This window comes from Hippopotamus amphibius, chromosome 1 (genome assembly GCF_030028045.1).
Source record: "Hippopotamus amphibius kiboko isolate mHipAmp2 chromosome 1, mHipAmp2.hap2, whole genome shotgun sequence".
Classification (NCBI taxonomy): domain Eukaryota; kingdom Metazoa; phylum Chordata; class Mammalia; order Artiodactyla; family Hippopotamidae; genus Hippopotamus; species Hippopotamus amphibius.
Window position 1 is genome coordinate 126643673 of NC_080186.1, and position 576716 is coordinate 127220388.

Genomic DNA, 576716 nt, shown 5'->3' on the forward strand with positions numbered 1-576716 from the left:
TTCAATAAATATGATATTCTATTTAATTTCAAATTAGATATAAAAATTTTGCTCTATTAAATAAACAAGAGCATTTTTTAATCATTAAAAAGAAAAAACCCAGAGTGGGCATAGGTGTCAGGAACTGCTTATGGAAATATAAATTGTAAAATCTTCCAGGAAGGCAACTAGGCAATATACTTAGAATTCTAGCAGTCCTTGATTGAGCAATTCAACTTTAAGGATTTTAAACTAAGAACATCTTCAAAGATATAGCTACAAGGATATTAATGGAGCAAAAAACTAGAATTAATATAACTAACAGAAGTGGTAAAATATTAGGTAAATATATTTAAATAAATAAGCTTAAATATGTTTAAAAAATTTATTTAAATGCAATGGAATGTACTGAAGTCACTGAAAACACTACTGATGGATAATATTTATTGGCAAGTTCAAATATTCAAGGCATATTCTTAAGTGGGGAAAAAACTAACACAGGTTACAACTGCTATCTGCAATATTTCATTTTGTTAAAAACAGACTGGTGTGACTGTCGGAGAGATTAATATAGAGCTCAAAGGGCTGTTAAAAGATGTTCACAAAAATGTTAACCATTTATTTTTGTGTGGTGGCATCAAGTCTCTTTCTTTTACTTTATTTTATTTATCAAACCTTCTAAATGGGGCATGTGCCTCTTTCCAAAAAAAAAAAAAAAACTGTTGGCTTCTCATACGTGAAGCGGCCCTCCTCTCCTGCACTGCATCTGCCTCTTCCCTCCACCCTCACTCTCTCAGTGAGGCCCGCCAGGAGTCACCCTGCTCCCTCTCCCAAATGGGCCCCCAATCCTCCCACACTGCTCTCCTTTCACTTGTTCCCATAGCATTTATCTCCTAAGATGTTATATAATTATGTTCATTGCTTATTGTCTGCTCTCTACCTCCTTCCCCCTCCCCCACCTCCCAAAACAGTTCTCTGGAGCAATGATCTCTGTTTCGCTCACTGAGGTATTTCCAACCCTTTATAACAGTGCTTGGCACAGAGCAGGTGCTCCACACACTTTTGTTGAAAGACTGAAGGCGAAATAGGTTTGTTCTTGGCGGTTGTCTACTCGTCTTACTATCATTTACGCAGACGCAGAGCTACAAGGCACTGCCCTCGACGAACCTCCGTTTCCTCCAGGAAGAACCGGGAACCCAGGAGCCAGCAACCGGCGGAGCTCGAACTCAGAGTGGTGTCTGGACCAGTGGCAGGCTAAGCCGGGCCTCTCCTCGCAGAGAGGCGCGAAGAACTACACTTCCCAGAATCCTTGGGTTCTCGTGTGGACTACATTTCCCAGAGGTTGGCTCGCGACCGTCCCTGCCCCGCCCCTCCCGGACCTACGTGGGGCGTCGGGCGTCTGCCGCTGGCAAGAGCAACTTTGAGGGTTGAGGTCGGGCGGCGCAGCACCCCGGGAGGGTCCCGGTCGGAAGCTGCTGTCCGGCGGTGGCAGTTCCGGAGCCTCTTGCCTGCGGTCCGCGGGACCCCAGAGGCCTGCGCGAGGTGAGCGGCGGAGGGTCGGCGGGATGCGGGAGGTAGGACCGGGCCTAGAGGATGCGGCGCCGGGGCACGGGGCCCAGGCCCCAGAGGCGCGAGCCGGGCCTTTGTGGGCGCCGGCGGGCCGAGGGCCGGCACCCCCGGCTGTGTCTGCCCACCGCCGCCAGCCGTCCCACAGACGTGCCCCTGAACGCGGCAGGTTGGGCACTTCTTCCCCATTGACCGGGCGCAGCCACCCTCCTGCTTCCTCCCGATCCGTTCCCTGAGCGCTACCTGCCCAGCCCCTGCCGGCGTTTGAATTTGCTCCGGGCCGGCAGTGAACGTGAGAAAATTATTTCCTCGCCACTGCCCTCCTGTGTGACAGGCTTGTTTTGCATGAGAAGTGAGTCGACGGCTTCCCGCAGTGGTGCAGCCAGGACTGGAACCCAGGGCTTTGGTTTTCTGTGCCCTTTTCTGAAGACGGTAGCCTCCTCCCCGCCATGAGAGAGCTGATGTGTTCCCTTTCCGAAGCAGCTTTCTCTAAAAATGTGGAACCTGTTCCTTGACAGGAGAGGGAGGAATTGGGTGGGAAGGCTTGAGGTGGAGAAAAGTTGTCACATGCACGCAGGGAGGTTAGAGCCGGTGCCTTGGAGCCCGCCCTGGTTGGAATCCTGGTGCCGCCCTTCCTGGCTGTGTGGACGGGGGCACGTTGCTCCCACTCTGTCCTCAGTTTCATGATCTATAAAATGGGGTGCTGACAGCGCCATCTGTGCTGTGGGGCTCAGTGATGCATTGATAGGTAGTGCCTGGCACACGGCGAGGCTCAGGGAGTTGCTGCTATTGCTGATAAAGTTCTAGGACCTTTTCCTCCATGCCAGGGAAAGAGCTGGCCCTGGACCAGGGTGACGTAGCCTTTCTCTGTGGTCCTATCTACCTCTCGCTCCTTCTGACTTCCTTCTCTGAGGGCACTTGGCATCATTCTCAGGTGGTATAAAGGTTTCAGAGCTACTGATTCTGAAGGGGGGAAAACAGAAGGGGCTTCTTCCTGGCTCCCTTTTTCTTCTCTCAGATCTGGCATCTGGAGACTTCACCCATCCTCAGCGGAAACTGTCCAGAAGGAGGACATGGGGGCTGAACAGAGGGAAGCAAGGTCTCAGGTGAGTTCATTGTCATCTCAAGTCTTAGGGACAGATGGGGTGTTTTGGTTTTTTCACCTTCAAACTGAAGTTCTCTCTCCAGTACAGTTTTTGACAGGATTTGCAGCCCAAGTCCTTTTCCCTTGGAAGAGTTGGTCCACCCTAGTGGATGGTGGATTGAGTAGGGAATGCTTGCCTCCAACCCCCCAATCCATGTCTAGTGTTTCTGTTTTTTTCCCTAATAGATGCCCTTTTATTCATTAATCTCAATTCACTGTGTGATTACTGATTTGACCGGTAAGATGCCACAGTGTCTTATACCACTTGGGTTCAGAACAAACAAACACGCACACTTGGCAGAGTTCTTTTCCGGCCTGTCTCCTTTGCTAACTCATGTCTCCTTCCCTACTCTTGGCCAGAATGCTTTTCTTTTTCTTTCCACCTTTGAGAATCCTCATGATACCTTCCCCAGGCTTTTCCCAGTCCATAGTTTTTAGTTTCTTCTCCCTCTTAACTTTCTGGATCGTGTGCCTTGCTTCTGTCACTCTCTTGAAAGCTGATCTTGACCTGCCATTTTCATCTTTATGTTGTGAGAATGGGGGTGGGACTCCATCCAGGTGAGCCAGTGTGTGAACAAAGGATAGCCATGTTAGAGGGGACACAGATGGAGAGGTCTCTTGAGTCCAAGAGCAGAGAGAAGACTCCTCAGGAAGCAGCAGTGAGAGTGTGTGGGATATTGGTAGTGGAGAGACATTGTGTATGGTGATTACTAAGTGGAGCTTTTGAGCCAGATGGCCGGGTTTGTGCCCATCTCCTCTATTGTTGTTAATGGGTCTTGGGCAGATAACTCCACCTCTCTGTGCCTCAGTTTCTTCACCTGTAAAAATGAAAACAACAACCAGGCCTACCTCATAGGGTGGATGAGAGGGTCCTGGGAGTTAGTGCATGGAAAGTGCTTCAGTCAGGGCCAGATATGTAGTAGATGTTCAGTATGTGGTGGGAGTGGTAGCTGAACGATGTTATTCTAGTACATGAGACTGTTACTGTTGGTAGATAGAAATAACTGTACAGCATCCTTCCTTTACTCATCCTCGTCTAACAATAATAGTTGGTGTTGCTGGGGAATATCTTGAGGACTTTACCTTTATTCTCACTCTCATAGCAAAGCAGATGTTATTACCCCCATTTTACACTTGAAACTGAGGCTCAACAAAGTCAGGTAACCTGAAATCAAACCCAGGTATGTCTGGCCTCTGAGTTCTTGTTGGTATCGTCAAGCCATTCCTCTGGTACATCTTTCAGAACGCAGGGCAGACCCAGCCCCTGTGTTACCAGAGCTCTCTGCAATGTGATGTGTATCTTTTGGACCCATGAAATGTGGTGGTGGTTGATCTTCTGAGGCTATGGCTAGGACCTGCCTTGGCATATTTGAGCTGCTTTTTTCTAAGCCTTTCCCATTCCATTTCAACAGAGCCAGGCTACTCTCTTGCCCAGAATCTTCTCCATCCCCATTTGTGAGTCCTATGTGACATTTCTCCCTAACCTCACCTGCTGCCCATACATCAGTATGGTGTGGACTTATATGTAAAAGTCAGTGACAGGACGTTTAAGACCAGAGAGAGAATATACCCACCGAGTGCTGGGTTAAAAGAAAACTTCAATTATCATCTTCTCTGCCATTGGTAAAGTATGTGACCTGGTATCTTGACTGCCCTGGACCTTGTGTTCCTCATCTCTCAAATGAAGATTAAACTGGGAAATGGTATATGGTCCTGTGCAGTGACATTTTTTTTCTTTCATTGTTCAAATTGTTTCATGTGTTTCTCTTGTCTGCCAGTTGGATTTTAAATTCTTTTGAAGGCAAAGATCATTTCTTTTATTTCCCCCACCATGTGCCAATAAATTATCTTATTATACATGCATGTTAATGTTAAAAATTTCAGAGAATAAAAAATACAGATATAAAAAAGAAAGTAAAATCACTCTTACACCAATATCTGGAGACAATCATGGTAGTACCTTTGGTATGCAGCGCTCAGAATAATTTCCTGTGCACCTTTATCATTTATTTATGTACATGTGTATGTATGTGTGTATGTTTTTTTTTATTTTATCATTTTAACTTTTTTATTGTGATAAAATATGCATAGGATTAAATTTACCACTGTCACCATTTTTGTGTGTGTAATTCATTGTCATGAAGTACGTTCACAGTGTTGAGCTGCCATCACTACTGTTTATCTCCATTGTATGGATTACCTCATTCATTTCTTTAACCCTGTGAGATAGGCGTTGAGAGGCAGTTTTGCAGAGTGGTTAAGTATGGAGCCTAGGATGATCCCTGGGTTGGAATTCCACCTCTACCAGCTGTGACCAGCTGTGATGTTGTGATTTATAATATGAAATATATATTTGGTGTTCGTCCCTTTTCCTGGCACATAACTTCCAAAACCCTTGTGATTTCCTAAGTGATTAGTAACATATGATTTTTATCCCTGAAATTACTTCAGAGCAATGAAGGCAAAATGGTGTGTTTTGTTATTCAAACAAGCCCTTTCATCCAACCAGAGTTTGTGGTAATGAGGTGAATTTTGGACCCCACCTAAGAATGGGGGCTAATTGCCAGGGGAACCAACCTTGATTAAAGCGTTGGAACTTTAAGTCCTGCCACCCCTCCCATAGCCCCTCTTATCCACCTACCACCACCCTAGGAGATGAGTCAGTTGCCAGTGGTCAATGATTTAATCAATCATGCCTATGTAATAAACCTCGCAAAAAACCCAAAAAGGTTCAGTGTTCTTCCATGTTAATGAACATGTAGCGAGTTGGGGAGAATGGCAAATCCCTAAAGAGCATGGAAGCTGTGCCCCCCTTCCCTGTGCATCTCTTCCATCTGTCAGTTCCTGAATTATATTCTTTTATAATAAGCCAGTAATCTAGTAAGTAAATGTTTTCCTGAGTTTCTGTGAGCCACTCTGGCAAATTAATTAAACCTGAGGAGAGAGTTGTGGAAACCTCCAGTTTATAGCCAGTCAGCAGCACAGATAACAACCTGGACTTGTGATTGACATTGAAGGGGGTCCAGTCTTGTGGGACTGAGCCCTTAACCTGTGGGATCTGATACTATCTTCAGGTGTCAGAATTGAGTTTAATTGTAGGACACCCAGCTGGTGTCACACAATTGCTTGGGGTGTGGAAACCCCCCCACATCTGGTGTCAGAAGTGAAGTAGTGTTGTATTAAGAGTAGCGGAGACACACAGGAGCAGTGCGTTTTTCCTTCATACCAACTGTGTGACTTGGATAAATCTCTCTTTATTTTCTCTTGTGTAAAATGGAGACAATAATAGGACCTTCTTCATAGGGTTGTTATAAAGATAAAATAAATAGACACACTAAAGGTTAATAAATATAAGCTCTAAGAATAGCACTTGGCCTGAAAAAAGCATTCAATAAATGATAGCTATCTTAATTTCCATTATTACTGTCCTCAAGCTTCAAGGGAGCACAGAGTGCCTTAAGTTATTTAAGTGTCCCTAAGCGATTATTTAGGTCGTTTCCATTTCTCTGCTCTTACTAACACCATGATAAATGTCCTGTGTGTGCATTTTTTTGCACTGTTCATTATCAAACAAATCTAGTAATTGGAAAGTTAAAGAGTATGCACATTTTAAAGCTCTTAATATGTATTAACAAAATGCCATTAGAAAGATTATTCTAATACTCCCGCTAATGGCCTTAATACTTCCACGCATCTCTATGTGGTTAACACAGGGCCTGGTTCATACTTCATGCTACTCCATATGTATTTGTTACAGGTCAGTCATTCATTAGACAAGTGACATGAAAGCTTCAGAACCTAGAATAATATGGAAGCATTTTGTGGTAGCCCATCTGCTCCCCACTGACGCCTTTTTCACGCTGTGTGATGGGTGGTCCTGGGTGAGCTGGGATGGCTTGTCTCTACAGGTGTCAGTGACGTTCGAAGATGTGGCTGTGCTCTTTACGCGGGATGAGTGGAGAAAGCTGGCTCCTTCTCAGAGAAACTTGTACCAAGATGTGATGCTGGAGAACTATAGCAACTTAGTCTCATTGGGTAAGGAAATTTCTCCTGTAGATACAGAATTCAGAAATTAGAATACCTCAGCACCTGATTCCCTGGAAAAAAGCCCTGGGTCATTAAAAACTTTAGCTGAGTTTTGCCTTAGCACTATACAAATTGGATCTCCGTAAATAAATCTGAAAAACTTTTTCCCCCTCATAGGCATGGAATTGCCCCATGAATGGGACAATCTACAGAGCTGCACATTAGAAATTCCCTCATTGCAGGCTGCGTTTTCCCACTGTGATTGAACCGTGACGTGTTTGCTCATCTCTTAACAGACAGCATCCTTCATCCCACTTCTTTGACCCAACACTGGCGTTTCTCAATTGTCTTTTACAGGGGTCCACAAACTTTTTCTGTAAAGGGCCAGGGAGTAAATATTTTTGCCTTTCTGGGTCACATACTTCCTTTCTTTATCAACCATTCTTTGCTCAAGGGCCATGCATAAACAGACGGTGGCCTAGATTTGGCCTGTGACCCATAGTTTGCTGACCACTGCCACCTTTCAAAGGGAGTCAGATAGTATTTTCTCATTTTAAACAAGCTACTTTATGCATAATCCTTTCCATAGCTACCTGTTACATTTAATATACATTTGACAATGTATACATATTCCCTCTTGTATAGAGAGCTGTTGGCGCCCTGTTAATCAAGACTGCATGTTTTTCATACTTTACGAACATACAACTAAATGTTACATTGTCCCTTACCTTCACCCTAACACACCCCCTCACATCATGGGGGCACAACTTGAGCACCCCACAGAAGTTCTTTCTATCATCCTTTGAGTTTTCCATGCAGATCTCAGATACCTGTTTGTGTCAAGGCAAAATCAAGTCTTTTTTTTGTCTTTTTTTTTGTCTTTTTTTTTTTTTTTTTTTTTTTTGTCTATGAGCAGGACTCCCATTTTCCAAACCCACAGTGATCTCCCTGTTGCAGCAAGGAGAAGATCCCTGGAAGGTAGAGAAAGAAAGCCCTGGAGGCTCCTCTCTAGGTGAGTGGGTGGGGAATCTCTGTAGGCAGCACTCTGGTAAATGAGTGGATGTGCGACTTGGAGATGTTGTCAGGGAAGTTTCTCCAGGTTTTCAATCCTCAAGAAGTGGTAGAGAAGGGACGCTAAGGCCCCCAGTCACAAGCTGCTTCTTCTCTAATAATTACTTCACAGGTGAATCTCTCAGAATCTTTTTTCTTATTCTTTCCTGTTCTTTCAGAGGAGGGCTACATTTTCATGTATTCATTCAGCAAACTTAGTGTATTTAAGGAATTGCAGATAATTCATTCAGACTGAAGTTCAGCGCATGTGGGTGAGGAAGGAAATGAGATTAGAGAGCCAGGTGGAGGCCACACTATGAAGTGCTTTGGTATAGTTCTTAGAGATGGAAACTGTCCACGGACGACTGGAAATAATTCAAGAGTTTTAAGTAGAAGAATTATATGGTCCTTGATATTTTAGAAAAAATGGTCTGAGTCTGAGACACTTTAAACATCCTTCAGTAAAGGCTAAAGAAGCTGAGGTGGGTCCCTATGCTGGCACACAGCACACAGTCAGAGAGAAGCAGCACTGGTGTGGGCAGAGCTCCAAGGCACGTGAAGGACTAAAGCAAGTTACAGAGCATGATTATGACATGTCACTATTTATGTGTAAAGAAAATTACGTGGGTGTTTGTCTCTATGCATGATATTTGTGTAAATGCCGAGAGAAAAGTTAGGGGACACCTAAGCTTGTGACTAGTTACATTTGGATTGGATTGAGAGTGGGCATTGATGAAAGGGGATTTTATCTACATGTAATGTTATTAAAATTTTCAGAGAAAATATATTCATGAAGTCCTTATTATGTAATTTGAATTTAATAAGAATGGTCACTTTGTGGGAAAAAAAAAATGAATGGTTACTTTGAAAACATTGTTCAGCTTAGACTTGGAATGAGAAAAAAGTAGAAGTGGGAACCTTCTGGAGATTATTGGATAATGTAGGCAAGACATTAGCTGGAGGAAGACTTGTGCTGTGGGCTCAGGAGGGAAGAGGAGAGGCCCCTTTGTTAAGGCTATAGGACGGGTTCAGTGTGGGATGAGTTTCATTTGAGATGTAAATGAAATATGGGTAGAGTTCACCAGTGAACAGCCGTAGAAGGTATACAGGGTTGGAACTCAACAGGGAGGTCAGGGAGCTGTTGGTGCAAAGGTGGCATTTGAAGCCTTGAGCTAAGCAGGTGAGGAAATGGAGGAGAGGACAGAGTCCCAGGAAACCTCAATGTTTGAGGTGGGTTAAGAAGGAAGAATCTGTGGCTGAGCCTGAGAAGAAGTCACCAGAGGAGAGAAATGGCAGAGGCAGCTGTCATGGAAGTTGAGGACTGAGAGCTGTTGAATTGGGAAGGCCCAGGCCCTGGGAGAGCCAGGTTCAAACCCTCGCCCACTACTTTCCTGTCCCATGAAAAAGAGCAATGCAACCTTGGACAGGAGGATGCAGGTCCTGCCCTGGTGGAGCTCAGTGAAGGGGAAAACTGAGTGCGCACAGGGGTATGGAGTGACAGACTCTGGTGAGGACCTCAAGGGAAGAGCCGCAGGTGCTGTGAGAACGTGGAAGAGGAGGGGTGGTGTAGGCAGGGCTTCCCAGAGGAAGGGCCGGATCCCAGGATGTGAGACGCATTCAGGCACAGGAAGGGCATGTGCGAGTGTTCAGAGAAAGGGACCAGATCCTGCTGAGCAGGACCCCTGTCACAGGGCCTGGTCTGTGCCTGAGAGCCAGGCACAGCCTCTGAGGAGCTGAAGCACCCTGGCCACAGGCCCAGGCTTATATTCTGCAAGGATCAGCCTGCAACCAACATGGAGCCACTTGGCATAGACGTGGTAGGACTTGTCTGAGATTGTTGTTGGGTCCAGACAAGTCAGTGATGACCCCTCATGATGCGGGCCTAGCAGAAGGGCTGTGGGACAGGCTGTCTCAATCCCTAAAGCCCCCACACCTTTAGGAGAGAACTTTCTTCCCTGTTCAAGGTGAGATTTTTTGAGGTGGGAACACTCATCTCTCCTTATATCATTTAACTGTCACTTGGGAGAAATATTCTAATTTTGTGGAAACTGCTGGAGACCACTGCAAAGTAAACAAAGAACGCAGGCAGCAGGGAGCCAGTGAAGAGTTAGGAGAGGTGTCAGTCCCACTGTCAGGTGTGGGATGAGTCTGGCGTGAAAGATCAGAGGAAGAGAGGAAGAATTGTTCCCTTTCCCTTAGCCTCAGGAGCCTCTGATCCATGAGGAGTCCGCCTTCCTGAGTGAAGTGTTAGTAGGGTTAAACTGAAAGTGTGACTGGAGTGCAAAGCTGTCCAGAGAGACCTTGAAGCCACCTGGCGGTGATGTTGAGTCCTTCTTGGGTTTGGGAAGCTGTCCTTGAAGGAAAACTCTTTAGTGAGTGTAAGGAGGAAGTAAGGACGTCAGAGCCGACCAGCGTGTGCATTTCTCTTGATGGGATGAACCTCCTCTCTGGTCAGCAGCGACAGTCACATGGGGCATCCTGGGAGTGCTGGCGTGTGGTTGTGTCCCTCCTGTACCCCTGGCGAGTCTCTGATCTGTCTGGACTAAAGTGCCCTCAGAACAGTTTCCCTTCCAAGGGGAGCTCACTTCCCTGTGAGCTCAGGTGAAGGACCTGGGTGTTCTTGGAAGTACCTCGATTATTAACTCTAGACGAGAACCAGAAACCGACACTTTGAACAGCCAGTGACAGAAAAGCTTATGCTTCCAGGGTACGACTCCTAGAAGCTCTAATTGCCTCCAAATGTGCTTTTAAAATATTATTTTCACTTCAGAATTACTCACAAATAGGAAAAACAAAACAAAAAGGGAAACAAACTGTCATCCCTGGATGTGTATGTTTCATATTGAGAGATGGGAGGAAATGGCCCACAGGGTGCAGGTCTCATCTGAGTCTCTTAGTTAAAAAATGACTCCAAAGTCTAATCACTTTTCTGGAATATTATGTATATAAGATATATATATATATATATATATATATATAAAAATTAAGAATAATGTGATTAAATTAACTTGAATATCTCATGAGTTTGGTTTACAACCAACATGAATATATTCTTTAATTCAAAAATTTAAAAATCCAGGGATGATCTTGGTAAACAATTACCTCCAATGAAAAAGTGTTTTTCTTTCTTTGTCTTTTTCTCTTCCTTTGTTATATTTATGCAAGAATTCAGGGCAGACTGAACCTGGAAAGGTGGTCAGCTGAGGGGTCGCTTGTGGGCTGCCTTCTATTCACCAAGATTTGTTGGGGCTGCATCTGCACAGAGAGTAGGGGTCTTTTGCTAATTTACAGAAAGGTGCTATAGGGGTTATAGTGGCAGCCTAATGGAGTAACATACAGTGGTTTTAAAGAGTGAATTTCTTAACAAGGTGAAAGTGGAGCCCAAATGCTCTGTAGCCCTGTTTAATACGTTTGAGTTAGTATTGTTCTCGTCCCTTGCCCTCCCCTCCTGCCACCAGCATCTACTGTCTTTGTAGCTGCTAGATGGTCTGTTTAAAAGGTATATCAGGTTATCATACTCCCATGCTCAAAACCTCTAGTGGCTTCTGTCACATAGAACACAACCCAAAGCTCCCAGTGTAGCCCTCAGAGGCCTTCGTGGTCTGACCCCGGCTACCTCTTGACCTTCACCTCCTTCCTCTCTGCCCTTCATTGGAGAACTCTAATTACCCTTGGCCTGTAGGCCAAGAAGGCTCCCACCTCAGGGCCTCTGCTCTTGCTTTTTTCTCTCCTGGACCATTCTTCTTCCTGACGGCCAGGTGCCCACATGACTCTCTTCCTCACGTTATACAGGTTTCTGCTCAGATGGCACTTTGTCAATTAGACACAGCTTGTCTGAACCTGGTCCTTTGTCCCCACATTCTTTATCTCCTCACCCTGCTTTATTTTCCCTCAGTGTACTTATCACTGCAAAAGAGTACATATTTAGTTATTATCTGCTCTTCCTTTGGATTGTAAATTCCCTTACTCTGGGCTGTCTGTTTCATTTGTTCCCATCTCCCTAGTACCTAGAATAGTGTCTGGTCAGAGTCAGCTTCCAGTTAGTGAGTGTATGAAAGACTTGGTTAGGTAGTGGTGATGGAGACAGAAAAAAGGGGACCAGTTTCAGAGATATTTGGCAGATAAAAGCAGCAGGACTTGGAGATGGATTAGATATGGAAGATAGAGGAGGTGGAGTTGTCAGGAATGCTTGCTTGCTTGCTTTGAGGCTTGTTTCTGGGGTGGACAATGATATCATTCACTGAGATAGTGGTGCTTTTGGGGAATGGTATAAATATGGTTTTGGATGAATTACATTAAGTTGTGTGCGGTTGACCCAGTTATTCAAGTGGAGATGTCAAATAGCATGTTTGACTTGGAGTTCCACCCCTCATAATATATACTGGGCATTGTAAATTTGGGAGGCCCCGTCACTAAAGATAATTGAAACAGTGGTTGAGTTTGAGTTAGCCTGTGGAGTGGATTCAGAGTACAGCGAGAGCAAGAAAGAGCCTAGGACTCAATCTTGAGGAACCCTGGTATTTCATGGCTAGGTAGAGAGAAGTGAACCTGTAGGGAAGACAAGAGTAAGATGTACTACAGAATGAAACTCAAGAGTCTAGTGTCACTGAAATCAAGGCTCATAAAGGTGGGGAAAAGTAGATGAATTTGAGACATATTTAGATGGTAGAATAAATAAGTCTTGGTAATTGATTAGCTGAGGGAGAGGTGTGAAGGATGCCTTTTAAAGTTTTGATTCAGAACTGGTGCTGTTTACAGAAACAAAAAGGTTATACAGGTTGGAGGGAGAGAATAATCATAAATTCAGTTTTAGGTATGTTGGTTGTGAGCTGTCTTTGAGACACATAAGTTGCTATTTTGAGTAGGTTGTTGTATAAGTAGGTACGGAGAGTAGAGAAGTCTTGCCTAGAGTATGTTTGTAGATGAAGCTGGCCTGTGGAAAGGGTACAGAGTGAAAAGAATCAGGGGGCTAGAACTCAACCCTATGGACTCCAAGGAGTAAAGATCAGGTAGAGGAAAATGAGAGCACAAAGGAGACTGAAAAACTGCAAAGGAGATTGAGGCTGGTGGAATATGAAAAGAATGTGGAGGTGAGTTCAGGGTCGCTATAGCTTAGGTAGAGAGCATCTCAAGGAAAATGAGAGGTTACTGGCAGATGCTGCTGAGAGGTAAATTAGGTGGGGACTGAGAGAGCATCTTGCCTTTGTCACATGAAAGTCACGGTTGCCTTAGAGAGGGTAGTGGTAAGGACAGAAGCCAGCATGGAGCCCATGAGGGGTGAGTGAACAGGAGGAAATGAACATGGGTGGGATACTGTGAAGGTGAGATGTGACGAGGAGGCAGTACCTGGCAGAGCTTTTCTATGCAAATATAAACAAATATTTCTTTGTCCCCTCCAGTTATATTATACAGCACACATTATTCTGCCCCTTTCACTTGACATATATTGAAAATGTTTCCATGTCAGTACGTAAAGAGCTTCCTCATTCTAAGGAGTAGTTCTACAGCTGGCTCTCTTCTTGCCTGGTAGAAGAGGTGATTTTGGTTGTATGTGGCTTTGGATAATGTTAGCCCAGTGGGTCCAGTTTGGGCTAGAATTTTATAAATGCTATGATTGCTAATTAGCAATATGGACATTGGTTTAAAGCTGTACCTTCATCATGTACCTAGGTAACGTCCTGATGTATTATAGTTAGAGTTAATCCAGCTGTTCATCAAAGGAGTCTGGTTGAATAAACTGAGGTACATTCTCACAGTGGAATTCTTTGCAACTGTTAAAAGGAATGAGGAAGACCTTTGTAAATTCCATTGTGAGGTGATAATATTACTAAGTGGGATAAAGTGCAGAACAGAACAGTGAAAGTAGGACTTTTATCAAAGAAAGGAGGAGATACCAAAAAAGAAAAAGTGTGTATTTACTTATATTAAAAAAAAAAAAAAAATAGGACTTCCCTGGTGGCACAGTGGTTAAGAGTCCACCTGCCAGTGCAGGCGATATGGGTTCCATCCCTGGTCTGGGAAGATCCCACATGCCATGGAGCAACTAAACCCATGCACCACAACTACTGAGCCTGCACTCTAGAGCCCGTGAGCCACAACTACTGAAGCCAATGCACCTAGAGCCTGTGCTTTGCAACAAGAGAAGCCACTGCAATGAGAAGCCCGCACACCGCAACAAAGAGTAGCCCCCGCTGTCCACAACTAGAGAAAGCCTGTGCGCAGCAACAAAGACCCAACACAGCCAATTAATTAATTAATTTATTTATTTAAAAAGTAGAGAAGCCAGAAAAAGAAAGGATAAAAGCAGATCAACGAAAATGGTTACCTATAAAGTGATGGAAGAAAAAGAAAAAGAATTGAGAGAACAAGGATAGAATGTAGAATTTTTTTAAGGTATCTTGTTTTCATGTTGACTTTCGAACCAAAAAAATGTTTTATAAATTATTAAAACAAGATTAAATAGAAATGAAAAAGTGTTCTGTAAATATGGAAAGAAAAATGAAACAAATGACCCTAATTGTGTTTCAGGTGTTGGCTTAGTCACATAGAGAAGAATTATCTCAAATAAAGATCCTTAGTGATTTATATAAAAATTACGATTTGTAATAAGAAATATATATTTGGTACAGAGCTCCTAAAACCCTAGGAATTCCTAGGTGATGAGAACCACAAAGGTGTCTTTGTTATGTTGATGAGGTTTCTTTTGGACCCTCCCTTAGGATGGGGCCTGCTTGCCAGGACCAATCGTGTGATTAGAGGGTTGAAACTCTTAGTATCACCCCTTGACCTCCAGGGAGAGGCAGGGGAGTGGAGGTTGAATTAGTTGCCAGTGGTCAATGATTTAATCAATCATGCCCATGTAATGAAGCCTCCATAAAAACCCAAAAAGGGCAAATTCAGAAAGCTTCTGGTTTGGTGAACATGTGGAGATTAAGGGAGAGTGGTGCACTTGGAGAGGGCATAGAAATTCTATTCCCTTTCCCCCTACGTTGCCCTGTGCATCTCTTCTATCTGACTATTCCCATTATATCCTCTTATAATTGACTGGTGATCTAGTATGCAAAATGTTTCTCTGAGTTCCGTGAGCTACTGTAACAAATTAATCAAACCTAAGAAGGGGATTGTGGGAACCTCTGATTTATAGCCAGTTGGTGAGAAGTACAGATGATAACCCAGGCTTGTGACTGGTGTCTGAAAGAGGCAGGGGGCAGTGTTATAGAACTGAACCCTTGATGTGTGGGATATGATGCTGTCTCCAGGTAGATAATGTCAGAGTTGAATTGAATTGTAGGACACTCAGTTGGTATCCAAGAATTACTTATTATTGATGTGGAAACCCACCCACCCACCCACACATACACATTGGAATTGGGTGAAGAACATTTAATATCTTACAGGCAAAAATAACTTCAAACAATAATGTTGATTTTGGTGGGTATAATACAAGTAAGTGGTTATGTTTACAGATAGAGTCCTTATCTTTGAGAAATGTGTTCTGAAATATTATTGATGAAGTAATATAATATGGAATTAGCATACTCTAATGGAAGAGATGTAAGAGAGTCATATTAGTTCTCTCAGCCTGCTGGAACAAAGTACCACAAACTGTGTGGCTTTAAACAGCAGAAATTTATTGTCTCAGTTTTGTGGGACCATGCTCCCTCTGAAATTCCGGGTAGGATCCTTCCTTGCCTCTCCCTACCTTCTGGCGGTGGCCACTGGTCCTTGTTCCTTGGCTCACAGCTGCATCAGTCCAGTCTCTGCTTCTGTTGTCACTTAGTGTTCCCCTGGGTTATCCTGACATGGTCTTTCTGTGCTTGCATGTGTCCAAATTTCCCTTTTATAAGGACACCAGTCATATTAGGACTCACCCTAATCACCTCATCTCAACTTGATTGACTCTGCAAAGTTACTATTACCAAATAAGGTAATATTCTGAGTTACTGGAAATTAGGGCTTCAGCATATCTTTTTTTTTCTTTTTTCAACATATCTTTTTTGGGTAATGCAGTTCAACGCATAAGAAGGTAATGGATGAAACAGCGTTAGTGATTGTTGATGCTGGCTTGATGATTCATTGTACAATTCACTACTTTTGCACATGCTGAACATTTTCTGTAATAAAAAAGCTTTAAAAATTAGAATTACCAACAATAGAATTTCTAAGACAGCTTTCCTCTTTTTCACTGACACGAGCATATGGAATACATTTACAGATGTGTAGTTCTACCCCCACTGTGGTGGTGTGTGTCTCAGCATATAGCTCCCTCAGTTCTGACTCCGTAGAAAATCTCGAGACTGCAAACGCATGTGGCATTTTTATAGGAATAATTGTGAATCTGACCACCTGTAGGATAAGGTGGGAAGGATATAGGTCTGGAAAGCTGGCTTGGGTTCAAAGACTTTGATGCTGCATTTAGCCCTCACACTACCCCTCCATCTAATCTATGGCTAATCCTTTATAATCCCAATTTAGACATTTCTTCCCCCAAATTCTGACCTCCACTTTTACACCTCCCCAGCTTGCACTCGCTACTATCTGAGGGTAGTTTGGATGCTGTTCTAAGCTCACATTTGCATCCATTTCTGTCTGGAGCTCTTGTATAAATTATCACATTGCAACATGATTGCCTACTCCTTTTTTGTCTTTAATGCCAAACTGTGAACTCCTTTAAAGAAGTTAAGTGTTTCTTTACCAGACCTGGAATGTCTTGTGGATCACATGCCTAGGATAAAGCCTGACATATCATATGTGCTTTTTAAATATTTGATGAATGAATTAAATAAAGAGCAGTCAGTACTTTTTTGAGATAATAAGAGGAGTTCTATATAGTAAGAAGGTTAAATTCAGTGTGAAGTAATACTAGAAAGGTGAGAAATGGGTCAAAGAATAAAATTGAAGGTAAGTAGCAATAGTCACTGTAGAGTAAGGAGATCCTGAACTTAGATGTGTTGATGATGGTTGTTAGAGACATCTTAGTGATGCAATTTAAGGGAATTTGATGACTGACTAGAGTTGGAATGCAGGGGAGAGAAGATTCTGAGATGAAACTAAGAATTTATGGCAAAGGAACTGAAGAAGTTATGATATAATTCAGAACTGGGAAACACCAAAAAAAAGTTTGAAAGGAATGTAGTGGATTCAGATTTAGATGAGCTGAATTTGAAGAAAAATACTCAAATGGAGAGTCTAAGGCAGCTAGATAAACCTCTGTAAAGTGTTTTGAGAGTCAGGATATAATTCACATAGGAGGTATGGGCGTGGATGAAATCATCTAAGGAGAGAAGGTTGAAGAGAGACAGAGTTTTATAAGTGCCAAGAGAGGAGAATCTAGACCTAAGGACAGGAACTAGTCAGGGTGGTGGTCCTTGGCAAGATCACCTGGTCTCTAAACTTCTAATCTAAGTCATAACCTTGTTCATGAGTTTTCTCAGGCCCAGGCTTGACTGGGGGAGAAAGCAAAAGTTGAACTACACTTCAGGAGAGAGATCTGTTAGATCTATAGAAAACTTTAAGCAGATCATAAAAACAGTTAGGATGTCCACAATCCAGGACTCATGTAGCCTTCAGTGGGAAACCTGAATTCTGAACTAAGGCATTGGCACTTGAAGTAGAGTTGAGGTGAGTTTCACAGTGTTGGTATGGACCCTTGTAGCTGTAATACTTCCATTAAGAAATAAAAATTCCTGCTGTCTTACAGAAGGCCAACAAACACATGAAAAGATGTTCAACATCACTAATCATTAGAGAAATGCAAGTCCAAGCCACAATGAGGTATCACCTCACACCAATCAGAATGGCCATCATCAAAAAATCTAGAAACAACAAATGTTGGAGAGGGTGTGGAGAAAAGGGAACTCTCCAGCACTGTTGGTGGGACTGTAAGCTGGTACAGCCACTATGGAAAACAGTTTGGAGGTTCCTTAAAAAACTACAAGTAGAACTACCATATGATCCAGTAATCCCACTCCTGGGCATATACCCAGAGAAAACCATAATCCAAAAAGAAACATGTAGCATAATGTTCATTGCAGCACTATTTACAATAGCCAGGACATGGAAGCAACCTAAATGCCCATCAACAAATGAATGGATAAAGAAGATGTGGCACATATATACAATGGAATACTACTCAGCTATAAAAAAGGAATGAAATGGAGCTATATGTCATGAGGTGGATAGACCTAGAGTCTGTCATACAGAGTGAAGTAAGCCAGAAAGAGAAAAACAGATATTGTATGCTAACTCATACATATGGAATCAAAAAAAAAAAGGTACTGATGAATTCAGTGACAGGACAAGAATAAGGATGCAGATGCAGAGAATGGACTGGAGGACATGGGGTTGGGGGTGCGGGGGGTGAAGGGGAAGCTGGGACAAAGTGAGAGAGTAGCATAGACATATATACACTACCAAGTGTAAAATAGATAGCTAGTGGGAAGTTGCTGTATAACAAAGGGAGATCAACTCGATGATGGTTGATGCCTTAGAGGGCTGGGACGGGGAGGGTGGGGGGGAGTCGCTGGAGGGAGGGGATATGGGGATATGTGTATAAATACAGTTGATTCTCTTTGGTGTACCTCATAAGCTGGTACAAGAGTGTAAAGCAATTTATTCCAATAAAGAGCTTAAAAATATATATATAATAAGGATCAACATTAAGGTCAATCAAAATTGGTACAATAAATATCTACCACCATTCTTTAATAAAAAAAAAAATTCCCCATGTCCTATTTCTCTGTTCTCCCTTAAACAAAACTTTTCAAAAGCATTTCTATGCTTAATGTTTCTATGGTCTCACCTCTCATTGTTTCTTCTGTGAACTCCAGTGGAGCATTCTTCCTTACTATTCCGTGAAAAGCAGTTATTAAATCCCAGACAGTCTGCATCTTGGCACAATCAAAGTTAAGTTTTTAATTCTTAAATTATTTGACAAAGTTGATCATTCCCTCCTCCCTGGAGTACTTTCTTCCTTTGGCTTCTGGAACACCATACTATTCTGCTTTTCTTCCTTTTCTTAACTTCTGGTATTATAGTGCCTAAGTGATTTCTTTCAGTTCTTCAGCTTTAAATAAAACTTACCTACTGATGACTCCTAAACACCTAACTGTAGCTCTAACCTTTTCCAAAATAATCTAAAAATATCTGCAAAATAATACATAAAACCAAATGTTTCAGTATCTTCATTGTCTATTAAGGCATCTCAGCCATAACAACATATCTGAAACAGAATAACCCCTCAGACTTGCCCTTCGTCTTTTCCTTCTCAATAGCTTGTGCCAGCATTGATCATTTTCAGGCTGGAAACCTAAGAGTCCTTAACTCTTTTATTCTCTCTCAGCACCCCACATATAGTCCACCAGCAATTTCAGTTCTGTTAGTATGTGATGAGGATGCAGTCATCATGCACCTCTACCCCCTTTCTCACCTACTTAACTGCAGGCGCCTGCTAACCTTCCCTGCTCCCTGCTTCCATTTATGCCCCAACAGTCTGTTCTCTACACAGTAGCCAACTTGAGTGAGGGTGTAATTGCCCTGTGACTTCCCATCATACTTAGAGTAAAATTCCAGAGTCCTCACATGACCTTTGAGGCCTTATATGACTTGCCTTTACCTATTGCTCTAATGTTATTTACCATTTTCTCTTTTGGTTATTGCACTCTAGCCACACAGGCTCTTTGCTGTTCCTCAGAAGTCACCACACTTTTGTGTTTGCTGTTTCCTTTGCCCAGGAAGCTCTTGCTTCACACATTCATATGGTTGTTATTTATTATTATTTGTCACTCCATATCACACACACACACACACACACACACACACACACACATACACAGACACGAAACCACGGCATAAGCTCCTTAAAGACTGGAACTCTGCCTTAGTCATCACATTCTCTACATTCCCTAGAACATTACCGGGCCCATAGTAGGCACTTAATAAATATTTGTGAATGGAAAGGAGGTTTCCAGCATATACAAAGATAATGGAATAAGAAAAAAACATGTAGCGCTCCAGAAACCATGCAGTTCAGCATACCTGGCAAGAAGCCAGGGGAGAGAGATGAGTACAGAGGTGAACAAAGGTCAAATCATGAAATACCTTGTTCACCATGCTAAGTACTCTGGACCTTATATATGAATCATTGAAGATAGTTGGAGGATCTTAAGGAAGTTTGCAACATGGTAAGAAATGGATTTTAGAGAGATTACCCTGGCTACAGTGTGGAGACTAAATTGGCAGAGAGAAAGACTTGAGATAGGGAGGCTAGTTAGGAGACGGTGGCAGAACGGTAAAGCATGAGAAACAGAACACCACTTAGGTACCCGCGCCCAATGCTCAGGGCTCTAGCAGTCTTTTACATTCAGAACTAAGGCAGGGTCTGTAACTTTGCCTTGTACACTACAATCCAAAATTTTGGAATCCTTGCTATCTTCTTCCCAGCTTATGTAGTAATCTAGAACCAATGGCTGATGTTCACAGGGATAGTAGTTCATTTTTATGACTGCCTGCCACATTTCTACCCAAATGTTATTGAAATTTGATCATTTCAGCAAGACTTAGATGAACAAGTAACTTGGAAGGAGTTGAATAGAAAATAAAAGCTCCTCTTTCCATTACAATAAAGATGAGAGAGCAGATAGGTTTTGTGATTAGCTAAGTGAGAAAGGGCTATTACACAAAATGCACATTATGGGCTCTTCCAGAAGATGTGGTCCCTAATTTAATGATACTTAACTATATATATATATATTTTTTTTTAATTTATTTTTTTATATATATTTTAAATGAGTGTTATTCTCACATGCTCTGCTTGGCAAATATCAGTGCCTTGAAAAAAAGAAAAGGTAGTAAATATGGGTGCATACAAAAGTAGTCAAAGAGGGTGTGTAGAGTGGGGAAAAAAAAGAACCCGAAACCCTAGGGAAAGCAATTTTTAAAGGGGAAATAGACAAAGTTACCCATGAAGGAAACTAAGAAGTTAACACTGATAGAAGACAGAAAAGCAGAATATATTATATTCAACAACCAGAGAGACTGTGTACACAGGTGAGAAAGTGAATGTCATAAAGGAATCTCAAAATACAGTAAGATGCAAAGGAGCCCTTTAAATGGTTACTTTAGCCCAGGAGAAAATGCCAAACTATACCTATACCTGTTCCCCTGGCAGAATTTAATATTCAGTGAATTATGTCCTTACCCATTTTTTTTTCAAAGTATGAGATACACCAGTGAACTTTATTTTTTTTAACACATCTTTATTGGAGTGTAACTGCTTTATAATGTTGAGTTATTTTCTGCTGTACAACAAAATGAATCAGCTATATGTGTATATATATCTCCATATGCCCTCCCTCTTGAATCTCTCTCCCACCCTCCCTACCCCACCCCTCTAAGTGATCATAAAACACCGAGCTGATGTCCCTGTGCTATACAGCAGCTTCCCACTAGCTATCTATTTTACATTTAATAGTACATGTGTGTCAATGCTACTCTCTCAGTACATACCAGCCTCCCCTTCCCCCACCCCATATCCTCAAGTCCGTTGCGTCTTTATTCCTGCCCTGCTACTAGGTTCATCAGTACCATTTTTCTAGATTCCATTTATATGAGTTAGCATATGGTATTTGTTTTTCTCTTTCTGGCTTCATTCTGTATGACAGACTAGGTCCATCCGGCTCACTACAAATAACTCAATTTTATTCCTTTTTATGGCTGGGTAATATTCCATTGTATATATGTGCCACATCTTCTTTATCCATTTATCTGTTGATGGACGTTTAGGTTGCTTCCATGTCCTGGCTATTGTAAACAGTGCTGCAGTGAACATTGTGGTACATGTATCTTTTTGGATTATGGTTTTCTCTGGGTATATGCCCAGTAGTGGGATTGCTGGGTCATATGGTAGTTCTATTTTTAGTTTTGTAATGAATCTCCTTACTGTGTTCCATAGTGGCTGTATCAATTTACATTCCCACCAGCATTGCAGGGGAGGGTTCCCTTTTCTCCACACCCTTTTCAGCATTTATTGTTTCTAGATTTTGTGATGATGGCCATTCTGACTGGTAAGGTGATACCTCATTGTGGTTTTGATTTGCATTTCTCTAGTGATTAGTGATGTTGAGCATCTTTTCATGTGTTTTTTGGCCATCTGTATGTCTGCTTTGGAGAAATGTCTTTTTAGCTCTTCTGCCCATTTATGGATGGGGTTGTTTGTTTTTTTCATATTGAGCTTCATGAGCTGCTTGTATATTTTGGAGATTAATCCTTTCTCAGTTGCTTTGTTTGCAAATGTTTTCTCCCATTCTGAGGATTGTCTTCTCATCTTGTTTATGATTTCCTTTGCAGTGCAGAAGCTTTTAAGTTTCATTTGGTCCTGTTTATTTTGTTTTTATTTCCATTACTCTAGGAGGTGGATCAAAAAAGATACTGCTGCGATTTATGTCAAAGAGTGTTCTGCATATATTTTCCTATAAGAATTTTATAGTGTCTGGCCTTACATATAGGTCTTTAATTCATTTTGAGTTTATTTTTGTGCATGGTATTTGGAAGTGTTCTAATTTCCTTCTTTTACATGTAGCTGTCCAGTTTTCTTGAAGAGACTGTCTTTTCTCCATTGTATATTTTTGCCTCCTTTGTCATAGATGAGGCGACCATAGGTGCATGGGTTTACCTCTGGGCTTTCTATCCTGTACCATTGGTCTATATTTCTGCTTTTGTGCCAGTACCATACTGTCTTGATTACTGTAGCTTTGTAGTATAGTCTGAATTCAGGGAGCCTGATTCATCCAGCTCTGTTTTTCTTTCTCAAGATTGCTTTGTCTATTCTGGGTCTTTTGTGTTTCCATACAAATTGTGAAAGTTTTTGTTCTAATTCTGTGAAAAATGCCATTGGTAATTTGATAGGGATTGCATTGAATCTGTAGATTGCTTTGTGTAGTAGAGTCATTTTCACAACATTGATTCTTCCAATCCAAGAACATGGTATGTCTCTCCATCTGTTTGTATCATCTTTGATTTCTTCCTTTAGTGTCTTACAGTTTTCTGCATACAGGTCTTTTGCCTCCTTAGATAGGTTTATTCCTAGGTATTTTATTCTTTTTGTTGCAGTGGTAAATGGGATTGTTTCCTTAATTTCTCTTTCTGATTTTTGTTGTTAGTGTATAGGAATGCAAGAGATTTTTGTGCATTAATTTTGTATCCTGCTACTTTAGCAAATTCATTGATTAGCTCTAATAGTTTTCTGGTGGCATCTTTAGGATTTTCTATGCATAGTAGTATCATGTCATCCACAAACAGTGACAGTTTTACTTCTTTTCAAGTCAGTTTTACTTCTTTTCAAGTTGGATTTCTTTTATTTCTTTTTCTTCTCTGATTGCCATGGCTAAAACTTCCAAAACCATGTTGAATAATAACAGTGAGAGTGGGCACCCTTTTCTTGTTCCTAATCTTAGAGGAAATGCTTTCAGTTTTTCGCTATTGAGAATTATGTTGGCTGCAGGTTTGTCATATGTGGCCTTTATTATGTTGAGGTAGGTTCCCTCTATGCTCACTTTCTGGAGACTTTTTATCATAAAGGGTGTTGAATTTTGTCAAAAGCTTTTTCTGCGTCTATTGAGATTATCATATGGTTTTTATCCTTCTGTTTGTTAATATGATGTATCACATTGATTGATTTGTGTATATTGAAGAATGCTTGCATTCCAGGGAAAAACCCCACTTGATCATGGTGTACGATCCTTTTAATGTGCCGTTAGGTTCTGTTTGCTAGTATTTTGTTGAGGATTTTTGCATCTCTGTTCATCAGTAATATTGGCATGTAATTTTCTTTTTTTGTGTGACATCTTTGTCTGGTTTTGGTATCAGGGTCATGGTGACGTCGTAGAATGACTTTGGGAGTCTTCCTCCTTCTGCTGTATTTTGGAAGAGTTTGAGAAGGGTAGGTGTTCGCTCTTCTCTAAATGTTTCATAGAATTCGCCTGTGAAGCCATCTGACCCTGGACTTTTCTTTGTTGCAAGATTTTTAATCACAATTTCAATTTCAATGCTTGTGATTGGTCTGTTCATATTTTCTGTTTCTTCCTGTTTCAGTCTTGGAAGGTTGTGCTTTTCTAAGAATTTGTCCGTTTCTTCCAGGTTGTCCATTTTATTGGCATATGGTTGCTTTTGGTAGTTTCTCATGATCCTTTGTATTTCTGTGATGTCAGTTGTTACTTCTCATTTTTCATTTCTAATTCTGTTTAATTTGAGTCTTCTCCCTTTTTTTCCTGATGAGTCTGGCTAATGGTTTATTAATTCTCTCTTCTCAAAGAATAAGCTTCTAGTTTTATTGGTCTTTGCTATTGTTTCCTTCATTTCTTTTTTCGTGTATTTCTGGTCTAATCTTTATGATTTCTTTCCTTCTGCTAACTTTGGTGTGTTTTGGGTCTTCTTTCTCTAATTTCTTTAGGTGTAAAGTTAGGTTGTTTAATTGAGATTTTTCTTGTTTCTTTTTTTTTTTTTTTTTTAATTTTATTTATTTATTGGCTGTGCTGGGTCTTCGTTGCTGCACACGGGCTATCTCTAGTTGCTGAGAGCGGGGTCTACTCTTCATTGTGGTGCTCAGGCTCCTCATTGTAGTGGCTTCTATTGTTGTGGAGCACAGGTCCTAGGCGCATGGGCTTCAATAGTTGCGGCACATGGGCTCAGTAGTTGTGGCTCATGGGCTCTAGGGCACAGGCTCAATAGTTGTGGCACACAGGCTTAGTTGCTCCATGGCATGTGGAATCTTCCCAGGGCAGAGCTTGAACCTGTGTCCCCTGCATTGGCAGGCAGATTCCTTACCACTGCGCCACCTAGGAAGTCCTCTTGTTTCTTGAGGTGGGATTGTATCTCTATGAATTTCCTCTTAGACCTGCTTTTGCTGCATCCTATAGGTTTTGGGTCATCATGTTTTCATTGTCATTTGTTTCTAGGTATTTTTTAATTTCCTCTTTGATTTCTTCAGTGATCTCTTGGTTATCTACTAGCATATTTTTTAACCTCCCTGTGTTTGTGTTTTTTACAGTATTTTTTTCTGTAATTGATATCTGGTCTCTTAGTGTTGTGTTTGGAAAAGATGCTTAATACGATTTCAGTGTTCTTAATTTTACTGAGGCTTGATTTGTGACCCAAGATGTGATCTAGCCTGGAGAATGTTCCATGTGCAATTGAGAAGAAAGTGTATTCTGTTGTTTTTGGATGGAATGTCCTATAAGTATCAATTAAGTCGAGATGGTCTAATGTGTCATTTAAAGCTGGTGTTTCCTTATTTATTTTGTTTGGATGATCTGTCCCTTGGTGTAAGCAGGGTGTTAAAGTCTCCTACTATTATTGTGTTACTGTTGATTTCCCCTTTTATGGCTGTTAGCATTTGCCTTATGTATTGAGGTGCTTCTATGTTGGGTGCATAAATATTTACAGTTGTTACATCTTCTTCGTGGATTGATCCCTTGATCATCATGTAATGTCCTTCCTTATCTCTTGTAATAGTCTTTATTTTGAAGTTTATTTTGTCTGATATGAGTATTGCTACTCCAGCTTTCTTTTGATTTCTATTTGCATGGAAATCTTTTTCCACCCCTTTGCTTTCAGTCTGTATGTGTCCTTAGGTGTTAAGTGAGTCTCTTGTAAACAGCATATGTATGGGTCTTGTTTTTGTATCCATTCAGCCAGTCTGTGTCTTTCAGTTGGAACCTTTAATCCATTTACATTTAACGTAATTATCGATATGTATGTTCCCATTACCATTTTCTTAATTGTTTTGGGTTTGTTTTTGTAGGTCTTTTCCTTCTCTTGTATTTCCTACCGGAGATGTTCCTTTAGCATTTGTTGTAAAGCTGGTTTGGTGGTGCTGAATTCACTTAACTTTTGCTTACCTGTAAAGCTTTTGATTTCTCCATCGAATCTGAATGAGATCCTTGCTTGATAGAGGAATCTAGGTTGTACATTTTCCCCTTTCATCACTTTAAGTATATTCTGCCACTCCCTTCTGGCCTGCAGAATTTCTGCTGAAAGATCTGCTGTTAACCTTATGGGGATTCCCTTGTATGTTATTTGTTGCTTTTCCCATGCTGCTTTTAATACTTTTTCTTTGTGTGTAATTTTTGTTAGTTTGATTAATGTGTGTCGGCATGTTTCTTCTTGGATTTATCCTGTATGGCACCCTCTGCACTTCCTATACTTGATTGACTGTTTTCTTTCCCATGTTGGGGAAGTTGGCAAATATAATCTCTTCAACTATTTTCTCAGACCCTTTCTTTTTTTCTTCTTTTTCTAGGACGCCTATAATTCAAATTTTTGTGCTCTTAATGTTGTCCCAGAGGTCTCTGAGACTGTCTTCAATTCTTTTCATTCTTTTTTCTTTATTCTGCTCCGTGGCAGTTATTTCCACCATTTTATCTTTCAGCTCACTTATCTGTCCTTCTGCCTCAGTTATTCTGCTATTAGTTCCTTCTAGAGTATTTTTAATTTCAGTTATTGTGTTGTTCATCACTGTTTGTTTGCTCTTTAGTTCTTCTAGGGCCTTGTTTCTTGTATTTTCTTTATTCTGTTTCCAAGCTTTTGGATCATCTTTACTATCATTACTTTGAATTCTTTTTCATGTAGTTTGCCTATTTCCTCATCATTTATTTGGCCTCGTGGGTTTTTATCTTGCTCCTTTGTCTGCAGGATATTTCTCTGTCTTCTCATTTTGTCTAATTTACAGTATTTGAGAGCTCCTTTCCCTAGGCTTCAGGGTCATAGTTCCTCTTGTTTCTGTTCTCTGCCCCCAGTGGTGAGATTGGTCCAGTGGCTGGTATAGGCTTCCTAATGGGAGGGGCTTGTGTCTGCGTTCTGGTTGGTGGAGCTGAATCTTTTCCCTCTGATGAGCAGGGCCATGTCAGGTGCTGTGTTTTTGAGTGTCCATGAGCTTAGTATGACTTTAGGTAGTCTGTGTGCTGATGTGTAGGTTTGTGTTCCATCTTGTTTGTTTGGTTCGAGGCGTCCATTGCTGGCAGCTGCAGGCAGTTGGGTGAAGCCAGGTCTTGGATTCAGATAGAGGCCTCTGTGAGAGCTCTTGGCGATTAATACTCCTTGGGGCTGGAAATTCTCTAGTGATCCAGCATCCTGAACTCAGTGCTCCCACCCCAGAGCCTCAGGCCCAGTTTCCCGTCAGGAAACTAAGAACCCTGCACATCGCTCATCATGGTAATAAAGGGGATTTTTTTTTTTTAAAAAGTAACAAAACCCAAGACAAATAGTAAAAATTAAAATCAAACAAAAACAGAAACAAGGAAATATACACACACAAAAGAAACAAAAACAGAACCAAATAAAACCAAAAGCAAGAGAACAAGCAGACAAACCAAAGAACCCAAGGATGAAACCAAACAATTAGAAAGAAAACTAATAAAAACACAAAACCAAAAAACAAAACCAAAGCAGAGTGCCAACTGAAGAATAAAGCAAAGAAACAGACTGCCAAAAATGGTGATAAAAGAAGAAAAGGGGAAAGAAGACAACAACTGAAAAGCAATGTAAAAATATAAAAAATAAATTAAAAATACAATAATAAGGAAAAGGGGGGTGGAATACAGAACAACAGAAAAGCAAAGTAAAAATAGAAGTATATGAAAAAAATTAAAAAATAAATAAAAGATATGTTGTAAAACACCAAGATTCCAAAAGCCAAAAAAAAAACTCCAAAAAACTGAAACTGCACAAAAAAACCCAAAAAACAGAACCAACAACTGAATGAATCAAAACATAATAAAAATATTAGTTATAATTATGTTTCCCTGGGGTCTTAGCTTTAGGTGTTGTTGCACACACCATGAGCCACAGCCCACCTCTGCCTCCCCAAGAGGCCCTCTTCTGCCGCTGAGCTGGTCTCTGAACCTGCTTTGGGCCCAGTGGGGACCACTCAGACTCTGATCTGGCCCAATTCCTACACGGGCTTGCCCGTAAAGTCCACAGCTGCCAGAACTAGACAGTTTTAATTTGTGGAAACACTCATTGTCTACTCAGATATGCCATAGATGTGGGGTCTACCTAGTTGATTGCGAGGATTTAATTTGCAGTTTGAGCAGCTGACAGATTTTCCATCCTCTTCCTTAGTCACCTGCCCCTGGGGTTCAGCTTTCGTTTTATCCCCTCCTCTGTGTGTGGTCCACCCACAGGATTCTGATCCTGAGGCTGCCTTGGAGCTCTTGGGTCTGCCCCAGGGAGGACAGGGCACAGAGGTGGTATGACTGCTTGGATCACGGGAGCCCCAGCATCACCAAATGTGCAGAGAAGCCAGCAGCCACAGATGCAAGAGATATGGCCCTAGTGAGGGCTTTTTCTGACGCCCAGCATAAGGCGCGTGAGGGCCAGCCCTGACAGGGCTTCTTTTATTGTTCATTGGCAGGCACTGGCCTTTGGGGAGAGAGGGGCTACAGTAGTGGCTCCATCCCCTGTGTGTGACTCAGCAGTAGCGCCCTGCTTCCATGGCAGTCTGGACTTCCTCCGTAGGCATTCCCTGCTGCAGATTTCCTCCCTCCCATCTCGCCCCAGGCCTTTTCTCCAATCCCCACGTTCCAGCTCCCAGCCCTCTTGCACACCTGTGAACACATGTCCAAGTCTGGGGCATGCAGGGCTGCAGTACAGACCCATCTGTGCGTTCCTCACTCTGTCCCACTTCACCCTTCTCTGACAGCCTCAAATGCTTCCCTTCTGTCCTAGTCAATTTCCCCGTCAGAGAGGGGGCCCTCCTCATTGGAGAGGGGGTTTACCCGAATTCAGGGATCTCTCCTCTGCTTCAGCTCCCCTGTCCTGGAGTGCAGGTCCTGTCCCACTTCCTCTCTTCTTCCTCCCTTTTTTTTTGTCCTACCCAGTTATGCAGCGTTCTTTATAGTCCTTTCCAGTGTCCAAGGTCTTTTGCCAGTGTTCAGCCAGTGTTCTGTGAGAACTGTTGCACCTATAGATGCATTTTATTCCTGATACATCTGTGGAGAGAGATGAACTCCACATCCTGCTACTCCTCTGCCATCTTAACTCTCCTTTCCCAATTTTTAAATTTATTGAATTTAATTCTGTTTTTTTTTTTATTGGCTTCATTGGGTCTTCATTGCTGCATACAGGTTTTCTCTAGTTGCGGCGAGAGGGACTACTCTTCAGTGTGGTGCATGGGCTCCTCATTGTAGTGGCTTCTCTTGTTGCGGAGCATGGGCTCCAGCTGCATGGGCTTCAATAGTTGCAACACATGGACCAATAGTTGTGGTTCACGGGCTCTAGAGTGCAGGCTCAATAGTTGTGGCACACAGGCTTTGTTGCTCCATGGCATGTGGGATCTTCCTGGAGCAGGGCTCGAACCCCTGTCCCCTGCATTGGCTAGTAGATTCTTAACCACTGTGCCACCTAGGAAGCCCCCTAATTCTGTTCTTTACCACATTATCATCAGCCATTTTTACCTTTTTGTGTTTATTCCAGTCTTATTATTGATCTTTGACTCTTTTCTATGCTGCTTACATAGCCTCTCTTGCTTGGTGCATGAGCAAGGCTGCTTTCTTATCTTGCAGCTTTTGGCTTTATGCCTACCTTTTGGCACCTATGTAGATTAATTGAGTAATTCCTTCCTGTTTGTACTGGCTGTGAAACCCTCCCATTGCTTGTACAATGTACTGTCCTAGAAGGCAACTTCTCCTACAGATGTTTGAATCCTGTGTGTGTGTGTGTGTGTGTGTGTGTGTGTGTGTGTGTGTGTGTGAAATTAGTATTAACATATAAGTAACAGAGTATTTGACATTGTTCAAATTAGGTATATATAAGTTATTAAGGAAGATTAACAAGCAAACGTTTTGTGTATAATTCAGATGCCATTAGAAGAATCTGTAGATTAATAGGGCATGCTAATCTGTTTGGAAAGAACATTTAGGGTAGAAAAGGAAAGTGAAATATATTTAGATATAGATAGGTAGATAAATATAATCACATATATAGAATATATATATATATTTTTTTAACACTGTGATGAGTACCTATAATAAGAGGAATGCACTATGGAAGCTCACAGTAAAGAAAGGACTCAGAGTTAACTTTTGAACTGAATCTGAAGAATACAAAGGAATTTAGCATGAGGAGAAAGGGATGGAGACTTTCCAGATTAGTAATGATTACACAAAGAAGAGAAATGTCATTAAGATAATTTAGGATTCTATCATGAGCTTTGGAGTCTGATCCCAGACTACCTTTTCCAATTGATGGCTCCTCTTTTAATCCCTCTTCTCCATTTTCCATTAGCCAATTCTCCTGAACATTCTTACACTCATCCTCTTTAAATGAGTTTGTTTAATCTTTTCTACACCCTGTTGTTCTCAGCTCCTGTTGATTGTTTCTCTGTACTGCTTAAATCTCCTGAGTTTTTCTTCTTACTATTTTTTGGCCAGATACCAAGACCTTATTTAAATACCATCAATATTCAGTCTATACATTTAGTCTCAGTAGCCAAATGCTGTATCACATGAAACATCTTCAGTTTCTTCTTTCCCCTCCAGGATGGAAGAACAGTTACAAAACTACAAAGTCAACTCAAACGCAAGGTTCTTTGTTTCAGGAGCTGATAATCAAAAAATCCAAAAGGAATGGACCCTGGGACTTCAAATCAGAAAACCCCTGCGTATATGAGGATAGATTTGAGAAAACGCAGGAGAAAAAAGAAAGTGATCAGATAGTTTCAATCACTCATAAAAAAAACCTCACTATAGAAAGAAAACATAAAAATACTGAATGTAGTCAAAACTTCAGCCCAAAGTCAGTCATTGTTAGGCAACAGATGGTTCCCAGAGAAAAAACCCCACCAAAATGTGAAATACAAGTAAACAGCTTCAAACAGAATTCCAATTTACTTAATCAACAAAAAATCAACACAGCCGGGAAACGCTATAAATGTAGTATATGTGAGAAAACCTTCATTAATACTTCATCCCTTCGTAAACATGAGAAAAATCATAGTGGAGAGAAATTATTTAAATGTAAAGACTGTTCAAAAGCCTTTAACCAAAGTTCAGCTCTTATTCAACATCAAATAACTCATACTGGAGAGAAACCCTATATATGTAAAGAATGTGGGAAAGCCTTCACTCTCAGTACATCCCTTTATAAACACCTAAGGACACATACTGTGGAGAAATCCTATAGATGTAAAGAATGTGGTAAATCCTTCAGCAGAAGGTCAGGCCTTTTTATACATCAAAAAATCCATGCTGGAGAAAACCCCTATAAATATAATCCAGGTAGGAAGGCATCTAGTTGCAGCACATCCCTTCCCGGGTGTCAGAGAATGAATTCCAGAAAGAAGTCCTATTTATGTAATGAATGTGGCAATAGCTTTAAGTCTAGCTCATCCCTTCGTTATCACCAGAGAATTCACACAGGAGAGAAGCCTTTTAAATGTAGTGAATGTGGGAGAGCCTTCAGTCAGAGTGCATCTCTTATTCAACATGAAAGAATTCACACTGGAGAAAAGCCTTATAGATGTAATGAATGTGGAAAAGGTTTCACTTCTATTTCACGACTTAATAGACACCGAATAATTCATACTGGTGAGAAGTTTTATAATTGTAGTGAATGTGGTAAAGCCTTAAGTTCCCACTCAACGCTTATTATTCATGAGCGAATTCATACTGGAGAGAAACCATGTAAATGTAAAGTGTGTGGGAAAGCCTTCAGACAAAGTTCAGCTCTCATTCAGCATCAGAGAATGCATACTGGAGAAAGACCCTATAAATGTAATGAGTGTGGGAAAACATTCAGGTGTAACTCATCCCTTAGTAATCATCAGAGAATTCACACAGGAGAGAAACCATATCGATGTGAAGAATGTGGGATATCTTTTGGCCAAAGTTCAGCTCTTATTCAACATCGGAGGATTCATACAGGAGAGAAACCCTTCAAATGTAATACATGTGGGAAAACTTTTAGACAAAGCTCATCACGCATTGCCCATCAGAGAATTCATACTGGAGAGAAACCCTATGAATGTAATACATGTGGGAAACTTTTCAACCACAGGTCATCTCTTACTAATCATTATAAAATTCATGTTGAAGAGAACCCCTAGTAAGTAGATTTGCATGTATGAAATTCTGAAACCAAAGCTCATCAGAATACATGAGGGTGATGTAATAAATGTAATGGATATGAAAAACCTTTCTATAATTTAGTCATCAGATAATTAATTCCAAGGATAACCTATGTAATAGATGAGGAAAGTGGAAAGTGTTCAAGCCTATCAGACACTTTATAATAACCTAAAATGAAGAATTCCCGACTGGAGACATCGACTTTGGGCATTTGTAAAATAATTGTTTTCTCTCTGCAGCAGTGTATGCTACATATCATATGTAATTGTTATAAACATCTGGGTGATGAGGGGAGGTGTGCACTGGATTTCCCATTAAAATAAACTGTAAACTGTTAATACTTTTTTTTAAAATAACTGACATTGGAATAGCATATAAAAGATGTGGTCAAAGAAATTATACATTTTTAGAGAAAAGGACCAAATAAAACAAAAATGTAAACTACCTCTCACTTTCTGGGGTTTGTCCTTTTCCTGACTTGATGTCAAACTTTGTGCATGGATTTCATTTACAAATAGAAATAAAAGTCTGTTCTCTGCTTCCTTTGTTCTTCTAGTAATTGCTAAAAATTGGAAATTTTCTACCCAATTAATGCTGTTCTAAGAATTTTTTTTTTTTTTTTGCTCTGAAGTCATTTTTTATGAAATTATACCTGCTATATACTGTGAGCTGTTATCTTAGGTATATTAAATGGAAAAATAAGCAATTTTCAAGTTTAAAGCTATTAAATTATAATATATACTATACATATATATTTAATAATATATATTCTAAATTCACAACAGAAGGAGCTGTCAAAAGTAGTTTACTGAATCTAGCATATGTGCCAAAATATTGAAAGATACATCAATCACTTCATGAAATAAAGAGTATTTTTTCCTACTTGGTGTTCTCTAGTGTCAGAGAATTTCAGGAAAACAAAAGGAGTAATTATAAACAACTCAGTAATTTGGTTGATTGTTTTAGTCCCAGCTTTGGGGCAGGTACTATACTACACACTGTCGTTCCAAATAAGAGGAAAAATAGAGGTGGGTAACACCATGACACCTTTGTTGAAACACAAGTATAGAACTAATGAGCAGGAGAATGGCAGATGTTAAAGTTTGAGTAGAAGGCAGAGGCCAGATAACAAAAGGCCTATTTGCCATGCTAAGAATTTTGGATTTTTTCCTAAAATTGGTAGTCAGTTTAAAATGTTAAGCAAGGAACATTGTCCTGGTAACAAGGTGTAGAGGATGTATTTAGGATGTGTTAAAGAAAGCTGTATAGAATGATGCCTAGAAATCTGGGCCATGGTAATTCAAGTGATAGGTGAATGAGAGCCCAAACTCAAGCAGGGACAGCCTATATGGAGAATAGGAGACAATATAATGTATTAGAATAAATACAGAGAAGACATGGTGTTCACAAGTAAACAGATGAGGTTGGTGAGTGAGAAGGCTCAGCTGACTCGCAGGTAGGGTTGCCAGGTATCCTGTGTATACTGGATATGTCTTGTATTGAATGATTTTGAACTGCATCCTGTATTGATTTTGTCAGGTCACTCTTATATAATCAGTTGTGTTTTTTACCAATAATGAAAATTGAGCAGTTAAAGCTATTTTTCTGCTCTAATAATTGGCATTTAAATTACTTAAGTGGCAGTGCTAGCTGAAAATTGTGTCTCCACAAAGATATGAACAGTCCTTTTTAATCTCTCCTATATTTGTGGCTGAGGAAAGACCAAAGTTGGGGGTGGGCGGGTGGGGAGAGAAGGTAACTGAGAATTGAAAGTCTTCTATATTTAAGAAAGGAAAAGATTAATCCACAAATGGGCAGAAGACCTAAATAGACATTTTTCCAAAGAAGACATGCAGATAGCCAACAAACACATGAAACGATGCTCAGCGTCACTAAACATTAGAGAGAATGCAAGTCAAAGCCACAATGAGGTATCACCTCACACGAGTCAGAATGGCCATCATCAAAAAACCTAGAAACAATAAATGTTGGAGAGGGTGTGGAGAAAAGGGAACTCTCCAGCACTGTTGGTGGGAATGTAAGTTGGTACAGCCACTATGGAAAACAGTTTGGAGGTTCCTTAAAAAAATAAAAATGGAACTACCATATGACCCAGTAATCCCACTACTGGGCATATACCCAGAGAAAACCATAATCCCCAAAGAAACATGTAGCATAATATTCATTGCAGCACTATTTACCATAGCCAGGACATGGAAGCAACCTAAATGCCCATCAACAGATGAATGGATAAAGAAGATGTGGCACATATATACAATGGAATATTAGCCATAAAAAGGAATGAAACTGAGCTATATGTAATGAGGTGGCTAGACCTACAGTTTGTCATACAGAGTGAAGTAAGCCAGAAAGAGAAAAACAAATACTGTATGCTAACTCATATATACAGAATCTTAAAAAAAAAGATACTGATGAACCCAGTGACAGAGCAAGAGTAAGGATGCAGATGCAGAGAATGGACTGGAGGACACGGGATTGGGGGGGGGGGGGGGGGGGGATGGGCGAAGGGGAAGCTGGGACGAAGTGAGAGAGTAGCATAGATGTATTTACACTACCAACTGTAAAATAGGTAGCTAGTGGGAAGTTGCTGTATAACAAAGGGAGATCAACTCGATGATGGGTGATGCCTTAGAGAGCTGGGACAGGGAGGATGGGAGGAGTCATGGGAGGGAGGGGATATGGGGATATATGTATAAATACAGCTGATTCACTTTGGTGTACCTCAAAAGCTGGTACAAGAGTGTAAAGCAATTATATCCCAATAAAGAGCTTAAAAACAAAAGGAAAAGATTTCTATTTGTCAAAATCTCAAGTTGTAAGCAAGTAATCACCATTAGTTACAGGTTACTTTGGATCAGTACACGTGCTCTGAAAATCAGCAACAGTGGCCATGCTTCTGACAGCAGCTTAATGAGAATGCAGCTTCTGAAAGTCAGTCAGTTGGTTACCATCCCATGCCTGTAGACAAGTCAGTCAGCAAATGCCTCACTCCAGTGTCCATACTTCTGAAAGTATGCCAGTCAGTAACAGCCTTATTTCATTGATTACACTAACATAACTGAAAGCCTGTCAATCCATAAACACTCCTGCTTCTCAAAATCCACTAATCCGTGGACCAAGCTTCCCAAAACCTTGTATAAGATCAGCTGTGGGTTTCTTTGGTGAGATTGTTCCTTGCAAATACAGCTCTCCCTTGCAGCCTACATGAAGTTCACCTTTTCTGCATCACATATCAAAGTTCAATTTATTGTTAATTTGCAACCACTTCAACAGTTCAACCCCAGTTTACTGTTATGACTTTAGCCTCATGAGTGACAAAAACATTAATGATGCCATGAGACTATCAATTTCAATATTTTCAATTCTTGTGATGTTTGCTATCATCTATTTTTTTTAAATGCTTTATTGGAATATAATTGCTTTACACTGTTGTGTCAGTTTTTGAGGTACACCAAAGTGAATCAGCTGTATTATACATATATCCCCATATCCCCCCCCATGACTCCCTTCCACCCTCCCTGCCCTGCCACTCTAAGTCACCACCTATCATCGAGTTTATCTCCCTATGTCATGCAGCAACTTCCCACTAGCTATCTATTTTACATTTGGTAGTGTATATATGTCAGTGCTACTCTCATTTCGTTCCAGCTTGCCCTTCGTCCCCCACCCCATGTCCTCAAGTCCGTTCTCTACGTATGCATCTTTATTCTTGCCCTGTCACTGGGTTCATCAGTACCATTTTTTTAAGATTCTGTATATATGAGTTAGCATACAGTATTTGTTTTTTTCTTTCTGGCTTACTTCACTCTGTATGACAGTCTCTGGGTCTATCCACCTCATTACAAATAACTCAATTTCATTCCTTTTATGACTGAGTAATATTCCATTGTATATATGTGCCACATCTTCTTTATCCATTCATCTGTTGATGGGCATTTAGGTTGCTTTCATGTCCTGGCTATTGTAAATAGTGCTGCAATGAACATTATGCTACATGTTTCTTTGGGGATTATGGTTTTCTTTGGGTATATGCCCAGTAGTGGGATTGCTGAGTCATATGGTAGTTCCATTTTTAATTTTTCAAGGAACCTCCAAACTTCATCTATTTTTTATTTGTTTATTTGAATCCCAAATGCAAGTGTAAACTCATGATTAATTTTCAGGACATTTGGTTATCTATTAAATGAGAAAAATAAATCCTTTTGAAACTTCTTCCACAGTATGAAACTGTTCATTCAATATAAAAAATGATAGAAAGTCATTTATAAACCAGTATCTATTAATAGCTAAACCTAAGAGCTATATGATTACCTCAACTATAAACAGACAAAATACATTTTCTGATTAAAACAAATTCAGTTGAAAATAAAATAATCACAGCAGAAGCTGTAATGATTGTCCACATTGTGTATCATCATTATCAGTCTTTTCAGCACAAGTGACTGATCAAACATACCAGGAGTATTTTCTGATTCTAAAGTTTCAAACAGATTTTAAGTGCCAGGATAAAATGCTGCAATAATAAAAAATGTAATATTACTATTCAGAGATTATTGAAGATCTAAAATGCCTCCTCTTTTTACAACACAGCCCAAGATGCAAGTAATCACAATACTGAAAAAAAAAATTCCCTTTGCTTGTATAATGCTTTTCTCATGAAAAAGTCTTGCTTAAAAGGCTGCTGCTCACTTATTGAGTTAATGAGAAGTGTACTGCTTTTAATAGAGATAATACAAACACAAATTTTGGTGGATGTGCAAAAGTGCAAACAATTTATTCAAAGTTGAACAGAAGTGTAGTGGATTCTATGCAAGGTGTTGGCTCTCCGGCCCGTATTCTGCATTTCTGCATAATTCTGCACAGACAACATCTGACATTCTGTTGACACTGGAGTAATTATTGTGAAACTGTTGCATTATTTCAGCACTTAAACATTTGAGCAGTTAAAGAATTTTTGTGATTTTGTTTGCATCTCATAATCTTCAATTTTCTAGCATTCGAAAACTTGTTTGGACTTCCTGTTTCAGCTACAACATGTAAACAGCTTGGAAGTGATCACTTGTATCCTTACAACAAGAAAAAGTTGGGCAGGCTGAAAATCAATGACTTTTATCTCTCTGATAACTGAGGTTGCTGGGCAGATTACAACACTGAAATCTGGAGAGACAGGCATACCCAGAGAGATACAGCCGAGATCTGCTTACCTGAAACAGAAACTACTGGAGCCATAAACTGGTAGAAACAGTTAAATGCTCGTTTTGATAAATTGCTAAAGATTGAGTGTGGACTGGCTTGAGAGTGACAAACTTCTAGGGGTCACCGTCTTAAGAGGTCCCCCACATTTCCAATGCCATTATATCCAGAAACCCTGTCGGATTTGCATGGTGGCGACCTGAGAAATATTCCCTCAGGGCTCTAGCAGAGGAAGGGTAACCATTGTGAAACACACCCAGAGTCTTCTCCACCAAAAATGCCTACTCTCTTGAGGAAAAGAGTTTATCAGAGTCTTATGCTAGCTGAGGTAAGGACAATCCTTCCATTTTAGCCCTCTCTAACCTTCCTGTCTCACTAAGGAGGAGAAAAACAAAGAGAATGAGTTGGGGGGAATCAAGAATAGAGACTGGGAATGCTGCAACCAGAGGAGGGAACACAGGGCAAGGAGCTAGGGAAAAAGCTGTACCACTGGATGAACATTTGCCCTAGACATAGGCCCGCTGAAACTGAGATTTAATTGGAAGATTATAGAATCCTCCTCCTCCACCCCCACCCCACCCCACAGCTTGCCACCACACCAACAACACTGGATTACAGCAGAAAGAGCAACAAGATACAGACTCTCCTTGAGGAGGAGTGTTTGGGAAGTGTTTAGTGTTTGGAGCTTCTGGCACCTATGGTTGCCCAGCTCCTAGCCAAGTTAACATAAATGTAGCAGGATAAAGCACCATGACCATGTGGGATTTATCCCAGAAATTGAAGATGTATACAACATAAGAAAATCAATCGATATAATACACTGCATTAGTAGAATGAGGGCAAAACACAAACACACACACACGCACACACATACACACACCCATCTTGATGCAGGAAAAGCATTTCACAAAATTCAATACCCTTTTATGATAAAATTACTGAACAAGCCAGGAGTAGGAGGGAGTATCCTTAACAAGATAAAGTACATTAATGAAAAATCCACAGCTAACGTTGTATTGAATAGTGAAACACTGACAGCTTTCCCCCTAATTTAAGGAGCAAGATAAGGATGCCTGGCTTTGCCACTTCTATTCAACACTGTACTGGAAGTTGTGGTCAGAGCAGTTAGGCAAGGAAAAGAAATAAAAGGCATCCAAACTCTAAAGGAAGAATTTTCTCAATTTGCAAATGACATGACTTTATATATAGAAAAGCTGAACAACTACCAACAATCAATTAGAACTCATAAATAAGTTTAGCAGTGTTTCAGGATACAAGATCAGCATGTAAAAATCAGCTTTATTTCTATATGCTAGTAATAGAAAATTTAAAAGGAAATTAGGGGCTTCCTAGGTGGCACAGTGGTTGAGAGTCTGCCTGCCAATGCAGGGGACACGAGTTCGATCCCTGCTCCAGGAAGATCCCACATGCCGCGGAGTGGCTGGGCCCGTGCGCCACAACTATTGAGCCTGCACTTTAGAGCCTGTGAGCCACAGCTTTTGAGCCCATGTGCTGCAACTACTGAAGCCCACGTGCCTAGAACCTGTGCTCCACAGCGGGAGAGGCCACAGCAATGAGGAGCCCACACCCCACAACGAAGAGTAGCCCCCACTCACCACAACTGAAAAGAAAGCCCACGCACAGCAAAAAAAAAAAAAAAAAAAAAAACCAACACAGCCAATAACATAAATAAATAAATGTATTAAAAAAAAGGAAATGAAAGCAATTTCATGGATAATAGCATCAAAAAGGATAACATACTTAAGGAGAGATTTAACCAAGTAAGTCCAAGACTTGCACACTGAAAACTACAAAACATTGCTGAAATATATTAAAGAATACCTAGACCTAAATAAATGGAAAGACATTTGATATCCATGGATTGGAAGACATAATATTGTTAAAATGACAATACTACCAAAATGATCTACAAATTCAATGCATATCACTATCAAAATTCCAATAGCCTTTTTGCAGAAATGGAAAAGCAGATCCTAAAATCCATGTGCAATTGCAAGGGATCCCACATAGTGGAAAAAAATTTGGAAGAAGAACACTTCCCAGGTTCAAAACTTAAAGCTACAGTAATAAAAAAAAAAAAAAGTGTGTATTGGCATATAGAAAAACATACAGCTTAATGGAATCAAATTGAGAGCCTACATATCTATTGTCAATTGATTTTTGACGAGAATAAAAAGACCATTCAATGGGGAAAAATATAGTCTCTACAATGACTAGTGCTGAGACTACTGGGTATCCACGTGCAAAAGAATGAATCTGGACCCCTACCTCACAATAAATATAAAAATTAACTCAGAATGAATCAAAACCTAAATGTAAGTGCTAAAACTATTTTAAAAACTATAAAATTCTTCAAAGGAAACATAGGTGAAAATCTGCATGACCTTGAATTAGACATTTTCCTAGACATGACACAAAACCCAAGCAAAGAAAGAAAAAGTCAATAAATTGAACATCATCAAAATTAAAACTTTTGTGTATCAAAAGACTTTCAAGAGGATTAAATTAAAAGACAACTCACAGAATGGAACAAGATATTTGCAAATATTTTCTAAAAGCTTTATGTCTGAAATATTTTTTAAAAACTCTTATAATGTGACACAATCCAATTAAAAAGGTGCAAAGTAATTGAATAGACATTTCCCTAAGGAAGATATACAAATAGCCAATAACCAAATGAAAAAGTGTCCAACATCATTAGTCATAGTGCAAGAAATGCAAGTCAAAACCACAATGGGATATCATATCACAGCCATTAGGATGGCTTTTTTAAAAAATAACAGTGGTGAAGATGTGGAGAAGTTGAACTCTTGGGCATTAATGGTGGAAATGTTAATGGTGGGTACAGCTGCTGTTGAAAACTGGTAGTGGTAATTACAGAATTACCATAGACCAAGAAATTCAACTCCTACGGATCTACCCAAGAGAGTTGAAAACATTTGTTTGCACAAAAACTTGTTCACAACTGTTCACAGAAGCACTATTCACAATAGCCAAAAGATGGAAACAACCCAAGTATCCATCACTCAATGAATGGATAAACAAACTGTAGTATATCCATACAATGAAATATTATTCAGCAACAAAAAGGGATAAAACACTGATACACACCACAACATGGATGAACCTTGTAAACATTATGTTAAGTGAAGGAAACCAGGCACAAAGGCCATTTATGCGAAATATCCGGAATAGGCAAATCCAAGAGACAGTAGATTAGTGGTTTCCAGGAGCTGGGGAACAAATGAATGGGGAGTGACTGCTTAATGGGTATAGGGTTTTCTTTGGGGGATGATGAAAGTGTTCTGGAGCTAAATAGTGGTGAGGGTTGCACAAAAGTGGTTGTACTAAATGTCACTGAATTGTGTTGACTGGAAACAAGTAGACTGCCAGTTATTTCTCCAGGAAAAAAAATGGGTTTATTCAGCAGAGAATTACAATTCAGGGTCTGCAACCAGGGCAAGTCACATGCAAGTCCTCCTAACAGCAAGGGAAGTAGAACTCAGACATCATCTGCTTCAATTCTGGGAAATCTTTACTTTCAAGTCACCAGATGATGTACAGGTCCAGTCAGGGTGGGAATTTTGGAGTCTTCAGTAAGACTGGGTTGTTATTTGGTCAAAACAGAACATTCTCTTTTTATCAAAACAATTTTTGATATTCTGATCTTGTTTTTCTTTTTCTGCGGCCAATATTGAAATTCTCTGGGTCAGTTTTCCTAAGTTATCATTTGGGGAAATATCCCTTTGAACCATGACAAGGTTTGGCTGCTGTTGGTCACTTTAAGAACAGCATTCCTTGTGGAAATGTCAGTAGATAAATTTCCCTTAGCTTCTAGAGAATCAAGTTTAGAATGTCCTGAAAGCTTAATGACTAAAGTGGCAGGTAAAAGTATTGCATCCAATAACACCTAAACATAGGGGCCATTTTAAATTTTATTTCAGCTGGGGGGGTGGGGAGCCATGTTTCTTCTACAAATTCCAAAATCATGAGCTACGCTAAAAGCATATCTACTATCAGTATTGGCAGTTTTGTCCTTGCCTGAAGTGCAAGCCTGTGTAAGCCTGTTGGGCTGAATTACCCATAAGTGCAGGTGCTGCCTCCACAACCTCAAAAGGAGTGATTGCATACCCAGCACAATTCCCTAACTATCAAACCTGGGTCTGGGCAGACTGCAGTTTTTCCTTGGCAACCTTGTGTCCTGTTAAGGCTAAAAGCTTTGGCAAGTGGATGTTGTCTTCCTGTGAAGAGGCCTGAGGCAAGCAAAGAAGCAAGTCATCCACAAAGTAGAACCTCTGGGAGCTTTACATTATCCAGATCATTCTTGAGGATTTGTGAGAAATAAGAACTCTTAGTAAAACCCTGAGGTATTACTGTCCAGGTGAATTGTTTCTCTTCCAAAGTGAAGGCAAAAATGATAGACAGGAGTCCATCTTCATCAACTGGAATACTAAACAATGCACTACATAAATCAAATTACAATAAAAATTATACATCCAGTGGGAACGGATGTTAGTAAAGTATGAGGGTGAGGAACAAGAGGGTGTGGAGGGATAACAATGTTGTCTATTGCTCTGAGGTCCTGTACAAGCCTCCACCCTCAGCCCTCAGATTTTCTCATTAGTAAAATAAGGGTGTTGCAGGAACTATTACAAGAAATAATGAGTCTTTGAGACATGTAATGTCCTATTATGGGCTTTATACCATGAAAGTCTTCTTCTAGGATATTGGAATTAATTGCTTAATTCTGGAGAGAGGTTTTGAGGGATCTATTTGAGTAGATGGAAAGTACACTGCGAATTTTGCCAATATCAGTTGGAGATTTTGCCTATGAGGAGGGTGGTAGTTGATGCAGTAGGGACAAATGATCAGTGTTTCCAGAATCAGCTCAGAGACAGAGCCAATAAAAGATGTCAAAGAGTCATTTAATTCATCTGGTTGGCTGCTTTGACGACTACTGTCAAACTCCAGAATTATTTTCCCCTTTCAGGAGAAAGAAATTTCAGCATGACGCTTCTTTAAGAAGTCTCAATGTAATAAATGGATAGGGACAGAGGAAGGAAGGAGAAGAGAGTGTGTGTCTCTCAAAGGGCCTAAACAAAAGGGAATCAGCTCACAGACAGGCAGCTCTTGAGGTTCACTGGAGATGCCCACTGCTTGAACCGGATGAGCACTCCGCAGCAGGAACTGCCTTACAGCAGTGGTGTTGAGCACCAAGAGTGTGGCTGCAGGGTCCGTTAGGACTGGAAGAGATCCATCCCAAATCTGGAGGCATGTTTCTCCAGGCTGATGAAGAGGGAGGATTGGGAAGAGCCCCTGTAGTTCCTTGGAGCCCCACAACTGGGAATTGGGAGGAAGTTGGAAAGCCTGGTTAGAGGGCTGATGGTGACTGAAGTGCTTGAGTCTGTAAAAATCTCTTTTCCAGTGCCCTGGCTCTTTGTACTAATAGCAGAAATGAGGAGGGTTTTGTTTCATTTCGGGAACTTTATTCGCTGAAGTTTAAGATTAAGAATTTTGGCAGTTTTCCTTTCAGGTGACTCATCTAGAGTTTGAGAGAGCTGGATTTGAGGCAGGAGACAGATGGGCTCCAGTCTAGGCAATTACAACTGTCCTCCTGTTCACACTTCCTGGGGTGAGAAGAAGATGAGCTCCAGGCCGGACATTCATTACCAGCCCCCTGTTTACATTTCCTGAGGCAAGAGACAAACGGGCTTTGGACTACATATTTATGACTGGACTTCTGTCTATATTTCAAGATCTGCACTTTCAAGCCACAGAAATAGGGTAGATAACCAGACATTGGCAGGGACAGAGAAGGGCTAACCCTGTTAAAAGATCAAGAGGTCATACACTCCCCATCCTTGAAGCAAGGGAGACACTACACATGTGCAGAAGGCTTCATGGGGTCAAAAGGCAAGGGAAGCCAGACCATAGTAAGTCTTGCTATCTTCCTCCCAGAGGCCTCTGCGATGGGATCTGCCTTGACTGAGGGATGCGTATGCACCCAGGGGAGGGTCCAGAGACAAATTTGCCATGGGGTCAAAACAAAACAATTGGCCAAGAAGAAGACAAAGACCTGGAAGACTGCCCCTAATAAAGGATTTAAACTTCCCAAAGGCGCAACTCTTGTGACTCTCTCTCTGAGTTTGCCCGTGCGTTTTTCTGCATGTACTTCACTTTTCTCTTATCTTCTGCCTCCTCACCTGAATTCATTCTTGACAAGGCAGGCAAGAACTTGGGTTGCAGCCCCTAGCCGGTGGCCCCTGTGGTCTGTGGTTAGGACTCCCTGTCCAGGAACTGAGATCTTGCTTCCAGCTACTGCTCGCTGCTGCTTGCTGCAAGCTGCCTCTTACTGCCGCCTGCATCCAGAATCAGTTTGTCAGATTAGCTAAACCTGGAGTGGACATGGTTTCCCATTTCATCCTGGTCTTTTTTACTGGAAGGGAAATATCCTGGTTCAGAACATTAAGAAACAGAGTTAAATCTACTTGAGTGGGATCAACATCTGAAAGAAAACCAAAATTTTCTTAAAAAAAAAAACTTGAAGTTGATTGTCATAGCCATGAACAGATTCATCACATTTTTGTTTGTAAACCTGAATTTTGTTCCAATCAGTAGGCTTTGGAAAAGTCCTCGCGATTGCCTGGGCCTGATCGTATAATAAGTTAGCAGGCTGCTCTCCTGGTTGTAATTCTAGAGACCTATCAGAATTTTCCCAATCAGCAATTTTCATCCAATGCTGGGCCTGGCCTTCACCAACAAGAATATGAAGATGTAAGTCAGAGAAACAAGACTGGTAAGATTGATATATTAAATTCTTCGGCAAACCTGTGAGGATCTTTGGTTACTTTGGGAAACTCTTTGACTATGGCTCGCAGATCAGTTTTAGCCCAAGGAATATTCAAAATTAAGAGTTTCACCTCGAGATCCTTAGAAAGCTTAATTCTAAAGGGACAGGTTCTGATAGATTCAAAGGAAAATGGGGTGAGGAGACTTTCAGGGAGAAATAGGCAGTATAAAGGGGAAGGAAAGAGATGGCCCTGGAGGCAGGGCCTCAGCACAAGGCCCCAGAGGAGGGGAGCAAGATGGTGCTAGAGGGGGAGCCTGAGACCAAAAGCCTGTGGAAGCAGAAGCCTTCAGGGGCTACTTTATCTTTCTTTAATCATTTGTTTGCCTCAGTCAACCTTGAAATCTTGTTTTGCAAAGAGGCAATCTTAGGCTCCTGATAATATTTGGAAACCTCAAACTGTGAATCAAAATAAGTCCTTTGTTCAGTTTTAGAAATTGTATCGCTAAGGTTGTCCAATTGGGTTTTAAGAAAAGTAAGTTTGGGGATTTCAAAAGTTTCTAATAATGGCCACTGATGTTCTAAATTGCCTTTGGTTCGGTCAGTCAACATAGAAATGCATGTGAGGAAGGACCACAGTTTTTAAACATAAAATCAGCCAGGGTCCCTGTGGTGTGGAGGGGCTCTCCTTCAAAATATTCAGATAACCGGGATCCCATTTCCCAGAGGTTTTTCTCTAGAATAAGACAATCACTTACAAAATTCCTAAACAGCTCAAACAGTCTGGAGACATAACACCAGCCAGTTCCAAGGGCACAACCTAGTCCTGAAGGAGTCAGGCCAAAGATTTCACAGCACAGATCCAATAGAAGACCTGCTGTTCCAAAAGGATTCAGGCTGAAGGAGAGGGCATTCCAGATGGAACAGCCTGAATTCAAAAGAGTCATGTTAAGGTGCCAAATGTGTGCTTGCAGATAAACAAGGCTTTAATCAGAAAGGATTAAAGTATAGTTCCCAAAGAAAACCTAGAGATCCTCAAAGCAAAGAGGGGAGACGCTCAGATTCAGGAGAAAGACTTACCCTCAAACCCCAGGTTCCCAAGAAAAGCAGCAAGCATCAATGAGCTCAGTGTTGGTACAGCACCTGTTTGCTCACCCACCTTCCAGTTGCCAGGGGTCCTCTCTGGATCCCTGTGTAGGCCACCAAAATGCTGACCTTAAATAGCCTGCCAGTTATTTCCGCAGCAAAATGGGTTCACTCGTGATCGTCAAAGAATCGCAGTAGGGCATCTGCAGTCAGCCCCGTGCAATCTCTCACCCAATGAGAGAACTCATTTGTAGAGGGAAAAGGAAGTTGGGAGGGTTTTAGGAAACAAAGCATCCCTTGGAGGAACTGAGAGATCAAACTACAGTGGCTCCTCATTGACTGAATTGTGACAGTCTCTCACTGGCTGAGTCTTTCTTCTTCCTTTGGGTTCCACCGTGGTTGTACGGTGTGAGCGCTCCCCCTTCTGGCCTCCTGGCTCTATTTTACTTGAGGTTGCTAGTTATTAACTTTTACAGGCAAACATCATCCTTTGATTGAGCATTGCTGGGCCTCCTGTCCCTCCTGGCAAAGTTGTAGCAGGTGCCTCTTCCCTCACAGCTTCTTTGACCATAATAACACAGATACATGTTATTATCTCTGTGTCTCTTTCATCACTTTCTGCCCATGCCCTAGGAGATATTTCTCAAAAAAGAAAGCACTTGTCCTCTGTGCAGATCCCACTTTCACAAGTGTTCCTCTCAAACCACTTTTACTGTCATAAACACACACACACACACACACATCACTTTATTTTCACTTTTCTAACAATAAAAAAATGTAAGGCAAAAACTATGAGAATTGCATCCCTTGTCCAATATTGCTTTCCAGGGGAAGATTATTAGCTTTGTGAGAACTCACTTGATTGTGTGGCCAACTTGGGGCTCCATTCACTAGTCCTGAAGCTGAAAAATCCTTCAAGGAGGTTGAGACTTTTGGGCTTGTTTGGGAAATTCCAGGTGATGGTGGGGCCCTGTCAGGCCCCTTGGGTGTGTGTCAAGGACACGCTGATAGGCAGCATAGGCAGGAGTGGTCACTGGCATACCAGGATGTGGTTGTGGCACTCCAACCTGGGCTCAGTGGCCCTTCCCCATGGGATTAACTCTTGGTGCTTGAGGGGGCCATTGTGCCCTGAAGAATATGCCCAAGGGCTCCAGATCCCCCAAGGGTGCCAGGCCTTTCAGTGGCTCCCCTCCAGAGAGCAGACAGAAGAAGCAGACCCAGGTTCACCAAGGGCTCTGGGGGCTGCCACTGGGGTTTTCACCTATGGGCAGGGGGCTTCCTGGGATGGAATGACCCTAAGCCTCATCTACCCTCTCCCTATTCCCCATCTGCCACAGGATGCTAGTAGCAACTTTACACTGTGTGAGGGCATGGAAGTCTCCAGGAGTCTCAGTGGAATATCATGATGCTCTGTTTGCACAATGACCCAGAAATCAAGGGCACCTCTTACCCCACATTCCCCCAGAAACCAGTCACGGGAGTCAAGGTGTCCTAGCTTTTAGGATGTGTCTCAGGAGCACCTAACTTCTGCTCATAATTTCCTCTATCTTGTACAAAGGAAATAATATATTTATAACTGATATATAAGGTCCTTGTCTAATTTGGTCATTGGTGTCTTCTCTGGATATGCTTTTATTGATTGATTTATTCTCGTTATTCTTGGGACTGAAGTATTTTACTTTTGAACTGAGTCAATTTTAATTAGTTTTTAAAAACTCATGTATTATATCTCAGAGGAAGTAGGTTGTCACCATGAACCTTTACATATGGTGAAGCACCAAAACAACCACTGAACTTGGGGAAATAATTTATTTGTCTATTTTTTTTTTTACTGAATTCAGGGAAAGAGTAAGACAAAACTATAATTTTTTTAATCCTTATTTCACTTTGTCTCTAGTTTTTTTTCTATACATCGAAAAGAGCATCTTCATTCCACTTCAGGAACTATGCATATAATATCACCTGTCCTTGGAATCTTCTTCAACAAGGAACTTTTTTTTGGTCAATTTATTTATTTTTTTTTAATTTTTATTGGAGTATAGTTGATTTACAATGTTTTGTTAGTTTCTGCTGTACAGCAAAGTGAATCAGTTATACATATACATATATCCACTCTTTTTTTAGTTGCTTTTCCCATATAGGTCATTACAGAGTATTGAGTAGAGTTCCCTGTGGTATACAGTAGGTCCTTATTAGTTATCTGTTTTATATATAGTAGTATGTTTATCTCAATCCCAATTTCCCGATTTATCCCTCCCCCCCTAGTTCCCCTTGGGTAACCATAAGTTTGTTTTCTACATCTGTGACTGTTTCTGTTTTGTAAATAAGTTCCTTTGTACCATTTTTTTAGATTCCACATATAAGCAATATCATATGATACTTGTCTTTCTGTGTCTGACTTACTTCACTCAGTATGACAATCTCTAGGTCCATCCATGTTGCTGCAGATGGCATTATTTCATTCTTTTTAATGGCTAATACTCCATTGTATACATATACCCTATCTTCTTTATCCACTCCTCTGTTGATGGACATTTAGGCTGCTTTCGTGTCTTGGCTATTGTAAATAGTGCTGCAGTGAACGTTGGGGTGCATGTATCTTTTCAAATTATGGTTTTATCCAGATATTTGGCCAGGAGTGGGATTGCTGGATCATATGGTAGTTCTATATTTAGTTTTTTAAGGAACCTGCATACTGTTCTCCATAATTGTTGTACCAATTTACATTCCCACCAGCAGTGTAGGAGGGTTCACTTATATCCACACCCTCTCCAGCATTTGTTATTTGTAGATTTTTTTTTTTTATGATGGCCATTCTGACTGGTGTGAGATGACACTTCATTGTAGTTTTGATTTGCATTTCTCTTATAATTAGTGATGTTGAACATCTTTTCATGTGCTTTTTGGCCATCTGTATGTCTCCTTTGGAGAAATGTCTGTTTAGGTCTTCTGCCCATTTTTTGATTGGGTTTTTGTTTGTTGTTGTTGTTGAGCTGCATGAGCTGTTTGTATATTTTGGAGATTAATCCCTTGTTGGTCACTTCATTTGCAAATATTTTCTCCCATTCTGTGGGTTGTCTTTTCATTCATTTTGTTTATGGTTTCCTTTGCTGTGCTAAAGCTTTTAAGTTTAATTAGGTCCCATTTGTTTATTTTTGCTCTTATTTTCATTACTCTAGGAGGTGGATCAAAAAAGATATTGCTGTGACTTACGTCATAGAGTGTTCTGCCTATGTTTTCCTCTAAGAGTTTTATAGTATCCGACCTTACATTTAGGTCTTTAATCCATTTTAAGTTTATTTTTGCATTTGGTGTTAGAGAGTGTTCTAATTTCATTCTTTTACATGTAGCTGTCCAGTTTTCCCGGCACCACTTATTGAAGAGACTGTCTTTTCTTCATTATATATTCTTGCCTCTTTTGTCATAGATTAGTTGACCATAGGTACATGGGTTTATCTCTGGACTTTTATCCTGTTCCATTGATCTGTGTTTCTGTTTTTGTGCCAATACCATACTGTTTTGATTACTGAGTTTTGTAGTATAAGCTACCATAGGTTTGAAGTCAGGGAGCCTGATTCCTCCAGTTCCATTTTTCTTTCTCAAAATCACCTTGGCTATTCAGGGTCTTTTATGTTTCCATACAAATTGTAAAATTTTTTTATTCTAATTCTGTGAAAAATACCGTTGGTAATTTGATAGGTACTGTGTTGAATCTGTAGGTTGCTTTGGGTAGTATAGTCATGTTCACAATATTGATTCTTCCAATCCAAGAACATGGTATATCTCGCCATCTGTTTGTGTCATCCTTGATTCTGTTCATCAGCATCTTATAGTTTTCTGAGTACAAGTCTTTTGCCTCCTGAGGTAGGTTTGTTCCTAGGTCTTTTATTCTTTTTGATGTGATGGTAAATGGGATTGTTTCTTTAATTTCTGTTTCTGATCTTTCATTGTTAGTATATAGGAATGCAAGATATTTCTGTGTATTAATTTTGTATCCTACAACTTTACCAAATTCATTGATGAGCTCTAGTAGTTTTCTGGTAGCACCTTTAGAACTTTCTATGTATAGTATCATGTCACCTGCAAACAATGACTGTTTTACTTCTTTTCCAGTTTGGTTTCCTTTTATTTCTTTTTCTTCTCTGATTGCCATGGCTAAAACTTCCAAAACTATGTTAAGTAATAGTGGCAAGAGTGGACATCCTTGTCTTGTTCCTGATCTTAAAGGAAATGCTTTCAGTTTTTCACCATTGAGAATGATGGTGGTTGTGGATTTGTCATATATGGGCTTTATTATGTTGTGGTAGGTTCCCTCTATGCCCATTTTCTGGAGAGTTTTTATCATAAATCTGTGTTGAATTTTGTCAAAAACTTTTTATGCATCTACTGAGATGATCATGTGGTTTTTATTCTTCAGTTTGGAAATGTGATGTATCACTGATTGATTTGTGTATGTTGAAGAATCCTTCAGCGAGAAACATTTTATGAAGTTCATTCTTACTCTACTTTAAAAATTCATTCTTACTCTACTCAGCTTAAAAGTTACCTCCTTGTGGACACTCTCCTTAAATACCATTTTTAAAATCCGTACTGCTTTTCATTATCTGGAGGAAAGAAAAGCTGTAATTGATATAAAGTTCATCTGCTGATTCTGTAAAGCAGGTGACTGTTTTAGTCTCTTGAGAGGTAAGTTCTATTCAGTGTAGGCAAATTAAGCCTGTCCAAGAAATAAATAAATGAACCTCCATACATGCCTTGGGTTATGTTCCCTCTGTGTATCTTTGTATTTCTTTTTTTTTTTCAGCTTTTTTTATTTTGGTAAAATAAAACTTGCCATCATAACTATATTTAAGTGTACAGCTCATGGTATTAAGTACATTCATATTGTTGTGCAACCATTACTATTATCCACATCCAGGACTGTTTTCATGTTACAAAACTGAAACTCTGTACCTATTAAGGAATAATCCTCATTTCCCTCTCTTCCCCACCCCTGGCAACCAGCATTCTGCTTTCTGTCAGTGACTTTGAATACACCAAGTACTTAATATAATTGGAATCAAACAATATTTGTCTTTTTTGTGATTGGCTTATTTCACTTTAGCATAATGTCCTTAAGGTTCATGTACATTGTCTATTTTGTCTTATGTTAGTATAACCACCCCTGCTCTCTTATGATTACTGTTTGCATGGAATATCTTTTTCCAACCTTTCACCTACAACCTATTTGTGTCTTCAGATCTAAAGTCAGTCCCTTGTAGACAGCATATAGTTGAATCATTTTTTAAAATCCATTTGGCCAATCTCTGTCTTTTAATTGGAGAGTTTAATTTATTTATGTTTAAAGTAATTACTGATACAGAGGGACCTATTTCCATCATTTTGCTATTTGTTTTCTGTATACTTCATAGCTCTTTTCCTCTGTCCCTCATTTCCTGTATTATTGTCTTCTTTTGTATTTAGTCTATTTTTTGTAGTGAAATATTTTAATTCCCTTCTCATTTCCTTTTGTATATATTCTATAGCTTTCTTTTTTATATTTACCATGGAGATTATATTTAACCTCCTTAAATTATAACACTAATTTGAACAGATACCATCTCACCTTTAATAACATAAAAGAACTCTGTTCCTTGACAGTTCTGTTGACAACCACCTTCAGTTGTTGACCTCACAAAATTATATCTTTGTACATTGTCCAAAAAACATAATTAATAATTGCTTTTAGTGATACAACTTTAAAGGTTACATTCCATTTAACATTATTACAAAATATTGGCTATATTCCCCATGTTGTACAATACATCCTTGTACCCAATACTTTGTACTTCCCACCCCTCCCCATTGGTAACCACTAATTTGTTCTCTATATCTGTGAGCCTACTTTTTTTGTTATATTCACTAGTTTGTTGTATTTTTTAGATTCCACATATAAGTGAGATCATAGAGTATTTGTCTTTCTCTGTCTGACTTATTTCACTTAGCTTAATGCCCCCTTGAGTCCATTAATGTTGCTGCAAATTGTAAATTTCTTTTTTATGGCTGAGTAGCATTCCACACACACACACACACACACACACACACACACACACACACACACACACACACACACACACGTATATGTATTTTACATCTTCTTTATCCATTCATCTGTTGATGGACACTTAGGTTACTTCCATATCCCAGCAATTATAAATAATGCTGCTGTGAACATTAGGGAGCATGCATCTTTTCAAATTTTTTTTTCGGATATATACCCAGGAGTGGAATTGCTGGGTAATATGGTAGTTCTATTTTTAGTTTGCTGAGAAACCTCCATACTGTTTTCACACTGGATGCACCAATTTACATTCCCACCAACAGTGTATGAGGGTTCCCTTTTCTCCACATTGTCATCAACATTTGTTATTTGTGCTCTTTTTGATCATAACCATTCTGACAGATGTGAGGTGATATCTCATTGTGATTTTGATTTGTGTTTCCTGATGATGATTACCAATGTTGAGCATCTTTTCACATGCCTTTTGGCCAGCTGTATGGGTTTTTTGGAAAAGTATCTCTTCAGTTCTTCTGCCCATGTTTTAATTGAGTTATTTGTTTTTTTATTATTGAGTTGTGTGACCTCAAGTTTATATATGCTGGATATTAATCCCTTATCTCTCAAATCATTTGCAAATATTTTCTCCCATTCAGTAGGTTGTCTTTTCATCTTGTTGATGGTACCTTTTAAGTTTGATGTAGTCCCATTTGTTTATTTCTGTTTCTGTTTCCTTTGCCTTAGGATTCAGATCCAAAAAATATTGCTACCGTTTATGTCATTTATGTCAAAGTGTGTTCTGCCTATATTTTCTTCTAGGAGTTTTATGGTTTCCAGTCATAAATTTAGGTCTTTAATCCATCTTGATTTTATTTTGTAGATGGTGTGAGAAAATGTTCTAATTCCATTATTTTACATGTAGCTATCCAGTTTTCCACTAATTGAAGAGATTATCTTTTCTGTATTGTATATTCTTGCCTCCTTTGTCATAGATTAATTGACCATAAGTGTGTGGGTTTATTTCTGGACTCTCTATTCTGTTCCATTGATCTATATGTCTGTTTTTGTGCCAGGACCATACTGTTTTGATTATTGTAGATTTTTAGTATAGTCTGAAGTCAGGGAGCATGATAACTCCATCTCTGTTCTTTTTTCTCAAGATTGTTTTGGCTATTCAGGGTCTTTTGTTTTTCCATGCAAATTTTAAAATTATTTTCTCTAATTGTGTGGAAAATGCCATTGGTATTTTGACAGGAATTGCATTAAATCTGTAGATTGCCTTGGGTCAATTGTATGATCATTTTGACAATACTGGTTCTTCCAATCCAAGAACACAGTACATCTAGCCATCTGTTGGTGATGTCTTCAGTTTCTTCCATCACTGTCTTATAGTTTTCTGAGTACAGGTCTTTTACCTCCTTAGGTATGTTTATTTCTTGGTATTTTATTCTTTTTGATGAGATGATAAATGCAATTGTTTTCTTAATTTCTCTTTCTGATAGTTAATTGTTTGTGCGTAGAAATGCAACAGATTTCTGTATATTAATTTTGTATCCTGCAACTTTGCCAAATTCATTCATGAGCTCTAGTAGTTTTCTGCTGCCTTCTTTAGGATGTTCTATGTTTAGTATCCTGTCATCGGCACACAATGACAGTTTTACTTCTTCCTTTCCAATTTGGATTCCTTTTATTTCTTTTTATTCTCTGATTGCTGTGGCTGGAACTTCCAAAACTATGTTGAATAAAAGTGGGGAGAATGGACATCCTTGTCTTGTTACTGATCTTAGAGGAAACGCTTTCAATTTTTCACCATTGAGTATTATGTTATATAATACATAATTGATATGTATGGCCTTTATTATGTTGAATTATATTCCCTCTATACCCACTTTGTGCAGAGTTTTCTTATAATACACAGATTTTGAATTTTGTCAAAAGCTATATCTGCATCTATGACCATGTGTTCTTTATTGTTCTATTTCTTAATGTGGTGCATCAAAATGATTTGTGGATATTGAAAAATCCTTGTATCCCTGGGATAAATCCCACTTGATCATGGGGTATGATCATTTTGATGTATGGTTGGATTCAGTTTTCTAATGTTTGTTGAGTATTTTTGCATCTATGTTCATCAGTGATACTGGCCTCTAATTTTCTCTTCTTTGTGTGTGTGATACTTTTTTCTGATTTTGGTATCAAGGTGATGCTGGCCTCATAGAATAAGTTTGGAAGAATTCCTTTGTCTGCAGTTTTTTTTGAAATATTTTGGGAAAGATTGTTGTTAGCTCTTCTCTAAATATTTCCTAGACTTCACCTGTGAAGCCATCTGGTCCTAGAATTTTGTTTGTTGGAAGTTTTTTTAAAAATTTATTACTGATAGTTGGTCTGTTCACATTCTCTGTTTCCTTCTGTTTTAGTCTTGAAAGGTTATAGATTTTAGTAAATTGTCCATTTCTTCTAGGTTTTCTGTTTTACTGGCATATAGTTTTTCATAGCAGTTAATTATGATCCTCTGTATTTCTGTGGTTTCACTTTTAACTTCTTTTTTATTTCTCATTTTATTAATTTGGGTCCTCTCTTTTTTTCTTGACAAGTCTGGCTAAAGGTTTATCAATTTTGTTTCTCTTTTTGAAGAACCCACTCTCATTTCATTGATCTTTTCTTTTGGTTTTTTGTTTTGTTTTTTTTTTTGTCTGTTTGTTTTGTTTTTGTTTTGTTTTGTTTTGTTTTAGTCTCTATTTCATTTATTTCTGCTCTGATCTTTATAATTTCTTTCCTTCTAATATCTTTGGGTTTTGTTTGTTTGTTTTTTTCTGGCTCCATTAGGTTTAAGGTTAGGCTATTTATTTGAGATTTTTCTTGCTTCCTAAGGAAAGCTTGTATCACTGTAAGCTTCCCACTTACAGCTGCTTTTGCTGTATCCCATAGATTTTAGATCATTACATTTTTGTTTTCATTTATCTCCAGGTATTTTTTTTCCTCTTTGATTTCTTCAGTGATCCATTGGTTGTTTTGTAGTGTATTGTTTAGCCTCTGTAGGTTTGTATTTTTTGCAGATTTTTTCTTGTAGTTGACATCTAGTCTCATATGTTGTGGTTGGGAAAACTGTTTGATATAATTTCAGTTTTCTTAAATTTACTGAGGCTTGTTTTGTGGCCTAGCATGTGATCTATCCTGGAGATTGTTCCACATGCACTTGAAACGAATGTGTATTCTGCTGCTTTTAGATGGAAAGCTTTATATATATGGAATATTATGTATATTCCATCTAGCCTAATGTGCCATTTAAGGTCAGGGATTCTTTATTGATTTTGTGTCTGAATGATCTGTCCATTGATATAAGTGGGGTGTTAGTCCCCTACTATTATTATGTTACTGTCAATTTCTCCCTTTATGTCTCTTAATATGTGCTTTGTGTATTTAGATGCTCCTATGTTGGGTACATACATATTTACCATCATTATAGCTGCTTGTTCAGTTGGTCCGTTTATCATTATCTAATGCATTTCTTTGTTTCTGATTACAATCTTTGTTCTAAAGTCTACTTTTATTATTAAAGTATTGCTATACCAGCTTTCTTTTTGTTTCCATTTGCATGGAATACTCTTTTCCAGCCCCTCACTTTTAGTTTATATGTGTCTTTAAATCTGAAGTGAATGTCTTGTAGGAAGCATACTTATGAGCCTTGTTTTTTATCCATTCAGCCACTCATGTCTTTCGATTGGAGCAAAAGTCCATTTACATTTACAATAATTATTGATAGGTATGTACTTATTGCCATTTTGTTAATTGTTTGGGGGTTGTTTTGTAGTTCTTTTTCATTTATTTCTTCTTTTCTTCACTTCCTTTATGATTTGATGACTATCTTTGGATTCCTTTCTCTTTTGTGTGTGTGTATCTATTATAGATTTTTTGTTTGTGGTTACCATGACATTTACATGTAACAACCCATATATACACGATTGTTTTAAGTTTAAAATCTCTTAAATTCAAGCACATTTAACAACCCTAAATTTTTACTCCCCTCCTCCATGTTTACTGTTTTTTACAAACAGTATTTTTACAAAATATTTTACATCATTTTGTTTTGTGTATCCCTTAACTACTTATTGTGGGTGTAGGTGATTTTACTACTTTTGTCTTTTAACCTTTCTACCAGCTTTATAAGTGGTTGATCTACACCTTTCCTGTATGCTGCCTTTACTAATGAGGTTTTTCCTTTCATAATTTTCATATTTCTAGTTGTGGTATTTACTTTTCCACTTAGAGAAATCCCTTTAACAATTCTTGTCAACCAGTTTAATGGTGCTGAACTAAAAAGCTTTTGCTTGTCTGTAAAACTCTTTATTTTTCCTTCAAACCTAAATGATAGCCTTGTCAAGTAGAATATTCTTGGTTGCAGGTTTTTTCCTTTCATCACCTTAAATATATCATTCCTTTCTGACCTGCAAAGTTTCTGCTGGAAAGTCAGCTGAGGATCTTACAGGAGTTCCCTTGTAGATAACTAGTTGCTTTTCTTGATTCTCTCTTCATCTTCAATTTTTGCCATTTTAATTGCAGCATGTCTTGGTGTGGCTCTCTTTGAATTCATTTTGTTTGTGCTTCCTGGACCTGGATGTCTGTTGTCTTTCCAAGGTTAGGGAAGTTTTCAGCTATTATGTTATCAAATATGTTCTCAGTCCCTTTCTCTCTCTCTTCTCCTTCTAAGACCCCTACAATTTGAATGTTAGTACATGTGGTATTGTTTCTGAGATCTCTTAAATTATCCTCATTTCTTTTAATTCTTCTTTTTTTTTTCTGTTCAGTTTGGGTGATTTCCACTATTCTGACTTCCAGTTTGCTGCTCCATTCCTCTGAATCATCTAATCTATTGTTGATTCCTTCTAGTGTTTTTTTATTGATTATTGTATTCTTCAGTTCCATTTGGTTCTTCTTTATATTTTCTAACTCTTTGTTAAATTCTCACTGTGTTCTTCCATTCTTCTCCAAAGTTTGTTGAGCATCTCTATGATTATTACCTTGAACTCTTTATTGGGTAGATTGCTTATCTCCACCTCACTTAGTTCTTTTGGAGTTTAGTCTTGTTCCTTTGTTTGGAACACATTTCTCTATCTCCTCATTTTGCCTAATTCTCTGTGTTCATTTCTATGTATTAGGCAGTTCAGTTATGTTTCCCAATCTTGAAGAAGTAGCCTTATGTAGGAGATGTCCTGTGGGGTCCAGCAGCACCCTCCACTCTGTGTATCAGAGCTGTATGCTCTAGGGGTGCCCCCTATGTGGGCTGCATGGGCCCTTCTCTTGTTATGTGGCTAACTACTGTGGGCATGCTGGTAGGCAGGGCTAGCTCCTGGGCATAGTTGGCTGGTAGGCCCTACTTTGTGTGGAGACTGTCAGCTTGTTGGTGGGTGGGATTAGTTCACAGTGTGGCTGGCTGCATGGCCTGGGGGACCTGCGCTGTGGTGATCCACTGGTGGGTGGGGCTGGGTCCCAGCAGCTGGCTGTGGAACCTGGGGGTTTGAAGCCCAGCATTAATGCTGGCCTACTGGTGAGCAGGGCTGTGTGCCTTGTGGCTGGATTCTCAGCCTTGGGAGTCCTGGGACTGGTGCTAACCAGTTGGTGGACAGGTAAGCTCCCAGCACAAATAGGCCTGAGTGAGGACTCCAGAATGGTGCTTGTCAGCATCAGTGTCCTCATGGTAGAAGGAGCTTCCATAAATGGCTCTTGCCAGTGTCTGTGTCCCCAGGGGGAGTCCCAGTTGCCTCCTGCCTCTCCAGGAGGCTCTCAAAGATCAACAAGTGGATTTAACCAAATCTCCTTTCAAATTACTGCCCCACACTGGGTCTTGAAGCATGTGAGATTTTTCATGCACTATATAGAGCAGAGTCTCTGTTTCCTACAGCCCTCCAACTCTTCCCCAGGCATTCCAGGGGCTCATCATCCTGGTGTAGACCCCCTAGGCTACACAACCCGATGTGGGGCTTGGACCCCTCACTCCTTTGAGAGATTCTCTGCAGTTATGATTATCCTCCAGTTTGTTGGTCACCTACCTGGGAATGTGAACCTTGACCATACTTTGTCTCCACCCCTCCTAACCATCTCATTGTGGTTCCTCCTTTATACCTTTTTCTATGGAGTATCTTTTTAGCTAGTCTTTAGGTCATTCTCATCAATAACTTCTCTGTAAATAGTGTGATTTTGTCTTTCTGGCAGAACATCTGTCTGGGAGAACATCTTCTGTCCATCTGTCCAAACGTCCAGTTGTCTGAGGTTTGTCCTTCTGTCTGATCATCCATGTGTCAGAACAGCCATTTATTAGTATGTCCATCCTTTGGAACATTCATCTGCCTCAACATAGGTCTTTGTGTCTGAATGCAAGCATACTGTGGAGATATTGAAGGTTCAGTTCCAGACTACCACAATAAAGCAGACATCGCAGGAAAGTGAGTCACATAAAATTTTTGGTTTTCCAGTGCATATAAAAGTTACGTTCACATTGTACTGTAGTCTATTAAGTGTGTAATAGCATTATGTCTAAAAAAAGTATATATCTTAATTTAAAATTACTTTATTGCTAAAAAATGCTAACCATAATCTGAGCTTTCAGCAAGTTGTAATCTTTTTGTTAGTGGAGGGTCTTGCCTCAGTGTTGATGGCTACTGACTGATCAGCATGGTGGTTGACGAAGGTGATTGGGGTGGCTGTGGCAATTTCTTAAAATAAGACAACAGTGAAGTTTGTGGCATCAATTGACTTCCTTTCACAATTTATCTGTAACATACAATGCTTTTTACCCAGAGTAGAACTTCTTTCAAAATTGTAGTTAATCCTCTAAACCTTCTCACTGCTTTATCAACTAAATTTATGAAATATTCTTAATCCTTTGTTTTCATTTCAACAATCTTCACAGCATCTTTACCAGGAGTAGTTTCCATCTCAAGAAACCACTTTTCTTGCTCATCCATATGAAACAACTCCTCCTCCATTAAAGTTTTATCATGAAATTGCAGTGATTCAATCACATCTTCAGGCTCCAGTTCTAGTGCTATTTTTCTTGCTATTTCTGCCACATCTGCAGTTACTTCTTTCACTGAAGTCTTGAAGCCCTCAAAAAGTCATCTGTGAGGGTTGGAATCAGCTTCTTCCAAACTCCTGTTAATGTTGATATTTTTACCTCTTTCCATGAATCACAAATGTTCTTAATGGCATCTAGAATGGTGAATTTTTTTCCAGAAGGTTTTCAATTTACTTTGCCAAGATCCATCAGAGGAATCACTATCAATGGCATCTATAGCCTTACAAAATGTATTTCTTTCTCTCTCTCTCTTTTTTTTCCATGCTGCATGGCTTGCGGGATTGAACCTGGGCCCTTGGTTAGGACTCTGAGAGCACAGAGTCCTAACCACTTACCACCAGAGAATTCCCAAAATGTAGCATTTTTTTTTTCTTATTTATTTTTGGCTGCATTGGGTTGCTGCACACGGGCTTTCTCTAGTTGCGGCAAGCGGGGGCTACTCTTCATTGCAATACACTGGCTTTTCATTACAGTGGCTTCTCTTGTTGCAGAGCATGGGCTCTAGGGTGCATGGGCTTCAGTAGTTGTGGCTTGCGGGCTATAGAGAACAGGCTCAGTAGTTGTGCTGCACAAGCTTAGTCGCTCTGTGGCATGTGGGATCTTCCCAGACCAGGGACCTGTGTCCCCTGTATTGGCAGGTGGATTCTTAACTATTGCACCACCAAGGAAGTCTCCAAAATGTATTTCTTAAATAAAACTTGAAAGTCAAAACTACTCCTTGACCCATGGGCTGCAGAATGGATGCAGGCAGGAAAACAACATTAATCTTATTGTACATCTCTATCAGGTAACCAGGTGCATTGTTAATGAGCAGTAATATTTTGAAAGGGATCTTTTTTTTCTGAGTGATAGATTTCGACAGTGGGCTTAAAATATTTAGTAAACCATGTTGAAAACAGATGTGCTGTCATCCAGGCTTTGTTGTTCCATTTACAGAATGCAGGCAGAGTAGATTTAGCACAATTCCTAAGGTCCCTAGGATTTTCAGAATGGTAAATGAGCATTAGCTTCAACTTTAAATCACCAGCTGCATTAACCCCTAACAAGAGAATCAGCCTGTCCTTTGAAGATTTAAAGCCAGGCATTGACTTCTCCTTTCCAGCTATGAAAGTCTTAGGTGACATCTTCTTCCAATATGAAGCTATATTAAAAATCTATTGTTTGGTATAGCCACCTTCGTTAATTATCTTAGCTAGATCCCCTAGATTACTTGCTGCATCTTCTATATCAGCACTTGCTGCTTCACCTTGCACTTTGATGTTGTAGAGAGAGCTTCTTTCCTTAAACGCATGAACCAATCTCTGCTAGCTTCAAACTTTTCTTCCGCAGCTTCCTCACTACTCAAAGCCTTCACAGAATTGAAGAGAGTTAGGACCTCGCCCTGGATTAGGATTTGGTTGAAGGGAATGTTGTGGCTGGTTTGATCTTCTATCCAGACCACTAAAACTTTTTTCATATCAGCAATAAGGCTGTTTCACTTTCTTATCATTCATGTGTTCACTGGAGTAGCACTTTTAATTGCCTTCAAAAGAACTTTTCCTTTGCATTCACTACTTGGCTAACTGTTTGGCACAAGAGACTTAGCTTTTGGCCTATCTGGGCTTTTGATATGCCTTCCTCACTAAGTTTAGTCATTTCTAGCTTTTGATTTAAAGTGAGACATGATTCTTCCTTTCACTCAAACATGTAGAGGCCATTGTAGGCCTTTAGATTGACCTAATTTCAATATTGTTGTGTCTCAGGGTATAGGAAGGCCCCAGGAGAGGGACAGAGGAAGAGCCTGTCAGTGAAGCAGTCAGAACACACATGTATTATTTAAGTTGGCCATCTTGTATGGGTGCCATTCTTGCCACCCCAAAACAATTACAATAGTTATATCAAAGATCGCTGACCACCATAACATATATAATGATAATGAAAAAGTTTGAAATATTGCAAGAATTATCAAAGTGTGATACAGAGACACTAAGTGAGCAAGTGCTAATGGAAAAAAATGGCACAGATAGACTTGCTTCGTGCAGGGTTGCCACAAAACTTCACTTTGTAAAAAAAAAAAAAAGCAGTTATCTGTGAAATGCAATAAAATGAGCTACACCTATAACCTCTTGTCAGCAGGCCCATTTTCACAAGTTCCATATCTTTTAATGGTCCATCTGTCTGAATGGTCTGAACGTCTGTCTGTCTGGACATTTGTCCATGTATCTGTTCTCCACACATCTATCAGTCCAAACATCTAACCTTCTGTCCAGTTGACATGTGGCCAAATGTCTGTGAATCAGAATATTTATCTGTTGGAACACTCAGCTGTTAGAATGTTCAACTGTCTGAATATCTGTCCATCTGCCCATCTATCCCTGTGTCTGTCTGTTTGAATGTGCATCTCTATGATCATATAACTGTTAGAACACTCATCTGTGTGCAAATGCTTGTCTGTCTAAAGTTCTGTCCATCTGTCAGAACACTCATTAATCATAAAATCACCTGTCAGGATACCCATTTGTCCAAACATCTGTCTATATGAATGTCTATCAAAACATTTGTATGTCTCAGAATGTCCATGTGTATAAATGTGCATCTGTTGGCATACCTGTCAGCAGGAAAACCCATCTAGTTGAAATGTCTGTCCATCTGTCTGAATATCTGTCCACATGTCCAAAAGTCCACCTGCCCGAACATCTGACCATCTTTCTTAATGTTGGTCTGTCAGAAAAGCCATCTGTCTAAACTTCTATCAGTATATCTGGGTATCTGTCCAAACATCTGTCTGAACATCTGCCAACCTGCCCAAACATCCGTCTCTCTGAAGGTCTGTCTGATGCAGGTCATTTTGGACACTTATCCACCTCCCCAGTCATCTGTGTGTTTGAACTTCCGTTTGTTGGAACATCCATCTGTCTGAACATTCATCTGTCTCTCTGAACATTTGTGTGACTGAGGAACCATCTTGTCTGTACCTCATCTGTCTGAATACCCATAGGTTGGACACTGTTCTATCTGAATGCCCATCTGTTAGAACACCCTTCTGTCTGAATATTCATCTATCTGAATATTTCCTCCTGTTCGTCTGTTCCAACATCTGTTCACCTGAATGTCCTTCTCTCAGAACATATGTCCATCTGTCAAATCATCCATCTCTCTGAATGTCAGCATGCCCATCTTTCACAACATCCATCTATCAGAAAGTCTGTTCAAATATCCACCTGTCCATCTGTCCATCTGTCCAGAGGTATGTCTGTCTAAGTGTCCTGTGTGTCTGTGTGTCTGTTGGTTTGTCCAAATGTCCATCTCTCTGTCTAGGATCTGTGGTCTGTCTCAATGTCCCTCTGCATGAAGATCTGTCCATCTGTCCAAACATGCAAGGGTCTGGACTTCTGTCTTTCTACTCAATTGTCTGTATGTCTGAACATCTGTGTGTTGGAATGCCCATCTGTCCAAACATCTGTCTGTCTAGAAGTCTCTTGGATATTGGAATATCCATTTGTATCTTTCTGAACAGGAATTTATCAGAATATCCATTTGGCAGAAACTCCACCTATTCACATCCACATGTCAGAGCATCTGTCTTTCTGAATATCAATCTGTATGAAAATCTTCCATCTGTCAGAATGTGAATCTGTCAGAATATCCATTTTTCGGAAAGTCTATCTCAGAACATCTGTGTGTCCGAACACCCATCTTTCAGAACGCCCACCTGTCTGAATGTCTGTCAGTCTGTTCCAACATCCATCTGTTGGAATGTCTATCTTTCTTATGTCCATCTGTCTGAACACCCACTGTCTGAACATGAGTGTGTCTGTATGAACATCCGTCTGTCTGCATGCTTATCTGCCAGAATGGCTCTCTGTCTGAACACCTATCCATCTGTCCAACCAACCATCTGTCTGAACATCTGTTCATTTTTTTATGTCAGTCTGTTCAAATGTCTGTCTGTCTAAATGTCTGTCTGTCTGAACACCTGTCCATGTGTCTAATAATCGTGTGTCTGAATGTCTATGTGTCCAAATACTCATCTGTCAGAACATCTGTCAATCTGTTGAAATTAGTCTGAACATCTGTCTGCCTGTTATACCAAGCAGGACCCTTCAGGACCGTCTCAGGTATACAAGCCCACCACCCCATGCTCCCTGTCTATTGAAGTAAAAGGCTTTACTTCAGGCTCACCTGAGTCTAAAAAGGCTGGCTCAAGAGTTAATGATTAGGAAAATGTGACCATGTAGAAACAAAGACTAGCTGTCAAGCAGGGAAACCGGTAAAAATTTTAACAATAGGTCAGCCATATAGTAGAGCCACAGGAGCTTTCATTTCTCTCTGAAGGACATAGATAATAAGGTCTGCTGCACATTCCTAAGTTGTTTTTATAGAAACCAGACTCCCACCAGATGGAAACTGCTGGCCACAAGCACATAGACTCTAAACTGCTTGGGACCAGAAGGTTGATTATTGAGATTTTCAAAACTTCACCCCATTACCTCATGACCAACCAGTCAGAAGAGTGCCCATGAGTGAGCAGGCACCCTGAAACCCACACCCCTAGTGTTGCCTTCAAAAACACTTCCCTGAAGGCCATCAGGGAGTTCTGGTCTTTTGAGCAAGAGCCGTCCATTCTCTTTGTTTGGTGCCCTGCAGTAAACACTGTACTTACCTTCACTACAACCATTGTCAGTAGATTCACTTTGCTACACATAGGGTGAATAGACCCAAGTTTGCCAGTAACATCTGAACGTCTGTGTGTCTGAACACCCATCTGTTGGCACACCCATCTGCCAGAAATTCTGTCAAGGGAGGCGTGCCTCATCGCAGGGCCATCTTTGGAGAAGACCTCCGCACACCATTATTAACCACTCTGGAGGCAGAATTGTGTGGCTCTGCAGTTTATTTGGGGCTGTGGGCAACTTACCCATTCTCATACATCAGGTTGCTCCAGGTTTTCAGTTGTTGCCTTAGTTTGGAATATGTGGCCTCATGCTCAAAAGATGGTATTCAAGTACCCTTTAGATTTTTTTTTAAGAACTTTTACTGAGATACAGTTAACAGACAATAAACTGCATATATTTAGAGTGTACAATTTGGTATTTTTTTTCTTATTAGTAATGTATATATGGCAATCCCAAGTACTCTTTAGATTTAAGGTTTGTTTTATGTTTTACAAATCATTAGGATTCTGATTTAGTGTTCTGTTTTACTGGATTCCTTATACCACTTAAACAGGCCAGCCACTGACAAACAGTTCTGGTTGACAAATCAGCTGAAATATGTCATTATCAGAATTCAAAGCCATGCCTAATGCTGGCTTAAACTGTGGACTAAAGCACAGAGATGAGCACACAGGGAAGCCAACTTTGCTCAGAAATGAGGGTGTATGTAACAATGCTCATGTGCTGTGTTCCTCACATCTTTGCCAGCAGACATGTAAAAGATTAGGAAAAAGCAGAAAAATGTAGACGAGAATATAGGCAAAACATTCTCTGACATAAATCATAGCAATGTTTTCTTAGATCAGTCTCCCAAGATAATAAAAATGAAAGAAAAAATAAACAAATGGGACCTGATAAAACTTAAAAGCTTTTGCACGGCAAAGGAAACCATAAACAAAACAAAAATACAACCTATGGACTGAGAGAAAATATTTACAAATGATGTGACCAACAAGGGCTTCATTTTCAAAATATACAAACAGCTCATACAACTCAATAAAAACAACAACAACAACAAAAAACCCAAACAACCCAATCAAAAAATGGGCCTAAATAGACCTAAATAGACGTTTATCCAAAGAAGACATACAGATGGTCAACAGGCCCACAAAAAGATGCTCAGCATTGCTAATTATTAGAGAAATGCAAATCAAAACTACAGTGATGTATCACCTTCCACCAGTCAGAATGGCCATCATTAAAAAGTCTACAAATAATAAAAACTGGAGAGCATGTGGAAAAAAGGGAACCCTCCTACACTGTTGGTAGGAATGTAAGTTGGTGCAGCCACTATGGAAAACAGTGTGAAGGTTCCTTTAAAAACTAAAGATAAAAACAAACAAACAAACAAACAAAAACTAAAGATAGAACTACCATATGACCCAGCAATCTCACTCCTGGGCACATACATGTCCACAGTCCATTGGCCAGACTTAGTCACATGGTTTCAACCTTACTGCAAGGAATGCTGGGAAAAACAGAGGAGCACATGAATATCTAGTGAGCACTGTCTCCTCCACAACCCATGTACTGTTTTCTTTATAGTTGTGGCACACTGGCTCAGTAGTTGTGGCTCACAGGCTCTAGAGTACAGGCTCAGTAGTTGTGGTGCATGGGATTAGTTGCTCCACGGCACATGGGGTCTTCCTGGACCAGGGACTGAACCCATGTCCCCTGCATTGGCAGGCGGATTCTTAACCACTATGCCACCAGGGAAGTCCCCCATGTACTGTTTTACCCCACACACTTGAATGTGAGTTCTATGAGAGCTTTGTCTGTTAGGCTCCCTGCTGGGTCCCCATCCATGAGCTCTGTACCTGGCACAGAGTATGCCCTTATTAAATGTTTGGAGAATGAATAAATGTGTCTTTACCATTAATTTAACTAGATACTGAGATTACAAAAATAAATCTGATGCCGTTCCTCTTTTCAATGAGCTCCCAGGATTCTTCTCTCACATTTTGGAAGAAAACAGGTTTCAGAAAGTTCATCTTGCCATCTCTATGTCTCCTGAGAACTTCCTCTGACCCTACCTACATCAGTCATCACTTCTCTTCCTTGGTCATTACTCTTCTGCTACACTTACAGGATTCTCCTTTTTGCTCTCCAACAGCTTCACATCATCCCAAACCTGAAATAACCTTCTCTCAAAACTGCGTTCGCTGCATCACTCCACACCTCCCATTCCATTCCACAGTCTTGTGTCCTCACCAATTGATACTCTATTTAAAATGCTCCTTCAAAAGCTATTGGTGACATTCTAATTTTTAAAGCAGCTTTATTGAGATATAGTTCACATACCATACAATTCACCAACGCAAAGCTCATGATTCAATCATTTTTAGCATATTCACAAATGTGTGCAATCATCACCACTGTCAATTTTAGGACATTTTCATCACCTCAGAAAGAAACCCCACCCCATTTACCCCCACCCTATTTTTTCCTTATTCTTTATCCAGTATGTTCTTTCTTCGCCTTTTAACCCAATTCTTCACACAATCCAGTTCTCTCCCCTTATATGGAGCCTGAGATCTGCTCCTTACCCTAGGCTTTCTTCCTGAATCTCTGGCCTCTTTTTCTCAGTCCCCTTCAGTGTCTCTTACACCAACCCCATAAACTCTGCTGCCCATGTCCCTCCATTGTCTGTCTACTGATGCTGTCCATGTCTGTGCCTCCAACTGTTACCCAGATGGAACTTTTGAATGTATATACTTTCCAGGTCTTAATACCAAATTTACTTTTAAATTCTCTTTAATAAGAAACCCAATTAAAAGTTCAATCAAATATTAATAAAATGTTCATAGCTAAGATACACAGAAAATATTATAAACTATAATTAATGATATGATCCCTTCATTAAGCTATCAGTTAAAAATAGGTACATAGCTAGCATTAAATATTAAAAGAAATCTCCAGGTAAAAGAACATTAAGTTGTAACATATTGTTTTCTCAGTGTCTTTGTGGTCCAAGAAAGTAATTCATGCTCTAGCCCAGGAGTCAGTAAATTTTTGCTTAAAAGGCCAGATGTTTGATATTTTAGACTTTGCTGGCCAGATGGCCTCTGTCATAACTTATCACTCCATCTTTGTAATACAAAAGCAATTATATACAGTATGTAAATAAATAAGCAAGACTGATTTCCAATAAAACCATGTTTCTAAAACAGCCAGCCAGCCAGCAGGTTGTACTTTGTGGATTCCTGCCCTAGCAGAAGTGAAGATGTCTTCATCACAGCCAACAGGAGCAGGAAGGAGAATAAAAATGTATACCTTCTCCATTTGGGAACATTTCTACTTTACTTATCATTGCCTGAATTTTATTTACAAAATCTTACCGACCTACAACAGAGTTGGGAAAACAGAGTCTTTAGTCTGACTACCAACACTAAATATTGAGGAGGTGAACTACTACTGAGGAAGTAGGAAAGAATAGATTTAGGAACAATTAGCATTCCCTGTATCAGTAAGCTATATTTATGGGAATGCTATATAACAGCCCCAAACTCAGTTGCATACTGTAAGTGTTTATTACTCACTCACACATCTGCAGTTTTTCTGAGTTTGGCTGATCGTGGCTGGGCTCAGCTGAGTTTGGCTCCATGTTATAGTTTGGGTCTAGGTCTGCTCCATGAATCTCTCGCCCTCCCTGGACCAGAAGTTAGCCAAGGCAGGTTCTGCTCATGGTGAAAGACAGAAATGCAAGAGGGACAGTAGAACAAGCACTACGTTTGAAGCCCCACACTCTGACCCATTGTCACTTCTGCCCACATTTCAGTGTCCAAAATCAGTGACGTGGGCAAGCCCTAAATTTATAAAGCAAGAAAGTATACTCTTCCCATGGATGTTGGTGGAGAAAGAATGGATATTGGTGAACAGTGACATAATTCACCATACTCTGCCTCAGCTACAAAAAGTGATTAAACATACTTACGTGCACAGGATAAAACCAGTGTTTTCCGGGATCCCAGTTGTGCACACATGTGCCCATGCACACACACCTGTAAAAAATAACAAATAAGAAAAATACAACTATGGTCTGAATATTTGTGTCCTCCAACCCCAAATTCATATGTTGAAACCTATCCCTCAAAGTGATGATATTATGAAGGGGGTGACTTTGGGAGATGCTTAGGTCATGAAGGAGCCCAGTCATGAAGGAACCCTCGTGACTGGGATTAGTGCCCTTATAAGAAACCTCAGGGGCATCTCCTCATCATCAGCCCTGGTGAGTCCGCGGGCAGAGGGGGGTCAGCGTGGGGGTGCGGGGTGGGGCAGGCAGGTCTGGGGAGCCAGCATGTGGTGGTTGGCAACGACCCCTCCCTAGGTCCCTGGCACCACAGCTGCATCCAAGCATGGAGCAGAGGGGCACAAACCACAGGCAGGGAAGAATCAAGAATTGAGCAACCCAAGATGGCAGAGTAGGAGGATGTATGCTCACTCCCTCTTGCAAGAGCACCAGAATTACAACTAACTGCTGAACAACCATCGACAGAAAGACACTGGAACTCAGCAAAAAAACCACCTCACATCCAGAGACAAAGGAGAAGCCGCAATGAGATGGTAAGAGGGGCGCAATTGCATTAAAATCAAATCCCATAAATGCTGGGTGGGTGACTCACAAGCTAGAGAACAGTTATACCACAGAAGTCCTGAGGTTTCTGAGCCCCATATCAGGCATCCTAACCTGGGGGTCCAGCAATGGGAGGAGGAATCCCCAGAGAATCAGACTTTGAAAGCCAGCAGGATTTGATTGTAGGACCTCCACAGGCCTGGGAGAAATGGAGACTCCACTCTTGGAGGGCACACAAAAAATTGTGCTCACCAGGACCCAGGGGGAAGGAACAGTGACCCCATAGGAGACTGAATCAGACCTACCTGCTGGTATTGGAGGGTTGCCTGCAGAGGTGGGGGGCAGCTATGGCTCACCGAGGAGACCGGGGCACTGGCAGCAGGGGTTCTGAGAAGTGCTCATTGGCATGAGCCCTTCCAGAGTCCACCATTAGCTCCACCAAAGAGCCTGTAAGCTCCAGTGCTGGGTTGCCTCAGGGAAAATGACCACCAGGGTGGGAACACATCCCCACCCATTGGCAGACAAGCTGATTAAAGTGTCACTAAGCTCCATCCACCAAGTCGGATTAAAGTTTCACTAAGCTCCTCCCACCCAGCCCAACCCACCATCAGTCCCTCCCATCAGGAAGCACCCATGAGCCTCCTAGACAGCTTCCTCCACAAGAGGGCAGACAGCAGAATCAAGCAGTATCAGCAGTATTTCATCTTATCGAACTGAAAATCACAGCCACAGAAAGACAGATAAAATGAAAAAGCAGAGGACTTTGTACCAGATGAAGGGACAAGATAAAACACCAGAAAAACAACTAAATGAAGAGGAGATAGGCACTCTTCCGGAAAAAGAATTCAGAATAATAATGGTGAAGATGATCCAGGACTTTGAAAAAAGACTGGATGCAAATATCAAAAAGTTGCAAGAAAAGTTTACCAAAGACCTAGAAGAATTAAAGAGCAGACAAACAGAGATATGCAACACAATAACTGAAATGAAAAATACACTAGAAGGAAGCAATAGCAGATTAACTGAGGCAGAAGGGCGAATAAGGGACCTGGAAGACAGAATGGTGATAATCACTGTTGCAGAAAAGAATAAAGAAAAAAGAATGAAAAGAACTGAGGACAGCCTAAGAGACCTCTGGGACGACGTTAAACACCCCAACATTCACATTATAGGGGTCCCAGAAGGAGACGAGAGAGAGAAAGGACCTGAGAAAATACTAGAAGAGATTATAGTTGAAAACTTCCCTAACATGAGAAAGGAAATAGCTATCCAAGTGCAGGAAGTGCAGAGAGTCCCAGGCAGGATAAATCCAAGGAGAAACATGCCAAGACATATAGTAGTCAAGTTGACAAAAATTAAAGACAGAGAAAAGTTATTAAAAGCAACAAGGAAAAAATGACAAATAACATACAAGGGAACTCCCGTAAGGTTAACAGCTGATTTCTCAGCAGAAACTCTGCAAGCCAGAAGGGAGTGGCATGATATATTTAAAGTGATGACAGGGAAGAACCTACAACCAAGAATACTCTACCTAGCAAGGATCTCATTCAGATTCAACAGAGAAATCAAAAGCTTTACAGACAAGGAACAGCTAAGAGAATTCAGCACCACCAAACCAGCCCTACAACAGATGCTAAAGGAACTTCTCTAAGCAGGAAACACAAAAGAAGAAAAGGACCTACAGAAACAAAAACAAAACAATTAAGAAAATGGTAATAGGAACATACATATCAATAATACCTTGAATGTAAATGGAATAAATGCACCAACCAAAAGACACAGACTGGCTGAATGGATACAAAATCAAGACAGGTATATATGCTATCTACAAGAGACCCAATTCAGACCTAGGGACACATACAGACTGAAAGTGAGGGGATGGAAGAAGATATTCCATGCAAATGGAAATCAAAAGAAAGCTGGAGTAGAGATACTCATATTGATAAAATATACTTTAAAATAAAAAATATTACAAGAGACAAGAAAGGACACTACATAAAGATCAAGGGATCCATCCAAGAAGAGGAGATAACAATTATAAATAGATATGCACCCAATATAGGAGCACCTCAACACATAAGGCAAATGCTAACAACTATGAAAGAGGAAATTGACAGTAACACAATCATAGTGGGGGACTTTAACACCCCACTTACACCAATGGACAGATCGTCCACACAGAAAATAAATAAGGAAACACAAGCTTTAAGTGAGACAATAAATCAGCTTGATTTAATAGATATCTATAGGACATTACACCCAAAAACAGCAGATTACACATTATTCTCAAGTGCACATGGAACATTCTCCAGGATAGATCACATTTTTGGTCATAAATCAACCCCTGGTAAATTCAAGAAACTTGAAATCGTATCAAGCATCTTTTCTGACCACAATGCTATGAGGTTAGAAATCAATTACAGGAAAAAAAACTGTAAAAAACACAAATACATGGAGGCTAAACTATACACTACTAAATAACCAAGAGATCACTGAAGAAATCAAAGAGGAAATCAAAAAATACCTAGAGACAAATGACAATGAAAACACAATAATCCAAAACCTATGGGATACAGCAAAGGCAGTTCTAAGAGGGAAGTTTATAGCAATACAATCCTACCTCAAGAAACAAGAAAAATCCCAAATAAACAATCTAACCTTACACCTAAAGAAACTAGAGAAAGAAGAGCAAACAATACCCACAGTTAGGAGAAGGAGAGAAATCATAAAGATCAGAGCAGAAATAAATGAAATAGAGACAAAGAAAACAATAGCAAAAATCAATAAAACTAAAAGCTGGTTCTTTGAGAAGATAAATAAAATTGATAAACCTCTAGCAAGACTCATCAAGAAAAAGAGGGAGAGGACTCAAATCAATAGAATTAGAAATGAAACAAGAGAAGTTACAACAAACAACACAGAAATAAAAAGCACTATAAGAGATTACTACAAGCAACTATATGCCGATAAAATGGACAACTTGGATGAAATGGACAGATTCTTAGAAAGGTATAACCTTCCAAGACTGAATCAGGAACACATAGAAAATATGAAGAGACCAATCACAAGGAATGAAATTGAAACTGTGATTAAAAATCTCCCAACAAACAAAAGTCCAGGACCAGATGGAGTCACAGGTGAATTTTATCAAACATTTCGAGAAGAGCTAACACCCATCCTTCTCACACTCTTCCAAAACATTGCAGAGGAAGGAACACTCCCAAACTCAGTTTATGAAGCCACCATCACCCTGATACCAAAACCAGACAAAAATACTGCAAAAAAAGAAAACTACAGACCAAAATCACTGGTGAATTTAGATGCAAAAATCCTCAACAAAATACTAGCCAACAGAATCCCACAACACATTCAAAGGATCATCCACCATGATCAAGTGGGGTTTATCCCTGGAATGCAAGGATTCTTCAATATATGCAAATCAATCAATGTGATACACCACATTAACAATTTGAAGGATTAAAAGCCACATGATCATCTCAATAGATGCAGAAAAAGCTTTTGACAAAATTCAACACCCACTGATGATAAAAACTCTCCAGAAGGTGGGCATAGAGGGAACCCACCTCAACATAATAAAGGCCATATGTGACAAACCCAGAGCACACATCATTCTCAATGGTGAAAAACTGGAAGCATTCTCTCTAAGATCAGGAACAAGACAAGGATGTCCACTCTCGCCACTACTATTCAACCTAGTTTTGGAAGTCCTTGCCACAGCAATCAGAGAAGAAAAAGAAATAAAAGGAATCCAAATTGGAAAAGAAGATGTAAAACTGTCACTGTTCGCAGATAGCATGATACTATACATAGAAAATCCTAAAGATGCCACCAGAAAACTACTTGAGCTAATCAATGAATTTGGTAAAGTTGTAGGATACAAAATTAACACACAGAAATCTCTTGCATTTCTATACACCAACAATGAAAGATCAGAAAGAGAAAGTAAGGAAAGAGTCCCATTCACCATTGCACCAAAAAGAATTAAATACCTAGGAGTAAACCTAACCAAGGAGGTAAAAGATCTGTACTCAGAAAACTACAAGACACTAATGAAAGAAATCAAAGATGACACAAACAGATGGAGGGACATACCATTTTCTTGGATTGGAAGAATGAACATTACTATATTACCAAAAGCAATTTACAGATTCAATGCAATCCCAATCAAATTACCAATGGCATTTTTCACAGAACTAGAACAAGAAATTTTACGATTTGTATGGAAACAAAAAAGACCCCGAATAGCCAAAGCAATCTTGAGAAGGAAAGACGGAGTTGGTGGAATCAGGCTTCCTGACTTCAGGCTATACTACAAGGCTACAGTGATCAAGACAGTATGGTACTGGCACAAAAACAGAAATATAGATCAATGGAAAAGAATAGAAAGCCCAGAGATAGACTACAGTCAACTAATCTATGACAAAGGAGGCAAGGATATACAATGGAGAAAAGGCAGCCTCTTCAATAAGTGGTGCTGGGAAAACTGGACAGCTACATGTAAAAGAATGAAATTAGAATACTTCCTAACACCATACACAAAACTAAACTCAAAATGGATAAAAGACCTAAATGTAAGGCCAGACACTATAAAACTCCTAGAGGAAAACATAGGAAGAACACTCTTCGACGTAAATAACAGCAAGATTTTTTTGATCCACCCCCTAGAAGAATGGAAATGAAAACAAAAATAAATAAGTGGGACCTAATGAATCTTCAAAGCTTCTGCATAGCAAAGGAAACTATAAGCAAGACGAAAAGACAACCCTCAGAATGGGAGAAAATATTTGCAAACGAATCAACAGACAAAGGATTAATATCCAAAATATATAAACAGTTCATCCAGCTCAATATCAAAAAACAAACAACCCAATCAAAAAATGGGCAAAAGACCTAAATAGGCATTTCTCCAAAGAAGACATACGGATGGCCAAGAGGCACGTGAAAAGCTGCTCAACATCACGAATTATTAGAGAAATGCAAATCAAAACTACAACGAGGTATCACCTCCCACCGGTTAGAATGGGCATCATCAGAAAATCTACAAACAGTAAATGCTGGAGAGGTTGTGGAGAAAAGGGAACGCTCTTGCTTTGCTGGTGGGAATGTACATTGATACAGCCACTATGGAAAACAGTATGGAGGTTCCTTGCCAAACTAAAAATAGAACTACCATATGACCCAGCAATCCCACTACTGGGCATATACCCAGAGAACACCATCATTCAAAAAGACACATGCACTCCCATGTTCATTGCAGCACTATTTACAATAGCCGGGACATGGAAGCAACCTAATTGTCCATCAACAGATGACTGGATAAAGAAGATGTGGTACATACATACACTGGAATATTACTCAGCTGTAAAAAGCAATGAAACTGGGACATTTTTAGAGACATGGATGGACCTAGAGACTGTCATACAGAGTGAAGTGAGTCAGAAAGAGAAAAACAAATATTGTTTATTAACACATATATGTGGACTATAGAAAAATGGTACAAATCAACCGGTTTGCAAGGCAGAAATAGAGACACAGATGTAGAGAACAAACGTATGGACACCAAGTGGGGAAAGCAGGGAGGGTTGGGGGCGGGAATTAATTGGGAGATTGGGATACCAAATTGTACACTCTAAATATATGCCATTTATTGTAAAAAAAAAAAAAAAAAAGAATTGAGCAACCCTGTTATGTATATTAAAGAATAAATCATCATTACCTTCAAAAAAAAAAAAAAGAAACCTCAGGGAACCAGCTCACCCTTTTCACCATGTAAGGACCCCATAAGAAGTCTGCAACCCAGAAGAGAGCCCTCATCCAATTATGCTGGCACCCTGATATCAGACATCCAGCCTCCAGAACTGTGAGAAATAAAATTATGTTTTTTATAAGCCATCCAGTCTGTGGTATTTTGTTGTTGCCACTCGAATGGACTAAGACAATTACATATTCTTAAGGTTAAGAATATTAAATAGGGACTTACCTGGTGGTCCAGTGGGTAAGACTATGCACTCCCAATGCAAGGGGCCCAGGTTCAATCCCTGATTGGGGAACTAGGTCCAACATGCATGCTACAACCAAGAGTCTGCATGCCACAACTAAGACCCAGGGCAGCTAAAATAAATATTTTTTAAGAAGAATATTAGATAGAAGATCTGAATGGACATTTTTCCAAGGAAGACATACAGATGGCCAACGGGTACGTGAAAAGATGCTCAAAATCAGACATACTGATGAATGGAATAGCTCTATAGATTCTATAATAGAATATAGAGTCCAGAAGTAAATCAATGCACTTATGGTCAATTAATCTACAACAAAGGAGGCAAGAATATACAAGGGGAAAAAGTCTCTTCAATAAATGGTGCAGGGAAAACTGGACAGCTATGTGTAAAAAATGAAATTTAAACTTTTTCTCATACAATATACAAAAATAAACTCAAAATAGATTAAAGACCTATATGTAAATCTGGAAAACATAAAAAAAAGAAAGAAGAAAACATAGGCAAAACACTCTTTGACATAAATCATAGCAATGTTTTTTTTGGATCTATCTCCTAAGGCAATGGAAACAAAAACAAAAATCAACAAATGGAAGTAATTAAACTTAAAAACTTTTGCACAGCAAGGGAAACCATCGACAAAACAAAAAGACAACCTACTGAATGAAAGAAAATATTTGCAAATGATGTGACTAATAGGGGGTTAATATCCAAAATATATAAACAGCTCATACAACTCAATATCAAAGAAACAAACAACCTGATTTAAAAATGGGCAGACATTTTCCTGAAGAAGACATGCATATGGCCAACAGACACATGAAAAGAAGCTCAACATCATCAATCATCAGGGAAATGCAAATCAAAACCACAATAAGATATTACCTCACACCTGTTAGAATGGCTGTTATCAAAAAGGCAGGTGATAGCAAGTGTTGGCAAGGATGTGGAGAAAAGGGAACCCTTGTGCACTGTTGGCGGGAATGTAAATTTGTGTAACCACTCTGGAAAACAGTATAGATGTTCCTCAAAAATTTGAAAATAGGACTACCATATGATCTAGCTATTGTACTGCTAGGTATTTTTCCAAAGAAAATGACACACTACTTCAGAAAGATATATGTACCCCCATATTCATTGCAGCATTATTTACAGTAGCCAAGACATGGAAACAACCTAAGTGTCCACCAAAGGATGAATGGATAAATAAGAGGTGGCAGATAAATACAATGGAATACTGTTCAGCCAATAAAAAAAGAATGAAATTTTGCCATTTTCAACCATATGGACAGACTTTGAGGGTATTATATAGGGATGGACCTTGTCTGTAAAGTATGTCAGACAGAGAAAGACACATACCATATTATCTCACTTATATGTAGAATGCTAAAAAAAAAAAAAAAAGAGTTCATCAATACAGAAAACAGATTAGAGGTTGCCAGAGGTAAAGGTGGGGTGAGATGTGGGGAGGGGGAGGCACAGTGTGAGGGGAGGGCCAAAATAAGTGAAGGAGTCAAAAGATACAAACTTCCAGTTGTAAAATAGATAGGTCATGGAGATGTACTGTACTGGCATGATGACTATAGTTAATAACACTGTTGCGTATTTGAAAGTTGCTAAGAAAATAGATCTTAAAAGTTTGATGACACACAGAAATGTGTAACAATGTACGGTGACGGATGTTAACTAGACTTGTTGTGGTGATCATTTTGTAATATATACAAATATCAAATCATTATATTGTGTACCTGAAACTAATATAATGTTATATGTCAATTATACCTCAATAATTTAAAAAAAGAATATCAGGTAAAAGGGAAAATGAACCCCTACCATCAGAACATTCCACTGTAGCTCCTGAAAATTAGTATAATACTGTTCCTAGATTCAGTTCACATTGGAATAAAATGAGAACATGTATCTTTAATAAAAAATCATGATGCTTATGTTGATTTAATTTTCTGAAAAGTCTCTCTGGTAACCTTTCCCCAGCTTGGGATTGGCTTAGGAAAACAGAAGTTATGGAAGAATATGGTCACTAAAGAGACTGGTCCCAACCTGTGTGGCACATGCAGACATGAAAAAGAATCAGAAGGAACAAAATTCTTGGCCAAAAAGCAGCCACATCTCTTATTGAAGAAAAATAATATGAAAGTGACATAATACAACTTCATATTAAGGATGTTAACCAAGAATGGGGCCCCTTCCTGCACTAGATTCAGCTATGGCTCCTAATATTCTAGTTGGGAAGCCTGCGCCTCACTCTAGTGGTTATATTTTCCAGTTCTTTCATCCACCTTTCTCCACAAAATACTCTCTACCCTACAAGAAAGAGAACAAAAATAAGGAAAAGTGAGCTGTTGTCTCAAAACGGTAGCTGCAACCTGACTGGGGAGACCAAGAAGACCAAAAGCTATCACCAGCCAGCTCAAAAATGTTTCTCAGGAGCTTCCACTCACTGAATTCCTTCACTCTACCTCTGAAATATTCTATCCCTAAATCTCTCAAAATGCCACCCTTTCTGTATGTGCCTGACAGCCTGAGTTCCCTGTAATTCAGCTCAAAATATGACACTACCCCCACCGTCCTTCTCAGCTACTTAAAAAGGCAATACTTTTAACAAAGTAGGGAAGGGGGGAGGAGGAGCAGAGAGAAAAAAAGAATAATGTAAGCCTACCAAGGCAATAAGGATGCAAAAACAGGCCAATTTTTCCATCACCCTTGCAAAATATATTCATGCATTACCATGACATATCCCTTCCCCTTCATTAGCCCCCCCCCACACACACACACAGGGGAGCTATCACCTCTTTATCATTCCCCAAAGAATCCACCCCTGTAATAGGCACATAACCAAAACTGTGTATTAGTGAATGTGTCCATGCACACACATATTCAATCTCCTCATGTCTACGGGAGTAAAGATCTCTAGTGACACATCTACTCTTTTACATGCCTACACTCCCATGGTAGCTGTTACAAAGGTATTATGCCCCCAAATAGTATACATGTATCACATTTCCCTTGGACCAGCTGCCTCTGGTAACTCTCCCCGATGTTGCCCTATCCTAAGGTCATGTCTCAGATACAGAAAAGGACTTTTCAGATCACTTTTGATGACCCTCCGACAGTTATCTGGGGTACTCCTTGGACTGATGAATTAGCCTGCAGCAGTGTGAAAGGGGGTAAAATAGTGAGACAAGATTGGTGGGCTCCAGATTTTTCTAGTATGTCTCAACTAGTTTCCAAGCCCAAATTATAGGCCATTGTGTGATGCCTTCACCATTAAGGCCATTTGAAAATATTTAGGTTGGTTTTACAGGAATTGTTTACATGAAGACATAATAATTGCATATAATATATATGTTCTCAGATTATGTAGATTATGGAAATGTATTTTTCCTTTTAATTTGTGAGATATAATGCATGCACAGAAAAGAACATATTGAAATGTATAAGCAGGGTTGACAAACTTTTTCTGTATAAGGGTAGATAGTAACTATTTTCGTCTTTGTGGATCGTTCAGCCTGTCACAGCTATTCAACTCTGTAGTTACAGTACAAAGCCACTATAGAAAATATGTAAGTGAACAAGCATGGCACTGTTCTAATAATACTTTATTTACAAAAAACAATCAGCAGCTGGATTTGGCATCTCTGGCCATAATTTGCCCATAACCAGGGTAAAGAAAACTCATAAAGCAATACATAAGCAATCACTAAGCCAAGAAAGAGGGCATGGCCAACATTCACAGAACTTAATTATAAGAGCAGTAGAAATTCAAAGGTTGACTTCTCAACCCCAGTAAGTCTTCTATGCCATGGTCAGGACCCTATGTGGGAAGGAGTAGGACCTGACACTTGGAATAAGGCTATCTGAGCTGATGCACTCGAGTATCTTGAATTCTTAGAATGCTCTGAGCCTTCTGGGCATGCAGAAGTAGCCTACTCTTCCCTGCTATAGGCCAGTGCTGCCCCCAGTTGAAGATATTGAGGCTTCCACTTCATAAGTCTGCATGTGCCTTAATCAGGGTCCTCCTACACCTCCCCTCCTGACTCCCTGACCAGGGAAGTGCTAGGCCTGTTAAGTGAAGAAAAGGACTACGGGAAAAAGCTCCAGGACCTTGCCACCAAATACTGGCAAGAGCTGAAAGAGTTTATATGAACCTGAATCCTCAAGGTGCTAGATCAAGAGGCTGGGGTGAGGGGGGTGGATGGAACAGAAACTTGGAGGAGGGAGAGTTTATCGATATGGGAGCACTCACTTGTGACACAGGATTTCAACACCCTGGCAAGGACCCTGAGAGACAAAACTAGTATGCTTCTAGAATTCTCTTAGAAGCTTAGAAAAAAGTGCCATTTGCACTATGTGAAGTACAAATGCTGGATATGCTGTCAAAAATGGTAGAGGCAGGAATCAAAAGACCCAGAAGTGGGCATGCTAGAGGGGACATATTCTATAAAACCAGAAAACTCATCAGCTGACAGTGTGTTGTAGGAGGGCCTAGAGGATGCTGAATTTACCAAAGTGATAGCGGAAGTGCTATTGAGAGGGTCACCAGCATCACAAAGAAGCTCAGTGGTGAATGTCCTCCAGTGAGAGCACTGCCATAGAAGGTGTTCAGAAATGGAGCTCAGAGCAGGCAATGGATATGCAGTAGCTCTAGGCTTTGATGTACACAGCCCTGCCACTTAGGCTATAACAACCTAGTTGACCTGTTGGTATTAGAGGTATCTGAGGTGGGGGAAAAATGCTATGAGGGGAATTTGTGCTGTGTTTCCCCACAGCTCTATGCTCTGTGTCCAGAGGTCTTCATTCTCAGAGGGAGAGTGCTTTCACGTGGACACAGAAAGAGTCCCATAAAACTTTAAGCTGTAACTCCTACCCATCCCCTTTGTGCTACTTGTGCCAAGAGATCAGAAGGAAAGGAGCAAGTCAGAATTCTGACCCTGACCATTAGGAGGAAGCAGGACTGCTGTTACACAATGGAAACAGGAAGAACATGTTAGACACTTGGTGCTCCTGGGACTCTATTTTCCAGCCTTGACAATAAACGGACAAGTATAGCAGCAATGACCTAAGAAGGACACAGTGACTAGGGGCTGAGACCACACAGGGTTGAGGGTCCAACTTACTTCACCAGATGAGTCACCAAGACCAGTAAAGGAGCTAGCCAAGGATGCAGAGAATCTTCTTTCTCCCCTTTGTGGCATCTCTGTTTTCCTACCTGGTATGTGAACAGTGTGAACATGGATCAGAAAAGTCAGCTGCACTGAAACACTTCAGCCAGTTGTGGAAGAGAGAGACAAATGGGTACCAGCTACAGCCTGGAAACAAGCTGTAGCAGAAGGTGCTATACTTCATCCCACTAGCCTACCTCTGTTCCTCAAGAGAACAACCAGAATCCTGGAAGAGTGGTTCTGAATGAAGTGGATTTTTATGAAGGAGGTGGATCTGAGTAGTAGAGGAGGATAGTGTGCTACCCAGATCCCACTTCAGGACCAAGGCACTTGTTCCTCCAGCTGCCAGGAGTCTGGGCTCTGTTGGTTTATAACTCATTCACTCTCCAAGAAATGCCCTCAGCCAAAAGAAGCTTCTTATCTGAAATTGCATACTTTCCCTGGTGTCAGCCTGCCTCTAATGGCTAGTCAATGTGTGAACATAAAGATCTGGACACAACTAGGACAACTGTGAAAGGTGACTTCGGATCCAGATTTCCTAAGACGATCAGCTGAAGATCACATCCGCCCAGCCCTGCTTCTCTTACTTTTAAGAGGTGTTATTCCCAAAAACACTCCTTAACAAACTTCTTGCCACAAATCTCAGAGTCTCAGGGTCTGTTTCCCGGGGAACCCAATGTATAGATTTCTGTTTCTGGGCTCTCTATTCTGTTCCATTGGTTTATCTACCCTTGTGCCAATATCATACTGTGTTAATGACTATAGACTTACTATAATATTATTTATTTACTTATTTATTTGCTTATTTATTGGCTGTGTTGGGTCTTCATTGCTGCACATGGGCTTCCTCTAGTTACTGCAAGCAGGGGCTACTCTTTTTTGAGGTGCGTGGGTTTCTCATTGTAGTGGCTTCTCTTGTTGTGGAGCATGGGTTCTAGGTATTCGGGCTTCAGTAGTTGTGACTCACAGGCTCTAGAGCACAGGCTCAGTATTTGTGGCCCATGGGCTTAGTTGCTCTGCTGCATGTGGGATCTTCCCGGACCAGGGATCGAACCCATGTCCTCTGCATTAGCAGGCGGATTCTTAACCACTGCGCCACCAGAGAAGTCCAACTTACTGTAATATTAGAACGTGTCCCCTACCTTATTCTTCTTCAAGTCACTTGGTAAAGCTTTATTTAGGTCTTTCAAAATGTATCTTAGTAAAGTTTTTATCATTTTTGCATAGAGGTTTTATATATGTTGTGTTAGGTTTACTCTCAGCTACCTGTTTTTTTTAATATTCATTTATTTTATTTATTTAGGCTGTGCCAGGTCTTAGTTACAGTACATGGGATCTCTAGTTGCGGCATGCAGGCTTCTTAGTTGCAGCACGTGACTTTGTTGCAGCATGCATATGGGATCTAGTTTCCCAATCAGGAATTGAACCCAGGCCCCCTGCACAGAGTCTTACCCACTGGACCACCAGGGAAGTCCCTCAGCTACCTGATTTTTTTATGTTAATGAAAATGGCATCCTTTAAATTTAACTTTCCAACAATTTTTTATTAGTATATAGAAACTTTTGATTTTTTACATGATTTTACGTCCATCAAACTTGTTCATAATTTATAGTTTATACTGCATTTTCTCCACATATACACTAACATCCACAAATGTGATAGTTTTGTTTCTTCCTTTGAAATTCATTTATTTCTTTTTCTTGCCTTGATGTGCTAGGATCTCCAGAAGAATATTGAGTAGTATTGAAAACAGCTTAAGGCAATGGAGAATAGCATAAGATGCAGCTAGATTTTGTAAAGCCTTATAGGTGATAGTAATGAAATTGGATTTGTTTTTAACTGAAATTTAAAATTATTGGTAGTCTTATATAGAGTAAAGTGATCAGTTTAATGTTTTTCAAAGATTACTAGAAATTCTTTGTGGATAATGAACTAAAGGAGAGTAGAGAGAGACCCAATTTATTTCATGGACATGGATACAAAAACCCTTTTTTCAAAAAGTTTGAGAACAACAGCCAGGGACCAAAATGTATAGATATGAAGGTTTTCTCAGAAATGCAAAGGCAGCTTAAGTTAGAGCATATCTAAATGTAATTTTTATATTACTATAAAAACCATATGATCATCTCAAAAGAAGCATAAAGAGCAAATTAAATGCCTACCAAGAATGTGTGTGTGTGTGTGTGTAAATTAAGCAAATTAGAAATAGAAGGGAACTACCATAATCTAGTGAAAAGTTCCTACCAAAAATCTGTTACAGATATCTATCTTAATGGCAAAATGTTAGAAACATTTCTTATAAAATCAGGTACGACAGTATTCCCCACTATTACTGCTTCTATTTATAACTGTGCTGGTAGTCTTAGGCATCACAGTAACAGAAGGAAAATAAGCAGTATAATGGTTGGAACAGGTGAAACAAGTACATTATTATTTGCAGATGATATGATCTTACGTATAGAAAATCTAAAAATCTAAAGACAGAAAATTTGACATAACAAGAGAGTTTAACAAAGTGAGCAGACATAAGATTGATATTTAAAAATCAACTGCTTTTCTCTACTCTAACAACAGTTAGAACTGCATGTTCAATATAGTAGCCACTACCCAATATGGCTATTAGATGCTTAAATTATGACTAATCCAAATTAAGATGAACTGTAAGTGTAAAATATATATCAGATTGCAAAGACTTTGTATTTTTTAAAATGTAATATATTTTATTAATAACATTTATATACCCAAGTCAGCATACAAAAATCAGTTGCATTTCTACATACTAGCAATAAACTAGCTGAAAATAATCAAAGAAAACAATCCCATTTACAGTAGCATCAAAAACAATAAAATATTGGGAATTCCCTGGTACTCCAATGATTTGCAACTCCACGCTTTCAATGCCGAGGGCACGAGTTCAATCCCTGGTCGGGGATATTAATCCCACCAGCAACAAGGTTCAGCCAAGTAAATAAATTAAATACTTAGAAGTAAATTTAGCCAAGGAGGTGAAAGGTTTCTACACTGAAAACTATAGGACACTGATAAAAGAAACTGAAGAGAACACAAATAAATGTAAGGATATCCCACATTCATGGATCAGAAGAATTAATGTTGTTAAAATGTCCATACTACCTAAAGCCATATAGATTCAATGCAATTTCTATCAAAATTTCAATAGCATTTTTCACAGAAATAGATAAAAACAATCCTAAACTTCATAAGGAACCACAAAAAGACCCCAAGTAGCCAAAACAATCCTGAGAAAGAAGAACAAAGCTGGAGACATCACACTACCTGACTTCAAACTGTACTAATAAAGCTATAGTAATTACAGCAGTATGGTACTGGCATAAAAACAGACACAGAGACTAATGGAACAGAATCAAGAGCCCAGAAATAAGCACATATATGATCGACTAATATTTGACAAGAGAGCCAAGAACATTCATGCGGAAATGATAGTCTCTTCAACATATGGTGTTGTGAAAACTGGATATTCACATGCAAAAGAATGAAATCAGACCCCTCTCTTACACCACTCACAAAAATTAATACAAAATGGATGAAAAATGTAAATGTAAGACCTGAAATCATCAGACTTCTAGAAGTAAACATAGGAAAAATCTCCCTGACATTGGTCTTGGCAATGATTTTTCAGGTTTGACACCAAAAGCACCAAGCAACAGACGCAAAAATAAATCAATAAGACTACATCAAGCTAAAAAGCTTCCGCACTACACACACAAAAATTAACAAAATAAAAAGGCAACCTACTGAGTGGCAGAAAATGTTTGAAGCTATATATCTGATGAGGGGTTAATGTCCAGTTTATATAAGGAACTCATACAATGCAATAACAAAACAAACAAACACACAAACGAAAAAGCAAATAATCCACTTTAAAAATTGGCAAAGGGCCTGAACAGAAATTTTTCCAAAGAAGATATACAAATGGTCAACAGGCACATGAAAAGGTGCTCAACATCACTAATCATAGAGGTACAAATCAAAACTGCAGTGAGATATCACCTTACACTTGTTAGAATGGTTGTTATGAAAGAGAGAGACAACAAGTGTTGCCCAGGATGTGGAGAAAAGGGAACTCTTGTGCACTGTGGGTAGGAATTTAAATTGGTGTAGTCACTATGGCAAACACTATGGATATTCCTCAAATAATTAAAAACAGAACTACCGTATAATCTAGCAACCCCACTTCTGTGTATATATCTCAAGAAAATGAAATCACTGTCTCAAAGAGATAACTGTACCCCCGTGTACATTGCAGCATTATTCACAATAGCCAAGACATAGAAACAACCTAAGTGTCCATCAAAAAACAAATGAATAAGGAAAATTTGAGACACACACACACACACACACACACACACTGTGGAATATTATTCGGCCCTAAAAAAGAAGAAAATTCTGCCATTTGCAACAGCATGGATGAATCTTGAGGGCATTATGCTAAGTAAAGTAAGTCAGACAGAGAAAGACAAACGCTATATGATCTCACTTATTGTGGACTATAAAAAAGCCAACTTCACAGAAAAAAAAAATGGTAGGTTGGTGGTTGCCAGGGGCTGGGGAGTGGGGGAAATGGGGAGATGTTGGTCACAGGGTACAAGCTGGGGACCTCATAATATATAGCAAGGTGACTATGGTTAACAATACCGTATTGTATACTTAAAAGTTGCTAAAAGAGTAGATCTTAAATATTCTCACCACACACACAAAAATGATAACTATATGAGGTAATGAATGTGTTAAATAACCTTGTTGTGGCAATCATTTCACAATATATACTTTTAGCAATCATCACGTTGTACACCTTAAACTTACACAATGCTATATGTCAATTATATCTTAATAAAGCTGGAAAACTATTTGTATAAACTACATGTTTAAATGATAATTGGATATATTGGATTAAATAAAACAATTTAATATTAATTTAACCTGTTCCCTTTATGTTTTAAATGTAAATATTAGAAAAATTTTAATTACAATCATGAAGAGTTTCCAGAAAAGCAAAGAGGAGATCTTGACAAATCCTTTCTCCAAAAGAAGCAACTAAAAAACTGATGAATTATCAGAAACAACTGTTTCAGAACTCTGGAAATTAACTAAAGGCACACAACAAGTTGAGAAACATTTATTCAAGGAAAACTACTGAGCCTTGGTAAGAAAAACAGGGTCTGTGACATTTTAACTTAGGACTTGTCCCATTCTCACTTTCCCCGACTCAGCAACATGATAAAGTATTACAGGGTTGGTTGCCTTGCTGGTGCCAGAAGGGATTGATATGATTTGGAGTTCCAAGGGAAAGCCCCATGTCCACAGCTCTGTTAAAAATAGTGCTTGGGAGCAAACCGTCAAAGGCAAACACGGAAGCTGCCTAAGGCTGTAATAACAGTTGGGACAAGCAAGAGACAAGCCAGAAGTTAAAAATGAAGGGAATAAGTTCAAATGAGGACTCAAAAACTCTTTCCTGCTGATTTGGAAGGCTGTGCACATTGGTAGGACTACGTTCATACACAGGAAACACCAGAGAGGACCCCAGTCTACTGTTCATATCCGATTGACCTTTAGACCATGTGCAAGCAAGAGGTGAAAGCCCAGGCAGTCTTGTTAACTCCCTGAATTTTGAACTCATTCCCTAACCACACATAGATCACCTTTGCACTGAATGGAAGGCTAACTAACTCAAAATGATAGGGATACAGTAGGATAATGAAATGATTAATTTGAGTATCCCACTAGAGGACTGAAGACAGAGAGGGAATTTTTTTTTTTTTGGGGGGGTACACCAGGTTCAATCATCTGTTTTTATACACATATCCCCGTATTACAGAGAGGGAATTTTAAGGGAGTTTGGGAGACTGTTGTAAGCTAATGACCAGGCAAGAAAAGAATCCAGTAACCTAACAACAATCTACAATACCTAAAGGAAGACCATGCACATTCAAGCACCAGGCACACTCAAACCACAATTCCTGATAGTTAAAACTCAAGACAATAGATTTGGGGTCTGAATCTTCTTACATGAAGTCAGGAAGTTAATGGTCTTTGAAGAGTAGCATTTCTGCATGTGGCCAAGACAGGAATATAGGTGAAAGGGTAAAAAAACTAGGTGAAAGAGGACATTATACCAAAAGCTGAAATGAAGTACCATATTTTAGTATAAGTTACCACCAGTTTGCTAACATACATATGTTTAAATAGCACCATGACAGTCCCAGTTAGACCATAAATGGGTCAAAGGAGGGACTAATGATGTACCCCAAAAATGCTGACAAATTTTTTAATGTCTACCCCAAAATTAGGAGACGCGTTCTTCTCCCCTCCCCACTTTTTCTCTGATTATAAAAATGTAGCCCTCTTTGTTCTCAGGGCTGAGCTCCCTTGCCTGCCTGTTTGTATCTCTCACAAGCTTCCTATACTAATACACTCACTCTTTGCCTGTCGCTTTGCCTCACACTGAATTCTTTCTGCATTGAGACAAAAGAATCTGAGCTTCAGTAAGTCCTGACACCAGGTGAGCAGTGTCAATTAAAAAAAAGTGGGTTTGAGTCCCTCCTAAGTCAGGGATCATGGGTTCAAGTCCCAATCTGAGTTTTGGCTGGGTTCGCGTCCCATTCGAGAAGGAGTGAGGTTTCAGCAGCATTCAATCCGACTGACTACTAAGCTATGTTGACCCAGGGTAATCCCTAGGAAGCCAGAAATGACAACAACCCCAGGAGATGGTATCAGAATCCAGAGTAGCTACAATATATAATCTAAAATGTCCAGTTTTCAACAACAACAACAAAAATAACACATGCAAATAAACTGGAAAGTGTGGCTATACACAGGAAAAAACAGCAGTCAATAGAAGCTGTCCCTAAGGAAGCCCAGATGCTGGGTGCAATTCATAGAGATATGAAAAAGCTATTAGAAATACGTTTAAAGACTTAAGTGAAAGCACATGTAAAGAATTAAATGAAAGCATGACAAAAATCGCTGCATACACACACACACACACACACACACACACACACACACACACCCAAATTGAAATTCTGGAGTTGAGAAGTAAAATAACTGAAATGAAAATTTTACTAGAGGGGTTAAACAGCACACTTGAGCCTGTAGAAGAAAGAATCAGCTAAGTTTGGTATAGATCAATGTAGATTATGCTGTCTAAAGAAGAGAAAGTTAAGAAATGAAAAAATAAACAGAATCTCAGAGACTTGAGGATACCATTCAGCATATCAACCAATACGTAATGAGTGTCCCAGAAGAGAGGCAAGAGAAAAGCAGGCAGAAAAAATATTTAAAGAAATAATCGTTGAAATTTCTCAATCTGATGAATAACATTAATCTACACACCCAAGAACTCATCAAAATTCAAATAGGTTAAAATCAAAGTTACTACACTTAGACACATCACAGTCAGACTGCCAAAAGACAAAGACAGAGAGAGTCTTGAAAGTATGTGGAGTATCTTCTGATGTGCTTGTCAGTCATATGTATACCTTCCTTGAAAAAATGCCTATTCAGATCCTTTACCCATTTTTTAACTGGGTTATTTGTCTTTTTATTATTGAGTTGTAAGAGTTCTTTATATATTCTATATACAGCCCCTTATCAGATATATGATCTACCAATATTTTCTTCCATTCTGAGATTGTCTTTTCACTTTCTTGATAGTGTCCTTTGGAGTACAAATGCTTTTAATTTTGATGAAGCCCAGTTTATTTTCTTTTATTGCTTATGCTTTTGATGGCATATCTATGAATATAATGCCAAATCTGAGATTATGAAGATATACCCCTATGTTTTCTTTTAAGAGTGTTATAAATTTAGCTCTTAGCATTTAGGTCTTTGATCCATTTTGTGTTAATTTTTATATAGGGTATGAAGTAAGGGTCTAATTTCATGCTTTTACATTTGGGAATCTAGTTGTTCCAACATCACTTACTGAAAAAATTATTCTTTCTCTATTGAATGCCCTTGATGTCCTTGTCAAAAATCAGTTAAGTATGGAGCCATGAGTTTCTGAATTCTCTATTCTATTCTACTCTTTTAGATATTTACCTGTACGACTTTACCCCTCCCCCATCTTCATTACCATTGCTTTGTAGTAACTTTTTTAAAATTAATTAATTAATTAATTTATTATTTTTTTTGAGGTACACCAAGTTCAATCATCTGTATTTATACACATATTCCCATATCCCCTCTCTCCTTTTTAAACTGAGAAATATGGACCCTCCAACCTTTTTTTTCAAGCTTGTTTTGGTTATTCAAGGTCCCTTGCAATTCTATATGAATTTTAGAATCAGCCTGTCAGTTTCCACAAAGAAGCTAGCTGGGATTCTGATGTGGATTTCATTGCATCATTAGAACAATTTGGGGAGTAGTGCCATCTTAACAATACTCTCCATCTTCTGATGAACATGGGATGTTTTCTCATTTATTTAGATCCTTTTTAATTTCTTTCAATGATGTTTTGTTATTTTCAGTATACAAGTCTTCCACTTCTTTCGTGAAATTTACACCTAAGAATTTTATTCCTCTTGATGTTATCATAAATTGAATTGTCTTCTTATTTTCATTTTTAGATTATTCATTTAAAGTGCATAGAAATACAATTGATTTTTATATACCAATCTTGTATCCTATGACCTTGCTGGCCTCAATAATGCTTTATTGGATTCCTTGAGATTTTCTGTATATAATTTCATGACGTCTGTAAATGGTTATAGTTTTACTTCTTCTTTTTCAATATGGATGCCTTTTATGTCTTTTCCCTACCTAAATTGCCCTGACTAGAACATTCAGTATAATGTTGAAGAAAAATGGTGCATGCAGACATCCTTGTCTTGTTCCTGACAATTGGGAGAAAACATCCAGTCATTCACCAATCAGTATGATGTTAACCATGAATTTTCATAGGTATTCTTTATTAGGCTGAGGATGTTTCCTTCTATTCATAGTTTCTTTTTTTTTATAAATTTATTTATTTATTTATTTTATTTATTGGCTGCATTGGGTCTTCGTTGCTGCACATGGGCTTTCTCTAGTTGCTGAAAGCAGGGGCTACTCTTCATTGTGGTGTGTGGGCTCCTCATTGCAGTGGCTTCTCTTGTTGTGGAGCATGGGCTCTAGGCATGTGGGCTTCAATAGTTGCAGCACACAGGTCAATAGTTGTGGCTCACGGGCTCTAGAGCACAGGCTCAATAGTTGTGGCTCACAGGCTTAGTTGCTTTGTGGCATGTGAAATCTTCCCAGAGCAGGGCTCGAACCCCTGTCTCTTGCATTGGCAGGCAGATTCTTAACCACTGCGCCACCTAGGAAGTCCTATTTATAGTTTCTTGAGTGCTTTTATCACATTAAATTTTGTCAAATGCCTGTGTCTACTGAAATGATTATGTGGTTTTTGTCCTTTATTCTATTGATATGATGTGTACCCTTTTCTCCTCAAATAATTTTTTTTAAATTGCAGAAAACAATAATTATAGTGCACACTTCAGCAGCACATATACTAAAACAACAATTATAAAACTTATTGTTGGGCTCATAATGTTAAAGATGTAATTTGCATAATAACACAAAGGAGGGGGTAGGAAGAGAACCAAATTTGAGCAGTTTCTGTGTAATTTTGGAATTAAGTTAACATTAATCTGAAACTGTTTTTTTAAGTTAAAATACATATTTTATTCCCCACTTGAAAACATCTATTTAATGCAAAAGAAGGCAGTAAAAGAGGACAGAGGCACTCTGCATGGCTTGCAGGGTCTTTGTTTCCAGGCTAGGGGTTGGGCCTGAGCCCCTGTGGTGGGAGCACAAAATCCAAGCCACTGACCTACCAGAGAACTTCAGGCCCCAGGGAATAATAATTGGTGTGAGTTCTCCTAGAAGTCCTCATCTCGACACCAAGACCCAGCTCCACCCAACTGCCTGGAAACTCCAGTGTTGGACACCTCAGGCCAAACAACCAGCAAGACAGGAACACAGCCCCACCCATCAACAAAAAAGAGATGACAGAGAAATATTTTACAGATGAAGGAGCAAGGTAAAAAACTACAAGACCAAATAAATGATGATAAAATAGGAAATCTACCTGAAAAAATCTACCAGAGTAATGTTAGTAAAGATGATCCAAGATCCCAGAAATAGAATGGAGGCTTGGATCAAGAAAATACAAGAAATGCTTAACAAGGTTGTAGGAGAAGTAAAGAACAAACAAACAGTGATGAACAACATAATAGCTGAATTGAAAAATACACTAGAAGGAAGCAATAGCAGAATAACTGAAGCAAAAGAATAAATAAGTGAGCTGGAATATAGAATCACTGCCAAGGAGCAGAATAAAGAAAAAAGAATGAAAAGAAATGAGGACAGACTCAGACACATCTGGGACAACATTAAATGCACCAACATTTGAATTATAGGGGTCCCAGAAGAAGAAGAGAAAGAGAAAGGGTCTGAGAAAATATTTGAAGAGATTATAGTTGAAAACTTCCCTAACATGGGAAAGGAAAGAGCTACCCAAGTCTAGGAAGTAGAGAGAGTCCCATACAGGATAAACCAATGAGAAACACAAGATACATATTGATCAAACTAACAAAACTTAAATTCAGAGAAAAAATATTAAAAGCAGCAAGGGAGGGCTTCCCTGGTGGCACACTGGTTAAGAATCTGCCTGCCAATGCAGGGGACACGCTTTTGATCCCTGCACCAGGAAGATCCCACATGCCACAGAGCAACTAAGCCTGTGTGCCAAAACTATTAAGCCTGTGCTTTAGAGTCCAGGAGCCACAACTATTGAGCCCATGTGCTGCAACAACTGAAGCCCATGGGCGTATAGCCCATGCTCCACAACAAGAGAAGCCACAACAATGAGGAGCCTGCATACCAATGAGGAGTAGCTCCTGCTCACTGCAACTGGAGAAGACCTGTGTGCAGCAATGAAGACCCAATGTGGCCAATAAATAAATAAATAAATAAGTAAATTTAAAAGGAGGAAGGAAAAAGCAACAAATAACATACAAGGGAATCCTCATAAAGTTATCAGCTAATTTTCCAGCAGAAGCTCTGAAGACCAGAGAGGGTGGCAGGATATATTTAAAGTGATGAAAGGAAAGAACCTACAACCAAGATTACTCTACCCAGCAAGGATATCATTCAGATTTGAAAGAGAAATCAAAATCTTTACAGACAAGCAAAATCTAAGAGAATTCAGCACCACCAAACCAGCTTTACAAAAAATACTAAAGGAACTTCTCTAGGCAGGAAACACAAGAGAAGAAAAACACCTACAAAAACAAACCCAAAGCAATTAAGAAAATGGTACATACATATATATCAATACATACATATAGGTACCTACATATCAATAATTACCTTAAATGTAAATGGATTAAATGCTCCAACTGAAAGACACAGACTGGCTGAATGGATACAAAATCAAGACGGGTATATATCCTATCTACAAGAGACCCACTTCAGACCTAGGGACACATATAGACTAAAAGTGAGAGGGTGGAAAAAGATATTCTGTGCAAGTTGAAATCAAAAGAAAGCTGGAGTAGAAATACTCAGGCAAAATAGACTTTAAAATAAGGACTTACAAGAGACAAGGAAGGACACTATGTAATGATCAAGGGATCCATCCAAGAAGAAGATATAACAATTGTAAATATTTATGCACCCAACATAGGAGCACCTCAATACATAAGGCAAATGCTAACAGCCATAAAAGGGGAAATCAATGGTAACACAATAATAGTGGGGGAATTTAACACCCCAGTTACACCAATGGACAGATCATCCAGACAGAAAATAAATAAGGAAACACAAGCTTTAAATGACACATTAGACCAGATAGACTTAATTGATATTTCTAGGACATTCCATCTGAAAGCAGCAGAATACACTTTTATCTCAAGTGCACTTGGAACATTCTCCAGGATAGATCACATCTTGGGTCACAAATCAAGCCTCAGTAAATTTAAGAAAATTCAAATTGTATCAAGCATCTCTTCTGACCACAATGCTGTGAGATTAGAAATCAATTACAGGAAAAAAAAAACTGTAAAAAACACTAACACATGGAGGCTAAACAATATGTTACTAAGTAACCAAGAGATTGCTGAAGAAATCAAAGAGGAAATCAAAAAATACCGAGAAACAAATAACAATGAACACATGATGACCCAAAATCTATCGGATGCAGCAAAAGCAGTTCAAAGAGGGAAGTTCATAGCAATAAAATCCTACCTCAAGAATCAAGAAAAATCTCAAATAAACAACCTAAACTTACACCTAAAGCAACTAGGGAAAGAAAAACAAACAAAGCTCAAAGCTAGTAGAAGGAAAGAAATCATAAAAATCAGAGCAGAAATAAATGAAATAAAAATGAAGAAAACAATAGCAAAGGGCAAGGAAACTAAGAGCTGGTTCTTTGAGAAGATAAAATTTATAAGCCTTTAGCCAGACTCATAAAGAAAAAAAGGGAGAGGACTCAATTCAATAAAATTAGAAATAAAAATGGGGAAGTTACAACTGACACCACAGAAATACAAAGGATCATAAGAGTACTACAAGCAACTATAAGCCAATAAAATGGACAATGTGGAAGAAATGGGCCAGTTCTTAGAAAGGGATGACCTTCCCAGACTGAATCAGGAAAAAACAGAAAATTTGAAAAGACCAATCACAAGTAATGAAATTGAAACTGTGATTAAAAATCTTCCAACAAACAAAAGTCCAAGACCAGATGGTTTCACAGGCAAATTCTGTCAAACATTTAGAGAAGAACTAACAACTATCCTCAAACTCTTCCAAAAATTGCAGAGGGAGGAACACTCCCTAGCTCATTTCACAAAGCCACCATCACCCTGATACCAAAACCAGACAAAAAAACCACAAAACCACAAAAAAAGAAAGTTACAGACCAATATCACTGATAAACATAGACGCAAAAATCCTCAACAAAATATTAGCAAACAAAATCCAACAACACATTAAAAGCATCATACACTGTGATCAAGTGGGATTTATCCCAGGGATGCAAGGATTCTTCAATATAGGCAAATCAATCAAGGTGATACACCATATTAACAAATTAAAGAATAAAAACCATATGATCATCTCAATGGATGCAGAAAAAGCTTTTGACAAAATCCGACACAGATTTATGATAAAAACTTTCCAGAAAGTGAACTTAGAGGGAACCTACCTCAACATGTGCATAGAAAATCCTTAAGATGCCACCAGAAAACAACTAGAGCTAATCAATTAATTTGGTAAATTGCAAGATACAAAATTAATACACAGAAATCTCTTGCATTCCTATACACTAACAATGAAAGATCAAAAAGAGAAATTAAGGAAACACTCCCATTTACCATTGCAACAAAAAGTATAATATACCTAGGAATAAACCTACCTATGGAGGCAAAAGACCTGTACTCAAAAAACTGTAAGATACTGATGAAAGAAATCAAAGACAACACAAACAGATGGAGAGATACGCCATGTTCTTGGATTGGAAGAATCAATATTGTGAAAATAACTATACTACCCAAAACAATCTACAGATTGAATGCAATCCCTATCAAATTACCAATGGCATTTTTTTCACAGAATTAGAACAAAAATTTTTACAATTTGTGTAGAAACACAAAAAACCCCAAATAGTCAAAAGCAATACTGAGAAAGAAAAATCAAGCTGGAGGAATCAGGCTCCCTGACTTCAAACTATACTATAAAGCTACAGTAGTCAAGACAATATGGTACTGGCACAAAAAAAGAAATATAGATCAATGGAACAGGATAGAAAGCCCAGAGATAAACCCACGCACCTATGGTCACCTAATCTATGACAAAGGAGGCAACAATGTACAATGGAGAAAAGACAGTCTGTTCAGTAAGTGGTGCTGGGAAAACTGGACAGCTACATGTTAAAGAATGAAAATAGAACACTCTCTAACACCACACACAAAAATAAACTCAAAATGGATTAAAGACCTAAATGTAAAGCCAGACACTATGAAACGTTTAGAGGAAAAGATAAGCAGAACACTCTTTGACATAAATAAGCAGCAAGATGTTTTTTTACCCTCTCCTAGAGTAATGAAAATAAGAACAAAAATAAACAAATGGGACCTAATTAAACTTAAAAGCTTTTTAAGCATAGGAAACCAAAAACAAGATGAAAAGACAATCCTCAGAATGGGAGAAAATATTTGCAAACAAAGCAAATGACAAGGAATTAATCTCCAAAATATACAAACAGCTCAATGCAGCTCAGTATCAAAAGAAATAATCCAGTCAAAAAATGGACAGAAAACCTAAATAGACATTTCTCCAAAGTAGACATACAGATGGCCAAGAGGCACATGAAAAGATACTCAACATCACTAATTATTAGATAAATGCAAATCAAAACTACAATGAGGTATCACCTCACACCAGTCAGAAGGGCCATCATCAAAAAAATCTAGAAACAATAAATGCTGGAGAGGGTGTGGAGAAAATGGAACCCTTTTGGTGGGAATGTAAATTGCTACAGCCACTATAGAGAACACTAAGGAGGTTCCTTAAAAAACTAAAAATAGAACTACCATATGATCCAGCAATCCCACTCCTGGGAATATACCTGGAGAAAACCATAATTTGAAAAGACACATGCACCCCAAAAGTTCATTGCATCACTATTTACAATAGCCAAGACACAGAAACAACCTAAATGTCCATCAACAGAGGAATGGATAAAGAAGATGTGGTACGTATATACAATGGAATATTACTCAGCTATAAGAAGAAATGAAATTGTGCCATTTGCAGAGACGTGGATGGACCAAGAGACTCTCATACAAAGTCAGAAAGAGGAAAACAAATATTGTACATTAACGCATATATGTTGGAATCTAGATAAATGATACAGATGAACCTATTTGCAAAGCAGAAATAGAGACACAGACGTAGAGAACAATCGTATGGATACCAAGATGGGGAAGGGGGAGTGGGATGAATTGGGAGATTGGGATTGACAAATATACACTACTATGTATAAAATAGATAACTAATGAGAACCTACTGTACAGCACAGGGAACTCTACTTAATGCCTAAATGGGAAGGAAATCTAAAAGGAGGGGATATATGTATACATATAGCTAATTCACTTTGCTTTACAGCAGAAACTAACACAACATTGTAAAGCAACTATACTCCAATAAAAACAAAACAAAAAGCAAATAGCAAAATGGCAGATGTAAATCCAAACATATCATATGTAAATGGATAGTTAATACTCCGATAAAAAGGCAGAGATTGTCAGACTGGATTTCAAAATAAAACATAATCAAACTGTATGCTGTAGATAAGACACAAACAGGTTGAAATTAAAATTCAAAAACAAACATGTTGAAATTAAAAGGATGAAAAAAGATATATAATGTAAACAGTAACTAAAAGAGAGCTATAATGGCTATGCTAATAACAGAGAAAATAGACATTAAGGGGAAAAAGTTTACTTAAAACAATTATAAACATAATACATCTAAAAACAGAACCCTAAAATATATAAAACAAAAACTGAATGAGTTGAAAGAAGACTTCAACACTCCACTCTCAATAATTGATAAAACAATTAGGTGTAAAATCAGCAAAGATATAGAAGACTTGAACAACACTGTCATTCTACTTGACTTAATTAGCATTTATAGAAAATTCTTCCCAATAACAGAATACACATTTTCTTCAGGTTCACATGGAACATTATCTATGATAGACCATAATCTATCCATTATCTATTTAATCATATGTTTAATTTGTGCTAGGCCATAAAACAATAAATTTTTAAGCTCTTTATTGGAATATAATTGCTTTATACTCTTGTACCAGTTTTTGAGGTACAACAAAGTGAATCAGCTGTATTTATACATATATCCCCATATCCACTCCCTCCCACGACTCCCTCCCACCCTCCCTGTCCTGGCCCTCTAAAGCATCACCCATCGTTGAGTTGATCTCCCTTTGCCATACAGCAACTTCCCACTAGCTATCTATTTTACATGTGGTAGTACATCTATGTCTATGCTACTCTCTCACTTCACCCCAGCTTCCCCTTTGCCCCCCCACCCCACCCCAGCCCTGTGTCCTCAAGTCCCTTCCCTACATCTGCATCCTTATTCTTGCCCTGTCACTGGGTTCATCAGGACCCTTTCTTCAGATTCCATGTATATGAGTTAGCATACAGTATTTGTTTTTCTCTTTCTGGCTTACTTCACTCTGTATGACAGCCTCTAGTTCTATCCACCTCATTACATATAGTTCAACTTCATTCCTTTTAATGGCTGAGTAATATTCCATTGTGTATATGTGCCACATCTTCTTTATCCATTCATCTGCTGATGGGCATTTAGGCTGCTTCCATGTCCTGGCTATTGTAAATAGTGCTGCAGTGAACATTATGCTACATGTTTCTTTTTGGATTATGGTTTTCTCAGGGTATATGCCCAATAGTGGCATTACTGGGTCATATGGTAGTTCCATTTTTAGTTTTTTAAGGAACCTCCAAACTGTTTTCCATAGTGGCTGTACCAGCTTACATTCCCACCAACAGTGCAGGAGAGTTCCCTTTTCTCCATGCCCTCTCCAACATTTCTTGTTTCTAGATTTTTTGATGATGGCTATTCTGACTGGAGTGAGGTGATACCTCATTGTGGCTTTGACTTGCATTTCTCTAATGATTAGTGATGTTGAGCATCTTTTCATGTGCCTCTTGGCCATCTGCATGTCTTCTTTGGAGAAATGTCTATTTAGGTCTTCTGCCCATTTGTGGATTGGGTTATTTGCCTTTTTGGTATTAAACTGCATGAGCTGCTTATATATTTTGGAGATTAATCCTTTGTCAGTTGCTTCATTGGCAAGTATTTTCTCCCATTCTGAGGGTTGTCTTCTTGTCTTGTTTATGGTTTCTTTTACTGTGCAAAAGCTTTTAAGTTTCATGAGGTCCCATTTGTTTATTCTTGATTTTATTTCCATTATTCTAGGAGGTGGGTCCAAAAGGATCTTGCTTTGATGTATGTCATAGAGTGTTCTGCCTATGTTTTCCTCAAGGAGTTTTATAGTGTCTGGCCTTCCGTTTAGGTCTTTAATCCATTTTGAGTTTATTTTCGTGTATGGTGTTAGGAAGTGTTCTAATTTCATTCTTTTACATGTAGCTGTCCAATTTTTCCAGCACCACTTATGGAAGATAGAATGGGGGAAATAACTGCCACAGAGCAGGAAAAAGAAAAAAGAATAAAAAGAAAGGAAGACAGTCTTAGAGACCTTGGTGACAACATTAAGTGCACCAACATTCGAATCATAGGCATCCCAGAAGAAGAGGAAAAAAAGAGTCTGAGAAAATATTTGAAGAGGTTATAGTGGAAAACTTCCCCAACATGGAAAAGGAAATAATTAATCAAGTCCAGGAAGCACAGAGAGTCCCATACAGAATAAATCCAAGGAGAAATACATCGAGGCACATATTAATCAAACTAATGAAAATTAAACACAAAGAAAAAATATTAAAAGCAGCAAGAGAAAAGCAACAAATAACATATAAGGGAAAACCCATGAGGATAACAGCTGATCTTTCTGCAGAAACTCTGCAGGTCAGAAGGGAATGGCAGGATATACTGAAAGTCCTGAAAGAGAAAAAGCTACAGCCAAGAATACTCTACCCGGCAACAATTTCATTCAGTTTCCACGGAGAAATCAAAAGCTTTACAGACAAGCAAAGGTTGAGAGAATTCACGACCACCAAACCAGCCATACAACAATTGCTAAAGGAACTTCTCTAAGCAGAAAACACAAGAGAAGGAAAAGACTTACAAAAACAAACCCAAAACAATTAAGAAAATGGTAATAGGAACATACATGTCAATAATCACCTCAAATGTAAATGGATTAAATGTTCCAACCAAAAGACACAGACTGGTTGAATGGATACAAAAACAAGACCCTTACATATGCTGTCTACAAGAAACCCACTACAGACCAAGGGACACATATAGACTGAAAGTAAGGGGATGGAAAAAGATATTCCATGCAAATGGAAGTCAAAAGAAAGCTGGAGTATCAATACTCATAAGAAAAATTAGACTTTAAAGTAAAGACCATTACAAGAGACAAGGAAGGACACTACATAATGATCAAGGGATCAACCCAAAAAGAACATATAACAATTGTAAATATCTATGCACCCAATATAGGAGCACCACAATACATAAGGCAAATACTAACAGCCATAAAAGTGGAAATCAACAATAGTAACACAATAATAGTAGGAGACTTTAACACCCCACTTACATCAATGGACAGATCATCCAAACAGAAAATAAATAAGGAAACACAAGCTTTAAATGACACATTAGACCATCTTGACTTAATTGATATTTATAGGACATTCCATCCAAAAACTACAGAATACACTTTCTTCTCAAGTGCACATGGAACATTCTCCAGGATAGGTCACATCTTGGGTCACAAATCAAGCCTTGGTAAATTCAAAAAAATTGAAATTGTATCAAGCATTTTCTCTGACCACAACGCCATGCGACTAGATATCAATTACCTGAATAAATTTAAAAGGACTGAAATAACACAAAGTATATTCTCTGACTACAAGGGAAATAAGTTAAAAACAACAACAAAAGAAAATTTAGAAAATCCAGTCTACAGCCATACCACCCTGAACGTGCCCGATCTCCTCTGATCTCAGAAGCTAAGCAGGGTCAGGCCTGGTTAGTACTTGGATGGGAGAAAATCCACAAGCATTTGAAAATTAAAAATACATTTCTAGATAAGCCATAGATCAAAGAAGAAATCACAAGTTAAATTAGAAACTGTTTAGAATTGAATAAAATGAAATTGGTGTATCAAAATGCATGGGATGCAGTTAAAGCAGTGCTTAGAGTGAAATTTATAACTTTAAACACATATAGTAGCAAAGAAGAAAGATCTCAAATCAATAATGTAAGCTTTTATCTTAAAAATCTAGATAAAGAAGAAAAAACTAAACTCAAGTAGAAAATAGGACATCATAAATTACACAGTGGGAATCAATGAAATGGGAAATGGAAAAACAATAGAGAAAATAAAATGAAAGTTGGTTCTCTAGAAAGAGCAACAAAATTGAAAAATGTTTAGCTAGACCAACAAAGAGAAGGGGGTGTCACCAAAATCATTAATGAAAGGGGGACATCACCATTAGCCCTAGAAAAATTAAAAGAATTAAAAGGAAATATAGTGAACAATTTTATGCCAACAAATTAAACAACTTATATGAAATCGGCAAATTCCTAGAAAAATACAAATTATCAAAACTGACTCAAGAAGAACTAGACAATCAAAATAGACCTACAACAAGTAAGGAAATGAAATTAATAATTAAAAATCTTTTCATAAAGAAAAGCCAAGGCCCAGATGCTTCCACTGGTACATTTTATCAATACTTCACAAACTCTTGCATGAAATAGAGGAGGAAGGAAGGCTTCCCAACTCACTCTGGGAGGCCAGAATTACCCTAATAGCAAAGCAAGACAAAGTTATTACAAGAAAACTATTGCAGCCTCACTCCAGTAACTACACTAGCACAGCTGAAAGTCCATCAATTCCTAAATGCTTCTGCTTCTGAAATCCACCAATGCCTAAATGCCATGTTCCCAAAACTTTACAAAAGATCAGCTCTGGCTTTATTTGGGGATGCTATCCCTTACAAGTACAGCTCTTCCTTGCAAGCAAACCAGAAGTTCACATTTTTTGCATCATATTTTAAATGCAATTTGTTGGTTCACAATTCTTGCTGGTTCAACTCCAGTTTACAATTGGTTATTAGTTCAGACTATGAGCGACAGATGCACTAATATAGTTTTGAGATGATCAAATTCAATCTTTCCAATTTTTGTGGTTGATTGCTATTATCTGCTTTTTATTTGTGTATATTTGAACTCCAAAATGCCAAAAATACAAGTATAAATTTTATGATGAATTTCTGAACAACTGACGTTTATTAAGCAAGGAAAAGTTCCTTTGAAGTTCTTAGTGCTGTATGCAATTGTACACTTAACATAAAAAATGGTGGAAAGTCACATATAAACCAGAATATTCTAAGCACTAAGCATAAGAGATTTATGATTTCTTCTTCAACTGATATCAAAGAAAATTATAAAATAACACTTTCTGATTGAGAGATTCAGGTGAAGATAAAATAATCACAGAAAAAATTGTAATGGATGGCCTTCCACACCGTATATCATCATCAGACTTTCAGCTCAAATGAACTGTTTAAAAATACTGCTTTCAGAGTATTTTCTAATTTTAAAATTGCAAGCACATTTTCACGTGTACAATTTTTTTCTCACGAAAAAGTTTGTTTATAAGGCTGAATGTGATCCACTCCAGGTGAGACTTCAGAAACAAGGGCAAATTTTTTCAGGATTTATCTTATTGGGTTAGGAGTTAATAAAAAAACAAAAAACAAAAAAACCTTATGGTGGAGATAATACAAATCCAAATTTTACTGGGCATTTACATAAAGATGCAAACAATATTTATTCAAAGGTGAGGCGGCATAAATGATTCTCTGGAAGGTGTTGGTCATCTTGCCCGTGTTCTGTGTACTGCTGCTCAAACAGCATCTGTGTCTTTCTATTGACATTAAAGCAATTGTCATTAAATCATTCTCTTAAGTCAACATTGACTCTGAACTGAGTGATTAACAGGTTTTTGTGACTTTGTTGATATTCAATATTATTCAGTTCTCTTGAATTCAAAAAACCACTGGCTCTCTTCAACAAACGCAGTTGGGAGAATCCTCAGTTTATTTGAAGCACTGAAATCATTATTTAATTCTGAAGAAAAAGTCTCAAAATGTTTGTTGACTTTTTAACAATCCAGTGAGTGGAGCTTACTTATTTCTTGTTTATAATTTCTAACATGTTTGTCGATAGGATTATGCAAATTGAAGAGTAAACACTGTCAGTGAAGTACTCTACTGTGTAAAGAAATGTGTTGAATGTTAAGAATCGATGAAAGGTTATCCCTTTAAGTGTCAAGACAATTTTTAAAAGGGACGTTATAAAAATGAAAAAGAACTTCTGAGTTGAAGTAGATAATTTTTATGAAACTTGCTGTGACTATCTTCTGAAATGGATTTTATCACTTGAAGAACGTGGACTATGATGAAGAGATGCTAAGTAACACTGAAGAATGAAAAGATGGTATATGCTTCAGCAAATCAAATTGGAAGATCAATTCTCAGTTATCAATTTTATGCCAATACATGTTCAGTATAGTGGGTCATAATGCTAATGTTGAGAGTCTTTTTTCACTAAAGAATATAGTGGACAAAAGAATGAAATAAGTAACAATTTAAATGGAGCACAGATTATAACTGCAATAAATGTATAAGCAAATTCTACAAACTGTTAAGGAGATCCAAATCATCAGGGAAACATAATTAAAGAGATGTAATTAAATATATAGAGTTTGTTTCAGATAAATAATAAATTCTTTTGTAGTAGAAGTATGTCCCATGCAATGTTTCTCACATTTTAAGATATATAGCTGGTTCTCATTATTTGCAGGAAATTAGGTTTAAGTTGCTAAACGCACTGTACTAATGAATAGTTACTCATCACTCCTAGGAGAAATAAGGTTAGGTTTCTGTGAGCCAATCAGTGCATAATCTTTGAAATTGTGTTTCTGTTTAAAAATGCCTTATCTAATATATCTTCTTGATTCATTACCATTCAGCTCATGACCAAAAGCACTATTACTCATGCCTGAATGAAGCTTATCCAACACTCATATTTTCTCCATAAGGTACATGATAGCGTTCTTGCTTTTAGAAACACTACATAGCACTTCAGCACTACGCTTAGGGGCCATTTTAAACACTAAAGTCACCAAGAAAAAGCACCAAAATATACTAGAATAGACTGTGAAAAAGGCACTTCCTTACGGTACAAAAGCTGGAATAAGAAGGCAGTACATTGCCTTGCCTGACTTCAGTGGGGAACGCACACATTGAGAAATTTTTTGGTGCCCTGCTCACACCCATGAATGAGCGTGAAGGCGCTATGAGTATTGATCTGGGAGGTTCCAAATAAATTTTAATGAGCAGATGAGTTTGTAAATACAGAATCCCCACCAATAATGAGGGTTGGTTATATATAAGTATTTATTGGCATGGACATATTTCCATAATATATTGAGAAGAAAAGTTACAACATGAAACCTAACTAAAACTTTGGAAGAATTCCTTTTACAAACAGGAATAAAGCAAGGATGTCCCTTATCATTGCTTCTAAGGGAGACAAGGTGGTGAAACAGAATAAAGAACATAGCCCTTGGATCTAGCAAAAAACTCTCACTGGTGGTGAATTGGGATGAGGTTCAGATGGAGGTGAAACCCTGGCTTATGCAGTAGCTGGAAGCACTTGAATAGTAAGGGGAAATAGCAATTATAAGAATTATTGAGTTGTTTGCCTTTGGTTAGCTGTTTTAAAAGCTTTGAAAAAGGAAAATGACAAGATCAGGTCAGCCAGCTATCAACTTAAGGCACACTACAGAGTCAGCTACCTCCTGTAGCCACAGGGAAGACTGTGTTGAAAATTAGCCCAGGGATCTAATTTGAAGGGCAACAAAACTACAAAGTAAGTTGAGTCCATAACCCAAATCGTCTCCTACGCTAAAGTTCAGAACTCTGAGAAGCACATCTCTAGTGTATTTAATATATTGTCCTTCCAATCTACTCTCAAATCTTTATTTAAATATATATGTATCCCTGAAAATATGTAGTGTGGTTGCAGTTTTTAAAAATCTGCCTAAATGATACTGTTATAAATCACATTTTCTTCTTCACTCAACATTAAGTTTTTAGGTCTATTTATATTGCTATATGTAAATTTAGTTCATTGCTTTTAACTAATGTGTAGTATATATCCATTTTACTTATCCATTCCTCTAGTGATGGACATCTACATTGTTTCCAATTTTTTCTTCCTATCACAAAACGTCAGAGTATTTTCACACATTTCCATATGGGGTTAAATGAGACTTCCAGTAGGGTTCTGTCTCATCCTCACGTGACCAGCTTCTCCTCAACTAAAATGTCACATCTGCCAAGAACCCCTCTCTCACCATCCTACCTAAAGCAGGCCCTTCTCAGATATTCTTTCAGTCCCCAGTTTGTTTCCTTCATAGGATATATAAAATGTCAAAATTTATTTCCATTTTTTGTTTCTCTCTCCCCTACTGGAATTCAAGCTCTATGAAGGCAGGTACTTTGTCTTATGTGCTTGTGTATCCTGAGCATCTAGGACAGTGTTTGGCATAAGCAGGTGCCCAATAAATATTTTATGAATGAATGAAGGCAGAAAGAACGAATAGAAAAAGAGAGAAGGCTCCTGTGAGAAAATCTGAGGATGATCCTATGGAACTTGGCTGGTTGAGTCCTAAGGATATAAAGTCCAGTAAGAAACTATCTGTGATGAGAAATGATTGAGACCTTCAGAATTGTGAATTCTGATACTAAAATTTAAGTTCTTTTTGTTTCTGGGCTGTACCCACCCTCTTTTTGTTTCTGGGCTGTATCCTCAAATTTTTAAGCCTATTCCTCATAAAAGCCGTGCAGTCTTTGGAGAATCCAGGAGAAGAGGTCTGTGTCAATACTCGGTACAAAATGTTGTGAAGCAAGGACAGCAACTGCAGATGAGACAGTAGAAGGGAACTAAGGGATAGAGCCAGGCATGGGAATTTAGAGTGAAAGGTGACAAGAAGCCACCAGAGAAGTTAACACCCTCTCTAGAAATCATCAGAATACTCTGAAGGATACTGTACTTCCTACAATTACATGAAATAGGAGCTTGATAGTTATACATTAAAATAAAAGGTAACCTCAGAAGATTAGGAAACAAATATGTATTACATGTTTTCATATGCTTATGCAGGAATCTACAGTATTCATAGGAAGTTTAGAACTTAGGTAAATGTATTTTCCTTTCAGTGGTTTCACTGGATGGTTGGTTGATAGTTGAGACTATTGGTAGCAGGTGTCGAGAAACTAACTAACCTAGTTCCAAAGCTCTTTCATTATTTTAGGTAGTGAAAATTGATGAGGAAGATTGGAAAGATCAGTCTATCCCATTCCCAACAAAACCTCTGAATTAAATCACTCCTGGCACCCCTCCACTCCCCTCCTTACATACACACTGCAAAGTGCACTGCGGATCAGGGAAAGCTCCTGGCACTGTTTGACTACAGGATCCTGCTCCACAGCGTGCTGTGCAAATCACCTCACAATGAGTCTCAGGAAACACTGGAGAAACCTGGGATATTATCTATCTTAGACAGCACGGGAGGCATGGGAGACCCTTTGTGACTTGCTGTAGAACAGTGAATAAGGCATCCTGGGACTTTTGATGACCTTGATGTGCTGGAGATAAACTGACATTGTTTCATCATCAGGAGCTTTCGATGATATATCACCTTTAAAAGTGTTTTTTTAAGAAAAGCTCCTTTGGTCTTGCTGAAAGATGGATTCAGCCTGTTTTCCCTAATGACTAAGTAAGGTAAGTTGCTATGTACGTTACTGTATGAATCGAAGGAGCCAGAAGAATGGGTTAAACACAAGAGCTTTGGAGCAAGTAAGGCCTGAGATTGAATCCTGGTTCTGATACTTGATAACTGTGATCGCAAGTAAGTAACCAATGATCACTTTGCAGGGTTGTTTAGATTATTAAATGAGATCATTTATACAAAGTGGTTAGCACGTAATGAGTATTTAATTGATAGCTAAAAACACAAAAAATCTAATTAAATACAGATTAGTAATTATCAGTAATAGCAATTTAGAAGTTATAAACCAGTAAAGGTTTATACCTTTGTAAAGTTTTTTCCATATAGATGATAAGCTTTTCTTAAACGTAATTTACACAATTTAGACTTTTGCTCACAATTTAGACTCTGCTTTCAAAGATGATTGTTTCCTATGTCTGAAGAGTATCTGTGCTAGAATATATAAGAATATTCCTCTGGTTGTTCTTCAAAGCTAAGATTTTCTTTTTATACAGTTTAACTTAAGGTTTTCTTAGACATACTTGTTCTTGTGTTGAGATGAAGCTACCAGATTAGACAGTTTTTGTGGTGTTGGTAGTAGATTCTGAGAAATTTAGACAGACTTTTTCATTAAGTCCTCCAACCCAAGGTGTTCATTCTCCAGGTAAGTGACTTAATAGAAAGGGTTAAGGTACCACTTAAGATTATTAAGCCAACTGGCACAGGGATTCTGGGAGTAAATTTCAACCTTTGATGTAATCCAATTTAACCCAACTGAGCAAAACAGCCAAAAGCAACTTCCATAAACAACCTACAAATATGTACTGGGCTGTAGCTACTGAGATACCAAAGATAATACAAATCAGGTCCTTTTCTCCCATCAAAGCACATAAGCCACAGAGAGGAATTAGGAGAACCACACATGTAATAGAGAAATGCTAGTCACAAGACATTCTCAACTTCCTCTGATCACGACATACTTTCAAATATTAGACCTTGATATTTAAGTGGCATACTTAAATTTAAATACTCAAAATGACACTAAACAAGATAGCAGTAACTACAAAGCAGACTCCACTACTGGGTAACATTTTGTGATGTCTATCAGTCCCTCTGTAGGTGGCCTTTCCATTTGGCTTTTAACTTTATATTGCTGTTTGAGCAAAACTGTGCACTGTCCTGACCACAATCTCTTATATCCTCACAAGACAAAGATCTTTCATGCTCCACCAAAAAAGGGCAACTTTTCTTTGGTGCCAGCTTAATTTATTTCTCTATATGCCTCAAGCTGAGTCCCACTTTACCTTGCAAGATGGCCCAGTCTACTCAGCTAACATTCCAACTGATAGATGTCCCTGAAACAGCAGGTGTAATCAACTGCAGAACCAATATATTTCACTCCATGGGCAAAATTGGTCAGCTTATTTTGGTGGCTCCAGGCACACCAGTGTGCCTTGGCCAACTGTTTGAGGACCTCATCTCTAACTGGAGTAGTCAAGAGCTGGGAGATGGGTGAGAACTGATGTAGTCAGGGATAGCATCTTAGAGACAGACCTCGAAGGATGGGTAAGATTTAAAATTGTAGATGTAGAAATGGTGGCTATTACAGGTGAGGAGAGTAATCTTGTCTGTTTCATTCTACAGCATAAAGAATTTTCACTTCCAATTTTCCAATTATCTTTTCAACTTCACTTCTTCACTTCTTGACATGGGGTACAATCTCCATAACAAGTCAATTTATCCAAAGTAGGTGGCACAAGTTTTCTATGATATTAGATCATGAAATGGCAGTGCCCTTCTTTCACCTAACAAGGTATAAACCCACATGCTATTGGATTATGCCCACAACAGTCCAACCCTGCCCTCCCCAATTTGATTTCTGACTTTCTCTTTTGTCCATCACGTGTTTGTCACAACACAAAATCTCCTTGACACTTTTCAGCACCAACCATACCTCACCCCTTCCCAGCATTTGGCACTGTCAGCCTCTCCCTCCTGTAAGCCCTTCTCTCCCTCACTCTGACACCAAGCTTTTGGTTCTCCTCTCCTTCTGACCATTCCTTTTCAGGCTCTTTTCCTCTGTCCCTTAAGTGCTCCCCAGGGCTCAGATGTTGGCCCTCTTCTCTCTTCTCCCTTTACACGCTCACAACGGGAAACAATCTGGGGATTCTTAGAAGTGGGAATACTTTACTTGAGGTAAGCAAGCCCCTTGACGGGTCTCACTTGCTCTCAGACATTACTTTAGGGTCAGTTAAATAAAACTGACCCTAAAGGATAAATAATGGGGAAAACTCTGTTAGGCAGACTTCCAGCTACCAAGTCTGCCCAGGAGGCAGGGCCAACAAGAAAAAATTTGTCGTCTCAACTGAAATTATTTTTTGGTTTCGATTAGGAGCACAGGGCTTCAAAAGATAAGCGGCTCTGAGCTTGTCTCCTAAGATATCCTCTTCATTCAAGGGAATCCATTTTTAGACAAAAAGCTCCAAGCGGTCTGGACTACACCATCGCGTTCACCGAGCTATCCCGGCACCAGCCTCGGCCTGGCACAGTCTTTTTAGCTGGGGGTGGGGAGGTGGGTGGGGGGGGGCGGCACTGCTCGGGCCGCGCCGCCGCGTGGGGGAAGGCCGGGCCCGCCCCTGACGTCACACGGAGCCCCGCCCCCTGAGGAGAGGCGGGGTCGCGCGAACTCTGTCACGCAGGCGCGTTCGCGCGGTGTAGGTGGTGCTTGAGGCCGCCTGGGGGTTGTAGGGAGGCGGCGCTGCCGCCATTTTGTAGGGTGTTTGTCGCAGCGGCTAGAAGAGAAGACGGCTGTTTGGCGACAGTTCTCGGCCAAAAGGCCTTTTGCTTTTGCGGAGGTAAGGTTTCGGATAGGGTCTTCTGGGCCGGGTGGTTTCCCAGTCTTGTAAGTCTCGAAGCCGGGTGTCGGGCAAACGACGGGATTCGGGGCCTTGGCGGCCGGGGCTCCTTCGGGGCACAGCCCTGGTCCTGGCATGGAACACCTGAATTCGCCCAGGCGTCGTAGTGGGTCTAAACCCTTGGGCGGAGGGGGCCTCGGCCCTGTGGCTGACTCCTCTCGGAGAGCCGCGGCCGCTCGCGTCGCGGCTGCTGAGGCCCTGGCTCGCCCCCGCGGTCGCAGTGAGGACCGTCGGGGGACCCTGCGCGGTCCTGCTGGGGCGGGCGTTGCCCTACACCGGGCCTTCCCTGCGGGCCCGGCCCGGCCCGGCCCGGCCCGGCGGTGCGTGGCGCTCGGGATTTTCCCGAGGCGAGCTTCTGCCCCCAGCCGAGTGCGCCAGAGGCGCTGGCCGGGCGCCGCGGCACCGGGTAGGCGGGGGTGGGGACTAGGAGGCCGAGGAGCTGCGAGTCTGCGCGTCCAGCTGGGGGAATTCAGCTCGTGCTTGTGAGACGTAGAAGAAATACGGAGAGGCTCATCCTTTGTGCGAACTGGTTTTTTCCTAAAGTGGAGCATACTATTGTTGCAGCAGATTGCGTTTCTGATACTTTTGCATCACACTGTCCTTGATTACTTAAGTAACCGTGACATGCTTATCTTATCCTTAGGAAACGGCACTCCGAACTGACCAGGTCAACCACCTGGTCTTATGTTATAGCTATCTTTGTGTGATTGTGCTCCATACATACACCCCCCGAGGCTTCTTGTCTATTACGTGCAGTCGTCTTGGAGCCGTCTAATCATGACTTCAACTTGTATAGATATTTTAAAGCCATATAGATATAGATATAAAATTGTCGGGTAATGTAGGGTTGTTAAAGGGCAGTAGAGAATCAGGTTTCTAAGGTGGCTATAAACATTTGATGTGTATTGTATCTGATGTTTTTATTGACAGATGTCTGATAATTTTAACATGTAGGGTTCTATATTAATTAGAGATAGTGTAATAATTCTAGATGGTTGTTTTTGTTTGTTTTTTGTATGCGAAGGAACCTAGTCTTGTATAACCTGGGTCTGGGATTCTTCTCTTGGCCTCCTGAGAAAATATTTTTGAACACTAGTGGGGAGGAGGGGCTTCCTAACAGCTGAATCAAATTTAAAGTAGTGAACTTGGCTAGAGAAGTAAAAACCTTTGGTTCTCCCAGGATGCTTATTCTTATTTTAATATTTGCATATTGATAACTGTGGTTGTTTAAGAATTCTGCCTTGTTACAGGTGAGCTAGTTAGGCTGACTGACATTAGAACGAAAAAAACCAAAACTGAAGCAGACATACATGTTTTGCAAAAACTGCATTATAATAGTCAAAATAATAATTCTCAGTCATTAGATGTTGTAACTTCTCTTGTAAGTGCTTAACTAAGCAATTTTAAGGAGTTCCTTATGTGGTTAAAGTACAATTTGGGTAATTGAAGGGTCAGAAGAATTCCACTAGAGATATAATTTTTTTGATGGCTTTTCTGATGGCCTTTTGGCTCAGATTAATTTGTAGTGTCATTTATTTCAGATTCCCATATCGAAATGACTCTGTGTAAATCAGAACGCTTGTTATCAATTTCCAATGAGAACCCTGACTAGAGTTTCAGGGGTTTTGTTTGACCTAACCAATGCCTTCTCTTCCTTTTTAAAAGCAAGCTAAAAAAGAAGCTACATATCAGAAGTATGCTTGATGGGCAGAGCATTAGTCAGCAAGAGAAGTAAGTTAAAAGATCTGAATATTTGGTGGCTTCAGGCTCTGATGGCATGATACTTACATTTCCTTAGGGAATACCTCCCAGGAGATGCCTCATTTCAAAGTCTTTTTTAATCCATTTGAAATCATTTAAATGTTTTACTTGAATTTGTTTGCTTGTTACTGAGTCATTTGGGCAAACTGAAGGAGGTTGTAAACTAAGCTGATTTTGCTCCAATTTACCTTTTTTCAGCTTCTTGCTGAGTTTTGAACCTCACCCTCTTGAACAGAGTTTGGACATCACTGTTAAAAACCTAAGTGCTTTGTGAAAGAATTAAGATGGGGAGAGGCAGATCAGGGATGACATTGTTAGAACACGGATCCTGATCCTGAATGGAACCTGTGAGATTATAGATGAAGTCAGGGAATTGTCACATTTATCTCATTTCACTGTGGCCATATTCATCCTTATAGGTTCATTTCTTTAGCCACCCCAGATCAACGACAAATAGGTTTAATTTTAAGGATGGCTGCAGGATGATCTGAAAATAAACTTGTTGGATAGAAAAAATGAGTTCATAAAATAAACTTGTATTGTTCTTGAGGTTCTCAGTTGAATACTGTGTTCTATTCACGCCTTGGTTTTGGGGAGGGGGGTTGTTTTCAAAGCTTAGAGTCATTCTGAGATTTAAAGAAAGGAACTCTTGAGTGTTTGAGAAAAAGAAACTTCGTTAATGGCTCTTTACCTTTAAAACAAAGTCATCTCCTGACTTTGTGTTTCTCTGACTTCAGTTATTTGTATTACAGTGTTTTGCCAAAGCTGCATAACATTGTGATATTTGTTTTAAATTAACTCACATTTAAAGTTAATGTCAATAACTTAATAATTTGATAATATCAGTAACTTAAAAGATTAGTAATAATTTACCATAGAAACAAGGTAATGAAAAAAATAAAACCAAAAAAGTTTTTAATTTCCAGCTAGATATTGTTGTCTTCTGAAGGCTCTAAGCCTAAATCTTGACTTTTTTTTTTAATGGCAGTTAGCAACTGTTAGTTGAAGATAAGCACCAAACTGAGAATTTATCCAGAAGAATTGAAAGAAAATGTGTTAAGGTCTCACAGTGTTATCACGTAGTACTAGATTTGTATACCAGTTAGAATCATCTGACATACCAGTGTGATAGTGCCTCCATGCCTTGGGAAACATTATCTACAAAGATTTTAGAACCTGTGCAACCCCATGTGCTGGGTGTTTTTAATTAATATTAATATGAAATATTTTATTTACTAAACATAACCATCTGTAACTTCCACAACTCACTTTTCGTTTCCATTAACAGATGCGGCATTCCAAAAGAACTCACTGCCCTGATTGGGATAGCAGAGAAAGCTGGGGACATGAAAGCTACAGTGGAAGTCACAAACGGAAGAGGAGATCCCACAGTAGTACACAAGAGAACAGACATTGTAAACCACATCACCAGTTTAAAGAATCTGATTGGTAAATTGAACTAGTACCATTTTAACACTAATAGTTTTAATGATTTGTCATTAACTTATATAGCTTTCATCTGTCAAATTGTCTTATAAATCAGTCAACAAATACTCATTCAGAAAATATTTACTGAGTGCTTATATGCTAGACACTGCTGTGAATAGAACAGAGTTCCTACCCTCATGTATCTGTGTCTATTTTGGAATTATAGGAGAGTCCCAGCTGCCAGTAATATGGTTGAGGGAAATGAGACATGCAAAGGTTAAGGATCAGTGAGTGCCTTTAACTTCTATGTAGTAGGGAGATGTGTACATTGGGGTACTTATTTAGGGTTCCACAAATAAGAGATAATGAAGGGTGGGGAGAGTTCATCCCGATAAGAAAAATAGTATGTGCTATGTGAGATTGTTAAAGTGTGTTAGGGATTAGTTGCTTATACTGTATTCTGCAGTTTATATTTGTAGATAAGGCCAGTGGATGTATTTGGGATTTTTAGAAGCTTGGCTATCGTAAGAACCATTCCTTTGCATAGGCAGTAGCCAGTAATTTAGGAAAGGGCCTCAATAAAAATTTCCAGTGGTATGTTGTCCTGTTTTATTGTATTCTTATCAGTGTAAAATTTGGAGGTAATACATTTATATAGAATGGAAGGCATTTTTAAAGTTCCTAAGTGATTAAACAAAGCCTAGGTGAGTAGAGTTTCTTTCCTTTTGTCCTCCATTAACTTCCCTTTCTCATTTGTTTTTGTTGGTTTTATGTTTTCTCCTTGTTTTGTGCAGATGTTCCATTGGGACTATTTGCCAGATTGCTTTCTAAATTAGCCAGCTGGGGTTACTTTAAAAAACAGTCTGTAATTTTTTTCCTTCTCCATGCTAAAACAGACTTGTTCTGCAGAACAGCTCAATGGTAATCAATGCAGACTACTCATTCTTCACACACTATTGTATGGAGGGAAGAGGGAGAATCTATGCCAGGATTTCAATGACCTGAGCTAATTAATGTACTATAGAAGACTGTCTGTACTACCCTATGTTAAAATAAATACAAAATACTCTGTAAAGCTTAGCATCATAGTACTAATCATTCATGGGTTTATTATGCATTGTATATGTAGAAAGGAACTGATATGAATGATTAACAGTTCATTCATGTTTATAATTAACTACATAAACATGATACTGAGTCAGTCCAGTAACTGACTTTTGGTCCATTAGACCAATAGTTTCTCCTTTGACATTGGCACCAGAGATGTCTGGTGGTAATTGCTCCCCATAACATGGAGTAGTCTAATAGTATTTTTCAAGATTAAAAACTTTACAAGAGTGTTTTTAATAAAATTATTGAAAAATACAGAAACGTATAAAGAAGGTAATCTTGATAGGATGCTAGTGCCCCATTATTTGGATGTAAAATTATTTCCGATTATTTCTCCTGAAAAATACCTTTGTATACAAATCTTTGCCTCTGAATATTTCCTGAAAATAGATTCTAAGAAGGGACAGTTTCACATTAAAGGGTGTAAACACTTATAAGGCTCTTGCTACATAGTCACACATTTTTCTAGAAAGTTTGTACCAAATTTTACTCCCTACAACATGCTCCTTCATTCTCTCACCAGTCTTGCCTATTTTAAAATGCCAAGAATAGTTTTGTTTTAATTTGAATTTTTAAATTTCTGCTGAATTTGTCCTGTCATATATTTATTGACCACGTGAACATTTTTTTTAATTGAAGTATAGTTGATTTTGAACAGTAATTTTTGTATTCTTAGCCTATTTTTCTATTAAAGTGTATTTTTCTTACTGATTTATAAGCGCTTTTATTGCATAGCAATTATCTTACCTTTTTTCATATATATTGCAAAATGTCTTTTCTTTCTGATTTGTAAGTAGCCTATGAATTGCTCCCTTCCTACAGGTTTAATCAGTTAATTCTACACAGGAAGACTGATGTGGCTGTAAACACTCTCTTTATATTCTTAAATGTCTTCCTGTAACATAGAGTATCAAGCCTTAAACCAGTGATTCTTAAACTTTAGTGTGAATAGAATCACCTTGGAGGTATATTTAAAATGCCTATTACCAGATTACTCAGTGAGTCTGACCTGGGGCCCGGGGCTCTTCATTTTTAGTAATGCAATATTTTGATATTGTTAATAAACAGACCACCCTTTGAGAAACACTGTTTTAAGCTCTTTAGTCTGGCATGCAAGATTTTGGATGATCTGTTCCCAGCTTGTTTATTTGCCTATGTTCCCCTATGTGAAAATTGCTCTTGCTGAAATTGTCGACTTACTATTTCCTAAGTAACACGTAGACAAACCCATCTTTAAGCCATTGTGGCTAAAAATGCTGTATAAATGTAAGATGGTAATATGCGATTTTTCTCTCCTGGCATTTCTTCTCCTTTCCACTTTGTCCAAATCCTGATTTCCCTTTAAGATGCAACTCTTACCTTTTTCATGAAGTCTTCCCTGACCATTTTAAGCATTTTGAGTTTTTTCGCCTCTGTTACCCTGTAAGCACTCACATACAGGCTTTTGGCATTTCCTGCATTGTTGAGTTTTGTTTTATTTTTGTGTCAGTAATCTCAAATTGTTCATTATTTGCTGGCAAGGATTTTTGCCTCATACATATTTTTTATCTTCCACAGGACCTGTGTGGAAATAAAAACGAATGTCCATAGCCTCATTAGTCTTGGCTGTTTTGAAGAACTACAGTGAAATATTCACTGGGTGTTCAGTGAATATTTTTAGAAATGAAATCAGTCTGTTCATCCTGTTCACTCTGTCCCTGTAGCCTTTAGAATTGTGTAGACTTTGTTTATATAGTCTCTAAATCTTGGCTGTTGGAGGTTGAAGAGGTCCTCATCTTTTTAGCTTGCCCTCATTGTATTGCTTCACCCCAGGGTGGCTGTTCTGTAGATTACTTATGGATTATCTGCAGCTCTAATTTCATGCACTAGTCCAGCTACAGATTATTAGTCTTGGTATTTTCTGATAAATTTTGGACTTTTATGGGAAGGATGCCTTACAGAATTAAACAGATGCCCTTTAGAGTATGGTAATCTCTAGCTTGCTCTGTTGTAGATCTCTCCCTTATGATTCCAAGCAACTGGTCAGATCCCTGACTTAGACCCAAAGTCTTACCCTAATATCCTGAATTGTTTCTCCAATGGCTGGAACTTAAGGTTGACACTGGGGAAAGGGGGTTTCTGCATCTCCCCAGCCTGGATTTGATGCCAGCCCTATTGAGTTGCAGTTTGAGAGATGCTTCTCCTTTTTTTCTGCCTAAACCAGCCCCCTGAGAAAAAGAATGACAGCATAATCTAGGGGAAGGAAAGAGGTTGGTGAGGGCAGTCTAGTCAACATCTGTCACCCCATTGCTTGTCAGGATTATTTTAGTTGATATGTCTGACTGGGCAGGTGTCCCCTCTCTCCCTTAGTGCTCCATGTGCATCCCTCTTGAAGCTTGGCACTCTGTTGAAGAGGACACTCATCCCAGGTAGAGAGGGGGACGGGAAACTGGGTCAATTGAATCTATGTCTTTTTTTTCCATCAGATCAAGGCTGCTTAACTGGAATCCATTGACTTCCTGAGGTCCGTGACCTCTGAAATCCCTTGCCAAGTTTTGTTTATGCATTTGTGCATTTCTTAGGGAAGAGGGTCCATATCTTTCATCAGATTTTCAAAGGGATCTATAGATTCAGAAGTTAAGCGCTTATGGCACCAGATGATGCTGTTTTCCCTGAATTCTTGTGTATTTCGCAAGCTGGAATGACGGGAAATTGGAAATGCAAAGGGAAGTAGGGGGTCGGGTAATGCTAGGTAAGCAATTGCAAGAACCTTTTCTCATTTAAGGGGGATATATTTTAGATATCTTTGGCACATGAAGCAGCCTTCAAAAGTTATATTGTCTATTTCTCAAAGGGAATACAGGAAGCTCGAAATAAAAAGAGGAGAGGAGATGGAATAGGTGGGGTGTATAATAAAATTGGCATGTGTAATAAATAGGATTCAGAATGTGCTCTGCAACTGTGGCACATCATTTCCCTTCTAGGGATCTCAGTTTAGTCATCTATAAAATGAAAGGACTGAAAATATATTTAAGACTCCTTTTAGCTCGATCACACCTTTCATGAAAGATTTCTCTGTGGGCCAGAGATACCTAAAATTAACCTGCATTAGGAAGAAAGGGATCCTGTTTTGCCTGCCTCATGTTGTGTATGGCTCTGCAAGAAGGAAGAGAGCTTCATTACAAATGCATATTTCATAAGACTGATGAATTTCAGAAGAGCAGTTTTGTGAATTTTTGTCTTACCTTTCACCAGAAGGTAAAGGGACACTTAAGTAAATACTGAATGTGTTGAACGATTTGACTCAAGCTTTTTTCCTTGATAGCAGTATATATTAATAGAGATATATGAACCCACTTGCTTGTTAAAGTAAAATTATTTCTTAAGTTCTGTGAGTTAAGTATAAGTTCCGAATCATCCATTTGTATTTTTTTCTTTTATTGAGTTAGCTGTTTAAACCAGAAATTCTTGAGAGCCTGTTTTAACTTCATTATTCTAGAATGAAGAGAGTAATTTTAAACCCTTTAATGTGTTTGCAGTCATTATTTAGAAGCAAGGTCCTTGAATGAGAGCGATTATCGGGACCGGAGATACATTGATGAATACAGAAATGACTACTGCGAACGATATGTTCCTAGACATTATCTCAGAGACATTGAAAGCGATTATCGAATCCACTGCAGTAAATCTTCAGTCCAAAGCAGGAGAAGCAGTCCTAAAAGGAAGAATAATAGGCACTGTTCAAGTCATGAGTCACGTTCGGTATGATTGATTTTGTTTTTATTTTGGGTGGATACTTATTTGTGTGTAAAAAGCTCTTATTGAGCCACTAAGTTTGGAAAATTTTATATATATAATACTATATGAATATAATTGTTTATATTATTTGAATCCTTAAAGGAAGCTTCCATATTCTTACAACTAATCTGTATTTATTAGTTAGCCCTCATTTGCCCACATTTACTCATTTTCTACGGACCAGATCATGAGTTTCTTGATTTTAATATTAAAAATATTTTTATGTTTAAAATATCAAATTGTACACTTTACATATATGCAGTATATGGTATGTCAACTGTATGTCAATAAAAGTTCTTAAAGAAAAAATATATTTTTATGTTTTATAACATAATCTTATGAAAAGATGAAGCACCCATCTTTTCTTTCGTCTTAAACTTTTTTTGCTTTGAAAGAAATCCTTTCCCAATACTTGGAAACAAATGTAGAAAGTTGCACTGGTGGATGCTTACCCTGTGTATATATATAGCACAGTCCCATAGCACAGTGCATCATTGTCTGCAGCTAGGTCCATTGGAGTTCTGAAAGTGGGTGCTGAAGGGGAAATTATTGTCCAGAAAGCTTGCCCTTTTTTTTTTACACGCACGTATGTTCACTTGTTTGATCAGTAAACTATGAATTATTTTCCTCCCCAAGTTTTCTTCAGTAGAACTAACCCTGATTAGGTCTAACATTGAAATTAACTAGACTTTATTTTTCCCTTTTATTTTAATCATGTGTGGTTAAAAATATTGCTAAATAATCAATTTGAATTAATCTTGACATTTTAAAACATTTTCCTGACAAAGTAGACATCCCAACTCACAGCATATGCTATTTTATAACAAGAGATTAATAGATCATGACATTGCATTCTTTAAATTTCAGACTTCAATTAAATCAGTATTTTAAAGAGACAATTGTGTTGTTTTTTCTATTGCCACTTTAAGTATCTTATCTGAAAATCTGTTCCTTGCCATGTTTTTCTTCTGTAACATAAACTGTGCCCTGTGAATTTCTGGGGACTGAATTTGAAATTGCTCCTGCCAACTGTTCGTGGCCTGGTGCTTATCTGAATGCCTGAATATCTCCCCGCTGAATGAATTGCGTATTCTGCCCTGAATTCACTCTGATATATTGATTGGCTGGACGATCTTGGTGCTGCCCACTTGCCGTTCCAGAAGAGCCACCGAAGGAAAAGATCCAGGAGTATAGAGGATGATGAGGAGGGTCACCTGATCTGTCAAAGTGGAGACGTTCTAAGAGCAAGATGTATAGAATATTTTTCAACACTTTTTAAACTTTGCAGACAGAATAATCTTTTTAAGAATAGTTTGTCAGCGGGGGGCTAAAGAACTCTTCATTGCTTTTTTGTTTTGTTTTTTGTGGGTTTGTTTGTTGTTCTTTTGTATTTCTTCTTTTCTGTAGAGTTTAAATATTTCTAAAGTTCCAAAATAATCAGTGGAATTTGAGATTAGAGCAAGAAAGATAGCTCTATCTAAGTTGTTTTTGTAGCAGCTGAAAATAAAATAATTTGAGTACTGGAACCTTAGTTATGCTTTAATAGAGATCATTTGAAAATATTCCTCACTTAAGCATTCATTGTTTGATTAACTGATAATTTGTACTCATGTACTTACACTTCTTTCTTCCTCCTCACTTTAGATGAAATCGTGGACACTTTGGGAGAAGGGGCCTTTGGCAAAGTTGTAGAGTGCATTGATCATGGCATGTAAGTTTGTTACTGTTTTTCTATGTTTCGAACGTTTTGATATTTTTGGTGGGGAAGGATCCATAATTTAGATGAAATGGAATTGAAGTGGTAGCTGTGTGTTTTCCTGGGAGGTGTAAGTATTCAAAATTTCTTGAACTGTGTATGATTTATTTACCATGAGTGTGGATTTTGATCAAGAATGCTGAAAATTTTTATTAGATGGAGTTCATTGAAATTATAGTGAGTGTTCAAGTGAAGAGTTTCCCAGAACTTAGACCCTTAGCTTTCTATAAGAGATTTGGAGTGCTTTACCCTTACTTTTGAATTGAAGAGACAGTAAAGCATGTCTAATATTCTAGGTTCTTAAACCTTTGTTTCCAAAGGATAATATTTGCACGTTCTTAAACTGTAAGGAAATTACATTACTTAAAGCCTACAGAATAAAGCCCAGATTCTTTAATGAGTTATATTAAACCTTTTGGTATTTGACCCTCTGTGCTTCATTTGCATGTTTTCCTCTAGGATCTCTATTCTGTGGTTGCAGGTTTTTTGTAAGTGAACCTCTTAACAATTTAGTGGAAACTGCACATTTCTAAATTGACATCTAAATTTTTTCATCATAAAATAGTTGAGGTTGTAATTTCCAGCTTATTATAAATGTTAATTTAAAAAAAAAAAACACCCTTTCTTTAAATATGTTTGAGGGAATCTAAATACAACAGCTTGATACCTTCTGTCATCCATGAACAGACTTTTCTTAAATACTTAGAAATGCTTTATCCTTGAACTTATTTTTACTCCACTTTTCATAAAGAATGTTATCGTAAATGTCTTATTATCACCCTTTCCTCTCTACGACAAAAATGTGAACCTAAAGTAAAACTTCAAGATATTTTGGAATACTTTGACTTAGGAAAGTTGCTAAAATAGTCCAAAGAATTCCCATATATTCTTCACCCACATTCCACAAATGTTAACATTTTGCAGTATTCACTTAATCATTCTCTGTATTTACATGTTATATGTATTTTCAAATTTTGCCGCTAATCTACAAACCTGATTCAGATTTTACTAGTTGTCCCATTAAAATCTTTTTAATATTTCTTGAGATTCCAAGACTTGAGTATTTGTGATGGTCCAGTTAATAGTATTCAGTTAGTCAAGTACAAATCTGTTAAGAATTTTGTACTTATTAGACCTAAAATATAAAATTTAATTGGAAATGTATCTTTTATTGAGTTGGTTAGGGCCTTTAAAAAAATGAGTTCATGTGTCCGTAAGATAAATCTTACTGTTTTAGTATTGTTTCCATTTTTCATTTTTTTTTAATTGACAAATAGTATGAAAGCTTGTAAGTTTAAGGTGTGTAACTTTGGTTTGAAACATTTATGTACTACAGTAAGATTACTACAGTAGCATTAGCTAACACCAGTATCCATTTTTCAGTTTTATACCTATTAGCATTGTTCATTTTTATAGCTATTAGCACTTAGAAAACTTGGCCATATGATTAAATAGACGAGAGTAAAAGAAGTTTTGTCACAGCAGTTTTATAGTAATTCTTTTAAGTCTTGATATATGCTATGCATCATAGGGAGATTATATGATCATCAAAATAATATTTTAATGATTTATTAGCCGACAATTTCATTGAGGCCTTGTTAAAAGAAATGAGTTGGGGAAAGATTTGCTATCCAGCCACTAGAAAGATATGTTTGCCTCAAATTTTTTTTTTTTTCTTTTTTAACAGCTTAGGGCACATACCTTGCCATAATAATTTCAGGTGCATGAGGTTTTCTTTTGTAACATAGAAAGGCCTTAGTGGAAAAAAAAACAGGGTTGAATGCTGGCTTCTCTTCAAGAAGATCAGGTTTATTAGAAAAGCAAGGAATTCGCACTATAGATGCCCCAGTCTAAAGCACACTGCCCTGCATTGTTGCTGTCTCTACCTATTGGCATCCATGAATGTACTACACATTTTTTTTGGCTTCTTGGCTTCTCATTTGCCAGAGTGTTCCCTTTTCCTCCCAAATCGAACAAATTGATAGTTGTCTTTCAGGGCTCAGTTGTGTGTCTCCTCTTTTCTGAAGAAGTCTAAGCTCCCCTTAACCCCAGTTGCTCAAGCGTCTGTCTTTTCCATTAGACTGTGAGGTACATAGAACAAGTCCATTTTATCACTAATGCTTATGCCTCTTCTGGCACAGTCAGTCTAGCCTAGTGAATGGGCGAATGCTTTCAGCAGTAGTATGTTCTATTCAAGGTTTATATTTTAATTTTTTTAAAAAGCTATTTATAAAACTAGGTAAATTTAAACTTCTGGAAACAAATATTAACATTCATAAGTATTAAGAGAATCATCACTCCATATAAAGTATATTTTGTCAAAACGTTTCGAAAAGATGTTTATAATATGCTTGATACACCCTGAAAGATTATTTTAGGAAAATAACATAGAATAATTAGTACTTAATAAGATTATGCTTTAGCAGATATATGTCTTCAACCCCCTCCTGTACATTTACCATTTTCATTTTGTTTTTAAGGAATGGCATACATGTAGCAGTGAAAATCGTAAAAAATGTGGGACGATATCGTGAAGCAGCCCGTTCAGAAATCCAAGTATTAGAGCATTTAAATAGTACCGATCCCAATAGTGTCTTGTAAGTATAAACTTAGAACTGTGATCCATCACGTTACATGAAATAATCAGAATTCTGTGAACTGAATTATGTTTATTTTGATCTGTTTTAGCCGATGTGTCCAGATGCTAGAGTGGTTTGATCATCACGGTCATGTCTGTATTGTGTTTGAACTCCTGGGACTTAGTACCTATGATTTCATTAAAGAAAATAGCTTTCTGCCATTTCAAATTGACCACATCAGGCAAATGGCATATCAGATCTGCCAGTCAATAAATTGTAAGTATACCTGTTAAACTTTTAAATACCAGTAAGTTAAAGGTTTTATTATACAAGCAATGTATCAAAACATTGTCACTAAAAATGCACATATTACAAGTAAAGGTGAAACCACTTTTGATCAAAGGTGAAACCACTTTTGATCCCTACATCTACTACTAATCCTCCCTTCCCCCCGTACAGATTAAATTTGTAAGTGAAACTGATAATGTCTTTTTGTTCTTTTGTAGTTTTGCATCATAATAAATTAACCCATACAGATCTGAAGCCTGAAAATATTTTATTTGTGAAGTCTGACTATGTAGTCAAATATAATTCGAAAATGGTAAGTTAAAGACTTGTTTTAATTTTGGTAGTTGTCTTTAAAATTAATTTATTTTTAGCTTGATGATCCTTGGGTGAAGAATTTTACCTCTGAGCCTTATTATATCCTGATGTTTAATTAACTCAGGGTAATCCTTTGCCTTTCTCATGGGGTTATGTTGAAAATCAAAAAGATAATTCATGTGCAAGCCTTTTGGATAGTGCTATAAAATATTTCATATCTTTCTTGATCTTTGTGTTTACTCAACTGTATCTCTCTAGAAACGTGATGAACGCACACTGAAAAACACAGATATCAAAGTTGTTGACTTTGGAAGTGCGACATACGATGATGAACATCACAGCACTTTGGTATCTACCCGGCACTACAGAGCTCCAGAGGTCATTTTGGGTCAGTAGACACCAGACTGCCTGATATTTTAATTGAAAAGGAGATTTTTTGTTCTCTACAGCTTTTATTGGGGGGCAGGTAGTTGGGGGGGGATAGCTGTGATTTTCTTCGCAGTGTACAGAAAACGTTTTCTGTTTTCATAAAAGCTCTCTGGACATTGCTATAAATATTTTTCCTGAGTGGGAAAAATGTGATATCATCTGTAAAGATATTCCAGGTGGTGGTTATTTTTGAACAAGTCAGTGTTATGAAATCATAAGAGAACAAGCTCTGTTGGCTGAGTATATCACAGCAGTGTGATTTTGAAGTGATGACCTGTTTTTGTTTCATCACAAAAGCATGGTGCTGGTGAAAATGCTAAAGATTTGGTTGCCAGGCATCTAGATGTAGGGTGGATGGAGGTCAAGAGAAGAAAGAGAGGCTAGTCTAAGAGGAGAGCCTCTTAGATCATCTTTGACATGAGAAAGCCTGGGGAGGAAAACTAGTTAAGGTGAAGAGTTTTTAAATATTAATTAAAAGGGAACACAGGGAGGGAGAGTGCATCTTATGACTCTGAATTTAAAAGTTAGAGACCAGGTCATGTTGATAGAGCAAGGAAGTCAGAGATGGCTTTGGGGGCTTGGAGACAGTGGGAAAAATTCAGATCCCCTAATATGGGAGATAGTTAAATAGAATAAGCATATTACTTGGCCAAAAGTAAGTTTCAACCAAGGTTGGATAGTAAAACTTTTATGGAATCAGTCTTTTCTACTTTTTACCTTTTGTCCAACAGGACTTGGTAGTTCAGAATAGGAGTGTGAAAGCAAACTAATGATGTTTACCTAGAGTAGAAAATTGGGAAAGGGGTAAGAAAATTAAGAATATTATGTAGTGCTGGCCAGTAGAACTTTCCATGATGATAGAAATGTTCTATATCTGCACTATCCAACATGGTAGCCATTAGTAGCCACACATAGACTACTGTGTACTTGCACTGTAGCCAGTGACTGAGGAACTGAATTTTAAATCAATTTAAATTTTAGATTTAAATAGCCTCATGTGGCTAGTGGCTACCACATAGGACAGCACAGTTGAGAGCTCATCTTTGAGACTGATGTTACTAGGATTTCTGCTTAGTTATCTAGGTCTGAAAAAAGCTGCTCTGTTGCAGTAGTTTAGTATTCGTGGTTGAGGACCAAAGGTTGAAATGAAGGTAAAAGAATATGGGTAGAGATTGTGGGCAGAAAGGTATTTTCAGAGCTTAAAAAGAGATAACCTGCTGTGTTTTATCAGTTTTAAGAAGCAGATTTTCCCCTACATTTTAACATGTGGGTGAACACAACACAGAACAGTTGGCATTTTTTCTTTGTTATTGGTACAAAAAACAGTGGTGTATCTTACAGTTAGTTAGGCTTCCTCCTAGATTGGGTAAGATATAGTGATTCTTAGTAATAATAAAGTCCCATGTGTGCCCTGGCTGGGGATAGTTGATATAAATCCTAAATTGGGGTTTATTGGTCTTTAGGAAGAGATATTAAGAAATGGTAAGATTTGTTTGTTTGTGAAGTGTTAATCCTGAGGATTAAGGCAGGATTAGGTTGAAGAGGAAGCTGTAGTCAGGTGCTACAGTTGAAGAGGGCAGTTGGTCTCATGTTTTGGGTGTTGGTAATAAACAGAAGTTGGTAAGAGTGAATAATGTGAAACTCCAAAGAGTATGAGAGCTGGCCCATAGAGAATGAGGTGATTTACAGTCACCTGGGAGAAAGCTGGACTGGGAGAGAGGAGTGGCTGGAAAAGAAAACTTCCATCCTAGATCCAAGCTCTGTCATTTGCAGATTTTGTATGTGTTACTGTAAGTAGAAACCATGCTCCATTATCCTTTTATTCAAATGATAGGCACCGTGAGGGTTAACAAAAACAGCTAATCATAGTCAGGTTCCTTCAATGTATTGTTTCTTCCTTTGTCTTTAAATTCAGTAATGTTACTGAAAGTAATTGAAATGTCTTTAAAAGTAGATTTTATTTGTACATTATTGTTTTATTAAATACTTAATCTTTAAAAGATTAAAACATCTATGGTTTACTGTTTTCCTTTCTAATTAAATATAGACTTAAAGCTAGGTGTTTTTTTCTTTTCAGAATAATATTACTATTGAGAATTCTGAAGGAGAAAGTATATATATGTTCATGTATAGACAACCTGAAAGTACATATGTAGATATCTCTCTGTGAATTTTAAATGGCTATATAATTCTGCTTATGGGTGACACTGCTTATAATATCCATTATAATTCCTACGTAATTTATGTGACATTAGTATTTTTTTAATGGAAGAAATAAACTCAGTTATCAAGCTGATGATAATTGATAAGGGGTTAGTAATTACATTCTGGGGATAACTGTTGACCTATATTTGCACTAATAAAATGTAAAATTTTGTAGAAAACTGTAAACTCTGGTATAACAGTGTTCCTCATTGCACAAGCAATTTAGAGAGTGGAATATTTGCTAGTCCCTCTTTTATTTTACGTAAAATGCCTCCTCCCCCAGGTTAAAATACCTTAATTTGATATAAGGATATGGAGAACTCCGAAAGCTTACTGAATAATGTTAGATATAAAACTAAAAATGTGAACCCTGAATTTACTATCATATTCTCCTAAATGGGAAGGCATCCACATAGGAAGAGATTTAGTGTGTTGACAGTTAAAAATTGTTGTGTAATAAAATGTTTGGTTTTGTTTTTAAATAGCTTTAGGTTGGTCTCAGCCTTGTGATGTTTGGAGCATAGGTTGCATTCTTATCGAATATTACCTTGGTTTCACAGTCTTTCAGGTATGTATTTAGTAAATGTTATTTACTAGTTCGTAATGAGCTTTAAGTGTTCAAGGATGTTAAAGTTTTGGTTTCCGTATTGAGAAGTTGCCATAGTGTCATTATTCTTAAGATTAAAACTTACATATGCAAAATAGTCATCCTTCTCTAAAGCCATAGTTGAATAAAATACTACTTTCAGTGAATGGTCATAATTCATTCTGCACGTGATTGGAGTTTTTAAACACATGGTTCGTATTGACTTTGTATGATCCATTTTTTTATTGTAGCACGCCTTCATAGTTTACATTAGTATTACTGTGGTCAGTTTTAATTCAGTTCTGGCCATATTGCACATACTCCTTTTTTTAAAAGAATTCAGAAACAGCAAGTTGTATTAAGCATCTATGACACCATAGGCACATTTCTAAGCACTATGTGTATAAAAATGAAAAGGCAACATCTCTGTCCTCAAGGAAGTCATACACAGGATAGATATGGGAAAACTGGTACAGTACAATGGGATATTTGCTATAATGGAACAATGTAGAACATGTAGCAGGAACCCAGGAAAGGTGAACAGTTAAGTTTCCTTATAGAAGGCATCACTGAGGATTAGGCAGTTTCGTCCATGCTATAAGGAAGAGTAGGAGTTTGTCAGAAAACTAGAGTGCCTGATGGCTGTATCAAGAAGAAGTTGTATTCACAAATGCAAGAGGCATAAATAGTCAAGAAGGAGTGAATAGTGCTGTCGGAGTGTCTTAGGTAAATAAGAAGATGGTGTCAGTAGGCAAGTACTGATTCGTAGACTTGCTTGCCATAGAAAGATACTTGTTTTATCTTAGGAGCCAGTGGTTTCCAAATGTAGACTGGTCTAAAATGAAAATGATTTTGTAGAGTTGCCATCCTGGCTTTCATTTAGAAATTCTCTTTCCTGGTTTTTATGGTATTAAAATGTCCCTTTTATGAAATGATAATAGTTACTGGCTTTTTAAAAATAAAAGGCCTTACTTGGTAAAACAAAAAGGAAAAAATTTACTTAGGTCTCCACTTTTTTCCCTCATAGTTTTACTTACGTCTGAAAACTAAAAGTCTTGAAAGTTTCGAGTGGTGTAACCATTGAAGAACTTTAAGTAGGGTTGTGATGTGATCAGGGTGTGTTATTCTAGTTTGTAGCTGGGGTGAGGACAATTAGGGAGTGCCTGGCTAATACAGTCAAGGTTGATTTGAGGTTATGGCACTGCAGGATGAGGAGGAAGCTGTGATGAATTAAAAGTCACTTAGGTGGCTGTTGCAGAATACATGCGTTCATTGCTGTGGGGCACCTCACCAAACTTCTGCTTCTGTCTAACCTGTAGAGATCCTGTTAAACGTACTTTGAGTTTATAGACAAGTTTGATACCTAGCACATAGCTGTGAGTCATTTCTAGGAGGTGGTGTCTGGTTTTGTGGTAGTAAGCTGTATGGTCAAGCGAAAAGTTGAGCAAAGTGCATGCTTTCTTCATTCTGACATATATAAAATCCTTCAAACGGTTTTATGATTGTAAATCACTCTGAGATCTTAAGTGTGGATTATTAAGTTTGGTTTGAGATGTGGTTTATATTTTAATTCTACCCTCCAAAATAGTCTTGAACTAAGGAACTTTTTGAAGATACGGAGTTTGTATTATTTATTCTTATTATGAATTAACATCTTGAAAGCAGTGTGCTAGGCATAGTAGTTAATGGATTTAAAAAGCATTGCACACAAACTCTGCTCTCCAGAACAAGTATTGGCAAACTATCTTGACTGATGCCTGCTTTAAAAAATGAAAAAGGATATGTGATAGAGACCATTTATGACCATCCAAGCCTAAAATATTTACTATCTGGTCCTTTACAGAAAAAATTTGCCAGCCTCTACTTAGGAGTGTACCATTTCAGCTGTCAGTTTAACAGTTTATTCTACTTTAGCCAGAGTTCTGTTACTGTGTAATTTAAGAATAGGAGTTTTGGCTTGGTTCACAGCTCAGGTTTCCTCATTTATGAGCTATATGACCTGGAGCTATTATCTTAACCTCTTTGAAAGTCATCTTCCCACATACCTAGCTCAGGGTTGTTTTAAGGATTATTGGGACTACATTTTTATTGTCCAGGATTAGTAAGTGTTACAAAGTTGCTATCCATTGGGTAATGGAGGTTAGTTAAGCAACTGATAAAATGAGAAGACAGGTTTTTGGTAATCTTCCCAGTCATCTCAGTTAAACAGTGCAAGAAATACAAATAAGGAATAATTGTTCAGTTTCATATTAAAAAATTATTCATCATCTGCTATACAGACCTTACTGATCTGTTTCAGAAAGACTTTAATTTTATTGGCTTGCATCAAACAATATAAGCTCATTCAGTTTTATTCCATCTTTGAAGTAGAGTGTAATATAAATTGTATAGCTGTCTCATCTAGTCCTGTTTCGGAAACACTATTTTCTTGTGTTTTCCTTTATGTGCATGCAGGGAATTGAAAAGTGCTAAGTTTCTTTTTTCTACTTCTTGTTTTAGACTCATGATAGTAAAGAGCACCTGGCAATGATGGAACGAATATTAGGACCCATACCAACACACATGATTCAGAAAACAAGGTATGCTTTTTAAGCTTAAAGCCCTTGTTGGGTACATGCAATGGCCTGTATTCAAACCACAGGAAACCCATCTTTGTTATTGCTTATTACAAGGACTGTAGATTTTGAATTTTTTTTCATGAAGTCAAGTTTTTGAAAAGTAATGCAGTATTTACTTTGTGACCCAGTAAATAAAGTGGTGTTTTTGTACTCAACCTTTGCATAAATGTTTTCCTAGGTTGATGTAAAAATAATATATAGAGTAGTAAAAAGCTTGAATTTGGAGTCATGTCAATCTGAGTTTGAATTCCATACTGTTATTAACCAGATGTATGTCTTTGGACAAGATACTATAAGTAGTTTCAAAACATGGCTTTACCACAGAAGTCACCCAGGGAATTGTTAAATCAGCCCCAGTCGAGATCTAGTGAAATCAGAATTTACAGGAATGGATCTAGGAACCTCTGTTTTTGAAGCTGGCATTGTTTCATATATGGTATTTGGGAACAACTTAGGTGGGATACTAAAACCTCAGAGGGCACAAGATTAAGAAAGATATCATATAAGGTTATAAGGTGTCTGATGTCTAAGTATTGCTGAGATTTTTAGAAATTATGTGGTGTTTATGTATCTATAGAGAGATGCCTGTGGTTCCATCTTTTCCCCCAGTCCCCTGTTGGGAGCAGGGTAAACATGTGGATCTTTTGTTCTGTTTTGTTTTGTTTTTGTTTTTAAACTAATCCAGACTTCTCTTTGCCTTAGAAAACGCAAGTATTTTCATCATAATCAGCTAGATTGGGATGAACATAGTTCTGCTGGTAGATATGTTAGGAGACGCTGCAAACCATTAAAGGTATTTAAAAAAAAATTAAAATTTTTTTAAAAAACCTGTTTTAACTGTTTTTAAGTGTCTTTCTTAAAATCATTTTTCCCTCAGGAATTTATGCTTTGTCATGATGAAGAACATGAGAAACTGTTTGACCTGGTTCGAAGGATGTTAGAATATGATCCAGTGAAAAGAATTACCTTGGATGAAGCATTGCAGCATCCTTTCTTTGACTTATTAAAAAAGAAATGAAATGGAAATCAGTGCTCTTACTATACTTCTCTAGAAGAGATTACTTAAGACTGTGTCAGTCAGCTCTAAACATTCTAATATTTTTGTAAACATTAAATTATTTTGTACAGTTAAGTGTAAATACTGTATGTTTTGTATCAATAGCATAATTATCTTGTTAGCAGATATGGTCTTGATCATGAGTGAAATATAAAAGCTAAAATTAATTTTCCTTTTTTGAGATTAATTACCATTTTTTAAAGACCTTTGGAATATCTTTTGTGTCCAGTGATAAATGTGATTGATCTTGTCTTTTGTACATGGAGGTTTACTCTTTGAAATGATTTTTTTTTTCTTTTTTTTTTCTTTTGAGTAAAAGGAAATCTTGACTATTTCGTTCTTAAATGAATATTCTTTATATACCTCAAACTTTTCTTAACTTTAAAAGTTTTTTCTGTAATTGTTGAACAGGTAATAAGTATTATTAACTCTAGGTAGGCAGATATTAGAAACCAAAACCCGTAGGAAATGTTTGCTGTTGGAATTTCATTAAATTTTAAGTATCGTGTTCTGTTTCATTGGGTGATGTCACTGGTGGTAAGTAGCATTCATGAAAAGACATCCGACTTGTACATCGTGATAGGTTAATAAAACTACACACACACTTCATTTAAGATTAAAGTCTAACTGAAAATTAGCTTGGAAAGTTCTGTTTTCCAATGGCTATATATATAGTTAGTCACAAGCATAGAAATAGGAAATCTGATGACTGAGGTTTTTGTTTTTAATGCCATATCTTTGAGAGCCTTGAAATTGTTCAGTATCTGTTTCCTTACCATATGAAGTGTAAATACTTAAACCTCAGCCTATGAAACTTTAAGGTTATTATTAAACAACTTATGTTTATGTTCATCTTTATTGGAAAGAAAAAGAAAAAGATGGTTTGATTGGAAAACACTTGGAAAGAAAACTGCGGAAATTTCCAGACTCTGGTTAACGTGATGAACTTTTTGTTTGCCTGTGGGTTTACCTGTTTTCACGTTTTTTTGTAGAATTCATGATTGGTTATCCAGATACAGTGTCCCCATTCCTGAAGTTCATTACCAAAGATTTGAGTTTTATCTGTATATTTTGAACATAAAATGCATGTAATTTTTTGGTATGACAAATAGTGAAACCAAGGTGGATTTCTCTACATGATCCACCAGCAACATTTGCACATACAGTAAAGCTATGTCCTGAAGTTCACTAGGAGTTTAAGAAAGCTGAAATAAATTTTGCCATAGAATCACTGCATAAGTTATGCTTAGGCCTCTGATGCAGTCCATATATAGTTGAACTATGTTATACACGATAAGATTTTTTAAAGGAGATTAAAGAAAAGGTTTTTTCTGAACGTAGTAATGTTACAGAGATTAAGAAGTCAGTCATCCTTTTTCCTCTCATTTCCATAGTGCTAGTGCCACTGTACTTACTACATAAGCCTCTTGACCTTTCCCTACAAGTGTTCCAAGTTCCCAAATTAATGTTTACTTTCTCCCCCATCAGAAACTCATTCCTTTGGAGTAGCTGATCTCAGGAATAGGAGGAAAAAAAAATGTCCACATCATTTCTTACTTAGAAGTTAATGATTGCTAACCCCTTTCCCTTCTGAAAAGTATTTACATTCTTCACTAAGGGTATTATTTGCTAGTTCCTAGGCCTAATTCATGGAAGTTTAGGAATTAAAGTGAAACTTCAGTGAATTAGAAGAAAAGTTTAGTGGTGAAGGGTGGTCCCTCTGGTATCATATTAGTGTCTACTGCTAACCTTCCGTCCTATTTTCAGGTTCCTACTCTTAATTGCCTTTTTCCTTGTACTTCTGAACTCATTTTCTGAAAGCATGAGGTTGTTTGACAGTGTTGGGAGTTTCAGCACTAACAGGAAAGGTTTAGAATGGCCAGTGTATAAATGTGGATCTTTTGTAACTGGGTATTTTCCCTAATGATTTGGTGTCTCATAGTTTACCATTTCTAGAAATTATAGTGATGTCAAACTTCATTTTAAAAGTGCAGCTAAGTAAGTTATTTCCAGTGTTTTCTGCTACTGCTTATTTTTTCAGGTGTTCTCATCCATGCATTCATCAAAAATTTTGGAGTAGATGAATAAAATTGACTTCTGCTCTTACCCAGTTGAGAGTAGCGAAGTACCCAGTGAAGTTTTGTAGCTCATACAGCTGAAAACTATTCCTCTGAATAATCTTGAAGGGCTAGATGCTAGAGAAATTAGAAGTGACACCCAAGACTCCAGTAATTGTGGCTGAATTGTGGTTTAGATTCGGGTACCCTAGCTTCTAGTGTTGTGCTTTCTTGTGATAATATACCGTACTGAGTTTTAAAACTCCTATATCCTGAGATCAGCTACTCCAAAGGAATTCTTGTTCATGGTTCTGTGAAGTGACTTGGAATGAAGTGAATGTAATGATTAATAGTTTAATTACTTGGATTCCTTTTTTTTTCTTCACATTTTTCTGCAGTAGATATGTAGCTTCAACCACCAAAATGGTTAAAATGGTATGGTAATTTGAAAATATATTCTGCTTTAAGTAGATAGGCAGATAACCTATGTCTAAACTTACCTTGACATCCTGGAATGAAAAAACACCTCCTCAGTTAATGGCCTGGCTTTTTAACTCTTCCATTTGAAAATTTCTGATTCCTGCAAAATTTGGTGCACGTAAGGTATTTTAAATTTAAATATTGCTCAACAAGCTACATTTTCAGGGAATTCCCTGATGGTCTAGTATTTAAGACTCTGCTTCCACTGCAGAGGATACAGGTTTGATCCCTGGTTGGGGGACTAAGATACAGCATGCTGTGCAGCCAAAAAAAAAAACCCTACATTTTCAAATATAATGGTCAGAAGAATTCACAAGTCATAATAGTATTAATAGTGTCAGTAATTGTTGGCTTAGTAGATTGCACATTTGCAAATAGAAAATTTATTAAAAGAGTTGATCATTTGATCACAATTTTTAAGAGGTCGCTATTTCCAGCTGAATCTTTTGGTTTTGGTTTTTTTCCATTTTTCTTTTTTAGAAGGAAGGTAAAGTTTTAAGTCAGGTTACTTTTACAACTCTGGTCAATCCAGCCTTATGGGGTATAATTAAAAGAGGTAATCTTAATGTGAGCACACTTAATTTGAGTCATTTGGGGCTAGTTCCATGTTAGTAATTTTTTTTAAATATGTAAAAGTTGAATAATAAACCTCTATATATAGCCTACCTTAAAAAATTAAAAACATTTTGCAAATTTTGTTTCATCTGTTCCCCAACCTATTTTTATGTTGTATTTAAATACAAATGCCAGATACTATATCATTTCACCCATAACATCTCTGTATATATCTTTTAACATGAGTTTTTAAAATATATATGTATATAATTATAATGCCGGTATCACCTAACAAAATAATACCTTATCTGATACAGTCTAAAGTTTCATGATTGTCTGAAAGTTATTTTAAGTTAGTTTGAATCAGTGCCCAGTCAGGGTCCACACATAGCTAATTTGTCTCAGATCTCTTAAGCACTATGTGCCTTTTCTTCTCCCTTTATTTCTTTGCTGATTGAAACTTGGTCACTTGTCTTTAGAGAATTTCCCATATTTCATTGAAGTGGTGTGCATTCCTCTAGTCCCCACTTATCCTGTAAACTGTTAGTTAATGAAAGGAAGTTTTTCATAGAATTCCTTCTGATAAATACAGAAGGGATGTTAGAAATAACACTGTTGCTACTCTTTATGAAATAATAGATTCAGGCACCAATCATCAGTGGATGCTAAAACCAGGCAAAAACTGATGGAGGACTTTATAATGAAGGGATCAGGCTGAACCTCAGATTGACAACCAGATGGGTATGTTGATATGCTTCTGAGGTGATGCGATAGGAAATACACAGCATCTTGAAGGTATCACTGCTTTTAAAAGAAAAAAATTGAACTTGGATCTAGTCAAACCCATAGATTGAAGTTGTAATATAAAGGAGCATCTGGCGCTTTTTGTTCATTTCTTACCTATCAGTTAATTCCTTGGGGTAGCAGTTCAATGAATTAAAAGAGCTCAGACTTCTTACCAACCTGGTTCCAACTTTAGTCCCGGGTCTTCTCTATGTTTGAGAGGAGTAAGTTACTTTAAAGCAACTGTACTTCCTTACTTCGAATTACTTAGGGGTAATATCTAAATTACATGGTGATTAAAAACATCTAGCAGATTACCTGGCTTTTAGTAGTCCCACTAGTAAATAGCAGTGATGTACTTTGTTTTTTACAAATGCTTTAACCCAGGTGACTTAATGTTTTTTAAATTTTCCCAGTAATGTTGGTTGTTCCTCTTTATGACACTAGGAATTAAAAAACTATCAAGAATTCTAATTTTGACCCCCTAGCATAGTCGTTTTTATTGTGACATTTCACTGAAACTGGAAAGGGGAATAGAATTTTCAAAGAATTTATTTTTTTAAACCAATCAAGAACGTCAACTATTGAGCTACATTTTCTTACATTCACTCCTTTCCTGGTTTTAGTTTTTATTTTTTTTTAACTTAAAAATTTTATTTTTATTGGCTGCATTGAGTCTTCCTTGCTGCACTCGGGCTTTCTGTAGTTGCAGAGGGCAGGAGCTACTCTTCACTTCAGTGCACAGGCTTCTTACTGTGGTGGCTTCTCTTGTTGTGGAGTACAGGCTCTAGGCACTCAGGCTTCAGTAGTTGTGGTGTGTGAGCTCAGTAGTTGTGGCACATCGGCTTAGTTGCTCCTCGGCCTGTGGGATCTTACCGGACCAGGGCTCGAACCTGTGTCCCCTGCATTGACAGGAGGATTCTTAACCACTGGGCTACCAGAGAGGCCCTTTAGTTTTTAAATGTTTCAGTTCTGGGAGAAGTTTTATGTAATTAAAAGACTTTAGCATAGATTTAATTATAAAAACTTGAAACCACCCTAAATATTCCAAAGGAGGCGGGCACATCATAAGCCTAGTTCTTTAGATACTATTAACAGCAGTTACATGTAATGAGATTAAAGATTAATTGTAGATTTGGAGGAGTTTCCATGCACCTTCCCCCCCCCCCCCACAGCCGCCAGTGACAAAATGTTTCCCATTACAGATATAAGTGAAAATTAAGGACTTTTAACTTAAAAAAATACAGTGCAGCTTTTTTTTGTCATGAGCTTTGAAATTTATTTTTATTGTGTAGTTGATTTACAATGTGTTGGTTTCAAGTATACAGCAAAGTGATTCAGTAATTGTGTGTATGTGTGTGTGTGTGTGCTTTTTCAGATTCTTTTCCATTATAGGTTATTACAAGATACTGAATATAGCTCCCAGTGATATACAGTAGGTCCTTCTTTATTTTATATATAGTAGTGTGTATCTGTTAATCCCAAACTCCTAATGTATCCCTACCTCCCCTTCCCCTTTAGTAACCACAAGTTTGTTTTCTATGTCTGTGAGTCTATTTCTGTTTTGTACATAAGTTCATTTGTATCATCTTTATAGATTACACATATAAGTGATATCCTATGATATTTGTCTTTGTCTGACTCACTTCCCTTAGTATGATAATCTCTAGGTTCATCCATGTTACTACAAATGGCATTATTTCATTCCTTTTTCATGGCTGAGTAATATTCCATTGTATGTGTATATCTATGTTTATCCATTCATCTGTCGATGGACACTTAGGTTGCTTCCATGTCTTGGCTATTGAAAATAGTGCTGCTATGAACATTAGGGTGCATGTATCCTTTCAAGTTAGAATTAGTTTTCATTTTTTCTGGGTATGTGCCCAGGAGCGGGATTGCTGTATCATATGATAGTTCTACTTTTAGTTTTTTGAGAAATCTCCATACTGGCTTTTCCATAGTGGCTGCACCAAATTACATTCCCATCAACAGTGTAGGAGGGTTCCCTTTTCTCCACACCCTCTCCATTTATTTTTTGTAAACTTTTTGATGATGGCCATTCCAAGGTGATACCTCAGTAGTTTTGATTTGCAGTTCTCTAATAATTAGCAATGTTGAGTATCTTTTTGTGCACCTCTTGACCATCTGGATGTCTTCTTTGGAAAAATGTCTCATTAGGTCTTCTGCCCAATTTTTTGATTGGCTTGTTTTTTTGATATTGAGCTGTTTGTATATTTTGGAAATTTAGCCTTTGTTGGTCACATTGTTTGCAAATATTTTCTCCCAGTCTGTAAGTTGTTTTTCCATTTTGTTTATGGTTTCCTTTACTGTGCAAAAGCTTATAAGTTTGAATAGGCCCCCATTTGTTTATTTTTGCTTTTATTTCTTTTGCCTTGGGAGGCTCACCTAAGAAAACATTGCTATGATTTATGTCAGAGAATGTTTTGCCTATGTTCCCTTCTAGGAGTTTCATGGTGTCATGTCTTATATTTAAGTCTTTAAGCTATTTTGAGTTTATTTTTGTGTATAGTGTGAGGGAGTGTTCTAACTTCATTGATTTACATGTGCTAGCTGTCCAGCTTTCCCAGCATCACTTGTTGAAGAGAGTGTCTTTTCTCCATTGTATATTCTTGTCTCCTTTGTCAAAGATTAATTGACCATAAGTGTGTGGGTTTATTTCTGGGCTCTATTCTGTTCCATTGATCCATGTCTTTTTTTGGGCCGATACCACACTGTTGTGCTTACTGTGGCTTTGTAGTATTGTCTGAATTCTGGGAGGGTTATGTCTCCAGCTTCATTCTTTTCCCTCAGGATTGCTTTGGCAAATCTGGGTCTTTTGTGATTCCTTATAAATTTTAGGATTATTTGTTCTAGTTCTGTGGAAAATGTCATGGGTGATTTGATAGGGATCACATTAAATCTGTTGGTTTGGGTAGTATGGCCATTTTAACAATATTCTTCCAATTCAAGAACATGGGACATCTTTCCATTTCTTTGAATCATCTTCAATTTCTTTTATCAGTGTTTCACAGTTCTCAGTGAATAACTCTTTCACTTCCTTGGTCAGGTTTATTTCTAGGTGGGTTTTTTTTGTTTTGTTTTGGGTGTTTGGTTGGTTGGTTTGGGGGGTGTTTTGTTTTGTTTGATGTGATTATTAAAGGGATAAGTTTTTTACTTACTCTTTCTGGTATGTCATTGTTAGTGTAAAGAAATACAACAGATTTCTGTATGTTAATCTTATATCCTACTACCTTGCTGAATTCCTCTATCAGTTCTAATAGCTTTTATGTGGAGTCTTTGTGGTTTTCTGTATAGAGTATCGTGTCATCTGCATATAATGACAATTTTACCTCTTCCCTTCCAGTTTGGATACCTTAAAAAAAAAAAAAATCTAGTGCTTTTAAAAGCTTCTGGATTTACTCTTAACTAAAGGCAACATGAGTAGGTACAGTTTTGAGAATGAATGATAAGAACAGCCCTAAATGATTAGAGTATGTCATTAGTAGAGGAATTTAATTTTAAAGGATCTTGCTATGACTTTTTTATATTTTTCAAATTATTTTTAGGAACATTTAAGTTATTTTGTATGTCCTCACAACAGTTGCACACATGAGAACAATATGATTTGTGTGACAATGCTTGCCTGCAGAATCAGATTGAATTTAGACCCTGGGATTACCTGCATAGGTAGACCAATTAGGTATTCTCTGTAGTCTCATCTATGAGCTGAAATACTAATGCCTAATTTACCAAAGGTGGTTGTGACATTTAAATGAGATAATTTGTCTAAAGTAGTTGTTATTTTCACCATTTCTTGATTTATTCCCTATATTCTTGATTTATACAGTATTCTATAGTCTATAAATTATTTTCCTATACTTTTGGTTTTAGTCCTATAGGAACCATATGAAATGAGCACAAATGATATTGTTTCCATTTTAATGTTACCATGGTACATCTTTTTTTCCATCCTTTTGTTTTTTGTTTGTTTGTTTGCTTTGGTCTATGAGGTGTTTTATGTAGGAAGTATATAGTTGGGTCTTGCATTTTTATCTAACCTGACATCTTTGCCTGTTAGTTGTGTTTAGGCCATTTATATTTAATGTGATTATTGATGTATTTGGGTTTTGATTACCATCTTGCTATTTTTTATTTTTCCCATTTCTTCCCATTTTCCTCTTCTTCTGCTTTATTTTGGACTGAGTATTTTCCATTATTCTACTTTATATCCTTTGCTGGGTTATTAGCTATACTCTGGGGTGGGGGGTGGAGGGTTAACATTTGCTTTAGAGTTTGTAGTATACACCCTTATCACAGTATGCCTTTAATTGATATTATACCACATCACATACAGTAAACAAATCTTGTAACTACCATTTCCACCCCCCCGCCCCCGCCCTGGGCTTTGTGCTATTTTTGCCATATATTTTACTTAGCCATATGTTAAAATCCTGCAATACATTGTTATTTTTGCCTTAAGCCATCTATTTTAAAGAGACAATAGATATTCTTTTTTTTTTTTTTTCATTTTTTAAAATCTTTTTCCTTCTGTTTCATTTTGGATAATTTCTATTGCTATATTTTCAAGTTCATTAATCTTCTGCTGTGTCTAACCTGCCTTTAATACCATCCAGTTTGTTTTTCATCTCAAACATTGTCATTTTAACTTCTAGATTAGATCTTCTAATGAAACTTTTTTGTCTCTACTTAACATATTCAGTCTTTCCTCTTAGTTCCTTGAGCATATGGAATACAGATATAACTTTTAATATCCTTGTCTGCTAATGCTGTCATCTCTTTCATTTCTGAGTTGGTTTTGCTTGATTGCTTTTTCTCCTATCATGGGTCATATTTTCTTGCTGTTTTGTGTGCCTGGTAATTTTGCCCTCTTGTTTTGCCTTGTTGAATATTGGGTATTTTTATATTTACTTGAGTTTTATTATGGGACATGATTAAATTACTTAAATCATTTTGATCTTTTCAGGTTTGGGGTTTAAGTTCAGGTTTGGGTCCTTGTTAGGCAGGATCAGAGCATGTTTAGTCTAGGGCTGGTTTGTCCCCACTGTTGATGCAAAATCTTTTGAGTACTCCCCCCAGTACCCTCAGAATTGTCAGGTTTTCCATGCTGGCTGGTGGGAAGAAGAGCTGCCCCTGGCCTGTGTGAGCTGTGGGGATTGCTTCCTCTCTTAATTAGAGTCTCATCCTTCGGAGTGGGTCCTGTCCTGGCCCTGGTAGTTGCCTCACAAATGTGATGATCTCAGGTAGAAAGTTCTCTCTGTGCAGCTCTGCTCTCCAGTTCTCCACCCTGCAGATTCTAACTGCCTCAGCTTTTTTGGACTTGCAGCTGCTTCATCTTATGGTGGCTCTGCCTGGGTCCCCCTCCCTGCACTGTGGCCTGAAAACATTTCTCCAGAAAGTAAGCTGGGACAATCCTTGGGCTCACTTCATTTTTCCCCCATCTCCCAAGGATCACTGTCCTTAATTGCCTGATGCCCAGTATCTTGAAAACTGCCGTTTCATATAGTTTGTCTAGTTTTCTAATTTCAGATAGAGTAAATCTGTCCCTGTTGGTATATGCATTTTACAAACTAGAAAACTGGGGGTCTGAAATAGTAAGTAGCTGTGAGCTAGAGCAGAGGAGCCAGAACTGGAATCTAGGCATTACACATGAAGACTTGATGCTTTCTCCACAATATCATACTGCCTTTTCTAAGTAAAAATTTCCTCATGTAATTGAAGCTTATCTCTTTAAGCCTTAAAGCTTAATTTGAGCCATTTTTGTTGGAAATTTAAGAACCCCCTGACTTAGAGCATTTTGACTATATTTGAACCTCTTCATTATCAACATTACTTACAATCTTCTGCAGTGGTTATCAACTCTATCTGACCCAAGTAATCCCTTTTTTTAAAACAATTATTTATTTATTTATTTATTGGCAGCATTGGGTCTTCCTTGCTGCAAGTGGGCTTTCTCTAGTTGCAGCGAGCAGGGCTACTCTTCATTTTGGTGTGCAGGCTTCTCACTGTGGTAGCTTCTCTTGTTGCAGAGTATGGGCTCTAGGCACATGGGGTTCAGTAGCTGCAGCACGTGGGCTCTAGAGCTCAGGCTCAGTAGTTGTGGCACATGGGCTTAGTTTCTTCACGGCATGTGGGATCTTCCCAGACCAGGGATCAAACCCGTGTCCCCTGCATTGGCAGGTGGATTCTTAACCACTGTGCCACCAGGGAAGTCCCTCCCTTTTTAATAAAATATTTTATAATGCCCTTTTATCCTGAAGAGTCTGAGCTCTTGACAATCATCAGGCTCGGTTGCTGCACTTGCTATTTACAGTCAGATTGGGCAAAGTAATGCCAGCAGGTGCCTGGCATATTCCTCCCTGCCCCCACTGTATAAAAGCAGCCTCTTCTCCCTGCTGATGAGGGTCAGTTACTCCTGCCAAAATGGTGACTCTTAGACTTCAGGTCCCTGGACACAGAGTTCAGAGTGCCATGTGGGGCAGCCATAGCTTATAGTTGAATGGACCCTTGCTGTGTGCCCTGGCAAGTGTAACCCTCTTGAGAAGTAGGACCTCTAATCCTGCAGGCCCAGCTTTGTGAGGACAACAAGCACAAAACGCCCCAGTGAGTCACAGGGAGTGATGGTGAGTGGGGCTATGCTTGCTTCTACCCCTTGGATCCTGGACCCATGTATTATTGGGAAAAAGCATCATGTAGAGGTCCCTCATTTAATACATGTTCCACATCTTGAAAGATGGTACTGCAGTCTCTTAGTGTATTGTCTCTGAGTTTGTGCTTCACCTGAGCCTTCAGAAGGCAGTTCCAGTGTTTTGTGAGGCTGCCTGCTTCTGGCTGGTGCAAGGTGTAATACAACCGGTGGATTCCATAGTCACGGGCTCACTTCCACACTTTGCTGTAAAGTGGGTTCCCTGGTCGGATGCTATGTTATATAGGATTCCATACCTGTGGGTTGGGGAGTCTGTATGGATAATAGTGCTGGCTGAGGCTCTGCAAACGGGAAAGATAAGTCCATACCTAGAATAGGTATCCAGCCCTGTAAGGGACAAGCTGCTGGGCCTTCTGGGATGAAGGGAGTCTGAAGTAGTTGACTTGCCACCAAGTAACCAGTTGGTCTCCCTGAGGATTAGTGCCTATCGCTGACAGGTTAGCCATTTCAGAGGCAGCAGTAGCTAGACTGAGCTTGGTAATCTATATGCATGTTAGGGAATACAGTGGATTCCTCCCTTAACCCCCAGATCTGCTCTCCACCACTCTGACTCAGCTCTCTGCCCTTAGGAGGCTGACCTCTTTGTATTGCATCATCTGGGCTCCCGTGCCCTGTAGGTTTGGTCAGTGGAGGCCTGGCAGATAGGAGAGTAAGCAGAGAGAGAGTTTATTCCCCAGCTCCTTACCTTCCAAGCCTTGGTTTTGCAGAGGTGGTATCCTTTGACCGAAAGACACAGCTCCTGTTGAGCTGACCTTTGTTTAGCTCCAAGCATTCACAGGGTTCCCATGACAGTTATATAGGACTCCATACCTGTGCATTGGAGAGTCTGTTATAGATAGTGGTACTGGCTGAGGCTCTGCAAACAGGGAAGACAAACCCATCCCTAGAATGGGATGGGCTTCCTTCTTCTCTCCTCTTCAGCTAGAGACGGTAATGGCCTCCCACTGTTTATGCTCCAGAGTGATTCTTCAGCATAGCCTGTTGGCTTCCCTTAATGTGCCCCACCATATAGAGAGTTTCTACGATCAGACTGTCTTCAGTCTGAGGATGCCATCTCTTCCTTCCAGGACCCCAACTGACATAAGATAGAGTATTTTCTTCCTTGCCTTTTGAAATGAGTTGTAGATAGTAAACATATTTTCACCTTTCCTTAGTTCACTTGACAAATATTTTCCAGATCCTGTACTGTTCTTTGAGAAAACAGTGGTGAACAAGACAAAGGGGTAACTTTGTCTTGTTAATAACTTCAAATAGTGATAAATGATCCCCTGAGTAATCCTTCTGAGGACTGTGCGTGAAGCCTCCTTAGATTGGACAGTCTGGGTAGGTCTTTTGGAGATAGTGAGGTTTAAGGACCTGAGGACCTTGACCTGAAGGAGGAGCTTGCTCAAAGATCTGAGAGCAGGATATGTCAGATAGTGAGGCAGTAGCAAGGGCAAAGGCCAAAGGAACCAATGAGCTTGGCTTGTTCGATACACAGAAGCTTCTGGAATATAGTGAACAACATATGCAGGTGGTGGGCAGTGTGCCTATGTGTTTGTAGCAAGAATGAAGTGCCAACTTGTAATATGGTGTTGGCCTCTTTTCAAAGGAGACAATCCAGTTTGCTGAGCAAGTGCTTTTCAGACTATAGGGCATCCCCTAGATTTTAGCAAGACCTATCTATAACCACTTAACCATAACCCCAGGTTACCTACGGTCACAGCTACAAAGTTGCAGAGGTGATATGCCAACCATTTCTGTTGTATTCCAATCTCAGAGGCAATTTTCCCCTCCACATTAAGGGAGTGAGGAGGAACATGTCAGCTGAAGGTCCTCAGCAGTTTTAAGAGATAAGTAATCTGTCAGAGATGCTAAGAAATCCAAAGATACCCAGAGAGTGAGTGGGAAAATATAACAGGTCTCTTTTTTTTCAAAACACGGCTGTGGGTTTGCCCAAATTACAAAGATCCAGGCTAGTCTGTTGTTTTTACCTGAGTATTAGTGAAGTTAGTGGGAGAGTTAAATGGGACCCATGTTAGGATAAAATATGCCTGGTAGGAATCTGAGCCAGCAGAGAATGTGCCCGACTTCCAGCCTTGCCCCCGTTTCTTGAAAAAGACTGTTCATGCCCCTTGATTCTCATTCAGGCTTTCCAGCTTTAACCCTGTGGTGTACATTTGCATTAGAATCTCAGTATAGGTTAAACGTGATGCGTACTAGATGATTATTTGGGGCCAAGTTGTGTTTTCACTACAGAATTAAGCCATCAGCTCATCAAAAGTTAGAGTTCTTTTTCCCTATCTTTTGCATTTGTTAAAGTCTCCATCTTCTCAGATGAAAGCGTTCTCTAGGTCAGGAACAAGGTTTCCAGCACCACCTGTGAGTATTAGAGATTCTAAGAAGCATCCTTCCGCTAGGCGCAATCCCGGACCCTAACGGCGTCTGTGTGAACGCGCAGGAGGTCGCTTTCCGCCACTGAGCGGCGCTAGGGCACCATGTAGAAAGGATTCACTGTTTTCCGCGGGGTTTGAAGTTTTGAACTCAAAAAAAAAAAAAAAAGTGTCAGAAAGGTTAATTCACAAGTTGAGGGGAATTTTCCCAGAAAATGAAGGATGCTGCAGCCCGGGGTGAGCTGCAGAAGGCGCTCTGAGTCTCCGGGTGCACCGCAGACCTCTTGGGATCGCAGTGGGAATTCGGGCTGGGGAGTCGCAGAGGTGCAGGCGCGGGAGCGAGTGCAGCCAGGTGTCCAGAGCAGGTGAGGGCAGAGGTGAGCGCTGGCGCGCGGGGGAGGCTCCGAAGAGCCCGCGCCCTTCGCGCCCCCGCCCCCTCGCCGCGCGGGGCCGGCCGGGCCGCTCCTCCCCTGGGTGGGTCCCTGCTCCTTTTCTGGCAGGGTCTATTTGCATAGAGGAAACTGCCCAAAGTGGCCGCAGTGGAGGAGCTGGCGGCGGGGAAGGGGGCGTGCTCCGCGGTCCGCTGCTGCCCGGAGGCCAAGACCCGCGCCGGGCGGACCTCGTGCCTCGGGCTCCCCCGCGCGCTCCGGCACGCTCAGCCAGCGACCCCGGTTCTGTGCACCGCCCCCTCCGAGAGTCCACGCGCGACAAGCCCGCCATGAGTCCAGGCCCGGGTGCCGGCGGCCACGCGCGGAAGAGCGGCGCTGGGGGCGCGGGCGGCGCGGGGCTCCCCGCGACGGCAGCCGGGGCCTGGGCGGTGAGCGCGCTGTGCCTGCTGCTCTCCGCGGGCTCGGCCGTCGCCTGCCTGCTGCTGGGCGTGCAGGCGGCCGCGCTGCAGGGCCGGGTGGCGGCGCTCGAGGAGGAGCGGGAACTGCTGTGGCGCGCGGGGTCGCCGGACACCCTGGCCGCCTGGGCCGAGCCGCAACTGGAGCGCCTGCTGCGCGAGGTAAGGCGCGGCGCGCGGGGCTGGAGTGTCCGTGCGCCGGGAGCCGCGGCGCTGAGTAGTGGTCGCCCGCCGGCCGTGAGCGCGCGAGCCCGGCCGGGCAGCCTGCGCGGGATGACGGTGGGGAGGGGCAGGCTGCGGTGCCGGCTGCCGGGGGTCCTGCTGTTCCCGCTCAAGCCCCAGGGTCGGCCTGCGGGAAGAACAAGCTCGAAGGGCTGTGTAGGGGACGAGCAGGAGAAGGAAAAGGAAAGACTGCGGACTCTGAAATAACAGATCTGGAGCCGAGTCTCCACGGGTGTGTGCGCTCGCATCGGTGGCTCCCCGTCTGCGTTAAGCGCCCGCCTTCTTACCTGTGCACGGATAACGGAGAAGCTCTTGCTAGAAGTGTCTAGTAACTGTTGTCAGTGGTAGCAACTACTGTTCCCAACGCTGATATACCTGCAGAGGTGTGGGGCCCTTAGCAGATCAGAGGTTTCCTGGTGGCGGGAAGCCTCAGTCAGACCCGGGCTAGGGCCCTTGGAGGGACATGGTCAATCCAGCCTGCTCTGTCCGCCCTTAGCCCCTCAGGAAAGTGTTCAGGAGCAGCTCTATCTTGGAGGTGCTGTGCTGTGCCTGGGGCTGCTTGGGCTCAGCCCTCCCAGGGCAACCGAGACCTGGCCGGGGGGGCGGGGGGGGGGGGGTTGCCACCATCAGCTTGGCAGGGCAAAGGGAAGAAAAAACAGTCGAGGCCAAAAAATCCAGATTCTGATTTCAGCCGACAACGCCACGTGGGCGATGCCACCTGGGCACCGTGGACACAGCAGATCCTGAGTTTCATTGCTGGAAGCATCATATAAGACTTTGTGACACTTCTGTTAAGGTTGCTGCTACGTGTCTTCAAAGCACTCTCACCCATCATGTTGATCAAAACCTCCACTTTTGTGCAGCAGGGCACCTCCCCATAGAATGGTGGTGATAGACTGGCCACAGCACACCTGGCTGTGCTAGCTTCCCTCACCTGAGCCATCCTCTTCTTCCTAGGAAAGGCAGCTACCCCAAGATCCCAAGCATATCCCCCAAAGGGGCATCCTCAACTGTCCTATGAAAAGCAGCACAGGTTTCAAGGTAGAGGAGAGGGTGGGCAGGCCTATTACTACGGATTCCCCTGAACTGTGCCTGGCTGTGGTCTTTATTGATGTAGCCATGTATCCATTTTGAGTTAATTCAGATTCCTTACGGAGACTGGGAGAAGACTGTACCATGCCTTCTTGTTCACCACACCTATTTCTTAGTCACTTCAAGCCACTATTACATCTCTTCTAGCTTGATTTTGGGCAAAATAGCTGCTTTGTGAGATGATTTCCTATGTTCCTCTTGAAGGTGCCTGCAGACTTCAGAAATCTCTCTGGAGCCCCGCTGGCAACTCCTGGTGATGGTTTCATAATTGCAGCCCATTATCTTTTGGCAAATCCTGAGAGACTAGGGTCTTGAATTGATTTATGGAGGGCCAGTAAAATTTCTACCTGTTAGTGCTGTAACTGTGGCTGTTCTTTTGAATAGGGAGCCCTCTTACTTAGTAAAAAAAATAAACTGCAAGCTTTAATTGAGTAAATCAGAAATCCTGGTAAAACCTTTTACAAGGAACTTGCAAATTGTGTCCATTCTGATAGGGAGGAGAGACCTGGGAAAGTGGCCACTGCTGAGAAGTGTGGATTCTCAAGTCCTGAACTACGCAGGTCACAGGAGAGACTGCAGTGGCTTCATCCTGCTTCCATGGAGATATTGGGCAGAGTATTCCCCTCTCTCTCTCTCTCCATACCTGACTCCCCGCGCCCCCCCTCCTCATTAGTAAAGAAAAGGGAAAATTTCAAATCCTGGGATTTCCACTTGAAATTTGCTATGTCATTCCGCAGGCTATACCATTAATGTAGGACACATCTCAACACTTTGTGCTACTAGCTAACCAAGTTTGGTGTTGAGAAGTCTCTACTTGGAGCATCTGAGATGCCGCACTATAAATGCAGTTGGGATTGAGCTTCTGGCTGTTTGAGTGTCCTGTGAAAAGGCATCTCTTTCCCAGGGCACCAGTCTGTTCCTGCTTCTAGCCATTCATCTCACAAATATCGCTGGATGGGAAATGTACACAGCCTGGCTGGCGACCCTGAGAGTCCCTGGCTGAGATGAGAGGACTGTGGGAGGTGCGCAGTGGGAGTTGGTAATTGGCTTTAAATAGATGTGAAGATAATTTTAAAAAAACTATTCGATATGAAGGACAAATAATGAACTGAAAATCTCTTAAAGAAAGTACATTTGTACTTGAACATGTTTTTCAGATCTTATTTGTTCTCAGTGAAGCATCCTTTCAGCCCATGCTGAAGTAACTGTGTATGTGAGGGTGCCCTCCCTGCAGTTTGTCCTTTTACCAACAAGCTTGTTTTCAGGGAAGAGAAATCCTTGCCAACCATACACAATTTTAATGTCAGAAAAAATAAATAAAAAATAAGCCAACAGAAGCCACTGTTAATACGGGACCCTCTGTCTTTGTTCCCTTGGGAACAGAACTGTGAAATAACTTCTTTGGGAATGGCTGATGTGCCTGATAATGTACATACAGAAGCTACAAAAAAGGAATATTCATGATAACTCATGATTATTAAAGACCCTTCCCATGGTACAAAATGAAAGAAATGGTTTTCAGAAAATAAAAGCAATATTTTTGAGCAAGAATCATTAACGATAGTATCTTCAGTGTGATCCAAAAATATAAATGCAAAACAAGCATCTGATATTATGCTTTTAAAGTTCCTCCCCCATTAGTTATACCTATAGTTACAGTATTACAAAAGGTTAAATTTTAAAGTAAATAAAATAGTTGCTATATTTTAATGCAAGTAAATACAGTAAATATATTAATGCAAGGATTAAAGAAATATTTAGTTGTATTCAGAGGAAACTATTTCCAGCTTACAATGGATTTATTGTTGGCTGTTTGTCTTCCATTGTCTAGACCAATCAGTTTGAAAACAAGAAAAACCCGAGACTCAGGGTAAAATCAATCCCTTTCCTTCCCTACCATCAACTATATATATTGGTTAAGTTACCATGAAACCCAGAATCAAATGTCGCTTTTTTGGCCTCTGTGGCAGCTTGTCACTTGTCAGGACTGCGCTGTGATGTGTGCTTTAATAAAATACCAATTTTTGAATCCCACAGCACAACTGGAGATGGAGTATAAATCATAGCTACATTTATTTCCTTGACATTTCCTGGCTCCCAAACCAAAAAAACTTACTCCCAGTTACTTCCTGCCGTGCTCACTTTATCTCTCCACTCTTTTTTTTTTTTAATGCAACAGTTTAGGAGAGCTTTATAATAATAGCAGCATGTTTAGAATGAGCCAACTGTCGGGGCATTCCTTTCACAAACATTTTAAAATTGCTGAATTGGACTTTTACAGATTGGCTTTGAAGATTTGCAGCATCATTCCTGAAGTTGGGGGATCTGTAAACTGAATCAATTTATACCAGCAGGCAGGGAGGGGTAGATTATAAATGGGGTTTCAGTCCCACCATTTGCTAGTCTTGGCCTCTAACCACTTCAGCTTCCTGAGCACCAGCTTCCTTTCCCTAATATGATGGTCACAACTACCTGTGTAGTGATGAGCACATAAGATAATGTAGAGGGAAGTGTTGGTCAGTAAGTCTTTTGATGGCGAGTACCAGAATCCCCAAGTGTGATTCCTTAAACAATACCGTCATTGAATTATCTTGCATAACCAGAGAAGCCTGGAAGTCAGCCTACACATCCTGGGTTAGTTCAATGACTTGGCCATGACTGGGTGCCAGGTCATTGCCTGCCATTCTCTTGGTCTTTCCTCATGGTCACAAAGTGACTGCTGCAGCTCCAAGCATGTGTCTTCACACAAGAATAGCCAAGGTAGAAGGGAAGAGGGGAGGAAAAAGTCATCTTCTTGAGAGACTTTCTTTTTTATTTGAGTCAGGGAACTTTCCTTATAGCTGCCAGCCAGAACCAGGGCCAGTGGTCACCATCTTCGTGTCAAGGGTGATGTGGTTGCCACAAGAGGCTTTGGCCCAAGCTTGGTTCATCCTCTGAGTCTGGGCATGTTGCCAGTGGAACAGAATTGCAGCTTTGTGAGGAAAGGAGCCTAGGAATGGCTATTGGGGAGCAGCCAACAGTGTCAGGTGGGTGCCCTAGAATGTTACCTTAGAGGAGGACAGGGCAGGGGTGGGTGGAGGGGAATTTATCCATTGTCCTGCCACAGTTTGCATAACCGTACCCCCATCACTGCTCCACACTTTGGGAACACTCTCCAGTTGCAAAATTTCTGTTTCCCTCAGGGTCCTAGTCACCAGCCCTGACTCTAGCCATTGTCAAAGGCAAGATTGATACGTTTGGGGTTCTCTCAGGCGCAATCCCATGCGTTGTAGTTTGTGGTCTTTAGCCCTTAAGCACATGCTGTTCTGATCCCAAAGTGACTGGCTGGGCCTCCTCACTGGGGATGGCACTCTAGGGTCCTGCCTTCCAACTCTTCCTACATCGTGGCGTACACCAAAAAAGGATGATACCTGCACATCCGGCTGCAGTAAAGCTGCCTGGACTGGAGGGAACTGGCCCAGGCACTCCGAGGACCAAGGAGATCAGTGCACCTGAAAACATGTGTGGTGCCCATACCCATCTGGTGTGCCCAGGCTGCTCTGTGTCCCCTCCTTACCCCAACCCCTGCCATAGGCCCCCTTGGCTTTTTCGACAACCATGTTTCACGGTGGCCTCCAAATCCCCTTCCTGAGTGCATACAATTAGAATCATGGTCCCCAGAGTAGGGTGTCACTTTTACCTTCATTGAGCATCATCTCATCAGATCCCACCTTTCTAGTTGCCTTTGGATCCTTATACTTTCAAATAGCAATGTGACAGGACCCTTACTCAGGCCCTGTATCATCTACCCCTCTCTGCCCAACTGGCTTCATTAAAAAGGGTATTGGGGAGAGAAAAGATGGCGGCGAAGTAGAGAGACGTGGAGTGCATCCCTCTCCACAGATGCATTGGGAATGCATGGAAGGACGCAGTAATTCCCACAGAGAACCAGCTGAACACCAGCAGACGGCCTCGGACACCAGAAAGGGCTGCGGGGAGCCCGACATAGCCGGCATCCCAGAAGAAGAAGAAAATAAGAAAGGATCTGAGAAAATATTTGAAGAGGTTATAGTGGAAAACTTCCCCAACATGGGAAAGGAAATAATTCACCAAGTCCAAGAAGCACAGAGAGTCCCATACAGAATAAACCCAAGGAGAAATACACCAAGGCACATATTAATCAAACTAATGACAATTAAACACAAAGAAAAAATATTAAAAGCAGCAAGAGAAAAGCAACAAACAACATATAAGGGAAAACCCATCAGGATAACAGCTGACCTTTCTACAGAAACTCTGCAGGCCAGAAGGGAATGGCAGGATATACTGAAAGTCCTGAAAGACAGAAACCTACAGCCAAGAATACTCTACCCAGCAAGAATCTCATTCAGATTTGAGGGAGAAATCAAAAGCTTTCCAGACAAGCAAAAGTTCAGAGAATTCAGCACCACCAAACCAGCCTTACAACAGGTGCTAAAGGAACTTCTCTAAGTAGGACACACAAGAAAAGGAAAACACCTACAAATACAAACCCAAAACAATTAAGAAAATGGTAATTGGAACACACATGTCAATAATCACTTTAAATGTAAATGGATTAAATGCGCCAACCAAAAGACACAGACTGGCTGAATGGATACAAAAACAAGACCCGTCTATATGCTGCCTACAAGAAACCCACTTCAGACCAAGGGATACATATAGACTGAAAGGAAAGGGATGGAAAAAGATATTCCATGCAAATGGAAGTCAAAAGAAAGCTGGAGTAGCAATACTCATATCAGACAAATTAGACTTGAAAGTAAAGACTATTACAAGAGACAAGGAAGGACACTACATAATGATCAAGGGATCCATTCAAGAAGAACATATCACAATGGTAAATATCTATGCCCCCAATATAGGAGCACCTCAATACATAAGGCAAATGCTAACAGCTATAAAAGGGGACATCGACAGTAACACAATAATAGTGGGAGACTTGAACACCCCACTTACATCAATGGACAGATCATCCAAACAGAAAATAAATAAAGACACACAAGCTTTAAATGACACATTAGACCATCTTGACTTAATTGATATTTATAGGACATTCCATCCAAAAACAACAGACTACACTTTCTTCTCAAGTGCACACAGAACATTTTCCAGGATAGATCACATCTTGGGTCACAAATCAAACCTCAGCAAATTCAAGAAAATTGAAATCATATCAAGCATCTTCTCAGACCACAACGCCATGAGACTAGATATCAATTACAGGAAAAAAACTGCAAAAAATACAAACACATGGAGGCTAAACAATTCACTCTTAAACAACCAAGGAATCACTAAAGAAATCAAAGAGGAAATCAAAAAATATCTAGAAACAAATGACAATGAAAACACAACAACCCAAAACCTATGGGATGCAGCAAAAGCAGTTCTAAGAGGGAAGTTTATAGCAATACAGTCCTACCTTAAGAAACAAGAAAATGATCGAATAAACAACCTAACCTTACACCTCAAACAACTAGAGAAAGAAGAACAAAGAAACCCCAAAGTGAGCAGAAGGAAAGAAATCATAAAGATCAGAGCAGAAATAAAGGAAAAAGAAAGGAAAGAAACCATAAGAAAAATAAATAAAACTAAAAGCTGGTTCTTTGAGAAGATTAACAAAATTGATAAACCATTAGCCAGACTCATCAAGAAAAACAGGGAGAAGATGCAAATCAACAGAATTAGAAATGAAAAAGGAGAAGTAACAACGGACACCTCAGAAATACAAAACATCATGAGAGACTACTACAAGCAACTCTATGCCAATCAATTGGATCACCTGGAAGAAATGGATACATTCTTAGAAAAATACAATCTTCCAACACTGAACCAGGAAGAAATAGAAACCATGAACAGACCAATCACAAGTACGGAAATTGAGGCAGTGATTAAAAATCTCCCAACACACAAAAGCCCAGGGCCAGATGGGTTCACGGGCGAATTCTATCAAACATTTCGAGAAGAGTTAACACCTATCCTTCTCAAACTCTTCCAAAATATTGCAGAAGGTGGAGCACTCCCAAACTCATTCTACGAGGCTACCATCACCCTGATACCAAAACCAGGCAAAAATGTCCCAAAAAATAGAAAACTACAGACCAATATCACTGATGAATATAGATGCAAAAATCCTCAACAAAATACTAGCTAACAGACTCCAACAGCACATTCAAAAAATCATACACCATGATCAAGTGGGGTTTATCCCTGGGATGCAAGGATTCTTCAATATATGCAAATCAATCAACGTGATACATCATATCAACAAATTGAAGGATAAAAACCATATGATCATTTCAATAGATGCAGAAAAAGCTTTTGACAAAGTTCAACATCCATTTATGATAAAAGCTCCCCAGAAAATGGGCATAGAAGGAAATTACCTCAACATACTAAAAGCCATATATGAAAAACCAAAAGCCAATATTGTTCTCAATGGGGAAAAACTGGAAGAATTCCCTCTAAGAACAGGAACAAGACAAGGGTGTCCACTCTCACCACTATTATTCAACATAGTTTTGGAAGTTTTAGCCACAGCAATCAGAGAAGAAAAAGAAATCAAAGGAATCCAAATTGGAAAAGAAGAAGTAAAATTGTCACTCTTTGCAGATGACATGATATTATATATAGAAAACCCTAAAGACTCTACCAGAAAACTGCTAGCACTAATTGATGAGTTTAGTAAAGCAGCAGGATACAACATTAATGCACAGAAATCTCTTGCATTCCTATACACTAACAACGGAAGAGCAGAAAGAGAAATGAAGGGAACTCTCCCATTTACCATTGCAACCAAAAGAATCAAATACCTAGGAATAAACCTGCCTAAGGAGGCAAATGATCTGTATGCAGAAAACTTTAAGACATTGATGAAAGAAATCAAAGAAGACACAAACAGATGGAGGGACATACCATGTTCCTGGATTGGAAGAATCAACATCGTGAAAATGTCTGTACTACCCAAAGCAATTTACAGATTCAATGCAATCCCAATCAAATCACCAATGGCATTTTTCACAGAACTAGAGCAAGAAATCTTATGATTTGTATGGAAATGTAAAAGACCCCGAATAGCCAAAGCAATCTTGAGAAGGAAAAATGGAGTTGGTGGAATCAGGCTTCCTGACTTCAAACTATACTACAAGGCCATAGTGAGCAAGACAGTATGGTACTGGCACAAAAATAGAAAGGAAGATCAATGGAATAGAATAGAGAACTCAGAAGTAAACCCAAACACATATGGGCACCTTATCTTTGACAAAGGAGGCACGAGTATACAATGGAAAAAAGACAGCCTCTTCAATAAGTGGTGCTGGGAAAATTGGACAGCAACATGTAAAAGAATGAAATTAGAACACTTCCTAACACCATCCACAAAAATAAACTCCAAATGGATTAAAGACCTACATTTAAGGCCAGACACGATAAAACTCCTAGAGGAAAACATAGGCAGAACACTCTATGACATACATCAAAGCAAGATCCTTTTTGACCCACCTCCTAGAATCATGGAAATAAAATCAAGAATAAATGAATGGGACCTCATGAAACTTAAAAGCTTTTGCACAGCAAAAGAAACCATAAACAAGACTAAAAGGCAACCCTCAGAATGGGAAAAAATAATTGCCTATGAAACAACGGACAAAGGATTAACCTCCAAAATAGACAAGCAGCTCATGAAGCTTCATACCAAAAAAGCAAATAACCCAATCCACAAATGGGCAGAAGACCTAAATAGACATTTCTCCAAAGAAGACATACAGATGGCCAACAAACACATGAAAAGATGCTCAACATCACTAATCATCAGAGAAATGCAAGTCAAAGCCACAATGAGGTATCACCTCACACCAATCAGAATGGCCATCATCACAAAGTCTGGAAACCACAAATGTTGGAGAGGGTGTGGAGAAAAGGGAACTCTCCTGCACTGTTGGTGGGACTGTAAGTTGGTACAGCCACTATGGAAAACAATTTGGAGGTTCCTTAAAAAACTACAAATAGAACTACCATGTGATCCAGTAATCCCACTCCTGGGCATATACCCAAAGAAAACCATAATCCCAAAAGAAACTTGTACCATCATGTTTATTGCAGCACTATTTACAATAGCCAGGACATGGAAGCAACCTAAATGCCCATCAACAAATGAATGGATACAGAAGATGTGGCATATATATATACAATGGAATATTACTCAGCTATAAAAAGGGATGAGATGGAGCTATATGTAATGAGGTGGATAGAACTACAATCTGTCATACATAGTGAAGTAAGTCAGAAAGAGAAGGACAAATATTGTATGCTAACTCACATATACGGAATCTAAAAATGGTACTGATGAACTCAGTGACAAGAACAAGGATGCAGATACAGAGAATGGACTGGAGAACTCGAGGTACGGGAAGGGGGCGGGGGGTGAAGGGGAAACTGAGATGAAGCGAGAGAGTAGCACAGACATATATATACTACCAACTGTAAAATAGTCAGTGGGAAGTTGTTGTATAATAAAGGGAGTCCAACTTGAGGATGGAAGATGCCTTAGAGGACTGGGACAGGGAGGGTGGGGGGGACTCGAGGGGGTGGAGTCAAGGAAGGTAGGGAATACGGGGATATGTATATAAAAACAGATGATTGAACCTGGTGTACCCCCAAAAAAATAAAAAATAAAAAATAAAAATTTAAAAAAAATTAAAAAAAAAAAAAAAAAAGGGTATTGGCTTGAGTCACTGAAATGTCCAGGGAATTGTCTGCTCAGGCACAGCTAGATGTGCCTTAATTTTGTGTTTCTTTGTGTTGGCTTCATATTTGTGAAGGATGCCCTCACTCTTCCCATGAAATGGCAGGGCAGCTGCCAGCAGCCCCAGGTCTGTATCCTCAGCATTAGAGTTTCTCTTTCCCAGTAGCCCCCGGACTCACTCCAATGGTCAATGTGGATTACATGCACCCGTCACTGACATGAGCCGGGCAGCATCTCATCTTGGGGGTCAGGGATTTGTGCACCTGTGCACATCTTTTGTGTACCCCACTGGAACTGAAAGGACCAGGAGTGGAGAATGGTCCCCAAAGGACAATTTGGAGTGCTATTATTAGGAGGGGAAGAAGACATGGGGCCAATGAAACCAAGTAGATGAGAGGCTTGAGCAATAAGCTGGAGCCACATCCTGGAGAAATTCTTCCTCAGTGACTTGAAATCCAGCTAAAGGATTTTTGACCTAACGCTGATTTTTGATCTGGCTGGTGGTCTAATGGGATAGGCAGTAGGTTGGTAGATATTTGTCCTGTAGGTGTTTATGTATACTGATAAATTTGGGTTTATCTGTGGTAGTATCAAAATCAGTATTTCTCTCTGAATAGAATGCGCTCACAAAATGCGAGCTTAACAAATTATAGGATAACTTAAAATCTTAAAACTTCCCCACAACAGCATCATGAGTTGTGGAAGACAGAGATTATTGTCCTTGTTTTACAAGGGAGAAATGTCACTGAGAGGGAGCATGTAGGCCAGGCCTGGGCCCCCTCAGGTCAGCAGGAGGCCTTGGAAGGAGGACTGATAAGGACAGGCATGTTCTCTCCACCCTCTGTATGAGTTTATGTCCAGCTGAGGTCAGTGAGGGCCACCTGCTGCCTGGGCCCACCTTCCTCAGCCCACTTTCTGTCTTTCTTTTTTTAAGTCTTTATTGAATTTGTTACAATATTGTTTCTGTTTTATGTTTTGGTTTTTTGGCCTTGAGGCATGTGGGATCTCAGCTCCCCAACCAGGGATCAGACTCGCACCCCCTGCATTGGAAGGTGAGGTTTAACCAGTGGACCGCCTGGTTCCACTTTCATCCACTTCCCAAGGAGTGTAGTCGTGAGGAAGGAGGTTCCTCTCCAGCCTGGTTGAGGAGTGTTGGGGCGCCCTGAGTCCCGTGACCTGGACCAGTGAGGCCAGGAGGTTGCCCAGCTTTGCCTGGTGCCATGTGTCATGGTGGCCTTGAGGGGCCTGAGTTTGAAGAGAAAGCACTGTGGACAAGGAATCAGAAGGCCACTGTCTTTAGTCTGTTCAAGCTGCTGTTACAAAATGCTAGGGACTGGGTGGCTTAAACAACAGATATTTATTTCTCACAGTTGTGGAGGCTGGAAGTCCAAGATCAGGGCGCCTGGGCGCCAGCAGATTTGATGTCTGGTTCATAGACGGCCGTCTTCTCACTGTGTCCTCTCAGGGCAGACAGAAGGGGTGAGGGGGTCTCTTTTATAAGAACACTAATCCCATTCATGAGGCTCTACCTCAAAGCCCCCATCTCCTAATACCATCACATGAATTGCACGGGGGCAGGGGGCACAAACATTCCATCTATAGCAGCCCCTCACCCGCTGGCTGTGTGGCCCAGGCTGGTCCAGGGCATCAGTTCCCTGGGGGAGGTGGGGCTGAGAGCCTGTGGGGAGGGGCCCGAGGTGTTTCAGGGAGAGGAGGGAGAGCTGGATGGAATAGCTTTTGCAGCCCAGGGTGAGTTCTGAGCACTGGATCCCACTGTTCTTCAATGTTAGGGTCCCACAGGGCTTTGATGTAATCCTGCACCTTCAGGGAGCCCTCTCCTTGACCACAGATTTCTGCATGTTTCTGCCTTTTCCCTTCATAATTCTGCCCCTGCCCCCACTAGACATGGCTAGGTGCTGGTGGGAGAGAGATTTCTGGCAAAGCCTGTTCTCTTTGCTCAGCAGCTCCCTGGCTCCTACTGCTCCTGGGCTGTGGCCGCCTCCTTTAGGATGTTAGAACCAAGGTTGGGAAAGAGCACACCTGCTTGGCAACCCTTCCCTTTCCTCCTTTTTTAAAACTTAAATAACCAAGATGGATGTCAATTTAACATGATTAATGTTATTGATACTCCCACCAGCCTAAAACAAGGACTGTTGAACCTTTTTCATGATCCCTTCCAGTCCTTACCTGGATGGACAGATTTATGTGTACCTAAACGTGCACACCATTTACACCCTGCTTGTGTATGTTTCAACCTTTCATCAAAAACATTTTTGCAGGTGCTGCAGAGTCTTTATGGTCATGTTTCATGACCACATAGGATTGCATCAGTGGAATCTGCATCCCTCTGTTAACAGGGCATCTAGGGCCCTCCACATCTTTGTTGGCAAAGTACAGCTGATGATTTTGTGAGGAAAGTTTCTTACTTCTGTTATTTTTTATGATGAAGAATAACTGCCTAAAGAGGATCATTTTTAGGGCTTTGTTTTTTGTCTTGATTTTGGAACATCCAAGTTTGTCCATGACATACATGTTCATCCTCCTGTGGAATTCCAAAACTATTGCACCATTGTGAAATCATGCTTCAAGTTTTACGATGGGAAAAGTGGATTTAATCTGTCTTTTGGTTGAACTTTTATTTCAGTTGGGTTTTTTGTTGAAAGCATAAGCAAAAAGCAAATGAGAAGTCTTAAAATAAGATTTGGAATAACTCTGAAGATTTCCTCTCAGAATTAGGCTCATTTGTTTGTTTGGTGCCAAACCCTCCTTGAGCAGTGTTTCCTAGGGCCAGGCACTGCACTCGATCTGTGCTGCGACTTCTAATTCTGTGAACAAATGTAACTGTGTTTGGTAAACTTCTCCGTAGGCCACACGCATCCTCCAGCTCTTCCCAGATTGATTTTCTCCATGTGTAGGATCAGGATTAATCTTTAGTTGTTGACACAGGCACTTAGAAAACATCCCTTCATCATGTCCAGAAACATATTTCAGTACTAAGTGCCAACCATTGGGAGAAAAAATAAGTTTGCAGATATAATTTTTTAAAAAACTTGTTATGCCTGCCCTACCAAATTTTATTTTATTTTATTTTATTTAGTATTATTTTGCCTCACTACATGCTTGTGGGATCTTAGTTGCCTGGCCGGGGATTGAACCTGGGCCCTCGGCAGTGAAAGTGCGGAATCCTAACCACTGGACTACCAGGGAATTCCCTGCAGATATAGTTTTAAAGAAAGGCATGTCAGTGTATTCCCAGAGGCTACAGTGTACTCCCGGGGACTCCTGGTGCCTACCATGGACAGAAGGTTCACATATTCGTCCTTGTGGTGTTTCTTATAGCCCCATCCCAACCCCTGAGAGGTGGGCTTCACCCTCCCAGACGTGGCAGTGAACAACCCCAGGTGGCAGTGTGCACCAGAGCCTGGGTGACCTGACTCCTAGCTCTGAGCCCTTTCTGCAGCCTCACAGCAGCCCACCCCCCACCCTGCCGCCCACGGAAACAATACTTTAGCTTGGAGAAGTGGCAGCTTTCTGCCAGTGTGGACATCCTCTGCAGGTGTCCAATGTGTAGGGTGGCAGGGAAGACTTTAGCTTTAAGCAGAACTGGGTTCACATCCCAGCTCTGCCATTTCCCAGCTGTGTAGCTTCAGGTAAATGACTGTTTTTCCAAACCTCAGTTTGCTCATCTGTTAAATGGGGATTATAGTACTTGCCTCATAGGGTTTCTGTGGGAATTAAACAAGTTGATATGTCCGAAATGCTCAATGCATCATGCATATCCTGAAAATGGTTCTTCTTGTTGGAATGCTTTCTTGGAATCCAGAAGGAAGGTCTCTGTTTGCTAATTGGACAGGAGGTCCTGTGGTTACAAGGATGATCTTAAGATCTTTTTACCCCTGGGGTTCTGCCATCCTATTAAGGCCATACAGAAGCGAAAAACATGACAAGTCTCTGAGTCAATGATGGAGAAATGTGACTTGGTTGTTGAAGAAAAGCAAAGCCTGCATTAACTTCATAGCCCCATTTTTTTCAGTCTCTTATTTGAGCAGAATGAGATTTTCCATTTAAATAAAAAATTTCAGTTTTGACCAAAATAAAAATCTAATTATTTACGAAAATTATTATATGGATTTTTCCTTGTGAAAGGGCTCTCAAACACCCGATAAATTTGCTTTCATTAATGAGTCTGTTTTTGTGATTATGCAGCGTGGCACAAACACCCCCAAATGCTCACGATTAAACTGATGAAGTAGAGGCCACACACATCTGCTGCGATTCGTATTGGTAAATGAGAAAATCTTTATTTTTCTGATGTAACCACAAAATCTTGGGTGGGGGAAGTGCTTTCCAGTGGGTAATGTGAACTTTTAAAACAGAACTTGCTTCCACCTTTATGTTGTGAAACAAATCATAAAGTAGTTAGAATTCTGGTGTTTCCAGAGGACAATTTAAATAAAATCTTCTTAACTTGGGCCTCCAAGGAGGATCATCATGCAAAAATCAGGGTCTGTCCATTTATTTAACGATGGCTTTTTGTGTGATGTGTGGGCTGTTATCATCTGTAGCATCTTGTTTTCAGACCCATCATGTGGTTCAGATAAATGAAGGATAAGTTCACATGGTGATGGGATTAGAGTGTGTGTATGTGTGAGGGGGAGCCTAGAGCTGCCTCTACACTGGCCACCGTGTCCTGAGGCAAATTAGTTGGCTTTTCCAAGCTTCAGCTTCCTCCTCTGGGAAAAGGGTGATGGTGTCTGCTTCACTGCTTTTCTGTGAGGGTAGAGTAAGGCCCCTTTCCAGGACTGCCCTGGACGGTGAGGGGCCGGCAGTTCCCTCCTCATCTACTCCCTACTTGGCTAATCCTAGCCACGGGGCTGCTGGAACTGCTAAAAGTGCCAGGTCCTTCCTGGGGACAGGTCCTCTTCCTCCTTTCAGCTCCTGTGATGAAGCTCACACCTTAGGCATGAGTTGAGCTGGAAGAAGCACCATAGAATCACTCAGCCCAGCTGGTCCTGGTTCTGCTGATGATCTCTTCCTGGGCTTTTGTTCAGTTAGCTCTGCCTCTATGAGTCCATGCCCCAGGCAGGTCTGGCCACTGCGCATTCTTATTCATCTTCCTACATATTCTCAACTGTGTCTCCCTTCCCCCACCCCATCAACCCTCACTGCCTCTCATTGCTTGTGGGCTGATAAGGTCAAAATGTCTCCATCTGCCCAGCTGTCAAGGCCTCAGGTCCACTGAGCCTCCTCACTACCTCCTCTCACTTCAGTTCACCTGCGGATGGTGGGGAATGTGAAGAGGTGTGGGGTGGGCGCAGGGGTGTATGAGGGGCCCCATCTGTATCCGTGTGCTGTGCTGCCCTACCAAAGCACCAGACGTTTCTTCTCTCATGATTCTAAAGGCTAGAAGTCTGAGATCCCACAGTCAGCAGGTTGGTTCCTCCCGAGGCCTCTGTCCTTGGCTTGCAGATGGCCATCTTCTTCCTGTGTCCTCACGTGGCCTTCCTTCTGTGTGTTTCTGTGTCTGAATCTCCTCTTACTAAGAGTATAGTGGATGAGGGCCCACTCTGTGACCTTATTTTAACTTAATTACCTCTTTAAAAACCCTATCACAAAGATAGTCACATTCTGAAGGACTGGGGGTTAGGACTACAACACACAAATTTTGGCGGGGGACACGATGCAGCCCATACCACCATCTAATCCGACTTTACACGTTAGGGAGACTCCAGATGTTCACTGTGGACAGGATCAAGAGGGCAGGGGTCAGTAGGAACAGGTGGAGCCCAGTGTGGCGATTCAAGCAGGCCTGGCATGGCAGCTGGGCTGTGATGTGGAGAAAACTTGGAGGCCACACATGGGAGCAGCCTGAGGGCTCTCCTTAACAGGTTAGGAGCCATGATGGAGGGAATTCCCTGGCGGTCCAGTGGTTAGGACTCCTCGCTCTCAATGCTGAGGGTCTGGGTTCAATCCCTGGTTGGGGAACTAAGGTCCCACAAGCTGCTCAGTGCAGCTAAAAACAAAAAAAGAAGCCATGATGCAAACTGTTCATTCTCCTCACAGGGTGGGATTTCTTTCTGTCAGGCCAGTGTGATGACACTTGGAAGGCGGGTTCTGATCGGAAGTGATGGCATGAGTCTTTGAAAAGTAATGAGGGTCTTCCCTGGTGGTGAAGTGGTTAAGAATCCACCTGTCACTGCAGGGGACATGGGTTCGAGCCCTGGCGCAGAAGATCCCACATGCCTCAGAGCAACTAAGCCCATGCGCCGCAACTACTGAGCCTGCATGCCACAACTGTTGAAGCCCCCCCACGCCTAGAGCCCGAGCACCACAACAAGAGGAGCCACGGCAGTGAGAAGCCCATGCACCGCAACGAAGAGTAGCCCCCCTCACCATAACTAGAGAAGGCCCTTGCACAGCAACACACCCAACACAGCCAATAAAGAAATAAATTTATAAAAATGACTACTAATAATATTTTTTAAAAAAGAAAAATAATGAGTGGAAACATGAATTGATGATTACTGAAGACTTGCATTTTGTTTGCAGACCAAACCTTTCAAAACACATTTATGTATTTTGGGACTAAATAGGGACCCTTAAGGAAATGTTTGCTGATGTGGTTGAAAAGAGAGTCACTCAGCCTGCCAGTGGGAGTCACTGATTAAACCCACATTCCTCAGAGAAAAGTTTCTGAGCTCCTGCCAAATGCCTGGGTTGGGCTAGATGTTCTCACTGATTATCTTCACCTGGCTCTGTCGGATGTTTACCTGGCACCGAGATGGAAGCTGAGGCTCTGGGTGGTGAACTGATGCTTCCCGAGCCCAGGATGCCTGTCCCACTAGCTGGTCAAAGCTGCGGGAGCCAGGACCTAGGTGTCCTTGTCCTTTGGCTTTTGTTAGGTTATACTTGACATACAGTGAACACCACGGTATTTGAAATGTGTAATTTGCTACATTTTGACATATGTGTACACCTGTGAAATCATCTCCACAGTCAAGGTAGTGAACATGTCCATGACCCTCAAAACTTTCCTCTTTTCCCCTTGAATTCTCTCCCTTCCATTCTTTCTCATCTGCCACCCAGGTATTGCAGCCTTCTATCACAATTGATTAGTTTTCCTTTTGGTAAGATTTTTATATGCATGGAATCACACAGTATGCATTATTGTGGAAGGAAGTGAGCCTGGTTTTCTTCACTCAGTGAGAGTTTCTTTGATACTTTTGCATACATTGTTAGCTTGTTCTTTTTCATCACTGAGTAGTATTATATAGATATACCACAATTTGTTTATCCATTCACTTGTTAATGGATATTTGGGTTATTTCCAGTTTGAGGCTATTACAAATAAACAGCTATGAACATTCATGTCTTTGTATGGAATATACTTTGGTTTCTCTTGGGCATAAATGCCTTGGAGTAGAATGGTTGATTGTCTGATATATGTTGGATTAACTTTTTAAGAAACTGCCAACCATTGTTCAAAACCATTGTATCATTTTACATTCCCACCAGCAGTATGTGTGAGTTTCATTGTTCACATAACATGTCTTTTTTCTTCGGCTGCTTTTAAGATATTCTTTTTATCCCTGGTTTTAAGCAGTTCAATTATGATATGCCTTGGTGTAGTTTTCTTCATGTTTATTTTGCTTATGTTTCTTTCAGGTTCTTGAATCTGTGAGTTTATAGTTTTCATGGAAATTTGAAAAAGTTCTTGGCCATTCTTCAAATATTTTTTCTGTTCTACTCTTTTTTTCCTCTCCTTCAGGGACTGCAATTACACACACATTAGGCCATTTGAATCCCAAAGCTCACTGACACACTTTCTTTTTAAAATAATTCTTTCTCTCTGTGTTCATTTTGGGTAGTTTTTATTGCTATTTACTAATCTTTTCCTCTGCAATGTTTAATCTTCCATTAATCCTTTCTATCCTATTTTCCATCTCAGACATGATAGCTTTCATCTCCAGAATTTTAGTTTAGGTCATTTAATATCTTTGATCTTTCTACTTAACTTTTTGAACATGCACTATTGCAGTTATAATCCTTGTTTTAAGGTCTTCGTGTGCTAATTCTAACACCTGTGGCAGTTGTGGGTCATTTTCAATTAATTGATTTTTCTGCTCATTATGGGGCCTATTTTTCCTGCCGGTAATTTCTGATTGTATGCCAGACATTATAAATTTTACTTCCTTGGATGCTGGATATTTTTATATTTCTATCAGTGTTCAGGAGCTTTGTTATATCATGAGTATTGGAAACAGTTTGATCCTTTTGGGTCTTGTTTTTAAGATCCATCAGGTGGAATCAAAGCTATATTTAGTGTAACGTTGATTATTCCCTACCACTGAGGCAGGACCCTTCTTGGTACCCTGCTCAGTGTCTGAACAGGTGCACGCTTCCCAGCTCCGAGTGAGAGCTGGGTGCTGTTCCTTCTAACCTACTCCCTGGCCTCAGGTTGTTTCTTCACACACGTGTGCTGATCAGCCCTCTGCTGAATACCCAGCAAAGACCCTTGAAGGTCTCTGTGGTTCTCTGTGTGCAGCACTCACCTATCAGGTCCTCTGCTTTGCAGACTCTAACTGCCTTGGCATCCCTGGACTCCCAGCTGCCAGGTTCCACCTATATTTCCTCCCCCTGTGCCACAGCCGGGAAACTCTCCCCAGGCAGGAAGCCAGAGTAGTTGTTTTCTGTGTCTCTGAGGATCACTCTCCTTCCTTGCTTGATTACAATATCTTCAAAACCATTGCTTCAGACAAAAAACAAAAACAAACAAAAAAACACAAAAAACCATTGCTGCATATGTCTTATTTGTGGAATTTTTATTGTTGTTTGGGTTTTTGATATTGTTTTAGGCAGAAGAGTAAATCTAGTCACTACTACTCCATCTATACTAGAAGAAGAAAACCATGTTGCCTTTTAAATTTGGGGAAGTAACTTTTGATTTATGGAAACACATATTGTACCTGCGTAGTATGTAAATCTAGTCATTGCTACTCCATCTTGCCTAGAAGTTGAAATACATGATATAGTCTTTTAAAAATTTTGGAATAATTTTAGATGAATAGAAACATATGAAGGTGAGTCAAAAATTATTCACACTCCGGGTATATTGAAACTTCTGTTGGCCACACTGTCTTATCAGCACTTTCCCTTCAAGGCTGCTGTCTCCCCAGTCACTGCTCTGCAGGTGTAAATGTGTTACATCAGTTCATTTGTGACTGCAGTGCAAGCAAAAATGGATGCCCACTTGTGATTTGCATGAAAGAAGAGCAGCATGCAGCGATTCATTTTTTGTGGTCTGAGGGTGTACCTGGTGCCATTATTTATTGCAGACTTTGTGTGCAATATGGAGAAAGTGTTTTGTAGTGAAGTGTGTATGAATGGATAGAGATGCTTATTGAAGAGTTGAAGCCTAAACTTCAAATTAAACACAAAGGACTGCTATCCAAGGGCACTGTGATCTTGCATGACAATGCACATCCGCACACTTCTGCCCACACTATCGACATTCTGCAAAAACTTTGTTTTGAGGTGGTAAAGCATCCTCCCTATAGTCCTGATCTTGCTCCATTGGACTTTCACCTGTTTAGTCCACTGAAAGCAGCCCTACGAGGACGAAGATTCACTTGTAATGAAGTGAGGACAGCGACACATTTGTGGCTTGCCAGCTCAGCCTAAAACATTTTTTAAGGAGGGAATACGAAAGCTTGTTGACAGATGGACAAAGTGTATTGAAAAGCAAGGAGATTGTGTCAAAAAATGATGTATTTGTATTTTCTAAAAGTTAATTGAAATAAATTCTACAGCCAGAGTGTGGATAATTTTTGACTCACCCTCGTATACTGTACATATGTACATAACTGTGGTACATTTGTCAGAAGTAAAATACTAACTGTGATACTGTACTCTGGCAGGCAGGATTCTAAGATCGCCCTGAAGATCACCACCCCTTGGTGTACACACTTTGTATAACTCCCTGCCCATGTGTGTAGGCAGAACCTGTGATTATGATGATATGATTGAGTTAATCTGTGATTGAGTTACTAATCAGTTAACTTTGAGTTAAGTTAAAAGCTTATTCTTGGTGGACCTGACTTAATTAGGTGAGTCCTTAAAAAAGACTGGACCCTTGCTTGAAGCATGAGAGGGTGTGTGAAGAGGACCACATGGCAAGGAACTGTGAGCAGCCCCTTGCCAGCAGTTAGCAAGAGAGTGGGGACCTCAGACCACGAGGAACCACATGGGCTTGAAAGAGGACCCAGAGCTCTAGAAACACTCAGATGACACATTGACTTTAGCCTCACGAGACCCTGAGCAGAGAACCAAGTTCACCTGTGTCTAGACTTCTGATCATGAAAACTATAAGACAGTAAATTTGTGTTGTTTTAAACTACTGATTTGGTGGAAATTTGCTGTGCAACAATGGAAAATGAATATAATTACTATTAACTAGAAAGAACCAGGTCAAATTCATGAGTAAATCTAGCAAGATTGCAATAAAGACTAATGTGAAAAAAAAAAAAAAAGACTAAAGTGAAGACCAGCATGAAGCCATGGACCACTCCCATCACCTCCAGTTTTCAAGATGACTTTCACACTCTCATATTGTGTCTCAGTTAGCAGTGCTTGGAATTCTGATCAAGAATGGATCTATTATATGAGAAAATATTTGCAAATCATATATCTGATGAGGTATCCAAATATGTAAAGAACCCTTACAGCTCAACAACAGATAGACAAACAACCCACTTTAAAAATGGATAAGGGGCTTGAACAGACATTTCTTCAAACAAGATATATAAATGATCAACAAGCACATGAAAAGGTACTCAGCATCACTAGTCATTAGGGAAATGCAAGTCAAACCCATAATGAGATACCACTTCACATCCATTAAGATCTGTTGGTGAGGGTGGGGAGAAATTGGAACCTTCATACACTGCTGGTGGGAATGTCAAATGGTTCAGCCACTGTGGAAAGTTTTGGTGGGTCTTCAAAATGTTAAATGTGTAATTATCATGTGACCCAACAATTCCACTCCTAGATATATACCCAAAAGAACTGAAAACAGATGTTCAAACAATACATGCACATACACTTAATGCTCATAGCAGCACTATTCACAGTAGCCAGAAGTGGGAAACAGCCCATGTGTTCATCAAGGAATATATGGATAAACAAATTGTGGTATGTACACATGTGTAGTACTATTAAGCCATATAAAGGAATGAAGTACTGACACATGATACAAAGTGAATGACTCTCACAAACATTTTGCTAAGTGATAGAAACCAGACACAAAAGATCACATATTGTGTGACTCTATTTATATGAAATATCCAAGATAGGTCAATCCATAGAGACAGAAGGCAGATTGATGTCTGGGAGGAGAGAGGAAGGGAAGCTACTGCCTGATGGGTACAGGATTTTCTTTCAGAGTGATGGTGATGTGCTGGGACTAGATAGAGGGAACTACATAAAAGGGGTGGTTGCCAAACCCTGTGAATCCCCTAAAGGCTACTGAATTGTTCACTTTTAAATAGTTAATTTTATGCTGTGTGAGCGTCACCTTAATTTTTTAAAAAGAATAATCTGATATAGAAAATAAAGTTATATCAATCAGTGGTGACTTTGTAATTCTGCTACCCATGTTTTAATGTGAACTACAGACCTTATTTAGATCTTCTCACCAGTTTTTCTTCTAATGTCCTTTTCCTATTCCAGAGTCCCATCCAGGAGACCACATTGCATTTAGTTGTCCTGTCTCCTCCTCAGTCTTTTCTTGCTTTTTATGACTTTGACAATTTTAAGACATATTTGTCAGGTATTGTGTAGAATGTTGCTCAGTTTAGGCTGGTCTGATGTTTCCCATGGATAGACTGGGTTACTAGTGTTTGGGAGGAATACCACTCAGGTGGATTGCCACTGTCATGACATCATGTCAGTGGTCTATAATGTCAACATGACCCATCACTGGTGACCTTAACCTCCATCACTTGAGTAAAGTGGTATCAGCTGGATTTCTCCATTATAAAGTTACTCTTTTCCTTTCCCTACTCTACATTTTGGAAGTAGGTCCAGGCCATGCTCAAGGAGAGGGGAATTTAGCTCCACCTCTTGGAGAGGGAAATATCTACATTATATTACTTGGAATTCATCTGTAAGGAAGATTTGTCTCTTTTCCCTCTTTATTTATTTGTGTGTGTATTTATTTGTCCAATCATTTATGTCATTATGGACTCATGGATATTTAATTTATTCTTTGGATTATAATTCAACACTATATCATTTATTTTGTTGCTTAAGTTGTTCCAGCTTTGGCCATTCTGAATTCATTTGCTTTGGTTTTGTTTCTTTGATGTACCCAGCCCCCTTTTGAAAAGCACTTCCTTATTTTCTGGCACTACAAGATACTCTAGGCTTATCTTGTATTTTTCCTGCCCTGGCTCTAGAATCAGACATTTCTCCAGGGAGTCATGGTTCTTTTTATTAGGGAATGGTATTTAGAAACCAAGGTCTGGGTGCTGAATGTGCTTGTTGCTACTAGGGTGTCACTGGCTGTAGGTCTTCTCTGCAGACAGCTAGGGTAGATACATGTGTATATTCACCCCTCGATATTCACAAAACTGTAATTATTTCTGTGTGCATCTGTCTGTGTGCATAACATAAACATGACCTCAGAGAGATATCTCTGACTAATCCAGCTTCCCCTGTTGCTTATTTATAACTTCTTCCTTGGACAGTGAGAAGCCTGGCTCTCTTTTTTTTTTATATTTATTTTATTTGTTATTTATTTATTTTTGGCTGCGTCAGGTTTTAGTTGCGGCATACAGGATCTTCACTGAGGTACGCAGGATCTTTCCTTGTGGTGTGCGGGCTTCTCTCTAGTTGTGGCACGTGGGTTTTCTCTTCTCTAGTTGTGGCGTGCAGGCTCCAGGGTGCGTGGGCTCTGTAGCTGTGGCGTGCAGGCTCTGTAGCTGTGGTGTGCGGGCTTGGTTGCCCTGTGGCATGTGGGATCTTAATTCCTTGACCAGAGATCAAAACCCTGGTCCCCTGCATTGGAAGGCAGATTCTTTACCACTGGACCACCAGGGAAGTCCCCCAAACCTGGCTCTCATTACCCATAGTTTATTTACTCATTTGTTCTACCCCAATATATATGTATAGTAATTTCAAAATTGCTGTCCTGTACCCCTGTGTGGAACAACTACACCTACCAGAGTATAGCATTCATGGACAACTCCTTTGATCTTCAGCCTTGCAGTTCTCAGTTGAAACACTATTTTGCAGAGCGACTTAGGTCAGCAACATGTTTTTCCCCACTACCTTCAGTGAGGTCATGTCATGTAAATTTTAATATAGTTATGCTAATTTGTCTCAGCCTGCATTCCATCCTGGGGTTTTCCAACATCCTGGTTGACTTTTTACAATTTGTGTCCATTAAAGTTTCCTCTTTATGATGTGTGGTCCAGTAGTTTTTGACAAGTGCTTGGAGGATATCCATCACCCCAGAACATTTCCATCACCTAACATCTCCTCCATGAGTCTCCTTGTGCTTCATTCCTCCCATTCCCTCAGCCTTTGGCAACCACTGACCTAATTTCTGTCCCTATAGTTTTTCATGGCCTGGATTTTTTTTTTATAGCAACTCTTTTCATGAGACATGAAAATTGCTTGTAAACAGAGGTTGTCCTACTTTGTGATTGAAGTTAATTGATACTAGGATTCAAGTCCAATCCTGACACTTACATTGCCCTGAGTCTCAATTTTCTCATCGGTAAATGAGTACAAAAATAGTCCTAGCCTCATGGGGATTCTTGGAAGGACTCAATAAGATAATTGTTGTTGGCACGGTGCCTGGCACATAATAATTCATCAGTAAACTTGATGATAATAATAATACTTTGTATGTGCTATCCTTATCATCACCCTGGTCATCATCACCATGGTGGCATATGGAAAAAGAACATTAAAGAGGCCAGGAAATGCTGCCCATTTGAGTTGTTGGTGGCCATAAGAATGGACGCGTGGCCCTTCCCTACGGGGGATGGGAGGAAGGCAGGGAGGATGTGGCTGTAGCAGGGCAGAGATGCTCCTCCGCAAGCTTCTTGTGGGGTTTGTGACACCTGTGTGTGTTACCAGGGTTGATCCTGGAATTAGTTAGGCCTTCCTGAGGAGACAGAGTCATCTGTCTGTCGTTCAAAACTTGCCCTAGGCAGGGAGGTTTTAGGGCTTCATTTTGGCTTTTCTCCTCCCCAGGATTTTTTTTTCCCCCACTGGGAAGATGATATTACAACACGGAAAGAACTGTTAAAGAAATAAATCACCATAATCCCTACACCCAGGTAGGTTGATGTCTTGGTAGTTGCTGCCATCCTACGCCTGCATTTTTACACAGATGTAAACATTATTTATTGTATCATAAACATTTTTCCTTGTTGCTACATAGTTTTCATAATGATTTTTCATGAAGATGTGACAGTTTCATGAAGGGAATTCACCATCCTGCACTAAAGTACTCCCACTGTTTTGCGGGAATCACGAATATCAGTTTTTTGCTCCTGGTGATTTATTTCCTTGGGATATATTCCCTAGAGTAGGAATTTTCTGTCAAAGAATAGGAATGTCTTTGTGGCTTTGTTTGTAGCATTTTGCAGAAATAAATCATTACATCCTTTTTTGTATATTAATCCATATTTCATCAAAATGCAGCTGTTCAGGAATGGGATCCAGTATCTGGTGAAGCGTTTGAGACATGCTGCAACAGATCATCGATACATTTATCATCTGACCATGTGATGCTTTTTTGGAAATCGTGATTTTCCCTGATTAGTTTTCTCTCAGCTCTTGCCACCCCTCCCCCCAACTCCAACTTCTGCTCAATACTTCTGGAAGGAACGCTCCCAAAGTCTTGGGTCTTCTCTCAGAAACTCATTATTTACTTTTGGAGTCAGGACTTGTTTGCATATGTAAAACCGGGACCATATTGTTTGCAGATGCTAGGGTGCTGTCAGAGAATTGAATGTAAAAAGTTGAGGCTTTTGAATCGTTTTTTACAAACCGGGACACAAAAGAATATTTTCTTAGAATTAAAACAAAAAAAAGGCATGGCAATAAAGATTGTGGGGTTGGGTTCCTAATACAAACGTTTCACTTTGTGTTCCTTGTAGGGAGAGTTCAACTCCAGAGTTGGAAAGGGGGCGGGGACCTAAGATAACTCTTGGCAGATTCACCATCTAATCCAGAAAAACAAATGCATGAAAGGAGTTAGAATAAATAATGAAACAAAAACTCAATCAGTTATTTATGATGCCATCTACTAGCATTAACAATATGTTTTTTTCCCTTTCTTGAATAGTTTTCTGTTTAGTTTTTGTTTGAAGATAAGAGTAGCTTAAAAGTAATTGTGTTTCCTATCAGTATTTGATAAAAATCCCTTCCCCTTAGGGGAGCCACCCAGATGTGACAGCACTTGTTGAAAACGAATTTTTTTTTTTTTTTAGCATTAGATGCTTTTGTTATTTAGAAAAAAAGAAAAGGAAAGGAAAGAAATTAGTGTAGCTTCTGGTTTTTCTAGAAATGATAACCACAGCTTCTCATACAAATTGACTGGCTTAAACTAGAAGGCTGGATTCTTTTTCCAAGTGAATTTTGAAATCTGTACTGGTACCTGCAAGTACAATGTGGGGAAGTGAGTTCTGAGGTCCTGCTCACACCTGCATTGCAAGGCAACTTCTGCAGCATTCCAGTTCAGTGAGGACAGGCGTGGGGGTGGTGTCTGCTGCTGCTGCTGGTCTCACCCACCTGGTAGGATCCTGTGGCAGCTGCAGGGGAACTCTGGAGGCTCCGGGCCAGCCCCAGCTGCTCACAGGGTGGCTCTAGGCCAGGTGGGTAGTACTAGGGCAGAGTGCCCCAGGCTTGAGCAGGAGTGAGTTGCAGGTGGGGGGTCTGGACAGGAGCTGAGAGCCTGGGGCCAAGAGGCCTAGCCAGGTTCTGATTTCTGGGACACGCTGAGGCCTTGGGTGGCGGTGGGGGTGGGGAACGTTAAACAGTGTGAGGAGGATGGAGAAGTTCTGTCGTGGTACTGCTTTCACAAACACCTCCGCCACAGGGTAATCGTACATCCTCCAGTTCTCCGAGACCTTGGCCGTAACTCCATCTCTTGTCAGTAGCCTCTGTGGCCCATCTGGAAAGTGAGGGCGAGGCTGGCAGATTGGAGTGGAGGTGGATCTTGGTAGTGCTTTTCAGGGGCCAGAGCCTACCCTGGTTACGTTTTTTATCTCAGGCTTCTGGTCTTGGGCTGTTCAGCCCCTTTTTAATTAATTAATTAATTTGTTTGTGGCTGTGCCACACAGCTTGCAGGATCTTAGTTCCCTGACCAGGGATTGAACCCAGGCCCTCTGCAGTGAAAGCACCAAGTCCTAACCACTGGACCTCCAGGGATTTCCCTGTTCAGCCCTTTCTTATGTGAAAATTCCAGCTTGGTGGTCAAGGGCTGAAGACTGGGAGTGCCCTTCTCACCTCCTCTAAATCAGTGATTTAAAAATTACATTTTTTTTTTTTTTGTTTTCTGTGCTGTTTTCCTGGTATTTGTATTTGCATTTTTGTTATGTTTTTTATTGAGAAAAATTACATTTTTTAGGTTTGAACCTTAAGTAATCCTTTTAGTGGTAGGATGCATTTTTAACTCAAGTTAACACATTCGGGATTTGCTTTGTTTTGTTTTTAGGAAGTTCTTTTGTTTCTGTTTTTGTTCTTGCTTTTGTTTTGTTTTATCCTAGAGAAATGTTAATCCTTTGTATATTCTTGTCAGGATTCAAGTCTTGGCTAGTTTTGGGCTTATGAGCCAATTGCTTCACTCCCATAAACCTAGATTTGGATTGGGGATTAATTTCTTAATTTTTCCTAGTTTGTGTCCCCTGTCTGTGAGGCAGGGTTAATAATTCAGGCCCCAGAGACTACCCAGTGTCACTTCAGGTGATGATTATGCCAGGACTGTACTGTGAGTTGTCATAATAGCAGAGCTGTGACTTTTGACTACATTTCCGTGGTAATTCTTTTCCCTTCACCCAAATCTAGCACAGGGCTGGGCATGTGAAGAGGTTCTTGTTAAATTGTACTGAACCAGATTGTCTCGGCTGAGGATCCCCACTGGTAAGAAGAAAGGAGAATGTCATCAGGGTGGATTAGGCCTGGGCCATTGGGTCTGAAGTCCTTGGGCTGGGAGGGGCTGCAGCCAAGAGGTCTCTGGGGCTCCCTGGGGTTGGATGGGGGTGGCCTCCCGAGCAGGGGAAAGCTGTTCAGGAGTGAGTTTTGGTTGGCCCTACCTGGCCTCCCTCTTCTCTGCCCTCCTGTCTTCACACCAGGGACTGCAGGGTCCCTTTGTCATTCCTGAATTTGTATTTGAAAATATAACAAAGCAGAAACCCGCCACCTTCTATTCAGGGACTCCCAAGTAATTGCTTAATGTTTATTTCTGTTTCTCCTCCCATTCTAAATCTGCCTGTAGAATTTAATGACCTTTTAAAACTTGTTCTGGAAAGCACTAATGCCACCACTGCAGATCTTTCAAATACACTGAATTTTGCTGCTTTTTCCACTTCTACCCCTCTCTGCTCCAAAACTTATCCTTATTTTTCCCCCCTTTTCTTCCTGGTTCAGAAGTTGGAGGGACCCGTCAAGCTCCGGACAGTTCGAGAAGCACCGATGGACTGTGTCTGTCCCCCAGGTAAGTGGATGTTTGATCCTTGCTGGCACCCGACTTCCGTAGGACTGGCCTTCTCTCTCCTGTCTGCTCAAAACTGTTGAGGCCATGGTCAAGAGAATCACCTTGGGTTGCAGGCTGTTTGTGGTACCCTGTGGACCACCCTGGGGCCTTTCTTCCTACATCTTCTCTGGTGGGCATGTCATTAAAGATTTGGGCAAAATTAACTGACTTGGTTTGATGAGAACGGTGGTATTAGTGGAGGAGCTAAGAAACTCTTTGAGATGACTTATAATAAAGGCTTAGATGCTAGGAAAGTAGCAGTCATCCCCTTTTAAAGATGGAAAAACGGGCATGAACCATCCACACAGTGTTAACATTGTGACCCTAGCTCTGTTTCAAACATGAGGAGCGGTGGGTACAAGCATAATCTGGCAAATATAGTTTTCTGGGTGTTTTCATTTCTTTGATGGAGGTAGAGGAAAGGAGCAGGTAGCATGTCTGATTTGTTCAAATAATCATGTCTCTTGGGTTTTGGTGGTGTAGACCACGATGGCTGTGACTAAACTTGAGGATTTGCTGGTTCCTAATTCACGTGGTTCAAAATCTGATTCCTGTCGGGTCTTCTGGTTGTCCTCATTGGAGCTTTGCACATACTATGATTGAGAATTCAGTCTCAGCCCCGATGTTTTCAGGGTGAGAAGTATCCTGTCATAGAACAGTATGTAATACCAGTGAAGGAGTGGAAAACTGTAACATTTCCCAGACATCCCACCATGCCGGACAAGGTGAGAGAACATGGGAGCTGAACCCAGGGGCTCTGTTCCTTGCTGTCATGCCTTCCATTAGCCAAGTTGTCTGGCATTTCCGAAACCACTTCACCTTGTCCAGAAACCAAGCTGACTGATGGTTAGCATCTCCAGGTTGGGAGATGCCCTGAGATTTGCACACAGGCGGACCTGTGGCGTGAAATTCAGTCTCTGGGGACCCAGTGGAGAGGATTTTACGGTTGAGCTTGAGCTAGCCTTTCATAGGAACTCTGAGGTTTTAACAGGAGGGAAAAGGGCATTGTAAGTAATGACAACATGAACAGATCAGGAAGTCAGAAACTGCAATGCAGTGGGGGAAAATAGTTCAGTTCCACCAATGAATTTTTGGCTGATCTGCAAAATGTATAAAACAACTCCTCTTGCTCCTCCCCCACTATATCTTTCTGAGTATTGCATGGATGTAAATTCATGTGAGTTATGTAGATGAGGGTTTTTAAAACTGGGAGTCACTGGGAATTCCCTGGCAGTCCAGTGGTTAGGACTCTTGCACTCTCACTGCCGAGAGCCCAGGTTCAATCCCTCGTCGGGGAACTAAGGTCCCACAAGCTGAGTGGTGCAGCCAAAAACAGACCTGGGAGTCACAAGGCGTTTATGAGACATGCCATCAGTTATGTGGGTTGCAGCCAGCGTTCTGAAATTGTGAACTAGCAGAGATTGGGATGAAAAATATTGGCGTGAAGGTTTTTGTTTCAACTAATTACATTTGTAAATGGCAGTGTGAAATGGGTTCCTTGCTGTGGTTGCTGACGGAAAGTTTGAAAATGGCCACTACAGTTGAGAGAGGGAGAAGGAGGCAGTGAGGAGGTATGGAGCTTCTGAATAAACCCAAGCCAGGTCCAGATCTTGGTCAGCCACTTACTGTTTGTATCAGTAAATGATACCAATACTGGAGCAGGCTCTGTAAGCCTTTTTTATGTCATGGAGGAAATACAGGTCAAAGCCCAGAACCTGGAGACAGTCTTGTGTCCTGTCTTCCCTTGGGGGCTCCTGACCCAACGGGAAAGGTGCCAAGAGGATCTCTGGGATGACCATGGAGGTCGAAAGCCTGCTCAGAACCCTCAGTCGCACTGAGACGAGGGCAGGTGACCTGCCGTCCTCTCTGGAGGCGCCCAGCGCTCAGCACTGTGCTGTCGTTGCCGGAGGGGCTGTGGCTGTGATCAGGCTGTCCTGGCAGGTGTGGTCAGCGTGGCCCAGGGGGGTGTAGCACCGTAGCCTCTGCCAGGCCCCAGTGCACACCCACGTCCGCATCTGCTCTTTCTCTTCTGTCACCTTGAGCTGGAGAACTCACTTGAGCTTCTAGACTAGAGCCCTTTATGTGTGCAGAACCCTGTAGGCTGCACATTCTCTTCTGCCATAAAAACACAGAGGGCTTTTTCTCCAACACCAGAAGCCTTAACTCATTCCATTTCACCCTGGCTCTGATATGCTCCGTAGACTTTTGGAGTCTGGACACGCAGACCATCCTCTGTAGCTTGGATCCCCATCTCATTTGAGATGCGTGCAGATTCCCCTGGCCCAGTTCCTTCCCATGGCCCCGAGGACAGTGTAACGTTTTGTCAGATCCTAGGATGCAGCAGACAGATTAAGGGAAGCCGGAGAAGGGGGCCGCTCTTCTGTGTGTGCTGCCCATTGTGAAGTGGGCACTCGGGGAGCTCTGAGGCCGAAAGGAGGGGCAGGCTTTGGGCTGGAAGGTCAAGATTCTTCTCTCGCTGGAGTCAGTGGTGGGAGGACTGGCAGAGCTGTGCTCTGAACAAGCCCTGTGACCTCAGGCAAGTGAGAGGCCCTTACCCTTGAGCTCCTTGTCTCTAAAACAACTCCTTGTCTAGTGAGTTGAATTATGCCCCTGCCCCCCCCAAAACAGATATGTCCCAGTCCTAACCCCTTGTACTTGTAAATGTGGCCTTCTTTGAAAATAGGGTCTTTGCAGACATAATTAAGTTAAGGATCTTGAGATGATGTCATCCACGATTTAGGGTAGGCCCCAAATCCAATAACAAGTGCCCTTATAAGAGACAGAGGTAAGAGGTTGGAGACACAGAAACACTCAGAGGAGAAGGCCATGGGAAGATGGAGGCAGAGGCCAGAGTGATTCATCTACAAGGCCCGGAACACCCAGGGCTGCCGGCAGCCGCAGAAGCTGGAGAGCGGCGTGGAAGGGAGTCTCCCTCAGAGCTTCAGAAGGAACCAGCCCTGCCAGCACCTTGGTTTTGGACTTCTGGCCTCCAGAACTGTGAGAGAATACGTTTCTGTCATGTTAAGTCACCTTGTTGTGGTCATTTGTTGTGGCAGCCTTAGGAAACTAGAATAAATGGGACTGTTAATCACCCTAGTTAAAAGGTTGCTGAGATGCTCAGAATGTGGGGGACACAGGAGCTTCCGACACTGCCAGATAGGAATCGGGTGTGGGGGCTGCCACCTGGGAGCCCCCCATGCTGCTCTTTCTCACACACCTGCCCCTGAAAGAGACCTCTCTTCCTTTAGCGGAGGGCTCTGGGCTGTGGATTCATGTGGCTTACCCGTGTCCCCGGGGATTCCAACATCGTTTTTTCTTATATTACTTATGCACGTAAATGTTTTAAAATGTGTTTAAAGTTTTAGAATGTTTATTTTTGAATAGGAAATAATATGTGCTAAAGGATTCAAGTCCTACACAAGATTACATGTGAAAAATAACTCCCCTCCCCTCCTCTCCCCCAGTTCTGCTGCTCCCCTTTCCAGGGGCCTTTTTCCCATTTGCTGATGTCCTTCTGAGCAGTCCTTTCCAGTAGCACTTTCTGTGGTGGTGGAAATATTCTGTCTCTCCACTAAGACAGCAGCTGCTACGAGCCACGTGGGGCTGTGAAGCCCCTGAAACGTGGCTAGTGCGACTGACAAACTGAATTTAAAATTTTTGTTTAATTTAGAATGGATAAACAACAAGATCCTACTGTGTAGCACAGGAAACTATATTCAATATCCTGTGATAAACCATAATGGAGAAGAATATAAAAAAAAGAATATATATGTATAACTGAATCACTTTGCTGTATAACAGAGATTGGCACAATATTATAAATAAACTATACTTCAATTTTTTTTGTTTGATCTTAATTTAAATTACCACGTGTGGCTGGTGGCTATGGTGTTGGACAGCCCAGTTTTTGAGGTCATTTAGATACATTTCAGCAAGTAGCTCCCCTCCTGGTTTTACGCAAAGGGTGTCATATGTCATTGTTCCTGTCATTGTTGCTGTCTCAGTTTGCAGTTTCCCTTTGAGATGGTCTGAATCAGTCTGTGTATCAGAAAGCAGGTGTTACCTCATTTTGGGTCCAATGATGGAATCCTGTTGGGCTGTCCTGTGAGGTACCCGGCCAGTCCCCACCTGAGGGACCTTTGAATTGTTTCCCGTTCTGTGTTCTTACAGACTGTCCTTCAGGGAACTGTTGGAGGGAAGGAGGACTGTTGTCCTGCCCTGTCCCCTGCCTTCCTCATGCTCTGTACTGAAGCCTGTCATGAGCCTCGCACTGCTGCAGGGCTCTGGGTCACTCAGCCGAAAGGACAGGAGCCCCCAGTCTGTTGGGGGAGCAGCAGTTCTGGAATGTTGCAGGAAGGGCTCTGGCAGGGGGGTGGCCCCAACATCTGCTCTGTGGGAGACTCAGGTACCACCTGGTCCCCACTGTTCTGTGAATACGTGAGCATCCCAAGGGACAGGGGCCGGCACCCTGGAGCCTGAGAGGCCTGGATTTGATCTTGACTCTGCTGCTTAAATAGCTGGTGAGTTGGTACCTCCTGCACATCATGGAGGTGTGGGCCATCCTGGTGTAAAAGCTTCTTGAGTTAACTAACTCTTTTAATTACATTAATAAAACAAACAGAAAGGAAACTTATTCGCTCATACAACTGGAATAGAGAGGTCAGAGGTAGAGTCAGATTCAGGTATGTCTGGGCTCAGAGGTCTCTCTCCGTCTCTCAGCTCTACCCTGAGTCATTTTCAGACACTGTCTTCTTGGGGTGGGGCCACCAACAGCCCCAGCAGTAGATGAGACCTTCTCAGCAACCCCGGCAGGTAGAGCTGGGTGTTCCCGGGAAAATAGAAAAGGGATGTAGCTGGGCTCCTCTCTCAAAGGTGTCAGTATTTGGGGAATGGGGAGTGTTATGGGCTGAATTTTATACACACCCCCTCCCCCAATTCATATGTTGATGTCCTAACCCTGACTCAGAACCTCAGAATGAGACTGTATTTGAGATAGGGCCTTTCAAAAGGTAAATAAGATAAAGTGAAGCCATTAGGGTGGGCCCTCATCCACTATGACTGGTGTCCTTATAAGAAGAGGAGATTAGGACACAGACATACACAGAAGGAAGATGACATGAAGTCAGGGAGAGGATGGCCATCTACAAGCCAGGGAGAGAGGCATCAGAAGAAGCCAACACTGCTGACATCTTGATCTCTGACTTACAACCTCCAGAATTGTGAGAAAATAGATTTCTGTTGTTTAAGCCACCCAAACTGTGGTACTTAGTTTTGGCAGCCCAAGCAAACTAACACAGGGAGTTACTGTTGCTGGGTACTGTTTCTGTTTGGAAAGATGGAAAAGTTCTGGAAAATGAATAGTGGTGATGGTTATACAATATTGTGAATGTATTAAATGCCATGAAATTGTGCACTTTTAAATGGTTAAAATGAGTATTTAAATTTTGTCTGTATTTTACCATGATTAAAGAAAGAAGTCCCAGAACTGACCCTGATTTGCCTGGCTTGTGGCATCTCCTGCTCCTCGCACTAACTGCTGTGCCTGGAGGATGGGACGCATTGATTGGCCAGGTCTAGGTCCTGTGGCCGTTCTTGGGCCTGGGGGGAGGCCGTTGTGGGGAAGGGTTGACACCACTACCAGACTCATATGGGCTGAGAGTGGGGAAGGGTGACTACCTCAAGGAAAATTAGGGTGCTGTTCCCAGAAAAAGAGAAAAGGGATGTAGCTGGGCAGACACAAATAATAGATGAGCACATCAGTCCTGCTCCAGGGACAGCTGGTCAGACACATCCAGGTGGTCCTAAGTGGAGACTATAGACGGACTCTGTGTTTGACTGGAGGTTTGCCTCCACTTCAAGCACAGAACTCTTTTCCCTCTGTTGAACTGGTCCAACAGACAGTGCAGCTCAGTGATTAAGCCCTTGAAGTTTGGACTCAGACTGCCTGATTCAAATTCTTTGTCCCTTACCAACTCCATGACCTCGAGCCTATCCTCACGATACCTCAGTTCTTCATCTGTGAAGTGGGGTTTCTAATAGTACCTACCTCATAGAATCGTGCAAGGATTGAACGAGCTTGTCAAGAGTGTATAGAGAGTTTGTAACAGGGTCTGGCACTGCTTCCTGAAACTGAGTTAGTGGTTACCAGGAACCCAAATTCCTTGCCCCCAGGCCAGCCCAGACCCACTGTGTGCAGCCTGTTACCTTCCTGATTTTCGCCAATGTCAGTCAGGGCTGCCAGAGAGGCAGGGAGGAGGCGATTCGGGGTTGGCAGTTGGCTGGGAATATTCTGGAGGGAGAGAACAAAGGCTTGGCAGACTTCCTTGGCATGTTCTTCTGGGACGTGGGTGAGAAAATGCTGGTGACAGAGCCCAGAAGTAAGGGAACCGGAAAGGAAAAGAAAATGTGTGACCCGTGAACTCTCGTCAGCCACCAGTGCCATCCTGAAGGCCTCCTTATGCAAAGCCTGGGGCTCTGCCCCTTCACACAGTTTGCACTGGTTTCTAATTGGGCTCAACCTGCCCTGGAGAGTATTAGGAACTTTTCAGAAGAACGGTAATACTTTTCATTTCTTTTTTATGCCTTTTTGTGTCCTTGCATAATATCCCAGAGACATGGCGTGTGTGGTTTCCAGATGACAGGGACTGCACTAGCAGTGTAGGGTGACTTTCCAGAAATTAATAAGCAGATTTATCAGAGTTAGAAACTCACTGCTCTATGAAAATGTTTGGAAATTTGAGCAGAGGAGTGAAGCTCTGCCTAGGAGAGCATGAGGTAGGAAGTGGGAATGGTACAGAACCTAATACATCTCATTGACAGTTTATGGCAAATGTTGCCGAGTGGGGCAGAAATGGCCAGAGTTACTTTATTCAGCCTGTTTACTGTGTTTGTTGGTTTGGGAGCTTGCTTAGGGCAGGGTGAGGAGCACTTTCTTAGTACTGAAACAAAACAAATTGTTATCCCCCTTTATTTCTTATTTGTAGAATTTTTTAAGTGATACTTTTTTTAATGTGTTAAATCCTAATTGACTTGTGTTTATGGTAAAACTAAATAGCTTATACTGCATAGCACAGGGAGATCAACTCATTGCTTGGTGATGACCTAGAGGGGTGGGATAGGGAGGGTGGGAGGGAGGCTCAAGAGGGAGGGGATATGGGGATATATGTATACATAGAACTGATTCACATTGTTGTACAGCAGAAACTAACAACATTGTAAAGCAGTTATACGCCAATAAAGATCTGAAAGAAAAAAAAACAACAACTAAGTAGCTTAATGGCATTTTCTCTCATTATGTCAGACTGTACAAAGTTGAAGAGGATAATTTGTGCATTTGATTTTTTTTTTTTTTTTGCCAGAATTCTCTGGAGAATTCATTCCTTTGTTCATTCATTCATCTGTCTCCCCCCTATTTTGTGCTTGTCCTGTGGGTGTTATTGACTAAGACATTAGAGGAACTGTGGGCCCAGTTGTTAGAGGATGATGGCCTGTGTACAGGAACCATAATATATTGAAAATGGGAAGAATCCTAAGAAAAAAGTCCCACAGAAATTAAAAAGAGGAGACCTGGGTGGGGGGAGATGACAGTTGGGCAGGATTTTGAAGACTGGTTGGCGTCTTAGCCAGCTGGGATGGAGGACACATTCCACAAGACCTGGCATCCTGAACAGAGGCAGAGGGGAGCTCTGGGAGTGTCAGGGAGCTCTGTTTGGTTGGAAAGCATAACGGGAAGTGAGGGTGGGTCTGGATTATGGAGGGATGCGGGCTTCATTCCATGGGACACAGTTGAAGGTGTGTAGGTAGAGTTCAGCTTTAAGAGAAGGACTCTAGAAACAGCATGGAGGAGGGACTGGAGCACAGGTTTGGTTCAGCAGAGAAGCCCACTGAGAGGGTGCTTAGGATGGGTACAATCTTGTCTAGTTCCCTGTTGCGTCCTTTGAGTCTAGAACAGTGTTGGGCGTGTGGAGAAGTGGTAATAAATGTCTGCTGAATGACTCCCCTGGAGGAGAGGTCATGAGAACTTGAACGAGGGCCATGAGAATTGATGGCAGGGAACAGCTGTGAGAGGCACTGGGCCGTCACAAACAGGACGGATGGGCACTGGAGGGAACAAAGTTGCCCGAAGCTGCAAGCCTGGGGGAGGGTGACATCCTGAACAGAAACAGTAAATCCCCAAAGAGGGATTTAGAAGGGGAGATGATAAGCCTCGTTTTAGACAGTGACACACTGATGAGTGGAAGAAAATAATTAGAAGTCTTCTCTTAAGGCATCATCTAGCCACTCTGAACCTATTAATTATAGAAGTATAAACTGTACTGTGTCCTGTTAATAAAGGTCTTGAGGTTTAGCTATGTATTGACCATTGGGATTTGGAGATTTTCTTGTGACCACTAGAGGGAGCCCACTATATTCATTAAATTCTATAAAAATCTAATGAGACTTTTTAAAAAGATAATTAATATTTAAAACAATTTATTAGAAAGTACACAGAGGTTCAAGCCAAGGGCAGTGAAATACAAAGTTAGCCTTTAACTATGGTGTCTTTTCTTTTAAAATGGAAGATCGCTGAGAACTTTCCAGATGGCCGCAGAATTGAGTGGTGTATTGTTGGTTTCAGAAGGTGATGCTGATTATGTAAAGGGTAAAATAGCCACTGGCAAACACATTCCTAGAACAGTGGTCCCACTCACCCAACATTTATTGAGCATGTCCCTGAGGCTGTGGGAAGGAAAGACTGGAAGTGTCTTGATCCCATCTTGGCCAACTCTTTGCCAACTGTTGGATGACAGGTGCAACTCTTCACTCCGTGAGGTGTCGTGTAACTTTGTACACTGGGATTATTAACTGTCTCGCATATCAAGAGCTACTCATAGGTGGGACTGCCTCTTCCCAGGGGTAAGTTCATTGCAGTCATAATACTTCGTTTCTTAGCTCTCTTCCTATGCCAAAGTATATTCCACATGGACTGAATATTTAAATGTGAAAAATAAAACCATAGAAGGCAAGACAAAAATACAACAGGTCACTTTTTTAAATTATGAGGTAGAAATAGACTTTATAAGCATGGTACTGAAGTCAAACCATAAAACAGCAGTTCTCAACCAGGGATGATGTTGCCTTTTGGGGGCTTTGGCAATGTTTAGAGACAATTTTGATTTGTCTCAACTTGAGGGGTGGGGTGCTCCTGGCATCTAGTGGGTAGAGGCCAGGGATGCTGCTAAGTGTTCAGCAATGGACAAGAGAGCCCCCAACATAAAGCATTAGCCCACCCAAATGTCAATGGTGCCAGTGTTGAAAAACTGGTGTAGAACAAATGTTTTAGCTTAAAAGCTTAAATTTTCTGTCTGGAAAGAAAATTTCACCTTAAAATTTAAAGATAAATGGCAAACTGAAAAAAAAATTCAGCGTATGTAACAAGTACATGGTTAATATTCAGGAGATATAAAGTGCTTTTGCAAAAAAAATAAAAATAAAAATAAAAAATAAAGTGCTTTTGCAAAAGAATAAGGAAAAACCAAATATTTTAGTGGGAGAGGGGGCAAAGGATATGAATAAGGAGTTCCCAAAAGAAGAAATACAAACGGTGACACTTTCCTTCAGGGAATACTTCTGCAGCCCCTATTCTATGCCAGGCACTGCTCTGGGCACTGGAAGAGATGGCCCATGTCATGAACAATTGAGGAAATACATAGTAAAACGAGATGTTGCTTTTCAATGATCAGATCGATAAAGTTTAAATTGCTTCGATCTTTCTGGAGGACGGTTTGGCATATAAACAAAAATTTTAAAAGCTCCAACTTTTCCTCAGCATTTCCACTCCCAGTTTCAATATATAACCTGCCCTCTGTGCACAGGTGGCAGTGATGTGTATCAGAGCAAAAATGCGAAGAGTAACATTCATAGCCCTTTATAGGGGAAGATAGCCACAATATTTCAGTAGTGGGAGAGGACAGATGATGATATCACAGTGTGAGTAGCGATGATCACTGAGTGATTAGATTGTAAGTGCCCTTCATTGTCTTCTTTTTTGCATTTTCTGAATCTGCTTACAATGAGCTTGCATTACCAGCATAATTAGGAACAAAAAGTAAAACAATTGAAAGGTATTCAACTGAAAAGCAAAAGACAGAGTTTGTTTCTGGCCCTGGGCTGGTCACAGGCCTGTCCAAGTGTGTTGCTGGGTCACACCGATCCTGCCTACCTCATGGGCTGTGGTGGTCCCCTGGGAAGGCAGCTCCTGTCTTATTTAATGTCCGCTGTCCACTCAGTAAGATACTTGACACATCACAGGTGCTCCAAAGGTGTTTGCATTTAATAAATGTTGTATTCCTAAAGGATCTTTTAAAGCTGAAAAGTGCACTGTAGACACTGGTTAATGGGGAGTGATGCACAACTCATCTTCTGGAATAAGACAGACCTGGAGTTGAGTCCTGGATTTGCCAGTTAGAGCTGTGTGACCTTGGGCATGTTACTTAACCTCTCTGGGCTTCAATTAGCTACTCTTTAATAATGACACAATAATCCCGAACTTAGAAGGTAGTTATTTGTTATTTTATTTATTCTTCACTCAAAAATACTTACCATGTTAGATTTTGGGGGCACAGTGGTAAACAAGACAAAGTCTGTACCACATAGAATTTACATTCCAGGTGTCATGAATAGGGTGCAGGAGACAGACAAATTAAAACAGGTAAAGTAACAGATAAATGAGAAAACTCTGAATTGTGATGAGAGCTATGGAGGCACGGACAGAGTGCTTTGGTAGAGGGTGCGAGGGGGTGCAGGTGTTGAGATTTACCACTTTAGAAAGGGAGATTGGGGAGGCATCTCTGAGGAGGGAACATTGATGCCAAGATCTGCATGAGAAGAAGCCAGGCATCCCAAGATGTCCCAAGGCCCCAAGAACAGCAAGTTGTTTCTTAGGCAGCCAAGAGGTTGGAGTGTCTTCTAGGGACAGAGAGGGGTCAGTGTCTGAAGCAGGCAGGGGTGGGCATGATGAGATAATGCAGGAGGTGTGTTTGACCCTCTTGGCCACGGAGTGTGTATTTCATCCAAAAAGCAGTGGGAAATCATTGCTGGGTTGAAATAGAGAAGTGACATGGTCAAATTTATGCTTTGAAAAGCTCAGGCTGATACAGAATGGAGGATGTCTTGGAGGAGGGCCTGAGCAGAGGAAGTGGGGAAACCATGGGGAGGTTACTGTAATTGTCCAGACCAGATGAGGGCCTGCTGATGGAGGCAATGGAAAGATACAGGCAGCTGATGTGGGTTTTAGAGGCTGCACTGACAGGGCTTGGAGGTGGACTGAGTAAGGGGGGGTGATTGGATGACTCCCAGCTTTTGGCTGACACCCGAAATTTTTGTCTTGGGCAACTCCCTGGTGCCACTTGCTTTAATGGGGGTGGACAGAATGGGGAGTCTGTTCAGACCTGTTCATTTTGACATGACTAGCGGACATCTGAGAGGTCATACACCGTCAGCCCTTGGATTAAACGACACAGCAAAGGTGGAGGCAGCAGCATAGGGCCTGGCCCAGAGTGGGCATTTCTCACTGTGGATTGAGTCTGAACGCACAGGTATGGGGGCTGTGTCGTGAGGATGGCTGCACTGTTGCCTCAGCCTGGAGTCTGGCAGACCCCTGTGTTCCTTACTACGTTAGACAGGGTTCTCCAGAGAAACAGACCCGATAGGATGTGTATATCCATCTATCTATCATCTATCTATCTATCTATCATCTATCTATCTATCTACCTTTGTAAAGAGATTTGTTTGAAGTAACTGGTTCATGTGATTATAGAGCCCAGCAAGTCCAAGATCTCTAGGGTAAGTCAGCAAGCTGGAGGCCCAGGAAAGCCAATGTTGTAGTTAGAATCCTAGGGCCGTCTGCTGCAGAATTCTCTCTTGTTCAGGAATTCTCTTTTTGTTCTATTCAGACCTTCAGCTGATTGAATGAGGCAGACCCATATGATGGAGGGCAATCTGCTTTACTCCAGGTCCACCTGTTTGAATGTTAATCTCATCCAAAAACATCCTCACAGAGAAACATCCAGAGTAATGTTTGGCCACATATCTAGGCACTGTGGCCCAGCCAAGTTCACCCATGAAATTAACCATCACACTTACCTTCTTCTATTACTTCCCTTGGGGTCCCCCTCATTCTTCCTCTTCTCTCTCTCCAGCCAGTCAGTTCACTTATCCAGCTTCCGATGCATTTGGGATCAAGGATGCAGTCTGTACCTCGGCATTTCTCAGTCTGATTCTTGCTTCCCTCTCTGGACCCATCTCTCAACTTGTGTCACATTCCTAAGCCTATAGAACGACTTTGCTTCTCAATCATACCGTCCACTCAGAACCTGTATGTCATGCCTTTGCTTGACATGTCTCCCCTCCTGGCTTTTTGCTGGAAGAATCCATATTCATTCTTCATGGAGCAGCTTTGATCTTACCTCTTCTGGGAAGCTTCCTCATTTTTTTCAGGCAGAATTAACTGCCCCCTCCTCTGTGATCTGACCACAGTCTGGGGACTCCTCAAACAATTTAATACTGTAGTTGTGGTTGCTTCACTCACCTGTCCCCATCGTTCCCCCAGCCTGTGAAACTCTAAGAGGCAGGTGCTGTATCCCATTTTCTCCTCACTCCTGCCGCCCCCAGGATCATAATAGGTCCTCCACTGAGTGTTAGATGGGGGTGGGGGGAGGGAAGGAAGGACAAAGTCTACTACAAGAGCACACAGAATTCAGCTCATTTTATAAATACGCTTAGGTGATGTGTGGAGTGACAGTGACAAGTCTGTTAGAAGACTGTTACAGAGAAGAGATAATAAAATCTATAAATACATCTGCCATGGCCAACATTGTCCTTGAATTCCTCGCTGTCTGGGAACCAGGTGGGCCTGTGTGGGGCAGCTTCTTGACACCTGTGGGGAAGCCCATTCATGGGGTGGGCTTCTTATTTTTAGACTTCCACCCCTTATTATTTTTAGACTTTATCCTGACTCAGTTGAATTTCTCATGTTTTCACCACGTGGCTTTTTTCCCTTGCTTGTCTTAGACTTAACTCCAGCAAGGGTCTGGCTCTGCTGAGTTCTGAGTTGGCCCCAGTGGCCGATGATTGGATGATTGAAGTGTTTTGCATTTGGCTTGGTGCTGGCCAAGGTCCCTTACCCCTAAATCAGATCTAGTCCTGTCGGCTTGCCTTGGGTACTTTCCACTCTGTGTCGGTAATGTTTTCCCTACAGGGAAACAGTTCTGGAATCCCCCTGAGAAACCTTCTTGACCATTTGCAGCTAACATTTCTTATACTTTCTGTTCTAATCCCCAGATTGCCTAAGTAGAGCAGGGTTTGGAAGCTGAGTAGACCCAGGCATTCCCAGCTACCTCTCTATGTTGGAAGGCCTGGCCTCTGCACGTGTGTGTCTCTCTGCATTTCTTCTCTGTCCTTTGGCCATTGAGCCTCTCCCCTTTTCCTCCTGTGGCCTCTCCCCAGCTTGGACCACTCCATGTGCCACCCCAAAGCTCGGACTTGCACAGCCTTGTAGAGGTGGTGCAGGTACGTTCTGCCATGAACCTGGCACCGGCAGCCTCAGCTTGCCTTCCGTCCTCATGGGGCTGCTTGAAGTGGGCGGCATGGACAGAAAGAACTGCCCTTGCTAAACTGTACAGGTAGGATTGGCTGTGGCCCAAACACTTGGAAATGTCCCTCTTTTCCTTCATCTCTCAGTTTGGCTTGCTCTGCCCCACTCTGCTGCATGCACCCTCATTTCTCTCCCTTCATCAGCCTGTCCGAGGAGCTGGGCCCGTGGACCCAACTGACTATGGGAGAGGCAGCTAGGAGGGCAAATGACCGGGCTTGCAGGGTCTGTGCTGTTTTGGGGAATAGAGAGGAGGAAGGGATGCTCAATGGGTGGTGAACGAGATGGCGTTCTTTGATCCAAGCAACAGAAATCAGGGCAAGCAGACTTAGATCAAAAGGGAAAGTATTGGAAGAAATGCAGGAGCTCACAGAAATGAAATGCATGTTGAGAAAGGAGGCTGGGAAAGGACAGGATGCAGGACAGTTCCAGGAATACAGGCAGCAAGATAGGAGGGGCAGTCCCCTGAGGGGCAAGAGGCCTCTTAGATGTGTCTGCACCAAATGTTTTTTGGTATCACTCTGCCTGAGGTTCAGGGTCTCAGGACAGAGACGCCTACTGGGCAGGCCTGACCCCTGTGCCCATCCCTCTGCCGGGGGCTTCCAGGGCAGGGCTGAGGGGGAAGAGCACCTCCCCCACAGGTGCCAGGATGCTGCGCAGTGGAGGGGAGGGGAGTCTGGGTTTGATACAGGTGAACTTGGCCGTGAATGCCGAGTGTGGCCGCCCACTGGCTCTGTGAGCGCGGGCAAGTGATCTGATTCTTTAAACTTTCCACCTCCTTGTGTGTAAACTGGGAAAACATTACGTACCTCGGGGTTTTGGAGGATATATTGAGACAAGTGTATGTGGAAGTGCTTGGCACACCCTAGGCATCTAGTAATGTCTGTTCATTTATCCCTAAGGAAAGTGGTCTGTGGTCCCCAGGAGGTGAGAGTCAGACACAGATCATTGCTGTGGAGGTGCGGTGGGGGTACTTAGTAAGCAAGGCCAGCCCTTTCCTTTTGTTGCCACCACTGCAGAAAAGAATGTCATTTCTGCTTAGTTCATTTAGTGCCAGAATCCCCCAGTGAACCTGCTCAGAGATGGCTCCTCCTTCTGGCTCCTCCGGGAGCCCTTGAACTTGGGGTTCCTCTGCTGCCTTGTAGATTGTCGGCAGGCAGCATGGTAAAGCCCTTTTCTCTTGGGTGACCCTGGGGTTTCCTTCACCAAAGGCTCTTCTTCCCTGCTCCACTGTTCTTTTCCATTTTTGTTTAGTCCTGCCTTTAGAAATAGGATGAATGCGGCCAAGCTGCCTTCCCCATGAGGTCGTGATTTTCATGACATGATTGGGCTTGAAGTGGCCTTTTGTCTGGTCATTTCTTTAGAAGTGGCCTGTGCAGCCCACTCACAGGCTAGCATAGGAAGACGTTCAAAGCACTAGAAGCTGAGGCTTCGAGGGGAATGGGGGCTCTAAGGAAAAGTCCAGAAAACAAAAGACGGTGTGGAGGAAGGGCCAGTTCCCCCATTAGAAGTACACATGCCTCCCTTCGTGGTACATTGTGAAGGATGTGCTTTTAAAATGCAAAGATGAGACATCTGTGCCCCTGGGTGGGTGGGGGCAGTGAGTGACCTGGAGGCAGAGCAGAGAATGGGCTATGCTGTCCACAGAAGAACTGGGCAGTGACTTTACCCCTGGGTATCACCCCCATCCTTGGCACTGCCCATCACACAGATGGGGATAAAGGCAGACCATGTTGGCCCAAGTGTTTGCTGAAGGACCGGCTGTGCCCAGGACCAGTATATCCAATAGCTGTGACTGTGGGCCTCACGGTGCCCTGCAAGGAGGAAGCATGGTCCAGCCACGTGTCTTAGCACTTTGTGTGTGTATGTGGAGGCGTGGGGGGCTCTGCGAGGACAGGGCACTGCCTCTGAGGAGGGCCAGGAGCAGCTGCCCAGGAGGGACCGCCCTACCCCCGACCCCACCCCCAAGGCAGGACTTGGGCTTAATTTCTACAAGGTCAAGGTAGTGCCTTCAGGGCGCCCCATGCCTGTTTGCTCCCTAAAGTGTATATCCTCTCCTCTCACCCCCTCCCCCTTGGGATCCAGGAGCTGCATCAGGGCCTGAGGGTAGAGGGTCTGTGAGGGTCAAGTTCTGTTACCCTGGGCACTGGCCCTTCACTGCTGGGGGGCGAGGGTGTAGAAAAGAGGAGAAAAGTGTATGTGTGGAGAGGGCAGGTGCACAGGGTGGGGCAAGGTGCTAAACTCAGGAGGGAGAGGGTAGGGAACGCAGGGTAGATGTGAGGTGAGGAAGGCTGGAGGGAGGGGTGGAGAAGTGGGGGAGCGATGTGTGAACCCTGGCGGACCTGCCCTGTCCCCAGGGGGCAGGGAATCTGAGCCCCCAGGCTGGCTGCAGGAAGGTTCCAGATCCTCTAGCCAGAATCCTCTGAGGGCTGACTCAGTTGGTCTCCGGGGCCTCTCTTAGGATTATTGAGAAAGGCTTGTTTCCTACCTAGAACACACCATGTTCTTCTTCCTGAAGGTCCCCACCTCCCCACAGGGCCCCCCTTCCAGTGTTCTTAGCAGGCTGTCCTCCTTTTATTTTTTTTTTATATTATTATTGTACAAGCAAATGATGCTTCTTAAAATTATCCTGCTGTCCCCTTCCTCAAAAAAAGTCTCTCTTGTACTCCCACCTAACTACCCTATCCAATCCCGGGCCCTAGATGTAAATATTTGACGAGTTAGGTTTGCATTCTGCCGACATTTTTCTGTGCTTCAACAAATACATACATTTAAATTCTTACAGACATAAAATAATGTGAGGTATTTTGTAGTTTTTTTTTTTTTAACTTCACAATATGGGGTTACCATTCCCTGTCAGTCCAACCTGAATGGGCTTCAGGGGCCCACAGACCATTCTATGTGGAGACTTGTTCAAATAAACACCAGGATGTGACTCAAGATGGTTGCTGAGCTCTCAGTCCGCTCCTTCCTCTCTCCCCCCTCTATCTCCTGAGTTCTGCTGTTTTTTTCCTCCCCCTGCCTTCCTGGACTTCTCCCACATTTCCCTCCACACCAATCATCTTCACTCTTTCCAGCGTGTAAGTCTCTCGGTATGTTTCCTGCTCCTTCTGCTCCTGGCCTTTCTGTCCTTTCTCCCGGTCAGGCCATCTGAAGCCACGGTGACACGTGGGCAAGTGCAGGGGCTTCTGCACTAGGTGCTCGAAAGGCAGTAAATCCGCTCACATGTAATACTGTGTCCCTGCAACCATTGCGAGCTTTTGTCACTATAACATCCACTTATCTGTACCTCTGATGCCTGCCTCATTATTTGTTTTAACTTCTTGTCAAAATAGTACTTACTGCAGGCACGAGCACATATCCTAAGTTTGGATCTTGGTGCATTTCCGCAGGCAAAACACACCTGTGTCCAGGTCCAGAAACAGCACGTGACCTGCCCTCTGGAGATCCCCAGCTCCCTGAGGCTAACCACTGTTCCTGTTTCTCACATAGTGGACGAGCTTTGCCTGTTTTTGAACTTCATGTGGATGTAGTCACACACTAGGTTCTTTTGTGTCTTCAGCTGAGCATTATAGGATGTATCTATGTTGCTGCACGTGGTGGTGGATTGTTTGTTTATCCATTGTATTACTGTTGGGCATTTGGGTTGTTTCCAGTTTAGGGCTATTATGAGTAGTACTGCTGTGAGCGATCATGTGTGTGTTTTGGGGAACACAGGCATGCATTTCTGTTGTGTTTATACCTTACAGTGGCATCGCTAGGCATAAGGTATACAGATGTTAAATTTTGGTGACTAGTACCAGGTTGTTTTCCAAAGATGGTGATCGTTCCACCAAGCGTGTATGAGAATCCCAGAATCCCAGGTGCTCCACGTCCTTACGGACACTTGGCATTTTCTGTCTCTTTGGTATAAGCCATCCTGGTGGCCTTGCGTATCTGTGTCTGGACTGCCTTTTCGGTTCCATTATCCTATTTGTTTATCCATATGTGATTACCACATTATTTTAATTACCAAAGCTTCACTGTTGATATCTGGTGGTATCTTGTGCAGAATTGCCTTTGCTAGTCTTGGGTCTTTGCATTTTCATACAAGTTTTACAGCTGTTCACAAATTTCTGTTAAAACAACAATAGCAACAGCAAAACGACAACAACAAAAACCCCAGCCCTGCTGAGACTTTGAATGAGATTCACTGAATATTGATAATAATTTAGGAAGAAATGACATCTTCATAATACCAAGGTCTTCAATTTATGAACATGGTGTATCGGTTTATTTGACAGTATTTTATAGCTTTGAGTGTAGAGGTCTTGTACATGTTTTATTAGATTTATTCCTAGGAATTTAATGTTTTTTGGATGCTATTTTAAATGATATTTTAAAAATTTGTTTTCTGTTTCCTGCTGATGGCTTTTCATGTTCCCCTTGTTTTCAGTATCCTTGCCACTTCACTTTTAAAAAATATTTATTTATTTAGGCTGTGCCAAGTCTTAGTTGCGGCATACGCAATCTTTATTTGCGGCATACATGATCTTTATTTGTGGCATGTGGGCTTCTTAGTTGTGGCATTCGGGCTTCTTAGTTGAAGCATGCATGTGGGATCTACTTCCCTGACCAGGGATTGAACCTGGGCCCACTGCATTGGGAGCTTGGTGTCTTACCCACTGGACCACCAGGGAAGTCTCACCATTTCACTTTTTAACTCTAACAGTTTATAGTCTTTCAGATTTTTTGTGTATTTTCTATCATGTCATCTATAAGTAGAATTTTATTTGTTTCCTATTCTTATATCTTTTACTTTACTTATTGCTTTGGCTAGGACCTTCAGTGTGCTGAAGAGAATTATTACCGATTCCATTGCAGGCATCCTGGTTTCATAACTGAAGTCAGAAGAAACATTAAGTATGACCACTGCTTTAGGTTTTTGTAGATATCAATCAAATTAAGTTCTCTTCTTAGTTTGCTGAGAGGTTTTTTTTTTAAAGTTATGATTGGGTGTTAAGACTTATTGAGTGATATTTCTATATTTAGGAGATGATCATATAATATTTCTCCCTTTTTTTCTGTCAAAACAATGAATTACGATGATGATTTTAGAGTGTTAACTACCCTTGCATTCCCAGAATAAACCCCACTTGAATGGGCTCTATTATTTTAGTATGTTGCCAGATTCAATATTTTGTTTAGGGATTTTGCATCCATCTTCATACAGAGATGGTCTGTAATTTTGCTTTCTTTTGTTGTCAGGTTTTGGTTATCAAGGTTATGCTGGTCTCATAAAATGAGTTAGGAAATGTTACCCGGGTTTCTGTTACCTGGAAGAATTAGTGTAAGATTTAGTGTTGCTTCTCTTAAATGTTTGGAAGAAATCACTAATGAAAACATCCAGACCTAGGATTTTCTTTAGGTTCTGAATAATTTAATCAAGTTCTTTTAATAGATATAGGACTCTGCTTCCTTTTTTTTAAATTTATTTTATTTTTTTTGGCTGTCTTGGGTCTTCATTGCTGCGTGCGGGCTTTCTCTAGTTGTGGCGAGTGGGGGCTATTCCTCGTTATGGTGTGCAGGCTTCTCAATGCAGTGGCTTCTTTTGTTGCAGAGCACAGGCTCTAGGGCGCATGGGCTCAGTAGTGGTGGCTTACGGGCTTAGTTCCTCTGTGGCATGTGGGATCTTCCCAGACCAGGGTTTGAACCCTTGTCCCCTGCACTGGCAGGCATACCCTCAACCACTGTGCCACCAGGGAAGTCCTTCTGCTTCATTCTGTAACATTTTTAACAACTTTACTAAGATATAATTTACATACCGTATGATTCATATATTTAAAGTGTACAAGTCAATAATTTTGAGTATATGCACAGAATTTTGCGGACATTACCACAATCATTTTTAGAGTCATTTTTAGAGCATCACTCCACTCAGAAACCCTCTACCCCTTAGCCCTCATGTTCCAATCTCTCTATCACCCCAGCCCCTGGCAACCACACATCTACTTTTTCTCTCTCTCTCTATTTGCCTGTTCTGGGCATTACATATAAATGGAACCACAAATGGCCCTGCATGTCTGGCTTCTTTCACTTAGCATAGTGTTTTCCAGGTTCATCCGGTGGCCTCTGTCAGTACTTCATTCCTTTTTATGGCCGAGTGATATTCCATTGTACGGATATACTGCATTTTGTTTATCCATCCATCCATTGATGGACATTGAGATTTCCACTGTTTGGCTACTGTGAATTAAGCTGCTATGAACATTTGTGTACAAATTTTTGTGGGAACATATGTTTTCATTTCTCTTGGTTATATATTTAGGAGTGGAACTGCTGACTCATATGCTTCATTATATTTTATTACTAAACCATAATATGGAGATACCAAAGTGTATTTAACAACTACATTATTGATGGTCATTTAGATGTTTTCATTTTTGCTGTTAATCAGTGCTCCAGGCAGTGCTGCTCAAAATGTGGTTTGTGGATAGGTGTTGGCCCTTGAAATATTTGTTACAGATCTGTAACAAGATTTGGATAGAAATTGAGAATGTTTGGAAACTTTTATAGACTTTTAACCAGTAATTTTATGTCTGTTGAATCTAAAAATCGAAAAAAAAAGGCCAATATTTTTATGGCTTTGGTTTTTAAATTTTTATTGTCTACATCATTTTACTGTATTTCACAAAAGTATTGGTTCCTGACAAACTGAAAGTTAGAACAAAAAACGCAACTGGCCCTCCATCACAGGTGGGTGGTACACCTGCTTGTCCGTGTGCATTTCTGTGGGAGTGGTGGGCTGAGGCCACACTCAGAAGAACAAGAACAAGCTGTCTGGGACTAGTTTGTGAGGAGGAAAGGGAGCTCCTCACTTCAGTTCCTCTGCATGAATGAGGATGATAAATTGTAATACAGATGAATGGATAAACTAAATGTAGTATTTACATTCAATGGAATAATATTCAGTGTTTAAAAGGAGGGAGATTCTGACACGTGCTGTAGCGTGGATGAACCTGGAGGACATTACACGAATGAAATAAGCCTGCCCCAACAGGACAAGTACTATGATTCCACCTATATGAGGTCCCTAGAGTAGGCAAACTTATAGAAGCAGAAAGTAGAGTGGTGGGTGCCAGGGGCTGGGGGGAGGGGAAATGGGAAGTTGTTTAATGGATATAGAGTTTCAGTTTGGGGTCATAGTGTTCTGGAGGTGGATGGTGGTGATGGTTGCATGACAGTGTGAATGTAATACCACTGAACTGTACACTTAAAGACGGTAAGTTTTACATTACATATATTTTAATACTACAACAAAAAAATGTTTCATTTATATGGGCTCTGAGCCTCTTAGTTCTTCAATCACCATGGTAGTCACAATCTCATTTATCCTTACAACTACTCTGTAAGATGGGCATTTCCCCACTTTACAGACAGGGAAAGTTAGTCTCAGAGCAGGGTAAGTGATTTGCTCCAGTGATGCAGGGGTTAATTGAGAGAGTGCCAGAGAGGCTTTTAGACGGGTACCTCATTGTCTTGGTCTGCTCAGGCTGCAATGACAAAATACCATAGATTGGATGGCTTAAAAAACAAGAATCTATTTCTCACAGTCCTACAGTCTGAAAGTCCAAAATCAGAGTACCAGTATGGTCAGGTTCTGGTGAAGACCCTCGTCCTGGCTTGCAGACAGCTGCCTTGCTATGTGCTCACATGGTGGAGAGAGAGGGAGTTCAGTCTCTTCTTCTTATGAGGACACAAATCCTATCATGGGGGTCCCACCCTCTTGACCTCATCTAAACCTAATCACCTCCCAAAGGCCCCACCTCCAATATACCATCACCTTGAGGGTTAGGGCTTCAACATATGAATTTGGGGGAGGCACAAACATTCACTCTGTAACACCCATTCACCTGCATGTGGCCTTGGGCAAGTCCTTGCAATGCCTTGAGACTCAGTTTCCCCATCTGTAAAACGGGGACAGTAATAGCCAGCCCACTCTTATGGGGTCACCATAAGACTCAAGTGAAGTGACAGGTGCAGACACCTTTGTAAGCTGCAACTCGGGGAGCTTAGACTGGTCTGAGATCAGCTTGAGTTTGTGTTTCCGGAGCTTTCCTCTCAGGGCACCTTGGAGGCCCTTTTCGCTGAACGCATGTGGCAGTAGGTGGAGGGGTGCTCCTGCGGCTCCATCTCTGCAAGGCTGCTCCTAGAAAGGGCCCTTTTATGCTTGTGTTTTTTAGATTAAGGCAGCCACAGAGTAAGCCATCTCTCAGTGCTTTTGCTCTAATCAGACCCTGGAGCTTCCTCTTAATGACTGATTAGTTTTAAAGGGATAATTCTAAATCACAGCCAGGTAAACAGATTCAGCCAAAAACGTGCCTACTGTAAAGCCCCTGGTCGGAGCCCTCGGCTTTTTGATTCTAGATAGGGTGACCTCAGGCCTTGACTGGGGCAGGACCCACAGTGGGGTTCCCTGAGTGAGCCCACCCGTGTCAGCAGCAAGCCTGCACGTGTAGTCGTGGGTGTGCAGGGTATGGCCACACTCTTTTACTGGAGACCTCCGCATGCTCGTTGTTAGTCGGGGGCTGGGTAGTCTGTCCAATCACATCTCTGAGGGCTTTGGTAGCCCTTGGGCAGTCTGGTTTTGTAGCTTAGTGACTGCTGCGCTGAGAGAAGCACCAGGCACCTTTCTTTTATCCTTCGCTGGCCAGAGGGAACGTGCAGGATGCCAGCACAGGCCTGGGTCAGCTTAGAAAGCCGAGGGTGAGTGAGGGCCAGCTTGCTGTGAATAGACGAGCAATCTGGCAGCGAGCAGGCCAGTAGGGAGCTCTGTCAACTTGGCCCCTGGAGGTACAGCTCAGTTACAAGGTTTTTGGCAACAGTAGCAAAATAAGTTGGAAACACCACGGTAGGAACTTTGAATCCAGTGCAGTTTGAAAGCCAGTGTTATCGGTTAGGCATGCATTTGGCTGCAGATAATAGAAACCCTCACGTCAATGCATGGGGATTTATTTTCCTTGCATGATAATTCCGGAGGTAGGCAGTCCAGGGCTAGCGGGGCTGCTCAGGGATGCTTCCGGAACCCAGGCTCTTTTTATCTTTCCATCCCTCCATCCTTAGTGGCAGGCCTTCCTCTTCACAGAGAGGTCAGGGAGAAGGGAGTGCGAATGAGTGTTGGGTCAGCCCCGGGCAGATAGTGCAAAGAGCCCTGGACTTGCAATCCCAAGATCTGTGCCCACATCCTGCTCTGTGTCACCTTAGATCTTCTGGTCACTTCCATCTTCTAGACTTTTTCCCACCTGTCCAATTGGCCAGTCGAACTATATTATCTCTAAAGTCTCCTCCATATTGTTCCAGTTATCTATGTGTGGCTTTTTTTTTTTTTTTTTTAATAATAAACGACCTCAAAACCTTATAGCTTAAAATGTCTATTTTGCTTGTGAATCTGCAATTTTGGTAGGGCTCAGCAAGGAAGGCTGGTTTCTGCCCCACTCTAGATTGGTGCTGGCTGGGTGGCTGGGATTGTCTGAAGGCTTGCTTCATGTCTCTCAGGGGTACTGGGTGTTGTCTGGGACCTCAGCCGGAGCTTGGCTGGAACATCTGCTCCTAGACTTCCAAGTGGCTGCTTGGCTTCATCACAACGTGGTCACTGGGTTCTAAGGGTGAGTGTCCCAGGGAGAGCCAGGAGGGGCTGAGTGGCTTTTTCTCACTGGCCTGGGAAGTCATGAAAAATCACTCCAGCCACATTCTCTTTATTAGAGGTAAGTCACTAAGGCCAACCCCTATTTGAGAGAATTAGGCAGAAGTCAGATCTGCCTTTTGAGGGAGGAGTATCAAAGAATTTGAGCACATGTTTAAAACCATCATGCACCTGTAGGTTTCAAATTCAGTGTTCCTCTTTTTTGTGCTCACTCTCACTGTTCTAGAAGACAAGAGAGGCTGCTTCTCAGTGCAAGGACGTCAGATAAACTATCAAGGAAAAGGTTTTGCTAGTCTTGGGCTGCTTTGGAAAGCCCTGGCTTTCCACTGGGACCAGGACTGTACCTCCCTGAGTTCATTTTGAGAATGTTACTGCCAGGCAATGTGAGACTTGAGAATACTTGCCCAGCAGCATTTGAAAGTGTGTAGTACGATAACAGTTCATCAACACACTTTCACTGACCATTTCTTAAGTACCCAGCACTATGCTAGGCGTGAGTTATAAATCAGGCCTGAGAGCTGGCCCCATCCCTTGGGAATCTGTAGTTTTGTTGGGGAGTCAGACAGCTGGGGACACCCCTGCCTAGCTAAATCAGCTGTGTTCAATTTCAGTCTGTGTCCCCAGTGTCCACCCTGGGCTTAGCATTGGTTACATATTTGTCAGTGACAGAAACCCGACTCAGAATAACTTGGCTAAACAACAAAAACAAGAATTTTGTTTGTTTGGGGGGGTTTGTGTAACTGGAGAGACCAGGGGTAGATCTCTGACTTCAGGTATATGTGGGTCCCAGGACTACAGTGATGACATAAAAATCCTTTCCCCTACACCTGTGTGTTAGAAAGTTACTCTGGTGGCCCCAGGGGACCAAGCTTGCTAACATTCATGCTGTGTGTAGCTGCTCCCAGCTCTGAGTCTGAGCTTAGATACGCAGTTTGTTGTGGCCAATTGGACATTAGAAGGTGTGACACAAGCAGAGGCTTGATAAGCCGCTTGCACACTGGGGCTGGGCTTCTTGGAACCCAGTGACCCAGCTGTGAAGAAGCTCAAGGCTAGACTATTGAATCATGAAAGGCCACATGGAGAGAGACCTTGGAGGATGAGGCCATCATAGACATTTTAGCCATCAGACAAGCTCTGAACTCCGTGCAGCCACATGAGTGACCTCAGCCATCACCATGGTAACAAAACTGCTCAGCTCAGCCCAGTTAATCCAGAGAATCCTGAGAAATAATAAATGGCTGTTTTAGGATTGTAAGTTTGGGATCATGTTGTTATGTGGCCATAGATAAAACTACTACACCCTTTCTAAGTGTTGGCAAGACAGCTGCCAACAACTCCAGGCTCATTTAACTAATGCAAGTCACTCGCTCATCTTGGAACCAGTCACTGTGGCCAGGAGGTGAAGAACAGGCCAGGTGAAGATGCGTGCCCATCCTTGTAGCTAGTGGAGGGATGAACTGGGATAGGGTAGGGAAGGGAGAAAAATGAGGCTTTTGTTACCAGAAAGCGGGAGAGTGGAACTTCATAATGAGAATCAACAGATAACATCCACGGGAAGTGCATTAAATTGGTGAGGGCTATGAATGAGTAATCATGAATGTGGGCTTAGTTGAGGAAGAATTTTTTAAAGGGCTAATATTTAAGTCAGGATTTATCACAAGTAAGGGACAAGGGTTTCTAAATGGCAGGTGAGCTGAGGGGTAGAACAGGAGATAGAAGAAGGCCCAGAGGTAGGAATTAAAGCTCCGGGTAAGTGGCAGCTGGATGAGGATGCAGGGCAAATCAGGCACTGCCCTCCGGGATGGCCAGATGTCTCAGCCAAAAGCCGTTGTGTTTGCCGAGGCGCCAAATGTGTTGTAGGCTTTTCCTCCTGAATTAAAAGTTCATTTGTATTTTAAGAAAAGTGTCCAGGTGTTTCTGATTTATTTACACTTAAACCATCAGCGAGAGAGAGAGAGAGCGCGCGTGTGTGTGTGTGTGTGTGTGTGTGTGTGTGTGTGTGTGTGTGTGTGTGAATGTGGGGAGCTATTTCATGTCCAAGAAATCCTGGAAACGTTTGATTTTGGTGCTTGCCATTTCGGACTGTTTGTCTGAGGAGTGAGAGGCTGTGTGTGGCTGGGGCCGAGCCTCCTTCAGCTGTCGCAGGCTTGTAGCAAAGATGTGCAGCAGGAGCCCTGCTGAGGCCTCAGCGTCCAGGTTGCTCAGGCGGCCAAACAGGGGCTCTGAGGGCAGCTTGCAGCCAGCAGGCAGCTGGCTGCAGAGGAGACCTCGGTGGCTGCGCTAGAGCGGGTTGCAGTCTACTGGGGACGCACCGTTGTCTCAGCTCTTCAGAGACTGAGCGCCCCCTCCCCCACCTCGGACCAGCGGGTCACCAAAGAATGAGGACCGTTTGTACCCAGTGATGTGCCCAGTTCAAGGTGGTGACGTACCAGCCACCCAGGCCAGCCGCCTCCTGGAAATAGAAGCAAGTAGGAGCTGTTCTTATAGAAGGTGGAGGTGTGCCGCAAGGGCCTGTTGGAGCTGGCAGACACCCAGGAACGGGAGAGGAGGACAGACAGATGGACATGTGGGGAGGGCCACAGCTGCCTCTCGTTTTGGGAGTCAGGAGGCTGGGAGGGATTGGCGCAGAAGGACAAGTCTCAGGGTGAGTGACGCTCAGCTCAGACCAGCGCTGGGTCATCCTCCTGGCCGCCGTGCCTCATCTTGCTCCGCTCGCTGTTCTCCCAGCTCCTCCCCCAGCCCAGCTGTCCACACTTCTCTGGCTGCACCTCTGGTGACAACACCCCCGCCTTTTCCGGTGTGGCCTTGAGGCCTCAGCGTGGCTCAGCTCTGGACCCAGTCCCTTCCCTCCCTGCCCGGCCCTGAGTGGCCCAGACAGCCTCTGCGTCCTGGGGAACTCGGATGAACGAGGCCAACTTTCTCGATGACAGCAATTTGAGGATGAGTGAGGGTAGGAGCAATTTTACACATTGTTTAATATAATGAACAGGAGGCCAAGGAGCAGCAAGACTGAATCTTTCTTTAACCCTCACAGCAGCCTTTTATCCACCAAGCATCTGGGCAGCAGAGGCATGTGGCTGAGGGAGCACTGGACAGCAGCTCCGAGTCTGAACCCACATTTTGGGGTTCAAGCCCTGTGTGGTCAGCCTGACCCCCCTATATCACTGGTTCCCAAGCTCAGCAATGGAAACGCCCCATTGCAGACTCACCGGCTGGCCCCCCACTTGTCCCCCAAAGCTCCACGCTTGCATAGGACTCCTTTTATTGCAATGATGGGAGCCTAGCTCAAACTGGCTTAAGCATCAAAGGCACGTTTCTGGACTCTGGAGAGTCCTGGTTTCAGGAGCAGTCGACGTCCTCCTGGTGGGTTGCCTGTCTCTTGGCTCTGTGTTCCCGTGTTGGCTGCATTCTCAGCTAGTCTCTCCTCCTGGGGTGGGGACAGCCCCTGCCAGCTCCGGTCCACATCGTTACCAGCAGTGCTGCCCCAGTCCTGCAGGGAACTTCCATGGTCCAGCCACAGCCATGTGTCCCCCAAACCTGTCCCTGTAGCTGAGAGAATGTGGAGCTTTGCTTGATCATGTCTGGGTCATATGCCACCCTCGAGTCAGGGGGTAGGATCAACCTCATCCACACCCACATGGGCTGAGCATGGCAGGGGCGGTGGCTGTCCAGGGGAACTTGGGATGCTAGTAGAAGAATGGGAGGGGCGCTGGGAAGGCAGAGCCCACAGATGTTGACCCCAATGCCCACACCCAGCTGGGCACCTTTCCTTCACATCCCCCAGCCCTGAAGCTGCCCTCCGCCCTCTCTCCTCTAGGCTCTCCCAAGCTTACCTCCTTCTGGAAGCCATCTCTGTTTACTCCAACCCTTTGTGCTTTCTTCTTCCCAGAACCCCTCGGACGCCTGCCTTTGTCCAGCCTGCCTAGGCAATGTTTGTTTATTATCATGGTCAGCTTTTTATATGGACTTTTGGATTTTTGTCCCACGTGCATTGTGAGGTCTTTGAGGGCAGGACCTAAGACATCTGTGTCCTTAAGGCAGCTGGTATGGTAAAATGCTTTGGACTTTTCTCTAGTGCCTCTGCCCCTAGACTGTAGCATGGTCACAGACACATTTAGCTTGATCTTTTTTTTTTTCCCTATGTTGATGAAGCTTTCCCTGTGAGCCTTGGACACCCTGGGTTTTCCCATCTTGCACCAGCTTCAGTAGGCAAAGCTTTAGGGTCCTGGAGTTTGCATCACTGTTGTAGCCTGTCTTTCCTCGTCCTGTGAGCTTAGGTAAGTTACTTAACCTCTTGTTGGCTTACTTGCTTTATCTTTACAATGTGGAGAACACTTACCTTACAGTGACACAGACTGAACAGGCACTGTATATGAAAACGATGCCTAGCAGAGTGCTGGACTCATAAACAGCAGCTAGATGAGTGAATGAATGAGTGAATGAATGAGTGAATTGGTCAGTGAGTTGTTGAGCCACACAGCTTGTAGGACTAGACAGGGAACTCTCTGAGAAAAGAAAACCCTGTTTCATGGTGTGGAGGAAGCCTCAGCACAGACAGCAGGGCCAGAGCCAGCCCCTGGCTGCCTGTCCTAGGTTAGGATGGTCTAGAAGCTGGGCAGGTCTGCAGGACCAGTGAGTGTGATCACGTGGCCCCATCTTGTGGGGAGGAGAAGACCAGTAAGGGCCAGGAGCTGGTCAAGTCAAGGCCAAGTATCAGGAGGATGTTTGCCTGTGCTGGGCAGCATTGTATCTGGCCCCACTTCTTTTGGTGAGAGCACCCTGGTTTTCCTTGGGCAAATCCCCTTCTTTAGTCCCAGGCTATGGCTTGGGCTAGCCTGACCCCACCATCTAGTAATTAGTGCATGACCCAGTCATCCCCCAAAGAGGCGGATTTCAGACTTTCCTGAGAACTTTGGCATAGAGAGGGTCTTTTTCAACTGGGGTTGCATAGGTGGTGGAATGTTGGCTTGGAGCCACTGGGGGCCACAGTGTGGATAGCACCCCCCACATCCCTGCCATAAATAAAGCCAAACTAGAGAAACTAGGGGGAGAGATGGGGAGGAGAGTCCTAATGAAGTCATTGGAGCACCTGGATCCAGCCGTACCTGAATCTTTCTGGATTTTTCAGTTAAGAGAGGCAGTGCGTTCTTTGTTTTTGAAGTTAATTTGACTCTGTTCTGACTTTTGAAGATAGACAGTCCTGACTGATATACTGCCATACTGAACGCAGTTGTCCCCAGAGATCCTAGCCCTATGACACAATCGGTTTCCGCATTGATGTCACTCCCATTGGTGTTTGCGTTTTTGAGGTCCTTGTCAGAGGTCACACAAATAAGCAGTTATAGACAGGAGGGCAGGAGAGGTTCTCAGGAAATCGATAACACAGTGAGTGAAAGCTGTGTTCCCAGCCCATGTACCGAAACTTGTCTCTTTCTCAGCAACAGCGCAGTGTCATGTTGTGGCTGAGTCCCAGAGGCATCAGAATCTGGAACGTGTGTTGACCACACTGAGAAAAGTTTTTTTCCCATTGTTCATCATTCAAGGTCTCGTTTTGTTTTTTCTGGGTATGCTGGTTTGCATTTCACATGTGCTGTTGGTTTGGTAGTGGAAGTAATTACATGCACTGATAAAGCATGGCAGCAAATGAAAGAAAATGATATAAAAGCACCCACGCTAGTGCTTCCATGCACACAGATGATGAGAATTTCCATCCGTGGCTAAACAGGAACAGAGCTTTGGAGCTGCTCTTCCTGGGCCAGTTCCAGTGACACATCTTCAACTCTGGGTCCTGTGGATTGTTGGGAATCCACACCAGGCAGTTTTTTCAAATTCACGTCTGGACGTAGATAGGAGGCTTTCATAGGGATATATTATATATATATATATTCTGTGCCAGAATTGTACTGTGAAATGTACTAGTGTCCAAGGGTTCAAGATGGACCTTCTTATTCTCAGGCCGGGGTGAGGGGTGGAGACTGCAAGATAAGGAGAAGGGTGCCGCTTGGCAGAAGTAGTCGGCAGTCCCTGTGAGCTGACTCTGGTCCCTGGACAGTGCCCACGTCTGGGTGCTCGGTGCCTGCCTGGATTAGGTCTCGTGGTGTTGGCTATGTCATCAGACCCCCCATCCTGCTCTCCAGCACTGTGCCCTTGTCCTCAAATATTATTAGCTCATCACCTCCCCTTGGATACATTCTTTCTCAAAAGACTCCTGGATACAGCTCGTGGGCTAAAGATGGCTAAGAGTGCCCCCGTGTTCCTTGCTGGGTGACTGAGGTTAGGGTTTGTGCAGCCTTCAAACCATCTCCCAGACACCTGGGGAAGGTGGCAAGGCCTCTCCCAGTCCCAAGGTAGATGACAGAGACCAAACTATTGTCCTTGTTAAAATATGTTCTGACTGGAATTCATGTGGGCTAGATGCATACATCTTGTTTTGAGATGGGGAAAAAACCTATTCCATGTTTGATTGCCTTCCAAAGGCAGTAACTTGTCAGTTAGTTTTTCTCTTTCTCCTCTCTCCTGACCCCAAATTAAAGAAAGAAAACATCCAGGTCATGTTTCCAAATTTCATGTCATAAACTGAAAACACATTTTAGGTCTCAAAGGGCAAAAGATACCCTCACCTAGTTAACGCTGGGAGTTTTTAATGCTTATATAATGTGAAGTCATGTAGCGCTTTCCTTTTTTAAAGCAAACTAGGAGAATTGTTCCTTTGCCCAGACTTCCTATTCTTTTTTAAAAATTCTTTTATTGTAGTAAAGTACGTCTACAATTCAGCAGCATTAATTATATTTATAATGGTGTCCAACCATCACCAATCTCTATTCCCAAAACTTTCTTATCACCCCAAACAGAATCTTTGTAACCATTTAGCAATAACTCCCCATTTCTCCCCACCCCAGCCCCTGGTATAACCTCTAGTCTACTTTCTGTCTCTATGATTTGCCTAGTATTTCATATAAACGGTCTGGCTTCTTTCACTTAGCACAGTGTTTCCAAGGTTCAGCCACGTTTGGGAATGAATCAGTACTTCATTCCTTTTAACGACTGACTAATATTCCATTGTGTGTATATACTACATTTTGTATACATTGATCAGTTGATTGACATGTGAACCTCCTCATTCTTAAGTTTGGGCCTTGAACAATTATGAGGAGTACATTTAATACTCACATTTGATTACTATAAAGTCTTCATTCATAATCCGACTTGGACTGTTGTATAGAATACAATGGAACTAACATTTGTTGACTGTCTTCTATAAACCAGGCCGTGCACATCGTGTCATCTCATTTAATCCTCACAAACAGGGTGTGAAGTAGATGCTATCACCCCATTTTGAAGATGAACACACTGAAGCCTGGAGATGACAAGGGACTTGCTCAAGGTCACATAGCTAGTGTGTGGCTGAGCTGAGCTTTGAATGCCGCTGCCCCTTCCTCCCAGATCCACATGTTCCTATCCTGTCTGTTCTCTCTCATTAATCATGGAGACAAATTGATCATGCCACTTTGTCACACTTAGAGATGTGACAAAGATGCCCTCTTCCCAAATGCATCAACCGAACCTCAAGCCCTGGTCCAAAATGACCTAGGTTTTGTCCTTTGGCCTTAGTGTATCCCTTATCAGCTCTTCAGTAGCGAGGGAGAATATATAGGAGTCACGTGAGTACCTGCTCTTAGGGAGGTGTTGGGGGAGTTTGGAAGAGGCCTTTGAGTAACTGATAGATCTATTTGCACTGCAACTGGGGAACCAATGACCAGCTACCTCACCGAGCTCTCTACTCTGGTGGCAAAGTCAAGGATTATCCAACCTTGCTGGTCACACATTCATTCTTTCCCTTTCCCTCTCCCCCTCCCTTCTGACTACCTATTCATGCATCCATCCATCCAGTCATCTATCCATTCACCTGTTCACTCATCCATCCATCTGTCCACTTATCCAGCCAGCCAGCCAGCTAGATAATATTTGTTGCAGGCCTGATGGATGTGACCTCCTGTTCTAGGCTCTGGGATAGAGTAGTGGAGCGCACCAAGAACCCGTGAGATAAACTGCAACAGAGGAGGGATCCAACCAGCATAATGTGTTAAAAGTCAGGAAACTTTATTTTAAAATCCTGACTCCTAACTACTCTTGGAAAAACTGGAAGACCAGGCAACACCAAGGCCCAGTTTGCCACATGGCAGTGCTGGCCAGAGCTGTGTGGCCCCGTGCAGAGTGTTGACTTCTGGGTCACCACAGCCCCGACCACTGCCTGTGGTCTTGCAGCTGGACCGCACTGCATGCCTGGCCCCAAGAGGCCTTTGGTCTGTGCCCCCCACCAGAGCTGTGTTTGCAGCAGCTGCTGCCTGGCTTCACAGTCTGCCCCAGCCCAAGACCTGGGCTTTGTTCCCACACATTCCGCCCCCGGACTTGTAGTTACCTCATCTGCGAAATAAGGGTTGAGGGGGCAGGTGAAGATGATAAAGGAGCAAAAAAAGATCTGTAGACTGTAACATACTGTTCAGAAGAAGGGGCTGCTGTCCCTGCGAGCCTGAGCTGCTGGGAGCGGGGGAGAGAAAGGGACCTAGTTGATAGGCTAGGTGTTGGGCTTAACAGACTCTCCTGTCAGTTGAGGTGAACACTGGTTGGTATCCTTCCTGCACATTGCTTAGTGCTGTCTGTGGTGAGCACGTGGGCCTGTTTCTCGTTCCTGCCCCTCTGTATGCACAGGCCTCGTGGAGCTTCTGACCCTTCCCGCTGTGTCTTCAGTGCTGGGGTGTTGGCATTTGTCACTCTTTCCCCACCAGTGATGGGTACAGGTTTGCTTTTATCCACTCATTCATGCACACCACAAATCTCTGTTAAGCACCTATGGTAGACATGGAGGATGCAGTAGTGGAATAAGATTGACAGCTGCCGAGGGGCTTCCCTTTCCCCAGGGATAAATGACTGCATGTCTCGTCATGTCCTGCTGCACTTCTCTAGCTGTTCTTGGCTGGGGGGCTGGATGGACAGATGGGACGGTGGGTATGTGGCTGAAGCTCTCTACCAACTGGAGTCTCTGTCCCAGCTGGGTTCTGGCCCCAGGCCCAGCCGCTTGCCATCGTGGCCTCCTTCAGTTGTGAGCGTTGATGAGGGGGCATGCCCACCAGAGCCCTGCCTGGAGGCACGTCTGTCCATAATAATGGACTCTTGGCAGGCGCACAGCCACAATGTTTCAGCTTTGTGTACAGGAAGACCCACCTCGCCAGTGACACAGTGCATCGTAATCCCTCACTCTTTTATCTGATGCTAATACAAGGGTGAGTCAGACATGATCCTCACTCTGATTGTATTAAAACGTCTATAGAAAAAACAAAAAAACAAAAAACAAAAAAAAACGTCTATAGAGTCCACAGCCAGGGTGCAGATCATGTTTGACTCACCCTCGTATTTGGCACTACGACAAGTCTGAAGTGCAGGGACAGCTGGTGGGCAAGGTGGGCGTGTCCCTGACCCCCTGGAACACTTAGGGAAGATGGGAGGGTGTGACAGTCAATCCAGGCCTGAGGTATCAGGGCACTTTTGAAGGAAGTGACACCTAAGTTAAGAAGGGTACATAGGAATTGGGAAAGGGGACCATAACCGTCTTGTCTAACGTGGAGCATTCAATAATATGAGTTCGGTCAAGATGGTTAGAAAGTGGAGTTTGTACATATGGGGGTTAAGAGGAGGTGGGGGCAAGAAGGCAGGCAGGGGCAGTGATGCTGGAAAGGAGTGAGGCTGGAGAGAGGCTGAATTGTACTGTGGTCAGGATAGGTCTGAACTTACCCTAAAAGCCAGGGAGACCCACGGGGAGTTTTCAGCTGGGGATGTGTCGAGCACTTTGGCATTCTGGTTGGGTGAGGGTGGATTTGAGGGGCCAGATCTCGGGCAGTGGCTGGTGGGCGAGGCTGCTCAGGAGTCTGGGTGAGAGGAGTAGGTGGTAGCTGATTCTTCTCCTGGTGCTTAGGAGTAGAAATACTTGGGGCTCAGGCTTCATTAGTTGTGAGAGGGGAGGGAGGGAGGGGAGGGCGTGGGAGGGCTCCTGGGTTGCTGGTCTAGGTGGCCGTGAGGAGCAAGAGGGAGGAGCAGGTTGGGTGGGAGGGAGGAGCAGGTTGGGTGGAAGGGAGGACTGTCCAGGTGGAACATCACAGTGGAGGGGCCCAGGGTCTGTTTCTGAGGCTCTGGATTGACAATAAAAAAAATCAGGCAGGAGGTGAGATCTCTCAAGAGGGCTCTACAGAGAGAGAGAGAAGAGGAGGGGGCTTGTCACCCAGCCTGAGGAACCCACCAAGATGAAGGGAAACCCCGTTTCAGGGAAAGGCGTGGGAAGAGAGGTCTGCAGAGGAGGTAGCAAACAGAAGCAGAAGCGGGGAGGAAAGCCAGGTCTGTAAGGGGGATGGAGGCCCCAGGTGAGCGGGTCCCCAGGGCCAGGAGGCACCAAGCACCAAAATGTGTCCACTGGGTTCGGCCACAGGGAGGTCATTTTAGAACGTGGTGGGTGTTATCTGGGGGCAGTGGGTTGAGGAACGGGTGGGAGGTGTGGAAGAGAGGAAGAGGAGAGACTGAGTGGGCAGTGCCTGGGAGGGGGCACAGGGTGCTGGAAGGTGCTCGAGAGGCAAGGTTGGTGGGGGTGACAGCAGAGCAGCCAGGAGAGCAGGGGAGATGAGAGGGCTGAAGCGAGTTCAGTGTCGGGGGCCCTGAAGAGGTAGGGATCGAGGCCACGCGAAAGGACAGGTGGGGGTTGGGAGGCTGAGAAAGTTGCCCCTGTGGCTTCTGTTTTGTTGTTGGCGGGGGTGGGGGGGCATCCCGAGCACTCAGAATCAGCAGGGGTCGGAGGTGGAGGAGACTGGAGCTGCATGACCAAGAGGAGAATGGGTTCCAGGCGTTCAAAGGTGGTGGATGCCTTGTGGACCTGGCATGCCTTCCCTAACCACCACCCCCTACTCTGGCTGCCTAGGACCTCTCACCGCTGGAAAGCAATGCCCCGATTCTGGATCCGTGCTGCTCCTGGGCCAACCCTACTTAGCAGGGTCACAACAGCAGGTACTCGCCTGGGCCTGGTCCCATCCCCACCCAGGTTGGCAAACTGCAGAAGGAGCCTGTGTGGGCCTGGAGGCTGGGGGCTGCTGCGGGGCACGTAGAGGAGCAGAAGAGGCCAAGAGCACTGTGGCTTCCTGAGGAAAGTCCCCCCTAGCAGACATGCCCAGGAGGGCTGGCTGGGAGCTGAGCCTGGCCAGCCGTCCTCCACATCTGCAGCTCATCTGCTCCAAGAAGCTTGAGCAGCACATGGCTCTTCGATGTCCATTAGAACAGGCAGCAGCTTTTTTCTGCATGGAAAAGTTTTGCTTCAAAGAGAATGATTTTATTTTCATTGGACTCTGGGGGGGAGTAGCTCTAAAAATTAGAACCTCGGCAGAAAACACAAACAGGAATTGGTCCCTTCACTGAGCTTTGATCCTAATTATTAAGCCACGCTCTGAAAATACTGAGCTGTAATTGAATTTATAGCCAGTATTATGCATTTGTGGGTGAGAGTAACCTGTGCCCTGTGAGGAAACTGGGATTCTGAGGCTGGGAAAATGTGACCAGTCCCTGTAATGTGTTTTTCCTCCCATACGTGTCAGTGACAAATGTGGATTTTCTGTGTTGGCCCACACCCCTGAATTCCCAAAGCGTCCACTTTGTATGTTGCCGGGGGTAGCAGGCTGCTGGGCTGTGAGTCCCAGGTTGATTCATGTCTGTGGCCTCAGCCCCTGTGGCCTCAGCCCCTGTGGCCCCAGGGTGTGGCACTGAGTGTGGTGATGGATTTGGGATCAGTGGATTGTTGGGTGAACTAATGAATGTAAAAAAAGGGAATCTCTGGGCTTCTCAAAGAGAACCATAAGCTACAGGGTTTGTTTCATGATAGCTTTCACCCCCTCAATGTAGGCCATGTGCTGTTACCAGAACAATCTCCCCAGTGAAACCCTGTCTTCAGAGCTCCTTCCTTTCTCAGAACCTTCAGTGGCTCCCTGTTTCTTCAGTATCAAGTCTGAATGTCTCAGCCTGGCACACCTCTGGAGCCTCTATGCCAGCCAGGATGGGCTCCTCCCTGCCCTCCAAACATGCCTGCTCACACTGCCTCTGCATCTTTATCCCTGGGTCCTTGTACCCAGAGCACCCTTCCTCAGGCAGCATAGAATTAAGGGCGTACGCTGTGGATCAAGAAGGTCTGTGTTCAGAATGTAAAATAGTGCAGCTGCTCTGGAAAACAGTATGGAGGTTCTTCAAAAAATCAAAAACACAGGACTTCCCTGGTGGCATAGTGGTTAAGAATTGTCCTGCCAATTCAGGGGACATGGGTTCGAGCCCTGGTCTGGGAAGATCCCACATGCCGTAGAGCAACAAAGCCCGTGCACCACAACTACTGAGTCTGTGCTCTGGAGCCCAAGAGCCACAACTACTGAGCCCACATGCCACAACTGCTGAAGGCTGCATACCTAGAGCCTGTGTTCTGCAACAAGGGAGGCCACTGCAATGAGAAGCCCGAGCACCGCAACTAAGAGTAGTCAACACAGCCAATAAATAAATTAATTAATTAAAAAAAATTAAAAACACAATTACCATATGATCCAGAAATTCCACTTTTGGCAATTCCACATACCTGAAAGGATTGAAAGCAGGGATATGAAGAGATATCTGCACACTCGTGTTCATAGCAGCATTTTTCACAATAGCCTGAAGGTGGAAGCAACCCAAGTGTCCATGGATGGATGAATGGATAAACAAAAACATCATATACAATGAAATATAATTCAGCCTTAAAAAGGAAGGAAATTCTGACACAAGCTGCAATATGATGAACCTTGAGGACTATGTTAAGTGAAATAAGCCAGTCACAGAAAGACAAATACTATATGATTCCTTTTATATGAGGTTCCTAGAGTAGTCAGATTTATTGAGAGAGAAATAGAATGCTGGTTGCCAGGAACTGGGGGAGGAATAAATAGGGAGTTATTATTTGAGTACGGAGTTTCAGTTTTGCAAGATAGAAAGAATTCTGGAGATGGATAGTGGTGATGGTTTCACAACAATGTGAATGCTACTGAACTGTACACTTAAAAATGGTTAAAGTGGTAAATTTTATATTAAGTATATGTTACTGCAATTTACAAGAATAATTTTTGCAAAAAAATAGAAGACGATTGAGAAAGGTAAGTCAGAGACACACACTGTGAGAAAGATTCCACCTGCCAGAGCTGACTTTGAAGGTGGAGGAAGGAGGCCATGAGCCAAGCAATGCAGCAGCCTCTAGAAACTGGGATCCACCCTCATTTCACAGCAAGAAAGAAATGGGGACCTCAGTCCTACAACCACAGGAACTGAATTCTGCCAACAACCTGAATGAGCAGGAAGGAGATTCTCCCCTAGAGCCTCCAGAAGGGAACATAGCCTGCTGACACCTTAATTTTAGTCTGATGAGATCTGTACTGGACTTCTGACCTACAGAACTCTTAGGATAATTAGTTTGTGTTGTTTTAAGCCAGGTAGGGGTTCGGGGAGACTGTTTGGATTGGAATCCTGGCTTTATCACTTTCCAGCTGTGTGGTCAAGTTTCTTTACTGGTAAATTGGGCACCTGAGAGTACACACTTTGTAGGTCGTAGTGAGGTTTAAATGAGTTAATACAGGTGCCGTGTTTAGTGCAGTGCCTGGCATCACAGTAAATGAACACATGTTGCTATTGTTTTTGTCACCACCACTATCATCACTCTCACTTGGGTCCTATCACGTGCTGCCATCCCCCAGTATTCATACCCGATGCCCATCTCCCCCTCTGAAATGAGGGAGTTTACTATTCCATGGCATCTTGTCTTCTTTATTTCCATCTGTCCCCTGTGGGCATGCCTCTCCTCTCCAGATTGAACTCCTGGAGCACAGTCTACTCTTTCTCCATCCCCTTTACACTGGATGTGGTGCAGGGCAGTGAGGGCTGAGCTCCAAGTACTAACCCAGATCTTCCTCCTACCAGTAAGACCCTAGAAACATGCATCAAAATGGGAGGAATGGATGAGAAAATTCATATGATCACGACAAGAACAGAGCAGGCACAGGTCAATGTTAGTCCCATCAGATCTGGGCACAGGTACTCAGTGAGTGCTCAGTTGTCCCAACAAAAGCCCCACAGCCTGCTGGAGCTGTGGTGATGGGGAGGGGGAGGCGTCTCCTTGGGGGTTTGCAGCTGCAGTAGAGCTGAGAGCTCCTCTCCAGCCACAAGGTCCTCTCTGAGCCAAGACACAGTGTGAGGTATTGCCCTCCCCACCCCCACAGTTCCTTTTAGAGCCTAGGCAGGGCTGCCGTGGCTTTGGCACATAGTGGCACATCCCATGGGCCCTTCTATTGATCTCTTTCCCTGGGCACTCTCTGTGCATAGGTCTGTCCCCTGAGGAATAGGAGACATATTAATTCACCATTCACACCTAGGGCACCCAGGAAATACTGGGTTAAGAAAAGTTCATAAATAATATTCTCTTTCTCAGACTGGATATCCTATATGTGGTACATGCATGTCTTTATCTATGAGAGTGGGTCAAAAATTATCCACACTCTGGCTGTAGAATTTATTTTAATTAACTTTTAGAAAAGACAAATACATTATCTTTCGATATAATCTCCTTGCTTTTAAATACACTTCGTCTATCTGTCAACAAGCTTTCATATTCCCTTCTTAAAAAATGTTTTAGGCTGAGCTGCAAGCCACGAATGGGCTGCTGTCTTCACTTCATCAGAAGTGAACCTTCATCCTTGTAGGGCTGCTTTCAGGGGACTAAACAGGTGAAAGTCTGATGGAGCAAGATCAGGACTCTAGGGAGGATGCTTTAACACCTCAAAATAAAGTTTCTGCAGAGTGTCGACAGTGTGGGCAGAAGTGTGAGGATGTGCATTGTCATGCAAGATCACAGCATCCTTGGATAGAGTCCTCTGCATTTAATCCGAAGTTTAGGCTTCAGCTCTTCAGTAAGCATCTCTATGCATTCATACACACTTCTTTGTGACAAAACACTTTCTCCATGTTGCACACAAAATCTGCGATAAATAATGGCATCAGGTACACCCTCAGACCACAAAAAATGAATCACTGCATGTTGTTCTTCTTTAGTGCAAATCGCAAGTGGGGTATCCATTTTTGCTCGCACTGCAGTTACAGATGAACTGATGTAACACGTTCACACCTGCACAGCAGTGACTTGGGAGACAGTAGCCTTGAACAGAAATTGCTGATATGACAGTACAGCCAACAGAAGTTTTAATATAACTGGAGCATGGATAATTTTTGACTCACCCTTGTAGATACATAGATAGAGTCTTTCCTCGCAAAACACAATCACACAGGAAATATTATTGCTTAAAATAGCTTAGTATTCCACAACCATTTCTTTATGTGATTAACTATACCTCTACAACTTCATTAGTGCTGAGTAAGATTCCATTGCAAGCGTGTGTGAAAATTTGTGTACCAGTCTTCTACCGTTGAACACTTAAGCTGTTTCCAGTTTTCTGCTTATAAATAATACTGCCCTGAACATCCCTGTACATTCACATTTCCCCCCCTCCCCCCACCTAATTTCCTTTTGAAGGATTCCCAAAAATGGAATTGCTGGGTCAAATGATATGCAAACTTTTAAAGCTTCTGTTACGTATAGTATTTCCAAACTGCCCTCTCAAAGGGTCATATCAATATATACTCCCACTAGGGTGTACAAGAGTGTCTGTCCTCATCTAGCAATGATTGGTATCAATTTAAATTTGTTTTCAGTTTTCATTTTAAAAATTGGTAGGATATAATCGATATCTGAGATGATAGCATGTGTTAATCGTTGCCCTATCCCAGGAACATTCAAAATTCTCCTTTCGTTTAATTTCTCCTTGTGAGGAAAGCATCAATATCCCCATATTATAGGCTCAGGGAAGAAGCTCAGGAACTTGTTAGGGAGCTTGTAGATTGCAGTCACTACAGATCAGGGGACTCATGGGTCAACAGCGTGAGTGACTGGGCCCCAGGACTTACCACTCCTTTCAGCACAGGAGGGAAGTGAACAGGGGCTCCCTATGAGTGAAGTGCCAAGGAAAGGGTTGCTACATGGGCTAAAAACTTTTTCAAAGCTTTTCATTCTTTAATGAGCACACATCTCACTGTCAGTCTGCAAATAGAGTCTTATTTTAATGGGGACTGGGGGAAGAATGAATGACAACTCGCAGCTACAGGTTATGAATTAACATCTTCTCTTTCAAGATGGTAATTTCCAGCCTTGGGATCTCCTTTGCTCTGTAACTACTGAAAACTTCTTGATGCTGAGGTCCTGGTTATTAATTCAGATGTCGCATCACTGTCAGATCCCACATAATGCCCTTATGGGTGAACCTACGGAGAAAATGGGCTTTGATCTGTTCCTAAGTGAATCCTCTCAAGGTGATATCCAAATCTACTTTTGGTGTCACTAAAAAAGTTTTTTTTTTAATTTAATGAAAGTTTGGCAAAATGAAAATTTTGGGAAAAAATGAGTACAGAGAATTAAACCCAATCCCACCACCTTGAAATATAATTTCTAACTTTTTTTCCTTCCTTTTTAGTTCTTGTTTGCATATATTAGTTATAATCAATAGCATATATTATTTTCTATTCTGGTTTTCTTACCTAATATTAAATCAACATTTTCTTATGTTTGAATACAGCCTTCCTAATTATTTTAAATGGCTCCATGGTACTCCATCAAATGAAGGTACACCAGATCTCTAATGTTTGGCGTTTAGATTATGTCCAAGTTTTTGCTCTCATGCTTTGCTCTCATGACTCTTCATGCAAATAAACTCTTGCTTTTGCTTAATTAAGATAAAGGAGTGGGTTTTCTGGAAACATCTTTTTGGTCCATAATATATATTGCCAATTTGTTTTCTAAAAGTGTTGTGTCAATTTACACTGTAGTGTGTGAGTACCAGGTTCAGCACAATCTCTCTAGCATTGGGTATTGTCATTTTTTAAAAAAATTTCCTTTTTAATATCTAAGGAAACAGAAAATGTAGGTTTATTTATGCTCACTTTAAAGATTGATAACTATAGCATCTTCTCATTACTAATTGTACGGACTTGAAAGCTGTGCTTAGAACACATTCTCAGTGGAAATGATTACGTATTTGAGTATCTCCTGTGTGGGGGGAACCAGACAGCGAACAGTAAAACATGGAAGTCCTGAGCTCTGCTCTCTTAGGAGCTTTCCAGGAGCTGTCTACATCCTCAGTTTCTGAAAAGACAGAAAGTTCAATAAGAATACATGATATATGGTTTAAATAGTGGCTCAAGAAGAAAACAGGCAAGCTGTCACTAAGCAGAGGATAAATCATCTTCTTAATCATCTAGAGAATGGTCATTTAAGGCATCTAGAGGATCAGCTCATGTTGAAATGGTCAGAGAAAGCTTTATGCTTGGGATGGGGTGGGGCAGGGTAGGCTTGTGCTGCACCTTAAATGCTGGTTAGCACTGTGTGGCCAGCGTAGAAAGGTCAGAGCATTTCAGCAGTGGTCTGGAGGTTGGAAAGCCCAAGATAGGTAAGGTCAGAGCTGACAGTGGCCTTAAAGGTCACCCTGAGCACCACTTCTCAAACTTCCGTATACCAGACCCATCTGGGGGTCTTGTTAAAATGCGCGTTCTGGTTCAGTAGGCTGGGCGAGGTGCCTTGGATCCTGCATTACTAACAAGCTCCCAGGGACTGCTGCAGCCCCGCCATTGGGAAGACAGTGATCTAGACCAACCCTTTCCTTTTAAAGATGGGAAAACTGAGTCCCAGCTGCAGCAGGATTATAAACAATTTGAGCTAAACTCAGGATTTGTTTAGAAAATATTAGGATGTGATGTTGGAACAGATTGAGAAAACTAAAGAAGTTATCTATGGTATATGTTCTCAGTGCCATGTATTTGACATACTTTATATCACTTTCTCCTCATGACACCCCTACATCATAAATAGTTTCATTTATTTTCCAGAAGGAAAACTGAGCCTTTGACAGCCAAAGCAGTTTGCCCAAGGTCAAATTAGTGTTCTTTCAGGTCATTCCAGCCTCACATCCATGACCTTTCACCACCACCTTCAGTACCATCAAAGGTGTTAAAGTATTTGCCTCAGGCACTGTGACTGTTCTACTTTTGCTCCACGTTAGCATTTAAAACATACTTTATCTTTAAATTTTTTTTTATTGATGTATAGTTGATATACAGTGTTGTGATGTAAGCGCAGTGATTCAGTTATGTATACATATATTCTTTTACATTATGGTTTATTAAAGGATATTGAATATAGTTGCCTGCGCTATACAGTAGGACCTTGTTGTTTATACATTCTGTATACAATAGTTTGCATCTGCCAGTCCCAAACTCCCAATCCATCCCTTCCCCTCCCCCCTCCCCCTTGGCAAGCACAAGTCTGTTCTCTATGTCTGTGAGACTGTTTCTGTGAAACATACTTTTAAATGCTCCAAGTAACTTTCCTTTATGGAAAGATAAAGGAGAAATACTTTTTCCTATTCCTCCTGCTAAAAATAACTAAAAGCCATGGACATTATGTATGAAACCAACATAAGAAGACTTATGATGGAGAGAAGGGACCTCAGGATGCAAGAAATGACAGTGATGAGCTCCCAATAAAAGTCTACTCCCTCTAGCCAGAGGAACAGGAAAGGGGCAGGCTTGCAAGAGAGAAAAGTTTGGATAGTAACTGCTCGATTCCAGCCAAATGGTGTCAGTAGAGGCTGCCTGAGGTGAAGCCCCACCCAGCCAGGATGGATCAGTAGAGGCTGAGTGGGGAGATGGAACTCCCACTCCCACCCAGAAGTACCAAGGAGACCCTCCCCGCTTTGGTGTCAACAGAGGCCAAGTGGGGAACCTGGAGTCTGCTCCCACCTGGCAGTAATGAAACGGTATCTCTTCTCCTGCCAGAGTGCTGTAAGGGGAGCCAGCTAAAACAGAAGATTTAAATATCTTAAATCTCATAATATAATATTCAAAATATATGTTTCAATTGGCAACCACTCATCATAACAAGAACCAGGAAAATTATAACCTAAATAGAAAAAGACAGTCAATGCTCACCAGTACCAAGAAGGCAGAGGTGTTAGAATTATCTGCAATGACTTAAAGCAGCCAACATAAAAATTCTTCAATGAGCAATTATGAACATGCTTGAAACAAATGAAAAAATAAATACAGTCTCAACAAAGAAATAGAAGAGATAAAAACAAAATGGAGATTTTAGAAGTGAAGAACACAGAAACCAAAATTAAAAACTCAGTAGGTGGTATCAACATCCAGATGGGGATAACGGAAGAAAGCATCAGTGAACTGAAAGAGTAATAGAAATTACACAATCTAAACATCAGAGAAAATAGAGCAAAACAAAACAAACAAAAGTAAACAGAGCCTTAGGGACCTGTGAGATTACCACAGAAGATCTAACATTCATGTTTTTGGAGTCCTAGAAGAAGAGGAGAAAGAGGGCAGCAGGTTGAAAAGTACTCAAAGAAATAATGGCTGAAAACTTTCCAAATCTGGCAAAAGACATAAACCTACAGTTTCAAGAAACTAAGCAAATCCCAAACAGGATAAACCCATAGAAATCCACACCAAGACACAAGTCAAGTTTCTGACTTCTCAGGACAAAGAAACAATCTTGAAAGCAATCAGGGAGAAGCAACACCTTACCTAAAGGAAGAGTACAATTTGAATGACAGTATATTTCTCATCAGAAACCATGGAGGCCAGAAGAAAGTGGCAAAAGAATTTTCAAGTGCTGAAATGAAAAAAACTGTTAACCCAGAATCCTATACTGAAAATATTCATCAGATCTGAAAAGAAAATCAAGATATTCTCAGATGAAATGAAAACTAAGAGACTTTGTAACCAGCAGACCTACCCTAAAAGTATAGCTAAAGGAAATTCTACTAGAGAAAAGAAAAGAAATATTAGGAGAAGGAACCTTGGAATATCAGGAAAGAAGCCCAACAGAATGAGTGAAAACATTTTTCTTCTCTTGAATTTCTAAGTGTGATAGTTGAAGCAAAAATATAACACTGTCTGATGTGGTTTTAAGTGTATGTAGAGGAAACAGTTAAGACAATTATAAGTGGAGGGTAGTAAAGGGGTTTAGCAGGAGGTAAGGTTTCTATATGTCATCAAACTGGTAAAATGACAATAGCAGTAAATTGTGATAAATTATGTATGTATGATGTAATACCCAGAACCACCACTAAAAAAGCTACACAAAGTGATATACTCAGAAACACTAAAGATGTATCAAAATGAAATTCCAAAAAGATGTTCAAATAACGCACAGGAAGGCAGGAAAAGTAAAACAGAGAAATAAAAAATAGAACAAACAGAATTAAAACTAAAAGTACATGTTTAAGGGGCTTCCTAGGTGGCGCAGTGGTTAAGAATCTGCCTGCCAATGCAGGGGACAGGGGTTCGATCCCTGGTCCAGGAAGATCCCACATGCTGTGGAGCAACTAAGCCCGTGTACCACAACTATTGAGCCTGCGCTTTAAAGCCCATGAGCCACAACTGTTGAGCCCATGTGCTGCAACTACTGAAGCCCATGTGCCTAGAGCCCATGCTCTGCAACTACTGAAGCCACGGCAATGAGGAGCCCGCGCACCACAATGAAGAGTAGCCCCCACTCACCACAACAAAAGAAAGCCTGTGCACAGCAAAACAGACCCAACCCAGCCAATGAAATAAATTTTTTAAAAAAGTACATGTTTAAGTCCTAACATAGGTAATTACATTAAATATAAATGTAAATGGTGTAAATATACCAACTAAAGGACAGAGATTGTCAGAGTGGACTAAAGAAAAAACCAACTATGATCCAACTATAAGCTGCTGGGACTTCCCTGGCAGTCCATGGTTAAGACTTCGCCTTCCAATGCAGCAGGTGCAGGTTCCATCCCTGGTCTGGGAACTAAGATCCCACATGCCTTGAGGCCAAAACACCAAAGCATAAAAACAGAAGCAATATTGTAACAAATTCAATAAAGACTTTAAAAATGGTCCACATCAAAAAAACTAAAACAAAACAACTATAAGCTGCCTACGAAAATTCACTTAAAATATATGTGTATAGGTAGCTTGAACGCAAAAGGATGGAAAAAGATATATCATGTAAACATTGATCAAAAGAAAGCACTAGGCATTTCCCTGGTGGTCCAGTGGCTAAGACTCTGAGCTCCCAATGCAGGGGGTCTGGGTTCCATCCCTGGTCAGGGAACTAGATCCCACATGCCACAACTAAAAGATCCCACATACCACAACTAACACCCAGTGCAGCTAAATAAATAAATAAAAGTACTAACTTAATATTAATATTAGATAAAGTTGCAAAGAAAATTATCAGGGACAGAGAGAGACTTTCTATAATGACAAAAGGGTTTATCCACCAGTAAAAGATAAAAATCCTGAATGTGTATTCTCCAAAGGCTAGAGCTAAAAAATATGTGAAGCAAAAACTAAAAGATCTGAAAGGAGAAATAGACAAATCCACACTTACTATTGTAAAGGGGTCACGTGAGGACGACCTTTATGATGACAGAACATCTCTGTATTTTGATTGTAGCTATGATAACACTAATCTACGACTGATAAAATGACGTAGACATGTACACACACAGTGCATCAATGCCAACTTTTGGTTTTGCTAGTGCACTATAGTTAAGTAAGAAGTGACCATGGGGGAAACTTGGTGAAGGGTACTATAAACTTCTCTGTACTACCTGTAACTTCCTGTGAATCAGTAACTATTTTAAAAAAAAAATTTCTTTTGAACTTCCAAGTAGCAAATTCCAATTTCTCAGTCTCACCATCCCCTGCCCCCAGCCTCCAAGCCAGAGGTACACAACCTGGCCCTATTGCCCTGCTCAGCACAAGCTGTTACATGGTGTGTTTCTGTTAAGGCACCCTGTGAATTCAGTACAGATCATAGGAGGCTTCAGAAACCAAAATGACAATGTAACAGGCAGGACCATGGAGGGAAGTGGAGGCCCCATGGTAAAATGCAGATGCTGGTTGAGGCTGCACTTGGCAATGGAGAGGATGCCTGTGAGGCCATCTTGCAGTCTGTGATAGGCATGGACGGTGTCCCCAGTCTGCATCTGGGGAGGCTCCAATACCACCAGCAACGCATTTGCATGCTTTTCTCTGATTCTGACATCACCTGGCTGATGAGCGTCCAGGTGAGAATTCCCTGCCCTTCCTTGGATTTGGAGCTCAGTCGTCTGGTTGAGAAGCTGGCTTTGTGCAGATGATAGGCATCAGCCCACAGGTCTTGCTTTAGTTAAAGCTACAAAAGAGGCCGACTGCGGCTTTTCCTCAGGACTTTATCCCTCTAGTGACTAAGCCTCATGCATCAGGCCTCCTCTGTCTACCTGACATCCTTAGTGTAAATGAGAACCCAGTTCAAACTGCCTTAGTTAGAAAAGGGCTTGCTTTCAGCCCACTTAACTGAAATCCCTAGTGTCCAAGAGACAATGTTGAGACTCTATCCTTCTCCACCTGGTAGCTGTGATTTCCTCACCTTCTCCCTTGCCACGCATTGGCCCCTGGCAGTTCCAGGCTTACATTCATTGAGATTAACATTCGGGTGGAAAGCAAGAGAGCCTCGTTTCTAACAGTCCCTGGTGAGCTCCAGCGCTGAGCCTCATTTGTTGCACTGGGTCCTGTGCCTATTCCTGAGCCAATCATTGCTACCCTGGGGGGCCAGGCCTGAGTCGTGTGCTAACCTGGGGGGTGAGAGTTGCTGCAGCTCTGACTGAGAAAGGAAACCTGGGGTGTGATTTCCATAAGGAAAGGGATTGGTGGGATGGGCAAATCAACCGTCATGGACAGCCTCTCTGATCCCCAGGCAAAGCTGGTGAGCCTCTCCACGGTGCTCCAGTAGCACTTGTTCTTATACCTCTGGTGGCACGCAACACCCCAGTAGGTAACTGAAAAATTTACATGTATCTGTCTCCTTCCAGACAGTAAACTTTTAAAGTCCTAGGCCATGAATGATTGAAAAAAAATGGAACAACAACGACAGCAAATACTTATTGACTGTTCTGTATGAGCCAGGCCCCGTGCTGGGTGTTTTCAACCATGTTAACTCATTTTGAACTGTGAGCTAGATGCTATTATTATCCCCATTTTGCAGATGAGAAGCCTGAGGTTCGGAGTATGAAGCGACTAGCCGAAGGGTTCACTGATGTGAGAGTGAGGATTCAAAATGGAGTCTTTTCAAAAGAATGAAGTTATATATGAACAAGCCTGTAATTTGCAGCACTATTTGCAAAGCCAAACATGAGGAATCTCCCAAGAATTTATCCAAAGGGAACTGACGGGACGAACGGTGGCACATTTGCACAGTTGTGTAGTGTGGAGCTGTGAGAGGGAATGAGGAGATGGTCTCTTATCACAGGGAAGTTATTGTCAGGATATGTTGCTAACTGACCAGGAAAAGATGAGATGGAGAACTGTGTGTGTAGTATGCTGCCTTTTATATAAGCAAAAGGGAGGGAAATAGGAACACACACACACACACACACACATATATATACCTATATATACCTCTCTCTATATATATATGTATATACACACACATTTTTGCTTATATTTTGAAATAGAAACAATAGAAGAACAAACCAGAGGTTTATAAACCAAGCAATGTACCTTGTTGCATAAGTTGGCTTTGAAACCATGTAAAGATTTTACATAACTAAAAACCAAAATGAAACCAAAAAAAGAATGAAATCATCTCTTAACATCAAAAACAAATTGAGACAAATGGTCTTGTATGCAAAATTGATGGCATAACCGCACAGAGAATTGTTTCAAATGACTTCAAAACACAGTAATTTGTGCCTTCCAAGTGGGACAAAGAGACAAAAAGAACCACACACACACAAGACCTGAACTGCATCCCATAGTCTTGCTGTTGGTAGTAAAAATGGTATTGTTTTTTGAAGCTATTATATATACAAATATATATATTTAATCTTAAGTAATTGTATTAATGTCTTGGAGAACCAAGGTTTTTGTTCTGGGAGAAGGGTGCAAATATATAGTCTTGGAAATTAAGTAAAGTCTTGTCATCATTAATAAGAATTGGAAACAGCGATATGAAGTGCTTGCTGTATTCCATAAATAATTGCGTTAATGTCTTCAGGAGTACCTGCAGCCCCACGCCGGGTCTCCTGCCTGAGTCAGACCCTCCTTCCAGCCTCCTGCTGCACCTCCATCTCCCCTGCTGGCCTAGGCATTTATCATCACACATGACTGGCTGGGCCAATGTTCATTGGATGGACAGGGGTGAATATTTCCATGGCTTCTGTGGCTCCAAAATCTGCCTGGAGGATGTGCCCTGGGGTCTCTTTGTTTTCCTGATCAAGACCTCTGAGTGCCAGCACCAGCTGCTGCTCATGTGTGCAGGCCGCCGTGCTGTGGGGCACCCAGGAACCTGTGGCCTCAAAGAACTGTCAGTCATTTGGGCAGGCTGGAAATCAGCCTCTCCAAGGACTGGAAACACCCCCAGGCTGAACCCTGACTGCCAGGACAGGCTTCAGCCCTGGGGAGCGGCAGGGTAATTCAGTCCTGGTAGAGAAACAGCCCTTTGCTGTGTTTTATCTTCCTTTGTTTATTTACTTGTTCAGTCTGACTCCTCAAATCCTTCAGCACATCTGGCCTCACATGTGCTTTGCAGGCTCTGGGTACAGGGCTGGGTGGTATGAACCATCAGAAGCCTCGTTCAGGGTCCAAAGGCCCTGGCAGCCATGGTTTGAGGGGCTGGCTCACCTGTGGGGCATCAGCATCTTGAGACTTAGCATAGGGTCACAGCCTGCCAGGCTTCCTGGCCTCTTGCACCCTTCTGTCTGTGGGGCTGCTGCCTCAGGATGTGTCCAAGCCCTTGTTGACAGACTCAGTCAGCACAGGTCCTTCTATGTATCTCATTCCAGTGATTGGACACCCTATCCCTGAGTCCAGGCCCCACTCCGAACCCCTCTCTGGTCCTATCATGACCCTCCTGGGCCTCAGTCACTGCTTTGGTCATCTGCTGATTACCTTAGTGTTACAGGTTGAACTGTGTCCTCCAAAAGATGTTGAAATCTCAATCCCCAGACCCATGAATGAGACCCTATTTAGAAATAGGGTCTTTGCAGATGGTCCAGATGAGGTCACGAGGGTGGGCGCTAATCCAGTATGCCTACATCCTTATAAAAGGGGGGAAGTTTGGACACAGACACACACACACACAGCGAGAACACCATGTGAAGATGAAGGCAGAGGTCAGGGTGATGCATGTACAAGCCAAGAAGCACCAGAGGTTGCAGCAAACCACCAGAAGCTGGGCGGGCAGCATGGGACGGATTCGCCTCACAGCACTGGGGAGGAAGTGCCCCTGCTAACACCGTGATCTTGGACTTGCAGCCTCCAAGACTCTGAGGGAAGGCATTTCTATTGTGTAAGCCACCCAGTCAGTGCTGCTTTGTTATGACAGCCCCGGAAAATGAATAAACTTAGTAAGGAGGTCACCAAGTATTGGCCATCACATACTTATCAGGCCTGCATCTTGTTTTAAAAAGCTTTGAGCCAACACTTATAAATCCATAGATCTCACATAAAATTCAGATTTCCAGTTTCCCTTGAAAAATTAGAACAACTCCGGCCATTCTGATTCCAGAAACCAGAAAAATCTTGACAACTCCCAGCCACTGCTGCTTGGCCACAGGTGGCTGGAGCAGAGTCCCCCCTTCTTGGCCACAGATCCTACAGCCAGCTCAGTGCATGTTGAGACATATGTAATATAGACGAGGAGCTTCACCCCCCCGCACCTCTCACCCCCAGACGTGTCTGCTTCACTCAGCAGGGGACTGGCCTGGCCTCAGGGGACATCTGAGTTTCTGATCTTTGCTCCAGTAACTCCAGGATGGGGACAGCACCTCCTCCTTTCCCGCACACCCACCCTCAGTCCACTTCTCCGACAGCAGCTGCCACCACCACCCACTGAGATTCCAGCCTATTGCCTGAGCCCAGACGCTGGGCTTTGCTCTGCATCTGGGAGGCAACGCTTCTCCCTGCATGGACCCCACCCACTGCCATCCTCATCCTCCCCAGCTCCTGTGTTCCTGCTGCTCCTGGGGCCTGCCGCACGGTGGACAGTATATTGGGATCCAGGCCAGCCCTTCCGACCCACACCACTGCCCACCGTGTCCCAGGCCCAGCAGTTGGCCCTTTCACCAAAGGAAGGCAGATTGTTTAAAACTTATCATTTTAAAACTCAAGAGCGGTAAACTAACCTGTCTGTCCACCTTCGCAGTTTCTCTTACACTTTTGCTACTCCTGCCCCAACCCAAAAATATCTGAAGGGGGGAATAGGATGGGACGTTGTAGAATATGCAAAACACAGAAAAATATGAATCATTTCATCCTTCCAATGAAAAGATTCTCGGTATCAAGTATATATTCAGCGCTCTGGTCAGTATCAGCCTGAAATGTCTTTCCTGAGATGTTTTCCTTTTTCATCTTTTCAACTATAATGCTTAATTACATACAAAGGACAATGCCTGAGTTGCAAAGTATAATAATATAATGAACACCTGAGGACCTGTTTACCAGATCAAGTGTCACAGCACAAATGGAAGCCTGCATCCATCCCTCCTAACCTAGCCCATTCCTCTGCCTGGCCCACCTCAAGTAACTGTAATGCTGAATTTTATCATTGCCCTTTCCCCTCTTCTTCTGAAGTCTTTATTTTGGAAATAATTTCAAATTTACAGAAAATTTGAGAAAGTAAAAAGAGTACAAAGAACATCCATTAGCCTCTACCCTGATTCATCTATTGTTAACATTCTACCCTGTTTTCTTTACCATTTGATTTTGTTCTCTTTCTCCCTGCCTCTCCCCTCTCCACACACACACACACACACACACACACACACACAGAGTTTTTTGGGGAAACCATTTGAGACTGTCACATTATGTCACCCCTAAATACTTCAATGTGTATTTATTTTCTAACAATATGAATATTCTATTACTTAAACACATTGCAGGTTTTTAACATCAGTAAGTTGACCTAATAATGTACTTTATAGCATTTTTTTCCCCTCTAGTGCTAGGTGTACAGTAGCTATATCTCCTTAGCATTGTTTAAGCAGGAACATTTCCATAGACTTTTTATATCTTTCATAACATTGGCATTGTATGAATTTATTTCTCCCTCCTTTCCCCACATTTTTAAGAATTGGAACACTGCGTGCTTCTAGTTTAAGTGGTTATGGCCTTCCTGTTCCTGCATGTGCCCTTCTGTGATTTACCCTTATGCTTGTAAGGCTCCCTGTGGTGTTGCACGCAGCTGTAATTCACTCATCGTTGGTGCTGGTATCGTTCCATTGTGTGTATGTGCTACCATCTGTCTGCATGTTGATGGACAGCTGGGTTTTTCCAGTCTTTTGTTACTGCAGACGGTGTTGTTGGGAACATCCCTGCGTGTCTGTTGGCACGTGTGTGAGAATTTCTTTAGAGTTTATCTAGAAGTGATGCTGCTGGATCATCAGGAATGTTCAACCTTTCAAGGTAATTCCAAATTATTTTCCAAAGTAAATGTGGTCACTGATCCTCTACTAGCAATGAGTAAGAGTTCCTGTAGACTTTTAATTTTTTGGTCACCTAGTGTATACAGAGTGTGTGAATTGTCTCGTGATGGTTTTAATTAGCATTTTTCTGATTACTAATTGTATTGAGCATCTTTTCATGTTTTTTGAGCATATGGGTGCCATTTCCTGTGAAATAGCGATAGCAATGATAAAATACCACCTCTTGTTCACAACTTGCATTGTGTTGTGTTGATGTTTAAGCCCACACATCATTTAATCATAAAAACAGCCTAATGAGGTAGGTACTATTATTCTCTTTTCCATTTATGTATTTTGCCCCTTTTCCCATCAGATTGTTTTTTTCTTAATTCTTGATTCCTTTACATTTCTGTTTTGGCTGGCGTCCTCCGACACTGCCCCGCAGGGGAAGGGGAGTGGAGGTGGAATTCAGCTCTCCCCACTGCCCTACCCCCACCCCACCTCTCTTGACACCGGAGGGGGGCTCCCTGTAACTGCTGAGCTCAATGGGAGTTCCAGTACCCAGTGTGGGCTCCAGCAGTACCCCAGGTGGGGCTTATTACTGATCTCTCAAGTGAAAGTCCTGGCTCCCTACTTGGCCTTCTCTGCTACCACCCCACCTTATACATGGCCTTGTGAGGCTACTCTAGGCTCCCCACTCAGCCCTCAATGGCAGTGGTGTGAGTAGAGTCACTGTTTTTCCTGTAGTGTTTGGCTGGAGTAGAGAGGGGTTGTCTGAAAGTCCTCTGTCACACCCAGATGCCCATTTCCTGGTCCTTTGGCTACAGAGAGTAGGCTTCTGCTGGGGGCTTTTTTGGCCTGTGCCCCTTGGTGTTTCTAGGTTGCTGGCTTCTCCAGCTCCAAGTCTGAGATCTATGAGGCAAAAAGAAAACCCAGAAATTCACCACCATGTCGTTCCTTGAGTCCCAAGGTACCTTGTTGGTCTTCCATCCTCTCTCCACTGTGAGAGGCTTCTTATGTTTTCTATAGAACTGTTTTTATATATAATGCCCAGGGCTTTTCATTATTCTTAGTGGAAGAAATAGTAAAAAGCATGTCTACTCCATCTTTCTAGAAGTGGAACCCTTTTTAGCTTGTAAGAGTTCTTTATGTATTCTGAATACTAGTCCTTACTCAAGGAGATCAACACTCCTTGTATAATAATATTGAAAATATTATTTCTCAGTTTGTGGGCTTTTTAAAAAATTTCTTTATGGTACTTTTTTGGTGACATCTGTTTTGTCAGACGTTCTTGATTTCAATATAATTTCTCTCATCAATCATTTCTTTCTTTTTTCTTTCTAGGGTTAGTACTTTTTGTTTCTTGTTTAAGAAATAATTACTTATCCCAAGTTTAGAAAGATAATCTTTCATAGTTCCTTCTAAACTTTTTAATATTTTTATTTCTCATTTAAATTCCTAATCCACCTGGAATTGATTTTGGTGTATGTTGTGGGGTAGGGACCCAATTTCATGTTTTTAAACAGACTCATTGGAGTATAGATTGATGTACAATAAAGGAAACATATTTAAAGTGTACATTTGAGTAAGTTTTGACATACATATGTGAACTCTGTGAAACCATCTCCGCAATAAAGAAAATGAACATATCCGTCACCCCTACATTTCTCCCTGCCCTGCACCTTCCCATCCTCCCTCTGGCCCTAGGCAACCATTGATTGGCTTTCTTTTACTCTAAATTAGGATGGATTTATGAGATTTTTATATAAATGTAATCATCGTGTCCATACTATTTTTGTTTCTTTTATTAAGCATAATTATTTTGAGGTTCACCCATATTATAACATGTATCGATAGTTCTTTTTTTTCTATTGCTGAGTACTGTTCCTTTGTACGTCTGTGACACAATTTGCTTATCCATCCACTTGCTGATGGACATTTAGTTTGTTTCCATTCTGAGACTGTTTCAAATCTGCTGTGAACATTTGGGTACCAGTCTTTGTATGGAATATGCTTTCCTTTCTCTCAGGTATAAATACCTTGGAGTGGAATGGCTGGTCATATGGTAGAAGTATGATTAACTTTTTAAGAAACTGCTAAACTGTTTCCAGAGTTTTACATTTCTATCAGCAGTGTATGAAAGTTCCCTTTTCTCCACATCCTGACCAACACTTGTTATGGTCAGTCTTTCTCATTTTAGCCATTCTAACACTGGTATAGTGATATCCCATTGTGATTTTAGTTTGCATTTCCCTAATGACTGATGATATTGAGCATCTTTCTATGTGCTTTTATATAATTCTCACTTAAATCAATATTTAGTGTTATTAAGTCTGTGCCAGTATTATTTATAGTTCAGAATGTGTTCTGGTTTCTTTTTGTTTTGCTTGAAGTTAATATTTGCTTGAGATTTGTATTTGGTTCATTTGTCTGTGTGTGTGTCTATTGCTAATTCTTCCCATATTGTTATCCAATCACATTCACTTTTTGTCTTATTCTTTGGGTCTTGTGTCTTTCTCTTTCTTCATTTATTTCATTGCTTTGGTGGAGCATATCCTCCAGGAGTTTTATCAGGTTAAGTAGGGGTACAGTAGTGAGAAGCATAGTGATGGACATATATCATACACCCAGCTGGTAACACTGTTCAGTCTGGACTGGTTGCCCTTTATACTTAGTAACCATTATTATCCCAGAGTGTTTTTCCTCCCTGTATTACATTTCCTATTTTCTGGGTCCCATGTCCATATCTTTCTTAGTTTACCCTCTCATTTTGGTGGAGAATAACCTTCATTTAAAAAAAAAAAGTAAGAAATTTTGACATCCCTTATGTTTGAAAATATCATTATTTTACTTTGACATTTCATGGGTAATTTGGCTGGATGTAGAATTCTAGATTAGAAAGCATATGCCTTCAACATTTTGAATGAATCACTCCATATCTATTTGCTTTGAGTGTTGTTGAGAAGTTTAAACTTTTGTGGTCTTCTCTCTGTCCCCAGTGTTCTAAAAGGACCTATTGTGCTGAATACTCAGTGGATTGAAAATTTGTGTTCTTCAGTTCTGGGAAATTTTATTTTACTTTAGAGGATGACTTCCTCTTTTTTCCCCTTTCTCTTTTGTTTCTTGAAACTCTTATCATTTGGATGTTGGACTGCCTTCAAAGTTACTTACCTTTACTGTTATACTTTCAATACATTTTTATTTTTGCTCTGCTTTCTAGGATGTTATCTTAACTGTATCGGTCAACACTTTTAATGAGTTTTTGATTCTGCTATTGTGCTTTTAATTTCAAAAAGCACTTTTTGTAATAAACACTTTAATTTTAGAATAAATTTTTGTTCACAGAAAAATTGCAAAGATAGTGTAGAGAGTTCCCATATACCCCAAGCCTAGTTTCCCCTATTTTAACATCTTATATTAGGATGGTATGTTTGTTCATTTAATGAACCAATATTGATACATTATTATTAATTAAATTCCAAACTTTATTCAGATTTCCTTAGTTTTTACCTAATGTCCTTTTTCTGTTCCAGGATCCCATGCAAGATACTATATTACATTTAGCTGTCCTGTCACCTTAGGCTCCTCTTGTCTGTGACAGTTTCTTAGACTTTCCTCATTTTTGATGACTTTGAAAGTTTTGAGGAATAATGGTCATGTATTTTATAGAATGCCCCTCAACTTGGATTTACTTGATGTTTTTCTAGTGATTGGACTTGGGTTATGGATTTTTAGAAGGGAGACCACCGAGGTAAAGTACCATTCTCATCACGTTATATCAAGGGTACATGCTATTGACATTACTTCTCATTGTTAATCTTGATCACCTGGTTGAGGTAATGTGTCTGGTTTATCCACTGTAAAGTTACTCTTTTTTTCTCGTTTCCATACAAAGAGCTCTCTTTATTCTCTAATTTTTAAAATAGCATCTTGTCTCTGTTTCATGGACACATTTTTCTTCTCTTTCCGAGAGTGTTGATATTTGTTTTGTAGTATGTTTTGTTGTTGTTGTTTTATTAGTATTTATCAAGCATATCTTTTCCCAGTTTTTTGCTTTTAATATTTCCATGTCTTTATGCTTTAAGCATGTCTCCTATAAACTGAACATAGTTGGATTTTTTAATTATCCAATTGTCCATCTGTTTCTTTTAACTAATGGGTTTGGTCTACTTATGTATGTAGTAATTAGTGATATAGTTGGACTTGTTTCTTTGATCTCTTTAAAAGATTTCTAATTGTCTCCTTTTTTCTAGACTTTTCAAGTTTGCACCTTTTGTTTAATTATTTATTTTGTCATTTATATTCTCTTTTTTCATTTGTTTCCTCTCTACCAGTCTATAATATACACACTCTACTAATATTCTCATTTTTTTAATTGAAGTAAACATAAAAGTAGTAAGATGCACAAATTTTAAGTGTACGGCTTGATATTTTTACTAAATACACAATTTTAGACCATCAGTTTCTTTTTTTTGTTTTTTGTTTGTTTTTTTAAGACTTTGAAGATATTTCACTGGCTGGTTTCCAATGTTTGTGCTGAAAAATCTGTCATTCTAATAGTCGTTCTTTTAAAGGTGAGCTGCCTTTTCAATGTGGATACTTTTGAGAGCTTCTCTCTGCCTTTGGTGTTGTGTAGTTTCAATGTACCTAAGTGTGGATTTCTTTTTATGTATTTTACTTGCAATATGTTTTGCATCCTAGAGTTGCAGATTAATTTTTTTTTTCTATTGACCCTAGGAAATTCATAGACATTATCTTTTCAAAATATTTCCTCTGCTCCATTTTTTTCTATTCTTTCTTTTGAGGATTCATTCTGTTCTGCATATCTCTTAACTTCTCATTTGTACTCATACCCTGTTTTACTTTATTGCATTCTTGGTGATATATTTGTGTACACATTCCAATTTATTAATTCTCTCTTCAGCTTTATCTAATCTGCTATTTAACATATCTATTGAGTTTTTCATTTCAACCATTATATTTTTTGTGTATAGACACTACATTTCCCCCTGCAACTTCTGTTAATTCCTCATAGTCTTGATGCCAAAAGCTCAGCTTCTCTGTACACCAGCACTGAATCTCAGAGATGGAGTTTTGAGTGAAGTAGAAAAGGATAGCTTTATTACTTTGCCAGGCAAAGGGGGACACAGAGGACTCGTGCCTTAAAAAACTATGTGTCCCCAACCCAGGAAGATTTGCTAAGTGGTTTTATAACAATACTTCCCAAGGGTGAGGTTGCTGACAAGATTGGGGTGTGTGCAGGGCCTCAGGTGGTCAGGTCCCCTAATCTTGATGAGCTTCTCTGGTCTCTTTAATCTTGCCTGAGGTGGTTTCTTGGCTGCTCCTCCCTTGATTAGCAACTGTTTGAATCTGCCCTTTGGAACTAGGGAAGGTCATGGAGACTGGAGTCTTGCCAACAGGAAAATGGGGCACAAAAAAAGAGGCCTTCATGCCTGGGAGCCTCATAGGGCCCTACTCATTTTCACTCTGTCCCCCTTTGCCTGGCAAAGTAATAAAGCTATCCTTTCCTACTTCATCTAAAACTCTGTCTCTGGGATTCTGAAACCATGCAACTCAGATTGGGCCTTAAACCCTCACACTGGGACACAAACTAGGCCAAAACCCAGATTGGGACTTGAACCCATGGTCTTTTTTTTTTTATTGGTAACATTTTTTATTGAAGTATAATTGATTTACAATATTATATTAGTTTCAAATGTACAGCATAGTGATTCAATATTTTTAGAGATTATACTCCATTAAAAGTTATTACAAAGCAATGGCTATAATTTCCTGTGCTGTACAATATATCCTTTTTTAAAATTTTTTTTATTTAAGCTCTTTATTGGAATATAATTGCTTTACACTGCTGTGCCAATTTTTGAGGTACACCAAAATGAATCAGCTGTATTTATACACATATCCTCACCCTCCTGTGACTCTTAATTGAGATCACACACCTCGTCTCAGGACTTAATGAGGCTCAGGTTCTTGATGTCTCATTGCAGAAAGAATTCAATGAGAGACAAAATGACAGGTAAGAAGTGGATTTATTTAGAGAGAAACACGCTCCGCAGATAGAGCGTGGGCCATCTCAGAGGGTGAGAGCAACCCCAGGGTATGGGGTTGTCAGTTTTTATAGGGGTGGGTAATTTCATAAGCTAATGAATAGGAGGAGGATTCCAGCTACTTTGGGTAAGGGGTAGGGATTTCCAGAAATTGGGCCACCGCCTACTTTTTGACCTTTATGGTTGGCCTTGGAACTGTAATGGCACCTGTGGGTGTGTCATTTAGCTTGCTGATGTGTTACAATGAACCTATTCTGAGGCTTAAGGTCTAGTGGAAGTTGACTTGTCCGTCTGCCATCTTGGACCTATTTGGTTCTAAGCAGTTTATGTCTTGTCCTTGGGCTATGTCATTCTTTTAAAGATTGTGCCCTGCCCTCTTTCCTCCTGTTTGATTGTCATGTTTCAAAGTCATGATTCCTGGTTTGTATGTATACATAGCTTATCTACCTCTATATCTCTTTTATGGAAAGAGGCAAATTGTAAGTAAATTAAGTTAAAGTTTATAAACATTTTACATTCATATTTCTTTCTCTTGTGTTCTTAAAATGTCTAAAGACAAGACATAATCTGAAATATGTATGCAGATTGATCTGGCTGCAACTTCTGAAGCTTCATACCCATGGCATGAGTAAGTAAACACAGCTTCCCATAGAACAGAAAGGCTTTCCTCCCTTTACTCCCCTCTCTTCTGGGCAGCCGTGCCCAGAATATTCTGAACTGGGATTCTCCATTTACCTTCATTGTGGACCAGGGGTACAGTGAGTTGTTCTGGGGCTTCACCCTGCTTAAGAGTAAGGACTATGCCTTGGAGATACTAAGACATTTTCCCAGAAGAGTTCAGAGTGGACTAATGTGCATTCTGTTCACATCAGGTGCAGAGGGTAGGTGTATTCATCCCCATATTATAGATGGCAGACCTGAGATACCCTTGACAAGCCCATCCTGAGTTCTGTCTCCAGCCCTGTCCCATCATTTGAGTCACAGTTATTGACTGCTGCCTCCGAGCAAAGACATGAAATGAAGTACTTAAGAACATGGGCTTTGGAGCTAAACTGCCTGGTTCCTATCCCTTCACCACTCACTGTATACTTACTGTGTGACCTTTAGCAAAGTTATTTAACCTCTCCATGCCTCAGTTTCCTTGTCTGTAAAACAGGGAAAATAATAATATCTGTGCCCCAGAGTTGTTGTGAGGACTAAAAGGTTAAATATGGGGAAAGTGCTTAGAATGTACAGAAAACATTCACAAATGGTAACCATCATCATTACTACTTTTTAAATTATTATTGCTTTTGGGACTACATTGGACACAGAAGTGACCACCCCTCCAACTATCACATTCTGGGGACTTTTCCCAACCTTGTACTGAACTTACCCTCTGGGCATCTCTAGCTCAGACCCACTACTTTCTTATGGCAACATGCTGCCCTCTTGGCCCCTGTGCCCTCTCTTCCCACTCTACTTAGCCAACTTCATCCACCCTCGTTGTTTCGGGCTCTCCCATAATCTGATGGTTGCAAATTCCTTCCCAGTCATTCCTCTGAGCAGCAGTATCCTATATCCAACTCATTGTCAACCTCTCCATCCTTCTTCCCCATCTCAGAGTGACACTGAGCATCCTTCCAGAGGACTCAGGTTGCTCAGTTAAAACATTTCATTTATTCATTCATTCATGTCAGTAGTGCCCCAGACTTCTTCCCCCTCTGAGGTTCATGGTTGGCCCCCAAGTCTGTGACTGTGTCGGACCATCCTCTTCACCCTTGATTCAGGTCACGTATGCTTCTCCCCCTGAGTGGAGTATTTAACCCCCTTAATCCAAAACCCCACTTCTCTGAGTTACTTGCCAGTCTTACCCCAGGTTGTGCAGGGCATACCTTTGACATCTCAGCAACACTGGAGACCCTGCTGATGACGGATGGGCCCAGAGAGCCTGTGGTACAAGGTACACAACCTCATGCCTAGGGAGAGGTTGATGATGGCTGACCACTGCGCATGTGCTGAGCCCTGGGAAGATCTCAGGTCAAATTGGCAGGGCCAGGAGAAGGGCAGGCCAGGACACTGGGAGTGTCTCTGGTGACCCCAGTTTTTCAAGGACCAGTCTTGACCATGGGCACACCATTACTTGTGTCAAAGTCTCAGTGTTGCCACCTGCCTTCCGATGCTACCCATGTGTATCCAGGTTTGCTGGGCCCTGTGTATGCAGCTGATAGAGAAAACTCTTTCTTTCTTGTTGTCCTTGTGACTCCATCTCGATGATGGGGGCAGGGGTTGCGCAGGAATCACAGTGACTAACAGGAGGATACTGAGTATCGGATAAGGTGGAAAGTGGGACTGTTGGGCAGTGTTAGGAATGTACCAGGGAGCAGAGCTGTCTTATTTGGAGCACCAGTGGGAAGCAGGCCACTGTGTCTGATGCCTGTATCCTTGCCCAGTGCCTTTTAGGCAGAGGGGGCCTCAGTGTGGCCACCAAAGTCTGGCTGCTTGCCCCCTTTGGAGTGGTAACACAGTGAATGAGTCTGCTGGGGCTGCCATGAGAGTATACCACAGGCTGGGTGGTTAAACAACGGAAATGTGTTTTCTCACAGCTCTAGAGACTGGAAGTCCAAGATCAAGATGCCAGCAGGTCTGGTGTCTGGTGAGAACCCTCTCCTTTTGTTGTAGACAACCACCTTCTTCACTCTCTTGCTGGGTCCTCACATGGCCTTTCCTCTCTGCACACCAGAGAGAGAGACAGAGAGAGTGTGTGTGTCTGACATCTCCTCCTCGTGTTATAAGGACCGCAGTTCTATTGGATCAGGGCCCCATTCTTGTGACCTCATTTAACCTCATCTACCTCCTTGAAGGTCCCATCTCCAAATACAGTCACAATGGGAATTAGGGCTTCAAGATATGAATTCTAAGGGGACACAATTCAGTCCATAACACCGACTACCCTCCCAACACGTCACTTTCATGGCATGTGACCTGCTTTGTTGAGCCAGCCCCCTGCCTGTCCGCTCACCTCCCATGTAAAGGGCTCAGTGATGTCTAACTTGATCAACCCTTCATAAATGTCTACTGAATCAAAACCGAATGTGTCCTTCTAGGCAAATGAAAGCTAATTTTATTTATTTATTTTTGAAAGCGAATTTTAGTTAAAGAATGTTTTAAGATTTTCACAGTCCTCTCCTGATATAGTTGAGACCCCTTGGGGTATCAAAAAACACACCTAATCCCCACTCCTATATACCTTTCACCCTTGCCTTGCTATGGTTTCTGTTAACAGTTGAATTGAAACAGACCAGACTGCCAAAACAAACCCTCCTGTTTCCACCAACAGGAAAAGGGGGCTTAAATTGTACCCCCTTAAGTCGTGGCAATTATGTTCACAATGGCGATTTATACCTTGAGAAAAGTCTGTTCTGGGATTTATGAGAGGAATGGGGTTTAGATTGGCAGTGACTTGTGGCCTGGAGTGATTGCAGGCTTTGGCCTTAACTGGTAGGGTTTGGTTTCCCCTGCACTTTCCCCGGCCGCGTGCTGGTGGTGCTCAGCTCGCCAACCCAGGGAAGACAGTCCCCTGGAGTTGGCAGCTCTGCTTTAGGGGGACCAGGGATCCTTTGCCCGGAGCCCCTGTGGCTCCAGATATCAGATCCACTGGTCACCTCTGGCCCACCCAGGTACAGATGGGCCAACAGAGAAAGTTCTTTCCTTGAACTCGCCCTTACATGTGGGGGCTGCCAGATGGGCTGGCAGGGCTGTGGGGCCCAAGGTCTCCAGAAGCTTCTCTCGCAGAGTCACCTTAATGCTGATGTGAAGGTCGTGCACAGGCGGCGTGGTGCTGCTGGCCGTGAGACCGCTGTGGCGGAGGCTGGTGACCACGTGGACAGAGCCCTCCCGCGGGGCAGGAATCCCTGCTTGCCCGTGGCTCCTTTGGTAACAACTGAGTTTGTGATATTGGAATAGCTTGGACCGTACTACAAAGTGTGTGTTCTTATCCAAGAAAAGTGGGAGGCCTGGTAACGCCCCAGCCTGTGGCTCTGGGAGGAGTGATTCCATCTGGTCTGCATCTATAGATTGGTATGGGAGGGTTTCTGGTGTGGAAGGTATTTTTAAATCCCTTGGGGGCTTCCTAGGTGGCGCAGTGGTTAAGAATCCGCCTGCCAATGCAGAGGTCACGGGTTCGATCCCAGCTCCAGGAAGATCCCACATGCCGCGGAGCAACTAAATCCCTTGGGCTCCAAGATCCACAGAATATTGTGCTAAGCGCCCATGGAGATCATCTCCTTTCCTTCCTAGGAGGTGCAGAGCATTCATTCATTCAGTACCTGTCCCTGTGAAATGCTGGAAAGTGGGGATCCCCAATCAGACAGAGTCCCTGCCCTCAGGAATTTATATTTTAAAGGGGGGGAGACCTACACCAGTTAACAGTTTATCTGATAACATGTGGTGCTTACTAAATGCCCGGCACTGTTCTAAGCATCTTCCATGAATTAAGGCATCTATCTTTATAGTAACCCTGTAAGGTAAGCACTACTATTATCCCCATTTTACAGATGAGGAAACTGAGGCACAGAGAAGTTCAGTAACTTCACCAAGGTCACAAGATAGATAGTAAATGTTGGATCTGGCATTCTATTGCACAAAGCTGGGCTCCAGGGGCCACACTCTTTACCTCCAAGCCAAACACCCCTCAAGATCCCCCATAATGAGTTGGGGCCTCTGAGGGGGAGTGACGGCGGACGCTGGCCAGAGGCCGGGGTGGGGGTGACTCTTGAGCTGGAATAAAGGAGCTTGTCCACTGGGGAGAAGGCAGGGAGACATAGTCAAGGCACACGTTTGCTGCAGTGGGGAGGCCTTGAAGCCCTGCCTGCCGGGAGCAGGGACTGAGCTGTGTGGCTGGAGTGGAGCCTGTGTGCAACGACCTGGCCTCCAGCAAGTGGCAGTGGAGGTGGAAAATGGGCAGCCAAACGTGGATGGCCCTTTTTGGCTTGCACAGGGTCACAAAATAATTTTTTTTATATTGTGATAAAATACATATAAAATTTACCATTTTAACCCTTTTAACGTATATGATTCAGTGGCAGGAAGTACACTTACAACATGGCGAAAATATCACCTTTTTTTCAGTCACAGTACATTTTCTTTACCCCAGAAGGAAACCCTGTACCCATTTCCTTCTACCCCCATTCCCTGCTTTTTTCTGTATAAATTTGCCTATTCTGGGTATAAATTTATCTGCTCTGTGTAAGTAGAATCATACAGTCCGAAGCCTGTGTGTCTGGCTTCTTTCATCTTGTATAATGTTGTCAGGGTTCATGATGTTGTAGCATGTGCCAGCACTTATATTCCTTTTTACGGCCAAATAATCAAAATGTTTATTTTTAATCAGAATGCCTTTTGGGGAGCCACAGGCACCCCACTTTGCCCCCAATCACTCCCACCCTTTGTGGTCTTGCCCCTAGCCCACTAATGCTACCTGCCTACATTTCAGTTTCCATCTTTGGTTTAGACAGAAGTGTTTGGGCCAGATCTCGCAGATCCGTGAACACGGTTATAAGAGTTTAGCCTTTGCCTGCAGGCAGCGGGTGGCTGCCTGGTGCACAAACCCCCCTCCTCCGTGGGAGGCCATGTCTGTGCTGGCTGACCTTGCCACGGACCAAGGCTACTTGTCCCTGGCCAGGAGCTCATGCAGGTAGGGCCATCCTTCTCAGGCAGTTTGTAATTGAGATGAGGAGGAGAAAGTTTTCTTCCCAGGGCCTGCACCGGCTTGAACTGTGTGATTGGGAGAGGTTGGCGAAGAGGGGAGAAGAGGGCTGTGGGGCTGTAGGTTCCTGAGTTCTGGGAAATGTCACTTTGTCTTTTAGAAATCTCTCCCTGCCTCTCTCTGTCTCTATCTTTATCTTCCTGTGTCTGTTTAAAGCTCAGTGGGGTGGTGAAGGAGAGGGAGAGGACAAATTATTATAAATAATTAACTTGTCCAAAAAGGATTGAAAGTGGTGATTTTTTTTTTTTATAAAAGTCAAGCTCACTGAGGTATAATTTACATACAGTAAAATTCACCCTTTTAGTTCAATTCTATGGGTTTTTGATATACATTTTTTATTGTGGTAAAATATGCATAACATAAAATTTACCATTCTAGCCATTTTTGAGTGTAGTTCAATGGCATTAAGTACACTGACAATTGCAGAGTCCTTATCTGTCCATCTCCGTTACTTTTTCATCTTCCCCAACTGAGACTCTGTTCCTATTAAGCAATAACTCCATTTCCCCCTCACCCCAGCTCCTGGTAACCTCTACTCTAGTTTCTGTCTCTGTGAATTTGCCTGTTCTAGATATTGGAATCGTAAAATATTGTCTTTTTTTGTGACTAGCCTATTTCACTTAGCATAATGTTTTTAAGACTCATCCACACAGTGGCACGTGTCAGAATTTTCTTCCTTTTTAAGGCTGAATAATATCCCGTTGTGTGGATAGACCACCTTTTGCTTACCCATTCTTCCCTCAATGGGCACTTGGGTTGTTTCCACCTTTTGGCTGTTGAGAATAACGCTGTTATGAACAGTGGGTGTACAAACATCTGTTCGCGTCCCTGCTTTCAAGTCCTGTGAGTATATGCCCAGAAGCGGATACATTCTCAGCTTCAATATGATCAGAAAGGCCCCCGTTATCTCTCGGGCATTACCCAGGAGTAGGCTCCCTCCGTCCCTCTCCTGCCATCCCTCCCTGGTCCCAGGCTCGTGTGCCTGGGCAGTATCCACATCCTTCCTCTGAGATCTTGTTTTATAAGCCCCAGCACATCCTACACATTCAACACATTCTGTACACATGCGCTGAAGACAAAAAGCCAAATTCTGAAGGCACGTTGGTTCCGGGAATAGGAATGCAGTGTTTCCGTGTTGGGAAGGTGACTAACAAGTGGGCTCTTCCCCAGCAAATTATGGTAGACTTTTCTTGGGGCATAGGCATCCTCCCTTAATCCAATTCTGGTTTCATATAAATTGAGAGGCTGAGTGAGGTCGGTCCCCCAAGCCCTGCCAGATGACAGCTTATTCTCATGGTGTCCTCCCTTGATGAGGGGTGAGAACAGTTGCTGACACGGTACTCAGTGTGCACAGAGCACCCTGCGTCATTTCACATAATTCTTACAAGAGCGCAACGAAGGAATGCTTTCATGTCCTTATTTTACAGTTTCTGGAAGGTTCAATAACCTACCCAGGGTCTCACAGCAAGGAGTGTCTGTTCTTAACCCTTACCCACAATGAGCCAAATACCCACAAGGAGCCCCTTCTGCACAGAGCTGATGGGGGAGGAACATTGAATTCTCTCTCACCATGTATGACCCAATATACAGTGGCATATTACTGAGCCACTAGAAAGAAGGAAATCCTGCCATGTCTAACGGCATTGGATGGACCATGAGGGCATTATGCTATATGAGATAGGTCAGATAGAGAAAAGACAAATACTGTGTGAGGTCACTTGTATGTCGAATGTGAAAAACTTGGACCCATAAAAACGGGGAGTAGAATGGTGGTTACAAGGGGCTGGGTGGTGAGGGAACTGGGGAGATGTTTATGAGTACAAAGTGGGAACTAGTAAATAAAGAAGTCCTGGAGACCTATGTATGCATAGTGATTTTTGGCAACAGTACTATACTATAAACTTCAAAGTCTCTAAGAGACTAGATCTTAAACGTTCTTACCACAAAACAAGAAATGGCAATTATGGGACGTGACGGGGTGTTAGCTAACACTATGGTGGTAATCATACTGTGATCTGTAAATGTATCAAATCAACACATTGTCTGCCTTAAACTTACACAACGTTATATGTCAATTTTATCCCAATTAGAAAAACAACGTATGACCTAGAGCGGAGGTGATTTTACATGTGGCTCACGTGTTCCTGGCCCAGTGGGGCAGGGTTTTCAGTGCATCTTGGCGCTCAGCTCCAAGTCTGGCTGGAGCTGGTGTATGTAGTTCCCATGAAAGAGCTAGAGGAAATGCTGGCTAGCTGAAGTGAAGCCCTTCTTCCTCTGCTGTCATTTATCAATCCTCCCTGTCCTCCCAGGAGGGATGTGAGGCTCCCAGGCAGTCAGGTGCCAAGACTCTCTGGAGTCATTCCCGGTGCAGTCATCACACTGGGAGCCTTTCAGCACCGTGACTGCCTGGCTACCCTGGAGAAGAGACGCACTGCACCCCAAGTTCCTCTAAATGCTTCCGGAAAAGAGCCAGGCATCATGGCTACCTTCAGAGACTGATTGCATGGACAGGCCCTACTTTGCACTGTAGATGGTATGTGAATGGGGAATCAGAACGGCCCTGCCCTAGAGCAGTTGGATTCCAAGAGCATCACCTGCAGGGTCACCTGTGCCTGCAGAGGCACTGAGGGAGGGACACATTATGTGTAGGTCGGTTCTAGAATTTGTAAGCCTCAGTCTCCCAGATGTAAATTGGATTCCAATTGAAAAATCTGGTGCAGAACACCTAATTTAAATTTTGTACCACAATGTGGTTGATGGTAGAGATTAGAGCCAGGAGGTCCAGAGATGGGATTTTTTATTTTACCACATCCCCTCTGATCCTTCGGTCCTCTGCTCGGGGTGTGAACTCCGTCCTGATGGCAGCCTTCTTAAGTCCATGGCAAGGTAGGTTTCTATGCATCTTCTTTACATTCTCAGGTGTACCTTGGTGTACACCTGGTCCTTTTCACCTTGGTTCTTTTCCACACAAAGACCTCTTTGCATTGCTGTGTTTGAAGCACCTTGGCTTTCACTTGGCTGTCTAGCTTCTGGCTTCCTTTTATCGTTTCTCTCTGTGGGCATCATCCCTGTAACTTGGAGTTATCTCCACTTTAACAAAACCATCTGTCTCTCCCTTTGCCAGTTATTCCTTTTTTTAAGCCCCCACGTTTCCTTCTCCTGCTTAGCCTCTTAACCATTCATTCTACCTTCCCCTGCTAAGGATCACGTTTGTCAAAGTTTTACTTTCAAATCTTGGCAGTTGCACAGTGGACTTCGACTTCTCATCATGGTTCACCCCTGGGTATTTTCTGTGCTGAATCTTGTTTGTGATACTGGAGGGACCCCTCCGAAACCCTGACCCTTCTGCTCTTCCAGGTGAGGGGTCTTAGCAACATCACCTGAGTATAATTTTGCAGCTTCCTGAACCTTGTGGAATATTCCCAGATCTTCAGAATGTTCAGGATTATCTACATCTTTGAGAGTGGCTTTGAAATTATGTGGTTGAAGTTTTTAATAGTCAAATTTGACCTAGATTTACATGTATATATTGCACCTATGCAGTGTAACTGACTGTGAACTAACTGCCGTCCTGTAGGTGTACATAAAGTGACCAGGTCATTTCTAACAGCTTTAGCTACCTAAGGCATCATGATTTGAGGGCAAAAGTTTTTACCATCTTTCAAAGGTTTAGGAAGATACAATTTATATTTTTTGCTGTTGGAATTCTTTTTTATGCAAAGCTCCCCCCCTCCACCACCACCACCATCACATCACCACCCCCATCATCACTGCCCAATGCAATGAACACTTGGGGGCTGAAGTTCTACTGACCAGCTCAGGTTGCTGGCAGGTTTCCTTTTTAATGTAAAGTTTTATATCTGCCCTTAGCTTATGGGTCCTGATATTTCTTGACAAACAAAACTATACCAGTTCATATTATTGGAATGATATGAGAAGTAAATGAATACATTGACCAATATCATATTGTTGAAATTTTAGAAATAAAATTCCAAAATTCAGAAAAGTCAGGAAAAGTTTTTGAAGTTTGGATTGCCGGAGTCATATGGTAATTCCGTGTTACCTGCCAAAGTCCTCTTCATCCGTTGCATTTATTCACCCACGTTTACGGAATGCACACTGTGCTCGCTTTGCTGAGGGCTGAAGATCTATGGGGCCAAAGTCTGACATGTTAAGGGCACCCCTTTTATGCTGGACCTTTTACAAATACATTCTGTTATCCATTGAAAAGAAATAAGCATCATCTCTGGCCCCATGATGCTTAGACTTTGGGGAGCTAGACATATAAGAGCCATAATGGCACGTGGCTGTTAGGGGTTGTCTCCGGCACCAGGTCCATGGGATGGGGGGGCGAGAAGCTCTGCCTGAGTCAGGAGGGACTTCACAGAGGGGACCCCGGAGCTGCCCTTGAGTGAGACCTCAAAAGAACGTCCTTGTTCTTTTGATAACGTGTTCTTCCTTTTGTTTGGTGTTTTTGCTTTGCTTTGTTGTAATATATTTGTCGTTAGAAGTATCCCTCAAACAAAAAGAATGAAAGCAAACTCCCTTTGAGAATCTCTTGCCTAGCACAGAGTCGGTGCCCAGTACAGTGTGTCCTGTAATGCAGGGGAGCAAGTGGGCGTTGCTGAGTCTGTCCTCCTTTTCCTTTTGTGCACATACTGACCACAGTATAAAAGTTTCCTTTTAAAGGCAAGCCCTGTTGCTCAGTGCTGCTTACCACTTTGTGGAGTAAAGATGGTCAAGTTGGAATTGGAACCCACAGACAAATCAAACTGAACCTAATATAGGAAGGAGAGGCCCAAACCAAAACAAAATCAGAGGAAAACAAAACAAAGCAAGCAAGGGAGGGATCTGTATGCAAAGGGATAAAAGCTAAACTTTTCTGAATATGCCTTGTGGGTTTTAGATTTGACTTTGGAAACATGTAAATATTTAAACCTATAAGAAGCTAAATGATTTTTGAAAATTGGGCCTCATACTTATTTTTTTCATGTGTGTCTTCCCGCTTTTAAGTTGTAGTTGGTCGAGGTGCTAGAAAGCCTGGAGAGGGGGAGGTATGAACGGAGAGAACCTACAAGTTCTGTGTCTTGCGGTAGTTTATTCCTGGGGAGCCCCTTGCTCCTTGGAGCTGTATTTTGATTGTAGCTCACGGGGGATGCTGTACAGCACCAAGGTCCCACCCTTTGGAGAGTCTTATTTTTTTTTTATTCTGTTTCATGGGGCATCTAATGCCTTCTCTAATAAATTCCTATAGAATTGTCTCCCTAATAATACATTTTGAAGAAGAATTGTGTTAACTTACATGCAAATACTTAACTCTAAGTGTCTCAATAGCTTAAAATTGATAATTTACAAGCCTAACCATTGTACCAAAATGGTTATCAGTGACCTGTTTATTGGCCCTATTCACTTTTTTTTTATTGTGGTAGAATATACATAACATAAAATTTACCTTTTTAACCATTTTTAAGCGTTCAGTTCTGTGGCATTAAGTACATTTACATTGTGCACCTATCACCACCACCCATGTCTAGAACGTTTTCATCTTCCCCAACTGAAACTCTGAACCCACTAAATAATAGCTTCCTCATTCTCTCCCAGGCCCTGACAGCCACCATTCTACTTTCTGTGTCTATGAATTTGACGACTCTAGATACTTCATACAAGTGGAATCATACACTATTTCTTCCTTTGTGTCTGGCTTTATTTTGTGAGCACATTAGCATAATGTCTTCACGGTTCATCCATGTTGTAGATGCATCAGAACTTCATTCCTTTTTATGGCTGAATAATATCCCATTCTGTGTGCTGTAAATTGAATGTTTGTGTCCTCCCAAAATTCATATGTTGAAATCCTAATCCCCAAGGTGATGGTATTAGGAGGTGAAGCCTTTGGGAGGTGATTAAGTCATGAGGGCAGAGCCCTCAGGGATGGCATTCGTGCCCCCATAAGAAAGGTTTGCGAGTGCTCCCTCACACGCCGTTCTACCGTGTGAGGATATAAGAAGTCAGCAGTCTGCAGCACCAAGAGGGCTCTCACCAGAACCTGACCATGCAGGGACCTTGATCTAGAACTGTGAACAGGAAATTTGTGCTAATTATGAGCCATTCAGAAAGAACTAAGCAATTTTGATACAGCATCCTGAATGGACTAGAACGATATGTATAAGCAACGTTTGTTTATCCATTCATCTAGTGATGAACACGTACACTGGTTCCACCTTTTGGCTCTTATGGATAATGCTGCTGTGAACACGTGTGTAAATGTATCTGTTTTGAGTCCCTGTTTCCGTTTCTTTTGGGTATATACCTACGAGTGGAATTTCTGGGTCATATGGTGATTCTACATTTAACTTTTTGAGGATCTGCCAAACTACTTTTCACAGTGGCTGTGTTACCTTTTACATTCCCACCAGCAATGCACGAGTTCTGATTTCCCCATGGCCTCACCAGTACTTGTAATTTTCCTTTGTTTTTTTTTTTTAATCACAGGCATACTACTATGTGTGACGTGGCATCTCATTGTGGTTTTGATTTGCATTTCACTAATGACTAATGATAGTGAACATCTTTTCATGTGCTTGCAGACCATTTGCATATCTTCTTGGGAGAAATGTCTATTCACGTCTTATGCGTTTTAAATTGTGTTTCTTGTTGTTGTTGAGTTGTAGGAGTTCTTTATCCATCCTGGATATTAATCACTTATCAAATATGTTGTTAGCAAATATCTCCTCATATTATGAAGGTTATCGTTTCACTCTATTGATTGTGTCCTTTGATGCACAAAAGTTTTTCATTTTGATGAAATCTAGTTTATTTCTTCCTTCGTTGTCTATGCTTTTGGTGTCGTATCCAAGAAATCATTGCCCAATCCAATGTCATGAAAAATTTCCCATTTTCTTCCAAGAGTTGTATAGTTTTAGCTCTTAAGTTTAGGTCTTTGATCCATATTGAGTTAATTTTTGTATACGATCACATTCGTTTTTGATATTAAGAGTGTTTATGAATATCACTGACATCTTATACAAAGATGGAGTCACACATTCACATCATGGTTGACTAGATACCAGGATATTATCTGTGATAAATAGAAACTTTGACTTACCTTGGGAACTTCCACTGTGAGGTTTCCTTTTGCATTTGGACTGTTGAATGCAAAACAAATGAGACCCTGCTGCTAATTGCATTACAACACAAAGACATATCATTCAAAGCAGGAGGCTAAAAATACCTATGTGGTCATTTTTAGTTGTTTTTAATACAAGAGTATTCATAGGCCTGGTGCTTTTAAATGGGTTGCCCTGGTGTGCCAGGGATCTTGGGATGGTAGTTCAGCACCCAGTTCAGGGGCTCTGGGAACTGCTGTGGGCCAGGGTCCAGCTGGTTGAGCACTCCCTCAGCCTCCTGGGGAAGCTGCAGTGAGGGGTCTGGGGTGGCTGGTGGACCCAGTACAGCAGGATTAGTTCTGGAACCTACCCTGTCCGAGGGAGGTATAGTTTAATTTTGGTTTGGAGAATAATCTTATGATCCCCCATCAACCTATCCCCCCAGCTTCAACAGTTATCATCAATTTGATCTTGTTTCATCTATCTCCTCCACTTTTTTTTTTTCTGGTGTAGTTTAAGCAAATCCCAGACGCCTTATATTTCACTTGCAAGTACATACTTCATCGTGCATTTCTTGAGGATTAGGACTTTTCCTCATAACCAAAATACCATTATCACACCTGAAATTAATATGAATCCTGAATATCGTATAATTTTCAGTCCAACTTCAGATTTCTCTACTTTTCCCAAGTGATAGCCTCAGACTCCCTCTGGACACTTCCTGGGAACTAGTTCCACATCCTCTGGCCTGAAGGAGCCAGAATCCTTTCTAGAGTGTAATAGAGAGTTGAAAACACCTGTGTGTATTGGGGGAGGTGGCCATGGAGCAAACTGGTGTCCCCAGTGGCAGGACAAGTGAGGCTGCCTTTAGGGGAGCCAAGAAGGAATGGGAGCCAGCAGCTCAAGATGTGCATATCCGTGGTTAGGAGCGGGCGTTGGGGGTAAAACAACCTGTGTTTAGGTCCTGGCACCCATCCCCAATACCTGTGTGACCTTGGATGGGTGGCTTTACCTCTATGAACCTCCATTTCTTCGCCTGTAAAATAGGGATAATGAGAGTACCTGCTTCATGTTAAATAATGCACATAAAGGACCTGACGGTGAAGGCTGACTGTTGTCGTCAGCAGTGTCCTCACCATCATCCGTATTGGGGTGATTGTTGTTACCCCGTGAAGATCACAGGCCACTGAGGCTGGTGCCCTGGCCCTACCATGGCCCAGGAAAACCAGGGTTACAAGGAAACCCAGTGTCTTGAAGAGTGGTCTCTCTTTTTTGGAACACAGTGGCATTTTGATGCCCAGAATGGTGCCCAAGTCCAGGAATTTTGGCAGAGTCTCTGTGCCAGCTTGCATTTCAGGACCCTGGGATCTCTTTTGCTCTTGTTTTCTGGGGGAGAGGGCTTTGGACCACGTCTTCTCCAAATCAAGGGGACAAATGGAAGGCACTGATACCTTCAAAGGGCCACATCACCTTCTTTTGTAGCTACTTCTCTTTCAACCCACATATATCTAGCTTCAAAGATAAAACAACTGGTCTTGAGTATCTTTCCCAAATATTAATTAAAAACATTAATTTGATCCTTCCAGACAATCTTTCCATGGACACAAGAAGGGAGGGGCTGGCACAGGAAATATTTGCCACCCAGATGGAACTCATTCTAGGGGATGCTACCCAGATATTCCCTGTGCTGTGGGCCTTGATGCTGGTATGTAAGATGCTGGAAAGAAAGAATAGCTTCCAAGTAAAAGGGACCAGAGCTAGGAAAACACGGGTAATAAATAAACAGCATGTAAGAACATTATATAAGAAACAACAGCTATTGTTCTGAGTCTGGAAGCCTGTTCCTCTTGCAGTCGTCAGACATGTAGCCCAGGGGAACAGTTGTTCCAGTTAGCCCAGAATAATCCTGGTTTGTTTCCACTGTGTCCCAAACCTTCACTGAATTCTCCAGCACCCCCCAGGCATCTTGGCAACCATTGGTTCTTCTGGCCAAGCCCTGGTATCTTCCCATCTCACATGCAAACTTCCTGAACAGGGCTCAGAAAGAGTTTTCATCTCTAATGCCCCAGTGGGGCTCAGTGAGGCTTGCCAGGGTGCCCACAGGCACCATCTGGCCCTACTGGGCTGAACCCAGACTGCCAGCCCTGGTTGCTTTCCCACCTACCACCCCACCCGCCCATGGCTGGAGTCTCTTCTCCTCAGCCCTATACCCTGTGTTCCCAGCTACATCCTCACCATGAGACCTCCCAGTGAAAATGAGGGCCCTGAGAGGTTGCTCCTCTGGTAATTGGCACCTACCTTCTCACGTTTAGTTCCCTCTGGGCCTCAGTTTCCTCCCCTGTGAAATGGGGATGATCATTCCTATCTCAGAGGACTGCCGTGAACACAGTGGCAAGCTTCACCTGTTAGAATCAACATCCAAAACAGTCCTACTGTGTAAAACAAATTACTTGTCTGCTGTACTTCAAAACATTTTTCTCCACCATATTTTATGTTCTCTTGGGAAGAGGGGGAAGGAAGAGGGGATATATTGACAGTTGTAAACATACATGTTTTCACTTGAAGAGGGTCAAGCTGTTTTGCATTTCTCAGAGGAGCTTTCAGATGTGTCCTTCAAGGTCTTTGCTTCCCAATTAAGCAACATGCACAGTGATTATTCACCCCTCCCTTTGGGGCCAAATTGCCTAAAAGACCTAGTGGCGCCTAATGAGGAGCATAAGAGACACTCCTTGGGGACAGTTCTGCTTATACTGTCTGCTTTTCATTTAAACAAGCCGTTTGTTTGCAGGCAAGATGGATTGCTGGGTTACACGGGTGACTCAGGGCTCTGCACGGGTACTGGTAAGACTGGAAGATCCTGCTCATGTGTGTCTGCTCCGAGCCTGCCCAGTTACTCTGCCTTTGCCGAAGAATTGATGCCTCCCCCAAACCCCAGTCTCTGTTTCTCCTGCTCAGAGCTTTGTAATCAAGATGACTTAATGGTTTGGCTGTTTTCTGAAACTTTGGGCTGCCTAGAAAATAATTTCTTCCAGTAAATGGAAATAAAAGTGCTTAAAAGTAATGTCAACAGCCACAGTCTGTCGGCCTTTTATGGCCTTCGCTGTGTAGAAAATGCAGTTCAGCCCTTATTGCTTAGAGAATCCAAATACTAGTCCTGATAGGAAGGAGGCACAGATATTCTGTTAACCCCACTATATGGATGGGCAAACCGAGACTCAGAGGAGTTGGGTGACACAGGTAGAAAGCAATAAAGCTAGAACTGGAATCCTAACTTTTTGACACCTTAGGTTCAAATCCTGGCCCTACCTTGGTATTAGGAGCTTAGAGAAATAATTTAAGTCTTTTGAACTCTAGTTTCCTATGTGTTTAACAGAGAAATTAACAATGCCTTCACTGAAAGGAGAATTAGATGAAGTTGTACATGTGAAGTCCCTAGAATGGCAGCTGGCGTAAGCACATGGGGCCCCCTGCCCCTCTGCCTTTATTCTTGTTAAGTCAGCAGCAAAGAGGCAGGTGCTCAAGCAGACCTGCTCACGTTGTCGACAGGTACACAGTAGACACATATAGAGCATTCATGCAGTTCACTGGTAGTTACGTTGTTGAGAGTAGCAGATGGGTGTGGCAGGCAGAACCCTAAGATAGCCCCAAGATTCCTGCCCATAGTGTACAGCTCTGTGTTCTTTTCCCTTGAGTGTGGGCAGAAACTGTGAATATGATGGAATATTCCTTCTGGGACTATGCCACATTAAGATGGCAAAGGGCTATTGCAGATGTGATGATTAAGGTTACTAATCAGTTAAGTCTGCATTAATCAAAAGGGAGATTATCTGGGTGTGTCTGACCTAATCACACAGACCCCTTTGATCTGGATCTGGAAGTCAGAGGCAGAAGTCAGAGGATCTGAAGCATGAGAGGCCTCTGGAAGGGACCACGTGGCCAGGGACTGTGAGTGGCCTTTAGCAGCTAAACGTGGACCCTGGCCAACAGCAAATGAGAAATGAGGGCCTCAGTCCTAAAACTGCAAGGAACTGAATTCTGCCAACAGCAACATGAACTTGAAAGAGGCCCCTGAGCTCCAAAAAGATACCTAGCCCTACCAGCACTATGATTTCAGCCCTCCCAGAGCTCAAGACCCTGAACAGAGGGCCCAGATTTCTGACCTGCAGAAACTGTGAGTTGAGTTTTAAGTTGTTAAGTGTGTGGTAATTTGCTTTCAGCAATAGAAAACTGATACAACAGGCAAGGCCACTGCAGGGTGACTGTATTAGTTATCTGTTGCTGCAAACAAATTACCACTTAATGGCTTAAATCACAAACATTTATTATCTCGTTGTTTCTGAGAGTCAGGCATGCAGGTTAGTTGGGTGCCTCTGCCTTAGGGCCCCAGGTGTCTTCATGGTTCATTCTGTTCCTTCATTTAAGTCTCTGCTCCAATGGCACCTCCTTCAAGAGACCTTCCCCAACATGCCAGCACCCATCCCTCTCTGTCTCCCATATAGTCACTTAATTTTTTTCATGACACTTGTTGTGGGTTAAATTGTATCCCCCAAAAGATGTGTTGAAGTCCTAGCTGAGAATGTGTCCTTATTTGGAAATAGGATCTTTGTGGATGTAAGCAAGTTATAAGATCATACTGGATTAGGATGGGCCCTAACCTAATGACTGGTGTCCATACAAAAAGAGGGCAATTTAAACACACAAACACATGGGGAAAACACCATGTGACAATTGAAGGAGAGATTGAAGTGATGCATTTACAAGCCAAGGAATGCCAGGGAGTGTTGGCAACTACCAGAAGCTAGGAGAGAGGCCAGGAAGTGTCCTCCTCTAGGGCTTTCAGAGGGAGCGCAGCCCAGCCGACACCTTGGTTTCAGACTTCTGGCCTCCAGAGGTGTGAGACCATAAATTTCTGTTATTTTAGCCATCAAGCTTGTGAGTATTTGTTACAGCAGCTGCAGGATACTAATACAGTGCTCTTCATCTACCTGTCTATCATCTATCTATCTATCTATCATCTATCCATCTAGTTTATGGTTTATGGTTTATAGCCTGTGGTTCCCACTGGCATGTGAGTTTCTTGAGATCTGTTGACCTTTTTTTGTTCCCAGTGGAACCCCCTGTACCTAAATCAGGACTTAATAAAAATGTGCTGAGTGAATTGATGAACATTTTTTTAGTAAAAAAAAAAAAAAGTGTCCATAATATAAATCGTCTCTATGCCACATTCCTCTACAGTTAGAAAGATTAAGAGAGAAATATGGCAAGTTCCACTGATCTGTTTCAATATGAATATTTCTTTACTTCTCACAGGGGAAGAGACAATACTGAATCTTTAAGAAAAAAAGATATTTTCAATAAAAACCTCAGGCATGAAATCCAATAAGATAATCATTTAGTTATGAATAAGATAAAGGACTAGAACCATTTAAAATTTATTTTTTATGTAGCCTACTATAATATTACCATAAAATTTTTGTGAACTGAATTTCACTGACTGCCTGCTTTTAGAGCAGGTCACAGTTTCATTGAAAACAAGAAGAAGAGAACTAGGAAGGGTAACTCTTAAAGTTAATTAGGAAAGAAATTGATACAAAATTCTGACTTTTGAGGGGGCTCCTTTGAAAATCTGACGAAAGCTAAGGACTTAGACAAAAGTGCCCATTCATGTAGAATCTCACATGTAATTTCACGGTTTGAGGACTTGCTGAAGCCAGAGTTAAGAACTCTTGTTCTGAAGAATTTGTCAAAGCAAATCCATGTTCTTGACTGGAATTGACCTCAGTCCGTTTCCTGAGGTCCAGTTTCCTTTGGCCAGGGGTAAGATGAGGGCAGCGCCTACACATCAAAGCTGAGCATCATTTCTTTAAGTTCTAGTGAAATAAAAACGCCTAGATCTTATTAAGGGAAATGAAGTTAAGTGCAAAATGAATAACCTTGTGTGATTGTTCAGCATCTTTCTTTCAAAGCTCTTAAGGCACTTATTTTTTTTAAACAATTATAAAAGAAAGCCCCATAAGGGATGCCGGATAACCGTGTAAGAGTCATGAGAGGGCCACTCTGAGGTTTTGGGAGGTTCAGGGGTATATTAATCAGCTGTGGCCTTTACTGTTCAGAGGTGAATGTCAGAAAGAACAGCTTTTGGGTCAGACTCGAAACCCCATCTCTCCTGCTGACAAGCTATGTGCCCTTGGGTGAGTTGCTTACCCACCCTGAGCCTCAGTTTTTCCATCTGTATAAGGTGAGAATAGTAATATTTACCTTTAAGGGTGTTGTGGAAATTAGGTGTTATGCATCACTAGCCCCTGCTCTGAGAATGGTAGCTGTTATTGCTGCAGCTGTTGTTACTATTATAATATTATTAATATTGACAGTACCTTACATTTTGTAATGCATATCCCATATCTGGCTATGTGTCAGAAATATCTGTGAAGCATTTAGGAAAAATTCCTGGGCCCCATCCAAGAGCTACTGAGTCAGACCTTCTTAGAATAGTGCCCAGGTATACATCTGCTGGTTGCTTCTTCAGCCATTCCCACACCCTTGTCCACCATTCTCTGGGCCCCAGGAGGCTGACCAGCGTGGCCTCAGTTGGGTCTCAGTTGACCTTCCAAGGGTCTCTGTGGACCAGTGTGTCCCTCAAGCACAGGGATATCCCTCAAGCTTCTATCACGCAACACTTCCACATGGCTTTTTCTCTCTTCAGGTTCAGGTAGCTACTCCTTCTCCTAGCCTCTTTCATCTTCGGGATTGTTTGAAAATGCACCCAGGATTTTATTTGAATTAGGGATGGTAAAATGACAGACACAAAGACAGCTGACTCGAAGGAGAAGTTTATTACGCACCATTCCCAAGAGGAGGGGGCACACCCCACCATGGAGGGCCACACGGGAAAGCATCAGGGTTAGTCGGGAGGCAGAAGGAGACAGGGGATGCAGGGCCGGAGCCGTACTGTCGTTCTCACGGGAAGCAAGTGGTGAGGTAGGGCAGGCAAGCTGAGTAAATGTAAGATTACCTGCTTTGAATAATTTCAGCAGGCTCTGGACTAAAGGGATGGTCCTAGCTGGCCCTGGGGTCCCTGGTACCTGGCCCCGGGGTGATTTAGGGCAGGAGGAATACAGGCTTGGTATATGAGTCTGTAAAAGAGGTGGTACCCAGTATGGGCTTTGGTTGGTTTGCGTATGAAAAGTATGCTTAAAGGCAGGTTGTTTGCTATCTTTGGGAACTGGCGAACCCTGAGAGGGGCAGTCTCTCCCTGGCCAGCAAGGCATCAGATGTCACAGCATCATAAAATGTAAAAAACATAAAAGACAGGGTGATAAAGGTAACTACCGCCCCTGGGAGCTGCCTCATCCCTTGCCCACAGATTTGTAAGTTTTTTTTAAATTAAACTCTCCTCCAGCTACCTCTGAAGAGTGCTCTGTTTCCTGCCAGGGACCTGACTGACACGTAAATAACTGGGTGTTTTTCATGGCCCACAGATGATCCTGATGTGCTGGTTGCTGGAGTGGATGGTTTTTCGGAACCACCTCATACATGCATGAAGCTGGTAGACTGCAGAGCCTGTCAGTTGGTCGGATTAGGTCTTCACCATAAGCCAATGTGCAAGGAAGACGTGGGGGTGGCTGCAGTGTGGGGCGGCTGGGAATGGACAGAAGCACAGGCTTTGGGGGTGTGGGGGGAGCTCCTGAGGCTTCCCAGGCATGCACTGCAGACCCCAGACCAGCTTCTCCTAGCAGGGTGTTTGGATTGCGCAGCTGCTTCATGAGGTCCCAGAGCAGGGGGTCAGCTCCTTGGGACAGGTGGTGTCTAGGTCCAGGGTTCTGCGGGAAGAACTACTTTCAGTGAGAATTCTGTGAGAATCCAGATGATTCCAGGCAGCAGGCACCTGGGAACACCGGGGGTGTTTCTGGATTTCCTGCCGAGTGGGGTGGTTGTATAGCCGAGCCCTGTCTTTGATCCACACTATGATGTACATCCTCTCCCCTGTCTTGCTTTTCCGTGTTCTTTCCCACCCTTTGACCTATGAATGAGCTTAGATTTAGACCTTCCCCATCTTCCTGCCAGCATCCCCAGCTGCTCCACACGCGGGGCTGCCCTGGCTTCTGGCTTCTGGCTTCTGGCTTCTGGGTCTGGGTCTGGGTGGGAAGCTGGAGCCTTCATGGCCTGGGGCGGTGCTGCCCAGCTCTTTCGTTTTGGATGGTTCTTCTAGGCAGGCTCTAGAGCAGGGAAGACAGTACTGACTGGAGGGCTGGGTTTGCAGGGACCCACAACCACAGGAGCCCCAGCCCTCTCGGCCAGCCTGTGGACACTGGCTCCCAGCTAAAGAAGGATTCGGGGACAGGGAGGGTGAGGCCAGGTGGGAGCCAACACCTCCCGGAGGAGGAGGGAGCAAAGCCTGCATTGTCGGCTCGAAGCAAGCCACAGTGCCAAGCAGGGGCCTGAGGAAGGGCTGAGCCAGGTGTTGATCAGCCAGGACTTTCTGCCAATGTGTGAGTGTGGCTCCACGGCTGCTGTGTGTCGTCAGGCAGACATCTGCACACTCAACTTCCAGTCTCTGGAGGTGGAGGAGATGAAGTCCTTGGAATGTGAAGGGTGAATTTTAAAGTGTTTCAGCTGCCTAGAGTGACCATTTGCCCTGTTAAACAAACTGGGGGCTGGGAGGGGAGGGAGCAGGCATTTTTTAATGAATGGCCCATATTACGGTGATTCCTATAAGAAAGGCCAGTGAGAGGAGACGCCTAAGAAAAATAAAATAAAACTATGTTAGCATGACAAAAGCCCCCTTTGGGCCTCTGCACAATGGGCTGGCAGGACAAGATGCTTGTGGCCCGTCCCTGCTTCTAGGACTAGAAGGTCCTATCCATCCTAGGACTCTCCTCTCATGACCCACTTTGCTTATCACCAGTTTCTTCCAACATGGCCAGGAGATGAGCAGCTTGACCGCTCTGTCAATAAGCAGGGGCTCTCTGAAAAGGGCAGCAGATGACAGGACACTCCAGGTCTAACAGAGATGCTGACAGACACAATCGCCGGTCCTGGCTACCTGCCTCGCACTTGGCTCCCCCAGGGGTGCGTGGCTGGGGCCTATTTCCAGGGTCCTCCGTACGGAGTGCCCCATCTCCTATTCCTGGAACTGACGCACCTTCAGAATTTGGCTTTTAGTCTTCAGTGCATGTGTACAGAATGTGTTGAATGTGTAGAATGTGCTGGGGCTTATAAAACAAGATCTCAGAGGAAGGATGTGGATACTGCCCAGGCACACGAGCCTGGGACCAGGGAGGGATGGCAGGAGAGGGACGGAGGGAGCCTACTCCTGGGTAATGCCCGAGAGATAACTTCCTGATCATGTCGAAGCTGAGAATGTATCCGCTTCTGGGCATATACTCACAGGACTTGAAAGCAGGGACGCGAACAGATGTTTGTACACCCATTGTTCATAACAGCGTTATCTCAACAGCCAAAAGGTGGAAACAACCCAAGTGTCCATTGAGGGAAGAATGGGTAAGCAAAAGGTGGTCTATCCACACAATGGGATGTTATTCAGCCTTAAAAAGGAAGGACATTCTGACACAGGCCACTGCGTGGATGAGCCTTGAAGATGTTACATGAAGTGAAATAGGGCACTCACAAATTCGTGGAGACAGAACAGAGAATGAAGGTTGCCAGGGGCGGCGGTGGAGGGAGGTGAAGGTCGGTGCTGGTGAGCGCTCAGCTCTGAGCCCAGCCCTGCAGTCACCGTCTCTCCCTCACCCAGCACTGCTGGCCACCCCAGTTGCCCAACTCTTGGGGGGCAGCTGGGACGGGGGGTGTGATGGATGGGGTGCATGAAGTGCAGGCACCGTTTTGGAGGCTTTCACAGAGGAGGGGGCGGGCAGCGTTGGAAACGATCTTTGATCTTTGAAGCTCAAGGCCAAGAACTACACGGTCTCTCACAGGCAGATGGTACTATTCCTTGACCACCGTGTCTCTCCCTGTTGAGGCAGGGAAAGGATTCAAGTGAAGTAATGCTCTCAGGCTCTTGAGGGTAGTGCCTGACCCCCTCAGGAAAGGTGAGTTACCGTTGTCCTTGGGATTCTCGCACCCACTGTCATCTGCGCCCGTTTCCCCCGCACCCTCTGAGCTCTGTCCATTTCCTCCCCAAACACACATTCCCTTCCCTGCAGTCCCCCACCTTTTCCAGCTACTGCAACTTCTTCCGAAGCAAGGGCTGTGCACTCCCAGGAGAGGATGTTATGGGATGCGCACGTGGGGCATTCGATAACATCATCTCACTTTGGAGAACGTTGCCCTGTTCTGGTTCGTTCTGGAGGATGTTGAGGAGAAAGTTTCACGTGGGTGCTGGTGTGTCCTTCACACCTCTCTAACTCTCGCTGATTCCCCTTTGTGATAAATGGAGAGCACAGGCCTCAGACTCTGAGACTCCAGCAAGCTGCAGGGTCTGGTTATAATTTAATAACTTCCTTTCCTTGTATTTGTTTTTAAGGTTTCTTTCTATTTTTGGCAAATGGAACTGGTTTTCTATTTACTGTAATATATAACATTTACTTTTAACATAGCTTGGAGTGAAAAAAACATGACTCCGTTTAAAGAGCAATATTAAATCAGTAATAGGAGAAGCAGCATGCGACTCTGGCAGGAACGCGAGGGGGGCGTGCAGCAGGATGCACCCTCGGGAGCTCCTGCACCTCCTCCAGTGCTGGTCTAAGGGTAACCTCGCCTCTGCAGTCTTCCCTGACATCCCACCCCCAAACAAGGCAGCCTAAATAGCAGCCGACGTTCATGGTCACACGGTACGGAATCTGCGTCTTTGTGGGTCTAAAGAACACACTTCCTAGGACAGGGAACAGGGCGCGGCCCTCAGTGGGCCCCCAGCCTGCAGCTCAGAGCTGGCCGAGAGCGGACATCAGGAAGTGTTCGTCACTTCAAGGCTGCCGGCTGACAGGGATGGAAGGGTCTCCTTGCAGGAGCAAGGACCTGTAAGACCCCCATGTTTCTGCAAGGCGAGGTCAGTGTTGCCACACCTCTCTCTCTTTCCCAAAGGCCCCCTTGGTCCAGGCAGCAGAAACTCCTGTTTGTGGCTCTAAAGACGTCAGTTCAGGAAAGGAACAGTGAGTTCCCTGTGAAAGTGCGGTAACTGAAACTCAACTAAAGGACTCCAACTCAGCCTCTAAATCAGGATTAACTTAGTTCATGTGTCTCAGCTCACCTTTTTATGCATTTCTTTGACTTAATCTTGTAATAATGTCAGCAGTGTAAGTTCCCACGGCATTTTCTGTTTTATATATATAATATATAAAATATATATATATATATTTTTTTTTGCATGCATTTTAAAATTTATTCTTCAGAGTAAGCCCTTGATGGAGGGACTATTATTCGTGTTTTATAGCTGGGAAAGCTGAAATTCTAGCTTGCCCCACCATCGTGCAGCTAGGAGAGGGACCCACACTGCCTTCTCGTGACTCCCATACCTGTTCTACTGCCCTAGTCAGCCTGCTGCGTCATCAGCTAGCCTTCAGACAAGGCTGCGCACTCCCGGCCTGGGCCGGCGGGTTTAGAGTTGCTCTGACAGCCCCTCTCAGGCAGCAGGAGATGTTATGGACCCCATACAGACACACACTCACGTCCAAGTGGACTGCGATGGCGGCTCTGACGCTTTCCAGGGTGGCCAGGCGGCAGCAGGTTGAAGGGTCACCACCCCCGGCTGCAAGGACGCAGGAAACAGCAAAGTGCTTGGCCCGTGGGCTGGGGATGTTACCGACCAGGGTTCTTGGGCTTCCCCAGTCAATAGAAACTGACTAGAGGCCAGACAAGAAATTCATGCAAGGCCTTATTGGGGCCCCTGCTGCAGCAGCAGGAAGGGAGAACAAACCGCGGGGTCCCCTTGCTCTCTCGCTTCCTAAGGGGAGGGGGGCAAGCTTGTTTCTTATATGGGGGGAGGGTAGGGGTGTGTCCAGGGGTCGGGCAGGAGGGGTGGCTTAGGTGTTTTGCCCGCCCCTTAGGTGGTGGTGTGTGCAGAAGGTACACGTAGGACCCTGCTTTTGCTCCCCACACCCTGTTTTGCTCCAAGCTCTTCAAAAGTGGCACTTGGGTTTTTTGGTCTCTTTGTATCTTTTGGGTCCATAATTTGCCCCAACCGTGCATGCATGCAGTTTTTTTTTTTTTAATGATCTTTTTCTTTTTTTTAATCTTCATTGGAGTATAATTGCTTGACGGTATTGTTAGTTTCTGCTGTACAACAAAGTGAATCAGCTATATGTATGCATATATCCCCATATCCCCTCCCTCTTGAGCCTCCCTCCCACCCTCCCTATCCCACTCCTTTAGGTCTTCACAAAGAATCAAGCTGATCTCCCTGTAGCAGCTTCCCACCAGCCATCTATCTTACATTTGGTAGTGTGCATATGTCAGTGCTACTCTCTCACTACGTCCCAGATTCCACTCCCCTCCTTCCCCTGCAGTGTCCTCAGGTCTGTTCTCTACATCTGCATCTCTGTTCCTACCCTGTCACTGGGTTCATCAGTACCATTTTTTTAGATTCCACGTATATGTGTTAGCATACGGCATTTGTTTTTCTCTTTCTGGCTTACTTCACTCTGTATGACAGTCTCTAGGTCTATCCACCTCATTACATATAGCTCCATTTAATTCCTTTTTATGGCTCAGTAATATTCCGTTGTATATATGTACCACATCTTTATCCGTTCATCTGTTGATGGGCATTTAGGTTGTTTCCATGTCCTGGCTATTGTAAACAGTGCTGCAATAAACATTATGGTACATGTTTCTTTTTGGATTATGGCTTTCTCTGGGTATATGCCCAGTAGTGGGATTGCTGGGTCATATGGTAGTTCTATTTTTAGTTTTGCAAGGAACCTCCATACTGATCTCCATAGTGGCTGTATCAATTTACATGCCCACCAACAGTGCAGGGGGGTTCCCTTTTCTCCACACCTTCTCCAGCATTTATTGTTTCTAGATTTTTTGATGATGGCCATTCTGAAAATAGGCAGAAGACCTATATAGACATTTCTCCAAGGAAGACATACAGATTGCCAACAAACACATGCAGTTATTTTTAATCCCATACAGTTTCTTTGTTTTGTTGCTTGAGGAGAGGTGTGTCCAGGTGCAAGCATTGCAGCACTGCAGCAAAGGGTCCCAGGTCCCAGCCCTGTCTCAGGGAGACCTAGAAGGAGGGGTCCCTGACATCTGGACTAGGGACAAGGGTGTGGCCTTGTCACTCGCACTGCAGCCCCTGGAAAGCATGAAGTTGGGGGTATCCAGGCCAGTCTTAGTCTTCCGTAGCTATGTTTGAAAGCACTGGGACCCTCATCACACGAATGAAAGTCAGTTCTTTCTTTTGTGCCAATTATAGAAAAAGAAAAGATAAAACTCAGCTTTAAAAAACAAGCTACTGCAAAGGCAAGGACGGTGGCAACAACTTCCCTCCACCACTGCCGGGCAGCACGCAGGTGTGTCTGCTCATCTGGTCCTCAGAGCAGCCCACGGGTCCTGTTCATGTTCATGTTCTGTTTTACAGATGTGGAAACAGGTACAGCTAGGGAAGAGTTGGAAAGGAGCGTGGAAGGCAGGGCCAGGCAGCCTTGGGGACGGTTGGTGACCGTGGTGACTTCATGGCTCAAGTTCGAGTGCCTCTGAGGTTTATTGCTTGGAAGGCAGATGAGAGTCTTCCTTCGCTGAGTTGGGATCCATGACAGAGCAGCAGGGAGGCCTGGGGAGTGGGTTGGTGTGGACGTGTAAGAGGCTTTCTCCAAGGTTTTCTAGTTATTTTGTTTTCTGAAGTGTGCACTGCACATGAAGGTCTGGAGTTGATCAGGAAACTGGACTGAGTTTCCAAGGTCACCAGGGTCCCCATGTTAGTCATTGGTTAATATTTAATGTCACACAGAAGGTCAAATCCTACATGATCCCATCTATGTTAGGAATCTAAAATAGTCAAACGCGTCGAAGCAGAGAGTGGCATGGTGGCTGCCAGGGGCTAGAGACGGGGTGATGGGGAGGCGATGCCAAAGTGCAGAGTTACAGCTGTGCGAGGTAAGTAAGTTCTGGAGCTCTTCCCTCCTGCACAGTGCCTGTAGCTCACAGTGCTGTGTGGTATATTCTGATTGTGCTAAGAGTGTAGATCTTAAGTTTAGTGTTCTTAGCTCACTCTCACACACACACAGATAATAATGATAAGAAGAAGAAGAGAGCAAGAGGAGACTTTTGGACGTGATGCATCTCTTCATGGCACAGATGGTGGTGATGGTTTCATGGATGTATAGTCACTTCCAAAATCACATTTATATGTTAAATATGCCCAGTTTTTTGTATGTCATTTATATCTCAAAAAATGGTTTTAAAAATGTATTTAATATTACTAACCTCCCGACGTTCAGCACTCCACATCCCTCACAGTCCTCACTAGATAAGTGTCTGGTGCTATCACATAGCCCTCCTCCCCCCATTTCCTGCTAGAAGGTGGACTCCATGGGGGCAGGTCTCCCTGCACTTTTGGTCACTGCTCTGTCCCCAGCATTAAGGGGCTTAGAACCTGCTGGAATATGCTATAGGGTCCAAAAAAGCACACCCAGGCCAGGCCAGGCCTCTTCTCCTCCCCCAGGTAGACTGTGTGAGAGCTGTTCCTGCAGGCCAGGCTCAGCCCTGCTGCACAGCAGGCCTGCTGGGAGCCTGGTGTCAGGGGGGTTATCTGCTGCTGTGTGAAGAATGCTTTTAAACCCGTGCCTGGGTTCCTGACCTTCTGAGAGAGAAAACAGATGCACTATTTAACCCCTTCTTGCGTGAGAGGAACACCGTCATTGGGGGTTTTAGGATGTGGGGTCAAGCTAGAGAATTTCTGGGCCTCGGGCCCCAAGGGTTAACAAGAGCTTCGTGTTCCCAGGACCTGAATCTTGTAAGTCCCAGAGCTCTCAGCAGGATCTTTGAAGCCCAGCATCCGCAGAAGCCCACTGCCTGTCAGGGTCCTGATTAACGGAAGGCAATGCTTGTTTCCCGATGGGTTCAAGGTACAGACTGTGTGAGGTCATAAAGGTGGAAGTGATGTTTTCTTTTCTTTTTTGTGTATGTGATTTTTATTGGGGTAGAGTTGATTTACGATGTTGTGTTAGTTTCAGGTGTACAGCAAAGTGAATCAGTTATACATATACATAGATCCACTCTTTTTTTTAGATTCTTTTCCCGTATAGATCATCACAGAGTATTGGGTAGAGTTCCCTGTGCTATACAGTAGGTTCTTATCAGTTTGCTATTTTAAATACAGTAGTATGTACATGTCAATCCCAATCTCCCAGTTTATCCGCCCCCTCCCCCTCCCCCCCACCTCCTTAGCCCCTGGTAACCATAAGTTTGTTTTCTGTATCTGTGACTCTACTTCTGTTTTGTAAATAAATTCACTTGTACCCCATTTTTAGATTCCACCTGTAAGCGATATCATATGATATTTGTCTTTCTGTGTCTGACTTACTTTGCTCAGCATGACAATCTCTAGGTCCATCCATGTTGCTGCAAATGGCATTGTTTTGTTCTTTTTTTATGCTGAGTAATATCCCATTGTATATATGCACCACATCTTTATCCATTCCTCTGTTGATGGACATTTAGATTGTTTCCATGTCCTGGCTATTGTAAGAAGTGCTGTTTTCTTTTGCCACCGGAAAATCAGGAGCACTCCATAAAACCTGTGTCTGGGCTTTGGGTATGCTTTCCAAATCTAATTAACTTTTAGGGGTCCATTCAAAGTCACTTCTTCACTCATGTTAATAATAACACGTTAAATATGTGGCCCATGTTGTCATTTATGAAGCGTTTTCATGGGAAAATGCAACGCATGGTGTTTTGGAAGGAGATTGAGCTGCTGTGTGATTTTGGGCGACTCTCTTAACCTCTCTGAGCTATGCTTCCTCATCTACAAAACTTGCTGCATGGAGTTGCTATAAAGCCTTGGTCACTTGGGGGATCTACAGGACATGGTGTTTTTAAAGCATTTGAAGTAACAATTTAAAAGTGTAGGAGATGTCCCTTAAAAATCCCACTTTCCATGTTCTTTAATAAGTGGGAAGCTCTAGCAGCACAGCTGGCACTCCTGCATTTTCACAGTTAAGGCTGAGTGACAGCCAAAGCCTTCACATGTAACTCAGGAGGGACAGTGCCTTATAAATAGCCACGTGCTATAATCACGTGTTACACTGAGAAGATACTTACTGTTTCTAAAAGGGGTACATGAACATGGAAGCAACCCACGTGTCCATCAGCAGATGAATGGGTAAACAAAATATGGTCTGTACATACAATGGAGTATTATTCAGCCTTAAAAAGAAGGAAATTCCGACACTTGCTACAACATGGATGAACCTTCAGGACAGCATAAGTGAGATAAGCTAGACATAAAAAGACTAGTATCATATGATTCCACTAATATGAGTTACCTGGAGTTGTCAAATTCATAGAGACAGAAAGGAGAATGGTGGTTCCCAGGGGCTGGGGCAGGGGCAAAGGAGAGTTATTGCTTAGTGGGTAAGGAGTTTCACTGCGGGAGGATGAAAAAGTTCTGGAGGTGGATGGTGGTGATGGTGGCAAAACAGTGTAAATGTACCTAATGCCACTGAGCTGTGCACTTAAAATGGTTAAGATGGTCAGTTTTATGTCATGTGTATGTTACCGCAATAGAAGGTAGGGGAATACTTGAGCATGGTTTGCTAATTGATGCCCACAGCCTGGGGCGTCAGTTTCAGCCCCTCAGCCTGCACCCTTGCCCATGCTAGACCAGTCGTTGAAAACCCTGTGCAACTAGAGACATGCTTCTCTCCCTGACCTCTCCTTAACCAGGCTGGTTTCCCGAGGAGGGGAGGCCTCCTGGTATTTACGCCATGTGGTCCAGGCAGGCCAAAGGGCCTGTACCTGCACAGTGTCCACGGCTGCAAGGGAAGGACCAGATGTTTGAGCTCTTCCTTGTTTATAAACGAAATGTCTGTTCTCATCCAGACCTTCTGTATTTACACGACAGAAGGGTCTGGGGGTGGCCATGCACATTTGGGAAGCATCCCTGGGCAAGTGCTCTCAGGCGCTCGCCGCTCCACTCTTAGCTGTGGGGCCTCATGGGAGTTCATTACCTTCTCCTACCTGTGTCCTCATCTGTAAAACAGAGACGCTAACAATGCCCGCCTCCGAGGGAGGGCCCCGTCTCAGGGATGCTTGCAAAGCACTCAGACAGTGCAGGCAGCACAAGCTCTCAGTGCCTGTTTATTAGTGTTACTCTCCCGCCTCTCTTCCTGATTGTTTTCCCTTCTTGTTTCTGCTGCCTCTTTCCAAACACAATAACAGTTTCACTCAGCCTCCAGCAACAGCTTGGGAAAAGAAAGCCAAATCCACGGATATCTTGGGCTCTCTGAGAAAATAAACTCATCTCCATGCATTTAATGAAAAACAGAGTGTTTGAAAACACTTAAAATTCAGAATGTTTGTTTATTCTCTGGTGGTACAGAAAGAAATCTTTCTTTCACTCACGTATTACCTAGCCTGCTGTAAAAAACCCTTGTGGCTAAAAGGTGTGCAGCTCTCAAAATCACTGGAATCCCCAAAGCAAAATAGTCCATCAGGGCTGCTAAAGTTCAATTACACGAAAAAAAATTTCCCTTTATTTAGCTGTGCAGTGAGGCATGAAATTGCACCTAACCATCCACTTACCAGGCCCTTTGAACATTTCATCCTACCCAGCATTTGGGCAAGGTACATGGTACCAAGCCTTCAGCTGGTTCTGCTTTGCTAATTGTTCCAAATAAATAGCAAATGGTCCTCCCTTTTTCTCTCCTTTTTCTGCCATTGTCTGCTGTTTATAAATGTTCACTAATTTTCACACCAATTTCCATTTTGGCTCTAGTTCTGAAGAGGGATCCATGGGGGCATTTGTTAATGAGAAATCTGGGAAATGTGATTTGGGAACTGTTCTTTTTATACATGCATCTAATTGTTGAGAGGATCTGACCTGTAACTTGTAGATAAATTTGTTAAATCCTGGAAGGTTTTGACTTTTTTCTGTTTTTGTTGTTCCAGTAATGCAGAGTCAAAATTAAGTTAAAAATGTTTCCAACTTTGGGTTTGGCCTGGTTTTACATTTTCATCAGCTGTTAAGAGATGGGGAACATTGAATAGCCCAGCAATAGTAATTTAGGGATTTCAGAGCTCGATGGGGGTAATTAATAGAAACCTGAAGCTCTTAACATAATATTTTGTTAAAAATGTTTCCTCTTATTGTGCCTGATTTAATACAGATTCTTCTCTTTTGTTCTTTATTTCTTTAAATGACTGAAATAAGTTAAATGCGTACAGGTTTATCGTAGCCTCAAATGCAAAGATAAAAGGCATCAATATGAAAAGCTCCCTGTAGGTTATATCAATGACAGAAGAATGTTGAATTTTCATTACTGACCCGAGTAAATGCCTCAGCTGCTTTTGTTTAAAAGCTGTGCTGGGGATCGGGCCTGATTGCTGGGGAAAAAACCTCTGACTTAACCTCTTGGAGACCCAGTGCCATCTGTGAAATGGTAGTAGTAAAACGAGCGTTGCAACATGTGGAAATGTTTACCATGCATGGCACAGAGCACGTGTTGAATATATGGCTGCTTTTATCATAATTCCTTCCAAAATGTTGAATAAGCTCCTACTATGTGCCAGGATCTGTGCTGGGTGCCAGAATACAGTGCTGAGCAAATTCATCCATTCCAAACCACATTTGCAGGATTGTGTCTGATTGCATGGATGGCAACTTGTAGAGCAGCTTTTTCAAATACAACTTGCCTGACATTTTTCCGGAAGTCCTGTCTTGAACTGGTGTAGAATTCTCTGTGTGTGTTTTCTAATTTGCACTCCTGTTATTTTGAACAGGAAAAAGAGTAAAACAAATGTCCCTAGTACTTACTGAGATCACACGGTGTGGTTGCCAAGACTGCTTCACATTCATTCCCTCACTTCTTCCTCTCACAAACTCCCTATGAGGAAAATGCTGTTGTCTTCCTTGAGTTACAGAAGAGGAAACTGAGGCCCAGAGAGGTAAGGCAAATTGCCCAAGGTCACAGAGCTTGAAGGACCTTCTGGATGGGGTATCTCTGTATAAACTGTTGCAAGTTGGCTACCTCGGTCTCTCCAAAGCAGAGACATTGTTTAAAATATCCAAAAGCATTCCCACAGTTGTCCAAGCCACTAAAAATTGATTCTGTGTTTCCAGTGGGCAGTATTCATTCACCTTGCCAGGGAGTAGCCCTTCTCTGGGTGGAATTGCCTTGTTATCCAGGCCCAGTGCTTGCTCAAGCCCAGTTGGGGAAAGCAGGAGGCACAGGGGAGGGGCAGGTCCCTTGGCCCCCTTCACCCAGACCCTCTTCTCTGCACTGGGAGGCGGGCCAGCTTTGCCATTGCTGCCCCTTGTGGTATAAAGCCATCACAGTCAGGAGAGGTGACCAGGAGATGTTCTGCCCAATTCTCAACAGTGACCAGCCTGGAAACACCGTGCAGCTCTCTGGAGGGTCCTTTTGGCTGTAATGTCAGGGAAAGTGACCTGCTCCCTAGGGGCAAGGCAGCACCAGGAATTCAACTGCTGGGCTGCAGCCAGTTCCCATCTCTGCACAATTACACAGGAGGCACCTGGCCCTGCTGCCAAAACCCTGAAGTGGTTTGTTTCTGCTCTCCAACCTTCCTTAGAGGGGGCTCTCTTAAAGGTGGTGCCACCATCCAGACTTTCCCATGGGAATTTCTCCTGCTTATTTCCTTAAGTAAAAAAAAAAAAAAAAGTGCTGGTATGAACTGAGATGCTCCACCCACAGGCCCCCCAAACTCACATATCACAAAATAGGGGGAGGGGGTCCAGGAGACCTTGGGTATCCATCTTTCCTCCCCCAGTGGACTGCAGACATATCAGCAAGGTCTGGGATTTACTTTTTGTTCCCTCATAGATCCTAAAAACATATGATTGGTAAAGTTGATAAGACCTTTCTTAAAATGTGAAGGACAAAAAATGCACACATCTGTTTTTCCCATGGGAGCAGGTATCAGGCAAGAAGAAAAGAAAATGTGTTTCATGGGTATGTCCATATCCATTGGAACGCAAGGCAGTAGGTAGGGGGATATTTGTTAGACTAGGTGACAAGAGCATTTTGGAAACTGGGTTTTCTCAACACTTTGAATCTTAAAGTAGGGAGACTGGCCACACACAATGAGCATCCTTTCCTGTGTCACCCTCTCACAAAGCCTCTTCCGACAGCCCAAATTATGCTTCCTAGTTGGAATTAGCAGGTTATTTGGATTTTTTTTTTTTCACTTGACAGAACTTCCCTTACAGGTTTTGTGTGTGTTGGTGTAGACCCCATGCCCATCACGGCTAATGGTCACAGGCCTACTGCCTGGGACTGCCCTGTCCCTGGGAGCTGGGGGCCCCTGCTGGGCCCTGGGCCAGGGCCAGCTCTCCCCTACTGGGAAGGGCACTGCTGTGCTTTTCTTTGCAAAGGATTTTTTTCTGCTTGGTTTTGTTTCCCTTAAGGTAAAAACATGTGGGCTCTGTAAAGTCTTCTCAGCCTGAGAAAGGTGCTTCTGTATTAGGTCTACTGTTCGATGTTTATTTTATTAAGTCTGGGGATTCTCTCTCTGCACAGGGAAAGTGTCTGGGTTCATGGCAGTTCCAGAGACTGCTGGAAGTGATCAGGCCAAAGCAGAAATAAACACCCTATGAACTTATAACTTGGCTTTCCCAGATAAATTCCAAGTTAAATGCTTTTTGAAATATATTTCTGTAACTATAAAGTAATGCCTACTCACTACAGAAAACTGAAACTAGAAAGAAGGAAGTAAAAATCACCTATTCCACCACTATAAAGAGAGAATACTTGTTATTAACTTTGTGCTAATTTTCTTCTCTTTGCCTCCAAATTCTTTATGTGATAACACTCTATATTAGTTTGGTAGCTTTTTCCGTGATTGCCTTATCGTGAGCTTTTCTCCATGTCATTAAATTGTTTTGAGAAAAATCTCATTTTAAATGTTTCTTAAATCTTTTATGTTAGAAAATTTCCAACATTTTACAGATGTAGAGAGAATGGTGTGAACCCGCAGGTACCAATCGACTGGTTTAGGCAATTATCAAATCATAACCAGTCTTGTTTCATCTAGACCTATGAACCACTTGGAGTATTTGGAAGCAAATTGCAGGCATTACATCATTTTTTGTGTTTCTCCGTATAAATATTTAAAAGTCAAGGCATTTTTCAAAAAATAACTAAAATACTATTCATTATACTTAAAAAATGTAAAAGTTAAAAAGTGCTTAATACTAATTAAATATCCAGTTGGTGTTCAAGCTTCCAGAATTATTTCATAATTTTTTAAGTTTGAATGAGGATCTAAGTAAGGTTCATCTACCGTGATTGGTTGATGAGTCTAAGTCTCTTTTAGTCTATAGGAGCTGCCTCCTCCATCATGGATTCCTTGCGATTTGTTTATTGAAGACACTGGTCATTTGTCCTGCACAGTCTCCCACAGTCTGGATTTTGATGATTGCATTCCTGTGGTGTCATTTAATATGTTCCTTTCCCCCTGTATTTCTTGTAAATTGATGGGTACATCTAGAGGCTTGATGGGATTTGGGTTTGGTTTTGGGTAAGAATACTTACTAAGTGGTGGTGTGCGCACCCACCAGAAAGCAGAGGGTGAATGTGTTTCTTTTGCGATGTAAACAGCCACTGGTGATTATTATCCAGTTCCGTTATCTCATTAGGGGTTTGTAAAATGGGGATATTCTTATTCTGCTATTCTTCTTTATATATTATTTGGAATACTTCTGTGAAGACAACTGTTCCATTACGTTGTGGTAGAGTTCACTTCAGAACAGCAAGATGGTGTTTGGGGTTTTTTTTCCAATTATTTATCAGTTTTCAAAGTAGTGAATTGGTTCCCTAGCATCCTCCAAAGATGACCACTGAATTTTATTTTCAGCACCATTAAGACCACATGCATTCAAACATATTTGGTGTATTGTAATCTATTGCAGTTATTTTTATGGATACTTGAAGGGGCCCATCTTTAGTCAGTGGGAACCTCTTCAGGTTGAGTCATGAGTCCCTTTGATATGATCCTTGAGTTTCTTTGCTCTTACTATGACTATGTCCAGACTCATCTTGTACATTCCTTTAATTAGGAAGTATATACAGACCATAATCTGGGCGGTATGGGTACCTATTGGTTAGTCTTTTCTTTTTAGGCCTTGTCAGTGGACAAAACTGGAAAATGTTTGTCTGTTTCTGAGATAAAATGTATCCTGAATACATGCTGCTAATTCCATTTTAAATTCAGGGCTTCAGGTTTGTAAATATTTCAATTTACTTTTTATTGCAGTAACATTGATCTATGGCATTATGTAAGTTTTATGTGTGCATTATATTTCCACTTCTGTATACACTGCAGTGTGCTCATCACCAAAAATTTGGTCACCATACAATTGATCTCTTTACCCATTTTGCCCTCCCCCTTCCCTTCCCCTGTGGTAACCACTACTCTGTTCTCTGTATCTACGTGTTTGTTTCTGTTTGGTTTGGTTTGTTCATTTATTTTCATTTTGTTTGTTTATTTATTTAATATGATCTTTTCCTTATGCTGAAAAACCTGCCTCTCAACACACGCCAGATTCACTTGTTTATCCTGTGATACACATGCAGTACATACACCTACAGCAGTCTCCGAATAGCAATGTAACACTGCCTTCAACCATAGGATTACTAAACACAGGTTTTTTAGCATTTCTTTTGGTCCTTAAGGAAAATCTTTTTGATGGGGGCGTGATAGTCCATATGTGATGTAGACATTTCTCTACTTGTGGACGTTAAACTTGTCTTCAATTTTTTGCTATTGTAAAGAATTCTGTGATAAACATCCTTGGCTTTGTCTTTTATTTCTAATCAATTCTTTAGGCCAGACTTCTAGGAGTGAAATGAGACAGTCAGAGGTAGTGGATGTATGTAAGCCCCAGCCCATAATACCCAATGCCTTTTTCAAAACCCGCTCTGCTTGGAAGGACCTGCATCCCTGCAACCCTGACCCACGTTTTTCATTACTATCAATAATAACTAATATTATTTTGTTACCAAACAGATTAAAAAATAAGATGCCTTATGGTTAATTTTTTTTAATTATTATCAGTCACTTGTTTATTGCACAGTTGTAGTTCTATTTTGAATGGCCTTTGGGGTGAGAAGTCCAGTTTTAGTGTTTTTTTCTACTGGTTTGCCAGATATTTTTAATATGTAAAGGACAACAATCCCTTGTTATGTTTGTTGCAAATGTTCTTCTCACTCGGCAGTTGGCTTTCAGTTTTATGGGGAGGGTTGTTGTATACAATTAGAAAATTTTAAAGTAATCAAATTTGTTGATCTGTTTCTTTCGTTGCTTTTACGCTTAGAGTCCCACCTAATATCAGTTAAATGTTTACCTCTCTTTCCTTCAAGTTTATATAATGCTTCATGTATTTTCCCACCTTTATTGTTTCTTTCCCCTCATTACAAAAGGGATATATGTTTGCTTTAGAATTATAAAAGCTTATGGGAGATATGGAAGTCTTCATTTATTTTTATACTTAACTACCTTTTTAATCTGTAATTTATTATGGTACACAGTGTGAGGAGAATATCTGACTTGAGGATCTTCCCAATAACGAGTTATCCCAAAACCATTTGCTGAGCAATCTGTTTTTCTCTTGAATTGTACAAGAAATTATTTGGTACATGAGCATCATTTTTCCAAAATCTGTACCAATTCCAATTTGTTTTAATTCATGTGGTTATGTAATATTCCTTAACAACTCAAGTCACTTTCTTGTTATTTTTCTGTTTCAAAAATGCCATAGCTAATTCTTGTCTGTTTATTCTCCTAAACACATGAGAATTATTTTGTCAAGTTATACCAATGACATATTGATTGAAATGGCTTTAAATGGAGTTTGGACTTAAAACCTTATGGGTGTGCTGAACCGAGGCAGGTTTCTGACAAGGGAGTGATGTGTTGGGGTCTGTGATTCTCGTGGCTCCTCCAATCTGACACCACGTGGGGCATGGGTAGGAGATGCTACAGCTTCCCAGGAGAAAGATGCTAGGGCCTCTGGCTGGCATGGCACAGAGGAAGTACCTTAAAGAGATAGTAAGGAGGGGGATGACATTGTGCTTGGGTATGAAGACTGGTGCAGAAGGGAATCTAGGATGACCCCTAGTCTCCCATTTGGTCAACTGGGTACATCATGGTGCTTTTCACCAAGATAGGATTAATGGCTCTAAGGTTCTGTGCTTTTGTGACTTGAGAGAAAAATGGACTCCATGCTCTAGGCGTGTGTATGTGCTAGTGTTTATCCAGATGGTGAAGTGCTATTATTCTCTTCACATGGGAGGAACTGAGGCTCACATCAGCAAATGACTTACCCTGGTCACACAGGGTGTACTTGGTGGCCCTGAGATTCACACCCTGTTGTGTCTTCCAAAGCTGGGGCTGATCCTCACACACACAGTGACCATTGCCTGGCCCTCCCACCATCACTCTGTGCCAGACTCTGTTTTCCCCAAAGAGACCCTGAGCAGAAAAGGTCTAGGGCAAGCCCTTGGTCTTCTCTGTCACCCTTCCATTGGTGGACTCAGTAAAGAATTGCTCAGTGCTGAATTATGTTCCCCCAAATGATTTCTTGAAGTCCTAACACTGACTGCTTCAGAATGTGAACTTATTTGGAAACAGGGCCATTGCCGATGTAATTAGTTAGGATGAGGTCATACTGCAGTAGGGTGGACCCTTAGTCCACTGTGACTGATGTCCTTCTAAGAAGAGAGACAACGATGTGAAGACAGACACAGGGAGAATGCCCTGTGATGACAGAGGCAGAGACTGGAGTGATTCCCAACTTCATAGGAGGGAGGATGTGTTACCTATAGTTATACATGAGTTGGGAAGAAAAAAGGGAATTCCTGATATTGAGCCCCTGCTGGGAGCCAGCTCCTTAATCCTGAACAAGGTTGCTCATCTGAGCCTCACCATTCTGTAAAAATAGCATTATTATCTCCATTTCACAGATGAGGAAACCGAGCCCCACAGACATGAAGTGTACTGCCCAAAGACTTCAGCCTTCTTCTCCTTCCTGGCTATACCCAGCTGATCACCCCTGCCCATTTGTCATTGCTTGGGGGCTGGGGGGATCCTGCTCTCGGACGCATGTTTTTTTGGCTAACAGGTGGCATGGGTTGGGGGGGGTGGGGGCTGTGTGTTTAAAAAAAGTCCTTTCAACTTCATCTGTGATCACTTTTCAGGGCTGTTACTTAACTACTGAAATGTTGAGTTTGAATATAATAATTACTGTGCTTCCTTTTGTGAAGACAGAAAGAAGGCTTGCAAAGACAAATATCTCTTTATTCTGAGAGTGTGATATTTGAACTCTGTGAAATGATTTTATTCTATAGTTACCTGGTCACAAATAATACCTATACCCCTGTTCCTAGATGGAAGCTCCTGGAATTTTGAGGATGATTTTTTTCTTTTATTTTAATGTCTCTAGTTCAGCACAGGCATGACATAGAGGGGGCTTTGAGAGTTCGTATGGAATCATGGTGAGAAGCAAGACAGACTCCCTGGCTCTAAATCCCTACTCTGTCACTACTAGAGGAAAAGTAGGTGGCTGTGGGCAAATCATTTCCCTTCCCTGTGCCTCAGTTGCATTGTCCATGAAATGGGAGTAAAATCCATCAGCAGCAGCATCATCTTTGCTTTTTTCTTAATCGTGGCAAAGTAGTCAATTGAACAAATGAACTGGCCCCTGATAAGTATACTGTGGACCAGTCTTAAGAATCCTACTAGCTCTGGGATTCTATCAAAGTTGAAAATTTTTAATTAAGGGGCTGATTTCATGTCCAACTGGAGCTTGGGTGCTTGAGAGTGAATATTGCAGTTAACAGCTAGAATTGGACAAAATTCCAAATCCACATTACAGTCTCCCCCCCAGCACTTATAACAGCATCAGTTGCATAGGAAGTACCCAGAAAGTGAGTGGTTCAGTGGGATAAGAAGAAAAGTGCTACATGTTTGTTTTTTAATAGCTGAAAAAAATTTAATAGGTAATCCACTCACATGGTCAAAATATGTTGAGGTATGTAGGGTGTACTGTGTATAGTGTGGTCCAGATGTGGCGTTATCTTCCCCACAGAACACTGGTGCTTTAGTTTTATTTTGTATCCCTCCAGAGATACTTTATACATATAAAAGCATTTATTGGTGTGTATATCTTTTTATTCCCACTTTTGCACAACATGTGAACATGTAGCACATGTTGCTCTGCACCTGTTTCCTTCACTTAATGATACATTTTGGAGATATTTCTCTATTAGTATGTCATTTCCTTATCCATTTTTCTAGCTGTGTAGCATTCCTTTGCATGAATGTGCCCTAGTTGCTTTAGCAGGTCTCCTACTCATAGACATTTAGGTGTGTCTACTTTCTTGCCTTTACAAAAAATACCATGGAATAAATTCATGTGTCCATCATTTCCCAAACATATAATACGTCCATCTGACCAACGATAGTGGAAATCATGGGTCAAGGACACACATGTTGATTTTGCTGGACATTAACAAATTGCCTGTCATCAAGGTTGCACTGTTTTACACTCCTGGTTTTACCCTCGCTTCAGTGTGTTATCAGTGTGCTGTGGGTCTGGGCCATTCTCATGGGTGAAAAATAGTATTTCAGAGAAATTTTAATTTCCAGCATTCTTATTATGACTGAGGTTGGACATCATTTCCTTTCTGTAAATTGTGTCATTGTAGCTTTTTCTTCTATTAGGTTATTGGGCTTTTTCCTAGCAATTTGTGGGAGCTCTTTGTGGATGAGGGAAATAAGCTCTTTGTTAAATGAGTTGAATATATCTCTTCCCTGTGTGTCATTGGTCTTTTGATTTTGCTAATGGTAGTGTTTCATCTGCAGACATTCTTATTTTTATATGCAGTCGTCCTCCTTTATCCCCAGTTTCTCTCTCTCTTTTTTTTTTATAAATTTGTTTATTTATTTATTTGATTTATTGGCTGTGTTGAGTCTTCGTTGCTGCACATGGGCTTTCTCTAGTTGCTGCGAGTGGGGGCTACTCTTCGTTGCGGTGCATGGGCTCCTCATTGCCGTGGCTTCTCTTGTTGCAGAGCACAGGCTCTAGGCGTGTGGGCTTCAGTAGTTGCAGCACATGGGCTCAATAGTTGTGGCTCACAGGCTCTAGAGCACAGGCTCAGTAGTTGTGGCGCACGGGCTTAGTTACTCTGCGGCATGTGGAATCTTCCCAGAGCAGGGCTTGAACCCATGTCCCCTGCATTGGCAGGAGGATTCTTAACCACTGCGCCACCTAGGAAGTCCCCCAGGTTCTCTTTATGTGGTTTCAGTTACCTGAGAACAACTGCAGTCTGAAAATACTACATAGAAAATTCCAGAAATAAACAATTCATAAGTTTTACATTGTGTGCTGTTGTGAATAGCATGAGGAAATCTTACACTGTCCCGCTCCATCCTGCCCAGGACAGGAAGCATTGCTCTGTCCAGCATATCCCGCCGTTAGTGACTCAGTAGCCACTTGTCAGATCAGATCTCAGTGTCTGTGGTCAAGTAACCCTTATTTTACTTAATAATGGCCCCAAAGTGCAAGAGTAGTGGTGCTGATAATTTAGACACACCAAAGAATAGCCATGAAGTACTTCCTTTAAGTGAAAAGGTGAAAAGTTCTCAACGTAATAAGGAAAGCAAAAAATTGTATGATCGTATGCTGAGGTTGCTAAGATCTACAGTAAGAAAGAATCTTTTATGCATGAAATTGTGAAGAAGGAAAAAGAAATTTGTGCTAGTTTTGCTGTCCCGCTTCAAACTGCAAAAGTGATGGTCACAGTGTGTGTTAAATGCTTAGTTTAAGATGCAAAAGGCATTAAATTTGTACATTAAGATATTTTGAGAGAGAAAGAGACCATATTCACCTAACTTTCATTACAGTACTTGTTGTAATTGTTCTATTTTATTGAGTTGTTATTAATTTATTATGATGCATAACTCATAAGTTAAACTTCACCATAGGTATATATTTGTGGGAAAAAATATGGGTACACGGTTTGGTATCATGCTAGGCTTCAGGCATCCACTGTTGTTCCTGAAATGTATCCCCCGCAGATATAAGGGAGGGACTATGGTAGTCTATTTTATCAGTTGTGTTTTTTGGACTTTTTATTATATTTCATTGATTTTTCTATTTGTGTGTCAATGCTACACTTGATTATTAAGCCTTTATTATACATTTTAATATATGGTGGGGTTAATCCTGCCTTATTACTCTTCTTTTAAAGCTTGTCCTGGTTAGTCTTGCATGTTTAACTTTCTGTAGGAACTTTACAATAAATTTGCCTGATTCAAAGAAACATCCTGCTGGTATTCTTGTGTGTGTGAATTGTGTTAAATTTACAGATCAACACGGGAAGAATTGACATCTTTATGATGTTGAGTTTCTCTATTCAAAATGTGGTGTGCTTCTTCAATGGTTCAAGTTTTCTTTTGCATCTCTTAGAAGCTTTAAGATTTTTCATGTACATATTATAAGTTTCTTATTAAATCTAGTTCTGGGTATCTTGTAGTTTAGAGTAGGATAGGACAGAATAAAATAGAATAGAATTAAGATCTTTTCTTTCATTATATCTTATGACTTGGTCATCATTTTAATACAGGAAAGCTATTTTATAATAACTTTCTATGTCACTATATTACTGAATTCTTTCATTGTTTCTGATTCTCTTGGGATTTCTAGATAAACAATAGTATTAAGAATCAAAGAGTTTTGAGATAAAACTTGGATAGTGAAGGAAAATAACAATCGTGCTGATTTAATAAGAAAATTGGTAATTGTTTCTCCTTTGGGAGATTTTTATCTTGAAAATACCAATTCTTAAAACATAAATAGTTGTTCAATAGGTTTAAAGTTTTCCCTTTTTTCTTCTTTTTAATAGAAAACCTTGCTTGGAAAACAAAGTCAATGTAATATAAATTGAAATTTTAGTTCTGACAGGATTTAATTTTAATAAAATAGAGATCTATAATTCCTTATGCTATTTGTGCTCAGAAACTTTGACTTCAGAAGTAGTATGTTCTTAAAAATAATCTGGTAGAGAGGAAAAGTACCTGACTTAGAGCAAGTACCTAGCACAAGGTAATGGGAGGAGCCTGAAATCGAAAGTTCAAAGACTTGAGTTCAAGCCCTGGCTCTGTCACCAGTTCATGGCAGTGTTGTCCACCTCCTTGGGCTTCAGTTTGCTGACCTGTAAAACAGGCCTGATGATAACTCCCTGACAGAGTTGTTGTGAGGGATCAAACAAGACCATGAATATTGAGAGCACCTAGCACATTGCATGGCACACGGCTTATATACAACAAATGGTGGCTATTATTATTAATATGTCTATTAATTTAAGCCACCCTTAATGTGTTAAGATACAGATCAGGCTGCTATAACATAGACTCCTAAATACTATAGTTAAGCAGATAGAAATGTGTTTTCCGCTTGTGTAACCGTCCGAGCACTGGTATAGCGGCTCTGAGGCATTGGACACCTGGGCTCCCAATGCTCTGTGGCTCCACCGTTCTCGACATGTAGGGCCATCCCATGGTCCCAGAGGCTGCTGCAGTGCTCACCATTGCCTGGTTACCAGCCTGCAGGAAGTGAGGAAGAGAAGGCAGGGTGCACACACCTTCCCTGTAAGATCATACCCAGGAAGCTGCTCACATCACTTCTGCTCACGTGCCGTTGGCCGTAAACTAGTCACATGGCCATTCCTAACTGCAAGGGAAACTGGGAAATGTAGGCTTTATGCCCTTCTAAAGTGAACACTGCAGGCAACTAGCAATTGGAGCCATACTTGGTATATGAAAATGACACCACATACCACCAGATGTCCCTGTATCTGAGCCTACTTGTGACCCACTGTGGTGAGTGGGGGGTTGCAGGTGCAGGAGGGGCTCGGGATCTGGTATTATGTCTTACTTAACTGTAGGGCCATGAGGGTGTATAATTACCATACCCAGATCAGCCTGGCTCGTTCTCTGGGACTTGCTTTGGGAGGCTGCCCTTTCTTGGTAAGTGGATCTTATGGTATGAGGCATAGCCTAGGCTCAGCTGCCTTGATATTTGCTAAGGTGCGGTAGGCCCTGTTGACAGAGGTCAAGCCTTGATAATTTTTGCTACCATCTCAGTGCCTGGACAGTGCCAGACATACAGTAGGTGCCCATACCTGTTGATTGATGACTCCTAGACTAATTCTAGTGAAAGGACCATTTGGGCACAAACCACGAAGCTCAGTTCACATCACTTGCTTAACGGTGCTGTATGTGATCATGTGCTGTTGCTTTTATCTCAGGAGTTGTGGAAAAGGCTGCCTTATGTATAAATCTTATTAAGACCAGACAACAAAACCTTCCCTGTCTCTCAGGCCACTTCTCTAATTAGGAAAAGTAGTAAGTAAAAAAGAGGGGGTGGAGTGGGGGAGGTACGGCATCTTTCCAGTTGGAAAGCTGTGTTTAGGCTGGGACAGTTGTGCCTATAATTATCCTGTCTGAGTTGACTTTAATGAGCATTACTTTTAATGTTTTTTGTTTCAAAGGGGAAAAAAGTGATTTTTGCATCCAAGTGTGTAAAACGGCTTTATTCTCTAAGCTTGAAAGACATAGTCATCACTGATGGATCTGTAGCGACTCTGAGCCAGAAACCTCGTATCAGAGCTTTGGCCAGGAGGTAACAATTGGTTGCTATCAAGGAATCACAGGATTGAGGCTGGCCCAGGTCCCTCTCTTCCCATGACCATCTCCCAATGACAGACATGTGGGAAAACAGTGCTGGATGCAGGGCAAGCAGGATTAGCCTCTTGAGAGCCTGACATTTCCTCATATAGCTTCTTACTGTTGCTGCCATGCAACCGTGTCCTCATTCGAGGTTTAAGGTGTCACCGTCAGCTCATCGTCCCAGCGAGAAACCTGGGTCAGTCCCTTTAACCCCACATTCCAAGGGTCCCCACCAGGCCAATCAGCATCCTCCCTGCCTCACTTCAGACCCTTTACATTCTCCCGCTTCCATCACATTCTCTATCTTGCCACCTTGCTTGCCTCCTCTTCTTCTTCTCTTCCATATACAATTTTTTAAAAGAATAAAAGTAATATAACTACATTTGGAAAACAGTAAAAAGGAAGAAATAATCATGTATAATTCTACATTGTAACAGCTATCATCAATTTTTATAACCCTTCCTTCTAGTATTTTTTAAATATTTATTTATTTATTTACTTACTTAAGCTGCACTACGGCACGTGGGATCTTAGTTCCCAACCCAGGGATTGAACCCACGCCCCCTGCATCGGATTAGCCACTGGACTGCCAGGGAAGTCCCTACTTCTAGTATTTTTAATCATAGGCATAATTCTCATAAATTTAATTATAGTTTATAAACAGCCTTATATCTCAATTCTCTCTCAATGGGTTCCGAAGCCTTTTCCAAAAAATTCTAGCCAGTTGTCCTGGAGATGTATCATCTTTAATTTACAACTCTCCTCTTATGAGATACTATGGTTGGCTTCTAATTTTCCCACACTTACGAATAGAGTTGCAGTGAACATTTTCACTTGCACCTGCATAACCTCTTCAGTGTTTTGAGTTATGAAATAATGCCATTTGCAGCACCATGGATGCAACTAGAGATCATCATGCTAAGTGAAGTAAGCCTGAAAGAGACAGGCAGTTGCCTGTCATATGATATCACTTAACATGTGAAATCTAGAACATGACGCAAATGAGCCTATCTATGAAACAGAAACAGAATCTGGGACATAGAGAACAGACTTGTGGTTGCCAAGGGGGAGGGCGTGGGAGAAGGTTGGATTGGGAGTTTGGGGTTAGCAGATGGAAGCTATTATTTATAGGATGGATAAACAACAAGGTCTTACTGTATGGCACAGGAAACTATAGTCAATATCCTGTGATTAAACCATAATGGAAAAGAATATGAGAAAGAATGTATATATTGTGTATAACTGAGTCACTTTTCTGTGCAGCAGTAATTAACACAACATTGTAATTCAACTATACTTCAATAAAAAAATAAATTAAAAAATGCTTTTTGAGTTGTATGTAGTATTCTCCTGCAACATTTCCTGTCTCCCATACCTCTAACCTTTGCTGTTAAGTATAGTGATTTTACTCTATTTATTCTTAAATAGGCTTTCCAAAAATATATATGTTTTATTTCTGTGCAGTTGAAACTTTTATTTTCTTTTGGATCTAAGCATTTTAATAGGAATTTTTTAAATTCTAAATTATGTTTACGTTTAAACTTTATTTGCTTCTAGTTGTATAGCCTAATGGTCAGCCTATATCCTTTCTCATATTGGAACTACATTGTGACTTAATATATGACCACCTATAAAAAATATATTATGTTCAGATATAAAGTAAATGTCAACACATTTCTGAAAGTATCAAGGTAGGTCTCTTTTTATTAGTTTTACCCAGTACCCAGTGAGACTTTTTGAGCTTAAGACTCAGTTTCTTTCATAGTTGTTTTCCTCCGTCCTCTCCTGAAATTTCTACTTTGAATCTGTGTAGGTAATACAGTTTTCCCTCCATGTCTCTTATTTTTGAAATGAGAGGCAAATAGGATGAGACAGTGACACAGTACAGTTTGCTGGACGTTAGGCAAGTTATTTCACCTCTTTCTGCTCAATTCCGCATCTGTAACACGGGGACAGCACAGTAGCTACATCACATGAGGATTGAAAGAGATACAGTGTTGCTTGTGGTTTGTCTCTAAGAAGCGGGGCTGTGCTTGGCTGGTGCGAGTGCCTCCGGGTTCAGAGCGAGAGCCGTGTGGGCATGGGGCCCAGAGTGGAGACTTACCTGTTGTGAAACTGAGGCATCTGCATGTCTCCCTGACCAAACTGGGTTCTGCTCGTGAAGAAGGTGGGGAGGAGACGTGGTTGTTGGGTAGATGTTTGAACATGGTTGGCAGCCTTTTCAGGAGACACCTGTATAGCTAGAATGCAAGGGTATCATGAGCGACTTGTCACGTATTTATTCACCATCAGTCCAGATGTGATAAATAGGGGACACTCTGCCTACACTATGCCCATGACATTCACCTCACTGTTGAGAACCAAAATGTGGCTCGTTTGTAATGATTTGTCCTTAAGGATCCACAGTACCTCCAGGACTCACCAATGTCTGGCCTCAGGACTTTTGTGTCTGCTGGGTTTGTTCACTCTGCAACTCACCCAGCCATCTCTAGCTTTACATCCTTCCTCAGTATCACCTGTGAGTCAAAGAGTAGAGGTAAATGATGAAGCCTTTAAGTGGAGTTGCTCTTTTCATTGAGATCCAATAGGCAGAAACGTGCTACTCGAATGTTCTTGTCCTGGGGCTAGGTCATTGGAAGTTAGTTTTAGTAGTATGTTTCCTGGATAAGGTATAAGAAAGCCCATGCTACACTGAAACCTGGCAAGAGGGGGGTTTTTACAGTCAGTGCACATGCAAGGAAGCATAATCATTTGTTTGACTGATTTAGTGTTTATTGGCTTTTTGCTGTGCTCTCACCATGCTGAACTTGGTGTGGGTTAAAAGATAAATTAGAGGCTGCTACTACAGCAGGAGGAATACTGGATGCAGAGTTAGGAGACCTAGCTGGAAGTAATATAAGCCTCTTAATTTCTCCAGCCTCCAGTTGTCTTGACAGTAAAATGAGGGTAATAGTATCTACTTCCTAGTGCTGCTCTGAAAAATAAGATGATGCATATGAACTTACCTTGAGTGGTACCTGCAACTTAGTGGGCATTCAGAGCACCTGAGTTGATTGAATAAAATAAAGCCCATACCCTCATGGGGAGATAGCACACATTTAAACAACTTTATTGCATGGTAGAAAGTAATAGGTGTCATTCTTAAAATCTTCTGGCCACGTAAGACTGATTCAACGTGCTAAAATCAATCAATAAAATCCACTATGTTAACAACTAAATGAGAAAAAACACAGGATTATATCAATAGATACAGAAACACCATTTGATAAAATTCAACATTTATTCATAATAAAAACTCTTGGCCAACTAGAAAAGAAGTAGAAAGGGACTCTCAGAAATAGAAAGGAATGCCTTTAACCTGAAACCAGAGGTAAATCTCAAAAGGTATTATTCCATTTGCATGACATTCTGAAAAAGGCAAGACTGTAATGCTGGATCAGTGGTCTCCAGGGTTAGGGGTCAAGCGTTAGAATGACTGATAAAGAGCATCTGCCAAAATCTGCAGCTAACGTCATACCTCACGGTGAAAGGTTGATCGCTTTCTCCAATAATCAGAGAGTGTATTCCTATTCAATGTTGTAGTGAAAGTCCTATCTAGTGCAGTAAAGACAGAGAAATTAAAGGCATTCAAGTTGGAAAGGAAGAAGTAAAACTATTCATACTCATGGATGACATGATTGCCTACCCAGAAAATCCAAGGGAATTATCAAGAAAAAAAAGCTCTTGGAATTAATAAATGAGCTGTCTTATGGGATATAACGTCAACATTAAAAAAAAAAAAAGCCAACAAACAATTGGACACTGAAACAACAAGCAGTCTTATTCACAGCACTCCCTCCTAAATGCAATAGTTAGGCATAAATGTGACAGATATGTGCTAAGAACTATAAAATGTTGATGAAATAAATCAAAGAAAGACTAAATAAATGGGGAGACATACTTGATTACATGAATAGGAAGATTCAATATAGTTAAGATGTCAATTCTCCCTAAACTGATCTCTAGATGTAATCCCAATCAAAATTCAAGCAGGATTCTTTATAGATATCAACAAGTTTATTCTAAAATTTATATGGAAAGGCAAAGGAACTAGAATCGTGAAAACAATTTTGAAAAAGAACAAAGTTGGAGGAAACTAATCAAGACCAGGTAATATTGGCAAAAGGATAGTCACATTGGTCAGTGGAACAGCACAGAGATCCCAGAGATAGACCCAGGCAGAGTCAACTGATTTTTGACAAAAGGGCAAAGGCAATTCATTGAGGAAAGGAGAGTGGTTTCGACAATGGTGCTGAAACAGTTGGACATTCATGTGCAAAAAAAAAAAAAAGCGCACCTCATCCTAAACCTCAGACCATATCCAAGTATTAAATCAAAATGGATCAGAGATATAAATGCAAAGTGTAAAACTTTAAATCTCTTAGAAGAAACCATAGAAGAAAGTCTTCTTGATCTTGGATTAGACAAAGAGCTCTTAGAGATGACAAACAAAAGCACAGCCCATTTTTTAGAAAATAAGTTGAATATAAGCCAAAATGTAAAACTTCTGTTCTGCAAGGGACTTCCTAAACAGAATGAGAAGATGGCCTGCACTCTGGGAGAAAACACCTGAGAATCTTATATCGAACAAAGGACTTGTATCCAGACTATACAGCGAACTCTCAGAACTCAACAATAAGGGAACAAAGAACCCAATTGAAAATAGGCAACACGCAGGAATTCCCTGGCGGTCCGGTGATTAGGACTCTGCGCTCTCACGGCTGAGGGCCTGGGTTCAATCCCTGTTCGGGGAACTAAAATCCCACAAGCTGCACTGCGTGGCCAATAAATAAATAAATAAGCAAAAGTCACTTCCTCAAAGAAGTTATATGGAAGACAAATAAACACATGAAAAGATGCTGAACGTCATAAGTCTTTAGGAAAATGCACATGAAAACCACATTAGATACCATTATCCACCTATTAGAGTAGCTGGAAAAGCACCAGCAATGTCAAGTGGATGAGGACGTGGAACTCTCATGCTTTGCTGGTGAGAATGCAAAATGGTTGAGCCATTGTGGAAGCAGTTTGGCAGTTTCTTAGGAAGATAAACATATTCTTGGCAAATGACTTAGCTATCCTACTCCTGGGCATTTATCCCAAAGAAATGAAAACATATGCTCACACAAAAACCCTATATGTGAATACGCATAATAACATTACTTATAATCACCAAAAACTGGAAAAAACCCAAATGTCCCTCAATGGGTGAATGGATTAAAAAAAAACCAACTGTCATACAGCCATATAATGGGATATTACTCAGCAACGAAAAAGGAACAAACTTATTATGTGCAATAACTTGGATGAATCTTAAGTATACTATATACTAAGTGAAGGAAACCAGTTTTGAAACATGAAATACTGTATGATTCCATTTATTAATATGTCACATTCTGGAAAAGGCAAAACTATAGTGATAGGGAACAGGAATTAGGGGTAAGGGATGGTCTGACTGCAACGGGATTGCATGAGGGAATTTCAGTGTTTTGACTGGGAGGATTGTCCTTTATCCTGTAAGTGGTGGCAATTACAAGTATCTATGCATGTCTTAAAACTCATGTAACTGTACATAGAAAATAATTTTTTTCTGTTGTGTTTGAATTTTTAAAACTCTGGCCAGAATCTGAATAAAGAGAAGGCAAGTGGCCACAGGGCATTGGCTCCTGCGTGTCTGGTGTTGAATCACCTTCTGGAGCAGGGGGTTCAGCACTGGTTTGGTAGCATGCTCAAGCCCCTCCAATTTCAGCTCCCTTTAAATGTGGGGTTCGTTTGCTGCCTCAAACCAGAATGGCACATGGTAAATGTTTTCACATGGGCACCACTTCTGTGCCTCTAATAGGTTTCAGGGAAACGCCGTAGGTGGGTTCGGGTGTGGATGTGTGGATGAGCTTCCTTCGACGGAGGACTGCAGGCCACAGACAGACTCTGCTGGGACCACACAAATGCACAAGCTGCTTCGAATCTTTCAGGGCCCAGCAATTCCCAGCAACTAAAAGGAAACAGAGAGGCAGCCTGGGGTGCTGGAAATATCACTGGCCTGGAGACAGGGGAAGGTTTGGTGAGACGGTGGGAGGCCACTTTATGGTGGGTCTCCTTTGCTTGTAAAATACGAATGGGGCTGGGGGAGCAGAGTAGACCAGGGGTTCTCAAACTGCGCTCTGTCAAGTTGTAGGGGTGAGAGGAGACAGAAAGGGGTGGCAAAAGGGATGCGGGAAGAACTGTTCCACTCGGATTCTTTTATAGACTGGGCCTCTGCAAGATGCCTTCTATTTAACAAGCAGCTTCTGCTGCTTTAAACAAGGTTTAATCACTGCGGGACTGGGTGATCTGTAAGATTCCTTAGGTGCCCTGTGATTCCCCGAGTCAGCAAAAAGCAAGCTCTTGCTCCCCGAGCTGTGGACCCTGACCCTAGCACCCAGGGCGGGAAAGCTACAGGCCTGTTAATTCTGGATGCATGAAGGCTTCACTCTGGGAAATTGTTTTTGACAGGCTTGAGGTAGAAAGTATTTCAAACGAAGCTCCAAATAATTTAAATGCAATTACATTTTAAGTTGTGTGGAGGGGAGGGTGGTCTTTAGAAAATGTTCCCGCTAAAGCTATTTGTAGATACAGGTCAAAGGCAATTTTCTTCGTGGAATTGCCAGCACATAGGACCTTGCAGTATACTTTTGTGCTTGAGATAAGCTTCTTCCTCTTTCCTGACCACACACGGCTGCCACCCCCAGCTTTCGTAAGATGAAGACAGACCGAGTTCAGACTCTTTTCCCATAATTTTGGAAAGTCTGGCCAAGGAGAAGAGGCGAAAGCAAGGGCCACACTGGGTGGAAAGATGAGGCTGCAAGACTTGGCATCGGTTGGATGTACCAGAAGGCCAGGCCAGTGGGTAGGGGCTCAGGTTGAAAGTCAAAGCCCTAGCCAAACAGATGGGGATTCGGGGCAGAGAAACGGAGGCATGGGCTTATCGATGGACCCTCTGCCCAGTCATGCTCAGGCTACAAAGGACAGTTTCTTTTGTGAAGCCCAAATCCTTCTGTTTTGGGTGACTTGGGGCCCATGTCAGACATTCGGTGAGTTTCCTTTGTCATTGCCACACATTGGGGTGGGTTCGTTCCCGCAATCTGGGCAAATGGTGCTGAGTGTTAAACCTGAAGACAAGGAAGCAGAGTTTGTGGTAAAACTAAACGCTGAATCTGCCAGCCCTGTGTGGTCAGTTAGAGGTTCCTTGGCTATTTTTTGGTTTGTTTCAAAAGCATTTTTGAACCCCTGTTTTTCTAAATATCAGGAGTTAAATGGAATCTTCTATCTCCACCCGCCCACCCCCACCCCCGCCTCCCACCCAATTAAGACCAGGAGGAAGCACTTTTAAACTCTCCCTGACCCCAGGGCTCCGTCTTTGTGACCTGGGTTCAGGCCAGTCTTCACAGGTGAGAGCCTGGGCCCTGCACTTAGGGGCCCCCCTTGGGTTTGGTGCTTTGCCAGTAAATTCTTCACAGTTTCTGCACGAGGGGACCCAAATTTTCATTTTGTACCAGACTCTGCAAATTATGGAGCCAGTATTGTCTGGAGTTTTAGATTTGAATTATTATTATTACATTTTAATTTTTATGTTGTATATCTTCACTGGCAAAAACGTACGTGACAGTTACAGTCAGTCTTATAACTGAGACGTACGGCAGTTATTTGAACTCCTAACTGGGGTTTGCTGCCAGTCTAACTCTAGGAGAATGTGGACTGTGAGCCAAAAGACAACTTTTTAAAAACTATGTGCAGGTTGTGGGAGTGGAAAAAATATAAGACACAAATGGATGTAGAATCGCGTTTGGGGGGAAATTTTTCATTCACAGAAAACCACTCTTTCATTGAGCAGACACCTCTTGGGTTCCAGGCCCTGTGCTGACCACGGGAATACAGAGAAACACAGCTCAACCCCTGCCCTCAAGAGACTCCCTAACTAAGCGTTTTTCAGAGTATGGAAAAAGCAACTCAGTACACATGCAAATACACACACAGAAAAGGTGAAACAATACTTTTATAGGACAATATGCTTACTACACACGGTGCATGCTATTTTCTATTCTGTTTCATTTTTTAAAAAATGCTGGTTGTACCACATGAAGTTGATTTCACAACCCGTTAGCCTAAGTTTCAAAAGCACTGCTATAATGGGAGAGACTGATGCATAAGGAAATAACGATATTTTGATAATAGGTAGGGGTGGTGTGGACTTCTCAGATGAGTGTTATTTGCTCTGAGTCCTGAAGGATGAGGAGTTGGCCAGGTGAGAAACTGGCTGTGGAAATGAGGAATTCCGGACACAAGTGCCATGCCTGCGACTGGGGAACTATGAGCGTTCCATGGGGCGTTGCATCTGGGGAGTCGTCCTGGGAAAGCAGAGGAATGTATGGTGGAGGGCGCTGCAGGCCAGGCAAGGAGCTCTGTCACTATCCTGTGTAAGCCACCAGAAGTTTTTTTTAAACAGTTTTATTTGAAGTATTTATACCCCATAAAAGTCACCCATTCTAAGTGTACAGTTCCATGATTTTTAGTAAATTTATACAGTTGTGCAACCACCACCATGGTTCAGTTTTAAGACCTTTCCATCACTCCAGAAATTTCCCTTGTTCCCATTTCCAGTCAATCCCCAATCCTACCACCAACCCAGGCAACCACTGCTTTATATCTCTTTGGATCTCTCTTTTCTAGAAATTTTGTACAAATAAAATCGTACACTACATGGTATTTTGTGTCTGGCTTCTTGCCTGTGGCATCGTGTTCCTGAGATTCACCCGTGTGGTTGCATGTCTTAGTATTCCATTGATTGGTTATACCGGTTTATCCATCAGCCAGTTGGTGGACATTTGGATTGCCTCCAGTTTGGGGCACTGTGAGCCTTTGCATCCAAGTCTATGTGTGGATGTCTGTTTTCATTTCCCTGGGGCAATCCTAGGAGTGGAACTGTTGCCACACTGACTTCTGCAGTGGCTGCACCATCTCACATTCCCACCAGCAGCCTCCAAGGGTTCCAGAGTTTCCACGTCTGCTGGAGGATGTAAGCAGAGGAGAGATGGGATGAGGTTTGCATTTAAAGAGATGGCTGTAACTGCAGGGTGGGGGTTAACTGGAGGGAGAGGGAGGGGGGCTAGGCAGAGGCAAGAGGGAGAAATCAAGGACCTGGGCTCAAGCTGAGGCTGTGGGTGGTTGGAGAGGAGAGATGCGTCCGATGAGGCCAGGAGCCAAGGGGACAGGAGCCACAGAGCACTTCTTGAACTGGCTCCATGTCACACAGTTAATAAGAGAGATGACTTTGTTGTGCAGCAAAAACTGGAATAACAGTGTAAGGCAATTATATTCCAATAAAGAGCTTAAAGAGAGAGAGAGAGAGAGAGAGAGAGAGAGAGAGATGGAGGTGACCTGGAAGCGAGACAATGGCCTGTCTCAGGTTCCATCAAGTAAGTTGGGCTCAGCAATCACATTCCTTAGGACTGTTCCCAAATCCTCTGAGGGAAGTGGTTTCCATCCCTGGCTTGCATTTGAATCACCTGGGAAACTCTAAGATCTGCTGGCTGCTCCTGGTGTAATCAATCATGGGCACAGCCTGGATGTGCAAAGGTTTAAAGCTCCCAGGTGAGTGCAGTGTGCACCTGAGTGAGAACCACCCTCCAAGGCACGTTCACAGACTGGCATGCACACTGGAAACCCCTGGGGAGTTTGACAAACTACACATGCCTGGGTCTTACCCAGAGCTTTTGGTATAATTGGCAAAGGGTGGTCACCAGAACTTTTAAAATCTCCCCAGGTGATCATATTATGAGGCCAAGTTTGAAAATCCTTGCTCTAGGCAGTTTGTTTGGACCCAAGAGTCAATTCCGAACAGATGCTTCCAATGCCAGCATTTCCTATGCATGTTCTTGATTCTCTTGCCATTTCAGAAGTAGACCAAGAAATCTTTTTTTTCCCCTTTTGCACAGATCATTTTTTCAAAGCATTTTACAGTACATGTTGTTAAAAAATAAAACCAGATTCCAGTGCACTTGTTCTATAAATCCATCTGGTTTACATAAAATATTTACAAATACAGATACAGAAAGAATTTAAAGATACTTGTGGGTAAGGAACCCGCATATTAGCTGTATGTTGCCTACTCTGTGGTCTACACAGTGCATGTATACAAAAACCCACGTGAGATACGTATAATGAGCTAACCGTAGGTAAAACAGTTTATTTCGGCAAGATCCCAGATCATCCTGGAAAGCTCATTTATGCATACTTTTCTTGCCTACATATTTTCAGATAGTAAATTAGATAAACAAGAATGATGGCTTGTACCTTTCAGTTCCTCCAGGTGTATAGCGCTTGCGGATTCCTGCCCATGAAACTCAAGTATCTTTTAACTCTTGCAGCAGTAACTTAAGGAGGAGGCCAGAGCTGGTTTTATTTTTTAAAGTTGGACTGTGTCACTAAGTGCCCTGGCATATTAAGTTCTCTGGGTACTGTTTGCATTCTTGGAACTCAATGCCTTAATCCCTTGGTGTGAACCAGAGCAGTCTCAGGGCGGAGGCGGGTGCCACCGAGGAGCCTTCCCTCTGCTTGTTTTCAGCCCTGGGATTATGACACATTGGCTGTTTTTTGAGCCCTGACCGGCAGCCTTGGGTCAACTTCAGGTTCATTCACTGTGGCCGTCAGGGACCTCTAAGCCCACAGTGGGCACGCAGACCAGGCCCCCGCCCCAGGCACGAGCAGCCCAGGACGTCGGCTGAGGCCGACCCCACCATCCTCCCTCCCCCAGGTCTAGGTCAGCTTCTTGACGTCTGTATCTTAACTGGTGGAAACAATACTGAGACTGTCCTCAGAGGGGGCAGTTGAGGGATGGAGCGCACAGGACCTTGGCTAGGGGGACCCAGAAGGGACAGTGGTATCCTCGGGGCCTGGTTCCTCGGAACGTAGAGCAGCATGAGGGCTACAGGTTCAGAGGCTGGATTCCCCCCCCCAGGGACTGCCCCCCACCCCCACCCCACCACCCGTTCACTCCTCCAGGAGGAACGGTCAAGGGTGAGGCTCATGCTGGGTCCAGGATGCCACAGACATGGGCCAGCTGCGGTCGCCCTCACACGTCTGGTCACTGTGCCCGCTTCCTCACCTGTGCCCTCTGCCCAGACCTGTTGCACCCAAGGCCTAGCATAAAAAACCAGACGGTGATTGTGATCAGGCACCACCACCACCCCACCTCCCGCCAGAAACGAGGTGAAAGAGCAAGATGTTGTCCACTGAGGTGCAGGCCATTGTCCTGTCTCAAGGAACATTGTACCTGGAGACAAACATCCCAGGTTCAAGTACCCTTTCTGCCACTCAATCGCTTGCATCCTGATCCTCAGGATGGAGAGAGCTGGGAAAGAAGGAGCCTCCAGGGGGTGAGGCCCTGAGAGTGCTCTGTCAACTGCACGGGCCAGAATGACTCTGGCTCTGCCACCTTCTGCTGTGCAACTTTGACTGACACATGTACACTCTCTGACCCTCAGTCTCTTCCTTTGCAACATGGGGGAATACCCCTCAAGCGTTAAATGAGTTGAGCCCCCCAGGAGTTTGGCACAGTTTTTACACAGTTAAGTACCTACAAAGGTGAGTCCAAAATGATCCGCACTCTGGCTGTAGAATTTATAGAAGTTTTCATGTAACTGGAGTGTGGATAGTTTTTGAGTCACTCTCCTATTAGTTCTGGGGCCTATAAAGGTGCACTGTGGGGTGAGCAGGGCTCATCTCCGGGTTCCCACCCTCTCTGCTCAGGAAGGACAGCTTAGCTGTGTCACCAGAGGCCACACAGTGACACCATAGGGAAATCAGCAGCTCATCCACCATTCTGGTGCCTTTGTTCTCAGGCATCCCAGGGAATCCTTGATTATGGTGCATTTTGGGGAAAACAAATGGGGTGTTTCCAGGTGGTTTTCAGCAGAGATGGTGTTCTGTGCATTCTCTCTCTGAAACACAGCATCAGCACCCTGCCTGCCCCTCTAACCCTGCTCTTCCTGTCCTTCCAGCCACCCCGATCGCCTAGGCCCTCTGTCCTCTCAGTCTCCCTGCCTCAGCCTGGGCCCTAGACATCACTGGCAAACTCCTAACGGGTCTCCCTGCCTCCATCTCTGTCTCTCCACACTGTCAACACAGCTAAACATCAGGCATCTGAGTTTGGGACTCAGAATCCCCCTCCTAGGATGGCATTCAGGTCCACTGGCTGCCTTGCCTGGCTTCTTTATGGGATGCTTCTCACACTCCCTCCTTTCCACTCATGCAGACCTCTGTCTGAATGCCATGCCCTGCCCTGAGCCCAGGTACATCCTTTGAGGCTCAGTTAAGATGTCACCAGCTCTGTGAAGTCGACCCTGAATGCCCAGGAGGAATTAAGGAGGCTCTCTCTGCCCTCTCATAATGCCTGGCACGCTGTGATGCTGTCATAATGGCCAGTGGGATGGATGCCCCCCCACTGTTCTGTGGACTCATCCAGGGCAAGTGTCACATCCTGTTATTAACAGAAAAAACAGTAAAAGAATGGCAGTCAGCATATTCCATGCTAACTAGGTGGCAAGCATTGTGCTAGGCAACTCTCCTCTGCAGTAGGGCCAGGAAGTTGTGGGGGGTGAAGGGGAGGCTTCTCTAGGGCCACCCCCAAAACATACTATCTAAGTGAAAACAGCTCCCACCCCACCGCTGAAACCAGATCGCCTCCTTCCCCTGTGTGTTTCCTAATGAGAAATTCTGGAGCCTAGGGGATGAGTCCTCGTATTGTCCAATCTGAGAGATAAGGAAACGGAGTCTTAGAGAGGTGAAATGCCCACCTCCAGGTCACAAAGCAGAGCCAGGACTGGAATCCCACCTGTCAGCCACCGTAAGTCTGTGGTCTGGATTCAGGGGCCTCAGCTGCCTTCCTGCGTGCCCAGCTCTGGGCTCGGCGCCAGGCTTAGCTTTGCTGAGTTGAGCTTTGAACTTGGGACTCCGGGACCACATCACATACAGCTGAAGGTCACTGCAGGCCCCAGCGGGGACACCCTGTTCCCTGGGGTCCGTGTATGCAAATGGCCAGTTCAGAGTGAACTTCAGCTGAGGACATAATTCGGCTCAGAGCTCTTGCCCTTCCCCCTTTCCGCTTCATCTGGTGATTTAAAGGGAGGAGAAAAAATACAATACACACCTCCCCCAGGGATCTAGGGCTGCAGGATCTGGTTCCAGAAACAGAAAGTTTATTAGCTGTCAAAGAAATTTCTCTGTGACCCCAAAGTAATTTCCCCAGAGACGGGCACATCTCCAGGAGCCAGGAGTAGACAAAAAGATTACTGCTTACCCTGCTGGGCAAGCAGCGCCTGTATCCAGTGCTGATTGGAGGCGAGCGAGCTGCTCTGGGTGGGTGCCTACCCTCTGCCTCGATGGCAGAGGCTCCTGGGAAACTTGGGGTCCACGGGGGTGGCTGCAGGGTCAATGTGGGGTGCGCTGCGGGAGCCACACTGTGGACGTGGGGACAGACGTGACAGGCCAGGCAGGCACTCCGCAGTTCAGAAGGGAATCGTTGCCTTTCAGGAAGGGCTAGAAGCTCTGAAATCACGCTGGGTTTGATCCCACCTCTGTTAAGTTCCAACTCTGTGGTCCTGAGAAAATTATATCTTCTCCCTGCTGTCAGCCCAGGCCTCAGTTTCCTGGGCTGTGAAATGGACGTGTGGGTGAGGTGCCTGGCCTCTCTAGGAGCACAGTTCTCCTCAACAGTGCCATCCCCGGAGTTCCCTGCCCAGAACTGCCCACGTGAGGAACACGGTGAGGTCAGCAGGCTGGGGTCCCAGGACGTTGTCCCCGGAGGGGACACTTTCTCCAGGCTGAGGCTCCGCCTAGGCTGTTTTCTGGGCGCAGCAGCGTCTGCCGCCCTCACCCAGCCTCACCATTTTACAAATGAGGGACAAATTTCAGTTCCAGCCAGTCACGCAGCCACTGCGCGGCAGAACCCGACATCTAAGTGCAGGTCCAGGCATTTCTCCCGACTCCACTGTGCGGTAGGGGGCTGTCCCGGTGGGACCACATGAGGCCACAGCACCTGCCTAGAGGGGGCACTTGGGGCCCCTGAGAGTGTGATGAGGAGATGCCGGGAGGCTGCAGAGGGGGCAGGATCACATCCCACCGCTTTCCTGCCTTGGGCTCACTACTCAGCCTCTGTAAACCTTAATTTCCCCATCTGTAAAGCAGAGATAGTAATATTTCCTGCCTCCTGGGAGTGTTGGGAGGGTGTATTTATATACTCGGGCTGCTATTACAAAATACCACAGACCCAGTGGCTTCAACAACGTGAATTTATTTCCCCACAGTTCTGGAGGCCAGGCATCCAAGGTCAAGGTGTCGGTGGGTTCCTCGGAGGCCTCTCTCTTTGCCTGCCTTCTCCCCGTGATTTCACATGGTGTTCCCTCTGTGCTGTCTGTGTCCTGGTCTCCAATTCTTATAAGGACAGAAGTCACTGGGTGAGGGACCACCTTAATAACCTCATTTTAATTGATTACCTCTTAACCAGCCCAATCTCCAAATACAGTCAAATTCTGAAGTACTAGGGGGTGGGGATTTCACTTTATGAATTTTGGGTAACAAAATAGTTCAGTCCCTAACAGGGTTACAAGAGGGACAGCTCAGTGTATAAAAAGTAAATATTTGGTCTTTGTCCCTGGTTCCTGGTACAGAGCACCTAAGACTCTTGCAATACCCAGAGTGGTGAGAGTCTCTTGTGTGCTAATGAGATGCCTGGCGGCTGGGAGGCCCCTCCCTAGCTTCGGGATGGGGCCTGGTTGCTAGAAAGACCAAGCCAGGATTACAGGGTTGCCACTTTTCGCCTCTGGGAGGGGTGAGGGTCCGAACGTTGAGTGCAGTCAATTCTGGCCCATTACCTGATCAGTCCTGCCTCTGTAATGAAACCTCCTAAACCCTAAACCATGAGGTTCCAGGTTCAGAGAGCCTCTGGACTGGTGAACAGGTCCACGTGCCAGGAGGGTGGTGTACCCCAACTCCATGGGACAGAAGCTCCTGCCCTCGAGACCCTTCCAGACCTTGCCCTCTGCGTAGCCTCTTCTTCCAGCTGTTCATCTGCACCCTTTATAGTGAACCAGTGAACATATGTCAAGTGGCTTCCTGGGTTCTGTGAGCCATTCTAGCAAATCATCAAACCTTGGGGGTGAGTTATGGGGACCCCCAGTTTATAGCCACTTGGTCAGAAGTACAGATGGCCCAGTACTTGTGACTGGTTCTGAAGTGGGGTCGTCTTGTGGAACGGAGCCTTTAAACCTGTGGAGGTCTGTGTGCTAACTCCCGCTGTTAGCATCTGAATTGAACTGGATCGAATTGAATTGTAGTACACCCAGTTGCTCTTGGAAAGTTGGAGAAGCAGAATTGGAAAAGACACCACGTTTTTGGTATCAGAAGGGCCAAAACCTCTCAGTAAACAAGCCAGTAAGCTTGAATGTTGATGGTCTCAGCAGTTCAGGGCCCCAGTGGGGGTTGGAGGGGGATGGTCCTTAAGATTTGAGTTGGCTGGTGGGTGAGGGGAGCTCGGGGGGGCACTAGAGACCAGTGCAAGGAGGGTAAGGGCCCTGAACAGAGCGGCAGAATAGCTGAAATGGGAGTCTGTGCCCAGGACAGAGCTGGCAGAGCAGGAGAGAAGCCAGGCGCACACAGCCAGGAGCGTTGCTCAGGCCCCAGTTATGCCAGTGGGTGGGGGCCCTTGCTGCCCCCTGCCCCCAGGACTTGCCTGCACTCTTCTTCCTTTCACTTCTGCCCAGCATTGTCTCTCCTTCCTGGCATGAATCTCTTTAGTGGGAGGGTGACACGGGCATCACTGGGTACAAATCCAGACCCAGCGCTGGATGCTTGAGAGTGTGAGTGAGTGACTGTGCCTGTTTACAGTCAGCCTGTTCCTCCTCCGCTCTGATCACAGACGACGGAGCCTTGCAGACTGTGTTCCCCTGGCTCTGGGGTCCTCTGACTTCCTGCTGAGATAGGCCAACGGGAGCGCAAGAGGAAGAATAGAAGGTGGGGAGAAGAGAGAAACCTGGGTATTTCTCTGCCTCCTTTCCTGCCAGAGGCTACACTGCCTGCCGCAGGTCCAGCTTTTGGTGGTGACCTCAGTCCCTGGACACCAGCCACACAGCCCCCTTTCGTTTGTCACTTTCACCTAGGGGTGCTAGTAGCTTCCTGTTGTTGCTAAACTTTGGGTTATTTTAAATGTTGGTCTCTTTGGCCTCTCAACTCCTCCAACACCTGTGTAACTAGCTCCCTGCATTGTATTCCTTCTGTTATAAATACTTGCAGTGGTTTCTCTTTCCTTAGTTAGATCCTGTCTGCATGAATGTGTCAAGACTGTTCTAAAGCCTTCAAAATAAAAGGAAAGTGTTCTAGAAGTTGCTTTGAAAGTCCCAACAGTGGTTAATGGCAGCCAGAGTCCTAAAACACTCAAGGAAATGCCAGTTCTTTATCCCAAGACCTTAAAAGCACATTGTAAAAACCCCTTTCTTTTTTGTAGAACTTTTAACTTATGGTTCTAATCAGAATTTGTAAATCAGTTCTCATTTCTCATGAATTTCTGATTGATTTCTGAAATCTACCTATAAAAAGTTTAGGTAAAATATTTTTCTTCCCATCCCATGTTTATTTTGCTTAACTGAAGTTATCACAGACAACTTTGATATAGTCCTTCTCAAAGTGAGATGTTTTCATGGCTGGCAACTTGTGGCAACTCAAGAGGGGTCTGTGTTAGTTTCCTGAGGCTGCTGTAATGAATTATCACAAACTTGGTGGCTTTAAACAACATACTTTTTTTTTTAATTACAAAGATGTTTTCTGTAGTCTTTTTTTTATTATTTATTTATTTTATTTATTTATTGGCTGTGTTGGATCTTTGTTGCTGCACACGGCCTTTCTCTAGTTGCTGAGAGCGGGGGCTACTCTTCATTGTGGTGCACAGTCTCCTCATTGTAGTGGCTTCTCTTGTTGTGGAGCATGGGCCCTAGGCGCGTGGGCTTCAATAGTTGCAGCACATGGGCTCAGTAGTTGTGGCTCACAGGCTCTAGAGCGCAGGCTCAATAGTTGTGGCACACGGGCTTAGTTGCTCCGTGGCATGTGGAATCTTCCCAGGGCAGGGCTCGAACCCATGTCCACTGCACTGGCAGACAGATTCTTTACCACTGCACCACCTAGGAAGTCCTAAACAACATACTTTTATTCTCTTAAAATTCTGGAGGTCGGACATCCAAAATGAGTCTTATGAGGCTAAAACCAAGGGTCAGGAGGGCTGGTTCCTTCTGAAGGGGAGAATCTGTTCCTTGTGTCTCCTGGCTTCTGGTAGCCACGAGCATTCCCCGGCTTGTGGCCGCATGACTTCAATCTCTCCTCCGCGGTCACATCACCTTCTCCTCTTCCGTGTCTAATCTCTCTTTGTCCTCCTCTTATAGGGACACTTATGATGGCATTTGGGGCCCGCTGGGATAATTCAGGATAGTCTCACCATCTCAGCATCCTTAATGTAATCATCCCTGCAAAGTTCTTTTCCAGATTAGGTAGCATTCACAGGTTCTGGGGATTAGGATCCAGATATCTCTAGGGGCCACTATTCAGCCAACCACAGTGCTTTTCAGAACTTCATCATGGCAGCTGTATTCCAGAACTTTCTCTGCATGAATAGATTTCTGCCCCCAGAACAAGCTTTCCAAAACCAGCTCCAACCTGTATGTAACAGGAGGGTGGTTCCTGAGCTTTGCAGCTCCCCTGGCAGTCAGGGCCCACTGGTCTTCTCACAATTCCGCCACTGTCATTCAGCATCCTTGGATCACTTCTTGTCTCCTGTGTCATTGCTGGTGCTGCTGCTGCCGCCTGGGGTTCCTGCCTCCCTCCTCTGCCTGGAGAGCTTGCTCATCCTTCTAGGCCCATCCCCACCCCCAGCTTCTCTGATGCCTTCCTGGTCTGTGCTCGTGAAGCACATTGCTCGTGTCCCGGTCTGGGATGCATCACAGCAGAGTGTAGGGACGTGCTCGCTCATCTCTGCACCCACCACACCTGGCAGCCCCAAGGCTCTCGTATGCGTGAGTCACAGCCTGGATCTCGGGACCTGGCACAGAGCAGACACTCGGGGAACGTGACTTGTGTTGATTCAACCAAACAGATGATCTTGTTCTCATTTCATCAAAATACCCTAGTTCCCAAGCTGCTATTTAAAAGAACCATGTGGTTCCGTGGTTTCCTTTCTCAACATCCTACCTGGAGGTCGGGAATGAGCCGTAGTGTTCCCTGTACACGCACATGCGTGTGTGTTTATTACATGTGCACATGCGTGGACCTTTCCTGTGGGTGGACAAGCCAAGGGGCTGACAGGCCCCAGAAACAGATAAAGTTCACTTTCATTTTTTTTGGCCGCACCACACGGCTTGCGGGATCTAAGTCCCCAGACCAGGAATTGAACCCAGGCCCAGTGTTGGAAGTGTGGAGTCCTAACCACTGGACTACCAGGGAACTCCCAAGTTCACCTTTTAAGTAAACAAACCCACTCTTCTTTCCCTTACCTTCCCAGTGCCCATTTTGTCCTTTCCAGGGAACAACCAGTGCCATTCACATCCTTGGGAAATCAGAAGCTGCTTCTGGAATTCTGGGCAACAACGGGCAGAATTCCAGTGGGCAGAGGCCCTGGAATGTGGGCCCCTGGTGAGGTCACCTGTGTGTCTTTGTTAATTGCTTGCATAGAAGTTCCTCACGGGTGTGATCACTTATTCCCAGCAGGAGAATTAAGATACCAGCTCTCAGGAGATAGGAAATGAATGTACAGTCTAAACAATGCAGTACATTCTGGATTAAGCACCCTATGTTCAGGCTTAAGGACTCAAAGTGATGGTTCCACCCATAAGTTTTTAATACCCTTCAAATTCAGCTCCGTGGCAAACCATTGCATGCATGTCTTTCTGGGTGGAGGTCTGACTTTTCAGCGGGGAGGCCTGACCTCTGGCTGACCTCCCGGACTGAACAACACCTACGGGAGAGCACAGGGTATGGAAGCTGACTCCAGAGCCCACCTGGACAGGGAGCTTGGAAGGGGAACGCCAGCAGAGGGAAGGGCACGGTCGGGGGGACAGACTGAACCTGAGCTCTAGCTGTGCCTTGGAGGGGCAAAGAGGCTGGCAGGGTTAGAGCCAGGCCACAGTCCAGAGGAGGAAGTAGAACCGCCCTGCCCACTGAGACCCTCTCACGGGAGGCTGAGACACTTAGCACCTAGTAGGAGCCATGGAGAGCCATGGAGGATAGAGCAGGGAGGGAGGGATGTGGTCAGGGCCACAAGCTCAGGAGGTCCTTCTGTCATCAGTTTGGAAACAGGCTGGGGGAGACAATTGGGGGTCTTTGCACTGTCCAGGCATGAGACCATATGGCCTCACCAAGAAGGTGTGGGCTCAGATAGGAACCCTGGGTCACCGCCAGCATGGGTGCCCCATGGGCCTGGGTGACCATGAGCCTCAGATCAAGGGAGCGGAGGAAAGGAGAGCAAAGGCACCGTAGCCTTGGGGTGTCGAAGTGGGGAGCTGTGGTGTGGTGGCAGGAGTGTGGGCTTGAGGCAGGCAGGTCTGGTCACCCCAGCTGTCCTTTGTTTTCTGGGGTGTGGCACTGTACCTCCTGGGGGGCTCAGACCCACCCCCACCCCACCCCACCGTCTGCAGAATGGGGATGACAGCCGCCTCCCGAGGCTGGATGCGGGTTCAGCCACTGAAATCGCCAGGTGTGCAGTACAGGCCAACACTCCTACAGATTTGCCTGCCTGCCTCGCTCCCTCCAGCACAGGGGCCAGGCAGCCAGACAGTGCCCCTCTGACAGACACCGATGAGAAGGATGCAGGCCTGTGTGGGACTGGGGTGCCGTGGGGTCCCTGGAAGCTCACCGAGGGGCTGCTGCACGTGTGTGCTGGCCTTCGGGGGCCCTGGATGTGGGGAAGGAGGTGGCTGGGCAGCAGTGCAGGCGCAGCAGCCGCCCACCCTCACGGAGCCCCTGAGGCCTGAAGCGGATGGGTTCACGGCCTCCACAGCCTCCCTCTTGGCAGCTGAGGGGTTAAAATGCAGAGGCTGGGCCTGGGTCAGGGACGAAAGGAGGCTCTGAAGTACATGACCGCAGGCACAGGGAGTGACTGTCCTGGAGGAGCCGAGACATCCTGTCCCCAGCCCAGCCCTAGCTCACAGTCTGTGTACTGACAGAAGGAGGTCAGCAGAAATGGCTACTGTCCTGGTTCACATGGCTACTGTCCTGAAAAAGCCTGGGCTGCTGGCCTCGGGAGGCCACCCAGGAGGCCAGGCTGTGGTGCCCTGCAGCGGCTCCTGGGTACAGAGCCCAGGCCAGGGTGGGCAGTGTGTCCAGAACATTCATTCAGTCCACTTCACGAGGAGTTCCGAGGAAGAGAATGAGGCAGAGGCCCCCGAGGCTGCCCGGTGCCCTGTCGCTGCCAGGGTGGCTGGAGGGCGCGGGCCCCACACCGAGCTGAGACGGGGGCCCCGCACCCACACGTGCGCCTAACCAGCCTTCCAGGGCCAGAGTGCTGAGGCCTCGGCCTGTAAACCCGAAGCCCCTTGTCCCTCCAGAGAGACTTTGTATTCACAGTTTCCGTCTAGAAACTACTGAAGGTTGCGTTCGGCTTTTGTATTATGACTCCATGTAATTAGGTTTAATTGCCTTATGTTGTGGGAAATAATGAGAAACATGCAGGCCTGTGAGACGCATCTCATCCTGGTCCCACAGTGTCCAGCTGGTTGAGGTTTTTAACAAGAGAAGTCTCTTGAATGTTTTTTGGTTGAGGGTGGCTTCTTAACATTCTTCTGCCTCCAATTTAAAAAGCAAAAGAGCTGGCCCACGTTCCCTCAGCTTCTGGCAGAGGTGGCCAGGCTCCGCAGCTGCCCAGGCAGCTTCTCGCCTGGATGGAGCTCGGCTTGGAAGCCAGAGGCCTCCCCCCAGCAGTGCCTCGAGAAGCCAGCCGTGGAAGCCTCAGTCACTTCGCCAGGTCAGCCTTGCGCATTTGCGGAGCTTATTGTGCCTTCCCAAAAGGTTTCTAGTGACCTTTCGCCTCCTTACCAAAGTCATTCCTCCTGGGTCCTGAGGCTGCAGGGCCTTCAGCCTCGGGTGCCTGATGTCTGGCTCTGACAGGGGCAGTGCCTCCCTCTCTCCTGTGCTGGTATCAAGCGGAAAGGGCCCTGGATTGGACTCACAACGTCTGAGTTTAGTTCTCTTATTAATCGGTTGTCTGACATGATGCAAATCAGTAAACTACCCCAGCCCTTAGTCTCTGTACCTGAAAAATGGGCTCAATGGCATGACTCGATGGGAGAGCTGGAGGATGCAAATAATTTGGTGAAAACACAGGTGGGAACCTCCCTCCAGGATGATCCTTCTGCCAGGTGGCCTCTCATCCACCTGGCACAATGGGATTCCACGGTGGGGGTACCACTTCCTGTCCTTGGTCACAGCTCCAGGGCAAGCTCGAGAGGAAACAGGGCATGAGGAGGCCACAGGAAGATCTTGGGACAAACTGCCCTGTGTGGTTGGTGGTACAGCGGCACTTTGGGATGTTCAGCTCCCAGCATACAGCGAGGGCGACTGTGTAAATGTGAGCATAGTGTTGTCCGTGGGGTCTGGCCTTCCTCCCCTCACGGGAACCGTATTTGGATCACGTTGACCCATCCATCACCAACTCCTGCAGAGGCATCAAAGGGGAACCCATCCATCACGGAAGGATGTTAGTGCAAGTCCTCAGATTTGGGGACAAGCAGAACTTCCTCCCTGGTTTCAGTGTAGGACAGGAGGCCAGAGGAATGGGTCTCTGACTGATGTCACACAGCTGGTATGTAGGCAATAGAGTCAGGGCTCCTGGTGCTGCCCCTCCGTGACATGGGAGCCCAGACATCACCAGCTGGTACAAGTCAGCGGCCTCCCTCCGAGCCTCTCAAGGATGTAGTTCACTTCCCACCCCATGCAGAAGTGACCCAGCACTGGGGTGAGACAGCTCAGGTGGACACCAGAGGACTTGGCTGCGGAGCTGTGGATGGAAGCAGGGCTTGTCTATCCCTAAGGCGTAAGGTCAGTAGCTGTGGTACTGCTCTCAGCTGTCCACCCCAGAGATGGCTTTTACTGTGGGAACCCCCCCATGACCACTGCAGGCACCACCAAGTCATAGTTTGTGACCCAGGAAGGAAAATGAATCCTCCTGTTGTTTTGTTTTTTAATAGATTTTATATTTTTAGAGGAATCTTCGATTCATAACAAAATTGAGAGGAAGGTACAGAGATTTCCCATATACCCTCCACCCCAGCACAGGCACAGCTTCCTCCGTTATCAACATCCCCCACCAGAGTGGTACCTTTGTTACAATGGATGACACACAGGTATCACCCAGAGTCTACAGTTTACCTTAGGGGTCACTCTTGATATTGTATATCCTATGAGTTTGGACAAATGTAAGTATGACATGTATCCACCATGATGGTATCATACAGAGTAGTTTCACCGCGTTATAAAGATAATCCGTGTTCTGCCTGTTCATCCCTCCGTACCCACCAGGCCTCTGGCAACCATTGACCTTTTTACCATCTCCATAGTCTTTCCTTTTTCAGAATGTCACGGCCTTTTCATATCGGTTTCTTTCACTTAGTGATATCCATTTGTTTCCTCCATGCCTTATCACACCTTGATAGCTCATTTCTTTTGAGAACTGAATAACATTCCACTGTCTGGATGTAGTGCTGTTTATCTGGTCACCTGCTGAAGGACATCTTGGCTGCTTCCAGGTTTGGGCAGTTATGAACAAAGCCACTTATAAAGATCTGTGTGCAGGGTTTTGTGTGGACATAAGTTTTCAACTCCTTTGTATAAATACCAAGGAGCATGATTACTGGGTGGTATGGTAAAAGTATGTTTCATTCTCTGAGAAACTGCCGAACCATCTTCCAAAGTGGCTGTGCTGTTTTGTATTCCCACCAGCAGTGAACGAGAGTCCCCGTCGCTCCACATTCTCGCCAGCATTTGGTGTTGTCAGTGATCTGAATTTCAGCCATTCTAATAGGTGTGCCGTGGTATCCTATTGCTGTTTTAATTTGCATTTGCCTGCTGATATATGATGTGGAGATCTTTTTGTGTGCTTCTTTGCCATTTGTGTATCTTCCTCAAAGTATCTGTTGAGGTCTTCAGCCTATCTTTTAATTGGATTGTTTGTTTTCTTACTGTTAGAGTTTTAAGAGGTCTTTGTATACTTTGGGAAACAGTACTTTATCTGCTGTGTCCTGCAAGTGTTTTCTCCCAGTCTGTGGCTTGTGTGACGGCCCATTTCTAAATGGCTGTTCTAGATCCTGCCCGGTAGCGTAGCTGGCAGTCGCATGCTGCAGGGCACAGTGTGTGGCACTGACAGCTCTTGACAGTCCCTAAGGGATGCACCCAAGCAAAGCCAGGATCTGCGCCCTGATTTCAGCACTGAGTGTGATCGCGGGTGCAAGCAGGGCCTGTGTTCAGCAGTCAGGGTGTTCACGGGGCGGGCACGCAAGGACCCCGCGGCCTCAGGCATTCCCCATGGGGCAGCCGTTAGAGATGTATTTATGAAGATAAGGACACAGTGTGGGGACACGTGAGTCACCAGATGATGAAGTAGGGAACACGGGCCACAGAAGGGTGCAAGCTCCGACGAAAACTCTAGGAGTTCACATGCAGAAGGTCATAGACTAGAAAGGAAAGCACCAAGAGTTCTGTTGGGTCGATGAACTTGAAAGTGGGTTTTCTCCTTTCCATGTCCCAAAGGAAGGGTAATGGTCTTATAGACCATTGTTTATAAGGACAACTATTTATTTTAAAACAACTGATTCCTAAAGCTTCTGCTGCTGTTCCTGACCACGCTAAACCATGAGTTCTATAGTGGCAGTGAGGGAAGAGCCAGGAACGGGAGCCCCCCTGGTTGCACCCCCATGCTCTGGAGAGAACAGAGGAGGGAGTTTCTGCCCCTGAGCTGCGGGGCCTCCCTGGGGGTATATTCAGGCGAGTGGGAGGTATGTGGGGGACTGGCCCCTTACCCTCTGTCACCTGTGGCCAGTGTGCCACTGTGCTTTCAGGACACACATCTGTCATGCTTTCCTAATTGGCTGATATCAGAACATCTTTCTAAATAAAAGCTGAGACTGGATAACAAACCAGTAATTGGAGGCAGGCACTGATGGTAGGCTCCTGTGTTCTTTAAAATTGCAGATGGAAACCCCCACCCGTAGTTCAGCATGTTTCATCTCAGCTCCTTCCAAGCTGCCTACAGACCCCAGCTCTACATTAATTGAGCACCCACTGCATGCCAGACATGTGCTAACTGTTTCCACAGCTGTCATCTCATTTAATTTTTACCCATCTCAAAACAGCCGGAGGTGTCAACATGGATATCCCCATTTTTCAGATGAGGAAACAGAGGCAAACAGTGAGATTGGGAAGCAGTACCCCTTTGCACAGTGCTTTACGGATAGCTTCACATTTTTCTCTTCTGGTTTTCTCAATGGTCCTGCCAAGAATTCATTAGAATCTCTACTCTACGAAGGAGGAAATTGAGGGTCAGAAAGAAGAAGAGGCCCCAAGGCAGATAAGTAGTAAGTGAAGATGGACTCAAAGCTTCCCAGCTGGATTCCAGTTCTGCTTCTTGCTACCCTGACACAACCTCCTGAGAAGGAGGTGAGGGCCAGGACCCCTCTCTGGTTTCCTTGAATGAGAGGGGTACCTTACGTTGTTTGCTGGAGCTGCACTGTGCACCGTTTTTACACTCATCATCTCATTGAATCCTTGAGATGGCCTGGGAGAGTGGGCAGGGGAAGAGATTACAATCTGTGTCTGAAACTCAGAGGATACGTAACCTGCCAGGGTGGCCTAGCTGGCAGTATCAGAACTGGCGCCATAACTGTGACCATTCAGGTTTAACTAAGGAATTGTTATTTTAAGGAAGAAAGTGGAGGACCCTTCGTCCTGACCTGTAGAACACCAAGTGACTACAACTGCTCAGATATTTCAGTTCTGAGAGCTGTTGGGATGTCTTGTCCTGGCCCTAGCACTGCTTCCAGAGAAGAACATCAAATGTTCTCTCTCCAGTTGATGTGTACATTTTACTGCCTCTTCCAGGGCAGCAGCAAAGCAGAGGACACGACTGGGACCTGGATCAAAGGACTTTCCCTGAAGCCTCGCCGTCCTGTCTGCATCCAGTGAAACGAGTACTCACCCTAGGACCCTGGACGAGGGGGCCAGAGTTTAGATTCACCCAACATCTCACGCCCAGAGCAGTGGAGCTGCTCTAACAAGCAGTTTCGTAGCCTTTGTCCTGAAGAGGATTGTAGAGTTGCTCTGGCACCTAACACAGGGGCAGTCACTGTGAGTGGATGAATGAAGGCATGGTGCCGGAATGAGCATTTGCCTGCCAGTGAGGCTGCATGACTTAGCTCCATACCAGCACCTCAGGGCAGGGAGCGAGCAGGAAATTCCTCCAGCTACGGTGTCATCACTGTTCTAGACAGAAGGCTGTGCGTTCTGATATTTAATTGTGTGACGTTAATAAGGAAGTCACTTAACTCTGCCAAGCCTCAGTGTCCTCGCGTAAAATGGGCTTTTCTCACCTCTTGGTCCTCAGCCATCCTGGATTGTCTGCTAGATCAGGAGGGTGGGAGCCCCAGCTACACACCTCCCCACACCTCCGTCTCTGCAGTCCCCGGACATCTCTGCTTGCAGAGAATGAGCATCCTGACCTTAACAGTGACCACGACCGTGAGACTCAGTGCCGGGGGCCCACCCTGTGGCAGCCTTCACTGCCTCAGTCTCCTTGTGGTGCAACGAGGACGGTAAATGTCCCTGCAGGACCACCATACTAGAGTGAGGACCAGATGAGGGGAGGGAACATGGTAGGGCTTTGCAAGTGTGTTTGTGGTCATATTTTTATATATAATCACCATTTAATTATAACCACTACAAGTGCTATTTCATGTCACGATGACTGAATGTCCATATTCCCAGCATCCTTGGTAACCACTGGGGTGATGAAAGGATGGGCAAGCTTGTCAGGGACAGGTTGGCAGGGGACTGGGGGGATTGCTAACAGGTCCTGCTCGACCATCTCCCAGGAGCTGCGACTCGGTGTGCCTCCCCGAGTGGGCTGCACTTGGGCATAGTCTGCCTTTGAGTCATCCACATGGCCACTGCCTGCTGGCCTCTCTGTCCCTTGGTTCCCAGAGCTGAATGTCTTCTCCATCTTGGGGTTTGCTTCTAGTTGCTTGGGAACTCTGTGGCTCTCGAGCCTGATTTTTTGTCTTGTTTTCAACAAAAGTTGATACGGCTTTGGAGCAAATGCAGCTGGGAAGTGTCGGGATTCCAGCGAGACAATGGGGAGGGGGCACCTGTGTACCTGGAAGGTGCCTGGTAAGTGTTCGGCAACTGCCTTCAGAGAGCGTTGTCCTTCACAGAGCTTGGGCTGTCCCCCTTGGGGCACAAGGGGCTCACATGTTGTTTAAATGTTGTATGCTTCTAAATCTTGATGGAGACATGGACATGGGATTAGCGAGCTTTTTATACAGCCTTAGGACTGGGGAGCATGGAGGGCCTTGCGATCATGCCCCGGTCCTCATTGTACGGGAGAGACTGAGACTTGGAGGGAAGGGGTGAGTCCACAGTCACCCCCAAGGAGCTGTCAGCGCAGGACGAACCCCTGGCAGCCCCTGCCTCATCTGTGTGCTGTCTCCCCACTGCACTTGGCCTCAGACTTGCCCCCAGTCAGTCCCTCTAATGCAGCGAGTCTCACATCCTACCCACAAAGGGCAGCCAGTGGGGCCTTTGCCAAAGTGTGGGACCTAGAGGAGGTGTTGCCTTGTGCTGAGACATTAACACATCATCACATTCAGCTCCCAGAGCAGAGGGGTAACTCCATTTTACAGAGGAGGAAAACAAAGCTCAGAGAGGCTGAGTGACCTAAGAAAGACCACACAGCTGGTAAAGACTTGAAAATCCAGGCACTTCCAGAAGATTCCGGTGTCCGTTCAGCTGACTCTGCAATATGTTTGTTCTTCTCTAGAGAAATATTTTTCTTATGGAATGTACTCATTAGTCAAGCCGTATCTGTAAGATCATGACTGCTGTTATTGATAATCACTTCAACAATGGTTTCCGTTAACACCGTGGAAATTTTTAACACTTACAGAACTTTTTCCCAGCCTAAACTATTTATTAAGAGAAAATGATCATGAAGGAGCAGGTAGTGTTTTAAGCTTTCCAGTAAACAAAGAACACAAGTTATCCTCTCCTGGGCTGGGATTCTGTGGCTCCCTGTGGTTGGGTTTCTATGACCGCTCTCTTCTGGGGGAGAGGTCTTCTGTTTTCATTTCTGCTTCCATGGGGTTTTCCTTGAGAATGGAATTCTGTTTCATGTCCTACAAATAAAACGAAAACAACGAAGGCCCCTCTGAGTCCAGCCCTCCCCCCAGGGGGCATGATGACCCCCAAAAGAACCCAGCGTTTCCCGTTGTTTGGGACATTCTTTGCCCTTTTGAGGCCCAAAGTCCACATTCCCCTTGTGCTTTAGCCAAAAGGGAAGTAACATCACCCAACAGGGAGGAAGGAATTAGGACCTATTTTGTATGAGGCCCTGTGCTGCTTGTTTAATCTGCACCACAGCCCCAGCGAAGTGCTTTCCTATCCCTGTTTCACAGAGAAGGAAACTGAGGAACATGACTTGATTTCCCTCTGGTAGCAGGGCTGTAAGTGATGGACTGGGGTATCCACTCAGCGTCGCTGACAACAGGGCTCCTTGTTGAGCCCTTCTCTGAGACTGCAGGCAAGGTGGAGAGAAAAGGCCCCCAGCCCTGGGGACGGGGCTGCTGAACTGGGAGAGACAGCAGAGTGCCGAGTCTAGATCCTATTGCCTGCTTTCAGGTCTAGCTCTGCCACTTACAGCTCTGTACTTGGGCTGTTACTCATCTCCTGGTGCGTTCTTTCCTAATCTACAAAATGGCTTGATAGTCATAATAATACCTACCTTGTAGGGTTGTACAGATTAAAGGAGATAGTTCAGGATGACGGCGCCTAACACAGTGCCTGGCACAGAACAGATTTTCAGCACATATTGTCAGTGTCAGTGACTTCAGCCCTGGCATTGAAGGATTGAAAACTTGCCTCACACAGCTCTGCTGGCCTCCCCTTGTCCTGGGGCAGTGACCCATAGTGTGGTCACGGCCAAGCTGGACACAGCGGGCATTGCCACTCACCTTAAAAACTAGTGCTGAGCTATTTACAATAGCCAGGACATGGAAGCAACCTAAATGCCCATCAGCAGATGAATGGATAAAGAAGATGTGGCATATATATACAATGGAATATTACTCAGCTATAAAAAGGGATGAGATGGAGCTATATGTCATGAGGTGGATAGAACTACAGTCTGTCATACAGAGTGAAGTAAGTCAGAAAGAGAAAGACAAATATTGTATGCTAACTCACATATACGGAATCTAAAAATGGTACTGATGAACTCAGTGACAAGAACAAGGACGCAGATACAGAGAATGGACTGGAGAACTCGAGGTTTGGGAGGGGGCGGGGGGTGAAGGGGAAGCTGAGACGAAGCGAGAGAGTAGCACAGACATATATATACTACCAACTGTAAAATAGATAGTCAGTGGGAAGTTGTTGTATAACAAAGGGAGTCCAACTCGAGGATGGAAGATGCCTTAGAGGACTGGGGCGGGGAGGGAGGGGGGGACTCGAGGTGGGGGGCGTCAAGGAAGGGAGGGAATACGCGGATATGTGTATAAAAACAGTTGATTGAACTTGGTGTACCCCCAAAAAAATAATAAATAAATAAATAAATAAATAAATAAATAAATAAAAAACTAGTGCTGAGGCCTGGAGAGTAGGGGGCAAAGAGCAGGCAGTGTAAGGGCAACTGTATTCTTTTCCATCATTTTACATTTTCTTGAGCATCTACTATGGGTCAGACATCATTCTGAGCGCTAAGTAGTGAATAAGGCAGGCAGGGTCCTTGCTCTCCTGGGCTTACATCCTAGAGAGAGGAGGGAGGGTTTAAATCTGCAATTTCATGATCTAGCTGGGTCTCTACGGTCCAGCTAAACCTGAAGCCACGTGGTTTACTGTCACTGACCAAGGATTTAAGGCTTGGCTGTCTCCAGACCCAGACAAGCAAAGACTCATCAGTGTGCCTGAAGCTTGTTTTCAGCCTCTCTCTCTGATTTTCTCATCTCCATCCTGCTGTCTCCAAACGGCTTGGGTGGGACATGAGGTTAAACTCAGTATTAGACTGAGTCATTATAGGGCTGGAGGACTGGCTGAAGAGTTAGCCAGCTACCGGTACCCGAGCTGCAGTGGGCTTAAGTGAGGGTTGAGGTGGGAAGCTCTGCCTAGGGCAGCAGGCCGGACCAGGCAGCCAGGGACAAGCAGCACGCAAGCTGGAGTGGGGCGTGCAGACAAGGCTGAGGCGCGCGGCTGAGATGCGCACAGGGGCTGATTCCAGTTTCTCGTTAAAGGTGGCAGGAGGGTCCGAGTCTAACCAGGAGGGCAGAAATTTAGGTAAAGGCTCCAGCCCATGGAGGAGCTTTAAGTATAAGAGGACAAGAAAGCTGAGGCTGCAGCTCAGACAAGAGAGCTGAGCTAACTTGGTAATACTTACCATGATGTTAGAAATAATAACAGCCAACCCTTACTGAGGGCATAAAGGTCTCGCACTGTATGTGTTCTGTCTCATTCAATGGCCACAACCCTGAGGTAGGTGCTATCATGGTTCACAGTTTACAGATTATGAAGTCAAAACACAGAGAGGTTATGTAACTTCTCCAGGGTCACACAGCTTACTAAGTGGCAGCGCTCAGATTTTAACCCAGTGAGCACATGGGTACCCGGCCCTCCAGACCCTGGGTCCGCCACACAGGACTGACTTCCTGCAGTCCTACCTGCTGGCAGCCTGAGGCTGCTTCCTCAGAGCTGATTCTAGGATTAGGGAGCAGCCTTGCCAGAGAAGCCCAGGACTGAAACCTGAAGCTGAATAAACAACAGGCCCTGAATAAATGTTTGTTAATTGAACTTGAAGGAAAAAATGCAATTTTCTTTGGGCCTAAGTCAGATGTTGTTGCTGCAGCCCAGGTTCAGAATGTCCTTGTTTCCGTGGATATATGTGATCCTTATCCTCGTGGTAGAGACAGGCCACATCTGTTCTGCTAATGAACCCAGTCTCCTTGGCCTGGGTGCGTGGGAGGCGGCAAAGGGATGGGGGCATAGCTACCTATAAAAACCATCTAATCAGATGCTGGTGTTCCTGGGAATTCTTTCAAATGTCCCTTTATCATCAAGGGTTGGATTTCCTTCTGATACAGACCCCATGGTTTTCTGCTGTATAATGATATCTCGCTGGGGGAATGTGGGATGGACAGAGGGGGCAGTGCTGTGGTATTCTCCCAGATGGAGAATCCAGAATGTTGCGTGTCTTATTTCCCTCCTTGGGCAGTGATTGGAAGCACAGGTCTGCGGCTGGAGAGAGGTCAGAATCTTTATGTGTAAAAATATGGGCAGTAACTAAAAGGTACACACAGCAAGGAGGCAGAGTTTCTCAGCATTAATCCGAAGGCAATAGTCAGTAGGATCAAGCCCCCAAAGTTAGATGTGCGTGTTTGTGTGCACGTGTCTTTGAGTGTGTTGTGCGCACGTGTGTATACGTGTCTGTCCATGTGCGTGAGTGTGATTGGGTGTTTGTGTGCATATATGTCTTGTGCACGTGTGTGTGTGTGTCCAGAATAGCTGTCTATCAGGGAGGAGTGGTTCTGCCTTCTTGCCCCACATTCTAGTAAGCGCTACTGATGGTGTTCGTGAATGATTCATTCAACAAGCACTGTTTGTCAGCAGGACTGGTGCTGGTGCTTAACCACGTGCAATCGCTTACTTCCAAAAACTCCTGCTCTGACAGGGAAAGATTCACATCTCCAGGAGCGATGGAAATGAATGAGATGGGGCCAGACCTGGGGTCGTGGGTCAGGTGGGGATTGACCTGGACATCAGCAGCCTCCTCTCACCATCACCCCTTCCGCCTGTGCTCCTCACGTCGGGAATCAGCCCCCATCCATCTGGATACTGGGTCATCCTCAGCAATTCCCACTCCAGATCCCATTCATCACCTACCTAGCTGTGTGTGACACTGAACAAGGTACTTAATCTCTGTGACCCTCAAGTTTTCTCACCTGTAAAATGGGAATGATACTACTAGCTGTGAAGATTGAGAGCTTTTAAAATGGGCATCATTGTTAATTGTACCTCCTCTGTACATGTGTAACCCACCCATCTCTCTTTAACCCCACTGCAATTATCCTGGTCAGGCAACAGCTGCTTCCTGCAGCCACCCCTCCAGGCAGACCCTCCGCACTACCCCCCTTGGGGTCTCCCCTAAGGCAGATCTGATCCAGGGACCGAGGAGGAGACTGGTGCTGACTGCCGGCAGTCACGGCCCCCTGCAGCCCAACTCCTCAGCCCCCGGGGGGCCTCCTTAGCGAGGCAGGCTGGCTGTGCAGGGACTGTTTCTTTGCTTGTCTCTAAGACGGTAACCCTCTCAAGGACAAGGGTGCTCGTTCCTTTCTCTGTATCTAGTGCCTGGCAAATAGTAGGTGCTCAGTTTGTATTCAGTGAGTGCGTGAGTGAATGAGCAGATGGGAGGGTCTGGACTGAGGGAGGAGAATGACATCAAGGTACCTGATGCTTGAGAACTTCATGCCCTGGCAAACTGCCTCTGGACCTCTGTCCCCAGTCCACAGCTGAGGGACCCTGGTGTGCCCTGGTCGCGTGCTGCCCCTCCACCCACCTAGGGGCTGTGACATCTCCCCTCTCGGAAGTTCATTCTGGCCCCGCCCAGCACCCTCCCCTCTTGCAGCAGTTCCACCTCTTGCCGTCCTGCCCTCAAGGAGCTCACAGCCCAGCTGTCCCGCGGGAGTCCTTACACAGATGTGGCATTGCATCCTCTGCTGACTGGCCACCTCACTGGCTGCCCCACAAGGCCCCCTCCCTCTTTGTGGAGACAGAGAGGAGTCTGGAACAGAGCTATCCTCCCTGAGACCCTCCCAGAGCAGTAAACATATCATGCAAGCACTGAATCCACTTGTGGTGTGTCTGTGAGGCATGTCTGTGCATCCTCCTGGCTGTGAAGCGTTCAGCTGAGAGTGCAGATGTTTGTGGAAGTGAGATCTAAACAGAGCAGGTGCATTGTGGAAGAAGGAGACAGGCAGGGCAGGTGGTGCTCCGGGAGGGGCTGGCCCTGAGGGGAAGAGGCTGACAAAGCCTGCAGCCTGAGCCCTGAGCCTGTGGGGACACGTGGCTGCTTTTAGACATGCGACTCACTTGGAGCCCTGAGCTCGCGCAGCACAGTGGACTCGAGGTCTGCGGCCCTCCCTCTGCCGGCACAATCCACGTCACTTACCCCTCAAGGCAGGCTCATCCCCACACACCACGTGACCGACTGAATGATGCTCCCAGCCAGGGAAAAGAGTGTGTAACTGTACCAGGCAGATGCCAGCATCACTGACTGGATTTTAACTCCTTCCTGAGAGGGTCAGAGGCTGAACCCAAGTAGCTCAGCTTGCTGTGGGAGAGCCGAGAAACTGGGCAGACGCTTCAACCACCAGCCCTCACCTTTTCTTGGGAGCAGAGAAGCAGGTCCACAACAGCTGTGTTTTGGATTCCAGAAGCCTGGCACACCACACACACCCCTCACACACCACACCACCTGGTTGGGCCCAGTGATCTTGCTTTGTCTTTAGGCAGAGTCTCTAAGAAGTAGATCCCAAGCAGGGAGTTCTGCATTCCTGATTCCCTGTTTCCACACAGACATTGACCTGCCGTTTGAAGAAGCAGGGAGGGCGAAGGGAAATTGTTCCACTCTTTTTTTTATTTTGAGGATAGTTAGTAGTTAATGCTAGAGTCTGAGCACTTTCCTAGGCCTGTGCTGAGTGCTGGTGACGCAGAGCACAGCTTCTGCCCTCGGGGAGCTCGCACTCCAGGAAATAAATCGCATGGTGGATGCTCATTTAATAGCATTGCTGTTGCTGTGGGAGGGACCACAGCCACCTGATGCTGGCCCAGCACAGGAGGGTCGTCTGTGCACTTGACATCAACAGGGATGGCAGTGTGGCAGCAGAAGGCCCAGGGCCCCCAGCTCTGTGCAGCTGGGTGTCTTCCCATCACAGGACCCAGACCCAGCGTGCTGCATGCCCTCCTGGTTACCCCAGTTTGAACTTCAGGTTCAAGGCAGACATAGAAAAGCTGTCACAAACATGAGTGGACAAGGATGGGAGCTAAGGAGTCCCTAGAAACACTGTCTGTTGGTGGAAACAGAGCCTAGAGAGACTAAAGAGGAAACCCCCACCCACCCCCCATAACAAAGAAACAACATTGTTTCTGCACAATAATACTGCCCTCCCTCTAAGCTCCAGGCTTTCCCAGCTCTTGGTACCTGCTGTTTCTCTGCCTGAAACCCCTTCTCCCATCCCCAGGTAGCCTCATGAGACCGTCCCCCTGCCCCAGGCTGAGAGAAATCCCCCTGCCTGTGACCCGTCACCTCTGGAACTTCCCTCCTGTCCTGACCTCACTCTGTTATAATTATTTGGTCCCATATCTGCCTTTCCCACCAAAGCCCAATGAGATCAGAGGCCACGTCTGTCTGACTGAGTCCTGCTTTCTCGGTGCCTGACACTTAAGTAGATTCTCTGACAGTGTTTGATGATGGATACATGGGAAATAACCGCAAGCAGTAGGAACATAAACAGTAATTGAATAAATAGTTTTCTGTACTTAAAGTTCTGAGTCTATGTATCAAAGGACTCAATGGTATTCAAGGTAAATGAAAAACTTCATCTAGGTTTCACATGGCAAAGTATTTTAATTTAAAGAGCTACACACACACACACACACACACACACACACACACACACATTCAAAGGAGAGGAAAAAAGCCACCAGAAACGGGATCACATACCCAATATCTGCAATGTATGGAAAAGCAATAGCCTCAAGCCTCTCCCGAGTTCTAAGGATCAGAAGGCAATGGGACTGTGGTACAGAGTTTGAGTAGAAAAGGTTACATCAAGAATTCCGTATGGAGCTGTGTTGTCATTCTTGGGTGAAGACTGAAAAAGAACACTTCCAGATGTGCAGTGTCTCAGGTACTGTATTACTATTTCTAAGAAAGCTACTCCAGCATATATGCCAGTGAAAGAAGAAAGGGATCAAAATCAGGATCTGGACAGGAAAAGTTGTCTGATTGATTTAAAATCAAGTAAATTAAAAGCTGTGTGAGAAACCGAAAATAATTTAAAATTATAATCACAAAAGTGAATACAGAATCCCAAAACAGTTTTCCAAAAGAAGGGGAGCATGCTAAATGCTGTCTAACACTACATGTGGTATGTGCGCTTTTGTGTATCTTACGCTTCCCCAAAAATCAAAAAAGAACTGTAACACCAGGGCTTGGGGGAAGGGAGGGATGAATTGGTAGAGCACAGAGGATTTTTAAGACGCTGAAGATACTCTGTATGATGACAATGATAGGTGCATGTCATCATACATTTGTCCAAACCCATAGAATGCACACCACCGAGAGTGAACCCTGACGTTAACGATGGACGGGGTGACTGCGGTGTGTGGATGCAGGCTCATCCTCCTAACACACGCCCCACTCTGCTGGGGGATGCTGCTGATGGAGACGGCTGTGCCTGAGGGGTGCAGATGTATACAGAAAATCTCTGCTCAACCTTCTGCTCGGTGTGGCTGGGAACTTAAAATTGCTCTAAAGTCTATCAAAGCTAAAACAAATAAATAAGAACTTTGTAATGATAATATGGTTTCTATAATACAGATTAAATTAATAAAAACTGAGAAATTAAGGAACAGGCATGGAAAATAAACATATATAGAACCCTAAAATTATTGTTGTATGGAGTGAACATTAGAAATTATTTTGTCCTTGACTTTACGAATTAGAGAAGTATAGATTTATTTGTTCGTAAAAAGAAAACAGTACAGAAAAATATAAAATGAAATACAGATTTCTTCTCCCTTCTTCTATTTCTAGTCCTTTTCCCCAAAAGTAACCACAGTTAACCAATTATTATATATTCTTCCAGGAAAAAAATGTCTAGCTACACTTAAACAAATTTACGCAAATGAGATCACACCATTTATACTTTATTATTTTCACAGAATAATATGTCTTAGAGATCCAGGCGTCACATACAGAGCTTTCTCATTTTGATGGCTATATTGTATTCCATTGAATGGATGTACCATAACTTATTTAGCCAATCCCTAAATCATGTATAGTTAAGTTCTTTACATTTTTACCTCTATAAACAATATAATTTAATTATGTGTACATTTGTTAATGTTTTTATAAGGAAAACTTCTACCAGCAGACTTGCCAGGTCAAAGGGTATACATTACTTTGAGTTTTGATAGCTGTTGCCAAATTGCCCTAAAACAACATTATATGCAGGTTCCTGCTTCTGCCTATCTTCACAAGCACAGAGTGTTATTAAATTTTTAATTTTCTACCTATATTACAGACAAAAATATTATTTTCATTGGATTTTAGTGACTTTATTATATGTGAGATTGAACATTTTTTCTATTATTGAAGTGAAATTTGCATTAACATAAAACTAACCATTTTAAACACACAATTCACCAGCATTTAATATACTCAAAATGTTGCACCTTCTCCACCTTATCCAATATCAGAACATTTTCATCACCCCAGAAGGAAACCCCATACCCATTAAGTAGCACTCCCCAGCTCCGCCCTGCTCCCCCCTGCTCCCAGCTCCTGGCAACCGTCAGTCTAGCCCATTTTCTATTTCTATGGATTTACTTATTTTGTATATTTCATGTAAATAGACCTGTACAGTATGTAACCTCTTGTGTCTAGCTTCTTTCACTTACCATAATTTTTTCAGGTTCGTCCACACTGGAGCATGTATCAATACTTCCTTCTTTTCTATGATCGACTAATATTCCCTTGTGTGTATACAGCACCGTTTGTTCATCCATTCATCCACCGATGGATATTTGGGTTGTTTCCACCTTTTGGCTATTTGTGCCACTGTGTACGTGCATATATAGGGATTAGTTTGGGCCCCTATTTTTAATTCTTTCTAGGTATACACCTAGTAGTAAAATTGTTGGGTCATGTGGTAACTCTATGTTTAGGTTTCTGAGAAACCACCAAACTATTTTCCACAGTGACTGAAGTACTTTTGCATTCCCACCAACAGCATATAAAGATTCCAATTTGTCTGTATCCTTGTCAGCACTTGTTATTTTCTGGTTCAGTCATCCTAATGGTCGTGAAGTAGTATCTCATTGTGGTTTTGATTTGCATGTCCCTCATGACTAGTGATGTTGAGTATCTTTTCATGTGCTTCTTGGCCATCATATATCTTGTTTCAAGAAGTGTCTACTCAAGTCCTTTCCTCACTTTTGTACTGGGTTGTCATTTTCTTGTTGAGTTGTAGGAGTCCTTTTTATATTGGATATATAGTCTAGACATCGTCAGATATATGATTTGAAAATATTTTCTCCCATTCTGTAGGTTGTCATTTTACTTTCTTGATAATTGTTCTTTAATGCACAAAAGTTTTTAATTTTGATGAAGTCCAGTGTATCTGTTTTTTCTTTTGTTTGTTCTTTTGGTATCAGATCTAAGAGTACATTGCCAAATCCAGTATCGTGAAGATTTATCCGTATGTTTTCTGCTAAGAGTTTTATCGTCTTACCTCTTATATTCAGGCCATAGATCTATTTTGAGTTAATTTCTGTATATGTTGTGAAGTAGGGATCCAGTTTCATTCTTTTGCATGTGGATATCCAGTTCTCCCATCGCTATTTGTTGAAGAGTCTGTTCTTTCCCCATGACCACTTGTGAAGAATTAACAGGTCATGGATGTACGGGTTTATTTCTGACTCTCATTTTGATTTTTTTTAAAGAAACTACGGAACTATTTTCCAGAGCAACTGTACCAGTGTGAGTGAAATGTAGAAATCTTACCTCCTTTTATATTTCTTACCCTCCTCCATTTATAATATGGTTGTATTAACTATTTCCTCTGCGTACACTGAGAACCACATCAAGTGATGTTATAGTTTTTCCTTCGATTATGAAACACAATTTAGAAAACCCAATAGAAAGAAGACCTCTTGTAATTACCCAGGCTTTTGCTGACCATGTTTTCTTCCTCCCTGATGTTCCAAGATTCCTTCCTTTATTATTTCCTTTCTGTTTAGAGAATTTGCTTTAGGCATTCTTTCAGGGTAGGTCTGCCAGCAACAGATCCTTTTAATTTTCCTTTAGCTGAAAATATCTTGGTTTCCTCTTTATTCCTAAAGGATAATTTCACTGGCTGTAGAATTCTGGGTTTTCTTTCAACACTTGAAAAAGTGTATGCCACTTCCTTCTGGGTTCCATGATTTCTGCTGAGCAATCTGCTATCATTTGAATTATTTTTCTCCTGTAGGTAAGGTGTCGTTGCTCTTTGGCAGTTTTCAAGATTTTTATTTTTGGTTTTAGTTTTCAAAAGTTTGACTATGACATTTCTTGGTGTAAGTTTCTTTGGATTTATCCTGTTTGAGATTTTCCGAACATGTTGAATGGGTACGTTTTGGTCTTTTGCCACATTTGAAATTTTTCACCCATTATTTCTTTGAATATTTTTGCAGCCTCTTGGATTTCTCCTCTCCTTCTGGGACTCTGAAGACACAAACGTTGGATCTTTTGTTTCTGTCCCACAGGTCCCTGACGCTCTAGTCATTTTTTCCCCTGGTCTCTTTTCTCTCTGTTATTTAAACTGAGTAATTTCTCTTGGTTCTCCCTTCAGGTTCACTGATTCTTACCTCTTTTCTTTCCATTTTCCTGTTGAACCCATCCACTTAGTTGTTTATTTCCTTTATTGTATTTTTCAGTTGCGAAATTTTCAGTTTGGTTCTTCTTTATATCTTCTATTTCTGTGCTGAGACTTCCTATTTTTTTGTTTCAGATGTGTTCATAATTGTTCATCAAAGCATTTTTATAATGTCTGTTTAAAAATCTTTGTCAGATCATTCTAACATCCCTATCTTATCAGTGTTCACATTTGTGGATTGCCTTTTCTCACTCAAGTTCAGGTTTTTCTGGTTCTTAATATGATGAGAGATTATCAGTTGGATCCTGGACATTTTGGATCTTACATTATGAGGCTTGGGGTCTTATATAAATCTCATGTTTTAGCTGGTCTCCTCCCACCCCATACTGTTGGGTAGAGGGCAGGGGGTACTCCTGTTACTTCCAGGTGGTAATGGAAGTCCATGTTTTCCACTCAGCCTCCATGTCACCCAAGGTGGGAAGGGGCTCAGAGGTACCCCTGGGAGGGGGTGAGAGTTCTGGCTCCCCACCCGGCCTCCTCTGATATCACCCTGGCTGGGAGGGGCAGGAGTCCCTCTTTACTGCTCCCCATGTGGCTTCTACGGACCCCGTGGGGTCTGGCCTCGTTATCACATGGCAGGAGGACGAAAGTCCCAGCTCCCCACTCAGCCTCCCCTGATGCAACCCTAGTGGGGGCAGGACCCCATGTTACAGTCTCACAAAGTGGGGAGAAGTCTGCTCCCCACTCTGCCTTTGCAGAAGCAGGTAGAAGTGGGGCCTTTGTTCTGTGTTACATGCCTGGTGTAGAGCAGTTATTCTGATTTCTTTTTCTGGCCCTCTGGCTAGAAACAGCAGGCATTTCTTCAAGACTTTTTTGTTTGAATCCATTGGGGTTTCTGAGTTGCTGGCTTCTCCAGGACCCAGGCACCCAGTGTGGGATATATGAGATCAAAACAAAACAAAATAAAACAAAAAACCCACATACAGGTGGAATCAGCTCTCTGTCATTTCTCAGGCCCCAAGGTCCCTAGCTAGCCTGCTTCTTCTCTTCACCTTCCAGAGTCTTCCTCATGTGTACAGGCCGAGCTCAGAGGTAGAATGGCTTCACTTCCAGACCAATGCAGTAAAGTGAATATTGCAGTAAAGCAAGTCCTACGAACGTTTTGGTTTCCCAGTGGATATGAAAGTTATGTTTACACTATACCGTAGTCTATTAAGCGTGCAATAGCATTATGGCCAAAAAGAACCCAAAAAGCAAAAAACCACAATGTACTACTTAATTAAAAAATAAAATACTTTATTGTTAAAATGTGGCATCATCTGAGCCTTCAGTGAATTGTAATTTTTTTGCAATAATGACATCAAAGAACACTGATCACATATCACCATAACAAAAATAATAATAATGAGAAAGTTTGAAGTACTGTGAGAATTAGCCACATGTGACACAGAGACATGAAGTGGGCAAATGCTTTTGGAAAAGTGGTGTCAACAGACTTGCTCAACATAGGGTTGCCACAAATCTTCAATTTGTAAAAAACTCAATATCTGTGAAGCACAAGAAAGCAAAGTGCAATAAAAGGAGAATTCATATGTGTAAAACCAAGGTTTTCAGCTGTCTTTAGCAGGAGGAGTACTCCATCTTCCTGCCAAACTTTTAATTATTATAGATTTATAACATGCCTTAAGTTTCTCATTGGGTTATTCTTCACTCATTACTCTTTCAGAATTATCAAAGCTATTTTATGTGTTTTCTCCAGGTGAACCCTAATATTACTTTAAGTTCCAGAATAAGAGTGTAGATATGGTTGCTGGTATCTCATCAATTTTATAGATTAATTTAAGGAGCATAAACATGTTTTCAATGTTGAATAACTGTTTAGCTCTCCAAGAACAAGCATGCTTTCCAGCATGCTTGCATTCTCAGTATCCCTCTGTAGAGTTATTTTAGGTTTTCTTCCTATAATAGTTTGATTTCTTGTTGAGTTTACTCTTCAATGTTTTATCCTTTTCTTGTAGCTATTATAAATGGAACACTTTTCCATTATGCCTTCTAACTGGTTATGATTTGTGTATGGGAATGCCATTCATTTTGTTTCAATATATTTTATTTTATTTATTTTGTATGGAAGTGCAGTTGATGTCGTGTTATTTCTGGTGTACAGCACAGCAATTCAGTGTTATGTATACATTCTGTTTCAGATTCTTTTCCCACATAGGTTATTATGAGATATTGAGTATAGTTCCCTGTGCTATACAGTAGGTCCTCACTGGTTATCTATTTTATACACAGTAGTGTGTATCTGTTAATCCCAAACTCCTAGTTTATCCCTTCCCCCGCCTTCCCCTTCGGTAACCATAAGCTTGTTTGCTATGTCTATGAGTCTATTTCTACTTTGTGGATAAGTTCATTTCTACCTTTTTTTTTCAAGATTCCACATATAGATGATATCGTATGATACTTGTCTTTCTCTGCAATTCATTTTTATATATTAAACACCCATCCACCCACCTTGGTATATTCTCTCGTTATTTCTAGCGGTTTTTAGTTCGTTGCCATGCATCTGAGGTATCAGATCACACCGTGTGTAAATCATTATATTTTTCTTGCTCCACTCCAACATTAGCATTCCTTCCTTCCTTGTGGGCTCCCAGAAAACTGTTCAGCAAAAGTGGTGGTGGTGCCTCCTCATCTGCCTCCTGGCTGTAATAGGGGTGCTTTCCGTGTTTCAGCATTAGGTGCGGTTAGCATGTTGGACTGTGGTTTGTGATACTTGTTTTTTTCATGACACAGGGGAAAGGACTCATCTATTTCTATTCTTATCACAATGTAATAAGCCAGGCATGAATAACAAAAGTGTTTAAACATATAAAAACTTTGCCATCTGGAGATTTTAAAACACTCTCTTAAATAACTATTGGGTCACAAAGAAATTACAAAAATTGAATCACCATATGTTTAGAGAATAATCTAAACAAAAACAGAGCTGTATTAATCAGAAGTCTTGGGACATGTAACAACTTAAACTAGCTTGAGTAAAAGGGGGAATTTATTGACTCACAAAACCAAGCAGCAGAAACATGAGGGTGCAGGTGGCCTCGGAGTATGGCCGTGATTCATCCATCATGATTTCCCAGAGCAAACACAGAACTGGACACTCTGCAGGCCATACCAGCCCTTCTGGCCCCAGGGCTGCTTGTGGCCTGTGGTGCCTGTGAGGGAGGTGAAGACAGGCCCTAAGGGAGGCTCGGAGTGTCACGCTCAGGGAGGGACCACTGAGACAGAGGCCCCTTGTGTGGAGGCACCATTGGTAATGTGGCATCAGCAGTAGCGAAAAGGACAGGGCTTGTGCATGATTTCCTTTTCTCTTCTAAATTAAAGCAAAATCAAGTTTAGCAGCACAGTGATCGCATTCTCTCACCCACTGTGTCCTTCTACGTTTTCCTGAGTAGGAGTGGAAAGAAAGAGACTTACAGCTGGTGCCCCCAGGGGAATTCGGAGCGTGTGGGCCCAGGTCTGCCTGTGAACCCTGAGAGCCTCCCCACCCTCAGTATCGTGTGAGCATCTGCTTCTCTGGGGGATGGAGGAAGCAAGGGGTCTTGTTCTCAGTGGTCTTTGTGCCCCTTGTAACATAAATTTATTAAGTGCCTACTGTGTGCAGTAGGGATCAGGTCACAGGAGCCAACGGAAGAGCTGGTCTGCCCCCGTCCTTACCCCATCCTCCCACCATAAGCAATGACCTGTATTTCGCCAAACGTTTCTTGTTATTTCATACCTCAGTGCCTTTGTATATGTTGTTCCTTCTACCTGGAATGCCCTTTCTTCCTGGCAAACTCCTCCTTCTCACAGACACAGCTCAAGAGTCTCTTCTTCCGTGAAGTGTCCAATGTCCCGCAAAGCTGATTGCTCCCTGCTGGTGCCACCACAAACCTGGTGCCTGCCTCTACTCCCTGCCACACTGCGCTCACCTCCATGTCCCTTACTGAACCATGGTTCTTCATTGTTAAATGAAATAAATGAGTGAATGATGATGGCAATCATTGTGACCTAGCACATTACGAAGGCACCAGCACCCGGCAGTACACTCCTTCTGGTGGGCATGGCATCCCAGAGGGCATCTGGGAAAGAATGGAGGCAGGGTGAGTGGAGGGCCATGGGAAGACACAGGGTTCATGACACCCCCATCTGAGCCTCTGTCTTCTCTGCCTTTCCATCTCCGGGAATCCCACCAAAGGCAAGAAAAGACCTTTGCACTTCCCTTTAGAAAAATCTCTTGTTCTTTGAGACTTTCATTGTGAGAAGTAGGACAAGCTGTGGTTTCAAGGCCTCAGTGGCAGCCTCCCACATCTGTCACTTTCTGGGTTGCCCCAAAAGGCTAGAAGGCGCCTTCAGATCTGCGCATTTTTTTTACAGAAGCATTTGTTCTTTTCTTTCCCTTAGCCTCACATTGTCTTTCTTGGAAAGTGTTGCAGATGTTGGGCAAATTTGGTGCAGGGAGGCATCTTCAAACAATGACTGTACATTTGAAAGGCATCCTGGCCACGAATCACAGGGACTGCTAGGGGCTCTGGGGCTTCACTGCCTTGGCCTTTGTTTCTGGTGGGCAGACCTGGTGCTCAGCCGTTGTGACTGAAAGCAGGGATTTGCGTGCTGTGAACATGGCGTGCTGTGGAAGATGCTGAGGTTCGGGAGGCCGGTGACCCAGGATCCAGGGCCTGTGCCTCTCACCGTTGAGTAAACATCCCCTACAAAATGGGAAGAGCAATCCTGCTCTCGAGGGGATGTTGAAACAATGGGGACAATGCATTTAAACTCTCCTGGGGAGGAGGGAGAAGCTGCATGTCTTAACACCCATCTATACGAGAGGTGTGGGAGGTCGGAGCCTGAGCCCAGGTGTGGCCCAGCATTACTAGCCAAGGGACCTTAGGCAGGTTGTTTCTCCTCTCTGGGTCTAAGTCTCCTCTTCAGTGAATTGGGGGGTAACATAAGGATTAAGTGAGATAATACTTAAAAAGCTGTGAGGACCTTGTCTGGCACCCAGTAGTAGTTTGATGTGTGTCTGACTTATGGAATATTTCAGTAAGTTGTAGTTTTCATTCATTCACTCACTTCTTCCCACTATAATTATTCTATTACTTAGATCTGGCAATTAATGGACACTTTATGGGTTTAAAAAAGGCAGAGGCGACTGACGATACCAAGTGTTGGTGAGGATGTGGAGCACCTGGAACTCTCACGCACTGCCAGTGGGGATGCAAAATGGTACAGTTACTTTGGAAAACAGTTTTGGAAGGCAGTGTCTTTCAAAGATAAACATCTACTTCTCATACAACTCCACAATCCCACACTTGAGTATTTACCCAAGAAGAACGAAAGCTTATGTTTACAGAAAAACCTGCATGCAAACGTTTGTAGCAGAGTTATTCATAATTACCAAAAATTAGAAATGACCCAGATGCCCTTCAGATGAAAAATGGAGAAAGAAACTGTGGTATATCCAAACAATGGAATCTTATCCAGCAATAAAAAAGGAACAAACTATTGGTACAGGCAACAATATGGGTGAATCTCAGATACACTATGCTAAGATAGAGAAGCTGGACTCAAAAACCAATCAGACTGCATCCTTTATGCTTCCATTTATATGACGTTCTACACAAGGCAAAACAATAGAGACAGTAATTAAAAGCGAGGACTCAGATACTTGCACACTGATGTTCATAGCAGCATGATTCATGACATTGAAGAGGTGGAGACAATCCAGATGTCCACTAGTAGACGAATGCATTAACAAAATGTGGTCTGTCCTTACAAGAATATTACTCAGCCTTTAAGAGGAAAGAAATTCTGACACATGCCTCAACATGGATGACATTATATGAAACAAGCCAGACACAAAAAAGACAAATACTGTATGATTTCACTTATATGAGGTTCCTAGAGGAGTCGAATTCATAGACACAGACAGTGGAAGGTTGGTTGCCAGGGGCTGGAGTTGGGGACGGGGATGAGGAGTTATTGTTTAATAGGGGCAGAATTTCTGTTTGGGATGATGAAAAATTTCTGGATATAGACTGTGGTGATGGTTACAGAGCACTGTGAATATACTTAAGGCTGTTGAATCATACACTTGAAAACAGTTAAAATGGTAAATTTTATGTTATAAATATTTTACCACCGTTTTTAAAAAAACTATAGGAACAGAGAACACATCCGTGATTGCCAGGGATTAAGGGCGAGAGGTGGGGTGGGATAAGGGAATTGGGGGGATGATGGAACTGTCCTGTGCCTGTGTCATTGTGGTCACATGACTATTCATTAGTCAAGAGAACCGTACACCAGCAGAATGGATTTTACTCCAAATAAATTTAAAATTAAATTTTAGAAAAGACAGAGGCCTCTCAGCTGGGCTCTGTCTCTTCACGCTGTTTCAGTTAGCAAACACACATCGATTACCTCCACCTGCGCACTGGCACGGCGTCAGGAACCTGTGTCCTGGAACCCCAGGGACGGACATGGGTGGATCCTGAGACAGCTGAGCAGGAGATGAGAACAATGTGTCTTCGTATAATTTTGATAAAAAATCACACCAGTAAGTTTTCCCTCAGAGGCCAGCTGTGAAATCTGGTGGCTCTGGAGGTTTTACTATCATTTTTTAGATAAGTATGTTTATACAGCCGCCCTTCACATCTGCCTCCTTTTGATGCTCTGGTTTTAAAAACTGTCTCTGGGTTTTGTTTGCATTTGTTGTTTTAAAACTAGGAAAACAACCCATGTTTGGGGGGCTTTCCATGAGCCTCCTGGGCCTTCCCCAAGGCAAGGGCTGGGGAATCGTTCCCAGACCACTGTGTTCAGCCTGCTGTCAACTGCTCTCTCCCATGTTCCCAGAGATGAGAGAAAAGAGACAGTTCAATCACACGTGATAGAGGCTGGCTTCACAAAATAGGGAAGGAGCTGGCTCAGGCGTAAAGGCCCAGGCTAGGCCAGCTTCAGGCATGGCTGGATCCAGTAACTAAGTAGCATCTTTAGGATTCTCTGTCTCTGTCTTTATTCCTTCTCTCTCCCAGGGTCTTGGCCCTCCCACTGACTCCCAGCCTCTCTCCTCTGTGCTGACCACTCACAGCCACAGCTACTCTGCCAGGAACCAGGGAAGCCGACCACACTCGCTGTGGTCAGTTTCCTTTCATGATTTTCCTCATGGGAAGCAATTTGTCAGGATCTATTTGGATACCAGCATCCATGCCCATGACCGAGAAACAGGCCCCTTCCGCCTGCCTGTGCCTCTGTGTGCCTCTCACTTGCACAGAGGCCTCCCTCCCTCCTCAAGGTCTCTGTCTCAGCCTAGCAACAGCATTTAATTAAGTCCGCAAGCCCCAGAGCCCCCATGCCACCCCATGTGGACCCTCTAAGCCCAGTTCTTTAGATCGTGACTGAGCAAACATCCCAGAGAGTGACACAAAAATGTAGTTGTTTCTCTATTTCTTTTTCATTCATCTGCTTAACAGACCCTGCAGGAGTGTTCACTATATGCCAGGCTGCCTGGGCCCAGGAATAAAGATGAAAAGATTACTACCTGCTCAGAGAGCATGTTCTAAAGAGAGACAGATCTGCAGAAAAAGGCACACTCAGGAGGTCCTATTATGTAAGGACACTGGGGCCCAGAAAAAGGCCTTTTAATTTCCTTAGTAAAGAGTGAACAAAAGGTTTCATTGGGACTAAATCTTGAAAACAGAAACCAAAACTAAACTCATTTTTGTAATATTATCTCATATTTAACTATGTTGAAGTTATGATTTCAACTCTGGGAGAATTTTTTAATGAAAAATTCCTTTTTTCTTTTTCTTTTTTGGTTGGATTTTACCAATAAAGTTATGTGAAAGCACAGTAAGTTTTTTTCACGTTCGAATGTCACAGCACATTAAGGAAGGGAATCATTCAGGAACCAGTCTTCGAGGGCTGCCATAATCAGTTTTCCCGTAAGTCTTCCTTTTTACCTGAATCCCCCTCTTTGGCAGTGGCCATCGTGTCCTTTTCCTTGGCTTGTTTCTCTGCTTCGGTCATTACTGGGCTGGCTTGGCCAGAGCCAGCGCCGTCTAAGGATGCGTAATCCCAGCTGTCCTCCACCGTCACTCTCTCAACTTCATGAAAGTGCATCTTCTGATGAGGTTTGCGATTCCTCTTGCAGTGGTTTCGCATGGTATTATTTGCAGTCACACATAACAACTTCCAACAGCAGGTGCATTTACAACAAACAGAGGTCGTCCAGACGCAGCCTAACAAAGACAGGGACAGGACAAGTGGTCCCAGGCGCTGGTGCTGCCAGGCGGGTGCACCTGCCGGGGGCTGGGTTTATAAAGGATCTGCACACTTCTCACTCTTCCGGTGCTGTGGTGCTTTGGCTTCTCTCTGTGAACCCTCAGATATTGGATTGCCGTGTGAGGAAGCCGTGCATGGTGACTGAGAATGTGTTTTTCCTCCTGTGACATAAATTTGATCTATTGCAACCTTAGCCCCTACACCACTGCCCAACCTCAGTCCTTCGGGACCCCTTCAGTGAGGTGCCAGGGAGAAGCCTGAGCTCCTGGCATGGCCCACAGGCCCCCATGAGCCGCCCTACCTGGCCAGTCCTATTTCGTACAGTTCCCCCACTTGACCTATGCCAGGTCACATGTCAGTGGCTTCGTTCACACCTTCCCCTCTCTTGGAATGCCCTCCCCCTTGAGTTCCTGACAATCTTCTCCTCCTTCCAGATCCCCCCACCAAGGGTCTCTTCCCCCATGATGTCCTCCCTGCCCACTCCAGCAGGGCTGATTCCTCATTCCTGAGGCCCCACAGGCCTGGTTGCCACCACTGCCCTTGAGGGACATCTTCCACCTTCACCAGACTCCTCGTTTATCCCGGAGGCCAAATACAGAATATTTATTCAATTACAATGAAAACAGGGAGAGGTAAAAATATTCACATTTGGGGTCCAGGGAAAGCCTTAGCTCTTGAGTCTGGAACTCTTTCCCAAGCTGCCAACGGCCAGAGCAATGAGGCTCAGTGAGTCCCCTCTGGGCCCATGGAGTGTCGCAGGCTCCCGCCCAGGGTGCCCACAGCTGTGTGAACATCAGAGTCACCAGGAGCTGGTAAAACACAGGTTCCTGGACACTACTCCCGGAGATTGTCTTCCATCTGGTCTGGGGTGGGGCTCAGAAGGCTGCATTTCTTTTTTTTTTTTTTTTAAATTAAGGTGTAGTCGATTTACAATATTATATGTTTCAGGTGTACAACACAGTGATTCACAATTTTTAAAAGATTACATTCCATTTATAGTGTTATAAAATATTGGCTGTTCCCTGTGCTGTACACAGGGAAAATAAACTATCCTTGCAGCTTATTTATTTTATAGTAGCGTAGTGTAGCAGTTTGTACCTTTTAATCACCCACCCCTATCTTGCCCCTCCCCTCTTCCCTCCCCCTACTGGTAACCACTAGTTTGGTTTCTATATCTATGAATCTGTTTCTTTTTCATTATATTCATTAGTTGTTTTATTGTTTAGATTCCACATGTAAGTGATAACATACAGTACTTGCCTTTCTCTGAAATAAGTCAGAAACCTTATTTCACTAGCATAATACCCTCCAGGTCCATCCATGTTGTTGCAAATAGCAAATGGCAAAATTTCATTCGTTTTTATAGCTAAGTGGTATTTCACATACCACATCTTCTTTATCTATTCGTCTGTTGGATACTTAGGTTGCTTCCATATCTTGACTCTTGTAAATAATGCTGCTATGAACATTGGGGTGCATGTATCTTTTGAATTAGTTTTTTTTTCCTGATATATACCCAAGAGCGGAATTGCTGGATCATATGGTAGTTCTATTTTTAGTTTTTAAGGAAACTCCACACGTTTCCAAATTGGCTGTGGCAATTTACGTTCCCACCCACAGTGTACAAGGGTTCCTTTTTCTCCACATGCTCTCCAACATTTGTTATTTGTGGTCTTTGTGATGATAGCCATTCTGATAGGTGTGAGATGATCATTCATTGTGGTTTTATTGGCATTTATTTGATGATTAGCAATGTTGAGCATCTTTTCTTGTGCCTCTTGGCCATCTGTATGTCTTCTTTGGAAAAATGTCTGTTCAGGTCTTCTACCCATTTTAAATCAGTTTTTTTTTTTTCTAAATATTGAGTTATATGAGCTGTTTATATACTTTGGATATTAACCCCTTAGTCAGTCATATCATTTGAAAATATTTTCTCATGTTCAGTGGATTGTCTTTTCATCTGGCTGATGGTTTCCTTTGCCTTGCAAAAGCTTTTAAGTTTAATTAGATCCCATTTGTTTATTTTGCTTTTGTTTCCTTTGCCTTAGGAGACAGATCCAATTTATGTCAAAGAATGTTCCACCTATGTTCTCTTCCAGGAGTTTTATGGTTTCCATTCTTACATTTAGGCCTTTAATCCATTTTGAGTTTAGTTTTGTATATATTATGAAAAAAATGTTCTAATTTCCTTCTTTTACATAAAGGTGTCCATTTTATCCAGCACCACGTATTGAAAAGACTGTCTTTCCCCATTGTATATTCTTACCTCTTTTGTCATGATTAATTAACCATAAGTGTGTGGGTTTATTTCTGGGCTCTCTATTCTGTTTCATTGGTCTATGTGTTTGTTTTTGTGCCGATACCATGCTGTTTTGATGACTGTAGCTTTGTAATACAGTCTAGGAGTCTGCACTTCTTAACAAACCACCCCAGAAGGTGAAGCAGCCTAGCCTGGTATAGGCCCATCAGGGTGGAGCTGGTTGCATCCAGTGTACCCCAGTACTGTCAGTGATTTGATTTAATTTAATTGTGCTCGTTTCCTGGGGCTGCTAAAACAAATTGCCATAAACTTGGTGGCTTAAAACAACACAGATTTATTCTCTTACAGTTCTGGAGGGTCAGAGGTCCAAAACAGGTCTTGAGGGGTTAAAATCAAGGTGTCATCAGGGCTGGTTCCTTCTGGAGGCTCTAGAGGAGAATTCATCCTAGAAACTGCCTGCATTCCTTGGCCTGTGGCCGCACCACTCCAGGCTCTGCTCTGTCCTCACATCGCCTTCTCCTCTCTGACCTCCTGCTTCCCTCTCCTAAGGCCCCCGGTGATTACATTGGGTCCACCTGGATAATCCAGCATGTGATCCCCATGGCAAGATATTTAATTTAATCACATCTGCAAAGTCCCTGTTGCTGTAGGTATGAGTTTCTCAGGACCACCACAACAAAGTACCACAAACTTGGTGGCTTAAAACAACAAAAATGTGTTTTTTCCGTTCTTGAGACTGGAAGTCTAAAATCAAGCGGTCAGCAGGGCCAGGCTCCCTCCGAAGGCTCCTGGGAAGAATCCCTTCTGGCCTCTTCCTAGCTTCCAGTAGTTCCTGGCAATCCTCGGCATTCCTTGGCTTGTAACAAAATCCCTCTGGCTTCTGCCTCTGTCTTCACATGGAAACTGAGGTTCAGAGATAGTCATTGACCTGCCCAGAGTCATGTTCCAGGAGTGGCCAGACTGGGTCTTGAACTTGGTCCTGGGCCCCTCGGTGGTCCTGCCAGCCATGTGCTCAGCACACCCCTTCCTGGAGCCTGCGTGCACAGCTGGTGCAGGGCAGGGTGGGCTAGTCCCAGAAAGCCTCCACCCGTGCGACAGGTGGCCCCACAGGCTGCATCTTTGGCGTTCACTCAGTGGACACCAGGGAAGCTCCAAATGCTCAGCTGTCCTGCTCCTTTGAAGTCCACACCAAACCGTGCTGGGAAGGAGCCCAGAGTGCCTGCGGCACGGAGGGGAGAGAGCCTCGCGGGAGAGCCACAGCCTAGACGGGTGGAGCTGAGAGCCCAGCGCAGCCTAGCGGGCTGCAGCCCTGCTGACTCCCTCAGCCCTTGCCTGACAGCCAGGGTCTTGAAATTCCTGCCCTGCTGCCGGGCAGCTTGTGATTCAGTGAGTCACTTAATCTCTTCAGTTGTAGCCTGAGAGGGTAAGGCTGCCGACACTGCCCTCTCCTTGTCGAGATAGTCACAGGGAGTGGGAGCGGAGTTCAGGCTCACTTCCTGTTTTTCCAAAGATGTGACACTTCAGGCCACATTGGTCCTTGCCCTCCATCCTCCTGCAGGCCTCTACCCACCCTCTCCCAGCTCACTTCCCAAAGATCTCCAGCTAATAAAACTGTATTTATAGGACTGGTTATTAGTATGCTCCAAGAAATTAATTCATTTCCAAAGCCTGGTGTTCTGTCCTAAATGCGGTGCCCAGGTTGTTCAAAGGGCAAGTGGCTGACACAGCAGCAGGTGCCAGGCGCCCGTTCTGTGCCAGCCCTGGGCTAAGCACAGGGCACAGGGTTAACCCTGCACAGGGCCTGCCCCCAGGAATCTCCAAGCCTCCCAGGACAGACAGACATTAGCAGGGAATGGTCATAGGCTCTGCAGGTATTAGAGCCTTGGGTCACCTCCCTGCCTGTCCCAGCCCTGGGGACATCCTTGTCCTTCAGGCAGGTCCTGTCCCCTCTCTGTTCCTCCCTTGGAGCCCCCGCTCCTGCCCTCCAAGGTCTTTCACTCCAAGTGTTAATCACTGTGGCCACACCACGCACCTGCTGCCTTGTAACAAAGGGGTTATGTCCTGTCCCTCCTTCCTCACCAACCATGGTGGGCAGGGTGGTGGGTCTTCCCCACTCCTTGGCTTCCTGGGGACAGTGGTTGAAAAGAAGAAAGAGAGTCCTGATTGATAGCTGTTATCAGTTCTCCTCCCCACGCGTTGCACTCACCCTACATCATCTGATTGATGCCAGGGCTTCTTTCGAGCCAACTGTTTTATGCACATTCTGTGAGGCATTTAGCAACACAGTCTGAGTTAGAAGACCGTGAGTTTGAGCTGTTTTCCATCATGTGCCCACTGTGGGTCCTCTCTGAGCCTTTATTTCCTCTGCAAAACACAGGTGCCTCAGCAGATGATTTCGAGCATCCCATCCTGCGGGAGGGTGGAGGGCAGGGCACTGGGAAACCCTCCGTATGGCCCACGGGGTGGTGGTGGGGCTGTCATACTTGCAGCACTGTGCCCCGACTCCCCGGAAGTGTTTTTCTTGTGCCCAGACACCACTGGCCCTCACTCAACCCACATCTGTGCTTCCTTTCTTGCATGGACACATGGTTGAGTCTTGATCTCCAGGGCCTCTTTTTCTGAGGTGGCATCTTCTACTGAGCCATCTGTGCAGCTGTGTGTGGGAGGAGGCTCACTAACACAGGTGCAGGCGTAAAAAGCCATGGGTGGGTGACCTGTCCTGGGAGCTGCTGTCAGGCTGTGGTGGCAGCAGGTGAGAAGCCCCCACAGGCAGCAGGTGAGAGGCCCCCACAGGCCCCCTGGGTGTGCACAACATTTGCCCCCTGTGGTCCAGTTCCGTTTGTGCTGTATCACCTTGGGCTGCCGTGCTTATTGACAGCTCCTCCATGCAACTGCTTGCCAGCCTTGTTTATTCCCTGTTAGGAGCTATTTTGACTTCAGGTCTGGAGTATGCCAAGGCCACGCTGCCTTGAGCTGGGCCTGGCTTCCATTGGCCAAATTGATATTACTTTAGTTCTTTGAGACTGAAGCTCTCCAGATACAGATTTTTTCCAAACCTTGCTCATTTGCAGCAGGAAATGTTCTAAAAAATTATCTAGGTCCAGGATAGCCTTCCTGAAATAAATGAAGAGCCAAAGGATCAGGAGGAGGACCTCAGTCCTCAGTCCCAATGCAGACAGGCAGATCCCCATGGATCACCCGCCTTCGTGGGGACAGTGGTTCCTTAGTCCTGCCCAGGGCCACGTCTTGGCAGTCATCCTCTTATGGGCTGAGTGATCTGGTTCCAGGGACAGATGTGAGAGGCAGGTGATCTGCTTGTTCAATGCATGGGGATCAGGGACTGAAGTCCTGAGTGGGGTGATGTGGCTTCTCCCCACTTGTTTCAGGAAGGCCAGCCAGGACCACTGTTGATGCCACAAGCATCAGCTATGCTGTCTAACCCATGCTTTGTCATCCTGTGCGCTCGTGTATTGCAGTAAGAGAACCTGTAGTTTCCGTTCCTTTGTGCTTCTGCCTGTGTTAAAAATTGCCTATGTTCTGACAGTCATTGGTGGCCTGTGCCTGTGAGCAGTCCGGTTTGGGGTTGGTTGGTTGGTTGGTTGGTTGGTTGGTTGGTTGGTTGGTTTGCTGTAAGGTGTGTCCCATAGATACAGTTTCTTTAGAAGAAGGTTGGAAATGCAGTAAGTGTGTTGGAAAGGTAGGAGATGAGTGTGCCTTGAGACTTCTGAGGGGCAGAGCCTGCTGCCACCTTCACGCTGGCCCAGCCTTTGAGATGGGCTCTGTTGTGTGACAGCCGTATAGAGACTTCATTTACTTACTATACGCTTCACCCATTGAAAGCGTACCCATCAGTGGTTTTTAGTATATCCACAGACTTGTGCATCCAGCACCACAATAAATTTTAGATTCGCTCATCAACCTGTAAAGAAAGCCCACACTTGGACTTCCTGGGTGGTGCAGTGGGTAAGAATCCGCCTGCCAATGCAGGGGACATGGGTTCAAGCCCTGCCCCAGGAAGATACCACAGGCTGCGAAGCAACTAAGCCTGTGTGCCACCACTGTTGAGCCTGCGCTCTAGAGCCCGTGAGCCACAACTATTGAACCAATGTGCCACAACTACTGAAGCCCACGCGCCTAGAGCCCGTGCTCTGCAACAAGGAAGGCCACAGCAATGAGAAGCCCACACACCACAACAAAGAGTAGCCCCCACTCACCGCAACTAGAGAAAGCCCATGTGCAGCAACGAAGACCCAACACAGCCAATAAAATTAATTAATTAATTAATTAATTTTTAAAAAAAGAAAGAAAGCCCACACTCATTCGTAGTCACCCACCATTTTCCCAGAAACCCCTTAGCCCTAGGCAACCACCCACCTCTGTAGATCTCCCTGCTCTGGATTTTCATGTGGATGGAATCATATAACGTGTGGTCTTTGCGACTGGCTTCTTTCACTTAGTGTATTTTCAAGGTTCATCCATGTTGTAGCATGTATCAGTACTTCATTCCTTTTAGTTTCCAAATACTCCATTGTACGGATAGACCACCTTTTATGTATCCATTCATCAGTTGATGGACATTTGGGTTATTCCTACTTTTTGGTTATTATGAGTAATGTTGCTTTTTGTGTACAAGTTTTTGTGCGGACATACATTTCATGTCTCTTGGGTAACTACCTAGCAGTGGAATTGCTGGATCATGAAGCCGTCTATGTTTAACCATTTGAGAAACTGCCAGACTGTTCTGAGACGCTGCTGCACCATTTTACACTCCCACGAGCAGTATCTGAGGGCCCCAATTTCTCCACATCTTGCCAACATTTGTTATTATCTGTCTTTTTGATTCTAGCCTCCTACTGGTTTTGAAGTGGTGCCTCCTTGTATCCTTTGATTGGCATTTCCCTGGTGGCTGATGATGGTGAACATTTTGTATTCTGCTTCTTGGCTGTTTATCTTCTTCAGAGAAATGTCTATTCAAGTCCTTTACCCATTTTTTAATTGAGGTATTTGCGTTTTTATTGCGTTGTAAGAGTTCTTTATATATTCTGGATATAAGTTGGTGGGTTGCCTTTTCATATTCTTGATGGTATCTTTTAAGGCACAAAAGTTTTTCTCAGTTTCAATGAAATCCAATTTAATCCTTTTTTTTTTTTTTTTTTAGTTGCTTGTGCTTTAGGGTCGTATCTAAGAGACACTGCCTAATTCAAGGTCAAAAAAATTACCCTATGTTTTCTAATGAGATTTTTATATTTTTAGCTCATATTTAGGTCTTTGGTCCATTTTGGTTACTCTTTTGCCTATGGTGTGAGGTGGCTGTCTCTTTTGCATTTGGATATCTGGTTGTCCCAGACTCATTTGTTGAAAAAACTCTCTTTCCCCATTCGATTGTCTTGGCACCCTTGTCGGAACAAACAGCTTTTAAGAGCCTTGCTGCGTGTAGGACAGCAGCCACCATGACATGGCCCACAGGTAGCCTGGGGTGCATAGAGCATGGGCGGGCCTTCCAGGGCCCTCTGTTGAGCTGTCTCTGCCCCCCACAAAGCCCTGTGCACTTTGGGGTGGGGGCAGAGTGGTGTCTGGGCTGGAAGACCCTTGGGAGAGGAGTTGGTTAGAATGGATGGTGTCATCTCGTCCGTGACATGGCCACACCTTTGTGCCCGGGAAGGACGCAGCTGTGGCCAGGGAGCGCTGCACTGTGCCCGAAGAGCACAAGCAGGTGGGCTGCTGCAGAGCAGGGGCCCCACCGCTCCTCGCCACCCTCCTCGAGCTGGTCACAGCTGAAATGACCGTGCGTCCCGCTATATTGGGACAGTCCCCATTTATGCCTGTTCTTCCCAAATAATTATTAATCGGCCTCTTTCTCTCTTAAAACATCTTGGTTTGGATGATAAACTATAGAGTCACCCTAGCCATCGCGCAAAGATTTGGGGTGAGGATGTCTGGGAGCCTTTGCAATTAACCCCCAATAGAGAGCTTACTGGTGTCCTGGCCCAGCCTGCCCGCTCTGCTTCAGAAAGTGTGTGCGTGGAACCTGAGGCCAGCCTTCATGCTCTCCAGTAGCACTGATAGGGAGACCTGAGCTTGCACCTCAGAGTTTGCAAAGCCTCAGCAGATGGGGTCTGGGTCGCACAGATCTACCCGCGAGCACAAAGGTTAGCAGAACGGACAGCCTCCACAGGCTTCCGCGGCTGATACGCCTTCTCTGCGAGCCTTTGAGATGAACTCTGAGGGAGAGCTTACCAGTGTCCTGATCCAGGCTGCCAGCTCTGCTTCAGAACGTGTCAGGAGGGCCAGATGTGGCTGTCCCTGCCACGCCACCTGTGTGTGCCCGTCCCCACCCTGAGGGTGTGGTCATGTTGATTCACACCCACCTTGGGCTCCCCATGGCCTCACGTCGGCAGCTCCATGCCGTTCACCTCTCCCTAAATGACGAATAAGACACCCTGCGAGGAACCCTCAGAAAAGAGGGGAAAGGCACTTCCACACAGGAGGAAATATGGTTTTTGTTTGTTTGCTTTTTCACTAGGTCAACTCTCTTATTTTACTTTATCTTATTTAGTTTTCTTAATGAATTTTTTAATTGAGATACAACTGACTTATAACATTGTATTAGCTTTAGATGTACAACATAATGATTTGATATGTGTATATATTGTGAAATGATTACTACAATAAGTTTAGTTAATATTCATCACAACGCATAGTTACAAAAAAATTTTGTGTGAGGAGAACTTTTAAGATCTACTCTGTTAGCAACTTTCAAATATCCAAGAATATTGTTAACTATAGTCACCGTGCAGATTACATGTACATTACATCCCTAGGATTTATTTCTCTTATAGCTACAAGTTTGTAGCTTTTGAGCCCTTTTACCCATTTTGCCCACTCCCCACGCCCCCAAATATTGTTACATACACACTTCACTGATGCAAACCCATATATAACTAGGCAAAAAGAAATAAAATTCAGATGGAGTAGCAAAACATAGAGACAAGTAATTTAAGCACTGCCAGCAGGTCCCCTCTGTGAGGATGAATAAGAACCTGCAGTCCCCACAGTGAGCATCGGCTCCTGGGAGCCCATGGGAACCTCTGAGCATCTGAGTGAGGGCTGAAGTTTTCACACAGCTTGTCCTTTAAAGGCAGACCAAAGAGTCAGTGTGACTATAAGTAAATGTCGCAGCAAGCTCCGACTCTTTGTGTAATTGTCACACTGGAGAGAGTGCAGCAAAATCCCAGTGCAGAAGGGGAGTGGGAAAAGGCTTCCTGGAGGAGGTGACCAGGGAGCTATGTGGGGGGGAGAAGAGAGGGAGCCTAGTGGAGCTTCCAGGCAGCAGAACCGTCGTAAAGCAAGTACTGAGGCAGTGGGGAAAATAAGGTGAGGCCAGGTAATGCAGGCTTCAGTTGTCTTGGAAAGGAATGTGAATGTTAGCCTTTAGTTAGTAATTCCCAGATCCGTGTCCCTGGGACACCTGACTCATGGTATGCTGCTGGGACAAAGGGTTCCCCTGTCACACAAGTTTGGGAAATCTCACACACAACCTCCCCCAGCCCCCACTCCCCCACCCCCAAATCCCCACCTTGGAGAGTTGCAAGGAATGTTAGTATACTAAATGCCCTGAGAAGTCTTGCAGTAAACACCCTTTTTGCCTGATTACTTAGGGCTTCCCTTAAACCATCCTGTAGCCTTTGTGCTCCAAAGGAAGTACAGCTCAGACAGTAGGGAGCCAGTGCAGATTTCAGTGCAATGGAGTGACAAGATCAGATGCTGGGGATGGGTGGCCGGTCCATGCTGGAGGCAGGGAGACCACTGGGTGCTGGTCACTGGCTAAGTCACAGGGTCCACCTCAGTAGCTACCTCAGTATCTGGGAAGGGCCGAGAAAGAGTCAACCACGGCAGGTGGGAGAGGCAAGCAAGAAAGCAGTAGCCGCGTCCGGACTCTGCTGAGGCTGCATCCCAGAGCCTCCCTCCTCATGCAGCTGTCAGTGGCCACCGTTCCCCGGGATCTTCTGAATACCTGGAAAGAGCAGTTGAAGGCTTTTTACTGCCGGCATGTGTTTATGTTCGGTAAGTGCAGGTCCTGTATCCTGAGCTGTTCCCCTGAAGGCTCTAGGGGACACCTGCCTCCAACAGGGCACATCTTGCCTTTCTTCACCTTTCGGGAAAAGGGAAAACATAGGATTAAAAGCATCCCCATTGCCACCCCAGCCCCTAAATTCTTAAGTGGAGTGGAGAACTGGACCTCCCATGGGATTATCAGAACAGCACTAAAAGCACTTCTTGTATTTTAACTGGACATGCTTGTTGGCGGGGGGGCTCACATTTCAGGAATCTGAATAATTGTCTATAAGGTATGTTTCAAGGGAGCACGTGAGACTCTGAGACAGGGAACTGAATATCCAGCTGTAACTTACAGACCCTCACAAGCAGCCTCATAGAAGTGCTGTACCACGCAGAGAATGGGTTTGGTGGGTCTGGTGGGAGTGTGCAGAGTAAAGGTGTGGGTGGGGGTGGGCGAGGCCACAGGGAGGCTTTCTGCTTCCATTTAATATCTGCTCTTCTTTTTTTTTTTTTTTTTTATTATTTTTTTGGGGGTACACCAAGTTCAATCATCTGTTTTTATACACATATCCCCGTATTCCCTCCCTTGCTTGACTCCCCCCCACCTCGAGTCCCCCCCACCCTCCCCGCCCCAGTCCTCTAAGGCATCTTCCATCCTCGAGTTGGACTCCCTTTGTTATACAACAACTTCCCTCTGGCTATCTATTTTACAGTTGGTTGCTCTTCTTAATCATGGCAATTTTTGTCAGTGCTGCTCTAGCTCTTAAATCCTGGGGGATGGTCTCAAAGGCAGATTGCTTCCAGCTCAGTTGTTTTCTATTTTTCTGTTTCTGCAAGGCCTCTGATGGCCTCCCCAGACCTGTTTCCTTCCCTGGGTGTGAAAGCGGGGAGAGAGGGGGGCGGGACACCCGGCTGGCAGGCCGTGGAGATGGGACGGTCCCACACGGTCGGTAGGGAGCACTCAAACTCACTCCCCCATTCAGTCATTCAGCGTGTGTTCATTGAGCGTGATGTTTGGCCTGATCTTTGTATTTGTGTTGGGGATGAAAGAACAGTGATGGGTCTCTGGGAGTTCTTGGTCCAGGAGGGGAGGCTGATGAGTGAACCCCAAAATACAGTCCATGTGAGGAGCTGCATGATGGGACTGTGTGCACAGGCCACCGACACACTGTGGGCGATTGCTGATCCCACCTGGGGAGGCCGTGGGCATGAGGCAGAACAGGGCTGGTGCTGGAGCTGAGTTCTGAGGAGAAGAGTAGGAGTGGGAGACAGGCTTTGGCGGGGGCGTTCAAGGTGGAGGAATATGCGTGTGCGAGTGCACGGAGGCTTGGATGAGCACACTTACCTAGGCAGCTGAGAGTGGTCTGACCAGAGCTTGAAATTTGAAGGGTGTGTGGAAGGAGATGAGAGCTGGGGAGTCTGGGCCCAGGGAGTTGGGGGCTTGATTGCCAAGCTAAGGAGTGTGGCTTTTGTCCAGGAAGCCGTCTGTGGGGAGCCACTGAAGGTTCTCGGACAGGGTGGCTATGCCTGTCCACCCCAAGCTGGATAAAACGAAAGAGGGAAGAGGGACTGGAGTGATGTCAGTTCCAGAGAGGGAGAGGGGAAGCCCCCACGGTAAACGGAGGAATCAGGATGGTGCGGAGGCCTCGGCAGCAGAGACGGGCGCCAGGTCTGGCGTCTAAGGGCACAACCGAGGTCGTGTGTGGACACTTACTGCGCCCGTTTTGATAGCATAATAATGGAAGCCACTTAAATGTCTGATAAGGGGAAATGGCCAAGTAAATTGTAGGGTGGAGTATGGACCTATTAAGTGTTATGGCGAAAAGAAGGCTGTCTCAAAAAAAAAATTAAAAATAAATTTTTGATGGTGAGCACACTGTAGTGCACACAGAATTAGAAAAACAAACAAACAAACAAACAAACAAAACAAGGTCATCTCGGGGCTTCCCTGGTGGCACAGTCGTTAAGAATCCGCCTGCCAATGCAGGGGACTCGGGTTCAAGCCCTGGTTCAGGAAGATTCCACATGCCGCAGAGCAACTAAGCCCGTACACCACAACTACTGAAGCCCACACACCTAGAGCCTGTGCTCCACAACAAGAGAAGCCACCTCACTAAGCCCGCACACCACAACCAAAGAGTAGCCTCCACTCCCTGCAACTAGAGAAAGCCCACATGCAGCAATGAAGACTCAATGCAGCCAATAAATAAATAAATAAATTTATTTTAAAAAAAAGAAAAGAACAAGGCCATCTCACTCACAGCCATATGGAGTGTGGGTCTCACTGTCTCCCAGGCTCTCCCTACCTAGGAACTGAGCCACAGCCCCTCCCGCTCCCAGAGCGCATGGTTTCCTCCCAGAGTCTTCTGATGGCACAGGAATGAGAGGTAGGGGGACCCCTCTGTGCCACTGATACTTCCGCACCTGGGGCCCGGGCGCCCCAGATCTTGGTGACCTGTGGGGGCAGGAATATCAGGGCGGGAGCAGACCTAGCTTTATCAAACATCATCCCTCTGCCCTTGCCCACAAGTATTCATGTCAACCGGCTGGAAACGTGTCCAAAAATGGTAACATTTATGCCAGGTTGATGGGATTGTGGGCAGGTCTTATTCCTAAAATTTCCTGGAATAGTATATTGCCTTAGATACAAATACAGTATTATGTATCCAACTACACGAGCTTTCATTTCTCCAGCTGCCATGAACTATGAACTTGTAAATTCTGCACTCCTAGATGGTCAGGACACACAGTTTCATTTTCCAAGAAATGTCAGGTTTATTATGAATGTAGGGAAAATTAGTAAGATATTATATGCAATCCAGGCTGAAATGGATTGAGTACGTCTCTTAAAACTCCTGGCAGCTGAGGCAGGCACTCTGAGCCCACGTTCCTGGTTTTCTCATCCATACCTTTGAAGGCAGGTGTGGTGAGCCTGGCTCTGGCCTCTGGGGAACGGCCCCATTGGGTTTACTGTTTCCAAAATCAGTTTACTTTGTGAACACAGTTGTGAACCCAGAAGTTGCCGCAGATTCTTTGGGTAGAGTCCACAGAGAGCAAATCACGCATCTGTGGAAAGCTTCAGAGAAAGGGCCCAAGAGTAACTTCCCAATGGGAACCCTGAGGTGGGGGCCCACACGTCTCTCAGAAGGGCAGGAAGAGTGTGGCCGTCCAGGCTCTGGGACCACCCGCATGGCGGAGGCAGGCAGGGCTCCTGGAGCCCCGAGAGGCTGGAGCAGGCTGCGCTCACACCCCTGGGAGGAGTACGTAAGGCAGAACTAGCACACGTATTTCCATTTTGGGACATTTGTTTCCAGCCTACAAAGAGGTATGGGCAAGGGCAGAGGGATGGTGTTTGACAAAGCGGGGGTCTGCGTCCCTCCCTGAACTTCCTTGCCTCCGCAGGTCACCAGGATCTGGGGTACCCATGTCCCAGGGGAGGGCAGCATCCGTAGTGCAGTGGGGTCCCCCCTCCACCTCTCACACCTGCCCCATCAGAAGAAGACTCTGGAAGATGGGCCTGCAGGAGCAGGGGAGGCTGTGGCTCAGTTCCCGGGTAGGGAGGCCTCCAGGAGAGTGTGACCAACACGCCATAGGCCGTGGGTGAAACAGGCTCCAGGGACAACCACCAACCTCAGCCAGCTGTTGCCAGGCTGTGGGCACAAGTCCAGCCACCAGCAGACTATCCCAGAGGTCCCACCCCTGGCAGAACCTGCTCAGGCTCTGGGGGTAGAACCCCTGGCAGGGGATGGGGTGGACGCCTCCGTCGGCCTGGCTGCAGCTGGGGCTGGCAGGGAAGGCTGGACACACCTCGGGATGCAAGTCTCTGTAGCCAAGTCTCTTCCCCCTGACAGATGTTACTGGGTTTTCTGCTGGGGGTTTTCTACTGCTGTGGGACAAGGCACAGATACTTCTGTCCTTGGGGACTCCAAGCCCCAGACTGTGCTGGGACACGCCCAACGTGGTGCATGGGTCTGGGCCGCTTTCATATGGGCACAGGGCGGGCCCCGGCTACACCCCCCACCATGGGCACCTACACTGTGCCTTGGTGGGTCACGGCCCCAGGAAGCTCCCGGCTCTGAAATCTGTACACCTGAGAATGAATCCCAGCTCTGCCTCCCCACCAGCTGGTTGGTAGTTCCCCCCAGAGCCTTGGTCTCCCCCTCTGCAAACCCTGACTTCAGAGGAGGGTGTAGGCTCAGCTCAGGAGGGAGGAGGCGCCCTGGGCCCCGCAGGATGCCTGGACGAGGGATCATTTCTGTGGGTGACCTGTTCCCCTGGTTTGTGGTCACTCAGGCCTCTGGGAAGCACTATTCAGACCCGTCCGTGTGGTCTCCATAAGGCCAAGGGCTCAGGAGGAGCAAGGGAGGAGAAATCAGTCTTTGAAAAGCTGTGGCCTTGTTTATGACCCAGATGAACAACTCTGGGATTTCCTGAGGCTTCGTCTCATGTCAAGACAGAGGAGCCAACACCTCGTGAATACTGTTTTATGAGAAAACAGCCAGTCCAGGTGGAGGCAGTGAGGGGGCTGCATTTGAAGCCACGTAGGTTGGTTAACGCGGTAAGTTTGCAATCACAAGCTCGGTGTGTTTGACGTGTTCATGTTGACACCTCTCTCACCACTATAAACAACTGTTATTTCTAAAAACAAAAACAAAAACAAAAACACACTTTCCCCCGACCCTGCCTCTGGGTCTTCTCACCGGTCAGCCTCGTTTTACAAATCACTCCCTTTTAGAGATGAGGAGCATCTGCAGAGAGGCGAGATCTTCCCCAGGGACGTCTTAAAGGATATAATTGAGTAGCATTTAGTACATTCACGGAGTTGTACAACCATCACCGCTATGTAGTTCCAGAACTTGTTCATCTCCCTAAAGGGAATCCAGCTCTCACTTGCCGTCACCCCACCCCCCCATCCCCTGGCAGCCACTATTCTGCCTCTGTCTCCATGAATTCACCTATTCCGGACATTTAATATAAGTGGATCTATATAATACGTGACCATTTGTGTCCACCTTCTTTCACTTAGCGTAATACTTTGAAGGCTCACCCATGGTGTAACCTGTATCAGCACCTCATTCCTTTTTATGGCTGAATAACATTCTACTGGATGGAGAGACCACATCTTGTTTATCCTTTCATCATTTGAGAGACGTTTGGGTTATTTCTACTTCTTGGCTATTGTGCGTAATGCCACAGTGACCACTCATCTACAAGCTTTTGTTCTTCATTTATTTTTTACATAATAACATTTTATAAAGCAGTAAATGGGTTTACACAGATGATCTCATTTAACCCTATCAGGTAGGCCCTGTAATGATCTCCATTGTGAGATGAGAAAACAAGTACAAAGAGATTAAGTTGTCCAAGGTCATACGACGGATGGAGGCAGCATCGATGCTGAAATAAGGTTGGTCCTGATGCCTCCTCCCATCGAGGCCTTTTCTTCATGGCTCCAACATGCCAACAGCTTTTGGGTTGCCCCCAAGTCACATGTACAGCACGCCTCAGCCTGAAAGTGGTCCAAACTGACCTCTGCTCTAACCCAGAAAAGTAACCAAGGGGTGTGGAAGATCCTACGGGATCCTCCCTTGAGAAGTCAGGGGTGGGTTCCCGTGGACCCCAACCCCACCCAAGCTTTGGGGAGAAAGCGATGTTCTGCCTCCAGGCTAAGGGCCCAGGTTTCCACAGAAAGTCCTGGGGCCCAAGATCACAGTTGAGTGGGGACTTCTGAAACCTCCAGTCTACCTCCCGAGAAAGAACAGGACAGCCTTCTGGGGCTGACAGAGTCCCTGGAGGACATGGTGGCCACCTGCCCACGCAGAGTCCTGGGCCTGCAGAGACAGGGCAGGGAGCAGCCGAAGCTGGGGAGCAAGCCAGACTCAAGGCCTCCGAGTGACTTTGACCTGGGTTTCCTGACAGACACAGGTGGGGTTAGGGCTGGGCTTTTGTTTGGAAAATTCTGATCGGGTGGGACAGGGGTGAGGCACAACCATTCCCTGTGGGACGCTCGAGCTGCTTCCAGCTGGAGCGGAGCATTAGGCCTAGGGCAGTGGTTCTCAAAGTGTGGTCCCCAGACCAGTGGCAACAGCAGCATCACCTGGGAAAATCCCAAAAGTTAGAACTGAAAATTATCAGGCTCCATCCAGACCTAGCTAGGAGGTGGGGGGTCGGGTCGAGGGGGCAGCAGTGTGTGTAAATAAGTCTGTCAGGCGATTCTGCTGACATATCTCAAGTCTGAGAATCCTGCACTGGAGGCCAACAGTCCTGACCACAGAGACCCTCCCTGCTCCTGCCAGCTTTTCAGGGGCCAGGCCAGAGGCTGAAGCCGGCGGCCTGGTCTCATCACTGCCTAGCTCTGCACTCCATCACCTCCTTTCCTGCTTCCCTCCCCATCCCCTTTGCAGGCCCTGGTCGCCAGCTGCATTCACTTTTCTTCCTAGCCAGCCGGGGAGCAAGGCCGCCTTAAATCACAGCTGATGTTCAGCTTTATGACTTCCCCAGCCCGGGGGTGGATGGGGGTCCCTTAGGAGGAGGTGGGTGGGAAGAGTGTGGTCCCAGCGGTGGAAGCCAGGCTGGGCTTCTCCATCTGCAGTCCCACCTGAGTCCTTGGGTCTGAGCTCTGGTTTCCATTCCACACCCCTGGGGCTTAAGAGTATCCTGGTACCTTGGGTGGGGGTACCGTTTCCATGAGACTCGGTGAAGCCCAGGGCACTCTGGCAAAGCCCCTCTCCTGACTCTTTGAGCTCCTTGACTGTGGTCGCCAGTGGAGCACCCATGTGCCCCCCCCCCGAGGCCTCCACCTCCTCAGGGTCACGTCACCCCCACCGCCTGCCCCCGTCAGTCCCCATCACATGAGAAAGAGGGAGCAGGTGGGTTCCCAGCCTTCCCCTCGTTCCACTGTTAGGACATAAACTCGAGGCCTGCATAGGATGCCCAAAAGAATCGATTTGGAAACACAAAAAACCTGGAAGTTGACCTTTTTTTTTTCCCCTGAGCTTTTCATTCCCACCCTCATAACCTGACTTTCCCTCCAGTCAATGTAGGGGCCTCTGATCAGGAGCTGAGGTGCTCTCTGGCCACCCCAGCTGTGTGACATTGGGCAGACAACTCAGTCTCTCTGGACTTCAGCCTCTCAGTTTAGAAACCCCAGCCCCACAGGGACTGTGCCAGGACCACGTTCTCCTCCAGAAAGTCTCCAGTGTAGCGTGAAGCCCCCAAATAGGTATTTGTGTGTTGGTCAGACTATGTCATGGGGGGAGTCAGGGTCAAGACTGCGCTGCTCCCAGGAAGTCCCTGGTTTCTCCATAGGAGAGAATGTACCATTTGATCAAAGAAACCCAGGTCAGGGCATCCTTGTTTGGTTAGCGCTGGCGAGATGTAATACCCATTGCCACTGCACTTTCTGAGCTATGTGAGGAACTTTCTAGGTAGTTATTAACCCAGCCATCCCCTTCACATTCCCCTTCAGGTGTTAATCTCCCAGTAAGAGGTCTTCAGCATGTCTGGCTGGGAGCCTGCTATATGGCCTCCCTGCCTACCCAGTGGAGGTGAGGATGGGTGAGCCAGCAGCCCCCACCTCATGCAGCCTTCGTGCTTCCCTGAGTCCTGGCGAGAGCTGGTTGCCAACCTGTCTTCCCTCTGTGGTTGAAATGCACCTGTAAAAGTCACTTCCTATGTCTTCCGGGCAGATATCCCCAGCTCAGATGAGAGTTGTTGATGAGTGAGGGGCCAGAAGGAGTCAGAGCCTGGGCCCACTTCAGGCAGTGTGGCCATGCCAGACTGCAGGCCCCGGGAGGCCAGACCTTCTGATTTTTCAAGCAGGAAATCAGGACTTTAACATGAAATCGCCCTATTTCACAGCACTGGTCACAGATTGCAGTGGGCCTAGCCAGACCTCAGGATGCAGTTTCTGCCTTGCCTCTCCCCTGATGGCTGTCCCGGCCTCTCCCTGATCTCAGTCTCCAAGTCCACTGCCCTAGGAGTGTGGCCCCCTGCCTCAAGCACTTAATGTTACATCTATGTGACAGTCGTTCAGAGACAGGTGGAGTTCACACCTCTGTGTACGAGGCCCTCCCTCCCACCGGGGCTGGTCCCTAAACTTGGCACAGACCTGGGCCTCCGTGCTGTCCAGCCCGTCCCCTCTGCCAGGGCTGGCCTCCTCCACCAGCCATCCTTTAGGGCCCAGCTCAAATGTTGCCTTGTATTCATTCCTTCTGGTTTGCAAAATGTTGGAAAAAATGTTTCGATGTAAAACATTAATACATGACATTAAAAATAATGAATAATAAATGAAATCAACTGCAATTGCAAAATCAAAGCTTGGAGCTTAAAATTAGATGTGGTGGGTGGCAACATTTTTTTCCCTTTCAGAGGAAAGAGAGAACATAGGAGAGAAATACAAAAGCAAACAGAGAAAAGAAACCCACAAAAAAATAGTGTATGTACTGGAAATCCAAGGATGTTACTTTTCACACAACTACACAAGCATGTCCACTCCCCACTGCAGGCCACAGTTTGGAGCCCACGCTGGACTCCCTCCCCGGGTTCACCTGTGACCCGGGGTTATGGTCCTACCATCCAGTTATGAATTTATCTTGTTCTGACTCAGGGCAGCATTTGACCTGTAGACCTTCCCCTGCTCTCAAAGGCTTCTTCCCGTGTCTACTGTAGATAACAAATAGAATGGCTCCTCAGTGATAAAAAGGACTTAAGCAAAAAAAAGAAAAAAGAAAAAAAAAGAATTTTCTATTCCCTCAAAGGGCGGCACGCTCGTAGAGTTTATCCCAGTTCATAAAGCAGTTTTGCATCCCTTGTATTGTTTGGGGGTTGTGTTGGAGGTAACATGGGTTCAGGAGTGAGCCCTGGGGACTCTGCAGATCTAGGTTCCAGTTTGGACTGGAGCCTGTGGGGTGTCCCCGAGCCTCAGCTTCTCCATTTGTAAAACAAATAGGTTGGACTCAATGCATGGTTTCTTTTCCCTTTGTTTTACTTTTGTTTTTATAGCACTAGTTTTTTTTTTTTTTTTTTCCTCTGTCAATTACAGGAATAATACATGATCTCTTACTTATTGTCTGAGTCTGTTTGAGCTGCTGTAAAGAATCCTATAGACTGGGTGGCTTGTGAACAACAGACATTTATTTCTCACAGCTCTAGAGACTGAGATCAAGGAGCCTGCAGATTTGGTGTCTGGTGAAGACCCGCTTCCTGATTCATAGATAGCTGTCTTCTCGCTGTGTCCTCTCAGGGCAAACAGAAGGGATGAGGGAGCTCTCTGATGTCTCTTTTATAAAGACACTAACCCTGTTCCTGAAGGCTCCACACTAATGACCTAATCACTTCCCAAAGGCCACATGTCCTAATACCATCACACTAGGGTTAGGTTCAGCATGTAAATCTGGGCAGGACACAAATTCAGTCTATAGCACTTTAATATATATATTGAATATATACAATACCAAATATATACAATATATAGGCATATATGTACAAATATTATATATACACACACACAATACCAAAGTGTATCAAATAAAATGTCAAAATCCACCTTCATCCCGATGTGATCTCTGTCCCCTCAGGTCCCACTCTTACCAGATTCGTGTGGGTACATGCAGGCCTTTTTCTATACATTTATACACACACGTGTACACAGTGCATGTAGAGAGTGTTGTTTAGTATTTTTACATTTTTTCACTTTTCTAATATCAGGGCCTAGAATAGTGCCTAACTCATTAGGTACTTTGCAAATTTTTGTTGCATGGTTGAATTATTTTTTTTAACTTACCTCGATGTCTTAGAGATCTTTCTGTGTTTTATTTTTGACTGCCAGACAGATGTACAGTAATTTAATCAAACCTTCCCTAGTACGTGTTCACAGTCTGTTATCTCAACCCTTGGAACTTGATATGTCAGAATTCAAAACTGTTCTATCATGAAAGTTAACATCGAACACGTATGAGGCAGCCCCGGTAAGCAGACACACTAACATTTCTGCAATGAAATGGACAAATACGCCCCCAGAATGGGATAAATTAAGTCTCTAGACAGCCTCACATAAAGTCAGACTTGCCTCCAAATGAACCTGCAGCCATGGGAGATCATTTCTCTGCTTAGAGGGTGCAGGTCTCTGCATGGAGTCCTCGTGCGTCCAGCCCTGTTGGGCAAACACGGCTGAGACAGGGCCTCCCTCACCTCCTGGGTCCTTGGTCTCATGGTCTCTGTTCTCCTGGCCTTTGGGGGCCAGCAGTGAGGGGAGTGCAGTGTGGGGACTGGGGAGGGCAGCCTGTCCAGTAAGCATCCTGCAGGCTATCATCTCCCGGCCCATCCCAAGCCTGATGGATTTGTTTACTCTCATCTCCACACGGGGACTTCTCCCATCTCCACAGCTGCCTTTTCCCTCTGGGACTGGCATTAGTTACCTCCAGCTCTAACCCTCTCTTTGGCACTGTCTTTACCACTTGGATCTGGCAGGATTTACCGAAGACTTTTGCATTATCACAGGTTGTTTCCCAGACCCCCTCTTCTTGTTCTCTGCCTCCACTCAGTCTTCTTCTGCATGTTTCTCAGACACAGATACAAGGGTGGTGTTTTCCTACTCGATGAGACCCACTTGCTGTGGCACAGCGACAGTGCAATTCAGGGGGTACGTGAATACCCTGAAATTGGGGCAGACAGGGTGTTTGGGCACATGTACCCTTTCTGGGGGTTCCATGGAATTCGTTAACCCTTTGGAAGGTGAGCATCGAGGATACTGGGTAAAGCCCTTCTCGCCTGACCCCTTCCTGCCTCTCCAGTGTCTTCCCTGCCCCGGGTCACGGGCCCCAGACTCCTGCCGCACGCACAGGATTGCTCGCTGTGCCCTGGAACCATCCTCTCCTCTCTGCCTTTGCATGAGGGGTTTCCTCAGCCTGTCTGCTCTCTCTCCATCCCTGCTGTAGTCGCCCCAGAGGCTCACCCACCACAGGATGAGGTCTGCGGCCAGTGGGAGGTAAACAGCGTGGGGAGTGCTGCGGGCAAGAGACCGGCAGCCTGGCCCAGGAGAAGCGGAGGCCGCTGTGGTGATGGGGTGGGTTGGGGAAATGCACCCAGGGAAGTTAGGTGGTGGAATCATAGGCCCAGGTGGCTGGTTGCAGGCAAAGGAGAGGAGAGAATCTCAGCACTGGAATTTCTGGCTTCACTGGGACTTGCCATGGGGTGGGGCAGAATTTTGCTTCTTAAACTCCACGAGGTCCATCCCTCCCTCACCAGAAGCACGGAGGAATGCACTCCCTCTGCACGGGGTGAGTTTCAAGTCTGGCAGATGTGGGATACTGTTGATTCAAATTACAATAATAGTGGCTCTAGTGGACCAATAGACAGTCACCCTGCCCTGCCTCACGCGGATGCAGATGTTTCCCTCTGGATGCGCCGTGTCTTGCCGTCAGTCTTGTGCAGCTTCCTTCCAGATCCTGTAAAATGGGCTTCAGGACAGTTGAGTTTGTCCTCGAGCCATCTCCCTCACGGGTGACCCCAACTGTGGGCCAATTAGTCAATTTACTGCAGCTCTTGGCGCATCCGATGGAGTGAGGGCCCTTTCCACAGCAGGATGGCTTCCACAGGAGAAGATAAAAGTGGTGGGGTCTGCTTTGAGGATGTCCTGGGAGGCCACCTGTCAATGATTCCCTACCACTCCCCATCCTGCTAAGCCCTAATTTAGCTTCCTGAGCACTCTCTTCATCCCAAGGTGCTTATCTCATGGAAGTAAACAGGATGTGACTTATACATTGGGGCCGGGAAGGAGCTCAGTTGCATCTAAAAAGTTCGAAACCCCTTTATGTAAACAGACATTCAGCTCTGCCATCCACTAGCTGCATGGCCTTGGGCAAGTCTCGTAACCTTTCTGAGACTCCATCTCCTTTCTATTAAATGGAAATAAAAGGCTGAACATGTAGGGTCACTTAAAAGTAGAGATGGGGTCATGAAAGCATCTAACTCAATGCCTGGTTCATAAAGAGCAGCTGCTGTTACCTGGCCTCAGCTTTCAGTAGACCAGTAGTACCTCTGCAACATAGAGGGGGTCGTCCTGGCACAGGCAGCCCTGCACTCCTCCCCAACTCCATTTGCCACCTGGGGGGCCCTGGGCAGGTTACTTCACCTCTTCTAGCCTTCATTTCCTCATCTGAGAAATGAGAATAATAAAGCCTACTTCTCAGCGATGTTGTGAAGACAAAATTCTCCACACTTAAATGAATGTTTATCGAGTGCCCGCCAATACAGCTAGAGGATACATAAATCAACAAGACAAGTAAAAATCCCTGACCTGGTGGAGCTCCCATTTAGCAGGAGACAGACAATAAATAAGGACTAGAATGGGCATATCAAATAGTATTTTAGAAAATGACATGTGCTGTGGAAGAGCAGATAGAGGAAGGCAAGTGGGACATGGCATGTGCATTCCCACCAGCAGGGGGTGGCATGGCCCATTTCTCCGCCAACCACCAACGCTTGCTGTTATCCAACTTCTTGCTTCTAGCCATCCTAGGGGCGGGAGGTGCTATCCACTGTGGGTTTAGCTAACGGGTGCTTGCTATGGCCGGATGCTGTCGACACCTTCAGTGCATTCACTCATCCAGCCCTGCGAGGAGGTGTTGCTCCCAGCCTCACCTTCCAGATGAGAAAACTGAGGCACAGGGAGGTCCCAGTGGGCAGAGCTGGGATGCAAACCCAGGCAGTCTGGTTCATGCCTGTGCTCAAAAACCTTACAGGGGAGAGGAAGACGCGCCGCGGACTTCTGTCCACAGGATAACTCCACAGGTGCTCTGGCGTGGGGGTGCAGCAAAGTCTATGGGGACGAGGAGGTATCAAGGAAGAAAAGGGATGATAGTAGAAGTGGGCCTGGGAGGGCAAGTAGGAGTGTGTCAAGTGGAGAGAGGTGACTGGAAGGACAGGGCAGGAGCAGAGGAGTGTGGCGCGGCTGGGAAGAGCAGAGGTCTGGTTCAGGTGACCAGGTGGCCAGACCCTTGCCACCTCCTCATTACAGTCCTTATTACTCTGTTATCCACTTCAGCAGAAAACTTTCAGATCAAATATTTCAGTTCTGGTAGAAGCCAGTGTGTGCTGAGAAGTATACCCTCCAGGGTCCACTTGATTAAAAATAAGTTATTTGAAGACCTCCTGGCATATGGAGGACTCAAACGCGCAAACCCCACCTAAGCGAACTCGTCCATATGCAACCAACAAAAAAATCAAGACACACGTCATCCAGCGCTGCCATTCCACCCGCCCTCCTGCCCCAAAGTGCTCCCTGGAGTCCCTAGAATGAGTGAGGGCGAGGAGAGGATTTGCTCCTGCCTAAGTAACAAATCCGCCCCTGAGCTGGCCGTGCCTCTCCCCAGGTGAGCATCCTGCTAAAGTGCATTTCAAGGTAACTCTGACTGCTCTGCTCCTACCACAGGTGGTGACTTTGGTACTCACCCGTCCCATGGGAGGTGCCCCAGCAGAACAAGGTGTGAAATATGTGTGCGTTTTGTCCAGATTGATCTCATATGACCAAACTGTGGAGCGTGATACCTGGAGGGCTACCTCCAGCTTGTGGCAGCTGTGATGGGAGCAGCAGACTCAGCTCTGCCACACCCAGGTGCATAGCGAGGGTCCCGCCCCTGAGAAGTGGCCTGCATCCTACCGCTCAGGGGATGGCGGGCTTTCACATGGTGCTTCCTCTCATCCCCATAGCAACCTTTGTCTAGTTATTGTTGCTGTGCTCATTTTATAGCTGAGAAAATCAGTACTAGGAGAGGTGCCCAACCCACCTGGGGCCTGAGGGGGCAAAGCCAGCCGGTAAGTGGTAGCCCTGGTCCTCGATCTAGGTCACAAGTTTGGGGAGTCTTTTAAGCCTTTGATTCTTTCCAAGGAGGTTGATTTCCTGCTGTGACAGAGCTCTTCAGTTCTCCTAAGAAATCTGAAGCTGGGATACTTCTTGCCCCTTGCAGTCATTGTAGCTTCTTCTTCTCATCCCATTCTTTCCACCAACCCCCCAAACGCATCCCCTGAGATTTTACTCCTGTAGATGCTGCTCTGGTTCCTTAGTCCCACTTCTTCCCCTTTGGCATCATTTGTCCTTCCTCCTTCATTTCCTCTTGGCTGTATATTTCTGTTTAATAAGGCCAGGGCTAACTCTGGCACCAGAATCAGCAACTAAGCCCTTTGCCTAAAAGCTTTAATTAGAAACAGAAAACTGGAGGAAATGGCTCTCCTGCCAAGTCTGTAAATTACACCAGGGCTCACAGCCAAGCCAGGTCTGTGCTGGGAACTTGGACTGTTCAGCGCCACTTCTCTCCGGAGCAACACTCTCCCTCAATGCCTCCCAAGCCTGGTGGGGCCACCCTACCTCTCCAGCACCCACTTTCATCCTCCTGAGTCAGTCCCCATCCTCAGAGGCTTAGCCTCTGCTGCCCCATCAACTTATTTCTTACAGATAAACCAGAAATCCTGAGCTGCATGCAAAATTGCCTTTTAACTCTGGGCAGCTAATTCACATGTTTTTAAAACTCTCTGCAGGCCAGACAAAATATGTCTGTGGGCTATCATTGTGCAACCTCTAATCTAAAAATTTTACTGGATTTCCTAGTGTAAAGTTGGTCAGGTTTGTTGTTGTTGTTGTTTTTCCTAAAATCCTTCTTAACTAATTTATTAGATCTTCAGAACTGTAGTTCTAGAGTTTAAGCTAAATAAAAGGATTTAACTCTGGTTGGTAATAGCTATAAAATTAACACTTACAAACATTTTCAGCCTCAGATTCACAGTTGGACTTAATGCAACCCCCTGGTGCAGTGGGGTGGAATGGGAGGTGGCTTTGTGTGGAAAGGACAGCAGGGGCTCAACCGGGGGCCAGGAGATTGTGAGCTCAGAGATGAGAGGAGGGGAAGATGTTTCCACCTTGGTAGGAAAACAACCACCCAAAAGGGACCATGGAATCAGAGCTCTCCCTTGAGAGGCAGGTGGGTATGAGAGCTGTGAGTCTGGGCAAGCTGGGCGCCAGAGTCAGTCAGCCCAGGAAGCCAGGGATGATACCTCAGAAGGAGGCTTTGGCTGTCCCAGTCCTGGCCTCCCAGTGTCAACCTGGCCAGCCGGATGTCGCCTAGCTCAGCCAAGGGCGTAGGGGACTTGGAGCTGGAGCTGAATCCCTGGAGGCCCATGTGACCCCCTCCTCACTTGCAGTCAGAAAAACAAGGCTCACAGCTCATCCCTCTTTCAGCTGTTCTCCCTTAATGTAAAGGTCTTAGAGTAAATGGACCAGTTATGTAAACGTGGTTGGGCATGTCATTTTGCCCCTCTTGGCCTGTAAGCAGGAGATGCCAGCACCTGTCTTGGTTTGGGGGCTGCTGCCTGGTGATGCTGCTTGAACCCACTTAGAATAAGGAAGTATAGATATTTGGATGTGAGTTTCAGGTTCTGACTCCCCATCAAGTCTGCACAGAGCATTTTCTCTGACACTTTAAGCACGAGGAGAAAACAATCACGCTCAGGGTCTACGGCCCGGTTCCACACACTCCTGCAGGGTGTGTCTCTTTAGCAGATATTCCCTGCCCCCTTCACGACTCCTGTAGCTCAGTGCCACCCGGCTGGTGAGGGCTGTGCCCAAGAGATGTTGTGTTCATCACAGGCACGTCGATGTAGAATCCTACTGTAGGGACACTTGGCATCCGTTTGGTTCTGGTCTCAGTGCTGGCACTAGCTGTGCTTTTCCTGGACTGCTGGTTGGTTTTTAATGCTATATATGTTGTTTCAATGGCTGTGTTTCCATACCCATTTCACTCTGTAGATTGGGGGCCCACATCTCAGAAAGGTAAACCTTGAAGGGTCACAACATAAGCAGTTCTTCGTTTCTCTTTCTTCTCCCCACACTTCTCTGTGTCACCACTCCGTCGCTCAGGTTGCACTGATCAGGCTCTGCTGCAATGAGGAGCAGCCCCTACGTGCTGGGTGAGCATGTGTCTGCCAGTGGGAATCTGTTAGCTGGCAAGCCTCGTCAGGGGAAAAGCATGTTCGTGATCTTACAGCCCAGGAACAATAAAAAGTACCTGGTGTATTTTTTATACCAGGTCTCCCTGGAGGAACTTCACTTCTGCAAACCTTGGTGGTTGAGCTACTTTAGAGGAGCATGGCTTCTGATGGCCCAGCCTGGCCCTGCTGCTTCCTTGCATAAAACATGAGATCCTCCCTTCCCAGCCCGTGGGGTTCCCCCTACTTAGCCTGCTGTCTTGGCCAGGTAGATTTCTGCCTTTCTCACACTGCAAGTTTTAGACAAAAGTAAGTTGATCCAGGCTTGCCTGCTTCCATGTCTTGTCTCACACGGTCCCCATGGCTGTTCTTTGCCAGCCCTTTCAGCACATCTAAGACCTCAGCCTCAAGGCCCAGATCCAATACTGCCTTTTCAATAAAGCCTTCCCTGACCCTCTCTGTGCAAAAATGAAGCCCACTGACCCTGTGAATTTCCTTAGCATATTGTGGCATTTCCCTTAGAGTGGTTCTTCTGTGAGAACAGCCCACTACCTGCCCTGGCCCTGAGCTCCTCGGGGCTTGGAGCTCCTGGGTGTCATCCACCTCCACCCCCTGCAGTGCCCAGCTGGGCCGGGGCCCCAGGAGGGTTGTGGGTGTACCCCTGGGCAGCCTGGACTAGTGCACAGGTGTGCCTCAGAATGGTTTCTGAATTTGGGAGCAAGAAGTCTCCCAACGTGGGAAGGGGGTGCATTTGGATAGTGCAAAAGAAAGAAAAGACATGGCTGTGGGATGGCAGCCTGCATTTGCTCAGAACCAGAGTAGGACAAGCGCTCTGGAGCACGCGTGGCCTTGGATTTGGCCCCCAGCCTCCCTGACACCTGGGTTCTCCCGGCTTGTATTACACAGCAGGATCTAATATCCACCTCTGGGTCTCCTTCGTGCAACCCGGTGGTGAGACCAGTTGCTCCAGCCCACGAAGGAGCACACCCAGTCCACAGTGGGCTCAGAGCTCCTTATGAATGTACAGAATACTTGATTTCAAAATATGGGATGCCTCGGGAAAATGGAGGTCATGTTTTCTGTGAACTTGCCGATAAGCCTGCTGTGCTCCCTCCCTGCTACAGAGGAGAAACGGGGGCGCACAGAGGGGTGACCTGCTCAAAGCCAAGCACCCCTGTCAGACTTGGAGCCCCTGTCAGCTCAATTACAGAAAACGCACTTCAGTGCAGCAGCGCACATCTGGACATCATCAAACAACTTGGAGCGAATGCCATCGGCTGTTTCCAAGCAGATCTAGATAGTGCTGATTTATATTCCAGCAATACCCTCGGATAATGATTTGGCCATAGGGGAAAATTTGACCTGACCACAAGTGAATGTTTCTGATAGCAAATGGCCTGCTTAACAGTCAGACCAAAACCCATTCAGAAAAGGGTATTACACGCATACCGTGTAAAATTCAGTTTCAACAAACACTCACCAAGTGCCCACCGCATTCCAGACCTGGATGAGACACTTTGTGGTACAGAAAGCATGGCCCAGCTGTATGGCAGGAAGGCTGGCACACCAGGTATTGATGCAAAATGGGTCTCCTGGGCCATGGAGCAGGGCAAGACCTGCTCCCTGGGTGAAGGAGTGAGCCAGAAAATTTTTATGGGAGAGGTGACCTCTGCTCTGGGCCTAAACAACAGATACGATGTTGACAAGCCTGGGGACAGGCAAGGAGGCGTGAAGTGCTTCCAGGAAGGTGGGAGCAGCTCAGAGTGGCTGCACCGTGGGTAGGTGGCAGGGCGCTGTTCAGTTCTGGGTGAAGCTGAAGCGGTTGGGGGCCAGATGGAGAGATGTGGGGACTTGTTCTAGTCGTGGTGAAGGGTTTTTGAGGAGGAGGTGCTCTGAAAGCACTCCCCTGGGAGCAGGGTGGAAAATGGCTGGAGGGGTCGGGGGGGTGTGGATACAGAGGAGGCTGTAGACAGAAGTGTATGTGACAGAAGATGGGGCCAAATAGGGGCCAGCTCAGGAGGTGTGGAAGCCGGGTGGGGCTGAACGAGCAGGAGCTCAGAGTGAAGGTGGCCTAGTGCCTTGGAGGATGGAGGGAGGAGGCGATGCCCATCAGGAGGTCCAGAGGGAACTCGGGGCACAGGCAGGGACTTACCTCCTCTCCAGACAGCTGGGCTGGACTGAGAGCGGCCCCTGCAGCCTGCAGAGCTCCTGAGTGACCCCCTGGGTCCAGCTGGGAAGGAAGAGGTGAATCAGACCCAGCCCTGCTGTGGGGACGCACAGGGAAGATGGTAGGGAAGATGGGTTTAACAGACGGGGTATCCACTGTGATGGAAGGAGGGACCAGGTGCAGGGGAAACATGCTGCCGGATGATGCCTGTCACTGAGAGGACCATCTTGCAGGCTTTGAGGAGTGTGGTTTAAACCCAGCCTGTCTGCCTCCGAAGCCCTTGCTGTCCTGACCACTACCCTTCCTGCCTCGGTCCTTGCCTCAGCCCGAGAGGACCCAGGCTCTGCTCTCAACGAGCTCCCAGTGTGGCCGGGAGACCATTACCAGGCAGAGTGTGGGGGAAGGTGATGTCAGAGCTGGGCTTGGAGGATGAGGGGCCTGGCTACCCAGGAAGAGAACAGGAAACATACAGGTCCATAGCTGTCAAGGAGGAAAAAGGCACCAAACACCCTAGTGGACGCTGAACTCGGGCCATGCGGTAGAGCCTGGGAAGCAGTTAGATGGGCCCAGGCCAGACCTTAATACGTTCCAAGAGGCTAGTACGTGGTCCTTAGGCAACAAGAGGACACAGGAGAGTTTGGGAGAAGGGGGAGGCACCTGGCCAGATCCAGCCCATGTGTGTGAGGGGAAGAAGGAGGCCAGTGGGAAGCTGAGCCAGAGACGGTGGAGCCTGAGCCTCTCACAAAGGCCTCGGTGCCCCCAGGATGCCCCCACACTGGACATCAAAGCCCAGCCTCCCTGTCCCACACTGTCTGCCTGAACAGGGTTTCCTGTGAGCAGCTGGGGCCGGATCACAGTTATTTAGCTAATGTTCTTGGATGGAGTCCCAAGAAAACAATTTTGCTTATTAGAACAACAACAACAAAGTAGCTTGGCAAAGCCCACCCCCAGAGAGAAATTGTAAAAAGATCATTGTGGCCCCTACTGTTTATTGCTTCATTGATTTATCTCTTTGTAGGTACGTTTATTGGCCTGACTGGATGGGCCCTGGTGCTTAATAAGCCCAGGCTGTCTTTACGAGGGTTGTGGACGTAGCAGCCCCCGGCCCCGGCTCCCAAGCCTGCAGGCAGCACAAGGTAATGGACGTACGAGACCAGGCACATGGGAGCCTGGGTCCCGGGCAGGCTCTGTGAGCCTACCCTGGAACCCTAGTGGTTGGTGCCCTGCACCAGGTGCCAAGTACCCCACCGGTGAGGGACCCCCAGTGAGGCTTATCGGCAGCCTCATAGTGGCTGGGCGTGCTTTTTATAGATCCAAGTGCCTGAGACCCACCCCAAACCCCATGGCTCAGTCTCTGGGATGGAGACAGGAAAAGCCCTCCAGGTGATTCTGCGAATGAAGGTGCAACTGCTGGCCCAGGTGATTTCCAAGGACCTCCTCCCCCGTTTCTAGAACCATAACCCAGTGTCTCTCAGCACTGGAGATGGGAGGGGCAGGATCAAGGAGATGCAGCCTGTGAGGAACAAGCATGACCCTCAGTACTACCAGGTAAAGGAGCTCTGCATTTCAGGGGCAAGGCTGCGGCCTCTCCACACAGGGACCCCACCTCGTGGGCCCCCTCCACCCTTAGCACACCATCGAGGAGACCCACTAATCGAAAGAGTCATATCGTGGAAATTAGGAAAGTAGATGTCAAGATGTGTGAAGAAAAAAGAAGAACCTCTCCCAAGGGGTGGGGGATGTGCGGAACTCACTGCTCAGACTTAGAGAGGGTGTGTGGGTGTGTAGACGGGAGGCAGAGGAGCAGGGCCAGGGAAGTGGCCCAGAAGAGAACAGGTCCAGGGATGGCAAAGATGTGCAGAAGAGCACACTCAGGTTTTCAAAGTCTGCTTGGCACAAGGAGAAGAAAGGAGAGCCAGACATGTGGTCAGGGAGCCAAGACGTGGACTTAGCAGGCAGCAGTGAGAACAGACGATGGCCTGGGTCCTGTGTTACTGCGTCTGCTCCGAGGAGAGAGCATTTGATGGAGAGCAGCGAGGGGACGTGCAGGGGCGTTGCAAGAGGCTCTGGCACAAAGCAGGTGCAAAAATGGATCCCACTGCATGAATTTGAGTCTCTAGGTCCAGGTGAAATGTGCCTGGAGCACAGGAAGAACCTGCTAGTGTGATTGTAGAAATATGGCCTTGTCTTTAAGGAAGAATAGAGGATGGGGTGTAGTGTCAGAACTGTCCCATTTCCAGAAGGATGGTTTCTAGAAACCCCAGGTGGCTGAGCCAGACAGGGACCCGGAGCTGCTGTCTCAAGCAGATGAGGAAGCGAAGGGTCCGCGAGCTCTGTGATCCGCCGACAGTGAGCATCAGGGCCCGCCAGCTAGAAGCCATTCACCAAGCTGGTCTTCTGCACGACTGCGGGTCTGGGGAATGTTTAATCTCAGTGCATTTGGACTCCAGGTGGGTTGACAAAATGCCCAATCTTTTTGTCTGAGAAGGAGTCATCTGGACTAGAGTCAATCTGGGAGTGTGGCTTATTGGTTAATCATCACAGCAGTCCAATCAGAGCACGCCTGGCCTGTAGGAGGACTCAGTAAACGCTGAAGGAATGAATGAGTGGGCCACTGTCAACCAGTAGGTAATCTCCTTCTTCTGGACTCTAGGTTCATACTTAGGCCTACCCGGTTCCTGGTTTTTAACAACTTGGAGACATAAAATGTATCCAATGATCACATTTGCAGATGACAGGAGGATGCTAGTAACAGTACCAGAGGACAGAATTAAAATTTACTAAAACCTTGATAAACTGTAACTGTCGGTAACGGACTAATGATTACTGTGAGCTAGTCGTGCCATGTGGGTCCCCCCAAAACCCCACTTACACCTATTAGGGTATGTTTTGTTGCCTGCCACGAGAAATTCAACTCAAACTGGTTTAAGCCAACAGAGGAAAAAAAGGTGGATCATTGATTTGACTTCAGTAGGACGGGTCAGGGTGCTCCCTTGGTGGCATTAGAACCCCCTGTCCCCAGTTCTTAGGTCTGCTTTGCTCCACTCACTCCTTTCTTGTAGCTCAACCAAAGAGAGCCTCTTTTCCTAACAGTTCCCGCAGAACTCCCATGACTGAGTCTCCTGGTGGCATGTCCATCTCTGAGCCAATCACTGGGGCCAGAAAAGCAAGCATGTGCTGATAGGCCAGGCCACAGTTACATGCCAGAAGCCAGGGTGCAAGTGAGGGGTCAAGACTTCCCAAATCCATTGAACTTAGAGTAGGGAGCGATGGTTCTCCAAGGAAAACTGAGCAGCTAAAGGTGAAAGAAGAGAGAATGGCTGCTGGGCAGACCAGACCCATGTGAGGTTAGCCGTGGCTTCGCCTAGAATCTGTGGGCTCAGGGTTCACTGGGACACACCCTCCTTCCTCAGGCTCACCTCTAGGCTGGGACCCTCTCTGGCTTCCTGTCCTTCCCTTCCTGGCCCTGGGTCGACAGGGAAGCTGGGATTCAAGCCCTTATCCGACTGGCTCCAAGCTCAGGTTCCCTCCATTCCCTCCGGCTCTAGGTAGAAGTGGGACAGGTGTCTCCCCCTGCTGGCCCCCAGTCAGGGACAGGAGGATTGGCTCTGAAGGCCTGTCCTGAGCCAGCTGGCTGTCAGCTGCAGAAGGAGCGCCCAAGCATGCTTCCCACCGCATGTCCCTGCAAACCTGCCGTGTGTCCACGAGAAGAAGCTGGACCTCGGAGGCTTCCTCACTGCCACGAATAACAGCCTCACATCCTCAGGGAGAAAGAGCGAAACCTTTGTGTAAATATCAAAACTCCTTTATCTCCCACTCAGTATTTTCTAGGCAATGCCTGTGGCTCCCTGTATTATTTCAGCTTGTGGTTTGCAGAAAGAGGTGCAGAGGGACATGGGGGGAAGACACCAGAGGGAGGGCAGGAGTCAGGATGTGGCACCCACCTGGCCGCTGACCAACTGTGGGACCCACACCAGTCAGCTAGTCTCGCTGGACCTCACTTTTCTCATCTGTGGAAGGGGACAGTGAGAGCTCATGCCCAGGCACGAATGCACAGATGTGGAAGCGAGGTAACTGTGGTACCTGAAGAGGATGAGGTGGAGAGAGGAGCAGGCTGGAGAGGTAGGGGAACCAGCAATGCTCAGCGTGGAGGTTCCAGTGGAGGCTGCAGGAAGATATGCGTTCGGCAGGCAGGTATGTGAGGAAAGTGAGGATGAGAGACCAAGGTTTGGGTTGAGGGGTAGAGGTGGGAAGAAGAGCCTCATAGGAGGGAGATGGAGCCCGTGGAGTAGTGGCGAGGAGATGTAGGATGAATGAGAATCCAAGAGCATTTGTTTATGCAACCCTTGGGCCATGCGTGCCTACCTGTACACCGGGGCAGTTTTGGGGCAGCTTCTCTGAGCAGGGACACATGATCATTACTTCAGTATCAAAGACATTGACTCTATATCAGAAAACCCTTCTTCAAATCTCTTTCAATCCTTCCAGTTGGCCCAAGAAATCATCTGTTTTGTTCCTACTGTATCTTTAACATCCCTTTACTACTTGTTAATCTCCCTTTTTGCAAAGAGAAGAGACTTTAGGCTAAGTGCTTTCAGGCAAGAGTTTTGGCTAGAACTTTGTTGCACTGTGTAGCTTTCATTGTATTTTTTTTTTTTTAACAGTAACCATTTTATGGCAGGGAAGACTGGCTTTCCTTTTGTGGTAGAGAGAGAATTTCATTTCCAAACATATTTACTTCCATAAGAAATGCTAGTTTAAAGGGGAAAAAGAAGGTTAGAAAGATGGTGCAGGTGTCACAAGAATGATTAAATATCCAGAGACTCTCACAGCAGCTCCCGGCAGCCTTCGCTTGGCTGTGGCAAAATGGGACCAAATTGTGTCCTGGAGAGGTTCGGTCCGTCCTGTTTACTGACTCTGAAGCTGTCAAAAACGCCTTCCATTGTCCTTGACTAGCCTGTTGACCTCGTAAAGACCACAGGACTTGTTCAAATCCCCAAGCGCATAACGTTTTCTCTCCCATCACATTTGCCCTGGTGGCCAATTTCCAGCCCAGGGACCTAGAACATCTGTAGCTCTTTGAGGTTTCTGGTTCCCCCAAAGGATTGCACTGCAGAAAGACATCAGTCAATGGAAACACCTGCCCTGAGAATGACAAGAACACCAGTTCCTGATCACGTCCACGGACTGGGCCTTGTGTGCCAGTTTCTAATATGTTTCTCATTTGATCCTCTCTACAGCCCAGCTAGGTAGGTATTATCATTATGCCTATTTTTAGGATGGGAAAACTGAAGCTTAGAGGGGTGCTTGCCTGGAGTCACAGAGCTAGCACACTGTGTGCAGGCCGCCTGTTCCCACGCTCTCTGTCTGGCAGCATGTGGCCTGTGCCTGAGCAGCGGCTCAGCTCCCATGCGGGACCCCAGCCCTCCCACATGAGGCCCAGCCAGGCTCCGCAGGAGTGCATGGTTTACACAGGCGGGAGAACCTGGGTGCGTGCGTCATCTCTTCATAACTGCCACCACTTTAAATTGACTTCTTCCCCCTGGGGAAAGATTTTGCAATCTGGTAAAGAAACGTACATTTCCTCGAAAATAATTTAGCAGTTTCTATTCTTGTTCTACCTTCTGTGAAATTCACAGGGACTACATTTTCCCAACCAGAAATCCCTACTCTTGGTCTAACAAAGAATTTGAGGCCCTTTCTGGGCAGGATGGGCTCTCTGGGAGATGTGGTTTGCATGTTAGAGGGCTGGCATCCCAGGACATTTGGGCAGTTTATGGGGACCACGGAAGAGAACTGTGGAATTGGAGCTGTCGCCATCGCCCTGTGACTTTGAGGACGTGGCCGCTTGTCTCACTTGAGGCCCCAGCCTCAAAAAGCTTTTCTGCTTCCAAAACTTCACCCTTAACCCCACCTCTGCTCCCTGAGACCCCTCTCCACAGCCCCCTTCCTCCTCCATCCAGCTCCCCTTCCCCCTTCTCCCCCCACCCCTTCATTTTGTTGCGGAGTCCAAGCTCACTCTGCTCGCCGCACAACAGGCCAGTGAATCGGAGATGAGGTGTTGCGGCAAGGAGTATGGCTTTATTTGGAAAGCTGGCAGACTGAGAACATGGCAGACTAGAACCTCCAAAAAGCCATCTTGTCACCGGGGTGGGATGCCAGCTTCTTTTATACTATTGGAGAGGGAGGGACAGGAAGACAAGTTGTCAGTCTTGCAGAACGTCTCTCAGGATGACTGGCCTCAGGGAAAGGATGTGTTAATTTCGTCTTTTCTGCAGCCATTCACAGGTGGGTAGGGTTCCCTGAGGCAGTCCATTATGTATAATTATAATAACAGAAGTAACGAAAAGCAAAGTCAAAGAAACAGATCCAACATGGAGTCCAATTTAGCTTTTCCCTGTTACAACTTCTGGGAAGCATTCCAGCCCTGCTCCATCTTCTCCCCAGAACTCAGCAAGGTCATTGGTGGAAACTGAGGCTTACAGAGGTGAAATGACTTAGCCAAGATCACATTAGTAATTACTGCAGTGCTGGCATCCAAGCCAGGTCCGACCTCCTAGAAATCCCACACTTTTCCACCCGTGCACGTGGCTGCACCCTCTGTGCTGTCTCTCCCTATAGATCACCCTTCACTCTTCCAGACCAAATCAGAAGTCTTTATTAGACCCATGTGACATCTGTCCTGGAACAAAACACACTGAATTCTAACGATAGTCATGTCGAGATAATGGAATCATAAATAATTTTCTCCCTTTATTTAGATTTTTTTCCCACTGGAACTTTTATAAAGAAACAGACATGTTAAAAATATATCATATATGTAGATATTTTATATGTGCATGGGTTTTTACACATATATTAAATTTGACATGGGTGTGTCATGCTTAAACATACACACACATTCACATATTTTAAATTTGACATGACACTTAGCAAAATAAAAACTGAGAATTTCAGCTGATGGGTAAATTCTTTTCTGTTTGGGGCTAATGATTTGAAGTTGAGGGGAATATTCATCATTAGCACAGCTCTAGCCTAGAGGCAAGGGCTGGCCTCTGAAGGCTCCTGCCCTTGTGGTATCATTCCAAATATGAAAATTCCAAAATATGTTTTCCTTTAAAGAACTCGCTAAAGAGTTTCCCCAGCAGACAGTTAAAACCTCAAAGGCACACAATTCCTCGGTGTATGTTGTTCCCAGCAAGACCCCCATTTCTCCCTGGCCTGCCCCTGCCTCATCTCATTTCATTGTAAATGCTCTCAGAGACAAGGCTGCCACCCCAATCCTGCAGCCACCCTGACCAGCTCCTGGGGGCACAGGCCTGCTTTTGCCCACTCCAAGCTCAAAAGTGGCCAGTCTTTTATAAGAGCACAGAAAAGGTATTCTCCCAAGAGCCAGGCCGGGCCAGATGAGGAAGCCTGTGAGGAGGAAAGGTCACATCGGAGGGGACATCACCCAGGACTTCAGCGAGCAGATTTCTAGGCAGGCAGGCCTCAGAGTCACTTCCTGCTGGGCAGCCCAGGGTCACCATGGAGGGAACTCGAACTTAACGTAATTAGGAATTGGAAGCGCAGAAGGAAATGGGCGGCCTCCTGTAAAGGGAATTAAATATTTACCTTCATTCAGGCAATAATTTGATTCAGAGCATTTTTTTAAAACTCATCCAGTTTTATTGAGCCCTTACTCGTGTCAGGGTCAATGCTAGATTGTTTTTTACACACAGTATCTCAGATTAGCTGGAGAAGCGAGCCCACGTATCCTGGTTTGGAAATGGAGACTAGGTGGACAGATGGTGGGGGCCTCAGCCAGGACCGGAACCTGAGGCTGGAAGCCCAAGCTCTTTCTCCTGCTCTGTAGCCAGTTTGCAGGCCAGGCCCGGTGCTGGAGGCCAGACCACAAGGTGAAGGAGGTGAGCTCCTGGTCTATTACAGTTCCTTCTCCATCAGAAGACAATCTTTAAAAAAAAAATTTTTTTAACAAAAAGAAAAATTGGTTTTGTCTGACTTTGGATTTAAACAGTCAGCCATCAGTACACTGTGTGTTTGAAATGCTAAATAGAAGTTTGGATCAGCAATGTAAGCTTCTTTAGTATCTCAAACAGTCCCTGCAGGCAACACACCATTCTCTCTCGGGGAGCTCTAAGCTGGAGGAAGCAGCCTTGAGTCAGGTGTCCAGCTCTGCACTAGTGTGCGGTATGAGCTCAGCATCTTCCTAGGCCTCAGTTTCCTCAACTAGATAATGAAGGGGATGAAGAGTAAATGTTCCATTAGATGGAATGTGATTCCTGCATGAGAAGTAAGCAAAAATAGGCTGCAGAGCCATTATGGAAAGGATGCTAAATTGGACCCCATTAAACTGGCCTCATGAGTGAGGCCAATTCTGAACTGCATCTCTGGCACAGAGTCTGCTGCTTAACCACATGTAGGTAATAAGTAAATGTTGGCTGGACGGATGGACACACTCCCTGCTTGGTGGGAAGTTGACCTAGATGGCCATGAAGGTCCTCCCTGCCTGAGATCACTGACTTCCTTGCCACTCTCCCAAAAGTCCTGACTCACACAGCTTCTCCCTAATACCGTGAGGTGGAGGCTTTGATTGGAAATGTTGGTCTCTGTGTGAGATGTTCCCAAGGCCTGTCATGAAGGCTTTGGAGGTGAACTTCCTGAAGACTAACCAAGGCAGCGGGTACCAGGCGTCAGGCATGTCCTGAGTGCTGAGGCATCTTAGCTGCCTCGTGATTGCAGGAGGTGGGGGAAGGGGAGATGAAGGTGATGATGGGGAGGAGGAAGAGGAGGAGGGCGGGGACAGTGGCTCACACATACGCTGACGGGAGGCAGGTAGCCCGGTTCTCTTTCTGGTGCCTTCCATGTGAGGGCCTGCGCCTGAAGCAGCGGGGCGCGTACCTGTTATTGAATTGCACCTCTGCGCCCCAGGAATGTCTACAAACTGGAGGGCACCTTCAGTGGAATGAACACGTGGGCTCTGAGTCTGTAGCCTTGTGTCATGTGCTGGGTCAGCACTGATTTTTTGGTGTGACTCGGGCAAGTCATCTAACCTCCCTACGCTTCTGTTGTGTGTACTCAGTCCTTATCAGCCTTATTGCAGGGAGCTGGGGGAGGCCTGCAACTGTAGATACACACCGTGCCACGCCTGGGACAGCACGCAGAGCCCCATGTTTAACACGGCTGGAAAAGGTCATTGTCATTTTGAACATTAATCGGGCACACTTTCCCTCTGTGGCTCCTCTCACTGCAGCCAATGCCTGAGCTCAGTGGGGCTCTCAGAGCCTGCGGAAAGCAGCCGGCGTCTCCTCTGCTACAGGATCACCCGCTCACATATTTCCCACGTCCACACCAAAGCACACAAACAAATGCCCCTCTTTTAGACAAGCTACGTATGCTTTACGCATTGGCCTTTTTTTTTTTTTTAATAAGTTTATCCATGTTGTAGCATGTTCGGGCACCTTGCTGTTTGTACTTCAAGATAAGTTGGAAATCATCCCATATCAGAACATATACATCTGCCTCATTCTTTTGATTTTACTCTAGTAATTTTAGTCGGCAAGATACTGTAATTCAAGATTCCAGTGGCATCGAAAGGTATTCAGGGAGGAAAGTCCTTGCACCTCTGTCAAATAGCAACCCCTCCCTAGTCATTTCTCCTGCATCCTTTGAAGGGTGTTTTTGGCCTGTGCAAACAAACGCATGTATAAATACAGTCTTTTCCAGCTCTTTTTAACTCAGTGGTAAAAACAAAACACACACTGTTTTGTCCCTCGTTTCTACCTAACAGAATACCTGAGATGTTTTTGTCTCTCAGATGGAGCTTCCTCATTCTTTTCAGTGCCTGCATTCAGTGGCGTGCATTCTGTGACTGCATCCGAGCGATGAATTCCTAAAAGTGGGTTCAAGCGTTTGTGAAGAGAGTGATGACCTTCTTCCACACCTACCCCTCTCCTTTCTCAGTGCTTCTCCAGGCCCTGCCCAAGCAGCATGGTACTGTTTCACTGTACGTCACTCTAAGAGACGAGAAACAATATCCCAGGAGAGGTTTAATTTGCAATTCTCTTTGACGAAGGTTGAGCATTTTTTTTCACATATTTCAGAGAAACTCCTATTTCCTTCTCAGTGAATGGCCCGATCCTATCCTGGGTCCATTCTTCTGTTGGGTTGTTCATCTTTTTCTTGTTGATTTGCTTAAGGAAATTGTCATATGAGTTGGAAACATTTTTTCACATTTTAATACTTCTTTGACTGCTTTTTCTTTTGGGTCATGCAAAAAAAGTCTAGCGTACGTCACATTTCTCAGCCTTCTATTGTACGGCTTCTGAAGTTTGTGTCATGTATAGAAGGGTTTTCTCAAATCAGAGATTATGAAGGGAATTTATGGCTCCTTTTAGTACTTTTATGGCTTCATTTGCTTCTTTCTTTTCAAAGGCCGCGTAGAGTCTGATTGTATGAGCGTGTCATCGTCGACTTCAGCCGTCTTCCCTTATTGGGCGTGTGGCTTGTTTCCAGTCTTTTCCTATTAAACGTGTTGTTGCTGTGAATCCCCTCATACATCATACTTTGGTGCACATGTGGAAGCATATCTGAGGAGGCATTCCTGAAAGTGGAACTGCTAGATCAAAGAGTATGTGCATTTTAGGTTTCGAAACATATTGCCAAATTACTTTCCAGAGAGATTGTCCTGTATTCTTCCTTCCAATTGTATATAAGAGGGTCTTGCCAGCTCTTTTTTTTTTTTAGTGGGAAACATCTTCATTTCTCTTCTTCTCAAAATACTCAGTGTGGGGACGATGGACAAGCGGACACGCGGGAGTGTTTGGAATGGAGACCTTCCTCGGCAGGCTGGCCTAGCAAGTGTGTTTGTCTTATCCTGACACCTGCTGGGCAGCCTGCGGCCACCCTCAAAGAAACAATCTCAAATATATAACCTGTCTTTAGAAGAGGTTAGCATAAATTGTCTATTGGGTCACAAGAAACCCCATGCCCTTTCTCTCTTAGCTGGATGATGGCTTCCTTTCTTTCTGGAAGAAAAGGTGAAGAGATTTGTCTTCATACTGTATTGGAAAGAGACAGGAGTTTGAAAGAACTACACTTCCATATTTTACCTTTAATTAAAACCCCTTCTTATACTGAACTATTGCCTTTTATATACATTTTAAGAGTAATCATCCTAAATACTTGAGGCCATCGAGGTTTTGTCTCATCCCCTCCCCCTTCATTTTCACCCTCTAACAGAACTTCTCATGTCATTAGCTGATGTCTATTTTTATTTGTTAAATTTGTTCAATAGCATTTCCATCTTGTTAATTTAAAAGATAGCTATCGTCTGTCTCTTTGTCTAAGAGAGAAAAGGCCCAAATCACGAATGTGTCTCTACAACTGTGCTACTAGCTCTGCAAACTTGATCAAATTGTCGACCCCTCGAAGTCCGTTGGCTTCTTTGCTCAGAGCAAGGATGGTGAAGATGGTGGTCTGCCTGGAAAGTGAGGGGGAAAGCATGGGTAAAAGTATCTAACTTAGGGCCTGCGTTATCAGTCTGCTCAGGCTGCCATCCCAAGACACCACAGACGGAGGGCTTTAACACAGAAATTTATTTTCTCACTTTCTAAAGACTAGAAATCCAAGACAAAGTGTTGTCAGATTTGGGTCCTGGTGAGAGGTCTCTTCCTGGCTTGTAGATGGCCACATTCTTGCTGGGTCTTCGCATGATGGAGAGAGAGAGAGAGAGAGAGAGAGAGATCTCTGGCATCTCTGTCTCTTTTTATTTGGACACCAGTTTTATCAGATTAGGGCCGGACCCTTGTGGCCTCCTTTAATCCTAATTACCTCCCCGAAGGCCCACTGGGGTAGGGCTTCAACACGTGAATTGGGGGGATGTGGGGGACATAATTTTGTCCCTAACAGCCTGGGACACAAAGTGCAGCCCACAGGCTGAGCATCATGAAATCAGCCTTTCCCCCAGGGGGATAAAATCCACGGCCCGCATTGTGATCCCAGACCTGGCTCCAGACTGTGCTGCCAGCCTTGTGCCTCCCCGACGCTGCGGATGTACCCCTTTCTCTCGGGTCCGCTCTCGGGCTATGCCCTCCCCCGCTTCAGGCCCCACATGTGTCCCTCCCCCAGCATACCCTCTCCTCATCCACACCCTACGCGGTCCTCCTGACCCCTGAGACCAGGTCAGGCCCCAGGGTACCCACCATGACAGCCCCACGCACGTCCTTCTGGGCGCCACTTGTACCATCTGGGATGTCTTTCCGCTGAGCTAAGCACCCTGGGCAGAGGCTCGCTGAGATGTGTCCCCAGCATCCCACAGGGGCTGGCACGAAGTGGGCGCTCAGGCCATGCTGGCTGCCAGACCACCCACGCTGCGCGCACACGCTGTTGCTTATTTAAAGGCTCACTCCTGCGACGGCAGAAAATGTGGTTCTTCCCTCCTCGTCTCAAACTGCTGGCTAACTGCTGGCAGCAGAGCTGAGAGCTGTCCTTCCTCAGTCCTTATCATGCTTTGTTTCTCTTCCTGTCTCTCTCTTGGTTTATTACTGAGTGACCCCACACTGTGCAGACAGCTAGTTGCCTAGGCTCTGTGTGGCCAGAGGTCACTCCTGCACCAAATTGTCAGGACAGGTGATGGAGCTTCAAAGCAGCTTTGGTCCTCTCGGCACCCCAGGACACAGGCCCAGCTGGCTTTGTCCCTATCTGGACGGGAGTCTCCTGGCCCCATGGTGTGATTATGGAAGCGACTGCTGTGCCCCTCAGTTTTTTTAAAAAAATGGGGTGTGGACACAGCTGAGCCCATGGTCAAGGAGAGTAGCTTGAGCCCTGGAGGGAAAGACCTGAGCCCTGGGCAGGTGCACTTGGACAAGAAGTGAGCCATCCTCCGTCCAGGCCAGGGAGGCAGAGCGGGCAGACCCAACAGGCCGGGGAGGGGGGGGCAGGAAGCCCACCCACTTCTCCCTCTGTTCATCCAGTCGTGTTTCTTGACTGCTGCGCCCCGACCCCATGCTGGGTGCTGCGGCACTGTGCTGGCCACTCTCCTCTTTCACGCATCAGCCCAGCAGACCCTCTATGAGCGCTTGCTCTGTGACAGATGCTGTGATGGGTGCTGGGATCCTGGGAAGCTGTCAGTGGGTGAGCCAGTGATATCCAAGCGCCAAGGACTGTGATGGAGAAATAGCCCGTGGCTCAGAGCAAGGTCCAGGAACAAGGAGGAACAGAGGGGCAGGACCAGGAAAGCTTCCTGGAGGAGGTGACATGAGCACTCTGCCCTGAGGCCTGAGTAAAAGCTGGCTAAGTGGGAAAGTCCTCAAGGTCATTCTAGGCAGGGGAACAGTGGGTCGCAGACATGGTTTCTGGGGGTTCAGCCAGCTCTGCTTAGTAGCCTGATCATAGGGTACCTGGAGAGGAGGGTCAGAGAGCCTGAGGACCTAAAAGACAGAGACACCATTAGAGCCGGATCCCTGTATGGGCGTGCCCTGGCTTCCCTAGGCTGTGCGGGCTTTTCCCAGCTTCACCCACCCTCTCCAGCCCTAGGAGGGAGAAAACCCCAGGGGGAAGCCAGAGGCTCACCCCTATCAGGGCCACTGCAGGGTGCTGCCTCGTCCAGGCCACACCCACTAGTGAGACAGACACCCCACCCAAGGAGGAGGAGCCTGGTGCCCAGGCCGGGGCTGGGAAGGCAGGAGTAGGACTTGGCCATTCTTTCATGCATGCAGTCAACAATCGGGCATCCCTGTGGGGCTTGCCTGCTGCAGCAGGGAGACAGAAGTCAAAAAACAGCCTCAGTTACATCTGGTGCCCAAGGTGCTGGGAGAAAGGTAAGGCAGGAGAGGGAGAGGAAATGACAGGCTAGGCGTGGGGTGAGGGCCGGGGTGGCACTGCCCTGGGGCAAGGACTGCTAGGGACCTCGTTTTTTGCTGCCAGTTCCACTGTGACCTTAATAAAGTGAGAAAAGAAGCCGGTCCCAGTGTCTCCATCATCACTGGTTACCCACCAACTGCGCCTCTGTCTCCCACCAGCCCTAAAGGGTGAGGGGCTTCCTTCCACCTCCATCACATCTTTCGTCTGACTCCCCCCAGCTCCCCCGGCCCCACTACCACCCAGCTGCCTGTCTGCTCTGCTCTTTTTCTGCTCCCAACTCATCGTGGGTTTTTACCTTGGGAAAAAAAAAAAAAAAAGCCCAGGCATGGAAATCTCTTAATACAAACCAGATGAGGGGACTGGTGAAAATGTTTTTCTCTGAATCAATCACCCGGATCCTTGCTGTGCTGAGAATTTGGTAAGCCCTCATCAGAGCGCCTACCAAGAATCCCTTCCAGACTTTCCCTGACAAGACGCAGGGAAACAATGCCACCTTCTGTGTGCTTAGCGAAGCACTTTTTTCACAGACACTCACCCCCACTCCTGCTTGGATTCAGGTGGGATTTGGGGGTCAGCCTGTCCTGCTGGTCCCTACAGGGGGCCTGACCCTCTGCAGTGAGAAGAGCTGCAGCGTGGATTTGGGCATCCCTCCCGCCAGCAGTTGGCAGCCCCATGGTGACCCCCTGAGCCCTGTGCAGTGCACGCCTAGGGGTCTGAGATAGGAGATGCTGGGTTTCGAGCATGTGGCAAGCAGGACCTGGGACCTCTAGGAAGCCCTTCCCCAAATTAAGCTTAGGATTGCAGGAGCCGTGCAGCATCCGTGAAGGCTGGTCCTGGAAGGAGAGCCTGCAGACCTTCCGCCACCCTTCCTGCCTGGGGCAGAGAGCTCAGCCCAGAAGCCAAGTAATGCACGGACGTGAAGGCGCCCTGTGAACCGCTAAGCAGCCGTGACCATGTCATCGCTGCTGTCCGTTGTCCAACAGCAGATCTGAGCCGATGCCCTCCTGTCCCAGCCTGTGAGGAGCACTGAGGCCACACACCCAGCGGGCCTCTCCTGACCGGTGAAGGATCTGGATCTGGAAGCAACGTGACCAGGGCTGCAGTGAGGAGGGGGCACAGGGTGAAGGAGTCAGAGAGGGCCTTGACCCAGCCAGGGCCAGTTCAGGGTGACTTCCCGGCTTCAGTCTCCTCTCCTCAGTGAGCACAAAGGGGAAAATCGCACTGGGAGGGGGTGTTCTGAGCAAAATGATCAGCAGAACGAGGCAAGGGACGGTACCTGAGGTCACCTGTACCAACTGCAACGAGAACAGATGTCCCTGCAGTAAACTTGAAGGTGAGGCAGAACTGGGGGGAAGAGTCTTTCCAAGCCAAGGGCAGCAGGTGAGGAGCCCTGGGCACATCAGAGGTCAAATGCAGCTGGAGCTGGGGTGGGAGCAAGGGGGTGTGAGGGGAGCACAGGCAGTGGGGAACCCATGGAGGTCAGGGAAGACCCCTGCAGGGCCCCACTGGGGCCAGGAGGCATGAATGTGGTGCAGGAGAGGATGATCGAAGGCCTGGATCCCTCTTTTAACAGCTTCTAGAACTATGCTGTCCAATGTGGTAGCTACTAACCCATGTGGCTATTGAATTTTTTTCAAAGTTTTAAAACTGAGGTATGACTCACACAACATAAAAGTCACCCTTTTAAAGTGTACAGTGGAGTGGTTTTTAGTGTATGCACAATGCTTGCAGCCATCTCCACCACCTGACTCCTGAACACTCCCATCACCACAGAAGGTGACCCTAGCAGTCACTTCCAACGTCCCCTTTCCCCTCCTCCCAGCAACCACTCATCTGCGTTCCGTCTTTGAGAATCCGGGGTCCTCTTCTGGACATTTCACATAGGTGGAATCATGCAGTGTGCGGCCTCTCATGTCTGGCTTCTTCCACTTAGTGTAATGTTTTCAAGGCTCATCCATGGCTTCTTCAATTTAAATTGAAGTTCAATGAAATTAAAAATTCAGTTCTCCAGCTGAGCTGGTCACATTTCAGGTGCTCAATAGCCAACATGTGGCTTTTGTCTTCCGTGTGGGACAGCTTGGGGAACATGTCCATCACTGCAGAAAGTTCTCTGGGGCAGGGCTGCTCAGAGTGCCCTCAGTGGACAGTGAGGAGCAAGAGGGGACGTGAACAGGGTCCCCTTCTCGGGTCCCCAAAGGTCATAATGGGATCCACCGATGATTTCTGCTATTTCAAAAACTGGTGAAAATCATGCGTGGCAAGGAACCAGCCTCTCAGGCCAACCCAGCGCTAGGTTTCCTGGCTTTTCACCAGAGTCCTCTCAGCCCAGCGTGGGAGTCAGCCTGTCTGCAGCCATCAGAGGCTCTGACTGACCTCTGCGAGTGACTCTGATTAATAATGATGGGAAAACAAGTTAACTGTTACTACGTAAACGCAGCTTGGGACACATGATCTTTTCAGGGGGAAGGAGAATAATAAAAAGGACCCTTGTGTGATTTTGCCATTTAGAGGCAACCATTATTAGCATTCCGGTTGATAGCCTCAAGATGCAGATTTGGGGGAGTGTGTGAGGGTACACACATAGAAATATGCATAAATGTATGGTATTTAACTATATGTCTTATATTTGTGTTTAATTTTAAAAGATCAATTTATACACACAATTTAAATACACAAAACATCCCTGACAATTTACAATGATCTTTCTAAATAGAAATTTGGGGCATTTCCAGAGGCACTGGGTATACTACATCACTACCCAATAAAACCAGTTTCTCTAAGCTTAATTGTATTTAACCATTTCTGAAACCTCCAGTGATGGCACAGTGCAAAAATAAGCAATTTACAGCTGTCTTGAACTTTTGGAGAAGAGAGAAATCGTGGTCAAAAACATGTTTTCTTTTTTAAAAAAAAGCATTTTGTAATGGAAAAATTCAAACATTTGCAAAAGTAGACAGGAATAATGTAATGAACTGTCATGGACCCACATCCAGCTCCAACGAATTTAGAGCTTCCCCGTCCATATCCCCTTCTCCTCTTCATTATTTTGATTTATGGCTTAGTTGTCTGTCTTGTAAAAAAAGCCTTAGCCGGGTTTTGTGTTTTATCCAATCAACTGTCTGCCTTTTTTCCTGAGACGTGTATGGCTTGTCCCTGCTTTTTCTATGCTTCTTTGTTGATCCTTTCTTTTTGCAGATAAAATTGTATTGCAGATGTGCCTCTGTCAAGGCAAGAACTTTACTGCGCCCTCATGTCCTGATGTCCCCTCCACCCAGTTCCCTTCATGTTATCGTGGACAAGCTTCCTCTTTTTTCTCTCTTGGTCTTAGCTAATTAGGTGGTGGGGCCAGGGAGGGGGCGCAACAGTCTTTACTTGGGAATCTGACCACCCCTTGATCACATCTCTTGGGGCATCTCGCAGGTTTTTCTCTTCTCTTGTCTGAGTTCTCCCTCCAGGATGGTTTCCCACATGGGTCTTTGCATGGCAGACCATCTAGGGCTTTCTGAGTTTGAGAATGTCCTGGTCATCTCCCCACGCTTGGATGCCAGTTGACTTGATGTAAAATTCAAGATTCAAGGTTCAGTAATTAGAGCTTCGATACTCACGCTGATTCCCAAAACCATTGCTCCCTTATCATCTTGCAGGCAATGCTGCTGTTGGAACGTGTGCTGTCAATCTGTGTTTTGCTCCTTTATCACATGCTCTGCTCTCTCTGGAGACTTTTAGGCCTCTCTGTCTCTGATAGTCTTCAGTTTCACTGTAACATGTTGATGCATGCATTCTTTCTTAACTCTGTTTGGTGTTCTGTGGGCCTTTGCAAACTGAGAGCTTTCATTTGTGTTTAATTCTAGAAATCTGTCTCTTATTATTTCCTCTCTGTTTCGATCATTTCCTCCTACAGGTACTATTGGCGGCCTATATATTATACATTACGTATTAATAAAGCCTGATTTATAATTTAACAAGAGTACGTATAAATAGAAAGGGGGCTTGCAAAAGAAAGGGTTGAGAATTATTGGCATATCACAGTCATCTTTTTTTAAAATAAATGTTCCCAAGAGCCTGCTCCGTCCTGACCCTGTGCAGGCTCTGTGTGGGGGTTTTCTCGTTACCACTCACATCAGCCTCTCGTAGTAGGTCTGCTACATCACTGGGAGGTGAAGGGACTGTCCAGGGTCACACAGCTGGACATGGGCAGCAGTGGGGCTGTACCTCTGTCCTCCTGACTCCATCAGCAGAGCTCTTCCGTTAGCAGGGGACTGTCAGAGCGGAAGTTCTCTGACGCCTTCGCTGAGCTGCTTCTGCTGAGGGCTGCTGGGTATCACTCTGGTTCCCCCATGACCCGAGATGAAGGGATATTTGCACTGAGAACAGTGTCTCTCACCTGGAACTCTATGGCAGGTCTGGGAGTGAGGAGTACCCTCTGGCCAGGTTACAGCTCACTTTGTGGCCTCCCTAGCGCCAAGCATCCCTCTCCTCCGGCCATACCAGCCCTCCTGTATTTGCCCCCCTGAGCCTGTTTTTCCTGGTCTCACCATCCTGGTCCCCACTGGTGTGCAGGTGTCCTCCCAGGATCCGGCGGGTCTCTGCCGTGTTCCCGGTCATGCCAGCCCAGGTCCGTCCAGCCTGGCAGGGGCAGCCCGAGCAGGGGCGCAGGGGCTCCCTTCATGTCTGCGGGCGCCCCGGGCAGGGGCGTCGGTCATTGCTCCAGGTGGAGCGATGCTGCGTTTCCCACGTCCCACTGGCTAGAGCATCTGACGCTGCCTGCTGGGCTTGGCCGCTTCACTCCACCCAGGCTTCAGCAAGTGAGGACGCAGTGCAGTGAGCCCACACATTGAACTTTTTTAACATGGGAACTACCACCCCCGTCCAGACATTTTCTGTGCCAGGTCAGCTACTCGCGCTGGACCTACTTGACACTACACCGTGTCGTGTGAGGCACCTTACATGCTCACACCCACTGGCTCATATATCTGCTTCACAAAATCAGCTCCGAGAGGCGACCACGTGGGCATCACAGGTCGCTATTGTTAACAAATACTGATTGGGTGCCTACTGCGTGCTCAGCAAAGGTCTGGGCCCTGGAGAGAAACAAAACAGACAGCAATCCCCACTGTTTTCTGGTTGGGGAAGACAGGCAGTAAAAACGGTTTCAATATGCTAGAAGGTTAGTGTGTTATTAAAAAAAATAAAATAGGCGAGGACAGCCTGGAGTGCTGGGGTCGGGGTGGGGGGGAGGGGGTGGGACATGACAGTTTTCAATGAGAAGGTGACATTTGAGAAAAGAAGTGACGGAATTCACCAGGTGGCCATGTGGAGGAAGAGCGTTTCAGGCAGCAGGGACAGTGAGTGCAAAGGTCCTGAGGTAGGAGAGGGTGCCTTATAGTAGAGGAGCAGCGCAGACCAATGTGCTGGTGGTGAGGGAAGGGGAGGAAAATGGTGGCAGGTGAGGTCAGTGGATAACAGAGGCCCAGATCACTCAGGAGCTCAGATGGAAGGGGACCAGCCTGTGGTCACACAGGCAGGCCACACGTGGGACCTGGCAGCTACGATCCTGGTCTCCCCCAGACTCCCCCACCCAGAACCTGCAGCAAAGCCTAAGGCACAGCCTTACATGGAAAAACATTCGCCTCCCTGTCTTTGTAAGCTGTCTGTGTTTACGTGTAGCTTTTGAAAACAAATCGTGGGCTGTGTGGCACAGGGAGGCAGAGGCTTATAAAGGCTCTGCAGTGCCAATTCAGGCTAGAGTCTGGGAGAGGGGCCAGTGGTCCTTGGGCAACTGCAGAGCCTGCCAGAAGTTCTCAGCTCAGGATGGGTAAGGGCTGTTTTCAGGGGGAAGCAAGAACTGTCTCCTGATCCCTAGTCAAGGTTTCTGTTCTCTCTGTAAAGATCAGCAGAGAAGGGCATGGGACAGGGAGTAGGGAGATGGGGCCGCGCCCTGCTCACCATCTGTGTGGCCTGGGGGAGGTCAACCCAAGTGTCTCAGCACAAGGGACTTAGCTTCCTTGTCGTCAGAGTGGAGGAGCAGAGCTAGTGGGTGTGGTTGACGAGAGGTCTAGCCTGACTTGAATCCAGACTTTCATCTGGGCTCCCCTGGCCAGTGCACATCAGCTACAGATGCTTTATCTCGCAGTCCTTTTCCACAAAAAGAACAATGATGGTGTGACTTTTTAGATGGAAGGTGGGAGCATCGTTTAGGAAAAGCTAGGCCTGTCCACCTCTATCCTGGAGACCAGGCTTACTCAATTCACCTGGGTGAGACTCACAGTTGCACCGTCCTGTTTACCACGCCTGAAACCTTGGTAGATAGTCCCCCTGTGCCCTTGGCTACGGGTCAGCTCCTTCCGGGAGAATTTGGGGACTTGCCCCAGACCCCTGCCCCAGACCCTCTATTTTAACAAGATTCCTAGATGGGTTTGCGAGGCCCTGACCTAGAGGATGGGGAAGGGGAGGAGAAGCAACCCCAACCACAGCCAAAAGCCGGCTTGTTGCTGGAGTGGAGGTATTTGAGTGGAGCTCTTGCTGCCTTCGAGGCAAAAGCAGGAATGAGCGTTAACTGCCCAGACAACCAGTTTCATCACCTTTAGTATGCCTCTCTTGCTCTGGAGACACCAATAAAGCTGTTCTGACACACGCCTTTTGGAAAATTGTCAATTATTCTTACGTGGGTGCATTTTGGGAGATGCTGGTCAGAGAGGTGTCCTTAGGCTCAGCCAGGCTCATCCTTGTTTTAAGCTCCAATTCCATCAGTCCCACCCATCCATGCATCATGCACCCATGCCCCCAGCCAGCCAGCCCTTCTCCTGAGACATCCCAGTGACTAAACTGTACCCTAGAAATATGGGTAACCAGAATACCCAGACCCCTGCCTTCCCAGGGGGCAAATACAAAATAAGTCATTGTTACAGAGTCACATTTTAGGTGGGATTTTTATTCTAAACTAATTACATAAGGCAAAAGTCTTACATGGTCCACATTCTCCTGAAAATCCCTTAGGTTACCCAGAAGATGCCAGGATATACCATCTCTGAAACTCCACAGAGCCACGTGTTCACTCCAGTGCTGGGGGGCAAACATAAAGCCAGCTTGAGCTTGCATTCAGGAACCTCTGAGTACTAGCAAGTCCTTAGCCAGCAAACGCAGGAGCTCAGCTGGAGGCTCTCAGCCCACACCAGGCCGTGGGAATCGAGGCCCACTGAGGAGCAGGACAACTCACGTCCCCAGCTCGTGTTTACTCCAGCACGTGAGTGAGTCTTTGGTATTTAAACCACATATCTCTTGTCTACCCCCACACACGTCTAGCTGGCTGTGCGTCCGCGAAAATGCATCTCCACTGCACAGCCATGGCCCGCACCTCCCCACTCACACCCCCGTATCACATCGGCTGGGCAGAAATAGCGCCAACCCGTGCGCACGTCACACGTGAATGTGCTGAGGCCCAGAGAGGGGCAGCACGAAGCCTTGGATGAGAAACTCATCATGGCTTCGACTGCCTGCATGTTAGGCCAGGGCCTGAGGCTGTAATAACAGGAGCACAATATCTTCAGTAAGGGAGGGGGTTATCCTGCTCCCCTCTGAAGGCTGCCCTGAGGACTCAATTCCGGGAGCCATGGTATAGAGGGAAGGATGCTATTAGATGGGGCAGGGCTGGAAGAAGGCTTTCAGGGTGGCAGAGGGTTGAGGAACACACATCTCACGGAGGTGCAGAGCTGGGATTGTGGCTTTTGCCTGTCAATTTGGAGCCTTTGTGAGGGGTGGTTGGGTTGGTTCTGTATGTGGTCCCAAGGGATCAGCTAGGGTTTAAATAAATGGTTCCCACCAGACACAAGCGACTGCTTCATCTGGTGTCAGTGGACACCTGGAATCAACCAGCTCCGCAGGGCACAGCCTGCTGCTCTGTCTCCTTAACAGGCTGGGTGCTCCTCAGGCTTTCCCAGGAGGGTTTCAGCCATGGTTGGTTTTGCCTGACTTGCTGCCTTCAGACTTAAGCCCCTGCACCACACTTGGGGAAGCCTGCCCTTGGGATCAGCTGCACAAGCGGGAACGTCCTCTGTGCCTGGGGCATGTCTGGATGCTTGATTGACCTTCCTTGTCTCTCTGCATCTCCCAGTGTCACGGAAGTTCGGCTCAGAGGGACCAGCTGAGGTGTCCCTGTCCCCCTGGGGCGAGTCTGTGTGACTCTCTTGCCGGTGCTCCCTGTACTGTCTGGCTGCCTCCAGGGTGACATGGAGAGAAGCTTTAGGAGAACCAAGGGTTCTGAGCATAGAAAGGCATAGGTAAGGGCATGGACCCTGGAGAGAGGCTGCCTGGGTGGAACCCCACCCTTCCCCCGCTCACCTCCACCTGGAATCAGCCAGACACACACCTGGGGAGTTTGAGCGCAAGATACAGGACCCCAGGTACCTCGCTTCACAGCCCCAATCCTCAAGTTCTTCAGTGATAACAGGGGGATAAGAGTTCCTCCTTCATGGAGCTGTCTGGAAGCCTGCCTGCAATGGCCCACACAAAGCACTTAGCACAGTGCCCACCGCCTGGTAACGGCTCAATAAATATCAGTACCCTAATTATCATCATTATTATTTTGACTGCTCCATGACTGCAGGAACCTCTTTTCATCACCGGAAACTAACGGTCGGCAGTGAATGGTGCTTTTGTGCCCAGAGGAAGCGGGTTGGGGAAGCAGCCTCTGGGCAGGGAAGGTGCCTCCCGTCCTCAGGTGCCGTGGATAGACCCCGCAGTGCCCCCCACCCCACGGTGCCCCCCACCCCACGGTGCCACCCCCACAACCCTGCAGTGCCCCAGCCCCCTCAGTGCCCTCCACCCCGCAGTGCCCCCCACCCCACGGTGCCACCCCCACAACCCTGCAGTGCCCCAGCCCCCTCAGTGCCCTCCACCCCGCAGTGTCCCCCACCCTACAGTGCCACCCCCACCCTGCAGAACCCACATACCTTAGAGTGGGTACCGTGGATCTGGAAGGATGCGCCCCTCCCCCCCACTCCCACTCCCACTCTGGAGCTCTGGAGAGCCTGGCAGCCAGTCCATCTTGCGGAAGGGTCTCCTGTGTTTGAGTTCATTCCATTTTATAGAACTAACTTTAAAACTGGGAAGAGGTGATGTCTGGACTTTGCCATTAGAGCATACCTCCAGTGTGAAAAAGTGGGAGAAACCCGTCCATGTACAAAGCACACTTCCTGGGGGCAGGCAGAGAGGCAGGCAACCGAGGAGCCCTTCTCCCTACACACTCACGTCTGCACACTTAGACCCCTCCGAGAAGGGCAGCCCCCACGGCAGCACCATACAGGCTGCTGATTTCCTGATGTCCTCTGGGCCTCCCTCCCATGGAAAATCGAGTTCCACTGTGGGGCAGGGACAGAAGGTAGAGATCTGTGTGATTCCTGTATCTGCTGCTCTGAGCCATGAGCTTTGACAGAGAAGTATTTTTATTCTTTACAAGTGAAAGCCATCCCTCAGGAAAACAGAGGGATTGGAAAACCAGCTGCACCGAAGCTGTGCTTGTTTTAGCTTTGCTTTTTTTCCTTCTACCCTCTTATCCTAGCCAGTTCACCCCCTCCCAGTTTAATTTTTGTTTATTTTTTAATCAGTTTTTTACATTATGGTTTCTAGGTTTATATCAATTTTTTTCCAATATATATTTATTTATTTAGCTGCATTGGGTCTTAGTCACAGCAAGCAGGATCTTCGTTGTGCCACGTGGGTCCAGGCTCAGTAGTTGTGGCGCATGGTCTCCAGAATGCATGGGCTTAGTTGCCCTGTGGTCTTAGTTCCCTGATCAGGGATGGAACCTGCGCCCCCTGCATTGGAAGGCGGATTCTTAACCACTGGACCACCAAGGAAGTCCAATTTTTGTTTATTTTTAAATGCATCATTAGGCCAGAGATGAAACAGAGGCTGCACTGCCAGCAGCAAGATGAACTACGAGTATTAACTGGATTCTCTCTTTTTAACTATTGAGGTGACATTCACATAACACAGAATTAGCCAGTTTAAGTGAACAATTCAGCGGAATTTAGTACAGTCAGTGTTGTATAACCATCACTCCTATCTAGTTCAAAAACATTTTCAACACTCCAAAAGGAAACCTGTTAACGGTCACTCCCCACCCCCTATCCCCACACCCTGGCAACCACTGATCTACTTTCCATCTCTAGAGTTTTCTATTTTCGGTTTTTCATGTAAGTGAAATCATATAATATGTGGCCTTTTGTGTCTGGCTTTAGCACGCTCTCTTCAAGGTTCATCCGTGCTACACTGTGTATCAGTGCTTCGTTCCTATAGCCAAATAACATCCCACTGTATGGACACCCATTCATCCACTGATGGACGTTTTGGTTGTTTCCACAACTCGGCTATTGTGAATAACATTGCTGTGAACGTTCATGCACAAGTAGCTGTTTGAATGCTAGTTTTCAGTTATTTGGGCTATATGCCTGGGAATGAAATTGCTAGGTTTTATGGTTAACTCTGTGTTTAACTTTTTTAGGAACAGCTGGATTCTTTTAGATGTTACTTAACACCTAGTGTGTGTGCTAGCCTGCTACTGGCTGAAAGTATTATGTCCCCTCAAAATGCGTATGTTGAAATCCTAACCCCTACTGTAATGGTAATTAGAATGCGGGGCCTTTGGGAGGCAATGAGGTGGTGAGGGTGGGGCCCTCATAAGTGGGATTAGTGCCCTTATAAGAGACCCCAGAGAACTCCCTTACCCCTTCTGTCTGCCATGTGAAGACACAGCAGAAGACAGCTGTCTATGAACCAGGAAGAAGGCTCTCACCAACACTCAATTTGCTGGCACTTGATCTTGGACACCCTGGCCTCCAAACCATGAGAAGAAAACTTCTGTTATTCGTGAGCCATCTAGTCTATGGTATCTTTGTTATAACAGCTCAAACAGACTAAGACACGGCCTGTACCAAGTCCCAACTTCACCTTCCCCTCCTCAGAGCACCAAAACTCTGGGCCCCTCTCAGCTTGTCCTGCTCCTGTCACAGTGGGCTTTTTATCCTCATTAGCCTACCAGCTTGTGTAGGGTGACATAGAGCTCAGAACAAGACAGCAGACATGGCCACCTAAAAGGCTGGTGATCAACCAGAGTTAGTTGTGCACCCTGGATCATTTGGAGTTCTTTGCAAAGGCATGATAGATTAATTATAGCTCACATATGATGCACCAACTAGCATTTTGCAATAACTCTGCAAATTATCACAGGGTCCAAACAGTAATTCTAAGTCCTCTGGGCTTCTTGCAGACCCTCCCCTGCTGATCTGTCAGTCTGTACTGACAACAGACTGGGCAGAAACTCCTTTTTGAGCTCTATTCTCCTCTCTAGAGGGATCCTGAAGCTGCCACCGCATATATGGCTGGAAGCATTGGCACATTCTAGCATGAGGACCTCCACATATTAAATGCAGACCAGACCACTTGCCCTGTCTCAGAGGTTCAGACGGGAATAACCAGAGTGTGCCCAACTATATTCAGTTCATGCAATAAGCAGGAGTCATATGATCTCAGCAGCTGCTGCCTTTATTTTTGTCTTCCCTGGTCCTTACAACTGCTCAAGAGGTACGTTCTCCCCCTGGCATTGGATGAAAACTCCGCTATGCCTCATGAAGTTCCTGGTCATCAAGAGGTAAAAGAAAGTTCTTCCATCACGTTAAGTCAAAAAGCACAGTTTTGATTTGGAAATTATGTTATCTACTCCAAAATAATTATGAACACAATTTTTATTCAAAGGTCTGAGTGGGTAGAAGGTTCAAAATGTGGCATTCTTGTGAAATCCTACCTTTCATTTAATTAGAAACCTTTCTGCTTCTGAAAGCCCCTCTTGGTTAGGGCTGGCCCTCGGCAATCAGAAACCTCGCTTTTCCATCTTGCTCCATCTGTCTTTAGTTGTAACCAGCTCTGGGTCTGGAACAGGGCATTCCCACCAGCCAAGCCCCCTTGCCTTGGGGGCCGCCATCTCCATCTGTTGGGGGAGCAATCCTTTTCTTTTTTAGAAGGAATGTCTTTTATTTATTTATTTATTTATTTGGCTACATTGGGTCTTCATTGCTGCATGCAGGCTTTTCTCTAGTTGTGGCGAGCAGAGGCTACTCTTCGTTGTGGTACATGGGCTTCTCACTGCAGTGGCTTCTCTTGTTGCAGAGCACAGGCTCTAGGTGTGCGGGCTTCAGTAGTTGCAGCATGTGGGCTCAGTAATTGTGGCACACGGGCCCTAGAGCATGCAGACTTCAGTAGTTGCGGCATGTGAGCTCAGTAGTTGTGGCTCGCAGTCTTTAGAGTACAGGCTCAGTAATTGTGGCGCACGGGCTTAGTTGCTCCGCAGCATGTGGGATCTTCCCAGATCAGGGCTCGAACCTTTGTCCCCTGCACTGGCAGGCAAATTCTCAACCACTGTGCCACCAGGGAAGTCCGAGGGAGAAATTCTTGCCTTGAATAAAACTAGGGCCGTGCCCAGGCTGATCCAGGTCCGGGATAAGGGGAAAGCACAGGCTTGGAGGGCCACTGCCCTGGCTGAGAGTCCCAGCACCATCTCTTGCTGTATGTGTGACCTCTAGAGGGCCACCTATTTGGGTTCCATCACCTTATCTGTAAAATTAGTAATAACATCCACACCTCCTAAGAGTTCAGAGGACAATAGGAGTCAACATGTGAAAATACCAGCGCTACCGCAGACGCTTGGTTCCCGTCATCTGCGAGGTTCATTGTTGTCCAAATGCAGAGGAAGGTTAAGGTCAAGGGCCCACAGTGCTTTCCTAGGAGCAGCATCCCTCCCTTCAGATTTCCCACAGGCAAGAGAAAGCTCAATTTAGGAAAGCTCTCCGGGGGTGCCATGTGGGTCCCAGCCTCAGGCACTCACATGCGTGGCTGGCAATCATGGCGCCACATCCCATGACACATTCCCATGAGCTCGTTTCCATTCAGTTTGAGAGCAGGAGACATGGAGAGGTGGGCCAGTCCTCCTGGTGGCTCCCTTCCTGCCCCACAGCCGGCAATCATGTCTTTTGGAAAGAGGGCAGGATGGGCATTTAGGGCCACAGTCAGGCGCAAACCTTGTGTAAGTCGCATCACCACTCTGAGCCTGGCTTTCTCATCTGCAAAACAGGCATGAGATCCCCTTCGGGCATCACTGTGAGGCTTCCCTGAGATGTGGGCACACCCAGCACTCTGCCAGGCACAAAGTAGGAGCTCAGTGAATGTGAGGTGAGCCTGGTTAGAGCGGGGTGAATGGAAATGCATCACCGCCCCATTCAGGAGAACAGGAGGGAAGTGAGTCTACAGTTAGAGAGGGAGGCAGAGAAGGGACAGGGCTGCAGCCTGAGGGCGTGGGGTGGAAGACAGGGGCAGGGCCCTGTGCTGGCCCAGCTTCTCCCCAAAGGAGGAAGGGAAACTTTCTCCTGGAGGTGCGCAGATGTTTCCAAGCTCTGGAAGGAGGGCTGGCCAGGGGCTCACTCATCGGACAGTGAGGCCAGCCGCCCTGTGGCTACCCTCAAGGTCCCCACCCAGGTGTGGGGATCCCCACGTCACTAAGGCAGGAAGAAGCAGGGCAGGTCGGCCTTTCCCGTGCTGTGTTCTCTAAACAAAACCCCACACACCCTATTCCACTAGGATGGACACCCCCTGAGACACTGGGAGCAGCCCCCCTCCTCAGAGGGCCATCCCACTGCCTGGGTTTTCTGTAAAAATGGACACATCCCTGGCACTGGGCTGGGAAGACGGGGGCCCTGGTGATTCTCCCAGGGTGAGCAGCACCAGGATGAAAGGACATAGAGGGGACTGTGGGACCCCCAAGGCTGGATATCTGGGATTCAAGAGATGAGGATGCATTTCACAAAGGATTGATCATGGGGGTGATCTTAGAGGACGCTTAGGTGTTTTGCCAGGCAGGGGAATAAGGAAAGGAATGGGGCATAGGGTAAGGGGTCTGTGCGTGCAGAGGTGGGGGAGGCGAGGACGGGAGCAGGTGGGAGGAAATGAGGCTGGATTTATGTGAAGAACTTTAAATGCCATAACAAAGAGCTGGAACTGGATTGTATGGTCACAAATGGGTAACGACAGGCCAAACCCAGATTTAAAGGTGTTGCTTCTGGGGGTTTTTTGGTTTTGACCCTCATTGTGTTTGCAGAATAATTAAAGATATGGGACACCTTACATAAAAATCCTGATTTCCTCCTTCTCTTAGAAAATGGAAGGATCTGGAAAGAGTCCTGCCCTGCACAGTAGCTGCCCCCTTAGAGTATACCATCTCCAGTGTGCCACAGTCCCCACTACTCCTTACTGTCTCTCTGGCCCTGAAATTGACTGTCCGTTACCATTTACTCTGCAGCTTGCACTCTCTTTTCTCCTAGTAAAGAAAGCCTTCTTTGAACCACATCTCTGTCAAAAATCAAATATCGACCAAAATGGCGGCCTTGTGGTTTTTGCTGAATGAGTGTGTTTCTGTAACCTGCTTATGCCTACAGTCAGGAGAGTTTGAAACTCTGCCAGCGAGTCATCAGAGGAGTTTGTCAGTATTCATGGTTGCAGACAACAGAATCTGCTCCAGCTAATTTAAGAAGAAAGGGAAAAGATTTATTAAGGGATGTGAAGCCCAAGGAAGAGCTTCTGGGAATGGGTCCCTGAGCCACACCTTTGAACCAGCCAACTAGGAGCACTCCCACCAAATCAGGAAGCTTCCTCAAGGCTGCTGGCTTAAAATCACACTACCTCTACGTGCAGATTGGAAGCCCTGAGCCCTGCTTCTGTCCCCACCTAACCCAGCTCTGAGTCACATGGGTCTGAGCCATGGAATGTAAGTCTCACCAACCCCCAGCCCAAGAAAGCAGGAAAGTTTGTAATCAGTGTTGGAAAGTTGGGCTTAAGCTGTGGGAAAGCATCCAAATGTGAGGAGGTGATCAGAGGTTTAGAGCAGCCACAAATGGCCATTGAGCACTCTAAGCTCTGGGGAAGGGGGTAGCTTGGGTGTCTGGGAGGTCACCCAGTGGAGACCTAGCTAAGCCACCCCCACTTGCATTCTGGGGTGGTCTTGGACCAGGAACTTCACACCACCGGGTGGCTCCTGAGCTCCCAAACACAAAGGCACTCCTCAAAGAGAAGAAACTTTCCAGGCCCCTGAAGTCCCAGAGCCTGGGATGGTCCCTGGCAGGCCAGCTAGTCAGCTCCTGGCGGCTGTGCCCACCCTCCTGGCCAAGTGCCTTTGCTCGGCTTTCATGTGCCTTCCTCCAGCCTGGCCCTGCCCCTGCCAGTCTGAGCAGCTGTGCCACTCTTTCAGGACTCTTTGTTCTCTTCGTGGAATTCAGAGGAAGCTTCTGCCAGCTTGGAGCTTGGGCTCGGCTATTTCGCAGCAGCTGATAACAGATGGGATTGAAAGATGAAACACCACTCAGATGTCCCGGCTCTGTCCAAAACTGAGAAACCAAGTGGCGCTTGTGCCCGCCCCACCCTCCTGCTGCTGGCTGTCTCTGCCCTCAGAGCTCTCCCCTAAGAACACTGCCCATGTGACCCCATCACCTGCTCTGGGGGCCGCCGATTCTCTGCGGGCCATTTAGAGAGCCCTGGGCACGTGCACTCCATGTCTCAGCCCCCGGCAGGCAGAGTGGCATTTTCACTTTCACTGCAACGTAACCAAGTGCCAGGCCTGTGCTCAGTGCTTGACACTCCGGGTCTTACATAAGCCTCACAAGTTGAGAAGGCAGATGCCATGTGATCCTGGGTTTACAAACCGAGAAACTGAGCCTCAGGGAGATTAGGTGACCTGCCCAGGGCCACTCGGCTAGTGAGTGGCGGAGCTAGGAGTCCGCCCAGGTCCGTTTGGCTTCAAAGTCTCTGCCCGTGACCACTGCACTTTGTTACCTGGTTTGCAGGCTCTGCAACCACCATCTCTGCAAGAGAAGCCCAGGAGCAGCATTTCTGTCTCCACAAGGTTCTTTTGACCAGGAAACGTTCATCAGAGTACTTGGCCACACAGAGCCACCCCAAGCTGGCCAAGCCAGTACCCGGCCAGTGCCCAGGCCTCACAGGCCTCTGTCAGCTTGTGATGTGGGGCGAGGCACTTCTCTGGTTCATTTTCTCATTTCATTTGCACAACAAATATTTCTGAGCTCTACTCTGTGCCAAGCACTAGGAAATAAGATAGACAAGCTCTGTCCTGTTGAGGAGCTTACGTTCCAGCAGGAAGAAGGTCTATGTGGTTAACTGGAGTGGGGGAATTTGAAATGAGGTCAAAGAGGGAGCCACAGGACAGATCCAACAGTGCAGTTAGGCCAGGGCAAGGTGGCAGATCTTGACCTGGGTGCAGAGGAAGACTTGGAACACTTGAGCAAGAGAAGGAGGTGCCCTAGGTGACACAGAAGGCATGAATAAACAGAAGGAGTTCAAAGCTTACAGAAATACACTATATTGGGGGAGGTCAGACCTTCATAAATTGGGGGCAGGCCTTTGAAAATGGGCAGGAAGGCAGGAGTCTCTAGGCCCTTCTCCCACAGGCCCCGCCGAGGGAGGGCAGCAGTACACGGGTCCCAGAGTCCCTGCAATGCCTGAAGGAACCACGTCTCCCATCAAATACACGCCCTCCTGGAACCAGCCAGCAGGGAGGAATTGCACAATTCCAATTCCTGAAACTTCCTTCTGCTGGCACTATGCGGGCAGCCTTTCATTTGAGCCTCATCCTGGGTCCAAATGTGGGTGGACTGAGACTGCCCAGGGAGGGTCCCTCGTGGCAGATATGACTCAGGGTCAGTAAAGGCCTCATGGGTGTAGGGTCTTTGGGGACTTTTGTTGGCTCTTATTCTGGCCAAGAAATGGCAGGCCACTCCTAGTGGAGAGCTGGGGAGTCTTGGGTGCTTTGCAGGGTCTGCAGGTGACTCCCTCCTTGCTGGCAGAAGGAGCCTGGGGCCTGGTCTCGGAGCGACCAAGGCTGGCCCACTCCATCTGATGAGACACAGTTGGAATTGAGGCTTCCTCCGGTTGTCTTAGAAATGGAAGCTGACTCTTGTGGATTCTGAAGTCAGACAACAGAATTCCATCTTGGCTGAGTCACCCACAGAAGAAATCAGATAGAGTAGTTTTCACCTGGGAATAGGTTTGTTTCACAAAATGTGGAAATCAATTTGTCAGTGAACTTTCAGGCAGCTTTGAGGGGATTGAAACCTGAAATTGGCTACCTGGAGGAGGGTTTTCTGGCAAAAAAAGATAATAGTGCTTATTGGCTGGGGAGCCTGAAATCTGATCTGGGACCCCCAAAGCCAGAGCCTCTGGGCTGGCTGGGTTCCTACCTACTCTTCAGTTTTTGTTGTCCTCACGTCATACTCAGGCCTGCCCAGTCCGCCTCGCAGAACCATCCTGCCCCTTCCACCTGATTCCTTTGCTGGGGTTAGTGAGGCCCCATCTTCTCCCCACTGCTTTGCTGCAAGAGGTGCCTGCCCATCCCCCCACTTCCAGCCCTCAAGTGGCCTCTGGGACCTTCGACATCCAAGTCAATACCCATGATCAGGCCCTGCCCAGCCCAAGGCGGGGCGGGGGTGGGGGGGCACCTAGAAATGTGTAAGCTCAGCCAGTGCCCAGATGATTCTCCCATTTGAGAACCACTAGCCTGAAGGATTATACAATTGGGTTCTGCAGACTTTTAGGTCCACGCTTCTCAAACAGTGGTTTTCGACCAACAGCGTCAATGTCATCTGGGAATTTTTGGAATTTCAAATTCCCAAACTTCTTAACTCAGAGACTCTGGGGGTGAGACCCAGCCATCTAAGATTGCTTCACGTGATTCCCATGGGGTTGCAAAGTTGAGGCCCTGCTACCTCTTCTCACCGCAGAGCCTTTGTACCTGCTGTTCCTCCTGCCTGAAATGCCCTCCTCTTTGCCCAGTCCGCTCTGGCCATCTCTCTGACCTCATCTCAATCATAGGTTCCTCAAGGAAGCCCAGACCCCCCAGATCAGGTCGTGTTCACCTGTCACATATTGTAAGAGGTCCCCGTGCTTTTCCTTCTTAGCACTTACCAGTTTGTAATTTGGTGCTTTGTTGGACCAGTGCCTGTCTCCCCGACTAGTCTGTAGTGATGGTGGAGGCTGTGCTACCTTACTCCCATTTTATCCCCAGTTCCTACCATAGCATCTGACAAATAGTAGGGCTTCTGTTGGTAATTATCACTTTCCTCTAAGTGACATAAATATCCTACAACTTCTTCTTATTTCAGTTGTATGCATTATCTACCAGAAGTCCAAAGCCTTCCCTTTTTTTCAGTCCTTTGTGTGAAACCTGCTGCTTTCTCTCTGGATGTCTTGGAATCGTCTGTTTTACCCCAGAGTTCTGAAATTTCAAGATGAAGTGCCTTAGCAAGGTCTATTTTCTTTCACTGAACTGGACTCTCAGAAAACCAAATTCCTTGAATTATTTTTTTAATAATTTCTCCTCCAAATTTCTCTGTTCCCTCTTTCTGAAGTTTTTTTGTTTGGTTGTTTGGGTGGGTGGGTGGGTGTTTTTGTTTTTGTTTTGTTAGCTTTTTATTGAGGAGCAAGGAGAGAGGGGACAGTCCCTTGTCTAATTGTGAGTTCCTGGACTGATTTTCTTTCTTATCTCTTCTTTCCAATTATCTGCATCTAGTTGTCTTGTTCTCCTTTCTTGGAGACTTGCCCCAACCTTTCTCTCACAACTCTTTCTAATGGAATTTTAATCTTTGCGATCATGTTTTTAATTTGAAAGAATTTTTGTACAAGTCTTCTCTGAGTATTCCTTTTTAATAGCATCCTGATCTTGGTTCATAGATATAATATCCACCATTATCTCTGAGCATATTATTTATGGATTTTTTTTAAGCTTTCTGTTTTTGAAAACCAGTCTCCTCTGAGTTACTTTTCTTCATTTGTTTCGCCCTCTGTCTGTCACATAAGAGGCTCCCTCAAATGTCCAGCAGCTTTGACTTGTTTTTCAGAGTGTAAGCCTAAAGCTGACACAGATGAAGCTGCTCAGTGTGGCTCCACGTGGGCATGAGCTGGATCTTTCTCCTGGGCTGATCGGATTCCCTGGGAAGAGCCTTCCCACCTCCCATCTGGCAGCAAAGGAAGGGAACCGGGCTGGGAAGGAGAGGCCTGTGGGCCTCCATATTCTGCAGAGTGGCACCCCTCCCTCATCTGTGCCTGCCCTCCTGCGTGTGCTAGAGACTTTCTACTTTCCTCTCTCTGGAAAATAAACCTGTAGGCTTCTGCCCAGTTTGAAGAACGGCAACTGTCCAGGTCAAAGGCCAATACCATCTCCATCACAACCACTCAACTCTGCCTTTGGAGCATAAAAGCGCAGACAGTTCATAAACAAACAAACATGGCTGTGTCCTAATAAAGTTTTGTTTACAAAAATAGAGGGTGGGAAAAATGTGGCCTGTGGACCATGGCTTAAGACCCCTGGTCTGGATACCAGCTTATCAGGTACCTGGTGTTGCCAGTTCCTGGGCTTTGGGTGTTTGTTCTGTGTTGTAGATTGGGTTGCTCTTGAGGTGTCCCCAATCCTGGCTTAAAATATTGGCTGTCCCATTTCTGCACAGGCAGTAATCCCTCGTTTGTCTACTTCCCAGATTCCTAAATATTGTTTTTGGTATTTCCTCTCCTGACCTCTTGCCCTTGGAGCTCAGGTTTCTGGAAGTAGTAGAGATAAATGTATACATTCCATCTCCCATCCTTAAATACCTGGATTCTTTTATTTATTTGTTTGTTTTAAATAGATCTCTTGGATTACCTCTATAAGCATCTAGAACTAATGTTGATCAGGATTGGTTTAGGTTGTGTGTTTTCACCAAATGGTACTTTGTTGTTATTTTTTTTAATAAATTAATTGAACATATACCATATAAAATGAAAGGCTTCTGTAAAGAATGTAAAATGACTCCTTCCTTTCTGAGGCATTGTTTTGGGAAAATAGCTTTACTTTATATTGCAGCCATAATTCTAACAAAAACTGCTTTGTGAGAAAGGCATCAATATGCCCATTTTACAGATGGGGAGACTGAGACCCAGAGTTACCCAAGCTCACTAGATAGTATGTGAGAGAACCAAATTTGAACCCAGATCTCTTTTTACTATTCTGCTTCAATGCTAAGGAAGTGGCCATGGGCTTTGATTTTGTTCTCTTAGGGAAGAGAGGCATGGCCAGATTGAGAAAGCTGCCTTGGATGAGGGGATCCGGGAAGAGGTCAGATGGGAGAAGCAAGCCTGGAGGACGGGAGGCCCATGAGGAGGCTGCTGCACGTGGTTGAAGGCAGTGAGGCTGAGAGGCCCATTTGACAGGAATTACGGAGACTGTGGGCAGGATTTATAATTAAATGGAGCTGTGTGGAAGAGGGAGGCATGGAAGATGACCCTGTGATGAAGGGGGACCCTCAGCCAGAGAGGGCAGAGGGACTTCCCTACCCTGTGCAGGGACCACCCTGCCATCCTCACCCAGGCAAGGCAATGTCGGTCAGTCCAGCTCCCACGCTGCTTCTTGAACTATGGCCGCTCTTTGGGTTTCAGAGCCTAAGGCCTGGCCAGAGCCTAGAATCTGATAGGCAGTATCCCTGCTCTGCAAGTAAGATCCTTGTTCTCAACACTTGGCGCGGGGCCAGGAGAAGGGAGGTGCTGAAACATCAGGGTCTGAGGGTCCCTTTGAGCTCTCTGCTTCCCAGAGAGGGATCACAACGTACCCGCCAGGGGGTCCTGGTTAGCTCGGGGACATATGATGTGCAGGGAGAGCCCTGTCCCAAGCAATCAGGCCCAGGTGCCAAGCACCGTGGACGTTTTCAAAGTGGGAGCTGATAGGCCAGTGGCTGATGCTGTCCTGAGGGCTATTCACTGGCCAACGGCTCTAGCAGGCTGCAGGGACTGGCTGCCAGTCCTCAGCCTCTGATGTGGAGGTTCTGCTGCTGCTTCTCTGCCTATCCTCTCCTGAGCCCCGGGCTGTCCCCTACAGAGTGGGGATGCAGGATCGCTAAGAGGGATACATCTGAGCGGGCCCCGTCAAGAAGTCAGTTTCTGACAGAAAATGTCTGCAAGGCAGAGGGGGAGTTTCAGGCCTTATAGGGCTATTGACTCCACTCACCCCAAGCTGCCACCCCTTTAGTTCCGGGAGAGAGGGAGGGTGGCAGGTTTTCCATCTGTGAATGGCTCTATCTCCGCTTCTGTACCTGTGCTGCTCCCAGGTATCCGTGCCCCTTCCCCAGGCCGCCACAGCACCTGTGCATCTCTCTAAGATCGTTTCCAACGCTGTGCTGTAATTGGCTGTTTTTGCATATCATACCCCAGCTCCTTGTGAGCTGCTCAAGAACAAGAACCAGATGTATTTATTTGGGTATCCCTAGTGCCTGGCACAGAGCGGGTTAATGTTGAATGGACAGATAGACAGATGGACGGATGGATGCATGGGTGGATGGGTGATCAAAAGGATGAAGGAACAGATTGATAACAGAAGGTGGGTGAATAGATGAACAAATATTCAGGGGGATATCTGATTGTCTGGATGAATAAAGTCTTTCATTCACTCAGAACTACATAGTGAGTAGGTTTCCTACAGCGGGATGTATGGATGAGCACATGAATAGAAGGAAAGAAAGAAATTGGGATGGAGGGAGAAACAGCATAACAGGTGAATCAACCGAGGAGGACCTGGAGAAACGCCTAGGCAGACGGACGGCCCATGTTCACACGTTCACAGTCTCCTCTGAGGGTGTCAGTGTCTGTGAGCTGAAGGAGTTGTTCCCAAGGTCCCAGGGGGAGGGCTTGGGAGAAAGAATTCACAAACACTCTCTTTCTGTCTGCTGAAAATCTTTTTTTCTCTAAATAAACTTTGAGTCCACTTCCAAGTCTGTTTAGAAAGAGCAGTGGTGGCGTTCATGAAGGATGAATTATAAGTGCTTCATTCGGAGCTGTGTTTAGGGACCCTCAGAAATACATACAGTCCCCAAAGCAAGTGCCAAAATGCGTCTGAGACAAGAAACATATGCCGATGTGATGATGTCAAGCAGGCTTGCTGCAAGCACATGTGCTGTGCTGTTGATGGAATGCTCGGCAAGTGTTCCAGAAAGAGGCCTTTTTTGAAATGGAGGTCAATGAGAATACTCCCCCTTCTCATAAATCCTTGGGAAAAAACAGGCCTGTCTCCCACACACATGCAGCTCATTATCTGGGGGCTCAGGGATCTCCCCAGAGACTGGTTAAGAGCGGTTTACTGGGGCTAAATCTGCCCCACGTGGTTTCTAACAGCCCCAGCTAGAAAGTCCATGGCAGCTTGCCCTTGGTTCATCAACGGGCATTTTCCCACCCAGCAGGCAGAGGGGGTCAGGCACAGGTGCTACGTAATAAAGGAGAGAAGATCACATCTTTTCCTCTCCCAATGTCCAGCAAAGATCAGACCCGGAGACAAGCTGCTGATGCACACCCGAGAGTCCAGAGCCTCTTTGCATGGCCGCTGGTGACCATCCATTTTCGTCCAGTTTAACTGGATTTGACCTGAGCCAGAGCCAGGCTTTTGGAGGATCAAGGCACGTTGAATGTGGTCTCCACTTTGTGGGGATCACAGTCTAGCAGAGAGAGAGAGAGCTGGGCAGGCAGCTCCATCTCAGTGCACTGAATGCCGAAGCAAGTAAATATCCCTGGCCTAAAAGGGAGCAGCCAGGAAGGCTTCCCAGTGGACGGTCCATGTCTCAGCTGGGCCTTGAGGAATGAGTAGGAGTTATTCTGGCAAGTAATGGGAAGAAGGACATTGCAGACATAAGCAACACAGCTCAGGGGCCATGGCGTGTTCCGGGCCAGGAGTAATGTATGGAGGACAAGTAGGGGATGGGCAGAGCAGGCCAAGGAGGGAAGTCTGGCTCAACCTGGAAGGGCCTTGGCCACAGAGCTCAGACTGTGGCCCAAGGGTGGGGAGCCTGTGAAAGGCCTTAAAGGAATTGGCATGATCAGATTTGTGGTTTAGAAGGATTGCACTGACTGTAGGACAGAGATTGAAAGCAAACAAGGGAGCCAGTGGGGAGGCTGTGACCATTGACCCAGGGAGATATGCTCGTACCAGACCCATGGAGACAGAGAGGGGCAGACTCTGGTTCTTTCTCTCCTGACTCTGTTATGTGGGGCATGTTCCTTAACCTCTTAGTGCTATAAAATGGGCATAATAGCACCCACCGCGTGGAGTTGCTGTGTGGTTCACAGTAATACCTGTAAAATGCCAGGACAGGGCCAAGACATGGTGAGCCAGTAGCCTTGTCGTCTTTTGTATTTGTAAGGGATGCTCAGGAAGTGTGAAGGCGATGGGTCCACCCACATTCCTGGGGGCTGCTGGGAGGATGGCGATGCTGTTCGCAGAGGCTGGGAATTCAGATGGAGCACTGGGTGGGGCAGGGAATTTAGGCCATTCAACCAGTTTCCACGAGGATTCTGTCCCCCGGTTTCCACTAGGATTAGTGAGGGGCTTCTGTCCATTTCATCTAATCCTGAGGCAGAATAGTCTGTGGCTCCAAGCATGGTCTCTGGCACAGGACCGCCTTGTCAAGTCCCGACCTTGACCTTGGAGCCCTCTCGGGATCCAGTTTTCTCCTCAATAGAAGGAGAGGAAGGGCAGCAGTGAAAATTACAGGAGGGTTGACATGACAGAGCTCAGGACAGCACCTGTCACACAGTAAATTCTAAGTCAGTGTACCCTGCAGTGGTCCTAGTAGCAGTGGTGGTGGTGGTGGTGGAAATAATTGCTGGTGGTTTATGAACCCAGAACCGGTGTCCCTCGGGCTTTGTAAACTCACAACTTGGCTCCAACCCCCCATTCCCTGAGCACACAGACGGTAACATGAAAAGTACATGAAGCTTTGCACAGTGAAAGAAACCATAAACAAGACAAGAAGGCAACCCTCAGTATGGGAAAAAATAATTGCCTATGAAACAACGGACAAAGGATTAACCTCCAAAATAGACAAGCAGCTCATGCAGCTTAATACCAAAAAAGCAAATAACCCAATCCACAAATGGGTGGAAGACCTAAATAGACATTTCTCCAAAGAAGACATGCAGATGGCTAACAAACACATGAAAAGATGCTCAACATCACTCATCATCAGAGAAATGCAAGTCAAAGCCACAATGAGGTATCACCTCACACCAATCAGAATGGCCATCATCACAAAATCTGGAAAAAACAAATGTTGGAGAGGGTGTGGAGAAAAGGGAACTCTCCTGCACTGTTGGTGGGAATGTAAGTTGGTACAGCCACTATGGAAAACAATTTGGAGGTTCCTTAAAAAACTACAAATAGAACTACCATGTGATCCAGTAATCCCACTCCTGGGCATATACCCAAAGAAAACCATAATCCCAAAAGAAACATGTACCATAATGTTTATTGCAGCACTATTTACAATAGCCAGGACATGGAAGCAACTGAAATGCCCATCAACAAATGAATGGATACAGAAGATGTGGCATATATATACAATGGAATATTACTCAGCTATAAAAAGGGATGAGATGGAGCTATATATAATGAGGTGGATAGACCTAGAGTCTGTCATACAGAGTGAAGTAAGTCAGGAAGAGAAAGGCAAATATCATATGCTAACTCACATATACAGAATCTAAAAATGGTACAGAAGAACTCAGTGACAAGAACAAGGACGCAGATGCAGAGAATGGACTGGAGAACTCAAGGTTTGGGGAGGGGGGCGGTGGGTGAAGGGGAAGCTGAGACGAAGCGAGAGAGTAGCACAGACATATATATACTACCAACTGTTAAATAGATAGCCAGTGGGAAGTTGTTGTATAACAAAGGGAGTTCAACTCGAGGATGGAAGATGCCTTAGAGGACTGGGACGGGGAGGGTGGGGGGAACTCGAGGGAGGGTGGGGGGGGAGTCGAGGGAGGGAGGGAATATGGGGATATGTGTATAAAAACAGATGATTGAACTTGGTGTACCCCCCCAAAAAATAAATAAATAAATAAAATTTAAAAAAAAAAGTACATGACGCTTGAAATCTTTTGTAAGAAAGAAAATAACATATTTTTTATAGAGGAGAAAATTTTCTATAGTGGTACCTTTTTAAATTTATTTTATTTATTGGCTGCGTTGGGTCTTCGTTGCTGCATGTGGGCTTTCTCTAGCTGTGGCAAGTGGGGGCTACTGTTGGTTGTGGTGCATGGGCTTCTCATTGCAGTGGTTTCTCTTGTTGAGGAGCACAAGCTCTAGGCACACAGGCTTCAGTGGTTGTGGCACGTGGGCTCACTAATTGTGTCTCACGGGCTCTAGAGCACAGGCTCAGTAGTTGTGACACATGGGCTTAGTTGCCCCAAGGCATATGGGATCTTCCCGGAGAAGGGATCAAACCCATGTGCCCTGCATTGGCAGGCAGATTCTTAACCACTGCACCACCAGGGAAGTCCCAAGAAAATAATACTTAAGAGAGAGAGAGAAAAGAAATGAATTGGGTTTTGAGTGTGTTTCCTGAACCAGCAGCAACAGCATCCCCTGGGAACTTACTAAAAATGCAAATTCTCAGGTCACTCCAGCGCCACTGAATTTGAAACTAGGGGCGGGGCCAAGCATCCCTGAGCACTTTGGAGGGTGACCTGGCCCTCCTGCACCCACAGAGCAGTAGCAGACCTAGGATGGGAAAGCAGCTGCTTGTGTCTGCGTTTCTGGCCAGACGGTGGCATCTGGATAGAGGAGAAAAGTCCCAGGCAGTTCCCAGTTCTTTTTCTTTTAAAAAAAAAAAAAAGGGCCAAGTGCTTTGGAATTGGACACAGCAGGGTTTGAATCCCAGCTCTGCCACATAACAGTGTATGACTTGGGACAAGTCCCTTTTCTCTGAGCATCTTGTACTCCATTTGCAGGGTGGGGTAGATGCCACCTCCTGGCAGGGGTGCTGAGCAGAACAGATGAGTGAACATCTGCACAGCCCCGAGCACAGTGCCTGGCATGTTCTGGGTCCACAAGCAGAAGCTGCCTTCCTTGCTTCCCATGGCATCCCGTACTCCGCTCCAGAGCTCTGGGAACAGCCACAGTGGCAGTGACATCTCTCCATGGCAGAAGCCTGACCTGGCCCTGTAGGCAGGACCTGGGCCCTGCATATGGGAGCTGCCGCTCTCAGCAGGGGACTCCCAGCTTCCCAGGCAAGGCTCCTGCATGCCCTACCTGGGGGCCACCTTCCAGATAAGGCCAGCCCCAGCTGGAGCAGCACAGGACCTAGGGAGCAAAAGAGAGGAGCCACTTGTGTCTGAAGACACTGGGCCTCTCTGGCGAGACTGTAGCATCTGCATAGATGGGAGACGGCCCAAGGCAGTCACCAGTGTCCCCACAGGCAGGGGTCCTAGGGTCCAGGTGAGCCTAGGAATCCTGATGGCTGCACACAGCTGGCCTGCCCACAGCACTTTCAGTTGCCCCAGATGGCAGGTCCCTGCCCACCGGGGCCTCCCACTCAGGCAGGGCCACCTGAGTCCCACGTCCTCCACCCCCAGGCAGCCAGAGAGCAGATCTGTCCAGGCTCCTTCCACTCCAGACGGCTGTGGGGAGCAGGGGACAGCCAAGCAGGTCCTGGAGAGGTTGGTTTCCAGGCACAGGGAAGGTCCTCACAGATGGAGATTGGCACAGTGAGGATGTGAGCACACCTGAACTTGCAGGGACAGCGTGTTGTGAGGCGGTCCCACGGGTGACATAGCCATTCCCCACCCTGTCACGCTGTGTCATGGTTAACACCTCAGTGGGTGGGTGCTGCTGGGCCGCAGAACCCAGAGGCACTGGGGGTCCGGTGATGCCTGGTCCATCACGGGACCCCAGTGCCTGCAGCACCTCCAGCAGATGTCTCGGGAATGACTGCCTGAATGACATGACTGGGTGTTCAAATCCCCATTTGAGACCTGGGAAACTAAGGGTCTGAGAGGTTAAATGTCATATTAGCTCATTTCAAACAACCTTAAGGACTGGGGTCACTATCTCCTGTCCAAAGTTGAGGAGACGGATGCTGTGAGGCAGGAAACAGCTTGCTCCAGGCTGTACTAGTGAAAGCAGAATTTCTAGGACACAAATACCTTCTTCCTTCCTTAGAAAACAGGCTTGGTGATGGTAGGGACACTGTCTGTCTCCTTTACAAAGATACAAGGGATGAAATCAGTCTGCTGAGTTTTATGCCCTTCCATAGCTGCTCAGGAAGATGGCTCAGTAGGGCATGGCCTATGATCCCAGAAAGACTAAGAGGGAAAGCAAGGCCATCTTCTCCCAAGGGGAGCAGGAATGAAAGGGGACACCAGGCACAGGACAAGCCTCTTTTCCACTAGAAATGAAAAATGCTACCCAGCTAAACAGAGTTATCCTGTGACCCAGCAATTGCAGTCAGATATATACACAAAAGAATTGTGAGGAGGGACTCAAAGAGGTGCTTGAACACCAGTGTTCCCTGAAGCGTCAGGGTAGGTGGAAACAGTCCAAGTGTCCATCACCAGATGAATGGATAAACAAAATGGATGAATGATGGAAGAATATTTGGTCATACAAAGGAAAAAATTCCCGTTCCATGCTCACTGTAGCCCGTTCAGGCTGCTAGGACGAAAATACCATGGACTGGGTGCCTAAAAGAGCAAATATTTATTTCTCAAAGTTCTGGAAGCTGGGAATTCTGAGAACAAGGCACCAACAAATGTGGTATCTGCTGAGAGCCCACTTCTGTTCATAGATGGCCATCTTCTTGTGTTTTCACATATGGCAGAAAGGATGAGGGTCTCTGGGGTCTCTTTTATAAGGGCATTAATCCCATTAATGAGGGCTCCACCCTCATGACCTAATCACCTCCCAAGGCCCCATCTCCTAATACCATCACACTGGGAGTTAGGATTTTGATATATGAATACTGGGAGGACACAAACATTCAGTGTATAATCAAGCTGCAATGTGGGTGAACCTTGAAGACATTATACTAAGTGAAATACTCCAGACACAAAAAGTCAAATACTGTATGATTCCACTCATATGAGGTACCCAGTGTAGGCGAATTCACAGAGACAGAAAGGAGACTGGTGGTGTGCAGGGACTAGGGGAGGGGAATGGAGGGTCATTGTTTTTTCGGTCTGGAGTTCCAGTTTTGCAAGATGAAAAGACCTATGGAGATAGGTGGTAGGGATGGTTGCACAACAGTGTGAAAGTACTTAATACCGCTGAAGTGTACTCTTCAAAATGGTTAAGATGGTAAGTTGAATGTATATTTTATGACAATTTGTTAAAAATAGTAAATATTTTTAAAACTATAATGTAATATACCAAAAACTATTGGGTGAATCCTATGACATGTGAATTATATCCCAGTAAAGCTGTTTAAAAAAATAAAGCTGCCCAGAACACAGCTGGACACAGTGTGCTGACCCTCCCGGGGCCAGGATAAAGAACTGCAGATGCTGGAGCACACGGGCCCACCCACACCCCATCTGAGTGTGCAGGGAGGGCCGTGGGACCTCCAGGCCCCCTCAAGGGGCCGGCAGCTGAAACACAGAGAGCCGCTGCTTTACTAGGGAAGGAGGCGCAGGAAGACGACACAGTCATCCTCGTGCCGCCTGCCTTCAGCGGACAAGGGCCAGGGAACTCAGACCAGCTTCTGACCATGGACACTTTCTAGCGGGAGCCATGGTCCTTCGCCCTGGCCCTGAAGGTCAAGAAAAACAAATGGTGACTCATGCAGGCCCCCTGGGAGTGTGAGTCCATAGTGCGGGGACTACGTAGGGCCTCCCCGGCCAGGATGCTGGGAGGATGCTGAGCGCAGTCCAGCAGGGGGCCCCCCGGAATCGCTCCACCCAGCCTCCCGGCTCCTCTGGGTGTGCGGTCCGTGCAGCTGGAGCAGCTTCCTCGGGACTCAAAGTCCTGTCCGTGGGCAGCAGAGGGGCCCAGGCTGTGGGGCCGCTTGACCTTGGGCAGCCCCTCCCCCAGTCTGCAACAGGGACCCTGGTGCCCCTGCCTCATGGGTCTGCTGTGAGAATTCTGTGAGGTGCCAGCAGGTGACAGCAGCCCGTGCCTCATCAGTGGCACCTCGCTGCCCTCCCACCACCGGCCTCATTCATGCTCTGACCATTTGTTCAGCCCCAAGCTGTGCGTCAGGCCCCACCAGGGTGATAGCCATGAACCAGCACACGGGAGCCCTATCCTCAGGGAGCGGACGTTCTAGTGAGGAGAGAGAAACCATAAACACTAAAAAGCAAGTAAAGTAAATAAACCAGGTAATTTTGGTAGAAATAAGTGACTGGAAGAAAATAAAACAAGAAAATATGCCAGAGATGGTGATCAGTGAAGGTGTCCAGGAAGCTCAACAAAGATTCAGCCATGCGAGGAGAGCCCCAGGACAGAGGGAACCGCTGGTGCAAAGGCCCTGAGGTAGGAGCAGGCCTGGCTGGCTTGAGAAGCAGGAGGAAGGCCTTGTGGCAGGGGGTGAAGGTGGGGAGTGAGGAGGAGCAGTGGGAGAGGGGACAGTATGAGGCGACTCCTTCCTCACAGGCTGCCCGCTGGAGGGACCAGCCCTCTGGTTTGCCTGGGGCAGTCCCAGTTTTCGCACTGAAAGGCCCAGGAAACCCCTCCGTCCTGAGCACACTGGGATGGTTGGCCACGCTATTGCCCACTTGCTCCAGTTATTCCCTAGATGCGGAAGTGAAAGCACCCTAGGCCCTGCTGGGAGCTGGCATGACCTTAGCTCAGGAGAGCTCTGTTCTCCTGTCCGCAGGAGTGGGAGGCCTAGGTTCAGGGCCCTTAGGGTCAAGCTGCCTTGGAGCAGGTGGGGCTAGCTGAGTGGCCAGTTTTCCCTGAGGGTCACTTCCTAAGTCCGTGTCCACCAGCAATGTTGGCCATGCTCGGAAGGCCTCACTTGCTCTTTTCTAGGACCTTGTGACTGGACTTCTAACATGTAGGTTAAGAGGAATTCTCATGGAAATCCAAGCTCACATGAATGGCTTTTAAGTTTAAAACAAAATAAAATATTTGCGTTGACCAAAAAGTTCATTGTTTTTTCCATAAGATGGCTCTAGTAGCACTCAATTGTGTTTAGCTTCATTCAAAACAATTTTGTTAGATTGTATTGTGACAGCTGTCATATCAGTGTGCATTTAAAAAACAACTTATCAAAACTGGTGAATTTTTGTGCAGCTATTTTAGTATTGAAATGAAAGAAAAAAAGCAACATTTTGGCATATTATGCTTTATTATTTCAAAAAAATGTAAAAATGCAACTGAAATGCAAAAAAGAAAAAAGGTTGTGCCATGTGTGGAGAAGGTGCTGTGACTGATCGAACGTGTCAAGAGTGGTTTGCGAAGTTTCGTCCTGGAGGTTTCTCGCTGGACGATGCTCCTCGTTGGGTAGACCAGTTGAAGTTGATAGAGATCAAATCGAGACATTCAACCTCATACCACACGGGAGACAGCCAACATGCTTGAAATATCCAGATCAAACATTGAAAATCATTTGCACCAGCTTGGCTATATTAATCGCTTTGATATTAGGGTTCCAAATAAGTTGACCATATTTCCTCATGTAATTCTCTACTTAAACATAACTAAAACATTCTGTTTTTAAAACAAATTGTGACAGGCAGTGAAAAGTGGATACTGTATAATTATGTGGGATGGAAGAGATCGTGGGGCAAGTGAAATGAACCATCACCAACCACACCAAAGGCTGGTCTTCGTCCAAAAAAGGTGATGTTATGCATATAGAGGGATTGGAAGGGAGTCCTCTATAATGAGCTCCTTCCAGAAAACCAAACGACTAATTCCAACAAGTACTGCTCCCAGTTAGACCAAGTGAAAGCAGCACGCGACGAAAAGTGTCCAGAATATTAGTCAACAAAAAACATAATCTTCCATCAAGATAATGCAAGACCGCATGTTTCTTTGATGACCAGACAAAAACTGTTACAGCTTGGCTGGGAAGTTCTGATTCATCTGCTGTATTCACCAGATATTGCACCTTCAGATTTCCATTCATTTCGGTCTCTACAAATTTCTCTTAATGGAAAAAATGTCAATTCCCTGGAAGACTGCAAAAGGTAACTGGAACAGTTCTTTGCTCAAAGAGATAAAAAGTTTTGGGAAGACAGAATTATGAAGTTGCCTGGAAAATGGCAGAAGGTAGTGGGACAAAACAATGAATACGTTGTTCAATAAAATTTTCTGTGAAAATAAAAAATGTCTTTTATTCTTACTTTTTAAACCGAAGGAACTTTCTGGCCAGCCCTGTAAAAGCTTTTCATTTTCTGAAAGCAATAAATCCTGGCCTTCGGGAAGTTCTAGGGGACACATTGGCCCACGTGTCAGTGATTAAGGCTTTGGGGTGAGTGGAGAGCAGAGGAATTTGGTGTCTCTGGGTGTGCTGTTTTCTCTGTGCTCCTCTGGAGCCTGTTTTCCTACAGGAAACAAGATCCCAGGAGATGATAGGCTCTGGGGTGAAACCAGTTCACACTAGCACAGATCTGGGTCTGACTGAGCCCCAAAGATCTGCCCCAAGCCCTCCCCTCCACCACTGACCACCCAACACCAGCACCTCACAGCCTGTGCCCCGGATGCCCTCGTCACCGGCACAGGAGCCGGCAGTCAGGAGCCACAGTTTCTTTGGGTGCAACACCTTTCTTAGCCTGAGCACCAGCTCTTTCCACATTCAGGTTAACCTGACTCTGCCTTCACCCTTTGAGAGCCCAAGAAAGTCCTTCTCCCCTTTCTGGGCCTTCCCACTTGGCCTTTCCAATCCAGGCCAGCTGGCCATTAGGACCTCTTCAGCCCTCAGAGAGGTACTCACGGCCTTGAGCCCCATGGAAGAGAAGGGCCATGGTCTCTCTCTGTCCCTCTGAGGGGCTTTTCACTTTTCATGCGAGTGTGCTCAGCCCTCCCTTCAGAGCAGAGGGCTGTGGGGAGGGGCTCTGCCAGCTCCAGGAGGCGGCGTGTTACTGGGCTACCACAGCATGGTACCTCGTGATGTTCCCATTTGTCACTCAGAAGGCCCCCTTCAGGTCGTCCCTTGAAATCTCCACTGTAAGACACGGAAGCCCTTTACTGAAAGCCCTTCCATGAGCCCTGTCACACTGACCCAGAAACCATGTACCAACCCTAGTCCCCTCTGCCTGTGTTCTGCTTCTCTCCAGGTCCTCTGGATAAGACATTCCACTTTCTTTTTTTAGCTCTGGTGCTTACATCACGGTCCATTTCCCCAAAAAGGAGACACTTAGGATGGAGTGCTGGTGCCAGCACTCTGGCAGACCTGGCCCAATTCCCGGCTCCTGACTGGCTCTGACTTGAACAGCTCACGTCACCTTGGGCCTCAGTTTCTTTTCTGTGAGCGGATCAATTATATCCACATCTCAGAGTTAGCAGCAGGATTAAAGAGACAGTACAAGCACCCAGCACATGGCCCTCACAGGCTCAGCATGTGTCAGCCTCCCCACCTCCCCCAAGGCCCACTGCAGCCCCTGCTTCTGAGCCCCTCTCACTGGGACCCTTGGGACCCTTAGGCGGTGGCTCTTGGGTCTGGTGTGCCACCAGCATGAGTAATGGTCTGGATCCCTTGATCCCGTTTAAAATGCCTTTTTAAAGCTGCTCCTGACTCAGGGGAGGAACCAGCCCGGAAACAACAGGCATTTCGATGGTGTAAGGAGGGCGTGCAGAAAGCAGGCCGGAGTCTGCTCCATTGCTGGCAGTGTGTGGCTTTTTATTTCAACATTTAATTCACAGACTTCTAAGAGCCACCTCTGCACCCCTCCCATGTTGTGTGGTTCACAGTATATTTTTAAAAATAATAGTAACAAATGCCAAGAAGTGGTTATAAAAATTATGGACTGTTCTAGCCGCCCACCTTCCACAAGCATCTTCTGGTGCTGGAGGCCGATGGCAGGGTTGGGATGCTGGAGCTCAGGGTCTCACTTGCACGGCCCCACCCATACCAGCTGCATGACCTCAGATGGCCAGTTAATCTCTTTGGGCCTCAGTTTCTGCATCTATGAGACGGAGATCATAATAGTAGCCTTCCTCCAAGGTTTGATGTGAAGAATATATGCGTTAGTACCGTGGAATCGAGATGAGTAACAAGTATAAAGTAAACATCCAATAAACAATACCACATACCTCTTGTTTTTCGTGAACACTGTTGGGGCTGCTGTCCAGAACCATCCACTCCTTTAGAAGGAACACCAGCATCCACATCTGAGGCTCTTTGTGAATGTGAGTTTGGGGCCATCCACTGGCACTGGCCCCCCGAGATGGGCTCTGTTCATTTGGTCACTGAAAGCCACAGTTTTCAAGCAGGCTCACCAGGTCTGGTCACGAGGGCAGCAGGGGTCTGCACCAGCCTCGACACCCATCCTTGTTTCAAACAAGCATTTGCCATACAAGCCCAGCAGCCCGCGGCTTTGCTTCTCCAAACTGCTCCCGGACCTTACAACCAGCGGCAGAGCTCAGTACTGCTGGGCTCCCGTCAGCATGGTGGATGGTGGAGGACAAGCCTGCAGGACCTAAATGCCTTTGGAATGAGCTGTATTTGCTGAACAAGAGGCTGTGATTTAAATTCATGAAGGACAACATGACCCTCCTGGAGCCCAAACAGCCTGCCAGCTGGCCAGCCTCTCCTGGTGTCAGTATCCCCTCCAGGAGTGCCGTGTCCCCCAGCCCCTCCCAGAGGCATCCAAAGGATGTACTGCCTCACTCCTCCAAGGGACAGAGGGCTTTGTTAGGCCAGGCTGGAAATGAGCATGGTGAAACTCCCGGGTGGGAGTTTCCAACTCGGAAGTTGGTCTGAAACTTGTAAAACAAAATGATCTGGGGAGATGTTTAATGATCTAGTCATGGAAGCTCAAATTCAGGGACTTCCCCTGCCTTCTCTGCTCAAGGCACACCCCCTACAGTGGCCCTGGGGCCCTGGGCAACCTTAGGGAGCTCCAGGCTGAAGATCTGGGGGATTCGGAACCGCCTGACCCCCAACTCCCTTCCTGGAGTCCTGGGAAGAGGGTCAGATAAAGGAGCCTCCAACGCCAGAAGGACCGGATCTGAAGGTCTCAGGGGCTGTGGACACATTTGGGGGTGGCCTTAATCACAGGAGCTGAGGCCTTCAGAGAACGGGCCCTGGAGTCACACAGACCTGAGTGCAAATCTGTGTTCTGCCATCTCCCTGCTGTGTACCCTGGGGGACACCACGGTCACCTATGACCACACAGTTCCAGGCTCTCAGTAGATACCCAGTGGTGTCATTATTATAGCTGCACTACCAATAGCATCACCGTGGCCTCCACCAGGCTGACCTGAGTTCACAGTCTCGCTCTGGTCCTTGGTAGCTGAGAATCCTGGGAGCGTTTCTTTTGTTTTTAATTGTGGTAAAATATACATAACTGAAAATTACCATTTAGACCATTTTTAAGTATATAATTCAGTGGTATAAAGTACATTCACATCATTGTGCAGCCGCCACCACCATCCATCTACAGAACCTTTTCATCATGCAGAACTAAAACTGTCCCCGTTAACACTAATTCCCCATTCTCCTCGCCCCCAGCCCCTCAACCACCGTTCTTCTTTCTGTCTCTATGACTGTGACTACTCCAGCTGTCTCGTATAAGTGGAATCATACAGTATTTTCCCTTTTGTGACAGGCTTAATTCACTCAGCATAATGTCATCAAAGTTCACCCATGTTTTAGCATGTGTCAGAACTTCCTTCCTTTCTAAGACTGAATAGTAACGCATTGCACATGTATATTATCACACATTGTGTGCATCCGTTCACCCAACGATGGACATATGAGTTTCTTCCACCTTTTGCTGTTGCATCTGGGAGCCTTTCTTGATGTCTCTGAGCCTCAGTTTCTCCGATCTTTAGAGAAAAAAGAGTGGAGAGGCTTTAAAGGATTTTTCAGACCTGAGTATAGATTCAATTAGATACATTGAACAAAAGCCCCTGCCCTTAGGGGCTGGCAGGAGGGAGGAGCAGGGACGGTGGGGGCTGGGGCTGGCTGAGTGACCATTGGAGCCAGGGGAAGAGAGGGAGGGAAGGGTCTGGGCAGGCTGTCCCCGGGGTTGGCTTCAGGGTTGTGAGAGGACAGCAATAAGGCAGACGTTGCTCTAGGGAGGGAGATGCTGGGAAGGACTGGGGGAGAACACCATTTCGAGTACCAAGTCCTTGCTGCTCAGGCCTCCTGGGAGCCTGTCGGGGTTCAGGCACCCTTCGGAGTTGGTTAGTGACATGAGCTCTCCAGCCCAACCAGAGACGAAATATTTATCAGTTAGAAACAGTTCCAGTGTGGCCTCGATCAGCACTTGAGAAAAGCAGCATTCTCTCTGGAGTTACTTAATGTGCACACAGTTGTCACAAGCAGAGTCATTTAGCAGCAAGTGCTGTGCCTGAAACCTCAGGATTTCTTTGAGAAATCTCATTCCCAGGCCACTCAGCTATGCATCCTGGTCCCCAGGTCCACAAACAGACCATGATTAAGGATGTGGAAAGGCTCCAGACTGGCTCTGCCCTTGTGGGCTTGAGGTCAGGCTGTAATTAAGGGCTCAGCCAGCCTCTGGACTCAAACCCTGACCACTATACCATACTTGAGCTCTACTGAAATATAGCTGCCCTGTCTCAGGCTTTACCCACCTTGGGAAGCATGTAAGCTATGTACACCAAGTCCCCAGATTCTAATGGCCCAGAGGCCGCTGCAGCCAGTTATTTCTCGGGGTCCCAGATAGGCCCCTCGTTTGTGCCCCCAGGCTGGTGTGTCTGCTGCCAGCTCATCTGTTTAACAGTTCTGCAAGGCAGGTGTAGTTGCCATCACCCCTAAACTTTTATCCTCATGGATTGGGAACCCAAAGCTCAGAGAGGTTGAGTAACTTGCTCCAGGTTAAAAGCTTCCTTTCAGTCATGTCTTTTCCCCTTCTGCACAAGCATCACCTGTTGGTGTCTGTTGCTCAAAGCCTCTGGAAGGAAACTGCGGGTGCCAGCACAGCAGCACCCGCTGGGAAGCACCAGGGTCCCCACGGCTGCCAGCCTCTGACCCAGAGCCATGAGTCGCACAGAGGTGAGCACAGCCTGAGCTAGTCTTGGTCACCTGGAGACTCTCCAGCCAGAACTGTTTCTCCAGCAGCATCCTTGGGCGAGACCTTAGTTTCTCCATCTATATATCAGCAGGTCGATCAAGACAGGCTCCTAGGGCAGCCTGAGTATCTGAGACTATGCCAGCGGTGGGAAACATTCTCCCACTGTAGAAAGGAAGGAACTTCAGAAAACTCAGAAGCAGAAAGCCCTGGGGCAAACTGCAGGGCCGGAAGCCTGGTTTTGCTTGTTTGGAGAACATCTGAGCTACAGCCAGCTGGCCTGGCTATCCCTGGGATCCCGGGGCAGTCTGCTGTAGGCCTGGCCCAGAGGCCAGAGGGCCACAGCTGGTCTGCCCTGCTGCTCGCCCCAGGGTGGCCGCCCCTTCCGTTGTCAAGGCTGCCTGCCTGGGGATGCCACTGCCCTTGCACCTTAAGAATCACAAACTGATGATGAAGGGCTCCCCACGGTGCCACTGTGTGGCCTTAAACAAGTCTTTTCACCTCACTTAGCCTCTGAGTTCCCCTCTGTACAGGGCATACCAACATCTTTCCCAGCATCTTTTTCAGAGGGCTGAGCCAGGAATAGCTGAGCCCCTTGGATGAGCCACAGGAGACCTGGAGCACGAAGGGTTCCAAGTTCGCGTCTGTTGGATGAGTAGCTGGCCTGGCACCTAGTAGATGCGGAACCAGGGCTGCTGCCCATGGCCGGCCCTCAGCACCTGACAACCTAGAAACTCTTGAAGGGCCATCCTTCCTGCCTTCACTACTACAGGTTTCACAATCCAGGCCTCACGTATGCAAGACCTCTCTGTTTGCAAAAGCAGCAGGCAGGGAGCCTAGCAGTCAGCGTGGGACTCAGCTCTGGTACTCCCCGCTCCCAGGGCCTCTGTTTGATCAAGCATGGCAGGCCTCACCACCTCCATCTCCTGCCATGGGGAGAAAGGGGAGAAAGTATCCCTCATCTCAACAGCTTGGCTTATCAAATTAGGTCGTCTCGTGTCTCTTCTGAGCCATAGATCTTATTAGATTTGACAGTCTTATAAAGAGAATGCCAAGAAATGGTGAGGAGGGAACTTAGGCTGCACAAGATGCAGACTGCACCCTGCAGTGGACTCCCTTCTGTGAGAAGGAGGACAAACGAGGCACGGAAGGAAGGGTGGGTGGTAGAGCCTAGGCGTGGGGGCGGTTTTGCCTGATGCCAAGGAGGAAGGGGTCTTTGGGGTGGGTGCTGAAGGATGCCACGGACAGCTCCCAGGTGGTTTCTGGCTTGGCTCCGTGGGTACTGGTGACACTTACACTTAGGCGAGAAGAGAACCCTGTCTGGGAGCACACGGAGAATTGGGAGATGTTTCTGGATTTGGACGTGTTGCCTCTCAATAGAATTATCTTGGGGACGGTTGAATGTTTGAGTATGCATCTCCGAAGAGAGGGCTGTTGTCGGTTTGTGAGCTGTTCACACAGAGGCCTCCAGGAGCTGGTTTGGATTGGCCTACAGAGGGTTCAGTCTCCTTCTTCACTGACGCCCTTTCAGTTGGGAGTCCCACCCAGCCTGCCAGGGCTGCAGCCCCACAGGCCCCGTGCACTCCGCAGCACCCCGACCCCCGCCCACTCCAGGCCTGCTGGGAGTTTCCCCAAAGGCCCTGGGAGGCGGGGCGCCCCACCCTGCCTGGGCAGCCGCCCACTCGTGAGCATCTTCCTCAGGGGGCCTTCTGCCTAACCATGCCACCCAGGAGACCACCCAGAAAAATCCATCAGTTCAGCCACCTCAGCGACAGCACGTGTCTTCATCTGGCTTGCGTTACCCAGACGGAGAATTTTACAGTCATACCCAGGAATGACCATCAGAAAACCATGGTGCTGCTTTAGCTTTCAGACCCAGGAAGAGCCTGGCTTACTCTTCCACCCTTGGGCCGCTTTCCTGCCACACCTCAGCCCGAGGTCCAGGCTTGCTGAGCCAAGCACAGGCCTTCTATAGCCTGATGAGGACACAGAATGCAAGGACCCGTGTACTGGACTTTGTGAATGAAAGCTGGGCCTTCTCCTTCCTACAACCAGAGGAGTGTGATGCTGGGCCTGGCAGCGGGGTTCCCCTCCCCAACCCCTCGCTCACCCTGAAAACAGATGTGCTTGCAGAGAACAGGCCAAACACCTGCCAGCCTCGTGGGGTTCCCTGGCACTGTCAGCCCCGCAAAGGAGCTGGGGGAGCAGAATGTATGTTCAGCCGTGAGGGGCCTGAGACACCACATGGAGGTGTTGGAAGCAGTTGACCATGCAGTGCAGGTGTTGTAGGCCTTGGCTGAGATCACGGACCTGGAGGATCTTGATAAGCTGTTTACGCTGGCGTGAGGAACTGTTGTCTGCTATGCGGGTGTCAGAATCTTAGCCTCACCAATCAGCACAGCCCTGAGCCATTCCAGCATGAAACTCAAAGTCTCTGTCTGGTTTCGGGAAAAGTCAAGGGCTGTGTAACTGGCATGAATTTCTACTCTCAAAATTCAGCAGTGCATCACTTACATGGTCAAAGGATTTTAGACAAAGTTGCCAAGGCTACACAATGGGGGAAAGATAGTCTCTTCAACAGATGCTGTTGAGAAAACTGGATATCCACATGCAAAAGAATGGAGTTGGACCCTTAACTTATACCATATACAAAAATTAGCTTAAAAGGTGAAAAGGTTAAAATTAACTCAAAGATCAAAAAGGTAACAAAAGCAAAAATAGACAAATTGGACTATTGGACGTCAAACTTTAAAACTTCTGCACAGCAAAGGAAATTATCAACAGAGACAAAAGCAACCTAAGAATGGGAGAAAATATTTGCAAACTGTATGCCTGGTAAGGGGTTAATATCCAGAATATACAAGGGTGAGTTAAAAATTATCCACACTCCAGTTATATTAAAACTTCTATTGGCTGCACTATCTTATCTGCGCTTTCCATTCAAGGCTACTGTCTCCCCAGTCACTTCTGTGCAGGTGTGAACGTGTTACATCAGTTCATTTGTAACTGTGGTGCAAGCAAAAACGGACGCCCCACTTGTGATTTGCACGAAAGAAGAGCAGTGTGCAGTGATTCTTTTTTTGTCGTCTGAGGGTGTACCTGGTACCGTTATTTATCAAAGACTTTGTGTGCAGTATGAAGAAAGTGTTTTCTCGTGAAGAAGTGTGTATGAATGGTTAGAGAAGTTCAAGGAAGGTCGCACAAGTATTAGCTATCATGAAGGAGCTGGACACCTGTCCACATCCACGGCTGATGACAACATTGAGTGTACACATGAAATGACTGTCAAATAGACGAGTGACAGTTTTCTGGGATTCTCAAGGGCCAGTATTGGAACGTTATCAGGAAAAACGTTCAACAATCAACAGTGCTCATTACAGTGAGATGCTTATTGAAGAGCTGAAGCCTAAACTTCGGATTAAACGCAGAGGACTGCTATCCAAGGGTGTTGTGATCTTGCATGACAATGCACGTCTGCACACTTCTGCCCACACTGTTGACACTCTGCAGAAACTTTGTTTTGAGGTGTTAAAGCATCCTCCCTACAGTCCTGATCTTGCTTCATCAGACTTTCACCTGTTTGGTCCCCTGAAAGCAGTCCTATGAGGACGAAGATTCACTTCTGGGGAAGAAGTGAAGACAACGGTGCATTTGTGACTCTCAGCTCAGCCTAAAATATTTTTTAATGAGGGAATATGAAAGCTTGTTGGTAGATGGACAAAGTGCAATGAAAAGCAAGGAGATTATGTTGAAAAATGATGTATCTGTCTTTTCTAAAAGTTAATTAATTCTACATCCAGAGTGTGGATAATTTTTGACTCACCCTCACATAAAGAACCCCTACAACTCAACAACAAAAGAACAAACAATCCAATTTTAAAATGAGCAAAAGATTTGAATAGACATTTCTTATAGATATACAAATGGCTTATAGATAGATATACAAATGGCTAACAGGTATATAAAAAGATGTTCAGCATCACTAAGTATTAGAGAAATGCAAGTCAAAACCTTGAGATATCACCTCATTTCTATTAGGATGGCCACTATAAAAAAAAAAGAAACGAAAACCAGAAAGTATCAAGTATTGGCAAGGATATGAAGAAATGTGAAACACGTGTGCACTGTTGGTGGGAATATAAAATAGTGTAGCCCCTATAGAAAGCAGAATAGCAGTTCCTCAAAAACTTAAAAATAGAATTACCATATGATTCAGCAGTTCTACTTATGGGTATGCATGCAAACTGATTGAAAATAGGATCCCGCACACCATGTCCATTTCAGCATCTTTCACAGTAGCCAAGAGGCAGAAGCAACCCAAGTGTCCATTCGACAGACAGGATGAATGGATAAAGAAAATGTGATGTATACATACAACGGACGATTATCCAGCCTAAAAAGGAGGGAAATCTTGTCATATGTGGAAACATGGATGAATCTTGAGGACATTGTGCTAAGTGAAATAAGCCAATTACAAAAAGACAAATACTGCATGATTCCACTTACCTGAGATGTCTAAGATAGTCACACTCTTAGAAACACAAAGTAGAATGGTAGTTGCCAGGGGCTGGAGGGAAGGGGAGAGTGGGAGTTGTTCAATGGCTGTAGATTTTCTGTTTTGCAAGATGAAAAGTTCTAGAGATTTATTACACACAGTGTGCATGTAGTTAGCACTACTGTACTGCACACATAAAAAAGTTTAAGAAGGTAAATTTTATGTTTTGGACCACAATAAAAAAAATTTACTTACAAACTTCGAAGTGCAAGAAATAGCACGTTTCTCATTTTTAAATTTTGTTTAACCTCCTGACCTCAAGCCCCAAGTCCACAAGGCTGGCATTGAAATGCATTCTCACCTCACCCATGGGGCCTGGAAAGGTTTCAGGGTCTAACGTATAATTGAGGGGCCCCTCCCCTCCACATGAGTCTCTCCTCTCTTTCTCTTTCTCAGAAGCCCTCCATCCTCCCCATCCAGGATGCCCCCCTCCCTCCAGCCCCAACAAAAGTTGGGAAGCACTGCTGACCTGGGGCTATTTTTGCTTTTCTGCTCCATCCTGACCCCCAGCCCGGGCACACAGAGAGGCCTGACCACCAGCTTTAAAATGAAGAGAATGAGAAAGGGAAACACACACGCACGCACACACGCACGCACACAGGCAGGCACACTAATTTTTCAGTTAACCATCCTGCCACAGACCTGGTTCATGGCCCATCTCCGCCTCTCCTCTGTGGTTGTTCCAGGAATTTTTGAGGGGTTTTGAGGTTGACTTTTACAGGAAAGGACAGTGCTTGTGACACAGGCTGGTCCTCAGTTGCCTCCAGGCCCAGCCCAGAGCCGGGCGCGCAGTGGGGGACAGGACAGAGAGGAGTATGCATTGCAGTCTAGTGCCTGCGACTTCACTTTCTCCAGCACCTGAGAAAACGGGAAGAAGAATCAGGGGTAGTTAGACTAATGGGGAGTGAAAACGGAGGCAGAGCAGGCAAGGCAAGGGGGCATCAGGGAGGTGTGCGGCAAGGCTCCAGGAGAGGCGCTGGGAGGAGGGCAAGCTGGCCTCCACTCCCAGGGCAGGCGAGCTGGGCTCTGGATTCCGTCACCCAGAGCCCTCTTCTTCTTCAGCATCGCGGGAGCTGACGTGGGCCAAGGGACAGAAGGTGGAGGCAGGATGATCTGCATCAGATTCGGAAAGTGCAGAAACAGATGGATGAGACTGGATCCCGGAAAGAATGTCCCTTGGCGTGCACGTTATGTGCAGTAAATCACAAGGAATTTATAAGCGGCTCCCTAGAGCTGTGGGGGAGGGGAGGGAGGTACCAGAGGGTCTAGTGAGCAAAGGAAGGAGGTAGATGGATAGACAGAGCCTGCTATCACCGTGTCTTGATGTGTGTTGCCTCTGTTGTCTTATTTTAGTGAATGTTAAAAAGCGTTTGTCTGGGCTTTTGTAAAATAACTGCTACCCTCAGTCTTATTTTTCTTCTAAGTATGGAGTTTCTCAGTGGCAGACGCCTCTGTCTATGAATTTCTAGGTAGTAAACCTTTTTGAATGGGGAAGGACTTGTGAATGAAATAATGAATAGATAATTGAATAACTAAATGAATGAGTGAGGGGTGAGGATGCAGCCCATAGGGGAGGATCCAGAAGAGCAGGGGTGAGGGAGGGGCAGGGGAAGGAGCCTTCTCCCCACTCCTCTCCCCTCCCCCAACCAGCAGGGCGGTGAGCAGGCTGCCCCCAGGCTGCTGTGATGGGTGTGGGTTGCAGGGGATTGGCTGCCAGGAGGCAGGCTGTGCCCAAGCTCACTGGCTTCCCTTCTTAATGCATGCGTCCTTGTTTTCCTGCCTAGGGCCCCCTGGACGGCGTGGCAAGCCTGGAAGAAGAGGCGATCCCGGTGAGTCCCAGGTTTTCTTAGTTCCTAAACCCAGGCCTGGAAGTCTGCCCTTGACCTGGGACCTGGCTGGAGGTGCCAATCCCCGCACCACCCCACAACTCACTGGGCCAGGTCTTTGTCTCCCCTCCAGTTCCAGCCACTGTCCCCAGAGCTACAGTGCCCAGCGCTGCCTTTCTTGGCTTCCTGACACAATTCCAGTGTTATAATTCCAGTGACAGTGCCCTCTATGCCCTTGGCCACCCCCCAAATCTCATCATCAGCCTCAGAAACCTTAACCTCTGGTTTCCCACTCTGAAATGGGCTCCTGTCTTGAGGGAATAGATGGTGGTTCCACCACCCACGGTCGCTACTGAGGTCCCTCAGCACAAGATGGTTCTCCTGTCTGTCCCCATCCCCCCCGGCCTTGGCCTGTCCTTCCCTTGGCAGCACCACCAGGAGACGATCCCTTCACTCTCCTTCCATACAACCTGAAGACTCACCTGTGCTCGCTGCCAGCCTCCCTCCCGCCATCTTCATTTCACCCAAAATGCACTCTCTCTGCACGTACCCTTCCCCCAACTCACAGCGAAGCTTCCCTCAGAGGCTACACACCCCTACCCCGCTCCCACGTCCTCCGCCTTGCCTTCCACTCCTCCAGTCTCTTCAAACTGTCACTCAATGCACATCCTTTTGTCCAGAGTTACCACTGACCTCCTGATGGCCACAGCGGTAGACACAGATGCGTCGCTGTCTCTCTTCCTGAGCCTCACATTGGGCATTCCCTGGGGTCCCCCCACCAACTCTTGCCTGAATTTCCTCCCACATCTCTGACCCCTTCTCATGCACCTTTCCTATGGGACCCCACTTGCCTCTTAAATGGATCTGCTCTTGGCCATCTTCTCTCCCTCCCACCCCTGTGGCTCTGGTGCCCCCATAATACTGGCAATGCCCCCCTTCCTGCCTGCAGCCAAGTCATCTCCTCTGGACCCAGAGGTTGGACCTGGGCCCACTGAACCCAGCACGTTCCCCAGCCGGCTCTCCTCCGGCTCCCATGGCAGGGAGGGGACCTCCGACCACCTGCTTCCCTATCCAGACACCAGGGCGCCATCCTTGATTCCTCCCTCCCCACTCCCACAGCAAATCCCTGTGTCTCCTCCTCAGTATGTTTCAGCCCTGTCCTCATCAGCACAGCCTCCTGCAGTTCTCACCACTGTTCCTCCCGTGTGCCCCACCTCCAGCCTCATCGTGGATGTCCAAGGCCCTCCCACTCTGAGCCTGTGCAGAATGTCTCCTCTACCGGGACTCTTAGCCCAAGTTCACTATTCTTTTGTCCTTTCAGTCTAGCTCAAGCATCTCCTCCAGAAAGGCTTATCTAATCCCTCTGGCTGGGGCTATCACCCCAAGTGTTCAGCACCCAGCCAAGAGGCTGGTGCAGAGGATGGAAATGTACAGAACAGTGAGTGCGGGAATGCACACATACTCAGCCCTCAGCAAAGGCATAAGGAGAGCAAGGTGGGAATGCCAGAGGGGTCCACCACGAGGAGGACCCAGGCAGACAGTGCCTGGGAGAAATGGGGCAGGTTCTCTGAACCTCAGGCTCTTCCCCCTGACACTGGGCACCCGGCCTCTTGTCCTCTTGTTTTGCTACATGCTTGCACTCTTTAGCTTCTTACATAGAAGCCCGCCAGATAAATTCCCCAGAATTCACTGTCAGGCAACACCTTTCATGGTACTCTGTTTGCTTTGACTTTCAGAAACTCAAGACTGTTTTGTGTTTGACTGCAATGAGTTTTGTGTGGAATCACCTCCCTGCACCACCAGCCCACTAAATACACACTTCATCACTCAGTTCTCATTTCTGCCCTTGTAAAAGGTTTTATTGCCTTTTATTGTAAGCTCCTGCTGTCCTTTTTTGGAAGAAGATGAGGAATACATAGAGACTTTTTTTAGGACAAAGTATAATATCCCTCAACTTACTCAAAAACCCATTAGAATTATGACTCCAATTTACAACTGATCTAAAAGTCAAAGAAAGACAAAGACTTACTGGGCCTCTGGCACTGCACTGGGTCCTTTCAAGTCCTTCATCTCATGTGATCCTCACAGAGCTCTGCAGAAGATAAGGATATGTTATTATCCCCATTTTGCAGATAAGGAAACTAAGGATCCAAGGGGAGAAGTGTCTCATCTAAGGTCAGCTGCTGGACAGGGGGTGGGCAGCACCTCCTCCCCTTCACTGCCCTTTCCCATGCGGTGTCCTGATTGTCTGCCTGTCACAGAATGGTGTGAGTAGCACAGAGCAGATGTCCCTCTCTGATTAGCTTTGGCTGGGTCTCCTGTTTATTTGTAGATAGTCTCACACACATGCACCCCTTGGCTTTGGGCCCTTCCCTTGTACAAACCAGACGTTTCCTGTGCCCCAGGGAGAAAGGCTCTTTCTGCCTGATGGGAGAGTATCCGGCTGAGATGGCTCCTTGCTGCTGCTGCAGACCTGCAGACAGAGCTGACCCAGCCCATCTGTGGGGATGGGTCCTCTCCAGCTCCCAGTGGGAGCCTTCGCCTGGAATATGCCTCACAGGTCCTACAGTGTTTTTGTGTCTCTATCTTAATGGAATGGATTTTTCACCTCCCCGCTGGCCTATTTCTCATCTGGGGAAGCCCAAAACTACCCTTGGGTCCTCTTTCTAGGGAACTTAGGCAGGATTTTTTTCTCCTTCCAGACTCCCCTTTCCCCAAGAGCATCCATCACTCTCCCTTAGCTCCCCCAGCACTAGATCCCTCCCTCAGCCCCAGCATTCCCTGCAGTGCTGGTGGTCTGCTCTGCAAACATGTCTTTCTCCACCAAAGCATGGGCGCCTCAGAGTAGGAACTTGACCCCCAGACACTAAAGAGATGGTCAATAAGTGCTTGTTGACAGGAAAGGAGGAGCAAAAGGAGGAGGGAGAGAGAAAGAAGGACCCTTTAAGAGGCAGGAAGACACAAGAATGAGAACAAATTCTGCTTGGCTGATGCTTGTGCTAAACCTACAGAGACAGATGGGGGCACTCACCAGATCTCTGCAGCTGCCAGCCTTAGGTCAGCAGTTTTAGTGTTAGGGTTTTTTTTATCTACCCTGGCTCCAAGAAATCCTTTCTAAAAATACAGTGGAAGAAGCACTGCTGGAATGGTAGAGAAAACCCTTCTGAAAATCTGCTCCTCCATGAGAGCAGCAAGAACACTAGGAAAAATTGACCTTTCCAGGATTCTGGAAATTAATGTCTGGTAACCTAAGAAATGTTAATTTAAGAAAAAGGTCTAAACCTTGCTGAGAACAGTGAGGTCTGTAGCATTTTTTTTTAAGAACTTTTATTGAGATACAGTTGACATACAATAAACTGCATATATTTAAAGTGTACAATTTGATATTTTTTTTCTCGTTAGTAATGTATATATGGCAATCCCAACCTCCCAATTCATTCCCCCCAACCCCACCCCCATCCCTCACCCCCAGTTTCCCCACTTGGTGTCCATAAGTTTGTTCTCTACATGTGTGTCTCTATTTCTGCCTTGCAAACCAGTTGATTTGTACCATTTTTCTATATTCCGCATATATGTGTTAATATACGGTATTTGTTTTTCTCTGAGTCACTTCACTCTGTATGACAGTCTCTAGGTCCATCCATGTCTCTACAAATGTCCCAATTTCATTCCTTTTTGAGGTCTGTAGCATTTTAATTTGCCCATCTCTCCGGCCCCATGGCAGCCTGAAAAACCATCACAGCCTCACAATCACAGTACCTGTGAAAACTAGCAGCCACTGGAGGTGGCAGAGTGATTTCGAAGCTCCCCAAATGCACATTCTCTGAAAATTGTCCCTGTGAGCTCCCTGGAAAAGCCCATGCCCAGAACGCATCTTTTTTGACCTGATGCAGTGCTCACTCACTGGGAAAAGCCCGATCCCCAGCATGCTTGCCAAAACACTCAGCAGCAATTGCAGCTGCCTGAGGTGGCAGTACCAGTTGGAGCAAACAAGAAGCTGACACAAAAACTTAAATGAAAATCTAGGGGATTCGCTGTCCAAAGGGGCTTTGAAATGCTCCAGCATACACCTAGGGATTCAGAAGACACATGCCTGTGCAGGGAAAGACCTAAGAGAGTCACAGTCTCTCACCTCTGGCTGACCTAGAGGCTCTACTCAAGCAAGAAGTGAAGGCAAAGGCAGAGTTGTAACCTGACAGAGCATTGAAGCTATGCTCAACACACACAAAGAGCACCTCGGCACAGAATGGGACACTTACCAGATCAAGGCATTAAAGAAAAATTCTGTCTTAAGCCGACAGTTAAGCAAACCGAGCAGAGAATTCAGTAGCTGCACATGACAAAGAGTACACATTTCAGAGAACTAGTTCAAAAAAACCTCTGAACAAACAGCAACAACAACAACATACCCTGGGAAGGAGGAGGGATATCTAATTTCCAGAGTAGCCATATTAGATTATTTGAAATGCCCAGTTTGTAACAAAAATTATGAGACACACAAAGATACAAGAAAGTATGGCAGTGAAAAAAAAAAAAAGGAAAAAAAGCAGTCAATAAAAACTGTCAGTGAGGAAGCCCAGATGAACTTATTAGGCAAAGATTTTATATTGGCTGTTATAAATATGTTCAAAGAACTAAAGGAAACCATGTCTAAAAAATTAAAGGAAGCCATAAGAATTATGTACCACTAAATGGAGATTATTAATACAAAGATGGAAAATATTTTTTAAAGGAACCAAATAGAGATTCTGAAGCTGTAATGTACAATAACGGAAATGAAAATTTCACTAAAGGGGCTCAACAGTAGATTTGGGTTGGCAGAAGAAAGAATCACCAAACTTGAGAACAGGTCAATTGAGATGATCCTAAGGAAAAGAAAGAAAAAAGAATGAATAAAAATGAACAGAATCTCAGAGATCTGTGGGACACTGTCAAGTGTGCCAACATATGTATAATGGTGGCCTCAGTAGGGAAGGAATATATGAAGAATTAATGGCCAAAATCTTTCCAAATATAAAGAAAACATTAATCTGCACATCAAAGAAGCTCAACAAACTCCACATAGAATAAATTCAAAGAGATCCACATTTAAGTACATCCTAACCACATTACCGAAAGGAAAAATTGAAGAAAGAATCTTTTGTTTTTTAAAACACCATGGTGAGAGATTGGTTCAAGATGGCAAAGTAGAAGGACATGTGCTCACTCCCTGTTGCAAGAGCACCAGAGTCACAACTAACTGCTGAACAACCGTCTACAGGAAGACACTGGAACTCACTAGAAAAACACCCCACATTCAGAGACAGAGGAGAAGCCTCGATGAGACACTAGGAGGGGCACAGTCATGAGAAAGTAAATCCCATAACCTCTGGGTGGGCGACTCACAAACAGGAGAACAGTTATACCACAGAAGTCCACCCACTAAAGTGAGGGTTCTGAGCCCCATGTCAGGCTTCCCAACCTGGGGGTCCGGCAACAGGAGGAGGAATCCCCAGAGAATCAGACTTTGAAGGCCAGTGGGATTCAATTGTAGGACTTCCACAGGACTGGGGGAAACAGAGACTCCACTCTTGGAGGGCACACAAAAAAGTGTGCTCACCAGGACCCAGGGGGAAGGAGCAGTGACCCCATAAGAGACTGAACAAGACCCACCTGCTGATGTTGGAGGGTCACCTGCAGAGGTGGCTAACTGCAGGGTTCACAATGCTGGCAGTGAGGGTTCTGGGAAGTGCCCATCGGTGTGAGCCCTCCCAGAGTCTGTCATTAGCCCTGCCAAAGAGCCTGTAAGCTCCAGTGCTGGGTCGCCTGAGGCCAAACAACAGCAGGGTGGGAACTCAGCCTTACCTATCAGCTGACAAGTGGATTAAAGTTTTATTGAGCTCTGGCCACCAGAGCAACACCCAGCTCTACCCACCACCAGTCCCTCACATCAGGAAGCACACACAAACCTCTTAGATAGCTTCCTCCACAAGAGGGCGGACAACAGTATCAGCAATAATTTGTTCTGTGGAACTGAAAACCACAGCCACAGGAAGACAGAGAAAATGAAAAGGCAGAGGACTTTGTACCAGATGAAGGGACAAGATAAAACCCCAGAAAAACAACTAATGAAGTGGAGATAGGCACCCTTCCAGGAAAAGAATTCATAATAATGATGGTGAAGATGATCCAGGACTTTGAAAAAAGACTGGATGCAAAGATCAAAAAGATGCAAGAAAAGTTTACCAAAGACCTGGAAGAATTAAAGAACAAATGAACAGATAAGCAACACAATAACTGAAATGAAAAATACACTAGAAGGACTCAATAGCAGAATAACTGAGGCAGAAGAACGGGTAAGTAACCTGGAAGACAGAATGGTGGAAATCACTGCTGCAGAACAGAATAAAGAAAAAAGAATGAAAAGAAATGAAGACAGCCTAAGAGACCTCTGGGACAACATTAAACACACCAACATTTTCATTATAGGGGTTCCAGAGGGAGAAGAGAGAGAGAAAGGACCCGAGAAAATATTTGAAGAGATTATAGTTAGAAAATTCCTTAACATGGGAAAGGAAATAGCCACCCAAGTCCAGGAAGCACAGAGAGTCCTAAGCAGGATAGACCCAAGGAGAAACACGCCAAGACACATAGTAATCAAACTGACAAAAATTAAAGACAAGAAAAATTATTAAAAGCAACAAGGGGAAAATGACACATAACACACAAGGGAACTCCCATAAGGTTAACAGCTGATTTCTCAGCAGAAATTCTACAAGCCAGAAGGGAGTGGCACAATATATTTAAAGTGATGAAAGGGAAGAAACTACAACCAACCACCAATACTCTACCCAGCAAGGATCTCATTCAGATTCAACAGAGAAATCAAAAGCTTTACAGACAAGCAACAGCTAAGAGAATTCAGCACCACCAAACCAACCCTACAACAAATGCTAAAGGAACTTCTCTAAGTGGGAAACACAAGAGAGGAAAAGGACCTACAAAAACAAAAACAAAACAATTAAGAAAATGGTAATAGGGATGTACATATCAATAATTACCATGAATGTAAATGGACTAAATTCTCCAACCAAAACACACCTACTGGCTGAATGGATATAAAAAAAAAGACCCATATATATGCTGTCTACAAGAGACCCATTTAAGACTACTCTTCATTGTGGTATGCAGGCTTCTCATTGCAGTGACTTCTCTTATTTTACCTCACGGTCTCTAGAGCGCAGGGTCAGTAGTTGTGGTGCCCAGGCTTAGTTGCTCCATGGCATGTGGAAACTTCCCGGACCAGGAATTGAACCCTTGTCACCTACATTAGCAGACAGATTCTTAACCACTGTGCCACCAGGGAAGTCCTATGGTAGCTTTAAAATAAGTCTTAAAATCAAATGGAATGAGTCTTTCAACTTTGTTCTTATTTTTCAAAGTTGTTTGGATTGTTCTAGGTCTTTACTGTTCCATTTCAATTTTAGAAGCAGCTTTTCAATTTCTACAAATAAAATTGATGAATTTTTTGGTGAGGTTGTATGCATCTATAGATCAACTCACAAAGAACTGAAATTTTAACAGCATTGAGGGACTTCCCTGGTGGTGCAGTGGTTAGGAATCTGCCTGCCAATGCAGGGGACATGGGTTTGAGCCCTTATTCAGGAAGACCCCACCTGCCATGGAGCAACTAAGCCTGTGTGCCACAACTATTGAGCCTGCACTCTAGAGCCCTCAAGCTGCTACTGCTGAAGCCTGTGCACCTAAAGCCTGTGCTCCACAACGAGAGAAGCCACTGCTCTGAGAAGCCCACCACGCACCTCAAAGAAGAGTAGTCCCTGCTTGCAGCAACTAGAGAAAGCCTGCATGCAGGAATTAAGACCCAATGCAGCAAAAAAAAAAAAAAAAAAAAAAAACCACAAAAAAGCCAAAAAAACATTAATTAAAAAAAAATCCAGTAATCCCACCACTGGGTATATACCCAGAAAAAACCATAATCCAAAAAGAAACATGTACCATAATGTTTATTGCAGCACTATTTGCAATAGCCAGGACATGGAAGCAACCTAAATGCCCATCAACAGATGAATGGATAAAGAAGATGTGGCATATATATACAATGGAATATTACTCAGCTATAAAAAGGGATGAGATGGAGCTATATGTAATGAGGTGGATAGACCTTGAGTCTGTCATACAGAGTGAAGTAAGCCAGAAAGAGAAAAACAAATACTGTATGCTAACTCATATATACAGAATCAAAAGGAAAAAAAAGGTATTGATGAACCCAGTGACAGGACAAGAATAAGGATGCAGATGCAGAGAATGGACTGGAAGACACGGGGTTGGGGGTGCAGGGGGCAAAGGGGAAGCTGGGACGAAGTGAGAGAGTAGCAGAGACAAATATACACTACCAACTGTAAAATAGATAGCTAGTGGGAAGGTGCTGCATAACACCGGGAGATCAAGTCGATGATGGGTGATGCCTTAGAGGGCCAGGACGGGGAGGGTTGGGGGGGAGTCGCGGGAGGGAGGGGATATGGGGATATGTGTATAAATACAGCTGACTCATTTTGGTGTACCTCATAAGCTGGTACAAGAGTGTAAAGCAATTATATTCCAATAAAGAGCTTAAAAAAAAAAAAGGAAGGATCCTGGATATCTGGATGACTGTGTGGAGCAATTCCTCCTTCCAACTCAACCACCAATCATTCCCCATTGGACTGAGTAAGAAATAAACATTTATTAAAGAACAAAAAAATAATATTGAGTTTTCTCATTCATCAATACTGTACATCTCTTCATTTACTGAGATTTTCTTCGATTAGTTGCACTGTCATTTTGTAGTTTTCAGCATACAGTTCTTGCATATCTTTGATAGATTTTTTCCTAAGTATCTTACAATTTTCAGCACTATTATTAATGGTACTGGTTTTTATTTTAAAATTCAATTTCCAAGTGTTTGTTGCTAGTGTGTACAAATACAACTGATTTCTTTTGTATGTTGACCTTGTAACCTGTAACTTTGCTAAACTCACTTTTTTTAAAAATAATTTTTTGTTTATTTTGCTTTCTTTGTTATTTTTTTAATTCAATAAATCATTTTATTTGAAGCTGTTAACTAAAAACAATATATCAGAAGATAAAGCAGAAATAGTTTTTCTATAAAGTAAATATTATGCTGATCTTTGAATAACAATTAAAAAAAAACAGAACCAGAAACTAAGGAAGGAAAAAAACCTCCACATTTGATTAAATTTTCAACATAAGCTACAGCGTTACAGTAAAAGGAACTCCACAGTATTAAACTTAAAAAAATTCTTCTCCGTGTTCTGCTAGTCTTTCTTGCTAAGATCCTAAGAACGTATCCCAGTCTGAGACAACATCTAACACATTTCAATGGTTTGTCACCAACCACATAAACAATGTTGATATGCATAACAAAATCTGTAAGCAATCTTATTTCACTGTGTTATTTTTATGGAATCCCCCAGCTATAGTGAACAATTCCAAAAGAAGCATTATAAATGGCAAATTCCAATGGGAAAAGTTTTAATGCTAGAAGAATTATATCCCAGATAAGAATCTTGCCATGATGCACAAAAAGAGAGGGTTAGTTATCACCAGCTCATATTTTTTTTTTTTTATTATTTTATTTTATTTTTTTGGGGGGTACACCAGGTTCAATCAACTGTTTTTATACACATATCCCCATATTCCCTCCCTTCCTTGACGCCCCCCCCTCGATTCCCCCCCACCCTCCCTGCCCCAGTCCTCTAAGGCATCTTCCATCCTCGAGTTGGACTCCCTTTGTTATACAACAACTTCCCACTGACTATTTTACAGTTGGTAGTATATATATGTCTGTACTACTCTCCCGCTTCTTCTCAGTTTCCCCTTTTTTTGTGATGAACAAAAACACATGGCAATACCGCTTTCTAGTTACAAAACAGTCCCCTTTGTGACAGGAGGAAAGTTTTCTTGCAGGTTATTGTTCTATAATTCTTTTTTTTTTTTTTTTTTAGCTCTTTATTGGAATATAATTGCTTTACATTGTTGTGCCAGTTTTTGCTGTACAACAAAGTGAATCAGCTATATTTATACATATATCTCCATATCCCATCCCTCCCACGACTCCTTCCCACCCTCCCTATCCCAGCCCTCTAAGTTATCACCCATCATTGACTTGATCTCCCGGTGTTATGCAGCAGCTTCCCACTAGCTATCTATTTTACAGTTGGTAGCATATATATGTCAATGCTACTCTCTCACTTCATCCCAGCTTCCCCTTCGCCCTGCACCTCATGTCCTCAAGTCCGTTCTCTACATCTGCATCTTTATTCTTGCCCTGTCACTGGGTTCACCAGTACCATTTTTTTTAGATTCCATATATATGAGTTAGCATACAGTATTTGTTTTTCTCTTTCTGGCTTACTTCACTCTGTATGACAGATTCTAGGTCCATCCACCTCACTACAAATAACTCAGTTTCATTCCTTCTTATGGCTGAGTAATATTCCATTGTATATATGTGCCACATCTTCTTTATCCATTCATCTATTGATGGGCATTTAGGTTGCATCCATGTCCTGTAAATAGTGCTGCAGTGAACATTCTGGTACATGTCTCTTTGGGGATAATTGTTTTTTCAGGGTATATGCCCAGAAGTGGGATTACTGGGTCATATAGTAGTTCTATTTTTCGTTTTTTAAGGAACCTCCAAATTGTTTTCCATAGTGGCTGTACCAACTTACATTCCCACCAACAGTGCAGGAGAGTTCCCTTTTCTTTGCATCCTCTCCAGCATTTATTGTTTCTAGATTTTTTGATGATGGCCATTCTGACTGGTGTGAGGTGATACCTCATTGTGGCTTTGAATTGCATTTCTCTAATGATTAGTGATGTTGAGCATCTTTTCATGTGTTTGTTGGTCATCTGCATGTCTTCTTTGGAGAAATGTCTATTTAGGTCTTCTGCCTATTTGTGGATTGGGTTATTTGCTTTTTTGGTATTAAGCTGCATGAGCTGCTTGTGTATTTTGGGGATTAATCCTTTGTCCATTGCTTCATTGGCAAGTATTTTCTCCCATTCTGAGGGTTGCCTTCTTGTCTTGTTTATGGTTTCTTTCACTGTGCAAGAGCTTTTAAGTTTCATGAGGTCCCATTTGTTTATTCTTGATTTTATTTCCATTATTCTAGGAGGTGGGTCCAAAAGAATCTTGCTTTGACCTATGTCATAGAGTGTTCTGCCTATGTTTTCCTCTAGGAGTTTGATAGTGTCTGGCCTTCCGTTTAGGTCTTTAATCCATTTGGAGTTTATTTTTGTGTATGGTGTTAGGAAGTGTTCTAATTTCATTCTTTTACATGTAGCTGTCCAATTTTCCCAGCACCACTTATTGAAGAGGCTGTCTTTTTTCCATTGTATACTCGTGCCTCCTTTGTCAAAGATAAGGTGCCCATATGTGCTTGGGTTTACCTCTGAGTTCTCTATTCTGTTCCATTGATCTTCCTTTCTATTTTTGTGCCAGTACCATACTGTCTTGCTCACTATGGCCTTGTAGTATAGTTTGAAGTCAGGAAGCCTGATTCCACCAATTCCATCTTTCCTTCTCAAGATTGCCTTGGCTATTCGGGGTCTTTTGCATTTCCATACAAATCATAAGATTTCTTGTTCTAGTTCTGTGAAAAATGCCATTGGTGATTTGATCAGGATTGCATTGAATCTGTAAATTGCTTTGGGTAGTACAGTCATTTTCACAATGTTGATTCTTCCAATCCAAGAACATGGTATGTCTCTCCATCTGTTTGTATTGTCTTTGATTTCTTTCATCAGTGTCTTACAGTTTTCTATGTACAGGTCTTTTGCCTCCTTAGGCAGGTTTATTCCTAGGCATTTTATTCTTTTTGTTGCAATGGTAAATGGGAGAGTTTCCTTAATTTCTCTTTCTGGTCTTCTGTTGTTAGTGTATAGGAATGCAAGAGATTTCTGTGCATTAATTTTGTATCCTGCAACTTTACTAAGTTCATTGATTAGTGCTAGCAGTTTTCTGGTAACTTCTTTAGGGTTTTCTATGTATAATGTACAGTTTTCTTTGTATAAAATATGCAAAGAGTGACAATTTTACTTCTTTTCCAATTTGGATTCCTTTTATTTCATTTTCTTCTCTGATTGCTGTGGCTAACACTTCCAAACTATGTTGAATAATAGTGGTGAGAGTGGGCACCCTCGTCTTGTTCCTGTTCTTAGAGGGAATGCTTTCAGTTTTTCCCCATTTAGAATGATGTTGGCTGTTGGTTTGTCATATATGGCTTTTATTATGTTGTGGTAATTTCCTTCTATGCCCATTTTCTGGAGAGTTTTCATATCATAAATGGATGTTGAACTTTGTCAAAAGCTTTTTCTGCATCTATTGAGATGATCATATGGTTTTCATCCTTTAATTTGTTAATATGATGTATCACATTGATTGATTTGTGTATATTGAAGAATGCTTGCATTTCAGGCATAGACTCCACTTGATCATGGTGTATGATCTTTTTAATGTGCTATTGGATTCTGTTGGCTAGTATTTTGTTGAGGATTTTTACATCTATATTCATCAGTGATATTGACCTGCAATTTTCTTTTTTTGTGGCATTTTTGTCAGGTTTTGGTATCAGGGTGATGGTGGCCTTGTAAAATGAGTTTGGGAGTATTCTTCCTTCTGCTATATTTTGGAAGAGTTTGAGAAGAATAGGTGTAGCTCTTCTCTAAATGTTTGATAGAATTCGCCTGTGAAGCCATCTGTCCCTGGGCTTTTGTTTGTTGGGAGATTTTTAATCACAGCCTCAATTTTAGTGCTTGTAATTGATCTGTTCATATTTTCTATTTCTTCCTGGTTCAGTCTTGGAAGATTGTATTTTTCTAAGAATGTATCCATTTCTTCCAGGTTATCCAATTTATTGGCATATAGTTGCTTGTAGTAGTCTCTCATGATCTTTTGTATTTCTGTGGTGTTGGTTGTTACTTCTCCTTTTTCATTTTTAATTCTGTTGATTTGCATCTTCTCCTTTTTTTTCCTGATGAGTCTAGCTAATGGTTTATCACTTTTATTTATCTTCTCAAAGAACCAGCTTTTAGTTTTATTGATCTTTGCTATTGTTTCCTTCATTTCTTTTTCATTTACTTCTGATCTGATCTTTATGATTTCTTTCCTTCTGCTCACCTTGGGGTCTTTTTGTTCTTCTTCCTCTAATTGTTTTAGGTGTAAGGTTAGGTTGTTTATTCGAGATTTTTCTTGTTTCTTGAGGTAGGACTGTATTGCTATAAACTTCCCTCTTAGAACTGCTTTTGCTGCATCCCATAGGTTTTAGGTTGTTGTGTTTTCATTGTCATTTGTTTCTAGGTATTTGTTGATTTCCACTTTGATTTCTTCAGTGATTTCTTGGTTGTTTAATAGCTTATTGTTTGCCTCCATGTGTTTGTACTTTTTACAGTTTTTTTCCTGTAATTGATATCTAGTCTCATGGCATTGTGGTCAGAGAAGATGCTTGATACGATTTCAGTTTTCTTGAATTTACCAAGGCTTGATTTGCAACCCAAGATGTGAACTATCCTGGAGAATGTTCCCTGTGCACTTGAGAAGAAAGTGTATTCTGTAGTTTTTGGATGGAATGTCCTATAAAATTATGTTGAGATGGTCTATTGTGTCATTTAAACCTTGTGTGTCCTTATTTATTTTCTGTTTGGATGATCTGTCCATTGGTGTAAGTGGGGCGTTAAAGTCTCCTATTATTACCATGTTACTGTCAATTTCCTCTTTTGTGGCTGTTAGCTTTTGCTTTATGTATTGAAGTGCTCCTATGTTGGGTGCATAGATAATTGCAATTGTTATATCTTCTTCTTGGATTAATCCCTGGATCATTATGTAGTGTCCTTCCTTGTCTCTTGTAATAGCCTTTACTTTAAATTCTAATTTGTCTGAAATGAGTATTGTTACTCCAGCTTTCGACTTCCATTTGCATGGAATATCTTTTTCCATACCCTCACTTTCAGTCTATATGTGTCCCTAGGTCTGAAGTGGGTTTCTTGTAGACAGCATATATAAGGGTCTTGTTTTTGTATCCATTCAGCCAGTCTGTGTCTTTTGGCTGGAGCATTTAATCCATTCACATTTAAGGTAATTATCGATATGTATGTTCCTATTACCATTTTCTTAATTGTTTGTGGTTTGTTTTTGTAGGTCTTTTCCTTCTCTTGTGTTTCCTGCCTAGAGAAGTTCCTTTAGCAATTGTTGTCAGGCTGGTTTGGTAGTGCTGAATTCTCTTAACTTTTGCTTGTCTGGAAAGCTTTTGATTTCTCCATCAAATCTGAATGAGATTCTTGCTGGGTAGCATACTCTTGGCTGTAATTTTTTCTCTTTCAAGACTTTAAGTATATCGTGCCATTGCCTTCTGGCCTGCAGAGTTTCTGCAGAGAGATCAGCTGCTATCCTTATGGATTTCCCCTTATATGCTATTTGTTGCTTTTCTCTTGCCACTTTTAATATTTTTTCTTTGTGTTTATTTTCTGTTAGTTTGATTAATATGTGCTTCGGTGTGTTTCTCCTTGGGTTTATTCTGTATGGGACTCTCTGTGCTTCTTGGACTTGATTTACTATTTCCTTTCCCATGTTGGGGAAGTTTTCCACTACAATCTCTTCAAATATTTTCAGACCCTTTCTTTTTTTCTTCTTCTTCTGGGACACCTATGATTCAAACATTGGTGTGCTTAATGTTTTCCCTGAGGTCTCTGAGACTGTCTTCCATTCTTTTTATTCTTTTTTCTTTTTCCTGCTCTGTGGCAGTTATTTCCACCATTCTATCTTCCAACTCACTTACTCGTTGTTCTTCCTCAGTTATTCTGCTATTTATACCATCTAGAGTATTTTTAATTTCAGTCATTGTGTTGTTCATTACTGGTAACATGGGTGAGGTTGTGGTATCGGGGAGAGACCCAAGTGGATGGGCTCCAGAGCAACAAACAGTGGATGTGCCAATAGAGCATGTCAAGGGGCACTCCTCACATTCCCATCCACCATGTGGGCAGGAGAGGATGTCATCCATGGAGACCAGGAGCTGGAGAGGAGTACATTTGTGGACAGAAGATCATGCGTGTGACTGTGCATCCTTGTTTGAGGAGTTGTGGGGCTATTCAAGGGGAAATCGAGCAGGAAGCTCAAAAAGGATGCCTGGGCTTTGAGGCACCATCAGGACTGGAGATCTGCACTTGGGACACTTCTGCCTAGTGTCACCACGAGCGTGGAAGAACTCCTTGGGGAAGATGGAGAGAGGAGACTGATGGGCAGGGAACTGAAGAGAAGAAAGCTTAGAATTGAACCCTGAGGAGCCCCAGCACGGGAGGCTGGGAGAGGAGACTGAGTCAGCTGAACACCCAGGGAGGTGGGAGGACATGTCATCCTGGAAGCCAAAGGAGGAGAGCAACTCTAGAAGGAGTTAGAGGATGAGACCAAGGAGGAGAAGAAATCCTTGTCAGGCTTATTGATTGGAGGAGGTCGTTGGAGACTTGGTGAGTGTCATTTTGGTGGAGGGATAGGAATGGAATGCAAGTCGGAGGGTCACGGTGAGTGGAAAGTGAGTGAGAGGAGACCACTCTTTCCAGCAGTGCAGTTGTGAGGGAGGGAGGAGCTGGGGAAGGAACAGAGGAGGGCGTGGAATGAAGAATGGTTTCTCATCTTCAGAGCTGTGGGGAAGGATCTGCTTGAAGGGCGGGCTTGACGGGGCAGCTTGGGGGCCGCAGGGTCCCAGGAAGGAGGAGGTGGGTCAGCTCCTCTGAGTTGTCAATGAAAATAATCAATAAACAATCTATAAAAGGAATAGAAAAGAGTTTTATTCGAGCCAAACTGAGGCCTATAGCCCAGAAGCCAGCTTACCAGATAACTCTGAGAAACTGTTCCAGAAAAATATGGTTTTCAGCACAGTTTTATGTCTTGTCAGAACAAACAAGTCAGGGACACATTCCTTCAAGGTTTCAAAAAAACAGATCAGCAAGTACACAGTGAGTCAGTGTAGCTTTGGCACCTAGAAAGACATTCCATCTTTATTGTTAACACGGACATTCTTTTTTGTTGGCGGAGGGCGGAGGTGACTGCATTGGGTCTTTGGTGCTCTCTGCAGGCTTCCTCTAGTTGTGGCGAGTGGGGGCTACTCTTCATTGTGGTGCACGGGCTTCTCATTGCCATGGCTTCTCTTGTTGCAGAGCATGGCTCTAGGCACTTGGGCTTCAGTAGTTATGGCTTGCGGGCTCTAGAGCACAGGCGCAGTAGTTGCGGCACACGGGCTTAGTTGCTCTGCAGCAAGTAGGATCTTCCCGGACCAGGGATTGAACCCGTGTCCCCTGCATTGGCAGGCGGATTCTTAACCACTGCGCCACCAGGGAAGTCCAACATGGACGTTCTTTACCTCTGGTCAAAGTGCCGTTTTTCTTTAATAATTAAAGCAGATGTACAGTGTATGTTTGATAGGCCACAAACAGGATGTTTTAGGTAGCAGGAAATCCAAGTTAACTCATATATAAGCCAGAATGACTTCCCCATACCTCCATATGTGAACATCTCTTCTATCAGAATTAACCTGAGGGGCACAGAGCAGAGGCCAGGCACACGTTGCAGGTGTGGGCAGGTGTGTGCGTGGGGCATCAGGAAGGTGATGGCAAGTCCGTCTGGTGGCTGTTCTCTTTTTTGTAAAAGAGAGGGCAGGGTGGTTGGCGGAAAGTGAGGGGCCAGCTGTGTGGATGTCCACGTGGCCAACAACCTGCCCTGCACCTAGTCTAGGCTTAAGGAGCACACAGCCCACCCCCCACCATGTTACATTCTCAGGCATTAGCACATCACGCATTAGTTTTTCAAGCAAAACACCTTTGTCTCATGTCTCCTCTTCCTCTATGCCCCATGGACCTCTCCAGTCATCCTCCACCATTGAATCCATGAGCAAGTCCTGTTTGTTCTCACTGACAAGTACCATCTAACTCACTTCTCTCCATCTCCACTGCCAGCCCCCCAGTCCAGACTGCTGTCACCGCGGGGGGGACAACTGCACCCCATCCTCACGCCCACTCTCACCCCCTCGAATCGCTCCTCTGTGCAGAACTGTTCAGTGGCCCCACTGTCCTTCGAATCACGCTCCCCTGGACGATGACGTGGAAACGAGATGCCCTGGTCTGGCTGGCTTGCCTTCTCCCAGACCCTCCCCTGTTGCAGCCCGCTCGGCTTCACCTGGACCCTAGACGCCCAGTGACCTTGCTGTGTTTGGAGCTTTTCCGTCCCGACCACGCCCTTCCCTCGCCTTTCCTCTCCGCTATAACCATTCCTCACCCTCTGGACTCAAGTCTAGCCTCCCGTCTGAGTTGGCCCAGTCTGGCTCTGGCCCCTCATTACATGCTGGGAGCTTCCTGTGCTCCCTCCCTGTGTCATTGTTTTCTTAAGTATTGGTCCATCCAAGGAAAATTCTGTGGGTCAGAAATCTTGCCTCTTTCACCACTGGTCCCATCACCTGCACCCAGTGTGCTGAAGGCCGCCTCCCTGTGCCAGCCTCACTCTCCAGACTGAGGTCTGGGGTCTGCCAGGAGGGAGCAGAGGAGTCACTGGTTTGGCAGCAGCATGGCTTTAGTGGGAAATGCGTAGGATTTGAGAGTCGGAAGACTTCCTTCAGGGATGAATGCCACCCCTAACCAACGGTGTGGCCTTAGACAAGTCCCTTCTTTCCCTCTCAGCCTCTGTGTTGTCCTCTGTCACGTGGGCATGTTGGTCATACCTCAGAGATCATTGAGAAGGTCAAATGCTGTCATGGATGTGTAATGTGGTTTGCACACCGTAAGGTGAGGAACCTCTGAGGGTTCTCCGTGGGGCAAGTCTCCGCTTGCTGCACCAGCCTTCTGTGCGGCAGCCCCCTGTGCTTCCAGACTCACCCCCTTCAAATCCCCCAGGCTTGGCACCACTAACCCCGGAGCTGGGCTGTGGGACCCTCCAGCCCCTGCACGTCTGGTCAGCCACACACTCACACATCCAGTGCCCCTAGGAGTATTCTCCCCTCTGCCCCAAATGTTTTCTTTCTCAAGTCCCTCCCTTCCCATCGAAATGAACCAACCCCCAGTAAGCTCCAAAATTTGTTCTTCAAGCAGGAACAGGTCTGATTCCTACCCTGACTGCCAAGCCCCAGCACGGGTGGGCCCCAAGCAGGAAGCAGCCGCAGTCTCACGTAACGAATGCATGAACCAAGATTCTCTGGGTTGCCATTACCAGGCACATGCCCAGGAAGAGGCATTCCCTGTGCCCTGCCACTTGGCTATGGGGCCAACGACAGCATCAGAGCCTAATGAGGAGGGGTGGCCAGGAGCTGTGTGAAAGAAGGGCCGGCCTGGGCGAGGGGACGTCTCTCCCTTTGATGCTGACTGTGGCTTCTCTGCTTGTGTTTTGCAGGTCCTCCCGTAAGTGTCCTGGGTTATGCCCTCTGTTCCTGAAAGATAAGACATTTTGTTTTCTCTCTGTGTAGCACTTCCATGAAAAAGATATTTGATTAGAGAGATGTGTCCTTAAAAAAAATTCAGCACCACACAGGGGCCATATTTTTTTGTAATTTGTAGATGAATGCAAGTACAGGATTCCATGGGCTTGACTTACCCAGTGAAGCTTCTGTGACTCTTTTCCTTCTGAAAGAGCTGACACAAGCCTGGCTGCTCCTCACCAAATCTCTGGATCTGCTCAGTGCACAGAAATGCAAGCACCATGCCCGTATTTCCTCAATGTTCTTCAGCAGTTGATCTGTGTAAACATTTTCATCTCATACGCTTTGGCAGAAAGGGCTCTGGAGTCAGGCACTTATGCCAGGAATAAGTTGGGCTTGACCACTAGATCCTGGGGTCCGTTTTCCTTCTTTGCCAAAATATTTGACTCCCCAGGTTGGGCAAGAGAGACCTCGAGAGCACAGCTGGCCAGTGAGGGCTCTGAGTTTAAGAAGGGTGTGAGGGAGGGGCTGGCCACCCGAGCCACAGCAGCCCCGGAAATCCCGTTCCTTCTGCAAGACACATGACAAGTCTGCCTTTGATTCATCTTGGCCGTTTTTCAGAGCCTGAAAAATCCTGATGAATCAATTCAAGAAGCACATTGACAGTCTGCTTGAGCCAAAATTAACTTTCTAAAGGAATTCCTTTCAGATGAGCAGCTTTGTTTTTACTTCCACTTACCATGATTCATTTCCCGATCGGCACCCTTCAGAATCTGGACGTCTTGCTGCATGTAGCAGCAGCACATTGAGCCAGAAAGCGAGAATGCGTAGATTTATGGGCCACGAGCAGTTTTCCGCAGATGAGTCATCCCTGCCTGTCACACAGAGGCTAGCCTGTGTGAACTTGCCCAAGTGCGTAATGCAAAGAGCTATGGAGCAAATTTGGTTTTTTGCATTTTTGTTTTTTTTTTTAACTTGGCTCTTAAATGACTAAGTGAATTAAACAAATGTAGAATTCTCAAGCTGCAACCTGAAACGGATGCCGATGTGCGAGACGCTGGCCGGGCAGCCACTGCTCCGATCACATGGGGTCAGAGCAGCATCCCGTAGCAGTAAATGCGCCCCCATATCTCTAGCTTCCAAGGCTGTCTTCCTCGGGTCACCCCATCCCAGTGGCAACAGACAGGAAACCCATATCTGCTTCCTAGGCCCCTCATCGGGCCCCATTTAAGGAGCATTTTCCATGGTAGCTGTAATGCCACCTTCCCACAATCCCACAAGGTCCTTGCCATGTGCGTTGGCTGACATGGGGAGGACATGTGTGGTGTGTGCCCTGGTGGCCCCTCCAGCCTGGCCCTATGAGGTGGGGAATGGGTGCTCCATCCCCCAGACCCATTGGAGCCCTGCAACCCCCCCTTGAAGGAGTCAGTTACCAGCCAGCAGCCTCTGCTGCAAATCCTGCAGACATGGGAGGATCTGGGGCCCTGATTGTGTTCTAAGTGTTGCCATATGGTTTTCTGCTGAAAGTCTAATTATTAATGACATATTAATTACCACAGGGGCAATCAGGACGAGATGGCTACCCGGTAATTTGCCATTTATTTTTTTGCCCCTTACTCTCAAGCCAATATTCTTCCTCTGTGCTTTTATTTAACTGTCTGCACTCCTCTCCTCCTCCTCCTTTGCTCCTCAGTGGCTGTGGTCTCTCTGTGCAGGGAGTAGTGTTAGCTCTGTGAAGATGCAGGATGTGCAGATCTGCAGGGCCCTGGCCTGGCAGGAACTGTCTGCAGCTCCAGCTGCCTTGCAGACAAATCAAATAGCCTTCAAGGAAGAGTCTGATGGCATGCTGGGTCCACCCAGCACTGCTCTTCCTGGCCAGCATGTCAGCCCTGAGCCCAGGGTGCAGACCTTGGCTGGGGAGCCAGTGCCCTCCCACCTCAGCTGCCAGCCTCTTCCTGGTGGACAGAAGACTCCCTGTCCCAGCCCACCATGTCCTGTCACCACTCGGGAAGCAGAAACTTGTTGGTTCCAGTTTGGCCTTTTTGGTGTTGTTACTTCTCAGATCTTTTACAATTAAACCTAAACATTAGCTTATGCTTGGAATGGGTGTCCCAGCCCGGGCTGAGTGAGCAAGGTGAAATGTGGCAGTGCTGCTGTCCAGTCCTGCCCATGAAGGCCCATGATAGCAGCATCCAGGAGTCCTGTAAGGAAAGAGCAGGCGGTGAGCCCGGTGAAGGAGAGCACGGCAGGACCATCCTGTCGGGAGACGGATTTGTTCTGTGCCTCGGGCCAGAGGATGCAGGGAGGGAAATGTTGATGGATTCAGAGGCCTCTCTGGTGGCCAGCTCTGTCCAGGGTCAGGATGGGCTGGCAGTGAAGGGTGGGGGCAGGGGGTGGATGTCCCCAGTCTTGCAGGAACCGCCTTCCCAGAAGGCCACGGAGGGCGGTCCAACCCTGAGCGTCAGGGAGACCTGAGCATGGATTCCAACGCTGCCGCCTCCTAGCTGGGTGACCTTGGGGAAGGCTCTGGAGTGAGCTTCGGTTTCCTGCTCTGTGAAACGAGGTGACGCAAGGCCCCCCTAACAGCCTTAGAGTTGGGATTAATTAAGGCTGAGGAGGTGATGGTTACACAAAATGGGTCACAGCCCAGCCTACGAGAGTTGGTGGAAACTTTGGGGGGCATTCACCTCATGTCTAGAGTGGTCCGTGCTCCACCCAGAGTGGAGTTTGGGATCTCCCAGGTGGCCAGGGCAGCTCCCCGAGCAGCAAGCAGCCCAGCCTTTCAGACCGGAAATACCCTGCGCTGTGTGGGGTAAGAACAAAACGTGAAGCCAGCCATGATCAACATTCATCCCACAGGAGCACGAGGGATCAGGGCAGCACCGTCCACCCAGCAGCTTTTCCTGATTAGGGAGGAGTCAGGCCCCACATTCCTAGACGTGGCAGCTAGAGTCTTGGGGAACTACAGGCTTTTGCTGGAATATTCCAGCCTCATGTCCTGGGCCCACTCACTGCAGAAGCTCAGGAGCACTGGAAACTTTCTGACAGAACCACTCCTGGTTACCTAGTTACCTTTTATACTCCAGGGTTTATCTTGGCCGCAGGTGCCCATGTCCACAGGGGAGTGGGCGGTGTCTGGTTGGGTGGGTCTCTTCCCTCACCCCTCCCCCCCGCACTGTTGTCTCCTCTGAGCACACATGACCCAGGGCTTCTTGCTCCCTGGCTGCGAGCATCAGAGAGGCTGCTGGCTGACCGTGGGAATCATTTTCCCATGGCGAGGGGCGGGGGGCTCCAGTCTGCTTCCCCCAGGGCCGCTTCTCCCTCTGCCACCATCCCTGCCCTTCCTCCCAGGCTGGAGGGTTGCCCGCAGGCTCTGTGGGGGACGGTAGGAGTCCGCCTGCAGAGTTAGGCAGCTGGGAAGTGAATCCCACTCACCAGCTCTGAAGCTGGGGGCAAGCCCCTCAGCAGTCCTAAGAATCTCTTTCCTTCCCTGTGAAGAGGAGAGCTGGGAGTTAGGTCAAGTGAGGTCACAGCAAACGGTGGTCCGGTGACGAGGGCCATTGCAGGGCTGTCAGGATGTTAAGCCTGGGGGCTAGTGTGTGAGGTTTTCGGCCCTGAGCCTGGGTCAGAGACAGGGCTCTGTGAATTTGGGGTGGGGAGGCCAAGGGAGGGATGTGCGTGTGGTGTGTCCACCTGGTGTGAAGTTGGGAGCTTTCACATCTTAGGGCTCAACAAGCCTTCCCCACTGCCCGTTCACAGGCAGCGCTGGCAGCCTGTGCCCTTAGCCCCTTAAGCTCCTCAGCCCTGGGCAGCCCTGAGCAGGCTGGGCCCAGTGAGGGGTGAGGAGAAGCTGGTATCACACCCACGATTACCCCAGGGCTGGGTTGCCCCTTTTTCTGAGGTCGCCCAGCCCCAGTTTGCATGCAACTCCACTCCCACGCAGATCTGGGCATCTTCCCTGGCTGGGCTGGCCTTGCCTACCGCTGGGTCCAAGGTGTTCGTGCCTCTGGTGCCAGCAGCTGGCTTGCTTGCCCAGCTGTGTGCCTCCAAGCACCCTTGTTCCATCAGGCCCACAGGGTGGAGGTGTCACCCCGCCCGACCTCCCCCCACAGGGGGGAAACAGGCCCGTGTGGGCAGGGGGAAGTTGGGAAGGAATTCTGTAGGCTCAGGGGGCCCATGTGTTTTAAGCTGAAATTCAGATCTCTTGGCCTGTGGAGGGCCTGGCCCCCAGCCCAGGCTCTGCTTATAGATGGCTCCTTGTGGTCATCCCTGTGTTAGGGTGACCCCTGCAGCACGAGGGGCCTGGCTGCCTGAGAGGCACCTCGTGTTCTAAGTATTCACGGGCTTTGAGTCTGTCTGACCCAAGTCGCATCCTGGCTCTGCTGTGAGGACTTAGGTGCTTGGCCTCTGGAACCTGCAGAGATCACACCTGCAGAGCTGGAGACTTAAAGCAGGGAACACACGCAGCGCCCGATGCAGCACGGCAGGTGGCAGCCCCTCGATAGTGTCTCTATCTTTCCTCACCCCAGAAAACCTCGAGGAAAGGAAAGACAGGCTTAGGAAACCATTCTAATCCACCAACACACATTGGCAGCATTTGGAAAGGAAAATGGCTTTGGGAACAATTTTAGAAAAAGTTTTGGGGGCTTTTTTCTGCAGTTTAGTAAACTTCAAGACCAGCCTCAAGGAGGTGTTTTTTTTTCTCCTTTGTGCTAAAAACATGTCACTTCCTAAAGGGAATTAAGAGCAAGAAAAGAGTCAAGCAGGATGGTTGTAGTAGAGACTGTGCCGGCTACGTGTTCTGGATTAATCCAGTGTCGTGTCCCCCCCCCCCCCCGCCCCCCACCGTGAGGAGACCAGCTGAAACCAGGTCCACATGTGGACCCTATAGAGGGGCACAGGGGCATAGGAGCTAAGCATGCCTGTGGGGCAGGTTGTGGACTGAAACGGGGCTGCGGTCACCTTATCCACAGCCTCCCTGTGCAGCGGCCAGCCTGTCCTTTTCTGCTGTCATGAGGTCATGAATACCTCTCTGCTGATGACAGAAGAAGCCTATTTTTTATAAAATCTTCCCAAAATAGAGAAAAGCACATGAAAGGAGAAAGCAATCACCCATAATCCTACCACCCACAGACAGGTCCTGTCAATATTTTGGTGTTTCTTCTTTCCATACGTTTTGTGTACAAGTTTGGTTTTATAGTTATTATTCTAAAAATGGGATTACAGTGGACATACTTTTTGTGGCCTACTTTTTTCATTTAATATAGCATGAGATTTTACCACATCGTTAAGAATTTTTATAGAAAGTAGTAGTTGTGTAGCATCGTATCATATATATAATTGATTTAACCAGTCTCCAAATTATATAGTTTATATTGACAATCTTTCATGCTTACAGTCAACATCGTGGGAATAAATCTAGGCTTATTTCCATGATCATGTCCTTAGAATAAATGTCCAGAAGTTGAACTGCTAGCTCAGAGGGTTTGCACATGTTTAAGGCTTTTGAGGTGTACTGCCAAATTGCCCTCCCAGAGGCTGTGCTAATTTACATTCCCATCAACAGCACATGAATGCTACATGTGCTACCCCAAGCCCTGGCCGATCATACTTTTAAAGCTATGCCAATATGATAAGTTAAAAATTTACGTATGTATCTTGTTTTAATTTAGGGTGTATTTTCATGAGAAGTACAGTCAGAGATTAGTTTTGATAAAAATTTGTGTAATCCTAACTGCCATCTGGTGGTAGAACTTGGAATTGCAGGTGTAGAGGTCAAAGTGCCAGCCTTTGAGAGCTTTCAGGTTCCAATTGATCCAAGGACAGCAGACGTCATGGAATCAGCAGCACAGGGGGAGTTTTGAACTCAGAACGTTGTCAGTCCAGGGTGGGACCTGCAGAGACGCCCTGGGCACAGCACTCTTACATTTGGGGGTAGTAATCAGCATTTATGTTGATAAAGTGATTTTGCCATCTCTGGTTCTGTTCAACAAGTCCAGAAGGTGTGTTGTGTATCAGGGTAGCACAAAGAGAATCAGAGCCAGTCGCAGTCTTTGGGGAGCGATGGGGGAGGCGTCCAATAGTCACCGTACATGAGATAGAGAGGGAGGGACAACTAGGGGTCACTGACCTCCCTAGAGGTGTCTTATCACAAACTCTTTCCTCTCCAAACTGTGGTTCAATATTGCCTACACTTTGACTCTGGCACAGAAAAAGTCTCATCATCTCCTATTTACAGCATCAGAATCCTCACATTTCCTCTTTTTTAGTGTTTCTACTTTTTTTGTTGCTGTTTTTATGGAACACTTCACGAATTTGCGTGCCATCCTTGCACGGGGGCCACGCTAATCTTCTCTTTATCGTTCCAGTTTTAGTATATGTGCTGCCAAAGCAAGCACGTATTTCTACTTTCTGACGTTTAACATTGAGCTTTAGTGACTTTCGGGTTTGTTTTACACCTTCAGAATACAATTCAAACATTTTTTTAAAATGTGTATTTGGTAAATCTTCCAGGGATTAGGATTTGTGCATGTGAATGTATGAGGAGAGTGTTAGGTTGTGGGGCCAGAGGCATATAGAAATGATGAAACCCAGCGAGGGCCAGTGGTGCCGAGGCCCTGGAGTGGGGGAGTGTGCCCCCTTCAGAGACACCGTCAGTCATTGTCTCTGTGCCAGATGCTTTCCTGGGTCTTTGGACTAGCACCAAACAGGAGCCACAAGGCCCCTCCCTGTAGTGAGGAGGAGAGAAGCAAGTAAGTAAACCAACAAGATAGCTTCAAACAGGGGCCGTGATGAGAGGGCTGACTAGGTGGGTGAGTGGGTATAATTTGGATTAAATAATCAGAAGTCTCTTGGGGAAGATGACATTTGAGCTGAGACTTAAATGATAAAAAGATGCAGCAATCTGGGGGGTGGGGGGTGTCGTGGGGGTGAGAAATGCTCCTGGCAGAGGAAGAAGTAAGTGCATGTCATGAGATTGGAACAAGCATCCTGTGTCCCGGGTACGTGCAAGACCAGTGCGGCTGGAGTGAGCGAGCAAGTGCCAGGAAGTGGTAGAAGGGGAAGTCACAGAGGTCTCCAGGGCTGCATGGAGTAGAAGCTTGTAGGCCACGGTGAGGGGCTGACCCAGGCAGAAGGCCAAGGAAACTTATCTCTGTGTTTACAGAAACGACCTGTCCACAGAGACAGGCTGCCTTGACAAGGGCTGGGAGACTCTCTCCTCCCAAAGGAACTAGAAGAAAGCACTGTCCACTCTCATCCCCCAGAAGCCTTTTCAACATGCCTGGGAACAAGTGCACAGATTCCGTTCTTGCTGGGGGCATGCTTGCCCATGTTCCCACCCTGGGAGATCAATGGTCTCAGCCCTGCTGGACAGAGGAGGAAGCTGGACTCAGACGCTGATAGGGCTTGGCCAAGACACAAGGCCCACCCGCATAGCAAAGCCCAGTTAGCACCCAGCCTGCAGACTCGCCATCACACCAGCCCCCCGACCAGGAAGCAGGCTGCGGCACAGACCAGGGCTCAGACAGTCTGCGCGCTGGCAAGAAGGGTCTTTCTCCTCTTCCCACCCAGAGAAACAAATATTTGGAGTGAATGTTCTGTCTCTCTTCCTCATCCCTGTTTTTATCTGGCCCTGGAGCTCTCTCCCCATTTCACCCCCATTATCAAATTAAGACCCTTTCCTAATTTCCGTTAAAAAAAAAAAGAAGAAAACCCAATCTAATTCAAATGAAGAAGAAAATTTCTTCATTCCACCTTGTCTCCTTCTTCATCCATGCCTGTATCATAGTGATTATTAGAGTTTAGGGGGGAAAATATCCTCCTCTTGGTGAAATGTCCGATTCCATTTCCCTGACCAGGAGCAGCTGAGTGAAGCAGGGAGACCACAGCCATGATCAAGCCCCTCCCCCACCCTGCCCTTCTGTCTGCATTTGCAGTGTGAGGCTTGGCCTGGATGAAAATATTAGGGATCGGATCTATGCAGCACTTCACAGTTTCAAAGTACATCCTATCCCTGGACAGGATGGGTGATTTGTGCCCGTTCTGTGGGTTGGAAAAACTGAAGCTTAGAGTGGCCATGCCACTTTTCCAGATCTCACAGAGGCAAGCACCTGGGGCCTGGCTTCCCCCTGAACACTGGCTAGACCTTCCCGCGCGGAGAGCTTCATGGCACAGTGGGTAAGGCTGTAATGCATCCAGACAGGGCCTCGGGCCCCACAGAGGAAGGAGGAGCTAACTCTGCCTGGGACCAGGGGAGGCCTCATAGAAGAGGGACAACTGGGGCTTGTCTTGAGGGATGAGTAGGAGTTTGGTAGGAGGACGAGGTAGGAAGGCATTCTATGCAGCACCTACACAGGCACAATGAAAAAGGCAGGGGGCGAGATGTGGTCCCATGTGCCGGTGGATAGTGACTCCGAGGGAGGGCAGGGAAAGGCGGGAGGATGATGCTGAGTGAGGGGCCCTCACCTACCCAGAGGGATGTGGACAGAAGTGTATATTGGAAAGGGCTCCCTGGCTACAGGGCAGAGACTGGAGGAAGGAGGTCCAGGTAGAAGGCGGCTACAATAATATCAGGCGCTGAAATAAGAATGTCTCAGTGAGGATGGAGTATAGGTGGGCAGACTGGAGAAATGAGGGCTGGCGGGAGTTGCAGGCTGGCTCTGAGAGATGAGGGACCAGAGCCAGAACTCCTCACGCATGTCAGCACCCAGCTCCCAAGGGGTGGGGGGCGGGGCTGGGGGGGTAGCAGAGCTGCACGTCACCTCCAGAATCAGTCATGGGGGCATCGACAGCCTAGGCCCCTGGGGAGAACATAAGCTTTGAGCAGAAATGTGGCGTATGAGACAGGGCCTCTGCCTGGGACCAATTTTGAAATGAATAACTCAGTTAGACTGTTTGGAATTAATCAAGTGAACAATAAAGGACCACAGGGTACCGCACATTCATATGCTTTTTTGCACTCTCATAGTTTAAAAACAGCTTTGATTGTAAAAATGTAATTAGTTAAATGATTCATCTGTAATATCCCAGATTCATCTGTTTTTAGGTTTCAGCCTCCTAACATCTCATTTTCATCTACCCCCTGCAGCGCTGCTCCCCAGCTCCCCAGACTGCGGGTGGAGCAGGGATGGGATGCAAGCAGATTTCCCGAGCCCCCACGAATGGCCCCCAGATTGGAACCTCGGGGAGCCATAGCAGGGCCCCAGGGAAAGGGCCACCATGCCAGCCTTTCCTCCCTTCTCCCCAGCGTCCCTCGAAAGCCCAGGACAAGTTCTCCTTGACCTGGGCCCCTTGCCTTGGGCCCATGCTATATCCCCTGTCCCTCGAGTGTCACGTGCAGGGCAACCAAAGGATAGGAAGGCTGAGCTGCTGCCCCTGCCCCTGGTTCCCAGATGCCCTGCTTACCCTCGGCAGCTTTCTCCATCTTCCAGGCAGTGGCCCGGGAGCCCTCAACCCCAGATACAAACCTCCAAGGGAGGTGCCGTCTCCCCACGTCCAGTTCTGGGGTTGCTCTCAGCAGGGACAGCCCATGGGGGGCCAGCAGAGGTGTGTGCTACCCTCTGCAGGCGTGCCTCTGACAACAGCTTTGCTGGCCCCTCTTCCCACTTCCCCCAGGCAGCGAAGCCCCCTCACCCCACTGCCAGGAAGAGCATCTTCACAGACCTGCACTAGGCCATTGGGGGCTTCCAAGTAAACAGACTTGAGAGAAAGCAGTTATTTGGGGTATGAAGCTGGTCCACCGAGCTCCTCCTGAAATCAGGGATGGGCCCCCTGTCCTGCCCATGCAGTGGAGAGAGAGTGGGCTTCGGGGCTCCACAGACCGTGTGATCTCAGGCATGTCCCTAACCCCTCTTCAGCCATAGGGGGACCCCATGAGAGCCCTGGCGCTGAGCATGCAGGCTACGTTGGGTGACAGTTCCTGCCTCCATGATGATCACTGACGCCAGCAGGGGGAGCCCTTGAGGCTGAAGGAGCCCCTCCCAGGCCAGTGTCCCCAATGCCCAGCGCCCAGGATGTGGCCTAGGGGACAGGAGTCAGCAGGTGCCCGTGAGAGCCTTCAACAGGTCAAGAGCGCCCTCTGGTGCTCCCAGGCCAGGCACCGGAGCCAGTAAGACACTGGACATTCACTCACAGAAGAGCTCCCTTGACAGCTGGTTCACTCCACAAATATTTACTGAGTTCTCCCTACGTATGAGGCACTTTGGCATCTGTGATACAATTAGTGAGAAATATATCCAGGGTCCCTCCCCCTGTGGAGGCTGTGATTGAGTGGCAGAGAGAATCAAAATTCAGGGCCAGGAAAGTACAAGTTGCTGCGAGTGTCTGTGACCTGGGCCTGGCCTGGTGGGGTCGGGGCGCCACCCAAAGGAAGGGAGGTGTGAGCCACGGTTGGAAGGCCAAGTAGGGGCTAAGAAGTGGGCACTTCAGGGGGAATGGCCAGAGAGAGGCCAGGCTGGGAGTGGACAGGAGAGGGAGGGGGTCAGGCCAGCAGCTCTGCAGCACCCAGCTTCACGGAGCCAGTTGGTTGCCTCCCGAACAGGCCATAAGGTAGAGGGACATTGCAGTAGCATCCAACCTGGGAAGGTCAGGGCTTCAAGTTTGCATACCCATCAGGCTGCCCAGGAAGCAGTGTGTTCCCTGTTTCTGGAAGTGTGCAAGCCAGGGCTGCATACCCACCTAGAGGGACATCTAGGAAGATTGGCCCCAGTGGGTCATCTTCCATACAAGGTCCTTTCACTAACGGGTCCTCCCATTTGGGCTGCTCAGACCCAAACTCAGTGGGACAGGATGGCAGAAGCCCAGTCGGGGAAGGGGGTGCTTCATAGATTCACAGACATCCCTCAGAGCCAAGCCTCCGGTGGGCACTGGAGCCTCAGCGACAGTCACAGCAGGGAGGGGAAGCATCGGGAAGACAGAGCAGTGGGTCAGGAACTGTGGAACTGTGTGGGATGAGGGGGAGTTGAGGAAGACATCTCAGAGGTGACACGCGAGTCTGGAAGGAGAACCACAGGGGCAGAGGAGGGGTCTTTTTTTTTTTTCTAGATCTTTATTGGAATATAATTTCTTTACAATATTGTGTTAGTTTCTGCTGCTGTACAACAAAGTGAATCAGCTGTATGTGTACATATATCCCCATATCCCCTCCCTCTTGAGGCTCCCTCCCACCGTCCCTATCCCCCCCCCATCCCACCCCTCTAGGTCATCACAAAGCATTGAGTTGATCTCCCTGTGCTATGCAGCAGCTTCCCACTAGCCACCCATTTTACATTTGGTAGTGTGTATATGTCAATGCTATTCTCTCGCTTCATCCCAGCCTCCCCTTCCCCCTGAGGAGAGGTCCTTGAATGTCAGGGCAAGGGGCACTGCAGCTCGGCCCTGGGGGCAGGGGTGAGGCTGTGCCAGGTGCTTCCAGAGAGGGATGGTGAGGAGGGACGCATGCAGGGTTTAGGCAGGAGATTCAGGCTCGGGTCCCAGGCCAAGCTGGCCATGCCTGGCCTCCCCAAGCTTCAGTTTCTTCATCTGTGGGATGGAGGTAATAATGGCACCTGCCTAACAGGGCTGTGCTCAGGGTCAGTGGCATCCAGATGAGAAGGCAAAGGTGTGTGTTTTACCTCCACCCCGCTTCCTGGATTCTTACCCCCAAACCGGTCCAGCATGTTACAGTCCTACTCATTCAACCCCTTGGGTGCCAAGCTCCAGGCTGGGCACTGTCATCTACAGGAAACCATTCCATCCACACAACACCCGACTTTCCAGAGGAGGAGACAGGCTCCAGGGAAGCTAAGCAGCTGGCTGCAAGGTCTGCAGGGTAAAAACAAAACAGTGAGGATGACCCCCGCTCCTTCGCTGTGTCGGAAGGATGGGCCTGTGGGGATAGGAGGCAGGGAGGCTAGGAGAGGCCGAGTCCTGGGCAGGGGTGAGTAGGGGACTGGATGTGGACATGGTTTGGAGAGATGGTTCAGTGCTAGAATTGCAGGCTCACAAGCTCACTGATGCATTCCAGGGGCCAGCCAGGTGAGGAAATAGGGGAGACTGGCTGAGTGCAAGAGACTATAGGAAATAGTTGGGCTTGGGCTGAACTGGGGGGGCACCCACCCCATCTAAAGTGGGTGCTGCAGCTGCACCCAAGCAGGTCGAGCATTACCACATCTTCTAACATATCAAGAGAAGCTAGAAATACAAGTTTCATACAAAATCTTTGAATTCTTAAAGATTCCAACCAATCCATTAACAGTGAGTGACAACTGTGTCATCCATGGAAACCAAAGAGGGCCACCTCCAAAACCCAGGGTTTCAGAGAGGCTGGCAGTTCAAATGCGAGTGAGGATGGGAGGAAGTCGGCAAGTGGACCCACAGACTAAGGCTCAGGGCAAGAGGGCAGATCAGGGGCATGGCCTAGGGCATCCAGGGGTCCTCGCAGAACACCCGCTGCAGCCTCAGTGTCTGCTGTGAGCTCTGTCAGTCACTCTGTCCCCTGGTGTCCTGGTAATGCTGTCTCAGCCCCGTCGTCTGAGCCGCACTGTCCCAGGAAGGCCACTCCTCTTTAGACTGCCTGCGTCATGTAGTTCCAGCCACATTGGGACCGTCACCCTTCGGATCCACCCTGGTAGATTTTCACCCCAGCAGAGGTTGCCACCAAAACGGGTGCCTTGGCCTGTCTGCTACTTCCATCACCTTCCATCAGACCAGCCCCGTGTGCCTGAGCTGGAGACACCAGGCTAGAGGCAGCTCTCAGCAGACAAGCTCGGTTCACCGATCCAGCTTCCACCCTCCCACACCCAATGGGAGTTGGTCCGTCACTCCCCTTCACCCCACCCTGGAACAATTTTTCCTGATGCCTGACACAGTAATCATGTAACAGGCAAATGTGTAATTTAAGCAGGTATTTGGGGATTGGTTCAAAGGCACAGCTCCATCTTTTCTAGCCATGATGTGTAATGGACATACGTGTAATTGCTTCCAGTGCACACAGGATATTCAGCGAACATGCGACTCCCCAGAATAGAAGTCAGCTGGGTTTTTGGCCTCACAGAATCGTGGAGCTAAAGGGACCCAGAGATTTTCTAGGCCAAGGGTTACAAACCCAGATGCTCCTACAGAACTGGCAGGTCACCTCGGCAGGACAGCAGGCCAGGAGTGAGCCACTAGGGTGGGGTGGAGCCTGTGGCCCCGGGGTGGTGCCCAGCTAAAGGTGCACTTGACCCAATAGGTAGTGCAGGCACATGGACCCAGGTGCATGGGATCTTCAACTTTTCAAGAAAACGCTATACTCCAGGTGTTTACATGAAACGACACAATTTGTAAATGTTGCAATTAATTTGGTTAGTTGAGCCTTTTTTTTTTTTTTTTTTTTTTTTTTAACTGCATGGACCAGACCAAACCTGACTCCAGGCCAGCCCTGCCCTGGCCCTGTCCTCCCCTGCGCAGACGAGGAGTGGGAGGGGGCAGCATGGGTGGGCCGAGGAGCAGGTGAAGGGCAGGGCTCTGACCTCGGCAGGCTGTTAGGTCCCCACCCAGCTAAAGCCCCCGCAGCTTGCCCTGCATTAGGTGCAGTGGGTGACTGCAGAGCCCACTCTACAAAGGGCCCCAGATCCCAGGAAGGGGTTCCCCAGGGGTAACCGCGTGCCACCACCAAGGCACAAGCTACAGCCAGGCTGGATGTAAGAATGGGGGTCCTTTCTTCCCTCACCCTACGTGGAATTCAGGTCTGGGAAACTGCGAAGCCCGGGTAGTCTTGCTACGGCCCACGTGTGTGCAAATAGCCTGGCCTGAGAAATCAGGACCACATGGTGCTGACCTGCCCTAGGGGCTGCCCACCCACCCGCTTGCCCACCGGACAGCCCTAATGAGAGAGCCCTCACACAGGAATGTGCACGGCCCAGGCTGGGACCCCGGGCCCCACAGCCTTGTAATTTGATGAATTGTCAACATCTGGGCCATAATTACTGGGCCCTGGACTGGTAATCCTCTAAGCCCCCCCACCTGGGGGCCCCGTTCTGGTGCGTTTGGAGGGCTCCATCCCCCGACGGGAGCCGTCAGCATTCATTACTACCAGAAAGCAAGATGCTCACCCAGCTCCGGCCAGTCTGAGCGTTTACTTCTGTCTCCATCTGAACACAACCAGGGTATTGATTTAGTTCAGTTCAACAGATACTCTTGCCAGTTGGGAGGCTGAGTCACAGCTCACAGGGAGGAACAGAGCCAGCCCCGTGCAGCGCACATGTTCAGTCGGCACAACTTCTTTGCCTCAGGGTCCCTCCAAGGCTTTGTTCCCTGATGAACATTGAGAAGCTCCAGGAATGGAGTCAGCATACTCCACGGTCCAAACTTACTTCACCAAGAAACCTCCCCTCTTTTGCCATACTTGTTGATATTTCTTAGAAGATAGCTTCGTAAACCCTGCTTAGGAAATATCCAGCGGGGTGAGGGAGGGAGGAAACCACGAAGGTAAGAGGTGTCAGCAGTGGCACAGCCCAGCATCCCACTGCCAGCCAATCAGAAGGCCACGCAAAGATCCCTCCCCAGTGCTGCCTGCCCCGGGGCCAGTGCAGGCTCCACCTCCACGTCCGCTGCCCGTGGGGTCTCATGACTTGGGTTGGTCTGAAAGAGGAGATGAAGGAGACCAACCTGGGGCCCATGGTGAACGTGTCATCTGAGAGAAGAGCATGACCTCCATTTCACAGATGAGGAAACTGAGGCTCTGGGCTGCTAGGGTCCCTGAGCGAGGCAGGGGGCTGGGCCAGAGTGGGGGCTCTGTCCTCCCAGCCCTGCAGTTCAGCTCAGCACAGGATTTTATTTGCTTCCACACATCCGGAAGCGTCCTGGAGCTCAGCTGATCTGCACCAGGGAGGCATGATTTAAAGCAGAACCCAGGCTTGTAAACAGCTGTGGGGCTTCAGGGAGGGCAGAAGGCGTTGAAAACCTCTGGTGAATCCCACAGCTTTGATCAGGCCGGGGAGGGAGCCGGCAGGAACGGAGCGCCTCCAGGCACAGTGCTGTAGCATCTGACTCTCAGGATCACCCGTTCTGTGAAAGCTGAGGCTCAGAGAGGGGCTGTGAACGCAGGGAAAGCCCAAGCCCTGCCTCCACTCCATGGGCTCCCCAGTGTCGTTCCTTCCGCCCCTCTGGTGGGAGATCCAGGGAGAGGAGCACCTGGAGCAGCGGATGGTCGGGGAAGGGGAGGCCTGCCTTGATGGGCTCAGACCCCCTGCCACCAAGGCTATGCCTCCACCCAGTCTGGGGCTTTGCTCCTCCAGATGGCCTGGCTTCCCAGAACAGCCTCCACCCTGCTCAAAACCAGCTTGTTGTCAGCCAGGGCCCTCAGCCTGGGCCTTGCCCTGCCTTGGTCCAGCCTGACTGCTCGACCCACCCCACGTTTGTCCTTGACTCCCATCTGACCGGTCCCAGACCCTTCCCCAGAATGTTCCTTCTCCTCTCAGAGCACCCAGAGCCAGGCTTGGGCCTCCCTCCAGCACATGGAAACACCTGGTTCATAGGTGGTCCACGCAGCCTGCCATGGTAGTTGCTTTGCTAAGACTCAGCCAGGCCCTGAGATGAGTGAGGGGTCCAGTGAGGCTGGGAACATTGCCCTCTGGGAGACCCACAAGCAGAATTATGGCTCAGGCATGTCTTGCAGGAAAGAGACCTAGTTCACAGGGTGTGACCCCTTACTTGACCATAGAATTCCCTTCCCCAGGCAAGCCTGTTAACACCATGCAAGAGAGTATTCCACAGACACCAGCTTGGGAAAGGCAGTCTGTAGGGTAATTGTGGGCAGGGCCCAGCCTCTAAGGTTCACAGCCCGGGGCCCAGCCTCCCCCAGGACAAGAGGGGTCAGATCATGCCACAAAGCTAGACAGGTGCATCTGACTCCAAAGCCAGACTGTTCCCTCCTTCACCCCACCCTTCTGTGAGTCCCCTCCTCAGTGACTCTCAGTGACCCAGCCTCTCCAAGGGTCAGCTGTTTCCCCAGAGAGAGAATTCAAGGCCCTGGACACAACCTTCTTGCCTAGGTGTCATCAGAGATGAGCCCGGAGCCACCTCCACAGACCAAGGCCATGGCCGTGGGTCAGCTCCATCCCCAAGGCTGGGTCAGCGCCCTCTGGTCTCTACATATCTGCACATGGGCACCCTGTGTTTGCCAAGGGAATCTTCTTGACATCATATCCACATACAGCTCCAATCTTGGGTTCCCGGAGAATTCAAGATGACTTCCGTTCAGCCCCACGATGGGCATATCCAAGACTGCTGCTCTTAATGCTCTTTCTGCCATTATTCAGAAACTGCAAACTTTATTCATGTTTTTAAAACTCCAAGTCCTGGGAGCGAAGGGCTCTGTGATCCCAAATACAGGCTGGGCCCTGGGTGGGAAACTTGGTTTTCTGCTACTTATAGGTCTTCTCACAAACCAGAAAGCTGGGGACCAAGGCTGCACCTTCAGTGAGCCACTGGGGACAGCCTTGGAATCGGCAGAAAGGAGCATTCTGCCGGGAAAACAGGAGGCCCCTGGGCACTCTCAGGAAGGGGCAGCTGAGGTCTGGTCATCAGAACACTCTCAGAGGTGGCTGGTGGCACTGATCTTTCCCCACTCTGGGGTCAAAGCCAAGGGAACATCCCCAGACTCCCTTCTGCAGTGGACACTTCTAGAAAAGCAGAGCACCACAGCACTGCGTGCTTCACAGCAGCTGGTACTGGGCCTGGCAGAGGGTCAACGTGAAGGGGGATCCAGGGAGCCTTTCCCCAGGGAGGATTTGCTCAGTGAGGGAGACAGATGTACCAGGAATCCTGGAAGGAAGGCAAAGCCTATGAACCTTCCCCGCAGGCCCCCTAGACAGCTGTCTGTCCCCCCTGCTACCCTGTGCTGCAGGAGAGAGAGCACTCCCTAGAGAGTAAGGCCTATTTCAAGCCCTTGGACAATGCCCCTGGCTCAGCGTCTTCATCTGCAGGTGGGGGCATGGCATCTGTTCCCCAGGGCTGTGCCTAGGGCAGGCCCTGTGAAGAATGTGCAGCCAAGTCCAAAGCGAGCCCTGCTCTGGGTCCTGGCCTTTACAGGGGCGCCGTGCACTCCTCACACAGCCCACTTCCAAGGCCAGCTCATGCCAGTGACTTAGCAGCGAGGCCCACTGTGTTCTCCTTCCTGGCATATGAAGAAAAGAGCTTTATTTAGTTTTAAGCTGCACCTTAGTCTCTTGTTTTGTTCTGTTTTGTCGTTTCTTGTGGTGAGGACTTTAAAGATCTCTCCTAGCAACTCTGAAGTATACAATACAGTATTGTTAACTATAGTCACCACTGCTGTACATTACATCCCTAGAGCTTATTTATCTTGTAACTAGAAGGTTGTACCTTTTGACCCCTTCATCCATTTTATGCACACCCACACCCGCCCCCCTACTTCTGGCAACCTCCAATCTGTCCTCTGTATCTATGAGCTTGTGTTGTGTTGTTGTTGTTTTGTTTTAGATTCCACATATAAGTGAAATCCTGTGGCATTTGTCTTTCTCTGCCTGACTTTTTTACCTGGCAAGGTGCATCTCAAGGTCCATCCATGTTGTTACAAAAGGCAAGATTTCTTTCTTTTTTAGGGCTGAATAGTATTCCTCGGTGTGTGTGTGTGTGTGTGTGTGTGTGTGTGTGTGTGTGTGTGTGTGTGTGTGTGTGTGTGTTTACCACATGTCCTTTATCCGTTCATCCATCACTGGACACTTGGGTTGTTCCTATGTCTTGGCTATTGTAAGTAATGCTGCAGTGGGGGCACAGATGTCTTTTCGAATTATTGTTTTCATTTTCTTTGGATAAATACCCTGAAGTGGAATTGCTGAATCATAAGGTGGTTGTATTTTTTATTATCTGAGAAACCTCCATACTGTTTTCCATGGTGGCTGCACAATTTACATTCCCATCAATAGCACACAGGGCTTCTTTTTTCCCACAGCCTCGCCAACACTTGTTATTTCTTGAAAAGGAAAGAGTGTTACTTAGTTCTAAGCTGCACCTTAGTCTCTTTTTAATTTCCATCTGCATTATGGCTTTTTCAATCCATGGAGAATAGAAAAGGGCAACGTTTGCAGTGTGTTTGAGCTCCGATCAGCAGGATGGACAGGCACAGCACGGCCTGGGCACAGAGTCTGCAGCGGCAACGACACTGGACAAGGTGACTAGGGGTCCGTGGGCAGGCAGATCCAGTGGGCAATGGGATAGAGCAGGGAAGGTTTGAACAGAGACGTGCAGGGGCAGACAAGAGGGGAGAGAATGGCCAGAGGCCAAACGAGACCACAGCTGGGGCCTGAGTGCAGTGCAGACACAGAACTGAAATACCTGCCATCTTGGCTCCAGCCCCTACTTCTTCTGGCTGCATGGCCTGGGGAAAGGCCTTCCCCTCACTGGGCCTCAGTTTCCTCCTCTGTAAGATGGGGATGATAACAACGGCCTTACACAGGGCTTCTGTTGTGATTCAGGTAGAATGTGGAGGCCACCAGGAGCCCCCAGAAGAGACCCAGGATGGGACTGGGCCCTCTGTCTTACAGCAGCTGAGAGGGCCAGGCCAGGGTGTGGGGTCCCAGGTAGAGATGCACAGAGGGACATGACCCTGAGAAGGCCTCAAAGGGCCTGAGCATGGCAGGTAGATGAGGGGCAGGGCCTACTCTTAGTGGACTGCTGAAGGGAAGAGGCCTTTCACATGGGTCCAGGTCAGGACAGCCAGGCGCTGGCCCAAGGAGACGGGCCAGCTAGAGCAGCTCCTGATGAGCTGCAGATGGCAGGGACCAAAACTGCAGCTGACCAGGAGCCCCCAGGGCCTAGGCCCCCAAGACCTTGCAATGGGTCCACTCCCCCTCTCCTAGGACCCCAGCTGCCCCCAGGCCATCGCCCTCACATCCAGACCATTGACTGAGTGAAGCAAGTGGCCAGAAGCACTTAGGAGACCAGTTTTCAGAATCGCTCTGGTTTCCTGCCTGGAGTGAGGCCCTTGAGTGAGGGCACCAAGGAGCGGCCGCTCTCAGCATCTGGGGAATCGGCAGCTGGCTGTCTGCCAGGGTAGTCTGGCCAGCCAGCCGAGGACACTGGCTGTTTACTGCTGGACCCAGCAGGCAGGGCTTGGCAGAGGCCAGGTGGACCCAATCCATGGCACCTCCCCAGGGAGGCGGAGCTCAGCAAGGCTTGTCAGGGCAGTGGACGGGGGCGGCTGTTATGCAGTGGTCACTGGCTGTCTGCAGACACCACAAAGCCCTCAGGACCCCTGAGAGGCCCCAGCTCTCTAGATTCACCCTTGTGTTAATTGACTTTTGTCTGCAAAGGCCATAGCAGCGCAGGAGCTGAAAGAGCTTTCAAGATTCTTCCTGTCATGTCTTAGTTCAGGCTACTCTAAGAAAGTACCATGGGCTGGGTGGCTTATAAACCACAGAAGTCTCTCTCTCCAGTTCTGGAGGCTGGGAAGTCTAAGATCAGGGTGCCAGCACAGCTGGGTTCTGATGAGGGCCCTCTTCTGGGTTGCAGACTTGCAACTTCTCGCTGTGTCCTCACATGGTGGAGAGAGAGCTGGAGCACTCTGGCATCCCTGTTATAAGGGCATTAATCTCATTCATGAAGGCTTCACCCTCATGACCTAATCACCTCCCAAAAGCCCCACCTCCACATACCATCATATTGGGGGTTGGGTTTCAACATATGCACTTGGGGCTACACATTCAGTCCCTAACATGCTACAAGTGACAGAAACTCAATTGAAACTGGCTTAAGGAAAACAATGTATTTGCTGACAAGCAGAGGTCTGGAGAGGTAGTTTCAGCTTCAGGCCCTTTGCCTGCCTCTCTCTCTCTCTCTCTCTCTCTCTCTCTCTCTCTCTCTCTCTCTCTCGGCTCTGCCTTTCTCTCTGTTGGCTCTTTCTCAAGCCATGCGGTGCCCCCAGGAGCTCCAGGATTACCCCCATCAGGAGAAAAGAATCCTCTTTCTTCTAAAGGTCCACCCTTCGAAGTCCCAGGCATGACACCCATCCCTGAACCACTCTCCCTGGCCAAGGGGATGTGGTCACATGCCCAAAGCCTGTGGGGTGGATGGGGATGGCTTTGGAGAAGAAAGGGGCTCCGTTATCAGAGGAGGGGATTCTGGGCAACAAACAACACAGAGATGCCCCACTCTGAGTCCACATGAAATGTACCCAAGTCCGTGGCCTCAGGGCAGGCTTTGGTCTCATTACTCAATAGTGCCTCTGTGTCGTAAAACACAGAAGAAATGCCTTTCCTGTGTGTAACCTCTGTGCTCTCTCTCTTTCTCTCTCTCTCTCTCTCCCTCGTTTTCCAGGGGCCACTGGGTCTGGATGGCAAGCCCGTAAGTGATAACAGGGCAGTTGTAGGTGATCCTGGGATGGGGCTGCCCCTGGGGTTGGGGTGACCATGGACACCAGAGGGAAGGGCCACTGAGAACATGGTTCAGCACGGAGAGAAGCTATTTGACCATCAGAAGAGACCTCCACCACCTCCTGACTGTGCAACCTTGTGGAGGTCTCTTCACCTCCTGAGCCTGAGGCTTCTGTTTGTCAAACAGGCATATTAACTCTCCCCACAGGGATCCCGGGGCTGCAAAGACCTGTGAACAGCACTGTCCCTGGTGTCCAGTCAGCCCTCAAAACATACAAGGCCCTCTCAGCAAGCCCCAGGCATAAAGCATCCCCTCATCTCAAGACCTAGATGGTGGACATCAGGCTGAAGATTTCTCAACATCTGGGCCAGGAGCATATGGTCCACGGGCACCCTTAGCAGAATGAATAAGATGCACAGGGAGACAGCATAATTAAATTAATAATTGGATATGGATGGAAGGAAGGAAGGACAGATGTATGAATAGACTGATGAACAGATGGATGGATGAGTGGATGGATGGATGGGTGAATGGAAGGACAGTCAAATGAGGTAGTGAATCAATAATTGTACAAACAGTTGGATGCAACTGAGTAGAAAAGTAGATGACTTAGTGGAATAAGTGCATGATGGTTGAGCAGACAAGTGAGTGAAAAAATGACTGAATTAACAAATGATTGAAGAGCTGACTGATGATGGGTTCATTATTAAAGGATCAGAGGAAAGAACCCACTACCTAGATGGACGAGTTGTTGAATGAGTGAATGAGCAAATCCATTACTAGCTGAAGGGAACATGGATAGTTTGGGATGGAGGCCAGTGACTGAGGTCCCTGACCAAGAGTGTGAACCCCAAGCTGGCCCACCACAGCCTGGCCCCCACCCCAGGGTCTCTGAGCCCCACAGTCAGTGCCTTGCATGTGGCCTGACCCCCTTCCCTAGAAGTCCTGGTAACGTGAAAGAGACACATTTCCCTGCAGCCAGAGAGTGATGGCCACCACCGTGGCCTGCAGGGAGCTACCTCCACCTTCACACACCCACAGATCTGAAGGCAGTGACCTCCTCACTGGTACCTGGGCACAGCGGATGCTGAGCAGGGAGGGCTCTGTTCTCTGGGGGGAGTGACTAGCACATGTGGCCCTGCCCAGAGAGGATGTCAGTGATTGCCCCAGCCCCCGGTCTTCCTCATGGTGAGCACTGGGGTGCAGAGCTTCCTTGGGGCCAGAGTGGGCAGCCCTCATAGAGGCTGCTGGGCTCGTATGTTTCTTCACTCAGCTGCCCACAGCTCTGCTCAGCCTCACAGGCCCCTCTGCCCTCAAAGCCTCAGGGAAGCTAGAAAGGAGCCAGCCTGGTCCTCCTCACTCACTCCCGTTTTTTCTCTATCTTCCTTTTCCAGGGACTTCCAGGCCCCAAAGGGGAAAAGGTAAGTGATGCTGGAGGCTGTCCAGATGTGGTAGGCTGATGAAGGAGGCCAGAAACCTGCCTTCAAACCCCAGTTCCAGAGTGTGACCCTGGGCAAATCCCATCCCCTTCTGAGCCTCAGTGTCCTCACCTGTGAAGTGGGGCCAGTGGTGCCTACCTCCTAAAATGGTTACAAGGCTTACATTTGACAATTTAAAGTACCTGGAGGGTTCAATCTGAGTTCTCCTGGCACCAGAGTGTAACAAAACTCAAAGCACAGTCTACCCAGAATGATGAGTTTCCAAAATAATCAATCCTGAAAAGGGGGAATGTGCCAGCAGAGCCGGGGGAATTGAACACTGACAGTTGATGGCATTCTTTGTGGGGAGGACACCCCCCAGGAAAACAAGTGGCAGAGAGCTAGCCTTGGGATATTTGCAGCCCTTTGTGAGAAGGTCTTCCCTGGACCTGTCTGTCACAGTCAGACTCCTGGAGGGCTGGGAACCCCGAGTGACATGGAGGGGAGCCGAGAGAGGGGAGACCTGTGTGTCCCACCATGGAGTCAGGGGAGGGAGGGGCCAGAACAGACCTGGATGCAGTAAAACCGACAGGTACTTCTCAGGCAAGGCAGGGCAGGGCTGTACTGTGCCACCCAGGACCCCCACTGCGATGTGGCCCACGTAGGTCAGGCAGCCAGGATTCCGGTCCACCATCAGGGCTGAGCAAGGCACAGGATCTGGTGTTCAGAGCCTCAGCCTTGTATTCCGGCTCCAGCACCAGCTGTGTGTCCTTTGGCAAGTTGCCCAGTTCTGTGGGCCTCAGTTCCTCCATCTGTAAATTGAAACCAGCCTCTCATGGGGAAGACTATGCAAGATAACGGTCTGAGTGTTCTTTGTAGAAGATAGGACACTCATGCAGTTGGCAGGTTCAGTGATTGCATTCCTGCCAATTCTGGCTGATGCCACCAAGTCATAGAAATGTTTAAGGCAGGGGCTTGGAAACCAGAGCGAAGTTGATGTCTTGGCATCTACTGTTACATAGCATACTGCCCCAAAACTTGGTGACTTGAGACAGTGAATCAGTTATCATCCTTCATTATTCTGAGGTTTGGGGGTTCCACTCTGCTGAGTCTGGGGCTGGTAATAGATAACATCACCTGGTTCCAAGCGCTGGAGCTACTAGCTGTGTGACCTTGGGCAAGTTACTCAGCATCTCTGTGCCTCAGTCTCCTCATTGGAAATAGAGATAACATAGAGCCTATTTTTGTTAGAATGAAGTGAGACTGTATGTGTGAAGCACTGAGCAGAGTAAACGCTCCACACATGTGAAGAAGCAATAAAAGTATTGGTGATGTATCATCCTGTTTTTTGTTCCTAGGGTGCGCCAGGAGATTTTGGCCCCCGGGTAAGCACTGAGGAAGACCCTCCCCTGATCCCACATGGTTTGTTTTATATCATAATAAGGCATATCTAGCATTTCTCCTGGGTCCCAATGCGTATCATAAGGAAATGAGCAAGCAGCCCCTCTCCCCACCCATGGTCTATCTCACTGCCTGTTTGTACTTAAACAGCCATTGGGTGGAAGCCCCAGGCACCTCAGCTTGGCCGAGGCTGCCATCCCCTGCACAGACAGGGACTCTCTGGCAGACATCCCCATCACCCTTATCACCATCGATGGGCAGTGGGGTTGGCACTGGGCCCGGACTGGAGACTGACCTTCCTGAGGGCAGCTGGCACCCAGGAAGAGGGAAGGTTGTGGGTGGAGCCAGCAGCCCTGAGCCCAGAGTTGAGCTCTGCCACTTACCAGCCGAGTGACCTGGAGGGAGTCACCTCCCCCTCTGAGATTCAGTTCCTCCAACTGTGAATGGGGGTGACATCCTTTACCTCGAGCCACCGAGGTGAAGATTCATGGCAATCAGGAAAGTGGGCACCCAGCACTCCTAGTGGGCACAGGAGATCAGAGTCTCTGCCCAGCCCACCTCTAGCCCTCCATGCCCTCTGGGCCCAGGGACCCAGATGTGCCTCGTGCCAAACCAGGGATCTCCTCAACAGAGGCTGAAGCAGCATGGAGACTCCCAATGGGTGGGCCCCACAGAGAGGGTCTTGGCAATTGACGTGGCTATTGGTGGGGAGCTTAGTGGGCGATGCCCACCCGTGGATCTCTGTGCCGCTCAGGCTTCTCCCAGCCCAGTGGGGGCGTTTCTAAAGGGACGTCCCAAGAGCAGCATTCTAAAAGGCAGGAGGCCATTTAAGAGCTACCTCCAGAGTGGACACAGCCTCACACCCACTGCATTCTATCGGTCACAGCAGTCACAGGGCCCACTTGAGTCAAGAGAGTGGAGAAATGGACTCCAGCTCTTGGGGGAGTGCAAGGCCCCGTTGCAGAGGAGCTCGTGGGATGGGGGCAGGCAGAGCAGCCATCTTTGGAGAACGTGGTCCGCCACTTTCAATGACCAGGCTTCCTCCCTCCAGGCTGGGTTAAGTGGTTTTGCCTCCAGAAATAGCCTGGTGGTTTCTAAATTACCCTCCTGCCTTTCTCATCACACACCTGTTTGCCGACTAGATGGTTTTCCCAAGGCTCAATCCAGGCTTTATAAGTAGAGACCACCACGTGTACAGTCGCCGCGTCCTCAAGGTAGACTGGCCGAGTATGGGCTGCTGGTGTGCGCGCTCCCCTCGACTCACCCCGCGTTCCCGGGGGGAGACCTCAGCCATCCGATCCCGGCGGGATGAGGAAGAGGAGGCTGACCACCTTGTTCCGAGTAACTCAGGAGAAGACCCTAAACCTCCTCTAGGACCTGCTCAAGTGTCTACACCCATTTTCTGCCTTGATAAGGAGAGTCCAGGCCAGTGGTTCCCACCCTGAGCCGTTGAGCTATTAAAGGAGCAGAAAGGGACAGGGTATCTTCGACTGATTTGTGACAGAGTGTAACATGAGACAGGAATAACCACCACCATCGCCACTCTGCTTGGGTGACCTCACCAAACTCAGTTGTCTTTTGACTGGAGTTCTATCCTCTTGGTCAGGACCCTGGCTGCGTCAGATTGATCAGAAGATCTGCGTGGTGGACACTGAGAGCTTCAGCTAATTTTTTAATTGGGAAAACAAGGAAGTTATGTCTTAGGTGCCCTGGTCTAGAGAGGCAAGCCTTCTCAAATCGTGGGGTCCACAGATGAAAACCACTATCCAGAAGAGACTCTTGCCTCAGTGGCCAGAGGCCTTTCCTAGCTCTGCAACCCTGGGTAAATGATTACACTCTCTGACCCCTGGCTACTGCATCTGTAAAATGGGGCCATAGCAGTGCCCTGGCCAGTGGTTGCAGGGTTGGGTGAGATAATCTCCAGGAAGACCTCACTCCTCAGTGCCAGGCAGCAGGAGGCTTCTTCCTTTCTTGGTGACAGGAGGGTTGGGAACTGCTGGCACTGCGAGCCAGGCGTGCCCTGTTACTGTCCCCTGAGCCAGTGCTGGGCGGACACCGCTGAGGCAGCAGGAAGTGCCAGTGGCACTGTGGTCTCTCCTCCTTGCAGGTGGGGCCACAAGGTGAGGGCTCTGGCTGCCTGAGGTCTGACCCGTTACTAACATGACCGAGAGTCAGGGATTTGGTGCTGCATGAGAGAGATGGTGTGGCCCTTTGTCGCTTTTTTTCTTTTCTTTAAGATAATTATAGACTCACAATGCGGTTGTATTAAATAATACCCCGTGTTCCCATCATCCAGTTTCCCCCAGGGGTGACATCTTGCATCGCTGTAGTACAATCTCACAACCAGGAAACTGATGTTGATATAATCCATCAACATGATTCCAATTTCACCCATGTTACTCATTTGTGCATCTACTTATTTCCATGCAATTTTATCACCCTTGAGATTCGTGCAACTACCGCACAAAGATCCCTCCTGCTATCCTTTTATACCTGACGTTACCTCACTCCCTGCCCCCATCCCTAACCCCTGGCAACCACTAATTTGTGCTTCCTCTCCATAAATCTGCATTCCGAGAATCGAGCGTAGATGTGGTTATCTAGCAGCCATCTTTTGAGATTGGCTTTTTCACTCTGCATCAATCTTTTGAGATGCCCCCAAGTCGCTGCATGTGTCAGTACCTTTGTTCCTTTTTATTTCTTGCTGAGCAACATTCCATGACATGAATGTACCCCAGGTGCTTACCCATCCACCAGCTGAAGGACATTGGGATTGTTTCCCGTTTGGAGCTGTTATGAATAAAGCTGCTGGGAACATCCATGTATGGGCTTTTGTGTGAGCATGTTTCTATTTCTCTGGGACAAATGTCCAAGAGTGTGCCTCTGTCACTTCATAAAGCAGGAGCTGACCAACTAGGAAAGTCTTTCAGGAGGCGTGCCGTTCCTGTTGCAGGAGGAAGGGGGCTGGCTGGGCACTTCTGCTTTGTCCCACACCTAGTGTGTCTCATCTCTCGCCTACACACCGTAGCCGGCCTTCCGGCACTGAGAGCAGGAGAGATGGAACACACTGTGGAGCAGACAAGAGCCTGTCGGCCTCTCTTGCAGAGCTATAGGGATCTGTCCCTTCGTGTGGCCACCAGGAAGTGGCAAGAGGCCCAATACAAAGCCCTTCCCCCTGAGCCTGCCAAGGGCGGGGAAGCTGACGCCATCTGGCCGCCCATCTAGGAGGCCTCTCTGGAAGCCAGAACCTCGTGCCTGCAGCCTCAGAGTCATGCTGCGCACCTCTCTTTCAGGGGGATCAAGGGCAAGATGGAGCTGCTGGGCCTCCAGGGCCCCCGGGACCTCCTGGGGCCCGGGGCCCCCCTGGCGACACTGGGAAAGATGGCCCCAAGGGAGCAGCAGGCCCAGCGGTAAGAGAGGCCCCGGAGCTGGACCACCCAGGACATGGTCCTCCACCTACCAAAACTCCAAACCCTGATCCCAGAACCAACCCCCACCCCAGCCTTACCCCTCGTACAGACCCAGCCCCAGCCCAGACTCTTACGCCAATCACACCTTAAATCTACCACTAACCAGATCCTTAACCCCAGTTCAGACCTTGACCCCACACTCATTCCCAAATCCAGATTCACAGCTGCAACTCAGACTGTTATCCGGACCCTAACTCTCACCCCTGTGGACTCTGACCCAACTCTTACCCCCACACTCCAACCCCACATAGGTTCATAGACGCTAACCCTGACCTTGGTCATAATCCCTGTCCCAGTCCTGACCCTGAGGTCCATGTGTGGCTGCTGTCTCTGCAGATCTCTGCCAACCTCTCTCTCTCTCCCCTGCCCCTCGGTCTCTCTCTCTCTCTCTCTCTCTCTTTCTCGCTCTCCTTTTTCTTTCCCCATCTCTCTCTCCCCAGGATTAACTAAGCCTCAGTTGTCCTCCCATAGTCCTAACCTGAACACTGAAGGCCAGACCTCACTGCACTGCCCCTTTCCTTCACCCAGGGGCTCCAACCCGTGCTTTCCTTCTAATGCAGAAGTGGCACCTCCACCAGGCTGCTGCCAGGGCCCCTGTCAGGGTAGCTACTCAGTTGGCTCACCAATTCCTTGTCAAGTTGGGCACGTAACCCCCTGAGCCTCAACTTTCTTATCTGTGAAGTGGGGACAGGGATGCCCACTCTTCAGAGGCTTGGTGAGGACAAAATGTACGTACATGAGAGAAGGTACTTGTGGCCCCAGCCCAGGGTCTGGTGGAGATGTGGGCTCAGTCAGCCATGAGCCCAGCCTCCACTCACTGCTCTCCTCTTCTGCTTCCTCAGGGTCCCAGAGGAGAAGCTGGACAAGATGGCGAGACGGTGAGTATTCAAGGCATTTCAGAGACCTGGGCTGCCAGGACCGGGTTCCAGGCCCAGAACCCCCTTTTCCATACACCCCACCGAGGCTGGGCATGCGGCTGCGTGTGTGCGACTCCTGTGCTCTTGCCTCCACCACCAGCGGACAGCAGCTGGGCCAGGACCCCACCCGCAGCAGAATTCCCACAGCTCCACACCCCTGGGAGGGAGCCTGCAGTCCGCTTGTCACTGCTTGAGATCTAATACAGGTTTCTGTCTGAGACACAAGTGGGTAGCACAGCCAGATGCCAGAGACAGCCCTGCCTGCTCTCTGGGACTTGGTGTCACCCTTTATAAAACAAGGATGCTAAGGAAGACGGCCCAGGAGCAGCCTCTGGGATCACGTTTCACAACCCTTCTTCTCTTATTTCAGGGCCCAAGTGGACCCCCAGGGCCCAAGGTAAGTGCATCTCACTCCTGGCTCAGGCCTGGGGGTGGGGGCCGCCTCACCCCACCACATTCCCCTCCCCACCCCACTGAAGCCAAGTGGTTAGAAGACTGAGTTCTGTAACCTTGGGCAACTCACTTCCTCCCTCTGGACCTCCGTGTACTCATCTGTCAAATGGAGTCATGATAAACTTTTCCTGCCTTACCTTCACACAGGTTGTCAGGATCAAATAATAAAATCTGTTAGCTTGTCAGCTCTCTTTCCTTCCTTCCTTGAGCACCACCTGCCAGGTGGGAAGGCAGGCTATTGTCCTTCCTGAAGGAGCCAGAGCCCCTGCACTGAGCAGGAGGGAAAGATGGGAGAGGAGCCCCCTTTAGTGAGTGCCTGCTGGGGGCCAAGGGCCTTCAACGCATTCCTTCTAATCTTGCAACCACCGGCTGAGGCTGGAGGCATCACAGCCCAGCTTTCAGGAGCAGTGACTCACACAGGGTCACTCAGCTTGGGAGGGACCAGGTCGGGGTCAGAGTGGAGTCCAAAACTGTCAGCCCCACCACCCACGTGCATCTCTTTGAGGGGCGCAGGGTCTCTGGGCTGCACTGGGTGGGAGTCACTACTTCTACCAGAGGAACAGGCCCCTGGTGTCCAGTGTCTCTGACCTCTCTCTTGCATCCCCACTGTCTCCCCCGCAGGGTAAGCCCAGGGTTCTTGGAAAGAAAGTGGGAGTGGCCATGGAGGGCCTTCTTGGTGGATGTGGAAGTGGCTAGAGAGAAGGGCAGGGGCTGGGCACGACGGGACCAAACCCAAGTCCTCACTGTGGGAGGCTGCTCTGACCTCTGTCGCTGAAGCCAAGATCTCACTCATTCACTCACTCTTAGAGAAATACACCAAACACATCCAATTACTCACACACATCCAATTGGTTCTCCAAGTGTGATCCCTGGACCAACAGTATCAGCATCACTAGACATGCGTGCTCAGGGCCCACCCCAGAGGCACCGAGGCAGAGACCCTGGGGGTGGGCATGCTCTGTTCAAGCGGCCCCCTGGGTGGTGCTGACATACGCTCAAGTTTGGGAACCCCTGACCCAGACTGATCTTCCGTCATTACTTCCCGTGGCCGGGCCAGCTCCTCCTCCTACTGATCTCAGCAAAGCTGTCCCCTCCTCCGGGGGGCTGTCCCCAGCTACCCAAGCACACGCTCTCCCTGAGTCTCTCTTTATCCCGCCATTCTCTTATATCCTCTTCCTGGCATGTCTGCTTCCTGGCTTTGGGCTATTTATCTGGACATTTCCTTGACCAAGGAGACCTCGTCTGCAGGGACCTCGTCTGCCTGGCCTGCAGAGGGACTGCAGAGATTGTTGATGGAGGGAATGCATTCCCTCTCCTTCACCCACCCATCCATTCCCTCTGCACACACCTAGTGAGGTGTGTTCTGGGCTCGTGGGGACAGGGGACAGAGGTGGATCTGACCCCACCCCTGCCCTAGTGGGACAAAGAGGGGAGGGGGTGCTGCCCCAACCCAGTGTGACCAGTGCCACGGCCAGGAGTGGACTGGTGTGCTGGGGAGTGCAGAGGGGGAGGCGCCAACTGTGTGCCGGCCTGAGGGCTACAGCCTCCACTGTCCTCTCCTCAGGGGGATGACGGGACGCCAGGCCAGCCAGGGCTCCCTGGACCCCCCGGGCTCAAGGTAGGTACATGTCCCTCCTCAGTGGTCCCCCTGTCTCCCACCTCCCCAGTCCCCATCTGCCTGGTGAAGTCACCACCCAGCCCTTTCACATTATGGGTACCTGGGCTGATGACCAGGGCAGGCCAGAGAGATGCAAGCAGGAAGGCCAAGGCCCTACTCACCCGTGGGCCTGGCAAATCACCCAGCTCATTTGCCTCCCCTCATACCCTCAAGTCTTCCCTGGTTCCCATCTTAGGTGGCCCCACTCTGCCCTACCCCCAAGCCAGGAACTGGGTGTCTTCCTTGCTCCCCCACCAAATCCTGGCCAGCCTGCCTCCACACGGGCTGAGCCCCTGCGCTGCTGCAACTACGCACCAAGATCAAACTGCAAGGGGGCCTTGGTCCTGAGCCCTGGGCTGGACTGAGCCCACGCCCCCCCACCCCCCAGGGGGGCTCAGGCATGTTCTCAGGAACTAGTCTGGAAGCCTGCAGACCCAGGCAGCCCCCAGCCTGCCCCCCGCCCCCGTGCTCTCACAGCACACGCCTCTGCTGCAGGGCAAGCCAGGGAGCACAAGGCCTCAGGAGGGAGTGGCATGGACAGAGCCCCAGCCCAAGTGACATCACAGTGTGCTGCTCTGCTTCCCAAAGGCCCCTGACGGGGAGACTGTTTTCACCTGCGGTTTGCCCTTCTAAGTTGGGAGGCCAAGGGTCTTGTTCGATTGGCAATCAGAGCCTGGCCTGAGGGCAGCTGGCAGTGGGTCTGGGTGAGGGACGAGGCCTCCACTGTGCAGCCTTGGGCTTCTGGGCCTCATTGGCCCATCTCCACACAGTGAGGGGTCAGAGGAAGGTCTCGCAGGCCCTCCCTCAGGGAGCCCCGTTCCTGGGATGCCAGTCACGTCCATTTGGCCCTGTGTCCTCTGGGGAAGACGGGACTGGCGGGAGCGGGGGAACTCTGACTTCAGCTGTGCACACCTGGCTGCAACCTTGCGTCTCCACAGGGGGAACCCGGCCAGCCAGGTGCCGACGGAGCTGCAGGGCCTCGGGTAAGCAGTCTCCCCCGTAGCCACGCGATGGGATTCCTTCCGAAGCCCCTGTGCCCCAGACACCCCAGAGGAGCAGTGGAGCTCCAGGAACTGGGAGTCCTTTTTCTAATAATAATAATTCATTAGTGATTTTTTTTTTTACTTTGAATCTCATAATACATGCTTTAGGTAAAATGTTCAACTATGGATGTGAAAATAAGAGTCCCATCCTCTCCCCTCTTCTCCTCCTCCCCAGGAAAGAGAAAAGAGTCTCCCCTCCTACACTCTTTTCTTGCATAGTCAAACATAGACCTCGATTTGTGACATATAGTACTACCCTGCCCGTGTGGGGGTCTTGCATTTCCCCAGCCCCAAATCACAGTTCACCCCTGTGGCTGGAGCACAGCCACCACAGCTGGTCCCAGATCTTTTGTGATGAGCCCCTATCAACACACCTTTAGAACGACATCCCAGCCCGTTCCTGGCCCTGTGATTTCTAGCAGTCACATCCCCTTACGCTCCCGGAGGCTGCCTTTCTCCTCAAAAACACAGGTGTAAGCTCACAGCCTGGTCGTGCAGGCGGCAGGGGAATAGGATTGAGCATCGAGTGTGGGAATTCCGTGTGCACCTTACAGTTCCATGAAGGCCATGACCTTGGAGGCAGATGGCAAGTGAGGCCCTGGCCTGGGTCTCTCTGTCCTGTGCAGCTGGCCTCACGCCTGATCAAAGTGCCCACAGCCCTGCTGCTCTCCTAGCAGAGAAGAGACCACTAAGGAGATAAGGCTCAGAGGGAAAGGGCGAGGATGTGTGCCTGTGTGGACACGTGCCCGTGCAGACACACACATGTGGACGTGTGCATGGGTGGGATGTGTTCAGAGCCAGGAGTGAATGGGAGTACCAGCGCCTGGTGTGTGCAGCCTCTACCTGAGGTTAAGAAACTAAGGTACAAGGGCAGGTCTGCACTGCACAGTGTTTGGGAGGGTTTGGGTGTTTTTGTTTGTTTTCCAACATTTAAAAATCTGAAGGGACTTCCCTGGGGGCACAGTGGTTAAGACTCCACACTCCCAACGCAGGGGGACCAGGTTCACTCCCTAGGGAGGGAACTGGATCCCACGTGCCTGCCGCAACGAAGACCCGGTACGACCAAATAAATAAATAATTTTTAGAAAGGGGGGAGCTTATTAAAAAAATCTGAAGAACCTCACTTCAAAATCAGGCTCCCCATATTCTCCCAAGACCTCAGGGACGGGCCTCAGTGCTCAGTTCCCACGGGAAGGCGGATCACAGCCACCCCCAGACCACGTGGAGGTGTGTTCCTCAGTTGGCCCCAGGCCTCCCCCTTCCCTCGCGTCACCCCCTGCCTGGTCCCTGGAGCAGAGAGTCAGGGAGACAAGGTGCCAGTGCCTGAGAGGGTGCAAGAAGACGCCGTGCTGGCGCTGCCTCGGGCTCAGCTGAGAGCTGGCCCACAGCTCATGGCCTGTGTGCAGCCATGGTTGCTAGGTTCTCTGGGTGAGATAGACACGACCACCATGTTCTTCCCTGAAATTCTTCCTCTTCTTCCTGCCTCAGGGTCCCCCAGGCCTCAAGGGCGAGCAAGGAGACACCGTGGTAATTGACTACGATGGCAGGATCTTGGATGCCCTTAAGGTAGCGTTCCTGGTGGACCCTGATACCTGCTTGCTGTTCATTTCCTGGGGGAATATCCACTTACTTTGTGTCTAAATTCTGCACCTCTTTACACAAGGGACCAGGGGCCACTTAACACAAAGACTCCAAATTCACCAGGTGCCTGATACGGAAATCAGTGCCGTGTGGAGGCCCACGCGATGCTGAGAGAGCTGCTGGAAATGCAGCCCATGCAGCCCTGAGCTCCTCAGAGGCCATGGCAAAAAGGGAAGCTCGGCCCTCAGAAGCAGGAGGCAGGGCCTCCCGGGGCCTTCCGAGGGAACCTAGGCTGGGGAGGGCTGGGTCTTCTCATGAGCCCCGGGGGAGAAGAGTGAGCAGGGCCCGTGCTGGGAGTCTCGGCACGTGTGTGCTGCCCCAGTGCTGGGCAAATGGGGGACCCATCCCCAGGGGAGACAGGGGTTGGGTGCCAGGGACTCATAGGTACTGGGGAGGGGCACTGGGGTGGGGAGAGGTGGTCCTCAGAGGCAAGACTGGGTGTCCACACCTACTCGCACCTGAGCTTCAATGTCAGTTATCTCCTGCAGGCCTCAGGGAAGCACAAGCTGGCCTGCCCACCCCAGGCCTGCGTGGCGTGGTGTGGTGTGACGTGGCCCAAGGGTGTCCATGTGCATGGGTGTCCAAGAGCCACGTGGAGAAGCCCTATGAGGATAGAGAGGCGGGAAGTGGATTTTGGATGCCAGACAGGGAGGATGGCTGGATTTGATGGGCAGTGGGCAGGCACAGAGGGGTGAAGTCGAAACACAAACTGAAGGGAGGCCAGTTGGGCAATGGTGTGGAAGGTGGGGACAGCTGGCGGCAGGGAGGCCACCGGGGAGGCATGTGCTGGGCCCGAACCTGGAGGAAGGTGGGTGGAATGGAGGAAGGCTGTAAGACCAGGGACATCTCAATGGACGCACCAACAGGAAGGGGCACATTGCAAGATATGAAAGCAACCTTAGTGTTCACCAACAGGTGAATGGATAAAGAAGATGTGGGGTATGTGTACACACATACACACACACTCAGCCACAAAAAAGAATGAAATTTTGCCATTTGCAGCAACATAGATGGGCTTGGAGGGTATTATGCCAAGTGAAATAAGTCAAAGACATGCTATATGATATCACTCGTATGTGGAATCTAAAAAAATACAACAAACTAGTGAACATAACAAAAAATAAGGCTCACAGATATAGAGAACAAACTAGTAGTTATCAGCGGGGAGAGGGAAGTGGGGAGCGGTGACATAGGGGTAAGAGATTAAGACGTGCAAACTACCATGTATAACGTAAGCTATGAGGATATGTTGTACAACACAGGGAATATAGCCAATGTTTTATAATAACTATAACTAGAGTAAAACCTTTAAAAAGTTGAATCACTGTATTGTACACCTGTAACTTATATAATGTTCATCAACTATACCTCAATGTTTTAAAGGAGGGGCAGATTGGTGAGAGGAGGTAGAGGGGAGAGGCCTGGAACTTGGTGGCTGCGGCCTCAGTGAAGGGATGAGTGTGTGGAGTGCTGGTGGGCAGGGGGCCTGTGGGAATCCTGTGTGGGGACAGGAACTTGGGAGTGAAGACGCCATCCCCTCCCAGGGAACCTGAGGGATGCCCAGGACCAGTGGACGGCACCAGAGTTCACAGGAGAGGCAGAGGGTGCAGTGCTAGGCCACTGCTGGGGGCTTTAGCTGGCCTTAAAGGCCAGCAGGGGTTTTACACTTGCTTCTAGAAGCAAAGGGGAGGCAGGGCAGGATCTGGAGCAGGAGTGTGTTGTGACGAAATCTATCCTGAGGGCAGAGGGGTTCTGGGCCCTTCGTGGCAGTAGACACTGTGATATCTCACCTGATACCTGGTGCCGTCTACCTGGCCTCCCCCAGGACACAAGGCCTGATCTGACTAGGTGGGAAGGGGGCTGTAAGGGTGTCACTGCTGCCTCCAGATGGAGGGGTGGGCGGGCAGTGATGGGGAGGCCCCACCCAAACACTGACCCCTTGACTTTCACACACAGGGTCCCCCTGGGCCACAGGGGCCCCCAGGGCCACCAGGGATCCCCGGAGCCAAGGTCAGTGCAGATATAGCTATATGGTCCCCCCGACCCCTGTCTCCAGGGCCTGCCTCCCCTGTCCTCTCTGCCTCTGCTTCTCTCCCAGCACCCTGGCCTGGCTTCTGGGGCTCAGAGAAAGTGGCCCCGCTCCCTCCTCACCACGCTGGGTGCCTTCCTCCTGGCCCTGGCCTCTCCCTGGGATGCCTCACTCACACATGTAATCCATAAATGCATCCCTCTGCCATCACAAAGTCCTGTGGCCCACACGGCCATCCCTGCGGCCTGCATCACCTACCCCTGCCAACCTGGCTCAGGAGAAGCCCAAGACTTTGAGATCGGGCAGGGTCTGATCCTGGCCACCATCCCGGGGCTGTGTGGCCTGGAGCCTCAGCTTCCAGATCTGTACCCTACCAACCTCCTATAGCCACGGGCTGCACCTGCCCGTAGAGACTGAGGGGCCAGAAATGGAGGAGGGGCTGGCCCGTGTCTGGCACTGTGCTGGGCACCCAGTGGGCATCTTCCTGAAGGTCCAACGGCAGGGACCCAACCCAGGGCTGGTGTGCGCGTCAGGGGAGGCAGCCTGGCCACAAATCCCACCCAGGGCCTGCAGGACACCATAAGCCCCTTGCTGTCTGTTCCCTTCCAGGGCGAACTCGGACTGCCTGGTGCTCCAGGAATCGACGGAGAGAAGGTCTCCAGGCCTTTCGTTTCCTTGGTGATGCCAGTGCCTGGTGTCAGACTGTGTGTGTGTGTGTGTGTGTGTGTGTGTACACGCGCGCAGAGCTGGAGACAGGCCACAGAACAGAGTGGGCTCTGGGGCCTGTGTACAAGTCCTGGTTCTGCCCGTAGACCTCAGGCAAGCTACTGGCTTTCTGGCAGCTTTAGTTCCTCACCCGCAGGTGAAGATGGTGTAACAGGGCTGCCATGAGGGTTACATAACTGTACGTGGAACACACGCGAGAGCAGTGCCTGGCGTGTAATAGGAAAGAGTCTTCCAATGTCAGCTAATAATATCACTGTTGTTACTAGTATTATTGTAAGGATACACGTGTGTGTGATCCTCATAGACACGACAGCGTCCGTGAGTATCGCTTCACGTCCTCGTGTGTGTGTCTAGTGTGGGGTCCCTAGTGTGTGGCGTGCAGTGGATGATACACAGTCAGTTGAATGAGGGAATGCAGGGCCTGGAAGGGTGACTGAGGGATGGTTGGTTGCACGTGGGGATCCCCACCAGTGCCTCCTGAGATGTGAGCACAGGGTCGCCCCAAGCCCCACGTGCTCCCCCTCGGTAGCTGCCCAGTCCCACTGGCTCCACCCTGTCCGCACGCAGTGAGGCAGGCCAGGGGCTGCCCCTTCCCTGTCTGACCAGGCCCTCTGCTCACTCACCGCCTGGTCTGGAGGAGAGGACACACAAGCAGGAAGCAGGGGTCTGGCCTGGCCTGGACTAAGCTCTGGGGACCTGCCAGCTTGGGGGGGAGGGAAAGTGCCTACTGTACCATGTTCTGTGGTTTTCAGGGTCCCAAAGGACAGAAAGGAGACTCAGGAGAAGCTGGGCCGATGGGACCCAAAGGGGAAGCAGGAGAGATGGGCCTGTCGGGCCTCCCGGTACGTGGCTGGGTGGACCCCACCCTACTTGCCCCATGTGGGGGTCCCAAGGTGAATGCGTGCCCACCCCCCAAAGTGGCTGCCAGGGGCTGGGGCCCTGAGGTCCTAGTCTCAGCCCAGCCCCAGCCCACCGGGCCTTTAAAGGGAAGCTCTGGGCTGCCCCAGCTCTGAGAACCCACTTCCTCCTCTGTAGAAGGACCTACTACTTACCTCCAGAGGCCTCCTTAAGGTGAAATAAGGAGGCCTGCCTAGTGGTGAGTGGTTGGACTGGGAGCTCTGACAGCCCCAGTTTTCATCCTGCTCCACCCATCTCTTACTGACCCTGGAAGCCTGCACAAGTGACGTAACCTCCCTGGGCCTCGGTTTCCTCAGCTCTAAAATGGGGGTGATGATCTCCCACTCCTACAAGGGAGCAGACAGGGCTGGGAATGGTTGGCTAGCACGTCATACATCCCACAGTCACCATCATTTCTAACACTGCTCTTGTTGTGCATGGCCGGATGCCAAGAGCGGCCACCACTTCACGTCCATTGTCCACCCATGAGGCTCACTCAGCTAGAGAGCTAGTGCCAGGATCTGAACCCCTAGTCTTTGCTTCCAGAGCCCCTGGCTGCCCCTGCCCTACAGGAAATAATTTATTCCACTGTTCCTGTGCTCTCTGAATACCCACTGATTTAGGGAAAACTATTTTAAGCTGCAAAGGCCAACTTATTGCTGCTGCCCCGTAGCTTTATGGGGGAAGGAAGGGGAGGTGCTGAGCCCCGTGGGTGGTGATTCTGGTGATGGACAGAAAGGGCTCAGGGCCATCCTGTCCTGCAGGGTGCCGATGGCCCCAAGGGGGAGAAGGGAGAGCCGGCATCTGACGACCTACAGGAGAGCCTGGTAAGGGAGCTACTGAGGGTCTCTGCTGAGGGCTAGCTAGGGCCCTGAGCCTTGGGACACAAGGGCCACCTGGCCTGACCAAGTCCAGGGCAGTGAGGGAGGGGGAGGGGGAGTCTGAGGCATGTCTTTGAACCCAAAGGCCAGCACTGGGCCTCCCACCAGGCAGTGGCCTCCTGGAGGCAGCAGAGAGCTCAGCGCCCAGCACCCAGGAAGTGCTCCTCCAATGTCCAAAGAACTCAAGTGTGGGTGACTGAGGGGTGGGGGCGCGATGGGTGACTAATCCTCCTCTGACCCTTCCTAGGCCCAGATCATAGCGGAACCAGGGCCCCCAGGCCCCCCTGGTCCCCCAGGCCCCATGGTAAGAATGTTTGGCTTATAGCAGCTGGGATATGAAGAGGGTGGTGGGCTCAGGACCAGGGGAGGACAGGATACCCCAGGGTGGAGGGGGCACATCTGACAAGGAGGGCAGAGCCCAGGTCTAGGCTTGGGAGGCCACAGAGGTCAGGGCCACAGGGGCCAGTGAGTGGCATGCAAGCCTTTGTGGCCTCTGCAACAGGGCCTGGCCCAGGGGCCTGGACCCAGCCTGACGGCCTTTCTGATCTGGTCTCTCCTCCTCCTCCAGGGCCTTCAGGGAATCCAGGGTCCCAAGGTGAGTTCTAAAGCATGGGTGGGAACCCCACTACTTGCTGCAGGCTCACAGCCTGGACAGCTCCAAAAAGCCTTATGACAAACACACAAAGCATGGGCCCCAGGCTCCGCCCTGGAGCAGCCCTGCATCTTCCCAGGGCCTGGCCATTCCCAATCCTCTGCAGAATAACCCTGCCGAGGCCCTCAGCACTGCTGCCCCTCACCCCACACTTGGCATCTCCATTCCCTGCCCCCTCCCCTCTTCGCTCCCCAAGTGCACATCTGTCGCTGCCCACAGCCTGGAATATGAAATCTTGGGTTTGGTGTATATTACATAGCGTCGTGTCCTCTGCTCTTAAATTAAAACCTTGAGTGTGGCCTGACCATGTGCCCTGTCCCAAGGAGGCCAGCTGGGCTCCCTGCATCTCCCTCGTTTACACTGGGGGAGAGCACATCTCTGCTTCCCCAGCTCAGAGGCCAAATGGGGCCTCAGAGTCAAGGAATCCCAGAGCTGAGTGGGGCTGAGCCTGTGGCCTGACCAGATTGCTGCTGCTGGTTCTGTTTTGTCCCAAGACCTCCCTGGATCATGTTGAGAAGAAGCAGCTGCTGTCAGGGATGGGATCCAAGACTGGGACTCAGAAACCCAGCTGCTACTCAGCCCTGCCACTTCCTGGCTGTGCTACTGGGCCTGTCCCTGCCCTTCTCTGTGCTTCTGTTTCCTCATCTGTGAAATGGGTGTGATCATAACCACCTCCCATGATAACTGAAAAAGCCCATGTGTGAGAAAAGGTAAAATGTGCACACCCACATTCTGATTATTTGCACAAGAAGGATGCCAGGGCCAGGCCAGTCAAAGCTTGGAGTCTTGTCCCTCTGCCCCACACACCTCAGTTCCTGCTCAGGCCCCAAGCTTTCCTGTCCTGCCATCTCTCTGGACCCCTTAACTGATGTCTCCCCTTTGCTTCCAGGGCTTGGATGGAGCAAAGGGAGAGAAAGGCACGTCGGGTGAGAGAGGACCCAGCGGCCTGCCCGTGAGTGTCATGAGCCTTGTTTGTCCTTAGGGGCTCTAATTTGTATAACTATCATGCCTCTTGACCCATTCCTTTCCCCTCTAGGGGCCAGCTGGCCCACCAGGCCTTATTGGGCTGCCAGGAAACAAAGGAGAGAAGGTAACCACCTTCCTTTAATGCCTCCCAACTAAGGTGTCACTCAGTCCTGGGGGCTCAACCCCTACACTTCAGGGCCAGAGTTCAGGTTCTGTGGACAATTCACAGGGCTGAATTTCCCAGCAGCTGTGTTCCCAGCACCTCCTTCTTAGCCCCTTCACATCTTCTCTTTGTCTCTTCTCAGGGCAGACCTGGGGAGCCAGGACTAGATGTAAGTATCTCACCATTCACTGGGACCAGGTCCCTCCCACGTGTAACTTTTGCCTCGTGTGCCCATACAGTAATTTGACCTGGTTAGCTTGGATGTGTCCCCCTTTCCCGTGGCTGGGACTACAACTGACTGGTTCTGCCCAGGTCCCCAGTGCTAAATCCAACACAGCCCAGAGTAGGTGCTTTACTGATGGGCGGACAGATGGATGGATGGTTGGAGGGGTGGTTGTGAGGATGATGGATAGAGTATGCAGGATGGGTTGGGTGGAGGATGGGTGGATGAAGGATGGATGGATGGTGGGTAAGTGAGTGATGGATGTAAATGAATGATGGATGATAGATGAACAGACGATGGATGGAGGAGGGTGGAGGATGGATGGAGGATGGAGAATGGATGGATGATCCACTGGAAGAGGGAGGTGGGAAGAGCAGTGAGGAGCCTGTTGCAATATCCTGGTGAGAGATGATGAGGCTTCAGCTAGGGCAGTATTGTGGGAAGGAGAGAAGGAGAAGTCTTAACCCAGTGTTGATTGGATCAAGAATCTTTTGGTTGCAAGAGACAGAAAACACAATCTAAATTGATTTAAACTGACTCATAACTGAAAAATCCAGATATATGGCACAGATCCAGGTTTCAAGTGTGTCAACACAACCCAGCCTCTCACCCTCTCTTGTCTCTGCTTCCTCTGTGTAGTCATCGTTCCAGTTTCCACATGGTGATGAGATGCAGCCAATAGCTCCAGACCTGCCTCCCCCTAGGTCCAAATCCTGGAGAAAGGCATTTGCCTCACTCTCTACTATTTGAGAAAAAGTCTCCTCAACTCTCATTGGCCCCAGCTGGGTCAATGCTGAAATGTCACTCGCAGTGCCTTGACTGGCCAGCCTGCCTACATGCTCCATTCTGGAGCTGGTGGTAGAATTGGTGGATTGTGAGAAGGGAGGGTGGTTCCCAGGAAAACCAGGTAGCTATTGCAAGGGAAATGGAGACCAGATGCAGGCAGGGCTGCAAGGACTCTGGTGTCCACCCTAGACTTTAAGGAAAAAATGTCACCTTGGAGAGCAACTGCAGACAAGGAGGCGGGAAGAACTCCAACCTGAGTTTCTGACTGGGAGGGCCATTTGCCATCGATGAGGAGGGTCCAGAGAAGACACTGCTGAATCCAGCTCAGACTGTGGACCCAAGGAGGTAGTAGGAGTGGAGCGAAAGGGACTCCATGCCACCAGCATTGTGGCCACATGCTGCCCTCTGGGAGGCCTGGAGCTCAGAGTGGCATCTCAAAGCCATGCCTACAGACTCCCCTAGTGGTGCAGTGGTTAAGAGTCCACCTGCCAATGCAGGGGACACGGGTTTGATCCCTGGTCCAGGAAGATCCCACATGCCATGGAGCAACTAAGCCCGTGTGCCACAACTACTGAGCCTGTGCTCTGGAGCCCACGAGCCACACCTACTGAGCCTGCATGCCACAACTACAGCACCTAGAGCCTGCGCTCCACAACAAGAGAAGCCACCACAATGAGAAGCCCACGCACCACGAAGAGTAGCCCCCACTCATCGCAACTAGAGAAAGCCCACATGCAGCAAAGAAGACCCAACACAGCCAACAAAAAATAAAATTTTTTTTAAAACTCAAAAAATGTCACCTCCTGGGGGGTGGCTGGAGTCCCTCTTCAAAAAAAAAAAAAAAGTCATGCCTACCTGCTTTACCTGGCAAACTACTCCTGGCACCCACTCCACCAGGCCCAGCTGAAATGGGGAGTTTGGTCCGAAGCCTTACCTGACCTCACACCCAGACAGAAGAGCCGCCCTCTCTGGGACCCATGGCATCTGGTTCAGACCTCTGTCACTGAGCATTGATCCTCTTCTGCACCTCACTGCCGACTGTGTACATTGGTACCTGTGGGGGTTTAATTTCTGGGTGTGACTTCGCGATGACAGAGAGGCCACATGCCTTTGAAAGAACTTATTACTTACATTTGCCGAGGAAACGGCATGTCCCACGTGGGGCCACATGGAGACAAAAGCAGGTTTGGTTAGCACACAGGAAGGAGTGAGGAAAAAGCCGAGGCCAAGGGCTTTTATTGGCGTTTCTATGAGAAAAGCAAGGCAGGGCAAAATCAACAGTTTAGGATTGCCTAGTTTGAATCATCCTGGCAGGCGCTGGGTTATCGGGGTGGTCTCTAGTCACCTCCTTCCTGGCCCTGGGATAATTTGGGCCAGGGGAAATATTGACTCGGTGTGTGAGTTAGATAGAGGGGGTAGGTGGGGGATTGGTCTCTGAAAGGCATGCCGACAGCCTGGCCCTTTGCTCTGTGTAAGAGTTGGCTACCCCTGGGAGAGGCAGCCTCTCCTTAGCCAGCAAGAGGATATCAACACATCATAAGATTTTTCTAAGCAACATAACGAATACAAGAGGGAACACATCTGCCCTCAGCATTCAGCCCAAAGCCTAGTTCCTAGTGGATGCTTAGAAATGTTGGTTGGGTAGGGACAGATGGACAAATGGATGGATGGGTGGGCGACTGTATGAGTTTAAGCCACAGGCAGAGAACAGAGGGCACCATTTCTTGGTCTGCTGAAGATGGTGATATAAACGTCCATGGGTTTCCTGTGTCTCTGTCCCCAGCCAAGCCTGGGCTAGTGCCTGCTGCCTCTGACCTGACCTAAGAGAAAGCCCTTTGACAGCGGTTCTGCCTGAGGGCTTCCATCCACAAACAGCAACCGTGCTCTGCTTCGGAGGAAGCAGTGCTGGTGTCCTGAAAGCATGCTTTTCTCTACATCATCCTTGCACCCAGCATCTGTGTCACCTAGGAGCTGGGGTTGGTCCAGCTTGTACCACACATATGCAGGGAGGGAAGGGGCAGAGGTGGGTGGGAGGGGAGCAGAGACGAACAGACAACCAGAGCAGACCTCAAACTTCATCGTCAGGTTTAACTCTTAATCCTTTTGTCAGGGTTTCCCTGGACCTCAAGGAGAGAAAGGCGACCGGAGCGAGCGTGGAGAGAAGGTGGGGGCAGGAAGAAAGGAGTGAGGCTTATGATGAGGACGAGGGAGTACGCAAAAAAGAAACAACGTGGGCGGCAGCAAGCGAGCAGAGAGAAGGCGGGGTGGGCGGGAGGAGGAAGGGCGGAGAGGCTGGGATGTGGGCAGCAGGGCAGGGGTGGCTACCGGCCCCAGGCCCATCTGTCTGAGAGGCACGGGAGGCGCCCTGGGCCTGGCAGCCACCGGCACACCCCATCTCCCTTTTTGCACAGGGGGAGCGCGGTGTCCCTGGTCGGAAAGGGATGAAAGGCCAGAAGGGCGAGCCAGGACCCCCAGGCCTGGACCAGCCGTGTCCTGTGGTACGTGGCCCCAACCCAGGTCTTTGCCGCCTGCTGCTGGGGTGGGGCAAACGTCTTCCCAGTCCGCAGAGCACAGCTACAAGCCCCAGAGCCCCCACGGGTCCCACCCTGGGGCGCCCACACTGCTGGGGCCACCCCTGCTATCTCTGCCATCACGGAGGCTCCTCTTGCCCTGGTCCTGACCCCTCTGTGGGCGAAGCTCAGGGACATACCCCGTCTATAGAGGTGGGGGCCCGGTCAGGGACAGAGTCTGTTTGCCAGGTCACTGTTCCTCTTTACTCAGCTTCCTTGGACCTAATGGGGGATGGGACCACCTTCACCTCTCTGGGGGTCTATCCCATCCCAGAGGAGGCTTTTGCTGGTCTGGGGAGCCCCACACTCCCCCCTTGCATTCCCTCCATGTGCACCAAAGCCTCTTGCCTTCACAGTCTTTCTCCTTTCCTGCTTTTTACAACAGCCTCTCATGGCCCACCAGACCCAGTAGCTGAAATAACCAAAGTTCAACTCTCTTTTTCTAGAAGGCAGGGAGGGTTTACATGTTAAACTCTTCCAGTGGAGCTCAGAAAAGACAGGAAAAACAAAACAGCTAAGTTTCCATACTAAAACTCGCCAGATGCTCACATCTAGCCATCCCTGCCGGGGACATGGGACCACTTTGCATACCGCTTCCAAAGGGGGCGCAGGGCCAGGGCCCCGAAGCCTGGTCCTCTGACCTCAAAGCAGGTCACTGAGCCCTCTGTTCCTCAGTCTCCCCATCCATGCAGTGGGCATGCTAGTCCCTACCTCCAGGTGGCTTTGAGGAGGCAACGGGGAAAGAGAAAGAGCGGCGCGAGAGGCAAGCACACACTGAAAGGACCGGGGACAGCAGGGGTCAGGGAGGCCCAGCCCCGCAGCCCCAGGCCCTGGGCCAAGACTTCCCTCCAAGTCACTAAGCCTTTGTCTTTGAAACAGGAGAATCTTAAATGCGGAGGCAGACGAGGGGCGCTGGGCCCCGGGGGCCCGGCGAGGGGCGGTGAGCCCTGCCCGGTGGTACGCAGCCTGGCCTGCTGTGTGCTGTGTGCCGCGTGCTGTGCGCTGTGCCCGCTGCTGTGTCCTGCCTTCCTCCATCCTGCCTGCCTTTCCATTCTGCCCGCCTTTCCATTCTGCCCCTCTGCCCCACTTCCCTTTGGGTCCCAGCCTCTGCCCCCGGTGGATGCATGGGAGTGCGGGGGGTGGGGGGATGCTCCCACGTGTCTGAGGTCTGTCTGTGCTTCGGAACAGAGTGAAGTGTGTCCCCTGTGGTGTCCACCAGGGATGCCTGGCTGACTGACGAGTCAGCATTTGTCCACCTCCAGCTCACCACCTCCGGGCCACCTGGGGAAACCTGCCCCCCTGCTGTGTCTGGTGCCTCCAGAAAGCCCCCACTCCAAGCCCCCATCCCGGCCCATGTCCACCTGACCTTGGCCCGCCTTGACCTCGGCCCCCCCGACCTCGGCCCCCCCCCGACCTCAGCCCACCCTGTCTGCCACTCAGATCCAGACACAGGCACCAGGACAAGCCAAAAGGGAATCCCATTTCCTGGGCTGTCCTTCAAATACTTGGACACACGCCTGAAAGCTCTCAGGCCCCTAGTGTGAGCCACCAGAGCCACTGTCCCAGCTGCCAGACAGAAAGCCATGCAGCCCCTCAGCAAGACCAGGGCCAGGCCCTGCTCTTGGCCTGCAGATGTCCAGCATGATACCCCGGTGTTCTGGTTCTGCCCACAGCACACGCGTCCCAGCAAAGCCCATGGGGGTGCACTCAGAACAAGCACGGGGGGGCTGTCGTGTCCCCTGCCCTGGCTGCCCAGGTGGACAGGGCAGGCATTCGGGCGCTGCCCCAGTGAGGTTGGGTGGCCTCAGGGGCCAGCTCCCTGGGCTGCAGCTCCCTGCACCCGGGGCAGGAGTGTGTGGAGCACAGAGAGCTGGCCAGCCCCCCACCCTTGTCACTGAAACCTTCTTCCTTTCCAGGGCCCTGATGGGCTGCCTGTGCCCGGCTGCTGGCATAAGGTACCTTGCAGGGAAGAGTCTCTAGGGCAAGGTGGGAGGAGAGGGGGCCCAGGGAGCCCCCGGGCTGGGTGCTTGCCACGCCCCACACAGTGACTGAACAGCCAGGTCTCCCTGGGATGACCCTAGATTTGACTCTCCCATCATGTGGCCCAAGGCCCAGGGCTGTGATCCTGGGTGGTTCTGCACAGACCACCCTCTTGGCCATACAGGGCTCACTCACTGCCTGGCCCAGCCAGTGCAAAGCCATCAGCATCCCCTGGGACTTGGTCCCTACCGGCTCCCTGCAAGGGGGTGGAATCCAGGAGACTGGGATGAGAGGACTGGGGGCGCACCTGTTCCCGAGGAAATGGGCAGTTCAGGGATGCCCAGACCAGGGGCAGGGCCTCTGGGTCCCCTCCTCACCTTCAGCCTTTCCCTCCTTTTCCAGTGACCCTGAGCACACAGCTCACAACCTGTACAGTTCCGTGTGGACATTCTTAATTTTTGTAAAAACAAAGCAGTAATATATTGATCTTTTTTCACGGGATGCACCACCATACCTGTGGCCTTTTACCATTTGAGAGTGTGCCCAGCTCAGCCCAGGAACCATCAGCATGTGAAGCTGGCAGTAAAGTGGACAGGCCCACTGGGGGCACTGCGTGCTTGAGGGGCACCCTCAGGCTTTGGCTTTCCCGGGAAGGAGACGAAAGTGAAAGTGCCTGGCTCAGGAGAGGCTACAAAGACACCAGGTGGGGACTTCCATCACCTGATTAGCAGAGACTGCGGCTGTCCTGTTGCCCTGTGAGAGGCTGCCCTCTGAAGCTCCAGAGCCCAGGGTCCACGCCATCCGAAAAGGCTTAGGGCATGAATGGCAAATACGGCTGCTCCTGGCCTCTATAGCCTCTGCACTCAGCCACAGCCAGCTGCCTGCTCCTTTGTACCCCCTGGGCCCTGGGTTCACCAGGGCAGAATAGGACGCCTGCCCACCACTTGTGGCTGGACACAGGAGCTGTGGGAAGCGCCCTAAGCCGGCTGAGCTCCTGCCAAGTTCCACAGGCCTCAGGAACCAGCCTGCCTGCCGTGAGCACAGGTGTCCTCTGGCCAGGAGTGCAGGCCGAGCACTGTGATCGCTACCACGTGGACCCAGCAGCAGGGAGCCCTGTCATCCCCAAATGTGGAGCTCCCGGGCTGGAAAGTCTGCTGTTTCCTGTCTGTCTCCACACCACCCATCAACGGGATGTCATGGGACTTTGCCAGCCTGAGGAAAAGGGTCTCTGGCCCAGAGTTTGGGTCTCACTGACCCCAAGTCTCGCATCCAGGGGAACTGTGGTTAGCCTACCAACCATGAGTCCTCCGAGTGAGCTGTGCAAATGAAGAGAGCCTCGGGGCTGCTACCAGGCCCGCCAGAGTAGGGGACCTGTGCCCTGAGCCAATGCTGCTCTGAGAAGAGGTGCCCCTACCTCTGACAAGGGTTCCCGGCCACCAGCTGCAGCCCAACTACTTGCCTCCCCTCTCTGTATAGATTGATATTGTTGTGTGTAATAAAGCACAAATGTGTGTCTGGGTGTGCCTGTCCTCACAGACTGCGCCCAGCGCCATCCCTAGGTGAGGTTTCAGCCTGGCCATTGCTGGATGGGGAGGGATGAGGGAACTCTCCCCGGGCCACAGCTACCCCAGAAACGAGAGGAAGTAGTTCAGGCTCATGGCAAAGATGGGGTTTGGAGTTAGGAAGACACAGACTCAAGGTCTAGCCCTGCTACGTACCAGCTGAGCCCTCTGTCCAGTCACCCATGTCACTGAGCCCGTGTGTCCTCTGATCTGATGCCCCATAACTGCTGCATAACAAATCACCCCGAAATTTATTGCCTTAAGACAGTGATCCTTGGGAATTTCCTGGCAGTCCAGTGGTTAGGACTCGGTGCTTTCACCGCTGGGGCCCAGGTTCGATCCCCAGTCAGGGAATTAAGATCCTGTAAGCCATGCAGCATGGGCAAACAAACAAACAAATCAATGATCCTCTCTATTTCTGTCTTACAGTTCTGGGGTGCTGGGCTCAGCTGGGCGGGTGTCACTCAAGCTTTCCCACACCTGACAGTTGGGACCACAGATGGCCAGAACACTTCTCTATGTGGTCTAGGCCTCCTCACAGCGAGGCTGCTGGATTCCCAGGGTGAATGTCCCAGGTGGACCAGGTGGAAGCTGTGTCACCTTTTATTTTATAGCCAAGCCTCAGAAGTCATATGGTATTACTTCTTGCCAGAATCAGAGGTTCACCCTAATTCAAGGGAAAATTGTTAACATCATATTTTAAGGAGAAAATGTGGGATAGGAGATCTTGTTGCAGCCATCATAGAAAATTCAGCCTGCCGCCTCATCTGTACAATGGGACAGCGATGCTCACACCCAGCCCGGGACTTAGTGAGAACCAGCTGTACAATACACGAAGAGCCTGGGACAGGTCAAGCACTCAGAAGTGGCCGGAGTCAGGAGGGAACTCTCTCCTCCTGACTCCAAGACGAATCAAGGGCCAGAGTCTTGCAGAGCATTTCTGCATCCCACATCCCAGCTGGTCCTCAGAACCATCCTGAGAGAGAGGCCCGCAAGTGTGCCCAGTTCTCAGGAGGCAAAACCAAGCACATCGGGGTGTAGACAAGAAGGGCCCTGCAGTGATGCTGTCTCAGCCTCCTCCCTCCAAGAACCGAGGCCTAAGAAGGCCACAGTATGGGCAGTCCCCCCAGACCCCACTATGCAGCCTCCTCATGAACAAAACAGGCCAGTCACACACTGGCTAGGGAGAAGGTATAGGTCAAGTCTCCACCTCTGTTTCCCTCAGTTGCTGGTGATAAACGGCAGGCCATGCTGCTCGACCAGTTCTGTGGGTCACCAGGGGACTCAGTAGCATGAAAAGGAAGAGAAACACAGAGGGGCTATGGTAACTGATGGAGACCACTGGACATCCAGGTGCCCTTTGGAGTTCCAGCATCACCGCACAGACCTACTGCACTCTGCAATTAGCCATTCGCTCCACGTAATTCACTGGATCCCCCCCCAGCCCTGTAAAGGGCCTGTGTGGTGGGTGTCACTCTTTCTGCCTTACATACGGGGCAAGCGAGCCTCCAAGGGGTTAGTCCCCTGCCTAGGGATGCACAGCCGGGACATGGGAGCAGGCTTGGGATGGAACCCAGCCTCTTGAATATCCTCCGATTTATCTTTCTTAAGTTGTTTTGCAGGGCATGGGGTCTGTGGGTAGCACCATGATGCTGGGTGACTGTCAGGCAGAACCTCAGATACCCTAAGGGGGTCCCTTTCCTGCTCCTCTGGGCAGGACCAAGCCATTCATGGCCCATTGCTGCCCCCTTGTGGCCTCATGCTGTGTATTCTCAGGTCTGCAAAACTTCAAAATTTGGTCTTCAGAGTCTTCCAAGAGCCTCAGGTTGGGGCCAGAGACCACAGAAGAGTGAGTGCTGAGACACGGGGGAGCACCCTGCCCCAGAGCCAAGCCTTAAGGACCGAGGGCCTCCTGTCCCCCTGATATGAAGGGCAGCTGTGCCTCAAACCACCCCTTCCAGAAGCAAAGGAAGCACGTTTGTGGAGCCCCACTGTGTGCTGTGGCATCTAAACTAATCACAACGATGCCTGTTCCCTTTCTGCAGACGAAGCTGAGGCCAGAGAGGAGTGGGCTTCCCCAGGTCTCCTTCCTCCCAATCTCTAGGTACTACTAGAAACGCATGGGATGCTTTTGGTCACCACAATGATTGGGAGACACTCCTGGCATTAGTGAGTAGATCCAGGGACATCAAACATCTGAAATTCATGGGACGGTCCTGCCCAATGATGAACCATCTCGCTGAGAATGCCAATGATGCCTGCGCTGAGAAACAATGTGCCGTGGCTTCAGATCTTGACTTATCCACTTCCTCTCTTCCTCTGCCCTCTTGGCCTCCGATGGCACCTCGAAGGTCGGGCATGAGCTAATGGACAGAGGAGTGCTTAGCATGGGGCCAGAGGAAGGAAAGATCGGGCTTTTCTGAGCAGGAAGAAGGAGAGGCTTCCTGGTGTCGTCCTGCCCCTGCTGTAGATACTCTTGGCCCAGGAAATGGCCCAGCCTGGTCTGACCTCCAACCTCCTGACTCTGGACATCCCAGGAGTGGGTGAGATATGAGCTGGGCCTGACTGCGGCCTTCTCACCCTCTACCCCAAAGCAGGAAAAGTCCTTGAGCCAACCTGACTTCTCTGAGCTGCCCTGGGCCACATGACAAGCTTGTGTTGGGCTCAAGACAGGATGAAAGATGGGCCCCACACAGGACTCTCAGACTCCCTCTGCCACACATAAACATATACACACACAAGCATACACATTACACCAAAAGCTGGAACTGCAGGGTGTACAGACACCAATGGGTCTCTTTACCAAAGAAGAGGAGCAGATCCACTGAGAAAACCAGCGATCTCCCACACACGTTTCACATGTAGGGAGGGGGGCTTGACCCTCAGAGAAAAAGTGTAGGCCACAAGCAACCTCTCTTGGTTAATTTGGGGAGGAATTTTTTTCATGAATTCACAGTTCATGTTAAAATGGTAAATTTTATGATATATATATGTTACCACAATAAAGAATACCTTAATAAATACCTTAAGTGGTAATTCCCTGGAGGTCCAGTGGTTAGGACTCGGTGCTTTCACTGCCAGGGCCCTGGTCAGGGAACTAAGATCCCACAAGCTGGCAAGCTCAACCAGAAAACGGAAAGAAAAAAAAAAAGAAAAACTTTAAGCATTTTACAGTTGTATGGGGGAAGAGATGAAGAAATCCGCAATGAGCGGGTGAAGCAGAGGGCTGTGACTCATGAATAGGTGACAGGAGGGACAGCAGGAGCCTCCCCTTCCCCAGCCTGCCCAGGCCACCCAGCTCAGGCTGCAGCCTCACACCCTTGTTCTAGGGTGCACCAAGGCAGAAAGTCCTAGGAGGGGATACCTCTCTGCTATCCCGGCTTCCCAGCTCCTTAGGGGCATTTTCTTCTCCCTCTCTGGAGTTGGGAGTCCAGCCTCTGCTGCACACTTGTGTCTAAGAACACGCCCTTCCCCTTTCTGAGCCTCCGTCTCCTGGCCACGTATAAGGCCCAGGAGGCCGCCTAACTCTCCTCCCAACTCTCCTCCCTCCTAAGCACTGTAAGATTCTCTCAGTGTTGCTGCAGCTTGTGTTCACCCGGTCTGGATTCCCGCAGGGGTCCTGGAGGTCAGCGCCAGCAGTGGCCCTGTGCCCTCCTTCCGTCCTTCCCGCGGCTCCTTCAAGGGGCTGGGGAGCCCCAGGTCCTGCTTCGCCTGCCTTGAGGCCCCAGCTGTGCACAGGCCGGGCGCCTGTCACACGTTCCCAGCGAACGCTCACGGCGCGTCCCACTTCATGCCCGGGGAGGGCGACTCAGGGCCTGAGCTCGCGGCCCGCCGAAACTCAGAGTCCCCCCCCCGCCGCCCGCACGCGGGAGCAGCCGCGGGGTCACCGGGGGCCCTTCCGCGGCGGGGAAGCCGCAGCGGCCCGCAGGGCGAGGCCGTGGTGAGCCCCGAGACCAGGCCCGGGCCGCACTAGGCGAGGCGCGCACAGGCCGGGCTCCCGCGCGACGCTGAGACGTCGCAGGGGCGGGAAGCCCGCCAGACTCCTTAGCCCAGTTAATTAAAGAACAGACTCGAAACGGACCACCGAGGGGCGGGGCCGAGGGCAAACAGGACCCGCGAGCCACGCTTGGCGACCAGCAGGGCCCGGGGCGGGGCGGAGCCAGGGTGGGGTGGGGCGGAGCCGGGGGCGGGGCGGAGCCGGGCCCCACCCCCGTCCTCCGCGCCGAGACTCCGAGCCGCCGCGGCGGGCGCCATGGCCGCGGACCTGCGCGGCAAGGCCGCGACGCTGGCCCTGAGGCGGCGGCTGCTCAGGTATCGAGACGGCGCGGCGGGGAGGGGCGCGCGGCACGCACAGGCCCTGACACCACCCCCCGCCCCCGCCCCCGCCCAGCCCGGCCTCTCCGGGCTCCCGCGCCTCTGGCCCCAGAGGCCCCGCGGCGCGCAACCGGCTCGCGGTCGCGTCCCGCGGTGCCTGCAGCGTCTTATCCACCCCCGCCCCGGCAGCCGGGCGCCTGGGAGGACCCGGGCCCGGCCCCAGAGGGACCCGGGAAGGGACCGAAAGCCCAGACGAAGGGTGGGGGTGGGGGGTCGGCTCCCTGCGGCCTTAGAGAAAGTCTGCCCTCGACCTGTCAGGGCAGCAGGCTTGGCTGGCGAGGACCCGTTTAGGGCCGAGAGCCAACCACCTAATGGGGGTGCCCTCCCTCACACGCATCCCTGCGAGGATGCACTGCCCGAGGGAGCCCGCGTGGGCCTGGGGCTGCCACCTTTCCCCAGGACCAAGGGGCTCAGTGGGCGCCTGTGGAAATGAATGAAGCCACATAGGCTTCAAATGACTTAAACAATTTAAGTTTTAGCAACTTCTTACCCCATCCTTTCTCTCATTTCCAGCCACCTATGGAGTGGGGGGACTGGAGGCAGCGATACAACACCTTGCCCTTCAAGCTTTTGTCCTTTCCAGAAACTGGGAAGGGGTGGGGGGAGGCCTGTGAGGGATGGATTTCTCCCTTTCAGTCTGCAGACATGGCCATCCATCCGTTGTCTGTCCCCACAGCAATTCCTGCAGGCTCTTTTTTCCTGAGGATCCTATTAAGATTGTGCGGGGCCAAGGGCAGTACATGTACGATGAGCAGGGGGCAGAATACATCGATTGCATCAACAATGTGGCTCACGGTCAGTATCATACCTCAAGATGGCGCATGAGAGGATGCCAGCACTGACCCTACTCCCGGGGTGATCCTCAGGTTTGCAGAGAGGTGCAGAGAACTCAGGTTCAGCTTAGCCGGCATCCATGTATAGAGGAGGCCCAGTCTTTCTGGGATAGCTGTAGCACCTTCCAAGCAATAGCTATGCTGAACCAGCAGGAGTCAGAGACCTAAGTCTAGGGGTCCAATTCCACTGTTCTCTGGTAAGCTCAGAGAACACAGTTGGCCCAGCGATGACCAGCAGCCCAGCAGGACCCTGGCTGAGCCCTGGTGAGCATCTCGGGTCCTGGACAAGGAAACTGAAGTAGGAATTCAGTTATCCAGATGAGGCCACCAGAGCTGGTGCAAGGAAAGGGAGTCCAGTGACTCAGCAGGGAAGTTGGACGTTAATAGAGTTAAAAGCAGGGGCTCTAGTTCCAGACTGCCTGAGTTCATATCCCTGTCCTCCACTTACAAACTTTGTGGTCTTGGGCAAGTTTAAGTCTCTGTGCCTGTTTGCTTATTTGTAAAATGAACACGATAAAACTTGGTGAGCACCTCCAGATGTTTGGGGGATTAAGAGAATTAATTCATGTAACTGGCTTTGAGTACGCCTGGCACTTCGTGAGCCCCCAGTCATCTTCATTCTCTCATCCTTGGCCGTTGGCAATCATTATCTCCAGCCCCACTGACTGGTGAAGTCAAGCCCACCGACAGTCACCCCTACCCGCTCTCCATCCCCCAAATCCCACATCCCTTGTCTTTGTCAAACAGAAGGCCTCAAGAAGCTTCCTTAAGAACATGGGTTTTCTAGATCAGGTTTCTGCCAGAGAACTTTGCCTTCTGCCAGAATCTCAGGGACTCCTTTCTAGGTCTCCCTTTCCAGACTGGCACCTCTGTCTTCAGACTCCCTTCTTTCTCTGTACCTCTCCCTCCGTTACTGCATCCCCTCTAGTTGGGTTTACAGATTGGGGCTGGGGGAGGCCCGGAGGGATCGGCTGAGCAGAGCTGGCTGTGTGATGGAGGTGGCCCTCTTGCAGTTGGGCACTGCCACCCTCTCGTGGTCCAGGCAGCACACGCACAGAACCAGGTGCTCAACACCAACAGCCGATACCTGCACGACAACATCGTGGATTATGCGCAGAGGCTGTCAGAGACCCTACCGGAGAAGCTCTGTGTGTTTTATTTCCTGAATTCTGGGTAAGTGCACTGTGGCCAGCCCCGGGCAAAAGGATGAGACGGCGATGGAGAGATTTGCTCACATGGGCACAGCATAGTGTAGCCGACCGAGTGTGGGGAGAGGCAGCCCTCAGGGTGCCAGACACGCACCCTTCCTAGCTGCAGGCCCTGCTGCTTCTCTGTCAGATCCGGTTTCCTATTCTCTTTGTAAGGGATGCCATGACCTCCCTTTTAGGGTTGTTGTCGGGGCTCATCAAGGTAACATGTTCCTTTATCTCAGCTGTGTGCACACACAGCACGGTGCGGGGAGCCACAGCCACAATCCCTGCTCTGCCAGGAACAGGAGCATTGAAGCTTCTTCACAGAAATACAAAATTACAAAGAGGAGCCACTATCTGGAGGAAAAGTACAGAGAATAAGTGGGGGGAACTGGCCTGCTCTGAGAGGGTCGAGGAAGATGGCCCTGAAGAAGCGATGTTAGGCTAAGAGCTGACCGGGGGATAGCTAGATGAGGTAGAAATGAGCTGCCCGCCCCACTGGAAGTGTTCCTGTCAAGGTTGCACGGAACAGCCTGTGCAAAGGCCCTGTGGCAGGAAGAGTATTTGCACCCCAGCACACTTGAGCTGAAAGGCGGCCAGTGAGGGAGGGCAGAGGGTGAGAGCAGATACTGGGGAGGGAGGGAGGGCTCATCGCCCAGGGCTTTATTGGTCAAGTGAGGAATCTGTTTATCCTAAGAGCATTGGGAAGCCATCAGAGAGTTTCAATCAGGTAAGTGGTGTCATCACGACTGGAGGAAAGCAAGAATGGACACCATTAGGCACCAATTTAGTGGCCAGGTGACAGGTGATGCTACAGTGGGAGCAGCAGTGGAGGTAGAAATGGCAGATGATGGCATGTGCGCAGAACCAGCCCAGTGTACCTGGGAGAGAAAAGTACGGGGACTAATGAGGCACAGACGGTGTGGGGGGACCTGGTCCCTTTGCTGCCCTTGTCTTCCTGTGTCTCTCAGTAATACTGACCAAGTCACCACTCTCTCTGGAAATGCTTTCTGGTCTTGCTTCCAGAACATTTCATGCTTCTGGTTTTCTGCCAGCTTCTGGCCATTCCCCCTCTGTCTCCTTTGCCGATTCCTCCTCCTCTAGTCCTCAGCTGAGCCCTCTCCCTTCCTGACCTCATCCATTCCTGTGTATTACATATCATCCACATGCTGTTGACTCCCAAATTTGTATCTTTTTTTTTTTTTTAATATTTATCTATTTGGCTGCACCGGGTCTTAGTGGTGGCACATGGGATCTTGGTTGTCACATGCGAGATCTTTTAGTTGCAGCATGCAGGATCTAGTTCCCGCATGCAGGATCTAGTTCCCTGACCTGGGCCCCTTGCATTGGGAGCTCAGAGTCTTCACCACTGGACCATCAGGGAAGTCCCCCACATTTGTATCTTAAACCTAGATGTTTCCTATGTGTTCCAGTCTCAAAGTTCTAACTGCCCACTTGACTTTGGAACATGTCTAACATCACCTGTGCAAAAGTCATTAGGAGTTGATTATTTTTGCTAACACCTGGTGTGGGACCATGGCACTGGCCCTCCCTGATATTCTCAGGCACCTACCCCAGACCTTCCCAAGAAGACCAGCCCTGTCTCTCCTGGCAATGGCAGCATCATCTGCACCTCTACTCAAGGCAGAAACACGCTCTCTTCCCTGTCCTGCATCAAGCCTGCCTTGTCTGTCTCCAGGTTGTTTCCTAACTCCATCCACCTCTCTCCATCTGCGTGGCCACCACCTGCTCTCACCTTCGTGTCCTTCTTCTAGGTCTCCTCACTTGCACTTTAATTCCCTTCTACTCCATGAGATACACAGAGAGGTTTCCTCCTCATACGGGAGCTGAATTATGTCCCTTCTCTGATTAAAATTTTTCAGTAACTTCACATGGCACTGAGAAGAAAATCCAGGCTCCATCTGCAGCCCTGCCTGTCTCCCCACTTCCTCTCTCATGCTGCCCCTGGCCTCCCTTGTCTTCTCGTGGTTCCCTGAGCTCTTTTCCTTCACAAGGTCGTCGTCTGTGCTGCTCACTGTACCTAGAAACTTCACCCTCAGGACGCTACAGGTATAGCCTTAGCTCTGGCCGCCATAACAAAGTACTACAGACAAAGTGGCTTAAACAGAAATTTATCGTCTCAGTTGTGGAAGTCAGAATCCAAGATCAAGGTGTTGGCATGTTTGGTTTCTTTGAGGCCTCTCTTCTTGGTTGCAGGTGACCACCTTCTCACTGTCTTCACATGGCCTTTCTTCCGAGCATGCGTGCCCCTGGGTGTCTCTCTGTATGTCCAAATGTCTTCTTATAAAGATACCAGTCATATTGGGTGAGGGCCATCCAGATGGCCTCATTTTAATTTAATCACCTCTCTAAAGGCTCTGTCTCCAAATACAATCACATTCTGAGATACTGGGAGTTAGGGCTTCAAGACATGAATTTGAGGGGACACAATTCAGCCCATGACACCCCTCATCTAATGTAGGGCCCCACCTGGCTCTCTCGGCACCCTGTGTCCGTTGTAGCACTTACTAAATGATCATTCTGTCTTTGTTTTTTGGCTTTCATGACACGTACTAGGATGTAAGTTCCAGGAGGGCCGGGGTCTGCCTGTTTTACTTACCATTTTCACCCCCACCTCCTAGCACACTGCAGGCATTTGATAAATATTTACTGAATGAATAAGTGAATGACTGACAAATGGTATCCTAAGAATCCTGCTGCTGGAAGGGCGCCTCCTTCCTTCCAGGTTTCTCTGTAGAAAGCAGTCATCCAGGAGGGAAAGCCCTTGGACAGCTGTCCTTTTCTCTCATAGGTCAGAAGCCAACGACCTGGCCCTGAGGCTGGCGCGCCAGTACACAGGACACTGGGATGTGGTGGTATTAGATCAGTAAGTGCCATTTCCAGAAGTGAGAGGAAGCCGCTTATTGGGGATCAGTGAGGCTCTGATTTTGGGTGCCTTTGGCAGGAAAGATGGGGGGCCTGGGCCTGGAAAGGCTCATGAGGACCTGGCCACAGAGACACCCCACACATACACACCAGCCATCTCTTTCCCCCGGCATCTCTTCTGTGATGGCAGCTTCCAGAGAATACTTTATAAGGTGATGAGAGTTGGTCACACATTTTAGGCATTAAAACTATTGCAGTTACTTCCCTGGTGGTCCAGTGGTTAGGACCCTGTGCTGCCAATGCAGGGGACACAGGTTCAGTCCCTGGTCGGGGAAGTAAGATCCCACGTGCCATGCAGTGAAGCCAAAAGATTAAAATAAAATAATTTTTAAAAAACTGTTCCAACAGTAGTTCCCACTGTGTTGACTGTCTGCTGTGCACGAGACCCAGGCCCAGGGTTGGAGCATAACCACATTTAGCGTTCATTACAACCATGAAGGAGAAACACCACCCCACCCCCCCAACTTTATACAGGAGAGAACCCAAAGGTTTTAACGATGAGCCACTGTTACACAGCTAGTAAGTGGCCTTGGAAGAAGGCTTGCGGGCTCGATGGCTATGCCCATTCCCGGCCCTAGGGCTCAGGGGCCATGTCAGAAAGGCTGGTCTTCCCTGAGTGTTCCCTGAGGTGGAGAGACTTGTCAGGGCCAGGCCGGGGAGTACGTGCCACCTGAGCCCACTCTCCCTTCTCCTCCCCAGTGCTTATCACGGGCACCTGAGTTCCCTGATCGACATCAGCCCCTACAAGTTCCGGGACCTGGATGGCCAGAAGGAGTGGGTCCACGTGGTACGCGCTGCTCCAGGGGGCAACAGGTCGGTGCTTGCGCCCCAGCCTGGATGACATGGCACTGTCCCTTCCCACAGGCACCTCTCCCAGACACCTACCGGGGCCCCTACCGGGAAGACCACCCCAATCCAGCTGTGGCCTATGCCAGCGAGGTGAAACGTGTGGTCAGCCGCGCACAGGAGAAGGGCAGGAAGGTAACCACATGCATGCAGGTCCAGTCCAGCAAACAGCAAATGTTGCCAGCCCTGGACTAGATCTTGGGAACACTGGGAGGAATTGGAAGCAGCGCCTGTCCTTTGGGAATCTAGTGGGGGCATTCAGTGCTCAGCAGAGAGTTTAGATAGAGATATGTCCTGGGCATTAATGGAGTCCAGGGGCCCAGGCTGGACTGGTGTGGGTGTGAAGGTGGGCCCGTGGAGGGGGTGTGGCCTGATTTTAGTAATGTAAGGTGAGTAGGAGTTAGCCACTCCAGGCAGGGTGGGGGTAGAAAAGGAAAGGCGTCATCAACAGGGCGGTGGCCTGTGCAGGAACCATGTGAGGGTGGGGCCAGGCTGAGCAGGCAGAAGATGAACCCAGAGAGGCAGGCGAGACCATAGGCCAGCGGACTGCAAGTGCCCCTCTAGCTGAGGGGCTAGAGGCCATGGGGCACCTTTACAGAGTTTTAAGAGAGAAGGTCGCAGGACCAGGGGATGCACTTGAATGGGGCCAGTCTGAGAGCAGGTGCCAGGAGGAGGCCCTGTTGGCCCGAGTGAGCAATGGGGAGGGCAGCGTAGTAGAGACGGATTGTGGGGCAGAGACAGGAGAGACGGCTCACACGCTGGGAGAGCAGCGGCCACAGCAGCAATAGAGGGGAGGCAGCTGGAGACTGGTGTGAGGGCTCTCTAGAAGGTTTTGCTGAGGGAGTGACAACTGAACGGAGGATATATAGCAAAGACAGGCCAGAAAGGTTGGCAGAGCCAGATTCAGGAAGCCTGGCCTATGCGATTCAGATGGTCTGCACCTAGTTATATAAAACCAAAAAAGAGTTGCTGTGGTGGCCGCATGCGTGGGTGACTGGTTTCCCACCCTGTCAGTCCTTCCGTCATCCCAGCAGTAGCCTCCGAAGCGGCTCCAAGGCAGAGCCACAGTTTGGAAGTCGTTGCTGTAAGCAAAAGGGTCAGTGAAGGGTTTTAGACAGGATGGTTATGAGCTCAGTGTCTGGGCTGAGACGTCACCCTGGTGGCCAGTGGAGGATGGGTAGGAAGAGGTGTCCGCTTAGAAGGCAGGAAGCTGAGGCAGAAACTGGCAGACCTGCCAGGAGGCAGGAGTGTCTGGGGGGAGGGGATGGAGTGGGTGCAAAGATGCTACAGGGATAGAGTCAGAGGCTGTGCTGACTGAGAGATGAAGCAGGAGGCTGGATCAGGGATGGGGCCAGATTTGTGTGCTGGTTGGGAGGGATGGGACTCACCATATGGGAGAAGGGAAGGAATAGGCTTGTGGGGGAGATCCGTGCATTTCACCTGGGGCACGCTAAGTACAGGGGGTCTGGAGGCATCCAGGTGGGAAGAATTGGTTGGAGGCCTGAAAACGCTAGTCACAAACCCTCAGATGTGGTGTGGAGCCCAAAGTGGGGGCACAGGGCTAACAGGAGCTCCTGGTGTTTAGCGCCGGCACAGCAGGACGTGTGCAGCTTGCCGCTCAGCCCTCCTCGGTGCTGCTCCCCTCTCCTCCACAGATTGCAGCGTTCTTTGCTGAGTCTCTGCCCAGCGTTGGAGGGCAGATCATACCCCCTGCTGGCTACTTCCCAGAAGTGGCAGGGTGAGTAGGTGGGGGAGGCTGCCCCAGGGTGGGGTTGCCCAGCCTTGGTTCCAAATTCCAACCTCAGCCTGGCCTGTTTGCCAGAATTTTCAGAGCCCCTGAAGACATAGTGACTCCAAGCAAGGCCCCCACCTTACTGTTGGCAAAGCCAGGCTTCAGAGTCCCGAGGCCTCCTAGCTGCTGGTCTGCTCCCTCTCACCACAGCCCCCCACCGGCCGTGTGTCCTCTGCCGCAGGCACATCCGCAAGGCCGGAGGGGTCTTTGTTGCAGACGAGATTCAAGTGGGCTTTGGCCGCGTAGGCAGGCACTTCTGGGCCTTCCAGCTGCAGGGGGAAGACTTTGTCCCCGACATTGTCACCATGGGCAAGTCCATTGGCAACGGCCACCCTGTAGCCTGTGTGGCCACAACAGAAGCTGTGGCGAGGGCATTTGAAGCCACCGACGTCGAGTACTTCAACACGGTGAGTGAAGGCTCCAGGGCCAGGAAGCACCATGGTGGCTCCTGGACAAACAAGGCCACTACTACGCACTCATTTTTTTTGTAAATATGGTTGTTTTTTCATAAACATTACAGTAAATATTAATCGATATAATCCATATAAACAAAAGCTCTTTGGCTTCCTCATAAAATTTTGAGAGCGTAAAGGGATTCGAAGATCAAAAGTTTGAGAACCACTGAGTTATCATTCAATTCTAGTTTTTTCAAATCTTTTTATTAACTTTTGACTTACTGCCGCTTATTCTTTTGATACTTATTCTTTAAAATGTGTTGAGGTGATCTGGTACTTGATTGTTCTACATGTCTTTGGGAAATTGTGGGTTCTCTAAATGTTGTTTGCCAGACTCTCTGATATCTCTTAGGTCACACTTGTTAATTGTGTTGTTTGAATCTTCTGTATTCTTGCTGGATTTTTTTTTCCTACTTAACCCATTAATAACTAAGGACTGTATGTTTAAATCGCACACTATGATGAAAAATGATCAATTTTTTCTCATAATACTATTAATTTTTGCTTCATATATTGTGAGGCTATTAAGTTATATATATTTATATATATATATATATATATATATATATATACTTTTTCTTTTTTTTTTTTTTTCCGGCCGAGCCACTTGGCTTGCTGGATCTTAGTTCCCCAACAAGGGATTGAACCTGTGCCCTCAGCAGTGAAAGCACAGGGTCCTAACCACTGGACTGCCAGGGAGTTCCCAGTATATATATTTTTTATTTCTGTATGTTCATTGGGAATTGAATCTTTTTCTTGATTGAGGTATAATTGACACTATAACATTCATTTCAGGTATACAATATAATGATTCAATACTTTTGTGTGTGTGTGTGTGTGTGTATAGTGTGTGATCACCACGATAAGTCTAGTTAACAGCCATCACCATACATAGTTACAAGTTTTTTTTCTCATGATAAAACTTTTAAGATCTGTTCTCTTAGCAACTTTCAACCATACAATACAGTATTATTAACTACAGTCACATTATGTCCCTGGGACTTTATTTTATAGCTGAATTATTTTGTGCCTTTTGACTCCCTTCTCCCATTTGGCCCACCCCCACCTCTGGCAATCACCAATCTGCTTTCTGTATCTAAAAGTTCAGGGGTTTTGGGGTGTTTGGCTTTTGGCAGTCACTCCCCACTGCCTTTGCTCTACAAGTCATGTTACTCACTAACCTTCTTTCTGTCTCCATGGATTTGTCTGTTCTTGACATTTCATATAGATGGAATCACACTTTTTGTGTCTGGCTTCTGTCACATAGCATAACATTTTCAAGGTTCATCCATGTTATAGCATGACTCAGTCCTTCATGAATGAGTAATGTTGCATTGTATGAATATACCATGTTTCATTATCCATTCTTCAATTAACATTTTGGTTGTTTCCGCTCCTTGGTTATTATGAATAATGCTACAATTGACCATTCAGTGTAGATATTTTTGTATGGACATATGTTTTCAATTCTATTGCACATATACCTATGAGTGGAATTGCTGTGTCATATGGCAACTCTAAGTTTAACGTTTTGAGGAATGACAGACTTTTTCCACACAGCTATGCTACTTTACATGCAACATATGAGCGTCCCCATTTCTCCATATCCTCTCCAGCATTTATTTTCTGTTTTTTATTGTAGCCATCCTAGTGAGTGTAAAGTGGTATCTGATTGTGATTTTGCATTTGCCTGGTGGCTAGTGGTGTTGAGAATCTTCTCACGTGCTTATTGACTATATATATATACACACACACAAACATATATCCCAATATATATGACATATATATTCCAAAGAATATATCCTTTGCACATTTTTTAATTGGGTTACCTGTCTTTTATTCTTTTTTTGCTGAGTATCCTAAATACTAGATTTTTATCAAATATATACTTTTGTAGGTATTTTCTCCCATTATTTGAGTTTTTTTCTTTTTTTTTAATTAATTAATTTATTTATTTATTTATTGGCTGCGTTGGGTTGCTTCATTGCTGCTCAGGCTTTCTCTAGTTGCGGCGTGCAGGGGCTACTCTTTGTTGCAGTGCACCAGCTTCCCATTGCAGTGGCTTCTCTTGTTGTGGAGCATGGGCTCTAGGCACTTCAGTAGTTGTGGCACACAGGCTCAATAGTTGTGGCTCACGGACTCTGGAGCATAGGCTCAGTAGTTGTGGCGCACAGGCTTAGTTGCTCAGCAGCATGTGGGATCTTCCCAGTCCAGGGATCAAACCCTTGTCCCCTGCATTGGCAGGAGGATTCTTAACCACTGCTCCACCAGGGTAGTCCTGGTTGATTGATTCTTGACAAGGGTGCCGAGACCATTTAATGGGATAAGATATGATAAAGAATAGTCTTTTGGGGACCATAACTACTGAGCCTGAGCTCTACAGCCCACGAGCCACAACTACTAAGCCCACATGCCACAGCTACTGAAGCCCAAGTGCCTAGAGCCCATGCTCAGAAACAAGAGAAGCCACCACAATGAGAAACCTGCACACTACAACAAAGAGTAGCCCCCACTTGCCACAACTAGAGAAAGTCATGTGCAGCAACGAAGACCCAGTGCAGCCATAAATAAATAAATAAATAAATAAATAAATAAATAAATAAATAAATAAAATCAACCATAAATGTGCAGATTTAATGGTTTATTTTTAAACTTCCAGTTCTGTTCCATTGATTTATATGTCTATCCTCCTGCCAGTTGCACACAGTCCAGACTATTAAACTTTGTAGTATGTTTTGAAATCAGGAACTCTTAGTCCTGCAGTCTTTGTTCTTCTTTTTGAAGATTGTTTTGGTTATTCTGGGTCCCTTGCATTTCAGTGTGAATGTTCAGAATCAGCTTGTCAATGTCTTCCAAAAAAGCAGCTTGGAGTTTGATAAGAGATTGCATTGAATCTGTAGATCAATTTGGAGAGGATTGCCATCCTAACAGTATTTAGTCTTCTAATCCATGAACATGAGATATCTGTCCATTTATGTAGTTCTTTAATTTTTTTCAGTGATGTTCATAACTTTCATTGTAAAAGTTTTGTTTCGTTTTGTTTTGTTTTTTGTTTCGCTTCGTTTGGCCACACTGCACCACAGGCAGGATCTTAGTTCCCAGATCAGGGATTGAGCCCACGCCCCCTGTAGTGGAAGCTTGGAGTCTTAACCACTGGACCTCCAAGGAAGTCCTGTAAAAGTCTTACACTACTTTTGTTAAATTTACTCCTAAGTATTATATTCTTATTCATGCCTTTATAAATGGAATTGTTTTTTGTATATAGAAATACAATTGATTTTTGGGTATGGATCTTGTATCACTGCAACCTTACTGAATGCATTTATTAGCTCTAATAGTTTTTTATGGATTCTGTAGAATGTAGATTTTGACATGTACAAAATCATGTCATCTGTGAATAGAAGGATGACATGTTGTTCCTTTCCATTCTGAATGCCTTTTATTTCTTTTCCTTGCCTAATTGCCCTAGAACCGCCAGTACAATATTGACTAGAAATGGCAAGAGTAGACATCTTGTTCCTAATCTTAGGAGAAAACATTCAGTCTTTCACCATTAAGTATAATGTCAGCAGTGAGTTTTTCATAGAAGCCTTTTATCAGGTTGAAGAAGTTCCCTTTTTTTCTGAATTTGTTGAGAGCTTTTATAATGAAAGGCTATTGGGTTTTGTCAGTTGCTTTTTCTTCATTTATTGTAATGATTGTGTGATTTTTTTTGTCCTTAATCCTATTAATATGGTTTATTACATTATTTGATTTTTACATATCAAACCAACTTTACATTCCTGAGCTAAATCCCACATGATCATGGTGTATAATCCTTTTTATATGTTGCTAGATTCAATTTGCTTTTGTATTTTTTGGAGGATTTTTACATCTGTTTTCTTAAGAGATATTGATTTATAGTTTTCTTGGGATATCTTTGTCTGGTTTTGGTATCAGGGTAATACTGGCCTCAAAGAAAAAGCCAGGAAGTGTTCATGCCTCTTCTGTTTTCAGGAAGATTTTCTGGAAGATTGGTAGTAATTCTTTCAACATTTTGGTAGAATTCACCAGTGAAGCCATCTGGTTCTAGGCTTTGCTTTGTGGGGATTGTTTATTACTGATTCATTCTTTTTACTTGCCACAGGTCTGTTCAGAATTTCTATCTCTTCTTGAATCAGTGTCAATATTTTTTATCTTTCTAGGAATTTGTCCATTTCATCTAAGTTATCTAGCTCATTGACATACAGTTGTTCATATCATTCCCTTGCAATCCTTTTTACTTGTATAAGATTGGCAGTGATGTGTCCTCTTTCATTCCTGATCTTAGTAATTTGACTCTTCTTTTTTTATATATAAATTTATTTATCTATTTACTTATTTATTTTATTGGCTGTGTTGGGTCTTCATTGCTGCACACGGGCTCTCTCTATTTCTCTAGTTGCGGCGAGCGGGGGCTACTCTTCCTTGTGGTGCACAGGCTTCTCATTGCCATGGCCTCTCTTGTTGCAGAGCACGGGCTCCAGACGCGTGGGCTTCAATAGTTGCAGCACATGGGCTCAATAGTTGTGGCTCACGGGCTCTAGAGCACAGCCTCAATAGTTGTGGCGCATGGGCTTAGTTGCTCCGCGGCATGTGGGATCTTCCTGGGGCAGGGATCGAACCTGTGTCACCTGCATTGGCAGGCGGACTCTTACCCACTGCGCCACCTAGGAAGTCCTGACTCTTCTTTTTATCTTGGTCAGTCTAGCTGACATTTGTCAATTTTGTTGATTTTCTCAAAGAATCAACTTTTGGTTTTGTTGATTTTTTTTTCTATTGTTTTTCTGTGTTTCTATTTATTTCCAATGTAGTCTTTATGACTTCCTTTCTTTTTCCTTTGGATTTAGTTTGCTCTTCTTTTTTATACTTTCTTAAGGTGGAAATATTCATTTGAGATTTTTTTTTAACATAAGTATTTACAGACTTGAAGTTTTCTGTAGGCATTACTTCTACTGCATTCCATGAGTTTGGGTATGTTGTGTTTTCTTTTTCATTCATCTCTAAATATTTTCTAATCTCCCTGTGGTTTCTTTGACCCATTGTTTGTTTAAGTGTGTGTTATTTAATTTCCACATATTTTTTAGTTTTTCAGTGTTCTTTCTGTTATTTATTTCTAGTTTCATTCCACTGTGGTGAGAAAAGATACTTTCTATTATTTCAAACTTTTAAAATATATTAACACTTGTTTTATGGCCTAATATATTGATATATAGTCCATCCTGGAGAATGTTCCATGTGCACTCGAGAAGAGTATTTTATACTGCTTTTTTGAAGTGGAGTGTTCTGTATATATCTATGAAATCTAGTTGGTTTCTAGTGTTCAAGCCTTCTATTTCCCAGTTGATCACTCTCTAGTTGATTATTAAAAATGAGAGATTGAACTCTCCAGCTGTTCTTACTGATTTTTATATTTCTCCTTCCAGTTCAGTTTTTGCTTTATGTATTTGGGGGCTCTATTGTTAAGTACATATGTGTTTGTAGTGGTTATATCATTTTGATAGATTGACTCTTTTATCATTATAAAATGTTTTTCAAGTTGCTAATAACAATTTTAATCTTACAAGTCTTTTATGTCTGATATTACTACAGCCACCCCAGCTCTCTTGGTTACTGTTTGCATGGCATACCTTCACTCTTTTGCTTTCAACCTACTTGTGTCTTTACCAGTGCTCTTTATTTCTTCATGTGGATTTGAGTTACTGTCTGATGTCCTTTCATTTCAGCCTGAAGACATACTGTTAGTATTTCATGTAAAGTAGATCTGCTGCTGACAAATTTTTTCAGTTTTTTGCTTATCTAGAATTATCTTAGTTTCTCCTTTATCTTTTTTTTTTCCCTCACCACAGGGCTGTGGAATGTGGGATCTTAGTTCCCCAACCAGGGATTGAACCTGGGCCCCTGGCAGTGAGAGCATGTAGTCCTAACCACTGGACAACCAGGAAATTCCCATCTCCTTTATCTTTGTAGGATACTTTTACTTTATACAGAATTCTGGACTGATAGTATCTTTCTTTCATCACTTTGAATAGATCATCCCCTGCCTTCTGGCCTTTAGGGTTTCTGATGAAGAATCACCTATTAATCTTGTTGAGGATCTCTTGTACATGATGAGTTGCTTCTCTCTTGCTAATTTCAATATTCTCTCTTTGTCTTTTTTTTTTTTTTGAGGTATAATTGACATACAACATCATATTAGTTTCAGGTGTACAACATAACGATTCAACATTTGTGTATATTGCAAAATGATAACCACAATAAGTCTACTTGACATCCATCACTATAAAGTTACAGTTTTTTTTCTTGTGATGAGAACTTTTAAGGTCTACTGTCTTAGCAACTTTCAAATACACAATACAGTATTTGTTTGTTTGTTTTGGCCACACCAAGTGGCATGTGGGATCTTAGTTCCCCAACCAGGAATCGAACCCACATCCACTACAGTGGAAACGCAGAGTCTTAACCACTGGACCGCCAGGGAAATCCCCTGTATTGTTAACTGTAGTCACAATGCTGTACATCATATCTTTGTGACATTTTATAACTGGAATTTGTTACTTTGACCACCATCACCCATATCACCCACCCTCTTTGTTCTTGTCTTTCAGTAGTTTGGTTATGTTGTGTCTAGGTATGGAACTTGTTAGTTTATTGTACTTGGAGTTCATTGAGTTCCTTGGATGTTTAGATTGTTGTTTGGGTGTTATTTTAGTCAAATTTAGTAAGTTTTTGACCATTGTTTCTTCAAATATTCTTTCTGCCCGTTTCTCTCTCTCCTCTCCTTCTGGAATTTTCATGTGCATATGTTGGTACCTTGTGTCCCACAGGTCTCTGAGGCTCTGTTCATATTTTTATTCTTTTTTCTTTCTGATTTTCAGACTGGATAGTCTCAAGCAACATATCTTCTTCAAGTTTGCTGATTCTTTTATCTTCCTGATTAAATCTGCTGTTGAGCCTCTTAGTGAATTTTTCACTTCAGTTACTGTGCTTTTCAACTCCAGACTTTCTAATTAGTTCTTTTTTATAATTTCCATTTCTTTATTGATATTCCAAATTTGGCAAGACACCATTTTCATGCTTAGCTTTTTAGTTCTTTAGATATAGTTTCCTTTAGTGTTTAAGCATATTTATAACATCTGACTTAAAATCTTTGTCTAAAAAAAAAAGAAAGAAAAATAATGGTGGCCTTTGTCTAATAAGGCTACCACCTGGGCTTCCTCCAAAATAGTCTCTACTGATTGTAGCCCCTCCCACCACTGCCCCCTATATGAACCATGCTTTCTTCTTTCTTTTCATGTTTCATAATTTTCTGTTGAAAACTAGACATTTTAAACAATATAATGTGGCACCTCTGGAAATCATTTTCCCTCCTCATGGTTTGTTGTTGTTGCTTTTTGTTGTTGTTTGTATATTGCCTTTTTTGAACTAGTTCTGTGAAGTCTGTGTTCTTTGTCATGCATGACCACTGCAGTCTTTGCTTGGTTAGATTAGTGATCATCTAGTGACTAGGCAGATATCTCCTTATATTCCTGGAACCAAGGATTGTGTCAGTCTTTGACAAGGGGCTGTGTGTGTTGGCGCATGTCTTCTACACTCAGCCAAGTAGTTGGCAACTCTGCCTTAGCCTTAATTTCCTCCTTCTGAAGACCCTCAAGATAGCTAGTGGTGAGAGCTTAGAGCTTTTCCAGGCTTCCCTGAACATGCACGTAGCACTGGGCATGAGCATATCCCTACACATTTGCATGGCTTTCTAGATGCCCAGGACTATGCCAGAGCTTTTGTTCATTTTCTTTCTCTTGTTCCTCTGTGGTGATCTTGGGGAAAAAAACCTATCTATTATGCTAATTCAGCATGTTGGCCAGGCCACAATTCTAAACCAAAGATGCTGTGGGTAGAACATGCCACCTTTTAATGAGTTCACAGTTGATAATAATATACAGTAAGTAGCCTCAATCCACCCCCTGTGTCCATTCCACACATAATTTGCTTTGGACAAACCAGAAAGCTGCCTCATAGCAGAATCACCTAGGAAGCCTTTCATGATCTCAGGTATGAAGTTTTGCAAGCAACTTTTCAAAATGGTCTACAGGATACCACTGCATACCCATTAGAATGGCTACAATTAAAAATGCCACAATTTGGGCTTCCTAGGTGGCGCAGTGGTTGAGAGTCCGCCTGCCGATGCAGAGGTCATGGGTTCGATCCCAGCTCCAGGAAGATCCCACATGCCGCGGAGCAACTAAGCCCATGTGCCAAAAAAAAAAAAAAAAAAAAGCCACAATTCCAAATGCTTTTGAGGATGTGGAGCTACTAGGATCTCATAGACTAATGGTAGGAATGTAATATGTTACAACCACTTTGGAAAATAGTTTCATGTTTTTATAAAGTTAAATATACATTTATCAAGCAGCCCAGCAGTTCCACTCCAAGGTATTTACTCAAGAGAAATGAGAATATATGTTAACAAAAAGACTTGTTATAAATGTTTATAACAGTTTTATTCATAAATAGCCAAAAATCAAAGTAAGCCAAGGGTCCATCAACAGAAATTTGGATAAACAAATTGTAGTATGTCCATACAGTGGAATACTATGCAGCCATAAAATGAACAAAGTACCAGGACACACAACATTATGGATAAATTTTTAAAACATGTTGAGCAGAAGCCAGGCACAAAAGGGTACATATTCTGTGATTCCATTCATATGACATTCCAGAAAATGCCAACCTATAGTGACAGAAAGCAGGTCAGTGCTTGCCTGGGCCAGTGGAGGGGGGGCACAGAGACCTTTGGGGAATGATGGAAATTTTTGTATTTTCATGATAGTGGAAGTTCCACAGGTATATACATGTGTCAAGTCACAGGGATCTATATACACTTTAAATATATGCAGTTTACTGTATGTAAACTATACTTCAATAAAGTTTGTTTTTGTTGTGTTTTTTTTTTTTTAAGACATAGTTAAGGAGATCCCCTTCCTTCTGACTCTCTGCAACACACGTCCTCACTCAGACACCTGCAGGGCCAGATGGAGGAAGTGAGTCAGAGCACTCAGGGTGCCTGAAGGGGACAGCTAGTGCCAATGTAGCCAGAAAGGCTAGGTTTGTTTTTAAGTCAGACATACACATTTTCCTGTGAAGTCTCTTAAGACATTAGCACCTAATTCAAAGCTTTTAATTATGCCACACAAGCCAAACAAAATGAATCCTCAGGCCACATTTGGCTCACAGGCAGCCGACTTGTGGTCTGAGCCCTAAAATCTGCCCTGGGCTCAACCAACAGAGCTGTGAACTGGAACCACACAGAGTGGCTTTTCTCGGTGTGGCTCTGGCAAGTTGCTCTTGACCCTCCTTGAAAGAGGCGATGGGTAGTGCAATGTAGTGGGTCTGGGTCCAGTCCATGAGCTGGGGCCCTGAAGCCTTGACATTTTTGTCTCCATCTTTTTTACAGAAAGTATATTAAACAAAAAAAGGTAAATAAGATATAAATTTAAAAACAGTTTTAAAGATGTACATTTTAAGAGATTCTGAACACCCTCGCACGTGATACTGACTGCCTCTCTGTTAAATTTGCACTGTTAACATCTGGTTTGGTTTGTTTCCACGTTGAATTAGAGTGTTTTAAGTTAAAAAAAAAACAAAAAACAAAAAAAAAACCAGCTGTGTGGGAATGCCCAGTACATCCTCGCCTCTGATTTTTGCATTTTCTTGGGGATCCTACTGTGCCCTGGGGGTACTTAACCTGGATCACAGTCACATTAGCACCTGGAAAGGTGGGACAACCCATGGGGGCCTCAGGAGAACCCCATTTACTGCCCAGCAATCTGAGCCCTGAGGGGTTCGGGCCTGTGCTGGTCACTGCCTTTGGAATGTGTGTGGCGGTTCTGCTGCCCTTCACCTCCCTGGGGGCATGGCCACTCTGCTGAGCACCTGACATTCCCTCTGTCCCCTGGCTCAGTTTGGGGGCAGCCCAGTGTCCTGCGCCGTGGGGCTGGCCGTCTTGGATGTCTTGGAGAAGGAGCAGCTGCAAGCTCACGCTGCCTGTGTGGGCAGCTTCCTGATGGAGCTCCTTGGACAGCAGAAAGCCAAACATCCCATCCTCGGGGACATCAGGTGAGGCTCAGGGTAGCAGTCACTACCTTCCAGGGGCCTGGCATGTTTCCTTCAGTCACCTCGTCACCACTTGGAATGGTGAGAACTTTTATCTCCACTCCACAGAGGAGGAACTGAAGCACCTAGAGGTGCTGTCGCCCAAGATGGCACCTCTCGTTGGGGGGGGGATGGGGTGGTGAAGCCAGGATCAAACTTTCCTCTAGCCACACTGAGGGCCCCTCCCCATCACAGTTACTTCTGGTTTTACCACCATCTGAGGGTTCCTACAGCTCTCGGCCACCCCAGGAGGCAGAGGTGCAAACCCTGGTGGGCTTTCTGACTGGGGCTTGGCTGAAGCCCAGGCAGAGGGTGAGAGCAAGGGCCATGGTCCCTCAAGCCTGGCCTCCTGAGATGTCACCTTCTGCTCCAGGGGCGTTGGGCTCTTCATTGGTGTGGATCTGATCAAAGATGAAGCCACGAGGACGCCAGCAACCCAAGAGGCTGACTACGTGGTGACCAGGTATTGTTTCTTGAAACAAGTTGCCTTTGCAGTGTCTACGGCCCTGACTAGGAAAGAGCTCCCCTCTTGCCTCTCCTTTTTGTCCACTGTGTTCCCAGGCACACTGGGCCCACAGAGGGTTGACTGAAGGAGGCTGCTTTTAGCCTCTGAGTAGGTAAGAGGGCTGCCAGTCTGTGCACCCCCTTGACTGGGCTCTGTGGACAGAGAAAGCGGCCCCATCAGCTCTGTACCCAGTGCCTGGCAGCAGGGGCAGGCCATCCCCACCCTGAGCAGCCACTTCTGCCAAGAATGCCTAAGCTGCAGGAGCTCTCACACCAGGCAGCCGCAAGACGCCACTTCACAGCCCCAGGCCACCCTAGGGAAGCAGTGTCTCCAGAGCCACAGGTGGGACTGAGGCAGAACCAGACTCCCCATTCCTAGAGGGTTTTCAGATAGACAGAACTCCTGTTCCTTGTCTAGGTGGGGAGTGTCTGGATGACTCAGCATTTTAGGACTCGGAAGCCCTCACCCCCAGCACCGGTTTGCACATTCTTTCACTTGCACCCCAGGCAGGACCCAAGCCCCAGGATCCTTACCCTTCTTGTTTGGTTATTCCCTTTTTATCTCCATTCCTCATGCCTACCCCCTGCCCCCACCTTGGAAAACCCTTCTAGTGTTTGATATGTGTCCTTATTCAAGTTGTGAAATGTGCGTCATTCTGTTTTGAATTCACAAGCTGTATTGATGTAAAAAATCTCTCTCCACACGGTTTTGAAGCTGACCACTCCCACGTCCCATGTGGCCGCTCGGCCCCCGCCTTCTTTCTGCTGGCTGGGCACGTCCACCAGCTCACCCACCCCTTCCCCCAGGGAGCCTCAGGACTCAAAAATTCAGAGTGATCTGTGGGAAGGAGGGAGTGAGATCCTCAGCCAAGCCTGACCTCCTCCACCTTACAGCCACAGCTTTGGTTCCTCCAGTTCAGTGAGGAAACTGGACCAGGTAAATCCATGTTTCACTGGCAGTGACCCTGCTAGTAGGAGGCAGAGCTGGATCTGAAGTCCAGAACCTGGTCCTTCTAGCATGGCTGTTGTCCGTGCCAGGAAGACTGAGATGGGAGAGAGGAGCCAGAGGCAGGCTGAGGACACGCTGCTCCTGACAAGACTTACAAACAAAACAGAGTGGGGGTCAGAGAGCGTGTAGTTACAGTCATATCAGACCCCTGCTCTCAGAGGCCAGAATACCTTCCTAGGTTAAACGTGTGAATGTGCAATATTAAAAATGACTATCAGGTACCAATGATAATGTTAAAGAGGGTAAAGTCATCTTCCAAAAGGGAACTGGAAATTAACCGGATAGTCCTGTCTGGGGTTACAAGATAACCTGGGGGCAGGGTAGAGAAAGGGTTGGCAGGGACCTTAGTGAAGCTAGGTGAGCGCCCCATGGCTTCACGGTACTACTCTATTTGTGAATGCTGGACACTTTCCATGTAAGAAGTAAACCATACACCACCACACAAACCGTACATTAAAATGGAAAATTCAGGGACTCTTGCTGTCCACGTTGTAGCCCCTTGGACAATCTCAGCTTGGCTTAAATTGGGGGTCCAGTGATGGATAAAGCGAGACCCCTGCTCTGGGGGTGGGCAGCAGGCTCAGGGCCAGGTGCAGGGCACCCCAGACAGGAGCTTTTGATGCCAGGCCACAAAGTTGGGCAGGAGTTTGGCAGGGGGTGGGCAGTGCTGCATCCTAGTGAGACCTGGCCTGTGGAGGGCTCTGAGGGCAGTGTGGCAGGAGCCCCACCCACGAAACCAAAGCCAGGCTGAGGAAGGTCTGGAAGGGCTGTGTGAAGTGCCCTTGGCTGGTGGGCAGCAGGCCCTGCTGTGTTCTACCCTTACAGGCTGAAGGAGAACTACATTTTGTTGAGCACAGATGGCCCCGGGAGGAACGTCCTAAAGTTTAAGCCCCCAATGTGTTTCAGCTTGGACAATGCACGACATGTGGTAGCAAAGCTGGATGCCATCCTGACAGGTGAGCCTGGAGGCCAAGGGGCTGCTGATGTGTGTCTAGAACCCAGCCCAGAGCTAGGACCTTCCAGCGTGCTCAGGGACAGCGGTGCAGCAGCTGAGCCAGTGTTCTCCGAACAGTGCAGGGAGTGGGGAGCCGAGTCCTCTGTTCCTGCCTATGCAGCCATCAGCATGGCACCCAGGACCAGGGGAGCCAGGCTAGGCTTTTAAGCCCAATTATCAGAACTACAGTGGGAGATGCCATTGGGTCCTTAAAGCCTCCCTGAGATGCTGGTGGCAGCAGCTTTGCCTTTTTTTCAGCTGCTGAGTGGCTGAAATGAGATTTGCACCCTACTGATTCAATGCAAAATGAAACCCTCCTCCACATTCCTAATCATTTAGGAAAGTCAAGGTCTCCCTTAAATCCACTTACAAGGAAATCTGTAATTACCAAATTGGACCCATCTATGCACTGAGGCTGTGTTCCATGTACAGAGCACTCAGTGAGTGACCCCAAAACAGGCAAAATTCTGTCTTCCTGGTAGAGCTCAGAGCAGCCCAGCCACAACCCTCCCTGCCCCCCCTACCCGGGATACTTCACTGCTACCCACCCCCATTCTCTGAAGTTGAGGCCCAATCCCTACTAGACACAATTTGAGGTGGTATGGGACCTGCTGGGGGAAGGTAATGCATTTTCAGTAAGCCAGGGGAGGAAAGGCTGGCTGGGCACAGAACTGGCTTGGAGTCAGTGTACAGAGTTGAGCCGGGAAGTCTCAGGAAATCTGAGGGTTGATTCCTTTCGGGAAATTGTTGCTGACCCTGTGGCTGGTGGTCCACACACATGGGTGAAGGGTGGGATCTGGACTTGAACAGGCCAGCACACCTACGTCCACACTGCCATTCAAGAAGCTTGGACACTGAACACAGCAGGAGTCTTTAGCAGAGGAGAAAGGTTGACCATTTTGGGTGGCCCCGTGGTCTTTTTCAGACATGGAAGAGAAAGTAAGAAGTTGTGAGACACTGAGGCTCCAGCCCTGAGGCAACTCTGAGGGGTGTTCTTCTCTAGGTAAGTGGCCTTGCTTCTTGTTCATGAAGACCCAGAACTGGGTTCCTTACCATCCATCAGCAGCTCCTTCAGCATTCTTCTTCCAGGTGATATCCCTTTCCCACAGGTTAGTTTCAACACTGAGAGGCTCTGGCTGCCTTGGGCTCTCCCCATTTCCCACCCCTGAAAATCCCCAAAGTACTTAAGGTTTTGGATCTGATGGCTGGCAGAGTAGCTATTTCCTCCCCCAGCCAGTTCCTCTGTGGGAAACAGAACTTTTGCCAGGCTTTATCCAGCTAGAGCCCCTGCCCAGTGCTGTCACAACCAGCTATCTTAAGCCTCAGCCACTAGACTTTGGGTTGCTTCAATCAAGCCAACAAATAGGCCCCCCCAAAGAGGGCTGTCACATGACAACCAGGAGGGGCACTGTCTTGCCCAGATCCAGCTGGCCCCTTTGTGTGTCTGCTTTTGTGTTTAGGTTCACACCGTCTTTGCTGGCAGAGAATCCCATTTCCAATGGCAAGTCAAGACAGGTGTTCCAACAAGGTGCTCCTAACTGCCCTGGGACAGTGTCCCCACTGAGGGCGGTAACCTTCACTGTTCTGTCTTCACCTCCTTGAAAAGCGGCCTCAAATCTCTGAGCCACTCCACTTTCTTTCAAGGGGCACGAGTCCTAGGCAGGGCCAAGTCATTAAAGGAAGCTAACCAAAGATGTGGACAGTGTGTGGTTATATAAGCTGGACAGGATATGGTTAGGTCACAGAGGATGCAGGAGCTCTGGAGCACCTGCCCCCCCAACAGTGTACCCCACACTCACCCAGGCTTGGGGGTTTTTAAATTTTTATTTCAAAAGCTTGGATAGCTTCAATATCCAGGTCGTGGCAAAATCAGGACACGTGTAAAATACCTTACAATACATTAGATTCCCGAAAGGTACCAAAAAGTACAGTAAAATTAACACTTCCATTATAGGAAATGTATGACACAAATAATATAAAATTAAAAGGTGAAAAAAAGGTGACACTGGTTTCCTAAGATACAATTTACTCTTTACAACCAGGGTCCACAGGTCCAGGCTGCAGAGTGGCAGCAGGAAGCAGACCCTCCAATCTGGTTCTGGGTAACCCGGTAATAAAAATGAGCCCATAATGCCGCTCTGGCCTCTTGAGACACCACACGCTGCCTAAAACAACTAGAGCTCTGGAAATATTAAACAGGAGAGTGATTTCCAGGGGGAAATTTTTAAATAAGATGCACATGGGACAGGCCATAGAAAGTTTGCCAAGTTAAATTTGGTACATAATTGTGTTCACTCAGTATCCAAACAAAGCGTGTGCGGTCAGTCGGGCACTCCTGCCGAAGCCTCAGTATGGCTTGTAGTTATTCTGATGGCCACCACGTCGCTGGCTCTTCCCGTAATTTGTACTACCCTGACCTAGGGACAAGAACAACAATGAGAGCAGCTACAGCTTACTGAGCGTTTACCCCTGTGCCAGGCGCTTGAATGTCTTTCCCCACCTTCCTGAGACTCAAAACTGGGTCGCTCCAGTGACCAAGCCAGGCCACAAAGCCCAGCCTCTCCGACTCCAAAGCCCCTGCTGCCAGTGGCCCCTGCTGCCAGTGGCCCCTGCACTGTCTGTCCTGCCTCCCAGGGTGGGTGAGTGGATGGGGGCCTCCCTCTCTCCTACTTACTGTAGTCGTAGCCGGGGCCGTAGCCGTAATAGCCATAAGGCGAGTAGTCGTAGCCGCCATAGCCGGGCCCGTAGCCCTGCTGGTAGCCGTAGCCCTGGTTCCAGTAGCTGCCGTAGCCCTGATTCCAACTCTGACTCTGACCTGTGGGGGGGAGCAGGGCACAGGGGCCCATGGACCATTTAGCACACGCAGGAGCTAGGATGGAGGAAATCCTGCCCTTTGGGTGGCGAGGTTACTATGGCAACTCAGAAAAGCCAATGGGCTGCTGTCCTGGTGTAGAGGGAGGGCCCTGGGCCCAGCCCTATACCTGAGAGACCCAAGCTGGGGATAAGAAGGCCAGGCCAGGACAGAAAACTAACTTCACTGGGGCAACAGAGGCAGCTCACTCTCATAAAATCACCCTCAACACCCCCACCCTCCCTGGCAGCTTGGCCTTAAAAAGAATGAAGTTCAGGCTTTGGAGTCAGAGGGGCCTGGGATGGAAGGAGGTTAAGCGCCTGGCACAGCCTTGCCCTACCCTTCAGCCCACCCACCCACGGGTGTACCAAGACTCAGGACAGCCACAGAGCCAAGCACACCGCATCTTGCCCCTCAAAACGTGGAGTGTGATTCAGATGGTCCCTCTGCCCTGGGGCCCCAGACCACAGGAGATGGGCTTTTCCACTCCAAGCAGCAGCAGCAGCAGCAGCAGCAGCAGCAGCAGCAGCACCAGCACCAGCACCAGCAGCACAGCCTCAACCCAGAAAACCATTCCTGATCCTGCCCACCCTGCTGCACCGAGCACCAGAGGCCAGAGCCCCCAAGACAGGCACAGAAGCTCCATGCAGGCAAGGAAACAGGACCCATCTTCGTCTGGGTTCCACTCACCTCCTCCACTTCCGCCACCACCACCGCTGCCTCGGTTCCCTCGGTTGCGATTCCCACGGCCCCCAGAGCCATACTGCTGCTGTTGATAAACCTCTTTGGGCTGAGCCACCTTGATTTCACACTGAAAGTCAAGAGAACAGTGGGTCATGGCAGTGGAACAAGCCCTGGGCAGGGAATGTACACAAAAGCCTTCGCTGACTAGTATTCAGGTGGCAGGTCTTCTCTGTCTGCTCAAGCACACATGCTTGCGGGGGGGCACACGACCACACTTGGACTAGCTCTCCAAACCATAACTAGACAAACCAAAACCTACACAGACCAAAACTCACACAACAGTCTTCTTGGCTCAAGCCTCTCCCCAGAGTGCTTGAAATAATGGAATACACCCATAGGTCCGCTGATGGTCTCCCTTGGGCACATCTAACAAGTGGGAGGAGAGGAACAGCTGCGCCAATGCCAGTCCAGTGTAGCAAGACACCACACCAGGTGTCATCTGGTGCCACCTTAGGCAAGGGACTTAGAGAATGCTTTCCAAATAAGGGATCTCAGAGAAAGAAGGTTCTTTCCTTCCTTCTGGAAGAAATAAAGCATCCCACTCAATACTCAAATGCTATTGAGATAGCAACCCTGACCTCCATCTTATAGAGGAAGAAAGCCACTGAGGCTCAGGGCAGCCTTCCCTAAGGTCATACTGCTCCCCCTTCCTCCTCTAACCACTGATCTGCTGTTGGGATGGGCCAGATATCTGTGTCCCCTTAGGGCCCAAAGAGTCAATTTCCTTTTTGCTCAAAACTCTGCCTACTGTGGGTGGGAGCAGCGTCGTGGACCTTCCACTGCTCCTGCTTTAAGTGTATTTTTAAAAGAAAGCCCACTGACACATAACTGTTTAATTGGTGTTAACTATCCCATTAAGACCAATTAAACAACCATTTTACATAAGATGTCCCCATACAAACATACTCAAAACATTGGCAAGTTACCCCCACCAAGCAATGCAATCTTGTTTTCTATCCTACTAAGTTAAAAATACTGAATATAATCAGCTGAATACACCTATTTCAAGACCAACCACCAGCAGTTTGACTAACGGTGCCCTAACAGGCTCTTCATGCCCATTTCACATCATGGCACAGAGAAAAAGGCCTCCTTCCATATAACTGTCCACTGGGGTAACCATTAATGGATGAGGTCTCACCCAACAGCCCTACGATCCCATCTCGTTTTATATAAAATTTAAGGACCCAATCCCAAATCCAATCCTTCTAAATTCCCAGCCAGGATTGAAGCTTTCGGAAGCCCCACCCTAGGTGGGCCACCTCATCTGGCTGCCACTCCTGTTCAGGCAGAACCTGCCACACCCTGCCAGTGGGCCACACCCTCAACTCCCAACTGCCTAGGCCACCTGGAGAACACCTACCCTCTCTCCTGTCCAGAATTCAGTGGGGGCGGGGGAGAAGAGTTGCCCTTCACTCCACGGGACTGCTTATTTTAAGTCAAAACTGGCCCTGGATTTAAGCTGGCCAGGACCCTGGGAACTCTCTGGAAAGGATCTTTGGGGTGGGAGTTAATTTAACCAGTGACCAAAGGGGATGGAGATGAAAAGAGATTTGGTTGTGGAGAGGATAAAGACAGGAGAAAAGCTCTGCAACAATCTCCAAAGCAGGAAAGATTGCACAGAAAAGAAAACAGTAAATGGCAATTTGAGAATCTTCTGAAATCTTTAACTGCAGGACTTACTCTAGATCCAGAACACCTTGACCTCTAGCTTTAAGTCAGGAATTGAAGAGGCTACTCAGCACACTCCCTGCCCTCAGAAGCCTCCTGTCCTCCAGTATTCTGCCTCCCTCACATCCTGTCCTACCAGCCTAGGAGCTCTGTGAAGGACAGGACCACCTGCCCCTATCAGGACCCAGACAGTGCAGAAAAACAGTAAGGTCTACCCTGGAGAACTCTTGGAGGTAACCCAACCCCTAATCCACACCTGCAAAGGCCAGCTCTCCAGCAGCAGAAGACCAAGCACACACAGCTAGGGACACCTTACCTTACTTCCACTGATGGTGTGGAACTTTTTCTCCAGAACTTTCTTCACAGGTTCTTCTTCTTTAAAGGTGATGAAAACAAAGCCGCGTCTTTTGTTTGACTTTGGATCCATTGGCAGCTCAATGGCTTCAATCTGCAAACAGGCAAAATTCAGGACCCTACCCCAGAGCCTACAGGGAACTCACAGGAGAAAAGGCCCATGAACGGCAGAGTGAAAAACAGTTCCAACCAGCCAAGGTGCCAAAGACCAGGAAGAAGGCAACTTCAGTGCAGTAGGCAGGCCACTCCCAGGGGCCACACACTCACCTCCCCAAAGTCGCCGAAGTACTCCCTGATCTTCTCCTCAGTGGCTTCAGGATTCAGACCCCCGACAAAAATTTTCTTTACTGGGTCTTTCTTCATGGCCATGGCTTTTTTGGGGTCAATGACACGGCCATCCAGTCTGTGCTCCTTCTGGTCTAGAACCTGTTCCAACAGAAGGGAGCTGGGTTCTAACTCGGCAGCACAACCCTGGACAAGGACCTTCTCTTTGAGCCACAACACTCCAACACAGGTACACAAAATGTGCTTCATCCCCTTCAAACTCTACTCCCAAAACTTCCCAACACAATCTGCAAACTTCACCTGGTTTACCTAAACACCTATGTATCTATCCTTACCCCCCCAAGTCTTTGCCCATGCCGTGCACCCCCTCTTCCTACCCAAGCAGCCCCAATTTAAGGCCTATCTCTTCCAGAAGTAAAGCAGCAATAATTAAAAGCATAGGCTAGAGCTAGACTGTTAGGGCTGGAATCCTCACACTCCACCCTTTACTGGCTATGTGATCTCTTCTACCTAACCTTCTGAGCCTTACTTAGGTTTGTTTTCTGCAAAATGAGGCTAAAATAAAGCTGATCTCCTAGCAAACGTGGCCTCTCTCCTAGTCCTCTCAATGAAATGTCTGCTTCAGCGGGGTCCACAACAGGCACAAGATAATAAATGGTCCACTATAATCTTCCTGGACCACTCCAGCCCACACTCACTCCTCCACTTAATCTCTATTTTTAATCCCTTCAAAAAGAAGAGCACCCAACCTCTCTGCTTTTCCCAAAGCACTCAACCACATGCACAACACACAAGCCAATCATGGTCTAAGAATGGTATCCTCTTAAAATACACTGAGACTCCTGATTACAAAGTACCCAGCTTACCTTCTCCACACTGGCTGCATCTTTGAAGAGGATAAACCCAAACCCTCTTGACCGGCCAGTATTGGGATCCATTTTTATTGTACAGTCAACGACCTCTCCAAATTTGGTAAAATAATCCTTTAGGTCCTTTTTGCTGGTATCCCAGCTCAGGCCACCAACGAACATTTTTCTGAAATGGTGGGGTGAGACACATGGCAACAAGCCTTGTAAGAATTTTGTGATTTTGGAAGGACTGGCCCTAGCAGAGCTTTCACTGAAATAAGCCCACCATTCGGAACGGTCTACCCTTAGAGCCCGTAAGGGTTCTACCTCTGTAAAATGTTAACGAATCTCCACTACCCTTCCAATCCCAACCTTGACCCTAACAAAGCCTCAGCTGACTCCGCAGCCCCCCAGGCTGGTAGAGGAAAGCAAGCACAACATGGCCAGAGAGCTAGGCCCTGAGCACTAACAACTGGAAGGAAGCCGATCTAAGGACGCTAAGGCCCTGCCACCTCCGAGCACTCGCTCTCAAGGAACTCCAGGCTTCCGGGCCGAGCCCGAGCTCAGACCGTGACTCCGCCCTCGGCGGCAGGCGGAGGAGGCCGGCCCGGGCGCGCGCCAACTCCGCCCACACAGCCCGCGGCCCGCCGGCCCCGGGTCCGAGCACACTCCCCTTCCGGGCCGCCCGCCCCCGGCCCCGCGCCAGCGGCCCCGGGGCGGCGCCAAAGTCTACCCAACAAACTCCGGCGAAGTCCGGCGCGCGGCGGGCGGGCGGCGCGGGGCGGTTGGGCTGCGGGCGGCGAGCAGGCCCCGGCCCCCGCCCCTCCCCCAGCCGCGTGGCGCCAACAAAAGGCGGCCCCGGAACAAAGGCGGCGGCCCCGGCGGCCCGCCGCACCTACCCCGCGTCCTCCTCGTTCTTGCTGGCGTTAATCTGGTCGCCCTCGGCGCCGTTCTGGCTGCCGGTCTGGGGCGCCGCGCTCCCGCCTCCGGCGCCCGCCGCGACCCCGGTGCCGGCCCCCGTCCCGGCCGGCGGCTCGCCTTCGGGGGCGGCCTCGTGTCCGTTCTCGGTGGCGCCCGTCGTCTCCATGGGCTGCTCCTCACCCGCTTCCGACATGCTAGGCCGAGGCGCGCGGCTCCTGCAACGAGCGGTCGCGCCGCGTCAGGCCGGCGCCGCTCCCGCCCGCCCGCCCGCCGCCCGCGGGGCCCGGCCGCTCACCTCGCCGCCGATGACGCCGCGGGGCCCGCTCCTGCCCACCCGCCGGGAAGGCGCCGCGCGCTTGGCCGCGCTCACGCTACCGGGCCTCTCCCCCGTCTCCCGACGGAGCCGCCGCTGCCACCGCCGCCGCCGCACGGCAACCCACCGACCCAAAACCACCACCTGGCCCGCGCGGTGCCGCCGCCTGACAATGCCGACTCGTGGCGCTCTTTATAATGCCGGAGCCGAGTCCACCTCGCAACAAGGCGCGTGCTCACTGGCTTCGCCGGCCCGTCACTCAACCTCGCGCCACCTCCCCATTGGCCGTGGCGGCGCGCGCACGCTAGATTCGGGCGGGCTTTGTCCTTATCTTAGAATCCGCGCGAGCTGCTGCCCTGCTGAGGGTCGCCCGGGCTGGTGGTCCGCCTGCGCTGTCTTGAGTGGCCGGCGGCCGCAGCCCGGCGGCGGAGGGGCGCAAGGCTGTCCCTTCGCCCTCTCAGGCCGTAGTCCCTCGTCCTGGTGCGCCCGAATCCAGCACTGGCGGTCTTGGCCACTCCTTTTCCCAAAAGAGGAAACGACTCGAGGAAGCCGAGGTCGCCGCAGCTGGAAGTGCGGGACCCGGCTTCCGAGATTGGCGCGTAGTGTCCTCCAAGGCCCTCGGCATAGCTCGGAGAAATTGGGACAGAGCCCGCCCTCCCCCTTGACCTTGGTGCATTCAAAGCAGGGGCACGCGTTCCTTCTGCCGCCTCCCCCGGAGGCGAGAAGCGAGGAGGGGGCGGAGTTCGCAGGGTGACTGTTGCCAATGGTACTTTGCTGGGATGTGGCGGGAGAAACGGTGGGACCACGGTGCTACCCAGTCTTAGGTCGCCTGGCGCCACCTTGACAACTAGCATTGGACTTTTACTTTCGATTACTTAAAATCTTTCATTTAATTCATTTATTTTTGCTGAAATCTATTTGTAAGAAAAATATACCACCCGTGAAATCGTGAAGTTTGGGGGGAAGGGAAGAATTGGTTTCTTTTTCTAATCTACAAAACCCCTTAATATTTATCTACTTGCCCACCAAGCTTGAAAGGCCTGCGTAATGCCATGATTCCTTTTAATCATCTGAGTGACGAGCCCCAAATGAACCAGGATTAAAACCTCTGAAGCCTGGGGATTACCAAATAACAGCAGAACGCAAGTAGCTGACGTCTCCCGCTGGAATCCTGCTGCCAGGCCCGGTGTGGTGGACTGGGCATTCTGTTTTGTCATCTGGTCTCCTCACAACCCTATGGAAGGTGGTACCATAACCAACTTATAAATGAGAAAACAAGCCCAGAATCCTGGCCCAAGGCTCACTCCCTAAGCCAACCAGCCAGTAGAGTTGCCATGAGAACGTAATATGTCACAGTTTCACATTTGGAAAAAATAATTTTCAAAAAAAATCTGAAGATTTAGCCACGCAATGCTGCATTTCCTCCAAGGTATCAACCCCCTAGACCTGGGGCACCCAACCCCAGATGAACAAATGCCTCTGACTCATCCCAAGGCTCGCCTGACCATTTCATTTTCAGGCTAGATTCCACAACTGGAATTCATGAATCTCCATAAAACCCTGGTCTGAAATCTGGTGGTAAGGCTTGCAGGGAAGTCCCTTACAAACTCTCCACCCCACCTCCACCCCAGCCCTTGCCCACCCGCATAAATAAGGGCCAGGGTTTGGGTCACAGACAATGATGGGCAGAGCTGCCCAAGCAATGAAGAAAATTTAGGCAATCAAGGTCAAGTGTAGCCACAGGACATGACTACTGAGGGCATACATCCACTTAATCTCCTGTTCTTGTCCACATGGATTCCTTTAGCACAATCTGGGAAGCACTTTCAATGACATGTCAAGTCTGAGGATAACAACATTTGGATGGTGCTTCACAGTTTGCAAAATACTTTCACCAAGATTGCTTTCTTGGCTCTTCAAAATAACTTTGCACGCAGTTATCCATAGTTTATACACCAAAACACTGAAATCACACAGCTAAAATTGTGGCCACAAAGCCAGCACTTCCAACTCTACATTGTTTCCAGGGCTCCTGACTACTGTAGGACAAGGGGGCTCTGAGCTTCTGAGTTCCTTGGTCTAAATTAGATCTCAGATTAAATGATTTTGAGGCACCAATGAAGCAATGGCTTAGAATGTACTTTATAAACCGTAAAGAATTGCAGACAAATGGGGGTCAGTCTCAGCACAGAATGCTTTTATATTGCACCCAAGGGTGCTTCTGACAGAAGCAGGGCAACCGGGCTGTTTGACACAAGAAACTCTTGTTATTTGATCTTAGTTAGAGACATGAGTTGAGAGCATCTTCTATAACAATGAGGTTCTCAAATCAGCAAGGAGCCCAGTTACACCCCAAATTCCCTTAAGAGGCCCATAGAGTAAAGTCCCCTGGCTTTGGGGATTCAGGCTGTCTGGCAATATATGTGTAAGAATGTGTACAATCATCGATCTAAAATAGAGAGGATAGACACAAAATGCATTTTGAAAATTTTTTAAATTACATCAATTTTGTTTTTTCTTTTTTTGGCTGAGCCCGCAAGGTGGAAACGGCAGGAGTTCATTGCAAATTGTTGTGACTGTTGTGGCTGACTCCCATGGGGGCCACTTCCCACACCACAGCTGCACAGGCTCCAGCTCCCTCACTTCTGGGCTGACTCTGGCTCCAACTGGAGAAAACTTTCTAAAGCACAAGTCAGATCTTGTCACACTCTGAGTGAAAATGCTGGCTGGCTTCCCAATACTCTGAGGATGAAGTCTTAATCCTGAATACCGGTGAGAGAGACAGCTGGGGCTTGCAGAAATCCATGCCCCCTTCCTCCAACCTCTCTTCATCTTGAGTGTAAGAGTCACTTCCAGGCCTGAGCAATTGATACTGGGCGCCTGCCCCAGACCTCTCTTCCCCTGGAGACCAGTGTTCTGCATGGCAGAGCTACATTATAGAGAACACCTGTTCAACCCACATCAAACTTGATGTGAGCAGGAAATGAAACTTTACTGGGTCAAGCCACTGAGATTTGGGGTTTATCTCTAATTGTAGCCTAGCCAAGCCTGACTGTTCCCTGTGGCTTGAGCCACCCCAGTCACATCTCATGCCCAGCTCTCCACTCTAGCCATGCTGATTTATTTTTTGGAACTCATCTGTACCCTTCTGTCTTTCTACCTGCTGTTCCCTCTACCTGGAATATTTTTCCCAAATCTCACCTACTTACTCTACATATCTGTTTTGGGTTGAATTGTATCCCCCCAAAAGATCTGTTCAGTTCCCAACCTGTGGTACCCAGACATGTGACCTTATTTGGGACTGGGATCTTTGCAGATGTAATCAAGTTAAGATGAGGTCAGACTGAAGTAGGTGGGCTCTTAATCTAGTGTGACTGGTGCCTTGTAAAAAGAGAAGACGCAAAGACAGACACAAGGAAAACACCATGTGGCTGACGGAGGCAGGGACTGGAGTGGTAAGTCTACAAACTAAGTGCCTTGGTCAGTTCATGCTGCTATAACAGAATACTATGATCTGGGTGCCTTAAAAAACAAACATTTCTCACAGTTCTAGAGGCTGTGAAGTCCAAGATCAAGATGTCTGATGAGGACCTGCTTCCTAGTTTGCAGATGGCTATCTTATTAGCGTATCTTCACATGGCAGACAGTAGAGAAAGAAGCAAGCTCTCTCATGTCTCTTCCTAAAAGGGCACTAATTACATCATGAGGGCCCCACCCTCATGACCTCATCTAAACCTAATTGCCTCCCAAATGCCCCATTTCTAAATACCATCACACTGGGGATTAGGGTTTCAACATATGAATTTGGAGGGACACAAGCATTCAGTCTATAGCACAAAGGCATACCAAGGATTACCAGCAACACCAGAAGTGAGGAGAGAGGCATGGAGCAGATTCCCCCCTAGAGCCTTCAGAGAGAGTGTGGCCCTGCCAACACCTTGGTTTTGGTCTTCTAGCCTCCAGAACTGTGAGACCATAAATTTCTATTGTTGTTTCCCAGGTCCCTGGGGCTGGATTCTCACTTTTATACAGCATTCCAGGCATGGGGCATTGGGATAGGGACAGATTCAGGACGCACTGCTGCTGACCAGGTCAGGGAACAGCCTATGAAACTGGGAAATGTGCATCTCCCCTCTGAAAGGCAGCAGTGCCTCCACATCAGAGCCACCTTGGAGGTTCTGTGTGTGTGGTTTATCACTGCCACTAAGTCAGGGGGCATCTGCGGGACTCTCCCTTTGAGCCTCAGTTTCTGATTACGCAGCAATTCATATATTCACTCATTTACTAACAGCTCGGGCTTTGACTGCCACCACTGTGACCCTCAGGACAGATCTGTTTTTTGAACTCTAAACCCACATGAGTCACAATCCCTCAATATCTCTCCTGAGCTGCCCTCAAGGCACCTCAATCTCAGCATGTCTAAAAGAGGACCCATGATGTTCCCCTGAGCCCAGACCTTCTGCCAGTGTTCTTGGCCACAAAGAATGCCTCTACCACCCTACCTGTGCAGGCCAGGAACCTGGCTGGGTCAGCCTTGACACCCCTCGCCCCACTCCTCCCCTATCCAATCCATCACCCAGGCCCAAATGTGTCTTTATTACTGTCACCTGCACTCAGGTTTGCACCACAGGAATATGAGTCAGGACAGGCTATGCTGTGTACCAAATACATCTAAAAGCCATGGAGATCATTTCTTACAGATAACACTCCCTGTGGTATTCAGGCTAGAGAAGCGGCTGTCCTCCACAGGGTCATTTAGGGACCCAGGCCCCTTCTACCTTATGGCTCCACCAGCCCCCTTGGGCCTTGTCCTCGCACACAGCAGGCAGAAGGAAATGCACAGGGAGGAGCTGGTGTGAGTCTTGATGGCCCGGGCCTGGGAATGGCATGTGTCACTCTCACTCACTTTCCATTGGCTGGCACTCTGTTTGTGACCTTGCCTTACTGCAAGGGACACTGAGAAACAAGCTGAGCTGCTTGCACAGGGAAGGCAAGGATGGACTGGGTACCAGTAGGCTTCAACAACTACATGTTAATGACAGTGAAAGGAGAAAACTCTAGAGGAATTTCCTTCAGTCAGCCTGCCTTTCAGGGACCATCACCAAATGCCACCACTATCAGAGGCCACCCCTGCCCCTGCCCAGGAGCGGAGTCTGGGTTCATCTCCACGTGGTGAGATGAACGCTATATCGGGGAAGCACAGGAGGACAAGGACACACAAGAGAGACTTGAGCTGAACCAGGGAAGTGGGCAGGAAGGAAAAGGCTTCCCACAGAAGCAGACGCCTGGGCTGTGCCTTGGGATTCTCCAGGCAGGAATGGGGGAGAAGGGGGTGCAGGCAGAGGAGACCAATTGAGCAAAGGCTCAGCGCTTGAGAAAGCACAGACTGGAGAACTGCAAGAAGCCCCACATGACAGAGAGGAGCTGAGACTGTGTCACTGGGCAGGGGGTTTGTGCACCACAACACAGGGTTCTGTTTATCCACAGGAAACAGGAAGTCAGTGAGTACCACAATGGCAATGGTCCATGAAAGGAGGGGTGATGGGAGACACTAAGGCAGGTGTGTGGTTACCACCCTGGCTCCATGCATAGGGCTGGGATGGGCGGTAAGGCTGGACAGTTGGGCCAGAACCACCAGGTGGAGGGCCTTGAATGCCGGGCCTGACAAGGAAGGCAGAGGGCAAACGCTGTCTGCCTCTCTCAAGTAGAAAGCCATCCCGCCACAGGTGACGGCCTCCTCGCTTCCCGCCTACGCCTGCCTCTAGAGGCACCATCTATTTTGTCCATTTCTTCTAGTACATTAGTCCCTAATGGCTAGAAAAGGATCAAGAGATGGTCCATTTCAAAGATGAAGTCCAGACCCCTATTGCCAGGGAAGAAAACCAAAGGGCAGAAAAAGGAGAGTGCTTTCAGTCCATTCGAGCTGCTATAAGAAATTACTACAGACTACATGGCTTATAAATAACAGAAATTTATTTCTCATGGTCTGGAGGCTGGGAAATGCAAGATGAAGGCGCCAGCAGACTGGGTGTCTGGCGAAACCCACTTCCTGGTTCACAGATGGCGGTCTTCTCCCTCTTACTCCTCAACTGGCAGAATGGGTAAGGGAGCTCTGTGGGGTCTCTTTTATGAGGGCACTAACCCCATTAAAGAGGGTTCTACTCTCATGAACTAACCATCTCCCAAAGGCCCCACCTCTTAATAGCATCACCTTGTGGGGGAGGGGGGAGGATTTCAAATACGAGTTTGGGGCAGGGAGCACAAACATTGAGCCTATAGCAGGGAGTAACACGTCCAGTGGCACCAGGCCTAGAACCCATGCCTCTATGTGCGTGTCCTCTAAGCACCTCTAGCGCTCCCCCAAGCCCTGGGCACTTGGGAAACAAGAGACAATAGGCATGCTGAGTGTTTCATCCTGCCACCTCAAGTGCTGAGTATGAGAGACCACAAATATGAACACGGAAACCCTGCCTTTCTCCCACAAGCCAAGAAACAGGAATCCACAGGCGGGTACCATCTCCTTAGCACCTCCCACCCCTTTCTCCTTCCAGAGGGCAAGGCAAAGCCAGCTCTTGGGCGTGAACTCCAAATGCATGAGCCACAGCTCTGATAGTCACATCTGTTCCCAGCACAAGGCCAGAGTAGGCAGGACTCCCAAGGCTGGCTGAGGAGAGAGGAATGATCTCCAGCCATAAGCCTTCTCCTGCTGTGAAAAGCAAGGGTTCGGGGGTGAGTGCTACATCTTAACATTCTATTTCCACATTCTGCCAGTGAATGAGCCAAACCACTACTGCAAGTAGGGGGCATGGTCAAGGCTCAGAACGGAAGATAAGGTCATCCTATATCCTGATTCAGGGGGGTAAAGAGATGGAAGTTCCTCAGGGCAGGGTCCTCATCCCACACTCACTCAGCTGGTTCCTGGCTGGCTGCTCAGGAACCTCTTGTCAGCTGCCTTGGCCCCAGCTTCTCACAGCTGTCCCCCAAACAGCTCAATCCCACTGCTCCCTGAAGCCCCCTCACCACCTCCAACCCAGTCCTGCAAAAGCCTCCTTGGTCTGCATATCCACCTCACCTTGCCCTTCCACCTCTCCTTAATGAAATCCAATGTCCCCACAAGGCCCCACACTCCACTCTTGAATACCAGGCTGCACTTCCTCTCACCTCCCTCAACACAAGTGGAGGGGCCATCTCACCCCGCACCCCCCAGTCTCACTCCCTGAGCAGTGCTGTACAGCAGAAATATGATACAAGCCGCAAATGCAAACACACAGATAATTTACCATTTTCTAATAGCCACATTAAAAGACTATTAGAGGACTTCCCTGGTGGTGCAGTGGTTAAAAATCCACCTGCCAATGCGGGGGACACGGGTTTGATCCCTGGTCTGGGAAGATACCACATGCTGCGGGGAGCAACTAAGCCCATGCACCACAACTACTGAGCCTGTGCTCTAGAGCCTGCGAGTCACAACTACTGAGTCCATGTGCTGCAACTACTGAAGCCCACGTGCCTAGAGCCTGTGCTCCACAACAAAGAGAGGCCACCGCAATAAGAAGCCTGTGCATCACAATGAAGAGTGGCCCCTGCTCTCCGCAACTACAAAAAGCCCGTGGGCAGCAAGGAAGACCCAACACAGCCAAATAAGTAAATAAATCTTTAAAAAAAGAAAAAAAGATTATTAGACAATTAGTAAAATGTTAAAAAGAAACAGGTGAAATTCAATTTTAATAATATATTTAATTTAGTCCAATCTACCCAAAATATTATACTTTTAACATGTAATCAACATAAAAAATTATTGAGAGATTTTGCTTATTTTTTTAGCTTGCCTGAAATCCAGTGTGCATTTTACACTTACAGTGCATCTCAGTCCAGAGTACCACATACTTTTCAAGTGCTCAGTAGCCACATGGGGCCAGTGGCTACTATACTGGACAGCACAGATCTAGACCAGGGATTGGCAAACCATGGCCCACAGTGCAGATCTGGCTGGCCTACTGTCTGATTTTGTACAACTCTTGAACAAAGAGTGATTTTGGGCTGGGGGGTGGGGAGGAACACCAAAAATCTTGCAGAATCGTAGTTTCCCCCACCAGGGATCGAAGCCGGGTCCCCTGCAGTGGAAGCACAGAGTCCTAACCACTGGACTGCCAGGGAATTCCCAAGAGTGATTTTTTAATATTTTTAAAGGATTGAAAAAAATCAAAAGAATAGTATCTTGTGACATGAATTCTATGAAACCCAAAGTTAGTGTCCATAAGTAACATTTTAAATTCTCTCAATAAAAATGTATGGAAATATGTTTCATCTCTTCTTATATTTTTACTTATCTACATAATACTCTCTAAATTTTGCCTCTTGGCCCACATAGCAGAAAATATTTATTATCTGATCCTATACAGGGAAAGTTTGTCCAGCTCTATTCTAGACCATTCACCTGCCCCCTAGACTCCAATACAGGAACCCCAGAGTTCATTATGGAATCAAAAGGCCCAGCTCAAATCCCAGCTCCCCAGCGACACAACTCTGGGGTTTAGAACAAGTCATTTCCCCTTTTTGAGCCTCAGTGTTCTTCATTTGAAAGTCGGGTCAGCACCCTAGTGCCTGTAAAGAGGGTGAAAACCCAGCGCCAACCATAGAGCTGGTCACTCATTCACTCGTTTCCAGTTCCCCAGTCTCATTCCAGTTTCCAGTCTTCACATCTCCAGCTGCAATACCTGTCCATCGAGCCTCCCTCATCTCACTCGGTACCTCGTCCGGGTGATGTCCGCACCAGTCGCCTTCTTCCAGCATCCTCAGCAATCTCTACCTCCACTGGCCGGAGCCCCATATCAGTGGCTTCTGAATCATTTTGGCAGCACAAACGTCTTTCTGCCTGGAATAGCTTCCCATCTTCCTCACCAAATTCTCTTTCCTCCAAGATGACACCCCCGCAGTCCCAGCAGTGCCTTTTGGCTCACAGCTCTGCCCCTCCCAGGGCCTCATAGCAGCACTTCCGGCACACCCGACAGGTGCCCTGGGCATGCGCACAGCTCTGGTCCCGCCCGGTGAGGACCATTCCCGGGCTCACCTCTGGCTAGCCCTTTACACACACAAGGGTCTCAGCAGATACTTCAGCCTGGCCTAGTGAGGCTTGGGCCAGATTTCCAGGACCATTTCCTTCCTTCCCCCTCCAGCTTCATGACAATAATCTCATCAATTCTGACATCCGATATCTTAATCCTGACTACTCCCTGTTTCAGCAGAGCCTCCTCCCAGGGACACCCCTACCCATCTGGCCCAGTCCTAACGGCTCCTGCTTTTCCAGAACCAGCTCCAGTCATGCTCTCTCCCCAGCCAAGTTCGGTCCAGTCACCGGCTTATGTCAGGTTAGTCTAGTCTGTGGCCCAGCAGCCACCTATTTTCCTCTGTGATGTCCTGCCAGTAAATCTTTTCCTCCTGGGGAAGTGTTTCTTCTAAAACTGACCCTCCCTTTGGCTGTTAGGTCAGAACTACTTCCAGCAATGAAGAACGATGTCCCAGAATGGAACCTGTTGCCAGCAAGTACGCTTATCCCCAATTAATGTTTGTCCATTTTGCCAAAAAGGTGAGAACCAGCCTCCCACTGGTGAGGCTTTGAGCCCTGACTCCTGGGGGGATCAGCTTCCTCATGCCAGTCGCCAGATTTTCCTTCTACGTTCTAGCCACTTCTCAGTTTCTTTTCCTTCCCCACACTTTTTATTGAGATATTATTGGCATATCATAAACTCCACCCATTTACAATGCACAATTCAATGGTTTCAGCATATTCACAGAGGTGGGCAACGATCACCATGATCTCAGTTTAGAGATTTCATTTCACATTCATCACATGAAATGACACCCCTTACCCAGTCATTCCCATCCCCCCTCCAGCCCCCACAACCACCCTACTTTTTGTCTCTATAGGTTTGCCTATTCTGGACATTTTATATAAATGGAATCACATAGCATGTGGCCTTTGTGTCTGGCCTCTTTCCCTTAGCATAACCTTCTCCGCGCCCATCCATAGATAGTGTGTGTTAGTGCCTCATTCCTGTTTATTGCCAAATAATTTTCCACTTCTTTTGCTGGTTCCCTGTCAGAGGCTGAAACTCAAAATGTTGAAGCACCCTAAGGCTCAGTCCTCCTCCCCTCTTCATCTCTATCTACTCAATTCCTGGGTGATCTCAACTAGTCTCTTGACAAAATATTGCCTATATGCAATGACTCACAAATCTATCTCCCTATCCGGTCCCTTCCCGTGAGCTCCAGACACACAGGTCCCACAGCCTCTTCCACATCTCCAGTTGGCCATCTCAGGCATCAGGCTTGACACAACCAGTACAAGAAAACCAGTCTGAGTTCAGTTATGAATAGTGATGGAAGAGTGCTAGTAAGTATAAGCAAACAATCTAACAGCACATTAATAATAGTTTTAAATCATACAAGGAAGGCTTACTCCAAAAAGACAGGGATGGTTTAATATTAGGAGATCCGTTAATATAAAGCACCATATTAATAGATAAAATGAGGGGAAAAGTCTTATCAATACATAGTAACAGGGCAATTGATAAAATCCAACATATATTTTTAGTAAACATTCTAGATAAAATAGAATAAGGTAAACTTTTATAAAAACAACCCAAACATCGTCTTCCAGAAGCATTTTCATTAAAGTAAGAAACAATACAGAGGTGTCTTCTTCCATTCATTATTTAACCTTTTCTGGAGGTACAACCAGTGCAATTGGAGGGAAGAAAGAAACCAGAAGTATATAAACAGGAAAAGAGTAGATAAAACCATCATTTGCAGATACTATGATTATATACATGGAAAACCCAAAGCCCAAAACACTATTCTAAACTAAAAAAGATGTGAGTATGGTGGCTTTGGCATATGCCAACAACAATCAGAAGATATAAAAGAAGGACCTAAAACACCTAGGAGTACACTGAACAAGGTAAAGATGCAGCAAATCTGAAACACTAAGCATACAAGAGATCTGAGCAAACAGGAAGATCCCACATTTGGAAGATGTCAAACCTCTCATAAACATTTGATGAAATAATTTGTTAATGCTATCCTAATAAAAACACCAAAAATTTAACAGGAACAATCTCCTATTGAAAAAGCCAAGGTGTAGAATGCTGTGCATAGCATCCTACCATTTCTATAGAAAGAGGAAAAGCACTTGTATATAGACAAGACGTGGACTATCTACAAAAGGCGAAGTACGAAATGGGTCTCATTGGTTGCTTATGGTTGTAAAATGGGTAACTGAAATAGGGGTGGGAGGGACACTTTTCACCGTAAAACTTTTTGGTATAATTTTGAACCATGTGAATGTATTACTTATTCAAATTTTTTAAAAACTGGAAACAATCATATTTCTATTTTTTAAGAAATATTTTAATGGTTCTCTGTTGCCAACAAGTGATTTAGGTATCCAAAACCTTCCACAACTGGCCTCCAAATAATGGTATTGATGATAACAGGGAGGTGAGGATAGGAGAAGCCACCACCACCACCACTGCCACCATCCAAATTAAGGAACTACAGTGAGCTACAGCCCATGCACCGAATCTAGCCCACTGTCTTTTTTTTAATACATAAAGTTCTACTAGAAACTCCACATCCATTTGTTTACGTACTGCCCACGGCTGCTTTCACACTGTAACAGCAGAGTTGAATAGTTGCAGCAGAGATGGTGTAACCCACAGAGCCTAAAATATTTACTATCTGGTCCTTCACAGAAAACGTCTGCTGACTCTTCATCTAAATCAAATGGACTCTGACACCCAAGGTCTCCCCAGCAAGACCCAAACACTCTCAACCCAGTTTCCTCCCTAGTCTGCTCCACTCCAGCTTGTCTGCCGTCCTCTCTGTCCCTCTTGTCAGCAGAGCACAATAATAAAACACTCACAAGCCAGAGCCGACGACAACAAAAACCCTGGTAATTCCTCACTACTCCAGAGGGCAGGCATACACTCAAAGGAGAGGAGGTGTGAGCCTGGCCAGAGAGGGCTGGGACAAGCCCACCTGACACACCCCAGGCCCAAGGGGTACAGCAGGCTTGGGCAATGACAGTGTCTCCTGCTTTCTCCATCCTATCACATTTCATGGGATCAACAACTCTGGGGTCAGCTCAGTATCTGGAGGCAGTGGCCCTTCCCCACCGACTCCCAGGTCTCCACCTACATCGGGAGCCCAGGTCTCCCTGCAGTTCCAGCCACACCCACAGTGGCCAACGTTTATCCAGCACTTACTCTCCATGCATTTGATCCTCTCCACAACCTGATGAGGTGGGGATGCTTACTGTCAACTCCAGGTCCTCCTGGGCTTCTTTTCTCAGCTAGCCTGTCCTGACCTGCCCCTCCACCTGCATTTTCAATTCAGTGAATGTATCCAGCAATTAGTATGTTCATTTTCTATTGTTGTTGTAATATATGACCACTTAGTACCTTAAGACAATACCCTTTTACTCTCTCCCAGGTCTGCAGGTTAGAAGCCCAGGATAGCATGGCTGGGTTCAGTGCTTACAAGGGTAAAATAAAGTTTCCAACTGCTGTGATCTCATCTGGCACTTGAGATCCTCTTCCAAGTTCATTCCTGCTGTTGGCAGGTTTCAGTTCCTTGTGGTTATACGACTGGGAACCCCGTTTCCTGTTGGCCAGGGATCCTTCTCAGCTCTTTACAGCTGCTCTTTGGTCCTTGCAGGTGGCCTCCTCCATCTTCAGGTGCCAGGTTCAAATCTGATTCCCCTTCAGTGACCAGCAAAGGAAGCTCCCCAGGCATACTGTCCATTCCCGTTTTCCCACGGTTGCCTGAATGATCTTCCAAAAGCATAAAACTAACCAGGTTAACCCCAACTTAAGCTCCTGCTTCTCAGTAGCCTCAAGATCTAAACAAAACTCTATAAAGTTCATTCATTCAAATGTTTTCTGAGCACTGACTCCCTGCCAGGTACCAGATCCACAGTCTCTGCCCTCCTGGAGCTTTCTGTGTTGTGAGCTGGAGGGACCCCAATGATGAATATGGCCGTGGTAAGTGCTAAGAGTGGCCATTCTAGTGGGCCCTGCCACCAACTGTCTTCAGCCCTGCCATCCCCCTTCCTGGCCTTCAGGCTTCCCCAGCACTATTCCGCCCCCACCCATTCCACAAATCTCAGTAGGAAGCAGCTTCTTCCCAGATCCCTTCCTAGGTTCCAATTCAATACTCTTCAGAGTTCCTGATGCTTCCCCATCATGGAACACAGCGACAGAGTTCATATGGACACTCTGGGGAGGCAGGGACTTCAGCTCACCGGTGCTCCCTCCAATGCCTGGCACAGTGTCTGACACATACCAGATGCTTAGCACCTTTTTTGGAATGAATGGAGAGTCCGATAGGCAACGGTGGAGACGCAAACCTCCTTAGCATCTTCTCTACTCTTGATGGTTTGCCAACTCCACAGAAAATGCTGGGTCCCCAGGATGTTGCTGCTTGGGGATCAGCTATTTAAGGACCAGAGCTCACTCCATGGCACGACTTCTGGCAGGCATGCCAGTGTTGATTCCAAGGAGGCCAAGGGAAAAGGATGAGATTTTCTGGGCACAAGAACAGAAAATGTGCCACTCAAGCATTTGCTCAAGAATCCCATTAAGCAGTGGAAGGCAGCATGGCACTGTGGAGACAGGGCAGGTTTTGTGTGCACGTGCATGTATGCAGAAACACACACACACACACACTCACTCACATCAACACCCTGCCAACCTCTTCCAAAACAGCAAAGAAAATAGGAGAGTCTCCAACAGAGGAGAAGTGTCCCTGATTTTTGAGAGCATGCAAAGCCAGTGGAAGAGAGTAACAGATGAAGCAGGTGGCAAGAGCTGCAGCCCAGGAGAGGCTTCAGGGGGTGGTGGGGGCATTGCTGAGGACTCACCTTGCGTGGCACCCACAGGCCCCAAGACCGTGTGAGTGGGCGTCAGAACTGAAACAGTGGCAGCACGGCAGCCACTGGCTCCTCCTCCCTCCAGGCAGCCCCAGACAAAAAACCCACCTGGGAAAAGCACAGGCTTTCAGTAGTTGTTGGCGGCCCAAGGTAGAGTCTGCCTCATGCTGCAGTTGGGGATCCGGGGCTGACAACAGACTCAGTGGCCACCCTATCCCTCTCCCCACCACCAACTGGAGCCACAGCCCATGGCCCACGGCAGCTGCCCGGGCACAAAGTGCCCAACCAGAACACAAAGCATCTCGCGGAACTGCTTCAGCTTCCCATCTGTTAAATGTCTGGATTAGGTGGTCCCCAGGGTCCCTTGGACTTCTAAAAATATCACCCTCCCCACTAATTTTATCCCTGCCAGAAATCAAAGCCACATGCTACTGCCCGCCCCAGGTCACTGGTTGGGAAAGTGGGAGGAAGGGAGAGTCAGTGCCGATGACCTACATTAACCCTAACCCTAACCCTGCTAAGGGCCAGCATTCCCAGTGTTATGGGTCAAATCATGTCCCCAAAATGATCTGTTCAAGTGCTAACCCCTGGTACCTGTGCATGTGACCTTATTTGGAAATAGAGTTTTGTAGATGTAATAAAGTTAATATGAGCTTATTGGGGTGGGCCCTGATACGATATGACTGGTGTCCCTATAAGAGGAAAAATGTCATGTGACAACAGAGGCAGAGATTAGAGTGATGTGTCTACAAGCCAAGGAACACCAGGGATGGCAGTGACACCAAAAGCTAAGAGAAAGCACAGAAGAGATTCTCCCCTAGAACCTGCAGAGAAAGCACAGCCCTGCGGATACCTTGATTTTGGACTTCTAGCCTCCAGAATTGTGAGACAATAAATCTGTACTGTTTTAAGCCACCCAGTATTTGTTATTTTATTAGTGCTGCCCTAGGAAACTAACATACCCAGCCAGTCCCCAGGATCTCTTCTTGGGCAAAAGACTACATCTCCTCCCCACCCAATCTATAGTCATGAGGGAGAGGAGAAGGGAGCAGGCCCACCCCTCATATAGGAAAGGTTCAGGGCAAGAGCATAGATGGAGTCCTGTTCTCTCCTCTATTTCCACCCATCCATCCCACTCTGCTCTGTATAGTGAGGGACCCACATGCACATGCGTGGATGCCCCAAGGCAAACACCCACGTTCTGTCCACGGCCCACCCACACACACACACACCTTGGCCACCCTTCAGGGACAGCTCTCTCTCTGAAAAGCAGATCGAGGGAGAGGGCTGGGCCAGTCGTAATAATGGACTCAGGGCCAACTGGGCAGGGAATTTCTGTACCTAGAGCATTAGGGGTGGTGGGGCATGTCCCCTTGGTCTTGCAGATGTCTCACCCTGGCCCACTAAAGCTCAGGCCCTGGAGGTGCCTGGTGGCCCAGAGGGGAACAACCACGCATCCAGCATGTGCCTCACAGCAGCAGGGGGTGCCTTCCTGGCAGCATCTCACTCAATCCTCATTCTATTTTAAAAGCAAAACAACTGAAGCACACTTAAGTTGAAGAATTTGTCCAGGGCTAAAAAGCTGATAAATGATATATCTGGGATCAAATCCTGATCTGTTTGACTCCCAGACACTTCCTTTTTCCATATAGCATGCTTTCTCCTAGGCCTGGTTTAATTGGTAAACTGCCAGAACCCTATAAAATAGTTTAAAAACAAACAAAGTTTTAAAAAAACAAGCACTACAGCCATCAAAGTAGTTTAGTACTAGAGAAAGAATAGAGCGGCTGGAAATAGACCCAAATACATATTAGAAGCTAGTATATCACAAAGGCATTTAAAATGAATGGATGGAAAGAGAAAGAATTCGACAAATGGCATCAGGACAATGGCAAGCCTTCTGGAAGAAAGAAAAGCTGGAGCCCTGCCTTGTTCCTCACACTCACAGTAAAACTGATGATCACATTTTTTCATATGAATAATAAAACCACAAAAGCACTGGAAAAAACTTCCTTAAAATACAAAAGGCTTTTCTAAAGCACTAAGGGACAACTCTATAGAAAAACTGGACAAGAATAGAACAGAAAAGTTCACAGAAAAAGAAACATAAATGACCTATAAAAATATGAAATGTCAGCCTCCTTTTGAACTAAAGAAATGTAAATGAAAACAGACACTATTCCTCCCTATTGGATCATCACCACCGCTCCTTCCCCTGAAAAAATGTTGCCAAAACCCAGAATTCGAAAGTGATGGAGAGACACTATGAGAACAACTGTAAACTGTACCCCTTTAGGGGACAACTGGACCATACTGCATCCATCAAAACATAAATGTTAGGGATTTATCCCCAGAGAGACTCACAAAAGTACCAAAGATACTTCACGAGATTCACTGCAAACTTACTCAAAATAGCAAAAACACTAAAAACAAACTAAAGTCCTTCAGTAGGGGCCGGTTAAATACATTGTGGAAATCCATATAACATAATATTACAACACATTAAAAGAATAAGATTTATTTCTGTCTATGGTGAAAACAGAAAAATTTCCCAAGCTTTATTGATAAGTGGAAACAAATTGCCAGAACAATATATTATTTAATGTAAACAAATATATATGTATATATATTTGCATCTATATACACAAAAACTTAATACTGAATATCTCTGGAGAGCTTAAGTCAGAGAATAGGTGTTAGGGAGGAAGGGTGTTTAACTTTTGCTTTATACTCTTGTGTACTATCTGAAAACGTTTTTAACATAAACCTTATCACCTTTAAAATAATACATTTTAAATTCCAAAGCCAAAATCCTGACCCTAAAGAAACCCAACTTTCTTAAGTGCCAAGCTGACTTTTCTAAACTCTCAGCTTTTACACGGTAAGGTGTGTCCCAAGCAGTTGTGTCTGAGGAAGTTTCCATCCTCCACCTGGCTTGATAAATAAAAAGTCAACTAAAAACTCATCCTTAATTTAAAAATGGGCAAGTAAACATTTCTCCAAAGGTATGCAAATAGCCATTAAGCACATGAAAAGTTGCTCAGCACCATTAGCCATCAGGGAAATGCAAATCAAAACCACAAGATACTACTTCACACCCAGTAGGATGACTATAATGAAAAAGTCAGATAACAGCAAGTATTGATGAGAATGAGGAGAAGTTGGCACCCTTGTACTCTGCTGGTAGGAAGGCAAAATGGTGCAGCCACTTTGGAAGACAGCCTGGCAGTTCCCCCAAAAGCTAAACACTTACCACTGACCCAGCAATTCTATTCTAGGTACATAACCAAGAGAAGAATCAAAAACATATGCCTACAGGAAAACTTGTACATGGATGTTCACAGCAGCGCTATTCACAAGAGCCAAAAGGTGGAAACAACCCAGTCCATCAGCTGATAAATGGATAAAATGTAGTATACACATACAATAGAATGTTACATAGTAATGGAGCACTGACACTGTGCTACAGCATGGACAAACCTTGAAAACATGCTCAGTGAAAGGAGTCAGACACAAGAGGCCACATACTATATGATTCCATTTCTATGAAATGTCCAGAAGAGGGACATCTATAGAGACAAAAAGATTAGTGGTTACTTAGGTCTAGGAAGGATGAGAGGTTCAGAGGTGATAGCTAAAGGGTGCAGGGGCTCTCTCTGAAGTGATGACAATGTCCTAAAATTGATTGTGGTGATGGCTGCACAACTCAGTGAATTCACTAAAACCACTGAACCATACACTAAAGTGGGCAAATTGTATGATATGGGAATTATATCAATTAAAAAAAATCATCTTCCCCAGTTTATTTATTTATTTATTTGGTTGTATTGGGTCTTCATTGCTGCTCGCGGGCTTTCTCTAGCTGCAGTGAACCGGGGCCTACTCTTCTTTGCGGTGCACAAGCTTCTCATTGCCATGGCTTCTCATTGCCATGGCTTCTCCTGTTGCAGAGCACGGGGTCTAAAGTGCGTGGGCTTCAGTCGCTGTGGCTTGCGGGCTCTAGAGCACAGGCTCAGCAGCTGTGGTGCACAGGCTTAGTTGCTCCATGGCATGTGGGATCTTTCCCGACCAGGGATCAAACCCATGTCCCCTGCATGAGAGGCGGATTCTTAACCACTGCGCCACCAGGGAAGTCCTTTCCCCAGTTTTTTAAAAGAAGGGACCTTAGTCCATCTAGGTCTAACTTTCTCATTTTACAGATGAGGCACTGAAGCCCAGAGAGGCTAAATGACCTGCCTAAAGTTATTCGTCATTTAGAACCTGATCAACTACCCATTAGCCATCGTGTTCTCATCCATTCTATCCTGCTTCAAGAGAGGAGGAGTGGCCATTCACACAAAATCTGTGAAGTCACACAAACCACCTTGGACCCGGTACAGATGTCTGAGACTGGTGTTAGAAATACACAGTGTTGTTTACTGAGAGGGCAGATTTGTTCTTGGCACTGCATTGTCTTCTGGCTCAAAAAGCTTTTTTATGTAATGACCTGGCCAAGCCAAGATTCCTACACTTTCACTGTCCAGCCACGTTTCATAACCTTTGAGCTAAAGTTGAATACCAAGTCACGGGAGATGAGCAGAGCATGAGCTTGGACATTAGTGGACAAGGATTCAGATTCAGCTTTGTGTGAGCTACATGGAGCTATTACCCTTATGAGCCCCCAGGAAATTGTGAATAGTAAAGGTATTCTTTGTGAACACTGGAGGAGATATTACATGTAATGTGCTTGGCACATAAATGTTAATTCCTTCCTCTCTCCGTATGAGAACTGAGAGGTCTTCATAACTAAGACCTTGGCAAGGTCAGTCAAGCACATGTGCTTGAGTTGGGTTTCTTGGGGATGAAATTCTGTGCAGAGTCCATCATGTCCAGCGTACACATCTGGGAGCACCTTTCCCCTTTGCAACCCTTACACATTGTCACCCAATCAACAAGGCTGAAAGAGGAATAGAAAACTGCCCTACACCCTCTTTTACTGTTAGTGGGAATGTAAATTGATACAGCCATTGAACAGTATGGAGGTTTCCTAAAAACCTAAAAATAGAATTACCATATGATCCAGCAATCGCATTACTGGGGATATACCCTGAGAAAACCATAATTCAAAATGATTTATGTACCCCAATGTTCATTGCAGCACTATTTACAATAGCCAGGATATGGAAACAACCTAAATGTCCAACAACAGATGAATGGATAAAGAAGATGTGGTATATATATACAATGGAATATTACTCAGCCATAAAAAGGAACAAAATTGGGTTATTTGTAGAGAAGTGGATGGGCCAAGAGTCTGTCATACAGAGTGAAGTAAGTCAGAAAGAGAAAAACAAATACCATATATTAACACACATATGTGGAATCTAGAAAAGTGGTACACATGAACCTATGTCCAGGACAGGAATAGAGATGCACACATAGAGGATGGACATATGGACATGGAAGGGGTAAGGGGTGGGTAGGACGAATTGGGAGGTTAGGGTTGACATATACACGCTACTGTGTGTAAAATAGATAGCTAGTGGGAACCTGCTGTATAGCACAGAGAGCTCAGCTTGGTGCTCTGTGATGACCTAGATGGGTGGGATGGGGGGCAGTGAGGTCCAAGAGGGAGGGCATATATGTATACATATAGCTGATTCACTTCGTTGGACAGGAGAAACTAACACAACATTGTAAAGCAATTATACTCCAATTAAAAAAAATATTAAGATTGAAAAAAGGAAACAGCAAACCACCCTGCAGAGCCCTGCCAACTAGGTGCTCAGAGGAGCTCTTCTCTCACAGTCTTACGTGCCATTTGGGGAGGGCTCCCCAGGGAAGGCCAGAACGTCTACTGCAGGACCTAGGGGGATGGGAAAGGCGGGAAAGAGTTTGGGGTGAGTAAGGGGAGAGCAAAGTGGTGGACAGTAAGGCAAAGCTGAGAGTAGCCACCAGGCCTAAAGCTCAGGAGCGGCTATCTTTTCTCAAGAAATTCCAGAGTGAAAACATTTAAAAGGTCAATTTTTGGTTACATTGTGCATACAGACTTTGCTTGTTTTCCAATTATTTTTTGTTGCTTACATAACCATTCCCATTGTTCAACTGATATTTTTCTATTTGTGAAGTTATTTGGGGTCTAAGGTTAGTATGGATTGCATACTACTTTTTCTTATTAAAATACTAAATTTTAAAAAGCTACTTGTTTTTCGTGTAATGACTGCACTTGGTTACAGAGTTAAAAGGTCAGTTTTCAGCCGGCTTAACTGCCATGTGCTGACAAGGCCAACAGCAGACTTGAAGTTCCACTTTCTGGCCTGTTTGGCCATCGCAAAAATGGCAGGCCTACCACCGTGTAATCATAGGCAATTAACTTACAGCAATGACCTAATTAATATTCATCCAATGTTCCAAGACAGGGCACAAGAAATCAGTCAGGGGTGCAAGATCCACCCCAGTCTAGGCCTGCGTGCCTCCCCTGCATTACCGTCCATTAATCCTCTAGGGTTAAGTGCAAACCGGACACCTATTTAGAATTCTCCCCCACCACACCCCGAAGCCTCAGCCCCAGTGTTCACGTTGTCTTCCCTCTCAGCTCCCACCAGCTGTCTCCGCCAAGCCTTCCGTGGGCGTGATGCCAGGCGGCGGAGGGAAACAGAGGGCTGGGGTCAGGAGAAACTCTCCCGTGGCAAACATCTGAGCAGATTCCTGTGGGAAGGGTGGGAGCGAGCCACCGGCTCTCTGGGAAAGCGGTCTAGACCGAGGCGATCAGCGAGTGAACGGGTCCATCCCTTGCCAGGAAAGAGAAAGCAGTGTGTGAGAAATCATGCTAGAAGAAGGTATCGTTAGCAGTGTCAGGCTTTACCTGAACCTTGGCACCTAGGGCACACCACCCAGGACCAACTCGGGACCCGGGACCTGACCGGGCTCGGCACTGCCCAATTGAGGGATTAGATTCTAACAAGGTTTGGAATCACACAAAGCAGGCTTCCCATTCTTCCACTCGGGTGGCAGACCCCGCCCTTTAGGCAAGGATCCTGTCCCCGTAGGTCCCCACGCCCCTGCAGGTACAGCCTCCTCCTCCTGCCGCCGCCTCTACCTGCGCCGCCCAACTCTGAGAGCCCAAACGGGGTCCTAGCCCCGCCCCTCCCCCTCCAGGCCCCGCCTCCCAGGGCTCCGCCCCTAGCCTCATAGGCCCTCGGACGCCTGCCCTAATCCGCCCCGCCCCGCCTCGGTTGTGGGCGTGGCCCCGCCCCTATGGCCGAGACTCCGCCCCTCCACTCTCTAGATTGAAGGAGTTGAAGTGTTAACGATTGGTCAGAGTCGGAGACCTGGGCTCCTAATTGGCTATGGTGTACTGCCGGCTTCTCGCAGAGCGGCACGGCCCGGAAGTGATTCCCGAAGCACCGGCCTCGTGCGTTCGCGGCTTGGGCGCTGCGTTGCCGCGGTCGCTGCCATGACTAAAATAAAAGCAGATCCCGACGGGCCGGAGGCTCAGGCGGACGCGTGCTGCGGGGAGCGCACTTACCATGAGCTGCTGGTGAACCTGAACCCCATCGCGCAGCCTCTGGCTTCTCGCCGCCTCACGCGGAAGCTCTACAAATGCATCAAGAAAGGTACGGCGGGACTCGGGTGGTCCAGCGGTTAAGACTCTGCGCTTCCGATGGAGGGGGCAAGGGTTCGACTCCTAGGCGGGGAGGTTCCGGATGTCGCGTGACCCTGCCGGAAAAAAAAAGGTGCGGCGGACGCTGGGGTGGGCCGGGGCCCCTCGACTGATTCTTCGGTCTTTGCAGCCGTGAAGCAGAAGCAGATACGGCGCGGGGTCAAGGAGGTTCAGAAATTTATCAACAAAGGCGAGAAAGGGTAAGAACTCCCTCCCGCGGACTTTGCATTCCTAAACGGTGACGAAGGTATCCCTGCTACTCAACACGTAGTCAGTAAGAGTGCTATGACCCGGTCTCTTGTGCAGAAGGTAAATTCCCTTCCGTACAGGTGCTGATATCACTCACACGCGCTCAAAGGGACACCATGGGGAAAATGAATTCCAGGGGAAGCGAATCGTATAAGCCAGGTCAGTTAGGGTAGATCCCAGCTTCATTCATTCAGCGACTATTTACTGAGTGTCTACTCTTTTTCAGGCACTGTGCTATAGGGAGACAATGACAGGAATCAAATACACACAAAATTACAAGTTGTCATAGGTAACCATGAAGTGAGAATGACTTCATTACCCTACATACTTCCTTTCTGGCATTTATCAGAATCTGAAACTTATTTGCATTTTATCTCCCATTAGGGCCAGAAAGTAAGCTGAGTACAGGATAAAGCCTCTCAACTGTTTTATTTTCAGAATTGTCTGGTACATTGTAGGTCCTCAAGAGGTAAATAATAATTCCTGGGAGGAATTGATGCTCTATGAAGTTTGACCTAGGTGGGATAGCTGAGGTCTGAAGATATAAGAATTAGTTTGTTGGGGGAGGGCAGGGGATCCTGCCAGAAGAAAGTGGATTCCAGGGCAGGAGAGGGTAGTAGTGGGTAGAAGTGCTGCCTTTGCATGGGGCTTTGTAAGCCATGCTAAGTTTAGTTTTTGTACTCAGAGCTTTGGAGGCCACTGAGGGTTAAAGCCAGGGAGTGACATAATTATGTTTACAACTTAAGAAGATTTTCCTGGCAACTTTGGAAAGGATCAGAGGTGGAACAGATGGGGAAATTGAGATAGAAGGCTACTGTGGTGTAGAACAGGTGAGCGCAATTTTGATTAGGTTAGTGATAGCAGAGATGGAGAGAATTAAAGTAGATGGATGAGAGGGCTTTCAGGTATGGAGTGAGGAGGTGTGGGTTCCAGGTGAATGGACAGAGGGTACACTCACTGAGATAGTGAATAGTGGAAGGAGCTGAGTCTGTATGGGGAGATCATGAGTTTGGTTTTCGACAAGTTTTTCAGGTGCCTTTCAGACATATGAACCCTCTTCCTAGCAGAACTGTCAAAGAGGCAGGTGACTATATGGGTTTGCAGTTTGGGAGAGGGTCAGGCTGGAGAGAATAGATTTGGGAGTTGTCAACACATAGTTGACACTTGAAGCCTTGCTTATGGGTGGGGTCAGCTGGGGAGAAGGTACTGACAGGGCAGCCAAGGACCAGGCTGTGGGAACACCAGCATTTAAAGGCTACTCAGGAATTCCCTGGCAGTCCAGCAGTTAGGACTCTGCGCTTCCACTACAGGGCGCCCAGGGTTCAATCCCTGGTTGGGGAACTAAAATCCTGCCAGCCACATGGAACAGCCAAAAAAATCGAATCAAATCAAATAAAGGCTATTCAAAGGAAGAGGAACCTGTAGAGGAGGACAGTCTGTGAGGCAAAAGGAAAACTAGGAGTGTGGATGCAGTGCTTTGAGCCAGGAGCCCTTTCCATGTGTTTTCCTCTTACTCCCTAGGGAGCAAACTCTTCCCTCTGTGTCATCAGGGCTCCTGAGGCCCTTGTCCCAGAACCCCACACCTTGCCCACTAGGAAGGAGCCCCAGCTGAGGATTCTCTGGCAAGCTGTCATTGGTTCTGTCACTCTTGGGAATGATCCTTGAAGCACTCACGGTCTTTAAGTGTGACCCATTTTTCTAGCCTTCTTGTCTGCCCCACCCCATCTTGGGTTCCAAAGCCATCCCGGGCTTCTCAACAACAGCCAGTCCCTCTGCATCTGGTATCATTGATTCTCTCGACCTTAAATCCTTTCCCTGCCCCCCGCCCCTCCATGGGCTGCCTGACAGAGGTTCATCATTCAGCTTTCCTCTCAAGTGTTGCTTCCTGATTCCTTTTTTGATTGGCCAAGGAGAGCTGAGCTCTTACTCCTTGGCATCTCTCTCATACCTCATCTGTCCGCAGCCGCCACATGGAATTATAGGCCCAGTGTCACTGGACCACAATTCAATACCCTTTTTCACACTTGGTGGCATTTACTTGTTGCCAAGCAATAGAGATCACTTCCCCAGAGGAATGCACTCACCAAACAAATCTGCATGCATTTCTAGAGGTTGGGAGACACACATTAATATTGAGCTCCTTGAGGGCAGGGGCCAGCTTACCCATCTCTGTACCCCCAAGGCCCAGCTCAGAAGTGGCACTTATGACTGAAAGAGGGACTAAGTTAAGGTGAAAATGACAGTGGTTTCTCTTATTTCAGGATCATGGTTTTGGCAGGAGACACACTACCCATTGAGGTATACTGCCACCTCCCAGTTATGTGTGAAGACCGGAACTTGCCCTACGTCTACATCCCATCTAAGACGGTAGGGAGCACGTGAGCCCCTGATCTTGGTCAGCACAGGAGGAGGGGGGTCTGGGACCGGGTATGTGGCAGCAGGCCATAGTGGGAAAGAGCGTGAGCTCTGGAGTTAAGACAGGCCTGGATGGATTTTGGCTCTGCTGCTTCTTAGATGAGGGACTGCAGATAAGTTACCTCTCTGCATTTCCATTTCCTTCTTATAAAATGGAAATCCCCTTCTCCGTGGACTGTGGGAATGAAACAGAAGGTGAACTTGGATATGTTAGTCCTGTTAGATGAGTACAGTGTTCTAGGGACATGCAGCCGTCCTTACTCTTACATAGCCGAGGCCAGGTCTGGGGTGCAGGGAGTGGGGGATGGCAGGGACCTGGAAAGCATAGGCCCTGCCTAAGGGGACAGCTCCTGTTGGGCTAGAGCCCTTTCACGGTTGCCATGTGGAATTACAGGCCCAGTTGCTGGACCACAACTCAAAAGTTTGCCGAGTTTAAATGGTGGCAACCAATTCAAAATGTTCTTAACGTTGACCAACTAGCGCATGTCTTAACACTGACACTAGCACTGCTCTGTGGGCTGGGTTAGGTTGGTGACTCCCTGGTACACAGGCTGTGGCCTTCTTTCCCTGCTCCGCAGGACCTGGGTGCAGCTGCCGGCTCCAAGCGCCCCACCTGCGTGATAATGGTCAAGCCCCACGAGGACTATCAGGAGGCCTATGATGAGTGCCTGGAGGAGGTGCAGGCCCTGCCCCCGCCCATGTGAAGGACTTAGGCAGCAACCTGGGCACCTGCTCCAGAAGCTGCTGGATTGGCAGCAAGCCAGCTGGCTGCCCTGCTGCTGCCCACATTCACGGCATCTCCATGGTCCCCCGAGGCACGTATTCTTCCCAGGCAGCTCCAGCAGCTCCTTCACAACGGCAAAGCCCGCATCTGCTCCATCAGTGCTATTTCCTGTTGAGCTTCAGTGAAGACAGTTCCAATAATGATGTGGGGGGAGTAAATGTGAAAACCAAAGTGTGGTGAGTTTGTGGGTGTTTTATAAGCAGCAGCTACTGGTGGGGCCGAGGAGTTGGTGGGGAGGAAAGAGCAGGAGCAGCCCTTCTCATCAGAGGACCCGAGGACTTCATGAATATTCACTGTGGATGCTTGGCTGCCAGGGCTGGTGCTAGACTCAAACTGAGAATGGACCCTGCTGCCCACCCCGAGCTTTCCACATCCGTTTCCAGAGTAGCTGGGAGCTGCAGGGTGAGCCTGCTGAGCCCAGACCCCACTTCATGGAAGCCTGTAGCTCCTATATCGGGGACACTCCCATTCCTTTTTTCTTTTTCCCCAAGAGCCTTAAATGCCACTGGGAAGCTGACGGAAGCAATTTACCCACCCGCATAGTAAATTTTAAATAGGTATATGAAGCTAAATGCAGAACCCCAGGCCATCTCTCCTGCTTGGCGTAATGGCCCCAGAACCTGATCCCTTCAAACATTTTAGACTTACGGTGCCGTCCTGCTCTCAAAGGCCTAGCACAGGACTCGGTGCACACAGCAGCCAAGCTTCAGGCACCCTGGAATAAACTGGAAAGACCTTGGGCTTGAGGGCCGGATTGGGTTTAAACTGCAAGCTCTCTTCTTGATAAGCTGTGAGCCCTTCTGGGCAAGTCATTCCATCTTCCTACATCCCTTCACACTCATTTCTATTAAGGATGTAATACAATTATATATATATATATATGTAAAAGCACCTTGCCCAGGGCCTGCCATCTCCTAGCTTTTTCTCCTGATGAGATGCAGGTTGGTTCTTTCTGATTGGTCTCTGTGGCTGCCATGCTCCCAGCCAGCAGCCCTGGTCAAGCCATGCCCAGTACCTGTGCACAGTGGGCAAACATAATTCTTTGCCAGTGAAGCTAAAGGTGGGCAAAATAAGGAGAAGGCCTGTGAATATAGTTGCTCAAAGTTATAAAACAGTGGCATTCAGGTCTACTCCGGATTGTTTACAGTGGGAAACTGATGCAAACAGTTGTGAGGCTGTACAGTGGCAGGAGTGGCCTTTACAAGCCTCGGTGTGGCAGGAAGAGACCTGGCTGAGGGCAGGGATGGAAGACGTCTGCTGTGCCCACCAAGTCCTTTGCTTCTGTCAGTTGCTACTAAGTCAACAGCAAATACAAAAAGGGGAAGACAGAGCAGGAGTACAGAGGCCAGCGTCCCCCTGCCCTTAGAGCCAAGGAGGCAGCTGCCCAGAGTCGGCTGTTTCACCTCCTTCCTTGGCCTCTGCCAGAGGGCTGCTCCAGCTCCTGCCTGTGGTGGCACTCCTCAGCCAGCTGCTCTGAAATGAACACAGTCCACAGAAGCCAGCCACCCACACTGAGATAGACCAAGGCTCACGGGTGAAAATCCTCTTTCAGCAAAGTTCCTCCCAGGCAGGAATCAGAATATGATGCGTTTCCCATCTGCTGGGTTCTGCTCCATGGGACAGTAGGGACACTTCAGCCTACAAAGGGAGGAGAACCAAGAACGTCTCAGGGGGCCAGCCAGCAGAAGAATCAAGCCACGGTGGAGCAGGGCACAGGGAACTTACTTTCCTCCATTAATGAGCTTGTTGAGTGCATCTCGGGAGATGACGTGGCCACAAATAAGCTTGATGGGAGGGTTGGAATCCGACGTCTGCTGGCGGAGGATGGGGCACGCGAACACTGAGTGGTACCAGCACTTCATGCCTAGTTCGATCTCAATCTGGGGAGGCCAGCCGGGGGGTGAGTCCCATTTCCTGCGGTGGCTGTCCTCCCCCGCGCCTCCTGCTGCACCTCCCCCTGCCAGGCCTCACCGGTAACTCGTCCTTGTGACTCCAGACCCCAGTGCACTGCCTCTGCTCGATCACAGCTTTGATGTTCATCAGCACGGGCAGAGCCACACAGCCAGAGGCGAAGCTGCAGAACAAAGAGCGTGGGCTGGAGCGACCCCAACCAAGAACCCGGCACACGGGCAGAGGGACTAGTGCTCTGTCAGTACGTTAACTGGGGACAGGGTTTCAAAGGTGCACTTGATTAAACCGGTTCTTAAAAATTTTCAGGTCACATATAAAGCCACGTATGTGGTTATGTGTCCAACTCTAGAGAGTCATTCTAATGCACCCCGAAATTTGAGAACCCATAATAAAGACAAAAGGAACATCCAGGGTCAGATATATGTTCATCCAAACCACTGATAACGTCCTTGGTGTGAAGGGACAGTGATGTCTGGAAGGCCCTCATCCTGCCTGTCTACCCCATTCTGTTGTCACAGTGCACCTCTATAACTGGTTATCAACCAGGGCACTTAGAAATGGGAAAAAGCAGATTCAGTTCTCACAAGGATTGGGGTGGGGAGCCGACTGGCTGGAGCCTCGGGTACCAACCACCTACGAAACGCAGGGCAGCTGTGCACAACAGAACCATCCTGTCTGAGGTTCCAGTGTTCCCACTGGGAAAGACTGTTCCATAACCAGAGTCTGTGGTAACAAACTGGAGGGTGGATCCTATCACAATGGTGCAGGCATGAGGTTCCACAGCTGCCTAAATGAAATACACCACTGTGGGACAGTGTGGCAGCGGCAGGCCCAGGTGACCTCTATTGCCTGTGAGGCCCCAGGAGCCTCTGTTTCCTCGTGTAAAATGAGGATAACAGTCCCTCTAACTCCTTGGTTTGTGGTGAAGCCATGAGAAGAATGTTACTGTAAAGGAGTCTTCCAAGTGAAAGCTCTCAGCACATGTGACCCAGCCACCCAAGTCTCCCTGAAGGGAAGTAGTGTTTGAGAGATGAGGTGGCCAGAAGGCCAGGCTGTCAGAGGGCCCTGTGATAATCCAGGGGTGAGGTGCAAGAGACAAACCTCATTCAAGAGACCTCACAAAATGGGAACTCTGACCCTGCCATTGACTTTGTGGTGATCCCAGGCCACAACTCTTTCTAAATCTGTTTCTCCAACTGTAGAAAAAAAAAGGTAATTCCTATCTAGAAGCACGACTAAGACAGCCAGTTTAGGTCTGTGAAGGCACTGAGCACCACCCCTGGACATTGCAGGGCCTCGGCAAATCGGGTTCCCTCCACCCTCCCACTCATGCCGCCCCCACAGGGCTGGCTGTACCTGACACTGAGGGGTGACTCCACAGAAAGGCCCAACAGGGAACAAGCATCACGCGTAAAGGTCTCACAGATCTCGGCCCAGTGGCTGTTGTCCAGGAGGTGGCAGTAAGGTGACTTCTCCAAGCCCAGCCGCAGGTACACCAGGCTGCCCATCATCACCTGGATCTCTGCAAGGCAAGGGGGAGTCAAGGTGCAAGGAGGCAGCCTTTTCCCTGGGCTCTGCATCCAGCCCTGGGGTGGCAGGGCTGCCGAGGCAGCAGGGGGAGCAGGCTGGGCCCCGTGGCTTCCAGGCCTGTAACCTGGCCAAGTGGGGATTAAAAAGCCCTCCAGCAAAACCAGTTTTCCCTAGAATCCAGTGAGGAGGTAGGGTCTCAGGGCTGCTTCTGTGGCAACCATGACCACACAGCATGAGGTAGGGAAGGGTCAGTTTCCTTCCCATCCTTCCAGCTGCATCAAGGAGCGAGTCTCAGGCTGGCACTCATGTCTCTATTCTCCAAAACTAGCTAACCTCCTTCCTCCCCCCTTTTTTTTTGGCCATACCGTGTGGCATGTGGGATCTTAGTTCCCTGACCAGGGCTTGAACCCGTGCCCCCTGCAATGGAAGCACGGAGTCCTAACCACTGGACTGCCAGGGAATTCCCTAACCTCCCTTTTTAAAAAGCTTTCAGGAGACAGCAGTATCTAGATAAGATTTTTCATAACATTGCTGGGTTTTCATGGTGTTTATTTCTAAATAAAACGTGAATAAATTTGAGTGGAGCTAAAGAAAAAATGACTAGTTGTCAGGTGGTTACTAATTGTGAACATCTGGAAGGTGAGTTTGGAATTCCTAGTGTGAGACAGAGCAGCGTGAGGGCACGTGTGTCATGGCAGGCCTGGTGAGCTCTGGGTAGGGGTGGCATGCGGCAGGGGCTGGGGACAGAGGCGGTGTCAGATGAAGCTAGGAGGGTATGGCAGAGGTGGGTGAGGAAGGGCCTGGAGTTTGGAGTTCACCTGGGAGACAGTGGGGGAGAGGTCCCAGTAACACGCAGCCCCACGTGCGGCAGGGACGGGCAATCCCACACGTGCTGATGTCCACCAGAGCCTGGCAGTGCCCACCCAGGAACCCAGCGCACGTACCCCGCTGGTGCAGCCGAGCAAAGGGCTGGAAGTGCCGGGCGTAGCTGAGGGCCTCCAGCTGCTTCTCAGGGCCACCTGCCAGGAGGCGGATGAAGTACAGTCGGTGCAGCTTGAACTCGAGGGAGCTGTTGAGCTCAAGCAGGGGCTGCCTGTGGGAGATAGCCCATCTGGGAAGAAAGGGGCCAACTGAGTGTGGAGCTGGTGGGGCAGGAGAAGGGGCCCTGGCAGAGCCTCCGAAAGCCTGTGTGAGGCCTGTGAGACAGGGCTGGAGGCGTGTCAAGTACGCTGGTGAGGTGAAGAGCACAGACGAGCCCTGTCCCCCAAGGGCCCACCCAAGGGCCAACGTACTCCAATGCTGGCCCCAGATCTTGTTCATGTAGAGCTTCCAGGATTCGATTCAACTCCAGGAAAGGCTGCTTGAAATCCAAGTCCACATTCAGGGTTGATTCCTAGAGGGAGAGAGAACAATCCACCACTGGAGGACAGTGTTTCCTAAATTCTCTGCTCTACACCTAATAGAACCTCATCCACCAAAGACAAGCTAGAGAAGGCCAGATTTTGCATGAGGAGCAGTGGTCTGTTGCCAGCCACCTGGACCCCTCTTATTCCCAGTTCAGTTCTGGGAGGCTGAGTGCTACATGCTGGCCTCCCAGAGGGCAGACTGCAAACCCCACCCCACCTGCTGCGATACTGGAGACCCACAGAGTAGCATGGAGAGAAATTATTCTTTTTCAATCCCCCTGATTGCATTAAGGGAAAGTGTCTTTTACTTTTACTGCCAGTGTGTATAACACCTAACAAGTGCTACTTTGTCATTTTACTAATCTTCCTTTTTAAGAAAGGGATTATCAGGCACTCAGAACCCTGGCTGGCAACTAACTCTAGCTGGAAATTAATAACCTCACTTTTCATTGTATATATTTTTATAGCTACTTTCTGTTTATGGCAGGGGCACTGATTTCTAAAATAAATTTATTTAAAGAAGCAACAAAAGCAAAGAAAAAAAAAGTAGGACTACATCACACTAAATTTAAAGCTTCTGCACAGCAAAGGAAACCTCAACAAAATGAAAAAGCAATCTACTGAAAAAATCATGTATCTGATAAGGGGCTAATATCCAAAATATATAAAAACGCATATAACTCAATAGCAAAAAAAAAAAAAAAAACCATAAAAAAAGGAGAGGATCTGAATGGACATTTTTCTAAAGGAGACATCAAAATGCCCAACAGACACATGAAAATGACAAACCAACACCACAATGAGCCATCACCTCACCTGTTAGAATGGTTAGTATCAAACACCACTGGATGTGGCGAATAGGGAACCTGCTTGCACCTTTGGTGGGAATGTAGATTGGTGCAGCCACTATGGATAACAGTATGAAAGTTCCTCAAAAGATTAAAAATAGAGCTACTATATGATCCAGCAATTCCACTTCTGCGTATTTATCCAAAGAAAATGAAAAGATGAACTTGAAAAGATATCTGCACCCCCATATTCACTGCAGCATTATTTACAATAGCCAAGATAAGGAAACAACCTAAGTGTCCATTGATAGATGAATAGATAAAGAAAATGTGGGGTGTTTATATCTATAAACATATACATATATGAAATAAAATACTATTCAGCCATTAAAAAAAGTAGAAAATCCTGTCATTTGTGATAACATGGATGGACCATTATGCTAAATGAAATATGTCAGACAGAGAAAGACAAATACCATACGATTTCCCTTATATGTGGAATCTAAAAGAGTTTTTTTTTTAAGAAAACCAAGCTCAGGGACTTCCCTGGTGGTGCAGTGGTTAAGAATCCACCTGCCAATGCAGGGCACATGGGTTCAAGCCTTGGTCTGGGAAGATCCTGCATGCCACAGAGCAACTAAGCCCATGCATCAGAGCTACTGAGCCCACGTGCCTAGAGCCCGTGCTCTGCAACAGGAGAAGCCACCACAGTGAGAAGCCCTTACACCGCAATGAAGAGTAGCCCCCACTCGCCGCAACTAGAGAAACCCCGTGCACAGCAACAAAGACCCAACGCAGCCAAAAATTAATTAATTGATTATTTTTTTAAAATGAAGGAGAAAAAAAAAAAGAAAACCAAGCTCATAAATACAGAGAAAGGATTGGTGGTTACCAGAGATGGAGGGTAGTGGGTGGGAGAAATAGGTGAACTGTTTTTGCTTTTTTTTTTAGTTTTAATAAATTAAATACAACTTAATTAAATACAATTTTTTAAAAAGATATTAACCCTTAAAGGAAAGAATGCATCAACAGAAAGGAGCTGGTCTACAATGGAAGCAAAGCTAAGGAGCAGTCTTGGCGGAAACGCTGGACTTGCCATGTGCAGTCCAGAGGGGAGGAGGCCCTGCCTGGCCAACTGCCCACTGGGAACAGGTATCCCTATCAGACAGTCAGAGACTGATGACATATATATTTGAGTCATGTAAATAAACTGACCTGTCTGGATACAAAATAATAATAATAATAATGGGGTCCTAATATAAAGAAAATTACCAAGTAGAAAGCAGAACAGGCAGGTCCCAGCGCCTTCCCGGCAGGCCCGTTACCTGGCACAGCTCCTCAGCAACACTGAGCATGCCCTGCTGGTACAGGTGCTCCAAGATGGCCATCTGCAGGGTCTGCTGCTGCTTCTCCCGGGAGTCCCACACTGCGTCGGAGACTACACCGCAAATCTCAGAGTCAAAGTTCTGACGAGGATGAGAGACAGGGCCCTGTGACTCAGGCTCGCACCTCCTCCTCTGGCTTCCAGAGAAGCCCTGCTATGCACTAGCAGCAGGTGTTCCCGCCCCCGGTCTGGGGCCACCCACGTGCTCACCCTGTCAATGGCTTTGCCCACTCGGGAGACACTGCTGTGAATGTCCTTGTGGTCTGACGCCAGTTTCTGCACGGTGTCTTTTATCTTCCGGCAGCACTGAGACATCACCAGGGAGAGGGTGGCTGAGAGAGGGGTCCCCTGGAGGGCTGCAGAGAAACACTGGCAATGAGTCAGGACACAGGGGAGCAGACCTTATCCCTGCCTCCTTATTCTAAATGCCAGCAGGGAGGCCTGGGAAGCAGCCCTGAACTCCAGAGTGAAAGACTCAGCTTCTACTTCAGGTCCTGCCACTTTTTAACTATATGACTTGGAACTGGTCAAGTGGGACAAGCCGGTTTATCTCTCGCAGTCTTCATTTCCTCATCTGCTATCACACTGGCCTTGTAGGTTGCTGTGAAATGAAGACGAATTGGCACTTACTGTGGGTAGGTCCTTGGTTTTAGCTCATTTAACCCTCACCACCATCCTACGCAGCGGGCACTGTTAGTAGCCTGTACTACAGCTGAGGAAGCTGAGGCAGTATCTTGCCAGATCTCACAGCAATGACAGATGTGAAGCCCAGGCCCCTCAGCACCACACCAGATGGCTCCTTATTATCTTGAGGGAGATACCCTGTGGGAAGGCTTTGAACCCTAAAGTATTGTCCCCACGTTAATGCCTCTAAATTACCCAGAGGACACCAGGCAGGCCAGGGTCCTGCAGGGAAGCACAGGACATTTCTGGCTCAGGAAGCCAGGTTGACAGTGGTTTCCACCCCCATGGCCGGATGAGCCACACGAACTACCAAGAGCACATGGGGCTTGGAATAGAGAAGGGCAGACAGGGCATGGGTGCCCTCTTCCAGCCCAGCATCTACGCTTCTTTAGATGGCAGCGCCTCGGTTCAGAGAAGAAAACACAACCCAGGGAAGGCAACATGACCCAAGAGGGCCAGGGAGCATCTCAAGCTCCGAGACCAGAAGCCCTGGAAGAGAGACGCATTCTGCCAGGTTGCTAAACAATAGAAATGTGAACTGGAGTTGCTGGAACACCATGGCCTCCTCAGGGGAGCACCGCTCTGAGAATGAAGCCAGTGTAGACTGAAGGTATCACGAGTGCCAACATGCAACTGGACTCGACCTTTCAGTTACCTAAGTCTACAAATCCAGGAACACCCCCCCCCGCCCCCCACTGCCTTTGTTTGTTTAAGCTAGTCCAAGCTAGGTTTCTGTCACCTGTAAGTGAATGAGTCCTGACAAATACAAACAGGAGGCAGTGGCTGGGCCCACTCCTACTAGGATGGCTATAACCAAAGACAGGTAATAACAAGTGTTGATGAGGATGCGGGGAAACTGGAACTCTCATACATTGCTGGTGGGAATATAAAACATTGCAACTATTTTGGAAACCAGTATGCCAGTTCTTCAAAAACTTGAACAGAGAGTTACCATATGACCCAGCACATAAAAAAGAATGAAATAATGATTCATGGTGCAATAGGAATGAAATTTGAAAACACGCTAAGTGAAAGAATATAAAAGGCCACGTATTATATGATTCCATTTACATAAAGTGTCCAGAATAGGTAAGTCCATAGGGAGAAAGTAGATTAGTGGTTGCCAGGGGCTGGGGGAGAAGGAAAAATGGCGTGATTATTAATGGGTAGAGGATTCTTTTTAGAGAGATGAACATGTTCTGTTGTTAGTGGTAATGATTGTATAATTCTGGAAATATACTAAAAACCACTAAATTGTACTTTAAAAGGGTGAGTTTTTTGCTTTTTTTTTTTCTTTATTGGAATATAATTGCCTTACAAAAGGGTGAGTTTTAATGTGAATTATAGCTCAATCAAAAAAAAGGACATAGGAACTAGGGGTTAACTCTGGTCAAATCTAAGACAATTTGATCATCAAAATAAATAGTAATGGATTATAACTCACTGAATAAAGTAAGAATTTATGAGTATGAACTTAAAATCAATCATCAATCAATCAATCAGGGAGAAGGGAAAGCTTCTTTCTTATAGTTAAATGCCAACTAATAAGTGTACAGGGAATGATAAATCACCCATGTTGCAGCTAACTTTGTAATGATTGGTTCAGGCAAGAATCATCAATGGATGCTAAAACCAGCAGGCAGAGTCTGATAAAGCACAGGAAATTTATATAGTCTTAAACTGTCTCCCCACAAATTACTTATTAATTAACTCTAGAGAAAGAAATATTAACCTTAGGGTGTAGGAACCTGGCAGTCACCATCTTAACCGAGTGATCAAAGTTAAAATCACCCATAATGCAACAAGCTGACACCCTGTACCGCCTGATGTGATGCACTGAGAAACACATCAGTTCTGAAGTACTCCTGCCCAAAATGCAAAACAGTGATGAGGAAACAGCGAACAAATCCAAATCGAGAGATGTTCTGCAAAATCACTAGCTTTAATGCTTCCAAAATGTCAATGTCATGAAAGACAAAGGCAGGTGGAGGAAATGTCCCAGATTAAAAAGCTAAAGATTAGACACAAGAAACTAAGTACAGTGGTTGATTTTGGATCGGATCCTGGACTGGGAAACAAAATTTAAATGCTTTATGAAAATTACTGGATAACGGCAAATTGAAATAACTATATTCATTAGGTCATGATATTATATTAACGTCTAACTTTTCGATTTTAATAATTGTACTGTACTTACATACGAGAATGCCCTTGATCTTAGGATATACAAACCAAAGGCTTAGGTGTATGATATCTGCAGCTTAGTTTCTAATGGTTTTAAAAGTAATAAGAATAAGCAAGAAAATTGATAAAGCAAATATGGCAACATACTAGCAGCTAGTGAATCTAGGTGAAGGGTATATATGAGCTCTTTATATTGTTCTTAGAAATTTTCTGTAAACTTGAAATGACTTAAACATTCAAAATAGAAAAGCAAATTGAAAACAAAATGTAAATGAAGATAATCTCAGGTAAATTAATAATTTATGGTGGGCTTTTTGAAATAGTTCAGACTTCCATTATCCCCCTTCAGTGAGGCCGAGGGACCCATGTATCAATGCCCTAACTGGCATCCCTCCAGAACCCTGTCATCAAGCAGCCTTGAGGTCTCCTAGGCCCATAGGGAGGCAGGTGTGGGGCTCTAGTGGGGGGACACCCACCTGCATTGGCCAGCTCAGCCCGCAGCTGGCCCACGTAGTGCAGCAGCTCCTCCAGGCTCTGCTCACAGTGCTGCCCATAGGTCAGGAACTTCTGCAGGACCTTGTCCACCTCTCTCTCCACACTCGCACATTGCTCCATGGCAGCCACTGCGTCAGGCCCCACCTGGGCCAGAGGGGCACAGTGAGGAGGGCTCCCAGATCCCACCTCACCATTCCCATATCATATATCGATGCTTAGAAATCCCCAGCTTGACATATCTGTACACAGCTTCCATCACCCCCAGCCAGGGTGCCCACTGGAGGTGCAGGTAGGCATAAGGGCAGGGGTTTTCTGAATCATGGTGAGAAAATTACTCTGCTTTCAACTCTTTTCATGAAAATCCTTGTTCCTCTCTTTTTGTTGCTGTTTTGTTTTGTTTTGTTGACTGCACCACAGCATGAGGGGATCTTAGTTCCCCAACCAGGGATCAACCCTGTGACCCCTGCAGTGGAATCCCAGAATCGTAACCACTGGACTGCCAGGAAATTCCCCTCAATTCTTCTTTAATTGGAAGAGAGAGCAGGCCTTGCAGAGCCCTCGGCAGGCGATACTATTATGCTACCTAAGTCGAAATCCACACATACACGGCATATTCTCATACTTCATGTATTTTCATAAGTTCACTACGGCCACTTCTTCACTTAGTGGACTTGGTTTTCCATGTATATAGTGACAGAAGCCGTGAAGGCAGTCCTTCAATGGCTGATGCTTGAAAGCGCAGGCTAAGGAACAAATGCTGAGCACAATGGCCCAGCAGGCCTTGCCCACCACTCCTGCCTCAGCCTCCCTGCCACCTGCCCAGACAGGCAGCTCGTGTTCCCCTGCTCCCTCACAGCTCTGTGCCTTGCTATGCTCTCCATCACCTCTCACTTCCTCAAGTACCTGAGAAGCTGGCCCATCCTTTTCAAGGCAGCTCAGAGGTCATCTCCTTCTGCAGCTGTCCCTAGCCTGCTCCCACCAAGCTCCCTCCACTCTCACTTGGCACCCTTCTATTTCAGTTTTGATCACTGGGTAATGACCTGTTTGAGGGCCTGCCTCCCCCACTAGATTAGAACATCTCTTGTTATAATGCAACCCTTCCTCCTCATTATACCACTGAAAGAAAGTTGACTTTTCTTATCCCACCTTTCCTATCACTGAGGTCCCACTCCTAAGTCCCTTCAACACTGGGCCACTGCTCCCCTCCATTTCAGAGCAGCCTTTGAGACTGAATACATGGACAATCCTTAAAATGTTGGTGATAGAGTTGATTTCACTCCCCATCCTCCCATCTGTAGAAGCTTTGAAGTGAAAGGGCTCTGACAAATGTACCTCTCAAAAGTTCAAATCTAGCCAGTTGTTCATTCTCCCAAAGCAAGGTACAGAGTAACATCACAAAGAGAATTCTGAGTCCAAAATGACTACTGGGATTCTCCCAGTTTCACCAGACTCTCTTCCTATTCCCACCAGTACTGTTAGTCCTGGCCCCATCATCTCAACCCAACCTGTAGCCACTGTCTCCTTATCAGACAGGGGATGAGTGATGGAGAAATGGTACCCAGAGCCTTGAGACGTATTTAGGCCCTCCCTCCTTATGGCTGATGCTATCACACTAGAATTTGTTAATCACGGTGTCTAGAAGACATGCCCCCCTCTTCATGCCCCCTGAGGAAATACCCTATAACTGGATATGAACCATTACGGGCAAAGTATAGCAGGGACACCTGTTGGAAATAGTATAATAATAATTATCACTACTAATAGTTAATATTTCATAGGGGCTTATTAGCTGACAGGCATTGTTCTAATGGCCAATTTACTTCTTACAAAAGCACTATGAGGTAGGTACCCACTTTACAGATGAGAAAATGAAACTCAGATTAAATAAATTGCTCAAGGTCATGTAGCTGGGAAATAGAGGACCTGGAAGTGAGGCTGGGTAGTCTGGCTCCAGGTTCCAGAGCCCTTCTCCGAAGCACTTCACATCACAGTCCTCTCTGGACCAGCTTAACAGGCCACCATCTCACCAGAAAAGGAAAGCAGCCAATACTGGTGGTTGAAATGAGTGTACAGCAATGATTAATGATGACAAGAAACAGGAAAGTAACCACAGAGCCTGTGAGATGATCAACTAGGAAAGATGGCAGTACAAAAGAATGTCTGCCAAGAGTGTCTGGGAACCAGAATCACAGTTTACCAAAAGTAAACAGAGCTCAAGAAAGGTTAGGACCTCACCAAGGTCAAACAGTATGGCCCTGTCAGACATCAACTAATACCAGGATTATCAAAGGGAAGCCTAAATCAGCATCTTGAAATTGTATTAAAAAGCTGAGGAAGGAGATGGGTACAAGAATTTTCATCCCAGTGTTATGTGTTGTGGCAGGGAGTATGAGACAACTCAGAGGCCTAGGGGAAGTGATAAGTCAAGGAAGTAGAATGTGGGAGATGCATCTGTGGAAACCTGGGTAGCACTGAGAAACCATGGTTCAGATATACCCACAACAACATCAGTAAGATCCCAAAACACGGTACAGAAGGGAAAAAAATAAAATGAAGTCCAGGCAGAATACCATTTATGTTTTTTAAAAATATATGGGGCTTCCTAGGTGGTGCAGTGGTTGAGAATCCACCTGCCAATGCAGAGGACACGGGTTCGATCCCTGCCTCAGGAAGATCCCACATGCCATGGAGCAACTAAGCCCGTGCGCCAAAAAAAAAAAAAAAAAGCACATAACCAAGGACACATGCAAATAAAAGGATATGTACCAAACACATAAGAGTGGTTTGCTGCAATGGGGGTGGGGGGTGGTGGAGGGAGTAATGGGGATAAAAGGGAGTATGTAAATAAATGCAAACAAGAAAAAGGGCCTGTGTGGACCTGTTAAATGTACCATGAACTGATATGTGTGATTACTGCAAAAAAACTTTTTTACATAAAATAAGCGAGATGGGAAAACAGAACTACTTGCAGGTACTCCATCTGAAAAGTCCAAGAGGCCAATTCAGTAAGTCCAGGGTGAACCACTCTGCCTTAATCACAGTCGGTCATCTTCACCAGGCACAAGGATGGATGAGTGTGAGTTTGTCTTCAGGATTAATCCAGGGAATTTCACTTCCCTTGTCCTAAGCCCACCCTCCGCAAGGTGTCACATGGACAGAAATCATCCACCAGGGTGATCACCCCAAAACAACACATCAGACACAGTCACCCCTTTCCTCATCACAGCCACGGTCTGACATACAAGCCCTTTGCAACTGGACACTCCCTTCCTCTGCACAAGCTGTTCCTATGTCTAGAGTGCCCTCCACGTTTCTCTGCATGATGCTGTTTAACCATCAGCTCCCCCATGAAGCTCTCAATGAAATCTCCCTGCCGCCTCCTCTGCTTCACACAGCAAACCTCAGTCAAGGGTGCCCACACCACACACATCTGAGTTCTCAGCACTGCAGCAGAGTAACTGTCCATTCACCCATCTGTCTCCCACGACTAGACTGTGAGCTGCTCAGGGCTGGAGTCCAATCTCATCCTCTCTCCCCTCAGTGCCCAGCCCGGGGCCTGCTCCAGAGTGGGTACATCCATTTCCTAACTAGGGGGCCTGAGCTCAAACTTGTCACGCTTGGGCAGGAAGAGACATAAGTGAAATACTGAAATCCCAGCAAGGCATGCATAGGGGTTTTGTCCCCAGTCTTCAGCACAGTAACACAAGAGGGCCCCTTCTGGGGTCGGGGGGAAGAAGGGAAGTTTGTGCAAGTCATAGAAACGTCCCCTTTGCCTGACACAACTGGACAGCCTCCACTGACCCAACACTTAATCTTTTGCACCCCCACATCTATCCATTCTTCACCTTACACATCACTCCTCTGCTTAAAACCCAATAGATTTCCACGTGCTTAGAATAAATACCACCCTTCTTTTTACGGTCTACAAGGCTCTCTGTGAGTCAACTCCCAACCACCTCTCCAACCTCATCTTCTACCACTCTCCCCCTCAATGGCCACATTCCAACCACACTAGTTTCTTTCTATTTCTTGAACATCCGTTTATTTCTACCCTCAGGGCTTTCCCCCTCTGCCTGGAACACTATTCCAGATCTCCCTACGGCTGGCTCCTTGTTAGGGTTTCAAACGCATTTCTTCAGAGATGCTCTTAGATCACAGTATCTAATGCTGCCGCCTCCGCCCCACCCCACACCGGTCAGTCCATCATATCACCCAGTCCCTTTTCTTCACTGCACATCTTCATTTCAAGTTTCAAACCTTTCTTTTGTCATTAACTAAACCTGGAAGGAGGAAAAAGCCCACCATTCTTCTTGGACTGCAGCCCCTACGGGGAGTTTCACCCGCATTAACATGCAAATGGCTGGCAAACTCCTACTCACTCTTCAAAAGACCTCAGTCGAATGGCCCTGCCTGTCTCCCACGTCCTCAACGGGTGACCTCCGGCTCGGCCGGGTCGCAACAGGATGGGACGTGTGAGTTCGAGCGACGCCCCGGGAGGAACGGCTCCCCGAAGGTCCTCTGAGAAAGTGGGGGTCCAACTCCCTGCCCGGGCAGACGTCTGAGGAGAAAACAAACTCAAGGGCGGCCTGGGGAGGGGGCTTGGTCCCGAGGTTCCGGAGAGGACCCAGGGCCCGGGAGCCTGGCCGCGCAGCCGCACCTCGCGGCCGGGAAGCCCGCCGGCTCTCCCCCGGCCCCGCACCCGGGCCCGGATTCCCAGCGCCGCTGTCAGCGGAACCGGAAGCTGCGGCAGTTGCGCGGCCGCTCCGGACGCGCCCACTAGCGACGTCGTGGAGGGGTGGCCGAGCCGCCCCCTCCCGCGGGCCAAGAGTGGGATCGCCCGCAGGGTCAGGGCGGCGGCTGGAAACCTCGCTTCCCACCGTCGGAGGGCTGCGCCGGTGGGGAGCCTGAGGCCGCCGGCCCGGCCCCGGCTCTGCGCGTCTGCGGGAAGGAATCGGAGGGACCTACTGGCTGGCCAGCGGGGGTGCGCGCGGCTCCGCGTTCGGAACCCCTAGACCAGAAATGGCTGCGCCTCCCCCGCTCCCCGCCCTACGCCCTTGTTCAAAGGAAAGACAGTAGCGAACCATGCAATGCGAGGCCCAGCGGGCTTTCCCGCGATGGCACCTTGATGCTCTTTTCGAAACATCCCATGATGTTGAAAAGAAAAGTCCCTTTTCTTCTGCCCCAGCCCCGCTGCTCCCCTAAACCTGTACTTAACACACTGGGCCAAAAATTTCTGCCGTGAGGGACTCAGCCCTACCCTGCTGCCCTCCATTGGTCGCCCTTCTCGCAGGATGGAGGGGAGACAGGGGTTGCACAACCGTCTGAGGAGGGATTAGGGAGGGGGAGAGGGGAGGTGGTGACCCCAAGCCCAGGCCCGGACTGAGCTCACGACCCTTCCAGGCCCCCTTGCTCTGCAGGGAAGGGGCAGAGAAGCCCCTCATCCCCTCCACAGGCTTCAGGGACTTGGACTAGAAACAGCGCTAGAAAAAAGACTCGGTCCCCTTTTCCCTGACTTCCAGCTTCCTTTTAGAACCAGTCTCGTTCCAGGGCATCTTACCCTCCAACCCTCCATAGCTCCTCCCACCCCCACAAAACACCCTTGCACAATCTTGGTTTTGCTTCTCTATAGCACTTGCACAATCCAGTCTTGTTTTCTTTACGATATTTGACTTTAAATTATCTTGAGCTTTTATTTGTGTATTCTGTCTTCCTGCCCCCCCCGCCCCCCCTTTTAGGATAAAAGCTCCACTGGGGGCCAGGACTTTGTACTCATAGCTGCTCTGTCCCCAACACTATGTGCTTGGAACACAGTAGGTGAACAGAAATAGTCTGAAGTAGCTGATATCCTTCGTTTATGAATGAGGAATCCGCGGCTCCAAACCTGATGAAACACGCAGGGAAGAGGGCGGTCCACAGCCCCTGCAGGAGCCCCTGGCGTCAGAACATCCGAGAGAGGCCTGTCTGTGCACCGTGAGCCTGGGTGGTCCTGGCCCAGGCGGGAGTCATGGGGGTCAGAGGGTTGAGTGAACCTTGCCTGGGGCCGTGGTCCGAGGCTGAGGCTGCGTGCAAGCCAGCAGGACTTCACAGGCTTTCGTGAAAGCCCAAGGCTTCCTCACTTCCTCTGGGGGGGCCTGCCTCTCAGCCCCACTGGGTATGAGCAAAGCCTAGCTTCTGCTAGAACTTAGAATGCCCAGCTCATACTTCAGGCTCCTTCGCCTCTGTCTGTCATTGTTTTCCCCAGTATGTGGCTCTTCTTACATCGTGGTTTTGTTACTTTTCAGAGTGCACGATGTTTTCTTACATAGCTGATTTTGTCAGTCTTTCCTTTTGGGGATTATGTGATTTTATTTTGTTTTGTTTTGTTTTGTTTTGTTGGAGGGTGGCTGCTTCAAAGCAGAAACTAACTCAGTAACAGTCTGTTTCACCTTTTGCTAGTTTCCTAGAATTTGATATTGAACACGTCAATTTTGACAGGGGTTGGCGCAAAGTATGCCTTATTTTTTCCCACATTTTTGTTCAGTTATCCCAGAACTGCGTATAAAATAAGTCATATGGAAGCCCGTTACCATAATATTAAGATTTTTCAAATCTGCTTCTGGCTTTTCATTCTTTCCATTGAGGTAAAGTTTTATTTTTACACAAATGTCATACTCTTTTACTCACTACTTTGTAATATGTTCTTATATGTTGTGGGATTAAACACTGCTCACAAAAAGGACAAAAAAGAAAAACAAACACAAGGTTATTGAGAAAGCAGATCATAAAGAAGTGAAAAAAAAGAGAGAAAGCAGATCACTGGTTGCCTGAGGGTGGGGTAGAATGACTGACTACAGAGGGACACTGGGAGATTTGGGGGGATGATGGAACTATTCCGTATCTTGGCTGTAGGGCTGGTTCTACAATTCTCTGTACTGTCAAAAGCAGTGAATTTTCCTGTATGTAAATTATACCTTAAAAATGGCAGGGGGCGTACTTCCCTGGTGGCACAGTGGTTAAGAATCCGCCTGCCCATAGAGGAGACACGGGTTTGATCCCTGGTCTGGGAAGATCTCGCATGCCGCAGAGCAACTAAGCCGGTGCGCCACAACTGCTGAGCCCATGTACTGCAACTACTGAAGTCCGAGTGCCTAGAGCCGATGCTCCACAACAAGAGAAGCCCCCACAATGAGAAGCCCATGCGCTGCAACAAAGAGTAGCCCCTGCTCACCACAACTAGAGAAAGCCTGCACACAGCAATGAAGACCCAATGAAGTCAAAAAATGAAAATAAGTAAATAAATCTTTAAAAAAAAAAAAAAAGGCAGGGGGCAGGGAGGCCAGTACACAAAGAGCACACTAGATAAATCTCTGGAGAAAAGAATAGAAAAGAAAAGAAAAGTCCTTGATAGAGAGGACAAGCCCTGGAGTGCTCTCCTGAATACAGCCTTCCTTGCCTCCCAGAGTGTGTCCAGGTAGGCCCGGCTAAGAAAAGATAAACTCTCCTGAAAGCTGGTGGAATAGGGGACAATGGCAGGTAGTGCAGCCACCGCTTGCCCTCTGGGGAACCTAGGAGCCTCAGGGATCAGCCCAGGGAGTTCAGGTTGTCTGCTCAGGCCTTGTTCTTCCTTCCATCCTCCAGGTGGCTCCCAACCAGTCTCCTGTTTCTCCCCATCCCTGCCTCTCCTTGCAAAGCTTTGGTTCAGGCCAGGAGCAGCTACGTCATTTGCAGGCCCCAGAGCAAATGAAAATGCAAGGCCCCTTGTTCAAATATCATTAAATTCCAGATGGTGACAACAGAGCATTGCATCCAGTCTAGGGCCCTTCTGAGTGTGGGGCCCTTGCTGATTGCACAGGTCACACACACACGAAGCTGGTCCCAGTTCTGACCCTTCCCGTGGCTTCCTAAGGGACCCACCCACAGTCACAGGAAGTTAAGTCCTTCTGTGCCAGCTTGCTAAGCTGTCCAGCTTGCCCCCTCTCACCCCTTTCCAGACCTGCCCCACACTTCCCCATGACCAAATCCAGGCCCATCCTGGAATGTCCCCATCCCACCCTACTCCAGAGGAAACACCCCCCAACTTCCCCTCCTCAGAGATTAGATCTGTTCAAGAAAAAAGTTACTCATGACACTTGTTAAAGAGTGGTAAGGAAGGGCTTCCTAGGTGGCGCAGTGGTTGAGAATCCACCTGCCAATGCAGGGGACACGGGTTCGATCCCTGCCCCAGGAAGATCCCACATGCCGCGGAGCAACTAAGCCGTGCGCCACAACTATTCAGCCTGCGCTTTAGAGCCCGTGAGCCACAACTATTGAGCCCATGTGCTGCAACTACTGAAGCCCACGTGCCTAGAGCCCGAGCTCCGCAACAAGAGAAGTCACAGCAATGAGGAGCCCGCACACCACAATGAAGAGTAGCCCCCACTCACTGCAACTAAAAAAAAAAGCCTGGGCACAGCAAAAAAGACCCAACACAGCCAATAAAATAATTAATAATAAAAAAAAAAAAGAGTGGTAAGGAAGACTTCATTCGATGGGGTTTTGTGGTAGGGGCCAGAGAGGGGCCTCAGCTCCAAATACAACAAGGAAATGTAGAATTCACATCCAAGGAGCAGGGTGGAGGTCAGTGGATGGAAAACTTACTAAGAGGAAACCTCAGGGGGCGGGGGGGACCGGCTAAATGACCTCAGAAGATTCTCAGTGAAGGCAGGCTAGGGTGACCAGTTGTAACTGGGGGGATGGTGGAGGACGAGGAACCAGATCAGGTATGGAGGGTGATCAGATATGGAGGATGGGGGACTCCGTCTAACCTAACTTAGCAGGATCCTTGCTAGAACTGGACTGCACAAGGAAGGACACAGGGAGAAGGCGCAGTCAAAAAGAAAGCTTGGAAGTGCCTGACCAAAGTTTGGTCGACATTTGTACACCCGCCCCTACCCTACCACCTGCAATAAGAAGTGAGCCACCTCTCCTGTGAACTCCCATGGCACTCAAACGTCACCTCTCGTGACATATTTCACTTTTATTTTTGTTGCAAAAAACAGCATATTCTTTTTCTTTTCTGAATCCAATAGAGAAGGCTAAGTCCCCACCTACTGGGGTGGTGGGTTATGCAATCTCAGTTGTCACTGGGGGCCTGCACCCTCTTTGGAAAAAGATTCCCTAATACCTGCAGCCCCCCACTCTCAAAGAAATTTACTCTGAATCCCCCAGACGGGCTCCCTCTGCCATCTCCATGCTCTGCTGACCTGCTCAGCACTGTGGAGGTGCCTCTGTTGTGCCCACCTCTGCACGTTTCCAGTCCTCTGGTCCGGTCACTACTGTGGACCTGTGTGTGTGTGCCGTCTCCCTCTGGGAGGGGCCACAGGGGCAGAGGCCTTAACCACCTCGGCTTCATCCCAGAGGGAGGCCCTCAGTACATCACTGTGCAGTGAACGGTGGTGCTTGACACAGGCCTGGTTTGGGCCAGGTGGCACGAAAGAGGAGTGGACGCTTGCAACTGGAGCCTTTGCCATCTTCCTCCGCCCTCCCCCCCCCCCCCAGCTTCAATCCATGCCAGTTAGGGGAGGGGGTCTGGCCCCTCTTGACTCCAAAGCCCCCCAGTCCTTTCTAGGATGGAACCAGAGCAGGCTCTGGGGATGAAAACAGAAGACACGGCCCCGCCTCAGCCATGCTCACAGCCCAGTGGAAACAGAGGCAAACCGACGATTCCAACAGCACAGAAAGCTGGTGGAGAGACACAGGGGCTGCAGGCCTAGGGAGTGAGAGATTGCCTGTGCAGGGTGTGCGTTCAGGAAAGGCTCCCTAAGGAGGCAAGATCTGAACACGTTGTGGGGGCGGGGAGGCCCGCCTGGAGAATGAAGGCCCAGAGGGCTGCTGGCATCAGAAGGGGCACCCCTAGCAGTGACCCTGGAGGCGAGACTGTCGGAGGCCTCCAGTGACAGGCTAAGGGGCCCAGGGCATGAAGCTACCTGAGCGGAGAACAAGTGGACCAAAGGCAGCGAGCCCAGTGCAGGGAGCTAGTCTCAGTTCTGGAAAGAATTAGCTCTCAGGCCATGTCTGCTTGGGGAGGGGGTCTGAGGACAGCGAAGGAGCTGAGAGGCCTACCAGGGGCAGGACGGAGGGCCTGCCCCAAGCAGCAGCGGCGACAGTGGCACCTGCGATCGGCTGGCCCTGGAGCTGCCCAGCTGGCCTGGGGACAGAAAACTGGTTTTCCCGGCAGGGATGACCTAACAGGGATCTAGTTCCCTCTGAGACGCCCCGGCTTTGACTCTCTCGCGCCCTCCCCCTACATCTGGGCCTGGCTTTGGTTTCTGGCACAGCTGCCAAGTTTTGGTACCGCCCACCCACTCCCCGCTGGCTGTACTGGCCAGCCCAGCTCCCTAATAGCTGGGTGGGGAACTGTTCTACAGAGCTGGGGCACCAAAAGGCGGACCCCAGCCACTGTGGGGCACACGGGCACCTAGCCTGGCAAGCTGCAGGCACCGGGGGTGACCCAGGCTTCAGGCTATCACTGAGCTCTGGAGGGCCCTTTGGAGGAACCATCGATCCAGAAACCCCAATTAGAAGGGGTGTGTGAAATGCGTATCAAGGCCTGTCAGGGACAGGCCAGCCTAATGCAAGTGTCCCTGCTTTCCCTTCCCAGGCAGAGGACCTGGGCTCAAGGGAGAGCCCAGATGGGTCTCCGCTGAGCCCAGGGGTCTGCTCTGGCCACAGGCTCCAGCCAAGCCTGGCCAGTGCCAGAAGGGGCCGAGACTGGTGGGAAAGAATGGAACAGAGGGAGGGACCAGGAAGCAGCCCTCCAGGCCTCCAACCCAGAAGCCCCAAACACACCCCCTTAGACACACCCACCACCCATAGCACAACTCTTCTATACACACCTGCCACTCACACAGACATAAACACATCATCCCCACGGCAGATAACACACTTCTCGCCCTCTGCCCTAAAAAGGCGGGCACACCGGCGCACACTCCACAGCTCTATCCCTACCCCTGCACGGTGACTCCACGCCACCACCAGGACCCACCTGCTGGGGCCTGAGGAGGCTGCCAGGTGTGCCCAGGGAAGAAGTGGAGCACAGCCATAGGGACAAACTGGGGGTCTCTGCAGAGACCTCAGAGGTGGCCACTGCCCCACTAGGGCAGGGCCTAGAGGGAGACGTCTGTGTGCTGGCTCCCCTGTGGCAGGAAGCACAACTAACTCAACCCTGAGTCCCCATGCGCTGACGGCCTAACACAGCACCAAGCAGACAGGAAGTGCTCCACGCGTGGCAGCAGTTACAGTGATGCATCTGTAAGGACACCAAGCATCACAGCAAGGGCTGGGGAGATGCCACCTGCACAGCCAGACTGGTTCTGTGCTCCAGGTCACCCCCTGAGAGGTAGCAAGGGCCCAGAGGGGGAGCCGGATGTCTGAGAGGGCAAGGACCAGCCTTGGCTAAGAACAAGGGTGGTCAGGGAGCCTAATGCAGGGCCAGGGATGGGGGTGCTTACTCCCAGGACAGAACTTTCCAGAATACAAATCAGATCATATCTCACTCCTGCTCAAGAATACCCCACAGCCCCCTATGCCTACAGGGACATGTCCACATTCCCCACTGTGGTGCTGGCCCTTTACCAAGCTTTCTCTGTCTCCTCTCCTGCCCCTTCTCAGGGTCCTCACCCCAGTGGAGGGAGGGGTGCAGAAAAGTGGGGTTATGTTCTGGGGAGGGCACGGCCCCTCCTGGAGGCTTAAGGTCCTCCAGCAGAAGCTGTCTTAGGGCAGCCCCACATTCAGCTGTGCCTGGGAACCTGGGGCCCAGACTTTCCACCAAGAGGACGTTTCATGTTCTAGCAATGCCCTGGTTGACTTGCCCTTTTGTTTTCTTGGGTTCTCTGGCATTGATCCTTCTGAAAAGTCCCACTGATGGAATTTCAGCCCACATGGCAGCTAAGGAACTCTGTGGTGCCAGGGCAAGGATTCCTCCACTCCCCAACGTGTGCATGTCCAGCAGCTGCACCCGGAGGCACAGGGCACACCCTCCCCACGGACCATGAACATGTTGGGCTATAGCCCAGGTCCCAGCCCTGAGCGTCCACAATCCTCTGGACTCAGGCCAGGGACAGGCCCAATGTTATCACTTGGTGCCTCCTCGTAGAAAATGTGATTTTATTCTGGGGAGGCCAATGTTCCCATCCCAGCCTTCCTCCCTCACACTGGCCCTTTGGCATCCCGGGGCTCTTCACTCCCAAACCTCATTACCTGGGCCACACCTACCCCAGGGAGCAGGGCTGAGCTCTGCCTGGGTACTCCTCAGCCAGCAGGGCTGCCCTGGCTCCTGCTGTTGGCACCCCATCCAGCCCACAGCCCCACGGGAGCCCTCCTCTCGGCGAGCCTCTTCATCTTTGGCTGCTCTTAGCAGGTTCTGCCCCAGACCAATGCAAGGAAGCAGCTGCCGTCTCAGGGTGGGCTTGTCCAAGCCACCTTCTGACAGGGCTTCTGCTGTCAGCTCGCTCCGCCGGCCTCAGATCTTGGAGGACTCAAGCCGAGGGCTCCAGGGCGCAGGGGGCTCCCGCAGCGCTTGCAGCTCCTGTTCCAGCGCCTGGTTGCGGCGGTACATGTCCATGTAGCCCCCCTGGATCTCCCGCTGGTAGCGCAGCACCCGCTCCTTCTCTTCCTGCCACGTCCGCCGCTCCTGCTCAAATCGCAGCGCCTGCTCCTGGCCCCGGAGCCGCTCCTTCAGCAGCTCAGCCCGCAGCTGCTCGGCACCATCTCCGGCCTCACCGCCTCCTGCCTCCCCCAGCAGCCCTCTGCTCTTGCAGTCATCGGTCTCACAGCTGCCTGGGGCCTCCTCCCGAGGGAACTGCTCCTGAAGGCTCCGCACGGCCTCGCGCAGCCGGGCCAGCTCTGCGTCCTGGGCCTGGGCTTGTGCCCGGCTGCCCCTAAGTTGTGTCTTCAGGCTGAAGATCTCAGCAAGCTTCTGCGCCAGCTCAGCCTGGGCCTCCCGCAGCTGCTGCTTCAGGAGACTAATCTCTGCCATCTTCTGGCACACCTGCAGGGGGAAAGGGACGGGCGAGCGCCAAGCAGGGCAGGGTAAGGGCGGCTGGCTGGAGGGCGGGCAGAGGATGGGATGACGGCAACAGGGCAGGAGTTTCGGAATGCCCGGTCTCTTACCTCCCATCGGGCTTCCTCCTCGGGTCGAGTGCTGGGGTCGGCCTCGGGGAGGGCACCTGGAGGCCGGGGCTCCGGGCCCAGCCCCTGCTGTGCCCGCAGCTCCTTGCGTAGGCGCCGCTGCTCCTGCTGGGCTATGAACAGCTGGAGCTGGAGGTTGCGCTCGCTACGCTCGGCCTTCTGGGTCACCTCATGCAACCGCTCCACGTACAGGCGCTTCAGCTCAGACAGCCACAGCCGCTGGCGCTCCTCCAGCACCTGCCAAGGGGAAAAGGCACCTGCCATGGCCCGACAGCCACACACAGCCTGCCTCCTGGACGCCGACTGCCCGCACTCCCATGGCTGGCCCACCGCGCCAATGCTGCAGCCGATTCTAAGTCCTGTGCCGCCACATCACAGGGTCCAGGGTCCAACGCTCTGGCCGCACACGCACCCTAACCCAGCATGTCTTCCAGAGGTGAAGGGCCCCAACACACGGCCTTCCCAGGGAGTCTCCCTCCCACACCGCTGCCAGCAAGGACCACCAACGACATGACATCCCCACCACGTCGGCTTGGGGAGAGGAGCCAAATCACCTCTCTCTTCCTGCCTCTCCTGTGCCCAGAGCCATGCGGGAGAGCTGACTGGTGACTCTCTGTCTGCCCTGTACGCTAATGCAAGGGACAGAACAGGACGCCAAGGCAGGGGGTGCTCTCACCTGCGTGAAGGGGTTGGCGCCGTCCTCATCACTGAAGCCTCTCTTGAGCTCCACACAGGGGTCGGGCAGCACAGCCACCATGTCCTCGGCAGTGGGGCAGGAGAACTCGTAGGGGGGTGGTGGTTCAGGCAGGCAGCTCAGCATAGACAGCGGCCCAGCCTCCTTGGGAGCCCGTGAGGCCCGGTCCAGGGAGCCCCCGAGGTGGTTAATGTGGCCCAGGGAGGAGCTGAAGGGGCCGGGGCCGGTGCTGGGACTGCGGCCAAAGCTGCCCCCGCTGGAGGAGTCAGACAGACTGGGCTCAGGCTCGGGGCCGCCCTCATCCAGGCTGAGGGCGTGCAGCAGCTGGGCGCGGGCCTGGGCCTGGCTGGCCCGGGGCCCCGGGCTCAGGGGTGGCTGGCAGGCCAGCGTGTGCAGGCTGCCGTTGCTGCGCCACAGCTTCTGGCCCTTGTGGGCAGCCAGGCTCTGCATGGACAGGAAGCCTTTCCCGGTGCCCGCTGCTGGCTTGAATACTGATGGACGAATGCGGCACTGCCAGGAAGAGAGGGCAGGAGTGAGGCCCTGGGCTGACTGCCCTGCTCTGCCCTCCGGTGCACCCTCCCACAGCCCCTGGGAATCCTCTTTGAGAACATGGGGTACGTGTCACTAGGAGGCAGTGACCAAGCCTCAGGCCAGCCCATAGCAAGACTCTCACATCCCATCCCAGCATCAGGGTCTTCAAGGAAGCCCCCATCCCGACCCTACCACAGTAGGGAGAGGGGCAGCAGAGGCACACCTTGTCAAAACGACCCCGCTCAGGCAGCGAAGTCTTGCTGAAGTCACCAGCCCGAGGATGTTCCCGGTAGTAGAGGGTGGCATAGTCGGCAGGCTCGTTCCGAGCGGCCCGCTTGGCGGTCTTGCCGTCCTTCTTGGGGAGGTGCAGGTAGCTGAGGAGCTCGCGTTGGCCCAAGCCTTTCCGGAGGAGCCCATCAGGCTGGCGGGAGCCCCGAGACCCCGCAAGTGCCGCCCGTAGCTCTTCAGGGGAGAAGTCCTGCCGTTCCAACAGGCTGCCCACGCTGCCCATGGCAATGCCAGCAGGGCCTGGGGCTGTGGCCATGAAGGTTCACCGGGACACAGGCGGCTGCTTCTGGGGGTCGGGAGGCGCCATCAGGGGCAGGCGGGCGCTTGCCACCCAACCTCCCTGATGCCCTAAAACTAGGTGCTTGCTCTCTGTCAGCTCCCCACCTGGCCCACCGAGGAGTGGCAGATGTGGGTTCCAGAGAGAATCCAGGACAGGATTCCTAGAGGAAGGAGTAGAGGTCCCAAGGCCACCTGTCTAGGGCCCCAGCTCCAACCAGCGGCCAGTGTGTGACTAGGGTCACAGGGGGACCAGGACCTGAAGCAGCAAGATAGAGGCCCCTCCCAGGACTGGGCCAGCCAAGGACTCCGTCACTGTCTGACTCTTAACTTTGTTCACTCTCCTGCCTGGCACCCAATGCAGTGGATGGGCAGACGGCACCAGGAAACCAGGGCCAGTGGCCTCAGAATCTCCATTCCTTCTTCCCTTGAGAGGGGGAAAACCCCATTCAACCCCTCTTCCTGCAGATGGTCAGAGTTTTCCCAAGGGAAGCACCTGGCACGGGTGGGGTTTGGGGGCTACCGTGGGAGGGATACAAACAGGAAGGGCCCGAGGGGAGGAAGGATGGTGGGAACAATGGCCACAAGTTCCGGAACAGGTGTTCATGTTGGGGCAGTGGCGGGAGGCAGGGGGAAGGGGCAGCCGGAGCCCCAGCCAGGCCCTGTATAGACCCGATGTGTGGAGTCAATCAGTGTGGCCCCTGGCTTCCTCATCTGGACAATGGCCATGACAACTCTTATCACTCAGGGATGCTGGGAGGACTGGCTAAGATTAGAGGACAAAACGCCCAGTCCAGGGCCTGGCCCACAGCCAGGGTCAACACAGGCTGGCTGAAGCTGAGCGGAGCCGCTACAGACATGAACGCCACCGGCGAGTCCCGCGTGACCAGGCTGTGGGTTGCCTCCCACCTCTGCTGGGACCACCGTGTGGAGGGCACGGCCTGTCCCTAGCGCCCTGCTCTATCCCGTGTCCAGCCCAGCACCTGGCACACAGCAGGTGCTCAGAAAGGACCTGCCAAATGAACAAATGCCACCTTCTCTGCCTCCCACCCAGCTGTTCCCATTCCTGGACAGACACCCAGCAGGCACGATGCAGCTGCGAGGCCCCCTGCCCCCAACCCAATTTGCTTCTGGGACACTGACGCCCACCCCGAACAATGGTTAGGAGGTTCCATCTTCCTCAACCATTTCCAGGTTTTGTGTTTGTAGAAGACAAAGCTGACGAAGGGTGGGAAGGAGGCAGGGGGGTGGAAGGGCGTGGCCCTGCCCCCACACCCTGTGGCCCCCAACCTCACCCTGGGCAAAAGCAACCTTCCCAACCCTGCCCTCCCAGCCCCCACATGGCTCAACCTCTCTGGTGTTGTCACAAGCCACACAGGGTTAGGGGAGCCATCCCGAGAAGGAATGACAGTGGGCATCTACAGTGACACAGCCTGCGTGGTGGTCTCACAGAGTCCTGGCACAGGGCTAACTGTCTGGTTTTTTAGGTAAGGGCACTGGGGCTCCGAAAGGTGAAGTGGCCTGCCCAAGGTCACAGAGCTGGTCAGAGTGAGGACGCCTGTGATTCCAGCACCATGACTGCCAAACGTCTAGCGGGGACCCGGGATGTCACCCTCAGCCCAAGCGCTGGAACTGAAGCATCTTGCCTCCCAATCTGACACGCCCTCACCACGACAAGCCCTCCCAGCAACAGACCCTACTGTGTCAGAGAGCCCACTGAACTCCTGTCACTGCTTCTTGGGGAGGTAGACAGCAGAGAATCAGGTCTCCAGCCCACTCCATGGGGCACCTCCCTTTGCCATACCTCAGTTTCCCCATCTTTCCCCCAAGTGGGAAAGACTCTACCTGCCCTGCCTTCCTTATAGGGTTGCTGTGACAGTCACAGAGACGGGGAGGTGAAAGGGTTTGTGAACTGCAAGCCCAGGGACAGCATGGGGCCCGGGATGGTGGCAGCGGTGCAAAATATGCCCACTTCATCCCCCACACACAGTGCCTCACGTTCCCCTGGCCAGAGCCTCATTTCCTGTCTCCAGGGGCAATAAGCGACACCCCATAATCCCCATGAAGGGTCTCAGGTCCAAGGGGGAGGCAGCCATGGGCCAAAACCGCACATACACCATACACGTACCGCAGGCCAGTAAGTGCCACCAGCAGCACAGAAACTCCTCCGTTAGAGGACACAGCCAGGATCCAACAGCAGACACAGTCACACTCAAGGTCATCCACACAGCACTGAGCACCTTCCAGATACACACACAACACATGAATACCCAGGTGTCCTCCCCAGCCCTGAGGCTGCTAGATGTAGGGGCGTGTGTGCGTGTGCGCGCATGCGTGCATGGGACCGGCTTCTCTCCACAAGTGAGTTGAGCAATTTGAAATAACTATGGAGCTAGATGGAGAGGCACAAACAGTCCTTCCTTTTGCCTTTCCCTCAGGTCCCCACCTTCCACCCTCCAACCCTCTTAGATAACTTCTCTGGCTATATTATTAGCTCCCCCAGTGAGGCCAAGGGCCCTGGCTTTCAGGAGGCTCCACCCTTGCCCAGGTCTCAGTCCAGGCACAGTCCCTTTTCCTAAAGGAGTCCATCCACCTCCCCTGCCTCCCCCATACCACCAATACACACATTGCACATTCCTTCCCGTTGCTTGGAAGCCCAGGGACTGGCCCAGTCAGGCCAGGGCAGCTGTGCAGGAGAGGATGTAGGGGGGAGGAGGGAGGGAGAGGTGGCAAGGCCTTGCAGCCCTACTGGGACCACCAGAGCACAAAAAACAGGGCCTCCTCCTCCAAGTGCCTGCGCTTCCCTACCCAGAACTCAGTGTATGCCTGGGGCCCAGAGCTCTGCGCAGAGCTGAACCTCGCCGCCACCACCCTACTGCCCTGTCAGCAAGGTTTCAGCTGGGTCACACAGGCCCCATTCTGCACAGGTCCCAGCTGGCAGCAACAGGGCCCCTTTATTCCTGCTTCCACCTCCCCCTCCTCCTGCTCCAAGATTAGCCAATGGCACAGAGAGCCTGAACACCAGGAGCATCTCCTTTGGACCAACCCTTGGTGGAGACAGGAGAACAGGGCTGGGGGACCACACTGGCCACGAAGCAGAAAAAGAGAGGACACTCAGGGAGGCATCCCAGTGTCCCTTAGGGGGTGCTTTGCTGGGTCGGTCTGATGCTGGGCCTACCACATGCTCACAATACACACGGGAAGGCAATATTGTCATCCCCCACTTCAGAAGAGAAAGCTGAGGCCCAGGAGGTAAAATAATGTGCCTAAGGTCATGTTCAGCTGCACAGGAAAAAGCACACAGGCTCCCCACATTTAGAAGCCTGCCGTGACCTCAATGTGCATCTCCTCTGGGGTGCACCCAGAGCACTGGAGTAGAAGCTCCCAGTCCGGCCTTGGCTACCTTTAACCCCTCCTGAGCCCTGGCCCCAGGGGAGGGTCCCACCACCTGCTGGGGGATCAGCTTTGCTGAGGGGCGTGACTGCAGCTGCCCCTGAGGAATGGGACTGGAATGTCCCAGCTCCAAAAGAGAGGGCAGTTGGTAAGAGGGGCCCAGGGAGGGGACGGGAGAGGCTGGCATGCCCTAGTCCCACTTCGACCTGTGAAAGGGCAGAGTCCAGTGTCTAAATCCCGCAGGAGCGATTCTTAGTATCACTAGATAGTCACTTACAGTTGCATAGCTCTCTACAGTTTTTATCAGCCCTTTCATTTCGTTGTCTCATCTCCATGACAGCCTCATGGAGGCAGGGAAGACAGTAGTTACCTTTACTCCATCTTACAGCTAGGGAAACTGAGGCCCAGAAAGATGTGAGCTGCCCAAGATCCCGCACCAGGAGCAATCCCAAATCCCCAGGCCACGCCCTCTTTTCTGCCCAGGGCTGTCCCAGCCAGGGGTTAGCAGCTGCCCTCCATGGGCGCACGATGCTGTCTATTATATCTGCTCGGCTCCCCACACCTGCTTCTCCCAAGGGCACCTGCAACCAGGTTGGTTTGGATCCCAGTCCCCTCAGCCTGGAATCCCCCCCACTCCCCGCCCCCACCTGCCTCTGGGTCAGGAAGAAATAGTGGAAGCACTGCTGCGTGGGGACTGAGCCCTGGAAGCTGCTAGCTTTACAGGCGGTGGCGGGAGCAGTCTGGCCGCATTCATTCAGTCTCATACATACCCACACACAGCCACCTGGCAGGCAGAGGAGCCCTGCCCAGGAGGGCTCTGGGAGGAGGCCGATCATCCGGCCCAGGATGGCCTCCTGCCTCTCTCCCTCCCTAGGCGGGGCAGGGAGGGAGCACCAAGGCCACGGGACAGGCTGAGCCCCTGGTGTAAGTGAGGAGAGCGCCATGATCTGCTCGTGAAGGCGGGGGATTCCCGGGTGGGAGATGACAGGTCCCAGTCTTTTTTCTGAGCGCAGTCAGGGCCCCGATTTCCGCCCATCACCAGGCGGGCCCTCACTTGGGAGAGGTTGTGGCCAGACTGGGATGGTGCTCAAGACCTGGGAACGTCCCCTATTCACAGGGACCCCTGGCAGCAGCCTGACAGCTGCTGCTCCTACAGGGCAGGGGGTTCGTGGAGGAAGGGGGTATCCCGGAGGGGTCGGGAGAGGGGAGGGGAGGGGTCTCGTGGGGAAGGTGGAGGGGCAGACGCGGATGGCATCTCCATGGAATTTCCCCGGGAAAGGCTGTGGCGGAGGCGAGGGCTCCCCCAGAACTGCGGGAAGTCCTCCAGCTACCTGAGGGGCGGAAGGGGATGTCTCTTCCAGGCTGCTCTCTAAGGCTTGCCCCGAGCGGATGGGCTGGAGGCGCGGAAGCCGAGGTGAGATTCCCGCGCCAAAGGCACCTGCCCCACCCCAGCGGTAGTGCAGGGGTCCCAGGAGCTGCTCCAAGGAAAGCGCGTTTGTACGGGTTACCGAGAGCAGCGTAACCTGCCGCCTGCCCTTCCAGCAGAGCGTGCCTGCTCCCGGACCGTCCCCGCTCCCGGCACCTCTGTGCTTCGGTACCTGGAAGCAAGGGGCACCTGGGCGCACACCGCACCTTGCCACCCCCGCCCACTTCTCAGACGGTTACCTCGGCCGGCTTAGGGCTGCGGCTTGGCCAAGGTCGCCGGGAAAGCTAGACCTTGGCGGCCGGCCCCACCCCCCGAGTCCAGCCCGCGGCCGCGGTCCCAGCCCCTGGCGCGCCCTACTCACCATGCTGGCGCGGGTCCGCGCCCCTCGCGCACTGCAGCTCCCTTGCGCGGATTTGAACCCTCCCTCCAGAGCGCCGGCTCCAGCCGAGACTGCGAACCAGGATGGAGCGGCCAGGCGGCAGGCGCCAGGAAAAACGCGGGCGGACGGGCGGGCGCCAGAGCCGGATTGGCGAGGATGGGACGCGTTCGGCAGCGCTCGCCGGCCTGCCGCACAGGCGGAGGGAAAACCCGGCCTGACTCACCCGCGCGCGGCGGGCTCACCGCCCGGCCCGGGCCCCCGGATGTGGGGGGCGGGGACGGGGCCACCCCCGCCCACTGCGTGCCAACCTGAGCCCCGCCCGGGCTCGGGGCTGCAGCCTAGCCCTGCCCGCCGAGACGCCGCGCGGCTGCGGCGCCCGAGCCCCCTGCCGCCTGCGCTCTGCGCCGCGGCCGCCCGTGCGCGCCAGCTCGGACCCGGGCCAGTCCCAGCCCGAGGCGCGGCCGATGCTCCCAGAGGGCGCGCGGCCCGCCCCGCTCCTCCGCCGCCGCCGCCTCCGCTCTCTCGGCCTCGCCAGCACGTCTCGGCTCCGAAGAGGCGCGTTCCGTCCATCACCTCCCTGATCCTCGCCGCCTCCTCTCAGGTAAGCAGTATTATTCCCTTTTGAGGCTGAGCAAAATAGTACTCCGAGAGGTGTGGGGAGATTTACCCAAGGTCTCGGGCTCGTTAGCGACTAAATTGGGCGTTAATGTTTGTTTGTTTGTTTTTGCTGCCAAAGCCTTCTAGGGGGAGCAAATTCAGAAACCTTCAGGGAGCAGGCAAATAATGTGAGTCCAACGGGCTCAGAAGTAGAAGACAGTAGAAGAGATGGAAACCGAGACGTGGATGGACACCTAAAGGCATTCAGATTCAAATATTAAAACACTGCGTCTTCCACGAAAAGTTATAAACATATAGTGAGGTGTGACCCAGCACTTCCACTCCTAGGTATATACCCCAAAGGACTGAAAACAGGGACTCAGACACTTGTGCACGGATGTTTGTGGCAGGACCATTCACAATAGCCCAAAGGCGGAAACAACCCGTGTGTGTATCAACAGATGAGTGGGAACACAAAATACAGTTTACCCCTAGATGGAATATTATCGAGCCATAAAAAGGAATGGAGTCCTAATGCATGCTACCACGCGAATGATCCACCAACTTTGTTGTGAAAGAAACCGGACACCAAAGACCACGTGTGGTATGATTCCACTTATGTGAAGCAGATAAATCCAGCAGAAGGCAGATGAGGGCCAGAGGCTGTGGGGATGGAGGAATGAGGAGTGACTGCGGATAATGTATCAGAATCAGATAGAGGTGGTGGTTGCACGACAGTGTGAATGCATGAAATGTCGTTAAATTCTACACTTTAAAAATGGTTAATTTGGGGACTTCCCTGGTGGTCCATTAGTTAAGACTCCGCACTCCCAATGTCAGGGGCCCAGGTTCGATCCCTCGTCGCGGAACTAGATCCCAAATGCTGCATGCTGCAATGAAGATCCCACACGCAGCAATGAAGATCCCATGTGCTGCAACTAAGACCTGGCGCAGCCAAAAAAAAAGGTTAATTTTATGTTATGTAAATTTTACCTCAATTAAAAAAAAAGACGTTATATTACCCATGAATCAGATTTGGGCCACAGGCCACCCGTTTGCAATCCCTGTCTTCTATGCTGCCCTTAACAATGTCCTAACGATACAAGTGCCAGACTTCAGAGGACTTAAGAAATTAAATCTAATTAAGAAAACTCCTTAATAACTACTTTGGGTGTCAGTCCTTGGGGAGCCCCCAGTCCGATAGTGTTATAGATGAAAATTCAGCGCAAGGACACACGTCACCTTTTTGGGGACCTGCGGGGAGGCCTCACTGGGGAAGTAGCTTTTGGGGGAGGTGCTTGAAGTGTGGAAGCCATTTCCACGGAGGAGGGTGCTCATGGTGGAGCAAGAGCCTAGAGCTGGAGAAAACAGGGCGTGGTCAGGTGGAGGCAAGCTTACTAGTGAGCCCGGAGCCCTGGGGTGGGAAAGGTGGGTGGGAGAGATGGAGCACAGGGGACACATTTGAGCAGACTCAGAAAGGCCTCTTGAAATAGATGATGGCAGCCTCTGAGATGTCGCAAGAGGAGAGTGTGAGGACCAAGCCGGACTTTGGAGCGTGTACACAGGCCCTGTGAGGTGGTTGAGGCAGGGAGGCCGAATTAGAGGAGTGCCAGGGAACATGGAGGGCAGGAGTGATGGGAAGAGGAAGCGATGAAGGACGTTCATGAGATGGTTTGAAAGAATTGACTTGTCTCGGCAAGAAATTCTGTGAGGAGGAGAGGGAAGGGAACAATGATAAGTGACTTATCCAGGGTCTTCTGACACCCGCCCCCCACCCCCAGCCCAATGTTTCTTCCCAGCCCCAAGCTGCCAGAGGGAGGTGGGAGGGGAGGTGTGTTCAATATCTTAGAACATCCCAGCAGGAGGGAAAGAAATCAGAAGATACTCTGGAGCCCAGAGATATAAAAGACAGGGCAGGGAGGCGAGAGGGGCAGGAGAGTCTCCGCTGCATGGAGTACCAAGAACGTGGCTGCAGCCAGAGACAGCAGCTGCAGGTGGAAGGCTGGTGGACCCTTGGTGGCTGGGCACCAAGGTGCAGAGCACAGTGGGCTGGGCAGGGGTAGAGAGCAGCCTGGCTCCATCTCTCTAGCAGAGCTGTCATTCACAGAAACAGAGCTCAGGTCTGTGGCCCCCTCCAGCCTGGACCGGGCTACTTGTCGCCAACCTCCTGCACAGGCTCTGGTCTCTATACTGGTAAGAGCACCCCACCACCTTTCCCCAGAAGTTGAGGAGCTGGCCTAGCAGATGTTCCTTCCTGCCTGGCTTCTTTAAGCCCTTTGAGGTTGTCCCAGTCACCTGGATGGTGAGGGGACCAGCTGCCTTCAGTTCTAATCTAGAAAGTGCCTTCTCTCCCTCCACAGCCATGCACCCTCACATCTTCCAGAGCATATTCAGAAGCTTAATAACCTTAGGGCATTAACCACAGAGCATGACATTGAACCCTTGGGTGCCTCTGATGGAAAAAGTAGGGTCCAGAGAAGGCACATGACCTGCTCCCCTAAAACACATTTCAGAGCTAGTTTCTGCAGAGCTGGAAGTGGAAGCTGGAAGTCTTGCCACCTAGGAGTTCAGTTGTACTCATGCAGGCTGCCTCTTGTTCTCACTTCTTTCCCCTTGGCCTTAGCTTCTGCTCTGCCTTCCTGAGACCTTTAAGAAGGTGGGCTGGCAAAGTGTCATTTTATTCCAAGTGAACTACCTTGGTGTATTATCTAATCTAATAAGTAAATAAGGACAAAGTATGATTAAGATACCAGTTGCTCACAGGTAAGTATACTTTGTTTCTATAATGGCTAATGGTTTTTGGAAACTGCAAAATAGGTAAAATATTTTCCTTATAAATTAGAATTAATATTAGTAATAGTATATGCATTCTGCAAAGTAATGAACTAAGCTTCTGTTATATTTGTATTATGCAAAAGGCAAATCAACCTAATTTTGACTATTGTTTAATAGCAGGGATGGATTCTTAAAAAGAGTTATCTCAGGGCCTTCCCTGGTGGCACAGTGGTTAAGAATCCACCTGCCAATGCAGAGGACACAGGTTCGATCCCTAGTCCAGGAAGATCCCACATGCTGTGGAGCAGTGAAGCCCATGCTTCACAACTACTGAGGCTTCGCTCTAGAGCCTGCAAACCACAACAGCTGAGCCCAGGCGCTGCAACTACTGAAGCCCGTGAGCCTAGAGCCTGCAGTCTGCAACAAGAGAAGCCACTGCAATGAGAAGCCCATGCACCGCAATGAAGAATAGCCCCCACTTGCCATAACTAGAGAAAGCCCACACACAGCAATGAAGACCCAATGCAGCCAAAAAATAAATAATTTTTTAAAAATAAAAAAAATTTTTGTTATCTCAGTGTCTCTTATAAAGCTTCCTGAAAATTACCTCATAAAAATTTAGACAAGCACATATGAGGATACTGATTTTTTTTTAAATTAGAGAATATAATAACATGGCCCCAAATTACATGAAGCAAAAATGTATATAATTGAACTGAGAAATAGAAAATTGAACAATAGTTGGAGATTTCAATACCTCTCTGTACATAGTGGATAGAACAACTAGTCAGAAGATCAACAAGGAAATATAAGACTTGACACAACACTATCACCCAAGCAGACCTAACACTGTATCCATCAGGAGAAGATGCGCCTTCTCCTCAAGCACACATGGAGTATTCTCCAGGATAAGCCATGTGCTAGGCCATACAACAAGCCTCAACAAGTTTAAAAAGGTTGAAATCATACAAGTTTTGTTCTCTGGCAATGGAACTAAATTAGATATCAATAACAATTTGGGAAATTCACAAATATGTGAAGATTAAACAATACACTTCTAAATAATCAATGGGTCAAAGAAGAATCAGAAAGGAAATCAGAAAATACATTGAGATGAATGAAAATGACAACACAACATGCCAAAAGTTTATTGGATGCAGCTAAAGCAGTACTTAGGGGAAAATTTATAGCTATAAATATTATTTGGCCGTAAAAAGGAATGAAGTGCTGATACCTATTACAACATGGATGAACCTTGAAACTACTATGCTAAGTGAAAGAGGCCAGTCTCAAAAGACCACATATTATATGATTCCATTTATATAAAATGTCTAGAATAGGCAAATCTATAGAGACAGAAAATCAATTAATGGTTTCCTAGGACTGGGGATTTGAGAGAAATGAGGAGTTCTTTTTGGTGATGAAAATCTAAAATTGATTGAGGTGATGGTTGTACAACTCAACTAGAAATCACTGAATTATACACTTTAAATGAATTAATTAAATGCTATGTGAATTATATTTCAGTAAAGCTATTTTTCAAAAACAAGTTAAATTTGAAAGTTGAAAATATCCTTTAAATATAGCACAGAAGTGAAATTATGTATGTTAATTGGATGTTCTTCTTTATTTTAACCTAACTGGTGTCATTTTCAGTTTTGTAAAATAGTCTACTCATTGCGTTTGCTTTCCCACCTTCTTTCTCCTGTACATTCCTTGAATTATCACATTTTTAGACACAACAAAAATGTATATAATTGAACTGAGAAATAGAAAATTGAATAGTTAGAGATTTCAATACCCCACTGTACATAGTGGATAGAACAGCTAGTCAAGTGTATTTAGTCAAATTTGTGTATCACAGAATTGATGTGGTTACAATAATAAATAATGAATGCCAGCAGCCTCAGCGAAAAATAAAACAAAACAAAATAAAAAAGGGTGGGCTGAGCAGGAACCAGGCCTCTGTTCCCCTCTACATGCTTGCCTGGACAGCATGGGAGAGGCCAGATTGGGCGGGGGTGGAAGTTTTATGCAGTGAGCTTTGCTTTTGCTCACCTTCCTGGGCCCACAGGGCAGATACCTCTGCCTGGGCCACCTGCCCCCAGACTTGGTCCCCGTGGAGTTGGCTCAGGAGCCACCCTGCCCAGATGCCGAGGGGCGAGGCACTTAGAGCCTGGGGCCAGGGGAAGGGAAAGAAACTCCCTGGATGCACCGACTTCTTGAATTGGCTGGCCTTGGACAATTTCATTTCTTTCTCTGCACCTTGGTTTTCTCATCTCAAAGAGGGGATGGTAATGTGGCTGGGAGGATTAAATGAAGTATCATCTGTGAAGCACATGTCCAGCATGGTATCTGGCAAATAGTAGGCATCTATAATGTCAGTTTGTCCTTCTCCTTCTCTTTGTGGGGACAGTTTATCAGAAGGTCAAAATGCTTGCCACAGAGCCTGACTTGAAGTGGCTGGGAAGGCTGTGGACCCCCACCCAGCACACACTCATGTTGTCTTGGGTCAGTCTCCCTGGGCTGGGTAGTACATGCATCTGTGCTACTTGTGAGTGGCTAGGACTGTAAAACCCTGGAGCCACCTATGAAGTCTTGGAATTTTCCCCTTCTCTCTGGCTGCTGCCTCTGGCCTCATCACCTTTCTCCTTGATTGTTTCAGCAGCCTGCCCGGGCTCCCTACTGCCTGCCCTTGGCCTTTGCCCACTCTGCCCTAGAGGGCACTTTCCAGCCTACACATTCTGTCTCCACTCTCCTCTGCTGGAGAGGTGGCATCCCATCTTCAGGACTGGTCCCACAGCTCTTTCAGGCCCAGCTCTGGCCCCTTGCCTCACACACCTCTGTACTGGGGACTGCCTCAGTGTCCTCATATGTAAGAGCTTGTTGTTGGGAGAATCCATTAAGGGCACCCATTGTGCCCAAGGCCCCTCCTCCCACCCCCAAGGCAAAACCATTCCCCATCCTCTGTCACTGGGGTAACACTTTTGTTTTTGGCTGCATTGGGTCTTCATTGCTGCACACGGGCTTTTTCTAGTTGTGGCGAGCAGGGGCTATTCTTCATTGTGGTGCACAGGCTTCTCATTGTGGTGGCTTCTCTTGCTGCAGAGCACAGGCCCTAGAACAGTGGGCATCAGTAGTTACATCATGTGGGCTCAGTAGTTGTGGCTCACAGGCTTAGTTGCTCCATGGCATGTGGGATCTTCCCGGACCAGGGCTCGAACCCATGTCCCCTGCGTTGGCAGGCGGATTCTTAACCACTGTGCCACCAGGGAAGCCCCTGGGGCAGCCCTTGATGCAGTGCATCAGCACTTGTGGGTCATCTGGCTGTCACCCCCAGGAGACAACGAGTTCTGAGCCCCCAGTCCGTGTCCCCCAGCACCTCCCCAAACCTGACGGTTGACCATGCTCAGCTCCAACCCACCATCTGCAAAAAAGCCACTTCTTGACTGCTTTCTAATCAGGAGAAGGAGGATGAAGAAAGGCAGCCCTGGCTCTAATCCCGTCTATAACTTCCTGGTGACCTCTCTGAGCATCAGTTTCTTCACTTGTGAACAGGCAGAACCAGGTCATAGATGAAGTGGCTTCACCCATGGGAAGGAACTGGCACATACAGAGACTTGACAGCTGTGTGTCCCCCACCCCTCTTCACTCCTGTCCTTTGTCCTCCCTCATGCCCTGGGGCCAGGCCCTCGCCTGGGGGAGGAGGGAGGAGAGCTGGGTGTTCCTGGAGAGGCAGCAACTGAGGATTTTAGACCTCGGCAAGAGTAGGCTAACAGGTAACTCCTGGTGCCCGCTCTAGCTTCTGCCAGCTCCAAGATTGTTGTAAACCCGAGAGTTGTGTCACAGCCGGGGCCTTGTGGCTGTCGAAGTGGAGGCAGTAGGACCCTGCTCACCTGCCCACACCCCACGCCCTGGGGTGAAAGTGGACTCCTGGGACCCGGACTGTCTTGAGTCACCTGTGCTGGGGAGGAGCCTGAGTTCACCTCTGCTGCCCTCCCTACCCACCCGCCCCCATGACCGTGACCTGGGGCAATCTCAGGTGGCAGGTGGAGGTGGAAGCTGAGAGCTGCCTGGACTTGCTCAGGTGCTTGCCCCGAGGCAGAGAGCGCAGATCTGCAGGAGCCAGCAGGACTGCAGTGTGAAAGCTGCCCAGAAGTCCAGGCCACCTGGCCAGCCCACTGGCCCCATAGCCAGGCCCACGCCCAGCTGCCACCCAGGTTGGTAGCAGGGAACCTTGCCCTGGAACTTGTGAGACCTGGGCTCCAGTCCCTTGGTTATAGTGATTTATGGGTGGCAGGCAATAGGAAGTATGGGAGGGAGGAGGAAGGATTGAGAGAAGTCTGGGGAAGTCTGTGGCAAGATGAAAAGGTTGTGGAGCTTGGTGGCCCAATATAAATGTACCTAATACTGAACTGCACACTTGAAGATGGTTAAGATGGTAAATTATATGATGTGTATTTTACCACAGGTAGAAATGTTTTAAAAGAAAAAACTACACTGAAGTAAACTTGGATTCTCATATTCCAGTGCTCACTAAAAGGTACTATTAGTCGGGCATTTTTTTCTTAAAGACTTTACCTAGATTACTTTCAAAGCTTAATTATGGACATTTCTAAATGCGCACAAAGGTAAAAAGAAGAGAATAAAAGACCTCCCAGGTACCCATCACCCCATCATCTGATTTCATTCATCTCCATACAAACCCTCCCCCATGCCCCCAGCCCCTCCCCTACTCTGGGTTGTGTTATTTTATTTTTATTTACTTATTTACTTATTTATCTATTTTAAGCTCTTTATTGGAATATAATTGCTTTACACTCTTGTACCAGCTTTTGAGGTACACCAAAGTGAATCAGCTGTATTTATATACTTATCCCCATATACCCTCCCTCCCGCGACTCCCTCCCACCTTCCCCTCCCCGTCCCGGCCCTCTAAGGCATCACCCATCATCGAGTTGATCTCCCTTTGTTATACAGCAAGTTCCCACTAGCTATCTATTTTACAGTCGGTAGTATGTATATATATAAGATATTTCATCCATCAATATTTCAGTGTAGACAAGCATTTTAAATTGTAATATTCATGCATTTATTTTAGGCCGGGTGATTTCATAGGTCTGAAGGGCTCAGACTCCTCAGGGTCGGCCAGGTAGGGCCGCCAGGTCGTCTCTGCTTTGCCCTCCACCGGCACCAGGGTCACCTGCCCACTGACACTGCTCTCCTGAGAGAGAACAAGGAAGCGCATTCCTCTCTCTTGCCCTCAAAAGAGGGCCAGGAGGAAAGACCTTGGGGTCACCTGTAGGACTCCTGCGTGTGTCAAAAAGAATGATGATGCGCTGAAGTGCAGGCTTCAGTGCCAAGAAAGGGATGCTTCCCATGGTGGGTGGGAGCCACAGGCCTGACCAGTTAGGTCCTGGTCTTGGGGATCTCAGCTACCTGGCCACCCACGCACCCCGTCGCTCACATGTCCAGCCAGCAGGCACCTCATCTGCCTTTCCATTTATCCATGTCCTGCTCTGGGCCCTGGTTCATGAAACGCCACAGGCCAGGAAGTCTGGAAATTAGCCTTCTCCCCTGTGTCTTCTCCCCAGGCAGGGGCTTCCCCAGGCCCCTGCTTTGTCCCCGTTCCTCAGCCCCCTGAGTAGACGTGCCCGACGCAGCCTGCCTATCTGGCTTCCATCCCCAACCCGCAGCAGGCTCGGCTCCGACTAAGAGCCTTGTGATGGCTGCCGCCTGTACCCAAACATTCATCTGGCCCCACCCAGGAGAGCCAGACAGGCTGACACACACCCTCACCTGCCTGGCACGCCCCCGCCCTACCCTCTGACCAAACCTCCCCAGGCAGCCGTTCCGCCTCCCACAGCTCCGCCTCCTCCGACATCCGGGCCACACGCAGGTCGCCACGTGGTCCTCACCGGCCTCCAAGCAGGAGCTGTTGTACCCGGGTAGGTCTGAGGGCAGGACGGGCACAGGATCCTGTGTGTGGGTGTGGACCTCAGGGAGGTCAGGCCCTGGAGCAGCCTCTCACTCTGCACACAGCTGTTAGCCTCAGGGGGCTTACCAGGCTGACAGGGACAAAGAGCACCCTACCCGTTGTCCCTGGGATAGTTTACCCACAGAAGCCAGTGGGAAGTTCCGCAAACCCACTGAACCGTTTGTTGCAGGTCCGTCCTCTGGGCAGCAGATGCTGAGATGGAGTTAGGAAAGGGAGAGCTTATTGGGGGAACATCAATGAAAGAAAAGGGGAGGGAGCAGGACTGGGCAGAGGGCACCACCAGGCGATACAGAGCCCAGTCAGGGGCTCCAGATCTAACGGCCTGTCGGAGGATGCCTCATCAAAGAGGGATAAAGTCCTCATACCACCACCTTGCTGGCTTCCAGAGAAGAGTGTGACTTCCATCTGGAAGCTGAAATGGACCCAGAAGATGCGGGTGACTGGGCACTATCCCCAGCCACACTCCTTGCAGCTGGGCAAGGAGTCCTTTCTGGCAGGGGCACATCGCCTGGTCCTGCCCAGTCACCCAGGCAGGCTGTGTGGCTGGGGGCCTTGGGCTGCGGGATAAGACCTTTCATGTGGAAGCAGGTTAATGGTGGGATCATGGCCTCCTAGACGCTGTCTCCCCCCAGGAGGTGCGGGGTATGGTTGAACACATGTGTGAACAAGTGGATGAACTTACTCTTTAAGAACTGGGTTTTAGTGCGATTCTGGAATTTAGCATCAGGGGGCCTGCACTCGCCTGTGTCTGGGCCTTTATTAACCGTATGTCCTTTAACCTGCTCTAAACCTTAATTTCTTTATTTGTAAAATGAGAGTGATGATGCCTGTTGTAAGATTTAAACATGGTAACATCTCCAAAATCCTGGTGTAGAAAGCACGTGTCTGACCTGATCTTACTTATGTGGAGCGTACAACATCACCCCGTGCAAGATAAGGGACAGGCAGAAAACACACCGGAAATGTTAACACTCAATGTTTCCGGGTGATTTTTTAAAAAAATAAATTTATTTATTTATGTATTTATGTATTTATTTATTGACTGTGTTGGGTCTTCATTGCTGCACACGGGCTTTCTCTGGTTGTGGCAAGCGGGGGCTACTCTTCATTGTGGTGCATGGGCTTCTCATTTTGGTGGCTTCTCTTGTTGTGGAACACAGGCTCTAGGCACGCAGGCTTCAGTAGCTGTGGCACACAGGCTCAATAGTTGTGGCTCATGGGCTCTAGAGCGCAGGCTCAATAGTTGTGGCACATGGGCTTAGTTGCTCCACAGCATGTGGGATCTTCCTGGACCAGGGCTTGAACCTGTATCTCCTGCATGGGCAGGTGGATTCTTAACCATGGCACCACCTACGAAGTCCCTGGGTGATGTTTTTTTTAGATTTAATTTTGAAATAGTTTTGGTCTTAGAGAAAAGTTACAAAAATAATGGAGTTTACTTATACCCTTGACTCAGCCTCCACCCATGTTAATGTCAAGCATGACCAAGTACAGTGTTGACGACTGAGAAGTTAGCAGTGGTTCAATACTGTAAATTGTGGACTTCATTTGCATTCAACCAGCGTTTCTACTAATGCCCACTTTCTGGTTCAGGATCCAGCCCAGCACCGCACTCCTTAGTCTCCTCCAGGCTCTGATGTTTCCTTAGTCCTTCCTCATCTTTTGTGATCTCACTTTTTGAAGAGCACTGGCCAGATGTGTTGTAGAAATCCTCAGCTTGTGTTTGTCTGAGGCTGGGCAGCATGGGCAAGGGTACCACAGAGGTGTGTGCCTTCTCAGCACATATCAGGGGCTATATCAGTGCATTTCCTTGCTGGTGACTGTGCGAAGACCTTGGAACACTTAAATTCCAGTCACTACCCTGTGATTTCTGAGCTACTGTTGTCTGTATAAGTCCACAGACTTTTTAAAATATATATATTTATACTTATTTATTTAGGCTGTGCCAGGTCTTAGTTGCGGCATGTGGGATCTTTAGTTGTGGCATGTGGACTCTTAGTCGTGGCATGCATGCGGGATCTAGTTCCCCAACCAGGGATTGAACCCGGGCCCCCTGCATTGGGAGCGCGTAGTCTTACCCACCAGGAAAGTCCCTCCACAGACTTTATTATTGTTCTTCATGCAGCCAATCTTTAGCTTGACTGACCCATGCATACTTACCATGGGTTTTTCCTTCATTCCTTCCTGCATCTGAGATCTGCCGTCTCAGATAATTTTCCTTCTCTCTGCAAAACAGCCTTTAGAATTCCTTTAATGTAATGGTTTCCTGGTAGCATATTCTCTTGGTTTTTTATGACAATGTGTTTATTTAGCATTTCCTCTTAAAGGATAGTGTCTCTGGGGAGAATTCTAAGTTGGCACTAGTTTTCTTTTAGTACATGGAAGCTATTGTTCAACCATCTGCTGGCTTCCATTTTTGCTGTTAAGGAGCCAGATATAATCAAATTTTGTGAATCAGTCAGGTTTTGCTAGAGTATGCTGCAGTAAGAAACAGCCCCTGAATCTCCTTGGTTTGCAATAACAAAGGTTTATTTCTAGCTTTCTTTCCATGTCCTGTATGGGTTGGCTGCAGCTCCTACCTGGGGTATGCTGGTCTCCTAGCAGAGGGAAAAGAACCATGGTGGAATCATGTAACGGTTTGTAAAGCTTTTGCTGAGAAGTGGTGGCAGACATCACTTATCCACACATGTTATTGGCCAAAGCCTGACATCAGCAGGGTGGAAAAATACTAGCCTCCCATGGGAATTGGTGGCAAATACAGTTGGCTCCCCATATCTAAGGGTTTTGCATCTGTGGATTCAACCAACCATGCCTCAAATATGTTTGGAAAGATCTCCAGGAAGTTCCACAAGCAAAACTTGAATTTGCTGTGTGCCCTGCTATTTACTTAGTATTTAAGTTGTATTAAGTACCGTAAGTAATCTAGAGTTTATTTAAAGTATTTGGGAGGATGTGTGTAGGTTTTATGCAAATACTACACCATTTTACATAAGGGACTTGAGCATCCTAGAACCAATCCCCTGTAGATACTGAGGGATGACTGAAAGGAACAATAATGCTATCTGCCACACTGTGACTCCTTTGAAGAGTTCTGTAGCACTTAGGGCACACCCAGGAAAATATAACGTTTGTTTTTTTCTAACAAAGGGGATATAATACACTAGATGGATTGTTTACACAGATTTTTGAAGGCTGCAAGAGGAAAAGAGGATGCTGAGTTTACCCAGATATTAGTAATTACAGCTGCCACCCCATGGCCTGGGAGGATAAAAGGCAAGAGGCAGGGTTGGCAGGACCCAGGGGCTTGGAGAAGCACCTGTCGCTGGGGCCCTGCTGCCTTGGGCCGCTGCCTGGGAGGGGGTTTGGTGTAGCTGGTGCTGGGAGCATTGAAAGGAGCTGGGACTCCTGAAGTGAAGGAATCCCCTTCTCCCACCTGTTAATCTCCCTTTAGTGCATCCTATTGGCCGAACCGAACAGAAAGTCACCTGGCAAAGGGGCCTGGGAAATATGGTTTTCAGACCCTCGCCCCAACATCACAGAGCAGGTTGCAGAAGGGTGGGCTAAGACCTGAGAGACAAGAGATAAATAACCAGCATTACAACCTATTTTCCTCTGGATGCTTTTACCATTTTTCTCTTTGTCTTTGATTCTTTTAAATTAATTAATTAATTATTTTATTGGCTTTTCATTGCAGTGGCTTCTCTTGTTGCAGAGCAAGCACTCTAGTTGTGGCTCCCAGGCTCTAGAGCACAGGCTCAATAGATGTGGTGCATGGGCTTAGTTGCTCCGCAGTATGTGGTATCTTCCCAGACCAGGGCTCAAACCCGTGTCCCCTGCATTGGCAGGGGGATTCTCAACCACTGCGCCACCAGGGAAGTCCCTTTCCTATCTTTGATTTTCTGCATTTTCACTATGATGGGTCAAGGCACGAATTTCTTTTTATTTGTTCTGGTTGGGATCCATTTGAGGTCTCAAATCTGTAGATTATTATCTTCCATCCTTTCTGGAATATTCTCAACCCATCTTTTGAATGTTGCCTCTGTTCCAGTCTCTCTTCTTTCTGAAATATGTCAGATCTTATTGTAGCTTCCATAGCTTCTGCATTTTCATCCTTTTGTCTTTCCATACCTCCTTCTGGCTCGTTTCTTCTGACAAGCTTTCCTGTTCTCTAATTCATTCTTCAGCCATGTCAAATCTGCTGTCAAACGCATCCATTTAGTTTATAATTTGAATTTGAGTTTCTGTTTATTCTGTTTTTGCATATGCTATATAATTTTATGGAATTCCCAGTTCCTTGCTGAAATTTTCCATTTTAGTATTTAATTTCTTGGACATAGTAAGTGTAATTTGCTTTATAGTCTGGAGTTCCTTCAGCTCTATTTCTGTTGATTATTATTTCCAAAGGTTTTTGCTCAAGGAATTTTGCTTCCTTCTGTGTCTGGTTGTTTTTGTACATTGAGTATTGTGTTTGTGAAATTATTTGCAGAGGTAATTTGAAATGGGGTGATTCTGTCATTCACCAAGGAGCATTTTCTATTGCTTTTGCCAGGTGCCTGGAGGGATTAGCAAACTGAGATCATGTTAGTTCATACTTAGGGCATGATGTTTTCTGGGGCACCTGGATGACTCAGGGCTTGACTACCTTTCAGGGAAAGGCTGGTTTGTTTTCCGTTCACCTTTACTTCTGAGGTGCAGTCCTTTGGGGCTGAGCCCAGTGTCGGGCTGGTTTGTCTGTCCCCCACCCTTGGCAGGCCCCTGACTCGGATTTCTACCTCCAGCCATGCAAGGCCACTAGAAATGAGTTTGGCCTCTCAGCCACTTCTTCCCAATTGGCAAAAGCTTTTGGGGGCAGCCACAGCATCAAGTATCAGGGTCATCTCTTTGGAATCCTGTCTTCCCTGGGACCTCGGCACAGCAGTTCCTCACTATCCTGTTAGCTCTTTGATCCTTTTAAGAGTGAGTGAGTGTGTGTGTGTGAATTCCCTGGCTGTCCAGTGGTTAGGATTCCCGGCTTCCACTGCGGGGGCCTGGGTTCTATCCCTGCTTGGGGAACTAAGATCCTGCAAGCCGTGCTGCCCACCCCACCTCACCAAATAAAATAAAAGAGTGTGTGTGTGTGTGTGTGTGTGTGTGTGTGAATTTTATGAACATTTGACCAGCTCTTTTAGCTGTCTTCAGCAGGAGGTTTTGTCCAAAATACCTAGACTGCCTTTACTGGAAGAAAGGTCCTGATTTTCTCCCCGCCGCCTTTTTTTTTTTCAGCTGCGCTGCAGGGCCTGCAGGATCTTAGTTCCCCAACCAGGGATCGAACCCAGCCCAGGCAGTGAAAGCGCCAAGTGCTAACCATGGGACAGCCTGGGAATTTCCCTGGTTTGCCTTTTAAACTATCAGTGTGGAGGATGGATCAGAGAGTCCAAGGGTGGTTTTGGGGAGACTAGTTATGGCAATCCATCTGGAAGATGCTGTAAGCTTGGATGAGGGCACTTGGGGCAAAGCTGGAAAGAGGACAGATTTTGAGAGCTGCTCTGGATGTTGAGATGATGGGCTTGGCTTTTTATTGCATTTGGCATGAGTAACCGAATGGCTAATAGTCCCAGGCTCAGAGACAGGCATCTGAGAGGAAGAACAGTTTGGGAAGAGAAGATCAGCAGTTTGGCTTTGGGTATATATATATTTGATGAGGCTTTGGGATGTCCAAGAGAGAATGTTCCATGGGCAATTGCATATTTGGGTCTGGAGGTCAAGGCAGTGATATATAAAATTGGGAGTTTTCAGTAGGAAGGGGGCACTTTGACCCTATGGTTTTCTTGAATGGAAACATTTTAATTAGAATTTTTGCCAACACTGATGATTTTTTCTTGGGTCAATAAAGCAGTTTTTAAATAAGTTGCGTTAAAGCAAATTATTTTGATGAAAACATTTAAATGCCGCACAGTCAAAACATTTCTTATTTTTCTGCATTTAAAGTTTATTTTGCAAAAAGTTATTTTCATGGTTATTACTGCTTTTCAATTTTTTATTCAATCTAATTTTAAAATAAAATCAATTTCTGCATCAGACAGTTTGCATTTCCTCTTGCAACTGTTGTTTCTATCAAGTCCAGTCCTCCATCAGGTTTTGCAGATCTAAGTTATGTCAAGAAGATTTGAATTTTTCCAACATTTAAAAAAAAGTTATTATAGCTGCAGTTATTTTATTTTATTTATTATTATTAGCTTATTTTTATTTGGGGCTGTATTGGGTCTTCCTTTTTGTGCGAGGGCTTTCTCTACCTGTGGTGGGCAGGGGCTACTCTTTGTTGCTGTGCCTGGGCTTCCCAGTGCAGTGGCTTCTCTTGTTGTGGCGCACGGGCTTAGTTGCTCTGCCGCATGTGGGATCTTCCCAGACCAGGGATCTAACTGTTATTCCCTGCATTGGCAGGCGGATTCTTAACCACTGCACCACCAGGGAAGTCCCTTTCCAACCTTTTAAAGCCAATCATACATTTTGCCAGTGCAGATTCAGCTGTTGTCAGTTGTATCTGGTGGTGTTTGGTGGAAGCGTGATAATTTGTCTCAGTTTCTTAGGGAATCCAGGAGAAATTTTTGAGCAGTTTTGTGACCAAGACAAATGGAGAGCGAGAGATTAGAATAGTTGAGGAATACAGGGATGTGGGGAGAGAGGGAAAGAAGAGAGGAGGAAGGACAGAGTGAGGCAGAAAGAGCGGCGGGGGGAGTGATGGAGGATTTGGGGTGGGGCGGGAGAGGATGCAGGGTACAGCAGGTCAGAATACCCTTGGGGTTTAAACAGGCAGGGTAAAAAATTGCCCTGTTGTCACCCTCTGCATGTCACTGAAGCCCTGAGGTTCAGATCCTCTGGAGAGAGAAGCGGGCTCAAAGTCAAGGCTGATGGGACTACCAGATGTGAAAGCAGGTCAAGGGGGATGAAGAGCCGGCAAGACCTGCAAAGAGGGAGGAGGAAACCTGGCGGGAACCCCTGCCTGCCCTCCAGGTCCAGCAGAGAGTAGGTCCCACCGGGTCTGGCTGGGCCCAGGTGTGCACACGTTGTCCTGCCCGTCACGCAGTTGGTCGGGGAGGTGGAGTGACAGAGAGCCCGCTCAGCTGACCTGACGGAAGATGCATGGTGGGAGTGCTTTGCTGTGCTGCAGGGAGAGGTCCCTGGAAGGACGGGGCTCCTCTGTGCCTCCTCAACTCCAGGGGCCCTGGATCTCCTCACTGTTCATGAGCTCAGTCTGAGGGTCACCCTGCAGAGGCTGGACTGGAGCAAGGAAGCAGGGGTGCGGGCATCTGGGATTCTACCGGCTCTTTGATTCAGAACGGTGGCCTGGGTCTGTGTTCACAGGGGAGCCCCCTCACCAGGTCCCCGAAATGCCCTGCCCTGAGCCACTTGGGACACCGCATAGGAACCACCCCCACCACTCCCCACGTGGTCAGTTCTTTATCAAGTGCTCTCAGTTCCACAGCCCTAGGACCTGTTTGTAAGGTGGCAGTTTTAGCAAATGAAAACACAGAACTCCTAGGAAAATTGCAAATTCGGGTAAACAATGAGTTATTTTTTTATACCACTTTTTTTTTTAATTTATTAAAAAATTTTGCTTTTTAGCTGTGTCGGGTCTTAGTTGCGGCACACCAGCTCTTCGTTGCCATTTGCGGGCTTCTCTCTAGTTGTGGCGCCAGGGCTCCAGAGCGTGTGGGCTCAGTAGTTGCAGCGCGCAGGCTTAGTTGCCCCTCAGCATGTCGGATCCTAGTTCCCGGACCAGGGATCAAATCCGCATCCCCTGCATTGGAAGGCAGACTCCCCACCACTGGGCCACCAGGGAAGTCCCCTTTATACCACTTTTTAATACTAAAAAAATAATCTGTTACTCTGAAATTGAAATTTAACTGGGGGTTTCAGTGTTTCATGCGGCAACCTTACCCCTCCCCCAGTTTTCCCCTCCTTTCCATCCCCACCCTGACTCAGGCCCACCTGAACTACTGCAGCCCCCTCGAATCCTCTGCAGCTACTTTGGCCCTCCCTGGGCCACTTTCCACACCAGTCACCAGTTTACTGGGCCGACACACATCTCTGATCTTGCCACCTAAAACCCTGTCCCAGAGGCTGCCCGCTTAAGACCCATAAACATGTTTGATGGTGGTGGTGGTGGTGGTGGTGGTGGTGTTTTCCATCAGAACATTTCACTGTAAAGACTGGATTTCTGGCTTCTCTTTTTTTACGATGTGAAGCTATGGCAGCCCTGAGCCCAGACTTCCACCTTTGGCTCCATCACAGGGACCCAAGAGTGCCTCTTCCTTTTAGAAAGGCCCTAGTCCGCACTTCCCCTGGGTCTCCTGGGCCACATTCATCTCCTTAACCTGCCTTTGTTCCATCTGAGCTTTTGACCCCTGACCTGCTGAGGTCAGATTCCCCAGCTTGACATTCAAGGCCTTTCCAGCTCAGGGGACATCTCCTCTCTCCCTCCTTCTTTCTTCATTCCTTTTCTTGTCTTCTTCCCCCGGCCCACGGCGTGCTGGGTGGCTCCTCGGCGTGTCCCATCCTTCTGGCCACACTGTGCCTGCACCTGCCGACCCCTCTGCCTGACAGGTGATCCTCCTGCCTGTGGTCACATCCTGCTCATTCATCCAGACCCAGGCCACAGGGACAGCCTCCCTGAGACCCCTTCTGTCATCTCTGAAAGGTGCTCTCTGCTTCTCTTCTCTGGCCATCCAGGAAACCATTTATGTTCATTACCAGCTTCTTTCTCAACACACACACACACACACAAACAGATCCTCCTGGCTGAGTGTCCTCTCTGTAGATGTTGGGGAAACAAAAGGAAAATGACCTTTGCGAGCTCCCAGGTGAGTGTGGCAGAGGTCACAGGCAGGGCTGAGAACAGGCTCCCCTACAGAGACCACATTCAGCTGCCTCTAACTTGGAAGAGGAATTTCTCGGACTGAGGAAACAACCAGGAAACTCAGAAAACTGAGTGTGGCCCACCCGGAGCCAGTGGGAGCGCCTTCCTGGGAAAGAGGGGAGGTGCTGGAAAGGCGTGGACCTGGATGTGAGCAGTCCCAAAAGCCAAGCTCAAGACTTGACTCTAGCATAAGTAATTGAAGACCAGTGGAGCTTTTAAAGCAAAGAAATTAGGTAGTGAGTTACTAGAGTTACTACAATGTACAACCCATAAGGGGCAGGGATTCTGGTCTGTTTTATTTTCAGAAGGCTGGTAACTACTGAATAAATAAAGATGTAATGCAAGAATGAGTAAATGAATGGATGTGTTCCATGAAGGTCAGGAACTATTTGTTGAGCTTTCAAGAAAAGAATGTTCTAGGTCTGTTCAAAGACACAACCGCCAGCCCTTGACTCCAGCAGTATGGTGGCTGGTCTGGAATTTCCTCCTCCAGAAACTGATTGTTCTTACAGCATTTCTTCCCAGTTTACTTAGAGCTTTTGCAGACATTGCCTGTTTGAGCCTTATCACAACCCTGGGAAGTGAGAACCATTAGCTCCATTTCGCAGACGCAGAGACAGAGGCCGAGAGAGGTCGTGTGAATTTACCAGGGTAAAACGTGAGAGAGATGGGATTGCAGACCCTTCTTTCGTCATTTAGCTGGAGACATGTGAGTAGCAAATGTGAAAAGGCCCAAGACTGCCTGTGGATTCAGTGCTAAGCAGATATTAATGGTCACAGCTCGCGTTCATGGAATACTTCCTGTGTGCCCGGTCCTGCTCCAGGCAGGTTGTAACAGGGAAAAACAAATCTGACTCCATGTTGGATCTGTTTCTTTGACTTTTGCTTGCCATTGATTTTGCTCTGGCTACAGGTATAGGCATAATGGCCTGCCTCCGGGAACCCTGCCCCTCTGCCTGAATGTTAAAGTACTACCCTTGTTCAGCTCACAGGGAAACAGGCTGACCCTGCCCACCTGTGAGTGGCAAGAGAAAAGAAGAAATGAACACATCCCCTCCATGAGGCTGGCCAAAACCCAGAGATATTTTGGAAGACTTATGGCCTTTTTACTTTACTTCCTCACCTCCTCTCCCTCTCCGTTCTATAGAAGAAACTAGCATCCAGACCCCGATAAGATGGTACTCTAGGACACTAGTTTGCCATCCTCTCGGACGCCTGGCTTTCTGAATAAAGTTGCTGTTCCTTGCCTCGACACCTCATCTCCTGATTTATTGGCCTGTTGTGCAGTGAGCAGAGCGAGCTTGGATTTGGTAACAAGGTGACACGAGTCACCTTGTTTATTCCTCAAGCATCCTCTGAGTTTGGCCTGTCATTCTCCCCATATTACAGACGTGGCAAAGCATAGGGTCAGGGCAGGGCTGACGCTGCCAGGGAAGGCCTCGGAAGGAGGTAAGCCTGTGGGTGGGGGAGGAGGAAGGCATTCATTCAGGGAAGCCTGGCTTGAGTAAAGGTGAGGAAGATTGGGCAGAGAAGTGAGGGGCTTCTATCAGGAGAGGGGGAGAGGCTGAGGGCATGTTAACCAAGGCCCTGTCCTGTCTGCACTCCAGAAGGAACCAGACCTGGCTGACTGAGGTCTGACCACAGTAGGTGCTAGGGCAGGGACTGGGCAGTGGTGAGGAGGAGGCAGGAGAGGGAGAGATGGCTGCCGGTCAGGATACTGCAGGCCTGGTCCTGATGAGAGATGGTGAAGACCTGAAATAGTAGACATCGAGAGGGAGGGAAGAGGCTTTCCCACGGTGGGATGGATGGGCTAGGTCAGCAACCACCTCTGATTGTCACATACAGTTTTAGGTGGCTCATATTTATCAATAGATGCCTAGAGACCAGAGATTGCATACTCGTGCCTATAGGTTTTTGTTTTGCCTGCACAGTATTGACTCATATAGTGTTTTGTTTTAATTAATTACCAACTTAAAAACTCAGGACATTTCAAATACAAATCCAGATTTCCTATTTCTGTTGGAAAGTGAGAGATCTGGCAATGCAGGGGCCCCACTTCTGCGCCACCACTCCCTATGGTGCCCCACCCACCTCACTCACTAATCACTGGCTTGGCCCCTGTAGGCACTGAGTTTGCAACACCTGATTTGGATACACTGGAGCACGTCTGGAGGAGGGGCCAGACCAGTTAGTGACTTGATACCTGTTATAGGAAGACCAGCTGGAACAATGGGGGATATTTACCCTCTGGAGGCGGTGATCACAGCCTTCATGTTTAAAAGTCTAAGATGCCGATGGAGGAGGTAGGTCTGTTCTGTGAAACCCCAGAAAAAAAATTAGGAGGAATGAAAATGTGTGTGTGGGAAGCAATGGGGAGGCAATCAACATCACACATCATAAGTGTTTCAAGATGTAACAGGTAATGTTAGAAAGTGGCCAGCTCCCTGGCCTGGAGGTGGGAGCACTGTTCAGCCATTCAGAGGGAGTCCAAGTGTCGCGTGGGCAGCTGAACTGCATGCCCGTGGCAGTTTCTTCAGCACTTCGGGGCTGGATTCGGTGCCCATAGACTCGATGCCAGGGTGAGGGCGAGGGAAGAGCTAAACTGGCTCCTGCCTGGCTGGCCTGGAGGCCTGAATGCAGCTGCTGCTGCTGGGAGACACGGGGAATTTAGGATGCAGCTGAGTGGCAGGAAAGTAGGTTTTCCGTGGTGCAGCACGAAAAGCTTTGGATCAGACCCATTGGGTCCATAAGAGGAGAGGCATGTTGGAGGACCTCCAGGGACTCTGCCTGCTCAGGCCACCCAATGCCCTAATAGGAATCTGGACGGCTAGGCTCTCTGTCCGAGAGGGACAGGGTAGGGGTTGGAGTAGTGGGTGTGGGAGGCTGCTGGAGGCAGCTGCTATAAATGTGCTTCCTAAATGGGAAAGGGAGCTGTGATATGGTGATTTAAAATGATAAATATATATTTGGTCTTCTTGTTTCTGGCACAGAGCTCCTAAAACCCTTGGAATTTCCTAAGTGATAAGATCGATTTAAAGTGTCTTTTGTTATGTTACCGAGGGACCCACCTAAGGATGCGGACCGTTTGCCTTGAGAATCAACCATGTGCTTAGAGGGTTGGAACTTTCAGTCCCACCCACTGACCTCTGGAGAGGGGAGGGGGGCTGCAGGTTCAGTGAGTTGCAACGGGCAGTGATTTAATCCATCATTCCTTGATAGGGAAGCCTCCATAAAACCCCAGAAAGATGGGGTTTGGAGAGCTTCCGGGTTGGTGAACACCTGGAGATTGGAGAGAGCGGCGTGCTTGGAGAGGGTGTGGAAGCTCCGAGCTCCTTCCCTGTACTTTGCCCTGTGCATCTCTTCCATCTTGCTATTCCTGAGTTGTATCCTTTTCTAATAAACTGGTGACCTAGTAAATGTTTCTCTGAGTTCTGTGAGCCACTCCAGCAAATTAGTCGAACCCAAGGAGAGGTCCTTGGAAATCTCTGATAAAACCAGTTGGTCAGAAGTGAAACCAAGTGCCCCCCCAAATCAAGTTCCCCTGCTGAGTTTATGATTAACTTCTCCATCCAAAACTTTATTCCCATTCTTGTCCTGCCCGTTCCCCTCAGGATTGAGGAGGATCAAAGAAAGGGGGGATCGAAACCAAACAGGACCCTGTAGGGGCCCTCTCAGGTACAAAAGCCCCTCTTTGGCTCCTGTTTCTTATTTGTGGAAAAAGGCTTTAGTCTTCTAGACCTTCCCTGAGTTCCAAAGAACAGACTCAAATAGTTACTAATTAGGGAAGTGAGGGAATGCAGAAACAAAGGAAAAGCTGTCAAACAAGAACAGTAAAGATAGCTAAAACAATAGTTCAGCCATAAAGCACAGTCCTAGCTCTCCCTCAAGGGATATGCATAATGGTCCGACACACACCTCTTTGAGCTGCTCTGCAGAAACTAAGACCCACCCCCACCTCCCCCCCTGGAGGATGGTGACCACATGCTGACCACAAGCACTAGACCCCAGACTGGTTGTGAAACTGTGCATCTCAGATTGGGACTTGAACCCACGCGGCTGGGATTCAAACCCGGCCAAAACCCAAGATCTTCCAACTGAGATCACACATCTGGTTTCAGGACTTAAGAAAGCTCAGGTTCTTGATGTCTCATCACAGAAAGAATTTAGTGAGAGACCAAGTGATAGGGAAGAAGTTTATTTAGAGATTTAGAGAAAAACACACTCTGCAGGCAGAGTGTGGGCCACCTCAGAAGGTGAGAAAGGCACCAGGGTATGGGGGTTGTCAGCTTTTTGTAAGGGTGGGTAATTTCATAGGCTAATGAGTGGGCGGGGCACTCCAGAATTGGGCCACCGCCCACTTTTGGATCCTCCTGGTCAGCCTTGGAGCCGTCATGGTGCCTGGAAGTTGCCTTGTCCACCATCTTGGCCCCATCTGGGTCTGATCAGTTTATGGTATGTCCTCAGGCTATGTCATTCTTTCAGAGGTTGTGCCCTGCCCCCTTCCCTCCTGTTTCAGTTGGGACCAGAGGGTTGATGATTAAGATTCTAGAAACATCACCCTGTTACCTTACCATGAACCAATCAGAAGAAACTCCACAAGCTGCCACCCTCACCCCAAATATGGCCTTTAAAAACCCTGCCCTGAGGAATTCTCTGGCTGTCCAGTGGTTAGGACTCCACGCTGTCACTGCCGTGGGCCTGGGTTTGATCCCTGGTCAGGGAACTAAGATCCCACAAGCCACGGTGGGGAAAAAAAAAAAGTTTTATTTGGGCCAATCTGAGGACTATAGACCAGAAGCCAGCCTCCCAGATGACTCTGAGAAACTGCTCCAGAGAAGCCTAGTTTTCAGTGCAGCTTTACATCTTGTCAGAACAAAGAATATTAAACTAGTCAGGGGTACAGTTTTTCAAGGTTTCCAAAAAAACCAGACCAGGGACTTCCCTGGTGGCACAGTGGTTAAGAATCCGCCTGCCAATGCAGGGTACATGGGTTCGAGCACTGGTCCAGGAAGATCCCACATGCTGTGAAGCAACTAAGCCCATGCACCACAACTACTGAGCTCACAGGCTGCAGCTATTGAAGCCCACGCACCTAGAGCCTGTGCGCCGCAACAAGAGAAGCCACCTCACTGAGAAGCCCATGCACCACAATGAAGAGTAGCCCCCACTTGCCACAACTAGAAGAAGCCCCTGGGCAGCAATGAAGACCCAATGCAACAAAAATAAATAAACAAACCCCCCCAAAAAACAAAAAGCAGACCAGCACATACACAGCATGTCAATATGGCCTCAGCACCTGGGAAGGGAGTCATCATCGAAGGAGTACCAGCATTGGCATCCCAGAAAGGGAGGCATTTAATCTTTTTTTAAATTTAATTTTATTTTTTTAAGCTCTTTATTGGAATATAATTGCTTTACACTCTGGTACCAGCTTTTGAGGTACACCAAAGTGAATCAGCTGTATTTATACATATATCCCCATATCCCACTCCCTTCCACCCTCCCTGTCCTGGCCCTCTAAGACATCATCCATCATCGAGTTGATCTCCCTTTGTTATACAGCAACTTCCCAATAGCTATCTATTTTACACTTGGTAGTGTAAATATGTCTATGCTACTCTCTCACTTCGTCCCAGCTTCCCCTTCGCCCCCCGCCCCCCCAGCCCCGTGTCCTCCAGTCCATTCTCTGCATCTGCATCCTTATTCTTGCCCTGTCACTGGGTTCATCAGTACTTTTTTTTTTAAGATTCTGTATATATGAGTTAGCATACAGTATTTGTTTTTCTCTTTCTGGCTTACTTCACTCTGTATGACAGACTCTAGGTCTATCCACCTCATTACATATAGCTCCATCTCATTCCTTTTTATGGCTGAGTAATATTCCATTGTATATATGTGCCACATCTTCTTTATCCATTCATCTGTTGGTGGGCATTTCGGTTGCTTCCATGTCCTGGCTATTGTAAATAGTGCTGCAGTGAATAATATGGTACATGTTTGTTTTTGGATTATGGTTTTCTCAGGGTATATGCCCAGGAGTGGGATTACTGGATCATATGGTAGTTCTATTTGTAGTTTTTTAAGGAACCTCCAAATTGTTTTCCATAGTGGCTGTACCAACTTACAGTCC

At 46.1% G+C, this 576716-nt stretch overlaps 9 protein-coding genes and 2 non-coding genes across 22 annotated transcripts; 6 read left to right on the forward strand and 5 right to left on the reverse strand.

Annotated features, from left to right (window-relative positions):
- The first annotated feature begins 1357 nt into the window (after positions 1-1357).
- LOC130849020 (zinc finger protein 354A) lies at positions 1358-32426 on the forward strand. Its single transcript, XM_057727554.1, has 5 exons — positions 1358-1521; positions 2564-2651; positions 6598-6724; positions 7632-7727; positions 30298-32426. The coding sequence occupies exons 2-5, from the start codon at positions 2619-2621 to the stop codon at positions 31860-31862; spliced, it is 1821 nt and encodes a 606-aa protein (XP_057583537.1). The 5' UTR covers positions 1358-1521; positions 2564-2618; the 3' UTR covers positions 31863-32426.
- On the forward strand, positions 7643-129329 carry CLK4 (CDC like kinase 4). Of its 7 annotated transcripts, XM_057727562.1 has the most exons (14): positions 105908-106027; positions 107753-107818; positions 109137-109297; positions 113905-114127; positions 115324-115414; positions 115808-115874; positions 118400-118516; positions 118608-118774; positions 119005-119099; positions 119360-119489; positions 122221-122303; positions 124821-124900; positions 125642-125732; positions 125817-129329. In XM_057727562.1, the coding sequence occupies exons 3-14, from the start codon at positions 109137-109139 to the stop codon at positions 125955-125957; spliced, it is 1446 nt and encodes a 481-aa protein (XP_057583545.1). In that variant the 5' UTR covers positions 105908-106027; positions 107753-107818; the 3' UTR covers positions 125958-129329. The 7 variants fall into 7 exon arrangements, with proteins under 7 accessions (XP_057583564.1, XP_057583545.1, XP_057583553.1 ...); XM_057727581.1 differs by lacking the exons at positions 105908-106027; positions 107753-107818 and adding an exon at positions 7643-7727; XM_057727570.1 differs by lacking the exon at positions 107753-107818 and having other exon boundaries at positions 125817-129328.
- Positions 129330-139521: 10192 nt separating this feature from the next.
- COL23A1 (collagen type XXIII alpha 1 chain) lies at positions 139522-462718 on the forward strand. The gene is made up of 27 exons (XM_057727622.1): positions 139522-139976; positions 167554-167620; positions 399402-399446; positions 417877-417884; positions 419461-419487; positions 438197-438223; positions 439648-439674; positions 441030-441056; positions 444366-444482; positions 445385-445420; positions 445830-445856; positions 447477-447530; positions 448508-448552; positions 450101-450178; positions 452210-452263; positions 452892-452936; positions 453761-453850; positions 454670-454732; positions 455034-455090; positions 455355-455381; positions 456328-456390; positions 456475-456528; positions 456710-456736; positions 459687-459740; positions 459988-460074; positions 462063-462101; positions 462529-462718. The coding sequence occupies exons 1-27, from the start codon at positions 139689-139691 to the stop codon at positions 462529-462531; spliced, it is 1536 nt and encodes a 511-aa protein (XP_057583605.1). The 5' UTR covers positions 139522-139688; the 3' UTR covers positions 462532-462718.
- Positions 185896-185968, reverse strand: TRNAW-CCA (transfer RNA tryptophan (anticodon CCA)). Its single transcript has one exon. It is a non-coding gene; the product is annotated as a tRNA-Trp (tRNA).
- LOC130842703 (U6 spliceosomal RNA) lies at positions 424193-424299 on the reverse strand. The gene has a single exon (XR_009050516.1). It is a non-coding gene; the product is annotated as a U6 spliceosomal RNA (small nuclear RNA).
- Positions 462719-467916: 5198 nt separating the features above from the next.
- On the forward strand, positions 467917-490481 carry PHYKPL (5-phosphohydroxy-L-lysine phospho-lyase). Of its 3 annotated transcripts, none has more exons than XM_057727641.1 (13): positions 467918-467999; positions 468739-468857; positions 469909-470068; positions 472898-472972; positions 473731-473818; positions 473896-474012; positions 475533-475615; positions 475851-476076; positions 486101-486255; positions 486665-486754; positions 488630-488760; positions 489724-489801; positions 490220-490481. In XM_057727641.1, exons 1-12 carry the CDS (start codon positions 467941-467943, stop codon positions 489771-489773), a joined length of 1353 nt encoding a protein of 450 aa, XP_057583624.1. In that variant the 5' UTR covers positions 467918-467940; the 3' UTR covers positions 489774-489801; positions 490220-490481. The 3 variants fall into 3 exon arrangements, with proteins under 3 accessions (XP_057583633.1, XP_057583624.1, XP_057583615.1); XM_057727632.1 differs by having other exon boundaries at positions 490259-490481; XM_057727650.1 differs by lacking the exons at positions 486665-486754; positions 488630-488760; positions 489724-489801; positions 490220-490481 and having other exon boundaries at positions 467917-467999; positions 468576-468857; positions 486101-486370.
- Positions 490482-490603: 122 nt separating this feature from the next.
- HNRNPAB (heterogeneous nuclear ribonucleoprotein A/B) lies at positions 490604-496946 on the reverse strand. Of its 2 annotated transcripts, XM_057727680.1 has the most exons (8): positions 496768-496946; positions 496451-496687; positions 495570-495738; positions 494686-494844; positions 494381-494512; positions 492340-492460; positions 491473-491613; positions 490604-491215 (listed from the first exon to the last, which is right to left on the reverse strand). In XM_057727680.1, exons 2-8 carry the CDS (start codon positions 496663-496665, stop codon positions 491145-491147), a joined length of 1008 nt encoding a protein of 335 aa, XP_057583663.1. In that variant the 5' UTR covers positions 496666-496687; positions 496768-496946; the 3' UTR covers positions 490604-491144. The 2 variants fall into 2 exon arrangements, with proteins under 2 accessions (XP_057583663.1, XP_057583673.1); XM_057727690.1 differs by lacking the exon at positions 491473-491613 and having other exon boundaries at positions 496768-496944.
- A 21128-nt stretch (positions 496947-518074) lies between these two features.
- NHP2 (NHP2 ribonucleoprotein) lies at positions 518075-521976 on the forward strand. The gene is made up of 4 exons (XM_057727704.1): positions 518075-518310; positions 518488-518557; positions 520868-520973; positions 521600-521976. The coding sequence occupies exons 1-4, from the start codon at positions 518151-518153 to the stop codon at positions 521723-521725; spliced, it is 462 nt and encodes a 153-aa protein (XP_057583687.1). The 5' UTR covers positions 518075-518150; the 3' UTR covers positions 521726-521976.
- Positions 521977-522875: 899 nt separating this feature from the next.
- On the reverse strand, positions 522876-536700 carry RMND5B (required for meiotic nuclear division 5 homolog B). Of its 2 annotated transcripts, none has more exons than XM_057727669.1 (10): positions 536567-536700; positions 532169-532331; positions 529035-529180; positions 528766-528906; positions 526539-526639; positions 526191-526357; positions 525073-525238; positions 523777-523879; positions 523531-523685; positions 522876-523443 (listed from the first exon to the last, which is right to left on the reverse strand). In XM_057727669.1, the coding sequence occupies exons 2-10, from the start codon at positions 532305-532307 to the stop codon at positions 523380-523382; spliced, it is 1182 nt and encodes a 393-aa protein (XP_057583652.1). In that variant the 5' UTR covers positions 532308-532331; positions 536567-536700; the 3' UTR covers positions 522876-523379. The 2 variants fall into 2 exon arrangements, with proteins under 2 accessions (XP_057583652.1, XP_057583643.1); XM_057727660.1 differs by having other exon boundaries at positions 532169-532315; positions 536567-536691.
- Positions 536701-544293: 7593 nt separating this feature from the next.
- N4BP3 (NEDD4 binding protein 3) lies at positions 544294-552443 on the reverse strand. 2 transcript variants are annotated; one of them, XM_057727717.1, is made up of 5 exons: positions 552303-552443; positions 546782-547132; positions 546010-546537; positions 545316-545570; positions 544294-545193 (listed from the first exon to the last, which is right to left on the reverse strand). In XM_057727717.1, the coding sequence occupies exons 2-5, from the start codon at positions 547100-547102 to the stop codon at positions 544666-544668; spliced, it is 1632 nt and encodes a 543-aa protein (XP_057583700.1). In that variant the 5' UTR covers positions 547103-547132; positions 552303-552443; the 3' UTR covers positions 544294-544665. The 2 variants fall into 2 exon arrangements, with proteins under 2 accessions (XP_057583700.1, XP_057583707.1); XM_057727724.1 differs by having other exon boundaries at positions 546782-547129; positions 552303-552427.
- LOC130849110 (skin secretory protein xP2-like) lies at positions 552082-554030 on the forward strand. Its single transcript, XM_057727730.1, has 2 exons — positions 552082-552921; positions 553057-554030. The coding sequence occupies exons 1-2, from the start codon at positions 552304-552306 to the stop codon at positions 553102-553104; spliced, it is 666 nt and encodes a 221-aa protein (XP_057583713.1). The 5' UTR covers positions 552082-552303; the 3' UTR covers positions 553105-554030.
- The last annotated feature ends 22686 nt before the right edge of the window (positions 554031-576716 follow it).

Excerpts from the sequence above, each read along its gene's own strand:
- LOC130849020 (XM_057727554.1), top strand. The coding sequence starts at position 2,619 with ATGGGGGCTGAACAGAGGGAAGCAAGGTCTCAG. Across the intron at positions 2,652-6,597 it reads AGAGGGAAGCAAGGTCTCAG|GTGTCAGTGACGTTCGAAGA; the intron begins GTGAGTTCATTG and ends TTGTCTCTACAG. Across the intron at positions 7,728-30,297 it reads CCCTGGAGGCTCCTCTCTAG|GATGGAAGAACAGTTACAAA; the intron begins GTGAGTGGGTGG and ends TTTCCCCTCCAG.
- CLK4 (XM_057727581.1), top strand. The coding sequence starts at position 109,137 with ATGCGGCATTCCAAAAGAACTCACTGCCCTGATTGGGATAGCAGAGAA. Across the intron at positions 118,517-118,607 it reads ACCGATCCCAATAGTGTCTT|CCGATGTGTCCAGATGCTAG; the intron begins GTAAGTATAAAC and ends GATCTGTTTTAG. Across the intron at positions 119,490-122,220 it reads AGCTCCAGAGGTCATTTTGG|CTTTAGGTTGGTCTCAGCCT; the intron begins GTCAGTAGACAC and ends GTTTTTAAATAG.
- COL23A1 (XM_057727622.1), top strand. The coding sequence starts at position 139,689 with ATGAGTCCAGGCCCGGGTGCCGGCGGCCACGCGCGGAAGAGCGGCGCT. Across the intron at positions 139,977-167,553 it reads TGGAGCGCCTGCTGCGCGAG|AAGTTGGAGGGACCCGTCAA; the intron begins GTAAGGCGCGGC and ends TTCCTGGTTCAG. Across the intron at positions 445,857-447,476 it reads GTGGACCCCCAGGGCCCAAG|GGGGATGACGGGACGCCAGG; the intron begins GTAAGTGCATCT and ends TCCTCTCCTCAG.
- PHYKPL (XM_057727641.1), top strand. The coding sequence starts at position 467,941 with ATGGCCGCGGACCTGCGCGGCAAGGCCGCGACGCTGGCCCTGAGGCGG. Across the intron at positions 468,858-469,908 it reads CATCAACAATGTGGCTCACG|TTGGGCACTGCCACCCTCTC; the intron begins GTCAGTATCATA and ends GCCCTCTTGCAG. Across the intron at positions 473,819-473,895 it reads AGAAGGAGTGGGTCCACGTG|GCACCTCTCCCAGACACCTA; the intron begins GTACGCGCTGCT and ends CCCTTCCCACAG.
- HNRNPAB (XM_057727680.1), bottom strand. The coding sequence starts at position 496,665 with ATGTCGGAAGCGGGTGAGGAGCAGCCCATGGAGACGACGGGCGCCACC. Across the intron at positions 494,845-495,569 it reads ATGCAGCCAGTGTGGAGAAG|GTTCTAGACCAGAAGGAGCA; the intron begins GTAAGCTGGGTA and ends CTGTTGGAACAG. Across the intron at positions 491,614-492,339 it reads TGGTGGCGGAAGTGGAGGAG|GTCAGAGTCAGAGTTGGAAT; the intron begins GTGAGTGGAACC and ends TCCCCCCCACAG.
- NHP2 (XM_057727704.1), top strand. The coding sequence starts at position 518,151 with ATGACTAAAATAAAAGCAGATCCCGACGGGCCGGAGGCTCAGGCGGAC. Across the intron at positions 518,558-520,867 it reads ATCAACAAAGGCGAGAAAGG|GATCATGGTTTTGGCAGGAG; the intron begins GTAAGAACTCCC and ends CTCTTATTTCAG. Across the intron at positions 520,974-521,599 it reads TCTACATCCCATCTAAGACG|GACCTGGGTGCAGCTGCCGG; the intron begins GTAGGGAGCACG and ends CCTGCTCCGCAG.
- RMND5B (XM_057727660.1), bottom strand. Across the intron at positions 526,358-526,538 it reads GATCTGGGGCCAGCATTGGA|ATGGGCTATCTCCCACAGGC; the intron begins GTACGTTGGCCC and ends CTTTCTTCCCAG. Across the intron at positions 523,880-525,072 it reads GAGTCACCCCTCAGTGTCAG|CTTCGCCTCTGGCTGTGTGG; the intron begins GTACAGCCAGCC and ends TTTGTTCTGCAG.
- N4BP3 (XM_057727717.1), bottom strand. The coding sequence starts at position 547,102 with ATGGCCACAGCCCCAGGCCCTGCTGGCATTGCCATGGGCAGCGTGGGC. Across the intron at positions 545,571-546,009 it reads GCGCCAACCCCTTCACGCAG|GTGCTGGAGGAGCGCCAGCG; the intron begins GTGAGAGCACCC and ends TCCCCTTGGCAG. Across the intron at positions 545,194-545,315 it reads AGGAGGAAGCCCGATGGGAG|GTGTGCCAGAAGATGGCAGA; the intron begins GTAAGAGACCGG and ends TTCCCCCTGCAG.
- LOC130849110 (XM_057727730.1), top strand. The coding sequence starts at position 552,304 with ATGCTGGCGCGGGTCCGCGCCCCTCGCGCACTGCAGCTCCCTTGCGCG. Across the intron at positions 552,922-553,056 it reads TCCTCGCCGCCTCCTCTCAG|CCTTCTAGGGGGAGCAAATT; the intron begins GTAAGCAGTATT and ends TTGCTGCCAAAG.